The following is a 418238-nucleotide window of genomic DNA, read 5'->3' as shown; positions in this document are numbered from 1 at the left end:
AGACTTGAATATTTAGTTAATCATTATGTGGAATAACAGAGCATTAGTCAGTTTTCTGTAGCAGAAGCACTTTCACCAGAGCCGAATTCCAGCTCCTCCAGCACTGGATGTCTTAATGAGTGCCAGGTACAAAATACCTACCCACAGCTGCCTTCCTTCCCTGCTAACAGCTTATGTTGGAGCAGCATCAAAGCTGGCTGCGAGCACGGCAAATGTATGCACCTGCGTAGGGTAATTACTGGGGCTTGTGCCAGGATGTATTAGCTTCAGTGCTCTTGTGGAAAAAAGAGTATGGATTAACTCACAGCGTTCAGCTTGTTATGCCTTTCTCACCACATATCCAGCTTTATGAGCACTAATAAAGTAATATTCACCTTTGTTCCTTCTTTTATTTCTGATGATGGAGTCCTTCAGCCATGACATCAGAGTGTGCCTCAAAGTCTCCCCTTTCTCTGATTTTCACCTGGTTTAGCAGGCTGATTTCTCAGCCCTGAAAGACAGATTAGGGATCCCTTTTAAAAATCAAAATGGATTTAAAAATCAGTGTTATGTGAACTGGATTTCCATCTTATGGAAATTAAATGTAGACACTCCTGATTTGGGTCAGTGTTGTCCTATGCTGGAATAAGTCTGGAGACACAGAAATGGAAATCTACTCCTTCTGTAACAGTTCTCTGTCCTCCAGACCACTTAAAATTCTTTTTATTGTGAAGCTACAATTTCTTTTCTGTGAAAATAGAGTAAAGATAAAAATAAATGTGAGCTCTTACATTCTGCCTGCTCTGTATGTGCCTGCTTTGTCTAGACTGTGAGCAATGAGAACCAGACACCATCCAAAATGCTAACTTAGTTTGCTAAGGAAATGAGGGTTCTATGATCCTAGTATCTGCCTGCATCCCCTTAATGACTTTTGGGCTTATTGTCTGATTCGAGTTAATGTGAAAAGTAGAGGTAAATGAGTTAATCAAGCTGCTACAAGGTACATGAAAGGTAACAGCTAGATAGAGAAGAGAGTGAGCTGAGTGCTCCATAGGTCTGCTGCAACAGTGCCTGTGTGCTTCAAGATCAAAGCACCCATACAGGCAAGAGCTCTTACAGATCTCTCACCTCCCAAAAGTAGTGTCTGAAGTTGCAATTGGTCAAGAGACAGTTAAGCAGCAAACCATGTTCATCTGATGCCTGAGTTATCAGTCTGCTCTACTGCCAAACAACAGCAGCACATCCCAGGATGCTGCAGCACAACAGCGATCGCATTGTCCTTATGTTTACTTAGGCTCAACTGCAGTGGCTGGGACTGGCAATGCTGGTGCAGATCTGTGCAGATGCCAAGCTGTCTGCAAACAGTGCTTGCTATATGTGTTCTCACTTGCATTTAGTTGCAGATTTTCTGCTGCAAAGAAGACAAATGATTTGTCAACAGACCCTTTTCCTCACATGGGTGAAAGGAAAGAGCAGAAGAGATACTGAAGCTGTAACTCCTGGTGACACCAGGTTAGAAGAGCGGTGGTGTGACAGTGCAGACAGATGTGGTGTACTCTGTGCAGAGAACACGGGAACCAACAGGGGAAATTAGTTGCATTTTTTTTTCTTGGCACTCTGGGCTGTCACTTCCTTGCTGAGTTTCACTCCATTTTCAGCAGAAAAAAGTCAAGGGTACAGAAGGCTTTCTGTGCCCAGCCCAGGGGTGAACATATGGAGGGAAGTCAACAGCTTCCCACCTGCATAGAGGAAATTTAGGCTGGATAAGAGGGAAAGGTCCTTTACGACAAGGGCAATGAAGCACGGGAAGAGATTGCCCCAGGGGGTGTGTGGGATACTTTGTATTCCTGGAGACACTCGAAGTTAGGTTGGACAGGGTACTGAGCACCTGATTGAGATGTAGGCATCCCTGCTCACTGCAGAGGCACTGGACCAGATGGCCTTTAGGTGTCCCTTCCAACTGAAATGATTGTATGACTCTACTTTCCAGAGCACTGCCCCTGTTATAGCAGAGAAAGGAGCCTTTCCTCTGAGCTCTCAGTGGCCAGGAGCACGTATTCAGCTGTGTATTTGCTGCTATCCCAGGCTGGCAGACACACCAAGCACCTCATTAACCCAGAGAGATGTTTCCCAGGTGCCACGTTTAAAATATGACAGTTAAAACTGCAGCTGCTCACCGTATGATAGTAACTGTCACACAGTGAGCTCTGATCCCTGTTATTTTCCCACTAGCTGGTGCTCGTTGGCTCTTTGTCAGCCAGCCTCTGGTTGGGAAGCTGTCTAGACGATGAATTATTTTATTTAGGGTTGAGCTAATTCACGTTGTATCCCTAATGAAACCGAAGCTCACCTGCGTGATGCTGACCTAACCCTACCCCAAAGCGCTCCGTGGAGGCAGCGCAGCGCAGCGCAGCGCAGCAGTCGGCAGAGGGCGGCGTGGGAGCGGTGCGGTCGTGAGCGGAGCCCGGGGTTGCTGCTGGGGGATGTCTCTGAATGGGACCGTGTTCTGAAAGGGAAGCTGCCCAGGTGTGCTGGGCAAGCGTCTGTTGTAAAGATCTAGCTGTTATAGATCCGCCTTCTCAGGTAGGTGTAAGGTGCTGACAGTGCACTGAGTAATCGTGTGCTTATTGAGAGCTGATGTGGCTGTGTAATTTATGTGCTGTGCTGCAGTGTCAGTGTAGAAATGGGAATAGGAACTGTCAGGTGTCGTGCTTGGTGTTGCATCCTGACCCCAGCAGTTTCTTAGCCCTGCTTGGGGAAGAAAAGGAAGGAGGGATTGGGTGTACGTTGTAAGGAGCAAATCTTAAGTAAGTCAGCACAAATTACCCTTTAATTTCCATTGCTTTCAAGACAGGCAGTACTCCAAATCTATTTTAAAATAATAAAAATGAATCTCAGCACAAGAATGGATTATAGAAGTCACCACCATGGGACACACTGGAATCAGAAAACTGGTCTGCCTTATAAGAGTTGGGTATGGCCATGCACACCAACAACACTGAGTCTTCAAAATCAGCACAATGAAGGCTGGAAGGAATCAACAACTCCATCTCACAGCTGCAATCGTCTGCTTAGAGAAGCCAGGCAGGGACTTGCTGTTGAGTAGCTGCATTGCTTTTGGAGGAGCAGGCAGTCCTGATGTTCTCAGCTCCAAGAGGAGCTGGCTGCTTTGCTCTTTGCAGTGCCATACAGGGACCCTGTGTCCTGTGGCATCCCTACACAAAGACTTGTATCTGGATCATCACTCCAGAGGCTGTGAGGGAAGCAAGTCATAACACAGCACCCTCAGGTTTCAAAGGAACCACAGATCTGTTTTCCAGTTGGCAACATTTCCCTGAGCTGACTGAACATCTTGTCCTGCACAGTAAGTTCAAGCAAGTTCTAGATTCAAGTGAAGAGAAGGAGGGATTGAACTATTCTCTGTTTCTTTGCTTTTTACTATTGCTATTCCTCATTTCAAGTAACCAAAAGCTGCTTGCATCCCCACTCGTGTGCCAAAGGTTTTAAATGGCCTCTTGTTTCCTTGTGAGCAAAGCAAGGCCCTCACATTTGGTTCTTGCAGTTTTTTGTCCAACTTCAGCCCAGGCAGGTTAAGATGTGTATGAATAAAATATATAGGTGAGTAACATACAAATGCTTCTAAGAAGGTTTTGTTTAGAAAAGCAGGGCTCCAGATGGAGTGCGACCTCCCAACCTGCTTTCTGGGTTTGTAGTCTCCTTGTGCCTATGTGCTCACTGGCCACGTGCTTTTAAATGCTGTGGTGGGAAAAGAAGTGGATTTGAAGCAAATATAAAATGCTCATGGTCTCGTGTAATTCTTGGTATGTTGACAGAGCGGTAATGAAAGGCTGCTTCAGCTGACCAGTTGAAATATAGATGCAGGATGTGCATGTGGTAAGGAGATCTGCATTCAATTACCGTCTCACCACAGACTGCTGCAGACAAGACAATTCTTCTGCGCCTCAGTTCCTTAATTCTGAAACAATGATGCTCCTTTGTCTGCCCTGTCTACTTAGTTCAGATGCTTCTTAAGGCAGTGATGATCTCCTAGAATGCTTTATATTTTATCAGTAAACAGAAAGCAGCTTCAATTATCTGAGTGCTACTGGAATTCTGTTGCTCCTAATCAGAAGAAGTGATTAATTAGTCATTTGTTATCTTTAGGTTTCATTTTTGTATTCTTTATCTAATCCTGGCAAAAATGCTTTATTCTGAATAATGGCATTGTACAGTATTTTTGGAAAACTATGCTACATGCTGTCTTCTATTCCTCTTTAAAGTCATCGCATTGAAATCCAAGAATGTCAGCAATGGCAGCCCAAATTCCCATACTAGACCATGCAGGAAATTTTTTCTCATATCAGGAGGATCCGCTATAAGAAAACACCTTTGATTACCTCAACAGAGCTCTTTCACTGCCAATTAGCCCCTGGTACATAAAGATGGGCTGATGTTTTCAGATTACAGTTGTGATGCCAGAATGTTACTCACCTAAGTGAATTTTAATGCAGTCCCTTTGCGTGTGTGTTATTCACATTAAAACTATCACTTTGGCACAGAAGCCACTTGAGCTGACTTAAAACTATTTGACCAGATAACAAGGAGACGTAACAGTCACTGGAAGCACATCCAACTTGGGATATTTAATTAGACCTTATGACTGAAAATTCTTATGAGCATCAGAAGATCAACATTCCAACATATTCCTGCTTGTGTTTGTTGAATATTCCCTTTTTTGGTCCTAGATGTGAACATTTGGAAAAATGCTAAGCTAATACAACCCACTTGACTTCGCTGGCACATGTTACAAAAGGAGAAAAAAAATGTAGAAGCCACTGAAAACTAAATGGCTCTCGCCTTGGAGAAAAACAAAGTTGAAGCCAATGCAACAGACAGGCTGGAACCCTTCCACAGCTTTAAAAGAAAAAGTCTCTATTGAAGACCCTTTTATTCAAAGGAAGCAAAGGAGTTTTGTGTAAAGAGGAACCAAGTACACTTACCGCTGTGTAAAACACACTTCTTTCAGAGAAGCCAGCTTTATCTTTAAGTCCTAGCTGGTTAATCTCTTCAAATTCATTTTTAGCTTTAAGTCTCAGAAATCTGACACACCGCAGGGACTTAAGGTTTTCAGTCTAGATGGAATTTGCTGACAACACTTTCAGCTAGTGCACTGATATAGCAGGATTGGTTTCTCTTGTTATGTTTAGGAAGAAGAAATCTTTTCTCAGAGAAAAAGAGGGGAAGGGGAACTAGTAGAGAAACAATTTGTTTCTCTCCCCCTAGATCTCTATATGGTATCAGGAGGCACATGTGCCATGTAAGAATGATGTGCAGACACAGCCATTTTGCAAGTGTCTGGGAAATCCTGGGTGAAGTGTTCCCCTCCACAGGCTTCAGGTTTTCTACAGCAGAGCTTTAGCTATAAATCCAGAGGCCTAGGCATATTTAGAGTGGAACTGGGGCTGGCTTCCAAAATGTGGTGGTGAGCTGTTTGCACAGAACTGCTGTGGGTAGTTGGCAATCCCAAATCCGTGCTGGAGCATGGTCAGATGTGCAGCATTTCCAGACAACACCAAAATCCTCTTGCATTTCTTCTGCTTGGGTGTTGGACGATAATTGCAATAGGATTTCCTGATAAAAACATTTAATTTGCAAATATTGTATTACTCTTCTGTAACTACTGAAGTTACCTAATCTGAGCTTTGTTAAATAGCAACCTTACTGCCACAAATTAGGCAATCTGAAAAAAAAGTCAAAAATATTGTACTTCTCTGTAATCATGCTATAGCCATGTAGCCATTAACTTTGCCACATTCTTTAGGCTAGAAAGTGAGATTAGAGACTGAGGGCTGTAATAACAGTAAATTATACTCTGCAGCTAGCTTGGCCATTCTCTGTATGGAATGGGCACTAACTCAGCTGTGTAATGGATACTCTTTGGTTCTGGACCATTACTTGTGCAGAGTATAAGTCAGCTCTGGTAGAAATCACTACTGAGCATTCTTGCTGACTTTTCTCCAGCTTCCAATTCATCTCAGAACCTTCCCATCAATTTGAATTCACTTTGGCTGATCTTTTGAGAGCTCCAGGAAAAAGAAGCTGTGGTCTGTAGCCGTAGCTATGTCCGGTCACAATCTGTATCCATTCTGTGAAGAAAAGGGCCAAGTTAACCGTGTAAGTGGCATTGCTGTCTTCTTATTGACTGCCATTATATTGATCCATGCATTTATAGCATCAGCCTAGCCTCAGCTAATGCCTGTTCCTGAATTCATTTTTGCATGACACACAGCAACCACAGCATGCATCTGTTGACTTGCATGAATACCAGTATTCCTGTGTTAATGACTTTAATTCAGCAATGGTCAGAAGTAGTTGATGTTTTTATGCTTTTGGTGCAGGAAAGTGGAATCTCTGTACCACCACCAGAAGCTTAAAAAACTACGGTGGAGAATCTTTGCAGATGTTTGGCCTGCTCATTTGAACAGAACTACCAGTTTGTAACACAAGTTTTACATTTCAGCTTCTACTGAAATCAGTGAAACTGCCAGCATTTCCTTTTTTATGCCCTTGCTTATGCATTATTCTGACCTCTAAATACAAGGCACTAAAGCATCTGCTTAGTTTCCAGATCTGTAATTTTCCCCCGTGGCCAAATGCTTACAGCCCTGTTGACTTCTAGCAAACTGAAAAGCATGAAGGGTCGAGTACCCGTATATTTTACCAGATAGGCATAAACTGCTTTTGTGGTGTTTTGCTGACAGATCAAATTTGTTTTTCCTGCTGCTGAGCTGAGCCAACCAGCAGTGGTCTAAATGTTGTATGTCAGTGTTAGTGCTACATTGTGCTTGACCTGGTGGGTCTGACCTCTTGGCTTTCTCTCTCCTAGCTGCTCTGTCTCTGTATTTGTGGCATGGAGCTGAAAGGTTCTCAATGCTTTCTATGTATGTGGTCAGCAAAGACATAAGTAGGATAGAATCACTGGAGTTGGAAGGGACCTTTAGGGTCACCTGGTCCAACTACCCTGTGATGAACAGGGACATGTACAGCAATAGGATGGGGGTTGAGAATTGAGTCTGCCTGCAGATTTGGGAAGATATTTCACTCACTTCTAGAAGATAATCTTTTAATCTCAAGCAACTAGAAGCTGTGTTGCTCTTTAAAATGTTGCTCCCACCCTGCAGAAATAGAGCAAAGGGAGAAATGGCTTTGGGAAATGGGTGAATGTGTTCCTTCCCAACAAAGTTACTTCCTCATCATCTTCAGTCCCACCAGTTTATCTGCTCGGTAAGAGATCGTATCTAGAACAACCATTATACTTAATTTCTGAAGCAGAAGTTTGACTGAGAAGGAAGCATGAGTAAAGCTGCAACTGCACTTAGGCCCCTTCTGAAGTTGCTGAAAGGAGCCTAAAAGAATTTACAGAACTATTGCAAATGAGAATTGGGAAGAAGGCAAAGGTAAAAGGAAGGAGAGGTTATCTCTGCTCTCTACTCACCTGATAATCATCTGAGCCTACAGTTCAGCTTCAGTAACTCACTTTTCCAAACACATCAGCTGGGTAACTTCATCCTGCATTTACTTCCTATTCCTTGCCCTACAGAAGCTCTATAAGCTCTCTGAGGCTTTTGTTGTTACAGTCCTGGCTTGTGAGCTACAGAAATTTAAATGTAGGTCAAGATGAGTTGAAATCTTTTAAATGCAGCCAGCCGCTGCTTCCTAAACATGTCCCTGGAGCAGCTGCATGAGGAATGTTTACAATTAAAAAACAAAACAAGGCAAAACCTCAGGCAGCTGAGAATGCACAGGATAATTCTAGCCAGCAGCATTCACTAAATGTCACATCTGAACATTCATTATTATGGGCTTGATCAGAGTTAGGATTAGAACCTATAAAGGTGGCTCTGCTGAATTTCTACTCTGTAACTCCTGGAATGCACAATGTGAAGCTGAAGGCACCAGCAAAGATGCTGTGTCTGGACATCAAGTATTATCCCATACTGTTTTCCAGTAGGATGAAATGCCACCCGACTCTTTCCCTTCTTGATCAAACTTGTGCTAACAAAATAACAGAAGGGAAGGGGAAAAAAACTCACACAGAAATATGTGAGCTCTGCTGAGAATGAGTCAATCCCTAAAACCCAGCAGGGGTACCGGCTGCTCTCCTTATGGAGCTCAGAGGCTTTCATCCCAATTCAAGAGTCTCCTACTCCTCCCTCTCAGCTGAAGGCAGATGTGGGTTCACTGGAAACATTGGGCCTTGTTCTCTGTGAGTGTTTAAAGCCTGAGCAATCATTTTAAATTGAAAGCAGAGGTGGTGATGCTGTTACAAGATTGTCTAAAGCAGCTATTCCCAACTTGTAAGACATGAGCACATTTACAGGAAAGAGTTTTCATGAAGCCTAGGCTAAGAGTCTGCAGAGAAAGGCAGAACTGTGGTGCAGAGCAGCATCTTCTCATAGCATACACTTAAAGATGCTCAAAAGGAAACTTTCCCAAAAGATGTTGCCAGTACAGACTTTGATTGGCTGCAACATGGAGAAGTCAAAGCAAGTTCTTGTGGGGCTCTGCAAAGGTATAGTAGAGGTTCGTGCTCTTTATTCCTTATAGTACTAAGTAGTCATTATCTGCAGAAAGATAATGGTTTGGTAATATGCATCCTTTTTTTTTTTTAGCAGCTCATATAACCATGACTGTGTGGCCATTGGAGTTTGTGCATTTGTGTTACTGCTTGCCACAGAGGAGAAGAACTGAGTGTAGGCAGTTGTGTACTTCAGCAGGGATCAGGGAAGTTTGTGCGTTTGGCTTGTGTGTGCATTTGCATTGCACTAAAGGGAAACATCTGTACAGTGTGAGATATGCCACCACCACACACTGAGGAGGAAAAAAAGCCTTGGACTAGCAGCCTGGCTGTGTATAGTTAGTACACTGGGTAATTAGAACCTTTGGAAGTAAAGTCACTTTTATTTAAGTCTCCTTTCAGTGATCTAGTTTTGAAAAGTGTCTTCTTGGAAATAGAGTTCCAGAGCCTTTATTATGGTGAATATCTTATATTCTCAGCATATAATCAAGTAAAGGGCACTACGAGTAAGAAAATAATCAGTGCCAGCAGACAGCTTCTTCATGATGAGGCAGCAGCAATTCTTCCTTATTCATTCAGCTTCTATTCTACCTGGAAGAGTCAACAGGGACAGCTGTGGCTTTTTGTAGACTCCTATGGCAGAGGATCTCACTTTACAGAGGTTGTGCCCAGCAAGACAATGATGTACCAGGAGTAAGCACCATCTTGCTCTGCCTGTTGCTTGTGTTGCAGGACACATACATCCTCTGCTACTGGCTCAAAAAAATCACCCCAGAATCACAATGAAAAACACTGAAGTCTCTGTGAATACAAAGCTCCTGTCATTGCAGCTTTGCTGGGACTTGTTTATCTTGTCCACTTTTCTGCAAGATGTCTGCTGGTTGGCGGAAATGGAGTAGGGAGGAAGAATTAGAGCCTGCGGTTTGCTTCATTGCCCCTAGAGGCATTTCTGAGCCTGGGGAGGAGGCAAGAACTCTGCACAGTGCCTTTCCCTTTCCTTAGCAGTTCGGAACCACGCTGATGGTGCCTAGCAACGTTGTGGTGGCAGCCCAGAAGAACGTGAGAAAACAGAAAGGAGAAGCTTTATCCCTGGAACCTGGGCTTTTTGTATGTGCAACTTTGTGGGTTTGTACTGCCTGGCTGTAAGCCTATTTTAGATGAAAAGCTGGGTTTTTTAAATGTGTACACACACACACACACACACACAAACAAACCTTGAAAATACTACAATAAAAAAGGCTTCAAGTTTTCAATGTTCCTGGATTTTCCAATCCCTCCTTTTCAAGGTCTCTTGTTACAAACTAGCAGTTCTAAGGCCTTGGTAGGGAAGAGGTTTCAGTTTGTCCCCATCTCTCATCTGTTCTTTTTCCTAGACTACTTTAGCACTTAACTCAATTAACATTAACAGGTTTACCAAACTAAATCCTCTGCCCCGGGTCTGGACATCCCAGGGCAGGGATCCATGAGCCTGAGCCAGGCCCTGGGATGAGGCGGGGGAGGCAGAGTCCCTCACTGCACTGATGGGGCAGTGGGTGATGGGCTGCACAAGCCTCTCCGCATTCCATCCATACCCATAGGCTCGCACCTGCAAACACACCACTTAGATCCCATTCAGCCCTTCATACCCATCAGAGCAGATCCCTACGCCTGCCATATGCTCATCCCTCTACAGCTTCCCCACCGGGGCTCCGGCGGGGCAGGGAAAGAGTTAAAGGGAACGGCGGAACCACAGCCGGTATCGCCGCCGGGCACCGCTTCCCCCCCTCCTCCGAGCGCTCCGAGTTTACACCGGCGGCGGCGGCGGCGGCAGGTGGGGAGCAAAGAGAGAGTGCCGCCGGGGGAAGACCGGGAGGAGGGGGGTGCCGGGCATCCTGGTGCGAAAGCCGCCCGGGGCTGGAGGAGGCGGGGAAGGAGGAGGAGAACCTGCCGCTCCGGAGGGACGGGGCTGCAGGCAGCCAGCCCAGAGACGGGGCTGCGGGCACATGCCGGGCTTGGAGCGTCGGAGGCGGGAGTTCCCTGCAGCTTTGTCGGACCCGCTGCCGAACAGTGCCCTACAGGAGCGTCCGCGGGGCTGCGGCGAGGAGAAGCGCTCACCTCCAGCTCCGCTCCCGGAGTGCGCTGAGCCGAGAGCGAGGGGACCGCGGGGTGAGTACTTGGGAGTACTTGTCATCTCTTACTCGTGGCTTGTTGCAATTCTAGCGTTGCTCCGTGGGCAGGTAGGAAAGGACTGCTAAGGACAGGCGTTTCTAGGCGAGGTTGAGAAGGACGACTCTTGTGTTTGAATTTAGAGCCTTCCAAAAACGAGCTTAGAGTCACGCGCAGCAGTTCTTCGGCTGAGCATCCAGGTCTGGTGGCTCAGACCAAACGTGTTGTTGTTTTAAACTTATGCTATTTGCAGAGCAGCTGGTGCCGTGTCACGCAACTCACTCGGTGTGTAGGCAAAGGATAAAGGCTGGTTGGCACTGCTGAAATATAACATGGAAGGATGAGAGAAGGAGATGAATGCTTAAAATCATTAACTTGGGGGGGAGTGGGAGGTAAAACCACTCCTCTGTGCACTGCCTTCACGCGTTGGAGCAATGTGCTTTTGGGGATTGCTTTGCCTTAAAAATAAATGCTTTGCCATGTAATCTTCTTTCCTGTCTGTGCACATCTGGACATTGGGCTGGCACAGCTCCCTGTGCCACGGGAGGGAGTGACATGGCAGGGGCTGGGGGTCAGGGACAGACAGGCAGAATCTTTCCCTTCCCTTCCCTTGCAGCTTAAGGACGCTTTTGAGCCCTAGCCCAGCTTTCTGCAGAGAAAGCCGGTGAGGATACTTCCCCAGAGCTGGGAAGCAGAATCTAAAGTGTTTTGAATCCACAGTTATGCTCTCTACAAAGGGAATGGCTGAAAGGATTAAAGCAAATAGCTGAACCACACATCCTACTTCTGTTTCCAAGTGCTGAGCCCTTTGCAGGATAAGCAAGGAGTTGCATGACATGCAGAAGGTGTGTTCCCTGTTGAAACTTTCCAGAATGATGCCCTTACTCACAGGAGAGCTGGAAATACCTTTTTTTTTATCAGTGAAGCTATTGGGAACAAGTTACTACTCTCACATTTTAAATCCCAAACTGAGGGACTACCTCCCTCCACCTATTTCCTTCACACGTCTTTATTTTTTCCCAATAACTTGCACTATTATTTGCCAAATATGGCATATGTATTCCTATGCAACTTCACTTTGCTGAGATGTTCCTATATCTAGGCTCTAAGAGGGCACTTTAGGAGCCAGAATTAACATATATTAATGACTGTCAAATGGCACAAATAGTTCATTTTTACCTGTCATGTATCCATAGCCTTTCTGGCTCTTCATGATGTGATTCTTGCATAATGGGACAGGATGGCAGCTATCTGCACTGTAGTTCTGTTACACAGTGCTCTCTATAATGCATTTCCGTATCTAGGTTGCACTCATCCTTAGCACTTTGCATTGCAGCCCTACAGGACAAGTGCTTTAACTTCAACAGTAACTAGAGTGATTTTGTTAGTTGTAGGAGAAGCAGCAGGATCAGCAGCATATACAATGTGTGTGATATGTTAATAATATTTAACCTCAGAGAGACATGGACAGAAAGAAAGCGACTGCTTTAACATCCATCTCTTCTAGAACTTGGTAAAAATGTGGGAGGCTCACACTAGTTAATATCACGGACCCAATTTTATTGGTCTTGTAGGAAAATCTTAAAAGGTTGCTGCAAAGGAAGTTAGAAACCTGATACTGTGCTGTTGCAAGCATCTCTCCGCAACTTCAGTTGCTTTGCTACGTGCAAAGGAGGATGAAGGAAATAAATCAGTGAAGTAATTTTGGTTTGCTTCTGTAGTGCTGAAAGTGAGTTTACTAAGTCTGAAATAAGCAATGATTACATACTGTATTTGGCTTAAGCTAAATTTCAGAGTGATTTTTCAACATTTTTTATCTGTTATTCTGTTCTGTCTATCTCCTCTAAGATCCTTAGCACTTTCTCTGGGCAATGGTGCTATTTTTACAGTCAATCAAAATTGATAGCAATGTCCTTATGCAGGCCAAACGCACTGTATTAAACTATAAACCAACAGTTGTAAATTACTTTCAGAGCCCTCCTAAAACAAAATGCAGTTGTAAATAAAGTTTAGAGCAGCTCCAAATGCTGTGCCTTAAAGTTGTGGATGTCTAAACCTGGAAAGTGCATGTACTCAGAATCTCTGTTTGGGACAGACATGGAGGGAAGCGACTGAAGGTTCTGGTTAGACCTCTGAAGAATTGGGAGCCACAGTCTGTGGCTGTTTGACTCCCCTGTGGAGGCTAGATTCAGATTTGAACATAGTCTGGAAGAGATTTTGCACCATTTCATCCCTATTTGGCAAAAAGTTTCATCTCTTTCATAAAGGCATGCCAAATTCATACTAAAACATGCTGCAGTCATTTGATTTTGCCCTGCTTAGAGCTTTACTCAATAGTTTCCCATAACTGTACTCCAGAGGTATGAGTTAGGAGGTTGTTAACAAAGGTAATAATTCTTCTATGGCTGGTTAATATCTTCTGCTGACTTTTACGGTGATATTACTCATTTCTAACCAGAAAGCAGGATGTTCTTTCTCTGGTCGTTCCAGCAAGGTGTTGCTACACCTGCTGCAGCAGACATTGCTTCTTATTTTTTATCTATTTACGATCCATTTCTGAGCCTGAATCACTACAGTGGCATCCAGTGTTGCAGATGGGATCTTAGCAAGCATTGCACAGCTGCCCTAATCCCTCTCACTGATGGAAACACTGCCATGATGTACATTAGGATTACATGTGCTTTTCAGACTTTAGCACTGCGTGACAGAGAAGAGACATGATTATGTTGCTTTACAGTGTTGAAGAGGATTCATTGGTGAAACCAGATAGATCCAGGAGGGATGCACTCTAGACTTCCTTATTTAAAGCCGTCCCTCTGATAAATATCTATATTGTCTGTGATGACAGTTTGGATTTTGTTAAAGTCTGGGTCTTTCCTGGGCAGTTGTAATGGGTCTGTTGAATGTGCTATAGCAAGGTCTTTTCTCCACTAATGTCTACATTAAGCTTCTCTTCAAACAGAAATGTGTTCAAATTGCCGAGCTAACATGTCATTTGGCTCTGTGAACAAGCTACTGAACACTAACTTATGAATGGAAACTTGAAAGGATCATTGGAACCTCCTACATGAAAGAAATACCAAAATGAGGTGAAAATGCCCCTGAGTCTCTGTTGTTGCTGCTGTTAAAGGACTGGGAACAGAAAGCTGATTAGAATACTACTTTAATTTTCCTGGGAGTCAACTAATTTCATAAATGTTTTTTTTTTCCTCCCGAGTTTCAGCAGCTGCTCCCTATATAAAAGCTAGAAACAGTACTTCAGGAGGAATGAAAGGAGAATTGAGCTCTATACAAATGAGGAGATTAGAGCTCCATGAAGCATATACCCCTTTAATGCTGATGGAAACTAAACACACTAAAATAATCTTAACTCTCTCTTCTGGTGAGGAGAAAACCTAAGGAAAAAAAAATCCTTTAGTGACTTATTAACAAAGGCTTTTCAGGTTTACTGGGATTTATCATGTGAGCCTAATCTACCTTTTGTTCATCCAGTTGGCAGGCTTTAAAATTTAAAAGGGTCTGCAGAAACTCCTCCCCCAAACTCAGTATTTAATTAAAGAGGTTCTGTGCATTGTTTACCTTCAAGTCTTCTATTTATGGGGGAACAATGAGCTGAGGTTAATATATTGTAAAATATTTGTGTATGCTGCATTATAAAAAGAAACAAATTTTGACTATTTGCAAGTTTGCTTTGACATACAGGGCTTCATTTGGAATGTCTGAAAACAAGGCCACTCCTACATAAACACTAAATCTAAATACAGGTGTCTAACTACACAACAATTTTTCCCTATTCTCTAGGTGATTAGTCAGCCTGGATGCAAGATGTTCTTGATTTGCTGCTATGGGAGTTCTCCAGAGTCATTGATGCGTAGATTAAGCTTTGAACGTATTGGTATCTTATGTATTTTTGCTTGGGTAGTTCACCAAGGACTGATAGATGTAGTTCTCTCATTATTTTCTCAGTTCCCCCTCCTCCCCCACTCCATTCATTGCTGTAGCTGTGAGCATCGAGTTGCAGATAAAACGACTTCTGAGAGAGCAACGGGATGCAGCTCTTGCCAAAGGCAATTAAGTGCTTAGGATTACAGCGTGCTTTACAAAGTGTGTTCTTGCTGAATCCCTTTCCTCTTCTGCTTGCTGGTACAAAGCAGCTTCTTGGCACTTATCTTTGTTATAATGAGTTGAGCATTGCTAAATTTCACTACAGTGTGTCAGCTCTCTCAGTCAGTCCAGCGAGCTGCAGTGTCTTGTTCAGAGGACTGTCATGCTGGTGATTCTTTGCTGAGAGTCAGCTTGACCTCATCACCTCTGCCGTAATTGGATTAAATTTACTCATGTGCCAAAAACATGTCCAGCTTATGGCATATTTATTCTTTAGCCTGAAGTACTGTTTGTATGCACAACGCTCCTCATGCTAAAGGCATTTCTAGGGCCAGTGTGATGCAGCTGATGTGCCACAGGATTCAGAATCCTCAGAGAGGGACGTTCTCAGTTATTTGCTTCATCTAGGAAGGATTTAAATAGTAGAATATACAGCCCGTGGGAGAAAGAAGAGAAGCTGAAATGCTGGGATACCCCAAATGGCCTGAAGTCACAGCCTCCTGGTTGAGGGAAGCATATGATACTGCATGCTGTTTCTGCACAGCCACTACTATTAATTCGTAATTGTAGCACAATAGATCAAGATTGTCACTCTGAATTGTCCTCCGGTGTTCTCAGCTCTCCTGTAAGCTGCAGAGAAACAGTATGATATCTGACATTTGAAGAGAAAGGTGTGACCAGAGTGACACCAAAACTTTGTAGTGGAGGTCAGTCTGACCACAAGGCTGCAGCTTCATCCCCAAGGCTCTTCATGTATCTTTATCTTTGGTGTAACCCAGATTCCAATGGGAAAGTAACCAAGTAGCAGAAATCACAGTTCTCATCATTAACCTGAATATTAAGGGATGAGTTCATAATGGGGAGACCAAGGACTGAGTAAGTTGCAAATACTCTCACAAATAAGATGAGGATTTGTGTGTCTGACAAGAGGCACATGTTGGTGCTTGGTCTGGCCTAGTCCCTTTCTTAAATATCCCAAAGAGTGAAAGGATCCCTGTTTTGTGTTTGCTGTTGTTATCTGCCCAGCAGTATTGCGAGTTTTCTGTTTCTTTCTAAGTCTTAGAAAAGTTGGGTTTTGAAAGCAGCATAAGCCACAGGAGCTGAAACAATTAGCTCTTTTGTTTGATCAAGGAGTTGTACTATATTTCAAGGTGACATTGCTCTCTTAAGTGCTATGAATTGATGAGTACTCAGGATGCAAAACATTAGCAGATAGATAAACAGCATGGGACATGAGGTTCTCCATTTCTACTAAGTGACAGTCAGAATTTCATTAACTCCATTACTACATAAATGTGCAGCACAAAACATAACAGGATGCCTAACTTCAATAACACACCGTGAAAGGAATGTAGTTGTGTAATCATGTTTTCTGCACTGTTTAATTGTGAGAAGAACAATTTCATCAGCGTAATTCCATGAATTCCTTGCAATGATGTAAGTGGTTTGTTAAATGCTGAAGTAAAGGTGGTTTCTTTTTTGTTGTTGTTTTTTTCCTTTTATACCACGTATTTGGAATTAGTGTAATGTAAATAATAAAAATCACTGACCATCTCTATTGATCATGAATTAACAGCCTGCATGTGAGGAGAACAAATGAAAAGGCATGTTCTGGAAGTAATCACAAAGTGCAGGTCAGGGATGCACTGTCTGTATGGCCTTACACTACTGATAGTGTCAAAAAGACAGAACAGGAGCAACTGTCAGACTGTGTTTAAAACATACAGGAAAAAGGAATTCGAAGGAGGGAAGAAAAAAAAATAGGGCTTGCATTACTTACGTTATTTCCTCTGGATCCTTTTTAAGGTCATAATCTTCCCCTTCCTCTTGTGGAAGACCAGGAATATATTACGTAAATAATTCAGTAATTCTCATCTAAACGTGTTGCTTGGTCTCCACATCACTAATTCAAGTCCAGCCAGCTCTGGGGGTGATAAACCCTTTCTTTCTGTTTTGTGCAGTCCAAATTTAGTCCTTGTTGTGGGTTATATCACTGGGATCTGCTTGTGTACATGCTGCCTTCTTTGAAGCACTGCTGTTCTGGCTGTGGAGGCTCAGGGGATTCATCTCCTGCAGGGCCTGTGTGACCGTAGCTGAAGGAGCCCTTGCTTTGAAATGTAGCAGCTGGTGCAGGGGTGTCTCACCCCCAGCCCCAGCACGGTGCAGTCCCTCTGACCTCAATAGAGCTGCAGCATTCATAGTTTTCAGTAAGGTGGGGGTGAGACTGGACCTATCTTCTTTTAACTGGTCTATTTAGCAGCTCTTTTCCATATGCAGTCTCCATGCCAGTGACAGGAGCTTCCTGGAACTGACAGCGGACACAAAAGGCTCTCTTCTCTAAATCACTGGACCTTAAGGATATTGAAAGGATGTTACAACAAGCCTCATAATAAACCATTGTCAGGCTCTCTCTAAAGATGCCTGCGGTGGTATCATACCTCTGAGCCTTCCAGAGGGGGTGTAATGACCCCACATGGCAGAAAATAGAAAAGTAATGGTTTGGGTGGCTGTGAGGAATGTTGTGGCATTACTTAAAGCCAGCTGGAGGCAGTTGCTGATGACTGAACTCATATCATTAACAGGCAAGCAAACAGCCTAGTATGCATCAGGCAGTTTTCAGGAAGAGATCCTGGCCTGTGTGTCTGTGCATGCCTGGATGCATCTTTCTCACAGATGGGAGTGGTGAAAGATGCTTTGTTTCTTCTTCAGTTCCCTTTCTTCTTCCTACTTATTTGCCTCTTCCTCTTCAGTAAAGAAATTTTTCATGTTGCTGTGAAAATATCTACACTCCTGTGCAAACTGAACACACCTGAATGGGGGAGGGCTGCTGGTTTTTGATATTCAAGAGCCATTATACCCAGGGAGCCACGGGATTTGTATTCTGCTATTCCCTCGATGCTGGTCAGGGACATGCATGAACTGTGTGTTGCTTTCTTAATGGGGAATTCCTTTCAAGCCACCTCTGGGTTGCTGGCAAAAAAAAGGGCTTGAAGCAGGGAATTATACATTTGATTTGTTATTATTTGTCAACCAATACAGTGCAAAGCACTGCAGAAGGCTGGAGACTCCATGCCCTCTGTGGGTAACTGCTGCATGACCACCCTTGTACTGGCAGCCATTTTGGCACCACAGTTGGGCTCTGGTGCGCCTTTTCCACACTGAACCACTGGTACCAGAGCCCGCCAGAACCATCCGGAAGCAGCTTGGAGCAGTCACATCCTCTGCCCTGCCACATGCCTGGTATGAGGTGTGTGTGAGAGAGGTGAATAAAAGGTGGCCATGAGTGTCCAGTGAGAGGATCCCTACAAGCTGAGAGGTGGATGAGATGGCGAGAACAGGTCTGGCCCTGCTGACATGACTGGCCTGGGCTGGGTGCAGAAGCAGACGCCATTTTGCCTCAGCTTCAACCTGTTGGACTTTTGTTGCAACTGATGGGGAGTTTTGCTCAAGTCATGAGCTGAAGTCAGCCTGGGCTACTCACTGATAAACTGATACTTCAAATACTTCTAACTTAGCCACTTGAAGGATTGCTCCTCCATTTTACCTCAGCTTTTGCCAGTATTTAGTTCATCATGGATGATCAGTAAGCCATCCAGTCCTCTCAGGCTATTTAGCTCTTATCTGCTGTGCAACTCGGGAGTTATATTCCTTCTCCAAGGCATTTCTAATTGATAGCTGGGGACTTGGAAGTACAGAGAACAAACTCCTGGTTAGCCTGAGCAGGAATGGGAGCTCATTTCCTCACTGAACAACACTGATTTCCAGAAAATGAGGCTGTACGTGTTAACAACTCGTGCCTCCACAGCAAGAACAGAAAGCCAAGGAGTTTCAAATCATTATGCAGGTAAAATAATGTGGACCTTTCACCTTTCTCTATGTTGGATTTTGACCTTAGACTTCATATAGTATCCTCTAACTGCAGTCTCTTCATCACTTTATCCTTTTTGCTTTGTCTGAAGGGGCAGAAGTAAACATAAATGTGTAAACAAGTGTTAGAACTTGACATTATGTTGTACTCTCTGGAAATACTGTTCTGCTCTTTCTCAAAGTAGCATTCCTTGGCTTTATTTATTTAGGTCTAATTAACCTATATAAATTCTTTCTTGAAAACTCAGGTAACTTGCTTTGAAATTCATCAGTGTACGGGCACTCTGCAGACTCTTGTGCGTGTGGGAGGTACTATATTAAAGAAGACTGGTGTAGAGAACTGTAGTAACATTGCCTACTTCTTACCAAATTATAGTGGGGAAAAACGTTGATGGTGTTTCATGTCCCTTCATGCCCATTATCTGTTCTGTGGTGAATGGAATTCTCTATGTAGCTTTCCAGTGTTTGTTCCTTTCTAGCTAGTTTTATTACAAGCCTAAGGTTTTGAGACAGAATGTATCAAATTGAGGTACAAGAGGTATCTTTGTTAGACCTTCCTAATATTTGACCTATGTAGTACACTCAGGTTTTTTTCCCCAGGGATCAAACAAAAATATTTTCTTTTAAAACTGTAGAAGTTAGAGATAATGAGGAAATGCATTGAACCTAAAAACAAAGGCTTTATTGTCTTGAAGACAAGTTCACTGTAATTGCACGTCTTGTGAGGTATTTCTTCCTTCTGTCCTTATGTTTCACTTCCAAGACAGGAAATACAGCTTTACTGATTAAATTTTTTTTTTATGAGGTATAAATAACTTGCTGCCTTCAAAGATGGTATTCATTTCAGGATGAATCTAAAAAGAAAGTGCTTGTGATGAATTAAAAATTAAATTAAGATGTTGTTTTACCTGGGTAAGTACAACTTCTTGTGGACGTCTGTACTGTGTGTACAGACATAAAAGGTGCTGTTATGAGAAAGGGCACTGAAATAAATGTTCTGGCACTTCAATCAAGTTCAGATTGTTTTATTTCCTATTCTTTGTTGTTCTTGTCTGTTCCTGTCTGACTCTTTGCAACGAGAGGTTAGTTTTCAGCATTGCTGATTCCTCTGTTAAGTCTGTTAAGTTCTATTATATGTTTTCTTATTATTTCTGAAGTGTTCACCCTTCCTATGAGTGAGGTTGGACTCACCAGCATGTAGTTCCCAGGGTCCATTCTACTGTGCCTCCTGTACTGAGGAGTTACACAGGCAGGACCCTGAGTCCTCCAGTACAGAGGCTCTCAGTGATGCTGTTTTACACACCTTGGCTAGTGGTTCTGCAAGTTCACGCTGGAGTTTTTTCAGAACATGTGTGAATACTGTACTGTCTTGGTGACTTATTAACATCTAAGTTCCTTGTTTGTTCTAGCATTTCCTGAATTTATTTCAGATTGACATATCTCCTCAGCCTGGCTTTCTATGAAGAGTGCAGTGGCTGTGGAAATATCCCCAATGATTTCAGCAGTGATGACTGAAGTAAAGAATTCACTGTGCTTCACCACTACAGCTTTATCATCCCCATCGACCCTTTACACATTTATTGTGATGAGGCTCTACCAGCTTCCTAGCCAGTTTCCTGGTGCTGATGTGTTTAAAAATCTGTTTACTAGAACTGTGATCTTCCTCTGCAGGCATTAATTTTTTTTTCTTAGCCTTCTTTATTTCCTGCTTACATTAGACTTGCCATTTTTTACTATTTCCCCTGTTTTTACATGTGATCCATTATCCAAGAGATGACCCCTGCCCTGCAGTACAGTCATATACTCTCCCTGAAGCTTCTCACTTTTTAGACTGTTCCTTTTGTATTTTTTTTTCTTTCTTGCTACATTACTCTTTAGCTCAGTTTCTTAGAGTATCTGCCTGCTGGATTGGTGAGCCTTAGATCAGCACCATGCATTGATGCCCTAGCAGGTGAAGCACATAGCTTTCTGTGCTTCAGATTATCAGAAGTGTCTTTTCCACTGGAGGACTGTCAATGCTTTTAAAACATTGACTGATACTGTATTGTCAATCAAGTAGGCAAAGAATGAGTATTTCTGTAAGCTGTGATAGATTTCTGTAAGTGTTGGTGATAGATGACAGCTATAAGAGTTGCAATACAGTGGAAGTAATCTATTAAACTTGAGAGGCATGGAGAAGTTTTGGGGACTAATGGAATTATATGTATTCCCTTTTGCATATAAACAGTGATGATTAAGTCTTCATAGTTATACACATTTTAGCCCAGATTTTCATGAAATTCAAAACTCCTGCTCTTAAAACATCCAGGAAGAGGATAACCCTGTTCTGTAAACTTTTCAGACAGAGAAAAAATGTGAAGGAGGATACTCTGAGTTTATATGAGAGGTCTCTGTTGACACGTTTACAAGAGCTGAAGTGTGTTTATATCAGTTTCTGTGCAGTTACTGGAAGATCGCCCTTCTTCCATAAACCATGTGCCCGCATTTCAAGGAGCAATGCAGGAAAAGTTTATTCTCCACTGATGCACTTTGAAGAGCTGCTCTCACTGGTGCATTCCAGCATTGCAAGATGTGCAAGCAAATTACTGTTGATTAATACTGTTTAGCTAGTTATGGCTAATATTAACCCATAACACCTAGGCAGATGATGTACTGTCTTTGTGCTGGATGCATTTTTTCTGGACCATGTCCAGTCCCGTGCTATTTCAGTCACTTTGCATTCTATAAATAGTCTCACCTAAAATCTGCAGAGCTTGTCTGTTTGAGCCTTTACTTAACCTGTGTGCTGGACCAATCTTCCTTCAAATCTAGCTGTATGTCTGTGCTGAGGGCCTTGGATTGAAGCCTACTCCATGTCTACTTGCACTGGAATGCTGCTGGAAATGTGCATGTTGTCTCTGTGAGAGCCTGGGGTAGTGATGTGTAGAGATGACTGCTGATGAGTTGCAGGAGTTTCGCATCACATGAGCAACTAAGCAATGAGAAAGACTTGTGTACGTTAGAAGTTACTGGGGAAAAAAAAGAAAAAGAAAAAAAAGAAAAAAGAAAAAAAAAAGTGAAGCTACCCAGAGCAGTTTCTTCATCAAAGTTGAATGGTATCACATCTGTGGTGAAAATCTGCATTGTTTCACTGTAATATGTGCAAGGGAAATGATGTTAAGTGAAACAGTTGCCTGTCATAAGGAGGAATTGGATTTCATGACATAGAAGACTTCTTGCAGTTCTGTATCTGATGTATCCATTCTTATGAATGATTTCTCATCAAATGGAATTTCAGTGGTTGTCAGATACTTTTGCAATCACTGGCTTCTGTGGAGCTCTTTGACGAGGCATTTCTTCTTAGCATTAGGCTTCAGAAGGATTTTGCTCGTTATTTTGACGGCACCTTTTTATTTTATAATCAGAACTGTATGTTTAAGTGGCTAACTTAGCCTGACTTCATTAGTCTGATATTTAGCTATTGATAATTTCCACAGCATTTTTATTTACTTCTTTTTTTTTTTTTTTTTTTTTTCTCCTATCTGTTAGCTACCTCCCTTTATGAGGATTATTTGCAGGATTTCTACTAGAATGTTTTTCCAGTGTTATGGCTGAATACGTAGTTCCTGTTACTTTCATCACTGGATTTCAAAATGCTTTACAGAGAAGTATCAGAGAGGAAAAAGCTCAGAAGTATTTCTTTAAGGCCTGAAATAAAGGTAAGCAAAGGGAATCTTCCAAGTCTCTGGCTGAATGCAAAATTTTTTTACTCTAGCTAAAACTGATTTAGGAGTTCATTGTATAAATGTACCACTGTGAGAGGTACACCTGTGAGAGGCATTATGCTTAATAGGCTTAGACTAAATTTACCTTAACGTACGGATGAGGTGGGACAAGCAGACACATTAATTTTAAATACTCTGACAGACATAAATGTTGAACTTTTAACAAAATCTGAGCTCCTTACCTTTAAAATGTATGCTTCATATACAGAATTTCTGCAACTATTGTAGTTGTAATGTGCAACATACTTTTCAGTCAGTTTTTGAGCCTAGTTCTTTGTGAGTCACTGATTTTTTCCCCAGGCTTGCAATAACATCAATTCTGTCAGTTGAGCTGGATTAATTAGTTTTAAAAATGTAATTAATAATAAAAAATTAGATTTATTTTTTTTTCCAACAAGAGAAGATTCAATGTAAGAATGATTTTCAGAGGTAAACTCTGACTTCTTATTATCTATAGCTCTTCCACCTCATTTACAGAGAAGGAGGACTTTAGGTGCTCACACACTGAGAACAAAGCTATTTTTAGCTACTGTTTGAAGTTTGTACCCTTAAAAATAGATATGATTTTTAAATCACTTTTTAAACCTTTTACATGGGCTCCCTGTTTCTCACCCTTTCTGTATAATAAGTTATTCCCTCTTCTTCATTCTCATGTGTGAGACCATAATCTTGCTTTATAGAAAAACTGTTCTGCAAAGTTTCCAGGCTTATAGGAGACAGAAAGACCTCTGGAAACTGAAAAAAAAGAGCATGCTCAAAAAATACAAAGACTTAGCAAACTGTTTGACAAATTTTCTATCTCAACTTCAGAAAACAAAACCAGACTTAAGGTTCAGTGTCAGGACGTGATGCAGTCATTTGAACGTTTCTGGTTAGCTTCATTTCACAACAAGGACTGACTGTTCCCTTTTGCATTCTACAGTTACGTAGTACAGAGATTAACTCTGAGTTGTGTTACACCAGCTGCTGTGAAAACACTGAGGAAGACCTTGTCACTACTCCCAAAGCGCTAGGTCCAAGATAATGAACAGCTTCCTTCCCGTGTGGTGATTTTTTTCTTTTGAATTTTTTTAGTGGAGAAAGGTACTGAGCTGATAGAAATTGCATCTTCATGATTTCTTTGCTTTTTTCATCTAGGGGCATTTGCTGCCCTGCTCTTACTCCTTGCTTTTCGGGAGACAGACTCTTTTTATTGATCTCATAATGTGCTAACTAACTTCTATTGTTAAAACATATCCTTCACAAAACACCTGTTATTTATTTGAGAGAGCAAGATAAGGGACCAAAATCATACGCAATCACATACAACACTTCTTTATTCCCCTCTGATTTGTTACCTTTAGAAGAAAATACACATTCCAAGTTCGATTTCTGCACCTTGTTTCCAGACCCTGAATCTTGGCATGCCTTTCTTCAAGATAACATTAAATCCTGGAATTAATAGCCTCTCTCTCTGCCTTGTGTGACAAGAAAGCTTGTAACCATCATAAAATGAACTTTCTTGTTGATGTTATTATAAATATTTAAGTAATTATATATTTTTAATACATATTATTTCCAATCTACAGATTATTTTCATGGCCCATTTAATTATCAGACTATTTCAATGCCCTTTTAAGGGATTATCCAAAAAACTCCAGTTTCAAGGCATAAGCTTCTGCCTTTTTCTGGTTCATGTGTGAGAGGACTTTTTGGTTCAATGATGCAGTGACATTTTCCATTATGTATGTGTGCGTCAAATAAGCTGGAAGGCCTTGCCTGCACTTCAGGTTTCTTGCAATTGCTATATTTTGACCCAGACACTGGAAGAAAAATTCTAATCCTGGATGTTTTCTAAAGGAAAAATAGGAAGAAAACAAAGGAGAGAAAGAACTAATTAGGCCCTGGGGACTGATCTTGAATGTGCCTTCTTACCACAGCTTCATCCTTTCCAAGTCTTAGTGATGCTGGCAGTTATTGAACTGTGATTGGATTAGCGCATTGGAGGGATGCCTATAGATTGTGGTAGTGATATTGTTTCCAGCTGGTTTCCTGGCAGGCCGATTGGCAACAAGTTGTCATCTTTGTGGTTGTGAGGGGGAATAGTATGGATTTTTCTCTATTTTTATGGAGCTTGTCTCAGCAAATAAATACCAGCCAGTGGGTCAGTCTCCCTGAAAAACAGTAGCCTTGTGGTAAGCTGAATTCTGCAGATTTATTGGAGTCTATAGAGTAATACAGTAAAAGGATATGATATTTATATTGCTACCAGAGACTTAAAAGCTCCATAATACCTGCTTCTCCTTCAGTCAGCAGGGAGCTGTCTTTTGAAGCTACACGTATCCAGTGCATGTGGAATCTATAGGATAATCCCAGACATGTTTCTTGGGGCAAATACTGGATTTCACAGGACTTAATTCAGAGATTTGAGTCGGTCAGTGCACAGCTGTTAGAAACTGTTCAGACATAACAGTTTAGGAACTGTCTTTCTGAATTTTGTGCTTCACTCAGGCAGCAATGATTTCAATATAGGTGTGAGAATATATATGTATTTAGAGAGATAGAGCTGAATTTAATTGCTTACAATATGCAGTGGGTTGGAACTTCTGATGGAACTTCTGACCATTCTTCCTAGAATTTTTGACACCATTGTAGTGTCCTATCCACGTTTTTGTGTTGCTAAGAAATTGCTTCTTTTTAGTGACAACACTGTTTCGTTTGTATGATGACTGCATGTACAGCTGGTTCCATTTAAGTCATGAGACTGAAGTGGTTTGTGAAGCAGTTTCTTATTTATATTGTTAAAGCACAGATTAACCTCTAATTTCCTCTTCCTAAAAGAGGAGACTTCTTTCACATACCAATACATAAAGTGAAGACTTTTGGGCAGAAGAATCAGATGGAAGACTGGGAATGTCACGATTCACTTCCTCCTTTGGTTCTGAGCTCTTTCACTCCAAGAATATTGCTGTCCTTCTGTGAAGGGAGGGGAGCAGGATTCAGTGGGAAGTCCCTACCCTAATATATGGAAAATTAGCTTACAGGGTTTGGGTCTTTTTGTTTTTGTGGGCTGGCTGTGCTGTTTCACCATCACTAACTCCTTTCAAAATTAGTTCAAGTACATCTAGATGAATTGCATTCTGTGCAAACAACAGCATCCATATGTTTGATGCATTGTGACATATATGGAGTAAGATGGAAAATTTCTTAGATATTTTTGCCCTTCCACCTTCCCTGCATTATTATTTCACACTTTTTACACATAAATATTTGATTCTACCTAAGAACACATCTGGGCACAATAGCTTTCCTCCTTTCTCATTTGTTGATCTCTTTTGATGGGAGAAGAGGTGAAAGTGGAATTAAATGATACATTTTTCTGACCAAGGGACCAAATGTGCCCCTCATGGATTGCACAGAATGTGTTTCTTTGAAAGGTGAATTCTGTAGCTTGGAAAGGTTATTGCACATGTTTAAACATACAAGGTAGGGAGACCATTGCACTGTTGGACTTTTAGCACTAGAAGAGAGGGAGATGATAAACTGCTACAGGACAAGAAGTTTTGTCTAGTATTTCAAACTTTAATAACAGTTTTTGTTCTAAGGAAGCTCTGAAATTGCAGTGGTTCAGAGCCAGACCATGCTATAAATCTATGACGTTAGAGAAAACTTGCTCATAATGTTCTCTGAGGCTGAGATTTTGAAGAGAAAATGTGGTTCTTATTGCTATGTGCCTCCTCATTCCAAGACAACTGGCAGCTGGTTCTACTACTTTCTTGTGCCAGTAAGGCTTTAACTCTGTTTTTCTCCTAATCACCAAATTAATTTTCTTCTATCCCATGAAACTGAGACTTCCATTTAGGCACAGATTTAATGGTTGGTTTAAATTTGATGTGGCCTTAAGGTTGCTAGTGTGCGCTCTAGTAGTAAGAGGCCAATGGTTGTGGAAGTGCTCCACAGAACCACTTCACCTAATTTCAGTTTATGCCTTGACCCTTTTCAGCTTCACTGCAGAGTCCTACCTGCTTCCAACTAAAACCAAGCTAGTAAAAATGCTGTAGGAATTTGAAATGATGCATACCAGACACAACAGGAGAAAGCCAACTCATTGTGCCATGGCTCTAAACTAATTGTGTGATTTGTGTATGGGGTGCATCTGGCCAAATGTTCCCATGCCGTAATTAATGACAACTCTCTGGTGAACAACCTCTAGTGGAAGGATCACTAAAGTTTTCAGTGAGAAAGCTCACAGGGAAAAGAGTGTTCCAAGTTCATTTCATCACTTCAGTTGTCTTCTGAGGACCAACAGCAGCATGAAGAGTACAGTAGCAACAAAGTTTTTCTCTCCATACTAATTCTACTTTGTAATCCAAACTAGAGAAAATATGTATCAGTGTCACTGGCTAGTGTCTTCCATGGGAGAAGAAATGTCTTGGAAATAGATTAATTTCTATAGATGTTTGGATAGGGGAGGTGAGCAACTTAGCTTAGTTTTCTTAAACTAAGCTGAAATACATATTTCTGTTCCTGGCTTAATTCATGAAGTTGTGGGCAGAGGGAGGAAGGGAAGTTTATTCAGTGGAGTGAGTCTGGAGGCAGATTGCTCAGATCTGCCCTCACAAATACAAACACAACTTCCAGTAATTTCAGAGGAAAACATACAACATAATGAAAGGATAACATGATGCACAGAGGTATCCAGTTCTGGTCCTATCCTTGCGGGGAATGAGACCTAGCCATGGGTCATGGAGCACCTGTCTAGCCTTTTTTTTCGGTAGCTTTGTCATACAGCCTCTTCATACTTCTTTAATTGGAGTTAGGCTTCTTTCTTTAGTTGGGAGTTGCTTTTTTTCCCATACACATGAGACACATATACTGAAGCAAATACAACTTTATGCTAGCTTGGGATTTGGATATGTACTTTCCCTCATGTCTGTCTTTACTTTGATAAGAAGATGTAATTGAACCACTTGATTGCAAGTGGTCTTGGAGTGAGTATGGCATGTTACATTTACTTATCCACACTGCCTGCTGTTCTGATCATTCTATGTCCATTGGGAAATTCACTAATATCATTTGACTTCTAACCTAAATATATTCACTGTTTATTTTGTACCCGTGATTTTTGTGTGTCTGGTTATTTCAGCCTCTTGCTGCTTAGTATTGTTTTACATATTTTTGTTTGTTTGTTTGTCTGCTATCTATGAAAAGTATGTGGGGCAAAAGTGGAGCTAAAATCCATCTTTGAGTAGAGAGATACAAATATGAGTGAAAAACAGAATGAAGTAGTAGTATACCTACACAGGGAAGTTAATCCATTTTGGCTGCAAGAATGCACATTTGGGTGTAGGACTGCTTCAGTCCAGAGGCACAGCTGACTGCTTGCTCTACTTCTTTGCCAACTGAGCAAAAGGAGATTGAAGTCACTAGTGACCTTATGTGTAGGGTTCCTAGAAGTGCCCTAGTGCTACCCAGCAAATGATGGTCTGGGGCAAGAAACTAAGTTGGCATGCTAGGATTTCATTTTATATCCCAACTTTTAAGTCTCTGAAAGTTAGCAGTGTGTTTATTATTTATGATGGCAAGAAACAATAATGTGAAGTTGTGTAGTGAAAAGGCTAAGTCACAGCTTGAATTTGGGCTAAAACAGGTATGGAAATGGGAAAGAAGACTGCTATCTCATGGTCAGATGTATGGAAAAAGATGTGAACTTTATTACCTCTTTGGACTGAAGGATTTGAAGCACGTCTAAGGCTTGTTTAGGTATATGAGCCTTTCTGTGGCTATATCTCAAACTTGTTTCTCAGCAAGCTAAAGTAAGTTATGTAAGGATTGGGAAGAATATCCCTTAGAATCGATTATATCCACCTGTCATGTTTTACACCTCACAGAAATTACTAGGTGCTGTATTATGATGGTAGCATGGAAACTTTAGTTTGCAGTAGTGGCAGCATGAAAGAAATGAAGTGGTTTCTTGTGAGATTTTGAAGAGCTCTTTTTTTTTCTGTACAAAATAGTAACTGAAACCTGGTGAGAACTGCTTGTGAACTGTGCTGCTGCATCAGCTTGTTTAATGAAAGTCCAGAAATAGTATAGTTAAAAGACACAGAAAGGAATGTTTGCATTTTGTGCTTTCTTCCTGGTTTATTTTTTAAAACATCATTATACATCCAGTTGATTTGTACCAGTGGAAGTCAAATGAGGGTTTTGATTATTTCTTCATTGTGGAGCTTGTTTGGATAGTTGATCACAATTGCTTTGATATTTATACCAACTCTCCTTGGAATCTCTGATAGCCACAGTGTGGCTTGGGACATGATGTCAACTTATCTTCTGCTTCCTCAACAAATCCAGAAGATGAAAGGTAGCAAGCTAATAAAATAGAACTGTTTTATAACTCCCACACAAGTTGATAAGCCTATTCCTCCTCCACACACTGGAAAGTATCATAAACTTCACTTACATAGGATGTCTCTACTAACCTTGCATTACAAAAACTCTCAGACCAAATAACATTTGGCTCATATCTATTTAGGCGGAATATTATAGCAAGTGCTTTGGTTACTACTGCAGAAGCTCTAGCAATTTCTTAGTTTGCAGAAACACTACTATGCCTCTTGTCTGTACTGCAGAGCTGAGTGCAGTAACGGCAGAGCTGAGTTTGTCTTCTTTCATTTAAATAAAGTGACCCTGAAGCTTCACAGCTCCCCTTTTGTTCTCCTCCAAAAGTATTCTAATATTTGGAATTTGTAAACACAAGATTTGGGATTCTGTGTGCATCTGGAAAAGATAAAATGTTGGTATTACGAAGATGTAACCCTTTATACTTTTAACCTAAGAATTCTCCTGAGGGAACTTACAGGCACATATGATGTAGATGCAGGCAGATTCTTAGCAGTTAAAAGCAAAATGGAAATGTTGCTGTTGAACAATTGAATGGTACATCACAAGGAGGGACAAGAGGCAAAAATATATTATAGAGTCTAGCAGTAAATACAGCCATAATGTTTTTGAGCTAAGAACTGTAAAGGTGAGACAGACAAAACTTGTCAGTTGGCATTGGTAGGGGAGAGAACCTTTTGCAGGAGATGGGGTAGTGTCATATGAATCAATCAATAAATAAATAAATAAAAGCCAAACCCAAACACCCTTAAAGGAACCCTGGATTAGTTAAAGTTCAGTGAATGGCTTTGTTGAAAATTCAAGAAAAGAACCTAAACAGAAAAGTCCTGATAACTTGCAGGTCATCACAGACCTGTTTCCATAGTGACTTTGTTCAAACAGAGGCGTAAAGCAGTAGGAATACTATTGCAACCAAACTCCATAGAGGTCTTCAGCAGTCTTCCAGCAAGGATGCTAGCCATTGCTTGTTTAGTGTTTTTCCCCAGTAGATAGATTTGGAGGGGAAAAGTGGTGGGGAAAACAAGAGCTTGGATTAATGACTGGCTTGATGAACTACTGCTTCATTTTAGCTTCTGCTTTCTGCATTTTTACATATCCTTTCCACTCATTTTTGTCTGTTGAAGATGTTAAAAACTGCATTCAACTGTTTTTGGAAAATAAATAGAAAGAACAACCTCCTGTGCATACACCTACCTATACTGAAGCAAATACAACTTTATGCTAGCTTGGGATTAGGATATGTACTTTCCCTCATGTCTGTCTTTACGCTGATAAGAAGATGTAATTGAACCACTTAATTACAAGTGGTCTTGGAGTGAGTGTGGCACGATAAATTTACTTATCCACACTGCCTGCTGTTCTGATCATTCTATGTCCATTGGGAAATTCACTAAGCATCGCCATTTTTCATTATTGATGCTTTTCTTCTTTGAGAAGAAGGGCCATGCTCTTGGTTGTAAAAACCTGCTTCACATTACAAATATTCTGGTGTTCTACCTTCCCTTTTTCTTCTCTTTCTGTCTACTCTGAAAATAAGCACAAAGCTTTAAGTAATAGCTGCATTGTTGGGTCTGGATAATTCTTCTTTAGCTCTGAATAGCTTCTTGTTTTGGATAGATAGCTGTTGCTTATCACTACCGTGACTGTTCTTACTAAAGTATTTGAAACCATATGATGTTGACAGAGTTGCACTCAATCTGGATCTGATCGCTAACCTGTTTCTATCTAAGAACATGGGTCGTTTGAAATGCAAACTTTGTTTACTTATTGAATCCATTTACTTTTAGAGTTAGAGGGAATTACCTAGGGAAGGTTTTTGGCTACAGTGAGGAGAATGAATTATTATTACTTTTTTACAAAAATTGATTAGTTGGCTCAAAGCTTCACCTTTAAACTGACTTGAATGCATATTTGCATGACACTAATTTTCAGTATGTTGACTCAAGATCTGTTTTTTAAAGAAAGTCATATCCCAACAGTGTTGAGATGCAGAGAGAAGAAAAACAAATAATGGTGAAAGTGTAGTGTCTTGACATGAATAAACTAACTTTAAACATGCTATTCTAGTTAAATTTTGTTTTGTTTAATGAAACAGACTAGTAAAAATGTCCTGTAAATTTATAAAACTGAGTATCTAAGAAGTGATGATGACAATGAACTTGGGAAATAATTCATTTCAAAATAGATGTTTCTGCAGAACGTTCTGCTTGTGTTTTATAACAGAAGTTGTTTCCACATATTTTGTGCTTTATCTTTCTTTTAATTATTGCCTTTCTGAATGGCAAAAGAACAGATAATACTTAATAAATTCTTTTCCCTTTCTCACTCCCTGCCTTAGGAGAAAAAACTCTTACCCTGACATAGAAGACTGGAACTCACAGGCATGAAAGGAGAAGACATTTATCTTCAAAAAATGTTGAAGAAAAATATTATTTCCAACTAAATACTTCCTTTACTGAAAAATATTGGTTTATACCATATCGTTTTATGTAAAACGTTTAGGAAATCAAATATTTACTTGTCAGTTTCACTCTTCTTTCCAAAGAGATTTCACTATGCACAGTCTCCTAGTGAGGTGGAAGATGTTCAGTGATGTAATATACATTCTTTCTTCAGAGTTGTCTTACATCTGTACAGCAGAGAATTTCAGTAGATGGAGAAATGTTATCAAACATACTATACATATTTTAGGATGAAGGGTGGTTATAGTAACAGAAATGGAATCTGTTGGAAATACTGCTTCCAATGTCATTCAGCGTCATTAACCACAGAGCAGATGCTGTGACAAAATACTCCTCTGAACTGAGAAACTGTGTGTCCTATGATATTGTTCCAGTCTACAGGGACCTTGAGAAATCTGATGGCTGAGTCAAAAGAAATCATGTGATGTATGACAAAAGTGCAAAATGCCTGACCAGATTTGAGGGCAGCTATTATTTGACTCAGCTTGGCACTGGGAAGAATACGCTGGAATGCCACATCCAGGTTTTGGGCCTCATCTTGGCAAGGCATCAAAAAAGTAGAGATGGTTCAGGGGAAGGATGCATCGAGTCCCAGAATTGTTTGGACTGGAAGAAATCTAAAAGGCCATCTGAGTCTAGACCCATTCTAGATCACACTGCCCAAAGCTCCATCCAGCCTGTAACTACTTGAATGGGAGAAAGGTGGAACAGCAAAGTTACCCAGAAATCTTGTGGCATCTGGTATTGAACCTTCAAGTAGGTGTAACATCTGGTGTATTGCTTGAAGAAGGATATGGGATTAGGGTGCATAGAGATCCCTTCCAGGTAGCATTTCTGGAATTCTGCCATTATGTTATCAGTTTATCGGTTTTGCTTTTTTCATCTGCGTATACAGAATCCATGGGTGAAATAAAGACCTCTTACAGGATCACCCCAAACTGACAGACTCTCTATCTGCGTGGGTTCCTTGTTAACAGGTTATGAATTTGAACAGCTCTTTCTCCTTAAAGTTTATGAAGCTGTTTCTATTAGCCTGGTTCTGAACTTTGCTGAATCTCAGTAATCATTGGTACTTTTTGCTTGAGTTTGTATTTGTTTTGTTAGGGCTGTTGTTGTTTGTTTCCTGCAATCTAATAGGCAATTTCCATCAACTGATTTTTCACAGAAATCATATTAACCTACATCTCTGAATCTACAATTAATATCCTGTGGGATAAAAGTTGCAAGTTCTGAAAATTCTACATGGTAGCTGTAAAATATCTGCCTAGAATGTAACAGTCCAGTGTTCTTTACTTTAAAGATCATGGAAGAACATACATTGTTAAAGGCAGTGAACTTAGTGTGATCTTCCAGACTGCAGCACATCTTGGAAGTCTTTTTTATAGGAGGAACATGGTTGCATCTGAACTTTGTCTGCTTTATATAACTTCTGCATTAATTTGATTCTTTAATTTCTGGGTAATTTCTCTTTGAACATGAAAGGAGTGTTATATTTTGGACTGGAATCAAAAGATGTAGAACTCAGGTTTTCACTCTCTGGAGCTTGTACCACTGCTTGCTTAATGTTAGGTTGGCTCTCTGTGAGTGAACTCTTGTCTGTGAAAAAAACACACATTGAGTCATATAAACACACCTGTAATCTGCTGTGAAATCCAATGAGCAGTGTCAGAAATAACCTGAATGTTAATTTCATATACAGCTAGATTCACAGAATTTCCTAGGCTGTCTTAACAAATGTTGTCACAGTGTGCGCAGCTGGGCTTTGACTATGCTTTCTGACACACTCCAAGCCAGCAAGGCTTCCTGTCACAGTTCTTATTTTGATAGATTACTTACACACATACAGATATTTCCACTGTCAGTGTAATTCACTGAAGGTGTCTCCTGTATCTTTTGGGTTTTGGAAGAATGTACTGGAAAGCTGAGCATGATGAGCACATTGCAGTACGAGTGTTTCAAGGTTTGTCACTTCTCTGTAGAATGTCATGACTTTTAGTTTGGAGTAATCCTTAGTGCATTGAATCAACTTACATTAAATGCAAATATTTCTTTCTTTTAACCAAAAATAGGCTCCTTAATGAAGAAATTCAAGTAGATTTCTTATAAAGGTAGAGGTGACAATGCAGAAAATATCATACTTATCTTCCAAATCAAATAAAAATACTTCCCTAACTAACAAGAAATGAATGTTACGCTGTGATTCTGAAAATGCAGTTATCAGTGTAGGAAATAGTTTGAAGGAGTTTAATTTTTATCTCTGTCTTGTCTGGAGTTTGCTTGAGTTTTGCAGCTCACTTGGTAGTTTAGTAGGGGGAATTTTTCCCTCTCCTCCCTTGTACCGAGGTGACTGCTGCCTCTTATGATAGGCTGTTGTCACTTTGTTAGGCCAGGTGCAGTTATCTATGTTTTACTGAGAGGAGGAGAGCAGGTTTTCCCAAGTAGCTTTAGAAGCATATGCTGATATTTTTTTAAAGAGTGGTTTGATACTGCTATATCTCTGCCAGAGCTAACACTGAAGAACTACTAAATTATGAGCTTTCTTATGCATCCAAAGGAGCCTGCATTGCTTTTGTTTTCTCTGTTTGCTAAAAATGAAAAAATGACTTAAAGTCATACTGTGAGGGAAAACTATTAAATACAATGAATAATCTTGCAAAGGAAGTGTCCCACTGTGAAATCTGACATCAGTGTTTTCTTTTCTTTTGTGTGGGGAGTATATTTATGTTCTCCCCTCCCATCTTAAGTCGCCCTTTTTACTTCCAAGTGATATGAAAAATGTTGGTGCCAAAAAATAGCTAGATGAAATATTGATAAATGTGGGAATCACTTTCTTAGAACAGAGGCAAATTAGAAGGCAGATGGTTTCCATCTCTTCTGTTAAGTTCAGGGATTGAAGCATTGAGACTACTGATTTATGTCCCCCTATCATGCTCTTGAAGAACGGAAAATTCAAGAGTGCTGGGAATGAGAATCAAGCACAGAGCATTTCTTCAGACTTCTTTTTATTATGGATTGGCTTTTAACAAATGGAGGGAATGGTTTTTGCAGCTCTGTGTCCCTGTTCTGTCAGATATAATGAGTGCTAGGGTTGACATGAGACTAATTTGTGGTACGCTTTATTCCTAAAACATCTTCCCACTCAAAAAACCTTTTTTTAAAGCAAACTGGTTGTTCTCCTATGTCCATAGCATGGGGAGAACCTGTGGTGCTAAGCAGGATGTTATGTGTTAATTCTAGATTAATGGGTCATAGACATGTTTTAGCAGTAATTAAAACTGAGGATTCAATGATCCACATACAGTATGTTAATGGAGAGTGTAATCTAAATACTTATGTAGGAAATATAATCTTGGCATTACTATAGATGGTTCTGTCAAACTGTCTGCTCAGGGATGGCCTAAAGATGCACTTAAGGATCAGAGCATGGAATAGAACAGAAATGCTCTTCCTGGCATTATCAGAATTCATATTTGTGGCTCTGGCCATAATTCAAAAGATCATGATAGAACTGCAAAGAATTCAGAGATGGGCAAAAAAAAAGACAGAAGTATGAAATTATATTCATGGGACCAGGGAGTAAAACTGGAACTCTTTACCCTAATAAGATCTTGGTCACAGGCTGCAGATATCATAAATGCAGAGATCTGTATAGAGAAGATAAATAAGGAGTAGTAACTCATAGCCTCACTTCAATAAAGAAAAGGAAAAAGTCAGGAGAACTCAGGCAATAAGTTTAAAATGAAAGTCTTGTTTTATTTAATTATTTTAATGCAAGGCATGTGCAATTGATTGTGTAACTCACCACAATAAAATGTCATGAAGACCAAGATGGGTTCAGGAAAAGGTTAAATTCATGGAGGTTAAACTCAGGGACTATGTAATATGATGGTCTGGCTTCTTAAGTCTGTAAACTGCTGATTGCCAGAAGTATGTATTTAGGAAAGAATTGCTGTAAGATTACTCTGGCTTTGTGTTCTTTCCCAAAGGCATATGCTACTGATGGTCACTGGAGATAGGATATTCATGAGAATGAGATATTGGGGCGTATTTATGGCTTTCTTTTCAATATCTCTAGCTGTCTGACTCCATGCACAGACAAGCAACATTTCACCTAATAATCAAACTTAAATGTCATGTTTATTCTACTTTTGTTCATATACCATGGCATACAGAGAAGGCATAGCGCTGTCTGTGACAGCATCATTCAGGAACTTGTTGGAGTAACCTGTTCAGTGTAACTCCTAGGATTTTATCAGAGAAACTGCTTGCAAAATGCTGATCCACATTCAGTTTTGTCTTTTTCTGCAGGCTATGTATGCTTGTTTCTTCACTCACTCTTTGTCTTGGAAGCCTTTGTTTTATATCAGCTTCTGTTTATTGAAGTTATTCTCAGTTGTTATCTAGGTAACTTAGCTGCTCTTTTCCTAAGGGAGACCTAAACTGCTTTCCAGCCCCTAGCCTTCCTGTTTGTCCATCCTTGGTTATAATCATTTCTCCCTTGAAATAATGAGTGAGGTGTATTTCGTACTTCTGCCAAAGAAAGGATGTGAGTGTGGCACTCTGCTTCATGCTTGTGAGTTGCTGAGCGAAGAGATACTGTAAGCTAGTTTGTCTTGTTAATCTCCTTTGAAAAGTGTCAGACACAGGTAAAACGTACGTGGGATTTTGTTGTTCGGGATTTTTCTTGTTTAATCCTCCAACTGCCATAAGAGAAGCTGAGGTCAGTGCCAGTGACACAGTAGTGTGTGAGCCAGGGCAGCAGAGCTCATGTTGCTTCCTTAACCTCTGCAGTGGTGTGTTTAGAAAGTGTGTATGTTTCTGCTGCTATTCCAGAGACTGGGAGTGGGAACTTGGAATTTTCCCACTACAATCAATAGGAAACCAGCAAGTACTGAGGAATGAGAATTGCTTTCCTTTCTGGTAACTGGCCCACTGCCTATTTCTGTGATTTATGCAGTATTCCAGCTTTCACACTCCTCCAGGGGTGCAGAGGTGACTACTTTCTTCTCCAACAATGTATATTAAAATATAGTTTGCATACAGGGTGAATGTATGCAACTCTAGGCATGCCATCCATCTTCAGGATGCCTTTCTGAGAAAGATGTCTTGTTGAAAAAGCTGTCCAGAGGGAAAACAACCATAGCTTAAGCACAGGACTTTTAAAGAAGCTTGCTTTGTTTACTTAAAAAGAACTATCTAAAGGTTGGGAGTTAGATTAATACGATGGTAATACTCTGTTTTCCGTGACCGGAAGATTTCAAACTAATTCTCAAGCTGTTGCAGTTGCAAAGAAAACTTTTGGAGTGTGACCGCATCATAGCAGTGCAGCCATGGCCACCTGACTGGCACACAGCCTGAAACAACAAGCCTTGAGGTGTGAATTCCTCTCATTCATTCAATGGATGGTTAATTCAAATGGCATTGATACAGCTTGAAAGGTGAAACTTAACTGTTTCACTGTGCATCAGAGCAGCTGAAAAACCGGCGGGCATGTAATGAAGGTGAGTTGTACTGTGTTGGGCAATCTTCTGACAGCACAGGGAGAGCTAAAGAAACACTTGGCTTCTGAGGATCTGTGCAGCACAAGTATGGTCAGTTAAAAAAATACATATGTTATAGTAGAGCAATGGTAAACAACAGAAAGTATGAAGTGAATAAGGAGAAAAATAGACTTTTGTCATAATGTTTCAACTGGAGTTAGTCATGCACTTGCATACTGGCAGTGTCATGCTCATTGAACTTTTCTATACCTTTAGTATGTGTAAATGTTCACAGGGATGAGACAGAGTAACCTTCTTACCTGATAGGTAGATTACTTTTTTTTTAGATAAGGAAGCACATTCTGTATTTTGTTGCTGACATAAGTAAACTCGTATTTTTCATTTTGCACAGAAACATTGGTTTCAGAGAGAGGAGTGCTGGAGCCATGTAGCCCACTTCTGGAGAACTGACATGCTTTTTAAAAGCAGCTTTGTGTTCATCTGAGTTAGGGAACATGCAAGAAATTTACTGTATAAGATCTTATTTCAAGGAAGTTCCAGCTGATTGAATAACCATCCTGGAAGGCTGAGATACAGCTGAAAACCTCCTTTTTTCCCTTCATCCATATCAAAAAGACTTAATTTCTCTGATTAGATTATTAATATTTTCAATTTGTTTTATAGTTAGTATCATAGAATATCCCGAGTTGGAAGGACCCACAAGGATCATCTAGATCAGCTCCTGAAGTTAAAGGATTTCAGAGTAATAGATTGGGAAGACCTCAAGCTTCAAGGCACAGCAGTCTGGAGTTAAGTCAAGTGCTAAGAAAGTAGAAAAGTATAAAGTGTTCCAAGACATCTGTTGTGGCTAATTTATCCAGGAACATCTCTTGGATTAGAGTGGAAGTCAGTTCTGTAGAAGGCAGGAGCTGATAAGGCTTGGAAACTGTTATTAATAAGGGAAAACTAATTTTAAAGTTTATAGTTATAGCAAAGCTCTCTCAGGCTGTGTCCTCGCCTTACAGAAGCTTCTTAAAGCAGATTCTCCTGGTCCTTTTGGACATTGATACAGTGTATTTTTGCCAAGGATCTTGGGATTTCAAATAGCAGAGCTAATCTAGAATACTTCTGCTTAATGACTTGATCTTAACTCACTTCACTGGCCTCAAACAGGCCAGCAGTTGCCCCAGGAGGCTTGAATCATTTCAGGGTTTAAATTGTTCTGGGCACCCATTGCTCAAAGAAATGACCTTTAAAAATTATGCTGCAGGCTTTTCCATCTTAACTCAGTGGATTTCTTAACAAATTTTTTGTTTAGAAACTCTAAAACACAGTGAAGAAGGTACTGCAGTATTCATCTTCTGTACAGCTGTGTGAGAGCCATCTTTAAATCTCTCTAGTTTTATTCCTTCAGTCTTAACTTTCCCTGGTGTATCATGTGTACTTTCCAAAGTAAGTGGCCAAATGCTGTGAAACTTATTGGAAAGGTTTAAAACTCTCTGACGTGTTCTATGTTCCACATGTTCCTGCTTTTCTTAGACTCTTTACAATTGGTAATTCCATTCAGTCTTTCCCTTCCAATCGAGTCCCTTCTAGATCTTTTTCCATTATGCTGTTCTTGAAGACTTCTGGTCCTGTTGCCACCAACTCCTAATCTGGTTTGTTTTTGTGACTTGCAACTGTTATAATATGTTTTAAGATGTGCATTATATCCCAGTGTCTCTATTCATTTTCCAGTATTTCCAGCCAGTATCTGCCCAGGCAGCATCTGCTACTGCCCTAATTGATCCTGCTGATATACAAGCAAAGCTGTGAATCCCTCCTCAGTTAGGGCTGTACTTCAAGGCTGAGTTTAACAGTTCACATATAAAACTGTAATACCTGGAAAGCAGCTTAGGACAAAGAGGACACATGAGTGTGTTGGATAGTAGTGCCAGTGTTCTTGGATGCCTTACCGTCTCCCCAGTAAGACAAGTCCAGAGATTGGCTTTGTTTCCTTAAGGCTGAATTCAGCCAAGATCATTCCTACCCAGACTCTTAAGTGCCTTTAAACACTGAAATGAATTGCTTTAAGCCCTAATATTTAATTTCTATTACCGAGTAGGATGCATTCACTGCCAGCATGGTACTGGTGCTGAAAGTGGATTACATTAGCCTTTTGTTCGAAATCAATTGAGTTTACAACTCCACTTCAAAGTATTTGGAGATTTAAAATAGAGTCAGAAGAAACTGCTTAACAAGTCAATGCTGCTCTGGGATCTGCATTGTTCTATCTTTAGTTGTGAAGAGGAAAGACTTCGTTTTCATGTACTTACACTTCACCCAGGGAGAGTGTTGAGGAACAAAAGCATCCTATTCAATTTTGCCTTACCACTGATCTGCTAGGATTTACCTACATACAGATGTCTCCTTATGTAACGAATTGTAATTCCTCCAGTGTTTCAGAGTGATCTCACTGGAGAGCCCTATTTATTGTTAAATCGAACTGTGTTTTTATGTTATTTTGTTATTTCATTTTTGAAAACTTTACTTATGATGAAAAATCCCTTATAATGTGTTATGGAGGAGTGGAACCCTTTAGACTTCACACAGTAATTTCTTTTTCCTGTTGCTCGAGGACAGGACATTTTTCCGGTGTCTAAGGGAAAGCAAAGGCTGTTGTTTAAAGTGTGGATGCTACCCTACTATTTAAAATTCATAAACATCTCAATCATGATGCATGTCCCAGCAAAACCAACAAACCAGGAAATCTTAGCTTAAACATGAATGTCTGAAGAAGGGAGCCGTTTTACATAAAATAAGGGGCTTCCTTTTTAAACCCTTGCATAATGAAAAGACATCTGTCAATGTAAGCGGGCAGAAGGGGAAGCAGAGAATGAGTGGGTGAGTACTATTGTTTTACTAAACATCTTTGCTCTTTCTTTTGTGTCTCAAGCAGCGAGGAAGGTAAAGCAAGCAGCAAGGTGCCTCTTACCTTTGTAAAAGGCTACATCAGTCTTTGTCTGTTTTTTACCCCTTCCTTGGTCTATGTTGCTCTAACTCAGAAGTAAAATGCTCTTTTTTGAGGGCTACTGACCAGGAACAAGCAGAAGTGAAACGTCAGCTGTGCAAATGAAAAACACATCTGACTGATCTTTCGAACTGAGGAATCTGAATTTATAGTTTGAGAGGGAAGTGTAGGCACTGAGGTAGTTCTAGAGCCCATCAAAAATGTGGTAGATGACAAAAAGCCATACACACTCAAGTCAGGCTTGGTGTGTTGAGCATGTAGGTTTTATCTGTGGCTCTGCCCACAGTAGGAAACTCAAAGTCCTGGGTTTTCCCTGCCTCTTTCAAGGACAGGAGAAAGGGGAAACACAGATGCGTATAGTCATATTACATAAAGAACTTTTAAGCGTGCACTTCCCTGTGTGTGGAGCACTAGGGATAATAACTGGTACAAGCATCAGGAGGAACCTGAATCGTTGTCCCCTGCAGTCTTTGAATGTCTGTGGGTTCTGACTTGAGGCTGATTTTTGCACCTTCTACCTTTGATCGGAACAAACCCCTTCAGACTGACCTGTATTTTCCCATGAAGTGCACTAGCTATGCCAGTGGAACCATTTTCTTGAATTGCTTTACCAGAAAAGACCTCATTGACTCTCACCCCATTCCCTTAATATCCTCCCTTTTTAGGGGAATGCAAATAAACTTCTGTTCTCCAGTTCTTACAGGTGGTATCTCTGACAACTAAGGCAAGGTTTTTCCTTGTTGTGCAAATTGAAACAAAGTTACAGTTGTCTGCTAGAATGAAACACTAAAACTTCAGGCTGCTTATGGAGTTTTCTGCCCAGAGCTTCCTTTTTCATACAGCGAATGGACAGAAGCATGAGTGATGGAACAGAGTAGGTTTTGGGGTGTATGTGTAAGGAAGAGGTGGGTAATGAATAAAGTAGTGTGCCTCCCTCTGCAACTGCTGCTTCTATAAGGCTTCCATAGGAATTTCCATCAGTTGTTTTGTAGTACTGCCAAAGACAAGGAAGTTTAATAACAAGTGAGAAAAGCTTGAATTTGGTTTTGTACTCTGAATCTTTATCTAATGATTTCAACATCTCCACATTTTCGGGAGCATAGGATTGATGGTCAGACTGGAACTTGTGAGCAAGCAATACTTAGATTTGCTTTTCTTGAAGATTTGTGCAAGAGAAAGAGGAGGTAAGGAATGGAGAAGAAAAATATAATAAACCCAGGCCTTGTGCTTAGAAGAACTTGCTAATATCACAAAATGGCTTTGAATGAATAACAACTGATATTTACAGACAGTTTTATTTGTTGGAGTGCAATTTACATCCTTACACAATCTCCTCATTATAAACACTGGTTTCCCTGTGCTGGGTACAGTAGATGCATCAGTGCTTATTCTGCCAAGCACTGTGGTTTTTCAGAAGGAAGAAAAAGGCTTAATGCTATTTGTTCAACTCAGCCAGAGATCTACTGTTTATAATCTAAAATATAGTAAAATGTGTTTTCAATTACCTTGTGCATATTTTTAAAGAATTAAATTTCCATCAAAGGATTTTGTGAGCTGTTTGATCTCACTGTGTCTAAAGAGCCCAATCTGACTGGAGATAATTTTGTCTGAACTTTTATGGTACAACTGTAACAAATACGCCTTTTGAGTTTATGTGAACTTCAGAGAAATCAGTCTTTTTATTAGTGAGAGATGAGGACAGAGTGGGAGATAATTTCCAGCATTAGCTGTGAAATGAGTAGCTGAAGACTGGACTTGCAAAGGGACTGTGGTTCTTTGTGCTCTATGGTTGATTTAAGCTTTTGTTTTCCCACTGTGTTGATCTGGATATAGTATTCCATTTTCCAGACATCTTTAAGTGTGAGGCAGGGCCCTACCCTACTGTGGGAATCTGGGAACAAAAGATATAGTACTTTCTGTTGCACTGAAAAAAGACTGTGATGCCATTGTGCTAGACCCTGTACAAGTACCATGATTCTTTGGTCTGTGTATTGAAATTCATTATAAAGATAAAAGAAAGAGAAAAATGAAGGGTTTGTATCCAGAAATAGCATTAGATGTTTGAATTCCTGCTACGTGACTGTTCTGCCTGCTAGATCATATTGCCTTTCCAGTGTCAGGTTTGAAACTGTGCAATGACAGCATTCAGCTTTCTGCTGCACCTAAATGGAAACTGCTTTGTTTAAGTTATTAAATCAAGGAAAACTGTTGAAAATGCACAGTTTTGCTGTATGTGTACCTCTTACAAATGCATACCTGAAAAAATTAGCATAGGTTTCAAGAGTGATAATTGGTCCAGTGGATTAACATGCTATTTTAGCTTTGAACTGTCCTGGATAGGTCTGTAGGATATCGTACTGCCCTGATTAGGCTTACAGTAATGTAAGAGCACCTTTCTTATTCTATTCAAGGAGCTGTTATGTCTCCTTAATCAACACAGGTATTTAGAAATCCACTGCAGTCAAGCATGCACTGTGGTTTTTGATCTCTTTTCCTGTCATGCTTTACTGCTAAGGACTACTGATATGAAAGTTGCAGTTTTCTTGCACATTTTGCCTCTTTCCAGCATTTAATGCCCACCTGAAAATTGGATCTTGATTGGGTTCAAATGAAGATTGGGTATCTTTTGCTATTTTTATCTACCAGTTTGAAATCCTCTTTCAGAATGCTAAGTTTATCTGTATTTAACTAATTAATGAAAATGAATACTCCACAGAATTAAAGTGAAATTGGGAACACTTGATTATTTGTTTATGTGGTGGATTTGACCAGTCATTTGCTAACACTGTAATTATTAATTAGGAAATGCCTGTGATAACACAAGATATCAGGTGGAAAAAAAGAAGCAGAAGGTGAAACTTTATAAAGAGCCTTTTTATACAGTTATCACCCATTCTAAGAAGGAGGTAAGAGAAAGCTAGACTGTATATAGCAACAGCAGCTGGATCTAAGGAGAGAGGGGTCTATTTTTCCAAAGTTTCTAGCTAACAATAGTATGGGCAGTAATGAGATACGAATTGCTTTCCATCTTACTCTGCCAATTTAGCTCCAACAAAGATGCCAAAAAGGTTCCCATTTATGAGCTTTTCAGCAGAAAACAGCTCTAGCAAAGTCCCTGTTCTTTTTTTCTATTGTAGTCTTCTGATTTATGATATTTGCTACCTGTCTGACTGTCATTAGGATGAAGCAATGGAAGATCTGGGTAAATATCATGTATGGAAAATCATTTCTTAAATCATTCACTGTTTCTTAGTTATTTCTAGATGGGAAAGCAGCAATGTCTCTAGGGGTGTTTTTTCTATCAGTTGGACTAATGTGATTAACAGTGTAAACGCTCCAAGTAAATCCATCACTGGCATCAGTTGCATTAGAGGTGAAATTTCTTTGCTTATGATTATCCCAGTAAAAACCCAGTGTCAGCTTCTGAGAGCCAATGGATCAAGTTGAATACTTATTTTTATCCCCACTGAGTTTTGGATTACTGTTCTTGTACAACATGTACAGAAACATTACTCTCTTGTGAGCTTTGCCTGAACTGAAATCTTATGGGAAACTCCCTCATATACTTGTCTGCAGTATGCCACGTTCTGTTCCTAGGTGAGTGGTTAATTGTAAAGATTTGTGGTGTAACACAAGCCTCAGTGGGGCAGAGTTACTCTGCTTCTTGTTTTCCTTGTTTCTATAGTTTTGTGTAGAGTTTTTGTTCTTTTTGTTTGTCTAAATAGTAATGTAAGGAGAGCAGGCTTATAATATGTGCTTATCTGGATCTTATCACAAAGCACACTTATGCTAATACAATCACTTGTTAGACCACAAACATGGGGACTGAGTGTGGGTCACATAAGATAGGGTAAAGCACAAAGCATGACAAGCTTTGGAAACATTTGGGGGCTAGTATTGGAGAAACAAAGAAATAAGGGTGACACTGTAGGCAAGAAGTTTGATTCCTGAGAAGTAGAGGAGGAAAAGAAGCCATCAAGGAGAAGCAGAGGTGAGGCATTACTTTTCAGGGGTTATTATACACTTGCTATATCCAATATTAGAGGGCTTTATGAAAGAGTCTGAAACTGGAAAGAATTCAAGAAAGAGATAAAAGAGTGAGTCACTGTCTGGAAAAACGCCTTGCAACCAGAGACGAAAGAAGCCTGGTCCATGTAGCTTTTCAAAAGGTTAAAACTTGACTTTAACTGTTATAACTGTACCTATCTGGATAGGAGGTGACCCATGGTGCAATTGGAGGTTTGAAGCTGAAGAAGAGCTTAATTGCTATTAGAACTGAGATGCTAAAATACTGAACCACCTTTAAAATAATAATAATCTGCCTTTAAAGCCATCTTAGAGTGACTGGATCTCTTCTCTAAGAGACCTTAAATAAGTGGGGAAATTCTATGATTTCTTTGGGCAGCATCCCGCAAAGCTCATACAAATTGACTGGAATAATCTCTTTTGACTTTGAACTCAGTCAAATTTCTCAATTGCCAGTTTGACTTCAGTTCAGACTTCCAGCTTGTGGTCCTGTTTATAGTCTATCTTAAGACCTATTAGGAAGGTAATTAGTGTTGTCTTATTTTTGGAGGATAGATATCTGTCAAAAAGCCTCCTTATAAGTGGTGCCAATGGAAAGACTTTTTAGAGCCTGCTTGACTTTCATAGCTCTTTATTGTTGCCGTGTTGCTTTAACTTCTGAGATACAGCTGGCTGTCTTCCTATAAATTGGGTTGAAGACTCATAGGCTGTTTGTTTGTATAGTAAAGCTAGCACAGATAAATTAGGGTAAGGCTTGAGCGTGCAGCACACGAACAGGACACACTTTTGTGCTCTTCTGTGGTTTTTGAGAACTCACTTTGGCCAAAAATGTTATTAGTGAGTAAGCACAAATGTGCCTGCCCAGAGTGTGCTCAAGGGTGTGATTTGTGGCTGTAGATGAAAGCAAACCTCATGTGTTTGTGTATGTGACAGAGAAACTTAGCAAAAACTCAAGCTTTAATGAAGGTGATTTGTGTTATTTTGGCCACTGGGGCTGTGACTTCAAAATAAAATAAAAAAAAGAGTGAAACTAGTTTGTCTAAAGAGAGCCACAGTGAGCAGCTGGGTAGCATTACTGTTAGGTGTATCAGCCACAGGCAGGCCTGCTGCCTCCTTCTGTGAGGGCTATGGAGAAACTGGCAGCCTTTGAGAATGCCTCACTTCTCAAAGTCAAACAAAAGAGAAATAAACTCCCTTTATCCTCAGTCTGTCTGAGGAGGCAGCTACTGATAGTGAAAACACATATGGTATTGCATAAATATAAGGGAGTCATTTGAAACAGAGACCGGTTAAAAGTAAGTCTATCGAGTATCAAATCAGAATGTATTGATCCAAGTTTTAGAAAAAAAAGCTGAAAAGCAATCAAGTTCTATTAAACAAAATTTTCATGACTACCAGCATGGTATTTCCACTACTGAGGGAAAAAGTAGTCTGTGCACTTTTCATGTAGATGCATTCTTTAAACAAACTTATTTCATGAGACTGTTCATTTCACAATATACAGATCATCCCAGGTGAAAGCTGTAAATATTATCTTACTTCTTGTGGCTGAAAATGGCACCGATCTTTTTCAGACCCATAGAAACTGACTAGTCCTTGTGACTTGCGCAGAGGAGAGGAATGTAGGCTGTCCCAAGTATACATGGGGAGAATATTTTCCTGGGCATTCCAGGAAACAGCACCTTCAAGGAAGTGACAAATGCTTTTCTGTATATTCTGCCTGTCTCCACACCGCCCTTGCAGACTTTATGGACATCTCTTAGAAACACCATGAGGGGAAGGGGTCATGGAAGTTGTGAAAATGCCTCCCAGTCCCCTCTTGTGAATGTTTGCTTCTTGAGTGGATTCAGAAATACCTGAGGCATTTTAGATAAGCAAGACTATCAAGTCTACAGAAAGAGAAACAATGAACCATGTATGGAAATTAAATATGAGAAGTATAGATTAAAACATTTTTGCAAATTATGTAACCTTATCAGCTTTCAAACTACTGCAAGGTTTGAAGTTTTGTTTTTTTTCCTCTTCCAACTAGAAGTTATAGCCCACCTCTAGTTAAAGGAATGTCAACGACTGCATTTTTGATTCCTGTGTTCCAGTGTTCATGTGTCTGGATCTCTAAAAAACATCTGTACAAAACACTTGAAGGCAAGTAGCCCTGTTCCCATAAACTATTTTATTCAGTACAGTGTGGATCTTCAGCCCTTTTAAAGGGCAATGAATTAATCTTGCAAGAAATTTCCATTTTCTCCATTAATGGGTGATATCATTGCAGGCATAAAGAAAGAAAATGAATATAGCTGGAGCAGCCAAAATTCGCAGGAGTAGAAGATGTTAATTTTTTTGTTTGGATTAGAAGTTCATTCCAGAGTAGTATATTTTTCCAGCATTTAAAGCCATTAGGTTTTTATTTAGTATGTTTTTACCAAGTTTTGGTATTAGTGAGAAGTCAAGAGCTGGCAAGAACTGGTTATAATCAGGTATTGCTTAATCTGTTTTCACTGCTAGTTGATGCTGCAGTACCTCCACTACAGAGCCAATCCACAGGAGCAAATGCAGAGATTTTGAACCTTCCACAACTGGAAAATTTTGATTTTTTTATGATTTCCTAAATCTAATTTGCATTATAGAGACAAAACTGCTTTTTCAGCATGAAACAAAATAGCACTTATACTGAGTGAAGGTAAATCAAAGTGGCTTCATTGGTATTCTGAAAAAACTTCATAGTTCAGTGCTATCTCCTTTTCTGTCTCTACCTACTAGAAATATATAATGCACTAAGAATGGTTCTTTAGCTTAGTCAATGGCTTCTCATTATTTTAAAGCTGGATTTGCATTGGTATAGAGCTGTCAACAGCAGCTATTTTATTTATTAACTTGTGATGTGGGGATGCAGAAGAAGATATACCCAAAAGAAGTATTGCACTAAAAATGAGAGAGAAAGTCGTGGAATCATCTCCTACATACAGGATCATTATTGGGCCAGAATGAAGTCAACAAATTCTATTACCGTCTAAAATGGCTTTTATCACTTTTGTACGAGGAGCTGACTCAAGCCATCAGGGGTTATCTCTGTTTAGAAACTGTTTTCTTGTTAGTTTATTTGACATGCTAGCAGTCTTTGTCTTGTTGGAGTGATAAGGACATCTGACTTATTCTACTGACATGTAAAGTTTTGCCTCTAACCAGACCTCTTGGGCTCAGGTCATTTGATTCTTCCATGCAGCAGGTGTAGTAGCACTGTAGGAGAATGGTTAAATCATGGGCAGCACTTGAATCTAGAGAAAGCTGAAGTTAATGTATGTAGCATGGGGGAAATCTGGCAAAAAGAACCCAGAAAAATCCTTTTTCTCCTCTCTGGGATTTCTATGAGATACCACAGGAGCTGCCTCCAAAAAATTTTACGTATTCTTAAAATGCAGCAAGATACTGGAGACGTCATCATTAGTGCTTTTTTAAAGTCAGTGGCAGGAAGGCAAAGAGAACTTGAACAAAAACAAGTCATGGGTGCCCTGTCCATAGAGGTGATCAGAGTCAGGCTGGATGGAATCTTGGGCAGCCTGATCCAGTGGGTGGCAACTCTGCTTGTGGTACAGGGTGCATCTGGAAGATCTTTGTATTTCCTTCCAGTCCAAGCCATTTTGTGATTCTGTGGCAAGTGCTCTTGGCAAATAAGCACCTACCTACTCAACAGATTTTTCTCTGTCCTCTTCAAATCTAGTCTGCTAATTTTCACTTGCTTTAAATGTGCTTTGGCTCTCTTCTCTCACCCCTTCAAACTCATGGTAAGAGGAACTCTGTCAGCCATCACTAGTGGTGCCTTATGTAAACATTTCTAAGCCTATAAAGGAGATGGGCAGGTATGAAATTAGCCCTTTTTCATAACAGCCTCTTGAAGGCTTGATGTTGGTGCATGAAAATCCAGTGTACCTGTAGTTCCTGCCCTCTATCTGATGTACTAAGAGATAGCCATGCTGTTTCCTGACATCTGTTAGTGTCCTGCACTGTCCTGAGGCAGTGGAGTATTACTGAGTGTTGATATTTCCATTATTCCCTTCTCGCTTCCAAATCCCTTTGATCATTGGATCCACATGGTAGAATGCAAGTGGAATTAATATTGCCTTGAGCCTCCAGGCTCGTTCAATTTAGCGTGTCTCTCCTTCATATGTGTTCAATATAAGAGCCTCCTGTTGAACTGAAAACAAATACACTGCATTTGTCTGCTTAATTCATTTTACAAGCTTCGAAGATTCAGTGCTGCTGTTACCCAGCTAACATATGTTTAAAAAAACTCCTAGCAGAAGGGTAGATTCAGTTTTGTGTGGCTTTGTGTGGCACAGGAGCAAAGCAGTCATTTGCTGAATCAGACCAGTAGATTTTCAGCTGAAAAACAGTTATTATGACTAGAACCCGCAAGGCTGCTCCATGCATGCGGGCTCTGCATGGATCTGTTTTATTCTGTTTCTGCTTGATTTGGGTTTCCATTAAGCTTGGATTTCAAATGCAGACATAGGCCAACACTGGACGAAAAAGCTTGTTGTGATTAGGGATGGCAATGGTAACTGAGATGTTTGCCAACAACAGGAAATTGGCTTAAGTTTTAGACTTGCAAGAAACACTTTCAAATGGGGCAATTTTCTTCTTAATTCAAGTTTGTTCTAAGAATTTCTAATTGTGATATCTAAAACCTGTGGAAATTGTTTAACCACAAGTGCTTTGCCAGATCTCTTTTCATGCACAGCACCAATAAATCCAGAACGGTGCCTGTTTTTCAGGCAAAGGAGCGGTTTCCTTTTTGTAGTAAACAGTTAATAATTGTTACAGATATTTCATGGGCTCAGATAACAGTACTGGGAAAAGCTGCTCTTGTCTGTTATGCTAACAAATCAATTCTTGTTTGCGATCCTACTGCAGTCCATCATTTGTACTTGCTGTTATTCTCTATCAGAAACTTTAGAATAGAAAATTGAACAGTAGTGAATCTTTGAATGTATCTTGACTCTTTTTTCTTTATTCCTCGAGAAGGGAATTAGTTTTGGCTTTTTGTTCATGATGGCAGGAGTGTGTTAAAATTACTGATGCTCGGCCTATCTTATAGAGTAATGTTATCTTTTAGGGTCCTGGAAAAGCTTAATTGTCACTTGTTACATGAATTATTCAGATTTATGTATTTACTTATTTATTCTGTAGAACCAGACATAAGCAGAAATGCTAGCTCTGATCACTTGGGTTGAAATATCATTAAAAACACCCTGCACTTGATTTTGGTCTTTGATTTAATGACAAAGTGCAGAGATGCAATGGGCACCTTGTGATAACCTGCAGAATTTCTGTAAGCTTTTATATGCATCCTTCTACGATCTTATCTTTATATGGAATCTTTTATAGATGTCCTCTATTTCTGAGCACCTACATATAAGCTGTTGTCATTCCTGGTCATACAAAGTTGATGCAAATGGCACTTAAGGTGCAAATAATAAAGTTGATTAGAAATGAGAAACTCAAGACACATTGCTTTGCTGCAGTAACTATCCCAAATGCAAGTAGCATTTTTGTACCAATCAGGTTATTAAGAGAATAGTGGAGAAGAAGATCACAATCTGAGAGGGAATCAGGATCAGAAACAGAATCTGGGAGCTTGGACTCACTGTCCTCTACTCAAATTACTCCATCTTCTGTGGAATTTGCTGTATTACTCTGTTGAGGATTATCTATTTAAAGCAAGGTAAAAGATGCTTTGGAATATCTCTACTACTTGAAAACAGGTCTGTGCTATTCGACCTGAAGAAAACTCTTGCTGGCTTCTCTGTCTGCTGTTTCGGATAACTTAGTTGTTCTAAATAAGAGGCTTTTGCCCTAGAGGTAGAAATTTGTCTTTGTCCTGTGCCCTACCAAGGCAGGTTCTGGAAAGCTGCTTTTTCCTTTCACATAAGAAATAGAATAAATAATGCTAGGTTGTCATGATTGCAGAGCTCAAAGAGCAGTAGCAATAGTTTATGATTAATGGGTTTGCACTGAGCTGCCAAAACTTTTGCAGAAGGTTGTGCTACCAGATCCCCAGCCAATGTATGTTGGTCACTTCTATGACACTGTGAAAATAAGCCACCTGTAAAGTTAGCTTCATAGCTGAAGAGATTCCCCTATCTTATGAAAACACGGTAAGAACAACAATCGATATTTACCTGCACTTGTCTGGCCTCTGTGCTTTACCTTTTATTTTAAATATGCCAGTGCATACAAGCTCAGCATTTACTGTTTTGTTCATGAGTAGTAGAATCCATAGAATATACCTCTGTACTGTCAAAATAAATCCTCCTGAAACAAACAAGCAAACCAAAATCCTCCCTCACCAAAACTCCAAAAAAGAACTCAAATAACATTAAAAAACAAAAACAAAATCTGAACAAATATGAATTCTTCAGAAAGCAGGAGATGAATTTTTCACTGAAGTCCAATAGTCTCAATTCTGTCATAGGGAGGTGCTACACACAACTTATCTTCTTGTGTTGCAGACTCTGGAGGCAGTAACTAAGATTGGGGTGTGCTGAGACTTGTAAAAATAGTGTTCTGTTTATCTGGAGTTCAGCAGTACGTGTATCTAATCTGTATATTCATCTGGTCTTATTCTTCTCAATTACCTCATCATTATCTCTTCTTCAGTTAGGTTCCTCAGTAACTATACTTGTTGCTTAAAAATAAATTAATTCCTCCTCTTGACTCTCTTATCTGAGTTTTCTTTTTTTCTATAAATAATTGAGTACTTAAGTATTTGATTTCTTTTCATAAGTGCTTGTGCTTATATTTTGCATGTGATTTTTGGAGGTATTTTTTACAACTCAAGCCTAAGCATTCCAAAATCAGCGGACATGGCTGTGTATCACATGAGGTGCAAATATTTCAGGAATTTCCTCAGCAAGACCAATGAACTTTCTGTTTATGTACCTTTGCAGCTTTCAGTGCTGTGATTTTTACTCTCTGTTTACTGGTTCTGGATATGAATTATCCTTTTAACTGTCTTTTATTAGAAATGACTGCCTGTCTTTTACAAACTTCCAAAGAAAATGAAATAATCTTGCACAACTGATAAAACTGTTATTTCCTAGAATTGTTCCTATACTTTATCTTCCCAGCAGGTCCACCGGGACAGGCAGTTTTCTGTTCTTCTTTACTCATTTAGTGATGGTTTCTAGATGGGGTGGGGAGGAGAGAGGGGAGGTTGTTTGAATGGGAGTTTCTGTGTTTTGTGAGAACTCTGATTCCAATGTGATGCTGTGTGTGATGGTTTCTTAGGGTAACTCTCCGGTTGTTCCTGGTACATGAAATCAGGTTTTTATTGATAGTTTCTCAGTCACCCTCCCCAAGATTTAGAGAATTCTTTGAACTTTTAAAAACCTGTTAGTACTAATCAAAGCATTCACTTTTTGTTCCCAGATACCTAAAGCTGAGGCATATAGTTATTTTCAAGATGTCCTTGTTTTGCAAGCTTAGTCATTTTTTAACTGATAAATTAAATCCAAGACACAACTGGTTTAGAGCTTCTCTGTGAAGTTTAAAACCATGCCCAGTTCTAAAATGCTCTTTGCAGACTGTAGTGCCCATAAGGGAAGAGCTTACCTTGGGCCTGGCCCCCTTCAGATGCCATAAGGGCACTAGTGCTCGCTTGGGTGAAACTGAAGTGAGACAATATTATTTTTGCCTATTACTTTCCTCAGATAAACGACTTCTGGAATGACTTGTGTGACCAGGAACAGAACACAAACTGGCTCGCTTCTGCCTTCTGGTCTCCTTTGCTGATATTGATTGTCAGAATTAACCTGATGGAGAGAGATAAAATTTTCATCTTAGTTAGGGCTTCAGTATGCTCATTCATTAAGTGTATCTTAATGTGGTGGTGAGGAAGCTATTTTCAAGGAAAGAAAAGGATGTTTCTCTTAATCTATTTCTAAAGAAGAAATCCCTTCATGAAAAGGGAATTGAAGGCAGTAGAGAAATACTTAATAGCTTTGTATATACAGGAGCTGTACCAAAAAGATCATGTGATAAGTGCCAGTAACTTTTGAAAAATGTGCATTTTTCATGTCATCTTTGAAAAAACTCCTGAAATGCTGTATCTTTAAAAAGTGAGAATGCATTTCTCTGTTACTAATATCGCTATTTCACATTTTTATTCACATCTGTGTAAACACTTGGGTAACTGGCATCTTTCCGACCTGCTTGCTCTCAGTATTGACTTTCAGAGTAGTTGTTGGCATATTACATAAAGGAAAATTGCCCTAGACTGGCAACTAGACAGATTATGTGAGTAACTTCTGTGGGTGGGAGGAGCGTGGAATATAAAACGGTTCACAACAACAGAGCTTAAAAAGAACTAAGGGGAAAGAATGATTCTTCAACAATCTGACTTAGTGCATGAAAGTCTGTCAAAATAAGTTTGTATGAGCCTCAGTCACTCTTGGATTATTTGTCTGTTTCTTATGAGGGGAAAGAGAATCACAGAAAGTGTCCTGAAATTTGTTCAATTTAAGATGTAAAATTCAACAATGGAACATTATAGCTCTCAGCCATACTGCCTGCTCAGTTGAAAATTGGTTGGCCTTTAGCAGACTTATCATATATTCTTTTTTCTTCCTCTCTGAGACTGAATTCTTCTCCTGATCAAGTGTATCTATGCATCCTTAGACTTGTCTCCTGTGACTTTTTTTCCATTTTACATCTGTTTTTTTATTTTGTTTTGTTTTTATTTGTTTTCTTTAATTTCGGTTCTTCCTTTTCTTCACAGTTCTCTCCTTGCCAGGTGTAATTCTAATGAAATTCTGTTGCAGAAGAAGGAAAATGGGGCCTTCTTGGGCTTTTCTCCCAGCTGGAACCATAGCAGTCAGGACAGACTCAGATTTCAGGCTGACTCCAGACACTCCAGAAGGTCATAGCAGCCCCATACAGAACTGTGAAGGGGCTCCAAACCGCTGTTTTACATACAGATCTTCTTCTATACATGCTTTTATGACAATAACTTCAAGAGTGTGCACCATGTGCATTTGTAGAGTCCAAGTTGAATCAATCTGTTGTAATCCATGTAACTTACTGTAACTGTCGAACTTACAAATAGAAATAAGTGACCCAAATACATAAAAAGAGCTTTTTAAGAAGTAAGGTGTCTGAATGTAATGAGGAAACTTCTTTAAACTTCACATTGGAAGTGTCTTTATAGGCACCAGAATCTTTGCCTGCGTGTTCCCACTCTGCAGTCTCAAAAAAAAAAAGATGCATTTTCTTGTTATCAGAAATGGACATTTAGCTGAGATTTGCAAACTGTCATTTATGTAAGATTAAACCAAATTCCTTCTGTCTGCCTTCTTGCAATGTTAATGATTTATATGTTCATACTGTTGTGGTTTTCATAAACTGATTTTTTTTCAAGTTGTCTTGCTAGCCTAGACCCAGCGTGTGAAAATCCTCTATTATATTCCAATTTTAATATCAATTGTCAGCTGAATCATAGAGTCATGAGTTTGGAAGGGATTTAGAAGACCATTTAGTCTGTCCAATGTCCAAGGCCAAATCAACTGTACATGCTGGTCTCAGCATATATTTGTATGGCTTCCAGAAGCGAAGACTTCACAGACCCTTTGAGTAATCTTTGTCATGTCTTTTTCATTCTTACTTCAACCTTTTGCCTAATGTCTAAATTAAATCTTTCCTGGCGCAATTAACAGTTTATGACTCCTCATCATATTTCCTATTTTCCACTGAGAATTTATTTTTCTTCATTTTCTTTGTTGCAAGCTGTTAAGTGTTTTGATACAGTTACTACTTTAACTTTTCTACTTAGCAGGGGTCTTTTGAGGGATTTCTCTATGCAGGAATTGATACAAATACTACCATTTTTGTTTGCTCTTTTTAAAACTCCTTATCTGGTTCAGGCTTTGAGTTCAGTGAACAGTATTGGATGTGAAACCTTATTGGCTCCTAGAAGAGTGGCTTCAGTGTTATGAGTTGGTTTCATTTGGTAAAATTATTTCTAAAACATCCTTGACAGAAGTAAATTAGAAAAGAAAGAATGTGTTTAGGGGTTTGCATTTCATCATCTAAGGACTGCTTTCTTTGGAAGATGGTCCTTAAGCTTCCACTTTTTTTCTTTCTGTTGATAGAGACAGGGAAAAGATCATAGGAATCTGTCCTGTGCCTGATTCTTAACATGGGGGTAAAGATGATGTGGGCCTACCAGAAGTTCATTCCTTCTAGCACTTTACTTTATCCTTAAGTTGTGTGATCTATTATCCCTGCAGAAGTATTTCTCCAGCAGTCTGAAGTATACTTATCAATCCTGTAACTGGCTGACTTTCTGGAGTATTTTGCAGCATTAAGTTCTGTGTGAAATTAATGTCATTTTGTGAAATAAAACCAACTATATTTTTGTTACTTAAAAAAACAAAATTGCCATTATATAACCCATCTCATTTCTTCATTATAATTTTTCAGCAAGGTAATTCTTATTTGCTTTGCAGTGCCAAATATATAGTCAAGGACTGTTGTGTAAAAAATGATTGTTGGATAACACTGGCTTGCATATGCAAAGAAAGCTGCAGTTTCCAGAAAAAAATAAACTTGTGGGAGATTCTATGGGCCAGGTTTAATGCTTACAATTAATGGCACTTCATAGAAGGCAGAACAGAGTCTGGCTTCATGCAGGGTAAGTATCTCAGCATGAAGATCCAGTGGCTCTTTCAAGCAAAGAGCCTAATTCCTTTAGTATTAAGTATTTGCAGCATAATTTGAAACTTAGTGATGTTTATTCACAGCCCAGTCTATATTTGGCTGAAATCAATAGGTTTCTTTCCAGTGCTACCCTGGGGTTTGCTCACCTCAGCCAGTAGAGTGCATGTGTTCATTTTCCCAAATGGTGCAGAATTTGGCAGACTTGGGTCTCTTTTTTCTTTTTTTCTTTTTCTTTCTTTTTTTTTTTTTTTAATTTTTCTTTTTTTCTTTTTATTTCTGAGTATATTTGAAACTAAATCACAAAGCAAAATGGAGAGGCTAAATATTGTATTCAATGAACCGCAAATCTTCCATGACTCACCTTTCATGCAACTTTATGGCCCTGCTAGCTTGGAAATGGGCGACAGCAACTGACCACACGCAGCACCGCCATCAAGGAAAGTTAATGTTGTGGTTACTCTTCAAAATGTGCAATGTAGAAGAAGTTTGTTTAAAAAAAAAAAATCTGCTGTAAACTGCTGATTTAGCATAACATTCTACCACTGTTAACATTCTGCAAAAGTATGACTTTTGCTAAATCTTCTTTTAACTTAATAATTAGGAGAAAAGTATCTTAGCTTCTTTTAGGTTACCTATGTTGAAATGTTGCTGAAAGTACCTCAAACCAAATGTTTGCTTCCTGAATTCTGCAACCCCCCGCTGTTGTATAATACTAGGCAAGTCAACAACCTCTTGACTTCTGTCTTTTTTTCTCAAGCTAGCTTGCTATTCAGTCCCATGTTAACTTTATCTGAAATTATACTTGTTAGCTTTCCTAGAAGCCTTGTTGAACCATGCACTCAAATAAAATGTAATTACCTTGCAAAATAAATAGGAAATGTTTTTCATTCTTAATAAAGGAATGTTTTGTGCATTTGGTTCTTCAAGTGTGGACATCTTGATATTCTTTTTTTAACACTGTAATTTTTAATTCCTTGTAGGTACTTTTGTAAACATACTAAGTTGTGTTTTTAGGCAAGCAGTGGAAAGAGGTTTTGCTCTCTTTTGGAATATCACAGACTACTTGAAACATTACTGCTGGCTCTCAGTTCAGCTGTATATAAAAATGTCTCCATAAAACTGCAATATTTGCTGTGGTTCCCCTTACATCCCAGGTCCTTAAGTGCCAGTGCCTGTCCTGGTGTGTTGCCCTACTGGTTTGGACCTCTTGCTTGTTACGCTTTCAAGTGAGCTTGTTTTTCATTTGCTGTCATGTCCTATTAGTTTTGTATTTGTGGGTAGATGGGTGAGAAGGAGTTACCTCTGCGTGTGATGAGCAGGCTTTAATCCCAGCTCTATAACAGCTACAGTTGTTTAAGAGTTTTCGGAAAGTGATGACATTCTGCAAGTTTATATAATGAACTTGGGAGTGAATTGACTTTTCTCCCCAAAAGACCAGTTTGTATAGTAGGCCAGTAATTGTGGAGTAGAGATTAAACATCTGAAGAACAGTGTGAAGTCTGAAGACAAAATGTTCCTAAACAGACTTTCAATGGAATCACAAGCTCTATACTGCTTGAACAGTAAAAGGCGGTTTTTCTTAAACCCTAAGTAGTGGGCCATGTTCTGCAGAGAGAAAGATCTCAGTTTTGCCCTTATCTCTGACCTGAAGTTGTGGTCATTAGAGGTACGCTAGGGATTCATGGACTGCCAGTCTGACCAGTGATCTCTTTTGTGACAAGTGGAAGAAAACGACCAGCTGTCAATGATGAAATTTAAATTTGCCGTTTTGCTCAACTTTCCCAAGACCAAGATGTTTGGGTTTGGTAAATACTGAGTATTAAAAATGATCCTTTAAAGGAAATCCAGTAGAACTTTATTGATTTTTGACCTGCTGCTTATTACACTGAAAACCTTTCTTTAGGTCTTACCTTTTTTTTCTTTTCTTTTGATGTTGTTCACAAACTACAACTGTAGCAGGTTTTGAAGTCAGATTGAATTACCCTCTCCAACATGTTTCTATAAGAAGCTTTTATGGAATCAGCAAAAACAAGCCCAGCTTGCATCCCGTTTGCCATCTGTGTTTATTTCTGGCTTCAATTTTCTGATATAAAATATTTCTTAGGTATGGATGCTGTACAGAACCTGTACGATGCATGTCATATTTAGTTACTCGTATTTCTTCTGAGATAACAGCTGCAAAGAAACTGTGTCTTGATTTACTGCTCCTTAATCTGATGTTTCAAATTAAACATGTAAGGATTTTGAGTCTTAAAATGCATTGCATTCTTCTAAATTGCATGTCCAACTGCTTTGTAATGGACATCTTTTTTTCCTTAAATTTTAATGCTCAGTGGTTATGGAATAATTGAATAATGTAGCATGTCTGTTTATGATCAAGATAATCATATGTTATTAAAGGAATTTATCTATTTCCCTCTTCACATGGTTTTCAGGTTCTTTGTACCTGAAATACTCTCTCTGGCTACTTTAATATATCAGTAAAACATTAAGGTGTGATTGTGCATAAGCAGATATCACGGCTCTTGTTGGCCTGTTGCAGCAACATGACTACTGACATTAGGTGAAGCAGGGTTGTCTGTATCTCAATGGGCCTGGGATGTTTCAGTACCCTAAATGGCACTGTTAAGTTGAGGAAAATTGGAGAACGGTTACAACTGGCACTATCTGCAGGAAATCCACATCTTTGCTAGCAATTTCTCTGTTAAGCAGCACAGGCTCCAGGTCAGGGAGGATATTATTTTTCTTCTTTGATAAAAACATGCAAGTGTTGTTTTTTTTTTTCTTCTTGTATGGCATATATAAGTAAAGGCGATTGACAACCACATTTTTCATGCTCTAATAAACCTATATATAATAAGTAAATATCAATAAATACCATATTGAATTACTTACAAGACTTACACAGAGAACTGGAATTCTTCATACATGGTAATCATACCATGCAAACCATTTCAGTGTACAGCCCATGCCACAACAGGCATGCAAATAAAAGAGCTCTAAATTTATTGAGTAGACAGATCTAATTTTAACTCAGGTCTTGTAGTTCCGTGCTCTGTGTGACTCAAACCATTACTGTTTCTGAAATGCCATGTAGGGACTGCAGTAGTATTTTGTTAAGATGAGTACCTTTAACAGTTTGAAAACCGCTCTGTCCTTTTCCTACATGTGAGCAAGATTCTTAATGTAAAAGCTTGTTGCTGACATCCTGAGTGTGCAGTTCAAGATACTGTAATGATATGATCTGAAGAACTTGCTTACTACTGGGAAAGTCTTCGGCATAATGGTCCCAAATGAAATTGTAATTCAGCATGGAAATATTTTGCTGTCACTTCTGAGAGTCAATGTTTTGAACAAATTACAAGTCGCCCTGTAATTCCCAGGAACTGTGCAGGATAGTTATGTAAATGCTCTCTGTGGGAACATAGCCTGAGATTTTACATGCATGGTTTTGCATCAACTTAAGCTTGCAAAATTTTTGTATCACAGAGAAGCATGCAAAGATATGGCATCTCATCTCATTCCTACTGATGTGCCTGATATCTGCCATTTTTTACTAGAAAAATGCTGATTGGACATTCAGGGACCAGGGTTGAAAACACCTTGGCTGTTTTTTGATGAAAAGGCTTTTCTAGAGGCCAGCTAGGTAGAGAATCAGTAAGAAAAAGGTGGTTCTTGATAGACCAGGCAGTGGAAGAAGGAATACTAGTCAAGTCTGAACTGATACAAGGACAGGCTGCCTGCAGTGTGGCTACAATTAGCAGCGTTACTAGTTCCTTGCTTCCTGCTCCCACTTCAACCTCTTCTTTGCTAAATCCACAAATGACTTTTTCACTTGAGTTGCTGATTCCCTGTGCTTTATCATTCTCCCTGCATGCTGTTTCTTGGGTACTGGTAGCTGACAAGGGGCAGGATGCTTTTTTGTGTGGTCTGGTAAAGTAAGAGTGAAAAGACAGTCACAAGTGATATGGCTGCAAAAACCCATTTCTGTAGTCTTGTGGAGAGTGTGTTCAGATTTGTATAAATGTATGGTAACCTCATCTTAGTCCTCATGGTAAAAAAAAAAAAAGAAAAAGAAGCTGTAGCAGAGGAAATGAGGTGTGTGAAAAGAGGAAGCTGTCAAGTTGATTCTGAAATATTGAACGTTTTGGAGCATAGTGGATGGCATTTAGTCCCTAGAAAAACTGTTGACTTCACTGATCTATGTATGGGAGTCAAATGTACCTGGTGTTTTAAAATGCAGATTGTTTTTTTGGAAACACCACTGCACTGGGGAGGGAGGAGGGGAAGGAAAAAAAAGGCCAAAAAAAAGCTATTGATGTTTCTGGAATTTGATAGCATTTTTCTGCCTTTTAAAAATCTATGCTGCTTATATGGTCCTGTGACTGCAGCTTAACTCCCACCCTCTATTATAGTTATCCTATAGCACTTCTCTGTGGTAAGGAAGTACAGTAATCTCCACTTCACCCATAGGGAACCACAGGGAAAGAGAAGCTTAGTGACTTGCCTGAGGTCACGCAAGCAGCCCCATCATAGAGCAGGGAATGCAGCCAGGATCCCCAATAGCAGACAAATGCTCCAGCCTCTGGGCTGGCCTTTTGCTCCCGTATTTGAAGAGCTCAAGAGATTCTGTCCAGATTTCAGAGATGGGTCAGAGGTTATTGAGGGCAGACCGGCTAACATAACAGAATATCTGCTTAGGTGGAGAGCTGCAATATCAGGAAGCCAAATGAAGGTTTTTCAGCTGACAGTTCTGCTTTCCTCTCACCTGTGTGCACTCACTCACACATATGTACTCTCTGCAGCTCATTTGTTTTCTGCCTCAGAGGAAGGATATGTTAAAAGGAAATTAGTATAACTAAATAGTTATGTAGGAAGCTGATGGTAGGCGTTTACTTATATAAAAGAAGTGGATGAGAAAAAAGATGAGGTGAAATTCTCAGAGTTTGGTTTTGGGTAATTAATTTTGTAAGCTGAGTGACAAATGTGCGCTAAGCATACAGAGTGACAAATTTGTTCCCAGTAGAAAATGCTTAAAACACGTTAGTCTGCTTTGGTATTACAAAGATTAGAGGGCACACTGTGAGAATTTGTACGGATTTATGTGCTTTTGAGAAAGGATTAAGAATAAAAAAAAATCCAGATTAGAAATGCTGTCTAACCACATCACTACCCATCCAGCCAACATTTGCATGAAAGTTTTCTTTTATGTTTAATACCATAATGTTTTGATTGCAACTTCAGTTACACTTGGTTTTGTTTTAAGACCATAGTCTACGTGTGCACAGCATGTGAAATGAAATGTTGTGAGTCCATGAAACATCTTTGAAATCTTACTCAGCAGCAAACTGAGAAAAACACTTTGGATGGATAGAATCATTCTAGAAAATTCCTTACATTAAAAAAAGAAAAAGTCAAATGTGTTCCATAGCTTTTAAGTTCCTGCATTTTATCTTGTCTATTGAATTTAAGTTGGAATAAGATTTGTTCTTCAGAACAGTTTTCTTAAAGTATTTGGACATGCTAGTTCCATATTAACACCAGGCTGCACAAACATTTATTTCTTTGGGAAAATAATTGTAAAACATCTTCTAAACCGGGAAGGGGGGAGGGGAAATTCCTAATTATCTACTAGAAGCATCTTCAGCATACAAATCTAATTAGAGACAGACTGCTAGATGTGGATGATTAGAGGATTATGTTGCTACAAAACTGCTTGTGCTCATTTGAGTTAATATTCTTTGGTAAATTTGATTTATTTAGATACTTTATTTAGAAAAAACACAAATCCGTACAAGATGTCCATAAGGAAAAGACTAGCTGTTACTCTATTTTATGTTACAGTGTCATTATAACATTAGGCTTTGAGATGTAGACAGTTTTTTCTGTGCTGGTTACCAACTTGCAATAGAAGTGTAACCTGACCTGTACTAATGACTTTGTTAGTTGTTTAGGATCTTATTCCTTTCCTACTTTCCCCGCAACCCACCTGACTTCCTTCAATCCATCCATCAGTCTGTCCTCTGGAGCACTGTGGTTCCCTCACTCTAGAACAAATCACCATCTGGTGCTTTGACAAGGTATTTCTTGACATTGACATACTCTATATTTACTGAGCATGTCAGGTACGTTGTATGGAATCACTGTGTTGTCAGACTGGATTTTCAGACACACGTGGCAATGTGTCCTATCAGAAATGAAGTTTATGGTCCTAAGTTGTCCAGTCAATTTCAGAAAATGTTTTTCTTGGTCACTTTAATCAGAGAAAAGTTGGAGTTTTTGAGAAAGAGTTTCAAGGGATAACTCCTGGGATTGGCACTGTTGTTAGCTGCAGAAGTTGCAAATGCAGAGATCTAAGAACTTGCTTTGCAAGGCCATTTAGTTTGGTTTTGTGTGGTATAGTGCAGCACTCAGAGGAACTACTACTTTTTTTTTTCTTCTTCTTCTTCTTTTTTTTTTTTTTTTTTTTCCTGGATAGCCAGGGTTTTTACACTTCAAAACTGCATTAGAGTTTTGACTCTTGTTTTTTTGTTTTCTACTGGGGAGTATAAGGTATGTAGCATAACAGTCATATCTGAAGTAGGTACCAGTAAAGAGATTTCTTAAATGACATTTATGTAGCATAAAATTTGGTGCTATTTTACTAATGTACATGCTGTAGAAGTATTTGCAGTAGAGACTTGGAATTTCATCAGAAGTATCTATTATGTACTAGCAGTACTTTGGAGGGATATACCAGATATTTCTTAAGATCCTGAAAGCATGGTATGAAAAATCAGATTTTCCACATTCCCACTCGCAACTTAACTCCAGTGCAAACAGAGGTCTTTTCTATTTCATAAGACTTACTTAACACTGGCTCTTCTTTTGAGACTTACTGATATTGGTGTACTACAGGCCAGGAAAATCAAAGTCACATTGCTAAAATATTCTCCTGAAATAAGTTATTGCAATTTAATGCAGTTGTAAAGGATGACTTCTCGCTTAAGGAGCTGGCCTGGGACTTGAGAGTTCAAACTGAGTTCAGTTCAAGGCTGTGATCATGTAACAACTCTAATGCACACAGTCTTCCTGGGTCTCAGTTCCCCACCCAGAAAATAGCACTTGTTCCTTTAGGCTGAAGACTCTTAACAGTATATATGTATGTTTTATATATGTTATACACATATATAACAGTCTTACTCTGTCCTGATTCTTAGCTGCTACTGTAAACAATTCATCTTCCTAAATTCTTTGTGTTTCTCTTTTACAGTCCACATCATGGGGGATGTGAAACTGGTGACATCTACTCGAGTATCGAAAACCTCCCTGACACTCAGCCCCTCAGTTCCTGCTGAAGCACCAGCATTTACTCTTCCTCCTCGGAATATCCGAGTGCAACTGGGAGCCACAGCAAGATTTGAGGGGAAGGTAAGAAACAGAGATGATGAAACGCTTCTCCATTTTGGTTTTGTCTTTTCCTGAGGCTGCCCAGTAGTCTGCACATTTAGTGAAATTGCCTCTCCAGTATGAGATCTTTATTCAAGAAAATTACACCAGTGTTTCCATTCCTGTGGAGGTAGGAGCATTACAGGTCTGTTTCTGAGTGATATTTTTGTATGTGCATCACCTACTAATCTGAAAGCAAAAAGAGTGTCTTCAGAGGATAGGCTGACTTCTTCAAGGAAACTTGTTAACTAAAAGGGATTGAAGAAGTTGGAGTGCATGGATCCCAGGTTCTCTCCTTTCCCTCACAACAAGGGCATTAAATTGTCCTTACTTGCATCCATGTTCCTTTCATTCTTCAGTCCTGCTATGAGCTATTACTTGTTCTGTTTATCTTCTTTTCTTCTCCCTTAACCCAATTTTTTCTCCTGGAGCCACTAGTTTTCCATCTCAGCCTGCTCAGCTTCCTCCTGTCCATGCTCTGATTGCATGCTGACAGCTATATCATCAAACCAAATGCGGTTCTATTCTTTGAAGTGGTGGGATTTCTCTGACAGAGGCAGGAAACTGCAACTTCACTACAACAAAAGCAGGGACTAAAAGGAATTTAGGAAATTTATAACTTCTGAAACTAACATAAACAGTGGGCCAGTAGAGGGCACCTGATATTTATCTTATTTATTTATGCAAGAGCAGGGTAGGAACTGGGATTTTTCAACAAGGACTGGAGTATATTAGGTTTTAAGTGCAAAATGATTTCTTCTTTTTTCAGAATTACCTTAGTTTTCATCTTTTTGAGATGAGACTCAGAAAATATCTGTGTGCATGACATATTCCAGCCCCAATAAGCATTTCCTTTCTTACTGTTTTTTCATTATTTCGCCTTGTTTAGTTGCAAACAGCAGAGAAATGACAATGTGCTGCTACTTATTTATGTGAGACTGATGCACAGTGCTATGCTGGTTCTTCCAGACAGCACTGCATGTGACAAAACCAGTACATGAAACAAAAGTTAAAGCATGTGATGTTGCAAAATTTTAGTTTTTTACATTTCTTATTTTTCCTATTTAAAATCTCAAGTAAAATATTTCTAGTTTTGGAGCTATCTGCAGATATATTCTTAGTTAAATTAAAGCAACTCAGGTTACCCACAAGTTAGTGTGCCATCACTGCTTTGATTTTTTTTTTCCAGGGTAAACTGTAGCTTGTTTTTTATTTTTTATTTTTCTGTATGTTGGACAAAATACACAAATTCAGTACTAACTAAACATAAAGATTTAAGTTCCTTGAAGAAATAAGCTTGTATTGAGGTTCTGGATTGTACCTCCTTAATGATAGAAATGTAATTTAGATTTCATTTTCGTATATGAGTATGGCTGAATCCTTTAATCTTGTCCTCAGAGCACAGAGGATAACACACTGGTTGCACGCATGTTGTATTGTTCAAGTAAACCTTTATTGCTCAAAATGCTTTGTAAGTGCTAGACATTAAGATCACAGCTTTGTTGAAATACATGTGGGATCTTCAACTAGTTTGTGGTAAATAGGCTACCTCCAAAGATTGGCAAACCAAGACGTATAATTATAGCTGCTGTCTTTGGCACTTCAGCCTCTTGCCTTGCAGAGTATTTGCATAGTGCAGTTTCATTTCGCCTGTATGAGCTGAGAAGTAACAGCATGTGACACAGCTGTAGACATAAAACAGCCAATCTCTATCACTGCGCATTCATTCCAAATTCTATGGAATCAACTCTTGTTGGAAGCTGAGATACAAACTTGCAATTTGAGGGGGAGGGAGAACAATGTACACTATAATAGTTGGAAATAGAGAGTAATGGAACGCTGCATGTTCTCCTTATTAATGCTCTGGAAAAATGAGATTTCTAATGATCATACTGCCTACTGAAATTCAGTTTATGTGCTCTGTTGTTTATAGTGTAATATGTTTGTAGGGTTTGTGTGTGGTTCTGTTGCAGCTGTTGGATTCAAATGAATATCTTCCTTGTGCTCCTTGTCTAGTAACATGGGCAGGGTTGGGTGAAAACCTGACAATGTAGTTTGGAAGGACACTGTCACTTACTAGCTGTAGTCCTACTAGATAGCAGCCTCAGTGGTTTTATAATCTGTTGTGTACAATGTAGCTTCTTCTATCATAGCAATATTCCAAAGATTCAGAAGGACAGTATTTGTTACGATTTAGTAACAGAGGGAGCTACTGAACATGCTTGAGTTTTTCTATCCTGGAAAATAGGCTACAGATGTTATGATGGATTGTTACTGATACTCTGCTTTATCACACAGAATAAATATTGAACTAAGGCTAAAGAAAAGTAAAATGTTTTAAATATGACTAGACGGGAGATTTTCTTCAAAGAGTTCCTCTGTGGTGGAATCTATCTTATCAGAAAAAAAAAATATTATGAGAATCCAAGACAGGATATAAATCTGATATTGTGATGATCCTGTGCTCTCATTAAGTAGGCAAGAGAGAGACAGCCCTAAAGTGAAGATTCTTGCTTTTCTTTCTGACAGCACGTAAGACAAATGGTGTGAAATTACAATTAAAGACCACAGAGAGAGAAGAAATAGAGAAATAGTGTAAGTGTAACTATATTCGACTGCAGATTTCAATTTCTCAATATGACCACAGGGCAGAAAGTTAGCTCATCATCTTTCAAGTGTCTGTGAACATTATTTTGTCCTGGAACTCAAACTGAGGTGTGGAACCACTTATGCCAAGTCAGGGTTATCTACCCCAGACACTACTCTAGCCTCTTCTACATAGACATCTAAGTTGTTTGTCAGTCCATTGCTGAGATGCCTCATAGGGAAACTTTCCTAGATTATTCTTAAACTGTGTTACAGTTCCCAATTTGTTAGGATAAACTGAGCATGCTCTAGTATTAGTGGGCTCTGTTTAAAGCTGTTTGTTTACCTGTTGTATTAATCACTGGAATATTTATCAGTGCTTTGCAATATTAAGTTGTGATTGTGTATCTTTCTAATTCAGATGTACATCACTGGATTTCATTATCCTCACTGGCATACTGACAAAGGAGATTCTTTTCTTTGTAGCAAACACCATGAGGGTTTCAAGTGTACCACAGATGAAAAGGATATCCTTTTCAGATGAAGTACTTAAATAAGAGTTTGTAAATCATCAAGCAAGGTGGTATGTTGGTGTACATTACCATGGTGATCTAGAAGTATAAGACCTGTTGCTATGTATCTACTTTTAAAATGATTTTATTTTAGAATTTCTTGACCTCTCTCAGCTGTGCTGTTCTATAGCAAAGGCTATATGGATGTCAACGGATTGAACAGCTGAGAGACAAGACCAAGAATCTTTGCTGTTCTCTGATGACGAAACCATATCCTCCTGATCATTCCCTCTCTATCTGAAGCTTTGGGCTCTAAAACTGGTAAGGTTATTCCTTAAAATAGATAAATAAATAAAGGAGGTTGTTAAAAACAAGCTTTTTTGTTGATAAGCATGATCTGCTAGCCACACATAATTTTGCTGAACTTTAATAGCATCAGAAAGACTACATCAAAATATAACATGAGCATTTTCTGCTCTTTGCTGTAATATCACTGAGTGTCAAGCAGTAAACAATGGCAAGTCAACCAATGCTTTTCAAAAAAACTTGTCCATGTCCAGAGTGATATTAACGTCTGTATTTGATTGCTACTAGCAGTTAACTCAACCTGCTTTGTCTGTATGTGTGTGTAATTTTTGAGGGTAATATTGATGTTCATTAATTTTATAAGGCTAAAGAATACTTGTGCTAAAGTGCTGCCTGGGAGGAACAGCCAAATGTGCTGCAGATCACGGACTGACTACCCAGGGGTCAGGAAAGAATTCGGCTCCTTGGATGAAGTATTGCACAGTTGGAAAAAGTGCAGTATGTGTTGTTTTTCTGCTTCATGTGAACCATCATATATGGTTCATTGCCAGAACCAAGATATCAAGCTACTAAATCTAGTCTGGTACTCTAATCTGAAGGTGCTGGATTTCATGTAAACCATTTAATGATGGATATAGTTTAGAGTTTATGTAGTTGTTGGGGCATTTGGATCAGAGTTTGATACCCACTGACTAATTAATATCTTGCTCTTCCCATTCTATTCACCTTCAAATAAGGGAGCTGGATGGTAAATTTTAAGGCAAGCCAGGTTCATTTCAAATCCTTCCCTTAAGTAATGTGCTTTCTGATTTTCTATCATCCTTCTGTTGTAACACTGGATCTGTGCTCAGATCTCAGAGAAGTCTGATGATATGTGTGAACTTGCCAACTTCTGAGTGGCTTTTGTTGCTGCTGGTTATACATGTGAAACATGGTGTCTGAGTAAATTTGTGGAGATCAGGCAGAGAGAAGCAAGAAGCAGTGGGGAAACTGACAATGATTCTGCCACCTGTGCTGGGATTAATCACATTTTTTAATAAAATTCTGCTTTTCCTACTCAGAAAAATAAAACAGACGTTAATAGACAGCAAGCACGATGTATTCCAAACCTCTGCAGAAGGCCACATGTGGTGAAGGTTTATAATCAAAGCATGTCATTACTCATTGCTGGTACTTTGAGTCCATATTCACTCCAGCTCTAGACTCCAAAGTTTAAAAAAATCTGCTTTTGACATGTTATTTGGCTCTGCTTACTCATGGATGCAGTATGAAGTTTGGAAACCTACAGGGCAAAACCAGACAGCACACATTTTTACATGTAACATCTGGACTTTCTAGCATCTAAGCGCATGCTGAACCAAATAAGATCTGTGAACTGTGTACAGTTCATGAAAAGATGACCAGTCCAGTATAAGAGCTCTGACCTGACTGTCCACATAGGTTGAATTTATTTTAGAAAACTTGATAGGCAAATTATTGCCTGCCAGCTGTGTGGCTTAAAAGGTTGCCATTCTTTCCATGTGCCTCATAATTCACAAGTAACCCTACTGTTATGGTGAAAGTAGTATTTGCTTTGTTTTTGCAAGGCTTTAGAATATTTGTGTGATGCATTCTACTAAAAAATAAAAATAACAAATCCCTCCTCATCTTCTGACATCTTATGTCTGAAATCTAACTCGTTTATATCACATCCCCATACTCACCAAACAACGAATTAAGAACTTCCATTTCTGGGAACACTCTGGAACAAGTTAAATATACTTTAGTTTCATTCTTCAGCTTATAGTGTATTTTCATCAAAAAATAACTCAGCAGTTTGTCTCTGCAGGAAGAAAATTCAGTATTTCAGAGCAAAATGATATTAAATGCCAGTTAAATCCTCTGGAGGAAAAATTATGATAAAATCTTGAAAATACAAATTAAAGAACTGAAAGGAAGTGGTACCACTTAAGCAGCCTAATTCAAGTGAAACTTACTATATGATTGCTGACAGCAAGATTCATAGGCCAGTTTAGAGCTGGGCCCTTCTCTGATGCCATTCCTAGCTAAAACAGCAGAGAAAATAACTGCTGTTCTCTGTGATATGTGTGTGGAGTACTGAGACACAGTCCAGTCTACTTGTTTGTAGATTACACAGAAATACGCACCTGGATTCAAAACTGAACTGTGTGTTTCAGAAGTTCAGTGCCCATCCAGTCCCTTACATGTGATCTTGTCCTTCTTTGAGATAGCTTTCTTTTCCAAAACTAGAAGCTATTTAAGTTTAAATACTACCAATATCAAGGTGCCTGCTGTTGGATTAAGAGCACCACATAATGAAAACAGAATAGCAGAATTATGTCTTCATTGCCTTGACACAAAAACTAGGTTGTTTTCATGTTACGGTATGCTAGTGGACAGAATTGTAGACAAGGATTTGTCTGCTCTGGGGACTACTACACACAGTTTTAATGGAAAGTATTATGATGGATTTGTTCAAATCTCAACAGGAATGCCAGTGACTGCAGTTAAATGGGGCTCTATTGAAAGCATATGCAGAGTAAGCATTTTTTTCACAATTTAAACTAATATAGCTATTTTTTGAGTGCACGTGTATGTGTCTCTTACCAAGATCACAGAAATTTTAGTTTTGAGAGAAAACATTAAAAAGGAGAGGCAAGTCCACAAAATTTCTCTTGAACTCAGCAGGTCTATAATCATTTATGCTGAACTGTTGAGCTAGAAATTCATAGCCACATCAGTTTAGATTTGGTATTTCTTTTAGTGTTTTGAAGGTTTTCTCTCTTACACACTTGTTCCTCGACCCTTGATTTTTAGTATATGCACTTTAGTTTGTATGTTTTACTGTGTAACTTATCTCTGCTGAACTGTGATTTAGACATACATATGCTACACTTGGAAAGGTTGAGTTTTGTAGATGGTTATAGGATGTTTGCTGCTAGTTACTAAGGAGCACTCTGTCATGGGTTTCTGTATGGATGTCTTAATTATTTAATGCATAGCAGTAAGTGGCACATGACAGAATAAACAGTACAATGATAGATGCTAGATGTCTAAGCTGTCTAAACTGTTCAGATTTTAATAATCCAATATTGCATTTTATATCGATTTGTCATCATGTCAGTTCTACTTTTTAATGAAAAGTAAAACAAATGACACTTCATGCCCAATCTAGTTGTCAGCTCTGCAATTAGTATTAACAATGAAGCCGTATATATAACTGAGGAGAATATTTATAGCCTCTCCAAACTACTGCCTTTGCCAGCAGCATTCATCACTATCAGCAAACAGCTTTTAAATAAACATGCAACTGCACAGTCAACTCAGCAATAAAGCCCAGTTTTAGCATTTCCTGCTGCCACTGACATGCTGCTAAATGGCAAGACATAACTCTTGCATAGCTGGAAATTGATATAGTTGGGACATGTTTATTCAGAGGCAAAGCTTTTTGCCAGCACATCACACTACATATGTAGATTACTGCCGTTAGTTATGAACTTCAGAGCTCCAAGCATGTTTTTAGTAGCTGTGTGTTTTGAGTACAGCAAGCACTTTTTCATTTTGTTTCTTCTTATTAATTTTCCACTGTAGATCACACATATTTTGTATACTCATGTAAATTTATATAGATTCAACACTTGCAGATTGCATCATGTATTGATATTGCACACTGGGAAAGATTATCTTCAAGCTAGGAAAGCAGGAAGATACACTGGCTGTTTTGGTCAATAGCATAGCTCCCATGAGAGGGTTAGGCTGCCACTACTTCACAATGCACAGAATCAGTTCACAGCCTGAACCTCTGATTAAGCAGCTGAGGCAAGTGTCGAGTCAGCTGTGGGAGCACAGGTGAGAGTAATTTAGCTGTGCTCCCTGAAGGGATGGAGCTTGACTCCACCTCCTCTAGACCTCATTTAAGGGCTGACCACCACTAAGGCAGCATCTCTTGGAGATTGCTCCTTGGTGGAGATTGCCTCATCATTTCCTAGTGAAGGCATCCATATCGGTGAGTTTTCCTTATAAATAACCTTTTGAATATCTGTTGCTATCTTGTTACCATTTTTGTATCATTCCACCTTACATTTCCCAGCATTTTTTTTAAAATTTTTTTTGGTGTGTGTGTTAAACTATGTTGTTTGAGCCTTTATTCTGGTTCAGATGAAGGTGGTGAAAATAACAAATTCCATTTCTTGTGTATCTTTATTTTTACTTCGGCAACTGGAAATTGAGAGGTGTGTCAGTAGTTTGCTAGACCTGGATAGAAATGTTTCCTCTAATTACATAAGTTGTATGTTTGTAATGTCAACATTGGTTTACAATTTGAACTGAGAGCATGCTTCCAGCCTCTACATTAGTCCAAATAGAATGTTACAGGTCTAATGAAGCAAGACCTGATTTCAACAAAAACTGATCAAAAGTTTTCATCACAAATTTTTGTGCAAGTCAAGCATTTTCCTACTGAGTTCTAGATGGTCAGTGTTGGCATCAGAGATGGAATAAGCACAGAAGCATGGCAGGAAGTTACTCTTCCATGTGATCAAATCATTTCATGCTTTCTAGGATGATGAATGGGTTTTTGCCAAGGTGCTGCAGAAACCCTTGCAGATTGCCAGACAGCAAAATGAAGTTCTAAGGAAGGATCTCTCACACAAAAATTGAGAAAGATTCCCTGAGCTCTTTACTCTCCCCTATCTTTTGTCTTATCTGAATTCTATGAGAGTGTTCTGTGATCTACAAGTTCATAATTAGAACACTGCACATATAGGTCTATGATATTATGGTGGTTTTAGTAGACTTCTAGAAGTAGTTGATATAGCAGTTAAAAGGAGCCAGAAGCACTCAGTACTTTTTAAGTCAATACTTTAAGTCAATAAAACATAAAAGCTACACATTACCTAGTATCCACAGTTTTTTCTGTTATTATGGCATACTAACCACTACATAGATGAAACAATGGTTTTAAAGGGATAGTTTTTAATAAATAGGAAGAGAGTTATTAAGTCTTTATTACTTCTGGACCTTGTTACCTTCCTCAAATAATGTCTCCTGATCTCTCACCAGGGCAAAAGGGACAATGGCAAATCTTGCAGCCTGTTTGCAGTAGTATATTATCTTTTCACTCAAATGTGATAGGATGAGTTTTCCTTTACTCACAGAGATAATGTTAGCAATATAGAGCAGTCTAGTTGTGCAGAGGTTTTATTTTCATGGCCATGAATTGGAATCAAGTAAAATGCATATGTTTTGAAAGGAGTTAATGTAATTATGCACGGTTTGATATTACCTGAAACCAGAATGCAATGAGTGCCTGGGATGGGTGCCAGGAGAATCAGTTGCCACATTTGGTGGTACTTATCAGACATTTAATTCTCTCTATTTTTAATTCTTTTTCATTAGTCATAGCATTAGGATTGGTTTTGCTACTTTTTTTTTCTATTTTTGCAAGACAACAGTTTGTTTGAATGCTCACGTTGTCGTTTTTCTCTCCTTGCTTCACACCATTTGGGAGAAGAACCAGAGAATTGCACACTCCAGTTGTGAAGACTGATGTCTTCAGAGTAGTGTTTCAGTAAAGATTATGGCCAAAGGACTAATTTATGAGGACTGTATGCATATAGAATGTGAAAACTAAACACCAGATGTAGCATACCAGAGTGCAGCACTTGAAAAAAACATACACTAAGTTTACAGAAAGAGTATTATTTTCTTATGGGTTTCTATAGATAGTGCTTTGAAGTGAGCTATGTTTAGTCCTAGTGATATATTCCAGTTTTGCTTTAAACAGGGCTATTGTAGATTCTAGACTGCTCATTAGAAGAGATGAGATAGTTATAATCTCACACACAAAACAAATATCATGCTAAGTTCCCAAACATTCAATATTTTCATATTATATCTTGCCAGGCAGGTTCTCTGTTTTAAAAGCAAGTTTTTGGTGGCTTTTAAAATTTATTTATTTTCTTTTATAATGTATAAACTATCCTCAGATAGAGTTTGTGTGTGTTTAATCTCTCAGAAAGAAGTTGACAGTGTATCATATCCACTTTCCTTTATCAGGAACATCTGCTGCTCATTTCTTAAAGCAAACTGCTGTTAGAACCTGGCAGAAGTACTTTTATAAGACCTGCAAAAAGATACACTGGCCAGAACTGTATTTATCACCTGCACTAACCACAACAATAACATAAAAAGATACCATAGGCGGGGGCACGTTCATTGCAATCTCCACTGATTTGTAGTACTTTTATCCTAAAATTTACATTAATAATTCACACGAATATAAACTCATACAACAAGAAATAGCTTGCTTTCTTGTTGCAGAGCAAGGTGGACAAAGCATTTACTACTGTAGCATCCTCTGCTCTCAAGTACTTGATTCTGTTCACAAGTTTTTGATCAAGGTCCAGAAATATTTGGCTTTTGCTGAATGCAGAGGACGCTGGTTAGAGACTACTGACTCTGAGGAACACACTTGTGTGGTGTTTTTGTTGTTGCTTGTTTGTGGTTTTTTGTGGTTTTCTTTTTTTTTTTTTTTTTTTTTTTTGGTGGGGAGGGAGGGGAAAGGATTTAGGAAGAGCCTTTTGTGGGATAAGCCACATCCAGAAAACAACTGTTGCTGTCTTGATTGAATCCCTTGAGGCTGCAGGAGGGCAGATTGCCTTTAGCTGTATGACTTTCAGACAAGATCATCTATTACATAACTTGCGATAAAGGGAATAATTTTGGTCTTTTCTTGACCTATAGGTTTCAGAAAAAAAAAATGGTTTGCATTTGAAGGCAGGTATCAGACAGAGGATAGACTGCAAAGCCTTCTCAAAAAGTTACTTCACTCTGTGGCATTCTTTTATGTTAAGACAAGAAAACGACTATTCCTCTTTCAAACACCATCTACCAGCTTACTGGCCTCTTTCTCTTAAGTGTTCTTTGACCAAGGTTGTTTGTGGAAGTCTTTTTTTTTTTTTCTTGTCAGAAGAATGAACTGAACAGTAGAAAGACCCAAAAAGCCAGATAAAGTGAGTTAAAACATGGTAAAAGGGAAGGGTCAAAGTTGATATTAATATAAACACAGTATGAAGGAATCTAGCCTAACTTGATTTCACTTCAACCATTTGTTGTGAATTCAATTAAAATTTAATATACATGACCTTATAGCCATGGTTTCTTCCAATCCTGTTTCTCACTAGTGTTCAATTAATTCATTTTTCCTCAAGGCAGAGTCAACTTCCTCCATTCCTGATAGATATTTTTCAAACTGCTGTATGGACTCACAGTGATGACACTTTTTCAGTGGTAAAAGGATGTTTGCATCCTTCAACAATAAATTCAAGATCAATTATTCTTTAGATGAACCAAAACCACCCAAATACAACCAATCTTCCTATTCAGTGATTTAATAGTTTACTTACCATGATTTTAATGGTGGTTTTTTTGGAAGTAAAGGGTGAAGGCAGGCTACAGATGAAGAAGCAGAACTGAACAGTGTGTGCTGACAGATTCTGGATGTTTTAAAATTCTGATTTCATGGGGGAACAATGACCTTCTGAGAAGACTTTTAGTGGTTAGTGGAATTCATACTGCAGCATATGAAGTCATCTTTATGAGGGGAGTTATTTTGAATAGCAGTTTCATGACAGTTGTATCACTGCCAGTTTTTCTTGGTACAGCTTTTGATGTGCCTGTCTATATATGATGTAATTAGGGGAAATTTCTTCCTGGTCTTTTTGTTTGTGTGTTGCTGTAACCTTGAGTAGCAACAAGTGACATTTATCAAGCCCTTCACATCAAGAATGGAATGCTTCAGCCAGTATAATGAATGTTACACTTGAATATGCCATGTGTAGTTTGCCAACGTTTCCAGGAATCTTAAGGTGCTATAGTCAAAGGGAGTAACAACAACATTATGTAGCCTGTCAATAGTTCACAGCCACTTGTGCTTTGGATTTTTGCTATTTGTGGCTGATTCTTTTAACTTGTTCTGGGTTTGCATTCATTGTTAATCTCACTGAAAGCAGTGACAGTTATCACAAAGTGGGATCTGAATGGGAGTTAAATGCATGATCCAAAAGTGCTCATTAGATTACCCAAAACTGCAACAGCTAAACTGGCAAACCTGTGCCTTTTGGAGTTGATATACAAGCAGCTGTTTTATGGAGAATAGATACAGGCTAAGATTAAGAAAAAGCTTTCCTTTACTTTGGAACAGATAGGGAAACACCTCCCATATGAGGACAGGCTGAGTGTGCTGGGTCTGATCAGCCTGGAGAAGAGAGGTTCCGGGAAGACCTGATGGAGGCCTTTCAATATGTTAAAGCAGACTATAAGAAAGAAGGGGACAGACTCTTTGGCAGGTGCTACAATGACAGCACAAGTGGAAATGGTTTCAAACGAGAGGAGGGGAGATTCAGGCTGGATATAAGTAAGAAGTTTTTTACAATAAGGGTGGTGAGGTTCTGACACAGGTTGTCCAGAGAGATGGTGGATGCCCTGTTCTTGGGGACATCCAAGGTCAGGTTGGATGGGGCTGTGAGCACCAGATCAAGCTGTGGGTGTCCAATATTCTTTGCAGGGGAGTTGGATCAGATGGCCTATAAAGTTCCATTCAACTCAATAAATTCTATCATTCCTTAATTTAAAAGGCTTTCTGAATATGTTTGGCCTTAGGTGTCACTGAATGCCTTTAGGTTTGTGACAATGGTGCCTAGTTTCCAGCAGAACATTTCTGAATAATACTGTCCTTCAGTGAATTGCTTCAATAGACTTGTTGGACAACATCTCCTTGCTTCTTTTCTTTGGGAACACCAATTCTTTTCATTAGCATTTCCCCAAACCTAGCTGTAGAGCTGAATCTTAACTCTGAAAGTTTCACAGGCAGCAGGTTCTTTCTCAACTCTTTTCACTTACCATGTTGATGTGTGAAGCTGGAGGCTTGTTTTGCCTTGACTTATCTAGTGCAAGTCCTCAAGATTGTAAATGATTTCTGAGTCCCAACAAAAACTCAAAGCTCACAGCGTATATGCTCCTTGCAGTCAATTTTCCATTTGTTAGTGTTGTTTAGCAGGCAAAGAAAAGCCACGGCCTCAATGGGACTGGCAATGCTCACACAGAGCATACTGTAAATAAGGGTTATAGCCTTCTGCTGCTGGGCATTAAATAAGCAGATAAATTTCTCTTCACTGTGAATTTATTCAAGGCAGATGTTTTTAGTGAGCTCTGGAAAGGCTGGGAAGGAATATAAAACCTGCTGCAGTTCTGGAACTGATCCATTCGAATCAAAACCTAGTAACCAGTGATATGTTTAAGGGTCCCTGACACTTTTATGGCAAGAGTATGTATTTCAGAGAGGGCTGGCTCAGTTTGAAACACATTCCAAACCAAAACCTGAAATAAATTCTTGCAACAGAGCAATTCAGAAAACTGCTACTTACCCCTTATTTCGGTGCTGAAAAAAAAAAATGAAACAAGCAAAACAAAACCCACCAAGTTTGGAAATGGAATAATGCAACTTTCAAAAAAGAAAGTGTTTTGATTGTCGTTTCTATTTTTCTGGGTGGTATTTCCTTAGTGTAGAGGTATGGATAAACAAAATAATAAGTATGAAATAGACGCACATAGAAGAAATGGAAAAATACTTAATGTATGCTTAGCTATTTGATACTAGAAAAACATGAATAATTGTCTACCTGAATTTGAGGAGCCAAGAAAGAATGGCTTCCTGTGAAGCAAGATGGAATTAAGATTATGATAAAAGAATAAAGGAAATAAAAGTAAGATGATTTCCACTGCTACAGCCGCAGTAGTTCCCTCAGAAATATTGGAAGTCTTGTTTGAAGCTTAATGGAACAATGCATTTTAAAGAATGCCGTAAAGAATGACTGAGAATTTGAAATAGTAGTAAATATGATAGAAAATGTGTCACTGATCACTTGTATTTACAATCAGCTGTAAACTGATGAAGCTAGAATACTATTAGTTTGGATGATTTGATGTAATGCACTGAAAAGATGGCTCTATCTTCACACCAATAGATGTACTACTTTGTTATTTTACTTCCTAATGTAGGAGTCTCAAAGCCATTTTGCCTCAAATATTTCAGATTCAAGGAAAGCTTATATTAATTTCTGTAAAGTGTAAATGACAGGTAGAAACTCCTTCCTAAGACACCCTCTGGCTTTGGGTAAGTCACTTAATCCAAAAGGAGAAGATAGGCAGAAGGGTATAGACAATATTATGGTAAGAAATGGTTTTGTGGTATAAACCACAGTCTTTACCAGTGAACACATCAACTCTCAAGAACTACACCACTGAAAAACAAACAAAAAAAATTGGTATTTTAGTCTTCTTTTTGTGAAAATTAGACATACTGAGGAAGATATCCATCCTGATATCCTGCCCTCTAATTAAGCACTAAACCAGTGTTCTGGAATAGTGGTAGGGGGCATGGCTGAACAGGAACTTCTGCTTTTCAGAAAGCAGAAAAAGACACGGCCACAAAGAGCTTTTCAAGATGCTAGGATAGTTTTTAAACAGTGATTGATCCCACTGCACAGGGATCCACAATGTGCTCAGCATAGAATATGGCTCTTGCTGAGGTAAATATAGACTTGGAGGGAACTTGGGAAGTTCGTATCAGAAGTGGAAAATTTATTCAGCAAATTCACTAATATTCTCTCCCAGCCACAACATCACTGGAAACATTAATTTTTCTGAACTGATATCTAAGGAATTAAAGGAAAGAGACAAATGTCTGACAGCTGTAGCTTAAGCTCAGACGGATGAGAAGCCCAGACATAGTGAGATGGAGTTGAAAGGTTTTGAAAGAAGAGAACCTAAGAATGGGTAAGGCTGTTTGGCTAAGAACTGTAATCTGGAGAATATGTACTGTACAGACAGAGGAAAGCAGAGTTGAATTGCTGATCTGAAGGTGAGAGGAGACTGCAAGGAGGAATTTGGACAAGCCACGATCAAGTCATCTTGAAATGAAGACAGATAATTGATATTTTTCCCACCTGGAATTTGAAGGGACTTCCTATTCAGTTGCCAAGGTTTTATAATATAGTTCAATATGCAGTATTGCTACTTGCCTAGTGAGCAAACTCAGACACAGTGATTACTTACCTGAGTTCACCTTGATCTACTCAGTTATTTCATGGCATTCAGGCAAAGGATCAAAGAGTCAGAAGATGACATACTAATGTATTGGAGTGGGAGAATAGGAAATAAATGGGGAGAACTGTAATCAGGGGTTGTTATGACAACAGAGGAAGTGTGTTAACAATTAACACATACTAAACCAGCCTTCAAAGCGGATGGCACATCTCATAAAGCAGAGGAAGAAACTTTGCCTGAGGAGTTAATTCATTGGTGGAAACTGATGTATGTCTGGTTTTTCCATCTTTTTATGAAAGAAAGAGACAGATTCAGGGAAGTTTCAACAGCTTAACTGAAATCAGTAACTCAGTTCTCAGTTACTCAGAGTCTGTCTGCAAATCTGAAGGTAACACTAATGCCATAGCAGGCAAAGATGTATTAATGTGGTTGCTGTATAACAAGCATAGGGCTGCTTTGTGTTCTTGAAATCTGTTCTTTAAGTGACCAGTAGATGAGAAAGCTCCTTAAATATAGGAGTATGTTTCTGTGAACATATCTAGGTCTCTACTGTTTGCCTGCCACAATAGCATGAGAATTACCCTTAATGATACTATCTCAAGTAGCAACCCCTTTTCTTCTGCTTTTAAAGATCAAGACAGAAAGTGGCATGTACCTGTATCTCCTGCCTGTAAATTGGCTGGAGCCATTACATCTCAGCATGTATGAAAACTAGATAGCTCCATAAAGATTTACAATACAAGCCTAATCATTAGTAGCTAATCCTTATCAGCCATGCTAGAGATGTTTGGTATAGATACCTTGCAGTCTTGAATTTTTAGAGATATAACAGCACTTCTTCCCTTTGAATCTGAACAATGGAAACCTACACATCAGGATTTTTCATTAGCACTGTTTCTATGCTTCTGCAGGCAAAACATTCTAGTGGGAAACTTTTGCATAGGTATCTATCTGCTTCTCTAGTCTTATGATTTTAACAGTTTGACTTAGCCAAAAGTTTCTTCATTTCATTATGTTCTGCCATTTGGCTTGCAAAGAGCATGTGTTTAACAGCTCCTGTGTCAAGAACTTTCCACTGTATTGCTAAATGTCCAACATTTCTTCCTAATACCATCATCTGTTTGTCTTCATTCTCCACTCTTTCTCACATTGTTCCAGGTCAGAGGCTACCCTGAGCCACAGATCACATGGTACAGAAATGGACATCCTCTCCCAGAAGGAGACCATTATGTTGTGGACCACAGCATTCGGGGGATATTCAGTTTGGTAATCAAAAGTGTGCAGGAAGGTGACAGTGGTAAATACACTTGTGAGGCTGCAAATGATGGCGGGGTTCGTCAAGTGACTGTGGAATTGACTGTGGAAGGTATGACAATACTTAAACTGCTATTGTGATGATAATAGAATTTAATTAAATGAAAAAGTTGTGTTAAACCACCCATCCAGTTAAGATCATAACAGTACATACATGCTTTCTCACTGTTGCAAGAGTAACACTCTTCTCTGAATAGAGAAATCCTTTTTTCATAGCTCTAAGTTATGTAATGACTTCAATTAAGTCAATGGACTCTTTGAGATCTCTGTTATGGTTATGTACTATAGCATACGGTATGTCTAAACGTGTTAGTATGCATTCCAGCTAGGAAATACATAGTTACTAAGAATGGCATTCATATATACATATATTTTTTCTGTACTCTTTATCAAAGTCCAGTTCTACAAATTAAGATTTAATATTTGACACACTGCTGCCCATTAGAGACACAGCTGAAGCAGGTGGAAGTGCTTACTCTTGCCAGAGATATTCATACTTAGAAAACTGTGAGCAAATTGCCTGAGAAAAACATTTGATAACAGAATGTGGTTTGTTCGTTTGGGGTGTTTTTTGTTTGTCTTTTTTTTTTTTTTTTGTAGATATTGTTAAAACAGAAATTTTATCTTAACAGAATATTAGAAATTAGATGATAGATGTAAAGGACATCTTCCTCTGGAAGTTTGGACACCATTCTGAGGCAGCATGGAAGTTGTTTCAGAGGCTTTCCTAAAGGAAACAATTTCTGCCAGCCTTCATCTGTCCTCTAGAATAGGAGAACTTCTTAGTTTACATGCTCAGCTCATGAGGCGCAAGGCTTGAACCATTTTTCTTACTCCAAGCTACATTCTTTCTGATGTTTCCCCTTTCCCAATCCAAGTTTTGTGGTATTGACAGCCTTCCTACTCCCATATCTGAACTACTTGTTATCTTAACTGTTGAGTACTGTTTCCTTCCTGGCTTTGTTTATGAACAGTTCACGACACAATGATCTCTAGAGGTCCCTTCCAGCCCCTACAATTCTGTGATTCTTACTCAGGCTTTATAATGAACCAGTATGTTTTGGATCTTCTTTGGAGGTTTCCCATACTGTTGGCTGATTGCACAAGGTAACATAGAAGGGAGTCATCTTTGTCTGGAAAGTTAACATTTTCTCTTGGGCAGTAAGAGATATGGGATCTTGGAGCTTCACAGCATATCAAACAAGCACACTGAGGCAATAAGTTCCTGGAGTTCTGCATGTGTGCTTTCCTTTGCTAAACTGAACGCCTGGTTGCAATTGCATACTTAATGTTACATGGAAACAGCTAAGATCAAGCCCAGGAATTTTTAAGAGGACATCTGCATATTAAATAGTTGCAAAATGCCATATTTAAAATGTAAAGAGTGACATAAAGCCAGGAATGATGGAAATCAACTGTGCTTCTTTTCTCTTGGCTATTCAGTCCTGCTGGAAATCTGCTAAATATCAAAAAATGTCTCAGGTCACAACTTTGAACTGAGCACAGCAAAAATTGACAGCAGACCCGAATCAATCAGCATTTGGTATATTCTGAATCAAAATATCTTACACATATCCTAGGAGTACATACTAAAATATGCATATATCTGACACAATATTTATTGCCTTCCGCTTTAAAAAAATATATGTAAAATCATTTTATTCCCTATTTTAAAGCTATCTGAAAAAGAACTTCTGTGGAGGTGGATTTTTTATTTATTTATTTATTTATTTTTTAAAATAACATGCTTTTATGTCAGGAATTCTGACATGGGCTTTGGTGCTGTTCAAAAACAATTCCACGGTAGTACCCAATGACTGAGTTCATCAGAATTTATGAATTAAGGTGGTCTTTATCCCCTCATAAAGGGATCTATAACCCTCTCTACACATCAGGATGGCAATGCACAGGATTTTTTGTTTGTTTTTAGCAAAGAATTCTACATGGGGCTGACTGTTACCTGAAAATATGAGTGACACCTTCTAGTTTTTCTATCCTACTGTTCTATCTGTAAGTCAGTGTAAATTCTTAGGAAGTGCAAGCATAAGTTTCTTTCTTCACAGCCATCAGAGCTGCTTGTTTCACGCTACCACTTTGGATCTATCTCCGGCTAATATTTCTTTTCTGTGCCAGATCTGCGAGTGTGCAGTAGATGGCGCTGAGCATACACGATTTCGTATACACAAATCCCTGTTGCTAACACCAGTGAGCAGGATGAACTTCAGAGCTTCAAAAGGAATGTTCTTTTTTATTTTTTTATTTTTCTGTGTGTGTGTGTGTGGGGGGGGGGGGGGGGGGTGGAGAGGTGTTTGTTTGTTTTATAGATAGTTATCAAAACAACAACCAAGATAATGAAAACATGTAAGCAAAGCAGGACCTCTTTCAGAGTCTAAAATGGATATATTTTTGCTATCTAATTAGAATTAGTGCTGTAGAAATTAGACACTGTCATTTATTCAAAAATATCTTTGCATGAATAGTCAGCAGTGTATCTAATGCTGAGGTCAAAGGCTAGATGGTAACTCTGCTGAAACCTGGTTTTGAAACTGGAGAGCCTAACTTCAGACTTTAGATGACATAGCCTCATACTGCAGGTGCTGCATTCCTCCTTCATTCTTGTAACCTGGAGAAACGAATGCTTTGCATAGTCTCATACCTGTAGTTCCCAATGGTTTTGACAAAAATTCATACCTCCTATTTTCCTGTCTTGTGCTCACAGGAAACTCTTTGAAGAAATACAGCCTACCATGCAGTGCCAAAACCCCTGGGTAAGAAGTCCAATAGCTTTGATATTGTTTAACAGATGCATGAATATGTTCTGGTGGGTAAACAAGTAAAATGACTCTTTGTAAAGGATATGGACTTTTCCTTTCAAGCAATCCTGCATCTTGTCCTTAGCTTTGATTCAGTCTGAGACTGAGTGATGGATTCTTGTCTAGATCTCAACAGTTCCTCACTGGAAATGTATCCTCAGTGCTTTTTGCCTGCTAAAGAACACCATAAATAGTGAAAAGAAAAGCCTGGTAGTTAATGACTCAATTCTGCACAGCATGACATTGGAAAAGAGCACCTGGTTGGCATATTTGCTCACATTAGTGAGATGAGGATAGCAGGAATGACAAGCTTAACTTCATCAGTAGAAACGGTGAGGTACTGACATCTCACTTGCATATGGTAAAAGGGCATCTGAAAATGAAGGCCTTGAAAGTGGTTCAGTTTGCTTGAGATTAAAGGTTGGTTTTTTTTTTTTAATAAAAAAAAAAAAAAGGAAAGAAAATTACTGATTGCCATCTGTTAATGTGTTTCTTTGTATTGTACCAGGACTTTAAAGAAAAGAATGTGAGTGTTCCCTTTCACATTAACGTACCTGAAGTTGCATATTTCTTTTTCTTGCTTGTTTCTGTTTGATGTTTGAAGTTTTATGGTTACCTAACTGAGGGTTTTAGATTGCGGTCACTCTTGTCATTCTAGTTTTCTTTCCACATGTGGTTTCCCAGATGTGCCATCCATTTAAATAGAACTGGATTTTACACTTAAAGAACATCCACTGCTATTTGGATGGGATTCTGTGCCATTTCCGTGTTTGTTTTAGCAGGACATGTAAAAAATGTTTCTAAAAGAAATTAATAATTTATATTCAGAAACTGCACTAAATGTTAAAACAATCTGTATGATAAAGAACTGTCAACATTGAACAAGTATGCACAAATAATCTATTAGGGGACAATTAGGAAACAGAAAGGAGGGAAAACTTAGTGTATGCAGTGTTTCTTTTCATTTAGTTTGTCCGCATCTTATAAGCAACTCCTATCTGTCACATTAATTATGTGTATACTGGGTGTGGATGTGTGGCACTGTGCTATTTAGCTGCATGAGGAGTCAAGAGCAGTTATCACCAGCATTTGCATTTCTTCCATTGACAAATATATAAATATACATAAATCTTCTACTCTAAAATGCTCCCTGAAGTGTGCTGTAACAACAACAATCTCTAGCTCTTCTTCTTCAAAATCAGGATGTCAATTACCTTTTTAGGGGAAGACTTGGTGTTCCACCTGTGGAGCATAGGCCAAGCATCTGGGGAGAGAGTCCACCAAAGTTTGCTACAAAACCCAATAGAGTTGTTGTGCGTGAAGGCCAAACAGGCAAATTCTCGTGTAAAATAACAGGACGACCTCAGCCTCAAGTAACTTGGTCTAAGGTATGATTTCCCAATAAATCAATGTTTTCTTTCTGTTCTGAAGTTTTGTTACTTTGTGAAATGCATTTGCTACTGCAATATGACAAACAAACAATGGCAAGAATTTATATGCAACTAAGAGAACCATATTATTTCTCATTTTCATACTGAATAAATCCAAAAAAGATACTAGTGTATGTTCTTAGTATAAAATAACTATAAAAATAGCAAGTTTGAGATCAACTTACCCAAATACCTTGCAAACTAGATAAGAGAAAGAGAGAAAGAATGGCAAATATGAACGTAAGCATCTCCGTTTTATAGAAAAAAACTGCAGGGATTTAATGCTTTAGCTGTGGCCACAGAGGAATCTATGACAGCTCTGAAAATTACAACTGTATCTCCCAAGTTCTGTGTCAGTCCCTGTCAGTCCCACAAACTGCCTTTTCTGTTTCATTAATATTGGGTAAGTTAACCTGCTCATTAAAATTAGGAAGCTATCTGCAAAGATATGAAATTGAATTGAAAAGAAAACAAACAGTTTAGAAAATAAAAGACATGACTTTATTTTGCACACATGATTGTTTTTTGCAAATTAAAAACAAAACATCTAAGGCAAGGGAATCAGGGTTCAGCTGATTCAGTTTGACTTTTGCTAAAACACTGGTAAAAGAAAAGAGTCTGACAGAACAGGTCACCTGAGCTGTCAACTTCAGACCTGCAAGAAAATGGGAAACTGAGAGCACATAGAATGTACAGAAATAAAATAAAAATATTAAGTGATCAATGCTTAAAATTCATTTGATTAATGAAAAACACTGAAGATTTAAGTCCTACTGCCCCCTATGGGTGTATACAGGGTCTGTAATCACTTTTTGTTAGCAATGAGTTTCCGAGTGATGATTAAATCTCTCACTGATTAGGCCTTTGTTTGTTTGTATTCCCTTGAAACTATCATTTCAGTGAATTACAATAACTTTATTTAATTTGGAAGAACACACATTCTGACTATTCTATTGGCATCCTGCTCCCTTTCAGCCTTCAATTGTCTGATCGAATCTCATGATATTTGCAGGGTGATATTCATCTGCAGCAAAATGAGCGTTTCAACATGTTTGAGAAAACAGGAATCCAGTACTTGGAAATCCACAATGTTCAGCTTGCTGATGCGGGAATTTACACATGCACGGTGGTAAACAGTGCTGGGAAGGCATCTGTGTCTGCAGAGCTCACAGTTCAAGGTACGGTAAAGACAGATTAGCAGGACAGAGCATAAACAAATCACGGTTACTCCTTTAAAAAAAATCTTTGCTTTTTCAAGATGAGCATTTACTTTTCCCTGTCATCTTCCTCTGTATTTATTAAATGACATGTGATAACTTGGAGCATACTATGGCTGAAATATTGTGTTTGTTCAGTGGGAAGAAACAGTCGAAATGCTTGTTGGTTGTAACTTTAAAATTAACAACTTTGAACTAGTAATTCTGGACAGTAATTATTTTTTTATCTGTTGAGCACTGACACTGGGTGTATATTTATACCTTTTGGGAAGCAAAATTGTACCTGTGTTTGTGGAACAGAGAAAATAAAGTACAGGAGCATAATTCTGAGCTGCAAGAGAGTAAAATCAGAAGTGTGATAGATTAAATTCAGGCTCATCAAATCCTACATCTATGTTATGTCCCCAGTGTTAAAGGAAACAAATGCCTTTGTATAAATTCTTCAAGATGTTCTATTTCATATATGCATTACTATATACAGTTTACTTTGCATTTTGATGCTTCTTAGGGTATCCTTTACCTTAGCCTCAAAATCACAATGCCTTTTGCAACCACACTAAAGATAAATTTCAAGAGGTAAGCAGATGGCTTTGCAGTTGCTGGACTCAATGAAATGATTAAATCAACTGCTGATGCCCGTAGCTGCAACCACATGATCAATAGGCTGCATGTACCCTCAAGCAGTGAAGTTTTTGGTGCAAGTTTTTGGGTTCGCATCAGCGCTGTCACTCTGTAAGATATCAAGAATATAAATAATAATATTTGCATTTGGGATCCTCAGAGCTACTACTGGCCTTCACCAGCTAAAGCTGAATGTTTTATTTCTATGCTGCAACCTGATGACGCCACTGTAGAGACCTTCTACAAGTTGCATGTTCTACTGATGTTTTATAGAAAGAAAGGGCCATTAAGTTCACTAAGCCATTTTTTAAAAAACATGAAACTGGATCCTTACTGGCTCTCCCTGAAGTGGGTGGCTTTCTTTTGTATAATGGGTACATCTGCTATTAGAGATGACGCAGAACTGGGGTCACAAAGGCAGTAGTGGTATATGTTTGCTTCAGATAGTGACCACAACTATGAATAAAGCACACATTCTTTCTGGGATTAGTACAGGTCAGTAAAAAGGGCACTCTTTTGCAATGAACTTGACTAATTGGATGATTCCAGTTACCTAGCCACTATATATAATACCTAATTCTTTCATTATTGATTAAATCAAGTAGAGGTAATTGCTGCGAAATGCTAGCAGATGGTCAAGTGGCTCAGAAGTACTGAATTTTCTTTTTAAACTATGCAATCTTGTATACAATCTTACTCCACAGTAGTATGTGTGGTATTGTATATGTAAGTTACATATTCCTTTTTTCTTTTTTCTTTTTCTTTTTTTTTTCTTAATTCCAGGTCCAGATAAGACTGACACACATGCTCAGCCGCTATGGTATGTTTTTAATGGGATTCTTTCCTAGAATAATCTGTGGTTCTTTCTCAACAGTAATTTTGACATTTTATTGCATAAACCTTCCTCATACAGTGATAAATCTTTCTGGGTCAGTCTGTATTTGGATGTTAGAAAATGTGTACTTGGAATGAGAGTGCCAATTTCAGGTCTTCTGGTAGATGAAGTTGGTGGAACTGATGGCTAAACTCTGAAGTAGAGAGTGCTGGTCTGGTTCAGCTAAGCAAAGTTTTGATGGCTTTATGCTCACAGCTTCCATGTAGTCAAATATTTATACAGTCTGAGGAAAAACTATGTGTGGACACCTACATATATTCACACATGATCGGTATATATGCTCTACTCCAACTATCAAATCATTTATTTATTTACTTATCTTTTGAGTCAAAGAGCTATGCATTGTGTACTAAGCAGGTTGTTCATTGCTGTCATAAGCAAAACACACTAAGGCTATGGTCTTTGATGTCTTAAAACTGACTACAGAATGGTGAAGTAATAAGAAACAAACCGATGTCAAGATTATTAATATTAAAATGGTTTCTTAAAAAATCACAGTATTTTATACAATTACTTCTCATTATGGATAGAAAATGTAGAAATGAAATGCTCTAATCTGACTGTATAACACATTTAAGTGAAAGTCAGCTGATTTACAGTCTCTAGGGTGTTAAATCTGTCCTTGCCTGCCCTCAACAACATTTCAAATGTACACATTTGCATTGTCCTGACTTCATGTCCATTGCAAAGCAGATCTGAAAATGCCATGTTACCTTGTTTTAAGGTTGGTGTGATTTTTAAGAAGATACTTTCAAAAAATTTAGTTCAAACATAACTGTGGTTCTCTGCAGCAAGAACTCCCTGTGTAGTGTGGGTTCTCCAGAATATTTTTGCCTGCTCCATCATTTACTCATGGATGAAGGATTTGTTGTAAAATGTAAAAATCTTACTGTTGTAACAGTAAATGTCATGTGTGTTAAGTCTCTAATACAATTAAGTCTAACTGAAGAAAGTATCATAATAAATATCCTGAATCTCCCTGGGAAAATGACAACGACACATAGCAAAGCAGATCTGGATTAGAAATAGCTTTTAGTATTTCAAATATGTTCCAATTCTGCCTTGGAAGTATGTTTATGCTTTTGGGAGAGTGAGACAGACGCAGCAGTCGGATAACAACTTAGTGGTTGTGGATGTCAACTTCAATTTATGATACTTAAATTCAAGCCCCTAATTATTCAGTACTCTTGTCCCTCGATTCAGAGCAGCAGATCCACCACAACTGTGAGAAACTCTTTCGAATGAAGCCATATCTGATATTTTTACAGTATTATTTTTGATTCTTGTTGCTCCCCTAGACCTGTTAAATTTACTGATAATTTTGCTTTTGAAACCATCTAATTTACAAGATATCATGACTAGAAACAGTAAATTCACTGTCTAACTTGCATTTTAATTTCTCCTTAAGGAGTTATTTTATGTAGTGTTTTAAGCTATAAATACAGGTGGCCTGAAGTTAATCAAGTGTGGAGTAGCGTTACGCTAAAGACATTCTAGAGTCTCAAGTAATTATTCTCTAGAAGCTCATGCAAGGTTAACATCTGACTCACATATCATGTGTTACAACCTGAACAGAGGATTTGTACTCAGGAATTTCTCAGTTAAGGCTATATTTGAGCACTGATCACATTTAATTAACAATTTCATTTTACCTCTTCCATCCATGTTTTTAGTCTGTCTGAAGAGGAGCAGCACATTTGCAACTGAAGGCTAATTAGTTCAGGCTTCTCAGGGCTTGGACACTTATATCATTATTGATAATAATTAACAGTCTTTATACAAAGTCATATATTTGTCAACTTTTCGTCTTCCCTCAGCATGTCACCGAAACCAACAGCACTTGCAACTAAAGCTATTGAAAACTCAGATTTCAAACAGGCAACTAGCAATGGGATTGCTAAAGATCTAAAATCCAGCAGCACTGAACTCATGGTTGAAACCAAAGACAGGGTATCAGCAAAGAAAGAAACCTTTTACACCTCCAGAGAAGCCAAAGATGGTAAGCAGGTACAGAACCAAGAAGTCAGTGCAGTACCTCTTCAAGAATCCAGAGGAACCAAGGGGCCTCAGGTCTTACAGAAAACTTCAAGCACCATCACACTACAAGCTGTCAAAGCACAACCAGAACCAAAGGCAGAGCCCCAGACTCCTTTCATCAGACAGGCTGAAGACAGGAAAAGGACTGTGCAGCCCATTATGACAACTACAAATCAAGAAAACCCATCTCTGACAGGACAAGTAAGTCCAAGGAGTAGAGAAGCAGAAAACAGAGCTGGGGCCCGGAAGTCTGTAAAGGAAGAAAAGAGAGAGCCTTTGGGAATTCCTCCCCAGTTTGAGAGTCGCCCACAGAGCCTGGAAGCATCAGAAGGACAGGAGATTAAATTCAAGAGCAAAGGTAAAGTGTGAAAGTTATGAGAACCCCAGAGTTAGTCAGGTTCCTGTTCTGTGTGGTGAAGCACTTCCTCCTTCTCTGCAGGCTGCCCTCCTCCTCCTAAAGCATTTTGGAAATAAATAATGAATGTCATGTTTCCACATCACTCAATGAAATTTTCAAGTAATTCCACGCAGTAGCATCCGTGCCTTCTCTGATGTTTCCTCAGATGTAATCAATGTCACCATTTCTAGAGAGTAGTTTAAGGGCTTCTTATAGGAGGGTGCAAGAGACTCTTTTACCCTTGTATCCTCTCCATTGAAAGGGTCTCCTGCAGTGTATTATACACCTCTTCTGTTGATATTCCCACCCTCGCTTACTGACTGTAACTTTCTTCCAGGCTGAGACTCTGTTACAGTGGATGAAATGTTTTGAGTTGAGAAGGAATATCAACAAGGTGAAAGTCCTGTTTGCTGAAGAGAAATCAGGATTGGTGTGGGTGACCTTTTATGGCAACCACTCCTCTCCTCTCACCCATTATAGCTACTGCCTCCCTAAGCACTGCTAGGACCAGTCTGGCTTTCCAGACCTCTGATATAAGAAAAGCAGAGAGTAAAGATACACATAGCTGTTTTGCTTTTCTGCTTCCTGAAAGTTTACTGTTTTAGAATGCTGTCTGCTCTCTCTGTATCGGAACCTTAGCTGGGAAAAAGTTATATTAAAGGAGGGAGGCTCCACAACTTCCCTGAGCAACCTGTACCAGTGTTCAGCCAGCCTCCCAGTAAAGCAATGTTTCTTTGTGTTCAGACAGAACCTTCTCTGTTTCAGTTTGTTCCCATAGTCTCTTGTCCTATAACTGAATACCACTGAAGAAAAGTGCCTGGCTCTATCTTCTTTGCACCCTCCTTTCACATATTTATATACACTGATAGCTTTCTTGTATTCAGTCTGTATATTGCCAGGATGAGCAATCACAATAACAGTTTCAGTGGTAGGTACCATAGTCTGCTGGGCACTTGGAAAAATCAATTTAGCAAGATAGGAAGGAATGGTGGTGATGCTGTTTTTTCTTTAATATCTTTTTTTGTGTGTATGTGTGTGTTTGTGACTTGTTAGAGGAACAATTTTCAGATAGAAGTGCTTGTTGATTTTTCTAGTTACCAAACATTTGCTATTTTAAAGCTGGATTGGCTGAAACATTTGGGAGGATCAGAAATATCAAACTGTCCTTTTGGAGGTAGCTCAGTGTATCACTTACACAATTATAGAAACCTCAGTGAGTATGTATAAATTATACCTACTGAAGTAAATTGAACTACATTAAGAAGAATAGTTATTTATAACAACTCAAACCTCATTGTCTAGTTTCAGGGAAACCAAAACCAGATGTGGAGTGGTTCAAAGAGGGTGCACCTATTAAAACTGGAGAAGGTGTTCAAATTTATGAAGAAGATGGAACTCATTGCTTATGGCTAAAGAAAGCCTGCCTGGGGGACAGTGGATCTTACAGCTGTGCAGCTTTCAACCCCAGAGGCCAAACTTCCACCAGCTGGTTGTTAACTGTCAAAAGTAAGTGTGTGTGAGTCCATCTTCACATTGAAAACTAGCTGGGCTTTTCCTGTATTTTAAGCATTGTTGGTCAATGCTAAACTCCTACTCGATTTTCTCAGTGCTGATAAATTCTGATTTCTAGTTTTGTCACTAATGTGACAGATAGCTGGCAAACCACTTCCTACATCAGCTTTGTCTCTGATCCGGTTGTTGTTGTTTGTATAATTAAAACCATCTCATCAAATGGTTTGAAGGACTGTTTCCCACTGGGGTTTTACATTAGTGCTTGTGTTTGATACAGGTTGCCAAAGATTTTGTTGTTGTTCTGCATGAAGTCCTCTTAGAGTTGCTTAGCATTTCTATAAGACACTGCATATCTGAAATGTTATGTGAGCACAAACTGATCCTGTGCAGTAAAGCAAGAAGAAAAAAAAGGAATGAGAAATGCGTGCTGCCAAATTCAAGTACAGCTCCCAGCAGCAAATAATTTTGAGCTTGAAAGCCCTGCCTTATTGGCCGCTGAAAGATTTGTTGGCCTCTTAGGAAATCCTGTCCTAAATTCTAATATTTTCACCTGGTTTTAGGTTTTCTTCTGGAGCTATGATAATTTTTATGCATTATTTCTCTGTTTACTGTGCCTGAGTTTAAATTAGTGTGCCCAAAATACTCTCACTTTCTGTCTCTTGAGACATCTATAAGCAGTTACCCAGTTTTGCTGCCAGACAGGGGAAACTCGGGAAGTTCTGGGAGAAAACATGTGAAGAGAATTATTCTTCATATTCCTTGCACTGAGCACTCTGTCAATGTGTTGCATATCTTTTTTTTTTTGTGATTGACTGCAATAGGTGGATTTTTATTTTTTGCTGGTTGACACGATTTAATCTATTAGCCCAGCCAAGTCACCTAAATGTACCTAGAAAACATCATGAAGTGGCAAAGGTAATTTTGTCAATTTGGGCTAAAGAAACTATTTTCATTGTGGTTTTAAAGGGTCTAAAGTTGAAGAGGTTGCTCCATGCTTTTCCAGTGTCTTGAAAGGATGCACCGTAAGTGAAGGGCAAGACTTTGTGCTGCAGTGCTGTGTAGGAGGTGTACCTGTGCCTGAGATTACATGGCTTCTTAATGGTAAGGAATCCTCTGGTATACAATACACACGTGCACACACTTATGTTCCCAATCTCTAATGCCATTCTGATCAGGACATAGCATGGCTGTGAATATTGGACTCTTAACTCATTGTAAGATAGTATACTAGGAAATCTATTTATATTTTCTAGTATTTTTCTAATCTACTTTATATTTTCAGTTTTCTAGTATGTCTAGGAGGGAATTTAGTGTTGCTGTACACATATGAGTTTCCTGAGTTATGTTAAGTGCAGTTTTTACCATGCTGCAACAAAGTCTGTGTTGTTGTTAAAAGCTGAATTACTGTATGCTGAATCCCATGATACACCTACTCCTTTGTTGTGAGCCTCTCCTCTAAGGGTAGCACATTATCATCATGATCCTGCAGGAAAAATGTTATAAGCAAACTAAGTGCCGTATTACTCTTTAAGGTTGGAGGGAAATCCATGCTTGATTTCACCTGTTGTTCCCCTGGGTAGGTCATACTTAGTTTTAAGATCTGTGTGCCCAACATATTAAAATTACAGCTTTACTCATTCTTTGTCTGCTAGAAGGATTTTCCTTGAGACTCCAACGCTGCACAGGAACACTTATCAAGAGACAAAAAAATAATGATACTTTTAATTCCAGTCTCTCGTCCCATGCTGTAATTAAATAACTGAACATGGAAGCCTCCTTAGCGGTCCCCTCTTAATATATTCTCAAACATCTGTGTTCTGCTAAGATTCCAAATAATTTCAGATACTCAGGGATTACACGCTTTGACTACCAGCTCTTTCTGTTTGGAGTCATATCTATTAAATACTAGATAGATTTATTCTGCTTAACCATTGATCACTTCTATTACTCCTGAATCACAATTGATATTTTGCAGACTCTCCCTTTTTGTATGTGTGATTTAAAGACAAAGAACGGCATGCTTCACCATAAAGCTATTTCCTCCAGAATTGTTTTAAAATGAATTATTTGTACATGATCAATGTTTTTTTTTAAGCTGCTCAGAGTAAATGGAATAACTCAGAAAGGTGGCAGGGCAAACGAACCATGACCTTGAGATCGGTATGTTCCCACAGCCAGGCCTGTTCTCCTTCGCAATAACTCTATGTCTAGAATAGAAAGGCCACTGCTTTATTTACAACATGAAACATATGTGAATGAAAGCTCTGATATTCTCCCACTGGAAATCGTTTGTTTCTCTGTCTACTCTGCAGTTCTTCCTTTGCAAACTGGGTTAGAATCCCTGTGCCGACTAAGAATTGTGTCTCGCAGCACAGAGGGAGTAACTCCTACCAACAGGGTCATCTATTTCAGTTTTGTGTTCCAAGGGTACCTCATGCCCATACACAGTTCCTTTAGTCATGACTGATGTAGTAACAGCCAATTGTCTTCCATATCACACAGAGCATGTGTCTCAAATGACACTCAAGTTCCAAATGTAGGCACATGTGTCCATTGATGTGGCTTTACCAACTAGAAAACCATTGTCTCCTGGAAAAAATGTAGCCTAGATATCAATAAGTACAGATTTCTGTAGGTCTTCAGTATGCATTGTGCCATCCTGCCATTTTTCAGTACATTTTTTTTATGCTTTGACCTTTCTCCTTTGACCTCAGCTGAGTCTGCACCTAGTCAGGTATAACCATGTTTTTATTGCTTCCAACTGCAGTCAGATCAATATCACAAGGACGTACAGGCAGATTTTCCCAGATCATTGGATTTCAAACCATTGAAGGTTCTGTAGGTGAAAGCCAGCACATTAACTCTGTTCTTAAATCAAAAGGCAATGGTGATTCTGAGGTACAGAAGTACAATAAGCTATCATAATAATAAAAATTAGGGATACTGTGTGTTTTTCTAAAGATGAATGCGTACTTCTTTCTTTCTAGAAACCTAGAACGTATCACTATATGTTTATGCTTTTCTGTCTTGCACCTGATTGTGATACATAACATTTATATACCACTTCAATAGAAATTTGAATGGATTATAAACAGTAGTTTAATGCTGGTAATTCCATGTACATGCCTAGGATCATTATTTTACATAACAGTCAAACTGGCTGCTGTGATCTCCTTTTGAATGCAAGCATATTCAAGTCTACTGGCTAACTAGATACTACAAACTGCTTATATTAGTATCCACAAGCAAATAAAGAAAAAAGTTGTATTTTGTCAAGCAGAATTTCCAAGCAGACAAAGCAATGCAAGTGAATAGAGTCTTTCATGAACTGACCAGATGAACAAAATAATATATTCACAGTTTATAATTAGAGGCAGAGAAATAGGGGTTTTTTTATTTAAGAAATAAATGTGTGTTACAATCTGCTGTCTGTGCTTGGAATATAATGTTTTTTCAGTTCATAAGTGATGGGCTGCTGTAAAGAAAAAAAGTAATCTGCTGAAAGCAACTGTACCACTGTTCAAAGTACAGCACTATTTATGCAGGACAGAATGTGTAAAGTTCACAAGAAAATATCAAATGCAAATTGTCTTCCATGCATGGCAATGATAATGAGTTAAATTTTTGAAAGGAACGGTGAGAGAAGTACGTATATTAGGTGAATAATGATTTGCCAAGTTAGCAAATCATAAGAAACGTAAATAGAAGACTGCTTTCAGAAACAAAAAAGCGGAAGATTCTCTCTCCTAGGTTAGGCAGCCCTCTGTACCACATAGCCTCTATGTTGCCTACTCTGCCTCCTAGTGGTCTCAGAGGGATCAACAGCATGCCAGAACTAAAAATATTTACAACTCTTTATGCAGTGCAACATACAAGTACTACTTTAGATATTACTGTTTTACCAGCAGTGGCTGCATGCAAATTTAAAACATTTCCCAAGCCATTATGTAGATTGACTTCTCTTTTAGCTCAACTAAGCTGAAAAAGAAATAGATGACATAAGGTGTGCATCGTCATTAATTACTTCTTAGTATCTGTGTGGACAAGGATTTGCTTCCATATTCATCTAAACTGCAGAAATAAGAGCTATTTGGCTGAAATGTGGATTAATTCCTAGTTCCTGGCCTACTGTATTGATTTAAAGCTTTTTTTCCAACTCTTAAAAGACAGTTCTTTTGTCCTGTTGCTTTAATTCTCCTTTTTAATTTCAGTTGCTCTCAGAATTATTGCTGATTTACTGGCAAATTCCCTGAAAGCAAGCTTCTTTTGTTGTAGTGCCTCACCAAAGCATTATAAATTTATGCATGTTCTCTGTGTGGTAGTACTTTGGTACACAACTTCAATTTACTTTAGTCTCTTGAAATGTTTTTAGTAACTTCTTTTTAATTTGCAGGAATAAAGCCTGTATCATTGTATTCCAAATGTCTTCATTCCCATTGTGCTTTCCTTCCTCTTTTTTCACTTGAACATCTTTCTGTTGAATTTAAAAACAATATGACCACAACTTTAACAGAACAATTCAGAGTGGTGTTTTGTTTGAGGATATCTTTATGATCTTTCCAGAAAGCTTTTAATAAATGGACCAGGGGAAATTTTCTCTTCTTCTGGCATAACATGCCACGCCAGTAAGGTATTTTTGTTACTGTTTCTGCTGCCAAACTATCATGGAGATTTGACTGTTCTGCTTCTAAGAGAAGGGAACATTTCACTACTGGGAGAGCTGTTTTTATTAAATCAAACTATAAGTAAAATGGCCGTAACTTATAATATTACTGTTGGTTTGTTCTCAGGGCAGATATATACCGTTTTGTTGAGTTGCAGTGAGAAAGGATATAAAGGGTATCCCTGGACAAATTTCAAATTTTGATATTTTCATTTGGGGAAATATTGAAGGAGAACATTTTCTTTTTGCGCAAAGGACACTTATCCTATTTTTGTGCTTTTTTTTTTTTTTTTTTTTTTTTTAATGATGATGCATCTTTTATCCTTAGTTTATTTCTGACCTGGTAATTATCATAATATCAGTTGGCACCATAGATTCAGGGTAAGAATCCCAGAGAGCATTCTCATCATGTTAAGTACTCTACATTCAGACCATAAAGACAATTAAGTACTCCATTCTCTCTTACCAAAAGCTTCCTCTGTTAAGACCTAAGCTCTACATTTACATATTTCAATGTAATGTTATTCTTAAATGCAAAAATACATGTTTTGACTTAATCAAGACTTACAGCAGTCTGTTCAGCTGAGTGAAAGGGAGCTCAAGGGAACTAGTAATACAGATATGATCTATGAAGGAGGTGGAGAGTGTTTATTCTAAAGTTGAAGCCTTCTGGGCAGTTGATTAAGTGTTCAACCCAGTTTTTCATGAGATAGAAAATTTGCTAACTTAAACAAATAACTTATAAGACATGAAAATCATCTGCCCTGATCTATGTATTATTTTTCAAATATTGGATCAAGTTCATTGTTTAAATGAATTTCAGAATTAAATTTCATATGCAGATAGTGCGTAGGTAATAACTGTCTCTAAATATTTTTAATGTTGGAAATCAGCGAGAAGAGAAAAATCTGGGCCATCGTTTAATTTATCCTGCTGATACTGCAGAGCTGGCTCTAAGAATCCCCAGAGTTTTTTGTCCTGATTTTTTTTTTTAAAAATCACTTTAGCAATGAAATTAATTTTTAACCTTCCTTTTGATCATGATTTCCCAAGTGGTAAATGTCACATCTGTTTCTCCCTCTTTTCAGATGATACTAGTTTCTCTTTCCAGCATGGCGTTCATGAGCAGATATCAGGCCCTCTTACGTGTAGCAAACACTGGGAAAGTAACCAATGATGAGTCAGTAGTGGAAAGTATTTAATATGAGGAAAACAGATTGCAGAAGCATTTCAGAATGGCTGAGATTGATGACTGTTTCTGAAACAAAAGCAAGGCAACTTTAATCAGACTACAGTAACATCTCAGCGTTTTTCATACCGATTTACAGAACCAGTTTCTTAAAATGTACTTCTTAATTGCTGTGTCAGTGTACACCAGACTGTACCTGTCTGCTACCAGACTGTATATGCTCCAATGTAGATTTACTGTGTGGTAAATCAATCTCTTGGCTCCATCACAGATCTTACTGCCTCTCTTGGAATGTCTTCCATTGCGAAATATATGATTTAAGGAACTTCAAATGCTTCATCACACCCAGCAGATTTTGTACACTGGGACAGCAATGTCAGTGTCTTGTTTCAGGCTAAGTACAGTATATAAGTAATGTCTGAGCAAACACAAAAGACATCTCTTACCTGTCTGAAAGATAATCTATTCAGAATTGAAAGGTAAACCTGAGAGCAGCATTTGGCTCTGTGCTTTAATATACAAACTGCTGTTAAGCATCCAGATTTCAGCGAAAATGAGAAATGGTTTTCAAACTTCCAGCTGATGTATGAGGATGATTATCTTCCTTTCTGTCTGTAGAACAACCAATTCAGTACGCCCATTCCACTTTTGAAGCTGGAGTTGCAAAATTGACTGTCCAAGATGCCTTGCCAGAAGATGATGGCATTTATACGTGTCTGGCTGAAAACAACACAGGACGGGCATCATGCAGTGCTCAGGTCACAGTCAAAGGTGAGTATCTCAGCCTGCTGTAACTACTGCAGTGATGACAGGCATCACTGACAGAATCCTATAGATACAGTACCAGTATTGTACAGTGAGAAGTAGTATCAATCAGCATTATGTTCTTTGTTCTTATAATCTCATCTGGTATCAGTTTCTATGGTTGTTTGATGGCTGTTAGATGATCAGACCTCACCTCCCCCTAGATTCAGAACTATTTGGTATTTGTCATCTGCAAGTTATTTTGTTCTCAAAGTTATGATACTTTGTCACTGTCTTTTCAACATACTGATGAGTGACAGTTGCCATGGGAATTATTTCATTTGTCTAGGACAAATAATATCCACCCCAAATCAGTGCATGCAGCTTGGTGAGGAATGTACCCTAATCCCTGGGATACCAAGAGTCAGCACTTCAGCAATATACCTGCCCCTATTTAGTCTATATGAATCCACTTAAAACACTAGGCAAGCTTAAAATGAAAATAGACAAATTCTGGCTAATCTATAAGTTAATTTTCTGATTACAGAATTGGAAATGCAGTACCTACCCCACCCCCCAAAAAAGGGCACAAAGTACAAAAATATTGACTTAAAATAAGCCTGAACCTAATCTGTTCTCAAAGCTGTCATTTCTAATTTCTCCAAAGCATTTCATCTGGCTTAGCTGAGGGCTAATCAAGAGAACTCCACCTCAAGGGAGCAGTAGTTGATATGGGACCTGCTGATCCTTCACTGAGACACAGAATCCAAAAAGACAGCCCCTCTCTAACTAAGCAAATCGGAGTTATTTTAGGGTTGACATTCAATGCTAACATGGGAGCAAAATTCACCTATCTTTTCCCGAGAGTTCTGTACTTTGAGCTATTTCAAGCTACTTAGTTACTGTTGCACTGATTTGAATCCCTCCTGTACCTCAGTTAGGCTTGAGCTCAAAAGCTGCACTGCTGCAGTTACTCCTCCTTATTCCTCCATTTCACATCCCACTTTGTTTCCTTGGAGTCATGGAGCAGGGAAAAACAGGAGCAGTACTGAGAACACTCATGACAGGCTGTAAGGCCATGGGTTTAACATTTTTACAACTTTAGCTCTTCTCTCCACTTCCTCCCTAAAACTCATTATGTTCCTGTTGTCATGAGGATTACAGTAACTTTCCCCAAGACTCAGTGCAATGTGGATTTACCAGACAGAAATAGTAAATTTAAGATCTTGTTTTCCAAATTGCTTCTCTTTTATTTCCATCAGATGTCGTATCAAATACTTACTGCCTTGAGGTTTCTTTGAGATCTTCAATGCTGCAGCTAAGGCTTCTCTAAATGCTTGGCTTTTGCAGAGATTACAGCATGAAATCAGTGTACGTGCAGGAAGAGAGAGAACTTCATAAATCCTCTCCTGACCAGACACTGATTTTTGGGATAAAGTCTGTACAAATTGTTTCTGAATTGTAACTCATCTCTTCCTTTTTATCTCCCACATGATTTAAAGTTTTTGGGTTTCATGCAGTGCTCAGTTTGTTCATTCATTGCTAGAGAAATATTTTCCTTTGGTACCTGAAATCTATTTGTATTTAATCTAGGACAGAATTAATCATCGTGCTATAGTATTTGAGCCCTGTCAGAAGCCAGCTTTTCTTTAACCTGCTGCTCTGGTGCTTGGACACCTCACCGAGTCTGTCCATGCTGCATTTCACTTCATATTGCCGTTTCTGGCTTTGATGTTTTTATGCAGCATCTCATGGTGGGGCACAACCTCTACCTGGACTGATGTGTCAGCAAAACACAGTATGTTTATTCAAAAGCAAGAAGCTTCTCCTTCTAAATTTAATCAAGCACAAAAATAACTCAGAAAAGTCCAATCCTGACAGGAAGAATAGTCAGTAATGGGTTTTTAAAAGGGAGGAAAAAAAAAAAAGGAAGTCTCATGTTTGAATACTAACATTAAAATGCTTAAATCTGCTAAGACGTTACAGGTATTTTCTGGCCATATTTTATGTTCTTTCTGATCTTTCCTGCTTTCTTTGTCCTTCAAAAGATCTGTTACTTTGTTTTTGCCAGAGGAAAACCTTGGAATCATTATAGGGAACAACATTTTGAAGACCCTAATTATTTCCTATAAAGGAAATAAAGGAAAGACCTATAAAGGTCTACTGCTCCAAGTCCTATTAAAGATAGGCAGATTTTTTTCCAGTACTTCATTATGCTTTGTGTCTGGCCCTGTACTGTGGCAAAGCATTTGTTCCAAGTCATCAGTCTTGGATTCATTTTGCCTCCCTATTATTAAGCAGTACAAATTCTGCCTAGTGCCCAGCAATGTCAGTCATTCCTTGGTTCCCTATGAAAAAAAAGCTTAACGCAATTAATTTTTTTCCTGTGGAGATTTGGAATCTTGTTGAAAAAATCTCACACTTCATATGGATGGGGCATAGTGTTAGGTGTCCCTGCCTTACAGTAGGGAGGCATGATTCTATATAACAAATGTACTGGTCTTTAAAATTAAGCATATTCAAGCTAATCATTCAACTGAAGATCTCTTAAGTAAGGGCAGGCTGACTGAATAGGCACAGGTTCATTAGGTAATCTGAAGAAAGTGAGTTAATCAAGGTGAAGCTAATTCTGATCTTGTGAAACGCTAAGTAGACTGAATTGAACTCTGACACTCTTCTCTCTGATGGTGTTTTCTTAAAGCTGAGATACAGGTTAAAGATGAACTCCTGAGAATGAACCCAACAGATAAAATGCTAGATTAATCAGTCTAATGAGATGTAAGAAACTGTTCAGATTACTCAAACGCTTAGTGCCAGACCTCCCTATTCCTGGAGCACTATCATTTGTCACTCTGTAAATGTAAGATATTTTTTTTTCCATTTAAATTTAGACATCAGTTTCTGGACATAGGAAAAATGGAGTTTTGGAAGCGGTGGGGCTGATATGCAAGTTTTTCTGTAAGCTTCTAAACAGTATGTGAGTGACTGAGTTGTTGCTGTTTTTATACATGCAAGGCAGACATTAGTGCTGTTGTTGTTGTTCTCATTTAATATTATAATCTTCCTATTGTTTGGTGGTATCAATTTAAGCACACAAGCCATTTTCTAAATACACCTTGCAGTTCATTTTTTAAAAAAAAAAAAAAATGCCAGCCCTTTAAGAGGCAAGTGCGGAGTACATTCAGATCACCTGAAATGGATTGACAGTGATTACACACTGATGGGGAAACTGAGGTTGAATATCAATATTAATCAGCTTTTTGCCAAGGTGTTTTAACTTTTTTTATGAAGAGGAAACTGGTGAGGAGAGGTTAATTGACTTGAACCTACACAGAATGAGTCAGTTACAGTATTAATAATTGGTGTAGTTGGAAGTGAGGTCAGATCCAAGGGATAGTAGCTGTTCTTCAGATCTTCCTCACACGTCAAAGAAGCCTTCTGACATGTTGTCTCTATCAGTTAATTAATCATTGACAGGGGACAACAGCGAGGTCCATCTCTAGGAAAGGTGTTATTCACACCAATATCTGGGTGTGCAACACAAGATTACAGTGGTAAGGGAGATCAGGAAGAGTGATGGGACATATGATGGGCTCCATCTACTATTGTGCTGTAATGAATTAATATCAACAGTAGGAAGTTTTTGCTACTTTGGGAAAAGACTCTGCATGTAAAAAAAGCAGTTATTTTCTTTTTCCAATGTATAAGGATGAAGTGCTTGTTACCTGAGGACGGACTACTAGGAGAATGTTCTTCTGTCTTGCACTTCTGCCCCACTGCAGAGTATCTGGCCTACTGAAGCTCTTCTTTCATCATGTGGACTTCCCAAACCTCCCAGTTCCAAACAGAGCATCATTGATTTCAAGAGGGAGGGCACAAACCTGGGTGATAGCAGCAACACAGGTTTGGAGCCATCATACTCCATGGCTTCAGTGCTTTGAAGCCTCCCAGACCTGTTTTGTTGATGCTAGTCCTTCATACATTGTTTTGAATAGAGGCCTATCACTGCCTCCCTCAGTGATCAAACACTACTTAGCAAACACTGTTGTTTCTGCTTGTTGCCTCTTGACCTTATTTCTCCCTCCCTGCCAGCAGTGCACTTTCCCGATTTCACATCTCTTCCCCTTTTTCCCCAACCACTTTCTGTTCACACATTATTTTTTTTTCTAGTGCAGCTTCCCCAGCATAAGTGTCTATGTTAGGAAGATTGTAGCCCTTGTAATCTGATTACTGTAGTCATTCATTGAGCATTGGACAAGCAGATTAGAGTCACCTGGAAGCCTGTCAGAGTCTCTGCTCTAGTTACCAGTTTACCCAAGCAGTGAAGGGAGATGCCTTCTGGGAAAGCAGTTTGTTTTGCTCCTGTCACTCTTTCATCTGGTGTGTGTGGAACTATGCAATATAACCAGGTGAAAGAAAGGCTATCAGGTAGGCATCTTTTCTTCCACTAGTGAGAGATGCTGTCTTTAAGTCATGGGTTGTTTTCCTTTCTATCTCATAATGACCTCTTGTAGACATTAATCTTTTTAAGAAGGTAATCACTGCAATGAGCAACCTCTGTTTGAATCCTTATATGAGAGGCTACAGTTTTGTTTCTCTGAGATACTCTTCTGCCTAAGGTAAGTGAAGTGTGATGTCCAACTTGTCTGGAGTGATGAAATAGTTATAACAGCTTTTCAAAGCCAGTATTTGTTTGAAATAATTTGCAATACTTGAAGTGTAGCATAAATATAAACAATTATAGAAGACTTTCTAAACTATGCAAGTCTAGTCTTGTTAAATGTCAAAAAGACATTCCAGGCCAGTAGCCTGGTAGAACTGCTTTGCGATGATTAAGAATTGGTTTGGAGTTCTATGAAAATGAAGCGTTTTTTATTCTCTTGTTACTTTGTTGAAAGGTCAGAGGTAAGCTGTCACAAGCAGAGCTAATGTTAGCTATCAAAGAAGCTCTGTTCCAGTGCCTTCAAGAGCATCCCAAAGTTCTTGGTCCAGTGCTCTGCATGGGTCAATGACAGCTGTAAACCTCATAAAACTTAGCTTCTCTTTTTAATAAATTGCCTTCTTTCAGCAACTTGGACTCAATCATGAAACACAATACCAGCTAGAGAACAAAAATGAGGGACAAAAGCAAAACATGTGTAGAAGCTTTTAATGATTTAGGATTTGTGCCATCAATATAAGTGGTGTTCCCTAAAGACTTCTTCTTGATATAAACTATTTCCAGTCAAAAATAAACCAAATCTGCATGCAAATGAGGGACGAGTGCTTGCAGAATGAGTTGAAATACTGGAATTCCTTTTTTTTTTTTTTTTTTTTTTTTTTTTTAAATAATTTAAAACATAGCTGAGAGAAAAAAATGTCTAATTTAAAAAGGAAGAAGATCACCAACAACAGGAAAGCCCCCTACATTTGGTGATGTTTTCAACTGTGGTCTGTGACCATTAAACTGTTGTACACCAGAATGACAGAAAACAGATGTTTTTTTTATAACACACTTTGGAATGGCCCTGCAATGGCCAAGGGGCCAACTGTCCTAATTTGGATTGCCAAGTTCTGTAATATTCTGTCTTCAGTTGAAAAGTAGTAGTCACCAAAATACATACAAATACTATTAACTTAATATGTGCTTGAGTACTTTTGAAAGCACAGACATGAAGCTATCTCAAAGAATGTTTCTTAGGGCAGCTGATATGGATAAATTGCAGTGGGTCTATCTGGAGAGGGAAGGACTGAAGGGTCTTTCACTGCTTCATTAGTGGCATCCTCAAGGGGCATTTGCACTTTTTGTGACTGCTTGTTCCTGTTGTGCTTCTATTGCACTTCCATTCATGCAAAGCCTGTGGGGATTTTTTTGTAATCAAAATGATGGATCAAGGTGTGTTGTGATGAAGTTATGTTCTACCTATGCAGCTAGAGAGAAATTGTGCATGCAAAGGTGAAATTCTGTGTCAGCAGTATGGACATTTTCACTGCTGGGTTGTTCTAGGATACGCAAAGCAATTTTCTGAAGTTGTCCATGTCAAACTAGTATGATTGCATTTACAACAATGCTATATTAGTGCAGGTATCAGAGTGCAGAGTGCATTTCTAGAGGGCTAACTAATGTTGGGGAATTTGCTAGCAGTGGGCCAACTGAACTGCTGTATAAATGCACTTCATAGATATACAGACTCTCAGGCCTTCCATGGATTTTCTCTCTGTGGCAGTGACAAAAGAGCCCTCACTTAATGTAAATAACTCACAGGCAGTGTTAGTCATTAGTAAGGCAGATGGCTCTGAAGGCAAAAGCAAACAGCACTTTGGCTGCAAAGCTTCCAGTGAGGCTGTCGCCAAGGGGTTTGGTCTGCTGACTCCGAAGAGATCAGCTGTGAACTCAGCAGGCAGTTTTGTGTCTTTGTTCTTTTCAGTCTAAACTGAGACTTTTGATCACGTTTCTCACAAATTGTTGGTCTTACTAATATTGGCAGTCTTTTGATTGTGGGATATCTGGAGTGGCAGCTCTTTGAAATGCTGCAGTTTGCAGTTGAAACTGAGTTAGACAAAGCAGAGGATAAAATGCTGAATACCTGGATAGATAACATACAGAGGGAAAGACTCAGAGAAGAAAGCATATATGCACTGTGGCATAGGCTGGATTACTGTCCTGCAGTGTGCAGTAAAGTGAATAGGTTGTCAGATTGGATAAAGTGGAATTCAGCTCCTTTTGTATAACTTTCACAACCCTGGCTAGTATAAGAATGAAGTTAATATTATTTCTGTGTAATGCAGGGCACAACATACAAGCTATTATCATAAAGAATCTCCCAAGCATATTTAAACCTTGCCTTCTATGCACAAAACTAAATTATAACTGCAGAAATAATTGATGGGAGGTAGATCTGTAAAAAAACAATGCTAGATCCCTGACTGTCTAGTTCTCATGACCAAAGCATGCAAAACAGCATACCCACCTGAGATCTTTAATAAAGCAGAAACATCTCTGCATGTCTCAAGTGTAGAGAGGTCTCTTTTTTTTCATTCCAATGTATATCAAGTCTGCAGTTCAAACAGCAGAGAATATTTTGACTCTATAAGCCTGAGGCAGATGAGATGTGTGTCATAGTATCAATTTTCTGCTTTACCAACTAAAAAAAAAAAGTAATAGATTTGGTAGCACTGTTAATATGAGATCTAGTAGCGGCTTGATTTATTTACAGTGAAAATATTTGGGGAGGTGAAACTCTTTTCAAAAACTGTAATTCTTCTGGCCAGGCTACTTTACAACTCTGGCTATACGTGTATGCATGAATCTGAACCTTGCTTTGAGATCTTTGCAGAATCTGTTATTCTCTCTGAGTTCACTCATATGGAGAGCTTTTTTGAGTTAAGCATTCTCTGCAGCTCAGTTGACATATTAGCCTCCGAGCCAAAATTACATTTAAACACCATAAATGGTAAATGTTGCTGAGACAGTCCTTTCACACGGCTCAGACTAGGCATTATTTGGCAGCTAACCATATGATTCTGGCAAGCAGATTCCTCGTGTATAATTAAATCTCTCATAAGACTAAACAGTGTGTTTGCAGTGTTCTGAACGTAAGGCATCTAGCTCTCTATTCTCTGTGTGTCCCTGACCCGTAACCAGTTGTAGCCATGATCTTGTGCAGCTGAGTGTTTGCACTGATGATGTGTATGTTCAGTGCTGTAGCTGACCATGCTTGAGCAATGGACTGGACCAGACGGACTCCAGACCTCCCTTCTGACCCCAGTGTTTGTGTGATTCTATGCACTGCTGAGTGTGCTGAAGTCCTGATATCTCAACGGGAGATGTCAGCATTCTGCAGCTCACATTTAAAAGTCTTTGGAAATTCTGGGCAGGCACACAAGCAAGAAAATTTATTAGTATAGACAATGTGCGAAAAATATTAGCTGTTTCAGCTAGAGGCCAGGTACAGCTTAAGTACAGTCTTCAGAAATGTTCATGAAGTTTGTATCCTGATATGAGTACTTGTTTCATTTTAGTTTTGGTAGCAAATCTGGGAATGAAAGTGCCAAAGAGCAGTTATTTACTCTTTTTTTTTTTCCTTCTGTATGCAATAATTTATCTGTTTCTCTTACCTTAGAAAGTAAATGGTTGTATACTTGCTGTTAAACTGGTAAATGTGTACAGCACAATTGATTTGTAGTGGGCTAATTTCAGTGCAGCATGAATATTCCACTGACTTCTTCTTTTATATATACACCTTCAACACAATAGCTCATCTCTGCTTAGCCTTCTACAATATAAATGTTTATAGTTGTATTCAAGCACCAAGTTCTAATTCACATCTAGGTTCTAAAAAATTCAAGTGTATTTTGGCTTGAGCCCACAGCTAACATTAACACTAGTCTTGCAATAATTTTCAGTCTGCAGATCTATGGAGGTTAAGTTGATGTAAGACACTCTTTAAATCCCAGGTTAAAAAAAAAAGTCAAAAAGGGAATAATTTTTTCACCTTAAATTTATATGACTACAGCTGAATAGATAAACAAATATTTGATATTGTAGCGGTGGATAGATGACTTTGCTGTCCATTACATAAACACGGGAGAGCAGAATAACTGATGGATGGAAAGTTTTGTATCCTTACCATTGCCTTCCAAGTATTCTAAGAATCTTTATAAGAAACTGGAAGGATTTTGATTCTCCTGAATCTCTGTGGATTTGATGCATGAAGTGGCTTTTTAAAACAGATTTGATTGCTTATTAGAGTGTTTTCTAATAAAAAATGAATCCTTAGGGATAAGTCAAAACTGTGGGAAAAGCCTAAATTAAAATTGCATTGTAGAAAATATGCAAGATTATATAGGGTGTCCTTTACATACCTTTCTTATTTCTTATCTCCCATGTGTGTCCTGTTTATTTTTAACTGAACTGTGCATTTTATCACTTGCTGTTTCCCAAAAATCATGCATATGAAAGTCTGAGGAAAGGTAAAAACAAACAAGAAAAACCACTGTGCTGGGTGTGTTTTTAAATCTATCATCTTGTTTAATGCCATATCAAATGCCTGTTGAAATGATATCACTGCTCTTCAGAGACTGCCACAGCTGAGCTTATATATTATGCCAGACTACAGCTCTGTGCAGAGTTGTGGAACTCCTTGAGTTCATAATTTTAGTAGAGCCTTGGAGAATTCAGTGGTCTATAAGCAGCCTTTGAGAAAATCACAGTATCTACTGCATTACCGTGGCTGATTTAATTTGCATGAAACCAACGGCTGTGATTAAAAAATTGTGACTTTTTATAAGCTACTGTGAAATGCACTAGTTGCACAATCTGAAAATAGGATATTGAAATAGGCTTGTTTTTATCAGGCCCACCCTATGTAGTGCATTCTCATGTTCCTCATAAATTGATTAGGCATGACCACAGACCACAGCAGCAGAGGTCAATTGGGGTAAAGAACCGGAGGAACAGAATGAACAGGTCAGGGTAGATTTTTTTTTTATTTTTATTTTTATTTTTTTTGTTATTATGAGAGTATTGCTATGTGTTAAAACTTACATTCTTTCTTTCTTCTCGTTCCTAAAGTTAAATGTACTCCTAATTGGCAGCAATAAGAAGTAAAATTGATGGGGAAGATTTTAAAAGACTGTAGGTGATTAGAGTGTGTTGACATAATGGGAAGATATCAGATCTCCTCTATTTCATATCTAGTTGATTCAGCTTGAGGATTGGAAGGTATATAAAAAAGTCATGCCCTTTATGTCAATGTCGCCTTTCTTTATGTTCCACATTTTCTTTCTGGTGCTTAAAAATGGTGGTTTTTTTTCTCATCCAGAAGCACAGTGGTTGGTAGTATCTGAAGGTTCTGTGCTTTCTTTTTCTTTCTTCTCCCTGATTTGGGCTCTGCAAACTATGGGAAGTTGAAACAACAACAGTTTGTGTGGTGAGAGAGAACTTGAAGGAACTGCAGAAAGAAAGCTCTAGTACAGTCCTCTTGATGTGTGCTGCTTTTCTACAAGCATTTACAAGCTTCAAAATTTGAGTACAGTTAAGTTAGTATAGTTAATATATCCAGTCCTTGTAAGTTGGTCTCTAAATGACTGCATAGGTCCATTCTGAGAAAATGCAATAATTTTTTTGACCAAGACTAAATGAAACTAAATAATTAAAACAGCTCTGGTGTTTTGTGTAAAACACCTGTCAGAAACTAAAGATGTCAATTAATCAGGTTTTTTGATCATTGTTGTTGCTGGTTTTTGTTTGTTTGTTTGTTTTCCCAAATCTAGAAGTCTACAATAACAGATTTTAAGCAAAGAAAGAATTATTACATGGAATAAGCCCCTGTAATTTTTCAGTGAACATATAGTGTGACAAGAGGTTAATTTTCCTAGTTCATTTTTAATTTTTATTAATCTTCCTAGTTGTTGCTGCTTGATTAAAAAAGCGATAGACAGTTTGGGTCATGTTCTACTTAAGTCACTAGTAGAATAAACGTAGGATACTGATCAATGTAGACTGTTGAACAGAAGCATAAAATCAGAGATCTGCAATTTAGTAAAAGTCTTTTAAAGGAACAGATTGCTTGTGTTTTGAAGAAAGCATGTACAGGTTGCCATGGAGTCAGTCCTTTTAGCCATTTATTTATTATGTCCTGGATGCCAGACATTTGAAAAGAAATACTGGTTGTCTTAGCCATGTCTAAGGCTCCAATTTCTCATATGATGCTGATTTGAATTAGGAATAATTTATAACTGCTTAGACATTTTTAAGCTTTTATATGCATTGGATTGCAATTCTGTTGCTAGAGAAATGCCTTCAATATCCCCATGCTGCAAAGTATGCCAGCAATAGAGAGGACTCCATTTTTATTCACGTTTTGTAATAAGTTTTGAGAAGCCATGTACTACTGCAAGAACTGTACTAAACGAAACTGCATGCATACATTGGCATAGGATAAATTTACAAGGATAGGGAAAGTCTGCAGAAAGGTTGCGACATACAAAGTTGCCTTTATGTCTGAAATTATCCTCAGAGAATCATTAATGTTGGAAAGGACTGCTAAGATCATATAGTCCAACTGTCAACTTTACCAACAACAGAGCTACTAAACTCTTTCGGTGAAGAAAGTTTTCCTAATATCCAACCTGAACCTCCCCTGGCACAGCTTAAGGCCTCCTGTCCTATCACTGTTATCTGGGAAAAGAGGCTGACTTCTACCTTGCCACAAGATTCTTACAGGAAGTTGTAGTGAGTTGTAGTTGAGTAGTTGTAGTGGGTGATAACTCCCAAACTTCTGTATCTTCAGACAGAAAAATCCCAGTTTCCTGAGCTGCTCCCTATAAGGCTTGTGCCCCAGAGCTTTCACAGCTCCCTTACACTACTAAGACATGTTCTGGAACCTCAGTGTCTTGTAGTGAGGAGCTCCAAACTGAACACAATACTAAAGGTGCCATCTCACTAGTGCTGAGTACAGGGGGGTGTCCTGCTATGACACTGTTTTTTTAAACAAGCCAGGATGTCTTGTATATGTCTTGGACATTTGGACAGACTGTTGGCTCATGTTCATTGGACTGTCAAATAACACCCTCAGATCCTTTTATGCTACTCAGCTTTCCAGCAACTCTGTCACAAGACTGTAGCATTGCATGGAGTTGTTGTAACCAATGTGCAGGACCCAGCACATGGTCTTACTGGACTTCAGACAATTGGCCTCAGCCCATTGAGCCAACATATGCAGAGCCTTCCTATCCTCAAGCAGATCAACACTTCCTCCCAACTTATTATCATCTGCGAACATACTAAGAGTGCACTCAATCTCCTTGTCCAGATCATCAATACAAATACTAAACAGGACTGGCTCCAATATCAACACCTGAGGAACACCACTCACAGCTGGTTGTCAGCTGGATTTAAGTCCGTTCACCACCACTCTGTTCTTCCTTTTTCACCATTTATTGATTTCTCCTTCTTCTGCTAGGTCTGTTTCTATCTGAGGTCCAAAGGGATTTTCTGCAAGGCACTGAATTAGTAAAGGAATACGTGCTGATACTGCTTAGTCCAGCATTTTACCTGAGTAAATAGTACAAAATATAGGAATATGGTGAACTGCGGTTTATTAGTGCAAATGGCTTTGACCCAACTTCATGGCTATTTTCTGTGTAGTGTTAGTGCAGATGCTATAGGAAGCCCTAGGACTGATGAATTTATTTTTGATGGTAAATCAAGTATTTGAGAGCACTAAGTCCATAAAACTGAGCTGAGTGGATCTCAGTCACGTCCCATATTTCCATTCTCACATGTATCAATGTCTTGCTGCTTAGTGCCAGGAAAAGACGTAAGCCAACGAGACAAGATTTTGGCTAGAAAAAGCTTTACTACAGAAGAGGGAAAACTTCCTCTCATGTAGCTTCCAAATTTACATAGAGTTCAAATAGTCCTGGTATAAACTTAAATTCTGGCTTCCAGGAAGTTCAGTGGACTTGCTCAGTGAGGTGCTTTCAGTTTATTATAATCACCATAAAGTTATGAATGACTGTTTTTTTTTTTTCCAGTCTGGCTCTTTGTGTTCCTGTAATATTCTTTTGGGTGGCCTAGATATATATTTGAAAATGTTGAAGGTAGAAATAATAAAAAATGAAGTTATTTTTATGTATGGAAAGAAAATAAGGTTGGCATTTTAGAGGCAAGACGTAAGAAGTCTGAACATGCTAAACAAAACAAAAAGTGTATCTAAGTGACCGATAAATATTTATGGCTTCCTGCATTTGGTCATGATCACTACTTCAGCTCTAGAAATGTCTTTCCTTGTCTAGTGTACACCACAAAACACAGTTAAATGACCTTCCTTCATGATCTCTGAATATGATACAGAGCGCTGCAGATATTGGAAATGTAGAACAGCTACATTTTATTTTTGAGTGACTGATTTAACTGCAGAACTAATTGTTTGGTTGTACAGCTCAATAAAAAAAAACCTCTGTAATCCAACAGTTTTTTTTGTAATATATGTTGATAACTAAGGTTTCAGCCTTTACCATCATCAGTTGGTTGGCTAAGTGTAATACAGGAAAGGATCACGGTGAACTTTTTGACGATGCTCTTACCCATTTTATATTAACCCTCTAATTGACCAAATGGTTTTTAATTTCATACAGAGTGGAAAATCTTGTATTCCTGTGAGTTTAAATTTTTAACTTGTCAGTGATGAGAATAGCAACTTGTTACTTATTTTAAGCACTGGTTAAAAGTATCGAATTGTTGGTGCAAGTTGTTGGGATGTTTTGTACTTGAGCACATGTACGTGGGAGAAATGACTAAAAATCTGGGTAATACTGTACCATATATGTTAACAATGAGGTCTCTGGAGGAAGGTTCCATTTCTTATCATTTTATTAGGATCGCTGACAACAGAAAACATTTGTATTGGGGTGTGTACAGTGATGCTACTCTCTGAGAGCTGGAACAAGATGACTGACTTCAGATCAGTTTGAAATTAAGGACAAAGCTTGTAATGAAAATTCCAGTAAGAAACCCCTCTTGTTCTTTTCTTGGCTTCACAGAAAAGAAGAGCAGCAAGAAGACAGAAAGTACACAGGCTGTCAAACTGAACAAGGCTTTTGCACCCATCTTCCTTAAAGGGCTGACTGATCTCAAAGTAATGGATGGAAGTCAGGTGATAATGACTGTGGAAGTATCAGGTGTGTAGCTATAGAACATTATCATTTAAACAAATAACAATGCTGCCCTTTTTACCATTATCTTTTCCTTCTAGCAAGTGCCGTGTTTGAAAGTATTTCAAGGAACCAGTTTTTAAAAGTGAAAATTAATATTATCTAGGCTATTCTTCAGGCCGGATGGTGTTCAGTGTTAACAGTCAGACCTGTGCAAGTGCTTCTTTACTAGAAGAATAATTATCAGGTTATTATCAAGTTCTGTTGTTGAACTAAAACTAGGTCTCTGAGGACATACAATAACCTCTGTTTTGAACAGAACAAGATTGAATTCCTGTCAGCTGGGGTAGAATTAATGCTGCAGAAGAAAGCAGTCCTGGTATGAACTTTGATAATAGAAACCCATGACAGCTCACACCATGGTAACTGGAAGCTACTTCATATTATATTCTTCCTTCCATTATTCAATTATATTTTAACTCTGATAATACAGACTTAGAACTGTTACATGCTGCACAGCATCAATAGAGTTAGCAAAATTCCTTAAAGTTTGTAAAATGACATTGTGGAGTCAGTTGTGGCAAAAAACAACTAAATTTTGTCATTTTCTTAATCAGAGTTAGGGGGGAAGCTGTGTACGTCTCTGATTTGTGTTCTTTCCTATTTGTCAGCTAATCCATGTCCTGAAATTATCTGGCTGCACAATGGGAAAGAAATCCAGGAGACGGAAGATTTTCACTTTGAGAAGAAAGGCAACGAATACAGTCTGTACATCCAGGAAGTGTTTCCTGAAGACACAGGAAAATACACCTGTGAAGCCTGGAATGAATTAGGCGAAACTCAAACACAGGCTACATTGACGGTGCAAGGTAAGTAAAGTTCTTCTCCACCACAGGGAATGCTAAAAGGAAATAATTCTAGTGTGCTAGAGGAGCGTCTATTTAAAGCAGATGAGTGTTTATAAGATCTATTTTGAAGGGTGCTAGGAGTTCAGTCCTCACATCTGAATTAAAAAGGATATTGAGCAGAAGCAAGTTCAAGAAAATGATTTCACTCTGGAACATTATGTAACTATTTCAAAAATGCATTCCTGAGTCCTATTCCTGGGGACAGTGCAAAACTTCTGCTAAGTGCAGCTTCAGATTATAATTATGAGGCTTACTTAGCTATGGACTTAATGTATACCATTTAATGATGCTTATTTTTTTTCTAATTAAAGCACTGGCTATTTGGAAAAGTTGTCCAGGAGCCAGGTATCTTCATTTTAATACTAGTATTGTAACAGCAGCTAATGAAGAACATGTGATTTCTGCAGTTTGAGAAGCAGATACACAAAATATGGCTTTGAATCTCTGTGTATGATACAAATCCCACAGCACAAACACTTAAGGTACTTACAGACCTTCTGTGATTTGGGTATTCATTACCTTCATAGCCTTAGAGTTTGTCTAATCTTGCTGTAAGCCAACTATTTTCCTATAGTCATTACTTATGCTTTTACTATTTTTAGCATAAAGGATCTTAACTCCATCATTGCAAAGACCTCGGCCTCAGGGGGTAGGCCTGTGCAATGTTGCCACTGCCTTCCATGAGCTCTAGCCTTTAGGGTCAATGTTTTGAGTTAAATGCAGTTTTATGCAATTGTTAATTATTTATTACATGATCTCTGAACTAAACAGCAGTTATAGCACTGTCAGTTGCCCTTAAAGCTATTCCTACCCATATTCTCTAAGGACAAATCTTCAGGATTCCTTTTAGGGCAGCTTCAAAGTCCTTTTATTTTGTCCTTAATATACTATATCGAGCCAGTAAAGTGCCAAGTAAATGATTAATTTTAGTACCAGCGTTAAGTGACTTCCAAAATTAAAGCCTGGGTTATTTTCAGATTAAAAATGTATCCTCTGTGTGTTCAAAACAATTTTGCTTTGTTTGCTTCACCTGAAATTAGTTTATTAGTTACTTTCAAGCTTGGCATGCTCTCCTGATTTGTAAACTCTGTTTGTAAACTGCAGAACCTCAGGATGGCATTCAGCCCTGGTTTATTAGCAAACCAAGATCAGTTACAGCAACTGCTGGGCAAAATGTCCTTATATCTTGTGCCATTGCTGGAGATCCTTTCCCCACCGTTCACTGGTTTAAAGATGGGCAAGAAATAACACCAGGAACAGGCTGTGAAATCCTGCAAAATGAAGATATCTTCACACTGGTCTTGAGGAATGTACAGTCTCGTCATGCAGGGCAATATGAAATTCAGCTCAGGTATGTTTACTGTGAAAAGAGTTTGTTCCCTTGGAACAATTAGTTATATTTACCCTAAAGCTGCAATTTCTGCCTGAGCAAAAAAATTCCCTTCTATTTCCACCAAATGATAAAGTACTAATGGAACTAAATATTGTGGAGGGATTAAAAGATCTAATCAAACAGAAAGAGGAAATACATAAAGAGTCAGAGAGGGCAAAACAACATTCAATTTCTTTTGGGATCTTGAAAAGTAACACTTTGTTGCAGTAATGTAGGAATCAGTTTGGGTCTTTAGCAAGACAAACCACAAGCGATGTTTTATTTGAGTCATTGTTTTGGGTCATTTTTAGCATTTCTCTGGATATTTGTAAGGATGCCTGCTTTCCAGGGAACAACCTCACCAAGAAGGCCCATTCTACTAGATTGTATGACCCACAAATTTAAGCAGAGAAAATGTTTCTCTATTGTTTTTGAAATGTCCGAATTTTATATAGAAGTTGGTTCATATTACCTTCCACAAAGTGCTTGTGGCATTTTTCCACTATAATGGTGATGATTGGGCCTAATTACATATTTCCTGAGTGGTTTTAGAAAATGAAACGTACTACTTTAGACAGCTAAATGTCATAATTCTCTGCTATTTACTGTGCATAGATGTATTGCCTTACATGGCTAATATTTGTGACTTTCTTTAAAAAAAATTATTTAAATGTCATATACAGTGTAATGGATTCAATTGTCTATTCTCTGCTCTGTATGTTGCTTTTTTAGTCCAAGCTGACTAGTCCAGTAGACAGTTTAGACAGATACTGTGCAATACTAAAGAACATTACGATTTCAGTTCTGTGTCACTTGCACTTGTCTGCTTTATGCTGTTTTCTGTTTTTTCCTTCTATTTTTCTTTTTGCTATGAACAAGGTGTTTTTGTTACATATCCTTCAGACGAGTACAAAACTCAAAAAGTGAATTATTTTTTTGCTTTCTTACACATTAATTACTCATTTTCTTAATTAGAGGAGGGGGACATTTCTTAATCATTTTAACCCATTTAGCCCCTAACCAGTGAGTTTAATTTTGTATAGTTATGGCAGCCACAAACAATCCTCGGTGTATTTAGTTTTTATAAGTCAGGTAAGGTAATTACTTTTCACCAGGATGGAGTGCTTTGGAAAATTGTAGCTGGTCTGTATCAAGATTTCCTAGAAAGAGGTTTCTCTGCAATTAATTGCAAGTCTTATTACTAACATTAATGTAGGTAGAACAATATGCGCTGTGACCTAACTTTCGAAGAGAAATAGCTGGGGAGCTCACAAATATCAATGCATTCATGTTGGCTTATTCTAATCGGTAATAACTAAAGCTGTGTTGCAATTAGAGCCAGTGGAATCTCTTTTTACCCTTCTCTCCTTTGTAAAAGTTCTGTTACTGTTCAGGAAACAGAAGACTGCATACTTTTAGGCAATTTGTTACATACTATGAATAATAAATAAGTATCTGCATAAAGAATAAAGTATATGCCTAAGGAATATTCACAGAGCTAAATGTTAGCTATGTAGCTTCATGTTTCTGGTACAGCTACATCAATTGTCAGCAGAAAATAATCTCAACTGAATAGATCTTGAACTGCCAGCATATGTCTTTAATAGTTGATTGAGAATTGTTCATGTATTCAGAAGCAGTATTAACTGTACCTGTGAGCAGGAGAACTGTGTTTCTCTCAGAAACTCCTACAAAGTCCATTAAAAAAAAATGTGGAATAACTGAGAAACCACAAGTCAATTCACTGAGGAGTTCATAGAGGAGCTAACAATATTCAGTGGGCTATTTTAAATCACAATCATTTTCTTTTCAAATTAAGTGTTCATCTCCTTTCCACATATTAATTTTAGAAGCATTTTGCACAACTGATTTTAGGGAGTCATTCTCTCTCCAGTTCCTTTGCTTAGTCTGGCCATTGTTTCCTGCTACTGTTAATTGTTTCCCTATTCTCCATTATTCTAAGTCCTAAATTCTGTTCTTGTATCTTCACATTTCTCCTTTAGTGTTGGCTGTTCACAAATTAAAACTTTGATTTTAAAAAGTGGAGTTTAGCAAAAGATTTTCCCTAGTTCTTCCTTCTTCCACAAGTCAGTGTTTCCATGAAACTGCCACAATTGAAATGGGGAAGAAAAATCAATTTTTAATTCAGAAAATCTTTTTCTCCTCATCTGCTATCCTTCCAGTGATAACCAGCATTAGGATCCTTTTATACCAGTGTGCTCCTTTCAGTCAATATGTATGTCTTGAGTGCAAAGGGAAGGAAAGAAACTGGGCTCAGACTGAGTTTGTTGAGCAAAACCTTTGTCTTTGTAATGGCAGAGTCAGCACGAGACCTCAGATCCTCCTGTAGTTTCTAAGAAAAATCATCTGCTTTGTTAACCTTTGTCTTAGAAGCTGAGTATTTCTCTTCTCACCATCTGCCATAAGTTTAGTTAGTATATATTAACCTTATTTAGAGATTTTGTAACTGTGATTAAAATCAGATGTAAACATTCATTTTATTTAATCACTAGCACCTCAAATACTCTCCAGTTCAGGTAATATAGAAGCAGTTGTAAGATTACCTTTCACTACACCACAGTAAGTATAGTTCTGTCTTTGTGTAGGATAGAGGTTGCAAACCTTGTTATCTGCTCTTAACACGTCTGTTGTTAGAAAAGGAAACCACAACTTCTATCCATTCCATTCTCCCACTTAATGCTGCAAAATGCAAATAAAATGACTAGTGGTTTAGCTATAAACACCCTCAAGAGAGGTAAATCAGTGGATCCACTTCAAAGCCAATAAAACTGCTCTCTATTACATCTGTTAAATCTGTCATCCAGTTGTTGCATTCTTTAGGATGAAAACATCAGTGGGCTCTGATGTATATTTCTCTTGAACTAACTCATAAAGGAGTTGCAAAACTTCATGCTGAGGCTTTACAGGTATCTGTACTGAAGCACCAGCTATAGCTGTAACTTATTTATCATTGTCAGTTAAATCTTTCAAGATATAATTTTCTCTGCAATACTTGTTTCACACTCGATAAGCCAGTTGGAATTACCAGCATGTCCTCATGCTGTAATTAGCAGTGCACTTTTTTTTCCTCTTCTTCCAGCGTGATTCCTAGGAATACATGAACAATAAGTCTTGTCTAAGGTTCATTGAAAATATTTGAGTAGATTCTGCCAAAAAACGAATATTTCAAGATATTCTGAAGATAAAAGCCATTCCAGGGAAAACTGATCCCACAATAGGACAGGGAGCTATTTTAAAAATTGCTTCAGGCTTTGCAGCTGGGGCTCTATTTGTTTTTGTTTGGGCTTTTTTTTCCCCTACTTTCTTTTTCGTCATGTTGTTTTTCTTTTTGTCTTGTTTTGTTTTCTTACGTGTAAAAGTTAGATCATGTGCACAAGCATTATACAGAACAGTCCTGCACAATTCAACACTTTCAGACGACTGTTTGCAGCGTAACTACTAAGCTTAGCTTTTATCCACATCTTATGCTATTCCACGGTAACAGAGCCACTGAGGTCTGTCTTTGTCCAGGGTTTTGTTGATACAATCCCAACACAGAGAACCTCATGTTCCAGAAGTAATGTTGTTGCCAAGCCTCAAAACAGCAAAGACCTGAAAGACTTGGAAGTAGTGCTTGTATACTGCAAAACTCTGCTTTTTCCAACTGTCCCTATGTATCTTGCCTCACTTATATTATGAAACTGCCTAAACGTAAAAATATTTACAAAGCTTCCAGAAATATTCGTGATTGAGTTTTGCATTTAAATTATCCCAGTCCTTAATTTTTCTTAGCTTATTTCTCTTTTTCCATTTTGTGAACTCCAAGTTGTTCAGCCTTAGAAACTTCATTCTTTTTTAGACTCTGCAACTGAATTCACAGGAAAGAATGTTGTACCTTCTTCAGTCAGAAACGAAACTCCTTCTGATTTCACTGGAAGCAGGATTTGACCTGAGGAGATGACACGATGAGTCAGACACAAACTCAAGACTTGTACTCAGTGGTCTTGTTTTCAGCCATTTGCTTGAATCAGAAATCATAATTAAGGCTGAAAAATGACCTTGTGGAAAAATTTGTCCATCTAGGTACTTCTATGGCCCACTGTTGCCATAATCTATATGTATTTCCCAAGGTATTAAAAATAGAACAAAATGATCTCCTGCATTCTTGCCCTCTCCTTTATTTTCCAAACCCTGTTAAAAAAAAAAAAAAAAAAAAAAAAAAAGAAAAAAAAAAAAAGCTTAGTTTAGAGAGGTCTACTTGGCCTTCCTTACTTATTTCTTTGCATATGGGAAGGAAGGATGCACTGCAGGAAGTGTGTCCTGCAGCAATGCCATTATCCTTCACAATCAGAACTTTTAGATCCCCCTCCTGGTGGAAGATTTCTCTCTCTGTTACTTTATCCTCTCCCACAGGTGTCAGAGTTTTTGTGGGCAAATATTTTTTCCATGCAGTCACGACAGAAGCTGAGCAGTGGATCCTCACTATGTGATGTATGCTCTGCATTCTTTGTACTTCAGTTTGCATGTCTTCTCCCTGTTCATCAACTTTGGATTGGTTTTAAGTCCTTAAGAGTGTGTAGTTGGGCTCTACTAGATTTACAGGGAGAGGTATCTTAGGACAAACCAACAGCCTGATAACAAGCTGTGAAGCTGGGAAAATATTTCAACAGCTTAAGGGTGCTTCTACACATAATAAAACTTCAGAGAACCAGGAAAAAGGATAGTGAATTTCAACATCCGCAAGAACTGCCAGTTTGAAATGAATTTGGACAACAGGCTTTTGGCGATGCTGGTATCTTGCATTGAATAGAATCATAGAATCCTAAGAGTTGGAAGGGACATTTAAAGGGAACAGGAACATCCACAGCTAGATCAGCTAGCTCAGAGTCTAGTCCAGCCTGGTCTTGAATGTCTTCAAGGAGATAATTGCCATCATTTAATTTTGGGATACCTCTGCTTCTTTCTATTTTTCTTGCTTCCAAATGGAGGTCAAATATAAGCAGAAGTAAGAATGGCAGGTCTCACTGCATTGACCTGGGAAGTCTCTTGCCATTTTCTGTTTTGTACTGGAACATCCTCTAATCTTTCCTATTGAAGGATATTAGGATTGTTGCTTTGAGGGCCATCAGTAACAGTTTCTAGTGTACACAGTCTGCATGTTTTAGATGTTGAAAATGTTCCTATGACTTCTCATTGTAAAGATTTCAAGGTCAAATAAGTTGTACTCCTTCACTTTCCAGTTCAGTAACTTCAGCCAACCTCTGACATTTGTTCTTGGTGTTAAAGACTTTATTTCTACACTGTACTGATACCTATTTCATTTTCTAAAGCAAAAGAGAACAATGGAAATCCATCTGAAATGGCAATTGAACTAACTGTTGTTACAAAAGTAGCTTTTTGCTGCATTTGTGTTAATGATGTCACCTACTACACGACTCCATTACAAGTTGCAGCTGAGTTGAATTAAACTTAGTCATACAAACAGAACCATATCTAGGAATGCATTCCCATGTGCTATTTAAAAGCACATCAGACAATACATTTATGGGAAACAAACAGAAAGATACTTCTGAGTCTGTTTTAAACTTCGTGGCAGAGCTGACTTAGAGCTGTTCTAATCCACCAAGAGCGTTTTGAAAGAAGAACAGGGCTGGGGAAAAAGCTGCCTCTCTTTCCTTTCTCTCCCCAGTTCATGTGCTTGTTGTCCATGCCCAGGAAATACTTTCAGCAACAAAAATTTGTTTTGTTTTCAAAAGTCATCCAGGAGTTTGCTGTCCATTTGCAAGCTTAAACTGGGAAGGACAAAAGTGTTTTATGTACAAAAGATATCTCTAGTCTTTAATCAATTTAAAGGAGTACGGCAGGAGTTTTTAATAGTATTTTAGGGAAGCAGTGGCAGCAGTTAAAGAACTGCTGCCTAGAGGAGTTAAAATTTGCTTTTGGCATCTCCTGTGTTAAGTAGAGAAGAGCTGTTTGGGACTAGAAGAATGATATAAAGCTGTGGGAGGAAGTGTGCAGAGGGGGTAGGGGGAGTGTTTTAATGAATTCTTTAATGGGAGCCCTTTTCAAAAGGCATCCGTGGTATTCCTCTGCAAAAGGAAGAATAAGTACTCAGCACCATATATGGTGACACTTTTATGTTTTTTAATATAAACATGCCCAGGCTGGAGCAATCCATGTAGATGGGATTTACTGATTGGTTGTGCTGTGGGGGAGGGAAGGAAATGAGACCCTGCTTTTAATGTCTTAACATTAGGAAACTTAAGAGCTTGGGCTTGAATAAATAAACAATAGGCAGAGTTGGAAAGATTTTCAACTTTACAAAATAGCCCTTTCCTCTGCCTCAATTTCCCAGCTTTTGCATTTGTTTTCCTTTAGCATGTTTTGTTTTCAGCTGTTTCATTCTGTAAATTGCTTTGATTTTTGTTCAGGGAGTATGCTGTTCCCAGTGTAGACAGCAACAGATCGGGAAATGATATTTGAGATAGCTTTGCTCTGAGTAAAAGGAGACCAAATCCACTCAGTCAACCACTACAATGCTACACTGGTTTTGAGCTGTTTTAGTCACTTAGCTGAGGAAAGTTACAGTTTTAGAGGGAGAAACCTCAGCTTTTGTGATCTTGCTTAAACATTTTAGGAACCAAGTTGGAGAATGCAGCTGCCAGGTGTCTCTGATGCTGCGAGAGAGTTCAGCTTCCAGAGCAGAAATGCTCAGAGAGTGAGTATTTTTCCCAGGGACTTGCATGGGTGGGTTCTATTTTTTGCTCCGTTAATTCTCTGCCCTTACAGACCCAGGCTGGCTGCTGTTCAACCTAATCCCCAAATGTGACCCAACAAATTGTTTTCATCATACAGGCTAAGCACATTTTACCAAGCCAGAGTAGAGAAGATCTTTTTTGTTTGTGCCCTTATATGGCTCCTGAAGTCATCATTGATGCAATAAACTAATGGAGTGTGCTCCTCTAATCAACCTCCCCTTCTATAAACACATTTTGTTCCTGCTCTGAGATTGTTCTCTGACATTTTTAAACCAGCCCCTTTCCTGGCTGTCTCTTTCCTTTCTTTTTCGGATCATAGTGGGAGGGAATCAGCCAGCTCTGGAGAGCGAAGAGATGGTGGAAATCATGGTGCACTAACATTTGGTAGAACAAGTGGCTTCAAAAAGAACAGCAGTGAAACCAGAGCAGCTGAGGAAGAGCAGGAAGACGTCCGAGGTGTACTGAAGAGGCGAGTGGAAACTCGGGAACACACAGAGGAGAGCCTGAGGCAGCAGGAAGCTGAACAGCTCGATTTCCGTGATATTTTAGGCAAGAAAGTCAGCACCAAAAGTTTTTCTGAGGAGGATCTGAAAGAAATCCCAGCCGAGCAAATGGACTTCCGAGCAAACCTGCAGCGGCAGGTCAAACCCAAGACCTTGTCAGAGGAGGAAAGGAAAGTTCATGCTCCTCAGCAGGTGGACTTCCGCTCTGTGCTGGCCAAGAAAGGCACCCCAAAAACCCCACTGCCAGAGAAGGTGCCACCTCCTAAACCAGCTGTTACAGATTTCAGATCTGTGCTGGGTGCAAAGAAGAAGCCCCCTGCAGAGAATGGCAGCGCTAGCACCCCAGCACCAAATGCCCGTGCCGGTTCTGAAGCACAGAATGCCACCCCCAATTCTGAAGCCCCTGCTCCCAAACCAGTAGTGAAAAAAGAAGAAAAGAATGACAAGAAATGTGAACGTGGGTGTGCAGTGGTGGATGGAGGAATAATTGAGAAAAAACCTGAAAACAAACCAGCAGCAAGCAAACCAACACCACCACCAAGCAAAGGAACAGCACCATCCTTTACAGAGAAGCTTCAGGATGCTAAAGTAGCAGATGGTGAAAAATTGATCTTACAATGTCGAATTTCCTCTGATCCCCCTGCATCTGTCACCTGGACTCTAGACAGCAAAGCCATCAAATCATCCAAGTCCATTGTCATCTCCCAAGAAGGTAAATTAATTGCATTACAAGCCAGCTGGGTGGCACTCTGTTATATCTGACTCATGATTAATAATATTTAGCTTGTTAAAGGTAACACAATACTTTATTTAAGTCCTGTGCCAGTAACTGATTCCAGATGCAACTTTTATGTTATTTCACTGAAGTATACAAGGAACAGCAGTGTTTGACGTTTCTTACAGATTCTCCTTTAACAGCCTGCAGATGTAATTTTTATAAAGTTTTATAAAAGACTCCTTGCATTTCTAAATGCTGTTTACATTGCTAACGCTGGCTAGGAAGCTGATACATTACATTTATTTTAGTTAAACGTTAAGGATTTAGAATGCTGGACACAAAATAATGTTACTGATGTTTTACAAATTGTGATTTAATTCTCTTGTATATTTAATACTAGAGGCTTTTATTGCATTAAGAAGCATTGTGTTATAGAAGGAAATTACTACAGCTTTGAATTATGTACTCCACATCAGATTTGAGAGTTGATTTCCAGTGTACTTAATGCCCTGTCACAAGGCATTAAACACATGATTTTGTTGTCTTTAAAGACACTCAAGTACTTGTCCATCATTGGCGTGATGACTTTTAATTAATTTCAGGATAGTGCAGAATTTGGTAGAAGTCCTCAGAGAATACTTACTGTTGTCAAATTGAATCATTTTTTATATGCCACATTCTGGATAACCAAACTCACTAGATTGTTTCTGTGTGAACTGTATCTGCCCAGATTGTATCTGGGCAAAACACTTTTTCCTTGGGACAAAAATAGGAGGGATAACTGACAATACAGAAGGTTTTCATTACTTCATATTCGTTTTATAAAACACATAGCAAATTATATGGAGAGTTTACATTGTCCTGTACATTATATTAACAAATTTCACACTTAAAATAAGAGTCTTAGTCTGACATGGGGATCTACTCAAAACTCTGAATCATTCATTTAATCCAGAGCATTCTCAATATTATTAAATGAGAATCAAATGAACGTGCACATTGGTTTATCACACTGTGAGCCAAGCACTGAAGCATGAGGATTTCTTTAAATGAATACAGTCAGAAAAAATATTGTATTCACACAGAAGGAAAAACAGAAATAATATCTGAGTATTATATTAAGGAGGTAAACTAAGAAGATGGGGAGAGGGAAATGATAACAAGTGCACTGTGTCTGTGCATATCTAAAGCAGCATGAGAATTCTGTTTGTGAGCACATGATGATCTTCACAAGAGGGGACCTACAGGAATAGGGGTAATCTCATCTGTAGGAGAAGCTGACTGAAGGAAATGCCAGCCTTGTGAAAAGCATCTTTGTCAGAGAGAATCCAGTTGCTAGACCATAAAGGATCACTTTATCCCATGAGCCACGGGGGAGCCTTTTGGATTGTCAAATGTAGTAGTGTAATGCAGGTGTAATGGTAATGCAGAAAGTTTTTTTCTTGACTGAGAGAAGCTCAGTTATTGACTGTTGCAATCCCCCCGCTCATATTTGCTTTATGAAATAGTACTATGGTTGACCAGAGAAGCTGTAGATTCTCCCTCCTTGAGAGTATTCAGAAGTTGTCTAGACATGGTTCTGACAACCTTCTAGCTGGCTCTGCTTGAGCAGGGGGTTGGACCAGAAAATATCCTGGAGGGAGGTTCAGAAAACATCCACTTGCCTGTGCTGGGTATGTGGCATGTTCCACCCAGTTGTCTAGACTTGGTGACTCTCCTGATTTATGTCACATCACAGAGCTGGCACTTTGTCAGCATGTTTTCCACTGAGGTGAAGAATGAAGGTCACCAGTGGATGAGGAATCTGTTGTTTCAGGACAGGTTTTTTTTTGTTTTGTTTTGTTTTGTTTTTCAGGGAACTTCCCAGTGAAGAAACTGTCCTTATGGTTCACATGCATTATTACACTATTATCATAAGCAATTAAATAGATATGCATGATATTTAAAGTAAGTTCCAATTTTCTTAGAAGTTGATTTTTCTCATTAGGAGCATGTAAGTAGTTGAATAAACTGAGGGAAGAGAGAAAATAATTAGAACTACAGACTAGGATTGTGAAATGACAACTTCAGTGTGAATATTAGGAAGTATAGCTTGACAGAGAGAAAATCTCCATATGGATTAGTCTCACGTGAAGTATTTGAGCAGCTTTAAACATAGAGAGAAATGATAAAACTGGATCTAGTACACAGCAACCCAGTGCCAATATTGTCTTTTGCCCAAAGACGTGTTTGTCAGGCCTGCAGGTGTTATATCCTTCAGCAACAATGCCTTTGGCCAACCCTGGAGCATCATTTAATGGGCTCAGCAGATAATCCTCTACAGCATTTGTAGCTGAAAGAGGTTTGAGTCTCTGGAGAAAGAGGGAAATTTAGAGCAAATGGACCTGTCTGACATTAATGGGCTTAAATAGTCCAAAGCTATTGTTTATTTCTTCTGTATGATCTCAGTCTGCTTGTGTCCCACACACCAAGATCCATTGTGAAAGTGTGAATGTGTGTATTCTTGGCTATTTCAACTGCTGTTGATCTGTGCTGCTGCGATGTTTCATGGTCATTACTGGCTCTCATACATGGAAAATGGCATACGTATATTTTCCAGAGGAGCATCACAGATGAAGTCTGTGTAGTCAGTTTAGTGATTTCCTGTTAACAAATATATCATAGATATAAATGCATGAAATCTGGTTTCAGTAGCGCCTGATAAAACAAGTGATGCATTTGGCCAAGAAGAGCAGACTTAAAAATGTGCTTGTGTGTAGCAAGATAACTGGATAGGAGAGCTAACTACTTCATTTATGCACTAACTCACTGAAAGTAACTTTCCCTAGTGCTTATTTCTAATCTGATACTAAGGCCCTTTACCTGTTGAAAACAATTCTTTTCACACCTCTGTGCTTGAATAGGCTGACACTAAAGTCCTTGTCCAAGGCAGTTTAGCCATTGGTGAGCAAGAAAAGGGGGAATGTTGGCCTAGTTATTTACCATCAGAACCCAACTTCTGAACACCGGGCTTAGAATAATCACTGATTGTTAAGGTTTTCAGAGAGTGAAAAAAATACATTGTGCTTCCAAAAAAGTCTCTCATTTTCAAGCATACTATGTAGTGTTTGTTTTGTAATATAGTAGTCCAGAGTTTGCAATGTACTCAGTATTCCAGGATAAGATTTACTCTAGCTATAGAAATCAGAATCTAGGTGGCATAATACTGAATGTTACCATCACAACATATCTAAGAACAATCTCAGTCCTTACATTTTGCATTTCTGCTATTACTACTTCTATTACTATTTCCATTCCAAATAATGTAAATCAGTACTTTTCAGTTCATTAGTGACTGCATGTCTTCTAATAAATCCCCAATTAGTATACTTTAGGTTGATTGTTGTGATTTGTTGCTTAAAGTGTCTTTTCTTATGAAGAAGTTGAGCTCTTGCACCACTTCTAGCAACTTGTATGAGATGGTAGGAATTAAGAAAGATGCTTTTATATTTTTCTTCTTTTAAATATTTCTTGGATTGTTAATTCTGTTTCTGGGATAAGCACCAATGTTATTGTTGGTGGGTTTTTTTAACCTGTGAAATCTCAAACGGCAACAGACAAAAAAAAGGAGCATGCTCATAACACTGAGTTTCGTGCATTTATATGGGCAGGTTTGATGGGGTATGGCTAAGAGGTAGTTGCTTTTAATATGAGAGAACGTCTTTTTGTTTAAGGTTATGGGGAGGCTTTTTATTTGGGAAAAAAAAAAAAAAAGATTTTTAGAAGGCTGTAGCAAACACTATGGTGGAGTTAGACTTATAAGGACAGAGCAGAACAACAAACTTCCTCACACGGTGAACTCCTTCGAGCAGAATCCATTTTGTTTCAGATTTGCATAGTGCTCAGCAGAGTGGTATCCTGTGCTATTGTCCTAATGTGACTTTTGGGTAGGAAAATATGGTTTGAAAATCTTTACATGGTTAAAAATCTGGTTTAGAACACAAAAGTAAAAGGGCTTTGAGTGCTGACGTTCTTTCTAGGCTAGAGATTAGAGATGAACAATGAATATAAGTACAAACTAGAAAAAAACTTTCAATTTTGCTGAGTCACCTAGCTATGCCTTTTTGGCTTAGTGTCATTTGAGTGTATAAACTGAGGAAAAACTACTCGATATAGGCATGGCTGGCAGCAGTGGTGTAGCTTAGAAAATGCCTAGTTTGTACTGCTTTGTGCTAAACACTGCAGTTTTTAATTTCTCAGTGTCTTGGCAGCATAAAGAGTTGGTAATCCTGTTAGCAGTAATGCCTCAACAGCCTTCTCGTGACTTAATATATCTCTTCTCTTCCTATCAGTTGTTCTTGTCTGTGTCATTCTAACTAGGATTTGCCATGACTTTTTGGATTTACTTAATTAGCATTGAACAAGAATTTGTTGAACAAGAAATTACACATTTCTGTGTACTGCTGAGGGTAGTTGGAATCTGCAGCTTAAAACGCTTCTTCATGAAATTTAAGTTTAGGGCAGTTGTTGAGCATCATTTCTGATGCAGCAGAGATTCTTGATGAGTCAAGCTCCTACTAGCTTTCTCCCAGTAATGCACTTTGTCTAGAACTTGGTGGGGTTTTGTTTGGTGATTCTGTGTTGGTTTGTACTTTGTTTTGGTTTTGTCTTTTTAATGCTCCTCTTTACTGTTGTGTTATGGTTTATTGCCCTATGAAGAAAACAGGTAGCAGAACCATATTTCAGCATCAGTGAGATAGAGGTCATCTTCCTATTGCTGTGTTTGCTGGAGATAATTGCTCCTCTTTCTACTGCATAGTGGGGCTGATATTTGTTACTTCTGTGCAAATCCTTAAGTATTCTGAAAATAGAGCATTCCTTGTTGCTTGTCATTTCAGTGTCTTAACCTGTATTACTTGTCATTTCACTGTCTTAAACCCCACTTCCTTTGAGTGCATAGGACTGAGTTTGAAAATTAGATTGTCTATGAGGTGTGCTCTATTTTCTCTTTCTCTTTCCATTTCCAACTTGTCTTTTGACATTTGTAAGCTTTTCAGCATTTAATGTAGATATAATGGATTCTCCATCATGGATTAAGATATTGAATAACTCTGGTCCTAGATTCTGGTCACAGGGGAAGTCCACCAAAAAGTGATGATCTTCCATTGTCAGCTCTCCCCAGGTTCATTATTTTGGCAACTCTAAATCTACCTGCACCTGCAGGTAGTAAATTAAGATGTACATTAAGAAGAGTGTGGCCAGCAGTTTGAGGGAGGCGATCCTTCCCTTCTACTCTGCCCTGGTGAGGCCACATCTGAAGTACGGTGTCCAGTTCTGTGTCCAGTCCAGTTCAAAAAAAACAGGGAACTTAGAGAGTCCAGTGGAGGTCCACAAAGATGGTTAGGGACCTGGAGCATCTCCCCTGTGAGGAAAGGCTGAGTGACCTGGGATTGTTCAACCAGGAGAAAAGACAAAAGTGGTATCTTTTCAGTGCTTGTAAGTATCCGATGGATGGGAGTCAAGTGGATGGGGCAGGCTCTTTTCAACAGTCTTCAGCAACAGGTCAAGGGACAATGGGCACAAATTGGAACACAGGAAGTTACATACAAACATGAGGAAAAACCTCCTTACTTTGAGAATGATGGAACACTGGAACAGGCTGCACAAGAGGTGGCGAATCCCCTTCTCTGGAGATATTCACAACTGACCTGGATGCTTTCCTGTGTGACCTACTCTAGGGAACCTGCTTTAGCAGCATTGGACTCGATGATCTCCAGAAGTCCTTTACAACCCTTACAATTCTGTCATTCTAGGAATGCTTTTAATGCATTAAAATAGTATTAATTACTAGCAGAAACCTGAGATTGTAGTCAGTACTTTCCAGGTAAATCCACTTGCCCTTTTTAAACATGACTGGGGCAGTAGCACATATTTGCACATTTCTGCACAGTTAGTGCAGGATTTATTAGAAAATTAAAAGAAAAACAAACCAAACGCAAAAACAATTTATGACAAAACTAATACCAGTGAACCAAAGTGTTCTTCAATAAATTTATTATGACTCCTAGGCACAATTTATTATGGCCTAGTGTTTAATAATATTGCTAAATACTCTACAATCCTTTGTCCCATGGGATACAAGAGAGAAGGTCAAAGTAGCTTCAGTTTGTATTAGAGACAGGAGTCAGGAGTTAAGCTATCTGGTTACCAGAGCAGGGAATTAGATGCAGGAGCTGTTTTTTGTTGGTTTGTATATTTGTTTTATATCTTAAGTTCACTTTCTACAGAGTGTCATGGAAAGAATGCAGAAGCCTAGAGATATTTTAAACTGGTTTGTACTATTTCTGAGCAAGTCAGAAAATCCTTTAATAGCTCAGAATGCAAGGGGAAAGCTTTAGGTATATAAACCAGAGCCTCCAGTAAGTTGTAAGCTTCTGTGGCTGCTAAGGTCTATCTAGAGCTTCATCAGTTCTGTTAACTGGAAGATCCAAGAATTCGTGCTTACTCTAACCCCCACTTTGTGGTAGTGTTTTGAAGTCTGTCAGTGAGCTGATTCCTGAAAGAAAAAAATAAAAAGAGGAATACTGGGACAAAACTGATTGCATATTCTTTTAATTGGCTGGAATTTGTGAAGTGCCAGCGTTCATAATTCCAACTAGAGTAACCTTTCTGAGTTTTCTTTCATATGGTCATGTCAGGTCATAAAGTATTTTTGCAGAGGAAATACCAAATATTGCATTAAAAAGCATTTGGTCCTCTAGCCTCAGGGATCCACTGTGACTCTAGATCATAGAACACTGGATTTCTGGGGAGTTTCTTATCCTTATTAAATCTCATCAAGTTTTGCCAATTTGTTGCTTTTGTTTTCTGTTGTTAGTGGTTGTGCTTTTTTGGTTGGTTGGTTTGTTCATTTGTTTCACTGTAGTTTTCTAAGACAAGATTTCTACAGCCATATTCTCTCTCAGCTTCCCCTTGTTCCCCTGGCCCAGACTGGCTAATACCTCATTGGATCTTAGGCCGATTTCACACTAGGTTTCGGTAGTTCATAGCTTCACAAATGCTAGTAGCTAAATAAAGGAGAATAATCCAAATTATCTCATGTTCCCTTCATCCCTCTACTGAGGGCAGAATGCAACCATTACATCCAGTGGTAGAAACATGCCCAGCAGTCCCACTATACTTTGTATTTCGTTATCAGGTAGTTGCTGAGGAGTATGCTGAAGTGAAGGGAAATAACATACAGATTATTGCTGTAGGGATGTTGAAGTCAGGAGACAAAAGCTGCCCTTGAAAAATAAGTTTTCTCCTATTCACTAAATGACTGTATTCAAATTAATGAATAAAAATATATATATATTCTTTTGCACTGGGCAAGACTGACATCATTTCATAAGGACTCTCTTTTTTAGAGGAGTAAGACAAAGGCAGATTTGATCAGACCTTGCTGTCTGGTCTGGCCAATACTGGGTTCTAAAAACACAGCTAACAGAGTGCAGAATGCACATAGCAAGTAGAGGATCATCATGAGAAAATCCCAAAATTCTAGATTTTAGTGTAATAGTGGAGAATGACTTATTTATTGTCAGGCTGGAGACTTTTTTTGTGTTTCTTCATCAGGAAGTGTTTCTTGTAAGACATTAACTTATACAGCTGCAGCATGCTCTATGGACAGCAGTTCAACAATATGAACGCACTTAGGTGGCCAGAGATCTCTGTCACATGTCATCACTTCATAGTCTGTTCTTTGGCAAGAGCGTTTTTGGGTTATAATATGTGACCTTTGCTAAGCATATCATATAGATTTATGCAAATTAATCTTAGATTATAAGTTCCCTTTCATTTCCCGTCCAATTTTCTCTAAGCAAAAGAGTCACCTAAATTTATATTTGCTAGATGCCTGAAAGAATACTTTTCTAATGTCTGTCCTTTATTTGGAACAGAGCTGCAGCTCGTGACATTTTTGGCTCAGCCTAACTCATGAAGATGAGTTGACTCAGGGAAGGCACATGGCTTTTCTCTTCACACAGTGGTTGGCTGCGCACAGCCCCTGTGAGTGAGGGGTCAGTGCTCCAAAGAGTTTTCTCATTGTTTTTCAGGGGAAATTTGGCATTATTTACAGCTTCTTGATTGTGCAGAGAATGAGGAGGAGGGAAACATTCAGTTTTTTCCAACCCATATGTGTCTGGCAAAGCAAATATATGGAGAATGGTTTGAAATTTTTTTTAAAAGATTTGCTTTGAATTAAATTATCCAGCTTTACAATGAGGAAAAATCTGAGTCCCAACAACATAATTGCCACATCAGAGCTGTGATCTAGTCTCCAAGAGGATCTATTAAACTCCCAATGTTTTTCTAATGCCATCTCCCTCATTACAAATGATAGACATGTCTCCAGACTCTTAGAAAAATTCTAAGAAGGATTATCTTTACATTTCATCCATCAGTTAGGAGAGTCTGAGAAAGGTAAATGGAGGAAGAAGAGGAGGTACTACTGTGGCTGAAATTAATGAAGGGTGGAGGCATTCTGGGCAAGAGAATAACAGTGTCTGAAGTGCACAATATCTCAAGACTGTGTTTAGGGCACAGGTCAGCTATTCTACTGAGGAGGGAGAAAGACAACACTTAATGAGGAATATTTGGAAGCTATAAGTGTTTTAAGTGGGGTTTTCCTTGGGAAGCAAAGCACGTAGTTGTTGCAAGCAATGAAAGTGAATGTAAGGAATTAGGTGAACCACAGTTCTCCTTCTTTGTCCCCATCCAGTGGGAACATTTTCTGTTTTGGTTCACAGAGTTTTATGTTTTAAGAGGAAATGTATTTCCCTTGGGTCATACCAGATTCCCTTTGGTAACTACTGAGCTTATGTCGCATCCTGTTTCTACATACCCACTGAAGTCAGATTTTGCTTTTTTCTTTCAAATGTTATGAGTTTGTTTCTGTGACCAATATGACCACTGTTTTTATGTTGGACTTTTTAACAGATGCTTTACAATATCAGGTGATCATTCTTTGATGAATTCAGACAGAACAAAATGGCTCTCAGTTCCATTTTTAAACTTGGCCAGCAAGTTAACATTCTGCTTTCAAACATGGATGCTTATGGGAGTGCTAGAGATGAGTCTGAATCAAAATATTACAGATGGACAGTTTATGGAAGTCCTCTTCCTTTGATACCTGCACTGCTAGCATTTTTTGAGAAATGAAAAAGCAGGGAGTCCTTTTTGCTGCTATAAAATGAAGAACATTAGCAGAGATTCTGCTCTGAGTCTTCTCTACCATTATCCATTAACCACTTCAGGGCTGTAGAGACAGCTTTGAGAATCTTGGGGAACAGTGATGTGTATCCACATGGTTTTATTTATTTCAGCATTAATAAAGTTCTGACTCTGATGTTAAATTATTAAGGTCAACAGTTGTTGTTTTTTTTTTTTTTGTTTGTTTTGTTTTCTATCAGTGAATATCAACTGCCAGAAAGGATTTCTTCATTTCATGCATGCCGTTCATTTTGTGGACTGCATCACGATGTCTGTCTTATTTGGTCTCTCTTTCCATTGTATTAGGAACACTGTGTTCATTAACCATTGAGAAGGCCATGCCTGAAGATGGGGGAGAATACAAATGCATAGCAGAGAATACAGCAGGAAAAGCAGAATGTGCTTGCAAAGTGCTTGTGGAAGGTAAGTAGTTTCCTGGGTACAGAAAAAGCCTCTTTAATTTCATCCTTCCTTCCCTTTCTTTCCCAGTACCAGCCTTTATGAGCCATGTACTCAAAAAGTATCTCTGCCCACTTCTCTCCACTTTCAGTCTATACAGTAATTGAATGTGTTCCATAATGGAGCACAAGCAGAGACAATGCAGACCCAAAGACTCTGTTTGCTTTGTGGAATAATCTATATTCTCCTGCTGCTTACTATATTTCCACAAGGATTGTAGATCTGGACTTGTTTCTGAGCTATATGCATTCTTTAAAAGCATATGTGTGGAAGTCTGGTTTACTATTCTGTCTCAGCTCTACTCCATATGACTCCATATGTCAATTCCTTGCATTGACAGAAATTCAGTCCTTTTTTTTTTTATTTTTTTCTAGTGAAAGGGAGGAATACAAATTAATTAGCAGCTCACTTTTGTATGCTGGGTCTTAGAAGATGGATAATTTGCTAACAGGGGAATACTACTGTATAGCCCATGTCCATGACTGGCAGAGGGGAAGTATGGGTGTTACTTCTAAATTAGAATTGTGATCTAAAATTCAGATTGCTCCTTTCTACTCAATCTGCTGTCAGCTTCCCAGATGATGATTTTTAGATTCCATAAATAATCTTTAATTTCATTATATCTATTTTGTTCTCATGGACTCCAATTATGTCTGAGGGATATTTGACTTCAATCATCAAAATAGTTCTGGGACAAATCTGTAAAATCTTAAGTGTCTGGGCTCAGACCTCGCATAGCCTTCTTTTAATTGTTTGGTAGGAGATTCTGTCTTTCTCTATTGACTTTTTAGAGAATACAGTTTTCACACTCTGGTACATAGAGATAGGTGACTCAAATGGGTGATTCCATAAAATTTATGCTATCTTTTCTCCAGTAACAAAATGTTGAACAGCCATCTCCTGTACAAATAATTTGAAAGGTGAGTATTGGAAAGCTGTAAGCTGATAGAGCTATTGCTGCAGTCATAATCTTGAACTGGGATTCTTTCTTCTGAAGATAAATGTTGGGATCAAGCAATCTAACAAATGATGCTCATTAGAATTTGTTACCTGAAATGCTCTATGTAGGATAACAGTAATGAAAAACATTTGCATCTGCTGCTTATGTGTCTGTATCGTATGTGAACATACATGGGAATCACTGCTTTACAAAGTGTGCTTGTCTATATGGTTCATATAGATAATGGAATAGAAGAATGACATGAAAGAGATTCTTCAGGGTGAAATAAGGCTTCAAAGATGCCTTGACATCCTTATTTCCCTTTCATGTCTAGAGCAACCTTATGCAAATTGTATTTTGTTCTGTTGAGTCAAAATGGGCCCACTAGCTTTGATGGTGCCTCTTGTCTAGTTCTTCTCTTGGGCTCTCAGTGCAACCACTTTCATAGAGAGATTCTCCCTGCCCGCTCCCTCTTCATTTAGGAATGTGACATTCTTCAGCAAGTTTGTGCAGAAAATTTCGCTTGAAAAAAAATAAAGGCCAATGATTTCCTCCTCTAACCCTATTGAAATATAAAATCAGACAGTTCTTTCATTATTGTTTTTTAAATAGAATTTGTATTTTATTATTTGTTTTGATTGTAGATACCTCATCCACAAAGGCTGCAAAGCCTGCTGAGAAAAAGACCAAGAAGCCTAAGACCACACTTCCCCCTGTGCTGTCAACAGAAAGCAGTAAGTGACAGAGATTTTAATTACTTTCTTTTTACTGGAAACAAACAAGTGCTTTGGATTCCACAGTCATACCCTTCTGTTTACAGGCATAGTATTAGGAGCTTGTTCTGTTCCATTAACCCCTGCACATAAGGCTTGTGAACTGTGTTTCTGTCTCGTGGGGATTAGAAGTAAGAGCTAAAACCATGAGTTCAGATCTAGCCCACTCAGTTCTCAGTTTTCTATAATGATGCAATAAACTTATGACACAGATTTCTTTTTGGCTGCCTACCAAAGAGCACAGTGGTTTGCCTGCAGTCATGTTGTATGCAGTGTAGACAATATATTGTCTTACCATTGGTAGGTAAAGTATCTTTGCTGAATCATCTTGTAATGTGATCTTTTTTTTTTTTTACAAGAAATTTCTACTACTGCTTTTGAAATGAAGTGCTGATAGCATACAGATCTCAGGTGTCAATGTGAGTTCCTAAAAAAGGCATAAAGACAGAATTCTAATCGAAAATGCGACCTTTAATTCAACTGTGGCCTCCTTTCAAAAGAAAAGGAAAACAAAAGTTCATAATCTGGTTTTTCCAGCATGGAACATTTTCAGCTTTTTTTAGCAGCAGTCAGGAATCACTGCAATTTTGTATGGACTGATGACCATACGTAATAACTGTGCCTCTGGAATTGTTATCTTATGTAGAGCTATGTCCTGGGTTACAGCTGTTTCTTAGTTGCTTGCTGAGCATTAAAACTTTTCCCTTCTACATGTTATTTAGGAGCGTGTGAAGGGTCACACCAACATGCTCCACCTCTGTACCTGAGCTTGAAATGCTCTAAATTATAGGAATCAAGAACGACTTTTTAATTTTTTTCTTAGACATGAAAAGCCATTCAAAGCTCCACAGGATCGGGTTTTGAACAGTGTTTTGTATACACATATATTTCACAGAAACCCAGAAAGGTTGAGGTTGGAAGGGTCCAACTCTTGCTCAAGCAGGGACACCCAGCACAGAGTGCCAGGGCTATGCCAAGGGGGCTTTTGAAGCCCTCCAAGGAGGAGACTTCACAACATTTCTAGGCAGCCTGTGTCAGTGCTTCATCATGTGCACAGCACAGAAGTGCTTCCTGATGGTCAGAGGGAACTTGTTTTCCAGTTTTTACCCCTTGGCTCTTGTCCTGTCCTTGTGCACCACTGATCAGAGCCCTGGCTTCATCTTCTTTGCACCTTCCCATCAGCTATTTGTAGACACTGATACAATCTCAGTCAGCCACTCCCCACAGTTTCCTCTCATCCTCCCAGCTGTGTTATCAATTGCAGCATCCCTGGAAGAATGCATGAGTAGGAATGAGACCTAGATACAGGGATACATGCCCTGATCCCCATCCTAGTAGAATCACTGCTTGTCTTGCTGTTGATATTAGTGAAAATTGGATAGGAGTAAAACAGAAGTTCGTAATTCTGGATTTAGTAATAAATGGGAAATGAAGATGGAAATAATGGTGACTGTTTTGTTGGTTTTTTTTAAGAATTCCCTTCTTTTCAAAATGTCTTGAAAGCATCTTTTCTGTTGCACTGAAAACAACCAGGGAACAAGAGAGAATGTTGGCATATTTAATTTTAAAAGGATTTGGTTGCAGAGATTCCATGGGTATTTTCGAGCATCTCAGCCTTAGTCTCTGGAAGACTGCCTGAAATGAGAAAAATATACAAAGCTGATCCAGTAGACTTCATATTTTCAATATGAACTGAAATTTCTTTCAGATGTAGAGAAGTTCCTTATCTGAAAGACAGTGAGCTTAACAATTCAGTTACTTGTATATCTTTTCCAGTTCTCTCCAAAAGAAATCACAATCTACTAAGCAGATAAATTTTTACTAAGTGCTATTCTAGTCTTTGGTGCCACATCAACTCATCAGCAGTCCTAATGGCAAGTGGAGGGAACTACCTGGAAGAAATAGCAAGGAAAAATATCCTAACTATGCCATTGAATGAATTCTGTACTTTGAGTAACTGTTTCAGTTCCAAACCTCTCACCTGTTCCTTTGAATAGGTTTTGGAGAAACAAAGACATTACGTAGCAGAAATTAAATAGACTGGGAATGTTTAGTTTTAAAAGGTATTACTGAGAAGGAATATGATAAAGTCTATAAAATGATGAACAGCCCTGATCTCCTGTGCCAATTGTGGAAAAGAGCAAGAAATGCCATTTCTGGTCAAATTCAGAAATGAAATGCCATTAAATTCAGCATACACTTCACTACACTTTGCTTTGTTTATTCTTCCTGGATTTATAAGATTGAAGTCTATGAAATCACAACAGTATATACTGTATGGGTATAGATGCTGTATATGTTAGGTCACCTTAGGAAATACTTCTTAGAAAAAATACTCCATACTGTCTATTTTCTGTAAGAAAGTAGAAGTCAAATTTCATATGGTGAGCATCTATGTCAACATTTCCTCCCTCAGGATACCTTAAAAGAGATTCCAAGATTTTTGCCCTAGTAGGAACCTTCAGGAAGTCTTATGGAAATTAATTAAATTTTAGTTCTTGAAAGTGAAGATCAATATACTTCTCTTTCTGAAGGAGAATCAATGTTATTGGCATACTAATCTGTAGACATTTTCTCACTGTGACAATTGTTACTGCCCCACTGACTGTACTATAATAGGAAGAAACTGCATCCCAGTAATTACTACTGAGGAAAGAATGGGTTTTAATGCTTCAGAAAATGACCATCTGAAGTCTAAGTATTGGATCAAAGTGTTTGGAGACAAATGATGGTACTTGAATTCAGGCTGAACAATAGTATTTCTGGAAAAGAACATCTGGAAAAGACAGCAGTGGTAGAAGCACTAATTTGTTGTTCTCCATGAAGTCCAGTCCAGTACTGCTGGCTAATGCCCAGTACACATTTTGATTCTCTGCCAGGTTACTTTATAGCTCACACCACTCTGACATTTTCTGAGTTAATATTGGCACAGGACAATATTTTCCATGTGTTTTTCATACGGTCCATCCTACATAGCTGTATGTTGACCGAAGAAGACAGAAATGTTTATTGATTGTCTTATGCGAAGGAAAATGAGGGTAGTTTTTGCAACATGGCCTTGAACTGAGGAGGTGCCACACGCCGTCAGTTCCCAGTGATGTCACTGATGACAAATTGCAGATCTGTGGCATGTAATAGAAATACTGACCAAAGGTTCTTTTCTAAAAGAGTGGCCTGCATCCACTGACTTAATTAATGTACAAAGGTACAGAACATCTAGCTTGTCCCACAGAAATAATTTGGAGCTCCTGAATGTCCAAATGCCCTTACAGTCTTTTTCCTTCCTAGTAGACTGGATAGCAGGCTAGTGACCTAGGTTAGGCTGCTGATTGTACACAACTATGCACAGCGTTTTAGCATCTGCTGCTAGGTGTTCTTATCGAGTGTGAGAAACACCAAAAATGGAATCTATATTCAAGAAGCTTCTCTTGCTCCCATCAAATCTTTCAGTGGAACTCACACAACTTTGATTGTAAGCACTGTTTGATACTGGGCCTCTTCTGTACTTCAACTGCAGAAATTGCTCAAGCACTGTGCTGACAAACTGTGATGGAATTGTTTTGTCCTCTAGCTGAGCTGTTTTAAATGCTAAGTTACTTTGAGCATACTATTCTGCATTGCTGAAGCGCTGTGAGCGTGCTAGATCTCTCCTGACTGGAATGCAAGAGTGAATATTTCTTGGATTATTTTTTTTCTCATGCAGGAGGCTAGATTTTTATATATATTTTTTTCAATTTGAAGGTAGTCTCTGAGTGTTTTAGAAACTAAGTTTGGAATGTTGCAACAAAATGTTGGTTGTTTTTAAAGAGAAAAATAAAAGCCCTTAAAAATTGCTGAAACATAGAAACTGAAAAAAAGTGACTTGTATGGCATTTAGCTCTTCAATTTCCTCATGTCGTCACATTTAATTTCATTTAAGAGTTCTTCTCTATTTCATTGTATTTAGGTTATAAATGGTTATTTGGAAAGAGAACTAGGCATGTGCTTCTTGAGAAGCAATCAAGTGAAACTAAGCTCTCAAACCATGAAGCTTTCAGGCTACTGGTTCTGGTGCATTGTCAGTGTTGTTTTTCTCTGTAGAGATTAGAATAGGTTCATGAATATATTAATAAGTTAGTAAATAATTATGTGTTTTGCTTTAGTGCAGCTTTAGCCATCATCTTTCTCCTAGCTTATCTGCTCTGAGAAATGCCTGTAGTAAGTTTTTGTACCAACAAGGAAGTTTGTGAGAGAAGCATGGATAGAATGGAATAAGTCATTGCCTTAAATGTGAGGATTTTACTTTTCTGTACTTCCTAGTCTCAGTCACTTCATGCCTTTTAGCACCAGAAATGGTTAGTGGAGACAAAAGCTGTCTCCTCTGTATCATACTCTGATGTCTGGTCAGGAAGAGGTTATACTGTCTTTCTCCTTATGTTTAACAGAGTTAGGCATTTACTCTGCTTACTTACTAGCAGAAATCCATCAGTACAGAAGAATGCACATAACTTTAGACTTGTCCCTAAAGGAAAACAGAACTGGTTAGAAATGCTATCCTGAGTACTGCTGTTTTTTCAGCCTGTAATAGAGTTCTACTTCGTGCTTTATGAAAGCAAGTTGTACAGACAGCCATTTCAGGGGAGGGCTATGCTTATTTTTAGTAAAATTCCAAAAAAGGAAAACAAAAAAGAAAGAGGCTTCCGAACGTATCTGCTCTCATGAATTCAGCATCAGGGCAAAGAACTTCACAACCAAATGTCCCACAGCTATCGGCCTGTATGGAATCTTTCCCTTTTTTAGTGTATGTGCCCCCAGACACAAGCTCTCTAAGAGGCAAACCTGGCTATAAAGTTATGTAAATACCAGCCTTGTGATGTTTACATTAAGTCATTTCTAGAAGGCAGATTCGTTTAAGGAGGGAATATTATGTTCTTTTTTTTTTTTTTTTTCAGGCTGGTTTTCAGCTTCAGCCTTTTTCAGTGTAAATATCATAAGAGAGAAAAGGTCTTTTTTTGCTGAAAAAGTAGCAGAAGCAGACTTACACTAACATTTCCAAGAGGCTCAAATATTTTAACGAAAACAATCATTTGACCTCGTCAACTTTGATGAATCTTATTAGATTCTTTCACTGTCTCCAGCAGCTTTTGAAACAAAAGCTGCTTTCAGAAAGATGCATGAGATGAGCTGCGATTCTTAAGGATGGTCTAAGAACAGTAGAGTGTGCATCATCTGCCAAAAAAGTCAGCTTCAAGGATGCAAAGACATATCCTTCTACTCATTTGCTGATACACTGCCCCTGCCTTGCATTTCTGCTCAGTGCTATTTGTGTCTGCAAAACAGGATATTCAGCCAGACCTTCCCGCAACCCTTTGCAGTCTGCATGGTTTGATGAAATCCAGTGACAGTCTGTATATCCTCAGTTAAGTGAATGTAGTGTCCTGATGGGTAACAACTAAAAATTAAAGAAGTCTTATATTTTCATATAAAAATCAGTACCTTACTTGATTGGTGGGTTTGTGTTCTTCATTTTGCTGCTATGGAAACCCTCATTGAGGTGAAACTCTTTTGAAGTGTCTTAAACATAGCTCTTATTTTTCTCCAGAGTTAAGAGGGGCACTGTGCATTTATTCCATTTGTAGGGTAAACACAATACATAGTGGTTAATTATAAATCCCTGTCTATTCAAGAAGATTATTCTTTAATAGTGATTAACTGAATGTGACTGTAGTTGTAAATGAAGAAATTATGCTATTGAGGTCCCTTCTGTGATGAACTGGGAGTGGCTGATGGTATAACAGGAAATGTTATAGAGAAGTATCTGAGGATTCAGACATTCATTTTGTGTATGTATTGTGTAAAGGCAGCAAATGACAATGTCAGCCAAGTGAAAAAAATTATTGAGTTATTAAGAGTTAGAGTGAAACATGAGAATTTGGAGAATGAGATCACCCCGCCAGCACTTCCCTGACACTTGCAACAACCAAGAGAATAACATGCTGGATTAAGGAACATGATTTTTCTCCTATTTGTCTGCAGTGACATTTCTGAAAAATAGCTGTAGTATCTACATTGAAAGATGGCATTTACTTCTTTGTCATCAGTGGTGTTCTTTGTTCATATCAGGCTTAATGGAGTGTGCAAATTCTTGACATTACTTTAACTACTACTAAAAGACACTATAACTCTGAGGATATACCCAGCAGCCGTATCTCCCTGAGTTTAGAGAAGAGGAGAGAATATGATATCAATTGTAGCACCAAATAATTATGTATTATTAGATCATATAACTGAGTTATTTTGCATAAGTTTGTGCATCCAATGCATACTAATGGCATATTTTCATCAATGGCGTTTAACAGCATACAATAGGTTGGATTCTGCAGCTCTTCCAAGTGGCACCTGATCACAGAAGTAGTTTCATCTACATCACTGTGACTACAGCCTGAAATAAATGAGTTTCAGCTCAGAGTGTGAACATGCAATGACAAAGAGGAGAGCTGTTTGCAAATACCACTTTTTGCTTTTGTTCATAGAACTTGGATGGGAAAGAGAAGCTGGAAATATTTTTGCTGTCACTCACTACAGTGGCCAGGGGACAGCTCAGTCTGATGACCCAAAAAGTAATGAGTCCCTTTTAATGAGCAGTGGGGCTCTTTGAAAGCCTTTGTTTCAAAAGAGTTAAGCCCACATGGTAGGCGTGGTCCTGTTATGTCAGGATAAAATCTACAAAAGTCTTAATCAAAACTTCTAATTATGCTGTTGAGCTGTCATTGAAGAAAGACCTCCTTGAGAGATATCCAGTTCTTTTTTGATACAGCCATAAGCACTGCAAGAATATCCCACCTCTTCATTATTTTATTGCATCTGCCTTGAACAGAAACAATACAGACAGAGCACATAGAAGCTAAGTGTACTTAGAGAGAAAACAGCTGTGAAACAGAATAGTTTGTAAGAAGGTGACAACTTCATTGTACAATGAAATATTCTGCAGAATGAACTGGACAAACACTGGTGTTGGCAGTTAAACCATCATTTCTTTATTAAAGCATTTGGTCTTTTAATAACCTATAGTAAATCAGTTGTGACTCTAAAAATTAAATCAGTATTCACACAACTGCCCATTGCTTGATCTGTAACATTAGATCCCCACAGTGAATTCACATCTCATGGCTCCTTATTCTAAGGGTCTCTGGTGACATGTTGCCTGGTGTCATGTGCAGCATGTAGTCTGCTAGAAACTAAGGAGGTTAAAGTAAAAATCTGGTTTTTTGGTGGGAAGGTTGTGGGGTTTCGTTTGTTTGTGGGTTGGGATTTTTATTTTTATTTTTATTTTTTTACTGCTCTTTGTCTTCTGAATTTGCAATATCTTTAACAAGGAGCAAAGTCAAACCTTTGGAGAGTGTTATGGCTTTCACTATGCACACGTGGAAATGCTGCCTGATATTCAAAAGCATGTGGCAGATACTGCCTCTACTGAAGAAAATAACATCTTAGTAGCAAGACCAATTCAATCAAGCTGCCTACCTGAGCACAAGAAAAGAAGAAATGTCCTCTCAGACCAGAGATCTAATCTAAGCATCTCTGACAATCTTTTAGTGGGTAAAAGGAGTGTGCTTTACTAGGAATTATTTCTTCCGCTTCTGGAATTCAGTGGTTTGAAGGCATCCCATTCTGTTACATTTAATGGCCAGCACTAGTTGTAACTCTTATGAATTTGTCCTTTTGAACCTCTTCATGTTTCTGTTGTGCTAAACATTACTTGTTTGTGGACATAACATGCACGCCACATTTAAAACCACTTCTATTTCCTTTATTTCTGCTCCCTTGAAATTCAAGTAGCCTCTAGATACCTTTTTTAAACTTTTTTTTCCCTGAGAAATGGTAAATAGTCATTTTCTACCTATTTTTCTTCAAAGTTGTTTTTCTACTTAGCATTCACAATTTTCTAGAACGTTGGTTGTCCCTGCTTAAGGAAGAGGACGTGGCAGAGAACTGATAGGAGTATTTACTGCCAGTACATGTCTCTTCTCTAGCTCACATGGGACATAAGAAGTAGCATGCGGTATTCACTGTATAACTTTAACTGAGCTCATTCAGTATTGATTATGCTGGAAATTTTAGCAGAAATTCAGTATGAAGTGGATCTTTGACTGGTGTTTTCACCCCTGTTAAACTGCTGTGAGAAATGGAGTATGATGGAGAATGGGATACGTGTAGTAGATGACTTTGACTCTTTTAAAAGTTCTAGTTTGAACTGTGAATATCCTGAGGATCATTCAGAATAATTAAAGTGTTTTTTTCACAGTATTTTAAACTCATTAGTTTAATATGCTGCAAGAACATAACAGATTTCCAAGTACCAACAAAGCATCACTATGAATGTAAGCTTCAAAGTTAATCTACTTCCTTCCAAAACTCAAAACTTTTAATTAACTTTTTTTTTTTATATGTATATAATTAGGTGAAGCAACAGTGAAGAAGAAACCAGCTCCAAAGACCCCTCCAAAAGCAGGTAATCGTTTGCACATATCATCCTGTAGGAATTAATTATAAACCATTACAGTTTTAAAGATTGGTCAATGCACTTCTAAGTACAGCTGTTTACCTGCTGAATTTATTGTGCATATGTGATTAAATGATGGCTATTAAGTTCTATGAGGAGAAAAATGGAAAGCCAAACCGTTTTTACAAGCTTGTTCACAAGCTAAAAATTAAATCATGAGCATACAAAAATATTTCCTACTATCGAATGAACTACAGCAAAATCCCATAGCTTGTCAGCACTGTAACTCCAACCCTTCTGAATATCCACAACACAGCTTAGCCTTCAGTTAAAGGGGTTTTTCAGTGTATCACAGGATGCCAAATCTGCATAAGTACGTACCTCTGAGAAGCTGAAAAATCAAAGATGATTTCCTTCCATGCCTGTGTAATAGATTTCCCACATGAAGCTCATCTGGCCTCTGAACACAGATGGTCAAAGGCAGCTACTGGATTATAGATTTTCTCTGTGCTTTTATTATGAAGCAAGTTTGCAGACTCTGTCAGCACATGCAAACTGAGATGACCTTAGAAAAAATGAAAAGTGAAGGAGAATCCTGCAGCACACTTAGCGAACTGTTTGTTTGGAACTGGTGAGCAGCTTTAGCTGCTTTAGCCTTCATGTTTCTGTATGTTGGTCCTGTATGAGCAACACTGTGACGTGTAGATGGTTACTGTTTCTCTACAGTGGAATAAATAATATTTACAGTGTTGTTCCATTGCAAACAACAGGTGTGTGCCAATCCTTGTTTCAGACGTGGCACTGAAACTGCTGAGCTGAGAGAGAAATGTGTTCTGAGTTTTAAGAAAAATAGTAAGTATAGTAACATAAAGGGATTGGTGTGATTTGTTTGTTTTGTTTTGTTTTGTTTTTATCAGCTGCTCCCCCTCAGATTACTCAGTTCCCAGAAGACAGAAAAGTCCGTGCTGGTGAATCAGTGGAACTGTTTGCCAAAGTAGCAGGAACAGCACCCATAACTTGCACCTGGATGAAATTCCGTAAGCAGGTAACTTGTTTTCTGGTCTCTCTAACAACTGTGAAACAACAAAAAAAGTAGAGCTGGACAGGAACTCCATCAAGCCATCTTGTCCATTTCTCTTCTCCAGGACCTAGCAGTGTTCATGCCATTCCTGACAGATTTTTCTCACTGTTGCTGAAAACATTACAGTGATGGAGATTTCACATCCTTCACTGACAACCTATTTGCACTGCTTGCTTAAATATCCACAGTATTAGATTTCTTTTTCTTCACACCAAACCTAAATCCTTCTTGTTACAGTTAATACTCATTGCTGCCTGTTCTGTCTCTTTAAAAAAATTGCTGCTTCTTTGAGAAAAGCATTGGAGCATGTAATTAAAATATAGGTGACTCAAAGAATATGGTACCTGAAAGGTATTTGTCACAGGAAATACTTTTTTCCTTCAGAAACAACCTTTTCTTCATTGATGCTCAGTCTAAAGCTGTGACAGAGGGGTAAAAGGTGGTGTAAAAATCTTGAATAAAATATATTAAAACACAAATGTCACCATGCAAGGAAAATCAGCAGTTCTGCTTCCTTCATCCCCTGGGCTTCAAGTTCTTTCTACTTGAATTACTTTTCCTTGAATTACATTGCATGTGTCCACAAAGGCAGCTTATACAAAGTTACCTTAATTAAAACACTTGAAACCAAACAGTGCAATATTCAAATGCTGCATTAGGAGAGAGCAAATACAGATATGTACTGTAGCTGCTATTGTGTTTGTTTTTTTCTGAACTTATTATACACTCTATAGAACATAAACAAAAACGGCTCCTCCTACAAGGAAGTTTAGACTGTAAACTCAGACAGGTCAGCATTAAATTGAAAGAGTTCAAAACAGTTTGCTAGTCAAAGGGTCCATCTTTGCTAACCTCAAATAACCTCTTACTTTAGGAGAAAGAATATGGGGTAGGTTTGGGGTTTTTTTTACTGAACTCCTGAATTTCTGTCAAATTCTTTAATGTAGAGATTGAAGATTAAAAAACAAAGATTTACTCGTTTCCACATAAACTGTCCTCAGGTGATATTTAAGTCCCTGTTTTGCTGAACATACATAGACTTTGATGTCATTTTTATGTAGAGAATCTATGTGAAAAAAGAAACCAGCATTTCATGATAGCCATAGCCACTTCATAGTCTGTGATTATTTCCATTTCTAAAATGATGGTTAAAATAATCATCTTGATATCTGCTCAATTATTCTCTATGACACAATTTGAAGATTAGCAAAATTGTACATTACAGTGAGATTTTTTTTCAGGTATGTCGGGATGAAAAGGGATTGATATAGAAAAGAAAAAGCATCATGAAGGTTAATAAATAGTACAGGAGGATAAATAAGGACAGCAGTCTTTCACTTTTTTTATTAAATTGGGAACCAACTACTACGTATTTTGCAGCATAATTATTTTACTTTCTTTTTCACATACGTTTCTTCACATATTTTTTTTTTCACCTGGATTTCTTCCTTTTCTGTAAATGCAGATGATTTGGACTGTGTTCCATTTCCATCTGTAAAAGTGAGAATCACAGTAGTGTTCTTACAGTCTTCCTGGGGACTATCTGGAGCAGTTGTTTGAGCAAAGCCAATGAGTGGTTAATTCTCATTTCAGCCCTTCCTCTGTATACTGCAGTAAGCTGAAGGGATTCATCCCTTCTATGCTCCTTCCTCACATTCCTTCAGGTTCTGAAAAGCCACAGTGACCTCCTACAGGTATAATCTGGATGAATATCATTGCTGAAACAAAGGGAATGTCACCTTATGATGACCCATATAATTGTATGTGACAGCAATCTAGTGGAGTGATACTGGAGCCACACTCAGCTAAAACAGAGGAAGCTTCTGAAAGCCTCTTCTTTTAGCAGAGTAATAAAATACATTGTTCTACCCTGCCAGTTGTTGGAGATTCTTAACTATGGCCAGTGGTTCTCTTTTGGGAATTACAAAGCAGTGTAGAATCTTAGAAGATCATGGGGAGGAGAACAACTTTTGGAATAATTTAAACTGTAATCCTCCATAATCCCACTTAATAATTTTCTATTCCAATTACTGTAAGAACCACTTTCACAGGTTACTTCTGGGCATATAGCAATGTGCATGTCTCAGCTGAGCAAGTCCTGCTTTTAGCATTCTAATTTCTGATTCTCTGAATATATGTGACAAGATATGCCAAACTAAATAGCCTTCATTTTTATTGAAATTCTGAGAATAGTTGGAAGAGTCTCTTATCTAAGAAGGAAGCGGTGGGAGGAGAAGGGCACTGACATTATGTTGTCTGCTTCGTAAGAACACAGGGTACAGCTTCAATAATTGCAGTGTAGCATTATGAGTTTTAAGATAATCTTTCATGTCTCCAGTTAATACTGATTAAAATCTAAGTCTCCTTGGCTATTTATGCTATGATAGCTTTGTTTCAATTAAAAACTAGTTCTTAATATGCCTGTGGTATTCAGCTGAGACTTTGGGTTTTGCCTCTCCACAAAATAAATATGCCTTATGATGGCTAATCTGCAGTTTGTACTTCTCTCTGCACAGCTGTACCGTTATATCTCCATTTCAGGCAACAACATCTTCAATTGCTCAAAACCATGAGACTGTTACCATGATTTATGTTGAAGTACAGAATAAGGCTTGTTGTGATGAGAGGGCAAACGTCACAGCTATGAATGATTTACACATTTGGAATGGCAAATGAACTAGGATGATGAGGGCTAAACTCTTGTGCCACTGTGATCTCTGTGAGATATGTGAGACCAGAATTTTTTTGTCCACTAATTACACAGCATGCATTTTAAACCTGTAGAAGAGATAGTAGAAAGCAAAGCCCCTGCTCTTTAGTGGAGTCTTACCAGCATCAATGCTCCTTATTTCTGTTGCAGGGATGGAGCTATTGTCAGATTCCACTGCATTTCTAGATGACTTGAGTCAATTACATTCTTTACCAGCTGAACATACTCTCTGCTAGGATAGTTATCTGCAGATGACCGTCATTATCCTAACCTTGTGTTTTATGTACTTTGACCCCTTACAAGTATCGAGATAAAAAAATTCCTCCCATAAGATCTCTTTTTCCCTTTGAACTTGGCAGATTCAAGAAAATGAATATATCAAAATTGAGAATGCTGAAAACAGCAGCAAGCTAACAATATCGTCGACAAAGCAGGAACACTGTGGATGTTACACGCTAGTTGCAGAAAACAAACTTGGCAGCAGACAAGCACAAGTCAACCTTACAGTTGTTGGTGAGTCTGTAATAATGATATATATTTATTTTAGACATTGCTCTGTATTTGTTTTATAGTATATATGATGATAGGCTGGGCTGTGGCATTGTAATAAGCTTTATAAGCAATTTCAGTGGGGCTATACTGTGTTTTATTTTCAGAAATTACTAAACATAGATGGAGGTACAAAGTAGCTCAGACATTTTTAAAGTACAAGAAAAAAAACCAAAACAATTCATATCTGCATTTCTGGTTAGATACAACTGTAGTCCATCTTTCTCCATTTAACATTTGTACCATTGAGATGTTTGCCAGACTGCAAATTTTAGAAGTGCTAGTTTAGGAAGGACTGAGATGGCTTCTCTTAGACTGGGAGCTTGAAAACATCCCATTGCTTGGAGGACAGAGATCTTGTCCTTGTAATGGCAATTCTTACCACTTGTTTTATAGGGGCAGAAAGCAATGGGTAGAGAAAGGTTGTTATGAAGCCCTTTATATTTGGATGTCTGTATCACACATGTATTCTTAAATATGCACGTTAACTATGAGAGAGTGAGAGCATTCTGAAGTTTCAAAAAGCCATATCAGATGACAGCTTCAGAGCATCAGGTTTGTTGTAGTGGACTGTGGACAGCTACAGATAGTTTTAGACTGGCAGACAGCTCCAGTGTGTTTGGAGATTTAACTGCTGTCCAGCTGGTGAGTATCAGAAAAATCTAGGCTGTGGTACCATGTTTTGCAAGGGGCAATGAACCCATCTTGATATGGATACACAGAAAATGGTTCCCATGCAAATCTAAGAAATTTCTACAAGCAGAGACTGAGATCTGGTTAAAACATCAGTCCGCTTCCATAGACTCTGGTCTGTGTGGTCTGCAGAGCTGTTTTGACATGAGGACCCCTATACTTGGGGGAGGGCAGAGTCCAGGCATTTGGACAAATTCTAATTCAATTAGCAAGTCTTCATCCTACCGTACAGTCATAACTGCATTGGCTCTGCTGTCTTAACAGACTGTGGGCTAGTAAGTAAGCAATATGTGCATAATGCCAAAGGTAAAAACCTCCAATGAAATCCATGGCAAAATATCACTGATCCAAGTTGGAATGGAAATTCATTCCAGCAATCCAGCAGACAATGTGCAGAGTTTAATGAGTAGAACCACACTTCCAGTTATAACAACCACAATGAAAGAGAATATCTTCAGTTGCACACTACTGATTATTAACCAGGCCACCTGATTATTTCTTTTGCTCAATCTCTGGCACTGGGTGCAGTTAAAAGATAACAATGAGTATAAATGTCAATTAGATGCCAGCAACATGCCACAGAACACAAGAACAGAAGAGCATAGAGTAACCATTTTTGCTTCATATATACATCATATGCATATATACATATGTACAATCACATCACTCCTTCCAATAGTAGATTGTACATGTCAGAAGTATAGCTAGGTTAAAAATAAACACCATGAAGAGTTGGTCCTAAAATAACCATCGTATATATTGTTCTGACTAAAGCTTTTGTGACCTAAGCCCCGACACAACTGACTAGCAGCCAGAGGTACAGCAAGAGACCATTTGCTCTTCACATTTTTCTTTTTATTACTCCTTCCTGGGCAGCTGCTACAGGCTGCTAAATGTAGGAGGTTATTGGGCAAGATGAATTTTTTTCTAGCTGAATTGGTCCAGCAGTTCATACAATCTTGTCATTAAGTGAACCTTGCCTTGTCATTATATAAGTCGCTGTTTTATATCCGTTGGAGTTAATTGGTTTGAAAGTCTTTGAATTCTATAACCTTATAAAGCTTCATCTCAGCCTCCTGCTTTGCTTTTCCATAACTGAGAAATGTGCCAGAGAACAGTGGGATTCACAGAGATGCTTTGGGGAGAGTTGAGTGAAGAATCCTTACAATGTGTTCAAGTTTGCCATGCATTTTAGCTGATGACAAGAATTAATTCCCTTTTGTGCAATTGCCAAGCTCTTCAGTGAGATGTCTCACTGATGTCAGCACCACCAGAAGCATGACAAGGGCTCAGGATTCCTATTTTGCTCCATATGCACTTTAAGGCCAGATTCTTTAATCTGGGTACCTCAAAATGTGGAGAAGGGTGGTAAAAATGTCTCCCTTCTGGGGGAATCTCGCTACTGAGAAAAATCCTTCTCTGTTCGCACTTTGAAATGATGGAAGATGCTGTCTTTTCTCCAAAGTTCTAGTCAGAACGGGGAAGCCGTACTTCTCTAAATATGCAAAATGTGAGAACTTTTAATAATGAATATCTGTGAGCTCATGGATCAAACCAGTTATCCATATCCATGTATCAATCCACTTATCCATTAAACTCAGCCTCCAGAGTAAGCTGCTTGCAATCCACACAACAGATGCACAAATATTTAGTTAAGTTAGAGAAGACCATTTTAACGGATTGGCAGGGTGATGTGATGATGTGCACGTGGGACTGAGCCACAGGGACAGAGTTTGAGCTTACCATTGATTCAGTGTCTAACTTTGTGCCTGTATAAGCACTAATAATACTGAGAGACCTGAAGTAGAAGACATCCAAGTTGCTCTTAAAGAACGAACTGTTCTCAAAATGCCTGTGTTGAGTTTTTCTCTATTGTCAAAATTAGCTCTCTCAATTAAGCAATTCCATTAGCTGAAACATCTCTCTAGGGGGATTTTTGCAGCGTGTTTCTGCTCCAAATCCAAATCACCCTGATGTGGGACTGAGCTAATGATTCACAGCAGACACTGTATCAGATTAAAGCAGACTTCTGCTGCCAAAGCTATATTAAATGAGCCAGTGATGAGCTGAATGTACAATGGGACAGATTTAGGAAAGGCAGAACCCTCGCTCTATGGTGATAGCAGGGAATATTCATTCCTTTCATGCCATTTATTGGCTGTATCTGGGTAAACATATCAAACTGCTCTTTCTGTACATTTTAGCTGTGACAGGAATGCCCCAATCTGCAACCATTTCTGAAAAAGAAACTTGGTCTTCATATTAGCTGAAGCTGGATAATGTGACAAAGAGTCAAAAGAATAACAGTATTTAATGAGGAGAATTTGTCAAGGAGAAGAAATAGTCTAAGTGGCAGCTGTGCTGCAAACTGTTTGCATTATTTGGGACAAAATGCTTAATGTTTCCATGCCTGGTGTGCGGGGGTATTGATGTGGTTGGTGAATACTTTTGATATTGGTGAAGATTTTTCATACAGAACTAAAAGCACATGTACTGCCTACCTGGGGCATAAATTTGATCGAGTTTGTACTTTAAGTCCTTTAAATATGTACTGCTTCAGTTTTCCTGAAAACGTGGTGTAGGGAGCCTGCTTTGGCAGGGGGGTTGGACTCAATGATCTCTAGAGGTCCCTTCCAACCCCTACAATTCTGTGGTTCTGCGATTTAGAGTTGTATCAAAATTATGATGGTGGTCAGCAAACTGTATGACAGATACATGGAAAAGAATGACAGTAATATCTTTATAATCTGAAAAGTGCAAAGATAATTGTTCTGATATAGTTATTATGCTAGGCAGTTGTGTACGTAATCAGAGAATCATAGAATCTCAAGGTTGGAAAGGACCTACAAGATCATCTAGTCCAACCACCCTCCCTTTACCATACCTACAGTAAAACCACTAAACCATATCTCCTAGCTCCCTATGCAGATGCCAAATAATGTTCATTCTGTGTCCTCATGCACTGTTTGAACAGTGATAAGCCAAGAACTTAGATGTATTTATATGATGCTGTAATTCCCTGCTTGAGTTGGGATGGAGAAGTTGTATTCTGTGACAAAACTTACTTCCATGCCTTTAGCAGAATCTGTTTGAGCAGAGTCTTCCAATCAAAAATGAAAACATTAACTTGAGAATTCGCGTGGGAATAAGATTAACACCAACTCCAGTAGTCAGTGAGTAAAGTGGTAGACTTACTAATGATTATATGAAGGACTTAGTTCTGATTCGGCAAGGGATATAGCTGTACTAGCGTTAGTTCTTTGCCCTTAAATTCTGTTATAAGGAAATGTAGTAGCATAGTCGTCATTTAACAGTGGCACTATCAGCATTTCTATGAGTGCCTGAGAGGTCTGACTTGGAGCAAGCTGCTCAGTGAGTGGATCCAGTAGCATCAGAAACTGTGTTCCTGTCTGGCAAAGCAAGTGCAAGCATCAGTGAAGCAGATCAAGCACAGAAACTTCCAACAGAAAACAAGACTGCTCCGATGCACTGACATGACTGCTTCTGTAACTTTTTTCAGCCTCTTTTGAGGAGCACCAGATTATATCTTGCAGAAGCCACGTGGTTCCCTGTTTACATCTAGGGTCCAAGAACGCAATGAATTTCCTAACAGTATGTGGGTGGATTTGACCTCTAACCTTTCGCCTTTTAAATTCCTTTGGATTGCTGGAGGATTTTTGTCATCATTTTTCTGGTTAAAGGGCAATTAGACTGACTGTTAAGGAAGAGACGTCTTACACTGCTGATGGTTTTGTTTTTGTTGTTGTAGTTCAGGAGTGTCATAACTCTCACTGCCATCTCCCTTCTAATGCTTGATTGCCCAGCTCTGCAGCCACATCAAAACTAAATTATGACTGCAAGGTTAGAACGTATAGAGGACAAACAACTTATGTTGCCTTATCTATCAGTGCTGGTACTGGTGGTACAGCAGAACTCTCAATTTTTTTTTTTCCTCATACTTATCTTCACTTGTTCGTTCCCGGTGAAGTAAAGGAAATGTCCTGGAAAAGGAAATATTTCATACTTACTGTATTTTACCTGCTGTTAAATACTAGGAATGTCTTAGTTCCTAAAGAATGATTGATTCATTGTGACTCCAGTTCTGCACATGAACTCAGTGTTCCTAGGACCTAAACTCACACTGCCAAGATTTGGAATCAGCTTATTTTCTCACCAAGGCAAGTCTTAAAACTCACCTTGCCTTTCACTGGGCAGGTATCAGAGCTCTCATTCAACCACTTATCAAACCAGCTGCCCAATGTGTAGCACATCAGTAATCTGAATAGCTTGTTGACTCAGGGATGAAGCAGATGGTTTAGAAAATGGGCCCCTGAGAATGCATTAGATATATTTGTTTGTTCCATTAGGCCCATGGCAGAAGGAGATGTTCTTGTGCTGAGGGCATATGCGTAGGAGTGCTGAGCTCTGGTTTCATTCCCAGCTTCATTCTCCTGCATGCCCTTGGGCAAGGTCATTGCACTTCTGCATGCCTCAGTCACCCCACTGGCAAATTGGGAAAAAACAGCACAAAGCAGTGCTGCAGGCCTTCTGTGTTCACAAGCTATTTTATCCACAGGTCTAAAAAATGCAGTGTTTAAATAACAGCTAGAGCTGTAGGGAAGGGCCCCAATTCATGAAGGCTAGCACAAGTCTGCTGTATGTTTTAAAGGGGACAGGAAAATCTCAAACTCTGACAGAGCTGTAGCTGTGGAAATCCCCTGAGCTAAGGGACCTTGTCCATGAGGTCCTTGGCTCCCCCTGCAGTGGCTGTCTCAGTAGGAGAGTAGTAGAAAATTTCTTCTTCCCTTGTGTTGTTCTGTGGGAGAATGCAGGAATTCTTTTCTAGTTCATGTTAAACCCACAATGCAGTAACATCCAGCAGGATGTTACTGGGTAATATAGGGTAGAAAGGGGTAATAATCTTTCTACTTATAGTTCTTCCCTCCCTTGGAAAAAAAGTCTGCAGGGCATAGTTTTCCAAGCACAGCTGAGAAGTCTGCCATGACCCCAAGCTCTGTCAGCAATAATGCAGAGTTCAGTTATGGCCTTTTATGGTTTCGCTTTTCTCCTGCTGATGAATTTCAAATGAAGGCTCTGCCAGTGCTGTCAGCATGGACAGTGTTCAACTGGCTTTTGCAGCATATTAAATACCTTCTCTGGCTAAACAGCTTGTGGAATGGAATTAAATTGTTTCTTTCTGTCTATTCTTTATCTGACAGACAAATATCACAATAGCTAATAATAGTATTATACAGTAATACGATAACTGGGTTTAGAAAGAAACCAAACCAATTTTGAGAACAGATAAAGAAAACTACTTCAGAGACATTGCTTCGGTTCTGGCTCTGTCAGTAAAAGAAAAATTAATCTTTTCAGGGACTGCAATTATACTGTTCTGCATTTCCAGAGGCTTTCTACTGCAACAGCTCCAAAGAGCAGCAGAGCCCTGTGAGCTCCTAATACGCAGGAAGCCCTGGAGCTCAGCTTGGGCTTGGGCTGACCCTCATATCGAGCAGCAGAGCAGTCGCCATTTCCCTGTACTCTGAGTTAGATAAGGAGAACACTGCCTTTTTTGGTCTCCTGGAGTGGTGCTTGTGTTCTGCAGGCTCTGTAAACTGAGCAGTGTTGAGAAGTCAGTGAGAATCTGAATGGCTCCCTCTTACCAATATATTCCTATGGAAGTGTTCACAAGGAGCAGTATATTTTTCAATGCACTTGTTTCTAGTTCACATTTGGACTTGAAGCTATGGTTTAGTACAGAATAGCAAGAACAAAATTGTGGTCTAATGAAGTCTATGTGAAGTTCTTGTAATATAAGCCTAAGGGTGATGTATATGAGTGTAAAAGACTGTACATGACGCGCAAAAGAAACAGTGAAGATGGGCAGCTCAAGGACATGAATGCTGCAATCTGCACCAAAACAGAAGGACAAAATAGGGAACTGTGCTGCACCCCATCTCAGCCCACTGGATATTTTTATTGGAAGCTGTTAAATGTGCTGATAGATTTTTCATATTCCAGCAGGGAATGTAGTTTGGCAAAATATCCTAGCCCTCAATACAGACAGATGAATAAAGGGTAACCTTTAAAATCCCCATGGAATAAACTATTGAGAAACAAAACAGACACATGGAGAGACCATCTGCAAGTTCTCTGAATGTGAAGAGCTGTGGAATACCATCCAGTCTGATATAAAATAATTTTTAACCATGTTAAAATGCTATATAAACATCTGTCATTTTAGGAAAGAGCAAAGATTAGCCTTTCTTGTTTATGATCTCCCATGGCAGCTACTGCCTCCGTATGCATACATTGAGCAGATCTGCAAGAGGCAGCACATGGTAGGTTTCAAATGAGAAGTGCATCTTTCTGGCTTGAGCAAGTCCAGGCAGAGCTGCAGGTTCACTTATTTTCTTACTGGAAAAAATGAGAATAAAAATAAAAAATAGAGAAGTAGAAATATTCTCAAGATTAGCAGATATTAAAGTCATGTAGCATTTTCTTGACAGCTGACATCCCCTTGGCCATGAATGTTTTCTTCCCAGTCTTGTCTAAGCCTTGCTTTTGCAAACTATGCTGACCAAATGTGTTACTGTTATCCAGGTGAGTCACAGAAAGAGAGACCACCAAGGTAACTACACTCATAGAATCATAGAATGGTTTGGGTAGGAAGGGACCCCAAGGATCATCAAGCTCCAACCCCCCTGCCACAGGCAAGGCTGCCAACCTCCGTATCTAATACTAGACCTAATTAATTAGACCTATATAATACTAGGTATGGATTCAGTGTAGAGCTCTAGTCAGAAGCAATTAAACATACCAGTCTCTATACCCTTGCTACCGTAGCCTTATTTCTTAAAACAGGGCTTAGTATTGGAAGAAGCTACTTCTTTTTTTTTCTTTTTTCTTTTTTTTTTTTTCTTTCTTTAAAACAAACCCACGTTGCTCACATTCAGCTGTGTGCATGGCAGATGTCAAAGAACCTGCGCTACTTTGACAGATCCAAAGAGACATTTCTGGTGTGCGATAAACTACTGGCATAGCTCTTTCTTCAAAGTGTTTCCCCTTGCTATCAGGAGCTGCACTGTCCTGTTTGGATTTAGGATAAGTCAGCTGTTAACCAAGTTCTTATATCTGCATTCTGAGATGATGCAATTATGATTCTATAGGAGGAAAATATGACATACAGACAAATATTCTTCTGAGCAGATATTCAAAAGGACATAGGCAATACTCCTCCCTACAAGGTCTTTATGGTTAATAATTTGTAGTGACAGTTGACTGTCACTGCTGTCTCACTGAAAATATATAATCCGTGTGTACCATGCAAGCAGTTTTCTGGAGCCTGATGCAGTATTGGAAAAGGGCGTTTATATAGTGAATGTGAGCACTGAACTCTCACTTCTTTCCACACTGAGAAAGTTGGGGCACTACTGTTCCAGAGAAGAGGGCTGCTTCTCTTCAGGCATCTATAAATTTGTGCTTGTCAGTAGTCCCTTATGTTTTGCCAGAGAGTGAGGCCAGTAAAATGTGACAACTAAGCAGGGCAATAAACTGTTCCAGAGGTTAAGGACATTATGTCTCTATTTTGTTTAACAAATGATGTACATATAATAATGACTCTTAGTGGAATAGCGTTTCACATGTTGCCAAAATCAGTGCAGATAACCTCTGCTCTGGCCATCAGTCTCGCTTCCACATGGTCATTATCATGTTGAAGCCATCTGCAACGCCTTGGTGCTCATCTCTCTTCTTACCTCCCAGTGTTTTCCCTCATACTTAAAAAATTCTATTCATACATCTCCTAATACATTTGAGCTGTGGAGGAATGTGGATAATCAATGACAACTGACTGCAGGGAAATTATTGGTTTATGGAATTCTGTAGAAAGAGGATGGCCCTGCTCCAGACAGTGAAACCATGTTTAACTGTCTTGATCAGATTAGCCTATCTTATTTTCCCTCTCTGTGAGCAAAACCACAGGAGTCAGAGAGGTCTTTCAGTCCAAGAACCAAAGGCACAGTTGTGGCAAACTGTGGACACTTCTGTCTGCTCAGTCATTTTCCTAAGAACAATAGCTGATATAGTCCACCACAATAATGTTTTGATCAAAGTTCGCATCAATTTCACCAGTATTTGGATGTTTTTACTGCTGAGAAGTTGGCTGTATTTTTGGCTGGTTTGGCAGCTCTGCCTCTCTTAAGGAAAATGTAATAATATCCATTAGGAGTTTTACCAGCAAAAGGGGATGGTATTTTATCAGTCAGTGTCTGTTGCAACTGCTACTTGTAGCATAACACACCTTCTGTCTTTTTATCTTCTGTGATTTTATCCCATCCCATGATTTTTCATTCAACCTTAGTCCACTAGTTCACCCAGATCAACATCATCATTATTTTGTAGATTTTGCTAGATTACTCCTGAGAGGATTATTCCCAGGGAAGATATTTGGTTCCCCTTAAGTCTTTCCAAGTGCTTAACTTCCATAACCCTTGTTTTAATCAGTTGGTTTTTTTTAGAAGTCTGTTTTGTTTTGTTTTTTAGGAGAAAATTCATTTTAATAAGTAGTTAATGATTAAACTTCATTTTGAAGAAGTTGTATAACTTCAAGGTTTTTGTATTGCCACATTCCTGCATACCTGGTTGCTCATCTGCACACCAGGTTCTAGTGATCTTGGCTCTAGCCATGCAAATAAGGAATGTAGGAATAAGTCTCTAAGTTAGGAAAAGCAGTTTGAAGTTTCTGTGTTCCACCTCCCCAGCAATTTCCAAAATGTACGTGATCTGAAATCCCATAATTAAATGATGCATTGTAAGTTTAATTCCTTTCGAACAGAAAGCACACTGGGCTTATAAAATCTGCTCACAGACAAAGAAGTTCAATGAATTATTGGCAGACATCAATCACCCTTCAAGATCTGTGTGGGAGATTTTCTTTCAGTACGTGTGGGCATATCTGTGACTGGTTTTAGTCTCACTAGTTACTGTAGTGATAGCTGTGAAGGGCGTTAGGCTTCAGCATGGCTTAGCAAGACTTCTGGGGACTGAACAGCCCATGCTGAGGCCCGAGTGGGACTGGCATCTATTTGCTAGTTCAGGTGTCTCTATCTGCCTGTGCTGCAGATGTTTTCTTACTCCAATACAAACATTTGAAGCAGAGAAATGGCAGGGAAGGGCCAGTAATCCCCTAACAGAAGTCCTGCCTCTTACACTTACAATTGCATCTAACGTGCTTCATGTATATGTTTATACAGATAAACCAGACCCACCGGCTGGAACACCCTGTGCATCAGACATACGGAGTTCCTCCCTCACTCTTTCATGGTACGGCTCCTCTTATGATGGTGGAAGCGCAGTGCAGTCCTACACTGTGGAGATCTGGAACTCAGTGGATAACAAATGGACAGACCTCACTACCTGCCGCAGCACATCTTTCAATGTGCAGGACCTGCAGGCTGACCGGGAGTACAAATTCCGTGTGAGAGCTGCTAACGTGTACGGCATCAGCGAGCCCAGTCAAGAATCTGAGCTGGTGAAAGTTGGAGAGAAACAAGAAGGTTAGTTCTTAAGAGAACTTTTAAAAGATTTGCTTTGGGAAAAAGCAGATTTGCTTGCTGCTAGCCAAGCACTGAATACACAACAGAAATTGAGTGTCTCGTAGCTTCGTGTTGTTCCCATGCTTCAGATGCCAGCATGGTAGAGCAGCTCTGTGCTGTTGTTCCTAATACCCTTGATTTTGTGAATTCAACACTTGTATCCTACTTAGCATGTTGAGTTTGCAACGTTGTGTGGGTGCCAAAAATATTTTTGATTCCATTTAGATGTACATGTAAAAATGCTGTTTAGTATCTCTTGACTCTCACTGTTTGCTTAGCATCTTCTCAGAGGGCTAATGGGAAGAGCTGGCACATTTTAGAAATTGTTCTGAAACCTGTACAAATATTTTAAACTCACATTAAAAAAAATCAATGTTATTTTTGACAAAATATATATTGTAGGTAGATTTCTGTGCAAATCCACATTTACCTACTGTGCAAGGATGACATTTATACTCCTATCACAATGAAAATCCCGGAACTGGGCACCAAAATAATGTCATTTTTTCTATAATTCTAGTCTTTAAGGAGTGGTCTGTGTGTTGTATCTCTCCTTCCGTACTTGTGTATGCAGAATATTGGAGTTTTGAGTGTCTCAGATAATCCTTGGGATGATACCTTCCATTGCCACAGAAAGGCAAAGTGGTGCATCACTAAAAAGCTCCACGAGCCTCTCAATAGGCACTTCTAAACAAGATAAATCACATTCCTCTTTGAGTGCTGATTTGGATGCATTCTGAGGAATTACTTTCCTCTATTTGAAAGATTTAGAATCTGATGTGAATCAGGATGGAGATTCTCTTCAAAGAGGGAAAAATACCATTAAGAGTAGCAATAAAATTGAAAGAAAGATCTTATTAATGCTTCATAATAAAATTCCCTGTGTTTGAATGCCCTCTTTCTTTAGTTGCAGGACAAACATCTTTTAGAGTTGGGGACCTGACTTTTCCTGAGAGTAAGATATGTGTGTACTGGGCCAAAGCAAACAAGCTGTTTTTTTAAGGCTGATAGTTTTTATACATAGATGTAGTACTGAGAGCCTATAGAGTGTACGAATCATTGTGATGAATGTTTTTAATAGCAAAATGTTTCTTTGGGTGAGAACAGGAGGGTGGGTTGTCTTTGTGCTCTCAATTCCAAGGCTTCATATTTTCTGTTCTTGATGGCACAGCTAGCATGAAGTAAGGACAAGTCATATAGAGCATGATTTTTCAAGTGCATGAGTATAGCTTTAATTAGTGGCAGTGGAAAATGCGTGTGTTCAGCAACTCTGAAAGTCAGGACATCAAGCTGTCGTCTGTGTAAACACTTAGCTGAGTAACAGGGGATTTTCCATTGTTGTCAGAAAGAGTGATTACTAATTTTCACACTGAGGTGGCCGGTACATATCAGCAATCCCAACAAAATCCTAGTGAAGAACTGTGTGGGTAACCCTTCACTGTTAATTACAAGAAAACAGCTTTAAAATAAAGTTGTAAGTCAGGACTTATTAAAGTAGACATTGCCATGTTTGAGGAAAACTTGGTACCACTGACTCACTTTTGGGAAAGTTTCTTGCACAACTACACAGAACTTACCAAGCTCAGATATATTCCATGTATTTAATTTAGGCTTCCACTGGTGGACCAAAATGTTTTCAGTTCATGTCTTCAATATTGTGTTGCTCCAGAACAGGGAACTGACTTCTTTGTCTGTCTAATCACTATTTGGCAGACGCTAACAGCTGGCAGCAAGGGTGGGATCAGCTCCCTTATGCAGCCCTTAAAAGGGGAGGAAAATGTGATGTGCTCTCTGCAAGTGTGGTTTCTAGCTGAGGAAGATCTGAGGACAGCTACCCATGCACGGGGAGGGCTCGCTTCCCTCCCTGCTCTTCTGGTAAATGACTGCAAAGCAGCTACTCTGTGCTGGGACATACAAGGGTTGCAAATCCTGCAAAAAGGAAGGAAGGCTTTAGGAAAAGATTATAGACCAGATTGACTTTGCCACCAAAATACAGATGCAGCTTTATGTGTTGGATAGGTGATGCCCATCTCAGACCAGCTATCTGTGCTCCCTTCACCCTTTCTTTCAGTTGTTTTCTCATCATCTGCTGCTCTATATTCTGAAGTTCAGTGGCATACAGAGGGCCATGTTAATGTAACATAAATTGGTTGACACAGTGGGGATAAATCACTTGGTTGGGCTTGCACTCTACAGTGAAAAACTACAGCTTAGGCAGCTACAGGGAGAGTTGTTCAGGTTCCTGGTACTGCCTTTGCAGTTGCACAAATTGCTGGTCATAGCCACAGGCCTTAGGAGCAAGTCCAAGCAGTGTAATATATAACAACATTCCAGCAATGGCCCTTTTGCTTCATGCTTGCAGGCAACATGAGGAATAACACAAAAACCTACTGGCAGGCCAGCTTTCACTGTCTTGTGTCACTAAGCTTGTTAACATCTCTGCCTGCCTTTGAGTATCGCAGAATGGAGTCTCCATTTGGATATCATCAATTTCAAAGTTCAGTCACGCTCTCCAGATTTTCTAGTTGTCTTGAGACTGAAAAATGTGTCTGGATGCTCTGCAGGAAATCATTTTGTGTATGAACGTGCCTTACTCTTGGTCTTGCAATGACAAAATTGCTTTGAAAAGCCAGAAAAGGATTTGTCATCCAATCAGAAATGTAGTTATTGATTTTAGTATATTTAATTTATTTTCTATTTCACTAAGGCATTCCTAAAGCAATTTGTTTGGTGACTTTGAATTGACTCAGTATGCTCGTGTTTTTATTGGGAAGGTAAAATAGCCAAGCACTGCAAAACACGTGAACTTTATTTATCAAGAAACAATGAGTAGATGCTGACTATGTAACAAATAGAAATGAAGAAGTAGTGAAGAGATTTTCACCATGAAGTTAACTCCCTGACTGTTTTTGATGCTTAGCCATAGAGTCTACCAGTTACACATACTGCTGTGAATAATTTGGCAGTTATTTTTAAGTACCATATCCTATTTAATGAGTTATTCATGTATTTATTCTCTTCACAGAAGAACTTAAAGAGGAGGAAGCAGAGCTGTCTGATGATGGTAAGAATTTCATATTTTAATCAGAACAAATGAAAAACTGTAATTTTAATTCACATTTTATAGACGATTTTAATCATGGTCTTTAATCTCTATTTGTAGAAGGGAAAGAAACAGAGGTCAACTATCGGACAGTTACTATCAACACTGAGCAGAAGGTTTCAGATGTCTATAATATTGAAGAAAGACTGGGATCGTAAGTACTTTGTTGTGCCTTTAAAGACACCTTGTTTTCCAAGCTACCAGGCAATTATAAAGTTCAGGGGCTCCTATTCTGACGGTGTCTAGCACTCCTAGCATTCCAGCAGTGCTTCTCTGTTGCTGTAAAAATAGATTCTAATATATGTCAACCTCCAATACATAAAGACCCTTTATTCCTATTAATTGTTATTTTTAAATAGGCGTTACATATATTTCTGGCAAGGAGAATTGGGCCCAGGTATGAATAAAATGAGAGGATTTGTTCATTGTTCAGTGCTCTGAAGTCTAGCTGAGGAAAGAAGAACACACTGTGCACTTGCATTTCCATTATACCCATTAGTGGTAACAAGATTATCCTACCCACAGGCTAGGATCTCTGCTGACAGTGGTCATAATCCCAAGAGCATTAATAGAATTGCTCAGTGAAGGTCAGTGATTAGCCTGGCTGTGTTTCTCCAAGCTCAAACTCGTGGTTATGTGAATTGCATGCCATGGTAATCTTTGAGCATTTGTGCTGCTGGTGGTGCTGAAGGGCAGGGATGGTGTGTGCTTCACTTAACAGATCTGTCACTTCTAATAGTTAAGTGTATCACACAGGTGCAATTGTACTTATGCAACAAAGTGAATCAAAAGAGACCTTTACATTCAAATTCTAATTTCACCTCCATCTTGAAATGTCACATTGTAGCTGTGCTGTTTCCTCTCTGCTGCCCAGCAGAGACCTGTGATCTATAAAAAAAAGGTGTGCAGAAGAACTGGAGTCACCCGGTTTTAGGCATCCATATTTTGAAACTTCCTGTATGAAAGAACTGTATAACTGGAGTCCCTAAATATGGCACTCACCAAAATTTCTTGTAGGTTTTTTTTTTTTTATAGAACATCAGTATGGAAGAGTACTTGATATGACAGTATTTTCTATTTCAGATGGATGTAGTTGCACTGGATTGTTTTCTGAATGTTACTGGTCATGGTGGACAATACATTGTGAAAACATTTAATGGAAATATATGTTTTCAGGGGGAAATTTGGACAAGTCTTTAGGCTTGTTGAAAAGAAGACTGGAAAAGTGTGGGCAGGAAAATTTTTCAAAGCATATTCTGCAAAGGAAAAAGAAAACATAAGGGATGAAATCAGCATCATGAACTGTCTGCATCACCCAAAGCTCGTGCAATGTGTAGATGCCTTTGAAGAAAAAGCCAACATTGTTATGGTCTTGGAAATGTAAGTATAAGGCATCTCGTACTAACAAAGTTAGTAACATTGAAATTAATTATGCATACAAAAGTAGCAACATATCTAGACATGGGGAGGCTGTCAAAAGTGGCTTTTCAGACCTCATAAATTTTTCTGATCATTAACCTAAATCGTTTAAACTGTGCAAGTAACTCCACAAAAACAGTGAAGATGAATTGCAGCCTTTATTTAGTTTGTTTTCAGTCCAGCCTGTGTGGTGCTTTTCTGAACCTCACTCTTCTATTGCCAGCTTAGGAGGGGAGAAAAGAAAAGTTAACTGTAATTCGATCTCACGTTTAGAACCCAAAGATGCTTAAGAAGTAGAAAAATATCTTTCTTTAGGCCATTCTAAACAAGTATTGAAAAAGTTTGTGTCAAATTTCACAAATCTCACTGACCAGTTGTCTCTTGCAAAGAGCTGAACATTAGTGCATAACAGGCTGTTAGAGGGGAAAAATATGCTTGAAAATGCAAACTTCGGAGCTATATTTTAACAAAACAGTTGAATTTAAATGACAGATTCACCTAGGCAGATTTATAGTACCAAGAGCCACTGGGAGTACTTTAGTCTTCATATCCAGTTTTGAGATTTTTAAGGTATCTTCAGGGATTTGTCCTTGTAGTAACAGAGCACCATCTAAAAAATGCCACAGATAAGCACAGTGCTGTAGAGTGCGGTGGGAGTTAGGGATGCCAGGACAGCAGACACTTTTTTCTTTAGGAAAAGAGAAAGCCAAGAACACAGTCAAGCACCAGGATTCATTATAAGAACCTGCACGGTGTGGGGTGGAAAGTAATGGTCAGACTTCAGATACACAAAGAATGAGCGTGCATGACCAGCGTGATGTTTACATCATGCATAGCGCACCTGCTTAGTGTGAATCCCATACTTGTGGCAGTAGCAGCTGGAAAGAAAATGAAATCCTGATCTGCATTGATGTGTTTTTCCAAAAAGTTACATCAGCCACTGTGCTGCTTCCACAGGCAGACAGCTGCACATCCATGTGCTGTCTGCTGCAAGGAGAAGCAGGTTCCTTGCTGGCTGGGACTGCTGAACAAGATATAAATTGTTAGGAGCAAAAGAGACTTTATCTGTATTTGCTTCCTTGGCACTTGCCTCGATTATGTGAAAGCTGCTATTGCACTGGCATATTTCAGAGGCTGAAAGTCCGTTATACAACCTTAGCACTTGTGTGCAAGACAGTGCTTTTATTTTTAGATTCAGCAATAGAATGAGCTGATGACGGTAAGAGAAGGGAGCCCTACTTAGCTTGGAACTGGGAGCTGGCAGGCCTAATGGAAAACAAGGAAATGTATAAAGAAGTTTGAATTGCATATGACTTTACACTCCATTAGTTCCCCTCTGGCAACAAAAGGGGGTTATTAAAAAAAAAAAAAAAAGTAATACAAAAATACCAATGTAAGCTAGTTCTGCTGACCAGTCTAATGGAGATGAGATTTTAGTTTGGGCTGGATGGCTACAGTGGGTTTTGAAGCCCCACATGGAAATTTCCATAGTGTTACATTTATAATACATTCAGATTTTGTTGATGACTCTTTTTAAGTCAAATATTACAGCAAACGAAATCAATCAGTTCTTCCCTGAAAACCCTCCTATCTACTGTCTGCTGGAACTCATGTGCAGTCTCTTCATATATAAAAAAGTACTTCTTCCAAAATAAGTATCTCAGTGGAAAGCAAACATGAGAAGACAGTAACACGTGGTGAACAGCATTCAGCACTGGGAGCTGAGCGCTTCCAAGTGCCTTTCTTGCATACTTCAGATAGTTTATTTTGACATAGACAATAATAAGATTATCGTGTTGAAAATTAAAATTATTAAAGCAAAATTGCAGACATAACCTTTGTGTGTTTCCAATTTACTTGGTGTGATTAAAGCTGGCACAAGGTCATTGCTTCAAATAGAGATGTATTAACATGTAGTGAGTATTTGCCCAGGCAGTTCCAACATAGATTCTTCTCCATGACAAAATCTTACTTATAAAATCAAACACTTCTATATGTGTATTCAGTGCCTCTGTAGAGAAGACTATTTTCCTCACACCAACCTGATCAGACACTTAGATTCTGATGCAGCTGTGTGAAGGAAGTTGCTTTTGCTGTGTGAGTGCAGGACCTTGTCTGCTTTGGTTCAGTTCAGCTTCCTAACCGATGAAAAATTAAACTGGATTTCTCTCAGGACATAAATGGAAAAACATATATTCTCTTCATGCAGTTGAAGTTTAATGTAATGTTACCGCAGTGTCTGGAGGTTCTAAAGCAAAAGCAATGTGCAGATGCATTAACTGTAACTCATTTCCAAACAATACGATAAAGTGACACTTGAGGCAATGGCACAACTTATGGAATATTTCCACTTTAGAGATCTGAAAAGTATGACAGCTTTCTGTGAAAAAGAAGTGGTTGTTGTTCATCTTTACGGTCAAAAAGGAATCTTTACTTTTTTGATTGTCAGGATAGTTATTGTTTGGAATTGTGGGGTGCTCCAGTTATCAATAGTTTGCAAGCAGATGTTTTCATAAACAACTCATGTTACAAATGTGCTGTCATCCAATGTAACCCTGTGTTTGTGAAGCATATGCTGTTCTTTTCATTTCCATATTAGTAGGAAACTGCAGCAGCATTTCTGATTATATATCTTCTAAAATATCATAGCCCAAGTAACACATGTGTCCAGAACTCCAGATGTTTCAATTTCAGTTTAGGACATAAGTATGTATCTGACAATCTGCAAACACTGCAAAGCCATTTTTGACTTGTGTGTTTTCCTTCTGTAACTGAAACATGGAATTACATTTGGCAATAAGCATGAATGCTGCAAAATATTAAGCCATATAAAGACCATGGAATGTTTCAGCTAGAACAGATTTCTAATGGCAAAGCTGCTCTGCAGCACTTGCTCCCTTCTGTGTGGGTCATTTATCTTCACAGAAAAAAAAAAGTATTTCCCATCTTAGGACATGAGCAGATGAACCAGTTGAGTGATTACTCAGAATGAAAAAAAAAGAAAGAAAAAAGTCATTGCATTTTGTTTCACTAAATGTGGGTGAAATGTGCCACGTCAGTTCCACTAACAGTTTTGAGTTTCTAGCCTGTGAAGACCACGTCTTTAACATCTTAAATGAGCGTAAAAATGGGATTGATGTACAAGGAGTGTTACGAGTCTGGGATGGTATTACAAGCAGTAATTATGTCTTAATTATGTCAGTTGGGTGGCAACCACTTTGCACACACCTTAGGGCTTGGTGCAAGAGGCTGCATGCTAGAGGCAAGATGTAAACCCAGCTATCTCCTTGGTGGCTGGGATAACAATGTGGCTGTTTAACAGTCCTGACCTGGGAAAGAAGGCTTCAGAATAGCAAAATCTGTTGACTTATATGACCTATACTATACACAAGAGGTGAGTCTTCTTATGTGACATTTGTGTCTGTAGATAATGCTATGAAAACAATACAGATTGCATCCTGAAGGAACTACTGTAAGACTGAATTTTTGGCATTTGTGTGAAGGAAATAATTTGGTTACACCCAAAATGAAAAGGCTACAGAAGTCCTCTTTTTTTCTCTTTCCTAGGGTTTCTGGAGGAGAACTCTTTGAACGAATCATCGATGAAGACTTTGAACTGACAGAGAGAGAATGCATTAAATATATGAGGCAGATTTCAGAAGGAGTTGAGTACATCCATAAGCAGGGTATTGTCCATTTGGATTTGAAGCCAGAAAATATTATGTGTGTCAACAAGACTGGTACAAGTATCAAACTCATTGACTTCGGCCTTGCAAGAAGATTAGGTAATAACTTTTCTGTCTTATTCGGTGTGGTATGGTATGGTATGGTATGGTATGGTATGGTATGGTATGGTATGGTATGGTATGGTATGGTATGGTATGGTATGGTATGGTATGGTATGGTATGGTATGGGGAAAAGGGCAGGAAAATTAGTAATTTATGCTCAATATTATATTCCTCTGTTTATAAGAGTAAACGGGCATTTTTCATATAAGTAAGTATGGTTTTAGGAAGAAATATAAAAGGGGAAAATAAGAGAGAGACTGGAGCATCTTATCTTCAAAAGGAGTTGGTAGTGAAGTGTTTACAAAGCAGCTATTTGCTTCTGCATCCAGGAGTATAACTGTAGGTTACATGGAGCATAGGGGGTACTGTGCTAGTACAAATTGCTGTGTTTAGGTTGGGCACAAAATGATGAATAAAATGGAAGTACTTAAAAATAGCCTAACAGGATTGAAAAGGGAAAAAAAAAAAAAAAAAAAAAAGGCTCATTTGACAATCCTCTTCAAAAGTTGTTTGTAGCAACTTCTTGTCATTTGTTTGGAGTAATTCCATGATATAACATGATCTGCAATTTGAAAGCGTAAGGCTTTGGAGGGTTCCTCCATCAGTGTCACCTCAGCTCTAGAAAGCTAAAATACCTGATGATCTTGGAGCCTCTGTGATTCTATGAACCCTTCACTCTGAGATTTGTCACTCAGTTGATTCAGGCAATTCATATGGATTGCTGCTCTATAGATGAGGAGGCCCGCAGATAGAATCTTAGTAGTAGCTTTCCCTCTTTCCCTGTTTAATCAAAATTATATTTAGTACTTATTATAAAACAGAACAATTATTATTGTAACAGTAGAGTTTGAAATTACAGCTTTCTGTCTTTTGCTTTCTGCCTACCTGCTGCTCATCCCAATTTGTTTGATGACTAAATAACAGGTGACTGCGTGCAGAACGTATTTTTACTAAAACAAACCAAAAACGGTGTATTCAGTGAAACAGGAGACAAAACTACTCAACAGATTTTCAGGTGATGGAATTCCAAAAGGGCATTATGTAAATCTCAGTCACATGGGCACTGTGAATTCGGAGACATGGGTGTTTATTCCATTCGTCAAAATAGAGCAGTGCCACTTCTGTTCCTTCATCAGCATGGAGCCCATGGTTTTCTGGGAGCACAAGCTGGGTCTTGCTCTTGTTGGGGAAGCAGGAGAACTGTTATCCTTACTCTTATGGTAAGGGTTTTGTTATCAGATATGTGAATGACTTCATCTGCAGATATTCTAGCTGTCAGCCTGGAGAGCTATGCTTACAGTACTGCTGAAGTGAGCAGGTTTCATCAGCAAGAGATATGCATGTAACCACAGAAGGCGTTTTTATAGAAACTTCTTCAGCTACTTTAATAAGGTGAAACCACAGTTAAACCCACACTTACCAAGAGGCAGATCCTATCATCAGGATTTATGATTATGGAATTGACTGTCCAATTCACTTTAGTTTGACAGACGTGGCATTAGGAGCCCTTGTCCTCCAGCCACAGCCCTGAGGCAGCAGACAGCATTCAGCCAAGGGGTTGCCAAAGGGAACAGTGACCAATTTTGCATTTCAGCTTCTGAGATTTATTTATAATTCTTTGTAACTAATGCAAATGAATGGACTCAAATATTCCACGTTTCTTTTGGTTTTAAAGAAATTAAGATCAGCTCCTTCTGCTGTCATTTTCTGCAGCTAATTAGTTCTCTTCTGCTGTCAGGAAATACCATACTGCAGTGGGATATTTTCCTGACCTTTTTTGGTGTGCTGAGGAACACATGTAGAAAATTGTTCAAGATAAACTTCTTGAGGAGAAGAGAATGGGTTTGGAGTAAAGATTTTTTTATTAATCAGTTGATGATATTCTGCGTCTGCAACAGCTCCCAGGGAGCCTGTCAACTTTCTGTCTGAACTAAATGATATCCAAACACAGATCCCACTTGTGTACCAGGCTCGTAAACATCTGGGTGAAGAGGTGATGTGTTATTACCTTAAAAAGGTCTTTTTATTCTTTTTTTACTTTTACACACAAAAACTGCTGTATCAGTTCTTTCACACTGTATGCTTGCACTCAAATGCCTTGTTTTCAAAATCATTTATCTGATCTGCAGGCAGCACATTTAGTACACCGGCCTTCTGCATACACGCTGGCTCGTGGTAGTTTACAGAGCGCACAGAAAAGCTTCCAAACTTGGATGTGAAACATCTGAGCCCGACATTCAGACGATTGTTGTGAAGCTTTTAGAAAAAAAGGCACTTTGTGACAAATTTTGGTGCTTTTTCCTAAGTACCATTGTAAATTAATGTGGGTGCTGACCTTAGAAACAAAGCAGTGATGAAAACAGTATCTTAGGCTTCCTGTTTGGGCTTGGAAGAGGAAGGGCAATCTCTTATTGACAATACAGAGAAGATGGTCTTGTTCTTAGCTAAATCAGGTTGAATACAAAACAAACCTGCCTTTTTGGTGTAAAAAAGCTATTTTGAAGGCCAGTCAGACAGCTAGCAGGAAGGATCTTGGTGTTGGTGAACTTGCATGCAGGGAACAAGGTAGTTTCCTAGGACCACCCCCAGGCTTCCTTCTTGCTGTTTCCATCTCAGAAATGACCTGCCTCTGTAGATAGAGGTGTCTAAAAGCAGAGGTAGCATGTGAAAATGAAGCTTGCACAGTTAATTTACTATCATCATAGCATTTACAATGGAAGACTGGTACAGCTGTGAATAATTCACTGTAGTTGTGCTTAAATTTGTTGCAAGCATGCAGCTTCATCTGTAGGGCAGTCATTAACCCTAAATATCCTTCGATTTTCATTTTTTGTGCTGGGAATTTACATAACTTGAAAAAGTAACAGCTTGATTTTATGATTATGTTGGAAAATGTGGTAATGAGAATTCTGGTCAGTAAAAATTTCTCTCGTGATTCAGGACTGTGGACAAGTAGCTTCAAGGGAAGTCTTCTCAAAACTTTGACCTGTGATTTATTTGGTGGGGTTCTTTTTTCAAGTTTTTTTCAAGCTGCAAATCTCTGTATGTGTGGATACCTTAACAGATGCAGGACTGGAATCTGCTACATCTGTCTTTCTTCCATACATTTCTGCTTTGTGTAGATGTAATCTCTTTTGGAGAGGAATGGTTCCTCTCTCTGTCATTGTGCAGTGCCTCATTTAGATGCTCCTCTTGCACAAGAGATAAACGCAACATAATGGATCTCACTTAAGGCTGATGGTTCAAGTACACGCACAGACTGGTCTTGAGTTTCTCAGTCCAAATCCAAGCTTGTCTCAAGTCAGAAACAATTTATCTCCCAACATTTTTCTACTTCTAGAATGCATTTTTTTCATGAAAGTGATTTTTTTCCCAACACCTAATCTATTCTTTTCAACTTCCTTTCTGCCCATGCTTGCTTATTCTTTCCTTCTTTTTCCCATTCTATTTGAAATGAACATCAATGAAAATGTGCTGCTTCAGTTAAAAGATGTGCAACCCAATATTGATTCTATTTCCAGTCTCAACTATAAAAATAGGTTGTAATAAAATAATTATTTCTTATTATTATGTTGTCATTACTGTATTTCTGCCATAAAATGCAGATCCCTGAGCTTTAAAAAATCTTAGATAATTTGCTAAAACACTTTTCTGACCCTGGATTCCTGAAATCCTCTTGTGAAACTGTATGAACTCTTTGCAGTACAACCTTCTTATTTTGTCTCTTGCGCAGTGTTGTGTGTTAGGGGATGCTTAATATATAGTTCCCGTTGTTATTATTAATGTTACAGCTAAGAAAATAGCAGCTCAGTCATGATTTAGTTTCTTCTGATTAGAATTGTTAACAATACCACAAACATATGTGCAAAAACTGTGTTGTTTTTTTTTCCTGTTGTTGGACAATAATAGTTTTAAAAAATACAAATGCAGCAATTAATGGTTTTCTCTTTCATCCTTCACAGAAAGTGCAGGTTCTCTCAAAGTTCTCTTTGGGACACCTGAGTTTGTGGCTCCAGAAGTTATAAACTATGAACCTATTGGATATGAAACAGATATGTGGAGTATAGGAGTTATCTGCTACATCCTGTGAGTACCTTTGCTATTCTTGATCTAAATCTGAACATATGAAATTTGCATCAGCTTCTGGGTGTTCTCCACATTTCAGACCTTTTATATTATATTTAAAAGCTCCTGCATGGTTAATAAAATATCTCTGATCTCTGAAGCAGTGAACTGCAGAATTAGCAGTCCTAGAAATGTAGCCATTTAGTGTTATACATCATACATCACAAACCAACCACATTTCTCATTTAAAAGTCAATGTGATCTTATTTTATTATTAATTTCAAACTATTTTTCCTTCCCAGCTGTTTAAGTAAAATGTTGGGGCGTGCACTTGTAAATGATCTTCTCATTCTTTTATTCCCAAGAGAGAAAATTTCTGTGTAGTTCTGAGGTCTTGCTATTCAGATTACATCTCCCACGGGACAGACTAAAATATCCCAGCATTACTGTATCTGTTCACAGTGCATTTAAATTTATTAAGTGCAAACCGCTGAATAAATACATTTTAAAAGCAGCATGGATCAACTTCATGGATATGTTTTAAAGAACAGTTGGCTGCCGCTTGTTACACATTTTGGTACTCGGTGCAGTCTTTATGTTGACAACATGTGATTATGCACTTCAGTGGGTTTAGAGAAACGTCTGTGGAAATAACACCTCCCAGGTCTCATGCCTAGAACAGCAATCAGTCTTCTTCCTACTGTGACTTTGCAAATGCGATGCTACATAAATGAATGAGATGAAACTCAGTTTGGAGCGTGGTTGTTTCTCCCTCACTGCAGTTTCAATTGAAAGTAAGTAGGAGATCTTCTTTTCACTCGTTCTCTTACCAGGCTTCTGTCAGTATCTTGCTTTCTTTTCTGGAAGAACCCTCTTCTCCCTGCCTGGCCTCATCCCTGACACCAGGTGATGTGGAGGTTTTCCTCTCATCTTTGCTGAGTATTACTGCAGTTCTCTGTGCCTTTTCAGCTTATTATTGTTCTCAAACCCTCCTCATTTCCAGACTAAGCAACATCATTTTCTTCCTTGCCCTGTGCAAAAACTACTGCATCAACTCTCTTACTCCCAGCCAAGACTGAATATTTCTGTTATCTTCTGTTTCATATGTGAAGTGTGCTATACTCTTCAAGGTCACTTCGCTCTGCCAGTTTATTTACAGGACCTTCATTTTCCATTTAGTACCAGCATGTTTTTTTCCTGGATCTTGAAAGCTCGTTTGGATTGTTCTGTAGTTCAAATAATTTAGACCACACAAGCTGTACACAGAAGACAAATCCATTTATTTCTCTAACTTTGGAGGTCTCCTGTGTTACTGAGCACTGTTAGAGCGCTGTGGAGATCCCAAACTGCCTGTGCAGCAATGAAAAAATCACCAGTGAAATCGATGCTGCACTGCCCTCTAGAGGCCTTTTACACGTTCAGAAACAAACTATTCAAATCAGACACATTTGAGGTTTCTCACCAAAATATGCAATGAGTTTTTGTGCGCTTCAAATATAAGCAGAGAAATGTCAGGCATGTGTGGCAAAAGTTGGCAATGCCAGTTGTGTGTGCTCCCAAGAGAAACCAAGCCAGGGCTTCTGCTCCCATACAGTACACATGGGTCACGTCATCATCACAGGGAACAGGTGAAATAGAATTGTGAAATGTCTTACCAAAGATCAGTCTGCTGGCAGGGGCAGAACTGCTTCTTCCCAGTTCCTCTCTGCCACCAGAAGTAAATAAAATTGAATGCTGGTGGGACTGGGGAGGTGTTGCATCTGCTCTGATACACCTTGTGAAATGCTTCATGAAATAACTTGCTTGTAAAGATGTCTTTAAGTTTATTTAAATCGTCATAAGGGTAAACTTACATTACCCAAATGTAATGAAAATCTCCTTTTTCATGCATAACTATTGTCACAATAACAATTAGCAGTACTAATCAGCATTACTCTTTCTTGCCATAAGAACAAAGTAATAGTGGTTGGGGAGAGCTGTGAGGAGCTGTGAGTCATCACTTGGACTTTCCCTCCCCACCCGGAGGGACAGGCTCCCAGTCTGTCTTCACTTCCTTAAAGCCCAGCTATTTTTGCAGTCTTTCAACTCTGAGCCATTATCCAAAAGGGACCATCACATCATCATTACAGAATGCAAATAAAAGTCATTGAGAATTGGATCTCTCATTAACTGTAACTCTGCTTTCCTGTTTTGATTGTAAGCTCAGAACTGCCAGATCTCATGTATGAAGCGTAAGACTTGGTGTCTGCCACCCGTACCATCACTGTGTTTGTACCTCAGCATTTGCATCCTCTCTCTCTCTCACTGATGTGGTGAGTCACATCATGAAAGAAGAGCTGAGCACTGCAGTGGCAGTGGCTGTAAGCACAGGGCTGCTTCAGACAGCTGATGGCCCAGAGCTGCTGTGCCCATCATGTGCTTTAAGTGAAGCTGCAGGATGCACTGCATGACTTGACAGCATCTCTTTCTTGGGAAAATTCAAGACAGCTGAGAGGCCTGTAGCCTGCTGGGAGAGAATTATGTTCCCTTTACATCCTGCACTGCAATAAATACAGCCCAGGTGCAACAGAGGCTACTTAAGCGATCTCTGTAGGTGAAGGGTCTTTCCTACAGGAGAACTATTATGTAGCATGTTTCCTCAAATAAGAAACAGGGTAAAGTCACTCCTCCAAAACCCTTCATGTAAACCTCTCTCCTGCCATGGAGGCAGAAGTGCAGGTATTGCACTCTTGCACATCTTGCAAGATATACTTAATGATATACTTAATTCCATCCTATCCTTTCCACATTTCTAAGCTGCACACTAAATCCTAATCTTTTTTGATAACTGATTCAGTCCCATCTCTTCATCACTCTCCATTCTTCCTTAAATTTCCCTGTTTGTATGCTCCACCTCATGCTTTTTATCTTCCACTTTTATCTTGCTCTCTGTCCTGTTCTGCATCACACTTCTGTCCCACATACTTAAGTTGATCTATTGCCTTTGAAGTAACAGGCCACAAATATTATAGCTTGTGTATATCATCTCCATTTATGTCTATTTCAGTGTTTCTCTTTGCGTTTGCTGTAACCTTTATCTAATGAAGGTTAAAACCTCCTGAATTCTTTCCAGCTCTTTCTGTCCAATTTAGTCCAGGCAGAAATACTTGTTTGTCATTTTTCTATTTCCAGTTCTTTCCAGTGATCCATTTGGATAACCAGTGCTTTTTGGATAGCCAGTGCTTCTAATATTTACTAATCTGCAACAGTTTCTCAATTATATTTTTTTTCTATCCAGATTTCAGCCAAAAGTCCCAGCTCTGTATTTACATTGACAGATCTTAGCTCTTTTCCTTCTGTCACCTTAGAATCTAATACAAGTTCATTGTCTGCCTAATAATACACACCCTGATTGTTCAGATGTTCCCTTTCATTTTCATTTAGTGTCTTATTCATTGCTGCTCCTTTTCCTCCCTTGTTCAGCAGTTATGTCAGTTGAAAGACCTTTTAGCATCCTTCATCTTTTGAGCGTGCATACTCAGGACTTCAATGCCTTTGCTGTCTTGCACTTGGCTCTATGCTATATTAAAAATTTAAGCCATGTTAATATAAAGATAAGAGAGCATTATTTTCAACAAAGCAAGCTAAGAGGCCTTTAATGTCAAGTCTAATGCTCAAAAGAAAATGAATTATTCGGTCAGCAGCACTGGCAAAGTGTGATTCCACATTAATCCACTGAGCATGTAAAACAAGGATGAGAGCAGAGTACTGGCATGGCTTCAGCAATGAGCCGTGTTCCTTTACGTGGGCATCAGTGATCCATTTCTTCCCTGCAGTCACCACTGTGGGAGTGAGTCAGGCCTCCACTAAGGAAGAGATTGTTTAATACAGTGGATGCGCATCTCCAACAAATGAAACTATTGTAAGCTTTATTTGTGGAAGCATTCAAGCACTGCATGATCTCCAGGGTGCAGCCATTATCACCTCTGCCTAAATGGGCTTACTTGGCATAACATGCACGTTTATCAGAATGAGGCAGAGGTACTCTTCATACTGAAAATTGTTACTTTTCTCACTATTACTGCAGTGCAGAAAGTGTAGACAGGAGCTCGGTGTCAGTTGCTGCTGGAAACTCTTCTTGCAGAGTAATGCGCAGAGTCCCATTTTATGAGACATTCAGCAAGCTCACCTCTCCTGGACTGGTGACAGTTCTGGCGCAAAGACTTCCAAGTGAAAAGCTGTGGTCTTTGTTACACAGGCACTAAGACCGGTAACCATGTTGGACCATTTTGATCTTGACATTTCTAAATGTGCAGTCAGAGCTTCATTAGAACAGACCCAACAGCTAAGGATTGTCTTGAGAATAAAATATCTTTCTTCTTTATTTAGAAGTGGAAACCGTGAAAGACTTTCTAAACAAATGGTTCCAACATGCCAGGAAGATGCCTGGTTAAGTAGCTGGAAAAATGTTTTCAGTAAACAACTTGCTTCTTGTCTAATAGTAGCTTCACAATGTAAGCTCAGTATTAATTTTCTGGAGAGGTAGCTCCTCTTTATCACTTAGCTTCAGCATTCCAAAAGGAAATTGTTTCCATAATCTGTCAAAAGAGTTGCTTGACCATTATTACTTTAAATGGCTGTTAAGAAAAGAACAACCAAGACTCAGGTCAGTGAGATCTGTGATAAAGAATTTCTGAGTATAACCTGCATAAATTTCAGGGCTGGCTTTTGGTTTTTGTGGGTTTTGTTGTTGTTGGTTTGTGTTTTCTTTTCTGAGCAAGGATCCAGTTCTCCTTAACAAGTATTTTCATGACAAAACAACCGATTCACAATGTAAAACTGTGGTGGACAGACAAGGTTATTTTCACCTTATAAATTTGCAACAGCACATTCAGAAGTGCAAAAATATGTTCACCGAGGCCTTTGAAGGGGCGCTGTTACAGTGGTGTTTGGAAATGGCAGATTAATGGGTAGCAGTCGGGTAATTAAACAAACGTGTGGGGTGGCTTGATCCTATGAAAGCAAATAAGATTATGGCAGATAATCCTGTCATGCAGTTCTTCTTCCAAAAAAATAAAATAATAATAATAATAAAATAAAGCCAACCAAAGCAACCCAATTATTTTTTACCACTCTAATCTCCTCCTATTTATCCCTCATCCGTCAAAAGCTGTGTGTGACATGCAGTCCCTTTGCCCAGAAAGCCAGATGTCTCTCCAAACCCTGCATCTGCAATATCAGTGTGGAGCAATGGGCGCTGTCTGTAGCAGTCCCTGTAGCATGGGAGTGATCTCTCAATAGAGCAGCTTTAATCTCTGGATATAGGCCAAACTATTATTGCAGCACAAGAGCTGCATAATACTATTTGTGGTAATACTATGCAAAGGTCACATTTGCTATCCTTCGACAAAGTGTTGAAGGGAAGTGGGATTGGTTTTGCTCTGACTATCCAAATGCTTCCTCTGGAAGTTTAACAGCATGAAGAGCATCTCCTAAATTGACAGTGAATTAAATAAATATTTCACAGACCTTTTATTAGTATGAAATGTGAGCCTTTTGGTAAGGCACTGAATTGGTTCAGAGATTATTGCGCTTACCACAAAAGAGACAACTTAGATTTGTAAGCCAAAACCCAGAATGGTGATACAGATTAGAACTTTTCACCTCCTAAAACATTACAGACAGAGAACATTTATTGTTGTTAATATGAAAATGCTTAAATGTTGTAGTGGCATTAGCTGTAAGGCTCTGCAGGAGGGCTTTATGGATTCTAGGATGGAGTTTTAGCATCAGCAACACACCTGGCCACGGCTGCTGATGTGCGTGAGGGCAGAGCAGAGTCCTTCATTCTGTGGTGGCTGCGCCAGCTCTGCAGTGCTGTCAGGTATAACACGTGTCTCTTCCAGTAAACTGTGTCAAAGTCAGAGAACAGTTACAGTAAAGTAGGTTGTTTTATGGGAGTATTTTTGGCTGTGTATATTCATCTTTCCGCTTTCTGCTACTTGCGCCTATGATACGTGCATAAATTTATGCCACCTTATACAGTTATAAAGGCAGGCTTCGCTGCTGTATTTGAATGCACCCTAGATACTGAAAAATAAGACAGCAGATGCCTTCTGATCTGATTAGCCTTCTGCCTAAGAAGAAAGCAACCTTTTATCTTCATGCTCATGTATTATTACTAGCAAATTTCTGAGGTATACGTGCAAGATTCTGCACTCTGCTGTGCTGCACGCAACTTCCAGAAATGGTAAAAGATTTCATATCTGCCCTGCCTGCAACTTCAAAGAATGTGTCTTTCTGCCTGGTTTAGAGCAGTAAAATCCATAGGAAAGGAAAAAATCTGAATGAGATTTTGAATGTAATTAGTAACAAAAGAGTAGCAAAACAGCTTAGCAGGGGATTATACTAATGCTATTTATCTAGCAGCTCACTTTATTTGTTCCCAAACTCTTTTCTTCCCAATCTGTTCTGTAACATTCAGAATCATCACCATATTTTTCCACATAATATTTCCAGAACCCTAATAATCTCCACTTATTTTTCCAAATAAGAAAAGTACTACTGCTGCAATGTATCTGATTGGTTAGGAGAATGGTTAACGTGATTGTACAGAGAAATGAAATAAAGTCCATAAAACGTCACTGAGAATAGGTGATCAGGTAGATTGCATGCCAGGATGGAGACCTGGAAAACTATCTAACATAAAGTTTCAAGGAATAAACCAACCTTTCGTCTGAACATGTTTACTGAAAGGCTGATCTAAAAAGATATCAGAAGAATCTGGCTGCACAAAGGTACAGTATAATGAATGACACAGCTCAGCTGCAGGAACACGCATTGCAGAAATGAAACCATGACGTTCTGTAATTGCCTTTCACTTGCCATTTATCAGTTATACTGAGTTAAAAGCCTTGAAAACTCAACTTATTCTATGAAAGAGTATTATTTCCATTTCAAGCATCATCATGACTGATTGAGAACATCAAGACCAAACTACTTCTGGATGCCTCTGCATAGCTTTACAGCCTGCTGTGAAGTAGGACTGTTTTATCTGGCAGTATAACTCAGGGAGAGAGGGGTGTGTGATTTTGTGTACAAAGTAGTCCTGGGAACGTCATTATTTTATGCTGCACCTTTCTTCCCGGGTTCCCTCTGCAGAACTGAATGGAATAAAATGGACTAAACACTTGGATTGATCATAATAAAGGTAGGAAAGGCACTATGAATGCTCACACACACACACAAAAGCTGTCCAACTGACTGTGGCGTGAAGATGTAATTATTATTTATGCAGAACAACACGGGTCATTTCAGTCTCCATTTTCACCTAATTCTAGTTCAGTCCTCAGAAGTCTTGAGAGAAAGAAAGAGCAAAATCATTCCTTTCAGCTTTGCAGCCAAAACTCAAGTCTGTTCCCCGTCCCTGTATCCCTAACTGTAGTTAGCTTTGAGTCTTTCTTTTTTTCAAAGCAAACTTTGACCGACAAAGATCTGCAACACACAGGGATGTCACGCACTAATCGAATTCTGTTTGCAAACTAACGCTGTTTGCCTTGTGTCTGTCTGTCTGTTGTACCCCAGGGTCAGCGGGCTTTCTCCCTTCATGGGAGACAACGACAACGAGACCCTGGCCAATGTCACCTCGGCCACGTGGGACTTCGATGACGAGGCTTTTGATGAAATCTCTGATGATGCCAAGGACTTTATCAGCAATCTACTGAAGAAAGACATGAAGTAAAGCAGTTGGACTTGATACACTTTCTATGTTTGCATTTAGCCAAACTTGCCAGTCTCGTTTCCCCTGCTGCGAATTGCCGCATCGCCGCAGGCACCTCTGGCAATACTTTATAAGGAGCTCTGCGTGCCCTTCTGCCTGCATGCAGCTGGCGTTTATTTCACAGTGCAGGGGCTGAATGGAGTGCTTACTTTTAATCTCCTGCACTTTCTGCTTTTGCTTTCCCTCAGACCGGGTGCATCTTGGGGCTCTGTTTGCACACTGTGCCTTTGCTGCAGTGTGAACACAACACAGGAACTACAGATTACTGCATCAGTGCTCTGCCTTGATCTGAATGGGCTGCAGTTGTGTGGCTTTTTGAATGTGATGCCTCCAAGTACCACAGTATAAATCTAGCAGTTGGGCAAGGAAAAAAAAAATGGAGTGGGAAACCCTGCTTACAGCAGACTGAACAAAGCAAGAAAGCCTTCTTCTTGCCATAAGTTTCAATGGGATTGATAGGGAGCAGAGGGTTACAAGGTGTGCATGCCCAAGGAAGCCACAGAGTCAGTGTCCCTGGAGATGTCCATGAACCATGGAGATATAGCGCTGAGGGACACGTCAGTGGGCATGGTGGGGGTGGGCTGATGGTTGGACTGGATGACCTGAGAGGCCTTTTCCAACCTTTATGATTCTGTGGAGAATAGGTGTGGTGCAACCAGAGATTTGGACGCTGCTGTTTTGTTACATGCTTGGTGCTGTATAGAAGGGAGGGCATTAAGTGGTGGAAACAGGGAAACTTCTACAAGTGAGGGAGAGATCTGGGACGGGGTTCTGCGGGCGTGAGGTAGCTGGATCATTGTGGTTCTGTTATATGTGCTCTGTGCCTAAAACATACGGCTTTTTGTGCTCTGTTTTACAGCGCTTTATTCACACTTGAAAATGCACGGCTTTCTCAAAAAAAAAATAAAAAATCTAGAAATTGAGAAAGTGAGTTTGGGAAGTAAGAATGGCTGGGAAAGCAGGACCATGTGATCTGTGCTGCTAAATATAGGAAACAGAAAGAGCAGCCTTGAGAAAAGAGTAAGGGAAATAATGTTAAAGCAGCTGTCATTGATGGCAACACTGACCAGTCTTTTTATATAAAAACAGGAGTCGCTTAAATTGTACTCAATGTCTTCAGCACCCATGGCTGCAAAAAGACACCAAAAACATGGAAGCCAAAAAACTTTCCAAAGATAGGATGAAGAAATATATGGCCAGAAGAAAATGGCAGGTAATGAAGAGGATGTACCAGTGGGCTTGTTATCCTAATAAGTCTTTGTATATCTAATGTTTGTGATTCCAAGAAATAAGTTGTGCCAGGAAGTTTCTGCAGGGGAAACTCCCATATGGGCCGTGCGTGAATGCAGCACAGCGCTGTGGGTGTCCGGGGGTGAGCAGGAGGAGGCTGTGGCATGTGTGTAACTTAACTGTTCCACTGCTACGGGCAGATGAGTCCAAGCATAGATTTGCCTCTTCTGGGGGTCTGACTCCTTCCTCCCTGCTCTGCTGAGGGGTTTTTGTTATCCTTAATAAACCTGAACTCTCCCAGGCCAGTAGTTCCTGCCCTGTAGAGGCACCCAGCTTCTCATGGGGCTGTCATATTAGTTCAGTAATTTTATTTAACATGTTCTTTCTCCATATCTTCTTGTTTCTTAACACTGGAAGGGTTATACTCAGTCCATGTGTGCCATTCTGATAGTTAGAGTAGCTGAGACATAAAATCCTGGATCCAGCCTTTTGAGTAGCCTACAGAATACTCACTTATGTTAAATCAACCTTATATTTCCCCTTGGGTTCTATCTTATGTGTTTCTTAGGAGATCATGCAAGCTGTACAAATACACACGTGTCCGTACTACAGCCAGTGTGGTTTGAGTGTATTTCAGTACCCTGGCAGTAGATTCTTGAGGCTGTCAGAGGTCTGCTTCCATCATGCACATGGTACTTTCTCATTCGTTTCATATTAGCTGCTTATTCATTCTGATGAAACTCAGTCCAGCCCATAAGGCTATCAAGAAACCCGTTCACCACCAGAGCTAAGTTGCAGTTAAACAGTGCATAGCTTTCTTGCTGGCTCCCCTCTTGCACAGCGCTTCTTATCCTCAGCTAACAGAGACATTCATTTAGGTATGAGTTCATCAGGGGAAGTTTATATCTGCAACTAAATTTGGTAATTCAGACCAGCCTGCTCTGTCTCTCCTAAAACATCAGAGCTATATATAAGCAGTTTGTCCAACAATTCCAGCGCGGTTTGCAGAGATCCCAGCTAATTTGTACGAAGCACCATTGTCACAGAAAATCACATGCCTTTTGGATTGGATTGATCAGAAGCCTTTTGTGTTATGTCTTAGAAAACAGGCCATGCTGTCCGAGCAATAGGAAGACTGTCATCCATGGCAATGATTTCTGGTATGAGTGGGAGGAAGGCCTCTGGGAGCTCGCCTACCAGCCCGATTAATGCAGACAAAGTAGAGAACGAAGGTAAGGAACTTTGCTGCGATTCATTTTTACCTCTTCAGGAATCATAGGAAAACTCTTAGCAAAACTCTAGGAGAGCCGGATTGTTGAGTTGATTGTTTCTGCACTGTCTCTGTTATTATCTTTCTCTTTTTCTTTTAAAGAAATTTATCAAAAAGTCATTGATCTCATATTCTGATACTCAAAATGCCCCAGCCTAAAGAGTGGCGGCAAACTGTTCTCTTTTTAAAGGCAAAGAATTAAGGCAGATTTTTCAGCTGCACACTGTATCAGTTTGGGAATGCATGTTTATACAAAACTTGCAGTGATGAATTAGATCCTCATGAGAGCGAGCAAGCAGTGCAGCATTAACACTTGCTGTGACCAACAGCTGAATGTTGAGTGAACCGTGCTACTTGGATAGAAGCTTTTAGATGAAATGCCCACATTATTCCCCTAAATCCCCATTACAAGTGCGGATTTGTGGTGCATTTCAATCAGAGGTGCAGATGTTTGACACTTCTGAAGATCCAGCAAGTCAGTCTGACATACCCACATAGACTGATCTGAGCTGAAGCTGTTTTCCCCTCAGACCAGCAGAAGTCTGGTTTGCATTACAAACAAATTCAAGGAAAAATTAAAGATTATTCATAGCACAGCAGCCTGCATGTTGATTTCATTCTATTTATGGTCTGAATATTTGTGCTGCTGTGACAGACCGGCACACAGCTATGCAGCTAATGTCCTCACTGTCCCATCCGCTCCGAAGAATTAAGTGAAGTGAAATGAAAGCAGCTTTCATTACCGCCTGGTTAAAAATAAGCAAAATGCATCTTTTGAGAATATCCCCTGTAAAACAATTAACGACATTTTCACTCTCCTCCAGATGCTTTCCTTGAAGAAGTGGCTGAGGAAAAGCCCCATGTAAAGCCATATTTTACTAAAACAATCCTTGACATGGAGGTTGTGGAAGGCAGCGCTGCTAGGTTTGACTGCAAAATCGAAGGTACACTGAATAATCCTACTCTCTTTCTTTCCTTCCCTGCCACCTTTCTGCACTGTGCTGTAATGTAGCTCTATAGCTGTGCTGTAATGTAGCACTTTCCGGTTTTTTTTAATTGCTGTGTTGGTATCATTTTTCTTTACCAATATCTGCATGTCACAGCATGGAGGTGTTGCAGTAACAGTACTCTGGAGCAGCATGGGCTTGTTCTGTGCTTGCCATAGAACAGCAGCCTCCTGGAGTCACTGTGTGAGTCACCAGTTCAGAATACCAAGTGGGAACAGCAAGATGATTTTTGAGGGCGGAAACAATAAAAACAAGATGCAGGGTAATACTGTAGGTTGCAAGAGAACCCTCATAAAGACTGCCAAGACTGCTTACCAGAAAGTGAGAACAAAAAGGAGTCACTGTCTGAAATGACAGACGGGTCTCAGGTGCCCTCCAGATGACTTTAAATCGTGCATGTGTTGTGGTGAAGGTAAAGAAATCCCTAAGTATATTAGCAGAGGTTGTAATGAAAAGATCAAGACGTACAATTCAGACTGGCATATGCAGGTAGAGTCAGTTTCTGACGCTGAAGGAGCTCAGCTTGGCCAGCCTCGCAGTCTGAGGGCAGATACTGCTAACATTTCTACTACTGCAATGAGACTGAGGTTTCTGTGTCACAGCTGTCAATGAAAACTGGAGATCAGGAAGAGAAGAGCCATTAAAACAAAATGGATGATGTTAGTACCATACTGCATGTGTAAACAGTTAGACACTATCTAACCTGAAAATTAGGTTCAGAATCTGCCTCACTGACCTTCTGCTTGTTTGTTTCTGTGCTCTTAATCTCTTTCACTGCCTGTGTTTCCTACCTCACAGCGGAGATGTGAGGATGGATTATTGTTGCTGATGGATGCTCAGCGTGAGGGGTATGTGCCTAAGTACTGCATGGAATAACTAGATAGATGTACGTGGCCCACAGTCCAAACTTTCCAGTGCATCACTGTAACGTTTGCTGCATATTAAGGATTCTGGCCCTTTATTTCTGTTCAGTGGAAAGCCACCCTCCCATCACAGTGCAGAACTTGGCTGAGGCAGCCTTCAGTTTGTTACTGCAGCCAAGAGTACTGTATAAGGGAGTGTTCTCCAGCATGGACTGTACAGCCCTGCTCTGGCTGCTGGAGTACAGCAGAGCCATTTGCCTCACAAAAGGCTCAGAAACTGCTGTAGCGCTGCATAAACCAAATGCTTTTCTTAGACTCCCTTGATTAACCTAACAGAGGGAAGTAGGAAGCGGGAGTGCTGCAGTCACCTTACAGGACAGGCCAGAGTGTAAGGCTCAGATTGGGAGGAGGAAAGTTCAGACCTGCTGAAACAAAGCAGCCTGAGAAGGGTAATGAATTGCAGCTGTAGCCCCAAGCACCGTCCCCTCAAAACGCCATTGGGAACTGCAGGTTCCTCAGAAGCTGTAGCATGAGGTAAGCTTCAAATACACCGTTAGGAGTCCTGTCCTGGCTGATGACCAAGACATGTGAAAAGCTTTCTGCAATCACTTTAAAAGCAGCTGCAAGTGGTATCCAGTGAGACCCTCAGAGCTAGCTCCCATCTCTGCTGTTCAGAATAAGGTTGTTCCAGGCAAATGCAAAGTAAAAATGACCTCAGGTCATTTGCATTTATTTTACATAAAACTCATTGAAATATTTTTGTACCAGCATATCCATACACAGATGTGGAAGCAGAGTTGAAAGTAACGACGGATGAGTTAATACTCAATTTATTGCAATTGCTGGTCTCTCTCCGCTATTGCAGGCTATCCTGACCCTGAGGTAATGTGGTTCAAAGATGATCAGCCTGTCAAGGAGTCCCGTCACTTCCAGATAGATTATGATGAGGAAGGGAACTGTTCTTTGACAATTTCTGAAGTATGTGGGGACGATGATGCCAAATACACCTGCAAAGCTGTTAACAGCCTTGGGGAAGCCACATGCACCGCAGAACTCCTTGTGGAAACAATGGGAAAAGAGGGAGAAGGAGAAGGAGAGGGAGAAGAAGATGAAGAGGAGGAGGAAGAATGAAACAAGGCTCAAAGAAAACCAAGAAAAGAAAGAAGAAAATATATTTAAAGACTCTCCTTATAAGGCTCAGAAAACCAAGTTATCAAAAGCACCTTGTGTGATACATAGGTCTTTGAGGGGTTGTTTTTTCAGCATGATCAGTTGATACCTGTTTGCTTTATCTACGGGCATTAATTGAAATCAGCAGGCAATTTAAGTTACTAGCATTTAAGCAAGTCATCAAGTAAGTTGTCCAGTCTATCTTTAAAATTAGAACGTATGGAAAACAAGTCTACAATCATATTCTGAGCTTCTTAAAGAACAGGTCTGTTTACTGAGCTCATTGCTCTCCACCATCACTTTCTCAGCCAAAACTGCAGCTAAGTGGGTTCCCTAAGGTTTACTTTACAAGGAATCATTTGCCAGACGTGCAGTGAATCGCTCCAGTCCAAAGAAACTGCTCCCAGAGCACTGTCTGCTATAAGGGAAGGGCTGATGCAGCCACTGTTGCAATTTCTACGTTGCCATGGTTCATTTCTCACCCGGTTTAAACATCGTTTCATTGTCTTAACTTCAAACATATTTACTGCCCTGCTGCTGGTGCAGCACTGATGCTGGCTAAGCTGAAATAGCAGTGGGCTTTGCTGAGGTACCCCTCTGGTGCTTGAGCAGCTGATGGTACCCTGTCAGCTTTCCCTTATAGAACCTGGCACGTCAGTGCGGTTACAGATGCCTGCTTAAGAAACAGACTGAAAGCACAAAGACAGAATATCATCTGTTTTGTTTTGGTGTGTTTCTTTCTTTTTTCTTTTATCTTTTCCTGGTCAGTTTAATGATGACCTATGGTTTATATATATGCTGCTCTGAGAAACAGGTTATTGCACCGTCAGTGAATGGCTCTGACATCCATGCGTGTGAATGGAATCCCAGGTTAGTTAAAATCTGACTCACATTTATTTGGCAATTGCAAAACAGATTTCAACTGATGACAAGCTGGAAACTCCCACCGATTTTTTGGAGTAGCCAAAAAGACAACAGTCTGGATTTCCAACTCCTTCATACTTAGCCGTTCCCAAAGAATCTTAAAGTAGATAGGACCTATTTGTACCCTACGAGCTTGACTGCTGTGTTTCGTCTATAAGCCACACCATTAGGGCTGCTGCCTTCTTAAAAAGAAGAGCAGGAATAAAAAGAAAGAAACAACCCCCCTCCCCTCAAGCCCGGGCTCTCTTTCCAAGGTGGTTAACGCACTCATGACTTAATAACTTTGCTTTCCTTTCACAGTATTGGCACTTTTTATTCTTGTTGTTGCTGTTCAGAGGTAATATCAGAGGCTGTAAGGTGATATGCATCATCCAAAAGCAGCGTGTCTTTCTTACATTGATGTATCATTCCAAAAAGTGATTCTTTTTCTTTTCCACTTGCTGTGTAAAGTGCAACGATTTCAAAGGGTACCTTTTAGAAGGATACCTAATGTCCTCACAGTTAAGTAGGCAGTGTACTTTATTACAGGTGTGTACAATATCAGCCTTAGGTTGTTTGATATTACCCAGTTGTGTATGTGTTTCATATGATTTGCTCTTCTGCATTCAAAGCTCAACTACTGTGGATGACACAATGGTTTTTAACTGCTTTACTCTTTGTTGCTAAGTTCAGATTGCCAGCATGTCTTTTCCTTTTCAATCGATAAAGAACTCTTGTTATACTAAACACAGTATTGCCACGATTCCTTATACAGAAAGGTTTTTAATCTGATTTAGAACATACAGAGCTTTTCTCACGTTTTTAAATGTTTTAGGCAACAATGGGGTGTATTTTGTACCTTAATAAAAATACGCTGATGTTTTCCCTGTTTGTTAAACCATCAGAGTTGCAAAGATGAGAACGCTACGGCTGTAGTTACTCACAGTTCCTAAATAAATAATACCACAAAGCACGCTACTTGTATGCTCTGTTGCAGGCGTCAGTGTGTTCACATCTCTTAAGGACACCGACAGCAGCCTCCTTTCCTACTCTGGCCTCACACCTGCCTGGCACAGAAATGGGTGCGGAGGCAATAATGACACTTGCTCAGTGTTTGTGGTACGGCTGCACTCGTCCTGTTCTGTGAGTGCGGCAGGAGGCTGCTGTGCCCAAAACTCTTGCCTTATGGTGGGGAAATGCACAGTTCAGGAAGGCTGCAAGAGAAAAATAAATGGGAAGTCAAAAAGCAGATGCACGTTCATACCACTATTTTTAGAAATGGAACAGGTAACAGCATTCGGTGTGTATACTCGTGCTGCTCTTATGCAGGCTTCTTCTGACATGCAGTTCAAGTCAGCACGGACCAGACAGAACCACACAGAAACTCCCTAAAGCAAAGATGGTGAAACATCTGCTTGTAGCAATACATTTCTTGAGCAAACATTCTGCTTGAAACAGTCACCTCTGCGAGACGGGCACCACCAGCACCTTGTGAATGTACTTTACCCACTGACTGCTTGTTTCCATTTGGAACGGCACATCCATAAAGCAGCTTTGATCGCCTACGACGTGGGCATGGCAAGGTGTGCAGGTACAGCTGCTGGGCAGGCAGTAAGGCCTGTAAACTCCGTATTGGTGGCTCTGCACAGATGTCCCACTCCTCTCCTCCTTTAATAGTCCTTCAGTAGTCTACGGGCTATAAGCTGCCTCTCTTTCTCCAAGCACATACCGAGCTTACCAACCTTCTGTAGGCTCCTGGTAACATCCCTTCAGTCTGCAGGGAACCACAGACTTCAGAAGTGGTGCGGTACATTACCTAATTCAGCTCTAAGCAATCGATTCCAACTCGTGTTTAACCTTCAATGCCTTTCGTTGTTGTCAGTGTGAAGTCCAGGAGAAAGACTATTAGATCTCAACAGAAGGAATCTTTACGTACTTGCAATCCTATCTAATCTCGCCAGCTCTCCTAATTGGTCTAATAAAAGGTGTTACCTCTTCTAGCTCGTGCAATGCCTGCAGAGAGCCACACCTGGGCTGTGGTAGGCTCAAAACGACCCCCAGCAGCAGAGCTTACGCAAGATGATGCTGCACAGGTTGGACAGCTTCATTCTTTTTGTTTTCCTTCTGTACCAAATTCCATCTTCTGAAGCAGCGTTGGGGTTTGGGGCTGCCCGGTTCTCACTGCTTGAGTTTATGGATTTGCAGAAACCGAATTGACCCAATTAGAGTCCGGCGTGTAACGAGCAGCTGGGGCACACGGCGTGTGCATGAGGAAACGTCGGCAAGTTCCGTGCACGGAACGCGGGTTTGTGCAGCGCTGTTTGCTCCCAGGGCAGTGAATAACGAGCGAGTATGAATCCTATGAGCATTCCCACCGATTTCTGTGGGACTCTCCTGCACAGCACTGTTTGTAGCCTCTGTTTTAAGGCGCAAAGAAACACTCAACCCTCTGCTCCCGCAGCCCGAGGGCCGGGCTCCGCTGTGCCCTCCTCCAACATGGCGGCGGGGAGGCCCCGCCCCTCGCACCCACCGTGCGCCGAGAGCGGGCGGAGGCCGCGGGAGCGCCGCAACATGGCGGCGGCGGGCGGCGGAGGCAGCCGGGCGGACAACGGCTACGGCGGGCAGCAGCCAAGGCGGAGGAAGGGCCCGGGAGCCCTGGCCACGGCCTACCTCGTCATTTACAACGTGGTGATGACGGCCGGGTAAGGAGCCGGGCGCGGGGCCGTCCCGACGCGAAGTGCCTCCTCGGCCTGTGCTGCGGGCCCGGCCCTTCTCGGCAGAGGCGAACTCAGTGGTGGGGGTGTGTGTGCGGCGGCACAGAAAGGAGAAGCTCCGGTACCGAGCGGTTCCCCCGGCTCTCCTCGCTGCGGCCGCGGGGTGATGCTGCCGGCGGGGGGCGGAGCGCATCGCTCGGCACAACGACGGCCGTGACCGCCGGTAAACGGCGAGACTTCATCGCCACGTTAAGAGGCTGCGGTGCATCGCCGTAACTTGGGTGACGGTGAAATCAACTTTTGAAAGATGGAGGCGGTGCGGGTGGGAGGAGAGAAGAGCCTTAAAAGGGGCACGGGGCGAGCCGGCCCTGCTGGGTGCCGGCCTGGGTGCTCCGGAGCTGCGTGCGGGTGAGGTGAGTTGTGCCGGGCTGAGAGTGGTGCCCCCGCAGCTCCCTGCTGAGCTCAATGCTGCTCAATGCTGCTCAATGCTGAACTCGCTGCTCGTGCTGCTCCAGCCGCTGAAGCCATTGCGTTGCTCCGGAGCAAAGGTAACGGCGGGGCAGAGCGCTGTGCTCACCCAGCAGGTGTGTGGTTGTGCAATGGGGCTGCTGAGACTTGTGGCTCCGTGTGATGTGTGCAGGGTTTAGACGGAGAGAGATAATTACCCACCACTCTGATGCCATTTAATCTCTTCTTTTCTCCCCATCCCCCAGCAATATTGAATTACCCGAACAATAAAGCACAGCATTCACAGTTGAAACTCCCCGGGCACTTCTCTGAACCGAACATACTTACCTCCTCTTTGCAGGCTCTTGGCCTTGTTCTCTTTTTGCATTAACAAAGCAGTACTTTGGTGAAGTCAGTTTAAAGCTAAGCAAAGGAATTAAAAAGAGGTCCTGAACACGATGTTTGCTTGTCAGGTTTGAGCATCTGAAAGCATTAGTTGTACATGCTGTATTATTTGCCTTAATCTGGGGCACTTGGAGAGTATGAGGAGTCCAGCTTCAAGTTCTCACATGGCAGTTATTGGATGCATTGCAGCTGTCGTGTCAGGTAGATGTTTCTGTGCCAGTCAGAGAAGCCTGGAGAATTGGGCTCGTAGCTTCACATTCGAGTGGCACTGGAGGTTCTTCCTGCCCTTCTGAACTCCCCAAGCTTCTTTCTTGGTTGCTGTTACTGTGCTCATCCACTTCTCTTCCATTTTTCCTTGTCACTGAAAGTGGAGAACCACATAAGAAACACAGAACTGGGATAGAGGTGCTCAACGCTTCAGTCCCAAGCAGGAATATCTTTTCCTGCTGTACACATTGCTGCTTTGGTGTGTGCTAAGAGCAGTTCTGCAGGGGAGGATGGAGGAGGTGAGTGAGGCGAGTTCCTCAGGTGAGAGCAGGTGTCTGCAGGCACAAACAGGGACCCACATCTTGTGCAACCCGAGGAGTTGCTCAATATAGTGATGTTTCTCAACAAGCTGGGGAGATTGGGAAGATCAGAGGAACACGACAGTGACAGCCTGCTGTGAGCTGCTGCTCTAAAGGAGAAGCATTCAGTGCTGCAAGGGGGAGCCCTTAATGCTGTAGTGCTTCTGCACTGAGTCCAAATTCATCCGATTCTTTATCAACGGGAAGCGCTTGGCAAGTGACTGTTTTGGTTTCACAAAACAGCTTTAGTGGAAACAACTTCTTACTATGAGAAAAGAGCTTGTTCCTCACTCCACATCTCCTCCCCACTCTGACCTCTTCTCTTTGGTGCTCACCTTCTGAGAAGTCCAGGCAGAAATGGAGTAGCTGGTTGTTGTTGTGTTAACATACATTGCTACAAATACAAGCGTGGATGGCAGAGTTGCTTATTACTGAGAAATCTGCACTTTGAAGTGCATTTCATGCAACTCAGTGTAACATTTGGGAGAACGTTTGTATGCGCTTCACAATATCTAAAGTCATGCGGTATTTACAAGCATCTCAAGTGCTGTAAATTACTGGGAAATGTGAAGAAATCCCTTTCCAAAACCACAGCTGCAGTTTTCTTTTTCAAAGGGTAAAAGGCTGTCGTGGACTTTGTCTGCAGATACCTCCAGTGAGGTGCTCCACTGTCAGCACAGACACCCAGGGCCTTTGTAACAGCACTTCTGAGTTTGGAAGGAGGTGGAAATGAGGTGGGGTGGCACCCCGAGTAGGTGGGGGCAGCTTGAGAGAGATCTGGGCAGTGAGAAGCCAAGGAACCAGCAGCACGGATTATCGGGTTACTTCCTAAATCAGCTGAGGAGTCAATGAGCAGGGTGAGCAGGTCATATTCTTCATAGCGAAGCTGAAGTTATATAGGCAGGCCCAGTTGTCTTGCAGTCTATTATCAAGTACTTCTTGGCAATGAAGCTGGATGGTCTGTCATAAAGCCTAAGGGTTTACCTGGAACTGAAGCATCAAGGTTACTTTGTGATTCTTTTTTGCTTGTGTGGCAGCTTGTTAAATCATAGAATAGTGAGAGAGAATTGACTCACAGTAAATGGTTTTCTGCTCAAGCTAAACAAAATGTGATGCCAATCTTGCTTAAAATTTCATGAGTATCTCCCATAACTAAAATACAGCTCATTGAAAAATTGTATCTAGATATGAAAGATCATTGTGTGGATGCTGCAGGATATTTAAAAAAACAGAATATTTGATTTGAATAGGTTTGCAGAGAATCCAGCTATTGAATGCTTTGTGTTGGTGTATTTCAGCACAGTTACGTATCTGCTGCTTTGTCATGTACTGAGGGAAGTGTTAAGGGTTTCTTTGTATTTATGCTCTGCTTAATGCCTCATCTTAGACATTTTTCCTCTCTTTCAGGTGGCTTGTGATTGCTGTTGGCCTGGTTCGGGCATACCTGGCTAAAGGCAGCTACCACAGCCTTTACTACTCCATTGAAAAGCCCCTGAAATTCTTCCAAACTGGAGCTCTGCTTGAGGTACGTGCAGTGATCTTCCTCAGTGTTCCTCATCAGCGTTTGGTGTAGCAGAAACAAAGCAGCCTTTGAGCAGTTCTTTCTGGGTGCCTGATTTTTTGTTAGCATTTGTAAGGTAACTTTGAAGGCAAATGTAACTCTAGAAGTACATCACACAGATGCTCAATGAGTTGCTTTATAGCGAGCAGTGAAGGAGCTGTTGGTCTGCTGTTTGTCTGCCATTTATCTTGGGTAGCAGAACTGAACGTGTGGCTTAATATTTGACACACCAGTATGGAATGGAAAGCTCTTATGGTAGAAGTAAGCGTTGTTTCTGAATTGCTTCATTTGAAATGTTGGTAATTTCAGTGTCTCTTTTTGTTCCAGATTCTGCACTGTGCCTTTGGTAAGCTTCACTTTTATTCTTCTTGTAGCACACAGCCCCGTTAGCAGTATTTCAGCACGGAAATATGTTCTGCTCTGTGAATTTGCAGGTTTAAATCCTACACAACTTCTCAATGTTTGCTTGAAGTGCAGCCATTTATTTTTTACTGATATTTGACAAGTTAAATCACAGAAAAGAAAGTGACACGTAACAGGTTTATCGCTTGGTGTTACGTGACAGTCTGTTTTTTATCTGCGTCCTTCCAGTGTTACAACTCATAGCACTTTATAAATGCTTTATAGGAGGTCAAGACTCTCCATTCTCTACATCCTGTAACGTTCTGTACCAAGCTGTCTTTTCTCAACCATTATTTCTAGCTGCAAATAACTTAAAACCCAATAAAAACAATGTTTCAGGCACTTGAGCTTTGCCAGTGCTGTAGCAGGTAGGCACGTGTTGTATCATTGGCAAGGGGGAGATCAGTCTTTATTGCAGATTCAGTTGTGCTTTAATGGAACTATCCGTGAAGCTGAGAATTACTGAAGACTTGAGTTGACGATTCTTGTTAAGCTAACACTGTGAGCTTGGTAGCAGGAGCGTAGTTGTGTGTCAGTGGCCTGGGGTAGGCAGTGATATCGTAGGTCGGTCAGCCTGAGGAGCCTCATGTCTGAAGGAAGAGGTGCATCTTGTTTGCTTGGTTAGTAGTTAGGTGTCATCAGTAGGGAGCATTTTCGCTTTACCATCTGGGTTGATTAATGGTAGGATAGAGAGTGCTTTAGCAGGGAGCAGTGCTTTAGCAGGGAGCAGTGCTTGCCTGTGCCTTTGCTTAGCTCTGATTTTTCACAAAAACAGTCTTATGTTCAGGTTCTTGGTCTTGTGGTTTTGAATCTAAGTGCCTGAGCTCCTCTGTGAGTGTTGTTAGCAGCTTTTTGAAGAGTAATGTAGCATTCAAGTTTCCTAAAGGTGCAGCTACAAAACTGATTTGTTTTTCTCCTTTTTTGCCTATAAGCACTTGACATAGCAGGGGGTTCTTCAGGACCTGTAAGCCCATGTTGACTTCTTGTGCAAAAGACTCTTCTGAGTAATTAAATGTGGTTGCTGGAAAACTTAAAATCACGTTCATAAGTTTGTCAGCAGAGGGCAGCGTAATTCTGTGTTTGAGGTGGGATTTCTTGCCTTCCTCGACAGTTGCTCTGAACTTGTTGCCTTGCAAAGGGCAGCTTTAGGTTGTACACAGATCAAGAAGCAAATGATAAGATGCTCTTCAAATTAATGCAAAACCTTCTCAAAGTAGATGTTGGTGTAGGGATAGCTGCAATTTAGGTGAAGGAGAGACAACTGGAGCTGTCTGAACATTCTTCAAAAAACCAACAAGTTTTCTCTACCCAGTAATTGCTCGGTCCTCTCCAGAGCTTCACTTCTTCTCTTCCATCTTGGAAATGATGTTTTTAATGTAAATAAATCAGTTATTTCCAAAGGAAGCCTTACAGTCAGATTGTTTCAATGTACTGTAATGAGCACACAGGTTTTTGTGAGCACTCCTGTTAGGTTCACCAAACAGAAACCAGCTGAGTGCACTGTTTTTTAATGCTGGGTATTCCAGCACAGAACTTAACATTCAGGGTTTGAATATGCAGCCATTGTAGGCATTCAGAAAAACAGAGGTATGAACTATTGAGGCTAATAGGACTGTCACAAACAGAAATGTGTCATAGAGTTGCCTGTGCTGCCAGTGTGGTCCTTCTAGTTCTGTTTTATTTTACAAAATCTCAATTGATGGTTTTTTGTGGCTCTGATAAGCCGCTGTCAGCACTGGTTGACTTTGCTTTAGCCTGCTTGGTTAGGAGGGGTATGAAGAGCTCCACATTTCAGCTCTGATGCACGCAGCCTGTTCCCAATTGGGAGCTTCCTGGGAGAGAGGGAGAACTTGTCAGAGCTGGAGGATTTTCTGTGTGGGGTGGGAGGCTTAGTGCAGTACATGGGAGAGGTCTGAGCGCAGCTTACTGCTTGGCTTGGGCTGGAGAGCCCTCTGTCTGCCAAGAGCTGCTCTGGCACACACAGTGTTAGGTGACAGATGTTTTGAGAATGCCAAGTTTAAGATTGTCTGTTGGGCACCTTTTTAGAGCAGTTAGTTAATAATTAGAGGTGAGTAGAGTTTACATCAATTGTAGCTAGTGAGTCACGGAATTTGATCTCATGTTTTTGGCTTAGATTGACATTGTCTTGGCCATAACAAAAAAAAATCCTTGTTTGTCCTACTGTGCCATAATCTTGGTTGGTTCCCAGTTAGTCTCTTTTGGCTTATTTATAGATGTTGTTTTTCTTTTGCTGCTTTGGGGGGGTCCACTCTGCAAAACATCTCTGTTGGTTTTCCCTTTGGAATCATGGTAACAAAGATTATCTTGTATGTTTATTTTAATGAATCAGATTGTATTTGAGAGATCGTATCCCAAAAGCTGCCTTGTTCAGCTGCGTTGTATATTGTGCAACGTGCAAACTTTCATTTGCATTTTGATATACAAAGTCTTGGTCAGGAGGCTGCGTTGTGCTGGGCTGTATGAACGCACCACGGGACAGGCTTTGTACTTTCCAATTTAAAACAGAAAAAATGATTTCCTTCCAAAAACGTTGGTAAGTGGACTTTGACTTCGCTGTGCTTTATTTCCCCGCCCTCGTTCCAATGGTCAGGGGTATTTACTAATTGCAAAATATCTTCCAGGCATTGTTCCCTCTTCGGTTGTTCTGACTGCTTTCCAAGTGATGTCAAGGGTTTTCCTGACCTGGGCAGTAACACATAGTGTAAAAGAGGTAAGTTATGTTACAAAATAGATGACAAAAATGAATGACCCACGCTGAAAAGCATTTCTTGATTGCTGAGTTGTTTTCCTGCAGATGTCTTCTGTTGTTTCACAACGTGTTGAATTGAGTTTACATGGATCAAAGGAATAACATTATAACATGATTTATTTCTTTCTTGAAAATCAGATAGATCCAAGTTTGAGTCTTTCACAGCTTTTGTGGTCTTTCCTGCAAGTTGCAGAGGTCCCAGTGTGCCATGTGGACCCCAGAATCTGGGACAGCATCCTGGTATTGATCATATTGGAGCAACAGCAAAACCTCCTCACTGTCCCTCCTGCACATGATTTGCTCGCTATTCTACAGCATATGGCAGCTTCTACTCAAATGTTTGTTCATGGCAATTCCTGTATGTTTTCCATGATCTCTTTTTCCAGGATAATCTTCCCTCTGTCTGTTGTTGATCTTTCATGCATTCAAGTGTAGGCAGGTTTGGATTTCTGGTTGTTTGGCATTGCTCACCATACCAAATATCAGTGTTCTTTTCACTAATGTCTGCAGAACCTTCTGGAAGCGATCATTTGAAATTGATTCCCAGTGGATGGCTATTTTAATATGTGGGCATGCTTTAACTGATACAGATCGTGCTGACTGGCTTCGTATCATACGAGTACTTTGCGGTAGTCCACATATGCTGCATCTATGCTGTTAGTGCAGCCAGCTGATCTTTTTGTGTAATTGAGGAAAGAAATTAGTCTTGATTCTCAGCCAGCATAGCTGACAGAAAGACAGACATCTAATGTTGTTATGTGTGCCTATGAAAGGTACTTTGTGGCTTGACAAGGAGAATGTCTTAAGGAGTTTGTCTCCTTGCCAAGTCTTCAGGGAAGCTGCTTTCTCTTCCTTACTCCAGCACCTGTTATCGCAATGTCCATCCGTATGCAGAGGAATGTAAGTCTCTGTATATGCTCATAATTCACTTCCCCTTCTGATGTTGTAGTGGTTGTCCATGTGGTACCTTAGTTTTGTGTGACTAGAAGTGAATGAGTGTTATTTTTCTCAAGAGGCTCACAATATTTATGTCCTGACAGATCTTATTTTTGGTGCACTTAGAAGTGTTCCATTCTCTGCAGCTTGGTGGAGATAAATGCCAGAGAAATCTACACAGTGATTGTGGGTTGGGCTTTTTTAAACTTATGCCCACGTTTTCACCAGGAAAAAAATAAAGCAACAGTGGAATGAGAGGATTTACAAGCAAGTTTAGCCCAACACTGAGTTTTTAACAAGGATCATTTCAATAATGTTGTGCGTGGCTTTTTTTTCCCCTTTCGGTTGTGTGATTGTGAGGTTAAAATCCAGAGAGAGACTGTCTCGTGTTCCTTCTTTTAATGTCTCAGAAAGTTGGCATAAGAATGATTAGGAGTCCTGAGATGATCTTTTCACCTGTGACTTAGAGGTACTGAGTCAGATGAAGAGGCAATGTTCTTTCCCCCATCAGTCTGTCTTCACCCTTAGCAGAGAGCGTGCAGTCTCGCCTGGGGAGATGTATTTCAAGTGTCACAAGTGTTCTACTCTTTCTAGAGGGCTGTCTGCACAATTGAGCTCCATGATGAAGTCCAGGATTAAATTCTCACACAGCTTATGGAACTTGTAAGCTATGCAGTTGCATGATGAGGTTCTTGTAAAATAAAACTCAATTTTCCTCTTTAACTTTTTGAGTGAGAGCTGTTCAATATCTTGCTTTTTCAGACTGTTTTGTATCTAATAAGGTTAAAAGAAGAAAAATCTGTATTGCATCCCTTTTTTTCTGCCCAAATATACTTGGAGATACTTGATGTGATTTGAAGCATGCTTGCTGCTAACATGTTTGTGCTTTTTGTTGAGTTTTTAGTACTGATGTGTTGTTAAATTCGGTATTTATTGTAAATGTTAAAGCATGGCAAATGCTAAAGCACTGCACACTTCTTGGAGTAGTGATTAGACTTCCCTTTATCTCCCCAATGTATTTAGCTATTAACGTAGTGGAGAAGGGCCTGGTGTGTAATATAGCACCTGTACTCCGGAAAATAGCATTTTGTCAGTGTATTGGAAAGGAATTGGTTTGGTGAATTTTACTGATTCTTCTGCAAAGGAGGGAAGAGAATGAGGAGTGAAGGGCTGAAAGAAAATAGGGAGAGGAAAACAGAAGGTGCCTTTCAGTTCCAAGTTGTCTTTTTGAGTTGATGTGAACAGTAAGATCATCTGGTGCCATCACAGAAGGCCTTTGTGGTGTTCAGTGTTGCAGCTGATTCTGACAGCTAATTAGAAAAGGTGCTAGCTGTGATTTAAAGATAGTGTTACAAAGGTAGCATTGTATACACTTAGAGGAACCTTTCTAGAACACAATCAAAAAACACAGTGTGAGAAAGACATGTACAGCTCATTGAGCACATAATTAAGACAACAACATCTGCAAACTTGCCATCTTCCATCAGCAGTAAAGGATACTTACACTTAAGATTGAAGAGTGTTCTAATTAAGAATCACACACTGGGAAGTTCTGAATAGCAAATTGGTTGGTGAGTGTAGCTGACAGACCTAATTTATCACTGCTTTACATCTGTGTAAAGTTTGAGTAATTCTGTACAACACAAATGTCTGTCAGGCCCTTTATACCTCCTGTATGTACCTCCTTTATACCTGCAGTGTTTTTTAACTGATATTCCACAAAAGCCAAGCTGTGGACTGGAGAAAGATGCGTTTCAGCATCTCTGTTGCGCAGTGCTGCTGGTTTTTACCTTTCTGTTTTATGGTCTATTTAGCTGCAATGATCACTAAGCTATTTGTCAGACTGTTACTCTCAATTCTGTAGGTCTCTCCATATTTCTACGTTCATGATACCTTATACCTTTCAAATCTTGTCTGTAACTTTTTGTACATAAGAAGAGCAGTAAAAGCATCTTAGACCTTATTTTGTTGATTCCCAATTTGGAATCTCAATTTTGCACCTTAAAAGGCTATAAATTCTCTTGTATTTCAAGACTTTTTGTTATCTGTAGTCATGAAGGCAAGCAGGAATATGTGCAAGACCCCCTGGATGATAAATGGAAACACATGCCAAAAATTATGCCCGTGGTATAATTCACCCTAATTAAGGCTGCTGGACAAATAAGGTGTATACAAAGTATAAAACATGCTTTGACTTTTTCTAACACCACTTCCAAAGACTGGAATGAAAAGATAGAGGAAGAAAAATTGGGTTCTGAGGGCAGTACTGGGATTTGTGGTTTAAAAAGGATCTGCTGTTTATTGGCTGTATTCTCCTCCGTACACAGAGGTTGGAAGAGGAATGATACAAATGCAGCATTAGCAGTGCCTCAATGAATAAGACTCTCGAGGGACTGTTTTGTAAATCAGTTCCCAGGAGTTTGATAATGTACATCTCAAACATCTTTATCTAAAGTATTGTGACATTGTCAGTCCTCAAAGAAAAGCTCTAATAGTGACAGATTTTTGACAGATCCATTAGTGTGTAAGAAATGTACTTTTTAATTATGAGCTGTGGAATTTGGTTAAAATGTGATGCTAAAGTTCACGGTAGTCTTTTGCTCCCCGTTATAAAAGAGTGTTTGAAAAGTTCATAGATCACTCTTGCACAAAACTACCGGTCTCCAACGTTCCTCCTTCTTTAAGCAGGGACACAAATTGTAAGACACAGTCTAAGTGACCCTTTTGTTGTTGATGGTGTGAGCAGTTTCAGTAGTTTCCAATCAGGGTTCCAACACTAAGGCTGATAGAAAAGACTACACTTGAGAAAGTGGTGTTACCAGTCCTGCAATCATCTGGCAGTTACAGTTTCAGTTCTCTGTCCTCCTATGTGCATCGGTCACTGCTGGCCTAACAGTTTCTTGTTCTTGGTTCTTTGGGTGCTCCTTCAAGCTACAAATTTCCACTTGTTGGTTCTATTGATTTCCAAAGTTAGGAAAAGAAACGGAGTTTCGAAGGACAGGTTGAAGTCTGGGATGCATAAGTTTAGCTTGCTCACTAAGCTGCTAGTCCTGAGCTGACCGGAAGATGCAGCTCTGGAGTGGTTGTGAGGGTTGATGCTCCTTGGGAACAGCATCATCTGTGAAGTGATGCTGACTTCCAGGCTGAGAACTAAGTCTTCTTTATAAAGCAGACCACAAGCACAGTTAAGATCCTTTTCTAGTTACTTAAGCAGTGTGTAAAATAAATGTGGTTTCTTCTCTGAAAATCTTCAAATAGGTTTTGGATATTGCTCTTTTATGGCCTTGTTAAGGTAGACTAATATATAAGGAAATTTTCAGTTTCAAGTGAAAAAGGATGAGGTGTGTTTTGTGCAAAATGTCACGAGGGTGACTTTAATTGTTGTACAAAGCAGAATATAGAATAACAGTAATTGTACTTCACAGGATTCCCAACATTTTTATACAATTCTTGGATTCTGTGGTCTCTGTAACAAAGGGGTTTTTTAATGAGTAATCCTTGTGAACTTCTTTATACACAAGCATATGATCAGTCCCTTCCTATTAAAAGGTTTCTGCTTGCCCGTATATTTTCTTGTTCCTTTGTTTGTACATGTACTCTGCCCAAGATGAATAGGGTGTACCACCCACACCTACCGACTTCCTTTTCCCCTTTTTCAAGAGTTGGAGGAAAAAAGTAAATGCAGCTCCTTGTAGTTGAGCTCTTTTGTTCCCACGGTCTACAGAATTTGGGCTGAAGGTGCTCAGACAGCTGAGAATTCACATCGTGCTTCTGTTGGGTGGGGAGGGTGCTGCATAAGAAATTGTGTTCTCTCTCTGGAGTTTATTGTGCAGGTATGTGGCCCTGTATAACTCCTCATATCTGCTACCCATCTGAAACTCATAATTATGAGTTCATTTTTAAATACACACTTTTGAAGGTTAATCTTCAAAACATGAGGGGAGTAGAAACTGTTTTTGTAATGTGCATTTTCAGTTCAGGCTCTAAGGAGGGTAAAGCAGTGAAACAAAGTGGTGCCTTGAGCATTAGCAGTAACATTTAGAGGAACAATGTTCCATGCAGTAAGTGGGGAGAAGGAGCAGGGAAGGATGCAGCAGGTAGTTGTCAAGCTTATCTGAAGTGAGGCAGCCTGAGCTAATGGTGCTTTGCTGCTCTCAACCTGTGACCTACTGATTGCTGCCTTGTTGCTGCTCAGAATTAAGAGCCAGTTACTCACTTGAAGGGAGTGAGGAAAACTGTTTCCCTTTTCCTCAAGAAATAGCACTTGGTAGGATCAGAGTGTAAAATCTAAACCAGATGTTGAATGCTAGTATCCTGTGCTCTTCCTGTGCGAGAAAGCAATCACAGGACTGAAGCAGAACTTGGTACTGTATAGGAGTGGAAAGGACAAGTTACAAGCTTTTCTCAGTATCTGATCAGCAGAGCTATTCTTAAGCCGACTAGAAAAATATGGAGCATGACAAGAGATTTTTTTGCTGTCATTACTAATGTGGCTTTTAAGCTTTTTCCTAGAGTCTGTTTTCTAAACTGATGCAGTAAAGCAGCCCATGGGAATGACTTACTTCAGGGTGTTTAAGTCTGGTGAATAATTAGTAACACGTGTGTTCATATTTAACCTTTTGCTTCTTCCTTGCAGGTACAAACTGAAGACAGTGTCCTGTTGTTTGTAGTGGCCTGGACAATCACAGAGATAATCCGTTACTCTTTTTACACCTTTAGCTTGTTAAACCATCTCCCTTATCTCATTAAATGGGCCAGGTAGGTGGCAATTAAAAATAATAATAATAATAATGGCCTTGAAGCACTGTTTTGATGGAGGTATTTCTCCTGTAATGTAGTTGCAGCAGAGCAAGTTATGTTCTGTCTCAGTGTAATTGTGCTGTTAGTGAAAGTGACTTCCTAGCTTCCTTCCAACAGATTTCTGGATTTGAAATGTATTAAATGTTAGCTGAAAGTACTTTATCAGAACTCAGTACTGTTTATGAAGTGATTATGGCAAGTAAACTAATGTCTACCAATAACCATTGAATCTGAGGGTTGTACCTGAAACAGTTGAGCTCATTAATTAATACTGACAGGCTCTATTTTAATGATATGTTCTCAACTAAGGAGTTCGATGTCCTCGACTACAGAGTTTGGACATCAAAGTAATGAAGTGTGGGGGTGTGGGAACTGTTTTAAAGATACCATTCAGATTCTCAAAGATGGTCCTTCAAATAATTTAGAACTTGTTGTTGATGTCAATATTTTGTCTTGCATTGATGTTCGTATACTGCCGTGCTCAAATCAAAGTTAAGGGTCTAGAAGTTGAACATCCATAGCTGTACTTATGTACTTTGTCACAACTTTTAATCCTTTTCTTAAATGTTTTGTTCTAGGTATACTTTGTTTATAATATTGTACCCAATGGGAGTCACTGGGGAATTACTCACAATATATGCTGCACTACCCTACGTCAGGCAGTCTGGCTTGTATTCCATTAGTTTACCTAATAAGTACAACTTTTCTTTTGACTATTACACATTCCTGATCCTGGTTATGATCTCTTACATTCCACGTAAGTACAAGTTTGTTTGTTCTTTAATATTAAAAGCAGTGTCGGGAAAAGCTAACAATTGTGGGATTAGCATCTACACAACTCATTTTACAAAATTCATTGTGAAGATTATTTAAAGAAAGAAGTCAGAGTTAAAACTGCAGGGGTTGCTTCCTAGCAATGATTATAATATAGTAATATGTGCTTTTTCTCTTACATATGATACATAAAATAACCGTAGTGCTCAGCAAACATTGACATCTTCATTTTGTTCCCACTTACAGACTTCAGGAGAGCAAGATTTAAAGAAGTTTCTTAAAATGTGGTTCAGGGATGCATTTCTGTTGAATTAACTTGAGTTGATACTGTCTTTGGTGAATGTTTTTACAGTTGAAGGTTTGGCTTTGCTGCTTAGAAACAGTGATTAAGAGCGTGTAGGTCTTCAGCCAATTTAGATTTGCAGATGGAGGTTTAATGTGCAAAATAATGCAGTGGCACTGATGCTCGCTATCTCTGTAGCTGTGTTTTTATGAACGTTGTTACTTATGCTGAGTGACAAATGGTATTCTAAGGTTTTAATTTCAGTACTGTGGCTGTCTATAAGCGCTTCTTCTTTCTGTGAACTATTTTGGACATCAAAATTTGTGACTTCTTCCTGCTGCTCCTAAGAATTCTTTTTATACACATGTAGCTATCCTCCAGAAACACTGATATTACTAACTCCAAGGAGCCAGAGCAATATATTTTGTTCCTCCCCTAATAAACACAGGTATTAATTACTTCTTAGGAGATTGCTTGCTCCCAACTGACAAACCACATGAGAGAGAAGCACATTGAACTCAAATAATTTCATCCCTGTTTCTCCATTAAAATTGCAGTCTTTCAGATATTTTGTAACTCATTATCCTTTGCTGGTTGTGTAACTTAAATTCAGCCTTTTTAATATTATTATTATTTATTATTGTGAATTGGTATCTTGCTTCTGAGAACTGACTGTGTGGACTTGAGAAATCATAGGTACCTTTTCACAGGCGGATATTCCTGTATTGTTCCAGAGATTCAAGAAAAGCAGCAATCATTGCAGTTATTCATAAAAGCTAGCTATGCAGGAAGCTTGTCTTCTGAACCCGCTGAAGGTCTTAGAAATTTTGGGAAAGTTAACATCATGAAGAAAGCAAGTTTTAAATCCACTGTTAAAATTTAAGATTAATATTCTTGATAGTTGCATCTTACCATTGATCTGGCTTAAAGTATCTAAGTTAGTTCTTGGCTGTCAAATAAACATCTTGCCAGATATCATTCAATTCTTTGTGTATAATAGATACCAAATATTTAAACTTCAAAAAGAAACCACATGGCTCTGTATACTTCTGTGTTTCCGGACAGGTGTATTCACTACTTAATACGGGCGAGTGTAACTGTTGATATTAACCTTATTTTATCTTCACGTTGCTCACAAAGATGGAAGCTTTTGCTGTTTTGCATCTCCTGTTTCACTCTTCTGAAAACATACTGTGTAATGTAACCTTAGAAATAGGAGGAAAGAAGCTTTGGAGGGAGGATAGGGATGCAATGGCCACCAGTTTTTTTTAAATACTGAAAAAGAGACACTGGAATCATAAGATATGAAACAAACCTGTGAATTTCGTTCTTTCTGGTGACTTCTGTTTCTCATGGTACTTTTTTTTCCTCCCCACAATGCAGTTTATTGTCTGCCTGCAGGTCAAGAAACTTTGTCGTTCCTCTTGTATGTGCAAAGTTAATTATGAAATAATGTATTTTGCCTTGAATTAAAAATGGCATCGTTCTAACAAAAATTAAGCAGTACCTGAAGATTAAGGGCAATATTGCTTGTTTTTAGCCAGAAGATGATTTGAGCAGAGTGGAAAAGCAGATTTTCTTTTAACAGAATCAGTGACCTTGAGTATATGAGTGTGTTTTACACCAACGACAGAAGCCTGACTTCTTCTTTTGTCTGTTTTCAGTCTTTCCCCAGCTGTATTTTCACATGCTACATCAGAGGCGAAAGGTGCTTTCCCACACTGAAGAACACAAGAAGCCGGAGTAATTTCAATTCTTTCAGAACTTTTCAAACATTGAAATGCTGCAGATTTTCAATACCAAGCATATTTATAATGAATACACCAAAATAAAACGTGTCAAAGGTAAAAGACCAATAATTAGCAAGAATAACCAATAAATCTGAGTTCACTGAAATTCCACAATGTAAAACATCCAAATAATTTTCAGCTTGCAGTGCTTCGGAAAACTTCTAAACTTTCCCTGGCTTGGCAGGTAGCCTTTTACTTTTCATTAACTGTTGTGCTAAATGGTTTTTGTTTTTGTTACTAAATGCCTGAAGGTTACAGTATGAATGATGAAATTGTACTCACTAAATGCCTGAATTGGGATTGTGTCACTGATACCTCTCTTTTTTTCCAAGTGCTTGACTGCATGCCAGAAACTGTATGTATTGCTGTGGAAGCAAACAATATGCCCTGGAATGCTTTAGGATTTTGTCAGAGACTCCAGTGGAGAACGTAATCCGGGCAGTGTTTGAATTTAGAAGGGTAGGTTGTGTATTTAAAAGGTGATGGAAACAAGAACAGGAAAACAATTATGGGAAGTGAGGGGAATGTGATTCATTAGGATTTTAAACAGTAGGGTGTCTGACCAGAGAGCATTCTTTGAAGGTCTTGTTTAAGCTGATTACTCAAATGTTGATGTTAATTCAGAGGCTATAATGCTCATCTGAAACATTAAAACTCGTTTAAAGTACTGCAGCCCTGGATGCTTTTTTTAAATATAGAAGAAATAAAAAATACTAACTGTAATATTTTCTTGTGATATCTGTAATTAATTTAAAGAATGTAAGGAGGCGAGTCACCCCAAAATAGGTGCAGCTTCTCCATTTTTGACTTTAAATGATCATCTCTAATCATTGTCCACTATTTCAGTGGTACTCATCTTTTAGTGTTAAGAACTATTTGGTCTACTGTGGAATCACCTGAGGACGTGTTCTTCAACATGACTTGTCTTAATTGATTAATGTATATCACTTTAGAACATCCAAACATGCAAGTCTAGGCACTCAGCTTCTGAAACGTTGTCAAAAACCCTAAATAACGTTTTTGAAAGCAGATTATCTTGTGCATTACTTGCTGCTTTTACAGATTGGACTACCTTTCCCTTATCTGCTCTTTTGAAACAGCAGAAGAGCATGGAAAGGTAGATTTTCCAAGGTGCTTGCTCAGGGTTCTCAGGCTAAACCTTCCCTTGGGAAGGTGAAGCAGAAAATAAAAGGACTGAGCCATGTGATGAAGCAGAATCTACTACTGCTGTATGAGCAGTGGCCCAGAATATGAGCAAAAATGTTAAGTGGGGAGGGGGCAATAAATAGAAGGCACAAAGGGACTGGGAAGATGAATAGACATCTAATCAAAGGCAAAAGGAAATGTGGCTAATGGTCATTGCTGTGCCACATATTGAAAATTAAATAGTGCTGTCCTTGCCCCCTTGGAGCTACCAGACAACAAGATGAGTGTGTCTGTGACTTCCTTCTTGTAACATCATGATTTACTGCATAAATAAGGTGTGAATGTTTTATGCCCACCAGCACCTACCTCTCCCTGGGCACAATCCATATCTGTGTCCCAATTACTTGTGTGTGACACCTTGCAGTTCTCCCTGAACGTAGGGCAGTAAGTACTAAGTGCAATGCCTCTTTGATATAGTGCTGGTGCAGAGCCACATTTACTCTCTGTTTTCACATCTGTCAGAGCTATATTAAGTTAAAAAACAAACACAAAATCCTGCAATTTTAGTCATTTCTTTTGGTTCCTTCAAAATGTCTGATTGGACATTCCTAGCACTCAGTAACGTGTAACAACTTTCTTGTTCAAAACACTGACTATTAAACCTATTGTTCAAAACCTGACTATTAGATGCTGGAAGAGGATAAGAGACAATAACGGTCTTTGCTTCTATTTTGAACCTTTTGTAGCCATTTGTAGGCCGTAAGCAAAAATACTGTGGCAGCATTCAACCTCAGTGGGGTTCTGCATTCAAAGATGAAACAATTCAAATTCGTTCCTCTGTTAGTCAGTGTATTTCTTTGCTCTGGTTGTCTGAGAAATGTTGCATCATACTGAACTCATTGTTTAAAACTTCCACATCTGAACAAAACATCTCCTTTTGTTTGTTCGTGCTATCAAAGATGTTTGTGACAGCATTTCTGAAGAATGTCATCTGAGAAATGTGATTTCATGATAGATTCTGGTTATTGGATGTTGTGGGTTCTCAGCTCCTTCATTTTTTCTTGTATTTAGGCACACAGACAAACCGAGACTTGGATTCAAAGTTGTAGTTCCAATTTCCAGGGAAAAAGTGGTTGTTTAATGCTGCTGTATGAAACAAACTTAGAGCTCTACTGATGGGACAGTTGTAGCATGTGTCTGTATTAGATAAAGTGAACAATACAGAGAAGCAGAGAGAACTTCTGATATGGAAGAGGCTTGTACAACCAGCCTCCTTGCTGAGTAAGCTTTATTATGAAATATTTAATTGAAATTATTAATTTGCCTTTAGCTTTTTGAGAAGAAGAGTTCTTCTTCTCATTCTAAAGGAAAAATCTGAACTATGAAACATTTAGTGCTTGTTCATGTTGGGCTTCCACGGAAATGACTGGAAGGTGAACCTGAGTACAAACTGTAGTGCGATCCCCTAATATTGTTAGGGTTTTCCCTAGCACTGACTTTGGTCACATGTGTTTTTTGCCATCTTAGTAAGTAAATTTCCTCTTTTCAGTCACTAAAGCTGTAACACAGTATGTGAATTTTATAATAAAAGCATTGATTAGTACTCTTGTTCACAAATCTACAAGTTGGTGGGTTTTTTTTCTCCCCCACAGATCATTTACTTGGCTTGCATGTTTTCTATCAGCATCATCAAACTGCTGTGGCAGATGTTTTTTGCTTTGGTTGTCTTTGTGTTATGTGCACTGGTTCAGTTGATGGTACTTTGCGTTCTACCATGCCAGCTTTGACCAAGTTAGTCATTACCCTCCAGAAGACCAAGGTTCTTACCAGTGTCGAGCTTACAACTGGAACTGTAGAAATATCCATAGTGTAAATTACAGCACGATGCAGACTACAGTGCAGGTGAATTGTAATTCTTCACAATGTGATGTTTCTATCCAAGTTTTTTTATTTACCAATAGCAAGGTTGGCATTTGTGTAGACCAATCTGCAGTGTCATTTAAAAACCTAGCTTTCATCTTAAAATTTTCATGAGTATACATCAAATCGTGTGCTTTGATGTATATTTGTTGGTGAAATTTTGGGGAAAACTATCTACAGTCATTTTTGTATTTTTTTCTATGTTGTGAAGAATAAAACTGTAATTTTCTAAGTCTGATTCACTAAGATTATTATAAGTTAAATGTATTTTTTGTATATTTAGGAATCTGGTATTACGTGGAGCTCTGAAAGACTAAGCATAAAATTTTATGCATGTTTGGAAGATATTTCTACTTGAAAATGCGGTGAAATGGTTTGTATGCTAAACTACTAGTCTGTGTTGTTGCCTTGTGAAACTGATTCTGTGCTCTCTGCCTGGATTTGGCCTACTGACCAGTGATACTAATTGCTATAACCCAAATAAAATAATTCCAAACAAAATACGCTGTATTAGTACTGTTTAAGTCATATAAGCAGTTACTTTACAAATGCGAATTAGGGCTGTGTTGTTACTCATCTGATGTGAGGCTGTACCTTGCAGTTCCCAAGTTTTTGGAGCATACCTAACTTCTGGCACTCAATAAGTCACAGCAGACACTTCATGCTTTGACAAGTGCTCACTTCCAAAAGAATTATTTGTAACAAGTTCACTGACTCTATTAATGTTCCAACTTACAGCTTCCTGAAGAATCCTTGCTAGAATGCCGGCTTCTTGTTCTTCTGTTACCCATACTCTAGATGGTGATGGTTTTCTACAAAATCTTTGGAGTATTATTAAGATAGTGGAATGCTTAAATAATGCAACAGAATATTTCAGAGTTCATTTACTAAATATAGTATGTCTGCTACCACAGCAACGCTCTTAGCATTTTTAACACTTCCTGAGAGAGATTTAAATACTGTGTCTAGATGCCATTAATGCTCATAAATAACAAGTTATAATCCTCTAATAGGAACTGAGCAGCAGTTGCAGAGTGTACGCTATTATTCTAGGCATATGCTTGTCATGAGATTACACAGCTACAATGATTTTTTTGTTTTACTGCAGAAGGGATGAAATAATGTTGTCATAACCAGCATCAGCACATATCCTACGCATGATAGCTGGGACTTAGCACCACTCTGCAATTAAAAGCTACTTTGAAATGTTACGCTGTGAAGAGTGGTGCTTCATTTCTGTCTTAGAATAACTATTACTAGTTACATGTTTCTTCTTTGCTGTTTGAAAGCAGTGTGTGTGGAAACAATTGTAGCTACCTCAGGCAACATTAGGAAGTCTGAAAAAGTAGGGATTCTGTGCTTGTAAGTAAGTGAAGCTCTTGGTAGTATTTAAGATTTATCTTCAATAAATCATAGGCAGTTGCTGACGTAAGACCTGTGGAAGGATCTGTGCTGGTCTGTTCAGTGTAAAATACTAAGGAGTGAATATGTGTGATTTCTTTGAAATAGAGTGAGCGTTTGTGGAGAGCTGGGGTTGATTGTCAGAATCGGGGCACTTGATTTTTTGGACGTTCCATTCAATATCTAATGGCTTGTAAGCTCTGCTTCCTAAACTAATGCACTTCCACACTTTTAGATGTCTTCTGACAAGTGCAGTGAGAAGGAATTAATGAAGCTCCTGTGGTGGTTCCTGAAGGCTGCCCTGAAGCAGTTGGAATTAAACATTTGAATGGAAAATTTACAATGCTTCTAATCTTATTGGTCAGTCTTTTCCAAAATGGTGCTTTCCTTTACAGATATAAAAGATTCTAAAGCCTGTTTCATGTTTTCACAAATTAACTTGGCATTGTCAGCCATGTGCCTTTGATACACTGATAATGTGCTAACGTTAGGGAAAAAGATGTTACAGACAGTACTATCCCTACATTTTCTCTTCCTATGTAGATGCATGTTATTTCAATCCACTATAAAAGGAAAATTAACAACATTTAAGAACGCTTCCATGTCTAGTTATACTTGCCAAGGCACAAACTCTAAGGTGTCATGATAAGCTGTGAATTCAGTCTAGTTTGTACGTATAAATTTGATGTTACCTGGTACTACATAAGGATGTTTGTGCTGTGAATTCATTGTCAGAATCCTTTGCAGAGGCTTATTTTGCAGAATTGTGAACCCTGAGCTGCATTTTCTCCTATATTTGACTCGCTGCTTCAGACAGTCTGCGCAGTCTTCTGCAAATCATCTAGCTGCTATTTAGACACTGCTAAAATACATATATATCACTTACAGTGACCCCGTGTTTTAAACTGTTAACAGTGACACTTTTCTAGATTGATCACCTGAACTTGTGGAATCGTTCTGGCTGTGTGATCTGAATTGTGTGCCTACAAAAAAACAACAATCCATTGGAGGATGATCTAGGAAGTGGAGGGTTTTCCATTCGGCTGAATGAAAGGTTACCTTATGAAGCTGGCTTTTTAGTTAAACGTTGGCTTTTTAGTTAAAAGTCCCTTTGGGTGAAACACAGACTCTTCACTTACTGAATAAAAACAAAGATACTGAGTGCTAGATGATAATCTTAATCTGGAGCTGGAAGAAGTACTGAAGTAAACTGAGCTACTGAGTTTCTGAAAAACACTCTGGAAATGGCAAAGCCTCAAATGTGTCCTTTTTTTTTCTGTGGTATCCAATAGTCTTTTTTTAACTAAAAAAATAAGAAGGAGAATGATAGCTTTAAATGGAAGTGCTGATACACTTTTCTAGTGTGCTGATGGCATGAAGTCCCTTTTATTCCACACTGAGTGTTTTTTGCATGTTAGTGATGATGGGGGATGGCACACATGGTTAGTTGTGCTGTTTTAGTGCTCTGTTCCCGTGTGTAAAGTATTTTTAGGAAAGCTTCTAGGCTGGCTATTAATTGTGTTTCCTTACTCAGCTTTTCAGTGCAATTTAAATTGTTCTAGGTGTTATTCCTCTAATGTTTCAAACCTTCCTGTATTGCTTTTCAGACGCAATGGAGCTGAATGGGATAAATGTTCACACATTTCCTTAGCTGAATAAAAGAAGTAGTTGAAACCAATTTTATCCTCTCCAGAGGATGCATTTGTAAAAGCTATTTACTTTCTCATTGCTCTTCATAGCACAGGAAGGTGCTGTTTCAGTAGAACAAAGAATGCAAAACAGAGAGTATGGGATAGAACACTGCCAGTACATACAGCAAGCATCAAGTTCATTTGAGAGGGTAACGTTCTTCATTCTCATGCTGCTGTAATGATTTTACAATTACAGCGTGCTGCTGCTTTGCTATATGTGCTTACTGGATTGCCTTGCTAGACAGTAAGAGTAGTTACAAAATAAGTTGAGAGAATAAAGTGCTTTAGCTGTTCTGAAGTTAGCAAATGAACAGCAAAAACACATGATTTTTAAAAAAGGTTTTTTGCATCACAAGAAAATGGCTGGGAAATTGCAAGTAAGACACCACTGGTTCATTGACTTAGTAAGTACTGGCAATTAACACTTGTGATATTGTCCAAGCCCCACCAGAAATAAACTGCAATCTGAATGTGGTTGCTTTGTTCTTCAAAAAGCACTGTCAAATCAAAGGACCTATGGAAAAGCGTTCTGCTCCTAACAGGTGCAAACAAACGTGAGGCAGACGTGAGCATACAAGGGCCAAGAGTGCTCCAGGTTCCTGGTGACTGCAGGTCATTGCTTGCCAGATATTGAAAAAATAAATTCCTGGTAGAAAGATGTAAAAGTTGATATATACTCTGGGTTTTAAAAATCATTTGATTTAGTTATTCTCAGTTCTAAGTTTCAAACCAGTACTTTTTTTGCATAATAAATAACCACTGGCGTCCTATTGCATGTATTTGAATAATAAAAGTACTGTGCAATATAGTGTTATCTGCCCATTGCACAGTTGGGTAACATATAACAACTTCTGAACATAATAGTTTCTTTGTATATTATTATTCAGAGCCTGGCTTCGTGATGAAAACAGCAGGCAATCATTCTTTTTTTCTAGTGTGTTTACCAGAATAGTACCAGCCATATCTGTAAGAAGGGTAGAAGCCTCAGAGAAATCCCTGCAGCTTGTCAGTGCTTTTCTGCAGAGCAGCCGTTGCATGCACTCATCCCGTGTCTGGAAGAGAGGAGCACAGCATGAAGGTGAAAACATTTGAAACTGGCTTTTGTCGGTCACCTCGTGCACAGAATAATGCTCTTCTATCCACCTTCTTTTCTCCCGCCCTCACTTAATAAAAGGAATTGGTTTCTCACGTAGCTATGACAACATCAGTCCACTTCTTTCAGTGTACAGAGCTGAGGAGACTTGAAATAAGTGGTAAGTCTGATTGGCAAAAATGCATCTGGCCCCTGCTTGTCAGGTATAGTGAAGCTAGCATTTCTGGCAGTGGGAGCTGCTGTGTGGCTGGTGTTTTGCTTGCTGCCATTTTAAGTATGGGTGACCTTGAATATCGGTGTCCGTTTGTGTTTGTGCTGCAGATAAGTTGTATTAGTTAAACTTAATCCCAAGCGTCACTATAGCCTGTGCAAATGTACTTGATAAACCAGCCAAAAATTGTATAGCTGGTGCCAAAAATGAACCTGTTGAACTCAGAGCTGCATCCAGGCAGCATCCAAGACAACTGTTTCAGTCACAGTAACGTTGTTTTGATGTTATCTGCAGGGGAGTGTGCAAGACTAAAGCAAGGCTGTATTTAATAATTGTTCTCGCAGTCTTTGTGAAGAAACGGAATCCTTGACTACTTTTCCCTTCATGTTGGGCTTGCATAGAATCCCTGCAAACGATGACATGAGTTCTATGCGTGAAGGTGTATTTCATGATCCTGTGTAGTGAATGTGTATCCCAGATCTAGCTTAGCCTAAACAGCACAGAACTGCAAATATTTTTAGTTCTCCATTTGGGGTTAAATGCTGTGAATGCTACTAAAGAAAAGGCTGATAAATCCAATTCCAAAAGCACCTTGACCTGACAGGCTTTTATATGACCCTAGAAAACCTGAGTCAGTGATGAATCAGGCTGTTTTGCTCTTGTTTTTTTAATTGTTTTTAATGGTTGTGTTTTTATATTTTCCTAATTTTCTGCTCGCTTTTGGCTCTATTCCTCGTGAATCATCAGATTATGGGGTGGAGAGGGGAAGCAGAGACTGTGTAATAGCAGCTTGTTCAATTTCAGTATTTCATGTCTCTGGGTTGGGTTCTCATTAGGTTTGAGAAGGCTATTTCGGAGTGTGCAAAGATAGTTGGTGAGAGGATCAAGAACGTGTCTTATGATGGCCTTAGTAATTTAGGGAGCGGAGCTATTTTAGAATTTTGCTTTTAATACTTGTCTGAACCCTGAGGGCCACAGAAAGTGAAATATGGGACTGATGTGTGTTCTGAGGCCACTATGTAGATGTTATCCCCGTTGTGTGTAAATTGTGCAAATGAAGAATGCTGACGTTTGCTGCACCTGTTGTAACAATAGTAAGACATTTGTATATAGATTTGAGGCTACGTGTGAAATCAGAACTGTGTAAATTGAACGTGCGTTGAGGAACTTCAGGCCTGTGCTTCACTCAGCTCTGTGACTGTACTTGTAGGTTCTCTCACGTATTCCCTGATGGATCTCGTGGAGCTTGTATTCTAGGAACAGTGTGTTAGCATTCATAAGTCTTCCATATAGCTTATGTGGAGAAGCACTTGCTGAAGGAAGGAGGGGCTTCTATTCTGATCCAAATTGTTATTGAGGGAACATAATGGAATTTCCCTCCCATTCTTACCCGACCCAACCACCCAACCTACCCATCAAAAACAAGCAAAAGAATAATGCTTTCATGGCTGGGAGAGCAGCATTTGAGAAGGCTCTACTAGCAGGGAAGGTGAAAGTTGCCTCATTTGGGTATTAAAGTGTCGTGTGATGTTTGTGGGTTTTGATTTGCGTGAACAGGACAAGTAGATGTTCTCAAGTCGCAGATCAGAATACAAAGGCCACCTGTATGGACTAAGGTCACAGCTGGGACAGAGCTGAGCTGTACAGACACAGATACCCTTCTCCAGCCATCAGAATGGCCAGGTTACAAGAGGAAAGGCTGACAGTTCTCTGTGTGTCATTTATTTGTTAACAGGGAGTGCATTCATTGCCTAAACCTTCTCATAAGAATAGTTAGGCATTCTTGAAAGATGTTTTCCCCACACAAGGTCTGTTATTTTCTGTCTTGTGAAACTAATAAACGTCTAATTGTGTCAAAATCAGCACACGGGCTGATCCCATTTTCTCAGCTCCCAAACTTTCATGACCCCTATGGATGTCTATCTGTGACTATTCATCATCATTATCGTTACCTTCCTCCAACTGATGCTGGGACAGCTCCTTCAGCCTTTACCTTCCTCAGTCCCTCAGCGTCGCGGCCCGTGGTTCAGTCTGTGTTTCTCACGCTTTCATTCCTGGGTGAAACTCTCCCCTCCGGGATCCAGAACCCCCCAGACGGGGCAGGACCGGACCCGGACCCGAGGCACCACCCGCCCCGTCCTTGCGGTCCCTTCACGCCCGGCCGCCTCAAGGGCGGGACCAAAGGCCGCGCCGAAGCGGTTAATAACGGCCGCGCTGCGGCGGCACGGCCCCCGCCCGCCCTCCGGTGGCGCTGATTGGCCAGCGGGCCGGCGGCGGAGCCCAATGGCGGCGGGCAGCGGCGGGGGGCGCGCCAATGGGGGCCGGCGGGGGGCGGGGGCGGGGCCGGCGCGGCCGGCGCCCGGTTGAATGGGGAGTACAAAGAGGAGCGAGCCGGGGCGGGACGCTGCCGGCCCTGCCACAGGAGCGCGGTGCGGCGCTGCCCGCAGCTCCAGCCTACAGCCCCAGCACTGCCTGCTGCCTACAGCCCCAGCGCTGCCTGCAGCCCCGGCCCGCAGCTCCGCTCCGCTCGTCCGGGAGGCGCCGCCTTTTTGCTTTTTTCCCCCCTCCCTCCTCTCGCTTCTCCCGGTGTCCCTGGAAGAGGCGCTCCCGCCGCCCGCAGGCGCACAGCGGCGGCCGTGTGCATGAGCGGTGCGGCTGCCGCCCGCCGTGCCGTGTCGCCGGGGCTCCGCCGCCGCTGGGAGGCGAGACGCGAGCCCGGCCCGCCCCGGGCAGCCCCCCCGCCGCGCCCAGGGCCCCCCCCGCAGGGGATGCTCCCTCCTCCGCCGGCCGCCGCGGCCCTGCGAGCCTGAACCTCCGAGCCCTCCCCGCCGCCGCCGCCCCGGCCCCGCGGGGTGGCCGCTGCCGCCGCCCGCCCCGTGCCCGGCCCCGAGCGGCGGGTGCGGGCCGGCGCGGCGCGCTGCGATGCGGCTCCCCCGCCGCGCCCGGAGCCCCCTGCGGCCGCCGCGGCGCGGCTGAGGGCGAGCGGCCGTGAGGAGGGGGCGGCCCGGCGGACCCTCGGGCGGCGCCGCGTTCCCTCAAGGGCTGTCGAAGCTCCGGGGCCGGCCATGGCCGCCGCGCTGCCCTGAGAGGACGTCCGGGCTTTGGGGGCGTTTGCGGGTTTTGGCTTTTTTTTAAAAAAAATATTTTTATTATTATAATTTTTTTAATAATTATTTTTGAATTCCTTAGCTCTCTTCCCGTTGTGTTTTGGGGTTTTGCCCCTCGCGGCTGGGAGCTCCCCCCCCCCCTCGCCCGACGTCCCCTTCCCGCAGGGCATGTCCCGGTCCAACAGCGTCAGCCCCCCGGGCTTCGGCGGCCCCGCGCCCTGGGCGGCCACCGAGCAGCACCGCTCGGCCTGGGGCGAGGCGGAGGCGCGGGCCAATGGCTACTCCTACCCGCCGCCTCCCAACAGGTCCTCGGGCAAGAAGGCCTCCCGCATGGCGAGCAGGTGGCGGAGCGAGGAAGACTACGAGCCCCAGGCGAGCCGGAGCCGCGGGGAGAGCGGCTGCAAGATGATGATGAGCTTTAGGTCCAAATCCGCCTGGCAGGAGCGCGGTGACGAAAGCCGACGTCACCGGTCCCGCCACCCGCCCGGCGGTGATTCCCCCGCTGCCCCCAACAATGCCAGCCCCCGGGAGCAGGGGGAGGTACGGCCCCGCTCGGTGGAGTTGGGGTTGGAGGAGAAACGCATCAAGGCCAAGATCGAGGAGCTGGAGGAGGAGGACGGGGACGAGGGGGACTCCGAGGTGGCCTTCTCCATGGGCAGCTGTTGCAGCAGCCTGCTGCAAATCTTCAGGTCCAAGAAGTTCCAGTCGGAGAAACTGGAGCGCCTCTATCAGCGCTACTTCTTCCGACTCAACCAGAGCAGCCTCACCATGCTCATGGCCGTGCTGGTGCTGGTCTGCGTGGTCATGCTGATCTTCCACGCCGTGCACGGCCACTATGAGGTGTCCTACGTCGTGGTGCTCTCCCTGGCCATCCTGCTGATGGTGGTGCTGTGCATGGTGTGCAACCGCAACGACTTCCACCAGGACCACATGTGGCTGGCGTGCTACTCTGTCATCCTGGTCATCTTGGCTGTGCAGGTGGTAGGGGTTCTGCTGGTGTGGCCCAGGAGCGCCTCAGAAGGCATCTGGTGGACCGTCTTCTTCATCTACAGCATCTACACGCTACTGCCGGTGCGGATGAGGGCTGCGGTTATCAGTGGAGTAGTGCTGTCCGCCATCCACCTGGCCGTCTCCCTCAAGATCAACGCAGAGGATAAGTTCCTCCTCAAGCAGGTAGGCAAGTCTCCAGCCCTTTTATGTCTGCACGGTGGCCCCAACTTGCCCTGGATGAGCTGAATAGGTGGGTTTGTTGGGCCATCACCTGGCGATGGATGGGTTGGTGTCCTCCAGCCTGAAGCCTGAGTTGCCTGTTGCTGCATCGTGCTGTGCCTGATGGTTGCCCATAAGCTATGTTTTCTCATTTCTGGATTTCACTAAGGGTCTTAATGTTTAGGAAGCCCACCTGAAGGGTTTCGAGTAACCACGTTGTTGCTGGCTGGCCCTGCCAGTGCCCTTCAGCTGTGTTTAATGTCAACAGCTTTGCAGTAAGCACACCTGTGGAATGGTGTCCTGCGGGCTGCCGCTATGTGCAGAGCATTGTGTGGTCTGTATGGGTTCAAGGCTGTCATGGTGAAGAGTGCTGGGGTCTGAATAGTTCTGGTGCAGGGCTTGCAGAGCATGTCCTTGGAAGTGATGGGTGAGATTTGGGTTTAGCAGGAAGGTTTTTGCTCTGGAAATAGCGATGGTGGAGAAGCCCAGCATTTGTGTGCAGCTAGCAGAAAAGTGAAGTATAAATGCAGGTCATTAGCTGTGTTATCATGTTAAACTGGAGCAGCTTGGTTTGCGGGAACAATAAGTCTATTATTGAATGCGTTGCAGTGCAGTTTTTAATTACCATATCTGTACAAGCAACAGCAGCGCAAGGTGCCTCTCTCCTTTTGGAAGCGTGGCAAGTGGCTGTCGGCTCCTGTGCTCAGCACCATGGGGACCTCAGAGCAGTGACCAGGAGTGTCAGGGTGTGACAGTCACCGTGCCTATGAGGGGCAGGGGTCTGGGTGAGGAGCACTGCCACAGCCTGGGCACCCATGTGTTCGCTGCTATCAGGTGCTGGGCTGCCTGCCGACCTGTGGCATCGTGCACACGCAGCCTTGTGCCTGCCTCCATCTGACCTCGAAGCTGCTTTGAAGCTTTGCAATGTCAGGAACATTTCTAGGGCTTTTTTTTTTTTCCCCTCCTTTAAATCAAACTCCAGCATGCTCAGGCTGTCGCAATCTGCCTTACAAAATATCCCATCAAGTTGGTTCATTTTTCCTCCCCTCCTATTCTTTCTCCCCCCCCTCCCCAACCCGACTCAGCTAAGCCTTTTGGACACTTTCTGGCTTTGTTCTTAGCTTGTTACAGATATTTTTTATAAACTGCACATGGCATATATATATATTTTTAATGCTTGATATAAATGGCTTTTTGTGCATACGCTGCAAATGAGACAGTGACTGTTTTTCTGCTGGACTTGGAAAAGTTTGCTAATGGACTCGGCTCCTCCTTGCAGGGCTCTGGTCCTACAAAGCCGTAACTTTATACCGAGGCTTCTCCTGTTGAGTTCAGTGTGTTGGATGGAGACTGTGTTCCTACATATGAAGGCAAAACTCATCATGTTTAAAGCCGAAAGCCTCCATCTGTTCATTTTTGAGGCTACTTGAAATATTATGTTGGAAAGTGTTGGTGATAGTATCTTAATGGGAAGGAGCCTATCTGATTGCCTCCCTCGGTGGAGAATTCAGGGCTAGAGCAGCTCAGGATCACCGTGCTTTGCTGCAGTGTCAGTATAAGGGTTCAGTTGATGATCAGCGTCTTAGGAGTCCTCTCACTCTAATTTCAAAGGCAACACATCTCTTTGCATCGTGCTTTAATCCATCAAACACCCTTCTCTGTGGTCCAACTGAATTTGCAGGTCTGTATGAGGCCAAGCATCAGAATCCCCACACGTTTGCATCCGAGCATGTGCTGCTGTCTCCGGCTGATGCAGGGCTGTGAGCTGCTATCTCCAGCTGATAGAGAAATCTGCAGAGCTCGGTGTCTCAGCGCCCAGCAGGCCTTCCCTGCCGGGGCTGCTTCTGGTTGCCATAGAGATCTGCTGTGCTCTGCTCTGCCCCACTGGGCACCTCAGCCCCGCTGTCCCCTCTGACTCACATGGGTGAAGGTGATGAAATTGGCAGGAGAGGGTTAAGCTGCTGCTGGTGGCTGCAGTCAGACAGTCACCTCAGCCTGGGTTTTGTGGGGCAGGAGTGGGGATGAAGGCATCTGTGAGGACGTGACTGGATGGTTCTGTATCCACAGCACTGGTAGAAGGTCTGCTGGGGATGCGTATCCCTCCAGTCCCTTTGTGTCACAGTATTTTAACCATCGTACTTGAGCGGGCTCTTTGCAGAGGCCTTTTTTTCTTTTGATCTTCTCTGAATTGTTTCCAACCAAGGACAAATTGTGCGTTCCTGCTGTGATCCACCCCAATTCTGGGCTGAGCGACTCTTGCATGGACTCCTTTTTACCATGCCACTTTTTACCACGCTCTTGAGCCTCGTAAACCTTGCTTCTTCTGTTGAGAGAAAGGGTGAAGTCCTTGCTCGTTGGTCCCTTCTAGGAGAAAGGCAACTTTTTGATTCCCTTTGTGAGAATGCACAATTTGTTGTCTGAGGGCCTTGCTCCTTGCCTCTCTGTCACCAGTTCTATGGACTTCTTTACAGCGCAGCCCTCCTTATCCCCTGGTTCAGGAAGGGGTTAAGGCCGTTTGCTATTTCAACTCGGTGAGGTGGTGGGAATAAAGGTGGCTGTGGTTGTTGCTTCCTAGCTGAGCTGCTTTCTTCATATTTTTGGGGTCACTGGACTCTGTCTAGGTACAAGCAGTGGTCTGGACTTCTTGAATTGATGCTTAATTGGAGCAAAAATGCTAATTAGTGGGAATTATTGCATTGTGTTCAAAAGTTATTGCATGGTGAGGGAGGGAACCAGAAGAAATTGAGTGTCTGAGAATTTACTCACATCCAGAGGCTGCTGATAGAAGAAGAGCATAGTCCTGTAACACATTATTCCAACAGCAAACAGTGATCACTTACAGCTTTCTTGTGTGTACCTATGATCAGTTCCAGGGGTCGGTTTGGGGTTTATCAGGGAATGACTGCATTTATCTTCAGGTTTAAGATACATTTCATGCTCCGGAAGAAAGAAACTATCTAACTAACCCGCAAGCTCTGTACATATGCATGGGGGGGATCTTGCTGTGCATGGGTTGCAGATGCTTTGCTGAAGTCATGTGAGTGGCCCAACTGCCCTCAGAGCAGCAGGTCTTGTGTAAGCACTGGCATTTCTGTGCGAGTGGGGGCTAAGGGACAGGCAGTTTCACAATGGGGTTTATTGGGCTGTGAATCAGTGTTGAGAAGTGATGGGGATGGTGTGTGGGAGAGGCGGGGGACCAGGAGTGAGGGATAAGAATGTAATATACAGACATCAAACAAACCTGTGGACTGAGGTTAGATTTACTCCGGCTTTCCCATCCAAACCTGTTCCATTGTAACTGTTTGAGGTTCCTTGTTCAAGAGTACAGTTAAGGCTTTGTAGTTTATTAACTCAGTGTGAGTGGGTGACTGTTAAGGTACCACAAAAACAGAAGGCTGGGAAAAGATGTATACAGGTTTCTTTTTAATTTGTTATTGTGTGATTTTTTTTTTTTAATTTTTTTTTTTTTTTTTTTTTTGGTCTTGCGTCTATAACCTCTCACTGAAAGAGGAGCTGAACATCTCAGATCTTTTCCCTGTGCAAATACTATTGCAAGCCTCCTGCAAGGAGTCTGTAATAGCATGGCTGTAAGCAGCTGCCCTAGCACACGCTTGTGTTTTTGGCACTCTGTTTCCAAGCTCCTGATGTCGAGCTCCCTGTTGCGTAGCCTGTCCCTGCACCTTCACTGTAACAGCGTTACATGAGTACTTTTCATTCCTCAGTTTTGAGATGTGTGTGTTGGCCTTTTCTCCCTGTCAGTCCGAGTTAATGATATGTGATGGATCCACAGCTGCACGGTGCCTCTCTCCAAAGTGCAGTGTTTTGATTTAACCGTTTCTGTGTTGGTACGAAAACATGCGCAGTCTTTCCCTGAATTAACTGTCACTTCAGCAGGACTAAAAACAGCTTCTTACTGTAATAGGATATTGACTTGTGTCTTGTGGGTATCTTCTAGCATCTCGTAAAGATGCTTTTTAGATGCAGTTTAAATGGCATTGTATGAGAAGCTTGCTGTGTAGCAGGAGAAATAGTACTGCGTGTTCCATCTGGGCTGCAGCACGCTTGAGATAAGTAGGTGATGACTGATTTTGAGACTAACACATTCTCAGAAGTGCGTTACTGAGACGCTGCGTTGCCCTTTCATTGTCTTCTGGTGGCATTTATTTACAAAGCAGAGATGTGCTACCTGAAGTGCAAGTGGATCTGTTTGTTTGAATGGCTGTACGCTGCCCGTTTGACATTAATGTTCATTTGGGATGTGATTTTTCTAGCGCTTCATAGCGTCCTGTTCTGCATAAGCATTGCTGCTGGGAGAGCGAGATGTGCTCCAGCAGTGCTGCCAGCTGAACCGCCTGAGCCATAGCTTGAACTTTCTACAAACTGACCATTTGAGGAGAGGAAAAAAACGGCAGCCCGAAACATTCGGTAGCTGTTGCATTGATAATAGCCTTCCCAAGTGTAATTCTCTAACAGAGGTAATTAATTTAATCCCTGAGGTATTGTATATCAATTAGTCCTTAGAAGCAATATCGCCTGTGTCTCTAGGGAATGAATGCGTTGCTTGAGGTTTATAAAGGCGTATCTGTTTTTCTTATCTGTGAAATTACCCTGTGGTCCTACCACCTCTTCTTCCCTCACTTCTCCACCCCCGCCCTTCCCACCACCTTGACTTTTTGGCATTTTGCTGCAGCGTGATGCCCACAGCTGTGGACAGGTGTGTGCGCCTCAATCCTACAGCACAGTTATTGACTTGTCCTTGCACGTCCCAGGCTGGATGCCTTGGTGGGACACAAACACAACCCTTATCCTCTGCTGTAGACCCGTGTTCCAGGGCAGGACTTCTTATTTACGTGCTCTTTTGTTACTTACCACGTTCAATGATTTTAAAACCTGAACTGCAGTGGAAACAAAAATGCTGATTAGCTTCATGCTAACGACTCACTGGAACTGGCTGCGTCTTCCCAAGCTTGGACCAGCTGCAGCACTCCCAAAATACCCTTTTGCTGCACGTTCACCACTGCTGGCCGTGCTGCTGGCTGGGACTCTGCCCAGCTGCAACGTGAACTTTGGGCATTAGGCTGTTCCAATGCATTCAGCTTGTGTTTGATTAGCTAATCTTTCAGTCATGCACCACAGCTTCCCCTGAATCTCGGAAGGAAAATGAAACAATTGCTAACTTTTAGGGCATTTCAGTAGTGGGAACAGCTACGGTATTTTAGGAATAGCTTTGTTTTTTGTTTTGTTAATGGCTATTACTCCCATCTTCTCACCAAACCCAAAGACCTTTCCTTCTGTCCTGGCATGAGATGCAATAAAAGGAAAAAGCCTCCAGCAGCAGCTGAAACACTGAGAGGTAAAAATTGCAATTATTCCAAGGGCAGCTTCCATGTTTGCGGTAAAGTGGTCCACCCTGTAGCTGTGAGTGGCTTCTGAGAACCAACCTCTGCTTGGAGAAATCCCTGTCCTCTTTTTTTTCTAATATTTTCTTTTTATTTTTCCCCTCTCCTGTGCAGGTGGGTGCGGTTCAGGAAAAAATACCCACTTTTGTTTGGGAAGGTGGAGGACAGGGCTCCAAGTTCTGCTCCCCTTGGGCAAGCTCAGCCTTCCTGTCTGCTTTATACTGTAGCATTTACCTGGCACCTTGCACAGGCAGAACGAGCCCATCAAATGCAGTGCAGGAGAAGCTGGAGCTCAGCAGCTTCCCCCCAGCATTAGAAATGCTGCAGCACTGCGTGGCTGTTTCAGAGCCCAGAGGGGTAGGATAGTGACAACACATGTGTGTGTGAGGAATGCAAAAATTCACAGCTTCTGGGAAGTGGGTGGGGTTCCTGTAGAGCTGAGTGACTTTTTTCATCTCCCGTGAGTCCTGGGTTTTGATGTGGGATGCAGCCAGCATTAGTGCCTGTGCTCCTTCTGAAGTCTAGCCTAGCGATCTTGGCTTGTGATATCTTGCATCCAGGGGATGTTCTTTCTTCTTTTTGTTTTTTAATTGATGATACTTGCAGAAAAATCTCTTTTTTTCTCTTCACCCAAGATGTATCCAAGATGTATCCTGCTGCTGCCAGAAGTTTAAATGGATCCATTATTATGGAGTCCTTAGGCTAGGTAAAAACCCAAGGGGAAATGCCATGCGAATGAAAAAACACAACCCCAAAGATATTAAAAAAGATAATCTAGTTGTGAGGGGGTGTGAGAAAGAGACAAGAATGTTAATATTTGTCTCCTGAACTCCAGGATGTTCTCACCTTATCGTGGAAAAGCTTGAGGTTTCTAGCACTTAATAAGATCACACATAAAATAGCTGTTAGGCCAAGACAAGAGTCAAAATGCTTTTTAGCACCTGCAACTGGACCACTCCCAAGAAAATCTTTGCTTGATGCTTTATGATGTTGATGAACCTTGGGAGCCTCAGTGCTGGCGGGCAGAAGAATGGTTGGTTGGTTGGATCCCTTTAGCTAAGCTGGTTCTTCTGCAGTTTGATGAGTTTTCAGGTGAAATGTGGAACTTCCTCTTCTTTTTGTGAAGGTTTGTACACACCTGTGGAATACCCATAAAAGTTCATAGTGTGAAATGGGACTTTATGGTACTGCAGTACTTTGCTATTGTGCACCCTCTGCCTGGGAAACTTTGCTTTTGGGGAGTTGAGCTGCGGATTAAAGCTGCTATTTTAACATACACATTTAACATATAAATACAATGTACACATTCCACTAGTATCAGAGTGCATCTTTGTGGACAGTAAACAAAGGACTGTGCTGATGCAACAGGGGAGGAATATAAATGAAGAAAGTTGTTGGTTCTGTTCTGTGCCCCCCCCCTCCCCCCCAGATATTAGAAATCAATCTCTCAAAGCAGCAGCTTAAGCAAATTGTTTATTCCTTAAACATGTTTGCAGCTTGTATAAGACATTCTGTCTCACTTCATAGTTAAAAGAAAAGACTGTGACATTGCTTGCAAGAATCTGTCATAAAGTATTTCTAATGCAGATGCTTCCCTGGCTGCGTTTTCCCCTTCAAAAAAGCCGCAGCTCCTTCCCTTTATTCCCTTCCATAGACTAAATGTAACGAGCGTTGATCCCCATGTACCTCAGGCTCTGGAATCAGAATTCTTAGAGCTAGCGCTGTGGTGAGGGACTATTCAAATCAGTATTTCTAAAAACAGTAGTTTGCCAGTCAGCCCACAGATGACAGCGCTCAGACATGCTTGCTGAGTGATGAATTCTTTCCATTTGCTGGGAGGTACCCAACGGCAGCTTTGTCTGTATTATTCCTTCGTGTATGGGGATGTACGCACACGAGTGGATGGACCAAGGAATACATTCTTAATGAAGATGTTTCCAACTAAGTAGGATTTCTTATTTTTAGGCAAGCTGTTACCTGTAATCTTGTAGAAGAAAGGCAGCAATGCTGCATGGTACCAGCAAAGGAAGATGCTGTGCGCTGTAGTGGGGGACTGTAATTACAATGTCATTCTAGCTCGTTAAGGATAACTGCAGTCTTTAAAACCGTTAAACCAGAGGGAGGTTACCAGTGGGGGAAGAGCTGTTCTGCAGAGTGTGTGCTGGATCCTAAGGCCAGGAGGAGTGCTGAGGTTGCTGATGCAGTTCAGTGAACCATTCCCTTGCACTTAATGATGGCTTCTGCTCGTGGCAGGTAAAACAAGCTGAAATGCTGAATGGATGATGTTTGTCAGCTGAAAAAGGAATTGGCATTGATCTCTGACCTGGTGGTGAACTGAACCAGTGCTTCTGCCACATCTGTGAGACAGGTTTATAACACCCCGTGATGGAATGTGCTGGGGATGTTTTCCTACCTAAGGTGACGTCGGCTACTTAAAGCGTAACAAAATTGTGTTAGTTTGTGAAGAGACTTTGACATCAGGCCCAGATTTCATGCTCAGTAATTACGTTCTTACCTTTGTAACTGTTGTTGAACGCAGCATTTTCTTTGCTCCATTTCTATTCTGGTGGCTTTGACAGAACACGATAGCACTATGAGGTAGCTGCTGTGCGTATGTGGGTTTTACTACCATAGCTGAGACATTTGCGAGGCTGGTAGCAGGCCAGAAAAAATTGTGTGAGTAGAGCTCAGGCTTGTTATCTTCTCAGTCACATTAATGTGCTGGAGCAGGCGCTCTCCCACTGCTCTGATAGATACACTGACAACTTTTGAAAGCTACAGAACTGGAAATGATGTGGTTGAAGGATGCCTCTGGAGGCCAGCAGTACATTTGTACAGCATCTGGCACAGCTGGCTTGAATAAGGGGATCCTCGATAGGCTTGGCATGAATCCCCTTTGGTGGGTGACTTCCCTCAGCTGCTGGGATAGGTGCCCTTGGTTTGTTTCAATCCTGACCCATTAGCACTTCAGGGCTGCTCCAAGGGCTCTTAGAAGCGCATACTTTTTGGAACCATGCTCAAAATGTCTGTGAGCAAATACTTAAGGAAGTGTATCCTGAAAATATTTTCCTCTCTCTTTAGATAAAGTTTGGAGACTGCAATTTATTTTTCCTTCTTAATGAATGTAGATAATGAGTATCTGGCAGTAGCCATGACACAAAAGTTTTGTCCAAATAATGATGTCCAGGAAGAGTAATCACAGGTGGATTAGGTGACCCATGAAAAATACCAAACAACCCAAGTCAGCGCTGTATAGAAGCTGTTGTCCACAGCGGAAATCACCTTATTTTACTCCTGTGGATGCTAATGGACCCAGTTAACTTAATTCATTTCCAGAGGGAATGCAAACTAAATGAAGTCAGGCTTGTCGAGAGGAGTGTGCACACAGGTTTAAATAATCTTCAATCTTTGTTGATGAACTTTTCTGAGCAGACAAATGTTTACCGTAGTATCTGCAAGGTAAGACTGTAGCTAGTGTGAGATAGGAGTATTTCTGTTATTAATGTAGAAAGCAGCATATGTGGGCAATGCACTATTAAACAAGACAGTATCATCCTCTGTGCTGTGTGCTTGCCCCTTGGCATAGGCTGGGCTGTCTGTGATGGGGACAGTCAAGAGAGGAGCTCATCTGTCAAGCACAGAGCTGCATCTCAAGAGCCTGGGCAGGAGCAGCTCCCTGACAATTAATCATAATGGCCAGGCTACCTGCTTCACCCTTTAAGTCCCTGTTGCAGAGAGATCTAATAGGAACCGTACCTCTGTCCAAACCCTACCCCCAATCTTTGTTGCCTTGTCTAGTTTTTATTTAGCACCGCAAGAAATGAGTGGAATCTAAAAGTGTTCTACCAATCACCAAAAGTACTTTTTTCCCTCTGGCTGCTTGGGAAGTGCCTTTAACTCCCCTCAGGGCCTTTCTGTATGAAGGGACAGCTGGTGTAGAACAATAGGGACTGATTTGTAGCGATCAGCCTTCACCTTTCTGAAAGGCATCTGTCCTTACAGCAGTGCCTGTGTTTCAGAGGGGTGCCCCTGGGAGAGGCTTGCTATGCTTCCAGTCTCTCTGCCCAGCCTGACTCCTCTACGGGTCCCTAGAAAACAAAACCAAATACGTTGAGAAGAAATTCTGTTAAAACTTATTGGTGAGAGGTGTGTTTTCCTCTCTTCCACCCACATGGTGAGCTTTTGGGTTTGCAGAATTTTGGTTGCATGTCCTTCAGGAGCACTGTGTGCCAAGGAGGCTGCCCAGCTCGGTAACTGAGGTGTCTTTCCCCCACCCTGGTGTCAGCTCAGCAGAAGTTGCTTTCCTCCGCTTATTTGGATCAAAACGGTCTGGGAGGTGCACGTGTGCACCTGAACTCGCAGCTGGGCATCGTCTTGTGAGAAAACAGTGTCGAGGAGACAGGAGCAAACACAGATGTAGCTAAGGATGCTGATTTCAGATTCTGCTAGGAGGGAAGAACTTAAACCCCTATTTCCAGAGAACCCTTAAAATAACAAGAGAACAGCCTCCAAAGGGACTGCAGTGTTACGGTGGCTGTCATCTGTCATACCTTGGTAAGAAGCTTCAAGCTTTATTTGTGTTTGTCCCAAATGTCTCCAACAATCCACAAATCTGAAAGGTCCCTCTTCAGTCTCTCAATAAATTGTAACGGGTAGTTTTATTTAAAACAGGCTGCTGCCCCACTTCCCTCCATTTTGCTTTGGTACAAGTGGAGAGTGTGGTTGAGAGCGTGACCCAGCAAGTATTATTTTGGAAGCCTTACCTACTCCATGGGATTAGAGGTAGTGCCTACTCCCTTACACTTCATGTGAGGGCAATTAGTGCACGTGCATGGCAATTAGTGCTGCAAATGAAGTCGACACTGGTGTATTCTGCCTCTTTAATGGCTTGCTTTCCTCCTCTGCCAACAGAGCAACCAGGCAGTCTCAAAGGAACCTGCTGCCTTCTGATACTTAATTTGCTTCAGGCTTACCTTGGCATCTGCCTCTTTCTTCTGCTGCCCAGCCTGGCCCACCTGCCTGTTCCTTCTACCTGAGCTGCAGAGAAACACTGCACGCTTCTAGAAAATCAGGCCATGACTTGCACAGTGTGCTGAAGTTCTCCAGCACTGTCTCTCCCTGCTGTGCTTTATCTTTCTCCGTTTCTGACCTGTTCTCTGCAGAACATTGGGGTGATTTCTGACAAACTGGAAGTGGCATCACCTGGCAGGCAGACATGCATGTAGGAAGCCATAGAACCACTCTTTTCATTGAGGTGCCAGGTTGACAAGGACCTTAAATTACCTGTGCTCCACAGCGTGACCATATGTGACTGTCTGGAGTGCATGTATCCTGCAGTATTGTCAGTGTGTGTGTGTATGACCCTTATGTAAGGAGCTACATAATTAGTCTCTAAACCAGAACATTAACTGTTCCAAAGGATTTTTAAAACAAGTGGATGGGGAAGGTATTGCAAAGCAGATGGGCAGCAGAGGACTCCCAGTTAGAGGAAAAAGCGAGGGGTTAAAACACCAGAAGAGACCCCTGGAGACACTGACAGCAGGAGGGGTGTGGAAGGTGCAGGTGGAGTGCTTTGATTTGTTTTGTTGTGGACTGACTGTATGGCTTCCCTTAGTGCAGCAGAGCACCTTACAACATAGACCACTGGGTTTGTTTTCTGAGTGCCTGCCATGCAGTATCTGTGCAGCGGCCCTTTGTATGCCTGTGAGTAGGAAGCTGGTAGTTTATGGAATGTTTTTGAGGTGGAAGCTAATTTTTGTGATGGGTGTGATTGCTCTGGGCAGGAGTATGGAGTAACCAGCTTTACACTGAGTGGATGTGGTAGGCAGGAGTTCAGCACTGCTCCTTTCAAGAGACAAATTACCTTAGAGGACCTCTTCCCTGCCGATGGCTCAGGGCTAATGGTGTTGCTTGGGAGCATTTTCTTGTGCTCCGCTGATCTTTGAGAAAGCTCTACTGTAGGCCAGTTTTTCCCTTGTTCTAAGCAGAATTTGCTTGCACAGAGCAGCAAGCAGGCTGGTGCTTTCTAGGTAGTGTGGGTGAAGTGCTGTTTTGCTGAGGAAGTAGGGAGGTTTTTATTTAGCTAGTGTTAGTATGCAGGTGTTTCCTAACTCTTCCGTCCTGAGAATCTACACCATTTTTTTGCTGGCAGTTTCTCAAACAGAAGTGTGCATCAAGCCGTGATGTTGTGCCATCAGCACCACTGGTCACGGTGATTAAAGGTGGGGGAGTTCACAAGGGCCTGCCTTCAGAGCAGCCTCCAAAATCCTGGCAAGCAGCTGCCAGGGCTTCTGGCAACTTTTGTGAGGGAAGGGGACTGGCAGACAGAAACTGTATGGAGGCAGGACTGCATATCCCTGCTCTATGAAGTGGTGAACATATGGAACAGACCGTCGTTTAGGAGGTCTTGGGGGTGGATTATTAACAGCAGTGAAAACAATGCTGCAGGAGCACATGCATCCACCCTGGCACTTTGCATGCATGTCGTCATGGAATTTCCAAAGAAGGCCCTAAACAAAACAGCATTATAGAGGAACAATAAAGCATTGTCGGCAGCAGCCAAGGAAGCTGGGCTGGCACCTCTTTCCATAACTGGGACCCAAACTGGTTTTTGTTCACAGAGTTTCTGGAGTTGTAGCATGGACAGCTGTATGTTAACCTCTGCCTTAAATGGTCTGATGAAACCGCTACAGAAAATGGTGATAGGGCTTTGCTGGACCATGTTAGCTTGAGATCAGTGCTTGCACTTAGAATTTGTTTAATGTTGATGGTTTTAGGAAAACTAGCTTTTTTTTTTTTTTTTCTTTTTCTTTTTTTCCAGATCATTGTAACTTGCCCTAAAGGGAAGAGCTTGTGAATCAAAGAAATTCTATTTGAACAACCGTGTCTGTTAGAGTTTCATTGCTTTGAGTTGGGAGGTTGTATTTCAGCCCTGTTTCATGACTGTGTGTCTGATCCAAGGCTCTGCTGAGGTTTGCAGAGCTCCTCTGAAAGCTGGGGTGCTTGAGGTGTGTGATGAGCAGTGACTTGGTCCTCCTGGATGGGCATCTGAATCATTGTGAGGACGTCTTACCAAGTGAAAATGGATTTTAACATACATGAGGCATCTAATACTTGTCACGGTGAACCTATGGAACAGCTTGTTTGACCTATCTGCTTTACGGGATGAGGAGAATGCATACGGCTTCCTGTGATCCTTGCCTTTTCTGTCTTAATATCTAGGAAGGGGGCATGGTCTGAAGAAGGGTTCATTTTGGGTCTGTTAACCTACCCAACAGTCCCCAAAAGCACTCTTAGAGCCTAAGTACTTCACATGATTACGCCTCAGGCATCCAGTATGAGTTAGGTGTATGTTCCCAAGTGGGCCTTCTAAATGTAGGCATCTAAAAACATCCTAAAATGCATTTTTTTTTAATTGACTAAGTGGTGTGGCAGCCTCTTCTTGCCTCAAGTCACTTTTACAGAATAAATAAGAAGCTTTTGGGTTTCTGTATTTACCACTGTGCAGCCAAACTTCTGGAGGTAGCAACACTTGAATAGGCATAAGCTGCCTGACAGAGCTGCAGCAGGTTGACTGGTTACGTGACCAAGAGTAGAAATTACTGTGGTAGAGCAGTGAGGATTCTCCCAGCCCCATTGTTGGCCAAGAAAAGCTGGGATATTCTGTGGGATTGGTGGAGCTGGTCTGTAGGACTTGGGGTGGTCAGGCTGAAAACAGAGAGCGTGTGTGCAATGAGAGTAGGCTGGGATGGGAGGGTCATGTGGGCTGAAGGGGGATTAAGGGGGAGTAAACCAGTGGGATGGTGCATGGAGATGAAGGGAGGCAGCTATGAGACATCATTTGAGGTTATTCTGTATGCGTGTCAATTCGTTCCCGTTCTTTTGAAAGCAATCCTTGCTTTCATTATAATAGAGGCCAGACCAACCACTTCTTAAATTTTCTTCTCTCTTTTGAACAAAGAAAACGTTACAAAGAACTTGCAATTAAAATGAGTTGTGAAGCATTATCTGGTGCCTGCTGAGCAAAATATTGTGAACTGGCTGAATTAGCAGCTGGTAGGATGCAGTGAAAAGCACAGAGCCTCGGCTATGGCAAAGAGGTGGGACACCAAAATGCACCAAGTATGCCCAAGCTCTGCTGTCGCCTTGGCAGTGGATGTATGGCAGCAGGCAAATAATGGCTGCTTAAAATTCTCTGAGGGAGGCTTCAAAGAAGAGTCTGTGGGGAAGAGAGAGCAAGGGGTTGGAGGAGGCAAAGGCGGATTCTGAAGCTGAGACCTAGAATGTCTTGCTTTGCATCTTATATTGGAAATAATTCTTTACAGAAGTTTTCTGGCACGCACGTGTTTGTCCTCTATTTCACGTGCAGCTTCTCCATAATAAACAACACTCAGCTGGGACTGACAATAGAAAAATTGTAGGAAACTTTTACCAGACAGCTCGTTGGTAGGTCTGCCTCCTGTTTTGTTCTTGAGCTTTTCTGTTTTAAAGGAACCATCTGCTGCGTAACTGTAAACATTGCAGACTTTGCAAGCAAGTTTTACTTTTGGAAGGTCAGCATCCATCTGACACAAACTGCTGGCAGGCTCACATGCCCTGTCTCAGTGCTGCCACCTCTGCCACCCCTTTGAGGCTCCTGGCTTTTGGAACTGGGCAAGGCTAACTCTGTGGGTCACAAACTTCCCACAGCATGGTGATGGCTGGCATCTGACAGAGCTGTGGACAGAGGAGGCTGCTGCATCCTGTTGTCCTATGGGATGTTGGCATGGATGCAGGCTCTGCAGCTGAATGGATGCACTTCATTTTCTTTTTGCAGGATGTTCTACAGGGTCTGTTTACCAGGTCTTTCTCAGGCAAAGCAGAGCATGGTGCTGAGTCCGTCTTCTCTCTGTGCACCTTGCTTGGTGGCATAGCAGTTAAATGAAGAAGTGGTTTTCAGAGTGGCTGGGGTCTTGTATTGCAGCATTGGAGGTCTTGTGCTGTTGCATAGGGTAGGCTTAACACAGCTTTCTTATGCTTTCATTGAAGACATATTTTACCTATTTGGGCTTCTTCCAAAACGAAAAGGGAGATATAGGCTGCCAGAGCTCAATGGAGGGAAATAGAGAGGTGCTGAGGACTGGAGGGATGCGAAATCCTTGTTTATTGATGCAGGGAACTCAAAGGGGGTTGCTGGAGGAAGCCCTGATAGCAGACACACTGTATCAGATGGAATTTCTCCTCAGCAGAAGATAAATCTTCTAGTCTGCATAGCCTGGCACAGCATTTGCTGTGGCAGCACAAGTATTTTTTTGGCATGTTGACGCCTAAATCTGGGAACTGGCAGGATGTGAAATTACCTAGGGAAGGGGGAGGAGGATGCTTGTAAACAGTGCAGGGGAAGGCAGTACATGTAGCGGGCTGATTTGTGCTTGTGTGAGTGAAATTGTGGGTTGAGTTCAGCATGGGTGAGATGGGCCAGAGCACAGATCTTGAAGGGGTTATTTCTGGTTTAATGCATCCAGCCAACAGGCCCTGACCCAGACGTCACTGGAGGAAAAGAAGAGAAAGCAGTCAGCACATCCGCTGTTAGCAGAATGCTCGGGTCACAGGGCTGGGAGCCCAGGGTCCCCAGTCATGGTGCATGACTTTAATCCCTTGTCTTTAGTAACTAATTTTAATTTATCAGTCTCATCTTTGTTAAACCGATGAGGAAATTAATGCATGTTTATAGAGACCACGCCACGAGTGATATGAGGAGCAGCGAGTTAATGTTTAGCAAAGTTCTTCTGAAGATGAGGAGCGGTATACAGGTCCTGTTCTGACTGTCTCAAGGTTAGTCTTGATGAAAAGAACTGCTGTTTTAGAGTATTTTTCTGCCACTGCTATTGCACTAAGCCTAAAATATAGCTGCACGTTCATCCACTGCCCAGCTGATTCTGTATAGCATTACAAAAGCATGCTGAGTAGAGGTGTATATCCTTACAAGCTGGAGAGATGAACGTCAGGTGAATAAAGCCGGGAGAAAGCTGACCTAAAAAGCATGCAGAGCTGAGTGACTCAGATGGCAGTGTGCCCCAAAGGAAACTTTCAACAAGGGTGATTCATTAGCAGTCAAACACTCCTTTTTGTTTTCCTGCCCTGCTATATTTACATTTTGAAATGGGTGCACATCTCATTGCTAGCTGAAGTGTTCTTCCAAATGGGAAAAAGGAAGATGCTGTGTTTAATGTTTGATAGGCTGTGTGGCTTGGGCTACAAATCAAGCTTTATTCAGTGGGATTCTGGTATATATTCTGAAAGGTACCACAGACATTTTGTACCAATAACACCAGGTTGTGATTTAGACGTGCCTAAAGAGAGTTCCAGGCCTGGGTTGTTGCCTTGTGTGCATAAAAGGGAGAGCCCTCGAATTTGGCACATAATCCATGTGAATTTCAGAGTATGCTGAGGGATCATTGTGGGTCCTTCTGCACTCAGAAATCCCTCTGAAACCAGATGTACGCATATGTGAACCATGCCAACTGCTGTGACCCGTGCTGTGACTGCGAGAGCTGCTGTCCCCTCCAGCAGCAGTGAGTCCCTGCTTTCCGTGTGGTACTCCCGGCCATGTGCTGTGTCATGCTTGCAAGGTTCCCGCTGCTGCTGTGCGAATAAGAGGTTTCCTGCATCAGCATTGTGCTAGCAACAGCCACCAGCTCCTGATTCACTAAAACTCAAGCATGATGTGGGCAGGCTGGTGGCTGTGATTTACAGGGCTCTGCTGGAATAGAAAGCCTGTTGTCTATCAACACATTGTCCAGGCAGCACAACAGGGCAAGGTAAGCACTGGAAAAGCAAGGTCAAAATGCTGACAATACCGTATTGTATTGCATGACCCTGGACAAGTGGTTGACATGCCTTGCTTCTGCTATTCTGTGTGAAACCAGAGTAGTGCTTGCTTTTATAAAAATGCTTTACGGTCTGTGGGTGGGAAGCATTCATTTGAGTGTGAAGTATTTCTGTTGTAGAAAGAGTTAGTCTCATTTGCCATAGTTTCCTGTTCCCAGGCCTGTTTTTCATGGAGATCCCAGATTCCTTTTGAAGACGGAATTCTCTTTGTAGGTGTTTTGAGTTTCATTCATCACGATCCATCTGGAAATGCATCTTGGAATAATCCATTTTGTTTGTGGCTTAGCTGGCTCTGCATTCTCCAAATAGCAGAGAATGGTTTGGGTTTTATAATGGGATATATGGCCGCTCTGGCTTGGTTCCAGCTCAGGTTGGGATGAACTGAAAGGAATTGCCTGTAGGTCTGTGAGTCAGACCTGTAAGGCGCTAGCAGAACGCTGGGTGTCTAGTAGCAGAAACCAGACCAGGCTCTCAGTTACATGCAGCCTATGTGGTATGATTTGGTGGGCTCAGGCTGCCCCCCAAAAGCTGCCAAGTGCCTTTTTTGAGGAGGGTCCCAGCAGACAGCGCTGCCTGGTAGCAGCAGCCAGTTGTTGCTGGCTCCTCATAAGCAGTCTCTTCTGCTCCGCACTGCTGCAATGGGCTGCCTGCACCCAGGGCACCGTTTTGTCTCTCTCACCAGTCCCTGCCCTTTCTCCAAATTCACAAGCTGCTGCCCAGTCTGCCAGGCTGAATGGGAACAGCACGTGTACCTGCCAGGTGAGCCAGCACCTCCTCTTTGTAGGCAATGTGGTGCCTAAAAGAATGGCAAGAATTTCAGCCTGTTAAGCCACAAACTCTTAAAGTTGTTGGTTTTTGGGTTTGTTTTTTTTTTTTGCTCTTCAGTCGGACAGGTCCTGATATTATAATTAACCTCCCCCTACCTCCCAGCTTGCTTTCCGTTGAGTGTCTGAGTTTTCAGATTCCGCCTGTCTGCGGTCCAGCCCCAAGATAGTTAAATGTAATAAATAAATAATGATAAAAATAGTCTCTGAGGACTTGGCAGGCAGCAGGCCAAGGAATCTGGGCAGGTTGCCAGCAGCTCTTCCACTGGAAATCTAAAGTTAACTCAGACGATGGGCTCACATCGCTCTGTTCAGATGGCCTTATGGAAAAGTCCTCTTTCCTTCTCCATCTCAGTGCTAGGAGATGTGGACATCAGAGCTTTGCTCCACAAGAAGTTCAAGGTGACTGCAGGATGAGGCCTGTTGGAGGGCAAAGGACATGGTGCCTGCACTGCTGGAGCAGCAGCATGGACAAGGCCCAGCTGGGCTTCTTCAGGCTGATGTCAGGGTGGAGGAGTCTGCTTTGGATGCTGGTGTGTGCGGGACTGGCTGCTTGCATTCTGCGGCCTGCTGGGGTTGTGTCCCAGCCCAATCCCATCTCAGGGTATGAGCTGTCACCATGTGTATTTATATCCCCCTTTTTCTGTTGTGCCTTATAGCCACAGTGTACCGTTCTGGGAGCTGGAAGAGATCTACCCACACCCAAGGCAGGCAGTTAGCACTATCAGGAATATCTGGGAAATTATGTATCCTGGAAAATGCGTGCCCTCTGGTGAGGAGCAGCCTGCCAGCAGGTGGGAAGGTTTAGTTAGAGAGCTGGGATTCCCCTTTAAGGAGAAACAAGGGGCCCAGAGGAGTGAAGCTTTCCAAACCTCTGCAGCGATCGGCACAGCTCCTGCAAGCGCACCCAGTGCACAGAAGTCGAAAGTGCAAACACAAACCTGTGCCTTCTCGCCCTGCCCTGTTCCCCAAACCAGCCCTGTTTCACTCAAGCTGCTTCGTATCTCTTTTAGACCTTACAAAGGGGTCAGGCTTGCTTTTTTGTAGGCACGTTCCTATAAGAGCAGCAACATGAGGAACTGGTAGCAACCGGGTTTAACGCTGGCTCCCTCGAGCTTTAAAACTCCTAAGTGTGGGATAATCAAACATCCCCAGATCGGCACACGCCTGCAGCATGGAAATTCCAGCAGAGGCTGGTTTTGGGCACGGTACCTTTGTTTTGCAGGCGAGGCTGGGCACGGTATCTATCTTTCTCCTCGCTTTTTCATCTGCATTAATAATGTGTGACCTCGAGAACTGGCAAGGTAACAAAGATAAAGGTACTTTTCAGATTTGGTGTTGTGCAGGCCAGTCCCCGTGGATGTGTCTGTTGGTGGACTTAGCTGGAGCTGCTGGGAGTATGAAATAAGCTGTTGGCAGCAGGTGATGGAGATACCTGAGATGCTTCTAGCCCCAGCCCCAGGGACAGTGTCCATTGGGATAACTGGTGAGGGGAAATCCCTTTGAACATGTGAGATCTCTGCTGTGTGTGTTGGGCCATCTGAGGTTGCGTTGTGGTGAAGGGTGAATCTACCACACACTGACCCTCCAGTTAAGGGTTTGGGGTGCAGAATCAGGGCTTTCACAGCCATCGTGTGCTGCAGGGACTGTAGAGCACTGTCCACAGAAGATCTGTGACTCAGTATAGGCTAGAGTTACAGTTCTTTTTTATTGTAATTATATATTATTTTTTCCTAATCATACTCTTAAAAGCCTTTTATTTTGCTTTTATTGATCTGTTCACATTTATTTATTTATTTAAATAAAAGCCTGCCAGTGGAGGAGGCTGAAGTGCAATCTAGTGAAGCTTCAGGCCTTGTGGTCTTTCTGACCCTAATGAGTCGGCAAGTGAAGGTGTGTGTGGGGAGAGACCCATAAGCAATGGGCTCCTGGTTGTCTGTGCTATCAGCTACAGAATTTAGGACAGGCATTTTCTAGTGGGAGTGCATCAGTCCTACAAAATGCAATGGCTTTAGATGCATGTCTGGAGCTTCTCTACTTGTGAACTCCGTATCTCTCTACAGGGTGTCAAAAAGCAAGTGTTAGTTTTCTCTCTTTGGAAATACTTCTCTAGAAGGTGATCCCTTCTGTTCTGGTGCTTGAGAGTCTGCACTCTATTTTCCTCTGGTACCACACACGCTTACTACATCCAGCCGAAAGTGAGCCCTCCTTTGGGACAGTGGTGGAGCAAATTGCTGCTTTCTAGCTGGAGCATGACTGAGCAGCTGAGAGCCCACAGTGTGTCTGATCTCAGGTTGAGTCCACAGTAAAAATCCCTTCTTACCCTGCAGCACTATTGGACTGATGTGTCTGATTCATTGCGGACATAAGTTCCGTAACTTGTGACCTGTGACCTCAGACAGCAGGAAGATGGTGGATTCCCTTTGCCTCAGGAGCTGTCTTAGAGGAAACATTTAAATACAAACTCACAAAAGACTGAAATACTTTTTGTAGCTGGCTTTTACTGCTGTGCTGCAGCAGCCTGCTCTGGTATTAATCTGGACATAGAGCAACCCTGCATGAAGACACCGTTCATTTCTGTTAGTTGGTAGTTAAGCACTTGAGTCTTGTTGCAGTGGCTGCTTCACTTAGTAGTTCATTGAGTTCAAAGGGTCTTTATAATGCTCTTGATATGCACTTACGGCCTCTATTCCCTGCATAGCTGCACCTAAGTGATTTATATTGGTGTGGGAGGAAGGGCTAGGTGGCTTTATACTCAAACATAAAGTAGTTATAGAAGTAGGAAGTCACAGGGATAGTTTTGCTAATTCAATGAAGCCTATCTAGCCTATGAGAGCTTGAATAAAATACCCATATGTACCTGCATCCCAGGAAGGGCTGGAGAGGAGCCCTGCTGGCTCAGCATGCGGGGTGCAACAGTGAGATCAGCGGTCTGTCAAGCAGAAGACAAAGCAGGCAAACTAATTACATCTTGGCAAAAAAATGTAATTAGGAAAGAAAGGCCATTACTTAGATGGCTGAGTGCCCGTATCCCTGCCGAGTATCCCAGCCCTCTCAACTGGCTCTGTGGAGATCCCACTGCAGTGCGCATCTTAGCGCATGGGCCCCTGATGAAGCCCGCAAGAGTGTTCCTTGTTTTGGCTTTGCCTCCTCGAGCCTTGTGAAAGTGTAGCTCAGACCAGAGAGAGAAGGCCGACTATTCTGTGGGGTAATCCCAGCAAAACCTGTGCTACATGGGGTGTCTTCCTCTTTAATGAGCTGTGGTGATCAACCAACAACTGCTGACTGTACTGCCATGGCAGATCCCATTTGTTTTCCTGATGGCGATGCCACCACGTGCTCTCTTGTTTCAGTTTGCTTTTTGCCTTGTTTCGTTGCTCTTTTTCCCGTCCCTCCCTCCAAGAGACCGGTCGGTTCTTTCAGCTTGTCTCTTTGCCAAGGTATTGCTGCATACATGGAGGAGGGAGTGCCATTGCTGTGTCTCACTGCTATTTTGTTGGTGCTTCCTGTAGCTTTTTCCCTGTAACCAGATGGTTCTGGTTCGGAGACATTGCCTTCTCTACTTTGTGTCTATTTTCTCTGGTTGTCTTTCTTGTCCCATTGTGTTTTCCTGATACCCCTGGCCTCCCTGTTTTTTCATTACTAGGTTTGCTCCTGTAGGCTATTAGAAGGCAGGTGCAGTCTGTTGGGGTAGAGATGATTCTGGAGGTTTTATTTGAATACTTGTCATTTAATACCTTCCAGGAGGAGCTGTGGCTTGCAGTGGGATAGGGACATGGGAGGCCTTAGCTCTCTTGCTGGCTGTCACTAAGCCTTTGGGTTTATATTGAGGTCCCCATCAGTAGGAAAAAGAAAGCTGTAAGACTTTTTTCTACAAGTGATAAGTGTTGAGTTGTGCTGTGCTTAGGAAACGAGTCCCATTTTCTCTTTTGGCACTTTGGTGGTGGTGGTGATGGTCTTGTTTAGCTTAGAAAAGAGTGAATTTTAAAGAATGCAAAACGTTGGCATCCTATGAAAGGCACTTAGGAAGTTTTAGCATCAACTGCTGCATACAAGGACATCTATTTTTCAGTCAGCTACATTGTACTAATGAATTAATATCTGAGAGTCAATGGGAACCTCTAAATACGTGCTTGAAAGCTGCAATTAAAACTGTTTACTTTTCATTAACTTGCTTAGATTTTACAAGTCATGTAAAACATGAAAGCGTGTCAAGAGAGTAATGCTTTCAGATATGGAGCAGTGTTTGAATGTTTAAAAAATAAGACTCTTTAAAAATATTTATGTTGAAGTAAACAAAAAATATTCTTGAAATCTGTTGCATCTTTCTCTGTGTGTCAAGTTGGCTTTTGCTTTGCATTGGACTTGGCTGTTTTTACTCCAAAATTACTGCTTTTTCCCCTCTCCATTAAGTATATCCTTCTTTAGTTTCTCTTTGCATTGTGAGAGAAGCTGCGAAGCCTGCACTCAGAGTGAGCATGCTGTGCTATGTTTCCTTCTCATATCAGTGCTCATGGCAGAAGACCATGGTGATGTCAGTGCAGTTTTTCGTGCGTGTGTATATATATATATATCTCAAAAGGATCAGAGAAAAAATCTTCTGTGTGAATGTCCGGAGTGTATAGCATACAGGCAGATGTTAGACTATTTGTTAACTCTGAAGCTGATAACGTTGCAGAAAGGGCACGTGCATGTGCTGTGCTGGAGATCTTGCTCTCTTGAGCCAGTATGCATCTTGGAGGGCTTAGTTAGTAAACATCAGTGGAATTATTTCAGACTTATGCTGATGCATTATGTAAATGTGATTTAGTCCTCTCTTGAAGTCATTAGGAATCTTTCCATTGCCTTTGCAGGAAATTGGGCTACCCTGCAGAGCAGAATATTTCCTGTTGAAATTTCCCACTCTTCACTATTTCTGAGGTTCGTTAGTTTTCCCAAAGGAGCGATGCACTGGAATGGAGATGGAAATTTGGAGCTCTGCTGAATACCATAAGTGCCATTTCCCAATTTAGAGTGCTGTATTTGGCTCTGTTTCTTACATGGATGTAAGTCTAACTTAATTTTCCTTTCCATAATAATCTCTGCCGAAATATGTCGACCTCTGGGACCTTTACCTAAAACTACCTATTTAATAAGGGCTTTTTCGGAAGAATGGAGCAACTTCAAAGAGAAGCAAAATAACTGTCTATACAGCTAAACTTACAGGCTTACTTTGGACAGTTGCCTTTGTGTTTTAACTGGCGAATGCATTTGTTGTGGTTTGTGATATTTTATTCACTGCAATTCTTAAGGCCATGGATAAGAATATTTTAACACCAAATATGTGAAACAAATGGGGAAAACGTTGGAATAACAGAGCTATTATGTATGGAAGGCTCTCTATTAAGTATCAGAATCTATCCCAAAAGCAAGGTATTTTAATGCAGTTACATTTCTGTATACCAGATGCTGATGGGGAAAAAAGAATGATGCGAAGGTGAAAGCTGTTCTGAAGTCTAAAAATTAAATACAATGAAAGGCCTGGCTACTTAAGTGTTTGTGTTTGCTCCCCAGAGTGGAATCAGAAGCCCGGATTTGGGCATTTGGGCTCCTCTTAAAGTAAGTTGCAGACTGATGCAGACAAGCAATTACATGCTGAAAAGCGTGTGCAGCTTTATTAAATACCTAATTAAGAGGTGCACTTAGGCTGTTGTTCCAGAGCGCAGCATCCCTCCTGATCCAGGCACCAAAATGTGCTCTTCAAAGCACAGTCAGGGAGAATGTGATAGCAGCCCCATGTAACAGCTTGAGACGGTGACTTTCTGCCTCTTTTTCAGCTCGTGAACTCAAGAGAAGCCCTTCCTTCCAAGGAAATGATGGAAGGAGTTTAAACCTACTCACCACAGGCTTGCATTTGTTCAGTCTTTTCCATAACTCATCAAAGCAAGGCTGTCATAGAGCCAGAGCAATGTCAGGTTTCTTAAAATTCCCAATCTCCCTTGCAGTGACTATTTGCAAGTCTTTCAAAGCAGTTCCTTGTTTGTGCAAATAGTTTGAACCCATCACTTCTCCTCACATTCAGGTTGCTGCTTGGGTACCTCAAGATGCCAGGGGAGCCAGCTGGGTTCTTGTCCGCCTCAGGTGTTGGAGGTGATCCCAACAGAACTCCTGCATTAAACAATTCACGTTTGCATCTTTTCCTAATTCTACCACTTAAGACGAACTCTGGAATGGATGCACTGAACTCCACGGACTCTTTGAGATAAATATTTTTAAACTTCCTCAGCTGGAGGAGGAGGAGTTCCTAAATATTGTCTTTGGCAAACTGCTTTTCTCCTGACAGTAGGATTAGGTGTGAATTTTCTGTGAGTACCTCCATGCAAACAGTTTGAGAAGTTTTATTTTCTTCTTTTAAATATTTGAAGCTAGATATGAAACATGTATATCCATCTTAAATGGAAGTGCTGCGGACGCTGAGAGAGTCTGTGGTCGCAGAAAGGTGATAAAGCAGTTTACATCCACCAATCATTTAGATGTTGCTTTTGTTGGTGGGACTTTGTTAGGCTTGGATTTCACCTGGGTTTTTTAGCAGTTAAATATTTATTTTGAAGTATGATGATGGTTTACATCAACATGGCTCTTAGCTTGTATTCTGCTGTGCAACAGCATGTGGTGCCTTTTACAGGGAGCCTTGCGTTTTAACTGTACTCATCCATGCTGGGGAATTTGCAGTGCTTTTCGTGAGAGTGGTAGAAGAATGCACAACGTTTGGATGTTAACAGAGCTTTTATTCCAAGCTATTGACTTTTCAGTTGTTTTTGTTTCAGGAGCATGTGCGTGACCCTGTGTTACATTTAAACCTTTGGTGACTCTCTCATGTGATGAGAGAAGAGATCAATGAAGCTGCCGGAAAACTATTTGTCATGCCCCTGGGTTGAGAACCAATGCAGAGGTGCCGCACATCTCAGTGTTGGTACGAACCATGTTCTTAAAAGTCCCATTTGCTATCAGGAAAAGGGCTGCTTGGACACTTAAAAAGCAGCTGAAACTCTCTTTTAACTGTGCTGGTTGCGCTTGAGTGGTCATTGAGATACTGGGAGAATGGAAACTATCAAACATAATGCTTGTCTTTTAAAAAAATAGCAGAGGGGGTGGGTTGGAAACAGGGCGAAGTGTTGGGGAATTGTAGATCCATCAGGCTTCACTTCAGTTCCTGGAAAATTCTGAAAGAAATAATAGCACAGTGTGCAAGCAGCTGGGACATAACAGAGAGATGAATAACAGCCAAAATGGCTTTGCGGAGGACAAATGGCATCCAACCAGTTCTCTTCTGTAACAACAGTAAGAGGAATGATAATGTCATTGGTAATAATAATAACATTCTGCATCTCATAGGTTGGCTTTTGATGCTGTCTCGTATGACAATCTCAGAAGCGTACTGCATCAAGACTGTTTCCCTAATGTGGGGTCAAGCATGAGAGAGAAAATGCCTGCAGGTTGTAGTGAGGTTATGAAGGATTTGCTGTCAAATGAGAAGATGCATTGTGTGAGGTTTTGGAGAAGTTTTTTTCCTGGGTCTGCTTCTACTTGAGGTTTAGCAGAGGAGGTATGGCTTTACAATGTGTAGATGACAAAACCCCAGGAAGAAGTGGAAGTGTGTCAGTGCTTGTGGTGACAGAGCCTCTGAGACCCTGCCATGGAAACAAACACTTCCTCTGGCCTTCCTATAGATATAGGGCTGGATTGCAGTCACTGCAACTGGCTATAGTCACTGATGATTCTCTATTGATTTTTGTCCCAGGAGAGAAGCAGAGATTTTAAGCAGAGGCAAGGCAGACCTGCTTTCTGTCAGGAAGCAAGAGGTGACCTGGGGGTTTCCGAGCTCTTCCTTCACCCAGTTCCTTCCCTGCTTTATGCCCCCGTGCCACCACATAGCTGACCCCATTGGTCTTCCCATCTAGTGACGAGGGCACATCAAACAGTCTGTCCTTGCAGACACAGAAACAATTGTAACAGGCACTTCAGACACACATCTGGTCCTTTGAATTTTTTTTGAGGTTCCAAGTTGCTTGGTTTTATTAAGCAGTTGGAGTTTTCTTTTAATCTACAGCTGGTCTGGACAATGTGCCTTAATTAAACCATTCTAAGTGTCATGGCATGGGCTGCCTGAAACAATTATTATTTGTAGTTACTGACAATCACCCTTTCTGACAGTTTGATCCTTAGAGCCATGACTCCAATGGTGACAGAAGAAACCAGTCAAATGACACGTATTTCTTCACACCTTTTATGACAAGTTAGAAATAGCTCTTTGACATGCTGACTTAATATTTGTCATTTTTCTTCAGCAGTCGGGGGAAGCATGGACAACAAATACAGATGGGTAAATTAATTTTGCTCTGATTGTCTCCATTCTAATTAGCGTGTTTGAAGCAAGATGATGAGAGAAATGCAACACAGCGCAGCTTTCTCAGGCATTCTTAAAGGATGCTTTTGGGACTCACAAGACCAGCTTACAGAGCTGGAGGACATCTAAAGTATATCATTTTAATATGAATAGTTTTGTGCTATTTTTGGACTGGCTTCTGAAGGAAATGAAGCTTAAACAGTATTTCTCTCTTCCTTCCTCCCTCACCATAACTTCCAAATGTGTCAGTTTCAAACAAACACGGGGAGATGTAGCAGCAGTTTTAGAGGAAGTTTCGTGAGCTTATGCAGGTGGAGGACAAGGTAGTGCAAACAGATGACGGCACTGCAAGATGCTGAGCTGTGTGTTTAGTTGTGTTTAGTTGGGCTCCCATCTCAGCTGTTCTCAGTGAAGAATGCTTGAGCCACAGTTACATTTCTCAGCCTTTGGAATCAAGCTTCTGTTGTTTCTGTGGACTTTAGTGTTGAAAAATGAGTAGGTCAGGAGCAGCTCTGCTCCCGTGGTGAAAGTTCTGTGCATAGGCTGACTTCCTTGTGTCTCACACAGTGCCCCGTACAGCGATTCCCCAACTGTGATGGGGCTCCCAGTCTTGCTGTTGCCTCAGTGGTGTCCCCAGAGACAATCAGCTGATTGTCTGCTTTGGTGATCAAATGACTTTTGAAGAAGCTTCTATGAAGTTAATGGAGATATTTTTGCATGGATCACTTTTTCACGCAGTGCTTAATCTGGTTTGGTTTTTGTTTTGCTCAAGAAGTTTGAGGATGAGGTTCTGTAGGTAATGTAGAGGTATTTCTGTGAACCCATCATGTACAATGTAGTGCTATTGTGTTGAAACTGTTCCCATTTCTTCTTTATGCAAAATGTGAAAGCAGTATTCCTTTTGCCTTCTGGCATTTTGTGCAGCTCAAAAATGAGGTATATTGGAAACAGCTGTAATAAAAATTAGGACATACCGGATCAGCACTGAGTGTAAGCTGTTCTGGTGTAGCAGAAAAGTCTGCAGCTGGTAGCAGCTAAACTGTAGTTGTAAACATTTGCTGCACCTGCTAATCATTCCTGAGGTTACGTGGTGCTGTCAGCCTGGGAAGGTCCTGCAGTTGCTGACCAGGCTGAGTTCACACTGATAGATGATACCTCTGTGTTTTTACCCAGCAGGTCTGGCGCAGGTCAGGTTCTGAAGCGCAGGTCTGGAGGGTTTTCCATGCTCTGAAACTCTGTCCCCAAACCTGTGAAGTTTTCCTGCTCAAGCCAAAATATTTGGTTGGATGGGTTTTACCTCTGGGACAGGACCACTAGATGGGGGCAGAAGGCTGCGGTGGGTGTGTGGTTTCCTTCCCTCCCCCTTTGGCCAAACCAATGAACACATAATTTACTTTGCCTGTGTACCACAATCTTCAAATCCCAGACAAAGGGTGGGGTGGGGAAATATGCAAAGGAGAATAGGAGACAGCATTAGGATGCCCTGACTTTACAATATGCAATTTTGGGTGGTTGAATGTTTTGCAATTACTTACATAGCAGTCAGCTTTCAACTTTGCCTCCTGTAGTTGTTCCAACCAGATTAGTTGCAGTTGAAACTTTGTTTTTCTTCTGATGGCCTGTGGGTTTGGGCAACATTGTAGCTGAAATCACACAGGGCGGCAGTAATGAAACTAAGCTGCTCGTTATGAGATCCTAAATGCTGTGGACCCTGGTAAAGGGGAGAGCAGAGCATTCATGAAGTAGGGAAAATATTTAATAGACTGATACCTGAACCAGAAATGAGTTTAAAGCAAATGCACATTTAAGGATAAAGAGAGAAATAACTGAGTGAGATAAAGGAGAAGGGAAAAAAAAGTTTTTCTTCCCCCAAATTTGACTGTATTGTTCTTCTGGCTATTTAAATATGGAATTTGAGGTATCTTTCACTTGACTCAGAACTGATCTCTTTTAAGCCTGGAATAAGTTCTCTTTTAAGCCTGAGTGCAGTGTCCTCATTCGCCTACTGGGTAATATGTAAACTGAGAGGATATGCCTTGCAAAATTTAACCTCTGTTTACAAAGCAAGGAAAAACAAATGCCGCTTTCTGGGGACAAGCAAGAAGACAAGTCTGCACTGTCCCTGCTAATCTACATGGAAATGTATTAAAGCAGCAAAGCTGGATAACTCATACTGCTGCTGTCTTAATGATGCTGCCTTGACACTCAAACTTTTTCAATCTTCCAGTCAGTGATAGAGCTGGAAATAGTCCATTTATCTCTGGTTTCAATTGCCAGAGGTATTAGTGGCTGGTAGCTCCCCTTGTTAAGATTTCTAAAATACCTTAAGTTAGTGGAATCTGGAGTGCTAGCCACATCAGTTAATCTAGAGCTTTTATGTATTTACCTTACTTAGCATGTTTTCACTGAACCATAAAGCTGCCATCCACCAGTACCCCCAGGTCCTTTTCTGTAGGGCATCTCTCTCAGGCTTATCAACCACACCACATAGCTTGGTGTTCTCCTGAATGTCTCTTTCTTGTCCAAGGCACTCGGATGTCTCACATACAGTTTCCACTTCCTAGAATTTCACTTTGGGAATGAATGTAGTCAGTGAATACAGCTTCTTTCAGGATGATGAATTCTCAGATGCATTTAGATCTTGTTTTTTCTTGTGGGTAGGAAACCTGGATATTCTTTCAGGGATCCCTTCAACAGCATTAATAGGAATAAGATGTAAGCCTTCATGTGTGAGTTGTAATCAGATTAGATTCAGGTCTGTATGAAACCCTTCTGAAGTAGAATCTTTGTTCCTTTAGCAGCAGCTGTCTTTCAAGGTAGAGTATAAATCCAACCTGATAGAAAAGGAATTTTCAGGATTTGTAACTCCTTCTAGTAGTTATGTTTCTTTGAATGGAGTTGGTGAGACCCATCTTCAAAGGCATGGATATGTTTTGCTTTTGAGAGTTCAGTTACTAGGAATTTCATTGTTACTTGATTCTGGATGCTAAAGAGAAATCTGAAGAGAAAACAAGGTAAGGTGGCTGAAAACACTTTGTTGAGGACCTATAGCTTTATCCAAAGTAAGATCAACCAGCAAATAGCACCTTGCTAAGCGTTACTGATTCTAAGTAAATCTTATCCATGGCATTTTGGCTTGTAAAACAGAGGCTGTTCATGAGTCAAGCAAGCTGGAAACAAACCCTTCACTTTTGAAATAGATCTGATCACAAGATCTATTTAGGGCAGGTCATTTCTTCGGCTTTCTTAATTTCAGTGTATGACTGGATTCTATTTCCTAATAATCTGTCATTTTGTAAGGGTAAGGAATGTAATAAATGGGACTTATGAGCTGCCAGCATAGAAAACATGCAGTAGTGCCGAGATGTGGCTTTTATTTATGAGGGCTACTCCAAAAGTAATGCTTCCCATTTCATTATGTTGGCCCACAATGTTAGAGGTAGTTGTTGATGGTAGCCATAGGCAAGGTTGAACTTTTCTACCAATATTCTGTTCATTTTGTTGCTGTGTGATAGATGGCAGCAGAGGGGCAGTGTGACAAAATGATGCCTGACATGGAAGTGTGTATGAAGCAAAGGCATGTCACACTATGCTTTCCTCCATATGGAAAAAGTGGCACCCACTGACAATTGTAGATGCTTTTTGAATGTTTCTGGAGGCCAAAGAGTGGACATGAGCACAGTGAGCACATGAAAGACAAGCCATGTTCTGAACAGCCATGCACAGGCAGTCACACCATGAAATTAAGAGTGCTTCAGTCAGTGTTTCCTAGCTGAGAGTTTACTTCATCAAACGGTGTTATTGTGCTCTTTGCATCTGTTGTAGTTTCCATGGAAATAAAGAGGAGTCATTACTTTTGGAGTGACCTACTTCTGTGGGTGCTTGCGCTGCCATTTGAAATCCAGAATCCTTGCTGCAAGGTCAATGAAAATGTAACTAATGAATGTTGTTATCCTTAAGTGTTCCCAGATCTTCCATTTGTTTTTACCTTTGATGGTAGCTTCAGCAAACTCTGCCTGTATAATGATTCTTTGCGGTAAAAGCAGCTCGAAGGGCATGTGTGTATCTCATACAGAGAGTTGTGGAAATCTTACACTCAGTTATAAACCACCCAGCTATTTAAAGGGTTTGACTCTTTCTTTGGTTGCAGATCAAAGTCAGCTTATGTTGTGTCCGCTTTGTTTAAAATTGTAGAATTAATTGGTAATGCAAGACTTCAGCTAAAGACTCTTCTTTGCTCTTTTGTGGATGCTCAGCTGTTTCACTTCTCGTAAGGAATTCTGTGCCGTGTGCTCCAGTTGAGGACAGAACAATTCCACAGCCAGCTAAGCAGTGCTGTTTTTCCTAAGGTCTCTTCTAAAATCTTCCTGATAGCTGCACTTTCTCTCCGTTTGAGAGGGAAAGGTCACAGTGGTTGAAATGGTGTGTGTTTGTTCTCTAGTTCCTAAGCTGTGCTGTTCTGTCGCTGGTGTTGTATCCTCTGACAAGACGTTGCCAGGCCACTTTGTCATCACCTCTGCATCTTGACAGAACGCAGGAGCTGCCCCAGATAAACAGGGAAGTACGTCCTTCCAGCAAAACCTGAGTGGCTTCAGACAGTGCTGTGTTGGAGCAGGCCTGACATTTTCTGGCCATCTTTGGAAACAGGATACTTGAGCAATGCTCTGCTGTAGGAGTAGATATGCCTTTCTTGCTAGAAAACAAATGTTTAGTTTTTGGTAAAACCAGAGCTCAATGCTGATGGTAATGAATCTTTGTAATGAATCCCTGCTGTTTGTGTGTCTGAAGCCTCCAGTACTCCATTGCGTTGCATTCTGAAAGACAGCATCCTGAACAGAAACCGTCTGCTGAGGCTAGTAAACTAAATTCAGTCTGTATGGTTTTGCCTTGCATTATGAGTGTAGTTGCTCTAATTGCAGGAGGAGAAGGAAGAACAATGAGTGAATATAACAAACTACTGCCATCATTATCTTCTGGTTGCATCCCTGTGCTACAGTCCATTATGTTAATGCAAATAGTAAGAGCTCCTTTAATGCTCTTATCAGTCTGTGTGCAGTTCCTATGCCCTGAGAACTCCCAGCAGTCCATTGCAGTGCACAGTGTTTGTGCATCTTATCACTCGGTGAAGTCATGGAATCCTTTCCAGTTTCCCCTTTCATGCACTTACACTAGTAAAATATATCCATTTTACTTGCTTATGGATTCTGAGATTTGTCTTTTTGGCTTCTGGTAGCTTAAAGCTCAGTAAAAATAGCATTTGATAAGCTTCCCCTGGTATCTGAACAAGGAGAGCATGGTTGAGTTGCTGTTTTGATCCTGTGCAGCTGCACTACTCTACTCATGCTCTAGGTGATTTTTGTGCTCTCTTAGTTGTTCAGACGTGCTGCTGCCTTATGTACAGATGTCAGTCTCAGAGCCAAAAGGTGCTTTTAATGGCGCATTTGTTCTCAGTGATTGCTTTTGCTGAGCAGCTGTGGCAAGATGTGGTACAAGTCATTGTTGCTTACCCCAAGCCTTATTTGTCTCTTTGCTTCTGCTGGCAAGGGAAGAGCCGGCTCTTAGGTAAGGCAGGAATACTTAAAAGTTTAAGGAAAACCAAGGTTATTTTTCACAGACCGATTCTTTTCAACAACAGAATATTTGAGACAACCATTTTGCATCACTTACACAGAAATCTTTTTCTCAAAAGCTTGTCAGAATTCAACATCCAGTTGACTCAGCCTTCTAAAATTGTTTCAGAAGGTTTTAAAGAGATGATCAAATACAAAGATTTGTACTGGCAAAGCCATGAGATACATACAAATTGAAGCAAGGGGGAGAGGAGAAGGTAGTATTCAGTAGTGCTTTTCAGCGTTTTTATCTTGGCATTTAGTTAACTGATGTAAATATCCATGGCAATACAGAAGAATTGAGAGATCTGCCTTTAAAAAATGAAGACAACTCACCGCATGCTGGTTTTTTGCCATCAGTCATCAGAACTGCATGCTTCAGTATTGTTTTTTCAATAATCTGTGCAATTACATTAACAACATCCCTCGAGAGGGAGCTGGGTGAGCCTCGATTGATCTCCAGGATTGTAGGAAATGAAACCTTGCGCCTGGATCTCCTGCTTACAGGAGAGTATTTGAAACATGGGGCTGTGCTGTTATCTTTTGATTCTATTTTTTTTTTTCCTCCTATCATGTTTACATTCCTGACCTTGCTGGGAACACAGACTAAATGCAGGCCAGCCTGGCACTGCAGTGTGCTAGCCTGGAAGGGGAGGACAGTTCTTGAACTGAGTGGGACATATTATGTTTTTCTGGCTCAATAATCTAAATTGTTAATTAAGGGTGAGCAGGGACAGCATGACTTCCTCCCCACCTGGCACACATGCCAAAAAGCCTTGAGGTTGAATGCTGCTCAGTCAGGCGTTTCTCTGGCAAAGGCCTCACGCTCTGGACCTCAGCGACGTGAAGATATCCTGTGCTCAGCCCAGCACCCGTATGCTAGGGGGACTTAGACACACTTGTATGCCGAACATTTCCTGTTAGTGTATGGGATGTAGGAGTCACAGAGGTGGCACTGTGGTTTGGGCTTCTAGGTACAAGTTCGCACATGAATGAGAACAGAGCTCTGAGGTATGTGGTCTGAACTGGAGCTTTGTCAGTTCTCCCCCACTGAATGCTTTAGCACCTTGGTTTGTGTGCTTAGGGGAAAACCTGCTTTGTCAGAGCTGAGAGTCCTCCCTGGCGGTAGCGTGGGTGGTGTGATCTAATGACTAAGTGTTGCCATAGTGGGAAGGCACCTGCCTGGTGGATGGCATGGAAACCCAGGCTACACATATCAGAACAGCCTCTGGCTGTGGACCCATTGCTGGTCTCAAAATCACCTTGGGGAAAAGGAAGATTTATTGTGATGTTTCCTCACTTGAGAAATGACATTTGGTTGTCTCCTACGTCTCTAGGTGTCTGAAGTGGGCAACTGTCATACTCCTTCAATAGACTATCCATCCATGCTGTGAGTTATCTGTTCTTGGTGGCTGCAATGAAGGCTGCCCTCAGCTTACATATGACTCCTCTGTTAGCAGATGAGCAGATGAATTAGTCTTAAAAATACTGTTTTGCTGGCTGAAGAAATGAGGTTTGTGCAGGTATTTTTTTCTCTGAGCGGACGAAAACTTGACTGGCAAAGCTGTGCGATTCTTTGTTAAAACTAGGGAATAAGTTGGGAACAGCCAGATGTCTGTGCTTCCTGGCAATGTGATTGGCTGAGGAAGCACTTAATCTTCAGGGAGAGTTGATTTACATGTGGATTGCTATTTCTATTCAAAAATAAAAGCCTGCCTAATTGACTGGCAGTGTTTTTTTGTGTCAGAAGGGTGTCCTTTACCTTCCCAAGAAATATCATCAAATAAAGTATTGAGACAGTATCTTGGATAACTCTAGCTTTTTAGGTAGGTGGAATTAAACTCTCTGGAGTACAGTCTAATCTTTAATAAGAAGGAATCTGAAATTACAAAGGAGAAACAACAAGAAAGCAGCGCTGTTTTGCCCAACAAGTGGAAGATTGTTCCCCTCCTTCCTAGACTCTGCTCCCTGGGAGCGTAAGGAAGCCACCACAAAGCGGCCTTGTGTTGGGCAGTTGGTAGAGGTCTCTTCCCTGAGCTGTTGTGTGTGTGTGTGTATGTTGTAGAGCTGGAAAAGGCAAGTTGCTTAGCATGTAAATAACTTGACTAGAAGTAGAGTGGGGCTTTAAAGCATTGTCTTCTGCCATTGGTTTTTCTTAAGGCTTTTCTTTTTGTTTATAGTTCATAAAAAGATGCTTGGGGTGTTCAGCTCAGTTATCTGCCTGCTGGAGTTACTGTCTTTTTGTATGTTGGTAATTTAGATGACTTGTGGTACTAAAGAAAGTAAATTAAATTATTCTGCAAAACTACCTCTCTTATAAGTAAGTTACATGTATTGGATGATTCAGAGCCATACATGATACTAAGAACAAGTGACTTAGGAAGGGCTTGGGAAGTAACTCCTTTATTCTGCATTAAGATGTATTTGACTGACTTAAAATGTGGTTCATCTTGATGTTAAGAAGAGTCACTCTGCAGAGAAGAGAGTGGATGTTTGGCATTACAAAGGCATTTTGATCTTCTCCTGTCCTTTCATAGCTTCTGGAACTCTATGTGCAGGCAAGCAATGACAGTTGGTAATATCTCTGTGTATTTAATTTTTACCTTCTCCTTTCATGTATGGTGCATTGTCATATATGGCAACCACATCATTGAGGAGCACACTGTATTACTTCTGTGTAGGAAAAATAGTTTTAAAAAACATCTTGTACCATCCAGTTAGATCAATTCAACAGGTAACATTCATTTCTTAGGTTCTTTAGCACCGTTTCAGTGTTGGGTTATCTCTGTGCTAACTGTACAAAATCAAGTGACATCTGCTATCCTTTCTTCCCTCCATGTTGCTCTGCCCTTTCATAACACGACATGAAAAAGGGATCTGTGCAATTCTTAGAGACTTCTGCTTGAGACAGCAAAGGACAAATGCTTCCTGCTTTTTGAATTTCCCTGTTATTTTATGTTGTGAAATAGAACTTCGATTGGATTTTCTTCTGTGCTGTCACTAAGCTGAGCATTCATTTTGTAATGTGCTGGATTTTAGCCTTGTTTCCATAGGAAACAAGCATACATGATGAAGCTCTTTCTATATGTTTTTTCATTCCCTCTTCTTTTCTCCTCCCTTTTATGACCTGTTGGCAAATCACAGCCTGGTTTTACAAACTGGCATAGGTCTCAAGAGTGACAGCATTATTGCAGATGAGCTTCTTCCTCTGGATACTAGAGGGCCTACCCAGTGCAGAGCCCTGAGATGTGGTCCCAGCTTTGGGAAAAGCTTTGCTCAAAGCTTGTGTCACAGAGCCATAATACAGATTTGCAGGAAACAAGACTTCTGTAATTCCAGTACTCAGGGAATATTGCAGCATTTTGCTGCTTGTAGCTGAGCCTTACATTCAGGGGCAGTTCTGTGCAGCAGTCTTATAAGATGAGGGTGTCCTCTTGTAGACTGGGCTGAAAGACTCCAAGGCTGGGGTCTCAGATGGCCTCCTGGGTCTGCTTGTGCTGTGTCTGTCTCATTCAAACAAACACATAAATCTTCCTTCAGCTGTTCTCGCTGTTAACAGTCTGTAATTCTTGTTCTGACATCTTTATCCTTTGGAAACAAGAGAGACAGACAATCCATTTTTTCAAAGCAGAAGCATTTCTGTTTGGACTCTTGGGCTTTACAGCCCCATTTCCATGATGCAGAGCCTCCAAGTCATGTGTTCTGGTCTTTTTTCTGTTGCTTGTCTTTTGATATTTTAAATAATTCCTGCAAAAGTGAAGCTCTCACCAAGCCGTGCTGCCTTGAAGTGTGAGGCATTTGTCTGAAAAAGCAAAAGCTGCAGTTAAAGTTGAAAAAAGCTGTGCGATATTTTTCTCCACCTTTTTTTTTCCAAATAATCTATATCTGCTGAATAGTAAGTAGCTGGTAAGATGCTTTCCCTGTACTGTGCTTCAGGCCTAAAATGCTGTGTGAACCTAAGACTTTATGAATAAAAAGATGATGCTCGTCACAGTGTCTGATCAGAGTTTCTGTTTGATCAGCACTGCTGGCACACTGGGATGCTGGTGTGATAGCAAATCTGTAACCAGTGATCATTGCCTACCAAGTACAGGATAGCCAAGGCTTTAGCTAAACATGCTGTTCAGACTTCTTGTCACTCAGCTTTATTTCTTCCCTCCTCCTCCATTTGTATTTGGTTTGCTGTCATTACTGTGATACCTGAAAATGGCACAGATAGAAGACCTTCCTGCAGTGGAATGTGGACAGTCTGAAAGAGCCTTCACTTCTGTACTGGTGAGAAGAAAGTGGCAGCATCCTTCAGTTTATGAAATCCTACTTCTCCTCTTTGCTTCATTTTGATCTCCATGTACAGCTTCTTCACCCTCACATCCTTTCCACATCGATCAGTCCATTTTCAGCTCCTTCTCCGCGCTGACCATTTTCCTTATGTGTTGGTTCTGTGATTTGTAGAGCTGCCCTGCCAGGATGGGATTAAACAGCCTCTGTAGGAATTTAAGCTTTAGTGATAGAGGAGTTTGCATTTTGAAAGAAATTCAGTCTGCCTGGACATGGCTGACTGCAGCCAAATTCATTACATCCTTTTTTCTTCTTTTTTTTTTTTTTTTAATTTAAGATTATTATTTATTGTGGCACCAGCAGCAAAGAAGGGCCAAGTCTCCTAACTCAGAGTTTAACTCAAAGTTTCTCTTCTCTTGTTTGCTTAGCAGAGGGCTCAGCTGCTCATCTTAAGGCTGCTATGCCCTCACTTGAAATTTCTACTTGACAGTGCCCCCAAGAAGAGCCGTAAGGTGGGAGACCTCTTCACAGTACAGCCCCAGTGAACACCTTGCCAGCTGCCAGCACTTCATGGCTGCTGTCCTCTCCTGGCACACATGCAGGCTTTATTTTCCTTGTGGTTCAGCACTGCTTTTCGGCTGCTGAAAGCATAGGCCTCAGAAAGCAATACCTAGCGTAGTGCAGCAAGAGGACCCACCCAATTATAGTATTTAACTGTACAGAAGTTTTAAATGCAGTCTTCTGATGTTGGATGAGCTGGGTATTTTTCTCAGAAGGTCTTTAATTACTGTTACCTCTTGAAGCTTCAATGAGGAGCCTGTTCTATATGACAATTCAATTAAGTTTTCAAAGAGAAGGTCACGATTTACTTAAAATGTCAACACCTGAATTCCCCTCACGTTTTACTTTAGCTTTTGATGAGTACTGCTCTGTGCTTTAGCTTTCAGGGATCTGTTCTTTTAATTTCAGTGTCACTGTGGCTGGCTCTCAGCCAGCTTTGGAAACTTCAGAGGAGTCATTAAGAGCATCCTAAAGATAATAAAATTTGAGATAATATAATAGCAATGCCGTATAGAGTTTTTATTGCCTAAGGTTTAGGAATTGCATCTTATTTGCCAGCAGCAAAGACACTGCAGCATAGCTTGTTCCTGAATGGTTGATCATGAAAGGAAGATGAACCCCATCACTGCATATTCAGATTTTTGTGTGGATATGTGCAGTTTATGAAGGGCTCAGAAATGAGCATCTTTAATGCTACGTTTGATGATCTAGATGATCTTAAGTGTTCCTTCCAACCCAAACAATTCTATGAATTTGGTCATCACTTCTTGAACCAGCTGGTTTTTCCTGGTTCTGTTATACCCCATTGCCATAAGAAAAGACTTTGTACAACATAAGCAAAAATAGAACTTTATTTTAGACCCTAAAGTCTTCAGACCTGGACTTTCTCTTCATATACAGCTGATGTACATTATTTTGTGTCTTGGTATGGATTTTTAGATATTGTTCTTTCCATAAGGTGTTGATGAATGCCACGGTTTTCCCCTTCAAAATCACGATATTTCTCCATCTGAGCTTCTGTGAGGTGCCATGGACCACGTATAGTGGCTGATTATGGAAAACAAAAAGGGGGTTTAACCTGTCAGATGAGCAATCTGTAGAAACCCGCATCACTTCTTACTGTTAAAGTGGAATCGAGCATTTATGGGACAGAGAGCTGTGCTTTGCTCTGGGGCTGCCGGTGAAGGAGCAGTAGAGCTCTGTGCAGAAGGAAGCAGGTATCCCAAGGCAGTGCAGGCAGGTTTCCCTGCATGTGCCAGCATTCAGCCTGGTGCAGCAGTCATCTCCTCCACAGGGAAGGGGATGTGCCTGGAGATGATTACAGCTTGTTTGCATATCCACAGAGAGCGGCTTGTATTGAACGAGTGCATAAAACTGGGCGGGAAAGCCCTGCAAACATTAATCTGTAGTTTTTAGTTTTACCTGGTATGTGATATTTGTGTGGCTCCTCTGACTGATCCTTTGCTTAAGCTGGGATGCATGCTGATGAATTACAGGATCCTTATGACCAATATTCAGTCTTAATTAAAGTGAGCCTTAAATAATAGTTAATTACTATTGTCCTTAGTAAGCTATCAAGCATCTGTGGTAAAAAGGTGCCTTATGTTTCCAGCTCAAATGTCTTGTTCCTTAAATCCTGATCACTGGAACTACTTTTGCCTTCATCTGCATGACTAAGAGTGTTGCGGCATCAGTTCTCTTTCTGTGTATGAATAATTGCTTCCCCATCTTGCTTTCATTAAGCTGCATAAATGAACTCCTTAAGGTCTGTTCCAGACTATTCTAATATTTTTTTTTTTGAAACCATTAGAGATTTTCAGTCTTTAATCTCTCCACGTGGATGCATAGGGGGCACCTCTCATGTTAAAAATCCTCCTAGCAGAGGGGTGGAATTCTACATATTCACGGCAATTCATATCATTTATATTTACTATTTTAAATTTTAATAAATTTCATCCATCTTCACCCCGCTTGTGGAAGGTGTCACCTGCCTTGTCAGTTCAGCGTACAGATGGGATCAGTGCTTTCGCTTCAGCTGACTGCAGGTTTCTGGACAGTATGTGCCTTCTCATCATGATAAAGACTTGTTCAGTGGGAGCTCTTGAATCTTGGAGACAATATTTGCTAACCAGCATTAACTGCAGGTACTTGTGGAAGATCTTGATTCGCAGATGGGTCGTGACAGCTCACACCAAGGCACAGCCTTGACCTTGGTGAATTTACGGAACTGCTTAACAGTAAGTCTGTGTACAGAGTTGTGAGTATTGCCTTACGAAAAACCTAGCTGTGCATACCACATCATTAGAGTACTGAGTATTAAAAAGCCTTTTAGTTCTGGTTTCCAGCATAACAGCATAATTATACAGCTTGGAAAACATGTTAGATTTATTTATTGATAGATTTCTATTTCTCTCCTCCTCCCTCAGTTGAGCAGTGGTCATTTGACCTGTGATCTTTATCAAGTATGGAAATGTGGGCGTAATTTCATTTCCAAATGGACTCAGAAGAGAGTTTCCACCCACTCAGAAGTGACATCAAGTGCTTTTATTGGCCTTTGAGTTGCCTGAACTTGCAACCCAGAATTAGTCCTTGAAACAAAAAGAAAGCCGAACACCCCCAATGCCTAACTGAGTGATTGGAGCAATTGAAGGCGTTTTGTGCTTCTCCTCCCCATCTCTGTCCTTTTCTTAAGTGAAGGAACTACTTATCCTGCAGGTAAATTCCAGGCTTTTAAAAAATCTCTGTGGGTAATAAGAGGCAGCGCTGCCTTTTATGTGTGAAAATAACACAGCAAACAATTGATTCTAAATTAAAGTTTGGAAGAATGAGTCAAACCCTTGTATAAAAATAATGTGTAGTTGAAAATGCTTCTTTTGTGACAAGGTGGTATCAGAATTCAGAGTTCTGAGTCAACAAAATTGTCAGAGTCAACCAAAATAGTGCCGGACAAACGTGTTGCCTTCCTGCTTCCTTGCCTTGCTTCCATTGGAGATGTGCTTTAAACAACAAAACATCACCTCCCTCCCCAGTGCATGTATTTCTCCAGAAATAAGTTCATATTTGCCCAGGGAAGTGGTGAAGTCACCATCCCTGAAGGTGTTCATGTAGATGTGTCACTGAGGTCAGTAGTTGATGGCTTGGTGGTTGAACAAGATGATCCTAGAGGTCTATTCCAAACTTAATGACATATAATATTTCATTCCGAGCAATCTTCCATGCCAGATAACTGGAATTTGTTTCCTAAGCTGTGAATATAAATTTTAAAGATGGCAACATTCAGAGGGAGGCAGGATCTCACAAATCATCTGCTTATCCTGGGAACCAGGAGAAAGGTGTCCTATATTGTGGCAATGCAGGTAGGATGTTGAACAGATGGGAGCTGGAAATGCATTTTTTTTGTAATCAGTTCTGCAAGGGAAGATTAAATCCTAGTTTTATGGGTGAGAGGAGACGGTGGCACAGACAAATGAAGGTTATGTTTGAGATCCATCTTGTGCTGTTAAAAATGTGCAGCTTCCAGTATTTCAACACTCCTGATTCCCAGGTTTTAATTGCCTTAAAAACTTCAGAGATTTTAGCAGTTTTTAGCGTTCAGAAATTGAACCCGTCCGTGAATAGGTTAATCTTAATCCTTTTGTTCATAGTGGTTTTACTCTTCCCTGTCAAAGCAATTATTTAGAAATACATTTGTAACAGTGGTTCTTGGTTTTCTGGTAGCAAAATACAGGGACATCTCCTGGGCAGTTACAGAGGTGGCCACAATGTACCCAGAGCTGCACAGCAGGCAGAGAATGTGGCTCCTTTGGTCCTATGGAATTTCACTACATCTCTGAGCTGTCTCTGTTGCACTTTCAGTACTCAGAAAGCCTCAGGATGAGAAATATGTTCCTCTGGGAAGAGGAAAAATGAACTTTCTGGCAGGGAATTAGCGTGCCTTTTGCTGCAGAATCTCTCTGCTCTGGATTTGGAGATTAAATGTCCTTATAATTGGGAATAAAAATATGAACCGCTTCTTGCAGTATTTTTTACATGTAAAAATACTCCTTTTATGGTCACGCTTGTATTCACTTTCTCATGAAACATGGAAGCCTTTTCAGTAGTGAACTGAAAGCCTTCTGGTCAGCTCCATCTGTTGCACTGTCCAATGGCACATTCCTTATATTGAAGGAAGGACAGGAAGAGATGGGGAGTTGTTGCAGTCCCTGCATATCCTGATGGCACCCAAAATACATCCAGTCATGGCAGTGTATTCAGTGATGGATTTTTTTTCCCCCAACACTTTATGCGGGTGCCAATGATTTGAAGTACCTACAGCAGCATATTGCTGTGTTTCCTTTGCTCACATTGCACAGAGGAGAAAGCACCTGCAGGACCGGACCTTGACATCAGGCTTATAGAGATGTCAAGGACACTGTTACAGCCTTGAGCCAATTTATGAAAGCATTTTGCTTTACCAAACTTCAAGCAGCTGAAAAAAAAAGGAATGAATGACAGAAAAGGAGTAGGCTGTGTCCTGATGAATAATAAAACTGCTTTCCTACTTTTCCCAGTAAAGTTCTTCCCAATGACAGTGGGAAGGAGAGTGGTAAAATTATGAGCAATGTTTGTGCAACGCATCACTGCTGCTTTGCTTGTATTTGACTCTTTCTTTCAGGTGGCAGTAGGACTTAAATTACTCAAATAATTAGTATCTTTAAGCTATAGAGCCTGTGTTGCTAGTAATTGTTACAGCAGAGGATGGTTATGTCTTGATTTATTGCTTTAAAACAAGTTGTATGGTGGCAGTGGTGAAAGCTACAGTACCTACCTGCCAAGGTCCTCTAAATTATGAGTGTCATAAAACAAATGTCTTTGGTTGCCGAGAGAAGTAATTGGAAAATGAAAAGGTCACAATTATGGTATGAAAAGCTCTGAATGAATTTTAATAGGTTTTGTGTGCTTTGGTGAACTGGTCGCTTTGGTATTTGCTCTTAAGCCATAAAATAGAACTGGTCCTGTTTGCAAACAGTTCTCTGTAATCTTAGATGGTGGCTGGTGCAGCTCTCAACTTTTTATTGTGTAAGGCTTCAAGTGGTGCCTTAAGATGGTAAGATTGGTAGGAAGAGAAAGGCCCTCCATGGAATGAATATGGAATTGCATGTTGTACTCTATATGTGCTGCGCAGGCGCATGTATCTTGGTTAAGATCTGTGTTGTCCATACATATGCTTCCCTGTTCTAAGTTTTCTGCAGTGTGATCCTAACTGAAGTAGTTTTTAAAGAACTGCTTTGTTAACATGCATTTAGCTCCTATTGTTTCTCTTCCAAAGCTTACAACATGGAGTGGTTTTGCAAGAAAGCCCTGACTGGTGATTGAGGACTGTGCAATGAGATTTTTGGCTTGCAGTAGAGCTATTCCCACAGGACGAGTCTCAGCTGAGTTCAGAAGCATTGCAAGGCTCCCTGTGCTCATCAGTAGCGTGTTCTGCTGGAGGCTGCACTTCTGAGGGAAGAAGGTTTACAAGACTAAACCTTTAACTGCTGTGCCAGAGCGGATGTCAGAGTGCTCCTCTTGCCAATGACACTGAAGTCATGGAGTCAAGTGGATTTGCTTACGAGTTACTTAAGGTGAAGTTAATATCATACCAAACATAAGCAGCCTCCAAATGCCAGTGGTTCTTCTGCTCAGTGAGCTGCTGCTGTGTGTGTGCATACGTTACTGCAGGGATGCAGTTAGAATATGCGATACAGAAAAATGTTTGATAAGATCTGAAAAGATCTCCGGTTTGTTCTCCTGCATGTTTGCTTGCCATTGTTCCTTGTACTTTCCTGCCTTCATCGGGTTTAGAGCATGGTCTGGATGTTGAAGGCTGTTTCTAGAGGAGTAAGGCAAAACAAATGTTCTTTGTCCTTCTTTCAGCAAATCCCGTCTTTCATGCATGGTCAGTCTTAAATGATAGCTTCTCACAGAATCAAAGCCAGTTTGTAGCATGAAGTGGGCTTGAAGGGAGAAGAGTTGAGTTCTTTTGACTGAGGCTGCTGAAGAATCAGATAACAAACTCCTATGGCTGTACTTCAGATGGGGGTGCTGGGTTTCCATTTAGTAAATGCTGTAAATTGCATGTGTGTGTTCCAGGCTCTAATCGGGAACCTAAAAGGGCTGAATAGTTTCTGGGAGCCTCCTTGGCCTGTGTAAGCATGTGCCAGCGTGTGAAGTTGTACTGAGCTATTTTTATCAACATAAGGCAGGGAACTTGTTATCAGAGAGATCGGAACACCCAGTTTGGTAAGGGAAGATGTAGAGGAATACCCTATTGCACAGGACAAGTTGTATGTACTTAGTGGTCTTTATGTTGCTATGAGAGAGATGAAAAGCAATATATGCGCGTTCATTTTTCCTTTTAAATGCATAAGATGTAAGATTCAGAGAATCAAAAAGAATTACTCAGCTTCTTCTCTGGCCATTTCTTTCATTGCGAAATTCACCTGATCTACAGAAATCTTTGAACAATGTACAGATACAGAGGAGAACTTAAAGCAGACTCCTCTGTCCTGCTTGATGATTTAATAAGTGCTGCAAGGTTTTTGTAGTCCCTGCTCTGTCTTCTTCTTCGCTGTTATTTTTTTTTCCTAGTACCCCACTGGGTTTATATCTGACACTTTTTACCTGGGGAAACTATCTCAAAAGCCATTTCTAACATGGTGTTTACAAAGGTTCCCTTGGAGGCACAAGCATGTTGGCAGCCAGAAAACAAGCCCCAAACATGGCTCTGTCTAGAGCCAGAGCTGAGATTCTGCCAGCACACAGACCTACTGGATTTATTGCTTAAGAAGGGAGAGTCTTGAACAGGAACAAGCATCCAAGGAGTGGACTGGCAAGTTATTGCCAGAGTCCTGTGGTATAAATTCAGTAGATTTATCTACTCAGCTGTAATTCTGGACTTCATGATTGAACTCTGTCCTCTTTTGAAATGCTATCCTTTGAAACTCTGGATGAGGAAAAACCCTCTGTCCCAACAAGCTTCCTTTCTTGCTGCCATTTTTTTATTAGGAATCTCTCTTGGCTTTACCACCAACAAAGCTACATGGATTATTATTTTTCTTGTGTACTTCCTTGCATGGTGTTCCTTATGCCTCTAGTTTTGGGAGCTGATTGACCTGAACCTGTGTGGGTGAGACAGAGCACTGAGGAATTCGGCACAGAGCTGTTGTATGTTCAGATAATCCTGACTGTGGCCCAGCCTGAAGTCTTTGTAGCTTAAGCAGCATGGCTGTGTAGGGAGGAGCGGGTTCCCCAAGCTTTGATAAAAGTAGTTTTTCTGCCTGGGTGCCAAAACTCCTTTTGAAAAGAACTTTTCTGATTTCCAGAGGAAGAAAGTGTGTCGTTGTTGTTCATGCTTTTATCGGTGAAGAGAGCACAGCGATGTTGATGGAGCACTGTGGGGACTGAGCTGGAGCCTCCAGGGCTGGGGAAGTCTCTGCTGGTGGTAGATCTGCCAATGAGCCCTCTGCCATTTTGGATGTGTTGCTGGAAAATACCTTTTTTTGCTTACTTAAATAGTGTGCTCCTCTGGCCATGAATGGTCTTGTGATGGTATATTAGTTAAGGATGTTGGTTCTGTCTCCTAGTGAGATAATAATATTGGTATTTACTTAGAATTCATAGGTAGCTGAAAGAAAGCAACTTTAGGGGGGCAGCATTAGTGTTTATGGAAGTGTTCTTCAGATGCTCATTTTTGCATTTTTGACCCTGCAGAGGGGAGCGAGTTTACAAATGTTGCCTTTTTGCAGGACAGAAAGAACCCCAGTGGTGCATGTTGTGCCTAGAAGACAGTGCTGTGATGACCTACTGACATTGTGGCATCCTTTTTTCTCCCTTTAATTTTCTCTCCCTTTTTCTCTCTTCTACCCCCTTTCTAAATCAAATTCAGAGAAATATTCACCAGATGACTGGAGAAAAAAAAAATACAAAGGCTTTAAAGAAAGAAGCAAGAAGTACTTGGCAATGCTAATTACACCCCTCTCCTAATAGGAGTAGCATTAAGGATGCTGCTTCTGTAAAAGCCATCTCCCTGTCAGTTTTAAGTGTTCTTCTCCCCGTGGCAAAAGATAGAGTGCTTAACCATACTCAGCTGGCTGCAACATCCAGTTATTTTTGCTGCAAACTCATTACCTTGCTTACAGCAGGTGAAAGTACAAGTGCAGTATGTTACATTGTGCTTCTTGTGTCTGCTGGTTATGATAGGAGAGCAAACAGGTAATCCTTGGGATTCCTGAGCACCTGGGTGTTTAGACATGGAAGAGGTGGATGGAAGAAGTACCTGCTGCTTTGGAAATTGCAGTTTCTCCACACCATTTGAAACAAAAATAAGTGGAACAGGATCCTTTTTAGGGTGTGTATGATCTATTTTCTGGTATGATTTTGCCAGCACTGCACAGTTATCAGTTGCAGCTATACAAAGCTTTTTCCAGTCCTTGGCAGCTGTTGTTATAATGTATACCAATGACTTTCTCCTAATGCTTGTGACATGTGTTGGACGAAGCCCTCTGGCAGCTGAAGCCAACTCCATTGACCGACCCAGCAAGGTGGGCACGTGGAGGGGCAAGGAAGACATCTGCTGGTGCTGGGGGTACCACAAGAGATAACCTGGACCTGCAGTGATTGGACCTGCAGCTTTGATTTCCATACTCTTTGATCCTTGTTCAGTCTTGCTAATGAGAATGCTGGGCTTCTTCAGGGACAGACAGGATGGCAGAGCAGTACAGGAGGTTGGCTCTCCAAGTGGTCCTGCAGCCCATCTGCGTGGGGCACTTCCAAGCCAGCCATAACTCACTCTATATCCATTCACCATGTTGTGGGGTCATTTTCTTTCAGAGAAACAGGTAGGATAAACACACTTGAAGGAAAGTGCAGGACACTGTTTTGTATTAAGTGTGCTGCCAGCGGCAATGCAAGGCTTATCCATGTCTCCTGACAAAGTGCAGTCTCTCATGAGTTTAACTCATTTAAAGAACGTATTGTGCTGTGCAAGCCATTAAAGGTTACCATGGAAATCTCATAATGCAAACTACATCTGGAACTTTAAAAAAGTTTTTAAAGTTTCCTTGATAGCCCAAGCCTATGAAATTTCAAGACTGGAAGTGCAGGGAGATGAAGTTAAAATCTGGGATTATCAAACCTTCTGTGCTGTCTGGATTGTTCATTTACAATGGTGCGTGCTTCTAATAACTTTGCTATATTCAACCAGAGCCTCATTTAATAGAGCCCTGCTCATGTCAGGGGAGCTCAGCCAAACTCATCCTTTGTGAGTTTGGAGTTAGTCTGTGCTAAAAGCATCCTTCTCTGCGGCCTGCGCTGGGGCTTCCGGCCAATGTCCTGCTGTGCTATTTCATCCACTGCTTGAATGAGTTATTGATCCAGGGAATGGTGTTACATGGTGTGATTGTGCTCTGCTCAGCCTCTATAATGGGAGCTGGGCACCCTGTGCTGGGAACGTGGGAAGTCCCGGGGCAGCCTTGGAAATGCTGATTCAAACCTTGCTGTGTCCCTGAACGTATCCGGCTAGTTAGGGAGCTGTGGCTTCCAGCAAGCTTAGTTAGAGAAAGCTCTTTGATTACAGCAAATTGTGTGTATTAAAAAACATGGTTTTGTAAATGTAGTTGTTAAGAATGTACCTGCTTCTGTAGTATCATCCACAACTTTTGGTACTCTTCTATCTACATAAGATCAATTAGGCTGGCAGCCTGGTTTTTCTTTCTTGCTCTTTTGTTGTTGTTGTTGTTTTGGTTATATTTTGATTTTCCTGTTGTTTTAAAGGGACTGTCTCCTGTAGAGGTAGCTCCGAATGTGGGAACTTTCAGTTAAACAGGTCTGTTTCAGGACCTTACATATAGAACGAAGATGATGATTCCCACAGTGAATATGTTAACAAGGCGTTTTGAAACAGAAACTTCTGTGGAAGTAGAAACAGGGTTCTCATTTCAGGTTAATATTTTGTTTTGTGCTTATAAAGAAAGTTTTTAGGCTGCCCCCTCAGCTGCTGTCATTTGAAGTTAAATTGATGTTAGTGAGCTCCAACTTGATCAAGTGCTGAAGCATCCTGTTGTTGCTTTGATCCCTGTTGCTGATTTACCGCTCCTCTGTTAGCCATGTGTCCATAGGTCATAGAGTTAGTAAGGTTGGAAAAGACTATTACGGTCATCTAGCCCAGCCATCAACCATCACTGCTGACAGCACAGATACCAAGCTCCAACTTACTGCAGAAGACACTGTCTCTTACATATTGTAAGATGTGCCTCAGTCTGTCCGACATAATGCGTTTCCATCTGATATGTGCCAGAGTGTTTCTAGTGGAAGTTTGTGTGGGCTGCGTGATGGGAAGCTCTGCTGACGGCAGGAGTGAAGGCAATCAGATGTACTATGCATTGCACAGGAACAGCAGATGATAATACAGACACCTGTCCTAAAAACTGACCAGCTGTTTGCATCAGCAGTGGCGTAACACTGCCTCGTGCTGATAAAGTGTGGGAACAAACAGTGCACTGCCATGGAAAGTGCTGCAGGGACGGGGAATAACATTGCTGGGTTTAGTCTGTGGAGCAGTAGAAATGAATATAGCGACAAAGCAGTTAATTTTGCTTGGAGAGCTATCAAAATAACAAAGGCAGAAGGAGCAGTTTGGCCTTGCTGGGCAGATGTTTCGTATGCCATGCAATGAAGGCGCTGCCTGGCTGTGCTTTGTCAGAAGGAATGGGCATCAGGTCTGCTTGGAGCCTATGAGCCATTGGAAGCTTCTTCAGCACAGACTGAGCTCATGTTTAACTTCACAAGGCAGAGCTATAAGGAAGTACATTACAGTGCAAGAGAATATGCTTCTCAGAGTAATGCTTCGCTATTTTTACCTTATGAAGAGTTCCAGAAAATGCTTAGGAAAAAATGAACTTTGTTAAACTTATGCAGTCCAGAGTAGAGTGAGTTGCCACAAAGAAAATGAGCTTAAAACAGCCTTGTTTCTCACCGCATTTAAGAGGCATTCCACTGTAGCTATGACTTGCCATTTTAAAGAAGAATAAAAGTGGAGAGCAGAAGGTAGTCATAGAATCATAGAATGTTCTTGTGCAGATCCTTTTCTTGATATCCATCCTGAGCCTCTCCTGGTAGTGATGGATTTGAACTCCTGCAAATAGAAGGCAGTGGATTAGAATCTACTCCAGCCTTTTGCATGGCCCACTGTTGGTAGCCAGCTGTTCAAAAGATCATCTGGTTGGAAATGTATTGATAGGAATGATTTTCAAGCAGGGATTTAACACTGCTGTTCCCATTGTACTGCGGGATTTGTCCTGTATGAAAATAAATGGACTAGTCCAGATTTCACAGGTCTTACAAGCCTGCCAGCTATTACAGTGCAGATTAATCTTCATTTTGATCTCTGATACCTTGAAGAAATTTTCTTTTTTTTTTACCTGTGTGGTGACAGTCCTATGCTGGTGGCCTACTTATCTGACTAGGACTTAATGTGAGTGAGGCCTGTGTTTTAGCTATACATTGGCTGTTGTATTGGGTTGTATCATTCATGCAGAACTACTTACAATGTGTGTTTGGGAGTGAAATTTTTACATTTCAGAGGTAACCTGGGAGTCATGTAATGTACAAACGCTGAGGTCTTCAGAATTAATTCAGCAGTTCCTCACTCCTTTCGCACCCTGTCCAATTTATGCCTTAATGCACTCAAATATTAGGAATATAATGCTGCTTGTCAGTTTGAAAGAGAATGCCAAATTCCCACCATTCAGGATGTCAGGTAGTAGTCCCACCACTGAAACTTCTTATGATTTCTCACGGGTCTGTGGTTTTAAAAGGATTCTTCAAAGTGCTATCATTTCTTAATGCATCCACGCTGCTAAGGTCAAACATCATCAATCTGTTTTGGTATCAAAAGAACGTCTGATGGTTTCCTGTCTTTATCTTTCTCATCAGAAATGTCCTTTTCTCTCTCTGGAGATGTTTGTGAGTTTGGAAGATGAAAGCTTTGGTCTTTTTATTGTTTAGAAAATGATGTTTGATATCTTTGAGAAATCAATTAAACTTTCAGTGAGTTGCTGCTCCAGTAATCCAGTTAGCCATGTTTATGTGGGCAAACTTCTGCAGCTACAGTGTTGCATGTAAATGAATTAATATTCAGTTTGATATCAGGGAAAACTTCAGTTTTGAGCTTTCCTGAATAATTTTCTGTTCTGTCATATGCTCTCTAGACGAGAAAAATGTTACTGTTAAAAATCATTCACTTCATTTAGAAAAGGCTTTTGGAGTAGACACTGGGTTTGATTCCATATCCAAATCTCTTTATTTTCAAGCCTTTCAGCTGGTTGAGCTAACAAATGTTCGTGGACTGTCTGTAAGTCTGAAATTGCTTGGGGACAGGTGAACTTAATGTGTATATGGAAGCCTTGTTAAAGGCTCAGTGCAGGAGGAACTGCTCTGCTCTTGCTCCTCCTGGCCATGGGAGAGAGCGCTGGTGTTTAAGGGGTTTGCTGGTACCTCTCCCTCAAGAGCTGCCTGCAGCCAGGGTTATAACCAAAGGAACCTCAGTGATAACTAATACATTCAAGTGTGCCAATTCCAGATGCCTTACTCTATTTAGTCATAGCCTTTTTGGCGTAATTTTTTTTGGTCTTATTTTGTTGAACGTGTAACTTCCAGGTTCTGCGGGCAGCTAGGATTGGCTTGGTGGACTTGGGAAAGCAGGCTTCAAGGTATTACAATTCTGCTTGAATCAGAAAAAGAATGTCTGACTCAACAGGCATGAGATTTTCTGGGACTGGTTTTGCTATTTCTCTTCTTAACCATATTAACAGTAAATCTTGCTGAGTGTATGCTTGTTCATGTTATGCTTGGGTATATTTTGCCGTATTTGCCTAGACAGGTGTAACTGTGTTCCCTGACGCACATGAATTGTAAGGGTTTGTAACTATGTTCATGTTGTCCTTTGAGTATCAGACTAAATGAGCCTGAGCACTCTGCATTGTGTTTGTAAGTGCCGTTTTGTCAGCTGTTTCAGAGGCAATCATTGCCCTCTGACACTACTCCAATCTCAAACTGCTGCAAAGAGCTGTAAACACTCTAATTCCTTTTGTAGCTGCATTTGCGGCTCCAGCATAAAACTTTCAGAGGGCAATGACTTTGTTGTACATGCAGAATCCATAACACAGTATGGCATCTGAACTCTGCTGTAGGCCATGAGACATCCTTGCAGGATTGTCATAATTTGGAAAGGCTAAAAGGTCTAAGCACAAGCATGAGTGCCAACAGGAGACACAAGGTCCCTTTAGTTTATCCTGTATTAAACTCCGAGCCATTCCTCTTGAAGGATGTGGAACGATGTCCTGCCCTTATTTAATTCCCAGTATAAAGTATAATGCTGCAAAATGCCATCAGTTTCTGTACAAAAATGTTGTGAAAGCCTTGTCTGTGATAGCAGAGTGCATCCTTGTGCACAGGAGAGGTAAAAGGAGTTCATCTTGTTTTAGCAGGTTTAAAATGACTTGTATGACTCATTATGTTTTAATTAATGTAGTATTTAAGTGCGTATGAGAAATCAGTGTTTTTCTTCTGACACAAGTGGTTTTGGTTTTTTTTTTATCTTTTAAGAGCAGAAATATTATTCATGTGATAAGCTGTAACAAATCTGTAATGAGATAGATGAATGTAGAACCGTTCATTGCTTCCCCTTGAGAGCACTGATACTGCAGATAGTTGTTAATTCAGATTGAAAAATGATCCTTGAGCCATGTGCTGAGAAGAGCGGTGCGATCTGTTGTATGCCTTTGTGCAGGGCCTTCCTTTCAAAGTCAGCAGAGTGCACAGAATAGAGTTGATGCTGGAAGGAAAGCAGAATCGAGAAGCATGGGTTTGCATCCACATCTGTACTTTCTGCTTCTTTCCAGGCATCACTGGCAAGTCCTTGGAAATGCTGCTAGATTCATGGCACACGTTGAATGTGCAGCTTGTTACTGCTCAAAAAGATCATCCATGTCAGTTTCTTGATGAAAGCAATCCTTTCATGCACAACCAGTGATCACATTCAATACTGGGGACAGATTCAAATCCCTCCTTTGGTGAAACTTCAAATCTAAACAGTGGCTTGGGAATTTGAGAGCCTCAGATGGATTTTCTCCAGTTAGAGCCTGTGACAATGATGCTCAATAATAATTAAAGGATAATGTTAGAGACCCACAGTTAATCTTGGCAAGATGATGTTTTTTCTTCATGCTCTGTGAGCAATTTGAATGGCAATTCATTTCTCCCTTTCAGAAATTATTTTTATTAGCATTTCCAAATGCTAATAATGAATATTATATAAACGCTATTTTTATTACCATTTCCAAATATACAATGCAGGAGACTGTAAACATCACAGGATACCAGTCTAGCTGTGACTCAGTACAAACTAAAATTACCATTAGCAGCAATCAGCAAAAAGATCATAAAGGGAAGCAGAGCAGCATTGCATGTTTGCATAGGGGGTAAGATAGTGAGAGATGCTGCAGCCTCTGCTGGACGCAGTGCTCATCACCTGTGCTGCTCACACAGATGTTCCTCCTGGGGGAGTCCAGGACAGGGCTGGTGTATGGGAAATTGGAAATCACAGCCTGAACCTCTGATTAATCAGCTGAGGCAGCTGTCGGGTCAGCTGTGGGAGCACAGGTGAGAGTAATTTAGCTGTGCTCCCAGAAGGGGTGTAGCTTGACTCCACCTCCTCTAGACCTCGTTCAAGGGCTGACCACCACTAAGGCAGCATCTCTTGGAGATTGCTCCTTGGTGGAAATTGCCTCAGCATTTCCCAGCCAAGGCATCCATATCGGTGAGTTTTTTCTCATAAATAATCTTTTGAATATCTGTTGCCATCTTTGTTACCATCTTTGTATCATTGTATCTTACAGCTGGTAACAAGTAATTGTGGCTGGTGGGATTTCTTGTTGCAAAAGTGGGCTCTGAGAGAGACACTGGAACAGGTTAAAGAAGCTGTGGGTGCTCAAGGCCAGGCTGGATGGAGCCTTGGGCCACCTGATCTTGTGGGTGGCAACCAGCCCATAGCAGCAGGTTGGAACAGGCTAATGTCCATTCCAGTTCAGCCATTTATTTATTTATTTATTTATTTATTTTGATGCTGTGAAGGTGACTATGAAGTTAGTTCTTGGGAGGGAAAAAAAAAAAAAAAGATTACTTTGTACAAGTAATTTTATTTTATATTCGAAAATGGGCATTGAGCTTTAAAACTATGCCTTGTTCCAAAGTAAAGGCTTTGTGTAGATGAACCTTCCAGGGTAGAATAACCCTGGAAATGCTGAAAGTGGGATGAGCAAAAAGGTCACATGAAAGCTGGGAAAGCAAAGGGAACAGACTGAGACAGCAGTCCCTGGCACGAGCTGCCCAATGCTTAGTGGAGCATATATTGTACTGTTGTTCTCTTACTATTTTGTACTACAGCATCTCTCAAGCATCCTGTAATATGATGATGAGAGAAAGGCATCGCAGTCGATAGCACAATTACATCTCAGCCTGTGATGAGTAATGATGGGTAAGATGGGCTCAGGTTGTGCCAGCTAGGGGCCTTGTCATGGATGCACAACGAGTACTTTCTCTTCAATTTGCACTTGAATAGTCTTATGTTCTGTGTGTAGTGGATAAACTCTTTCTGAATATGGAGTAAGACAAATGTTGGCAAAGCATACATAAAATAGAGCTTGAGGAATGTTTTCCAGGTCATCTGTTTACTGTTGAATGGTTACCACTGCTCTTTAGACTGGCACTTCTCAGGCTCTTTAGATGCTAAGTGATGCTTGCAGAACAACATATAGTTTCATCAGAGGAAAAGGGTGTATTGTGAGTAACTTCCCAATGTATTTTTAAGATATCCATATGTCTCCAGGTGGAAATGTTAGCTGTTTTGTGTTAAGCTCGGTGATCTTAGCTCAACACACACAAATGATGGCATTGGCCTCAAGTATAAATAGACTTTGATAAAGCAAGAAAAATACAGGACTTGAAGATCTGAGTTGGGCAACTACAAGAAAAGCACTGAGAAAATCCCTATTAGAAAGTTGTGTTTTGAGGTTTTTGCCACAAAACAGAGTTTGGGAACTACTTCAGGGATTTGTTTTGTATCACGGGACTTTCACTGAACTCAGTAAGCATTAGTTCTGAAGCTGCCTTGTCAGAAATGCAGACAAGCTGGCTTTGCTGCAGGTACAGCACAGGCACTTCCCTCCTCCATCGCTCCCACAAAGTAATGCAAAACTGGGAGAGCATGGGGTTTTTTTTTGCTTTGTGGTCAGTCTAGGGGTTGTGAAGTGCGCAGCAGCATGGAGGCAGGAGGCAGTTTGTAGATGCTGAGTATCTTTGTGCCTGTAGATGTGGCGTTATCCCAGGGAGTGGTACAGGCTGGAGCCTTTCCATGCTCCCCATGGCTTTCTGCTGTGTGTGTGGCTGTACCTGCCAACTGCTCTGCCACTACTGTAGCAGTTCTGTTAAACAAACACTCCCTTGCTGTATCCTGCGTGGGCTGCGCCAGTGCTTTTTTAGCTGAGCAGTCCCTTTGCAAAACTGTACGTGTTCACAGCTCAGCACTTCTCACTCTCGGAGGTAACACCTGTCACTGAATTGCATGTCTAAGCAGATGCTTAGTTTTTCATTGGAGTAAATACTAACTTAATCCTTATTTCAGACCGCCCCTTATGCAGAATAATTTAGGGTTAATATTATTGGCTTGATTTGAGAAGGAAGCAATTGTTAAAGTTCGGGTGAGTATTTCATTTTTCAGCATTCTTCTGAAGGGTAGATGGTAGTACTGTGAAGCTGCAGCTGATGTTACCGGAACAAATTGCCCCTTGGCATGCTGAAAAATTAACCCAATTTGCAGCATGGGTGAAGATGAAATTTCTCTGGCTAAAGCTATGTTTAAATCACCAATGAGATAATTGTATCTTGGCCTTCCAACACGTCCTTATGCAGCACAGATGTGACTGCTCTTCCTTCAGAAATGAATACAGCTCTAAGAACTTGCAAGCAATTGTTTGTGTTTGTTTTCCTAGATTTCACCTACTTTGGTCTGGAAATAATACAAAAAAAATGAACAATGTAAGATATACGTACATAATGTCACCCAAAGATCAAACCACAAGATAGATGAAGCAGAATCAATATATGCTATCTATTCACAGACAGAACATTGGGAGTACTGGCGCAAGTCCTGCTTCAATGTAGGATGAATATCTGTTGTGGGTGCAACTGCTTTTGAACGCAGTGATCTTAGGGGAGGTCCCATCTTCTGGTTTAAATTACCTCGCATGAGAAAATGAAGTATTTGCATGAGCAAATTAAGTTCGGTTCAGTATGATGTTGAAAATTAAGCCCATGATCTTGGTGCCTTTGTCAGCATAATGTTGAATAGGAGGTTTTATTTTTTTCTGTTTAAATCATTTGCAGGACTTCACAGCGCTACTCCTGTATTTGAGCTGAGCTTCCTAAGCAAACAAATTATCCACCAAAACAATGTCATTGTGTTTCTAATAGAACTGTGGTAAACACATCCTTTTTGTTCCCTTGTTTGTGCGTGACTTGTGTAGAAGATGATGATGCAAAGCCAAACATGGCTTTCATTTTCTGAAATCCAGCCACACACAGAGTTATAGGAAAATCCTGGAAGTGCCTGCCACCCTGTATGTCCCTTTGCCTCCCTGCTGCTCTTCTCTGCCCCTTCTCCCCAAACAGCAGAGGTTCAGGGCTGTGTGTGTGTGCCAGCATGCCAGATATGTTCTGCCAAGTGAGCTGAGTCACTGCTGGTCCCAAAGTGGGGAAGCAAGGTGGGAGATGAAATTGCAGGATCTAAGAAGGCTGCTTTGTATGCATAATATAGTCTAATTCTCCAGCTTGCCAAATATAGAATGCTTTCTATAGTCTGTATATACCTGAGCTCCTGTTATTTGGTGCTTTCAGGCTGTATTTGTGGAAGGAGTTCTGTGGCATGTCATGCGCTTGCACATAAAGTGTTACAAATCTAAGTTTTCTAAGCTTTGAGAAGCTGTGATGCGTTAAGATACTCAAATACTCTACATCTCCACATGGTGCAACAACATAGTAGCTCACAGTCGTATGCGCCTAATTAAATGCTGATTTGTCTTCTGCCTAAGTAGGAAGGTGAAACTGAGCAGGAGCCATTAGCGAATGTCTCAAGCTTAAAAAGATGGTGAAAATGAAGCTTTTGAAGTGGAGCTGTTGGTCTGATCCACAAATTTATTCAGTTTTATCTAAGAAAAACAGCGTGAGAGATCTCAGTAAATGGCATTTTCTGTTTTGATTTTAAGTGGTCTCTTTACCCCTACATTTACCTGGGGCTTCAGAAAATGATCTGGGTATCTGAAGCTAATAACAATAAAGCAGTCATTCAGTCAACTTCACAATTATTAAAAAGAAAAGAAAAAAGACCATCTTTGGGTAGAATTCTCATTCTGATTACTGGATACATTACTTCCACATAAAGATGATTTGATTCTTGTAGCTCTGTATGTAATTGAGCAACTGAATGGCAAAGGAACTGGAAGAGTAGAGGAGAGTGGACTTGGAAGAGGGTTGTTCCTGTCATTTTGTTTTTACTGGGGGAACTAACACGAGGATGGAGCTTGCTGTGTGTGGGCATACAAGTTAGTGTCAGAACTGAAGGCGTCATGCATTTGAGTGTCTTGATTGCTTCTCTCTCTTCCCATTGCATAAAAAAACACCTGACTGAAAGTGATACTCTGAACAGAATTTGCCTTCATACCTATGCCAAGTCCTATTACAAATCTTGTACTTAGGCTCACTTCTTTTTCATTTGATGCTATGGTAACTCTCCCGTCTTCTCTCAATCATGGTGTACTGCCAATCATTTATACAAAACTGAGTTAAGTAATGGTGTTGATGGGTTATAGTCTCACTGCGCTATTTAGTGACTGTCGATTAGAAAGAGAACGAGAACTCTGTGGTTATATCTTGCATTAGGTGTTCTTCATTAAATGCAGATACCTGTTGAGTGCAATTGTGGGAAAATCAGATTTCTGAAGGCTTCAGATGCTGTTTCTCAGACTTGCTGTTCGGTGGCACGTTTGTATAGATTGACTTTAATGCTTTTCAGTTCCTAACTGTGGGAAATACCAAATTCTCTATGTTTCAACCTGACAGTTCACCCGAGCACCAGAACTTATCTAATAAATAATAATGAAATGCATTACTGATAGAACAGAAATGAGTTGCTGGACAGGTTTGGTGGCTGTGTACTGGAACTCTTCTTTGGCTCTGAGTGTGCTCTTTAGCTGCTTGTGCACCCATAAAGGAGGCATAATTGCTCCATGCCCATCAAATGGGTATCTCACAAGGCTAATTAATGTTGGTAATGTCCGCTGAGGCTTGGGAATGAAAGTGGTCACAGATTGATGATGCTAATACTGTCATCAGTTTATAGATACTGGAATCTTCCCTCGGTCATTGTTCTCCTTGTTGTCTAAGATCAGAATATTTCTCACTTAGTAAGTTGAATGTTTGCAGGCCTGGAGATTGATAGCTGGTTTGCTCCAAATCACTACAATTATTGATACTAAATAATCATTTTCTTTAAGAAATCCCTTAAATGTTTTCTTTTCTCTCTGTACATTTAATTTCAGTCTGGCACGATGCAAAACTTCCATTGTGAGGAATAACTGGAAGGATGGGCCATCTCTTCTTCCCTCACCAAATGGCTTAATGCAGTGTGTGATTGACAGTCCTCAATAAACTGTGATACAGAGAACCTCTTCTTCCCCACAACATGTTTCTGAGCTTCCAGGTGAAGCATCCGTGTTTCCAAATAGAATTTTGACGTGTGTTTGAAGCAGTAGATTGTGTGAATTTAAGAATTGTATTGTTTTTTCCTTTAATACTTGATTGTCAGAGGAGGGTTGCTGCTCCCAGATGTACTAAAGTTTTACGTGCGTTTCCTTCATGTTGTGTGCAGCTTTGGTTCTGTTGTATTTTTGCCTCACCAGTCAGCAGCACAAGAGTTGAGCAGTTCACAGTGCTGCATTTTCCATGGCTCCCTTTGGCAGTCCGGTCAGATCTGTGCTTGCATTGGTCTTGCTTCAGGGGCATGGCCAGGAGCTGGGATCTGAAGGCTGATGTATGTCAGTGGTGCCAAAACAAGCAAGCAGACAAACCCCCCAAAGCCCACAAACCCCAAATGCTGCAGTAATTTATGTAACAGGATGATGGGCTCTGGCAGCTCCCATCTGTGGCTGGGAGATTGAAAGGGATCAGCAGGCAACATTTAACTCTGAACAAGCAAATTCTGCTGACAAATGGCAAGAAAGCTAAAGTTAAATGTAAAGCAGAACCCTGAGAACAGTGGCAAAAGGCAGCAGAAGCAATGGCACACTGGGAATAGTAAATCTTTCTGATACCCTCAAAGGATCTGAACTCATTCTCCAGGTCCCTGAGATGGACTACCAGAGGAAATGCTGAAGTAAAAGAAGGCAGCCTGTCTTGCATGAGCAGAATCAACTGCTCTCAGTCTGTGTGTGTGTGTGTGTGTGTGTGTGTGCTTGCACACCTGTGCACTCACTAGAGGAGAGGGTGAAGTTTTCAAAGCCATAATGGCTTCAGGGTGCTGGAGTGAACTCATCCTGGTGGCTGGGAGATTGCAGAACTGCGGGAAGATGTGTTCCCATGGAAACCAAAAGCTGTTTTACCCAGAGCCAGAGCAGAAGCTGCGCCTTTCCTGTAGGCCCTTCCTACAACTTCTGTGTCCAATATTAAGGGCTCAGTGAAGTAGAATTGTATTGATCTAGACTTAGGGGATTGTTCAGCAAGAGGAGGAAGGGTTATCTGGTATCTGTTGGCTATGATAATGCTGCTGGAAACCACATGATACTCCGTGAGCAGTGGAGGTTTTAGCAATAGAACTATACTACAGCACAGCAGTGGGCTGTGTAGCTGATGTATTTCTGTTTGTTTGATTGGAGTATGAAACAGCAACTCAACCTGTGTGTTGTTTGAGCCTGGGAATTTAGCACCATGGCCTTTACCTGTTTTGACATTATGCTTTTAATATTTAAGTGAGTAAAGTAATATTTTGCAGTACGTGCACCTAATGTTTCAGAACCTGAACATCAGAGGTATTAAGAATTAGATATTATGTTTTGGTGAGACTGAACACCGTACCGTTGTCGTGCTAAGTATGAGAAATCAGCCTTCTCCCTGTAGGAAAAGCTATGCCTAAGCCTTCCTCTGGAGGCTGGAAGCTTCATGCAGGTAATTTCCATGTGAAAGAGAAATATTCTGTGTTTAGAAGAGTAAATTGGCACAGGGAAACATGGGATTCTCACCCCTTTTGTCAAAACTACCCATTTTCAATTAAAATGGTTGTTCGTTTCTACCATTCACTTGTCATTGCTTCTCACTGGGAGACAGTGTGCTGAGCACGTGCCCCAAAATAATTTCTTTCCCAACACCAAAACGCTATGCTGCATATGGTGAGATCTGGCAGTCACTTTTAGGAGTGCTGAGCTGCAGTTTGCTGTGAAGAAATTCAAGATACGGAGTGAAGATGAAAACCTTCTCCTGTTAAAGCTGTAGGCAGAGTAGGATTTACATCACTGAGGGGTAAATGGCATCTCTGCCCATGAAGGAACATCTGAGTATGTTCATTCCATCCTCTGTTTTCCTTCTACCTTCATCTCTCTCCATCACTGCTGAGAGCATATATATATATATATGTGTGTGTGTGTATACTTTTAGTATTACATTGATTAAGATAAGTTTCAAGTTAATATCTTATTTTAGGGATTTGCATTATTAATCCACCATGTTCTGTAGAGCACAGAACAGGGCCCTGGTTGTCTCTCTTGGGAGAAGTGACTGAGGGAAGTGGAGTGAACACATCTGAAAACCGAACCTTAGGAAGTTGTAAAAGGTGTAGTGCAAAATGCTTTCATTTCAGATCTGCCCACCTACCTGAACCTCATCTTTCCTGATCTATTTATTTTTTTTCAAAATGCAGAAGGGAACAAATCTCACTCTGATGAAATTTCTTCATCTTGTTCCTTAACCAGCTGAATAACTCGCTGTGCTAAAACTGTTCTAGGGAAATATTAAAGCAGAAACAGAAGAACTCAAAAAATTGACAGTGGTCTGTGCAGCCTGCTGTATATGCATTTCTGCACAGCAGAATTATTATTATTGATTAACTATTATTTTAGTAATTGATTTTTCTGCTTGACGCTGCCCTTAGAGAAACTTGCAAGAATGAAAACATTAATTTGTATTTTTGAAGCAATCTAGTACATCTGTTCTGGCTTTTATGAGGTGATTCTGCCCTTCTACAGACCTGCTGATCTATATCAATTCAGCACAGTTGACTTAATTTATACTGGTATATGAGAGAGATTGGGACCTTCCATGGCTTTTATAAATTTCTTTCCCACGTAATGACCTTTGTACATTTAACCAGATATTCTTGCACATTTAAACAGAGAAGCATTATTGTAGTGTCTTGTAAAGGTTTTTGTCATGGACATAAACTTACAAGCAGCAGTAGAGTTAGTCGTGTGTCTTCTAAATCATGTAGAAATTCTCAGCCTAAAGACAAACGAGAATATGAAGTATATCTAGTTAGTTTGGTTAATTGCTCTTCAAATAATTGCTGCTTGTACCATTTCTGGTAATTTCTGGTCACCCCTTCTCATCATAGGAGAGGAAGTAAAGTTGGACTTTAATAAGCATCATAGAAGAGCATCAAAACAGCTGTGCTGGGTTGGAGCAAATATCCTCCTGATCCATTCTGACTGTGACCACAGTTCATTCCTTCATGCTCTTTTTGCAAGGCATCTGTTGTTGGTCACTGTAGAGCAGGAGCAGCAGCATCGCTTCCAGCTTCTGGCAGTCAGCCATTTGGGTATTTCTTGAGCCAGAGGTTGTGTCTGCATCTTTGTCCTTAATAATAGTCCATGATGGACTTTTCTTCCATAATTTTCTCTAATTGCTTTTATTTTAATCCATTTATGCTTTTGTCTTAAAAAACATCCTGTGGTGATGAGTTTTACAACTTAATAATGTACTGTTTAATAATATTTTATTTTTAATTGCCCCTTCATTTTAAACCAACTGATTGTCGCTTCATTTTGTGCCCCTATTTCTTGTTTCATGAGAAGAGTTCTTCCTATTCACCATCTTTGCTATTCGTGATTTCTGACCGTAATCCCATTCCTCTCTGCCATCACCTCTCTTGCAAGCTAAAGAGCCATCCTCCAGATAATCTCTCCTTGTAAAGAATCTACTTTTTACCTCTGTTATTTACGTCTTCCTTCTCCCTGATTTTTTTTTCTAATGCTCCTAAATCCATTTTAAAACTGTGCGTAGAACTGAAGATGTGGGCAAAACTTCAGGTTATTCAGGGACTGGTGGTGCTCTCTATTCCTTCTGTATTCATCCCTGACAGTGTTTTCCCTTTTACTCTCCTGAAGACTCTGTTTTGTGGTTCCAGGACTTCTTTCCTGAGCAGTAATGGATAATTTAGATCACATGGCTGTGTATGCACAAACTCGGCGGGTTTCATCCATGTGCAGCCTGTTGCCTTTACTGACACTGTATTTCACAGTGACTTTCTGTTGTTTATAGCATTTATGCTTTCGTAGTGAGTGGATCTGAGGAAATAATTTTTCTGAAGGATTTTTTGCCTTGGTTGTTGCTTCTTTCGAGTAAATCACATTATCTTTGAGTTCAGATTGTGTTGGTGTTTTATGAAGGAAGGCTGAGAGGTAAGGGAGAAGAAATGAGACATTAGCTTAAGCAAACAACCACACTGATTGGTTCATACTTTTCCAGGTGCTCAAGCTATCCTGGACTTCTTATACAGCCCTGCACTGGCTTATATGGGGCTATTGGGCTGTAACCTGGTCATGTCAATGCCATCAATAACAAGATGATAAAAAGTGGGTGGAGGCCTCTTTATGCTGTCCTTCATAAAGCAGATGCAGGAAATGCCAAAGGGCCAGGAGAGCAATCTGTAAGCAGGACAAAGGATGCAGTGAGGGACCTTCTTCCCTTGAGCTTGTGAGCTGTGTCACCATGCGCAGGCAGGGCTGTGCTCAAGGTCTTTGCTGTTCTTCAGTTGCTTTTTCTTTTAAAGCTGACCATGCAAAACTAAGCTCAAAGGTGAAAATCCATTTTTATGGCATCTTAAGTGCTGACATTGTAGTATTTCTGAAAATTTAAAACTTGTGTTCTGTGACTATTTGATGGAAAATTTAAAGGGTGAATAACTCAGTAATATATATATATTATTATTATTTATATTCATTATATGTGTGTGTATATATATGCATGTATGTATACGAATAATCTATTTTCTCTGAAGCATTGGCTTTCCTGGCAGTACAACGGCAACTGAATTTGGTTCCTGAGCAGCTTGCATGACCATCAGGTATTTAGTATTGGGTAAATATTAGCTTTCATGGTCTGGTGGGTTTGTGTCACTGTGTGTGATTATCGTTTTTTATTAAGAGTTATCTTTAAACATCTGTGTGATAAATAACTGCAGTGTTATGTCAACTTGTATCTGTCATGTGAGCTGACACCCAACCAGAAAGGCGCTCTTTCTTCTGTGGTGAATGCGCATGGTTTTGATGTTTTTTCTTCTCCAGAGAAACAAGCGGATCCTTGTGCTCAGCAGTTCTGTGTTTATTGTCCTTCTGCTTCTGCACACCAAAGCGTGAAAGTGGAGGGAGCGTCTTTAGAGTTATTGTTGCTATATGGAAATTGTATTTTTTTTCACTTGTCCCTGTTATTTTCTAGAAATAAAAGTTAAGATGGGAGGAGAGAATATAGGAGGGTGACTGCAGAAGGATTTGCTTGAGGACCGGAAGCAGAGCTAAGCTTGTGGCTGCCACAAAGGAGAGCAGGGAAAAAGTCAGTTAGTAAATATAGAAGAAATATCTGGCAGAGATCCTTCCTTTGTACCCTTTTTTTTTCCTCTTGTCATCCTTTTGATAGCCTATTAGCCAGCTAATCCCTTGTGGATATAAATCGTATTGATCTCATTAATGGGTTTCTAACAGTGAAACTTCCCAGCTGCAGATGTCTTATGTACTAGTGCAGGATATACAGAAGAGATCTGCCTTGTTGGTTATATTCCATTGTACTTTAATGTGTTATTATATGTAAACATAGGTGATTTCTTTTTTTTAATCTGATAACCCTTAAATAACTAAACTGAACCTGATTGAGCATTAGGAGGAAACTTATTTATCTAGCAGTGCTCTCTTAGATTATTTCTAAAAGTTTAAAATAAGCTTGAGAAACTTTCCAAGTCTACATTTATAAGGGATGGCACAATTAGCTTGTATTTTTGTCTGATAAATATTCAACTTTCCATTTTGGTATTGGGATAATGTGAAATGAAAAAGCATATGTTGAGAACAATTGCAAGAAAAAATAATTGCAAAAAAACTCACCCACCTCTGAAAAGGAATGCGACCACTTGCTTAGAGTGAATTGCACTGCCATGAAGCAGCTCAGAGCAGGCTGTACCACTGGCAGCACCTGTAGGTTTTCCAGGGATCGTTATCAGCTGTTATTCACTATCAAGGATGGGTCCTCTCCAGCACCCCAAGCCTCCTGTCCTGTGTCTGCTCTGCTGTGGGCATGCTCCAGGAAAGCTTTCCATCTGCCAGCACAGTGCTGGCTGCAAACTTGAAGCAGAGATTTCCTTTGCTATTGCACCACAAGACCAAAAGCTTCCTAGTCTACAACTCAGAGTAGATACATATTTCTTAAAAAATTCATCTTTTGCTCAATCTGATTGCGAAGCCGAGAGTTAATTTTGCATGCAGCACTGGCCATCACAGATTTCTTCTTAGTGAAAATGAGTTAGGAAGTTGAGATAAATAGTACAACTTCAGAAAAGAAAAATAAAATTAGATGAAGTGTGCTTTTAGTGGTTGGTGCAACCCTGCCCACAGCAGGGAGTTAAAACAAGATGCTGTTTGAGGTCCCTACTAACCCCAGCCATTCTATGATTCGATGTTCCTGATTATGCTGGTGGAAATACTGAACGTGCTTCAATATCTGGTCCAGACTAGAGTGATAACTCATCATTTTCCTCACATTAAGAAGAAAGTCTCTGATAACATCAGAGTTAAAAAGTGGATGTTCTTCCTTGAGGACAGTATGGAACAGAAAGAGAGTCCGTAAGAGAGACTTCAGAATAGCCTTCAACTGTGGAGGAGGTTGATTTGGATCCAAGGCCAGCTGCTCTTGGTCCACATATTGCACACATTGCTGTGCGTTATCGTAATTCAGTGCAGAGAAGTGTCATCAGGGCAGCACGGTTGGACACCGAAGATTAAAGTTAACAAGATGAGCTGTGACTGCATTACGGTGTGAAAGTGAGTAACAGTTGGTTACATCAGTTCTAACCACAGACTTGTCGGGGATATTTCTGCCCATGTGAATTATGTGAAATCATCTATAAGGTTGACAATTATTAGTAGCAGACCTAATTGGAATGTCATGGGAGCAATGGAAATTTTTGCAAAAGAGGCTGAGCAGTTTTGTCATTTGCACGCCAGTAAAATGCTTGCAGTTTTCAGGTTCCAAGACTGCATATGTTTAAAAGCTAGTGAATCTCTGGTAGCATTGCTGTATTTCCATAAATAGTTTGTGAATCCCTGGAGCTTCACTTCTGAGCTTTTCCAGTGCATCTGTGTACTACTAGAAACAAGTCAGTGCAGTACTTTGTACATATAGCCATAGCTGTGATATGATTCTATGGTAGATATTTGTATATAGCATGTTTGTACATAGCAGCCCTTCAGTGTCTAAAGGAGGTCTGTAAGAAAGAAGGGGACCGACTATTCAGCAGGGTCTGTTTTGACAGGACGTGGGGAAATGGTTTCAAACTAAAAGAGAGCAGATTGAGATCAGATGTAATTATTATTATTATTTTTACAATAAGGTTGATGAGGCTCTGACACAGAGTGAGTGGATGCCCTCCCTGTTCCTGGGGACATCCAAGGTCAGGCTGCACGGGGCTCTGAGCACCTGATGGATCTGTAGGTGTCCCTGTTCACTGCAGGGGGGTTGGACCAGATGGCCTTTAAAAGCCCTTTCCAAGTCAAACAATTCCATGGTTCTGTGTGTGCAATGTGTGTGTGGCAGGGCTGCTGGTTGGGACTCAGCTGGCCTCTGAGGCTTCTTCGTACTCTTTTCCTGAGGAGAGCTGGTGTGAGTGAGGAGGATGCGATCCTATGTGGGTATGGGACAGAACAGAGGAGACTCTGGAGATGGTGAAAGCAGAATTTGAAATCCACCATGCCTCCTAGGTGGGGAGATAGAGGGGAGAGTGGATTCTTTCTATATAGGGGAAAGAAAAAATGAACGAACGAAAAAGCAAGCACCTTTATGTTGAAAATATTTTTGGTGTTGCCTTTTGGTCTGAAGGAGTGTGGTTTTTATGCCTCAGAAGGTGGCTGGTCAACTCCCTCCCAGTGCCTGCTTCTTTTCTCTATCAGATACGCTCTGGGACCTGTTTCCATTTCATCTGGGCCAAGTCAAGGGAGAACATAGCCTCTGGGTTGCTGAGAAGTGGGAGATGCATTTACCTTCCTTTGCTGCAGTGTGTGGGATGGGCAGTAACCAGGGCAGCTCCTGGAGCACCTCCTCCTACCCAGCACTCTTTCCTTTAAGTAGATCTTACAAACTAGGAAAAACTTTGACAAGTGCTTCTGTTTATATTTGGCTTTTTACAGCCTGGTTTTCTGAGGAAATGAGACTGTGTGAGATCACACTGTCTGTGAATCTGGCCTGCTCCCTCACCAACGTGGATTTGAACTGGCTCACTGACTTCCACCACATTTGACAAGGGAGTAGAGGTCTCAAAAGTTATGAAGTTCCCAGGAGTTCCATAAAGCACTGGGTAGAGGGAAGCAATAGGGCTTCATGTTGTACTGGAGAGAAGGAAGGTGAAGCTGAGGTCGGAGGTGGCAGTTGCTGCCCAGCCCTGGGGTGGCATCCCAGGCCGTTGCTGTGAGACAGCCCTGTCAGGTCCATCCTTGCCACGCACTTAGCTTCGTACACGGCTTTTAAGGAGTTGAGTTTGCTGAAAGTCAGCCTTTGGCACTAATCTCAGGTGAAGCACACCCTTGTGGCAGTTAGGAGAGGGGCAGCAGTGGGGTTTGGGCTTATGCCCGGCCTCCTCCTCTGCTCCTCGCTTCCAGTCACAGTTCGGTTCATGTAACCCAAACCTTCAGAGTGAGAAATGCATGAGAGTGGCAGAAAGTGCCCCAATCCAGCCACGCTCTATTCATCCCCATGTCCACAAGATAACAGTCCCAGCTCAGGCAGTGAAGTAGCTGGGTCACGTAGCTACCAGCAGCAATAAGGGCAGTGTTATGACAATAACCCCGATACACAACACTTCTTTACCACTAACTTCTGCTGAGCATTGATGAAATGCAGTTGTATCCTTGCTGCTAATCTGTTCCCATAACATCTGCTAGAAGATAAAGTATTATTCCCTGGGCCACGAGACAGTCGTGTGAAAGGCCTGTTTGCCTTGCAGCTTCCAGCAGAGCACATGTAAATCCTCATCATGTGTTCCTGAAAAGCTGAACACAACATGGTTTTGTTGCCCTGGCTCCCTCGGTGCTGTTAGCAGCTCATTTCTGGCATCCTCTGGGGGAAGGCAGCTGTGTCCCAAAAAACACTGTTAGGGATGTAGAAGCAGGACACGGCTGTGAGTAGCATGAGTTCCAGAAGAGGGTGCAGCAGGAGGGAGCTGTGTTTGTAGGAGGTGGTTTTTGACTGCCAGTTTCAGAAATAGCCAGGACTCTGAGCAGCTGCTTTCCACCAAATTCTCTCCACATTGTGAAAACCTGGCAATTGTTTCAAACAAAAGTGATGGAGGGCATCTGTGACCACTGCTTCAAGCGGACTTAACTTTGTCAGACTTGAGGGAAGAGAATATTCTGCTAATGCATTGCTATGTAGCACTAGCTGGAGAGGAATGTCTGTTCTTTATGTTCTTTTGTTTAAGTGTTTTTTTTTCTTTGTTTGTTTTCTTTTCCAAAAATAAGCAATGTATCTTGTGAGTCAAGTGCATAACTGACAATATCTTCATATACAATGAGGTTGTAGCAACGCTGCACAATTTTTCCCTAGTCTTGGTGAATGCACAGCAACCTTCCAGAAACAAGCCTTTATTTTGGAAACACAAAGTAAAACAACTGTGACTGCTGAATCCTTTCAGCTATTGAGCATCTGCATCTCCTGGTGACGTCACCTGAAGGTTAAGTTACAGAGCTCTGAGCCGATAGATCTGGGGAAATGACGATGAATTCTTCTGCAGGGCATGCTTCTTTATATTCAGCACTAAGATAGGAATTATATTTACCTAAACTTTGAAAGGTTAGGCGTGTGTAAAGCGCTTGGACTCGATGAGAAAAAGCATTTTTGAACATTTTGATATAAATCCAACTTTTTCAGAGGCTGTGATTGACAGCAGGGTAAATCTGGCTTTACATGATCTAATATTTTGATACTCTCATACCAAAAACCCCAAGGCAATGCAGATATGGTAGCTGGTTCATATACTGCCTGCCCAGGGAGGGTCAATGTGGGCCAACTTTGTACAGCCAATCTTTCTAGATTGACTACTGAGGGAGTGGCCTCAGCGCATGGGCTTACAACAATGTCTGTGCAGTCCCACCCTGCGGTGTATGAAAGCATTTCTGAAGTTCTCCTCTGAAGGTTTGCGTTGGTTTTCTGTTAGCACAGGTTTCACAACGTGAAATAGGCTGGAGGAGCAGTGTTGATGGTGGTTGGTGTTTTCTCAGGATTTCTCTTTCAGGACAGCTGTCGGACTATACAGTGCCACTGGTCGCAATGGGAGTTCACTGAGCATCTGCTGTATTTGTAACAACTGTCGAGTAGTGTGGTAAAAACCCGGGGTGCATCTGAAATGATCTAGAATGAGATACAGATCTCAAGTCAGCCTATAATTCAATTTTTCTGTCATTTCATTGTATTTCACAATAACAAGAGACAGAAGAAAGGGAACACAGAGCAGATTTACACATAGCTTGATGTTCTACCCGCATATGCAATAAAAATGTGCTAAACTTGGCACACAGTGTGTATTCACTATGTTGTAGCTGTGTGGCTTCATAAAAGAATATTTACAATAAATGGTTAGCATTAAAATTATCAAAGCCTCAGTCATCTGGAATATGTTCATCTTTCCACATTAGCGATCCTGAAGTTAAATTTCCCATAAGATTTTTGTTTCTCTGCCTTATTGGTTTTATGAGCAGCAAACCAGCTATTGGAGGGCTGGTTTCAATTGCTCACTCCAAAATACCTTTTCATCAGCCTTGCGATCTCGCAGCAGTTCTTGCTGTGAGCCAGTTTCACTGTATCACTAGATCATGTTACTCCAAGATTTTAATGTGCACAGCTAGTATAAACTTTATAGCACTCAAGGATTTCCCCACCACCACCATAGGGCTTTTCTTCAGCTATTATTAGGAATATTTACTAGCCTTGAGCAGAGCAAAGGCAGATGCCTGACTCCTGCAAGTACTGCAGGTGGGAACCTGTGGTTCCAGAATATATATATATTTGTTTTATTTTATACAAAGTAATTATATAATATAAATATATATTCACTTCAGTGATATTCTTATTTTGGAAAGAAAAGCCTCACTTTAGAATCCATCCACCAAAGGGTATGTCAGTAAATGTTGTCCAGCTGATAACAGAGAACAGCCCATCTCTGACCAGACAGCCATCCCCATTTCATTGCATCATCTGCCTCCTCTGGGAATGGCACGTTGCTAAAAACTGAAAGGACATTAGCCTCTCAACAGCATGCCTCCTGAATTTTAAGAGCTGAGTTTAACTAAAGACTTTTCTCACTTCCTAGCTGCAGGTGGCTGCAAGTTTACCTGAGGGCAGGGATATAATGAGAGGCCTGCATAAGCTCAGGTAATGTAACAGGCAAGCTCTGGTTATCTGATGCACAGTACTTTATTCTTGCAGGTTAACTTCCTACATCTAGCTCTGGTAGTCATTTGCCTTGATTTTTGATCCTGTGGTTATTTTGTGGTAAGTCACCATATTTTAGCACTACCTTTCAAGCTGCATGGTTAGTTTTGCTTGTCTTTGCCCTTAGTGTTACAAGACAGTCCTTGCTTATGTGGCTGTCAGCTACAAAAGGTGTTCTGTGTGTGGAGGATGAACTGTGGGAATCCTCAATAGGCAAGGCTTGCAGTGAACGAACAAAGGCTTTTTTGGAGCATATGAGCATATTTTGCAAGTCATTTCTCTCTGGCAAAGTGAAATTTTGTTCAGTTGTTCTAAAGGCCACCCCCCATTGTGGCACAGAAATTGCTGGTAGAGGCTGTGGGTGCCAGGTATCGTTGTGTTCTCCACAGAATGTATGCGGCCTCAGTGATGCTCAGGCAAAGGAAACATTTTTCCAGCTCCGGCATTTAAAATGTGAGTGTGTGTGGGGTGCTAACTGGAAATGCTCCCTAGAGAAAGAACTTTGGGTTCATGTAGGAAATCCACAGCTAATGTGTATGGGGTTTTGTTTTTCCAAGTGAAATACATAGCACTGTTCTGCTGCGGTCCTGTGTCATTTCAAGGACTGAGAGCATTGTTCATGGTGGTTGGTGTAGCTCTGGAGGCTCTTTTCTTAGCCTAGTGAGCTAAGAGAGAGGGAAGGAAATAGGATTCTCTTGGTGCAACTCAGAGCACGTACAGTAAAGTTCAGGTTTTAATAACTGTCCAGAATTGTGTATTCTCCTGCATACTTTTGCAGTCTTATTTTACTTTTTCCAAAAGATTGGGAAAAGGTTGCTGAGAGATTAGCAGCAACCTGGATACAGTCTTTGCTTTTTGCTGGTTTGATCTTTTTGTTATTTTTTCCCCTCCTAACATCATCTCAGTTTTGTTCTTGAGGCCCACTAAGGAGCCACAGAAATGTAATGTAGCCCTGAGAGGGACTTCAGAAAACTATCTAGCTTCATTTTTCACATCTCTTTCCATTTCTCTCTAGCACAGCTAAATATGTTGAGGCTATTCCTGATAGCTGTTCTTCAATTCTTGAGCATTTTTAATGGGGGCAGTTCTATAAGTATACCTGGCACATGTTCCTATCCTTAACTGTTCTTACCTGGGAAAACATTCCCTAGCATCTGACCTAAGCAAACTTCCTTCTCTGCCAATGGAGCCAACTCACTGTCTTTTCCTCTATAAATGTAGAGAACAATTAATTGCTGTCTGTTTGATTATAACTATCATTTCTGAAGAGCCATCGCACCTGTAGCTTCTTCCTTTCTTTTCTAAACTAATCCAGATCTTTCACTCTGTAATTCTGGTAGGTACTCCCTGTGCCATTGCTTTTTTAGAGAGAATTGCAACATTTTAATTTCCCTTTTTTCTGAGTCATTGACGTTCAGTGTCAGTTCTCAAAGACAACTGGCAGTGCTTCAAAGGTTTGGGATTTTTGGTTGGATTCGTTATTGAAGTTAGTTAGAAGTTCTGGTTTGACTACGTTTAATCCACCTTATATTTTTTTAGTTGCTTCTTTTCTTGTTTTAGTCTGTGTTTTTACCTCATTGGTAGAATGATGGGAAGTTTCTGGCCCCAGCTAATATGTGGCGTGGAGCTTATATGTGGCAACTCAGAAGGCAGCCAGTGTTTACCAGCTGCTCTGGCTAAGTCATTTTGAGTACAAGCACAAAATGAAATGGAATTCTCATGCAATTGTAAAGCATTGTGCTGTGTTCTGTGAGCAGAGAATGGGCCTGGGGATGCTTGCTACCTGAATTCTTGTCTCTGGGATTGCTGTTGGCCTGCATCTCTACAGGCAATGGGACTGGAGGGGAAACTAGGAAAAGTGGAAAGTGCTCAGAAGCCTTTTGTGGGGAAAGCACCATGTGAAAACCTGGTAAATAACCAGAGAGTGACATTTCTTTCGCTGTTGATACCAGAAGTTGATTGAGATTTCTCAAGTCTGCAGATAGTTAAGACCTTACCACCTTTTAGCATACCCTTGCAAGGGTTAAACTTTTTGTTGACAACAAATGTAAATGAAATGTTTTTGAAGGAGCAGAGGAAGCATTTCCCTGGCCCCTACCCTCCCAGCTTACATAGATGTATTTGTGAGGTGCTGTTGAGAATGTTTTAATAATTTTCCGAGCATCCCAGGTCATACCAAATCCAAATGCCTCTCTGTCATTTTCTCTGCAGCTGCCTCAGTGGGATTGTGCTTTCTTTTCATCCAGCTTTCAGCAAGTGCATTGTGCAAGAGTATGTAAATATCTTTACAGGGAGGGTAGCATAAACTGCACACATGGTACTGTTTAGGCAACTCAGACAGATGGTATGAGTGTAGTTACAATGAAAACAATTCCTTAAACACGGAGGGGGGCGTGTTGGTGGGGGAGATGTTTCACATCTTTTGGCTTGCTGGGAAGCTCCAGAATGACCTGGGCCTGGGATCACAACAAGCCCCCCATGCAGGGCTGTTGCTGGCTGAAAACTGCAGTTCCAGGTAGCTTGCATCCTGTCGTGTTTCCCACCTCAGTAAGGATGCAGGATGGAGAGGTAACGTTGGCTTGGCTGCTTTTCATTCAAATCTCTTCCTAATTTTTGGCTTCCAAAACACGTTTTTATTTACCCTTCCCCAAATGAAAACATAAAACAATGGTGGGATTTGTTTCTGAAGGTTTCAGATCCTCAGTTATTCAGCCACAGTGCTGCACAATGCTCTGCAAGTTGCCTTATTCCTTCTACTTGCACAGTGAGCACAGAGAACTCCCTTTTGAGCTGACACCAGATGTTATGAAGCTGGACTCACTATTGTCATGAGATGGACTTTGTCCTATCACAGAATCATTAAGGTTGGAAAAGACCACTGCAATCATCTAGTCCAACCACCATCATCCAGTCCTCTCCATTCCTGTTTTAATTCCCTCCCACTTTTTTTCTTGCTCTCTGGCACTGTGTTTAAAATAGGAGCTTGGAAATGGCAAATTAGCTGGGGCAAGAGCAAAAACAGGTTGTGCATGTAGTGATGGTTAAGGTAAACCTATACTCAACCTTATGTTCAGCTTAAGGTGTATCCCTGGCAGGGTTTCTCCGCTGCCCAGTATCGCTTTGCACGATCTCCCTGCAGCACGGCTCTGGATGGCAGCACCCCTGCTGCTGTCCTACCACGGCAGCACGAGAGCAGACATCCTAGCTGCTGCCTTGCAGGATCCCCTGGATGATAGCTATGCAGAAATATGCGTGACAGACGAATCCTTGCTCAGTCTAGCAACTGTTGCTAGGGAAGGATGTGACATTTAGTGCTAGTACAGAGGGTCAATTGGATAAGAGCCCTAAGGATAATTTCTATAATATGGGGTTCGGTGATTCGGAGTGGGGGAGAGATCTGTAAGAATTATGCATCCACGACTAATCTGGTTGGGGTGGTTTGGTTTTTTTTCTAACCTTGCCTCAGGGAGTTTGCGGTTTCACCGGGACAGATGTTACCACCTTCAGATATTAAAGACATGCTTAATCTCTATGGAGACATTTGCTTCACCTAATGAAATGAGCTGCAGCAATCAATTTCATTCTGCGCCTATTGATCATGTCTGTTTTAGGGAGACAAATACAAGACAACCTTAATTAAGAGGATCTATCTCTTCCTTAGTGGTGTTTTCCAGCAGGAAGCTTTCACATCTCATATTGTATTTTTTGATAGAAAATCTCCCTTCTACTTGAATTTAAAGATTAAATTGAAATCAGAAGCTTGCATTTCTATTCCTTGCGCTGATTTGAAAGGAACAAAATGCTCTGTATTTTTGAAGTGCTTAATTCAATTTATTTAGATTTATTATCTCTCAGGAATTGGAAAATCAATAGCTTCAGCTGCTGGGTTCACTGTTTATTTATATGCATTTTAAGGCCACAAATGTAGGTGACATCTGTCTCTTTGGAATTGAGTGGCTTCCTTGTAAATAAATGAAGAGAAAAGGATTATTTTTCTCTTTGGCATATAGCTTGTGGATTGGTTTCTTCCTCTCTCTTCCTGGCCATATTCCACTTAGAATATATGCTGGTTTCAAAGCAGTCTGCCTTCCGCATGGCCCTCAAAGAGAGGAGCTTCAGGATGTCGAAGAGCACCGCCAGTGTCACTGAGAGTGGTCTAACCCTCTAAAGGATGTTTGGATCAGGTTGCCCAGGAAGCTGTGGGCACCCCATCCCTGCAGGTGCTTAAGGCTGGGTTGCGTGGGGCCCTTGGCAGCCTGAGCTGGTGGGGGACAACCAGCCCATAGCAAGAGGTTGGAATGGGTGGGCTGTAAGGTCTCTTACAACCTAAGACATTCTGTGATTCTGTGACCACTGGTGCAGAACATTCTGCTTTTGTGTCTGAGCTCTAAACATGAGTTAAAATGCCACTGTATCTATATGTGCTGGTGCTGGATGTGGGTTCTGGAAGGTGTTTGCTGGTGGATCTACAAATGGTCTGCAGCTGGCACGTGGCAGTGCTGCACATGGTGTGGTGAGGAGCAGCTCATTCAGTGAGAGCACAGGCTTGAAAACAGTTAGCCAGTGCCATTAGATTGCTCATAACCAATTGTAGTAGAACAGCAGGCAATGACTGTGCAAAACACTGCATCAGCATGGAGAGATTCCTGTCAGCTCTGTCAATAGCGCTTAGCGTGCTCTGTGCTTCCCCATCAGCTCGAGGCATGTGTCATCCTCTGAGGGAGGAGAGGGTCATTCTGCTGCACTGAACGACAAATTCGGGCACAGGGGAGAAGACGCATCCAAGCTCAGCATAAAGCAAAACCAGGAAGCAAACAAGAGAAACTTTGTCCTGGGTCCCTTGTGTCTCCACATGTAGAACAAGGAGTGCTTTGTGTGAGCTGATAGCCCAACACTGATGAGCTTTCTCCTCGCTTTGTTGCAAGCTGGTGAAGCTGAGCATGGCACAGACATCCGGAGCATCTGTGCTGCACAGGTACAACAGCACATCAGCAGGGTTTGTTGCTTCTGGCTGCTCTAGGGCACTGAGCTGTTTGTTGGAGGCACTAGATGCAATGAGGCTCTGCGTGGGCAGCCCTAATTCCAGTGCAGCTCTGTAGGAGCAGCACTTTGACAGAGTACTCTGAGTTGAAAGCTCCTTGCAGCACAGCCTGCCTTGCTGACATCCCGTCTTCACAAAGCATGAGGGCTCATCCTGATATCTGTGTGGCATCTTCCACTCGTGCAGTGGAACTCCTGGAGTTTTGTTCTAGGTGCTTCACAAGTCGGGATCAAAAGATTTGATATTATTTCTTTTACTTCTGGTCTGGAGTTAGCCAAAGTCGTTTCCTTTTATGGGTAAGCTATGTATGGCAGCTGGGGAAAAATGGTTCTTTAGCACATTACTGTAAACAAAGGGAGGCGTTTGATTCTTCAGCCTTTAAACCGCCACATCTGTAAAGCTGATTTCTCTGATAGAATTCTGAGAGGAATGATTGAAATAAGGGCATATAGGAAATGCCTGTTTAAAGCCGTATTCGATCATTTATAGTGAGATGATGCTGAGAACTTCTTTATGACCAAAGATGCACTAACGGAAGCTTATTTTTATTTCTATGAAGTCCAATAAAATAAGCAATTTCAATCTATTGATAATTTCCTCCTCCTTTCTAGAACCATGAGCTTGATATCATTTGACTTTCTTAAACATTTTTTGCCCCTATAAGGAAGTTCAGCATCTCCCAGCAGTATGCTTTGCTTTGTTTTAATTCTCTGCTGGGTCTCTGGTTGAAGTTTGCCCTTTAGATGCTGCTCAAAATTCAACACACCAGTTTATTTATCTGTAGGAAAACAGTTGTTGCTGGATGTCTGCTGCTTGTGGTTCATGCTGGAGTTAATACTGTTGCACTGCTCAGCATGAATCAGTAATGAATACAGTTTGACCTCTGTGACTTTGAGAGATGGGACCTAGCCGGGACCTTACTGTGAGCGATATGAAATATTACGTGGAGATCTGCATTGGATTTATAAGTCCTGTGACAACGGATATTGCGAAGCCAGCAAGAGACTGCTGTAATTCAGCATTCTTAATTTTCTGACTGTTATTTTTCTACTCAGATGTTCGCTTGTCACGAAAAGCAAACTTTAATGATTCATTAGTTTAATGATTCAGCCGGTCGCTGTTGGTGCAGTTTGGGCTGTAGAGCTTAAAGGGTCTCAGATGAAGCCCATGCAGTTGGTCTTGGACAGCTGGGCTGTGTGGAACTGAGCTCTCTGGAGCAAACATTTTGAGGGAAGGATCTCCAGGGATTTTGCAACGAACCAAGAGATCTTCTCAGGGTCTGATGGGGAGACAGGAGACCATTGTCCTTCTCCATCCCCTCCGTCTTCCAGCTCATAATCACAGTGCAAGTAAACCAAACAAAAAAAATCCATGATTCATACACGAAGGCTTTGGAGGGATGTGTTTTACAGCTAAGGCTGTGTTTTATATCCTTTGAAATATTGGTGCTTATATATTTTTCTGTCTGGTATTTTTCTGTTTGAAAGCTTGTCGGTCATACCAGTAGTTAAATGACTTTGAAAGGCCAGTTGCCATCTCCAGGAGTTTGTGGGTTGGGTTTTGTTTTTCTTATTCCAATGAATGTTTTTTCAACCATCAGAGCTGTTAGGTTTTCTTTCTCTTTGAGTCCCTTTAAATACAAGACCGGTATACTCCAAAACAGATTGAAAAATAAGATCTCAGGCACACATGGAAAAGGCAAGGTGGGTTTATTCGCAGAGCTGTATAACAGATGATGTTAGACCTGGTTAGGTACCCAGTTAGATTATTGCATTCAGCCTACCTGGATTTCCCCTGGAATTTTCCTTGGGGATGATGCTCTTTGCTTCCTCCCCTCTGTTCTTTGCAGAGTGGAGCTGTCTTAGCTTTATCCAGCATGTTTGTCTAACGGCACTGGGTTTACTGAGTGTGTACTATATCTCAGTACTGAGAAAGCAATTTCTGTACAGCTATCTCTGCAGAGCCTTTGGGATAAAGGCATTCTGCTGTTGTGAAATGTTTTCTTCTTTTATTACTGCAGTGATAACATCTTGCAATCCTTTTTCAGTAGCAGGATTACACCCAAGAGGCAAAGGGTTCATGCTTTAACAGCACTACAAATTAACACTGGTCTTCTATTCCTTTTTAAAACATGGAATAGCATCCCTATTTGATAAACAGATTAATTTGAGGCAGGTTTAAAATTTCTTTTGAAGGGTCATCAGAAGAACTATTGCTGTGAAGGACTCAACCCATAAGGCAGTCCGTCATCATATCTATTCATTCCAAAGGGCGGAAAACCTCTTCTTGAAATAATGAGGGTTGTTGTAGTAACTCATCCACTGTGTCAAGCATTCACTGTTAATTCCAACAAGCTTGTTATGTGGACACAGCAAGCTTACCTTTCCATCTGGAAGCAAATGGATGCTGGATGGTAACACAGGAGGGAAAGACTGTCCCCTTATCAGCAGAAAGCATTACATCTTTCTGCTGTTCACTTGCATTAAACAGCAGAAGTAAACTTGTGACGTTTAACGATTGAATAAGAGTGGCATGTGATTGTCATAGTATTGCATTGATATTTAACCACAGGTTTACTTAAATGGTAATGATTCAGCATTCTGTTTGAGGAGACTTGGCAGAGAGACTTTGTTCATTGAGAAAAAATGCAAGTAAGTGGGCATTTTCAGGGCATCTCCATAGCATTGTTTCTGGAAACAAAGCATAGGAAGCAGCATATGGTATTAAATCTACAGACTGTTTGACAGAAACCAGTCACAGGTATTTCAGAGGTTGTTTTACAGAATGCAGAAGAAAGCAGTTAATCTGCTCAAGGACGTCATTCCTCTTAAAGCCAATATCTCAGAGGCTGATGTCAACTCCCAAGTTTTAGACATATTCTGCTGCTTATTAGTGACTGGGCATACTTCTGTCAGTCACCTTCTTATTTAAGGGATTCCAGTCTTTCGATATCCTATTCTGAAAAACCCTTCTCCCCTCATGCTTTTAATCATTGTCATCTGTTTCTGAGTCTTTTTCAGTTCTTCAGCACCTTCTGCTAGTGGAAATTCTTTGAGATGCAGTCTTCTAGTTGGGCTGTAGAATCATTAAGGTTAGAAAAGACCGCTAAGATCACCTCGTCCAATTGCCGACCCATCAATACCATGCCCACTAAACTTGTGCCATGATCGTGAAGCAATGATATGTGGAAGCTTTTGCAACAACTTTATGGAAAGGGAAAGGAAGCACATGTCAATTAGAAGATAGGTGGGTTTCTTTATCCGTAGTTCTGTTCTTAAAGCCTGCTGCTATGAAGTTCCCATTTCAGATGTGCTATGATTAAATACAAATATCCCAGTGAGACAGAGTCCTGTCAGAACACAAATTGCAGGATGGAGATTGCTTTAAGCAGATAAATGACTTTTGGCCTATGAAGATCTGGAGTCTGAATAAATTACATCTTCCTTCTGAACAAAACCAGTGTTATAAATGATGTGGCTGGAAGATGAGCATATTTTTCACTGTAATGTGAAACTGAAACATGAAAAACAGCTCAAACATTTAAACTAATAGAGTCATTCTTATTTTCCATGTGTGTCTTATTGTTTCACATCTGTTATGTTTGCGTAATTGACTTTTTTAGTAACTCCATAATACAAGCAAATTGTCACCAATAAAGCAGATGGAATGAAATTCCTTTTGAATAATGTAATTAAGAAAATGAGCACAATGTAGGAAGGAGCTGGTAAGTTGCTCTCTCTCATAGAGGAGGATCTCGTCATCCATGCCAACCTCTGTTGGCAAAGCATGCGGGTGCTTTTTCTCTTCTTAAGCCCTGGATTGTTCTGCTTGGCTTTTCTTTGATTTTGTTTTAAAAAGCCTTATACAGATAATGATGTTCAAAATTACTGCTATCTCACTGAAATTGGTGGGAGTTTTGGCCTTTTTGAGAGGACTGCTGAATCCCATAGTTACACATGCAAGAGTGCATTTTCCTCTTAATTAGGAAATAAGTGTTTCTAATAAATAAAATTATTTGAGAATTTACTCAGGCTTTTCATTTTCCTTGCGTAAGCCAAGAGAAATGCATGATCCTCAGACATGTTAATTGATGCACCATAGTTAAAAGAAACTGTGCCATTTAAAAAGTCGTGCTCATAAGATAATAATTAAAACAGCAAGTTGGAAGGATTAAATATCTGCTCGAGTCATTCTTGACCTGTCTAAATTATTATGTAACATCTCAGGAGTTTGAGATTTCCCAGTTTCCCTAGGCAATCTATTTCAGCGCTTAATTATCTTCACCTTTAGAAAGTTGTGCTGGGTAAAACACAAACTGATGATGATAATTTGCTTTTTTTCTGTATTCACAATTAAATTCTTATTCTGGATTACAGTGACATGAAGAAAAGGTGATTCCTTCACATTTTTTTTGCAGTAGCCCTTCAGGTACTGAATAATAATATATTATGTTGCTCTTGCTTCCCTTCCCTTAATGAAGTAACCTTAGTACTTATTACAGGGAGTACTTATTACAGGGTATTCTTTCTACACCAGAATAAAGAACTGGAAGGGAGGAATGCTGATAAAAATTGTAGCAACAATGTTGTTTACCACTTGTGCTGTATTTTATTAAGTTCTGAATTGAGTATGAAGGATTATAAATAACTGTCTCACAGGGTTCTTGTAATGATGTGGTTTTGTGATGCTTTCAGTAGCGATCTTTGAATTGTTTTTAACACATTTTTAATGTTTGGCCTAAAAAATCTGAATCTTCATTTTGCTGAACATCAGAATAGTTTTGCAATACCATGTGTAGCATCTCGGCATTTCTGAGGTTCTTGAGAACTGGAGTTTATGAATTCAAAAGGCACCTGTGAAGTGCCTGAATTGACCTCATTAAATTGAGTTGAAAGGAATAATAGAAACTTAAGATCAAGACTATTAATTACCTATAAAACTTCCTATCAGTGCTGCTATTGAAGAGATGTGGAAAGTCCTTTTCCATCCTTCTGCCAAGTTGGATCTCTATCTGTGGCCATCTTTTGACATCTAGAATATTCCAGTCCACAGCTTGATTTAAGCAACCATTATCATTTTACACAAACCTGCAAACCATTGGATACTGCATCATATGATGATGATATATGTCCAAGCAAGGGATGGGTTGAAAGAAGTCTAGATAGTTTATTTCTGTTGAACACCAGGGCATTGCTGGCTTGAGGAGTTGCCATGCAGGCAAATGCATTATTTCTTGTCTGGTGAATTACGTAACTGAGTTCAGCTGATGTTCATAGGACCCAAAGCTCATAAAGGAACAGTTAAATTACATGCCATCAGCCGTGTGTTCAGAGTAACTGAAATGTCTTAGGTAAGTTATTTTTATAACAGGCCTAAGAAATATAAATGTCAGATACAGTTCTAATCTTTTTATGGTTTTATAGCTCAAGTTGCTGAAGATAATCCTGAGTGTCATCATTTCTGTGATGAGTTAATTTGATGTGATGTAGAAAAATGGCACTATTGGTTCAGAAAGCAGAGCCAGAGCTGGTCTTTTCTGTGTGTAATGCCAATAAAGAGAATTATGTGCTGTGGCCATAAAATACTGAAAAATGTATATGTTTTATAAGCAGCTGTTGCATGTTTTCCTGGTAAAAATGAGCGTGCTTCTTCACATTTTTAGTGATAATACCTGACAAGGTGTCAGCAAGGACTGGAATTTCAGTGATGTGGTAGTTTTCTCCTTTGTTGCTTCTTTGCATACAGTATGTGAAGAGGGAGTCACCAACAGCTTGATTTCCTCACCTGTCTCTCATTGCTCTTTCCCTGTAGGGTCAGTGTGGAAGAGCTGAGAAGTGCTGATCTGGTAAACTAGTTGGGCTGTGCATCGTTTTTTAATCCTTACACTGGCATTTACCAGCCTTGAGGAACAGTTTTGTTTCCCCACCTGTCTTAGGCTGCTATCAAAACACATCCACGTCTACTTTGACTCTTTTGGCCTTGTGACACTAAGTGTTAATGAATTCAGTAGAAGGACACTTGAGCTAACTGGATGCAGTCAGTTTGAATGTTACTGACTAATGAGCTCCTTATAATGGGCATTAGTGCAACCTAATAAACTCACTGCATCTTAAACTGGAGTTATTAAGAATTACATGGCTTTGAACTATGTAATGCAAGCATATATTGTCTTGGGGCAGCAATAGTTCTGTGTTCTTATGCTGTCACACGGACTTGTCTGCTGCCTCACATATGCCTTAAAAGACGAATCAACAACTTAGAGTTTCTGCTTTCTGGCACTGCTGGAATAAAATATTGTTAACGTAATGAGATCTTGAAAGCAGTGAGCTATAATGCCTTTAGGTCTGCATGATAACCAGTCTATCTCTAGCAAAAAGGTATTTCCATAACCAGCTCACTACTTTTTCACAGTAGCTTATAATCAGTTCAATTAATCATCTTCTTTTGTGATTTCCCAGGTATATTCACTGTGAAATGTCACACCCACAGTACTTCAGTTTCAAGTAGGAAAATTGCATAGAAAAAAATAGATGAACAATAAAATGGAAAATGAAATGGAGATGCGAAGGCATTCCTTTAGAATTTCATTAATTCCTCCTTCTGTAAAAAAAAAAAAAAATCCCTCAGTGCAAAACTATTTGGGCAGCTCTAAACTAATGTTCTTAATGAATAATTCTGCAAAGTGAAGTTCGTATGGAACTTCATAAGTTAGCTTGGAGCTTTCATGATCTAAACCAAAAGCCACCAAAAAAGGTTTTCCTATCTTGCTTTCAGGGTGCATCCTGCAATGTGAGTCGTGTGAAAAGTATTGAATAGGAGACAAGATGTTGTAGATTAAGAATAAAATTTGAAACTGAAGTGGACAGTTGTTCGATGGAGTTGAATGGAGTCCAAACTTCTCACATTGTTGTGAAATAGCATGTAGGAGAATGAGGGTGGAAGCCCTAATTGTAAGGTTACTTTAACTATAATGCCAAGAAACAGGAAACAATATTTAGGAATGCTTTCCTTAATTTACAAAGTGAATTATTGGGACTCCATTGGTAGGAAAGAGGAAGGGAAGGCTGCTCTGTATACTGCCTTAGTTTTTTGTCCCCAGAGCAGTTCAGTACCAGAGGTCAGTATCTTAAAGAACCATGGTAGTAAGTTCAGCAGAATGTATTTTTCAGTGAAGAAATACTACTGTATAAATATTTTAGCCACTCAAGGATAGTCTAACCCAGCTTAGTCCCCGACCAAATATGCATCTGTATTAGGACCCTGCTCATCACCAGCCCCTCCCTCCCATAGGATAGGCTTTGTCAGGGAAAAGAGGCAGTCAGATACCCACCATTTTGTGCTTTAGATCTGAGCAAGTACTGAGAGGTTGAGTGAAATTTCCAGAACCTTGATACCAGAGGGCACAAGGCCGACTGAAATATTGCATTGCAAACTTCATTGTTTCGTTGCTTTCTATTTCTCTGAAGCTATTTGTGAACCTACTCGCTGTCATTATTAATCCTCTTCTCTCTCTCTGAGTCACTGCTATTGCTAATTGCTGGATTACGTTGACCATAATGCCATGAAATTTGAAACAGGTTTAAAAATACCTTTTTTTTTTTTTTTTTTTCCAAAGTAAGGAGCTTCATTATTTCATGTGATGGACCCTGGGTGTTGTGCATGTAATTGAGATAATGGGATGAAGGAATGGTAGCAGTAGTTGGAGACTATGGGCAATTGTACAGGTTAATGAAGATGAGGGAGGAGATGAATGGATGTGGTGGCACATGAAATGAACACTGTCACAAGCTGTGCACAGAATGAAGAGTAACAGGACTGATTTGTGTGTGCTACAGGGTTTTAAATTTACATCTATCATTTGTGGGTGGAAAAAAATATTTGGGGGAATAAAAATATTTATTCCCACAGCTTCCACTGTGAGAAGCTGAATGAACGTGCCTGCTCAATGTGTGGTGGTGATCTAATAGAACATATGTCAGGACTGTGAGGAAAAGGACAGCAAATACTTCTCATTATTGTAAGTAGGCATTGTCTATCACTCCTATTTCTGCTGCATCTCAGTGTCAACAAGTGATGAAACTGATCATAGTAATGCTTACTCAAGGTTTAGAGCATGCCCACTTGTAGGTTGTCCCTTTTTTCTTTACATATATATATATATATATACACACATATACATACATATGTATGTATATACACACATATACATATATATATATATATATATATATATATATATACACATATACATGCACATATATTTTTTTTCCTATATATATATATATATATATATATATATAGGAAAAAATGCATCAGACCGTTAATTATGGAATTATGGTGAGTGGAAGTTAGAAAGAGATTTCCTTCTGTATGCAGTTTATCACCTAATTTAGGTCTGAAGAGTATTTTTCAGCTTCTGCTCCATTGGTTACCATTCATTAGTAATTACAAGATACTGAATGCAGTAATGGTTGGTCAGATTTGCATTGATTTTTATATTGATTATCTAGTAACAGCTTTATAATGCTTCTACTACAAGTATATTCATATCTGATACAACACAAATTCAATCTGTTTTTTGTTGACATACAGTTCTGCATCAGCTTTGCCTCTCAATATGAGAAGGGCTGAGGATGTGGGTACTGTGTGCAACCCCTGGTTTTGCAGGGGAGTGCCAGTGAACACTGGGACATCAGGAGTAGCTTGGATAGAGCTCTGCTGGAAAGGAGAAGGGCTGACAAAGCATCGTTATGGGCCAATTTCTGCATTGTGTTGCAACAGCTGTGAATTCTATGAATACATTCTTTTTAACTTAATTCTGACCCTGTGGATATTACAGGCAGATTCCCATCAGCTTCAGTGGACAAATATTAAGTTCTGTCTCAACTGATAAGCAATACTGAGGGAGACACCTATGTAAGGAATGTATTGATGAAGAGAGCCATTTTTCCTCAGCTAATAATAAATAAAGTGAACACAGGGAGAGAAAGCTGCTATGTGATGTGGAATTGTGAGGTAGTAGTAACAGATCCTGGACAAACTTAGAATCCAAGGAGCAGTCTAAACTAAGAAAACCAAGTACTGCATGTATTCTTTAGGCAAGAGTGAAAACAGTATGGATTGCATTCATCAGTCTGCAAATTGCTGCAAATGCTTTTGGCCCATTTACACCAGTGCAAATACTGAAGACCCTAACAATTCTAGGCAGAGAAACCAGCAACAAGATCAGAAGCCAATTAAGATAACTTGGATATAGTTATCTTGGAAATAAGGTGATTTTAAGGGATTTTTGTTGGTAAGATAACAGCAGACAATGGGTGTAATAGCATAATAGTAACTGATGTGAAACAATCTTATCCCTACAAGCTACGTGTTTGTGTTGGGTCCAGACTGAAATAACTACTGACTGGTTCCATGCGGGCCTTATTTTCCTGTTATGCTCTAAGTGTGCAGCCAGGGATCTGGACCTTAAAGGACTGTGCAAACTCACAAATGATTTTATCTGGCCCATCAGAAGATAAGGGATGAGTGCAAAGTAGTGTTAATGTTGTATTTGTTCTGGTGTTCTGAACATGCCTTCGAGAACCACTGAATTAATGTGTCAGTTTCTTCTGATTTAAGGGTTTCAGAGGGAACTCATGGAACTGAGAGAAATTATGCTTCAAAACTGAGAATACAGCTGATTTCCTTAAAAGGTTAGATATAGAAATAGGACTTGGCTCAAGATCGCTTCAGGCTCATTTTATATCGTCCTGCATTATGCGGATTGGAACTTGGGCAGAGAGATAAGAACTTTAACTCTGAAATAAGTCAGCCCTTTTATTTGTGCAGCTCTTAGTGGAGACATAGATTACCTGAAACTCCCATGGACTGTGGGGTTCCAGCAGGAACAAAATACCCCAGATGACATCACATAGAAAAATAAGATTAGATTAAAATAACATGGAGTTCCTTCCTGAGATTTACTTACAAGCTTTGCTACTCACTCTTCATGTGAATTCCGACTGAAATAATCCAAGCTTGCGTTGCATGGAGCAGAGCAAAATCTCTCAAAGAAAGCTGTAAATGATGTGAAAATCAGCTGTGGTTTTTCTAGGCTACATCAGAAAGAAAAAAAACAGTTCCTCAAGCAGAGATGAAACATGGTGTAGCTTCGTCATACTCTGTTTGTAACGATTGCTTGCTGCCCTCATGCATGGAGTAACTCCCTTGTACGTGGATCTTTCCATGAGGAGTGGTAGTTAAAAAGGCAAGTCTGGTTTCCATATTGGTAGAAATACAGCTCATGCCATGATGCTTGACCTTCTAGTTTTAATTTTTTCTCCTTAAAAGTCAAGGCATGGTGCTAACTCACTGGTACATCTGCTTTTCTATGGGGCCAGCCTTTGTTCACCTTCTCCTTTGGACTGCACTTCTTTCTCCTGTTGCCAGCAGCAGCCTACCACCCTTTCCCTTTGGGTTTTATGTCTTCCACTGCCATGAAAGTCTTAATTTCACGTGTCACTCAGCTTGCTGTGAAGCTGCATACTTCATTTGAGCCAACTCTCTCTCTCTCTTCAATACTCATCTCTTTCCTCCATTTTTATCCATGGATTTGTTGTTTGATTCCAGTATTTGCTTCGGCCCTTCTCTCAGCCTTCCCCAGTGCTGATGTTTCATCAAATTTTCACTTCTGTTTTTGGGGATAGATTTCTGTGGAATAAACGTTGACCATATTTTGACAGGTTGGAACATTTTATTTCATGTGTAAACATGATTATAATAATCTCCAGCCTGTTTTAAACCAGTGTTCAGAGCCTGAGGGGCTCTAAATGAAAGTGAGTCACGGTGATCTATTGTATGTAAACAGAATAGGAGCTTGATTGATTTCCAAGATCAGTTAACGTGACCTGATTGGAATGGGTTGCTATGGGAGAAGGAAGGTGATAACAAAAGTAACCAGTTAGTTTCAGAGTGTGTTGGCTATCACAGGTTCTCATCACATGTAGAGTAAAATGTTCAGTAGAGTATTTTTAAACCTTGCCTTCATCATGTGATAATGTAAACATTTGCTGGAGTTCTGGCTTGGCTGCACGGGAAGCAATATTTGCTAGAGAAACGGGAGGGAGGGCAGGGACAGACCAGCTGTTCCTTGGCATACCGCAGCCAAGATGGGGCTGATGTGCCCATGAGCCTACCCATCCACTCTTGTTTTCCCTTTCAGATGAATGACCTCTGAGGCAGCCAGGTTTCTGAGCTCTCTCAGCAGGGGATGTACGGCTTTTTGCTTGTGACGTTTTGTGCTTGCCTTGGAAAAGGTTGGCTTCACGTGCCTTCGCTCTCATTTTGGCTAAGTCCCTAGAATAGAAATGAGTCCAGTAAACATTTAATCCCAGGGATGCTGCCAAAAGATTCTGTGCTTTGTATTGCTTTGAGGTTCAGCATTGAATCAGTTCTTACTGTTCCTTAGAACTGACCTTGCTGGGGTGGAAAAAAACTGTGTCAGAGCTATACTCAAGGTGAGCTGGCAGCCAGCAGCGTGTAAGGGCACAGCGCAGGCATGCTGCTGGAACCCTCGTATTTCCTGAGAAGACACCAGGCTGGTGAGATTTGAGCACGATGGCTTACCTGCTTCCCATGAGGTTCGGGGCTGGGTTGCAGCAAGTGGTGCTTTGAAGTGTTGCATGCTTCAACTTTCTCCACTGCACTGTGTCACTGAACTACCCACCTAATTGCAGCACTTCTGTTCTTATTTTGCCTGCCTGAGTGTATTTACATAGATAAAAATAGAGCAGGAGAAGAACAGCAGCTGCCAAGGCCTGGTTTAAGTTTAAGACCACCTAGGAATGGAATAAAGGTGAGTAGCTGTTTTGCCTCGGGACAGTGCTGCTTGAACAGCATGGGAGGGAGAGAAGGGGAGAAAAGGTGAAAGGAGTACTGTGAGGAGACATGGAGTAGGGCAGCCGTCACATCAAATGTGAGCAATGCTGCATGCTCAAATGGAGAGAGATAGAGAGGAGCTGAGGAATCCTGAAATAGGCAAATATTGGTACATTATGTCATGAGGAGTTTTAATGAATGCATTGTATTCAGAGGATGGCAGAGGTCTGAAAAATATCTGAGAATGCAGACTCGCCAAAGTGAAGGTCTGGGTACTCTCCTGGTTGTTTTTGGTGGTGATTTCAGTTGACAAATAGAAATCTTGGACTTCAATCTTGTTCTGAAGTTGTGCCCTCTTTCTTAGAGGTAGGGTTTTACCAGTTGACAGCTGTTGAGTCACGTTAGATTTGATTTCAGCTCTACACTTAGCCTTCATGGGTTGGAAATGACAGAATGGGAAAAGGAGCACCATGCATGAGTCAGCCCCGCAGTGACTAAGCTGTGGAGTGGTGCAGCCCTGGGAGATGCGTGCAATCCTGGGCCATGTTCAGCGAAGGGCTTGCGGTGCTGGGAGTGCTGTGTGCAGTTCTTGTTGGCTAGCTTTGGGAATGACTTCTTTGACTGTGGACATGTAAGAGGAAGGGTTTCCTGGCTTAGCAGAGGAGTGGAGAGCCTGTCTTACATGGTGAAATTAAAAGAAGCTTCTCCTTACTAAAAAGCAAAAAAATCCCACTGAATATCTGTTTTGTATTTATGGACAAACTGAGAAGGGGAAAAAGCTGAGTTATGCCGGTGGGCATCATTCATACCAGAAACCCTGTCTGTGAGAAAATTCAAGTGAAGATTAGAATCATAGAATGGCTTGGTTTGGAAGGATCCTCAGAGATCATTTAGTTCCAGCCCTCTTAGGAGAATGATTCTACTTCTTCAAATGATACTATTTTAGAATACCTTGTGTGGCCTTTCCTCAAATATCTGCCTTTAAGCTTCGTCCCTTAGTCACAAGGAGAAATGCATGCCTGTGTCACCCAGCTGGGCAGAGATCCCTTTGTACAGAGCACACACATCTGAGTACGGCTCAGGCTGCTTCACATGTACGTATTGGCTGCACAAACAAATTCATCATCTGTCAGCATCATGACAGCATGCTTGCCTGCACTCTTACTCAGCGTATTTAGGACTTTTCTAGCTTTGGAACAAGCTTTTCAATTAGCGTGTGCAACTAAATCTGAGTCCAACTTGGATTATTTAAATGCAAAGCCTTTGCTTCCATGTGCCTGTCAATGTGAGCGTTACCCCAACTCGAACAGCACCCAGCAGGAGCTGCTAGTTTGATGTGTAGTACTTATGATCAGTGAGAGATCTGTGTAGTGGAGAAGAAAAAAGATAATTAGATTTGAGAGTCGCCTACATAAACCTGTGGCAGCTTGCCTGCTACACCACACTCCGGGTTTCAAACCATCTATGTTTCATTCCCTCATTGCTTGAGTGGCAGGATGGCTGTAGCATCAGCGTATCGGACCACTCCGAAGGGGACACACTCCTTAAAAACAGTACTATTGCATGGACTGCTGGCAGCAGAGCTCTTTCCTCCTACCCCTTTCCTTCTATTATCATCCTTCTGATTTCATATGTTGATGTTTAAAAAAAGCCCTGAAAACCCTTAGTCAATTGAAGTCTAATAATATATGCAGTCAGAGCAGCAGCTTTCTTTTTTGTTATTTTTGTTCTCCCCTGTGTGTCTTTTTAGTGCTGTTTTAGGTCAATGTGTGTCATTTTACACCTGTCCAACCTTGTGTAAGGCTTTGCTGGGGTTGTACAAGGACAAGCGTGGGTGGAACAATGTGTTTAAAATCTTGTATGGCTGTTGACAATGTGTGAGAAGGGAAGAGCCCTCTGCTTCCCAGACCCCAAATTAAGCCTGCAGGGCTGACAGCAAAGCAATTCTTGTAATGGTACATGGAACTAATTTGTTATGAAATCAGAGAAGCAATAAATTTGGAAAAAGCTCATTCCAAGTTTAGAGTAGTCTAGAGGGAAATTACGCTGTGAGCTCTGTGCTGTGCTGCTTGCCGTCTGGTACGCTTGGGTTGTGGTAAGGTTTGTGAGCCCATCCCCTCATGTCTCCCATTCCCTGATCTGAGGGCATACACGTTTCTCCACTACAACATAAACTAGGTGTGTAATTCTTGTGGGGGTTTTCCCATCAGGGCTCTCAGGTGTGCTGCTCATTCAGTCTGGAGCTGTTTGTTAGCATGGAACTTGTTAGCTGTGACCTTTACAGCAGGGAGTCCCAGCTGTTCAGCCCCTGACATTTCTTGTCCCCGCTGCTCAGGGCGACCTGCTCTGGGCCAGCTGCTAGCTGACAAGAAGAGCTCCCAGCCTTGGCCAAAGGGAACAAAGCTACATTTGCAAGATGTTTTTCAGGCAGATGTGAACCCATCCAAGCATGCTTGCTGTTAGGGGACCGCATTCCAGGGCCCAGAGCTCTGTGCAAGAGGGCTTGTAGCTACCTTTGGGGTCCTAGTGCCCACCAACACCCCGTAGACATGCTGAGGACAGGCAGAATGCACTTTATGGTAACGCAACCCTGAACCAAGTGGGCAGATGAAGTGAAATGAAATGGGTTTCGTGCTCATGAGGGAGGTTGGGTTCATGGCAAGGCAGATTTTGTGTGACCTCTGAACAGTAACAGCCTAGCTGCAAAGGCCAAGCCTTGTCAGTGTTCTTAGAGCATCACTCGTGCCAAGCTTCTTCCGTGCAGGCACCAGCCAGGAAGTGCTGGTCAAATACAGTGTTTCTATGCTCTTTTATTCATCGGGGCACGCAAACTTATTCAGCTCTATCATTGTTTCTGAATTAACGGCCAGAAAAAAAAAAACAGAGGTCCTGCAGATACCGTAGGCTATGGGAAACTGCAGCCGTGCTGAGATAACATAGTTGGTACCAGTACGTCCTGCTCTCATGCTTTCTGAATTACTTTGGCTAAAATAAACAAACAAAACAAGAAAACTCTACTGATCTGGAAACCCTTAGGCACACTTTCCTATTTTGTGTTGAAAATTTTGAAGAAAAACACATCGCCTGCTTGTTGTTAGCCCTGTTTCTTGTTAGAAATTGCTTAATATAAACAGCAAAGCAGGTTTTCTTCATTGTCTTGAGAAAATAAGTCTCTGGGGAAGACACGGCTGACCTGTGAGGAGGAGGCAGTGCTTCAGATTGCCATTAGTGGTTGGCCTTCATGGCCATGCAGGGCCTCAGCAAGCTGGTTGGGGCTTGGTGGGACTTAAGGGATTCAACAACTTCTAGGTCTTAATGACAGATGATGAGAAATAACTGCTGCTTGATAATGCTGTTGCAAGTGCCCTGACTTTATTTCTTAGAAATTATAAGTTTACTCTGACCGAACTCCCACTTAAGGAACTGGGATAGAGTTTGCCCAAGGGAAGGGACTGCAGAATTAAATCATGAAGAGTAATTGTGCTGCGTATGCTGCACCTTCCACTAGCCCTTCCAAGCTGCCACTGGTGTGCTGTGCTGTTTGTAATAAATTGTTATTAAACTATTCTCCTTAGGTCCAGGACTGGAGCCTCGTTGTGCTATGTGCTGGGACGCTGCATTGTAAGAAACTGTAAACTGTCCTCTGAGCAGCCTGATTAAACGAGGCTAGGGATATGAAAGAAAAATAATCCACAACCAAGCTCTGGCACGTGGTGATACTGAATAGCTGCAGGTTGTGTAGTAGGTCTATGCAGAGATGGAAACTGAGCTAAGTTCCCTGTGCTGTCACTGTGCACTTAAAAAAAAAATCTTCTACTATTCTTGTTCTTCTCACTTGATAGCTCCCATTTATTCCTTCAGCTCTTGTCCAGAAAGCAGTGTAGATGAGCATACAAATGTGGCTGGATTATGTCCCTGAAGACTGCTTGTTCTCAATCCCCTGCTATCGCCATTAACATAACTAAAAGTTTGCAATGACTGGATATTACGCTGGTTGGAATGCCAAGCATCCTTGAGTCTGTTTCTTTTGAAGTTAAGCTTTTGTGGATAGCATCTGCATTTATGCAAGATATTTTCATATGCAGAGTTGCCTTCATTCCATTTTGACCTATGGAATAGCTAGGGATGCTTTGAAGGCTTGAGTCAGCCCATCCAGTTTGCTCCTCTGTTCCTTTCTTCTCCCCATGTTCCCATGTTTTTGATGGAGAACTGGAAAGCACAGAGGGGCTCTTGCCTGCATTGTTCCATGTCTACAAAGACCTAGACCCACTGTCTGAGGTAGTTCAGCATGGCTGCATTGTTTTTGAGTACAAAAGAAATCCTAAAACGTACCTTTTCAGTTTGTGCCTGGTAGGAACACTTCAATAAATTAAAAGCTCAGGAATGCCTTGTTCATGTACAGTCTGTACCAGGACATCATCAGCTATAAGCAAGGAATCAATCTATCATCCAAGTACATGGTAACCATGCGGCTCAATCTCTTTTTTGGTGATTGGGGCTTTTTTTCCTTTCTTCTCTGTTCTCTCAACGCTTCATTTGCTACATCTGAGAGGCAGCCTGGACCTTGGTCTATGGCTTCAGGTCAGGATAGGATTTCCTGAGACTACATGAGGGACCGGAGGAATCCACCCAGTGTCTGCAGCTGAATGCAGGGAGAAGCCACAGACTGTGCTTTGCAGTCCCCAAGCCTGTGTGTGCTGTGGATGCAGAAGATTGGTGTCTCTTGAAATTGATGTGCAAAGCCTCGGATTGAAGCCTTTGGACTTAATGGACTGTGGCAATAGCAAATTGGGGAAGGTACTTTAAAAGGGGTTAGACGTTATCTGCAAGTGCGGAACTTGATGAGGAGCTGAGCCTTGTACCAGGATCTATGGAAAAGGGGGGACGGGGGCCACATATTAGTGGGATGAGGTGGTTCAATCTGGCATGTATTGGTAGTATTTGTAAGGTCATGTCTTGCAAATGTGGGCTCTGTGCGTTCACTTTGCCAACTGCTTTTGTCATACATGCAGGCATTTGGGCAACCATGTTGGAAACTGCTCCATATCTTATTTTTCTTTCTTCTTTTTAATGTTGTAATACATCTGAGGAAGAATCACAACAGAACTTGAGACCTCAAAATCACTGTGACTGCAGGAGTCAGCACTTAGAGGCAGCTTTGCCTCTGGTCACAGCATCAGGTTCCTTTTGAAGCCTTTGAACGCATCAGTGCTGTAGGGGAGAGAGTGTTGTGTTGTTTCTTTAAAAAGAAACATGGTTCAGTTATATTTGCAGCTGAGTTTTTAATGGCTGAGAATTAAAGCGTGTTTTGTTTGGCCTTTGTTTTTAGTGCATTTTTCTCCCCTTAGGGGGACTCAAAGCTGTGGTACATCTTGAAACGTAGCGGGCTGCAGCATGATGACTTAGCCTTCATCAGCCTGGTCCTTGTGTTGCCCTGCTCACACCTTGGGCTCCCAGCCTCACCAGTTCACTGGCTGGGCACCTCTGCATGCAGTGTGCCTCTGCTCGCATGGCAACAAGTGGTTTGTGGCTGCATTTGTGGCTTGGAGTGAACTGAAGTAAACTTTGAGCGTTGGCCCTGGAGACCATCATTTCTAATCAGCTCCTATTAAATTACTATGAATCTGATAAAGGGAAAGAAGCTCGGTTTAAAAAGGCGCAGATAGGCACTTAATGTGATTTAACGTTCATCTAAATAGTTTAGCTGCTTATCTGCACATCTGGCCTAAATACTTGTGCAAATCTGACCTGTACTGAATTTTAACCATATTGGCACTGGAAGGAGAGGAGGTAAGTGGTGCAGTTAATAGGTTGCAGCTTGTTTCCCAGTTGTTTCTGGGGCCATCAGCCTTCCTGTTGAGTACAACCAGAGGTGTCCAGAGCTCTACAAGGCAAGTTCATAGAATCATCATAGAATCATATGAGTTGGAAGGGACCCTTAAAAGCCTTCTCAACTCCCCAGCAATAAGCAGGGATCCTCACAGCTCCATCATGTACTCAGCGCCCATCCAGCCTGACCTTGATTGTCTCCGAGGATGGGGCATCCACCACCTCTCTGGGCAACTTGTGCATGTAACTCACCACCCTTATCATGGAAAACTTCCATTTACCTGATCTACAACCTATCAGAAGGCTTTCATTGTTCAGAACTGAATGTGATCAAGAATGTTTTGCTTGGTTTTTCCGGTATGGCTTTTTGCTTTTCTTGTGGAGATAAAGACATAGCAGGAACTAGTGGATGTTTTTGTTAAAGCATTGGGTAATATGGTACTTGAGAAATCTGTATGCAAATCCTGACTTTGCCTTTGGTTTCTTCTGTGACCTTGGAGTAATTCTTTAGTCACTCTTTATATATGAGACAGGAAGGTAATATCCCTCATTTGCAAGGGTGTTAAAACAATTAGCTTGTAAGTACTTGAGTGGCAATGGAGGAGTCAATATGTTATCATCACACTTGTATACTGCTGTAAAGAAGGAAGCTTAAAAACAAAAGATTTTTCTTACCTCTCCTGACATTCTAACAGTTCATATCACCCATCTGCTAGTACAGCATCAGTATCAGCTCCTTGCACTGGGAGTCTGTGTGGGATGGTGTCCTTTGCGTAGCTGGGTCTGGGTTTGGTTTTGCTGGTTTTTAATTATCAAGGCACAAGTGGGAAAGCTTGCATAGATTTTGTCTGAATATTCCCATGCTTTCTGCATGTGTTTTACTTCAGCCTTTTCACCTGTCTGTCAGTTTTCTCTCTGAATAAGTGCAGTAGGGAGTAGTAGAACATTTCTGCTCTGTAAGGTATTTCCCATCCTTCCCCTTGCTTTCTGTGCCTGGGAAGATAGTGGCCTGCAGCGGATTCCCTGCAGCATCTGCGTTATTGCATACACATGCTTGTGACACTTCAATAGTAGCTGTCAGATAACGTTAACGTATTGCTGCTACAAATAAATCAGCAGGGCTACAAGTGAAGAAGTGAGCGAATGAGGAAGGACAGTCTCATCCGCTGCTATCAGACAAGCGTTGTCTGCTCACTTCACCGCTGAAATCGCTGGCTAAATAAAGATGTGCTTAGGATGGTTAGCCAGACCTCAGCCAGAAGCATTCTTTCCTGTGGATATCCAGAGAGCTTCATGTATCAGTTATTTAAAGTGTGAGGAATAAGCCAGCTGAGATACCCCTGAAGACCCTCCCCCCCCCCCCCCCTCCCCTTTTTTTTTTTTTTTTAACTCCCAAAGGACAGGAGTGATCTCTTGAGAAAGATATACAGTGTCTAGGGGCACTGAGGGCATCACTGCAGCAAACAGAGTCCCACATCTCATGGTTTCTCTCAGGTGATTTACCATGCCTGCTGTGGCAAAAGATGGTTTAAGGCTGTAAAGAATGGGGAGTGACTTCCTGCTGTGGATGGATGTGCAGGCAGACCCTGAAGCCCAAAACCCCTGGCTGGCCTTCAGACCTATTCTCCATGAGAGCCGTAGCTGGTCAAGCTCGCCACCAGAAATCACTGTCTGAGGGTAAACACAGTTAAGCTGAAATTCCTCCCTCAGAATTACAGCCCCAATTATTTATCAGTGTCCTGCCACTTAAGGGTATCTGTTTTATGGCTCTCCTTACACCTTGGAAAGGTCTGTTAACTTGATACTGCTTATAAAAGGAGCTTTTATCCTCTAGTACAGATGTTAACAAACTCACAAATGCAATTGCCCCTGGAATATAACCCTTCTACTGCTTGTAGAAATCCTGGGGAGTATTTCTTGCATTTGAATGCTCTATGAGCAAACCAGCCACTTTTAACTTGCTTACAACTTGTGTTGTGGTACACTTCATGTACCGACTCTTCAGACACTGCAGTCACATTGGCAGTAGATGTTTGGCATTTGATAGCTGACATAATGGGACTGGAAAATTACCGTGTTGGTTCTCCTTCTTTTAAGGCTTGTTGACACAGCTTTATTAGTGTGATAGACTACAAGGAGATATAGATTGTAAACTTAACGTATACCAGACCACTGCCTGGTGCCTGAAAAGCATTCAAGTGTCACTTTGAGTGACTCGGTGATTCAGAAAAGTCCTTTGCAAGCTTAAAAATTTAGTAAGTTTCAATAAATTTAAAACAAAAAAGAGAGATGACTTCTTGCAGAAGCAGTTGCTTTTAATGAGTGAAGGTGGGAAATTATTTCTTGTGGATGCAGGTGTGGAAAGTAGCATCAAGTGCTTTTTTTTTTTTTTTTTTTTTTTCCATTTATACATGATTGTCATGTTCTTAAAATTCTCTCCGTGACAAGTCTTTTGTGTTTCCTTAAACTGGTGAAGGGTTTATTATGCTGAATTTGACAGGTTAATGATCAAGTAGGGAATCGTATAGCTCTTGTTAGTGCAGATTCTGATGGTGCAAAATTAACTCTATCCTTTCTAAAACTGGAGGTTAAATCTCAAGTTCAGATATAGGGGAGGAATTGTAGTGGCTGAGTACCAAAAAACCTGAGTAAAAGCAATATGTACTGATTCACTATTTAAAAGTTGTGTAGTAGAAGAGACATAAACCCTCACACTGATGACTGTAAGTCAGTGCCCAACTCATGGGATTTTGGAGGAGTGTTGTGTAGGGGGCAGGTTATTTTTGTGATAGGTTCTTTCCAGTATTGGAGCTTTGCCTGTTTGTCAGATGTAAAGGTTCATGGTGGTTTGTAAGACTAAGCCTATTCAAAGTGGACTTCCACCCTTCATTAGATCATTAGCTTCCACTATTAAGCGATGGTTTGAATGGAAATATCTATTATTTTGGCAACATCTTGAGGGAAGCAATATCTACAGCGGTACCAATGCACCATTGCTAATAATAAGGATGATACCAAAAAAGTGATAAAGCAGAAATCAAAATAAAGGCAAGTGGTTTGGCCAGCATTGGTCTAGATTGTGTGTGTGATTTTGAGAGCTGAAGACCTCACAGCCTGTTTTCAGGCTTTGTGCTCTGGGTATGTATTTTAATAACATTTTTTTTTTTTTTTCTGCTCAAGCAGAGCAAAGCCAGGAGAACAAGCTGTTCTTCTGGAATCCTGTAGTTCATTTATTCCCAGTAGATTCCAGTGGGAAATAAAATCAACAGTCTCTCCGCTTCTGAACACTGACCCTCACGGCGTGTGCTAATACCTCTCAGTGTCTGTCTCCATCAAAACTAGGGGTGTAATTGTTAGACCAGAACATACGCAGGAGAACAAGAACTGAGTTTTCAGAGATTGAACAAAGAAAGTGAATCACATTGGATTTTGCATGCTCAAAGACTGCACTTTACTTTAGGTGCAGCTCATTTGTTTAAACAGCTTTTAAAAATCAAACTTTTTATAGGGGTAGTTTAAGCTCCTAAAAAACACATCATCAAAGCATCTTATTGAACTCATGACAGCTCTACACCTGAAAGTCTTTGAGTGTGTGGGCACAGATGCCAAAAACTGATTTCCCTCTGGGCCCAGAGGAAAAAAGAAATGTTTTAAATCTCCTGGTTGAATTTGCATTTGACTTTCCTAACGCTTCATGCAGCTTAAATGGATTAGTGACTGAGTCTTGGAGCACAGGAGATGGAGAGTATTTCCAGTGTGCACTTTAAAAATGCACAGAATGGTTTTAATTCCGCTGTTGCTGAGCAATTAAAAGTGGGTTCTGTAACACACAGCTAGAAGTGGAGGTAATAGCCGAATGACAGAAGGGAAAGGTCAATTTATCAAAATGAAAGTGGAAAGGGATGTTGTCTAATAATAACTGAAGAACAGAAGGTCTCCTAGAAGTGCTAAAATTGTGGCTGAACCTTAATCCTAGAGGTCTGGACTGTAATTCTATGTTTTGAAGGCCTTGCCAAATGAAGAAGAACTCAAACTGTATTTAGGTAGGCAGAAAAGAAAGCAACTGGGGTGGCTACAGATCAGAGGAAGATGTGCTGTAAGGGAAGTATATGGAAAAAAAAGTTATTTTCAGAAACATGATTGTTTCTTCAAAAGATAAAACCTGTATATGGAGTTGTCACATCCATCTTTCCCCTGTTTCCATATTCAGAAGGTTGTAGGCCTCTTGATTCCAATAAATAGCTAGACTGAATTTCTGCAAAGGACTCCATTATTTAGAAATGAGCAATGTCTTTTCAATTCATTGGCAATTTAAAACAAAGCAAATAAAAAACAAAAACAAAAAGCCAGTCCATCCTCCAATTCTGTCTGCTTTCCTGTATAGACAAAAGTAAAATATCATATAAAGCAAAATCAAAGCTTCGGTCATTTAACAAATTCTGTTCTGTGCAAATAAAGTACTTGCGATGGACTCAATATTTTGAGTCTTACCAAAACTGCTTGACTTCTTGAGGTGGAAAAAAGAGAAAAGTAATCCAATGTTTGCTGGTTCTCTGAAGGCCCACATACCCATCATGTTGTGGAGATGGATGACAGCACTTGCAGGTAACACGTCTGTTCATCACAAGCTGTTTGGTGGTAGAACTTCTCTTGCTCTCCTATGGTAGACTCGTGCTCCTGGTTGAAAAATACTGTTGACGTGCCCTTGGTATGTATTGAGGACACTAGTACAGCCAGTAGTCCAGGGCCTAAATACTTTCTCGCAAAAGGGTAAATTTCCATTCTGTCCATTGCCTTGCTGTGCCTTCTTGTGTTGCATTCTCTACCAAATAGTCAAGCGTTTGGCTTGAAAACATGAAAGCAAATAGTTTAGAGGGATCAATGGTATTTAATTGCTTAGCGCTTGCTGTAGATGGATTATATGAGTTATGTCAGGGAACACTGGGGTACACAAATAGAAACCTAACATACCTAGATAAGGAAACGTGTAACCTATGTTCCTTTTTAATTGTGAGATGGTTGTTTGATACAGCTGCTAAAGGCTGAGTGGCCAAAAAAGGGCTTTGATTGAACATGTGCTGGGTGAAACTTAACTGTGGTCAGAATGAGGCATTTCTGCAGAGCTGGGGGAAAAAATGGGATGTCATGGCATAGGATTGTTCACCTCCCCTAAGGGGCTGTTACTATTTTCCATGTATGGAATCTTTGGCAGCTTCCAGACACTTTGAAGATAGATATACTGGAGCATGCTTTCCATCCACATTCAGACAGAGGAGCAGTGGTTTTCTCCCTAAAGCTGTTACTGCTGGGTGCATCTTTTGTCCTTTTGATACTGGAGCTGATGATTTTTACTCAAACTGAGAAAAGGAGTAGAGCTGAGAAAGCAGCTTGCAAGAAGGCGCTTCTTGATCAACCAACTTTTTCACTGTCCAGCATCATCTATATAGACTTCCACTATTTTATGATATATACAGTTGTGGACATGGGACTCTTTAGGTCTTCTTTTCACTACTCTTCCCATAAAACCACCCTTCTCACGATGTGTGGAGTGAAAAGAGGAGTGAGAAGTCACTCAATATTGTATTTCTTATCCCACTGTTTTAAATCTCAAATTCCCTTCCTTAATTCCTGTGGGTAGATAACTTCTGGAATTTAATTTCCTGTTGCTTAGAACTGATGTGTGCATAGTTTGATGTAATCATGATTAGATTCTAGCATCTGACCCATATGCAGTGGGAGGAAACACTGGGAAGGTAAACGCCCTCCTTGGAGTCCACGTCCTGGATATTCACTTGTATTAACTAGATATTGACAGACCAGTAAAACTTAGCACTAATTTTCCAACTAGTTTCTGTCTGAAAGCAGCACAGCTTGTTCTGAACTAATTAAACAGCCATTTGTTGGAGAGATCTGTTTGGTGCCAGTAATCAGATGTATCAATATTACTCTGTAAAAATGGTGTTTTAAGGGCAAACTGAAGCTGTGAAGTTGAGCGCTCACGATAGGAGATGCAGCATATTTCTTAATGACAATTGATTGAAACTGGTAAAAATTGGCCTGTGAGCTGATGAACTTTATTCAGCATTGGGTGGCCTCTGCAGAATTGATTCTGTTCTCTTGGTTAAGGCAGTCCCAGGACAAACTGTTTAATGTCTGTGTGCTCTCCAGCGAGGTGTGGTGACAGAGGAGCATTGTGTTCTGCTGTTTCAAGGGGATGTAAACATAGTCTGTGACTGAGCACAAGTGGAAAAAGCCTGAAAACAGCCGTGGTTTGATATCAGGTTGTATATATGTATATATATATGTGTGTGTGTGTGTGTGTGTGTGTGTGTGTGTGTGTGTGTGTGTGTGTGTGTGTATATAAAGTGTAGTCATTGCAGGAAAATTGCAAATATTTGTGCTTCTCTTTTCATTCCTTACTGGACCTGAGTTTTGCCATCCATTCACTTTTTCTTCTGTTTACTTATTTTAGGAGCTCTGCAGCAGGATGCATATTAGGATGTGTTTGGGCCTTCCGTATAGCAGATGATGTATCAGTTAACGTTACAATCTGTCAAGGACCACCTGCTTTGCCTTTGAAGGGATATCTCCTGTTTGCTTACTATTGGTGATACATAAAGCGCTAAGAAGTGTTTGATGAGCAGAGATCTTGGAGATTAATTCCAAATCATTTTCTCTAGTTCTATCTGTCTTAAGTTGATAGAGTTAACTGATAAGAATAGAGAGCTGGCTCCAGCACCTTTATCCTATCAGGAGCTACTTAGTCACTCCCTATGGGATTTAAGCCGGCAAGTGTATCTCATTACAATAGCACAGCAAAGAACCAATTTATGTTTTCAAGCTACAGCCATGGTACTGATTACACACTAAAATATTTTTGCACTATCTTGTAGCATTTTTTTTCCAAATTATCATAATCTCTTAATAAATTCTTTGTTTTTATATGCCTCTCATTTCCCAGACATGAAGGCAATAACTGCACCTCATTTTCAGTAGATAGGAAAACCTCTCTCAGCTATTTTATACCTTTTAAAGTGATTATTTGCCCAGTTATCTTACAGTTTTGAAGCATTTTTCATAGAAACATTTTGTTTTCAAGTATACTAGTAAATCTCCAAATGATACAAGTGGTGATTTGCGAAAGGGTTACCAGGCAAAACTAACTGCACAGGTGCTGTGTTCTTGGAAATGAAAAATGTTAATGCAAAACCATGTCTAAATAGCTGTGCTGTGGTGCAGCAGATGCCACCGATGACAGGGAGAGGAGACTGCAAACTAATTTGTTCATGATCATTATTGTGCACTTCAGGAAAAGGAAGGGTCTCTTTGGGATATATTAAGAAAGGTATCATATGTAATATGAAACAAGCAAATATGGCAATTAGATGCCATTTAAACTTCAGTCCTATCATTACATCAGCTTTTGTATACTGTATTTAAGAGGTGAACAGGGAATGAACTACACAGACCATGGGATTTCTTCAGTTCTTTGCTGTCACATTACAAAATATTTTGAAATTAAAAAAAAGCCAAAAAGTCTTTCCTATTTTTTTCTCTATTTCTTCCTCGAATTAGGTTACTTTAAATCTTCCTAATTCACTTTTCAAAGTCCATTTCTGTGGTGTGCAGTATCCTCTTGGGGAGGTCAATATGACATTAGGGCTATTTTAAGTTTACCTCAGAAAACTTATTCAGCTGCATAATCTCTGGTAATAATCTTTGGGAGAATAAAAGGACATGCTCAAATACAGATTCAGAATTTTCCACTAGCTAAAGGAATTTGGATTTCTTTTCTTCATATCCTGCCCAGTTCTCAACAGACACAGCTTATTTCATTTGTCTGAATTCAAAGACTCTCCCAACTTGTGCATCTCCATTGCAGTGAGGTTGATTTGTTTATTTCAGTTAAGCATTTGAATTTTTCAGTATCATAGTACCAATATTTTCACTATATTCTTTGCAAACGACAGCAAGAAAGGCTTACAGTCTTAACGTAAGCAGCCTCTGGCTACAGCATATCCCAGTTCAAGAATCCAGCTGTTTGCCATTTGGTAATGCTTAAGGAAATCAGCGATACGGTCTTGTGGTATGGGACTTGGAGAATGTATTCAGTACATATGCTTTGAAAGTACATCTTGAAATTTTTTCCTTCAGATGTCACAAAACAATTTAAAACATGTCTTGCACTGTGAAAAGTACATCTAGTAGCAAAGGAGCGCCACGTTGTTGGAGCTATGAGACAATAATGAGGTTTATCTTGATTTACTTAGGAATATTCATTCGGCGTGATCCTGGAGTTGTGAGGTTGTGTGTTTGTGTGTGCATTTGGCAACATGAGAAGAAAACCCATACTAGTGAGAGTTATGGTAAAAAGAAGGCCAAATAAAAGACAGTGAGAGTGGAGTGTGGTGCAGGTCTAAAGGCAGATGTAAGAGGGGCTGGATATAATGAGATAACTGGCCAAATTGTGTTGTGTGATTTGTATTGCAAACAGAGCTAGTTGTAGCCAGTGCTGTTAGATTGTCATGCGTTTCTTTTATAAGCTATTCTGAAGAGTCTTTGAAGCTTCCCTCTAAAATCTGTTGTTTTACTGTAGACTTTTGACAGCCTTCAAGCTGTCCATTGTGCTCAGTCAAAATTTGGTTGAGGATTTGCCTGCTAACAGTTTTCTGCAGTGCTGGATGTCAGTCCTTTCAAAGCTCAGTAAGCTCAACTGCTCATGCAGCCAGGCAGTAAGATACAGCAATGAATCTCAACTTCTGTGTTCCACTCTCTCCAATCTTCTGTTTCTTCCACACAAACAAGCAAAACCAACCAGATTCACCTTCACCCTGAAAACATGATCTCAAGTGCCTGGGAAATAATGACTTTTGTATTTTACAGGCCATATTTAGGGCACTCATTTCTTCCTGCTGAGTAGCTGGCAAATGTTGTGTTTTCCCAGATAAATAAGACTTTCATGTAACTGGATAAATATTTTTGTTTTCCCAGTGACTGGGAGGTGAAGTCTGGTGCTTAAATGACCATGGAAGATAAGTGGTGATGCACTGCCCATGTCTGAATATAGGGCTCCTAGAGGCATTCCCAGAAGCACTAAGGAATGGGGTATATGAGTATTTTTTCTCGTAGTCATTAGAAACAGCCATAGGTCTTGCAAAAGATACTTCTCTGTGAATTCTGTTTGCTAGCAGCTTGCAGGCTGATTGGCAAGACAGAGCACCCTCCAGAGGGTGAAGGGGGCAAGCAGTGGCACTTGGAGGTGACTGAAGAACTGGGATGTCAAAGGATGGGCTGCAGAGGTCTCGTGGTGGATATGTTGTAGGAAAGTACCATGTACAAAAAACAGGTGCGTTCCTAGGATGGGTCCAACTCATTGTCAGGTACGAGTCATGCACTGTAAGAACAGGAGCTTTCATCCACTTCTGGGACCTCATAGAGATGTTCCGAATGTTTGAAGTCCACTCTGAAGAGCAAATCTTCTTCCCTGGGATGTTGTTCCTAGTGCAAAGCAGTGCTTCTTCCCCACTGGAACGTGCCACAACATAGAGGATCTCTGCTGGCATCATGGCAGAGTTCCAGGGAAACAGCCCCAGAAAATACCCCTTTTAGCAGGTACTAGACCTGGTCAGGACAGTATATTCTTTTCCTTGATAACCAAAGGATTTTTTTGTTTTTAAAGGCAGCAATGAATGAGTAGAATTTATCAGTTTGATGTATAAATGTTTCCTCTTGAGCTGCTTACTAAAAATACGTCTGTTTGTAATATTTTGTTCTTTAATTGGGATTAATTTTTTTAGTTGTAAAAACAAACCATAAATACAATCTTTTATGTTTCTGTATTCTGTGTGGCAACGAGAGCATCAGTATGAAGGAGCGTGTGGCAGGTTTGAGATTACAGCAGACAGTTAAATGAATGGAAATCTTGTTGAGCAGGGTGTGAGATTAAAACTGAGACATTTTGCTTTCATCTGAGAGAATGGAAAACTATCAAAATCTAAATTTTTTTTATTCCTTATGAGGTGTGTAATGTATTGAGACTTTACCTGCAGGTATGCATGTAAAACGTGATTTAGATATTAATGTTTTATTCTAAAAAATAGGCCATGAGGCAAGAAAATTGTTTGTCCTTCCCCTGGGAGAAGAATGTCACATATTGGGGTTGGAAAGGTGAGATGGTCATGAAAATATACAGAATGAAAGGCTGCAGTGTGACGTTTCTATTGACTTGAATTCTTGAGCAGAGATATTCATATGTGGCATGGAGGTTCTTTCAGTGATCTTAGGCATGGTACCACTAATTTGCCCTCAAGAAGTAACTTCATGCTGGTTATAGAGTCTAGTTGGAAGGCTGAAGTAGACAACTTCTACTGCTTACTGGCTTCCCAAATGGAAGAAAATTTGGGGGTGGGGGCTAGGGGGAAGGCTTTGGAAATATTTCTACAAAGAATTTTTTGTTGTTCTCAACTCTGAGTAGTTCTGCCAATTGGGAGCATTGCTCTTCAATAAATTCTGCTGCTTTGGGGATCATTAAATTGCTTTAAGGCTTAGGGAAGAGTTCAGATTTTCCAAGCTGGCTTCTTTAGTGCTGCTTATGCTTAAAGTATGCTTAGAGAAGTCTGGAGATGGTGGTCATGGTCTGTCTTCTGTTCTGCTTTATATCCAAGAGAGTGCTGCACAGATGTACCGGAACACAGGAAGGGCAGATTTGTTCTGAGACTTCACGTCAGAGTTACTTTTTCTTATTGCTGTTATTTTGAGAATTCAATAAAAATATTTGTCACTTTTAACCGTAAGAATTCCTCCTGACTTCTTCTTCACTACTTCTTTACTGGCCAAACACAGAGGAGGACCACATGACGGCTTAATTATCTCTCCAACGTAATCTGCAGGTTCTCTCTTTCTTAATACTCTGCTAGTTGTAGATTTGGGAAACAAAAGATGTTTGTTGTATATACAGCCTCAGATGCGTGAGTAATTTGATCTCGGAGCCAGCTGATGTTGTCTTTCATTTTGATTATCATTATGCCTTTGGCTCTGTACTTGCTCCTTTGTTTTTCTTTTTTTTGAAATATTAGAGTAGAAAGAAGTGATACAGAGTTATTAAGCTGTTTAGTGCTTTAAAATAGCGTCATAACAGGGTTGTTTTGGTTTTTTTTTCATACTTGCTTCTTAGTTTTTGAACTTTCAGAATTTATCCGTGCTTCCATTCTGAATTACACACATAGGTGCTATAGAAATAGATAGAGCTTTTGTTTGCCACCCCTTTTTTGTTCTTATGTTCTGTTACAGGTAAGAATTAAAGATTTTATAACCTTTCTTTTTTGTGTGTGATTAAAAAATAAAAGGAACTGCCAAAGTGAATCTAATTCCAGCCCCTTCCATCAGTAGTTGATCCAATTTGTCAACTCAGTATACAACTACTGTAAAAAGTAGTCTAGAAACTGAGTTGTTCTCTGTTTTTAATCTAGCTGTTGTACCAATAATTGAGCGAACATAAGATTTCCTATTGCGTGAGTACTGTGAGAGGTGGAAAGCAGAGGCAGGGCAGAGAAAAACTCCATAAAGATGGGATACACAATTTTTACAGTTTCCTCTTGATTGTTTGCTGTGACATTTTGATCCCCATGAATGGTGCTTTCCTTCTTTGTGACACTTACACTATCTGACACTAAAAGTTCAAAACATGAGTGTTTGCAAAGTGGGACTTTGTGATAATGTCAAAATGTTTTGATGTAAATGAAAAATAAATAAAAACATATTGCTGAAATGCATTATAAGCTATCACAAAATGACCCAGCATTGTGAGCTCAGAAAAGAAATAACTCTGAACCTCTGCAAGATCAGTTGACCAAAGCAGAGTGACCTGGTAGAGAGGAAAATGGAAAGGAGTCAAAAGCTGTGAGTATTACAAGAATTTATATTATTCAAAGAAATTTGGCCCATCTTTTCATGGTAGTAATCAGCCTTGTTAGACCTGGCAGGGAGGGGAAAGGAAGTAACAAGATTTGTCTTGGTGCTCTCTCTCTTAAGTATGTTGTTGTCTCTTAATTACATATGGAGTAGTAGCTGGTGTTTGAAGAATAACAGACTACAAGGATATTAAGGAGAAACATGGTAATATTGATTCAAGCTGGTATTTCTTTCTGCTGGAAAGCTCTCCCTGATCACTGAACCATCAGAGTTCCTCCTCAGCCTTGTCTGAAATGCCCAAAATGTTAATTTTGTAACAACAAAGCCAGGCCAGATTTAGCTCTCAATTTTGATTTTGTAATAGCAGGTTTTCATAACTCCTAGAACACATGTAACTGAACTGCTTCCATTTCTCCTTTCTTTTTTCTTTCTTCAGTCACTGAGGGAAAAATATAGAAAGCAGTTTCTTGCAAGGTGTTCAACAAAAGCATTGCGGTGCTCCAAATCCAAGTGACAAGAAAAGGTCTTGTCTGTTCTGTTGACTGAGATTGACCAATCTATAATTTCAGTGGAAGGAAGAAGTTGTGCCGGTTGTTTGAAGAGCCCTCCTAGTGCGCAGCTTTTTGTTAGGTGCTGAATTGCCTTTAAACATCTCTGCCTCAGTAACATCAGAATAATAGCACTTCTCTGCCACACGCAAATGCTGTAGGAGTAAACATACCCGTTTATGAAACATTCAAATGTGATTTTACTGCAGGCTCATTTAATAGCTTATCTAGGAGTTATGCGTAAGTGAAATAGTCTTTTTTAAACTATTATTTTCCAGAATTAGGAGGGCAAGAATCTTCTCAGACCATAGCTAGGCAGGGGAAGGAATTCAACTCTGAAATAGACAACTGTATTTTCCCATTGCCTTGAACAGCTCTTCAAAACAGACTGTCTGAAGTAGTTGCGATAATATCTTTCTACTTTTCAGGCAATGGAACTTAAAGATTCAGGTTTTCAATATCTACATCATCTCTTTCCTTCTGGGACTGAAGCTGGTTACCATAGCAAAATGGCGAGGAAGCCAATAAGCTAGTGGTACCATTTGGCAAACAGGGTACAAATTCATTTTATTAAGACAATGGACTGTGAAAAAAAAATAAATAAATGAGGTTTGATGATATTTTCTTTTTCTGCTTTAATATGGTTTAAAATACTTGTGAAGAAAATGCTTGTGAATGCATACTGAACGAAATGATCTTGCCTCTGTGTTACTGCAGATAGTAGGAGCTTTGGTTTTATACCTCTTGCAGGTCTTTGATACTCTTAATATTACACTCCAGTTTCCCTCCCTGTGGTTCAGAGTGTTGCAAAGATGCCATGCGGCTTCTAATTCACAGAATACAAACAGGTATCTGTTTCTTTCCACTTAAAAATTATGTTGCAGTGTAGTTTTTAGACAAAACACGGTCATCTGAGTCTGTCTTCTAAATTAGTCTGCGAAGTCCCTTGGGTTTGTGTAGAATGACATCAGTGAAACCTTAAGAGTCAGGTTGCTTTTTTGTTTTACACGCCTTATGAATAATGTCATGTTTGATAGTGTTTTTCACTCTGCATTGATGGAGTTGATCTTTGTGCATAATCACATGCCTTGAGCTGTACTGCTTGGTATCTAAGGGCTATTTCAGGGCAATGATGTCTTCACGATTGTTCCCTCTGGGGGCTATTTGTTGCCGCTGAGGTCTACCCATAGAATGCCTGCTGTCAGGTCTGAGGTGTCGCCTGTACTTGGTGCAAGAGTTGAGTCACTGTTTTGGGAAGTTTGCTTTGGGGGTTGCACTGACTGTAAGTGAAATAAACGAGGCCTTGGTTTCTTGGGGTTAAAAAAGAAAGCTGAGTATTTACAATCCTAGAATCCTTGGAGTTGGAAGGAACCTTTAAAGGTCATGTAGCCCAGGTCCCCTGCAATGAACAGGGATGTTCACAGCTAGATCAGGTTGCCCAGTGCCTGATCGAGCCTGGCCTTGAACGTCAGCAGGGATGAGGCATCAACCACATCTCTGGGCATCTTATTCCAGTGCCTCACCACCCTCACTGTAGAAGATCTTTTCCTTATATCCAAACTAAATCTATGCTGTTATTCTATCGCAACAGACCCTGCTAAAGAATCTGTCCCTTTCTTCCCCACAGTTCCCCTTTAGATATCGAAGGGCCTCTATCAGGTCACCTCAGAGCCTTATCTTCTCCAGGCTGATGATTTCCTGAAAATCATCTCTGCCCTTGTCTTTTTCCATCCCAAATACATCCTGCATACTTATGCTGTTTTATGTGTTCTGACAAAGCCTTTGTTTACTGTAAAATTAAATAGCTCCAGTTGAGAGGGTTGGGGAGTCCTGCTGTAATCCAGCTGTGCAAATAATGCTGTTTAGTGTTAACCTGTTTGAACTGCTAGTAACCATCTTGAACTTGTTGAAGTGTTGTTCACAGACTGCTAGTAATGCAGCCATACAGCAGGAATCTGAGTAACTCTCAGGAAAGTCCTTTTTCTGTTCCATTTTTAAACTGTTTCTTCATATTATGAATACCGGTGTTTTTTATACTTGGAGAGGGATTTTTCATCCTTCAAATCCTGCCTTTCTGCTCATTAGCAGGAAAACCTATCGGATGCCCATGGGAAGCAGCAGTGGGTTAGGGTACCTGGCAACTGGCTGATGTCTGATCAACTTCAAGAAGAGATGAAGAACATTGGACCTGCCTTGGAAATTGCTGAGTGAGAATATAATAGCAAGGGTTTGTAAATGTGTGAATTTAGGATCAGGGCTTGTTGCATGTTCATGTGTATGAACTGCACCTTAGCCCTATCTCTGTCCTATGTGAGGACACTTAAGGTAAAGGGAGCGATCTGCAGGCGATGAGAAAGACTTTCCTCCTTGAAAACCAGTTATCTGCGGGTAGATCTTACTGGTGTTGATGATAACCACCCACGGGTATCTATAACCTGCAAGTCGTTGTATTTTAGCATAGCACAAAAGCGTGGGAACTTTCTGCAGGGACGCAGCCCAAAATGCAGCAGGATACAGGAGCTTTGTGTGTTGCCACCTACTGGCAGTCATCTGCAGAGAGAAGTCCCTCAGCTGATTGTAGCTCAATGTATCGCTTAATTTTGAGCTGAAAGACCAATTTTTCCTGCCTAAATCTTGTTTCGGATCAGAGTTGTTAATAGAACAATTTCCAATGTCTTCATCGCTTGTGTGTAGTCAGGGTGTTTGAGTAATCCCAGCAGACTTTCTATTACTCTCAGGGATGCTGGTGGGTGATACGGGAGGGGCTCCTCTCCTCTCTGGTTTGGGGAGTCCTGAGCATCCACTGCCAGCTTGGGGCCTGAGCGATGCCCATAAGGATGCTGCCTTTCAGAGCATGGACCTTTGTTTTCAGTGAAGGGACCACTCTGGAAAGTACTAGCAACAAAGGCAAAGGGCGTATTTGAGCTATATTTGCTCTATAGGGAATAGAATAAAGGTCTCTGTTTTAATTTAAGAGTCCTGTAAGTCTGAGAGTCTTTCTCCCCTAAAAGAGATGAGAGGAGTTTTGAATAAGTATCAGGACAGGGAGATACAGCACAGTTTGTGCAGCTCTCCAGAAGTTACATTTTTACCTCTGTCAAGGGAAAATATTTATACGATACTGTCAGAAGTAGTTTTGAACACTATACATGAACCAAATGCCAGCAGTGGACATGTTTTATTTTTTCCTTTTTATTAAAAAATGGTTAGGAAATAAGAGTTGCGACACTAGTTTGCAGCAAAAGTTATGTGACTGTTTTATTACAAAACATAATCCATGTGGAAGCAGAGGAGTGATGTTGCTTTTCCTTTAGATGTATCCAGCCCAAATATATGTCAGACTTAATAACCTTTTCTGTGGCCACATTCATAGAAATGTAGAAAATGTAAATTTTTTTTTAACCTACTGACATACATTTTTGAGATTAACTACATAAAGAAAGGATTGCTCTTAAACACTGTGAATGCCAGCATTTTCCCTTCACTATTTTAAGCACTGTTTTAAAATAGCAGTTATATATATCTTTGGTGTGTTTTCAAGCCAGATATGTAAACGCAAATGTGGAAATATTTGCGTTCATCTGTCTGCACGAGGCTTAGCTGACTTGTAGCTGACGGAGTAATGGTGCATTTTTAGGTGCATTTTTGTCACAGTAGTTCCAAGGTTTGGATTACCAAAGGTAGGACCATAGCATTGCTAGTGTGTGTGTGTATGTGTGTATATATAAATATGTGTGTGTGTGTATATACCTTTTTTTTTTAACAAGGAAAGTTACACACTTTGCTAAGAACATATATTTGAGGCCATATATAGACGGCTTATATTTGAAAACTAGAGAAGTGAAATAAATTGGAATTAAGAGCTTAAGGTTTACCCAGGGCTTGGATCAAAGAGGTGTGGAATGGGCTGAGTTCTGGCTGCTGCTCTGTTACTAATGGCAGGTTTCCAAAGTGTAATCAAGTATTTTTCTCTTTGTTTTTTTTTCCCCTTTTGTTGCAGCTGGTCTCCAATGTTCTCATCTTCTCCTGTACAAACATTGTAGGCGTGTGTACCCACTACCCAGCAGAGGTGTCCCAAAGACAGGCTTTCCAGGAGACCAGGGAATGCATACAAGCCAGGCTGCATTCTCAAAGGGAAAACCAGCAGCAGGTAAGAACAACAGTGGGAAATAAAAGATGGAACTGCTGAAATGCAATTAGCATGCAAATTGTTCCTCTAGGATTGCATTTGGAGGCCTCTTGCTTTGTGACTGATACAAGCAAGAGGAGGCTGGTAGGGAAGGGCAGGATTTTTAAAGGCTTGAAAGAGAACTCAGGGAGCGTTTCTTCCCCAATGCACTGAACAATTTGTCCGCAGACATCAACAAATCCTGTGGTCTCTTCTCCAGGGATGAAAATCACATAGTATGCAGAGAGTCTGCATGACTTTTTTGTACCCATGGAAGCCATGTGTTGGATGTAGATGCAGCACACAGGCTTCAGATGTAACCTCTTTGTGAGACCAAAGTGTGGTGTGCTTATCAGCAAAGCCACAGCCTACAGGCAAGGTGGGTTGTAGAGAAAAAATGTAGAAATTGTCTCTTAGAGCGTATTGACCCTCGATTCCTCCGAAGAGGGTCCACTTCTTTCCTTACTTGAAGTTTACATCCTGTTTGTACACCTCTGCGCACCACAAAAGCCTCAAGTGAACTGTATTTAACTGAGAAGTAAGATCCATCACCAACTCCAGTGTTCATTTTCTATAAAAAGGTCCGTGGCTGCTAGCAAACAGCCTTATTGTCAGGGGTGCTAACCACGTCTGCTCCTTTTGGACCAGCGTAGCTGTTCCTTTGCTAATAGACATCTCTATCCTGAAGTACATTTGTCCATCTGATAGTAGTCTGTTCAGTCCAACTTGAGATGAATCATAAAATCAGGCTTCCATCCCTCGGGAGACATCTTGGAGCTTGGTTGTGGGTCAAGAGAATGAATCGAGTGGAGCATCTTTGCGTTTCTGTGGCAACATGGCTTAATTTTCCCTTATGTCTCATCCCATCTGCATCTTTGGGTCTGTCTTTTGGCAGTGTTTTATGAGCTTCCTCTGGCTAGACATAGTAGCTGTTTAACCGTACTGTTGAATAGCATGCACATGTTCTTTATTTTGAGAATATGAATATGAAAAACACATTCACAATCAAAGCTTCTTTTTCCTTGTAATGTAGTTTCAGAAAGATGAAATGAGTGGACTCCTTTGGCACCTCAAGATGGAGGAAAGGATTAGCCCAGGGGAATACCCATTTTATTTATTGATTACAGCTCTGTCCCGCCTGCTGAGAGGCTGCCTTTGCAGCATGTCTCAAATGCATGTGCCATTCTGGGGATAGGAGCTTCTGTGTCAGAAGTAATTCTCAAAAGAAAAGCCTTGAGAAATGCCTAGCTTCAGGCCTTTTTTCTTCCCTGCCCCCAGAAGGTGCTATACCATGCAGAAGAAAGCCAGAACATAAAACAAAAAAACACAGGTCAAAGCCAGTCACTTAGATGTGCCCTCCGGTACTTCCAGCAGGAGCTGTGGATCCTGGCAGCTGGGGACTCCTAATAACATTACTTGCTGCCACAGCCTGCCCTGACATTGATTTCCAGCTTCATTTCAGATGCTTTTCCATGCATAATGCATTGAGGTAGTCTTAAGGTGACAGCAGATGCAAATAAATATCAGTTCAGCCCGCATCTGTGAGAGCCTGTCTCCAAACAAGTGCAGTCTCCAAACAAGGAATGGCACTGCCCAGCGCTGTTAGACTCATCTGCCTGTTTCAGAAGACCTGATGATGCCCCTGTGTGCTGTTGTCTGTTATAGGCGGCATATTATCTCTATGAAAGGGCTGTAAATTTTTCATCATTAAGTTTCTGCCAGTACCCAAAATTAGAAATAAAAAATAAACAGAAATCCAGGGTGTCCCATCCAAGATAGACACTTTTCATGCTTTCATTATCTCAGATAGCCTAGAGCAGAGCTGTAACTCTGCCTTGCCCAGAATAAAATAATCTTGGATTAAAAAAAAACCCATCCTTAATAATCTGCAAATACTTCAGATTTGAGTAGAAGAGTAGCTGTCAGAAGCGCACAGTTTTACTTCTAGCATTGTTTGGTTTTTATGTGTGGGAAATCATTCTTCTTTTCATCTCTGCATCACTTAGCCCATACTGAATAGTCAGTGTTGCTAAACCTGAGGACAAATGGTCAGACATGAGACACTAAGTATTTGTTGATGCCTCGAGGTTGTCTTGGGGGAGTACAGCATACATAGTTTAAATTCCTATGCAGTGTAGAGTCATTGTGCAGATGTGTGTACTATATATACACCCACATATACGTACATCCACATGTGCTTATGTATATAGATCTGTATTGTACTCTTTCATCTGAGCCTATTCTAGAGACTCCTTCTCCTCAGTATGCATTTCTTTAATGTATAATTCAGTAGAACCATAGTGGAATCGTATTCTGAAGTGAGAATTATATATGAATTTTTATTATCAGGTCAGACTGATGCCTTGTTATGCTTGTAAGACAGCAGTCCCAGCCAGAGTGGGATCACTTGTGCCAGAGTGATTTTACATTGAGGACTGCACTGCGTTCCAGTCATAATACCAACATGCAAATTGTGCTCTAGTGAAGACTTTAATTTCATCCTTCCATTTGAAATAAAGGGATTTTTATTTGTTTTGAAGGCCCTTACGATGGCTTGTGCTTTACTCAAGCACTTGTAACAGCCTTCTCTTGGTAGTTTCAGAGGTTAATTTCAGTGATCCTGACATTCCCAGCGTAGGGAATGAAGGTAATGTCCAGCTCAGTAATGTAGCTCAGTCTCCTAGTTAACTCCTATATGGAAGATAGCTCCTGTTGCATGCAGTCATTTCATTTGTTAAGTTTTATTCCCACTCAGAGAGGTGTTAGTTTCCTAGAGATCCCGAATGTGTTGAAAACATTGGTGGTTTTATCTGGCAAGTGCCTGTGGTGTCAGGAGGAGCAGGGCTGGGGGTTCTCCTGCAAAAGTTAGCCAGAAATGTGTGAAAAATCCCCTGGAGCATTAGCTGAGAAATTCACTCCCCGTGTCCCTGTTTTGCAAGCAATTAAAAAAAAATAGATCCTTCCACTCTGCTGCACCCACAGGGAATGTTCCAACCCGGGGTGCCCCTGAACTCTCCTAGTAAGCTCTGAGTTATTTAAAGGATGCACATGTAGAATAACAACTTTCACACATTTGAGGGATGCCAATTATCATATGCAAATGACAGCAGCACATACCCTAGTTACTCTGGTAAACATTCAAAATGTGTTGTGTTTTGCTCTGGAGGAGTACGCTAATAGCTGGCAGAAGCCTGAGGACACGTGCATGATTCATCATCTTTTATATATATAAAATTTGATGTGTGAATGGTAGTGCATGCATTGTGTTAGTGGAGGTGAGAGTGCTTTACAAAACAAGTATCTTATCAGGACTGCTGCAGTTCGGAGCTGGGGAGGCAGACATCCCTCTAACACATCTCCTGTGTTATTGCTACTTCCTCAGGGTTGGAGGTGAGAATCGGTTTCTTTAAGGTACATGTTGTAGGGGGGGAAAAGTAAGTACTGGGCAGTGTCTCAGCCTATAATATGTCTTAGTGCATGCTGAACACACACCCAGCAAATTCATCTCCTTTTGGTTCCCTCACAGTTTCTCTCCCTCCCTAGAGGAAGAATAAATGGGGGGGGGGGGGGGGGGGGGGAATAAAAACAAACAACAGACACCCAAAAAACTAGAAATTAGAAACCAGAAACCAAGATGTGTTTATAACTGAAGTGAAGGCAAGAGGTTTGGTGACGTGAGTAATTAGTGCAGGAATGCTGACCCCTCTGAGTCAGGGCTGCAGCTTTAGCCTTACTGTTTGCTGTGCTGTTGAGAATTAATGAGCTGTTAGATAGGGTTAGGCACCTTCGTTTATTCTACGTGGTCTGTGTCATCTGGAAGGAAGGCCATTTTTCTTCCCTCTGCTCACTGCAGGGGAATAAAATAGGAGAGTGTGGTTTCAGCTGTTACAGAGCACTGCCTGCCAGTTGGGCTGTGCCGGAGCTGGGAGAGATGCTCACCACCTTCTCCAACCATGGTTAAAACTCTCCCATTCAGGAGCAGGGTGTGAGTGGGAATCAAATCGAATAACAAGAGTGAATGGTATGGGCAGAATTAATCAGGTGAGATCCCCGAAATACACAAACACATCCCTAGGATGCTTATTACCTGCGGGTGTAAATTCTACAGCTTTTACATAAAATTGCTACCAAATTTAGAATAATAGCAAGTGCTGCTGGCTTTTGTGTGAGTTTTTAGGAAAGTTACCCGAAAGTAATCGTTTTGTCATGCAACTAATTTTTGCCTGGCATACAAAACTATATCTGGAACAGCTCATAAAACGGTATTATGAAAGTCACACTAAAGCTATTATCAGTAAATAAAAGTGCAATTGAGTTGTTCCAAGTGAGGGTGGAGAGCAATGAAGTGCTGATGACAGAAGGTGGTTATTGGAAGCACTCTTGTGTGGGAGTGAGTGGTTGTATGGGTCTTAATTCAACTGGGCACTGATGGTGGTTTTAAGTGTAGAGGTGTAGTGCTGTATTGGATAGTTGGCCTAACTTCTCATGCTCCCTTTATTGGGGCATTCCTATTGACTTGTTACCTGCTAAGAACAGCTTTATGTCTGCTCAGGGGAGTGTGCTCAGATGATTAGATAGTGGAAGAAAGGATTTTAAGTGGTGCCTGAGGGTGTTGGGGTGCGAGTCCTGGGGTGCTTTGGGAAAGAGGACTTCATGGTGGCATGGAGAGATTGTGTGGAAGGTCAGATGGTGTCGTGTAGCAGGGTCCTTCAAGGAATGTGCAAGTGCAATTTCTGAACGCATGGATCTTTCATTTGCAAGAACTGGCAACTGATAATCCCAGGCCCAATGCACCTGGGATGAAGAATAGTAATTTCTGCTCTCAAATATTGAATTATTGTTTTAGGGTCAGGACAGAATTGCAGATACCTTAACAGGGGATCAGCTGCTGGGTTTGTAGATATGGTTCCACTTGGTTGTCATCATCACCCCCAAAGTGGTGACTTCATTCCACCCCAGTGCGGAGCAAAGTGTGTTTGTTAACTGGGCAGCAGGTGCTTTAATTGCTTCATCTGTCTGACTCCACAGGAGCGTCTCCTGCTCTCTGTACTTCCTCGACATGTTGCCATGGAGATGAAAGCTGACATTAATGCCAAGCAGGAAGATATGATGTTTCATAAGATCTACATCCAGAAGCATGACAATGTCAGGTAAGAAGAACAGCCTGCCTCCCAGCTGCTGGGGAGGATGGACTCTCCCAGTGCTTGGCACCTGTGGCCCAGGAATGAAGATGTCAGCAGCACATCATCCAGAATAAGTGTAAAAGCAGTTTGGGGTGTCACCAGTTGACTCTGTAAGTTTGTTTATAGGACAGGAGAAGAAATTGCCACATGTTGTCAGTATCTTCCTTTGAGAAGCAGCTTTAACTAAACTTAACTTCCTTTTTTTTTTTTTTTTTTTTTTTTTCCTTTTCCCTGGACTGTGTCTGTGTTGCTTTGAGAATGTGGAATATTTCATTATTTTTTTGGCAGTAACAAACGCCCTTCTGATAAGTCACGAAGGGATGCAAGTTAAAGGTGGATGCCACCTTCCATGAGATGAATTGCAGAGCCCAACTAGGGATCAAGTCCCTTGGAGCAGTCCCTGCCAGCTGGTAATTTCAAGCAGCATGTCCATTTGTGACAGCCCTTGGCACCTGCTCAGCCACCAGTCAGCCACACAGTACTGTGTCTTGGCTTATGTGGATGAGCAGAAGAGCTACTGCATGTCACCAGGTTCCCTGTGTCCACTCCCCAAGGAAGAGGGACTGAAGTCATAACGTAGTTGCTGGATATCTTTATGGGCAGCAGTTAAAAGTAAAGTTTAACCTAATCTTAACACATTTCCGCTACTGTAGTCTCTTTGGGAATGACTTCTGTGTCTGTCAGGCCAGATCCTGACACTGTTTAACAGCTCTGTAAGTACTTCTGAGAAATGGGGCTGGGAACAGGTAGCTTTCCTCCTTGCTCCCTCCATTACCCCTTTAAATAAATGGCTTTCCTGTAAACTGCTTGTGTAACATACTCTCTTATATAGCTTTAAGTATGTTGATTAATTATATTTTCCAATACTTAGTAGAAGTAAAAGTGGATTTATTGCATCTTTTCTATACTGTGCCTGCATAATCTCTAATAGGTTATGAAAATCAAATTAAACTTATGAAGATTCTGAAGGCTACAGCACGTTGAGATTTCCTTAGTATTGGGGGTGGAGTGGAAAGGTAACAGACAAATGGAAAATCGAGAAGGGATTGCTTGCTGTGGAATCTGGTATGAAACTCATGGAAACTGGGGCAAGGCTGCACTGGTGCTTGGGTCAACTTCTGTTTTCTCTTTTGTCGTTTTGGTTGTGGCTGGGCAAGCTTGTAAAGATCCTCTAGCAGTATTGAAGGCAAAAATGTCATCGGCTGTTAAATTCTTGAAATGGTATGATATAATATGCTATAATAATGAAACATATAAGAATATAATTATGATGATAAAGGTGAGGGGAATAGTCTTCCCAGAGGGACCACAGTGGAGTATGTGTTGCAGCAGAAGATGTTTTCTGTCTTTACATCCAGTTTTTTTCATTATTACCCTTAGCTTGTTCCAGTAGGTGTGTCAATTTCTTTTGATATTTGTCATTTGTGAATTTTTGTAATTAAAAAATTACTTTTTTGAATTTGAATGTCAGCTTGACATTCAAATTGAACGTGAGTCATTGGATATGACATGAGTCTAATCAGTATGGTATTCCATTCTTTTACATTTGTTTCCATATGTCTTTATTTGCAGGTCTAAAAGTCATTCAGCACAGTTAAACCCTAGTAAAAATCTTTATCTGTTTTGGATGATGCTTCTTTAAAATCTTGTTTTAATTATATCACTAAATAAGCAAAACCAAATTAATCATTAATAAATTAACAAATGTGAAGCAAGCTCAGTATTCAACACACGTTTCTTCCCTCCTTTCTCTCTTTCACTTTGCCAGGTAACAGCTTCATGTAGCTTTTACCCACGTGTACTGAGAGCAAAGTGAAGGTAACTTAGGAACATCTCATCTTCTTATGCTTTTGGGAAATGAAAAACTAAGTATGAATATTGAAAAAGGAAACATGATTTGGTACAAATGACTCATTTCACACTAGGAGTTCAGTGTGGAGCTTTTGCTCTTGCCTGGGTGCTCTGAAATCACCCCTGGTGGAAATTACTGTGAATGGTTCTGAAACATTTATGTACACCTGGAAACACAGTGGTGGCAGGGGGTAGTGCCTCGACAATGTGGATTAATGAATTGGCTGAGGAAAAGCAAGTGCACACATTACTTATGGGGAAATGCTCCAGGGGAGGCTTTTGACATTAGAACGCTCCAAGTAATTTTGTTTTGTTTTTGTCACTGCTCAAAAATGTCATAGGATCTGAGTTTTTATGAGCTAGAGGTTATTGTGTCAAGGCAATTGAGAGGCATGTTAAGGGTGCTGTGCCCAGCCATTGAATCTAGCTTCCTGTTGCTGATTTATGAGCAGAAACATTTCCTCCATGGTTTGCAGAGGTGGGAAGGTCTGTGTGTATGTGTGCAGAGGCACGTGTTTCCCTCCACCTGCGGCCATAGGCAATGGTTGTCTTTTCCCACTCTCCCGCATTAGTTGAAAAAGCAGATTGTCAATGAAAGGTGAGGCATCTGCCCAGGGAACATGTGGCTGCCCCATCCCCGGAGGCATTCAAGGCCAAGTTGTGTGGTACCCTGGGCAGCCTGAGCTGGTGCCTGATTTAGTGGTTGGCAACCTTGCTTGTGGTAGAGGGTTGAAACTAGATGACCTTTGAGGTCATTCCAACCCAAGCAGCTCTATGATTCTATGTCTAATGAATGGGAACTTTTGTGCACCATTAAGACTGCTGTTGTAATACCTTGACCATTTTAACGGCTCTTCAAGATACTCACAGATTTCCCCATCAGTATGGAGGCCACAGCTCCAGAGGCCCAAGAGCAGAGCCCTGCTCCTGCTTTGGTATTTTGAGTGAGAGAAGGGGTTTGCAACATTCCTTATCAGAGAAGATTAAATATTCTAATTTTCAGGAATGATTGGGCCTGGGCATTTGGGACCACCTCAAATTTCAATTAAAAAATGAACCCAAACCGATCTACCAGCAGAAAATTGTATGCTAAAATTATGTGAAATTGCTGTGTGTTTTTGCTGCATTTCTATTTTAAATGTGGAGTCTTTAAATGTCCAGTTCCGCTGTGATATTTTTGGTTTGTGATATTGTAAAACATACTTTTTTTCTTTTCCTTAAAAACAAAACAAAACAAAAAAATCCCAAACAAACAAAGAAACCCAATGACCACCACCCAGCATCAAACAATGTAGAAAGATCTTTCCCAGCTGCCCCGAGTAGGTCTGTAAAACACAGTCATGATCCTTTAATAAGGGCATTTCTGCCACAATATTGCTTACTGTGTTAGATTTATCTCAGGGGTCAGTTTATCTCTGTGGGGGGAAAGGTGATGTTTTTAAGTCTCTCTGACCTGAATGGATAAAAGCAAACCTTTTTAGAACCTACCTTATCAGGACTTCCTGTGAATGAGTTCATAATCTCCTGCTTATTGTTATGGAAAGTAAAATTCAGAGACTAATTTATCCACAATGAAAATATAATTTCCTGTCATTTTTTGGCAGCAAAATTTGTTTCAAGATTATGTTCTTCTGAAAAAATAAGGGTGATGATGGAACTAAGATGAAGGTTTGGTATTAATACTCTATTTTGAGATGCAAATGAACAAAACCTTTGAACGGGGAATGAAACCATTCCCCATCCTGGTTTATTGAATGAGAATTAACTTTGACAAACAGAGAACGGTAGAGCATGACGTGACCTTTCCCACATATGTGTGTTAAATATAAAGTCTATTGTCAAGTGAAATCAGGAAAGGAGTTCCCAAGACCGTGCAAGTAATTCTGGGCAAACAACAAGATGAATTATGTAAGTAAAGCAGTTTACTTTATCATGAATGAGATTAGGTCTGATAGACAAACCCTAAAATACCCACAGATAATACTGTTTACTGAAATGCTTCCTAGGCGGAATTTAAAATGTTTTACATTTACTATTTATAGTCTTTCTCTGCAGAGATAGTGGCTTTAATGTTATCTAGGTTTGGCCAAATATAGTAATCTCTATGCTGTAAAAGGAGACTTGAAGTCCTCCGTGAAGGGATAAAGGTTGGCTTTGTCATTGGAATTCCTTTGATGAACTGTTTTAAGGAGTTTATTTTAGGGCCAACATCCAAGCGTTGTGAAAGTGACAGTTTCCTCTTTTTGGTCCTTTGCATAATTCTTATGAATCATGTACTCGACAACATTAACCTGATCTCAGAGTTTTCTAAGCATCTTGAGAACTCCAACTAAACTATTCACAGAAATGAAACAGTCTATTTGCTTTCAGCATTGTAATTAACCATTTTTAACTAGTTGTCTTGCTGACACTAGTTTTCTGATCTCATAACATTCTAACAACAAAAATGTCTCCTTAAAATGGCTGAACAATTGCACTTTGGCTGAGTATCAGAGTGTTCAATCCAGCCGTTTCAACTTAAACTCTTCACCTTATAGGCTTTGTGGTGCTTAATTAGTTGCTTACAAAGGGAATTAAACTCTTGGACTGCAAGTTGCTATCTAATCGTGTGTTATGTTTTCAAAAGTTTCAACTAAAAAAACCCAATTTTCTCATTCTTTTCACTGTTCCTGTACATAGGATGTCCAGTCTTAATATTTCTTGGAGTTACAATAGTTATCAATATAAATAGCAGTGCAAGGCTGAGCTCTGATTGCAGCTCATAGGAGAGCTCCCAGAACAGAGCTGTAATGGGGTGGACCAGTTGAAAGCAGTGCACTGCTTAATGGTGTATTTTGGTTCGTGAGTACATGCATGGGGCTTCATCTTCCAACTTGCTAACAGCAAAATGCCTCCTGGACTGCTAAATGCATTTATAATGAGACATATTCTCTCTAGTCTGGGTCAGACAATAGACAGTTTTGCCAGTTGGCTGATTTTCTTCAGGAGCTTGTCTGGTTTCTGGTTTGTGCTTTTTTTCCATGAGAAGTTACTGATGCTAAGCAGAAACCAGTTTAATTTTACCATCTTCAATAAATAAAACTATATTAAGGGAACATATAAATTTGTGAGTGTTCTTCTCTGGATTTTTTCAAAAATTTCCCAAATAATTTCTTGTATCATTCAAAGCTTTAATTTCTATGGAAAGCCATGTTGCTAGGGAAAAGCAGCACCAATAACTCTTACAACAGACTCATGGAATGGCTTAGGTTGGATAGAACCATCTAGTTATAACCATCTGCCATGGGCTGGTTGCCACCCACCAGGTCAGGCTGCCCAGGGCCCCATCCAACCTGGCCTTGAGCACCTCTGGGGATGGGGCACCCACAGCTCCAATGGGCAGCCTACAGCAGCATCTCACAACTCTGTAAGTACAGATTTTTCTCCTAACATCCAACCTAAATCTCACCTCTTTTAGTGTAAAAGCAATTCCTTATTGTTCTGTCACTGTCAGACTGTGTAAAAAGTCAGTTCTTCCCCTGCTTATAAGCTCCTCTCAAGTACTGAAAGGCTGCAGTGTGGACTCCCTGGATTATTCTCTTCTCCAAGCTAAACAAGACCAGCTCCCTCAGCCTGTATTCAAAGGAAGGATGCTCCAGTTCTTTGATCACTTTTGTGGCCCTCCTCTGGACTTGCTCTGACAGCTCCACAGCTTTCCTTATTTGGAGGCCTGAAATGCATTCATGGCTGGGTTCAATTGGTTCCAACTATCAAGTTAACAAGACCTCTGCCTGCTTTTCTTCGTTCCAGGCCTATGCTCATATGCAGCAGTAAGTTATTTTTGGAGGTAGATGGAGGAGAACTGTGTGGGTTTCATGTGGGTGAAGGCGTCCTCCGCGTTAAATTGCCATCATTCTGGTTGAGGTTGTAGGCTGAGAAAAGTGAGTAGGAGGGAAGCGATCAGTCTTTCCCCAAGTGGCAGCAGGGAATTCTACTTCTTCAGGAACTCTTCTGTTTCCCTGTCAGGAACCAGCTTCTGGGTGCTTCACCTGTTTAGGGGTAATGTGAGCTTTTTGATCTTCCAGAAAGTTTAGTGATTTATTTTTCTTTTTAAAGATAGTAATTTTTAGGAAACAGCTAAGCAGGTTTCACCCATAGGTGATGGTTAATTACATTGTGCTTAACGCTCATTTATCAGCTCTACTTAAAATATTTGTTGTTTTTGAGTGGGCAATCAGTGCCTTTTGGAGACAAGTGTTTAAGCTGGATCCAGTGTGTAAAGGGATTTGTTTTTTGCAGCCTTTGTTACATCTGAGCTTGATACTGAAGCTGTGCACTAAGTTTAGATGTTGATACTTTATGATGCAATTCGACTAAATGTCACTCTCTTTTCAATACGTGTCAGTGATTCAGTCTCGAAATTTTTAATTTATAGAATAGAGCAGGTTTATCTACTTATTGATTCTGCCTATTTGTGTGCGTGCTCAGCAACCTCTTGGAAGAACAAACGCATGCTAACTTGTTTAAGCATTCCTCTGACTGTCTGCAGGTCTTTCTCTTTGAACTGGGAATACACTGTGATCTTCATCTCTGCTGGGAACTCCCAGTCCCTTCTGGGGCATGAGAGAGTCTTGTACCCTCCATAGAACAAAACAGATAAATAACAGGTTGCAGGGCACCCTGCTGGTTGCATTACTTAAAACGCGTGTGTTGTAATAAAGACAACAGCCCAAAAATGCAGCGCGCCAGGTGACTGCAGATCTGTAGCCACCAGCAAGCCATCAGCAATTAGGAAGAGCCTGTGATGTATAATTCACACTCAAGGGTCTGTGAAGTTCACAGGGTGATGGATTGAAGAGTGTTAGATGTTTTAATGATGAAATGCTGTGAATAGTAATTTGGAGAGAATAATGAAGGTGCCTGCAGAAGTTTACAGAGCAGAATTTTAACTCATCAAGGTTATTTGGTTTCTAGAAATAATTTACTTTTAAAAAGTCAGATCTCACTGCTGATTGGCCTGATTGATAGTAAAGGCAATTGCATTAAATGCATAGTTAAAAAAAAATTATTCAACTAATCTACTTGCAGTCTTCTCTATTATACGGGAATCTTAAGGGAGGGGAAAAGAAAGTTATTTCTGATCAGAACTTTATAAAGTCTTACTTTTAAAAACTTGGTTAACTTAATCAATTACTGTGTCATGTAGTTAACATGCAAAGTGGTTTTAAGAACACTGAGCTTATATAATAACATTTGAAGAGGTTCTTGTTAAAATCATCCTACCTTTTTGCTTCCTCCATAGACTATAATGACTGAAAAGCAAAATCAGTTAAACTACTTTATTCTGTAAGGCACTGAACTTGGCACAACTATTTAAAGCACCCATTTACAGAGGCTGTAGAACAGGGGAACAGTTACTTGGTGGGGATGGATTAACTTGTCTTAACTGTATTTAAATCCCTCAACAACATATGATAATATGCGCATCTGTTCTCACTGATGTGTATATAACTTGTACACTGGATAAATGATGAAGAACCAGAACTGAAACCAGTTAGTAGAGTGGAGAGGTCTGGTATCCTGTGATTTGAGTTAGAGCTTTGCTCCCTTGAAGCTATGTCCTCCAGTTGCTGAAAATCATAGTGTACGTTTCAAACTTCTTTTCCATTAATTCTGCTTGAAAATGAGAGGTTGAAAAAGCTGGAAACAGGCTGGAACTGGCTATGTAGGAACTAGTCTAGGAACAGGTTGCTTCAGACAGAGAGCTGAGCAGAAATAAGCAACCATAGGGCTGCACAGAACAGCAAAGGAGGAAAAAGATCAGGGATTAAATGAATGTCAGCATGCATGCCACTGGCAGAATATGAACCATAGAAATGTGCGTGTGAACTCTCCTCGATCAGTGATTTGTTTTTAAAAGCCAACAAAAAAAGAGAAAGATGTGTATTTTCTTTCCTTTTACCGTGGCCAGCAGAAACCTTTGGTGTTGCTACATTCTCACCTAGCCTTGTGTGGCAGAGAATATCATAGTACATGGCTGGTGACACAGATGGGTGACCACAGCTTTGTTCTATTGCAAGATCATCCAGAAATCCCTTTCTTCCTCTTTAGCTGCTGGAATTACAGCTTGCCCTCCCACGTGAAGGGGAAGGTGTGAGGCAGCTGGTAATTTTGTCTGAATAGTGATGCTGACAGTCTGCTGATCCACCAAGACAGCTCACTTGGTTTTTGTTGTTATTGTTTTGGGTGGTTCCTTTGGTGTTTTTGGCTTTGTGGAGAATTCTTACAGATTCTGATAATGCATTGACACCATTTCACACTCGTTGTAGGGAATGCTTTGCTAATAGGATGTTACTGGGACAACTCTCCTCCTGACAGCCACTAAATTTCAGTTGTCTCCAAGGCCTGGCAGACTCATACATCGGTGTATGCAGCAGCAAGTTGGAGAGAGGCTTTGTAATTGTTCTGGAGTGTGAAGGAGATGAGAGATGCGTGTTGTGTTGCTGGTGGGGTATTCATGTAGTGGTGAGGCAAAAGTTACAGGAAAGCCCAAAAAGCCTTGGAAAGTAAATTCAGCAATTGTTAGTAATGGCTGGAGGAAAGGAGATGAAAGAATGGAGAAGGGCCCCATACCAAGGTAGACAGTGGGTTGCCATAGCAGTTCTGATGGAGAGTCTCCAGCCTGAGGAACATGCACACCAAGGTGCTGCTGCTTTCTGCAGGGTGTGCTTCCAAAGAACAAGCTAGCAAGAATCAGCTTGCACAACAGAGCAAACAAAGCTTTGGCTTCTGCTCCCTTGAACTCGAGCATTTCTAGTTACAGATCAGACTTCAGCAGGAGCCAAATGGTGATCCATACAAGTATAATTATTCTGTTTCATTTGGAGTCTTTTGTTCTGGTTCATATTCAAAACTATTGTAAATTAGTTTATAGGATTTATTTTATTTGCAGGCAAGAGAAAAAGGCTTTTTGAGTTAATAGTTCTACTTTGTTTTAATTAAAAAGTAGAAAGAAACCATGTCTCCTGTACATTTCTTTCTTAAGAATCTTCCCTGACGCAGAGCAGCAGCCCCCCAAGTCGCAGTTTAGGATGACAGGTCCAGTGCAGGGACAAGTTTGTATTGGAGAGTACCAATAGTAAGTGATGTTCTCTTCAGAAGATAAAAGCATTCTTTGTCATTTTCAGCTGCAAACAATAAAATGTTGTTACGGAAATTAGAAGTGATTACAAATTTCTTACAAAGCCTGAAATTGCAGCTGTGACTTTCCTGCTGAGCTTTTCCTTGGAAGTATATAGTGGGGGAAGGAGTAAGCCGAAAACGATGTGTTCTCTGAAAGTCTATAGAGAACTGGAATAAGAAAAGGAAAAATAATGCTGGAGGACAGCTGTGCAGAACTGATGCTGTGGGAATTCTGTCGGGATTTGGGATTCTGAGATCAGCGTAGGGAGGTGACAGCATTTCTTCACCCATTGCAAAACAACATGCAGTGAGAATCATCCCGGCTACACTTCTGTAATACAGAAGCCCAGATAACACCAACTTCGTAAGCATGTATTAGATCACTGCATGTCACTGGTTTATTTAAGTGATTATTTTTTTTTGCACTTTCCCTCATGTCTTCTAAGTTTTGTTGTGTGTGTTTTTTGTGGGGTTTTTTTTCTGCAGATTCAAGGATCGTTTTTAGCGAAAGATCATAAAAGCTGTATTTTGTTGGTCTGTCTTGAATCCCACTGTCCTATGTCACAGGGTGCACTGAAATCAGCAGTGCAGAGAGTGGTGCCTCTGCCTCTAATTATTCCAAGTGTTATATACATAATGAGCAGCTGCAGCACAAGGTCCAGAGGACACCCCCGTTCCCAATCCAAAATAGCCTGTTGTCCAGCTCATGCTACATTCAGGCAGGGAGAAAATCAGAGCTGTGTGTTCTTACTTCTTGCAGGCAGGGGGGTCGTAACAGTTTCCTCTCTCCAGTCATTTATTTATAGTGGGTTATTGCAGAGTGTTGACGGATGCAGGCTGTGAGTTGCGGTGTGTCCTCTGTTCCTTAAAGGTGTGACTGACTGATGTGGGGTTTTAGCTGGCTGCAATATGGGATCCCAGCAAAGATTTGGCAAGAGCTGCCTCACAGGCAGTGCAGATGTGGTGGGGATGTTCCTAAATGTGGGACACCATCATTTTGTGCTGTAGTTCCTGACTTTGCCTGAGCCCCAGCTGAATTTCTTAGTAAAAAATGAAAAGGAAAGGAAGACAACAGTAAACTGTGTTGTAAGACGCTATCATGAGGCTCAAACTGAAGCAAGAATTGATTGGTGGGGTCTTCCAGACCCCCTGATCCTTCATTAACCACAGGGTTATGAAGAAAGAAGGGGGGAGCAGAGCCCAGTGTGATCCTGGGGGTGGTTTGCTTTCACATTTGACCACTGTTAACTTTTGTCTGTTCTGTTTGTGAGGGCTCTGTTGACTGGCTGCTGTCAGCAGGATTTTTTTCAGTTGCATAAGGACTGGGAAAACAGTCTCTGTCTGACTCTGTCACAGTGAATGGCTTTTAAGTTAAGCCGTGGCTGCAGTTATTGTGCTCTAGCTGTGACACTATAAATAAAGTTATTAACAGCAATATGTAAATGGGTTTCTATTTTTGTCCCCTGTATTGTTTGCAAAATCTAGGGCAGTTATTCAGTAAGAATCATCTGCTGTTTAGCACTGAGCCTACCAGCATTCGATGCTGTGTGGGCTGCTGCTTTTTCTTCTTTTTTTTTCCCCCCCTCCCTTTCTTTCTTTGCTCTGGCTTTTAGAATCCAGCCCCTTTGCAAGTTTGTTTATTGTGGTACATAAGAAATAGAGTAGCTATGCTAAGCGTTTTCAGGCTTCCGGAGAGTGACTCGATACTTAAGAATAGAGAATCATCTCTTGATATCTGAACTATAGGAGCATTAAAAACAGCTCCAACAACATCAAATACCACAGCTGCTGTTTGCCTTCTTTGTGTGTCCTGCAAATTCCAGTTTGTTCAGAAATCCGTGTTTCCTTCCACTCCGTTCCCATGGCTCTGCTAGGCCAGGTAAGTGGGGACTGCTGCAGGAAGGCATGGATGCATTGTTGTCCAAACATTGCCCTACTGTCATGGCTACTCCTGTCTGGAAGGGTAAATTACACTAATCCAAGGCATCTGTTTAGAAACCTGAATGCATCTGTGCTAGGGACAGCAGTTGTATTGCTGCGATGGCTAGCAGATACACTGCCCAACACATTTCTAGCATAGGTAAGGCATCACTGGCTGAGGACATGCTCTGGTTCAGTGCTTCACATAAGACAGTTTGAACAAAATTCCTCCTGTTCTGTGTGTGTATTTAGAATCATAGAATCATTGACACTGGAAGGGACCCATAAAGGCCATCTGGTCCAACTCCTCTACAGTGAGCAGGGGCACCTACAGCTCCATCAGGTGCTCAGAGCCCCATCCAGCCTGTGCTTGGATGTCCCCAGGAACACAGCATCCACCACCTCTCTGGGCAACCTGTGCCAGTGCCTCACCACCCTTAACTGTGAAAAACTTCTTCCTTATATCCAGTCTCAGTCTCCCCTCTTTTAGTTTGAAACCATTTCCCCTTATCCTATAACAGCAGACCCTGCAAAATAGCCTTCCCCTTTCTTTCATTTCACTCCTCCTTTAGAAACTGAAAGACTGGCTTCCCCGCATCCCCTATAGAGGAAGCCCAGTATGCTTGTCTTGTGCCTTCTCACAGTTTCAGTGACAACCATGTTGGCTTGCAGGCAGGCATTGGTTTTGCATAGATGTAGAAAGAACTGACTCAGTAACTTTCCTCTTATTTTTATGGTCTGGGACACATAATCATAAATATTTTTAAAACAGTCCCTAAGGTGGCTTCCTATGCTATAGAAGAGATCTGGTCACAGGCTATTGATTTTATTGGTATTAGTTCAGTGGTAAACTAATAACTGTTTACAGGAAATTCATTTGGAGATGGTATTTTGTGAATATTGCAAGTTGGAAGCAAATGGCTTAGTGAAATATCTTAATGCTTAACAGAGAAATGAAATTTTCCAGTGGAAAATGCAAGAGAAAAGCCATTTCTTTATATGCATATCTATTATTCCCAGCGATGGCAATTATAGTAATTCTCTTGAAATCAAGTTAAAATTACATGCTTGCTTCATTATGAGAAGAAACCACTGATTGCAAAAATCAGTGGAGATTTGACTGAAAGTTATAGAGGAAGACTCCCACATGCAGTGGGCAGCAGTGCCTCACCACACTGACTGCTGCAGCATCACGAGGGGGCTTCATGCAAATGTTCCCAGTATTCACAAGGCCAGGATTCACATTCCTGCTTTGCTGTGGTGTGGTTTTGAGCTTCTTTTTGCATCTTTTATATACTGTGCTGCTGTCTTGGTGTGGTGTTGCTTCCACAGTGCCAGTGAGTGAATGTAAAGATTTGTGAGGTGCTTACCTGCCATGTTCATGGACTTGCATTTGTTTTCTCTGACTGCACAGCCTTCCTTCTAAGTGCCTTTGAAGCTTCTCTCACACACACGCAAATAATAATGTGAACATTGCTGCAGGTTGCAATATGTCACGTCTTGTGAGCCATGGGTTTTTTTTTAGTATTTCTTCATTTTATCCATTACTTAATGCTGGTTTGTTTGAGAACTTTCTATTGAAGCTGGAGGTACAGCGGTCTGCTGTGTTTTACAAAGAAGGAAATTTGAGGCAAAAGACAGGTAAGTGATCACATGCTCAAATGAGGGGCTGGTGAAGATGAGACTCACAGGGTCTTGACAGCTTGTACCTTGACCAGCATAATGAAACAGAAGTGCTGTAAATGCTTTATGATATTACACATCATTACATTTATAACCTGAATGCCATAAAGTAGATTTAACACTTCTTAGTATGCATGAAATATCACATTTATGCAAAGTATCTTGAATATGAGGTCGATTAGGGAATTTAATTTTCCTTGTTTAAGGATGATTTTTGCATAGAAACATGCAAGTTAGTGAGCTCACCTATGCTGCCTGCCTCCTAAGAGGGAGTGTTTTTACTGCTGATAATGATTGTACAATGTCATTCTATTTACATTGCTTCTCCATGGTAGCTGGAGTTTTCTTTGTCCCCAGAAGGAAATGCAGGGCTATGGCAGCTAAGTGTCATCAGTCCGTTGCAGTGTGTTAGTGGATTGGATTTTAAAAAGGAAACAAAAGCCTTACATTTAAATTGTGGGCCCCATAAAGTTGGGAGAAATTTGCTCGTAACTTGTGCGTATCTATTCATTAATTGTTCTTATCGGGTAAGGGGTATTAATATAGCTCACAATCACCAGATAACAGGTTCAATTTCCTGCAGGTTTTTTCCTTTTCATTAAATACTGAAATTACAGCCAATCCCACTTCTCACTGAACACATCATGTGCTTTGTCATTAAATGTATCATCAGGTTTGTTTATTAATTAAGAACGATAATTGAGCTCAATAAGTGGGCTGTACCATTCTCTTTGGTCAACTGTTTCACCTTTCAGAGCACACAACAGAGAATTATGTCTTAACTTTGAGCCTCAACATCGCATTGATGCTTCTCAGTAAAGTGGCCATTAGGAAGCACTCGTGGTAAAATGTCTCTGTATACTTTGGTTTTCTCTTTACATTTTCTCCGTGTCATTTTAAAAACACAACTGCTGTATTACATTTAAAGGAGGAGACAGAGAGTCTGCGAGCCTGTTGACTGTTCCAGACAGGCTGGTAGGACTCGTGTTGCCTTGCTTCAGCAATCAGTGTTCCCAACAAATGGCCACTTCAGCGTTATTGATCTGGTAAGCTCCCAAACACTCATGGTATCTGCCAGTATGGAGAGCTGCATCACTTGTCTATGTTCAGCTTATACTTGAAATATTTTGAGTATTTTTGTTCCTAGTCTTCTCCCTTTGAAAAGAATTAGACAGCTACAGGGAAGGTGTAGTTGCCTGTTAATGTCGTAAGTCATAGCATTTACAAGGGATGCTCTGAAAGTAATGCCTTCTGTTTTATGATGTTGGCCCACAGCATCTGAGGCCGCTGTTGGATGTATGGCAGCAGAGCTTGAACCTTCCCACCAATATTCTGTTCCATGTTGTTGCTGTGTGACAGACAGCAGCAGAGGGGCATGTCTGATAAAATGGTGTCTGACATGGAACTGCCTGCAAAGCAAAAACTGGACTCCCCATGTGGAAAAAAGCACATTGACATTCATCAGTGCTTGCTGAACATTTATGGAGGCCAAACAGTGGTTGTTAGTACAGTGAGGCAGTGGGTGGTGAAACACTGTGAAACAGTGCATCACTTCTGCTGGTGAAGATTTTTCTGAGCACAGTATGCAGGTTCTTGTTCATTGCTGGCAAAAATGCATGGCTAATCGTGGTGACTGTTGAAAAACAGTGTTTTGTAGCTGAGAATTTGCACTATCACATGGTATTATTGTACCCTTTGAATCTCTTGTAGCTTCCATGGAAGTAAATAGGAGGCAACCCAGGTAGATGCTAACGCGGTGTTTTTCGTATGTCCTCACTATTCAGAGGAAAAAGTGAAGAGGCACCAACTCACAGAACTTGCTGGACAATTAAATCACCAAAGGCCAAGATGCTGGGGAAGAGAATGGAGAGAATGAAGAAGTAAGGTTAGGTCGAAATGTCCTCTGCTTGCAGAATTATTGCAGCTTTTTGAATAGGGAATGAAAAATTGCTTTCACTAGACTAAATATTCATGATACCAGGGAAAAACAGACTGGAAGCTGTTTAAATAGAATGAAGAGCTCATTGTCTCAAAAGTAAAGACAAGGAACCGAGCAATCCGTAACAGAAAGCATCCCAAACTATGATTCCATGTGACTCATCAATCTCTGTCCCCTATGCATGACCCAGTATTTCAAGATACACATGTGAAACTGTTAACTTTCTATGCCAAAGCATTATTACTCCTTTGCCTTCTCTGACATCTGACTGACTGGTTAGCGGCACCCTGCCTGTAGTGTGCTTCATTTCAGTTCTGAGTTGTTTCTTTTTCCTATTGTACTGCTTCTGTGTCTCCTCTCAGAGGAGGGCAGGCAAGAATAGCACCTGACTCCTACAGCTGCGGTGGTAATGGATGGTCCCTTCTTGTAGAGCTCTCTTAGTTTTGACTTTCTTCTTGTGCTTTTTTGGTTTTGGGGTTTTTTTGGTTGTTTTTTTTTTTTTTTTTTGGCAGGATTTTGGCATCAAACATCGCTCTAAAGCCAGAAAACAGATTGCAAGAGAGCGCTCACAACAAAAATATAGTTGAATTTTGAAAAAAACAGAAAGTAGCATGATTTCTCCATTTTCTCCTATATGCAGTTCTGAACTTTTGGCTGTTTTGTGGGGCAGACAAATCTGAAATGTATTTTGGTGTGGACCAGGTCCAGCTCCAGTGAGGACAGAGCTGCCAGCTGCTTTGCACTGGTCAGGCAGGCCTGGGTGAGTCTGGACAAGTTCTGAGCCTAAGAGAAGATGTGGTCAGTCAGCCAGATCTGAACTGGGGCTGATGTTCTCACAGCATGGTTATTTATTCAGCCATTGAGTAGATAAGGCTCCTTTGCACTACATGTTTCCTTAGGCTTTGCTTTCCTAAACTTCCTCAGAGTTGGAAAGGATTTGGCATCCTTCTCACTTAGAAGTTTCTTCTCATCCTCACTGATCAGCACTATAATCTTCATTCCCATCAGCCCCTTCTCAGATACAGGTAAAAGGGTTGAAATTTCTCCTTAATAGCACAAAGTCTCATTTGGGCAGCTAGTATGTTGTTTATTATGTGCAGCAGACAGCAGCATGTAATTTGGCTTGTAATAACGTACTAATAAAATTCCTTCCATTCATCTCAGATATCTGTAATGCACTCCACCTATAGTTAGGCTTGGTAGCCACTGTGTATCTTTTTTAGTTTTGCCTTCCCCAAATAGTTTTTCTTCCCAAAAGGCTATTTATTACTTTTGTTCCCAGCGAAGAATCAATCTGGTTAAATATAGCCTGCTGAAATAGGAAAATCTATTTAACTTGAGATTTTTAGAGGGAGACAGACAGTAACGGGGTGGGTTTTTTTTGTATTTAAAATTAAAAATGAGTTTTAAAACTGCTTAGCTGTGAGTAACTTCTGATAACTGGGACTGCTGCTCATACTTATAGACTGCAAACCTGTGAAGGTCATGGAAAAACTTTTCCCTGTGTGACTGGTGCTGTCTTCCTGCTGCTGTTTGGTGAACTTAGTTTCTTCTTATATCCTGCATTGACAGTGAAGAGTAGATTGCAGGCACTGAGATGAGGAGCACTGACTGTGGTGGGAAGCGCAGTGCCATTTTTCTCAGCATCTCTTGGGAGTGCTAGGAGAGGTAGATGCTCTCAGATGGCAGTTCCCAGGAGCACACTGCTAAGCTGACACTGCTAAATCCACAAACACCGGTAGTTTGTGCTGGTTATATCCACCTCCCTTCTGTGTTCTCCAGGCAGCTCTGACCTCCACTCTCTCATCTGTGAACAAACATGGGAAAATCAAGTAAACATAGGGTTCTGGAGTTGATATCTTTGCAAATGAGCTTTGCTGTCATTGTTCAGGAGCTCTGCGGATGGCAGTCTGCACGTTGCTGCCGACGTCTCCAGAGCCATCTGGTCTACTGCTTTGATGTCAGTTCTTACACTGCTACCAGCTACAGTTGATAGGGTACCGCAGAGTGAACCTGAACAAGGAATGTGGTTTGGGGCTTCCTTTGTGGCTACTCTAGAAGAGGTACAGGGGCTTTCTGCATTTACTGTTAAGAAAATGGTGAGAAGGCACCAAGTTTTCTTGGCTTTTGTGTTGGTAGGGTGTGTATATTTGTTTTTGTGTGTGTATATTTCATCCTGTCTTACTTCATTCTTTCTTTCTCTGAAGTTTTACTCTGCTTATCGTATTATCACAGCATTTGTGTACATATGTGCTTTCTCACCCAAGTTGAGCTAGCACGGCTGTTCCCAAAATGGAGCAGTCCAGCTGATCAATGCATCACATAAGTGCTACAGCTCAATTACAATAGATGATTTCCAATAGAAAATGGAACTTCTGGTGGCGATGTGGAACTTCTGAAATGACCATAAAAGTCAAGGAGAGATTAGAGAGATGGTCTTTTTACTCAAAAACCTCCTGGGCACAGTCCTGGGCAATTGGCTGTAGGTGACCCCACCTGAGCAGGGGTTGGACCAAAGGATCTCCAGAGGTTCTGTCCAACCTCAGTCATTCTGTGGTCCTAAAGAAATTTAATTTGCTGTTACAGAGCTCAACCCAACCCTTCAACTGAGAGTTTTGTCATCTGCATCTCAATCCATCCTTCCTTCTACTTCCTTGTTTGTAGTGTCACTTAACAACCTGCAACGCCAATAGTAGCAGGTGTTGTGAAATAACAGCAGCACGCTTGAGACATTATCCGTGCCAGTTAGCCTAGTGAATTCAACAACGTGCACATGCTGTGTCTACAGCAAATGGCTTTTCCTTGTTAGACCTTTACTTGTGAGTGCAAATTAGTGAGCTTGTATTTAGTGAGCGATTATTATTTTATTTTGGTGCATTAACTTTTCCTTCCCTTTAGGTACCCTTCATTAAAGTGAAATACCACGGCTTTGATTCACATCTAGTCAGATGCACTTTGCTGTTTTCATAAGTCATTAAAGCTTACCAAGTCTGGGGTTTTGTTGTTTCCCATGCAGTGCCTGTGGTGTTTGGTTTCCAGTAACACATGGTGTTTATATTCATGACTGGCATTACCGTTGTGATGGTGATAGGGTTTGTGTTTCTTGCCTTGCTTGATTTATGTTGTGGCTGGCGTACATGGCACGCACATGTCTCAAAATAGAACACAACTGTTTTTTTGTTTTTACACTAGAAATACTGATGATTTAATTTAGCGTTTTGAACAGTCCTGCATTTGCATGGAAACCTGGCTGTGTTGCATCCCTCCTTTGATAACTCTATTAGCTTCAGACATTTAAGGCTGCGCTTCAGAATCATTCTGAGTAGGTGTCTGTGGGTTTTAAAAATCCCATGTGGTTTTTCTACTTAGCACTTTTTGCTTAGCTCTTCCTACTCCTTTGGTTCTTTGCTTTCTGGCAAGATCTCTCTCCTTACCCACATTTTTGCTAAGAAGTCTTTCCTTTGCCAACCGGAAGATGCTGCAGTGCTTCTGCCTTGGGGTGTGCTAGCTGTGCAGTCCCAGTGAGGATTGCCTGATTTACAGGAGCTACTTTTAAATGGTCTGCAGTGGCTGTGACTGAGATGCAATGGGACAGGGAGAGCAATTGCAGGCCTCTGTGGGCTCTGCGTCATGGAGCAGCACCACTGGCTGGACAGGTTCCCACTGCAGGCTCTGAGAAGTGGTGATGGCAACAGGGTCTGGAAGCTTCTCAAGCTCCTCCTTGTTTCTCATTTCCACCAGTGTCACGAGCCACATGGGGCAACAGCCACAAGCTCAGCTTGCCTTGTACAGCTATGATGTCTTGAGTCAGTCCTTGCTGGAAATAGGAGCTGAAATAGGAGCTTAGGAAAGTATTCACCTCTACCCGATAACACAATTTGTGGTACTTTTCGACCTAAATTAAACAGAAATAATTTTTGAAAAACCTAGTAAAATCAATGTTAACTCCCCTTTTCTTGCCCTTCCTTCCCAGAACTATTTTTTTGTATGGTTTTTTTTTTTTTTTTTGAGGCCATGCCCTGGTTACTGCTGGACAAAACCCAAATCAGATGGTAACTGAAGTCAGTGATGAAGTGGAAAATATATCAAGAGGTTGGAAGCCATTACAACATTTTAATTACTCGTAAAACTGGTTTTTCCACACAGTAATAGCCTTCCAGAAGGGACTGGGACCCTCTGCTGATAATAGATGCTGAAGCCCAGACTGCAGATTGTGTGGTCAGTCCCTTCCAGTCAGCTTCATGTAATATGGCTTCTAAACCACTCACTTATCTCACGTTATTTTATAACTGTAGGAATTATGTCATTTGACCTTCTGCTGACCACTGTCATTTACCCCAGATTTTGGCACAAGGAAGGCCTATTACTGGCACTATGCTCCCACCAGCAAGGAAATGCCTTGACCTCTGAAGACTGACAAATAGTTGGTTTAAGTTGTGCCCTTCATTACAGTCATCCATCAGCAGCAGCAATCTTCTCATTACTAGGGCTAGTCTGAAATGAAGGTCTGAACTGAACTGTGGATGAAGACCCGGTTTCGGGGGAGAAGCTCTGTGCCAAAGGCTCCTGATCTCAGTGCAATGAGCTTGCAGGAGTGAGAGATGTTCCTGCAGCCTCACAGTGTGCTGCATGTTCAAGGAGACCTAACAGGTTCTTTCTTAAAGAAAAGTTCTGGTTAAACACAGGATGAAGTTCACATGCCATTATTTGATAGGTAATACAAATATTTTTCCCTAGTTTCTTCTAGGCTGTTGCATATTTTGCAAGGAAGATGGTGAATTTAGGGGTTACTGGGGCTAGTAACAGAAGGAACAAACATGGCATGGCACAACACTTCATATACTGATTCCCCATTCCTTTTTTACAGGCCACTGGCAGGACTGGGCAATGATAAGCTCACTTTTTGTTTGCTGGAGCTGCTGGAACAGTGCTAGCAGGAGCATGCTGAGGGAACAGATGAGGCAGGAGGAGTAAAATGTGATTTAGTGGCTCTCAGAGCTTACTGTTGACAACAGAGTACAGAGGCTACAAGCTGGAATCCTGTTTGAAAGGGCTGTTTTCTCTAGCAGTTGTGTGCTGTTCTTTCTCCAGTCTGCTGCTGTGTTACTCAGTTAACAGACATGGAAGAGGGCACCGTGCTCAGTCAGATAGATGCCTTTTTGTTAACCACAAAGTCATGTGAAGGGGTTACTTAATACTTAACCAATTCTAAGCAGGTTTTCATATAAACAGCAAAACACATGCTGGATGGAGGTCTTTCCCTTATTGCCTAACATCATGTCCATGTTGAAGACTCTGAGGAGGCAGGAAGCATCTAAAAAAGAGCTGAATCATTCCTTTACTTTAGATAAACCAAACTTATTTTTCCTTGATATTTATTTCCAAAATGATCAAGCTGACTCTGTTGAAATTATTTTATGCACTCCTCTTTCCTCAAACAAAACACTCACCCAGGGAAGCGTCTGATGGAATAAATGTTGGCTTTCTAACAGAGGCATCAGACAGAATTAACTTCCAAATACTGCTTCTAGCTCATGCACTTAATGCATTTTCGAGTCCCATCTTGCAACTTTTCCAGGTTTTGCTGTCATAATAAACCCATTTGTAATTGCTTATAATTGCAGTTTTCAAGAACTTGGCCAGAGTGCTGCATGTGGGGCTGCAGCTGTCCTTGGAAGTGCAAGACTAGGATCAACCCAAAGGAGTTAGCTGCTGAATTCAAACAAAAATCAATTTGTCGGTCGCCTGCAGAAGATTGGAAGTTTCAGACAATGTTGTAATCAGGTAGTTTAAATTTAAAAGGCCATGAATCTGTGCATAGGTTGCCTCCATAGGTCTCCACTGATTGCTTCATTTACGTAGTTGAAAATATTGCTACAGTTTAACCTCTGGGAATATCTGATGCATTTATCTGGTGTGACTGTGATAGCAAAAAGAGGGGGCAGCCTTCAGTCATTTATCCGTGTTTATTAGGGCACTACAACGGCAATAATTTTCTGAATGGGGCATGAGGAGGCAGGTCAGGGAATCCCTGTGTAGAGTTTTCAGATATACCCATTGTCACATTGCACGGTCTGCTCTATACTTCTCCTGTTTTAACACACACATCTGTAATAACACACGTTTTAACACACACATCTGTAATAACACACACACACAAAAGCAGAGTGTGAACATGTCCTCAAGTGAAGAATTTGCTACTTGCCCTATGCTGGAACAGGAACAAATCCACATCCCTTTGAGTGAATGTTTTTGCATTGGTTTTATGTGTTTCATATGTTGTGTCTTTCACGCGTGACAAATAGTCCACTCTTGAAAACTTAGCAGTCACGTTATAGAAGCATTATGTGGATTTTCAGCTTGCAACAAGATGCATTTTGTTACTGCCACTGAAGGTGGATGAATTTCCTATTTCTACATTGCATACTTAAGTTGCTTAGGCAGCAATATAGACATCATGATGATTACAGTAGATTTCAAGTATGTTTCTTTGGGAAGTTTGCTTCTATTTGTAAATATGTGAAGCACTGATATATTTTGTGTATATTTTGTCAAGTGTTTTTAAAAATGGCAAAGTATATTTTCATTCAGACATCCCTGCGTTCCTCTTTTGTATTTTCCTTGTACAATTTAACCTCAGTCTGACTAGCAAATAAATATTTAATGTGGTATGGTTGGTGATTTATTGGAGTTGAAATGTAGAAAAAGAGCATGAAAAGCATGCCAGAATTCAAAGTGTTTGGGGGTTTTTGCAAAAAATGCTTGTGAAAATGTTTTGTTGAGTTTTTTTGTGTCTTTGCTTCTTATCTGAAGACATTGTGGGGAATTACCACTGAACTCACAGTTCCTGCAGTTGCTGAAGACATGTCAGAGTTTTATTTTACAGAGAAGAAACAGCTTTAAAGTGCTTGTTATGTACATTTTTAATTTCTCTTTTCATTCAAATTCAGTTTGCAGCTTCAAAGAAGAATTCAGCTAGTTGTTAAATGTTCTAATACAATAAGATGTGACTTATGAGTTTTATGTTTGTATCTATGTGCAGGCATATATAAATACTGTCTGAGGTCTATATAGGCAGAATCTGGTGCTTGTTTTGCTGAACAGTTTCAAATGCAGCATAATGGCTTTGTTTGATTGCAAATCAGTGTTTTCAGTGTTGTAATTGTTTCTGAGACAGAATAATTTCTGAGGCTCTGTGTATTATAGGGACTTTGTGATGTGACTGCACTTTGGAAGGGTGGGGGTGGGAAGGGGGCAGAGGTGTGTTGTTTTCCTACAGTGGAGTTGAGAATTAGGCAATGTTACTGAGCTGATGGATGCAGGAATGTGAAGGAAATGGTAAATGGGTTGGGCTGCCCTGGCCGTTGTATAAGGGAGCCCGGCTATTAATAATGGTTGGTAGCTTTATCACAGCACCTTTGGTTCCCAACATGCTGTACGTTTTCTGTCACAGAGTAGAGGTGGGAGAAAGAAAGGCCATGGGGTTTTCAGCCCTTTTAAAACCCTGTAGAGGCTGCTCCTATAGGGCTGGGACACCCCTATTTCACATCTACCCAACCCAGGACTTCCACCCCAGAGCTTACACAAATATCAGCAACAAATTTATGACGCTTTCATTTTTTTTTTTCTCTTTTTTTTCCCAAGCATCCTCTTTGCAGACATAGAGGGGTTCACAAGTCTGGCCTCCCAGTGCACTGCTCAGGAGCTGGTCATGACGCTGAACGAGCTCTTTGCCAGATTTGATAAACTAGCAGCTGTAAGTTTTCTTTTAAAATTCTGATATATATTTTTTTTCCTGTTGCAAGAATGACATACTGTGCTGGTTCACTGGATTTCTGTAAATGTTCTCTGCCCTAAAAGGCAAGCTATTGCAAGCATGAATATAAGCTGAATACTTCTCTCTCCTTTATTATTATTATTTTTTTAGGAGAACCACTGTTTACGTATCAAGATCCTGGGTGATTGCTATTACTGTGTGTCTGGGTTGCCAGAAGCAAGAGCTGATCATGCACACTGCTGTGTTGAAATGGGAATGGATATGATAGAGGCCATCTCGTAAGTACCATACTCCCCATGAAGAATTTCAGAACAAATAGCAAGGAGATTTACTTTCAGTTAGATCTTCCATGCATTGCAGCAAGATTGCCAGGCCAGGGGACTGATGGCAGTAGAGAACAGCTGGAATAAGATAACAAAATGCACTGAAGGTTTCACAGCAGAAAAATAGATGCTTAAGTCTGTTACAGCCATGTGGAGATCAGAGCTCCTTCTCCTGATGACAAAGGCAAAGGTTACCATAGCTGATGGAAGTCTCATTCCCAGAGGATTCCAGTGAACAACAGAAATCAAAGGATTAATAATAACTTTATTAAATTTCAATCACTCTGTAGTTATTAGTCTTTAAACCAGCTTTTTACTCACAGCACAACTCCTCTGCTAAGGTCTGTCTTTTCCAGTTAAGCTAATCCTTCTCCATGTGCTCTGATACCAAGTAGGTCAGATTCAGCACTTTCTGACTTTAGACAAATTATTGAGGAAACCCACAATGTTGGTCTGACACAGGCATATCCATGATGCTTTTTACTTCTACTTACATCTCCATTTTAGGATTTTTCTTTTAAATTTTTCTTCTGTATTTGTCCAGACCACCACCATCTTTGGGAAGTAACAAACGCGAGACCCTTATCTAGTAACATTACTTGGAGGATCACAAACAATATTGAATAGTGATTGCTTCAGATGTAAACTCTCACATGCCAGTACTTTCAGCATGTGGGGAAATGAGATCTGTTTGGTGAGTGCATGTAAGTTTAGGCACAAAGTTCGTTCAGTTTTGAATGGTAACTGAGCATACCTCAATATCTACGCCATCCTTTCTGCCCAAAGAATCTGCATCTTTTCCTTTCTCTTCTATTTTTCTCTTTGTGAAAACATCTTCTAAAATATCTGCAGTACTAGTAGAGATGTCTATATGCAGTGCTCTTCTCATTTTCCTCAGTAAGTAGATTGGGATTTCATTTAATCTTGGGAAAGACTAAAGGTACCCAGTCTGAACTTGACACAGTACATCTTTTAATTTGGATTTCTGCAAGGATGCAAACAGACACCCACAGTTCTCAGCATCATTTTCTCAACACAAATACATTGTTTGAAGAGCAGTGTTTTCAACTAGGAGAGCCTATTCAAAAAGCAATAGGTAGCAGCATTTCTTTGTTTTGCATACAATGTACCTTGTTAGGACCTACTAGCTCTTGTCTGGTCTAAACTCTTATTACTTTGCACTAGACTCCTTTTGGGCTTTGTATGCAAGGTGCAAAATAAAGAGTTGTAAGTAACTGGTTTTCAGTAGTCCTTGGAAGGATGCTATTTATTCCACACAAAGTACAGTTAAGTGGCAGGTGACAAAGTGTCTTGTCAAACTCAAGAAGGTTCTTACAGAACCAACCCTATGAAGAAAATTGTGTGTACGTTGGCCAGAAAAGTCTCACTTTCTGCAGTGGCTGACTTGATGAAATCCATAGACCTTGACACATAACCCCCACAAGGCTGAGTAACACCTCAGATGTCTAGACTTCACTGATTAGCTACAACCTACCTCCCCTTGAAATAAACCAAGCTGAAGTGCACTTGATGCTTGTTTAAAAATAGCTCTTCAGCAGCCTTTGAAACCAGTTTCCCACTTGCTGTGGAATGACTGCATTTAACAGTGTTATCGTTTAATAAGTCTGGAAGATGATGCTGTTTTCCTTCCCCCTGCTTCTCCCTCCTCCTTCTACCCTAGGAATCGTAAGAGGTTTCACAATTCAGGTAACAAATACCTATTGAAGGTTCAACTGTAGGGTTCATGAACACTAGGGCCTGCTTGTAGGCCTATTTCATCTGTACACAACAGGAGCAGATCAGAAATTCATTGTATTTCTGGTATAAATCTAAAATTAAAAAAAATAACAAAAGTATTTCCTTTTGTTTATGAAGGGTAGCCAAGCTTATTTGGTTGCTGCAGAAGTCACCTTCCCATCCATGGCCATTGGCACTTGTGGGCGTTGTGGCTGTCATGCAGTGTTTTCCTCCTCCCTCCCCAGCACTGCATGCACATTACAGCTGCTGTTGTCCTTGCAAAACTTATGGCTGCAGCTGCATTTTCATGGCTCTGGTTTTGTATACTTTCTGAAGTGAGGTAGTTCAAGCTCTTTAAGTGGTACCTTATCTATATGGAGCTTCCCTTCCCTTCTAGGGAATTTCAGCAACTTGTTTGTGAACTTGTTTATTATTTTTATTAAAACAGTGTTCAACATAATGAACTATCAGAAGATAGAGATTGAAAGCAGAATGGTATTGTAAGTGTAGGGTAGGAGCTGTTTCAAAGAGAAATATCTTGAACATCCTTTTAAGGTGTGCATTACACTGCAAGGAGTGAATTTGAATCCAGAATTGGTTTATCTTTAATCATCGTTTTCATTCATAGATGAAGTTAAATATTAGCTCTGTGTTGATGTTAGGAAACTGGGAGGACTTATGTGTCCAAGATGTTACGTAAGGAGTAGATGAACTTGAAGACCAAAGAGATTGAAATCTGGTAGGTACAAAGTATGACTTTACTCTGCTAACAGCTCAAAGGAAAAGGCTGTCCTGTATGATGAAGGTGAATTTCCACATGGAACATGGGCATTCTGGAAATGGTATGACCAGCAACAATGAGAAGCAGAATTGTTCTGATGGCTTCATCAAGACTCTCCCCTACTCACATTCCTGAGTATGTGTTTCATGTGAACAACTCTTGAAGTTAACTTTTGCCCTAAAAGAGCAAAACCCACAAAGTATTCCAGCAGTCATTTGGGGAGTAAACAGAGCATCCAAGATCTCATTAAAATCAGAACTTGAGTATTTGTAGCAGCCTGTTTGGAGTAACTGCAATAGATGTGGTTCTCTGGTTTTGCTGCTCTGCTTGTAGCTCTAAGACCCATTCAAGCTTTCCTATGCCAATAGGGTATTTCACACACATATCATGTTTCTTCTGTGGAACAGTTGAAGCATGGTGCCATACAGACAAATTAAGATCTCTGAAATCATTTCCTTTTTCTCTTTGAAACATGCTATTAGTCTTAATGAGTCTGAGTGCTGGCAGGTTATGTCCAGCTTTGGTATGGAAATCAGAGACCGATGCTTTATTCCTTTCACTGTTCCCAAAGACTTTTTTCATGTTTTTTTCAACTTGGCTGTGAGTTCAGAGGGCATAGATTTACTTCAAGGGGTCCTCTAATCTTATTAGTGCTCTGTTTGGTCAGCCAAGCCATCCAAATATGGTACAGTCTATCTGGTTTTGTTTTGTTGTCCTGTTACTGTGGATGAGCAGCACTGTGTGTATGCATAAATAATATGTAGGTCAGTATGGATGTTTGTATTCTGGGTGCGAGTCTGTGCTACTGACTGCAGTTCTTAGTGATCTCTCTTTTCCCATATCTTTTTTCAGATTAGTCCGGGAGGTGACAGGAGTAAACGTCAACATGAGGGTTGGAATCCACAGTGGGAGAGTTCACTGTGGGGTCTTGGGCCTTAGGAAGTGGCAGTTCGATGTGTGGTCAAATGACGTTACATTAGCCAACCACATGGAAGCAGGGGGCAAAGCTGGGTAAGTTACTTCCTCAAAGCTGTCATGGTCACCTGGGTGTTGTTTTTGTGTCTGACACTTGGCAGTGAGTTGTGGAAATGAGGGAAAGAGGTTTTGACAGTCTGTATACCTGCTGTAAAACTAGCTGTGGTTATAGCTTTCTAAATGTATGCAGATGTTATCAAGGTTATTCAGTTGTCTATATACACGTCTTAAGTTACAGAAAGTTTACAAATTCTCAAGATGGGCATATCCTTCTCTAGTAAGAACTGAATTGCTTCTCTGTGAAACAAAGCTGATAGCTACAGTGGAAAAGAGCATGTCTGTGTGAGTGCTGAGAGTTGGACACAGTTCCAAAGAGATGTGGCTGTATGTCAGCAGCACCTTCTGGAGTGCATCCTAGTTGGTGGTGGGTGTTAAGAGAAGAGTTGTTTCAGTCCTGCTTTCTGTTTTGAAGCTCTCCTTTGAGAGAGCAGAATCAATTCTTGTTTCACGACTGTTCAGACCAGCTGAAGTCTGACCTGCTGCCACTCTGACCCTGGGAAATATTTGCTCTGAAAAACTTTCCATGTCATCTCTGTGCTGGAAGGACGTGCATGACTATGATACTCGATGGGCTACCTCTACAGGGCACTCGTGTACCAGTGACTTAAGGGATGCAACAAAAAAAGATATGTGCTACAATATGGGCCAAAAAATACATATCTGTTAGAGTGATCAAGTCTTTATATCTAAGGATGTGTTTATAAATGGATGTGTAACATGCTTCTCACTTTAGAGTTTGTCTTCTTCCCTGCTTCCTCTAAAGCAGACAGAACTTGCAGTGCACATCTGTAAGTAAGTGTATTGGCATGGCTAAATAAGTTGTTTTTATTGCTTGTTTGTTGCAGGACATGTAGTTTGTTGCTGACAGGAACTGGCTTGTAGACAGATGATAATTTCTCAGGCCTACAAAACTGTCTTATCTTTTGTTTCCTGTAAGGCGCATCCACATAACAAAAGCAACCCTGAACTATCTCAATGGAGACTACGAGGTGGAGCTGGGCTTTGGAGGGGAACGCAATGCTTATCTGAAAGAGCACAGTATTGAGACCTTCTTGATTGTACGATGCAGCCAGAAACGGGTAAGGTCAAGAAAACAAACGCAAGTTTCAGATGCTTTTAAAAACTAGGTGATCTCCAACACATCCAAGCAGAGCAAACACTAGCTATTTTAGATGAGTGAGGACTCTGTGTACAAGGCAGTTACTTGACTATCTGACCTTCAGTGGCAAAAATTACAATTTCACTCTCCTCTTCCTGAACTTCTGCATGTGTAGAATGGAGTCCAGCCAGCTTCTGCATAGGTTTCTCCATTGAGTACTTTCTAGTTCTATCAAAATATGTCCTAGGTTATTTTAAAAATCATTTTTAAGGATAGTTTTCATATAGATTCTCTCTCTTTATTTTTTTTTTCTGTTAAATTTGATACTTGTGTAAGTTCTTAAAGCAACAGATAAAAACAAAGATGTTTTTGTCCACTAGCTCACTGCATTGCCACAAACATAACATTTAGAGCAATTCTTATCATGACTTTTCAGCCTTTGCTTCTGAAGATGGGAAAATCTGACCTCTTATAATGATGAATGACACTGTGACAGTGGGATGAGATCATAGCTATCATTGCTGTGACACGGATCAAGCTGCACAAAATAATGCTATTAGGGCACTGCTGATTTGAACTTGCATCAAGTCACACTCAAATGGACTTCAGCCGATGTATTGCTTTATATGACATGACAAAAATTAGGTTGATATTATCAGTAGTTTGTATTTTTTAAACAGTGGTAGACTGTAGTAGTAGAAAAAATAAAACATTTTTGATTAGTTAACTGAGCCTTCCCAGTACTATTCCTCTAAGCTATTTCTGCACTAGAGATGCTGCTTTCCTATTCATAGTACAGACTGGCATATAAAGGTTGGCCTGAACAGAAAACCATTTCAAATGTTCTGAATCAAAGATCAATTAAATCTACCCAGAGCCATAAACGTGGTGACCACGAGGTTAAATTAATAAGTATTTGTGACCAATTCCAACAGCATGGTTGCTATGAATAGCTGTAACGCCCAAACAGAACTTCTTGGTTACCATTGCCTCATTTCCTGAGAGAATGGAACCCTTAAATCTCCTTAATGAATATTGTATAAAAAGCCTTCAAGAAAAACCCTTATCATCTCCTAAAGGAGGAAGCTGATGCTTTGGTTTCTATCTGCTTATACAGTAAATCTTATTAACAATTGTCAGTCTTCAAAAGAAGATTAGAGCTTGCAGTGCAAGTGTATTGTTTCCTGAGTATCACTGCCTGTCAGTGGGCCAGCTGATGTTCATACCTAAATGACTTCTTCATTTCTGGGTACATTCAAGAACATAAACTGCAATACCCTTTATCAGGCCCCATCTCCAAGGCCAGCAGTCTCTGGAGTTCCAGTGAATGCATGTAATGTCAGCATTTACTGTCAGACCTTTTCTGCTTATTGTTGCCGTGGGGAGTCATAACTTCAAACTTCCTGTCTTTTATTGTTTACTTTACGTTTTCAGCCATTAAATTAATTCATTGTGTTAATGCCATTTCTTTGGCGCAGAGCAAATGTGAGGAACATTTATGCAGTATTTTTTGTTCCAGGAATCAGAATTCCTTCTTTGAAAATAGCATTTTTTCTTCTGAAGAATGCTGTTAACTGGAATATATTTAGTTGAGTTTTGGGGAAAAAAAATTAAAAAATGGCTGGGTTTTGATTACTTCAGCTTTTGTCTCTAGCTGGAAATCTAGTCCTTGTTTTCCTTCTGATATGCAGAAGAGTTGTTTTCTGCTGAAAGAGAATAAACTGCAAAACCTTAGAAATTCTGTCTGCTTAAGTTTCTATTTCCTCATCTTTCACCTTTCTGTTTGCACTGTTCTGTGCTGTGGATGCTCTTGTGGATAAACACTTCCCTGTGAAAAATGCAGTGTGCCATGGCTGCTTCTCAGATAGGCCAAAGCAGGAATGACTTGGGCAGGTAAAAGTTTTTGGTTGCTGTTTCCAATTTATTTTTTGACCCCTAAGGAATGCCACTCGTTCCTGGACTCCACCTGGAGACCAGTTTCTTAATGTATGTATGAGAGGCACAGTTTATTAAACTATATAAGAAATGCAAAGATAGATGTAAGCTACAATGTAGACAGGAAAATTTAACTAGAAAGAATTTTGTGAGCCATCAAATCTACCTCCATGTTATTTGTGCATACATCACACAATTCTTGCAGACAGCTGTTCTGTCTTCTCTGTCCCTCTCAACCTTTTCAATCCCAAAACAAACTCTTCTAATCTCTTTGTGCAATGAAAAAGAGGATCCCAGGTTCACGCAACAAACTCAGTTTTCTCAATCAGCAAAGAAAACCATTACCTCCTGCATGGCTGCATTACCTCAGAGTCTCATAGTTGTTCTGTGATGGATGGATGTGATTCCTGATAATGAAGTCAGTGGCATTTTTAACTGTAATCTCTAATGGAACTATTCTGGGTTTTGTAGACTGGAATACCTCATATCCCATTTCTGCTATGTCAGCCCTCAAATGTCCATTGCTATCTAGTATTCTTTTTTGCTTACTGGTCAAATACTGCCACTGCTTCTCTCTTAACAAATTCTATCAGTGCTGCAGTTGGTGCCAGAATTTGGTAAGGAAAATATATTTTAAATCTGCCCCAAGACTAATCACTGAGCAACTCTCCCAGTGACTTTCATCCAGCCTAATTTGCCTTCCCTCAAAATCATCTTCTGCTCTTTCACCATAAGCCAGCTCTTCTCCTGGCTTCCAGTTCCCCACAGCTTTAGCCTCAATCCCCAGCACAGCTCTCTCTCTCTCAAAAAAAAAACAAGGCCTGGGACAGTTAATGTATTTTTTTTCTGTTTGGAAAAGCTTGGATGCTCTCATGGCTGTTAATCCAAGCCAGCATTTACTGCTCTACAGTTCAGTGTCATGATCCCTGACTAAATAGTTATTAAAAGTATCTCTTACCAGAACTGAAATTGAATTTGGCAGTTTTGCAGAGATCTGGGATGGAGGTCGTCCTTCTGCATTCAGCACATTACATTTTAAGTTTTGCTTCCAATTTCTGTCATGTTTTCTGTTTATAACCCTCCCCTTATGATCCCTGTTCCCTTTTGCCTCGACTGCGGCAGTACTGATTATCTGAAAAGAAAAACAATTTGTTCCTTCGGTTCTGGAATGATGTAGATTTTTGAATATCTGTTTCCCTGGGGCAATATAGGGTGATTTACATAGGGTGAGTTCTACCCTAATTCACTGTTTGTTTGTTTGTTTGTTTAAATATATATTTCTGTTGAGCTTAGTACCTTCACATGAAATAAATGCAGGAAATCTCATTACCCTTCCTCTATTACTGGCTTTGCATCTTCATTCTTTATCTGGAAAACCAGTTTCCAGACAAACAGAGAATTATCAGTTAGAGTTGCTAAGACTGTTATGCGGATCATTACTGATTCCCAAACTTAGCCCCAGGGCATTGTAATGAACTGCCTAGCAGTACCCAGTACGACTTCTTCACCCTTCAGCAGAATGGTTTTGGTTTATTCATGTTATACTTCTAAATTTACTGTGCAGACCGTGGCACTCCTAACGCATGGCTCTGTACCTCAGCTCTTGGCTTTTATATCTTTCTTTTATTCAAAACCTCTGTCCTGGTCATTAGTGCTATAACAGCACATCCCCGCTATTCTTAGAGTATTGAATTTAATTATAGTGGTATCCAGTAGTGAGAGTTTATTGGGCATGGTGGTGATGGGCTGGCTGGATGATTTTAGTGTTCTTTTCCAACCTTAATGATTTTGTGATTCCAAGTCCTTATTTTGCCTGAGTTTCCGGTGTTCAGGTAGGAGCACATCAGTTAGTGGTTATGGCCAACTTCTGCTTTTCTTTGAGGTCATGTGCCGCACTAGTTAACCTACAGAACCAGCACATCAGTTCTAGGCACTGATAGGGTCTTCACTCTCAGAGAGGTGCAGAAGTGTGCGTTTGGTGGAGTGGGAAATGGGTCTAAATTTAAGGCGAATAAGATTTTAACAGCATGTTAGGTTCACAGTTAGTTTTATAGCCCTCAAAAATGCCAGAAGACTGGAGAAATGCTTTGCTTTGAACACGGGTGGAAACAAAACGTGACTGTCAACAGATGGGCAATACTGCTGACTAAACACTGTGCTGGGTGCTCAAAGGCGGCCAACTGAAAAAATGTTTATTTATTTCTAAGGCCTTTCAGTCACAGTAAATATGGGCGTTTCTTTTAACAATAGCAGGTACACAACAGTTTCAGAAAGAATTGTTGATGATGGCCTTGAAACAGCTCAACAAAACCTTGGCTGTAACTCCTAGAAAAACAATTCTCATTCTTTTCCAAATAGCATCCTGGAACTGTGTCCAGCTGAAGAAACAAGATGGTCATTTAAATGCTGTGCATGTGACTCTTCTAAAACACCATCAATCTAACATGTCGATTCCCCAGTTTAACAAGTTTAATCACAACTCTGTGGGGTTCTACTCCCGTGGATCTCTGAAGGCAGCCTTTAGACCACGTGTTGCTGCAAGAAATAACACTCTCACATCAGTAAAATTTCAAGACAATTTAAGGCAGAATAGGCAGCTGAATGAGAAATGCCTGATTCCTTCTCAACTCCACTGTTCTGTTGCATTGTTGTGATTACTTAAACTGGACAATCTGATCATATGCTGAAGGAGTAACAGGCATGCTTAATGCAACTGATAATTGTAAGAAAATCCCAGCTATTTCTGCAGTTCTGCTCTAGTATTACTGTAGCTTAGTGTGTGGGAACTGGTGGTGGGAACACAATAAAACCTCTGGGAATACAGTTTTACAGGCTGTTCATGAGTTCAGATTTGAAAAGTTCCCACAGCATCTTCTGAAGTGCACCACTTCAACTCTGAAAAACACGTTGCTGTCAGAAACTTTTGCACCTGCTCCTGTTCTCAGTAGTACTGAATAGGACTAAAGGATGTCTTCTGTTCCTTCTTTTTATTCTTCCTTCGTGCTTTGTTATGCCTATGTTGTGCGCAAGGTGTGCTCATGCTTCCATTAAGCAGAAAGAAACAGAGTAGGGATCCTCATAAATTTCCAAACCAAAGCTGTGATCCTTCTTGCTCTTCATTATTGGAGCTTGTTGTTATCATCGGCCACTAAATACTCTACTTTTCAGAAAATAAATTACCTCTGCTTTTTAAAATGTCAAGTTTAAATAAATGCTTTTGAATAAGTATTGATGTTAATAGCAAAGTCCTACTGTCCAAGATAACAGAGTAGCACAGCACGTAACATTGGAAAACAGAAAATCCACAATTTGTTTATGTATCTGTTTAAATGTGACTGGAAGCATCTCTGAAACACAGCTCACAATCCAACATAAACCTTTTAAAAGGAGTGGGGAAACTCCCCCACTGAGTGCATGTGGCCATGGATAATTTATGGTGCCTGACCTCTCTCAGAAGTAAGTATTTACCCATTTGTCCCAGCCTTACCTCAATCCAGATGTGCCAGTGTACATGTATGAGGTCTTTATTCCCTTCACATTAATCATGTGATTGGCATGAAGTAAAAGTAATGCTGCAGAGTCACCCTGCACTGGAAACAGGTAGGAGGGTCCCTCACTGGCTGGTAGGGCTTAGCACATCCAATTGCATTTTGGTTTTTAAGGCTTTTCTCAAATTTTAAGCAAATTGACCAAGTCGTGGGGAAAAACTACTCCATTTATCTCATTATCATCTGTTGATGTGAAGGTATTTGCAATGTAAGCCAAATAGCTTTGCTTTATAGGTCTCCAGCCTAGCTTTAGTGTCTGTTTTTTTTGATTGCTTCAGGTTGAAAACCCTTCACTAAACTGTGGTGCAGTTTCCAGTGCTTGCATCTGAGACAGCGGTGGGTCCAACATGAGGTTGGAGGCAGCTGCAGCTCTGGGGGCAGGAGGTGTGGGAGCTCACGTCCCACCAGTGAAGCTGGTTTGTCCTTGGGGACAGGCCTGCAGGGCCACCTGCCCCATACACTTGGTGCTCTCATGGTGAGCATGCAGTCCCATGGGAAATGTTGTCATTGTAGGAGTTGTCTCTTCTTTGCAAGAAAAAAGATGATGATCTTCCAGGCTTGTCAATCAGATGGTTTTCTCCAGCACTGAGTTTAAACATTGTTTTCACTTTCCTTTGGGTGGGGGAAAAAAAAGGCAATGTAAGGCAGCATAACATTTGACATCTAACTCTGTGGTTTCCATGGAAATAACACCAGGTATTTTGCAAACTCTTGACAGGTACAAGTTACAGTGAGTAGCAAGGAATCAAAATAAACAGATAAGGAAAGCAGATTCCAGGCAAAAACAGATGCCGACCAACACTGTCATTCAGGACAAACAAAAATTCTAAGTTTAAGACGGCTGGTTCTTTTTTTTTCTTTTATGTTGACCAGATGCCTGAATAGTGTCAGCAACCCAAAATTGACCATTTCAGCTCATTGTTTTGGTGAGCAGCAGTTCTCTTGAAATAGGTTTCCTCTCCCAAGCATTAAGCAGGCAGGTTTTAGCTGTTTGTTATCCGAGCCCTGAAGAGTTTGTCTTTAAGTAAGGTGAGATAATCGCTGCAGTTCCATGCTCTTTCAGTTGGTATTGAGCTTTAATGAAACCTTTCAGACCTGCAGTGTACAAGGTTTGTAGTGAGCTTCCAGTACAACCAAGGTTCCAAGGTAGCAAACTCAAAGACCTCGTCCAAACTTCAGGGATGCTGCTGCCAGTGACAAAATTTGCAGCTAGCAATAGGGCAGAGGAGACCATTTTATCGTCCTGTTGCCCTTTGCAGCTATGCAGTTCAGTTGATTGCAAGATTTATATGCTTTGCGTATTTGGGAAGGTGTTCTCTTCCCTCATGTGTGGAAAATGCCGTGCTTGTACCTACTGAGGAGGGTGTTGGCTATTCACACGTTTCTCTCTCGTTTGCATTTCAGAAAGATGAGAAAGCCACGATAGCCAAGATGAACCGGCAGCGCACCAACTCCATCAGCCATAACCCGCAGCATTGGGGTGTTGACCGGCCCTTTTACAACCACCTCGGAGCTCACCAGGTCTCCAAGGAGATGAAAAGAATGGTAATGTCTTGATTTATAGCCATTAATGTCTTTTTTTTCCTGATATGGCATTATATATTCCTCCATGCTTTGCCTAATGGTTTTTGTAGTGATAACTTGTACACTTGGAGGCGGTGATGGTGAGGTGAGACACAAGGGGGTTTGGAAGGAGAAGGGAGCCTGAATGGCAGAAAAAGGGCTCCTTGGTTTGACTTGTCTGAAAACTCATTCAGGCTGATGGAGAAGATGTGATCAGCTACAAAAATGGCTCAGTAATGCGAGTATTCAAATGGCAAATGGTGCGCATTCCTGTTCGTTTATAACAGACTTCAGCACCTTCAGGGGATTCTCACTTGCATTATACAGGCAGGTGCTGCTCACCTCTGAGTTACCTTCCTGTTTATGCTCATGTGTCCCCAGGAATCATAGCACTCCATTTAACTCTCAAGAATACATTATAAAGTACATGGATTAATTGGTCTAAGGTAGCGGGCATCTTCGTTTCATGAATTATATCCCTTATTACTTCTAAATTAAAATGAAGAATGGCCAGTTACCAACACAATTGGGCTGAGAGTAATTTTGTGGCTAATTTTACATAGAGATTTTATCTTTGTTTTCTGTAATAAAGATTAAGAGAGCTTCTATTTTAAAGACTATGATTAATAATAGAAATAGTTAGCACCTATTTAGTAATTTGCATGTGTATGCAAATCACTCTATGATCTTATTATTCCTTAGATGAAGTTTTAAACAAATGAATTCCTTTTAATTTTCTGTAAGTGAACGTAACTTAGGATTAAAATGTATTTACCTGGGTTATGCATGGATATGTCTGTCAGATTGGTAATGTCAAAGCTGTTCGAGTACTGCAAATCACATTTCTGTTAGTCATCTCACATGCACAATATTCAGCTGCTTATCCAGCTCAAAACTTACAGACTGAGTGCTGAGGTTTTTTTGTATTCCCTCTGTTGTTCATTTGAGCGTGACCGTAAGCCAGAGCCCTTCTGTAACAAGTTTATCATGCTGTCTTGATCCTTTGTACACGGTCAAAAGTGTGCATTTGTTGCCCGAAGTCAAAGTTTTATTGCAGGTCACAAAAGCCTCAGAGAAATTTTTAACACAAGGCTCACCTTCACAGCTTAAAATTTTTGGCATAGCTACAGGCAATTGCATATGGTGTTTTATAATGGGAAATGCTGGCACGGTTATTAATAGTTGGTGCTAATATTATTCAATCATAATATTATTTTACAGCGCTAAACTGGATTTCTTAATCTCCACAGTCATGTTTCTTTCATTTCTCAGATATTCAAATCAGGGTTTCTGACATAAGCGTACAGATCTGTGGAACAGCGTGGCTTTTAATGTGGGCTTTTCAATAGGGCGTGCTCAATAGGCACGACATTATTAGAAGAGCTAATCACGCTAGCATATAATTATAATTATAAGTTTCTTTGAATAGCTTGTAAGGAGTTCTTGCATCCTCCTGTTCAGAAACAAGGTGTGAGCATGCCAAACAGTATCGTGCTTCTTGGTGTTAATTACAGTTTGCCGTGTCTAGCTGGTTGTTTCATTGGAAAAAAACATAATTATTTATTGAAATATCAAGCTGAGTCCTACAAACATCGCTGTCCCAAACCTGTAGGAGGAAAGGATTCTTCTCTTTTTTCCTTTTCTTATCTTGAACTTTCCTTGTAATGTTATTTACCTTTTTATAGATTCAGCAGTGCAGAAAATCTTCTCCACTCAGTCTCATTCTGTGCTGCCTCCTGTAGCAAGCTCTCTTTTGAGAGGCTGATGCCTGCACTGCATGTGCCATGTGATTTTCTGAAAGCCAGTTCGAACCTCTTTCAGATACTTATTTTTTACCAGGCTTTATGTTGTTCTTGGGGAATCATTTCTTAAATCATTATTTACAGTATTTCCCACTGCTATATCTCTGAGGTGCTTTAGTTAGAATGAAAACATGCTGCTTTCTATGGACTAGGGACCATCTTAATGTCTGCTAGATGGGCATCTTATTGATCAGATCAGAAAAGCAATTCCCCTTCCCTCTCAACGCCTTGTGTTAGCTTCTGATCTAAATGAGCATTGCTTTGCACCACCTGTCTTTGCACAGTAGTTCATTTGTATGCCATCTCTGACGCTGTGTTTACATGGATGCTACGTGTGCTTCTAAGCACTCACGGTGCACAGTCTGCGAGCTGCCTGCTTAGAAATACCAAGTGCAGACAGACAGAAGGGGGGCAGAACTACAAAGGCTTTTTCAGCACTCCTCTGGGATGACATGCCATTGATCTCGGTAAGCCGCACCAGCTTTCAAAGCTCCTCAAGATGTGCTCTTTGTTCACATCACCCACCTTTCCCCAGCCCTCCTCTATGTAATTATCTGTAGTCTTTTCTCTGCAGGCAGTGCAGTGTTGCATGTTAAAACCTGAAGCCTCTTAGCCCTGTAATGTCAAAACAGGTGTTTGTAACAGGGGTCTGACTGATGCAGGGTGGCGTTGCAGTGATGTGCAGCTTCCTTATACTGATATGGAGCTATAATTACATTTGTATGTAGGGGTAATATGGATGGGGACATACGTTTTAGATACAGGACTTAGAACTCATTGCGTTATGACAACCATATTTCCAGGAAAAACAGGGACTGTTTTTTGCGGCACTACATAGACTTCCCCAAAAGAGAATATTAAAGTTCCCTAAATAGCATTTTTGTGAGGGATCTGTTTTATTTAAAAATAAACAAAATCATTTTGGCCCTCTTTCTTGCCTTTGAACGCTGGCTCTGGCAAGCTGTCTGTACTCTGAGGATTTATTAGTAGTAGTTCTGGATGAGACAGATCCATATCAAAGGCAGCTGCAGGCTCCTTTCTTTCCTCCTCCTTCAGTCACAGTGTTTCGGTGCCGCCATGTGTGGGCACAGGGGCACAGCATCACACCCACGTGGAGGTGCAGCAGGGCTGGTGGGGCAGCACCTGGCCATTGGTCCTGGCTTCTCTCTGTTGTGGCTGGAGCTTAGCCTTGGCTGGGCCCAGCTGCCTTCAGCTGCTCCCCGGGGCACACAGGAGTTTATCCAGGCACTTGCAGACTCATATAAATATGGCAAAATCCCAGACTTGTGTCCGTGCAGCAATAATCTAAAACGTTCTGGAATTATTGCCCTAGTCCTACCCTATTTTTTCTATGCATGAGGCAGCTGGGGCCAACCCGTCCCACCCTACCCTGAGCCTCTACTGTGCTCTGTTCATGGTGTACATGGAGGAGCAGAGCTCCCACAGTCCCCTACACCAGCCTGGTGTTCTCCACTGTTTCGTTGGTCTGTTTTTTTAATTGCAAAAGAATAAAAAATAAACTGACTTCAAAGCATCTGAGAACACAGGTGTATTTATAGCTAGAACAATATTTATACACTGAGAAGAACTCTGCTTTTCCCAGTGCAGATCTGAGATTGTTTTTATAAATATTGATGAATTTTAGACTTCTGGAAATAACGCTTGTGCTTCAATTCTCATCAGCAAAACAAAACTATGGAAAAAAGGAAGGAAAAAAAAGACCGTAGTAGATTCTATAGTGAAATAACTTCATTGTAAGCAACAATCAAAAGGCAAACATCGATACCTTCCAACATGGCAGGGCCATTCTAGATGACAGATGATTCTATTCAGTGTTAATGAGCTGGAAAACATGTCCAGTTTGGGATTAGAGTCCTTTAGGAGAATGTGGATGAACTGGAGATAGTCCAGTGGAGAGAATTACAAATGAGGAGAGTTTCAGCAGTGTGACCTGTGAGGAAGGGCTGTGGCACTAGGTTTGTTTAGTCTAGAGAGGAGGACACTGAGTAAGAACAAAGTCTTCAGCTACGTGAATGCTTGTAAGGACAGGGTATCACGGTAAATCGTTCTCCGTGTCTGCAAAGAACAGGCTGAAAAACAGTCATCTTAATTTGTTTCTGGGAAGATCCAAGTTAAGAAAAAGCTTGTAGATACAAGGATTGGGCTGTGTAAGGAGCTTGTGGATCTCCAGCTGTTCCTGAAAACAGTTTATTTATTTTCTTCAGGGCTTTTCAGTCTGGAAGGCCATCATAAAACTTTTTACAGATATAGAAGAAATATTATTTTAAAAAAATCTGTATTAGGAGAATTTATAGAGCATAAATAATAGAAAATATCTTGAAATATTTTACAAAGTTTCCAATCTAAGCTGTGCTAAACTTTGAGGCATCTCTCTCTCTTTGGACAGAAGCCAGTTATACCCACGTTTCTGGCAGGTATTTCCTCAGCCCTTGCATAAAAATCCAAAAGGACTGAAATCTCACAGTTGTGAGAAATTTCATAGGTTTCCTGGGGAAGCTGTGGGTGCCCCATTCCTGGAGGCACTCAGGGCAAAGTTAAGTTGGATGGGGCCCTGGGCAGCCTGATCTGGTGGGTGGCAACCAGCCCATGGCATAGAGGTTGGAAGTAGATGATCTTTTTTATGATTCTATTTTGCACTGGCAGGCATGGGCAGGCAGCGCAGTGTGTTCCACTGATACCATTGGGAAGATTCACACTGGGAGCAGGTTCCTCTGAGTCCTTGCAACCCAACGAGAGGAGAATAGGTTATGTGATTCCTGAGCCTGGTTGTAGGTACTGGGCAGATTTCCTTTTATTTTTTCAGCTGTTGGAATGGTCTAACATCAGGAAGTTTAGGAACAGAAAGAGGAAAGCCTGAAGATCTGCAGTGCTGATTTCAGACTGAGTGTTTTTCTGCCATGAGTTTGCATGAGACCTACGAAGTATTTAATTTGCAGTGAAATTGTGTATGACCTCAGTGTTAGTTATGAAGTAAACCAGAAGTGAAATTGAATAGGGCTTATACACGTGTGGGAAATATGACTGCATGCAGATGTTCAGAATGTGAGGTGAGGTTAAAAAAAGCATCCTGGGAAAGGCTGGGGCAGTAAAGAACAAGTCCTTATTCAAGTGGCAGTGCCTGATGCCTTGTGGCACCACTACTCTTTGCAGTCTTCTGCATGATACTTGTTTGTTTGATGTTTGCTTTCTAGCAAACAACACTCATCTACAAGCCTGGTCTTTCAACCATAAAATATAATTCTTTGTTCTATTTGCATGGTGCATCACAAATACAACTCACTTCTGCTCTTTAAGGTTACCCTTACAATAGACTTTCTTGTTATTTGGAAATGAAAATTAAGTAACAGGTGCATCCAAGGAATGAATGCTATAGCTGGTTCTGTGCCAGCTGCAGTGATTAGAGTAATAGAATCATTAAGATTGGAAAAGACCTCTGAGGGGATCTAATCCAATTGTCATCAGAAGTGATTAAAAATACAAAAGAAAAGTCAGTGGGCAAGTTTTCCTCGGTCAGTAGTGCAGCTTCTTCAAAGAGAAACAGGATTGACTTCATGAATGAAGGCACAGAGACCATCCTTCTAAAGGTTTTTGTTTAGCTTGCAGTCACCATTATCCTCTGTTCTATCACTCACTTCCTAAATCTGGTAATAGCAACATTAATGTCAACAGAGTTGGACAAGGGACACCCAATGGAGAATTTGTCCCACTGCATCTTTGCTGCCATTGTAGTACTCAGAATCCCCCAAACTCCCATAATCAAGTAGGTAGAAACTTCCAGGTAATCCATTCCGATGTAATCCCCAGGCATTGCTGTAGACCTGAGAGGAAACTGCTAACCTGGTCTGGTTTTTCTGAAGCCAATTTGTTTGACAAAACAGCAAGGGGAGGGATCTTGTCCTGCAGTTACACTGTATAATTGCTCTGGTGCTTCTAAAAGGAAGATTTGTCTGATTTAGATGTTCTGTGTGATTTCACATAAGTGAGTGGCAGCCATTTAAAGCACTGTACATTGCTCAAGTTGTTGGAGGCTTTGTGCAGTTTAGTGTCTGCAAACTTAAATTTCATCCCAGTTGATTGGGGTTTGCAGACATAAAGATACCTGTTTCTATTTATGTAAGAAACACCCCCTCTGATGTTAGTGACAGCTCAGCACACATTGACATCAGAGGTGAAGCTGTGGCACTCAGCAGAACTATTTCTAGAGCCAGTACTAATTGAGGGAAGTCACATCTGGATTCAGTGTGTCTGCATCTGTCTACATTAGAAGCTGGTTCAACAGTAATTTCTGTAGAAGTGTGTTGTTTATCATCACTTGGATTGTAGAGATGAAAGGACAGAGAGAAAGGAGCCAGGAACTGGTTCAGAACATTTCTACCACTGCCTCTTTTTGGGTCTTTTCTGTTTTGTGAGGTGTGCTCACAAGTGAGGCACAGAATCATGTACCATTTCACTTGCACTTGTGGCTTTGACATGTAGAAATTTGCATTCAGAGTTCAGAAAACTGGGGAGTGTGAGCAACCTGCCCGTTGTCTGGTGGTGAGTTCCAAGCCAGAAATGGATTAAAATTAAGGTGGGAAAGCTATGTCAAAGGCAACAGAGTATGTTCTACATAGTATAAATCTGATGAACCAAGTAAATCCTTGGTTTTGGTCAGGTCCAGTCTGACAGAGGCCATGTAAGAAGTCATTTTCAGCAGAACAAAATGGAATGCTTCACCAGCTGTGAGCAGCACAGAGGAATGAAAGTCTAATTTATTAATTGGGGTGGGATGCAGAAAGGGAGCACTTCAGCTTTCCTTTTCAGAACTCATTTGTCTGTGTTCCAGCTATTGCAGACATGCTCGTCTGATCTGTTTCATAAACTAGTTTTGTGCCAGTTTGTTGTTCCATGCTTATATTCTTGTTAAATACCCTTCCCACCAGACTGTGTATTTGTGTGCCTGTACTTTCTGGAGTCTGGTATGGAAATTACATTATTTCTGGCTTGAGTACTTGAATGTCCTTCAGTTCTGTTTCTGCTCTTACACCTAACAGCATCTGCCTTCCTAGCCTTGTCTGGGTGACCACAGAGACAAAGGCAGAATGTAACACAGTACTGAAAAACAGAAAATGGAGGTGAATAGTTTGTTTTGTGGTGGAGCCATACCAGGTTTGTTTTTAACTCCATCCACTCTCTGCCTTTCAGTCTCCATATGTGTCTTCATAATCTCTGTTACCATGGAGCATCTTTGCGAGTTGGCATGAGCCCTTACAAACCTCACTTTGTCTTCTTGATTCATAAGTCTGCAGTACTTTAGATTTCATGTAAGTCCCATTCATTTGGGTCTTTGTGCTAGACATGAGCAAAGGGCAAGCAAAATTAGCTTCTCTGACATTTTTGCCCTCGTGATCTTTACTTGAGTTGCCAGCAAAGCTTTTAAGGTAGAATGTGTGCATTCCAGCCACGTTGTCATTAAAAAGGTCATGGAGCTCATCAGCTCCTCTATTATCTTGTTTTTGGAGCTAGATGAAAAGTTAAAAGGGTGTAAGGTCTACTTCACTTTTCTTTACATATTTATAATATGTTAATCGTTACAGCTAATGTTCTCAAAGTTAGAAGTGTTATTTCTAATGGTTCTTGATTCAAAGCATTATGGTATAGCAGTCAGCTTGTCACAGCTTTGACAAACGCTTTATCATTCTATTTAAGGAGTCCGTATTAATCTTCAAAGAAAACAGCTTAGTTAAATTAGAAGGCAAGAAGAGAGGCAGCAGTCACATGAGCTTTTAGTGCAATAGATTTCCATAAAATATGCCTCATAAAATGGTAAGCTTTTGGGACAGATGCAGTAATATAACATTCCCTCTTTTTTTCCTCCTTCACGTCAGTTCCCACAGAGGATGGTCATTAAAAGTGAGTGCTTGTAAATTCAGAGCCACCCGACCTGCCATAAAACATGGTGGGTTTTTTCTTTTAGTTATCCCATGTAGAAAAGAAGAGCAATGCAGTTCATTGGTGGGTACTGCTGCCTGGAAGGGAGACAGTTCAGCCACCTTAGGGTTAAATTCCTCAATTTGGAGAGATAACTTTCTCAGTCTCAAAGCAATTATTGAATGCTTTTACCTTTACATTTGCAGGCTGATGGCAGAATAATGCAGCCTCCTGGGGGAAGGGGAAAAATCCCAGTATCGGGGATATTAAAATAGCGACAATAAGAATTGCATGACGTCCTTTGGCACTGGCCAGTCTCATGCCTTGGGTTTCCTTCTAGAGAAAAAGAATTTTGATGGTAACAAGGGCTACTGCGTCATCATGGTTATAGAACTATTCCTGAACTTCTGTGAACTCATTTCTGTCTGATTCCTGTAGCCATCACCACTTCTGCCATTTTCATTCCTGCTGACAGTTCCCAGACTTTTCTTCATAGCACCCTGGAAAGCCATCGGCGCTGCTTCAGCTTGCTGGGCATAAGTCCATGAGCAATCAAGAGGGGATTTATATACTCTACTCCAGGAACTGGCATCTTCTCTTCCTGCCCTCTTATTCCCTCTTTCCTAAATGGTAGGCACCTGCTTTTTATCAACTATTTTTTCTGGGTGTTCAGATCTCTATATCTGTGGGTGCATAAACGCCAGTCCTGGCTCAAAGCTGCTCCATACCCAGACAGGCTGAGTACTGTGCTGCCCAGCACAGCTACCCAGCCTCCAGCAGCATGGACAGAAGAGATCAGGGCTGCTTGCACCAGCAATGCCCATTATCTCACTTCCTGCTTGAGCTCCTTCACCTGAAGGTGTTTGTTCACTCACGATGGAGCTCCATGCAGAGATCCCTGAGCTCACCTCAGTAGATCTGAACAGGGGGATGAGAGCTGGCCCCACTGTCTGTGTTGCTTTGTCTGTCGTGAGGAAATTGATTTGTGGTCATCTGTCTCCTAGCCCATGAGTGTGGAACAAAACCTAACAGCTGTAGCCCTATGAGCAGTAGCAAGACCTATGCTGAGCAAAAGGATTTTAATTGGAGGAAAGCATGCAAGACATCAAGAAACAAAACTGTTTGCTAGCAGTGGAAAAGAAAAAAGACCAGTGTGCTCAAGCCTTGTGCAAGGGGGAGGAAATAATTTAAGTGTCCATTTTCAAATGATTCTAATGGACCAAGCATGCCCACAAAGCAGCAGGAATTGAAAACACATTAGCCAGAGCCCAGGGGGAAATTTCCTTCCCAACCTGAAGAGGGTGAGCAGCACGACACTGTGCGCACAATCATCTCCCCTGCTTAAGAGGATTCTTGGTATGCAATTGAGAGTGAATAGGGGAAAAAATCCCCGATCACAGGCAGATCTCTGAGACGTATGTTTTGTGAATCCTAGCAAAGTGTTTCAATGTGAAGGAGAAAGACCTCCTGTAATGTGATATCAGTTTCCAAGAAGCTGTGGGCTCGGGGATTTTTTTGGGTTTGGACTTTTTTTTTTTCCTAAAATAACCTTGCAGACCTCTCTCCATAACTATTCCATTTTTGGAAATTCAGCTTGAAGAATGAAATGGGAACATTTGAAGTGAATCATTTGATTTGCTTAACTCAGAGAGGTTCCTACTACATTTAATTGTAAGCTGATTCTCTCTAATTAGAGTTCAAGTCACTCTTAAATATTCAGATATTGTTAGATGAAGATCCGGGAAAGAACACAGAATAATCATTTCCTTTTTTTGCTTTACCTGAAATAGGCTTTTTGTGAGGTTTTAATTTTAAAGCACCAATTTTGTTTGAGCTGCCAACGTAACTTCTCAGGCTTCAAGCACAACCCAGTATTTTAAAATGAAGAACTAAATCAATTAATTCTGTATTATTTTAGAGACTTTCCTTAGAATGGTTTTGCTGGGGGAGAGAGGCAGGGGAGAATCTAGTTCCATGGAGCTGAAGTGTTCGCTCTGGTAAATGACAGGCTGTACATGCAGCCCAGGTTTTTTTTCATGCTTGAAGTATCGTGGCATTTACCGAGGGGATGTTTGCTGAGATTTACTTGTAAATTGACCGGTTGGCTTGTATTCCCAAACACGCACACCTAGAAGGCAGGAGCCTGAGATCTGTGTTTGGTTTCAGGGCATCAGTAGGATGAATGGATTCTCAGCAGTCCATGAAAATCAGACCATTTTAGGAGATGCTCCAGTTGCAGCCAGTCATCCATTTCCCACATGGATAAGCTAGAAAATGTGAACTTGATGTCTATCTAATAAGCAAGTACTGTCTGTTTTCACATCAGTTCTCTCCCCCTCATTTGTTGGCTGGTAGCTATCCATCTTCAGCTGATTTTCTTATTTTTTCCAGCCTAACTGGCTATGACACCAGACAAATTACTAAGCATTTTGTCTCCATGATTAATCAGTGAGCTTTCGTTTTTGGCACTGAGTTGTAGCATTGCTTAGAGGATAAATAAATAAATCAGATATTCCTGACAACTGTAAAATGATTAAGAAAAAAAAAAAAAAACAAACAAAAAAACCCCACACAACAAGAAGCTGAATGATCCCTTCAGCACTGTTTAATGTGAAATCAAAAGTACATGTTTTGTTTGGCTTGGACAAGTGCGCATGTTAACACTGAATCAACATTACTGTTTCCTTCTTCCCACTGCACTTGAATCCACTGGTGGTTAGTACATGGCACTGAGAGCCTTCCTTCATCTGGATTTCGGATGGGTTAAGTTGGAGTTGCAGTTTCTATTTTGAGGTGTGGTTTTACTTTGAAACGGAGGGTATAAAAATGGATGTAGCTCTCTGTGAATTGCAGTCCTGCCTCTTGACCTGAGGGACCAGGGCTGCTTTTTTCCACTTGCCGAGCTGGTGTCATCCAGGGTCGCTCTGTTGGATTTGCTTCTGCCTATTGCCGTAAAGCCACATTGCTAACGCATTGCAAGGGCAAAATCTGTTCTCCTTTAGAATCTGGTCCGTGTTCTTGTTGCTGATGGTGTCACACAACGCAGCTGTGTAAAAACTGGTTGCCCAGAGGCTTTTCCTCATAGTCATGCAGCATCAGGCAGGTCTCTGTTTGCTCCCCCAGCCTGGGAGCAGCTGCAGGTCCAGCAGCTGGAACATCTTCACGTGCTCTGAGCAGTTTTGGCCTGAGATCTCTGGGAGGAAAACAAAAGCAATGTTGCATATCTCCCAGCTACATTTCTCTTATGTTTTGGAACACAGGGTACAAACCCTGTGCTTGTGACCCTGCCTGTCAAGTATACAACCTCTCTTAACTTCAGTTAAAATTAAGCCAAGACTTCAGAGGAGAAATTTTGTTCCAACTCGTGCAAAATGTCCTTTTTTGTGGTATTAGGTCTGTTAGGTATAGAAATACTAAACATATAAAAATGTGCCTACATACATTTTTCTCTGAGGCTTTCTAGCCATTTGGGCTATGGGTGACCATGGATACACACACTCGCTCAGTTCAGTTGGCCCCAGAGGAATCGTGAACATTTTGGCTATTACACAAATTATAATTCCTGCAGACTTATTCAAGAAAACACATTTTTGTGTGTATGCATACAGTGGGGAGAGATGCAAGGAGACTCTTATGGGATTCCTGTAAAGCAAAACGCATTGGGCTCCCTTAGCCAAGCCCCAGTTTAAAGAGGTACAGCTCTGCTGAATTAAATATGTGGTTGTCCCATGTTAGCGGTCAGAGTTTTGTATCTCAAATATCGTGTGCCAGCAGTCAGCTGAAGCGTTTCTCTTATCTCCATTTCCATACATTTATACCTGAAGGCATGTGTTTGTCTGAAACTGTTCTGTCTGCCCGATGACACAGCAGTGCAAACATTGCTGTGGGTTGGTAAGTAGGGATATTCTCTGCATGCTTTGTGTTCTCAAGGTTTGCCTGTTTCCTAACCCTTGTGTTCTTTTCCTTTCTTTCAGGGTTTTGAGGACCCCAAGGACAAGTAAGCAAATTTTCTTCTGTCGTACGCTGTTATGTTTGTGGGTTTTGTGGTGTTGGTTGTTTTATTCTTCTCATATTAAAAAAGGACAAAAATTAATGCCCGGCAGCCAAGAACAGTGCCTGGACCCCCCAGTGACTTATCTTATAGGGACAGCCAGTCTGAGCAGAGGGAGTTGAATGATGTGCAGTCAGAGCTGCCACTGTCTCAAAACATTTATTAATTTATCTGGGCCTAACTGGCATTTGGGATTAAAACATTTTGCTTCTCTTTCCCACCCCACCCAGTGTTATTCAGTATTTGCTGTTTTGACAATACCTCAAGAACAAAATCACCATGAAAAGAGTGTTTAGCAGTGTTGAACATTTCCAGTAAGAATAAATTATGTATGTCTAAATGACATGTATTGTTCCTGAGTGCTTCTTATACATATATATTCTTATATATATATATACTTCCAATTATTACATAGTACTAATTTCTTCATGCAAAAATAAACTCAGAAATGACAGCTCCTTTTAAAAGGTGAATTCATAATTTCATGCTGTAAAATGCAAGCACGTAGGAGCAGCATTTTGATCTGTTTCATATCTAACTATTTTTTTTAATGGCGAAAATGATGATAAAGCATGAGTGGTATTTTGTGGTAAAAAAATCTCTTTTTACAGTCCCTTTCTTACTTCCACAGCTGGACATTACTAAAAAATTTCTTGTAGTGAAGGTGTCTATAATTATTCCTTATTCAGTATCACTGAATGGCATTAATTGTAAGCTTTCTCAGGGCGAGGCAAGTGGCAGTAGATGAGACTGATGCCTAAAACGTGTTGCTATTGCTCTTGATCACATTTCTCAGGCTGCCAATAAGGACTTGGCAGATCTGTGTGTGCTGGGGCAGCTGAATGTTTCTGTGGCCCTAAATAATGTGCCTTTGGGAAAATTCATGTTATGATGGCTGAACACTGAGTGCAGCTCCCTGCAAGTAAAGGAATGTGGTAAGATTGAACATGACAATACTAGGAATCTTCTCCTCCTCTTGCCCTTCACTGAAAACTTTGTTTTAATAACATTTACTTGTGTGCACCATGAGATGTTTCGGTGGTGGTGCAAGGTGTCTGGGGAGAGTCTTGTGTCAGTGGCTGCTGTGTACTCAATTGATACTGGGTATATTTTGGAGGGAAGAGATCTAACTGATTGCAACAAAGTAATTGTGAAGAATACAGAAATTTTCAAGTATTCTTCGTGAAATAGGATCTGTTCTTATGTTTCACATAAGAGAACCAAAGTTCTCTAATGAGTCACTCAGTGAGTGAGGAATGGTACCTCCACAGGAGGGTGCGTCAAAGACCATCATGTCTCTCCTCCATCCTGCAGTTTGAAAAGGTTACTTGAGCTGCTAAGTGCTGGCAACGATTACTCTGTATTTACTAGCGCTGATTCAGTGTGCCCCTATCTTACTATACAGATTGCAGGCTTTTTGCTCTCCTACTCCACACACACACAAAAAAATCTCCTAATTGCCTTAGATTCTCTTGATCCAGCAATCTGTTTAATTCAGAGATAAAGACGTGGCTTAAAAAAAGAAAAACCACCTCTGCCGGGAAAGGTTCATGGCATTGTTTAAATCAGATGTCAAGCACTCAGTCCAGTGCTTTCACATGCAAAAGCATAGCTCGTTTCCAACAGCAAAGATGCACAATGCATCTCTTAGAACAGGACCTGATACACGCCTGAGTGCAGATGTAGTTACTGAACCTAGGCTTGAAGCATTTACAGTTACGGCATACATGTAGTTTTTGCTCTCGTACTCTTCATTTGAAGGAAGTAACTGAATAAGCAGAATGTTTTTGGATTTTCCTCAAGCCAACTGCTCTGGGTTAATTGCTAGCTTTCACATGTGCAAGCGGAGTGCAAAAGCTGCTCCCAGCTCTGTTCATGTTGTTCCTGTCCCTTGTAACAATTTTCTTTTGGCTGCATTTTGTACAGATCTCAACAGCACTTTTAAGAGGTGTTTCTGAAAGTTTCTTGGGGGCCTGAAATGACTACGTTTCCCCCACACACTATCAACATATGAATACACATTTCCACATATGAATTTGATTACTGCATGGCAGTAGCTCAGCTCTGACTAAGGAGCACTGCCTTCAGGGCCCTCCTTAGCACAAGAACATTTGCTGTTTTGATTTAGGACTTATGCAGATGTACCCAGACTTGCTGTACAGTAATGAGTAGGGTTACAATGGGGAAGAGTTCAGAGCAACCACCCCAGCAGCAGAGTATTTGCAGGTGATCACGCTTCCCTGCTGTCTGCTTGAGTGTGGCTGCCTTGCAATGAACATCCCTGCAAGGTCGCCTAAAAATGGCAGAAATGGGTCTACATAAGCTGCAACCACAGAAGCTGTAGTAGGAGAAATGCCCTCCTCAGTACAATGACCTGTTATAGAACTGGAGACAGACGTGACCAAAGCCTATAAAGATTTTTCTTCTCTCTTCGTGTCCTCCTGGATGATGCTGTTCAACAGGAGGTTGAAATGTGACTGAGTTTCACCAAGATGCTGAGCTTTTGCTCCAGTTCTGGAGGAAAATGTATTGCCTCTCTCATACGTGGTATGAAATGACTAAATGTGTGACCCACATGTGTAAATAACTCGCAGGATCTTGGAAGACATTCTGTAAACACGAACCATAATAATTTCCTTAATCGTTTTTATGAGTCCAGAAGACAGACCTGTGAGGACTGAGTGAAAAATAAGCAGCCACTTGTTGAGTGCTTTAGCAGATGGACTTCCTCCGAGGGAGCATCTAGAAGTAAATTGAATTTCCTGTCCTTCTAGGGACAAAACTTCGATATAGTTTCAAGGAGGAATAAATGACTGTCAAGAAACTAAATAACTACAGACTGAAAATAAGAAGAACTCCTTTCCTCCAACCCTACTGAATTGTTGATTGGGTGAAGCAGTAATGAGACACTGAGGCAAGATGGACAAGCTGCCATTGCCACATGGCCATGAAGGGGACACCAATGTGTCGGAGTGGCCTGGCTGGCCAGGGGCAGGAAGGGTGGCAGTGAGCCTATAGACCTGGTCTGCCTTTCTCTTGGTGAGAGGTACATGGCAGAGCAGGGGCACAGAGTGCCTCTGCAATCCTGCCATGTCCAGCAAAAAGCCTTTCCTTTGAGAAGGGACCTCTAACCCTGAGCATGGCATCACGTCCTGGTTTGTAGGCCACGCTGAGCAGCCTCTGCTCACAGCACAACCCTGCCAGTAAGCCCAGCAGCAGCCTTGAGCATCGTGCCCCTTCCTGCTGTGCAAACAAAACCCAGAACAGAAAGCACTGCAGCTTCCCATCCTGCTGGTCAGAGCCTGGGACTTTTCTCCAGTGTGCCAAAGGTGAAGGTCACTCAGCATGAGCTGGAAGCTGCATTCCTGTCGTGGGATTTGCACACAGAAATAGCTGTCCACTGGAATATACCCCCGTGCAACTTCTCTGTCCTTGGCAATCACATAAACAGGGCAGAAAAACAGTACTTTAGGATGAGCTTTTAATTTCTGCCTGTAGCTGGTTTCAAGGCAGACAGTAAAGTGGCATCAGCAAGTGACTAAACCTTAAAATCTCCTTCCACGTATTTGGAAAGCAGAATCTAATTTATCCTGGGGAGGGTTTTTTGCTGCCTTCTTCCTAGCTCAAGTGAATTACATAAATATCATGTAAGCAAGAAATTTTGTCTGCTTCTCTTACTCATAAGAACTGCATAAGGGAAGCAGTGGGGAGTCAGGCCACATTTTTTTCCCCACATTTGTTCTTGTCAACAGTTTTTTCTGTAATCACTTTTTTTCTCAATAATGAAGAATTGTTCAGGCATCATAGAATCATCAGTGTTTGAAAAGACCTCTAACATCATCTATAGTCCAACCATCTACTTGCCACCAATATTGCCCACTGAACCATGTCCTTAAGTACAACATCTATCTTTTCCTTTAACGCTCCTAGGGACAGTGACTCTTACCACTTCCCTGGGCAACCTGTTCCAATGCCAACTGCTTTTTCTGCAAAGAGATTCTTCCTAATATCCAATCTGAAATATCCAACATCATTATAGAAACAATTATTGCAAAGCAGTGAATATGGCTGGTTACATAGATCATAGATAGGACAGCAGGGAGGTTCAAGGACGAGTGGAAGGAAGCTACAGCCTATTTGTGAGGATGAAGCACAGTAAAGAGAGTCCTAAGCAAGAAAGCTCCTGATGGAGGTTGTTTAGAAAAAAAAATAGGCAAATAAATGAAATCCTTTCACTGTTGGACTGTCAGTGAGCAGTACAGCTGATGTAATTTTCCTCTCAGCTCGTAATCCATTTTCCAGCTCAAAGTTGTCATGAGACAAATGCCATTAACCTACAGTTTGTTATAGAGTGAGATGATAACACGTGGTTAAAAAGAGGCAGTTATCTTCTCTTATGTTCCTTTTTCTTTCTTTCTTTTTTTTTTTTTTTTTTTTTCTCTTTTCCCCACATTCTCAGGAATACACAGGAAAGTATGAACCCAGAAGATGAAGTGGATGAGTTTCTGGGCCGGGCCATTGATGCCAGAAGTATTGATCGATTACGCTCTGAGCATGTGCGCAAGTTTCTCTTAACATTCAGGGAGCCTGACCTGGAGAAAAAGGTAATGCCTGGCCACCCAGGGAGCCATAAGTGCTACTAAGGTTCATTAGTCTGTCTTTGGGAACCCATTTTAAGCAACAGTTAGAGTTCTCACTCACACACATTTGGGAGAGGAGAGTAGCAGTCCCAGGAGTCCTGAATAGCTGATAGCTTTCAAATATCTTTGTGCTGTGAGGCAAAGATCTTTTCAGTTTCTCTGTCTATTAAATAGAGACAAAATCTTCTCTGTGGACTGTAACATTAAGGCCAGTTAAGTCCAGTTGCTGTTAAGGGTACCACGTGAGCTACAGCTTTTAATTGCCCAAAGAAATTCCAAGTCATATTTTTCCTTATTTTTTCTCATCCAAGCACAGATCCTTGGGATACTTGAGCAGTTTCCATGTTAAGCTCACCATTTAATGGATAAAGCTTCAGAAATTAAGTTGGCACTATTTATTTCATTTTATGTAGAAATACTCTTTCAATGACGAGAATTGCAGCCTACTGTGAAAACAGACTTTTGCAGGATTTATAGCTATTTAGTGAATCTGTGTGGGATCAAGTAAAAGCACAAGCATGTAATTTACCCCCACTCCTTCTCTTCAATTTTATAGCTGAAAACTGCTAAGGAAATTAGCAGTTCACCTGTTCTGAGCACCTTTCATTTCATGGTTCAAACATTGAGACCGTTTGTATGAGAACCGTGCTTTAAGCTAAATAAAGCATCTTTGGGAATCGGATGCAGCTCCCATGTGACTGATATGTTGACAAGCAGTTGGACTGAGTGACTGTGTGAAAACCACAGCATCCTCACACTATCGTTAGAGTGAGCCAAGCTGTCTGCACAAAAAAAAATCTAAGGTTTTCTCATTAGTGACATTCATTCTTGTTGGAGGAAGCTTCCCATGGAAGAAGTTTGTGTTTGTCGATAGTGACCTGGTATCCTGTTCCCTAGTATCCCCATTTCTCTGATACCAGGACCATGCTTTGAACCCTCTCTCCATCCAGCTGTACTGATTTATTCCCTGGTCTTTGGAACATTATAAGGGTTAGAACCTTACAGCTTGCCCAGGCACCGAGGGAGTTTGTAGTGTTGGTCTTTTCCTACTGACAATTCTTTCCAAGAACCTAAACAGAAGCCAAGAAACAACTGTTGGATGAAGGCAGCAGCCAGTTTTCCCACTAATGTAGCACTGTTTGCTTTTTTTTCAGTACTCCAAGCAGGTGGATGACAGGTTTGGAGCCTATGTGGCTTGTGCCTCCCTAGTCTTCCTCTTCATCTGCTTTGTTCAGATCATTATCGTGCCACAGTGAGTATCTTATCACCCCTTTGCCTCCATTTGCTTCCCCCCCCCCCCCCAATATTTTTGCCTGCATTTCTTAGTTATTTTTTTCTTGATAAGTCAGAGCACCAAGGGGAAAAGAAAATTCTTCAGTAATTCATTCTTGACTCATGTGTGGTGCTTATTGTTTTCACTCATTTCTAGCACAATATTAAACTTCCTCACTGGCATGTGAGTCTTCCAGTTTTTCCAGCACAGTTTCTCCTGCCATTTACCTCCACCTTACAAAATTTGATTTGGCGCTTTTATAAGGCCATGGAAAACAAATATCACTAAAATGGAAGCTCACTGTGCCTATCAAGGCGTAGTGTGCATTCACAGTATGAGGCTGGTCCATCCCCTTATCTAAATGCAATAGAACAGAGAGATGAAAAACCCATCACAGCCTCACAGCTTGGAGTGCTGAGATCTCAGGGTTTGCTTCACAGGTGAGGTTTAACCTCTTGTGCATTTGTTCTTCTGGATTCAGAGCAGCTATGCAAGATGTAGGAAAGTACAGAGGGCTACACATGCCTAAGCTTTGATAGCTCACCCAGGGTTTAAGGGATGCAGTCATTTCTTTTCCCCAAGCAAGAGAGGGTCTAAAGTGGAATAAGCTCCTCTGGGCTGTGGCACACAAAGCTTTTGAACCACTGCAGTGTGCTTCTGCATCTGAAAGGAGCAGTGTAACTCTCTGGATCTTTTCCAGCAGTGAGCTCTGCAGACGTGGTATTTCTTCTCAAAGAGTTCATGAAAAAATCCCTTGAAATTAAAACATGATGGTATTTCCTCTGCTCTCATTTAGTAACAATAATATATCATTCACTGAACACTGCTGTGTTGGAAATAAATTTGGAGTTAGTCATTTTTAATCTGAAGAACAAGATCTCAGAAGCTCTCACAATGCTCCAAATTCATCTTCATTACAAGACAAAAATGTTTAATAGAGAGTTCCAGTGCTATTGTTTGTCATTACCACTGCATCTACGTCTGTTCACACTGCACTTCTTTTCAGAGTGGAGACTGGTTTGTACCATTCAGAGGAGATGCTTGGAAGGTCATAGATAGAGCTCGTGATCTGTTGTTTGAGGTCATTCACTCTCTCAGGCAAGAGGACGTTCATTTCTGCTCACAGAAGTATCAGATCAGCGAAATAACATCTGTGCAAATGCATTGTGTAAACAGTCAGATCCGCTTTGGGAAACTAGAAGTTCAAAACTGAAATCAGATGGATCTGAGCAATTACCACACCATAGCTAATGGCCAAAATATTCTTAGAGAGCTTGGCCTCGCTTACTAATGGCTGACACTTTGGATCTGCTGGCTGGGTATTACCCCTTTGAGCTCTCACATGCAGAGGCTCTCTATGAGGCTTTGTGGTTCTCATCAAACTCCCTAAGCAGCCACTAAGCTTTCTCCTTAAAACCCAGTTTAACACTGAGATGACAACTTGACACTTTCTGATCTGCATCAACCATATGGCTGACTCTTTTGCATTACAGGAGCCAATCCCTTATGTCAGTGTGGTATAAATGTCACACTGCTCCATCCCCTTCCACGTGGCCTGGAGGGGGGTGGTTAGTGTTTTTGGTATGTTTTTAAGCATCCTTAAGTAGCCTGATAACTTGATTGGAATTAAAATAAGAGTTTGTGGTTTAACTGCAGATCAGATATACTTTCCCACAACTTTTGGGTTGTTTTTCCTGATATTTCACTTGCATACCTTTGCTCTTCTGTTGAAGGTAACAGTTAAGTGACAACCGAAACCACAGTTGTGTATATGACACCATCAGAGCTTCATCAAAGGCACAGTGTGGAATTTGAGTCTGACACTAGAGACAAAATGGCAGTGGTGACTTGTGATGATAAAGGGGAATCGCTTTAATGAATTTCACAAAGACTCAAACAGTGACTTAGCAAGTACAATTATCCTAATAGTCATGAGAGAACACAGAGACCAGCTGGCTTTGGTGTGGTTAGCCTTAATGTCACGTTGCAAGAGTACTTCCTTTAAATTATGAACAAGACAAACTCCTGGGAGGGGGCCTGTCCTTTCATACTGAGACCAATCAGTACAAAATTGCTGTTGAATATCTCCATGATCAAAACACATCAAAAATGCATAGTACAAAGTTGGCCCTGAGGTCCTATTTGTACTTCAAAGTTGAGAGGAACAGAGAAAGCGGAGGAACATCTCAGGCTGACCAGGCTAAAGCTCTTACCCCCATCCTTGTGCCATGGTTGCTCCCATTCCATTACACAGGACGGAGCTCAGACGTGGCAGGGCTGTCCCCACTGAGCTTTTCCCTTGTGCATTCCCTCAGTAAAGCACCAGGCTTCCTAGGTCTACCTGGGGCACAGATAAGAAGGTTTCATCAGCTTAACATGAAGTGCGCCTTCCCTGTGGATTTCACATGCACTCAGCTGCACTGCAGTGCACAGCACGCTTTCCTTCCTGGGGTCTCCAGCCCGCAACCAGCAGGGCTGACCCTCTGTAACAAAGTGTTCCATCACCTCCTCAAAAACAGGAGATACTTCTCAGTCCCTCTGCTGTCACCTCGGCAGGAAAGAGATTGCTGTAGAAGATGCAGCATTCTCTGCTCTGCAGCCTGTGTGAGTAATTCAAATAGGGCAGCCTATCTGTTGGTATTCAAGGCACCTTGCATCTCCTACTGCTATCCTAATTGGAAAGCCTGTGAGGTGTGTCATAGCTTGTACAGATGTCTTAGTCTAGAGATTAGAGCTGTAGCTTTCTATATGTTGTGCATTAAAAATAAGTCTCCTTGCTTTCAGCTCTACGTTTATGCTGGGTTTTTACCTGACCTGTTTCCTGATCTTGACCACGGTGGTGTTTGTTTCCATCATTTACTCCTGTGTAAAGGTAAGCAGAGTGTTCTCTTTGTAGAGTCCTTTGCTGAAGCTAACTGGATCAGTAACTTGTTTCTTCGACTAACAGAGCATGTTTTGTTAGCCATCCTGTCCGCACTGTGTGATAGAGGTTACAGAAAAGGCTTTGATAAGACAGAACGAACAGCAAACAGATGTTAGGGTTGGCATCTCTTTAGCTCAGCAAGCACTAATCACTCTGTGGATCTGCATGTCTATTAAGTCCCCACTCTCTCTGCAGGCACTCTCATATTGATATAAGAAGAACACATTTCCCAATGTGGAACAAAACACTGATCACTCGTTTCTTCCCTGCAAACTTCCTGCAGAGCAGCCTGTGCACCGTCCCCTGCTGCATATGCATGTTTGGGTAGGCAGATAATCAGAAGCGAAATATCATCAAGGAAAAATGTCCTGGGGGGAAGCAAAAGCCATAAACATATATAACTTTATCGGCCCTCAGATGAGTATACAGAGCTCTTTCTTGCAACTGTTTCTGATAAGCAGAGAAATGTGAAATCTGAAGTCATACTAATTATTCTTGATGTTTTATGGTAAAATAGCAGTCAGTGTTTTGGAAGGGTGATAGGCTCTTCTTTTTCACTCACAGGTATTTGTATTAAAATGTTGATGATAGGTGGCTTTATACGCTATTTTGGGGGTCTTTCTATTCTAGCAGGGTCTGAATGTGGATTCAGATTCAGGCAGCTCAATCCAGGCTGAGCTTTGTTACTCAGAACTTAGCAGAAAATAGCTCAGGAGCATTAATTTTTCTGCAGAAGACAGTTAGGTAATGGATTATGTCATGCAGATGATTTACCTCCCTGTAGTTATCTTCTCTGTGCCATTTCCAACAGCTGAAGGTGGGAGCTCGACAGACTCGCACCTTTCACCTCTGTTTGGTTTTTGAAAGCTAGATCTGGAGAATCAAGCTTTGCCTCTTGTTTAATAAGAGTTTATAAACTGTTCTCAATGAAAGCCTTAGATTAAATTTGAGTTTAACAACTCATGGGGCTTCCCTTGGGCTCATGAGATTTCTAAAGGGAGTCACATGCAGCATCTTATTGGTCCTGCTTGTTCACCAGCAATTAGTTGTGATGTAACAGTGTTAATGGGACGATTTGTGTCCCTCAAGCTGAGAGGTGGTACACTCAGAACTCTAAAGGAGTCAAGCTCCATTGACTTGCTACCAGATGGATTTCAAAGCACATGGGGTCGTTTGTCACCCACTGGCTTTTCAAGATTCCATGGATGGATGGCAACACTCACTTCTTCTGACAGATTTAAAGGTTTTGGTTTTAATTTGGGGACTTTTTGATTTCTTCATTATTACTGATCTGAATTAATGATAAATTTAAAAGGCACGTGGCATTCTTCAGTCCCTGTGACCCATAGAGGATGTTCAGTCTTGCTTTCTTTGCCTTGACTTCCCAAGCTTCTGTAAATGAGGTCTGTTTATTGGTGCCTGCAACTGGCTTTAGGCTGCCTTCGGGACATCATAGTGAATTCAGACTAACATCAGAATTTAATGGGATTTTATGAGGTATTTCCAAACGTGTGTTTTCAGCATTCTGCCCCAGACCCACAGGGTAATTACGTGTAACATTCATTGTGACCGTTGTATTACATGTACAGATTGCAAATACTGAAAACACAGAGCCTTCTGGCTCCAGTAGCTTTTTGATTACTCCTTTTTATTGCCTCAGCTCACAACATCTGATTATGAGATGACTTGTTTAGGAACAGGTACTTCCTGCTGTGGTTGGCTTGTCAGCTACCTGTCTGATGCTTCTGTCATTAAAGATGTTGGTGTTTCGAGACAGAATTTTTTAGTCAACATATTTAGCAGCACTTGGTTAAGGGGTACTACTTTATTGTATTACTTTATTACAGTTCTGCATGTTGCTCCAAGCCTTTTTACCAATGTGCAGAAGTGAGGAAGGCACTATTAGAGACCCTTTGGAGGAAATTTTAAGACACAGAGATGTCAACATTATTTGTTTTGTTTCACACTCAGATGTGGGATAGGAAAGCATGTATTTTACATACCAGTGGTTAATTCCACACTAAGTTGGAAAGCAGGTGTTCACCCCAGGATACCAGTGTAAGCATAACTTCTGCCTGTTTGCTGTACTGTTACATGATATGTGCAGCTCTTTTCCTTCATTCCCTATTTTGGCCTCTCCATCTCTGGCTTTGACAGTGGCCAGCAGGCTCTTTAAGGACAACTTGATCATGTTTTATTTTCTTTTGCTGTCATTATTATCTTCTACTATAAAATTCTCTATGGACTATGAGTTGATCCTGGACCTGCCAATGCAGCCAGTTTGGCTTTCCAAGTTCCTTCAGCTGCAATAAACAAGAGAGTTCTAGTTCTTCACTTTGATACTCCGTGAAGACTTGGCCACCGTGAGATGGTGTTCCTTCCCAATAGAGCCTAAGGTCATGGGAACCATGGTCCTTTCACAAATACTCCGCTGTCAGACATCTGTTTTGCTACTAACTTACCAACTCTATGTTTCTTCTTAAAATCCTTAACTCCTGGTATCCAAACTGCTGCATGAAATTTAACTTGCACGTTGCTGGGAGCACGTATGGCAAAAAGTTCAAGTTAGCCCTTACTCTCAAGAAAGAGGATTCAGAGACAGGGCCTTGGATAGGCACAGTTTGCCCTCTTGTTTCTCTCCCCCCCTGAAACTGGGCTAGGAGCTCTTTTTTATTTCATTTTTTTCTCTCTCGGGCAAAGGAAGAAGCACCTCTGAAAACTGTTCTTTTTTATAGACTAATAAATCTCAGTGTAATAAGTTACATAAATGGACTTGCAACATCAAGTTGCCTGGAGATATTGTCTTTTACTCCGGAATCATCGTAATGTACTTCAAAATGTCTCAAAGGCTTTTATTACAAATTGAAAACTCGGAACTTAAAGACTTCCTATTTCTTTGTCATCTCACAACACAGCAGCAATTATCTAAGTGGTTTTCTGTGTCCACAATGTATCTTAAGAAGATAGAGAGGAGAAATATTACCTTCCTGCCTGCGATCGGCTGTTATTGCAAAGTACAGTTTTTATTCATTGTATTTTATTTTATCTTATTTTTGTCATGCAAATTAATGGATGGCATGGATTGTTTTCAATACAGCACTAGCACTTATTGCTTTTTTCCATTAGGATTTTCACCTGGACCTCAGTGCCCTACTTTCCCCTTCTGTATTCACATTCACAGTGGGCTTGGCGGTGATGGGGTGACAGTTGGTCTGGATGATCTTAGTGATCTTTTCCAACCTTAAGGATTCTATGATTTGGTTCCTCTATGCTTTCGGAGACACTCAAGGGAGCTTACATCTTCCAGCAGTGCTTACTCATTTCTGTGCAGAATGAACTGGAATTGACTTTATCCCACTGGGGTTGTTTTTCTTCACACAGGTATTTTAAGAGAATTAACAAGCAGCCTCAAGCTTGTGTGGCAACCCAAGTGTGAATCCAGGCTGCTCAAATCACAGAGTGAGATCCGTCAGCCCAGTTTCTCAGGAGATGCATGTACACTCTTGGAGGTGCCGTTGCATTAGGCCCTCTCATGTTCTGTCCTTTGTTCAGGCTCAATTTGAGGTATTATAAGAGGATCAGAGGGTTCTGGACAGTACGAACCAGTGGGCTAACTACCAACTACCAACAATGAACAGATTTTCACTGTAACATCTTGATTGTTCTGCTTCTCTTACAAGGGACTTAATTTTGTTGTAGCTATCCACTTTTCTTTCTTTTTTGCTCTTTCTGGGAGTTGTTATACCCCTGACTTGTGGTTACTTTTACAGAAGGAACATTGCTAGAGCAGAGCTGACCTGCCAGAGCTGGGACAGGGCCCCCATTTCTCCCACAGAGGTCTTCAAGTATGACTGGTCGCTGTGACTGCCTCTGTAAAATGAGAGGTTACACATGTGCAGAGTGTTCCTGAAGGCTGTTCCTAAGGCAGAGGCCGCTCAGATGTGAGGCACAGCTGTGCTGCTGTGCTCTGCATTGCAATCCTAACCTCCTATGGCTTCTGGCATTTGTTGCCTCCTCAGGACTTTTTCCAGCTGCACTTGTTTACTGACCTAAGATCTTCCCTATTTTTCAAAGGAGAACCAAGATTAATACAAAAAAAGAAACCAAAAACAAAACCAAGCATGCTTTCATTAGACTTTAAGTGTCTTTCACTGATAGCTTTGCTTGATATCTCAGGCTTGGTTCAGAGTCAGGCATTTTTGGGGATCACTGGCAGCAGAGGCTTGAGCCGAGATTCACAGCAAAGCACTGCCAAGCTTTACTTAATGCCTGATTTGCCAAAGATTACAGAGAGAGACCACCTGAGCCCAGGGATTGTATGAGCTTTCCATGGATCTCATTCTCATCCAGTGGAAATTGGGCAGTACACCCAAGCAGACAATGGCCCTCTCCTACCTCATGGAGGAAGCTGTCACCGTGTCGGCCTCTCTTTTCTTCCTGTGAAAGTCACCAACAAATCAGCATCAGCTGCTTTGTAATTACGCTGTAGGGTCTCTGTGTGGGAAGCTATGCACTGACAAATCGTTGCATCTCTAAAGATGTAAGAGTGAAGGATAAAAGGGAAAAGCAGGACTTTTAATAGAAACATTAGTCATAGTTAAATTGCAGTGCCATGTTGCTGTGCCGCGAGCTTCTTTGTGTCTCTAAAAATACCTTCTGGTGGCTTGGTTATTCATGCAGCGTGTGGGTATGGGGAGCTGCACTATGGAAAACTTTGGCAGTCCTCAGCAGAGTCCCTGGAGCAGCAGCCCGGAGGGGACAAGCACTGCAGGGCTGGTGCTCCCCAGTCACAGCGTGATGGAGGATCTGCTGCGCCCATCTCTTGCTGCTCCAGCTCTGAGCATGCTCTGGGTTAGTGGTGCTGAGTAAAGATAGTGGGAAGAGAAAGGGGTTGTTTCAGTGTCTCCTGGACTTCTCTGGTCTTGCACTGATGCAGTGCGAGGAGGTCTGGCTGATGCTGAGGTGTGACCCCTGCAGCACAGCACAGCACAGCACTCCTTGTTAGGTTTTAACACAGACTGCTTCTTCCTAGGATGCAATGCAGCACCTGGAAACCAAGAGTGCTGCAGGTGCGTGGTTAAAAGGCAATTAGAAGGACTCTTCAAGCTTTGATAACAGCAATCTCTGGGATGGGCTGTTAGGGAAGTGCAGGGATTGCCCTTAGCAGAGGTTATTTTTAGCTCCTTCTCCATGCTGCACACAAGCCGAGGCCAGCTGGTTTCTGCAGCCAGGGTGGAACAGAGCACAGGGCTGGCCAGGGCTTTTTAGCTGCGCTGCTGAAATGGCACCGCAAAGTGCTGCAGCATTACTTCTTGCTCAAAGGGATGTAACACTTTTCTTCTTCTTTTTCCCATTTCTGCTTTTTTAAAAGCTCCAGCTCCTTGTTATTTCAATTACAGGTGACTTGTGGTTTGCTTCTCCCAGGATGAGAGCAACCCTGTGAACAGTGCTATCACAGCTCACAAACTGAGAGCAGGCAGAACATTCCCCATTGGGAAGGAATAAGCAAATTCCATCACGAGACCGTCATGTTCCTGCCTGCCTTTGTCCCAGAGCTGCCATCCCATCAGCCGCTCTCTGACCCCTGTGCAGCATCCCCACAGACACCGCGCTGAAGGATGTGGGCAGCTCAAATGCAAGTTGCAATTTGTAAAATAAGCAATGATTTCATATGTTTATTTAGTCTTCTTTTTTTCTCTCTTTTTCTCCCACATCCAGCTTTTCCCAGCACCACTCCAGACTCTTTCTAAGAAGATTGTACAGTCCAGGACCAATAGTACCTTAGTCGGAGTCTTTGCCATTATCCTGGTTTTTCTCTCTGCCTTTGTCAACATGGTATGTGCATCAATTCCCTCAGCCCACTCAGTTCTTCATGGTGTTCTTATTGGCGCACTGCAGCACCGTGACCCTTACAGCCACTGGCTTTAATGTAATCCTGCTTAATGCTCGCAGCATCTGAGGTCAGCCCCCTTTTGCTTTTCAGGCACGGAGAGGAAACGGGAGGCAGAGCGCTGCACACCGATAGCCTGTTGTGTGCTTAGCACTCAGTTGTGCCCGTGTTCTTTCCTGGTTCTGTAAAAGCTTTTGCTATGAGTCCACACAGGCTGACACGTATCCCAGCAAGAAGGGCCAGCACGAGGCCCATGTGTCATTTAACTCCCACAGCAGTGAGTGGGACTGAAGTGGCGCGTGGGCTTCGCTCTGGCCGTCTGCACAGTGCCAAGTCTTGCTCCAAGCGTAGTAATCGCTTACCAGGGGCCGTAACGACTTTGCTTTAAGTTGCACTGTTGGGACCAGGCTGGTTTTGCATCGTATGCAACCAACTTTGCTGATTTCAGGCTCGGAGGGAGACTGGCTGTTCTCTAGGACCCTGCAGGTGCCTGGTTTTTCACTTGTACAAATGACTTAAAGGCTTCATGTATTTAGAGGAACCACTTTAATGTTCTATCCCCTACACACATCCACTTCCATTTTTAAGAAAGGGAGAAAACTAGAGGTGGCCATGGGACTCAGGAGTAGCTCCAAAGACTTCCTATGACTCTGCTTTCTGTTACAGCCTCAACTGAGGCAGTGCTTACTGGTATACACAGTAAAACACAGCCTGGTGATTTAATTTTGTGCACTGCTTAATTCCTTTGCTGGAGCCATTTGCAAGGGCTTCTTTAATTGTTACAAACCGTTTGCTTTTATCTTCCTTGTCTGTGCCTTTTGCTTTAATACCATCTTTTTCTTCAGTTCATGTGCAGCACAGTGGATCTTGCCAGCTGCATGGCTGCAGAATACAACATCACCCCTGACCAGGTGGACATATGCCTTATCAGCAACCTGACTTCCAACTACAGCCTGGGCACATTGCAGGGATTCTGTGACAGTCCTTTGCCCAACTGCAACTTTCCAGAGGTACAGCTTGAAATGAATGGGCTGCATTTGTTTGATCTGAGAAGGGGGAGTAAAAGTGTGCGATAAATCTCAATGATTCAGAGGGAGGGAGGTTGCTCCTGGGTGATTTTATAGGACCAACACAAACTTGGGCGTCTGAAGTTGTTGTTGTGAGTCCATATTCATGTTTAAGTTCCCTCAGGGCTGAAGCTGGGAAGCTTTTATGATTGTTTCTAATGACAAAAAGCAAATACCTTTTCCACTGTGGTAGAATACTTTTCCAGGAAAACCACCTTTTTGCTTAGCTAGTCAAGATCTTTCTATGAGTTCTATGTCACAACCCTAAGGATTTGGGTTTTTATGTCACGGTCATCTGGGTTTTTGGGGATCTCTCAGATTTATGGCTGATTTATAACCATACAGACATCCAAGATGCTACTGATATCCCTGATTTCCTACTGAACTGGTTTCCATTTAACCCAATGGAAATACTGTCACAGTCTGATTTGGTGAGGTTTTTCACACTACCATGACATCAACTTTCAGCCCCACAAAGACCCCTGGTGTGTCCCAGAAGCAAAATCTGGCACAGTGGAGAACTGGAAACAGGCAGTGAGGAGCTCAGGACAGGGGTGTTTCTAAGCAGTGGGGAGCAGCCACTGTGCATGCAGAGGATGCTGGCACCACCTGGAGCCTCTGCTGTTTGGTGGGCTAAGGAGGGGGGAGACCCTCCCATGTGCTCTGCAGGGTAGATGTTGGATCTGGTGCCGCTGTTGCCTGTAGCTCCCAGTGTCCCTTCAGGATGTGGTGGGATCCTGCCCCTCAGCCATGAGGAACATCCATGAATTTTCTAGAAGCTGAGGAGGCAAATAACAAGCCGTTAAGTGATTTTCTTCAATTGAAATTATCAGCAATGAACTATTAATAAGTGAGCTCAGGACATCAGCATCTTTATTCTTCAAGTAAGGCTTGCTTTTAACCTTTTTCAAAAGGATGGATTGTCTCAGACCTCTGATACAGTCTGGTACACTCTGTCTGCACAGATTAGAAGCTTAAAGCCTCACAGATTTGATACGTGGAAGGTGATGAGATGGATAACATGCCTCCACTGAGCTCATTTGAAAGCACTGGCATGCTATAAACATTCAGCTGTCAGAATGGCAGAAGTTTGTACCTGGTGACTGCTAAGGCAGAGCATTGCAGAGGGCTCTGCTCCCACACAGCTGGTAGAATAAATGGTCCCAGTGTTGGTAGGAGCCTGTATCCTGCCAGTGGGCTCAGTGTGTCACATCAGTAGGGTAATACCTTGTAATTGGCCTCAAGTGGATGTGTTCAAGATGCGTAAGGTGTGAATTGCTAATACCCTTGGTTTTGTGTAATGTGCAAAGACCTGACTTCAAGGCCAGGTTTCTAGTATAAAACAGGAAATATTTCAGCATAACTTGTTGATGCTTTCTGCTAATTTAACAACCATGTCCAGGGGGATCTTGCACTGAAGCTTTAGGGTCTCCAGCTGTGAGCCTTGTGCCTCTGGAGGGTAAAACAAATAATGTCCAAAGCAGAACAACGTATTTGTCCTCAGTTCAGATTTAACATTGAAATCCCCTGCAGTGTTGGGGGCTCCCACAAGCAGAACCCAGTTTACATGTTCATTCAGCTCAACCACGTGACTCCCAATCCCTTTCTTATCCCTCTGTTCGGTTTCCTTTGTTTTCAAATTTGATTTATCCTGCTGACATTCATTTCTCTTCTGTTTTTTTCCCCCCTTTTTGTCTTTATACAGTACTTTACCTACAGTGTCTTATTGAGTCTCCTGGCCTGCTCTGTGTTCCTTCAGATCAGCTGTATTGGAAAACTGATCCTTATGTTAATCATTGAATTTATCTATGTTCTCATTGTGGAAGTGCCAGGGGTGAACCTTTTTGACAATGCAGATCTCCTGGTTACAGCTAACACCTAGTAAGTGCCTTTCACTTCTGAAATCTTCACCTCATTTCTTTCAGCCAGTGATTTCAGTGTAGCACTGGACAGGAGTGCCAAGGCCATGGTGCAAGCATGGGAAGTGCATGGTAGCAGGGCAGGCATGGCTGTGAATTGAATTAAAGGCAATCCAGCTCTTCAAAGCTGGGGATCTCAGTTCCCTTTAAGAACTCTTAAATCTGGGATTTGACTAATGAACTTCCTATTAATAACAAAACATAACTGCAGTCAGAGTGGATCTGTTATTTTTCTTGCAGAAACGGGGAGCTGCAGTTAGTCATTCTCACTTCTTCTGATAATATACTCTCAATATAGAAATGGCTTTTCTCAAAATGAAAAACATCTCCAGCAAATTTGAGGTGGATCAGGGATGTGATAATGAACCACTGCGATATTTAGACATCTGGCGTGTCACAGCCAGGCTGGAGTGGCATCATGTGGTGTTTGACATTTGGCTGCTGTTGGACATGTGTTCGCATCACCTTGGTCTCACCACGACCTCCAGCTGAGGGACATGGTCTGGTTGGGAGTAGCCAGGTGCTTTTTTGCTACAGAAGGTAGATTGTCGTCCCCAGGTCACATATTAATCATGGTTCCAATCTCCATCTAGTGACAGGGTTGTCCCTCTCCTGAAGGTCATGTCAGGGAGGTAATTGAGGCACAGTCATAAACTCATCCCCTTCCACAGCTTTGGGGTTGTGTTGTTTTGTTAACGACTTGTTTTGATTACTTCCCCTTGTGGGCAACAGTTGTGCTTGAGTGTGGGTAGAACATGAAGTCATGACTTAAATCACAGCAAAGGATATTTGGATAGGCACTGAGAAGCTCTTTAATGGTAAAGATCTGGTAAGGACTAAGATAACCAAAGAGGGAAAGTTTCCAGTGATGGTGGTTTAAAGGGCAGCTTAGGTAAATTATCAGTCAAGGATTTCAGCTGTGGTTGCTTCAGTCTTAGGACATGAGGGTGATGGAGAATACGCCTGTGGACCTATGTTGTTTTGTACGTTAAGAAGCAGCTTGTGTAATTGCTCAAATTTCTTATTATTCATTAAACCCCACAAGCTGGATGTGCCTGGTTACCGCACAAATACCTTCTGTGTTTTACCATTCCTGTGCTGCCCTTAATAATTAACAGAGGTGTGACTTTTACATCCATTGGCAGGAATCCCTTAAATTGCTTTGTTAATTCAAACAAATAAAATCATGTAGGAAACCCCCTGGAGCTTTCTGTGAGGGTACGGCAGGACGAGGTTTCCCCTCACCCCTTTTTGCAGGTGATGTGTAGTCCAGCAGTGGAAGCTATTTCACATTTTCTAACAGAATTAGAGAAACGAAAGCTTTTTCTATCCCAAATATCATTTAATTCTTGTAAGTCGAGCACTAAGTGAGATTAGAGCACTTAGAACTATAATGGGCGTCATTCCACAATCAGAAATGGCAGTAATAAAGTGGAGAAGGTTAACAGGTTTTCCCAGAGATAACTTTGTGCGGTGCTGTATTACCTCTCATTAAATTGCATTTGTTTTGTGCTAAGAGCCCCAAGCACAGCTATGCAGTGCCCCAAAGCCTGGCCGTCCCTTTGTGCATCCGGGAGTGGGAGCTCAGCGTGTGACGTGTGGTTCAGATGGACCTTATTGTCCAGCTGATAGTGAAAAAAAAAGGCAAGCATGACCTAATGCTACTTTAATTGGCTGCCAGTTGTAGCTCCATAATTACTGTCTGCTCTGCAGCTGTTGTCGGGCCATGACTAATTAGAAGTGATGCAGATGTCGCTTCACACTTCTGTGTACAACCAACCAGCGTGCAAGCAACTGAAAGGCTGACTGTAGCATGTTGGGATTTGCTCGTCCTGACTGCAGTGCCACACCAGCACAGTGACACATGAAGTACAACAGGATTCACAGAGCTACTATTTATTGTCTTAGCTTTTCATTATGCTGGAGATGAAATTAATGCGTTGGATTTAAAGATGCAGTGGGCCAATGTGAGCTCGTTTGCTGCATTCCACAGTCTGCGTTACTGCTGAGGATTTTAGAGCAAGCTTAACACCCACAGTGAGCTGCAGGCCCAGCACAGAGGGTCAGATCTGCCACAGCCTGGTCATAAGACTGAGAGATAATGAGAGCAGGCAGTCAGCCCTGAGCAGGCAGTGATGTAGGGGAGCTGAGGAACCATACTATGTGCAGCAGGCAGCTCCAACTGCATCCATCCTGCAGTGTAGGAGCTGGCCCAAGGCTGGGTCCCCAGCTGGACATGACCTGGGCTTCATTGTGTGGTCAGTGCTGGAGCCGGCCAAGGGAAAATATCTGTGCAAGGCAGCACGGGTTGCAGAATCCGTGTCAGAAGGAATGGCATGCTCAGAGCTGCAGCAAATAGCTCTAACAAACAAGGTTAGAGAGTAGCTGTGCTTTTCGTTTTTAATGTTATGCCCCATTTGGCTCCCTCGGTGTTTTCAGTTCTGATCATTCCCAGCTCTGACTGTGCAGCGTGATGAGCGAGCTGCACACTGACACACCTGGACAAATGTGAGATGCTCAGCTAAAGCTGGATCCCACTAGCAGCCTGCCAGACTCTTAAGTGCATCAACGTCCCTACAGTCAGGACGAGCAAATCCAGTGCTTCCTTGCTTTCTATATAAACAGTGTTTTAAAAGATACATATCCTGGTTCTCAGCCACCTAATACTCCACCCACACTTAAGAAACCAGCAGCATTAAGCAAGCAATCAGTCAGGAACTCAGCCAGCTGCTACCTACCAGAAAGCTCTTTTCCATCCTTTGGTTGCAAGAAAAGCTCGCCCTCCATCTTCAGCAGCTCTGCTTCACAGGAGCCCTTTGCACGCCACATGCAGTGAGCAGTAGCAGCGACCTGCATCGGGCTTTTCTTGGTGCAGTACATGGAGCTGAGCACAGCACAGGAGATGAGCACCTTGCAGAAGTGAGTAGCGATAGGGGTAAAGGGGCTCGGCATGTCCCTGTGTTACAGTGCATGGAGAGGAAGGTAGCTCTCTCATGAGCCCTTCCCCCAAAGCTTCTTTGTATCCGTTTTTAATGCCTGACCTAATGAAGCAGTGACAGATGCACACGCGTCTGCTAAATATCCCACACTGACATCAAAATCCCAAACGATTCAATGACTCTGAAGGCTCCTTAGATGTTTGAACCACGTTAACGATCACAACCACCTTTCTTCTCCCCTGGTCTTTCTGTTGCTGGCTGCATTCAAAGGGCTACAGCCCCGCTCAGCGGCAGCGGTGCCGCACCACAGAGGGTCTGTTGCATTAAGTGCAGAGGGGCGGGTGCTCCACTAACCATGTCTGTATGTTTTGTTTCTTCCAGCATGTCAACAAATTCAACGTTACCATGGTGAGTCGCTTTGGCATTACGTATCTGTACGGGTTTTGTCAGTAGGCATTTTCTGTTCCCGAGGCACAGTATCGGCACCATTGAACTCTGAGCAGTGCCTGCTACTTGGATGTGCACTGCTGTGTGCTGGGGCAATGCAGTACAGGTGCCCTGACTGCACTGAGGTTGTATCTCAGCTGATGCTCCCTGAGCACCCTCTTCCCTGTGAGAACTTGTTCCTTTATGGAGCACCTCACAGATCATTCCTGGAGTTACAAACTGAAGCTTTTATCAAAACATTCTCATGCTGTCTAACGTATTCAAACCATTTTTATTTGCTGGCTCGCCAGAAGGGTTGGGAATGTACCCTAATGTTCTTTTCAGCTATCAGCGCTTCTATAAAACAGCGGCATTTAGGAGTTGCTAAGTGGGGGAGCAATAAGTGTAGAACAGCTCCAGGCTGCAAGTTGGGGAAGGCAGTGCAAGAGACACAGTAAATGCAGCCTAAAGAGCTGCCAGCATTTGGTTTTGCCAAGTGTAGCAGTGGCTGAGCTCATATGGCTGCTCTCTTACAAGTGACTTTGAGGTCGATGTTAACCCTTGTTAGGAAGTTGGATTGCAGTTCTGATTTCAAGGTTCAGCTTTAGAAACGAGCACCTGTAGTCCGAAGTCCTGAGGTTTTTTTTCAGGCATTGCTTTCCTTTGAGCAAGGTGGGCTTCAAGGGGAAGGAAAAATGCCATTTCTTCAGAGCTTGGTTAGCCCTAAAGTGAGAACTGGGGTGTGTGGGCTGAGCTGCGTCCCTTCACACTGAGAATAACCTGGCAATCCTGCTCTTTGTTGGCCACAGCTCTCCAGCAATGACACGAGTTGCACTGAAGATCGTTACCCCTGTCATCATTACGGTCTTTGTCCTGGCACTGTACTTGCATGCCCAGCAAGTGGAATCCACTGCAAGGCTTGACTTCCTCTGGAAACTCCAGGTTAGTGGGTACCGCTGTGTTGGAGGAATACCGAGAGCTGGAGTCTTTGGGGTTGGCTGGAATAAAACTGCTGAGTTATTCACAAGTTTCAGAGCGTTATAAAATGGTTTTGAATTTTAGCTGAATCTGCCATATAACTGGGCACACTGGTAATGTTCCTTTCTTCTTCTGTACTTTGCATTCTGGGTACTTCTCATCCTGGTCATTCACTTTATCCCTCTGTTTCCCTGTAATTGCACTCGGGATGGTCCCTGCCATAGAAGATCATAGATCTGAAGATGTAGATTAACAAATTCGGGCACCTGAGCATGTCACTGTTGCAGAAACCTGTAATGAAACAACAATTGTAAATATAAGCAGCTCTTACCACTGATTTGTTTCCCATAGTTCAGCTTTTGTGTTCAGGGATGTGAAAGATTCACAGCTGGATTTTGATTCCCTGTCTTAAGCAGTGGGAGTGGCTCAGTATCCAGGCTCCGTTCATTAGCCACTAGGCAGCAGTGTTGGGTAACCAACATGCTACATACAGTGCCTTGCTTTGCTCCCATCCCTGAGTTCATTGCTAATGTTTTTACTGTGTGCCCATGAGTGACAGCAGGGTGTCCTGTGTGATTCTTACACAAGCAGAACACATCTCAGCTCTGCCCATGGCTCACAGCTGGAGGAACACAGGTCTTCTATAGAACTATTAGAACTTCTAAGAACTATTGCATCCTTCTGGAAGTTCTGGCTCCAGCTGAATGTTAACCTCAAATCCACATCTGTTAGAGCAGAAACAAAGCAGCCCATTCTCCTCATGGTCCCCTCTGCCCACATGTTCCCTTTCTGCCACCAGAGCCAAGGGCTTTACAGGCTGGTGAAAACTCTTCTTCAGCCCATCAGTCCAACCTGTTTCAAGGGCTCCACTGTAACTGCATGTTACGACCATCACAGCACCCCATAAACCTTGTGGAAAAGGAAGGGCCATGGTACTCAGCTAGGCAAAAAGCCCTTTGGCTTTTAGAAAGACACACACGCACAGACAGCCTTCCACTACAAAACGGGATCCTGCATCGCTCTGTCTCTGCCCTCCTTTGCCGTTCCCCCCTTCCTTCTATTCCTGTCCTCCCTGCAAGCTCGTGCTCAGCTTTTTTTTTTTTCCTTCAGAGCAGTAACCTAAAGATATAAGCATGTCACTCTCACCCTTCTCAACTAGGCCACTGAAGAGAAAGAAGAGATGGAGGAGCTGCAGGCCTATAACAGACGCCTCCTCCACAACATTTTGCCGAAGGATGTGGCAGCCCATTTCTTGGCTCAGGAGCGGCGCAATGATGAACTGTACTACCAGTCCTGTGAGTGCGTGGCTGTCATGTTCGCCTCCATCAGCAACTTCTCCGAGTTTTACGTGGAGCTGGAGGCCAACAATGAGGGGGTGGAGTGTCTGAGGCTGCTCAATGAGATCATCGCCGATTTTGATGAAGTAAGTCACGGAAAATTTGTGCTGCTAAAGAAAACTGAGAGATGAGTTCATTTGTTTGGGCTTTACTGAGCTTATGAAGGAAGGGGGCTTGTCGAATCCTCACGTCACATTTCGTTTCTCCTCACTCCAAAAGTCTTTTAGTTCTTCTTTCAGGTGAAAATCCCTCTCCTTCCCTCATCCATCCTCAGAATGATTAATCCCCTTTCCTTCTGTCATTTGAGTAATGGAGACTCTGTCTGGCACTTTGTAGTGCTCGTAGCAGGGCAGGGCATTTGGCAAGGACATGGCAGCATGTATGCATGTGACAAGCTCATTCAGTTCCTTTGCAATTCTCTCGTGTCACAGATAATAAGTGAAGACCAATTTCGGCAGCTGGAGAAGATCAAAACAATTGGCAGTACATATATGGCTGCGTCAGGCCTCAACGACTCCACTTACGACAAGGAAGGGAAGACGCATATCAAAGCTCTGGCTGATTTTGCCATGAGGCTAATGGACCAAATGAAATACATTAATGAACATTCATTCAACAACTTCCAGATGAAGATAGGTAATGTCGCTGTGTTTATGGGATTAAGTATCGGTAGCTGTCATTCTCAGCAGGGATCTTACAGAGAGAAAGCAACATAGACATTACCTTAGCTATGCGGGGACACTGATTGTTCTGTACCCAGTGACAGGAAAATAACAGTCTGCCTGCTTTGGCCTCTCTGAAATGTCAGAGCAGTGCAGTTAAGGCTGAGATGTTATTACCGAGGCTCCCTGGAGAACCAGGAGTGATCGAGCAACAGAGCTCTGTGCACAGAATCAGTTATCACAGCACGGTCACACGTGGTGGTTCTGCTTGGGCTCGTTGCACCTGCCATGTGCTTTTCTGCCCACGCTCCCTGTGGTGCCAGGCTCCACCATTCAACAGCTGGTATTGGACATTGGAATAAAAAGAGACAGGATAGGAGATTAAAGAGTGAGGACGTCAAGCGTGGAGTTTACTCAGGAGGCTTTCAGGATGCCACAGTGCCCATCTTGCAGCTGCCCAGCGTCACAGTAGCTGTGTACAGATGTCCAGTTAACTTGGCAGTGGGATGGCAAATAACCCTTATCCCATGGTCTGGCACTGGAAAGTAGCTGAGGATCGAGCAGCTGATCAAAGAAGCCAGCTTTTCTTTACAATGTCTTACCCTGTCTGAAAAATAATCATACGTGATGCATTCCTCCCCTACTTCTAGGCCTCAATATTGGTCCTGTGGTCGCTGGGGTGATCGGGGCACGTAAGCCCCAGTATGACATATGGGGAAACACAGTGAATGTAGCCAGCCGAATGGACAGCACAGGGGTGCCCGACAGGATTCAGGTAAGGCGCTCACTGGAAATCTCATTTCTACCACCTGTGTCACTTATGCCCACACTGACAGATTGTTGTTCCCTAGGAAGAAACTGAAGAGATGTAAAAAATAATTACAGTAACTGATGTAAAATCCGAGGGGGAAAGCCACGCTGTCTCTTTCCAACTAAGCTGTCAGATAACTGGATCAGTGTTTATCCAGCACCCTTTAAACTGTCCCACAGGACAGTCCCCAAACAATTCTCGCTCACAACACAGCAACACTGCAGCAATAGGAAGGCTCCAACTCATGTACCTGCACGGCTTCTGTAGCTGCTCAGTTTCTAAAGGCTGTGTTTCTTCTGCAACTTTTGGTACCAAATCTCTCAGTGACTGATATGAGAGTCAACTTAGAAACAAAATGATCCGGCTTTAACATTACCTGTTGATCACCCCAAAAGCAAACAAACAGACTGTGTGAAAAGCATGACAGGCACACATTAACTCTCGTTTATTCCTCAGGTAACCACAGACATGTACCAGGTTTTAGCAGCCAACAACTATCAGCTGGAATACCGAGGGGTCATTAAGGTCAAAGGCAAAGGAGAAATGACCACCTACTTCCTAAATGAAGGGCCTCCAATTAGTTAGCACTAACTGCAGCATCGCTCAAAGATGGAATCTGCATTGCAGAAGATTGTGAAGAATCACCTTTTGGCAGCGCATCTAAAATGTAAAGCGGTTGCAGTTTCACACAGAGACTCTTAGAGCTGGTATCAGCAAACTCTTTGGCCACCTGTCCCCAAAGGCAACGGAGAGAAACCACCTGGGATTTGCTCCTGGCTGAATGCTAAACCGACCAAAGATGTGTACTACAGCATTCACAGATGAGATGTGAATTTGGAGTTTTTACAAAGGCTGCTACTGCAGGATGATCTAAGAAGCTATTTAAATATTTATTGACGCAACACAACATATACTTGGTTGAAGGAATGTATGATTCACTACAAAGCATTGTTTTGGAATGGATTTGCACTCCCATAACGTTTCCATCCCATACTGCCAGCTATTTGAAGTGTACCACTGTGCTTTTATTAGCTGTTTTGAATGGGCTTTCAAAATTGACACCCACTGTCGCAGCACACAAAAAGGCCTTTTAGAATGGCGTCGTCGATGTTTTAGTGCGAAAAGACGTTTCAGCCCCGGCCTTCTTTTCTCCCTTCTTTTACATGGCTCAGTGACTGCTCTTCTGAGCAGGGCTGGCACATCCTACGCTGGGGAAGACTGAAATCAAGCAAGAAGGTTCTACAGACGTATTTATTAAGAAGTCTTCTGTGCTCATCCTTGGTATCTATCAGTTTACATGGGAAAGACTAAATGTAAACAAGAGACACGTGGTGGGAGAGAACTCCCCTGAAATCTGTTGTGGGTTGGTTCTTTTCTTTTTGTTGTTGTTATTTTTTCGGTTGGGTTTTTGTTTTGTTTTTGTTTTTTTTTATTTTATTTTGTAATATTGAAAACATGGAGATCTAACAAATACCAAATTCTATATTTTGTAAATGATATATAAATGAGAAGGCAGGCTGTCTGCACCAAGGTGTGGTGGGAGGTGTAAATAACCTGTTAGACTTCGGTGTAATTTGTTGTGCATAATACTCTGACCACAGACTTGGCAGTTTTCAGATTATCACTATACAGTCCAACAACAGCAGGTGAGGTTCCGGGCTGAATCAGATGCATTTTAAAAGGAAAATCCAGAAAAATCTGCAATCCAACTCAGAAGAGGGAAAAAAAAAACAAAACAAAACAAACCCAACAAGGCACACAATGCAGCGTTCACACAGAGGGTGGCATCTTAACAAATGGAAACAGGACTGACTTGATGAGCTTTAGCTAATGAGACGGTATCTGTCAAGCACGGTAAAAAGCTCTGAGCAAACCTTCTAATTAACTGTAATGGGAGCTCTCATGAGGAAAAAAAAAAAAGAAATCTGAACTTCTATTTGAAAAAAAGCATTTTTCAGAGATGGATGAATAGGATCTGATGCTATGAGAGATGTCTGATATTGTAACTGCCATTTGACATTGCGAAGAACGATGTACTGCAGCATAGAGCTGACTTTCCTGTAGTAAGCACTTATTTAAACTGTCACATATTTTCCATTTTCAGGAGTTATTTAGCTGATCTTCAAAAAGAGGCTTTGATGGCAAATGTGTGTATGAGACGAGTGACCTTAAAATACAGTGCCGTTGATATTGTGTCCGACATCTTTATCACTTAGCGGGGGTTTATGAATAGTTCACTGTTACCATTTATGTACCTTTTCTAGCTACGAAAGAAAAAATCCCTTGATATTTTATTAAAGAAAAGATAAGATTTTAAAAAGTTCTATTTTTTATATTCTATGAGGGGCGAGTTTTGATATTGAATTTGGCTAGCGCTAAAAGTGGCTCCAATCTTTTGACGTTTAATAAAGTTCTTTTCCACTCTTCTCAGGGCAGAATTATTGTAGTACTAACAGCTTCATGGTTGCACTGTGGTGGTAATTTATTTTTTTCCTACTTGACAACAAGAATAAGTAAAAATCCATGGGTCTTTCTTAATTAAGTTGCCATATTGCTAAGCATAACCCTAGCATTAAGCCATTTAAGTGCGAAGCTTAAATGGCACTGCCCCCTTCCTTCCCCTTCCACTAGGAAACATCTCTGAAAAGTATAGTATATTGACTTCTGTAAAACTGCCAAGTCTGCCCTTGTACTATACTTTTGCTCCTTGACATCCCTCCTGGTTCACAGAATACTTACGTTGCATCACACCATCACGCATTTCTTTCCCCCTTTCACCTTCCACCCCCTTGATCCCCTCACTCAGCTCCATTACCTCCGTGCCATACACTCATTTTTAGGTTTGCTTTCTGCTTTACAAACGTCTGCAGTCTTCTTAACTTTTGATTCATCTTACGAGGTCGTGTTGTCAATGAAATATCAAGTCCCCAGTATCTCTAGCTGTGATTGTTGACAGTGTGTCATGATCATTTCAAGGGGTATTCACACACTCTTTACTCTGGATCTTGCAAAAATGGATACAGTTATGATTTCCCATGGAAATTGAAATCTATTTAAGTAATTTAACTATATTAAACACTGTTTCACTGGTAAAGCGTGTCTGTTTTATTTTAGATGCAGCTGGCTAGTGATGAGATCAGATGACACAGAGCAGCAGTCAGCTCTCAGCTACCAAGGGATGATGGGGCCACAGCAGTACTGCACAGTACCCACTTACTGATATCCCTACTCCCCTCTAGTGCAGGGATGCTGTGTACACACTTACCTTGAGCCATCAGTCCTGGGATAGCTGACACATCTGCAGAGCAGCACTATGAATATCTGATAAAAGAAAAAAAAAAAAGTGTATTTTAAGTAGATCACAGTTTCTGAAGCATTCCCCAGATAGCTCTGTATTCGTCCTCACTAAGACACCTTAAAGGAGGCAGCCGCTTGGACAATGCAGCCCTTGCTAGTTCTGCATTAAGTGGAAGGGCTGAAGTTCTTAAAAGACAGGCTTAAAAACCAGCCCTCAGGAAGGTGCTGGGGAGTTGCTTCATACTTTGTGTGTCTCCCTGCATAATCATAAAGCAGCATCTCAGAACATTACCTGACATAAGCCACTTTTGGGGCTAGCTGGACAAGGGTATTTTAAAGTGAGGGAAACCGGTCTTGTCCCCCTCCTTTAAGTTGGGGATTGCCGCCATCTGTTTTCCCTCAGTGCATCGTTTTCCATCCAAAAACCATTTAAACCATTTTGATGAATGCTGGCTGCACTATGCCTGCCCGTGCAGAATGAAATGGTACCTGTAGGGGGCAGTGGGTTCATTACAGGTGTCCTGCACTGCCAGCACACCTGGACCCCATCTGTGTACATTACATTACTAGGGAATAGCCTGCAGCCAAAAACACTGCCTAGAGGGAAATATCTGCTGCTTGTTGACCTTCCTGACTGCCCCTGAAGATAGTCAATTCTAGTTTGAACTTATGGGGGGAAGGGGAGCCTTCAAAATTGTCTTCAGACATCTGCCAGCTAACTCAAAAGCAATGTTCCAATTGAGGGGAGGCAGAGAGCTGGCTTGGGATGCAGCTTGACTGGATCAACATAGCTGACAAAGCTAAACCAATCCAAAACAAATGAAAAGCAAAAACTCACCTCAGGCTCCATTCTCTTGACCCCCTGTCACAAGCTTTTCAATGGGAGGAGCTGGAGCACTTTAATGCAATGAAGGCAGCAGCATTGGGCAGTCAGCAGGCAGGTGGTTTGCTGTAAGAAGCAGAGGTTTGCTGTTATTCTCCCATACCTGAGCACCTCTCTGTCCCCATTTTGCTCTGGAGGGATGCACAGCAGGATGGGGAGGCCGTGTGCTTCACATCAGGCCTGTCTTGCCCGAGATCAGCATAGACAGAGAAAGCTGCACCGCCAGCAGCGGGCCCCAGATCCTTCTGAGCACAGTTTCAGATCCAAACACCTATTGCCATCTACTGGAAACAAATGTGCAGCCTCAGCTGGGCAGCACAGGCACACTATCTCTCATCAAGTGTTCCTTAGTCTTTCAGTAAAGAAATGATTGATATATTGAAGAATCCATACTGAATGTTAAGTAACCACAATGTCTGCAAAGGAAACCATTTTCCATCATCTTATAGATCTCTGCTAGCTTTGAAATATCAAAAAAATCAGTCCAAGTAACACACAAACATATTCCATGATAGAAAGCTGCCTTCTTTCTGCATCTCCTCGCTAGATACATTCCTTAGACGATAATCTGTGTGTATAATTTGGGCCCAACTACTGAAAGTAAGAGAGTAGACCAGCAAGAAAAACTCAGACACTAAAGAAAAGCACACAAGGAAAAATGAATTAAATTTCCAGAAGCTCAAATGGGGCACTGGGGTAATCAGACCTCATGCGCTGTGAAAATCAGCCAAGCGTTGGGTGATTCTTTACTTCAAGTGAACTCGGATCGTGATGCTTTGTCACAAACAGAATGACAGTGAGGCTGCTGGATGTGCCCATTCCAACCTTAGAAAGGACAAACTCCACACATGCAGCACAACGTGGGCTCTGCTTCTGCTCGATGCCACAGAACAGCCATGCAGCAATGAATGGCTGGCACAACTCAAACCAAAGCAAATCATGCTGCTGCAGAGAGCATTCATCCTTCATTAATCCATCCTCACAAGTCCAACTCTGATGTCTGCAGTTACCAGCAGGGAAGCACCTACTGCTTCTCCAGAAGTGCTGGGTTGTTGCAAGCAGACAGGAAGCCCTGGGAATTACCAGCCAACTTTCACCTCTAAGCTGCTCTCGCTTATCTTGCATTTCATCTTACACAACATTTCAGCACGCCCTGACATTACAGCCAAGCTAAAGCAATATCCTCAAAAGCCACGTTTTTAGCACATAGTAATACCAGGTGATGAAAAGTCAGACTTACCGAACATGCACCAATGAATTTTCCTTGAGAATTTTTTTTTTTTTAATCAGTGCCATAAAAATAAGCGAACAAAAACCCAATGGTCCTGTGTTCCATAACAGTTGCATTCATTCACTACACCCGCTAATCATCTGCTACTTTAATGACAGCAGAACTGGAACAGAATTATGTCACCGCATGCTGTAGCAAAGGAAGTTTTCATTCCTTAAGGAAGGTGCTTTAGAAAGAGCAGAAGAGGTCACTGAGAAAACAAGCAAGTCTAACTGCTGACTTATAAACCAAATATAAAATTTTGCTGACTGCCAAATATAAAAGCAATCCAACTGATCATAGAAATCACAGAAACTGATGGTGGTACAACACTGCTGCCACTGTATTTTGTAAATGCTTCATGTCCTGTCAGTAACTGTTTATCTCAGGTTTCAGCTCATCATTCCCCCATTTGTTAAAGTATATGAAAAGAACAATAGTTCAACAAGCACAAGTTATTCCAACTCACCCACTAGTCCGTTTCCTTTCAGCCTCTCCACAGTTCAGATGAAGTGCACCGAAGTCCTAGGTTAAGTGGCAGAATTCTTCAGACCATTCCTGAAACAGACCCCTGTCCACAAAGACCACTTCCAAAGGACAACCAAAAGGAAACAGTATATGACAAAACATCCAAGTGTTTACAGCAGTAGATGAAGGGTCACAGGTGCCAAAGAGCTGATCCCAAGAAACAAAGAGTTTCCAGGTTATGTTTTAATCAAGAAAACACTCACGCAAATGTCAACGTGTAACAAAACATTCCAAAATTTAGTAGCTTACATATTCCAAATCTAGTTTGCTAATATGCAACAGCATTTTTAATATTAACTTAGCCTACCCTCTACTGCCTCACAAAGGCAAAACTGATTTTGGAGGTGAAGAGCTTGCACGATATGCAGGACACATACTCTATACATTCCTTCCATTGACATACTCTTGAGCAAAGCTTCTCTCATGCCACCAAAACAAGTCTCCCATCAACAACCATTTTACTACACAATCTGACCCATTTCTCTCCCCTAGTTCTGTGTTCATTTGTGTCCTCTGCTGTTCCTTTAAAAGAAAAGGTTTTTTAACCAGCAAGTGAAAAACGTCTGCAGGCATCTTACATTGCTTTATTTTAAAAAACAAAAAGGAACAAAACCAAAAAGCGCCATCCAGACAGCTTCTTCTTTTGGAGAACAGCTTTACATTCCTGAGAGTGAATATCTGTTGGAACAAGACTGCCTCTAAGTGTTCCGGGACTTGTCAGACATTGTAATCTGGGGACTTCCCCTGTGGCCGTCGCAGTCGAATTTGCAACGTTGAAAATGCTCCCACAGTCACATGAAAGAAGAGCTGCCACAGGTTGCGCAGTTCATACAGGTACATGTTACACAGGCAAATTAAGCCAAAAGTCAGGAAGGATTTGGCATTCCTCCAGCCTGTGTAATATACGAACAGGTAACACTGTCAGGAGAAAAAAAAAATAGTATTACTGAACAGAAAGTAGCTTCCAGTAAAGAAATACCTCTGGTCAATAGTGAATTGCCAACAAATACCCAACAAACAAATCAAACTCAAAACATGTAACACCAGTATTAACGCAGCCCATGCTAAAGTAAAGCGGATGTTCCTGGCAATCTCCAGTCAAAACCACACTCTTTGTTCTGCTTCAGAAGAAATAAGATCAATGTTACATCCTCTACAGAGGAAAGGAGTGGCAAAGACACGGATCTCTTCATCAGCTACCTGGAAAAACATGTCAGCAAATGGAAGATGTATGTATGAACCTACTGTGTGATAGTTTATGATCAATGTGTTAAAATACAGAGATTATTTTTATAATGACTCTATCCAAGCAGCTGTGATATTTATGACAATGTGTTTTCCTAAAATTCTATTATTCTACATTGACATTTATGCACGACTGAGTGATGTACCTCAACTTCAGTGACTTAGGCAAGCACCAGAACTCACCTGGTACAAACAGGCTGCTGTTCCAAGAAAAAACGCAATAACGTAGCTGAAATCTTCTCCTTCATTCTGTGAAAATAAAGCAAAAAGCAACAATTTACAATGTCTCAGTGAAATACCAGACCATACCTACAATAGCTCTTCATTATTGTATGTTACAACAGCACAGAGATTTATACAGGATTCCTGTATAAGCTGAATCAAAGCTGGCACTGGACACTCTCCAGATGCCTCTGAAAAGTCAAGTCTAAACACTGTTAACAGCCTTTAAAATCAGCTTTGCACAACTCTACTCTCCTGTAGAATGGGAAACAAGGTAAAAGAGAAAGACATAAACTGGCCACTAGGGTGCGGTAAAATGCTACACAGAGAACAACAGCACTAATGGCCACAAGAACAAACAAGTTTATCAGACAGATTATTAGTAAATTTTGCTTTCTTGAAGCAAAAGATGGGGGGAAAAAAAATACCTGATATGTACAGATGTTTCCACTCCATGTTTAAAAGACAAACACAAAACAAAGAACAAAAATGTGTAGGTCTGTACATAAAGACCAGGCTGAATAGGGCTGTGAGCAGCCTGGTCCAGAGGGAGGCATCCCTGCCTGTAGCAGGGGGTTGGACCTAGGTGATCTTAAAGGTCCCTTCCAACCCAAACCATCATAGATAAAACTGACCTACATACACAATGCAGTACACTCCTGAACTGTGGGCAAATCTTTGCCTCACAGCACATTTTCTGAAGCACAGTTTGTAACATAGTTTGGCTATTATAGTATCCTATTATCCAGGATCAAACACTGGGGCAAAAATCCCACCCGCCTGCCAAGAAGGCCCCAGAGCATGAGGCACTTCCAGTCCTCTTGCTCAACTCTTGCTGAGACCTCCAGGATTACTGTTCCATTAAGTCTTCACATCTAACTACATAAATAACCGCAATACAGGTTTGAGCATTGTTCACATAAGCAAATAAATGTGGGAGTGGCGTGAGGTACATTTCTTTGTGCATTTCTGTTTGGAAACAAATCACTTGGCAGTTTGCCTTACATCAACCCTTTCAGAACACCAGGAACAATAAGTAACCTAAGGTTTATGAACAATAAAACAGAAATACAGAAAGGTTTCTAAAAAAGGATTTTACAAAATGGCTTTCCAGATCTCTGCAGCACAGAACTTGAAAAAAACAAAAGGGCCCAGATTTTCACAGCTGTCCATCATTCCCTCACAAGTGTTTTTAAATCATATCTATTAAAGTGTTTCATATCCTGGTATAAATTTAGGAAAAAAAGAACACTCTGTTCATATATTCACTGCTACCAAAGTACCTACAGAGAGCGTTGGTCACTCACTTTCTATTACTTCTGCAACTCCCAACGTTAATGAGTGATGCACCACTCAGAAAGGATACGAGGCTTACAGACAATACAAGGGTCATAAATAACAATCTGACCTCACAACCAGTGTTTGGAAATAAAACCAGCAAGCTTTACTTCACATAGCAAACATATTCTGAGATGACAGCATAATTAGTATGATGCACAACTCTCACATTCATAAACATGATACAATACCTGTAAAAGACTTTCTATGGCATGAAAGCCACGAATTAAATTCAAAGCTCCGCACAAGAGACTGAGGACAAATGAGACAATCCCAGGCAGAGTCACAGGATCCAGACGTTGGTGAGGAGCTGCAAATCAAAGACAAAAGAAAAGCTCAAAGTGGTATACTAAGAAATATAGTAAAATATGAATCTCATTTTTCAGCGTATTTTAGTTCAGAAGAGGAAACGTTTTAAGGTTTGAAGGAAAGCATATTCTCCTTCTGTTAACCCAAGACCAACTTGTCTCACTATACTGAGTCTTTACCTCAGTACATTCAATTCATTCAGTGAGGTCCTGAAGGCTGCTTAAACTTGCCAGGAAATCAATGGCAAATGATGCACTTGCTAGTAAAATCTGTCCACAATTAGTAGCCAGGTAATAGGTCACACACTTAGGAGCTCCTCTCACAATCTTTGTTTTTCTTTAACATTAATGTATTAGCAGAACTATCAAGACTTATTTAGCTGCTTGCTGAACTGGAACACTCTGAGGCAGAGCCTATTACCCTCCTCTACCTTAAAAAAAATGCAGCCAGGGAGTACTACCAAAGGCAGAAACAGAAGGCTTTGAAACTACAGCTCATTACCAAACCTTAAATCCACACACAGGCCTTCCAGACAGTATTTAGAAGCACATTAAAATTAAAGCACTCTTTCCTTTGGGCTTATCTTAACGTCACAAGTACATAACAGTTGTGTATGTTTGCATTGACTGTCCCTTTCCATAATTAATAACAGAAAGCAAATATGAAAAAGCAATGCAAAACTCTTAGCAACACAGGGAAAACAAAAGGACTGCTGAACCATGCTTAAATCACTCTGTTGGAACCACCCAAGTGTAAAGATGTGAAGAATGAGGTTAATGAGACGCAGCACTAATAGAGAGAGAGGAGTGTCAGTCCTGGCTGTGCACTCTGAACACATCCAGTTGACGAAGTTACAGAAACTGAACAAAAATAGGACCAAAGTGATGTCACATTGGTAAGCAGACAGGGCTGTCTGACTACCAGCCTGTGGTAACTTAAAGCACAAAACAAGTTCCGTTAGCTCACTTGTGCTAAATTCAGTATTTCATCATGAACTTAAGGGAACACTACTAGAAACCGCTCTGTTATGGTTACATACAGTACCTGCACACCAAACCATTCTTTAACTGTGACTTATAACTTTTCTTTTCTAAAGAGACAATCTCACCTAGAGTGCAGCAAAGAGCTACGGGTTTATGTGCCTGCTTTTGCTCCAGAGTCCCCATGTTTCATTAACCGGTGAATAAAAGCAGCTCTCCGGTGAGTTCTGACAACCCACACACAGCTCTCCACACTCCTGTAACCAGGTTACTGTAAAGCAGCATGAGTTAAAGTGTTTAAAATGCCTCTTTGGAACCATGCGGAGGAAAACTAAACAGCGCTGTCAGTTAAACAAGAGAGCCTCTGAAGAAGCGTGAAATTATAATGTTTCCCTCTTATTAAAACAAACAAATAATCCTAAAAACTTTAAAGGGCACTGCACAGTGCTACTGATGTCCAGAAGCTCTCCAGGGCTTCATAAATCTCAGTTTCACTATCAAAGGAAAAGAAAAAAGTCATTTAAGTACAGTAAAATAAAGGCAAAACCATAAGAATGAGGCAGTGTTGGGTAAGACCGGGCAAAGGCTTGCTGTCCTCAAGTCAGTGCATCTACAAATCCTACAGGGATCATAACTGCTGTATCAAACACTCTGTTCAACAAGCCAAGGATCAAAAAAACAACAACCCAGAAATACTGAACTATAACTCTGAAGTTTAGATAACAGTTTAGGAACTGTACATGACATCAGATAGTGCACAACTTGTACAAACAGCTATTTAAAAAGAAATAAATTAAAAGTGGATACAGCATCAGGCAAAAAGAAACTGTGATCAGAGAACTGTTCCTCTGTTGGGAAAAAAAATATTCAGAAAATAGTCCATCTATCCTAACAAAATAAATACCCAACAGTTCACATATCAGCACGTTGTCACCCTATTTCTAATTCCTGTCAACACCTACATATATATTTGAAACAAAGTCCTACCCAAAATCTGCACTTCCTGCTTCCCCGATGAACAGCCAGCCCTATTACTCACCACACACAGCAACTTTCAGTACACGAAGGGACTGCTTTGGTCAACTGTTCAGCAGTAAGAGGCTGAAACACTACAGCCTGGATACACACCCAACTCCAGATAATGGTTTAACAGCACAACCAAAACACATTAAATTTTACCTTGCCATGCAACAACTCTTGTGCCTAACTTCCTACACAATTCATTTATTGTACTTAGTATATTTAACAGGACAGCATATGCAGAAGTTACACTAAACTTAGCACATCTTATGAGATGCTGTCCTTAGAGCAAAAGGGAAATTCTGAAGTCCAGTGAACAGGCTGCATAGAAAACATCCAGAAAAGGTTCTTTTCAAGGAGAGAGAGAATTGTAAAGAATTATGAAGGTGTCAGCAAATGTGCTCAGAAGATGGTCACATTCAAGGCATTATTATTCAACAGCATCTAAAATTGGAAGAGCTGAAGGAAGAGGAAAGTGCAAACCCTTCCTAACGTACAGCCCTTTGATGGCAAGTTTCTACTGCAATTCAAGGACGGAAACGGATAACTGAACAGAGACTCATGGAATTCAGAGGAAGAAGAATGTCAAAAGTAACCAAAAGTGGGAAAAGAACAGAAACCAAGGCAGAATAAGAGGACAAGAGAACAGCTTCCGTACAGACAAGCTGTGGGGAGGTGAGGAAAAAATACATCAAAAGATTATATGCCACATCACAGACAGTTTAAATGTCCAGCCAAATTTGATGGAGGCAGAATTCTCAGCAAACAAATGCTTATTGTTTCTAATTCCTCCTGCTACAAGCTGATCCAGAGCACTCAACGTCAGAAATTGCAGCAAAAGTTTTAGCCCAGTTGAAAACCACACCATGACGTATTTACTTCCTACGTGAGGTCAACTGAAGTTCAAAAAAAAGACTGCTTAAGTGAATATGACAAGTAAGAAAATGGCTCTTACTGGCATCACACATACAGCACTTATTTCAGATAGATCTTCTTTTAGTACAGCTCTTAGGAAGTATCTGTGATTATGAAATTCCAAAGCATCTGCTTCTCACTGGGCAGAAATAATCAAAATTGTGTTAAATTATAGAATGTGGGGGGAAAAAAAGCCCCAAACAATCATCTTGTTAAGTGCTTTTCTTCATTTGCATATTTTCATGTAGATTTTTTCCTTCAATAAGCTGTCCACTGAATAGGTCCATATCCCTCTATGAATGCCTTGAAAAGATGAACACTTAGAGCCGAGAACAAAATAGGTACCTAAGCTAATGATGTAATATGGCAATTTTATGCTTTAAGAACACTGTAGTGAAAAACTCTTTTTCTTTCCTGAAGAAAAGAACAAACATTAAAATAAAGACCAATCTGCATCTTTGTCATTTAAGGATGCAAATAGAGAAGTTTAAGACTTACCTGCAGATATCTTACCGGTACCCCTATATTCTGCTGCAGATAAATGTGCAAAGCCATTAGCCGAATCAAGTTCTGACAGGGAAATTTGATAAGGCGGCCTCAGTTTGATTTCTGTCTGCATGTCAGCAAGGTTCATCTTCGTTGATAAAGAACGCGTGTTGTTGTATCTCTGTTTGGTCCTCTGAATGAAATTATCTGTGTAAAATTGAAAAGTTATATCCTCGTGGACTTCTGTCTATAAAGAAACCCAAAACCACACAGTTTTACGCACTATGTACTCCCCAAATTTAAATAGATGGCTTGAAATATCTACATTTACCTTGGAACATTTCAAGGCTATTTTGGTTTTGTGACTAATACATCATGTGCTATTTAATTCTGCAGGAAAAAAAAGAAATGAATCTCTAGAAAGCTAATTACTTCATAACTGTGAATAAACTCAAGGCTTTTCCCTGCATGATACTGAAAGAATTGCTAATACAATGGATTTACTGCCCTTATTCCAGCTTTTCTCCTAGGTTGGTAAATATCCTTAGGAGAAAATTAACTCCTGAATTCAAGTATAAACTTGGGTATGAGATGTGCCTGCAAAATATTCAGGCAGAGAAAAACAACACCACATTTTACCAACATAAAGACTGTAATAGACCTACATTCTAACTCAACAATTAGTAAAATGAAAGCATAAAATAATTTCAAGGAAATCTTCACAGACAAACATTACAGAAACGTTGTTACTAATGGACTGACTGAACTGCAGAGAAATTAACTAAATGGAGCATTTCCTCAATATTAGTTAGATATTTATATATATTATATGTATTATAAGTTCCTTTAAAACTGCAGGGTTTTTTGCTCTGTTGCATTTATAAGAACACTTAAAATAACACACAACTTATAGTATTAAGGCAACAGATATTAATAGAATCCGTAAGAGCTGCAACCAGGTTTATAGGAGATTAGTTGTATCTGGAGCTTGTGTGACAGAAGATTAAATGCCTATCATAAGACAAATAAAAATACCCCCTTTCCATGCACTGAATCATAACTGCAGCACAGCAAAGAGCCAACAAGAAACTGCAAGCTTTTACTTTAGAAATGTATGAAGCTCAGTGCCTTCACAGGTTCAGAATGTTAACAGGTACAAAGTCATCAGCTCCATGTATGATTGACTAGGAGAAGATGAACTCTGAGTTGGTCAAACAAGGTACAAACCAAAATCCACCTGAATGAGTTTGCATAGAACTTTAGTAGCCCAATTTGAAGCCCAGAGTTGTTTTCTTTTGAACCGATCCTAATGTGACTTACATCAGATTCCAAATCCACCTGAAGGGTAGCTACAAGCTACCTTGGTTGTTTCTGTTTTGTGTATATTAACCTGCACATCTAGTTAAATAAGCATTTGAGTCAGTGCAAGAGTGAATATGAAAAGAAATCAGATCCTTACCAAACTCTATAAAACAGTATGGTCTGACAGCAGTATTTGTCTTCATCATATTGTAGGTAGTGATGAACTCTTTCTGAAGCTCATCCAGGAAGCAGAAAGCCAAAACACTGGGATAGTTTTCAGTGCACAGCATCATGTAACTTACTCCCAGAGAACTGATAAAGCTGCAATTGAGACAAGAAAACCAGAATTTCAAACATGTATCTGGGTAATAGGCAGCTTTGCTAGTTTGATCTCATTTTCCACAATCAGAAAAGCAAAAAGCTGGGATAGCAAAGGAATTAACGCTTAATGAAAAGTCAAACTCTTTTCTACAAGAAAATCAATTCAGTTTTAGTCAGTGTTTTTACACACGCACACTGTGTATGTAAATATACTTATGTACACATCCACTCACACATGGATGAGATAATCAAGTTTTGGGATTACTACACAGTTTTTAAATGTGCTGTAGACTAAAAAGAGAGAACAAATAAGTAATAGTTGAACTGCAACAACAAAGGACAAATGTGATTATTTTAATGTGAAAAGCAACTCTGAAATGAGATGCTATACATTTTGAACAAGAACTTGTACTGAAGTATAACCAGGCTTCAAATCATTCTACTACTTTTCAATTTTTAACTTAACGCTGCCAAGTATTACTCTTACTACCAACATGACTATGGGAATGGCTTCAAGTTGCACCAGGGGAGATTCAAGTTGGACGTTAAGAATAATTTCTTGACCAAACAAGTGATCAGACGCTAGAATGGGCTGCCTGGGAAGGTGGTGGATTCACCATCCCTGGAGGTGTTCAAGGAACATTTGGATATGGCAGTAAGGGACGCGGTTTAGTGGGGGAATACTGGTGGTAGGTGGACAGTTGGACTGGATGAGCTGAGAGGTCTTATCCAACCTCAGTGATTCTATGATTATTCTGAATAACCACTTCTAGTGTACAAGCATTAACTACACAGACAAGAGACGTGACGTGTAACAAAACATGTTATGTACATAAAAGAGAAGCCTTACTTTATGTTGTACTGTCCAGTTTTCAGAGTACATCTATCAGGAAGCTGAGAAAGTTTCTTTGAGAGCATTTTGAAGTATTTTCTACATTCTTGCACTCCTGTGCTTTGATCATAGTCGGTAGATGCAGACAGTGGGAGTCCATCCCTCACACGGACCACAGAGGCAGATAAAATCATAGACATTGCCAACAGAGTTAACAACAACCTAAAGCAAAACACAAAGTGAACTTAGAAATATACACGGAGATGGATCTGAATTAAGAAACAAAGGAGTTAACAGTAAAATATGTGCTACAAGCACACATCAGATAGAAAATACATCCAGGTCTTGATGAAGCAATGGTGTTGATATGCTTTCATGAAACCGTTACTGAGTGCTTGCTGAAGTACCTTGACAAATAAGAGATGGTATCAAATAATAAAAATCAAGGTATAAAGACAGCAAGGAAGGTAATCCAGCTTCCCCAAATCACAGCAGAATTTCTTCAACATAACGCACCTTCCTTCTTATCCGAGTCTTCATTTTTACATCTGCGATACATGTCTGTCAGTAACACACAAATACTGGGCAGGTTGAGAAGGCGCTTGCAAAGCCTGTGTGCTTTTCCAGTATTGAATTTTCAAGTGTAACTATTACAGCTCTGGGGAATCCAGCCACTTAAAGAACAAAAAACTTGTGTATTTCAACATTTCCCACACAAAAGGAGTAAAATGCTAGCAGGCAATTAACACTATCAACTGCATAAACACCCATCCTGCAGACAGTCTTTCAAGAGAGATGACAAGTTTAAAACTTTCAAGTTCTTCAAACCTCACGTTCAATCAAAACATGCAGAAGTTTATCAAGACGAGCTTTATGTAGATTTTTTAAAAGGAAGATTACTGTGACAAGTGGGCGAACTGCTAGAATCAATCTGAAGCCAAAAGCAAACACTTCCTTGTCAACTCCTAACGCTGCTCTGCTGACTCCTACCATTTGCTACACCTATCGCTTCAGAAATGATGGAAAAAAGTGGTTTTTGCCTCCCTCAGATGATGCTACTGAAGTTTCACATAGTCATAAACTGGAACAGAAAACAGGTTGCTGAATACAACTGAAATATGCTTAAGTGTGCAATATTGACGTGTTTATAGCACCTTTCAAGCCATGACATTAACAGTGCTTTACAAGCCTTTGAAACTCAAGGACTGGATTCTGGAAACCTAGAAAACCAAATTTTCCCCAATTAGCACTGCCCCTTCAGAAAAGAAAATAAATGAAACAGCTGAACTCTAATCTCTCCACTTTCGCACTCCACGAAGGTTATATATAAGGACACTCACTGAGTACTCATCAATATTGAAGTTGTTTGAGTATATTTGCTGCTGAGAAAGACTCACATACTGATAAAAAACACAGAAGATTTATTGTAATTTCCAACTTAAGAAACTCAGCCTCATCAGCAAACCTCAACCTGTATTGAGATGCTGCAAGTTAGCTATGCAATGAACTTGAAACAGCAGAAGCTGCTCCTGTCTGTAGTCTACTGAGAGCTTCTGAGCTCTATAAGCTATGCTCGTCATTGCAACATTTCATTACAGAATTCTTCGTTGTACAAAGTGCTTTCATCAGCAGGATGTGCAACCAAAAAATAAAAGTAACCAGAAAACAACTTCAGGACTTCCCACAGTAAATTTAACCCGCAGTTCTATCTGTGTTTAAATTAATGTACATGCTGCCAGCAGGACAATTCATATGGAAAACACACAGCACTCATATTCTTAATTATACTGCTAACCACATGCCCATGGCAGCAACTCCACAGTATGACAAAACTGCAGAGGAGCTTTAAATCGCAATGGTTCTCAAATAATTAACACTTCTATCACTTGGGACCTAATTCTGAAAGGGACTTCTGCAAGCTGTATCAATATGAACATAAGAACAATAATGGGAGAGCAAAGTTGAAGATTCCCCTCGTTAACTTACTTGCACAAAATGTAATTTCATGGATCTGCATTTCCTCTGATGAAGCAAGTAACTTCATTAGTAGCTACAGTGAAAAGAGGAGCGTAACTCCATGGCCCATCCTAGGAAAAGGCAGTGAGTACAACGGTGCTGCAGGAGGAACTCAGAATCCTGTAGCCAGCTCTCAGAAGGAAAAATATTATCTTGTTCACTGGAATGATTGTCACAGCTCATCTTGTGCCATCTGATGAGAGAAAACAGAAGAAAATAATGAATGTCTTTACTGGCTAACAATGTTCTTCAGCTTTTTTTGTCAGGGCACACTGGTTGGAAAGGCCTGAACACACCCCAACGAGATCACAAAGGTACTCAATAACAGGAGTATTAAAACATTTCAATGTTCCTTACCAGAAGCTGAAGAAGTCCCACTACTTCAGCCATTTGGGAACAAATACATTGCCAGCTGTACAGTACATTACTAATGCAGAATAACCTTGCCTTGTGTCTGAATCCTACCATACACTTCACACATTAAATTCAATTAACATATCATTTCCTAATATATATTGTAATCAGGACTCCTTACTTAGAGCAATTAGTCTGTTACAGAAGATAAGCCAACACTGAAACCTGCCACTTCACATACACACAGGGAAAAAAACTGTTTGACCAATCCAGTGAAAAGATACTTCTTTTTTTTCCCTCAGCTTCCTTATTGCACAACTAGAAAACCACCTAAAAATGAAGTCAATAGAAGAAATACCGTGCTGTTGCACGATCACATGTACACACAGAGATGTGAAGTACCTGTACTGTAGCACAATGTTCAGCCCCACCTGAAAACATTTTTACAAGTTTATGAAGCCTTCAAAAAGATTCTAACGACTTTGTGCAGCCCTCAAAACAACAGATTCGCTGAAGGCATCAGGCAGTAATATGACATACAGAGAGGGAGAGTGAGAAAAGAGCATTAGCAATAAGGGACTGGTTCCAGAACTAAGTTTAAGTGTCATTTTTTAAACTCATCTTCAAAAGTGCAGATACTGCTTCACCACGTCATTGCAAATTCCATAGGATTCCTCCAAAAATAACAACAAAAAAAGATCACAGAATCATAGAATGGCCTGGGTTGGAAGGATCATCAAGCTCCAATCCCCCTGCTGCAGGCAGGGCCGCCAACCTCCACTTTTAATACTAGATAATACTAATCTATGGCCTTGGAACATCAGAACATGACAGCAGACTGCACTCACACCACCAACGGTCCATAAACCCATCACAGTTATGGAGAAACGAGAGGGATGGCGTCTGCTGTCTTGTTCTATGTGAGCCCTGAGGGCACTGCCAGGTGTTGGACTCAGGGTAACACGGATGATTCCTCATGGGACACGCAGTCAGCTCGTGGGACTCCTTATCACAGGATGCTGCCCATGCTGAGACGACAAGCAAATTCAAGAAGCAACCTGAAAAGCTCACAAAGAAACTACATGGGCTCTATAAACCAAACCACCACATTGCTCAGGGAGATGCTGAACCCCGGGGACCAACAGGGACAGCTCGCTGCTCACACACACACACACCTGCTGCATATCTTCACCCTGCACTCACCTGCTCCATATCTTCACCCTCATCCCTCACTCTAGCACTGCAAACAAGGCCTGTTGGAGCACAGGGCAGAGCCCGCCTTACTTTTATGCCAGATCCAACACCGTTACGCTGTTAGGCCCCGAACGCCTAAAAGCCATAGAAAGCGGCCTACGTCCCAACGCTTCCAACCAGCCGTTCTAAATCCCACATATAACCGTTCCCAACACACACCGGGCAGCAAGGCCTCAGCCCCAGCGGACACCCCAAGCACATGCCCGGAGCCCATAGGGCGGCAGGCGGCCCAGCCCCTCGCCCTCCCTCAGACCCGCAGGCGGCGGACGGGCCGCGGGGAGACTCACCGGAACGGAGCACGGCCAGCATCACGATACCGGCACCACGACACGCCACGACACCGGCACGGCCGCGGAGCACTGTGGGGACGCGATGCGGGCGGTGCCGGGGGCGGGGCTGGAGCCGAGGTTGGGCCGGGCCTACCGCTATGGCGGGCGAGCGAGGCGGGGTTGGTTGCCTAGTGCTTTGGATTGGGTTCCCTTCAAAATAAACCTTACTGGTTTCGCTGTGTGATGGCTTTGTAATTATACGAACGGTTTCCAACGAGTTCAGTTTCAGTGTGAAGGATTTGGTGTGTGCTTGCCTTCACATAGAGGACAGAGCTGTTCTCCTGTTGGGCATCAGATGCCAGACCGTCATTTCACCCATTCCCAGAGAAATCAACGGCGTGCTCTGAATGACAGTGCAATGATGGCTGACACTTGGTCAATCTCATCACTAACACCAAATGGAGACATGTATATTAATGCTCTCTTTACCAGTACCAGAATAAGAAAGAAGGGGACAGACACCAGCAGGGCCTGTTGTGACAGGGGAAACAGTTTCAACCTAAAAGGAAGCAGGTTTAGGTTGGATATCAGGCAGTTTTTCATGATAAGGGTGGTGAGGCTCTGGCACAGGTTGCCCACAGAGGTGGTGGATGCCCTCCCTGTTCCTGGGGACATCCAAGGTCAGGCTGTACGGGGCCCTGAGCACCCGATGGAGCTGTAGTTGTCCCTGTTCACTGCAGGGTGGTTGGGCCAGATGGCCTTTAAAGGTCCATTCCAGCTCAGTTCTATGGTTCTATGATTCTGTGTATCATTTTCTCCCTGTTTCTCCTCGTTACCATTTCCCTGTCACGTTGTGCAGTTTTATTTTGGCAGCTCAGCTCTCAAAGGCAAGCAGTCCATTTCCTTGCTAACAACTTCAATTTCTTTGATTTTTACTTATTCTGTACAAGTGCTTGCTGCACCATGGAGTGCTGGCTGCATGCCTCATGCTCTGGTCACACTCAGCATCTCCTAGCAGCAAGGTGACCAGGAGAACAGCACCAAAATGCCTCAGCACTTTCCAAATCTAAGTCTGCCTTCTCTAAGCATCACCTACTGCTATAACCAGACACCCAGGGAACCCCAAGTGCTGGCATCCTGGTGGCACAGCCTTGAGACAGTGCCTGGCAGTGGTAAGATGGCTCCTGAGCAGCCCCCGAGCTAATGAGTATCATGGCCTGCAAGGAAGAAACGCTGTCCCTTTTGTACAGCTGAGCGTGGAACATCTCAATCCTGACTTGATGACAGAGTACGTAGGAAAGATAATGCACTAATCTCAGTAATTTCCAGAGCTCCCTTATCCTGTACAAACAGAGTGCACAGCATTACAGGCTGCTACACAATTTAACAGCGTGTGATAGCATCTGTATAATGCTGAGAAGTAGTGATTGCTTAATTAGAGGCTGCCTAAAGGTCTGTGATAAGTGCACACGTGTGTCATTTTAATTTTTCTCGTTCTCGTGAACTGTTTATCTTTCAGCCCTAAAATCCTCCTGACCATTTGTGACTGTTTTGAAGGCAAAAAGATAAGCATTTGGCATTTGTATCAACAGAACTTCAACAATTCTATACAGGTCTATTAGTTGAGACTCACACATTCCTAGGGGAAAAAAAGGATATATATATATCTTTATATATATACTTATATATCTGTATTCTTTATTTTTAGGTGAGCCTGGCCCTGGGAGCTTAACAAACTGCACAAGGTCACTGAGGGAGGCAGAAGTGAAGTTACAGCTCCAGCACTCCCAGCTCTCATGGTGAACTTAAATCGTACCCGTTATTCAAGAATGCATGGCTAATGAGCCAGATATGTATAAAATACCTTTTTTTCTCGTATCATTGGTTCCCCTAAGACAATGAAGCAGTAAAACATTGTTAGAGGGGCACCACACGGGGAATAAATTAGGGAAAGCTGTAGCGACAGATAAAAGTGAGATCTGTAGAAGTAAATCCCATAGGTGCAAAGGCAAATCAAGGGAAGGAATGTAGATGTTTGGAAAGGAGGAGAGAGAAAGAGATCAGGAGGAGTGCACAGGTGGGTATGGACGGCACCAGAAGTTGAAGAGGACTGGTGCCAGGTGTGTGCCTGTGGTTTGTGCAGTGAGGTGTGTATTCATGAATACAGCAAAATAATGAAGCCATTCTACTGATGAATGTGTCAGCAGGAATAAAAACAGCAGCAGATATGAGTTTGGATGGCTTTTAGCTCAAAGATGTTGCTCACTGGAGAAGCTGGTTATTGCTTTTGCTGCTCAACAGTGGGTGTGGAATAAACTAGATCTCTAATCCACTTTGGAACCCACTTTTATGGGCTAAAATGTTATCATCTTCCTTAGGTTTCCCTGATTTAGACTCGTCAAACCTTTCATTGCTTTCTAAAACTTCTGTTTGCCAAACATCCCTATAATTCTGTTGCTCCTTCCTCTGGACTTCATCAGCTTCTATATTCTTAACATTTGGTACTTGTAGCTGGAGGCACTCAGGCTGGGGGTTTAGCTGGAAACCAGACTAATAATCCAATGCTGTGCTTCCCATTTCTTTTACAGTAATGCCAGTTCCCATGAAAATACACATATATTGAATCAGTGTCTGTCAGTTTGCATTCAGTGCAACCCAGCCCCATCACCACTGCTTAAAAATATGAATCAGACCCCTGACACCATAGCACAGGCTGGGAGCTCATGATATTCTAACAGCTCTGTGCTCTAAAACAGATTTGCATCTGATTTGGAAGGTTTTGGACAAGATGATCACAAGAGCTAAGGTTGTCTTTGTTTGAATGACTAATAGGAAGTTAGGAAAATTAACACTAGAGACATTGCTTTCCTTGCTGATTAACTCTTCTCACTAACAGAAGTGTGAACAAGGTCATAAAAACAATCAGTAGAATATCCATTATTATTTTTTTTCTGCTTCTGTTTTAAATACTCCTTTGCTGATTCAAACCTAAGGGCCCGTGCTGGCCAAAGAGTTTCTTTCATGCAACAATAGTGTTCAGTTCTTGAGGGCTTTACACCTCATAATGTCACAACGAAGTATCTCAAAGCTAATAAATGCAGATGTTAGAACAAAACAGCATTATCCCAATGGTTCTTGTTGCAGTAGGCCCCAGCATGATCTCCCGCATAAAGAACATTGTATTGCTGAAAAGCAATCTTCGTGCTGCATCTCAATTAGTTTGAAAAGCGGCATGTTGTTAATGCATTTTTATTTACAGCATTTATTTTATCAGCGTTTTGGGCTTATGGAAATAACACGACTGTGCTTTTCTGATGCTCGTGTCCCACGCCATCCTTACAGCAGCAGTCTCTCCTTGGAGCTTTTCTGCTTACTTTATTCCCCGGAGAAGAAGCCATTCTGGAAAGCTGCAGGAATATACTCCTAGTGCACATAATCCCTTTAGTTCCCTGCATGACTGTAACTGAACACATTAGCAGACTTTGTTTGTATTTAAATATTTTCATATGAGGGAAAGTCATTCCAAGCTGATCACTTCATGAGGCCAAACATTTCATTAAGCGCCATTTAAAGAATTACAATAAATAAGAAAATTATTATTTGCTAGTAAAGTTTTGCCATAAACACTCCAGTTTATATTCAAGGAGCCTTTGGTCCCTAATGAAATTAGTCTTTATGATAATAGCCACAACAAACTTACTTGAGCAGGAAACAAATGCATGGCTTCGCAATCCACAGTTAGGATGTTCTATTTGAAATTTAATTCAGAAGGACAGAAAGGTTTCTTTAGGGCTGGGGGAATTAGTAAGTACTGCAATTTCTGATATAAGATAGAGGTGATAGCTCACGGTAATAGAAACTCACTAAGACACAGGAATACACTAAGGCATAGGCTCAGCAGGAACTTCTAGGTAGTCAAATCCAGTCCCCTGCAGGCAGCTGTATCAAATAATCCATTTAATACATGTTCTCAGCTAAAGCCAGGTATGTTTTCGTCCTTATAATTTTTACACCCTCATTAGGTAGGTAAATGAAAAACACTGAATTGATAGCCCAAGTTGTTCATGGCAACTGATCCTCGCTTGTTCTCATGCCCCCTTGCTGTAGTATTTCCCCTTCTAGTGTATTAATAGAGCAGTCAGCTCTCACCTCAGCCTCTTGCTGCTGAATTAGTAGTCGCTTCTGTATCCTAAGAGGTTCTGCAGTCTCCCATCATCTCAGCAGTTCTTCTTGGTAAGCATCCAGCTTTAACATGACTGATCAGGACCATATATTGTCACAAAGTGGTGTTGGGGTCCTAGACAGGGCTGCTTATACTCCCTTTCTTTTCTGCCAGTGTTTCTCCTACTGCACTGTGGGGTTTCAGTAGCCCTTTTGGTCTACACCATACAAGGACAAAGACAAATCTTTCTGTGCTGTTGCTGTTTCTGCAGGAGTTGTTCTGCTGTCACCTCCCTCACCAAGGACATTGGGTTCTTGCTGTGTGGCATTCTGAACCTTCCCTGCACCAGTGATGCCTCTTAGCCACGTGACTTCAAGACATTTTAATTATCAGGCACCTCTGTTTTCCACCTGGGTCATTAAGGAAACATTAAACAATAATCAATCCTATGACCGACTTGTTAGGAACTCCAGATGATTCCCTTCTGATGTGCCTCCGCTTCTCCTAGCACACCGCCTGCCTTTCAGCTTCTCTATAAATCTCAGACTTCCCCAGGTAGGAGATATAATTTTATACATGGCTCCTAATCAGCTGCTTTATTGAAGTCCAGACACAGATTTTCCTTCCTTGCCTAGCTAAATAATTACTGTATCAGAGAAAGCTATTGAGTTAGTCTGGCATTATCTACCCTTAGTAAATACCAATTCCGTTTTATTGTTTTCCATTGACTGTTGTGACTTCTACATTTCTCTCCTTCCACATTATTCCTTAGAGCTTGGCATAAAACCTTGATATACACAAAGCAAATGCATTGTGCCTTCTGAATGAAATCCATGTTTTATTCGTCTTTGGTATAGATTATTTATTTACATCAATAATGCATTTTTGCCTTTGCAGGTAGAGCTGAGCAGTGACTGTAGGCACACTGGATGCCTCACTGTATTCACTGGCAGAAGCACACGTGCATCCTTTCTACTTCATTACTCTAAATATTTAGAGCTGTTACTTCTAGTAACACTCCTAAAAAGGACTGGAATATAAATGGAGTGAGCTGTGCCAATGGGACATGGCCCCATATGGAACAGAGCCTTATCCCTAGCAGGTTTGTTGTGAAACATGATGTATGTTGCAGAATATCGCAGAACAAAGTGTGCAGTAACGTGACTTGTAAGGTGATGACAGGTATAAGACGTGAAAGAAATACAGGTTTTGGAGAACAGAGAAGAGTGGGGGAGGATTTGGCCCAGACGTACTGGATGATTGTTCCAGATTGAGATAAATTACACATGGTATTGTTGTCTTTGTGCTTCGTTTTTATTTTTAATTATGTTGTGTGCAGTACCCAAATTGAAAGAAGAGCTGCTAAGGAACTAAATCGAGACTTGAATTTCAAGTCCAGCACTGACCCACAGACTGTATGTCCTTGGGCAAAATGCTTTTGCCTTTTTTTCCCTCTCGCTGCCTCATCTGTAAAACACAGATAACACCACTTCTTTTTTTTTTCTCAACCTGACTATTTACATAATAAAAGCCTTTCCATGCATGACGGTCTGTTATATATTTGTACAGCATCCAGCATAATGAGGACCTAGATCTTGAGACTACAATGCAAACAATACACAACAATTAAGATTATACATCTATCCAAAATAAATGTAATGCAGCTAATACTGTGGTACCTCTCTGAAGAGAGAAGACTTCATTACATGGTGAACTCTACCTCTGCTGCTTCTGTAGTCCCTCTTTTTATCCTGCTCTCTCGCTTAAGGGATGCTGTGGCAGAGAAGTAGATTTTAGGACAAAGAAAGGAGTCATGCTGTTATCCTTGTGCTATCTCCTGCAGGTGGAAGGGGTGATGGGCTCCTAAGTCCAATGAACCAGTCCTCATCCCCTTGTGCCAAGGAATATCAACCTTGAAGGCAGCTCCTTCCACTCTGGAAAGGAAAAATTATCCTCAGCCTACGTTGTCTTCTCCATATTGTCCCTGAAGTCACATCCCCTCTGCAGCCAGCTCTCACTATGAAAACCAGATCCTAGGCTAGTTAAGGGGAATGCTGCCCTATGCCAGCAGGTCCAGGCCTCTGAGCTGGGATAGACCTGCAGGTTCTCAGCAAGAAGAGAAATAAAAACATGCATTAACGAGTTTTTCAGGCCAATTTTCTTGTTTTGTTCTGGATTAACTCAATGAGAGCACTTCTGTCTGCAGCAGTAAGCCAGCCTCTCTCTGTGCAGGTCCTATGGTTTCGTAGTGCCTTTCCTTTATTGGTAGCAGCACTTCAGCACCAATTGTGTAACTGGCTGCTCAGTCTTCTTTTTCCTTTCTCTTCCTAAGTTTGTCACCAACAAAAAAGGACAGGAAAACTGATGGTGGCTGAGTCATTAATAATGCAGCGTTAGCAACTGATTGATTGGGTTTCACGGGCTGTGCAAGGAAGGCTGCGTGGATTCGGCTGTTATTGTTTTATGGGAACTGAGACCAGCTATCAGGTGTCTGTTAGAAACATTAGGCGCAAAATTAAACACCCACACACACTGAAGGGCCATCACAGCAGCAGGAAGGATTATTAATACAGCAAGGAAAAAAAAGAGCACAACAGAGGGATGACAAATGCTCCAGATAGATCCAGAGCTCCAAGGGGCAAGGTCCTCTTTTTGCAAGTAAAGCCTCCAACTGTTGCACGTTTCCTCCTTCTCCATCATTGAACTCTGCACATATTTGGCATTTAAAGTGTGACGGATTTACACATTTGCTACCAAATGAGCTGCAAGAGCTAATCAGCTCACGCAGAATTGCTCATATTAATGAAGAAGGCTCTTCTGCATGCCTGCAATGTAGACACCCACTTAACTGGGGCATCAGAGACTCATTCGAAAAGATTTTATTCGTGTAGGAGCTTCTTTCCTGTGATGAATGCTTGAAGGGAATTGTGTTGTAGGGAGGGAGGGAGCAGTATCTGCCACATGTGACTAACTGGTGCTCATTACTGACTGATTCAGGAGCAGTAGGAAGGATAAATTATCAGTGTCCGAAAGCTAAAGAGAATAATTAGCACCGTGATGCTTTCTGAGCCAGGGCAGGGGGTGCAGTGCAGTGCTGGCTCAAGTCATGGCAAATAAGTTCATGCATTTTAATACATTGGCTAAACATGGCCCTGTGTAAAAAATATATGCAGTCGTGCTTTCCCTTTTGATA

The 418238-nt window shown here is 40.9% G+C and overlaps 4 protein-coding genes and 2 long non-coding RNA genes across 14 annotated transcripts; 3 read left to right on the top strand and 3 right to left on the bottom strand.

Annotated features, from left to right (window-relative positions):
• The first annotated feature begins 10255 nt into the window (after window positions 1-10255).
• MYLK (myosin light chain kinase) lies at window positions 10256-181241 on the top strand. 2 transcript variants are annotated; one of them, XM_085552314.1, is made up of 33 exons: window positions 10483-10702; window positions 22202-22371; window positions 61762-61919; window positions 77606-77813; window positions 80481-80529; window positions 81797-81962; window positions 83017-83182; window positions 84626-84662; window positions 86555-87132; window positions 88474-88677; window positions 89650-89784; window positions 95154-95306; window positions 108807-108944; window positions 109589-109786; window positions 110930-111176; window positions 117835-117915; window positions 118275-119170; window positions 128714-128830; window positions 130451-130540; window positions 139020-139070; window positions 139979-140106; window positions 143212-143365; window positions 153349-153651; window positions 156716-156754; window positions 156854-156947; window positions 157970-158173; window positions 161780-161997; window positions 165964-166087; window positions 173630-173782; window positions 174915-175038; window positions 176158-176287; window positions 177150-177269; window positions 179061-181241. In XM_085552314.1, exons 3-33 carry the CDS (start codon window positions 61770-61772, stop codon window positions 179324-179326), a joined length of 5721 nt encoding a protein of 1906 aa, XP_085408440.1. In that variant the 5' UTR covers window positions 10483-10702; window positions 22202-22371; window positions 61762-61769; the 3' UTR covers window positions 179327-181241. The 2 variants fall into 2 exon arrangements, with proteins under 2 accessions (XP_015724211.2, XP_085408440.1); XM_015868725.3 differs by lacking the exon at window positions 22202-22371 and having other exon boundaries at window positions 10256-10702.
• Window positions 181242-182816: 1575 nt separating this feature from the next.
• On the top strand, window positions 182817-201283 carry HACD2 (3-hydroxyacyl-CoA dehydratase 2). 3 transcript variants are annotated; one of them, XM_015868728.3, is made up of 7 exons: window positions 182817-182970; window positions 185808-185925; window positions 186289-186307; window positions 189006-189094; window positions 194706-194827; window positions 195448-195626; window positions 197591-201283. In XM_015868728.3, exons 1-7 carry the CDS (start codon window positions 182840-182842, stop codon window positions 197671-197673), a joined length of 741 nt encoding a protein of 246 aa, XP_015724214.1. In that variant the 5' UTR covers window positions 182817-182839; the 3' UTR covers window positions 197674-201283. The 3 variants fall into 3 exon arrangements, with proteins under 3 accessions (XP_015724214.1, XP_085408448.1, XP_085408447.1); XM_085552321.1 differs by having other exon boundaries at window positions 182923-182970; window positions 186289-188917; XM_085552322.1 differs by lacking the exon at window positions 186289-186307.
• Window positions 201284-203861: 2578 nt separating this feature from the next.
• On the bottom strand, window positions 203862-207352 carry LOC107316815 (uncharacterized). Of its 2 annotated transcripts, XR_014947904.1 has the most exons (3): window positions 207131-207352; window positions 204830-204926; window positions 203862-204520 (listed from the first exon to the last, which is right to left on the bottom strand). It is a non-coding gene; the product is annotated as an uncharacterized LOC107316815 (long non-coding RNA). The 2 variants fall into 2 exon arrangements; XR_004308022.2 differs by lacking the exon at window positions 203862-204520 and having other exon boundaries at window positions 204733-204926; window positions 207131-207263.
• A 230-nt stretch (window positions 207353-207582) lies between these two features.
• Window positions 207583-395136, top strand: ADCY5 (adenylate cyclase 5). Of its 2 annotated transcripts, XM_015868778.3 has the most exons (21): window positions 207583-209458; window positions 315691-315840; window positions 320887-321008; window positions 343240-343351; window positions 343523-343650; window positions 347066-347224; window positions 348186-348327; window positions 355235-355375; window positions 367101-367123; window positions 371637-371781; window positions 372972-373069; window positions 375875-375962; window positions 381732-381848; window positions 382749-382913; window positions 384676-384851; window positions 388210-388236; window positions 389064-389196; window positions 390392-390655; window positions 391001-391205; window positions 391882-392006; window positions 392499-395136. In XM_015868778.3, the coding sequence occupies exons 1-21, from the start codon at window positions 208454-208456 to the stop codon at window positions 392625-392627; spliced, it is 3654 nt and encodes a 1217-aa protein (XP_015724264.2). In that variant the 5' UTR covers window positions 207583-208453; the 3' UTR covers window positions 392628-395136. The 2 variants fall into 2 exon arrangements, with proteins under 2 accessions (XP_015724264.2, XP_085408441.1); XM_085552315.1 differs by lacking the exon at window positions 315691-315840 and having other exon boundaries at window positions 207935-209458.
• Window positions 382907-397592, bottom strand: LOC116653690 (uncharacterized). 2 transcript variants are annotated; one of them, XR_014947906.1, is made up of 5 exons: window positions 397463-397592; window positions 396178-396288; window positions 395308-395363; window positions 387628-389523; window positions 382907-383749 (listed from the first exon to the last, which is right to left on the bottom strand). It is a non-coding gene; the product is annotated as an uncharacterized LOC116653690 (long non-coding RNA). The 2 variants fall into 2 exon arrangements; XR_014947905.1 differs by lacking the exon at window positions 397463-397592 and having other exon boundaries at window positions 396178-397376.
• Window positions 397593-398188: 596 nt separating this feature from the next.
• On the bottom strand, window positions 398189-410977 carry SEC22A (SEC22 homolog A, vesicle trafficking protein). 3 transcript variants are annotated; one of them, XM_015868780.3, is made up of 8 exons: window positions 410564-410977; window positions 408977-409199; window positions 407009-407212; window positions 405995-406158; window positions 404548-404742; window positions 401017-401135; window positions 399449-399514; window positions 398189-398938 (listed from the first exon to the last, which is right to left on the bottom strand). In XM_015868780.3, the coding sequence occupies exons 3-8, from the start codon at window positions 407188-407190 to the stop codon at window positions 398738-398740; spliced, it is 927 nt and encodes a 308-aa protein (XP_015724266.1). In that variant the 5' UTR covers window positions 407191-407212; window positions 408977-409199; window positions 410564-410977; the 3' UTR covers window positions 398189-398737. The 3 variants fall into 3 exon arrangements, with proteins under 3 accessions (XP_015724266.1, XP_015724265.1, XP_085408449.1); XM_015868779.2 differs by having other exon boundaries at window positions 410902-410977; XM_085552323.1 differs by having other exon boundaries at window positions 398189-398913; window positions 410902-410977.
• Between the last annotated feature and the right edge of the window lie 7261 nt (window positions 410978-418238).

Source organism: Coturnix japonica, chromosome 7 (assembly GCF_054131305.1).
Source record: "Coturnix japonica strain WE chromosome 7, WE-NBRP24, whole genome shotgun sequence".
Classification (NCBI taxonomy): Eukaryota; Metazoa; Chordata; class Aves; order Galliformes; family Phasianidae; genus Coturnix; species Coturnix japonica.
The sequence above is the reverse complement of the archived record's forward strand: the minus strand, read 5'-3'. Positions and strand labels throughout refer to the sequence as shown.

Excerpts from the sequence above, each read along its gene's own strand:
- ADCY5 (XM_015868778.3), top strand. The coding sequence starts at position 208,454 with ATGTCCCGGTCCAACAGCGTCAGCCCCCCGGGCTTCGGCGGCCCCGCG. Across the intron at positions 384,852-388,209 it reads CTGGTTACAGCTAACACCTA|CATGTCAACAAATTCAACGT; the intron begins GTAAGTGCCTTT and ends TGTTTCTTCCAG. Across the intron at positions 390,656-391,000 it reads TCATCGCCGATTTTGATGAA|ATAATAAGTGAAGACCAATT; the intron begins GTAAGTCACGGA and ends CTCGTGTCACAG.
- MYLK (XM_015868725.3), top strand. The coding sequence starts at position 10,540 with ATGCCGGGCTTGGAGCGTCGGAGGCGGGAGTTCCCTGCAGCTTTGTCG. Across the intron at positions 139,071-139,978 it reads AAAGACCCCTCCAAAAGCAG|CTGCTCCCCCTCAGATTACT; the intron begins GTAATCGTTTGC and ends TGTTTTTATCAG. Across the intron at positions 143,366-153,348 it reads AGTCAACCTTACAGTTGTTG|ATAAACCAGACCCACCGGCT; the intron begins GTGAGTCTGTAA and ends ATGTTTATACAG.
- HACD2 (XM_015868728.3), top strand. The coding sequence starts at position 182,840 with ATGGCGGCGGCGGGCGGCGGAGGCAGCCGGGCGGACAACGGCTACGGC. Across the intron at positions 182,971-185,807 it reads AACGTGGTGATGACGGCCGG|GTGGCTTGTGATTGCTGTTG; the intron begins GTAAGGAGCCGG and ends CCTCTCTTTCAG. Across the intron at positions 189,095-194,705 it reads TAACACATAGTGTAAAAGAG|GTACAAACTGAAGACAGTGT; the intron begins GTAAGTTATGTT and ends TCTTCCTTGCAG.
- SEC22A (XM_015868780.3), bottom strand. The coding sequence starts at position 407,190 with ATGTCTATGATTTTATCTGCCTCTGTGGTCCGTGTGAGGGATGGACTC. Across the intron at positions 404,743-405,994 it reads ATACTGTTTTATAGAGTTTG|ATAATTTCATTCAGAGGACC; the intron begins GTAAGGATCTGA and ends AATTTTACACAG. Across the intron at positions 401,136-404,547 it reads TACCGGTAAGATATCTGCAG|CTCCTCACCAACGTCTGGAT; the intron begins GTAAGTCTTAAA and ends TTTGATTTGCAG.